The 449,777-nt window shown below is 41.8% G+C and overlaps 3 protein-coding genes across 12 annotated transcripts; 2 read left to right on the top strand and 1 right to left on the bottom strand.

Annotated features, from left to right (window-relative positions):
• Positions 3,293 to 123,254, bottom strand: MAPK8 (mitogen-activated protein kinase 8). Of its 7 annotated transcripts, none has more exons than XM_013983427.2 (13): positions 123,076 to 123,238; positions 47,632 to 47,793; positions 46,437 to 46,607; positions 43,162 to 43,291; positions 36,831 to 36,889; positions 36,607 to 36,745; positions 21,291 to 21,456; positions 17,761 to 17,832; positions 16,264 to 16,446; positions 15,830 to 15,954; positions 15,224 to 15,287; positions 11,703 to 11,780; positions 3,293 to 7,816 (listed from the first exon to the last, which is right to left on the bottom strand). In XM_013983427.2, the coding sequence occupies exons 3-13, from the start codon at positions 46,556 to 46,558 to the stop codon at positions 7,671 to 7,673; spliced, it is 1,284 nt and encodes a 427-aa protein (XP_013838881.1). In that variant the 5' UTR covers positions 46,559 to 46,607; positions 47,632 to 47,793; positions 123,076 to 123,238; the 3' UTR covers positions 3,293 to 7,670. The 7 variants fall into 7 exon arrangements, with proteins under 7 accessions (XP_013838881.1, XP_020928746.1, XP_020928744.1 ...); XM_021073087.1 differs by lacking the exon at positions 17,761 to 17,832 and adding an exon at positions 18,185 to 18,256 and having other exon boundaries at positions 3,293 to 7,821; positions 123,076 to 123,219; XM_021073085.1 differs by having other exon boundaries at positions 3,293 to 7,821; positions 123,076 to 123,218.
• Positions 145,962 to 264,196, top strand: FRMPD2 (FERM and PDZ domain containing 2). Of its 4 annotated transcripts, none has more exons than XM_021073049.1 (30): positions 145,962 to 146,105; positions 172,812 to 172,937; positions 174,583 to 174,740; positions 180,317 to 180,382; positions 182,763 to 182,954; positions 184,764 to 184,896; positions 186,037 to 186,124; positions 187,098 to 187,224; positions 189,384 to 189,455; positions 191,577 to 191,751; positions 195,587 to 195,737; positions 196,641 to 196,779; positions 202,672 to 202,824; positions 208,932 to 209,117; positions 215,243 to 215,390; positions 221,249 to 221,459; positions 226,447 to 226,547; positions 227,655 to 227,747; positions 228,421 to 228,528; positions 228,621 to 228,737; positions 232,107 to 232,312; positions 236,540 to 236,644; positions 237,812 to 237,905; positions 238,979 to 239,064; positions 240,877 to 241,024; positions 243,363 to 243,577; positions 246,007 to 246,105; positions 250,435 to 250,777; positions 258,625 to 258,890; positions 261,378 to 264,196. In XM_021073049.1, the coding sequence occupies exons 2-29, from the start codon at positions 172,814 to 172,816 to the stop codon at positions 258,876 to 258,878; spliced, it is 4,092 nt and encodes a 1,363-aa protein (XP_020928708.1). In that variant the 5' UTR covers positions 145,962 to 146,105; positions 172,812 to 172,813; the 3' UTR covers positions 258,879 to 258,890; positions 261,378 to 264,196. The 4 variants fall into 4 exon arrangements, with proteins under 4 accessions (XP_020928708.1, XP_020928710.1, XP_020928707.1 ...); XM_021073051.1 differs by having other exon boundaries at positions 202,669 to 202,824; positions 250,588 to 250,777; XM_021073048.1 differs by having other exon boundaries at positions 202,669 to 202,824.
• PTPN20 (protein tyrosine phosphatase, non-receptor type 20) lies at positions 273,206 to 348,415 on the top strand. The gene is made up of 11 exons (XM_021073067.1): positions 273,206 to 273,302; positions 281,093 to 281,227; positions 282,500 to 282,726; positions 284,187 to 284,338; positions 291,900 to 292,021; positions 312,222 to 312,370; positions 318,387 to 318,477; positions 333,031 to 333,365; positions 337,346 to 337,561; positions 344,846 to 344,908; positions 345,742 to 348,415. Exons 6-11 carry the CDS (start codon positions 312,224 to 312,226, stop codon positions 345,799 to 345,801), a joined length of 912 nt encoding a protein of 303 aa, XP_020928726.1. The 5' UTR covers positions 273,206 to 273,302; positions 281,093 to 281,227; positions 282,500 to 282,726; positions 284,187 to 284,338; positions 291,900 to 292,021; positions 312,222 to 312,223; the 3' UTR covers positions 345,802 to 348,415.

Genomic DNA, 449,777 nt, shown 5'->3' with positions numbered 1-449,777 from the left:
AAAACTATTTGGCAATATTCAGTAAACATTCTGTCCTCCAATTCCCATTTAACTAGCACTCTCCATTCTGGCTTGAAAACATACTGGCCTCTGCCTGTAAAGCATTCTGAGCACTGAGGCTGAGGGGCTCTGACCTAGCACCCTGTCCCCATCTACTTCATTCTCCCTAGTTGTTACATTTATAGAACCCTTCCCAAACCTATGGATTCAAGTTGTACCTATTATCATAATATTATTTAATATTAAGTAAACCAATGAATTATAAGCATGAATATAGATAGGGAGTATTTTGATAACCTACGTAAATGCTTTAGAAAGATACAACAAAGGCAACTTACTAAAAAATTGTCAAATTGTGGATGAATCAACCATACAGTAGTGGAAAAATGGTAAAAATTCAGGATTCTGCTCACAAAGTACTTCAAGAGTTTTAAAATTTGTGTTTCTAAAGAAAAAAATGGAAATTTTAAGTCTCATACTATAGAAAAAGGGAGTTGCCTTATTTTAAAAGACAAAACTCCCTTTTTAAAGACGTTAGAATACAGGCGTTCCCGCCATGGCTCAGTGGTTAACAAACCCCACTAGTATCCATGAGGACTCGGACTCGATCCCTGGCCTCACTTTGCTCAGTGGGTTAAGGATCCAACGTTGCTGTGGCTGTGGTGTAGGCTGGCAGCTCTAGCTCTGATTTGACCCCTAGTCTTGGAATTTCCATATGCTGCAGGAACTGCCCTAAAAAGGCAAAATAATAATAATAATACAATTTTAAAGATATGTGTATGAATGAGGGGCAGAGACACAAAGACAAGGGAGAGATTTTACTTGCTTTACCTGGCTGTTGGAATAATGGACCACATGTGAACTGTGTTTACTCCACACAGAAAAAGGGCTTCAGAATGGAGTTCATAGTATCTGGCTCCCTCATCTGTGGGCAATAAAAGAAGTCAGTAACAATAGGTTTCACTGACTCCCTCTCCTTTTGATATAGGGCCCCACCTCCCTGGAGAGTTCTCCCAATATACTAGGTAGTTCTGCCACAAAGGGACAGTGAGAGGTGGCAGCAGCAGTGGTATGGGTAACTGTCATAGCCACTTAGCTGTAAGCTAAGACACATGAGACACTGTCCCTTTGTGACAGAACTGAGACTGAAGGACAGGAAGGAACATGGCAACCAGACAGCTGCAGGCAGAAGGGGAACAGCTACAGAAGCTGGCACGTGTGCCAGCGCCCTTGCTGGTGTGGTGGGAGATGGACAGGCCTAGAACCAGGCAGGGGACAGACACTGAAGGGCCCTGTCTTCCACAGTAATTTTTTTTTTTGGTTTTCATTTCTTGGCCACCCCCAAGGCATATAACAGTTCCCAGGCCAGGGATCAAATGTGAGCCAGAGCTGCAGCAATGCTGGATTTTTAAGCCACTGTGCCGAGCCAGGGATTGAAGCAGCACCTTACGGGGACAAACCAGATCATTAAGCCACGGCACCACAGCAGAAACTCTTATGATTTTTATTCAAAGGGTTATAGGAAAGCACTCAAGAGCTTTAAATATGCGGACATGAACTGGCTTGCATTTCACTTGGGCTCCTTTGGTCAGTGGTAGACAGTGGATGAATTTGGGGGGTGGGAGGGAAACTAGTCAGGGAACTATCGGTGTGGTTCAGGCTAAGTGGAGCGGAATGACAAGCCAGAGGCTAGACAGGAATGAGCTGAAGACTGAATGAGAGGTGCAGGGAAGACATGTGACCACACCAGCCTTTTCAGAAGTAGGGATGTGAATGTGAGCAGAGACAAAGGGTGGTAAAGTGGAGGGTGGCAAGGAAAAGCTTTTAAAGGGGATTACTAGAGTACACTTGTGTGCTGCCAAGAACGACTCAGCAGAGACTAGTGAAGAAGTCAGCAGGGAGTTCCTGTTGTGGTTCAGTGGTAACGAACCCGACTAGTATCCATGAGGATGTGGGTTTGACCCCTGGCCTCGCTCAGGGGTTAAGGATTCGGTGTTGCCATGAACTGCGGTGTAGGCCACAGACAAGCTTGGATCCCACATTGCTGTGGCTGTGGTGTAGGCCTGCAGCTGCAGCTCCAATTCAACCCCAGCCCGGGAACTTCTTATGCTACAAATGTGGCCCTAACAAAGGCACAGAACAAAAAAAAAGCAAAAGCCAGAAACAATGGGAGGGGAAGTTTAAAAAAAGATAGGAAGTAGAAGAGCTGGCTTCACAGAGGAGGTAGGAAGATGGAGGACAAGGACACAGTTGCAGGTAGGTTTATGGAAACGAATACTAAACTCTTTCAGAAACGTCCTGAAAAATGATAAACATGCTTACCTTTATTAGCAGCTCCCAAATTTATTTGAATACAAAACCCTTTATTCACATAAAACTTCTCAGGCAGTAGAGCAGTGGTTACACAGTGAAAACTAGAGTCAGACCACCCAGATTCAGGTCCTGGTCCCACCACATTGTTGGTTGTGTAGCCCTGAGCAAGTTACTCAGCATCTCTCTGCTTCAGTTTAATCACCTAATAAGAGGGGAGAGTAATAGTTCTTACCTCATAAAGTTGTGAAGACTCTAAGCTCCTGCAGTCCCAGCACTTAGTGCCTGGCATAGAGTAAGCTCTCCATGAAGACCGATCTAACTGCTCTGACTGCATGACATACCCGTCCTCCACTTCCTCATCCCCTTCTGGCCTCCATCAGTGGTCTCCTGGTCTTCCCAGTTCCCTTCTTAGTAACTCCCAGCCCGTCCTTTCCTCAGAGCAGGGAAGTATGAGTGCAGGCTGAGGGGGGGCGGGGGCGTGAGCTCCTGGACACGAGGGTTCTCTAGAGCAAGAGTTCAGCAAGACGGAGGAGTGTCATTACAGAGAGACTGGACGTATGCAGCAAGCAGCCTGCCCAGTGTAGGCAACAGAACACCTGCAGGGCAAAGCCGGAAATGTGCTCAGAGCTGAAATCCTGGTCTGTTTTGAAAAAAATCCTTTTTAAATACTTATTCTTGTCAAATGGCTATGATGGCTGCTCTCTCTCTAACATGGTTACCAAGAAATAGGTTAAGGGCATTGAAGCAAATTCCCTTTTTAAATAATGTTTCTCTAGCTAAGTTCACACACCAGAAAAGCAAAAGCAGGTAAGTCAGAAAACCAAGGTTTAGGCTCTTTGCAATTTGTATAAAATCTAAAATCTAAGAGAATGTCAGTATTCCCTTCGATCCCAATCCATAGAAATTCTTAAAATTGCCCAGGAAAACTTTTTGCCACAAATTTATATTTTGTTTTCAATGAAAAAAACTCTTAATTTCATAATTTTCATACCACTTTTTTCTTTTTTATTTAAAATAACGAATTAGCATACTAGATAACATTGTTTACATTCCAGTGGTGCATGTTTAATGACTAGGGCATGAATGATTAAAAACCACAATCATTATCTCAGCATTCCCTACAAAGTGCCCCATTTTGTTTTGTCTAGAGGAGGGGAAAAGAGAAGGAACGGAACACAGGGAAGGAAGAGGAATGAAGAAGGAATGGCATCATATAGGGAGAAAAGCAAATGTCAATTATCATACCTAGGTTTCAGGCTGCAAAACCTGTTGAACAGGATAAACTATAATGAGAAAATAGATGTCACAGTCCAGGGTAGACAGCTAGTTCAGTTTAACTTCATCATTCAGCTAAAAGATTAAGAGCTTCTCAAAAATATACCAAATATCAAGCCTACAAAAGTAATTTATTTCTTCGTAAAATTTACTAAGATTTATTCCTTTTGCAAAATGTAAAGAATGGACTGATATCACGAGCAGGTTTCTACTTACAAAAACAGACAGTAATAATGTCCAACGAGCACATCTAACACAACTTTCCAAGATATACAGTGAAAGATTTTACAAGTGAGTCTCTCTTACTGATGCAAGGTATATATTTTACATACTTACTGGTATTGTGTCAACATTGGCTATAAAGTATTTAACACACATTTATAATTCACACTCAGTGAAGATCTAACAGTAAGGGCAACTGCTTACTTGGGAAAGCATAGAAAATTAGTGTGAGGTAGTTCAATAAAAACCTAGTTTAATTTGTAAGTTATTGTGAGAATAGAACATTGTGCAAAACTAATCCACAGGTACTATTTCTCAGAAGTTTCAGTAACAAAGAGAATCAACCAGAAATGGCCAGAAAGTGTTACTCTTACTAGACTCTCCTTAAGAGCACTTAACTAAGAGCAGTTAGCTTGAAATTAATTAGGACGTTTGTTTTCCTTACCAGTTTTTTCAAATCGTACCCCAAACTATACATTTCTGCTTCAATGCCCTTCACCTCTTCATCTTTCCTGCTATTAAGGAAAAAATAGTTTCCTCCGATTCAGGAAAAATCTAAGAGAGATCAGTAGAAACACAATGTATGCTAAAATGTAAAGGATCTGGAGGCAACATTTAAGAGGGCTGCTAATGACAGAACAGTGGCGCTTGGTTTTTCTACCGGTAAGATTTTACTGGGGTCATGGGGCGTCATGCATTCACTCTACAGCTAATGTGTGACTAATGAACAACACTCACAAACTACAACAGTATTTTTGAAAATAGACTATGTTTTTACCTCAAAATGTTGTACAGGCTTGTGCCTAGGCAACAATGAGTAGTTAGGTCTTCATAGTGTAGCATATACTGGCCAATAGCAAATATACCAAGTCTTAACTGTAACCCCAAACAGCTTCACTTGCCTGCTGCCGATTTCACTATCAGACATTGATGTCCTCTTCACCTTTTTAGACAACACAGCAGAATCAGCAAGGAACAAAATAATGGAAAAGGCTTAAAGGGAAAGTCTTCTGCTTTACACACAATCAACACTCTTGATATTGTTCAGGGGGTTGTGTGGTAGCCTTCTCACTAAAGAGGCTGGCATTTTTCTTGGAAAGTCTGGTGTGAATGCACTGTGCCTTTACCAACTTAGAAGAGCGCATACCAGGTACAATCAGCAGCTGAGGATGCGTGACAAAAAAAAACTGTTCAGCAAACAGCATGAAAGAGTTGAGATGCTCTATTTATGTCTATTATAATTAAGCAATCCCAACAACACAATCATTTAACAAATGATCAGTATATAGTAGAGGGTAAAAGACTAGGAAGAAATATGCAGAAAGAATCAGTGTCTCTTTCCTAACCTATAAAGTTGAATAATAAATCTTGGTCAAAATAATTTTCTGACAATAAGACAATATGTTAACTATATAAAGTTGGAAAACCAAAGCTGTAACATAAGCAAGGTGGCTTTACATAAGTACTGCTTGACAGAAATCTTATCTGCAATCTCTCTTAAATAATCAATGTTTAAGATGTTTTAAAGGTTCAAAAAACTTTTAAAATAAAAAGAACTAGTATATCTTTAACAGAATTAAGAGGAAAAGCTGTACTTAGATATTGCATTTTAAAAACCCAGAGCACGCATTTAATGAACAGACTTTGTTTTCAGGATATAACAAGTATTTTGCCCTAAACGACTAATAAAAGTTTGTTTTCTCTGAATCAACTGAAGCATGCTGGTTGGCAAGTGGGAGCTGGCATTTACAACAAACGATGCAGTAGTAACAGGTGGTTTTACTTGCTTGACCAAAATCTGTATCAATAGAGGTGGCTTATTAGCAAGGAAACAAAAGGAAATCTTATGAGAGCATGTCAATTGTTAAAGTGCAATAGTGAAAGAATCTATCCTATAGAAATAAAACTAGTTAACTGTCAAACTAATATAAACTAAGAACACACTTATTTCTCAAATTTCTTCTGAAGTTGTAAATCCAATCCTGTTTCTACAATTCAAAAGGTGTTATAGGCCCAAAACTTTAATTTGCCTGATAAAATTAATGCACCCTGCTGTTATGAGTAGAAAAGGGACTGATTAAAAAGGCTGACAACTTCAAAAGAGGCTAGAGATCATGACTTTAAACCATCAAAAACAAACTTGCTATTCCAAAGCATATAAAAAGGCTATTAATGTACTTTAATCCTAAATATTGCACAGTAACAATGACCTAAAATACCTTACTCAAAAGGAATTTTGCATTGAATATATGAATAACATGTTGGGTGGACTTTCAGATGCTGCACACTGAGCCACACCAGTTCTCACTCTTGCTGGTCATTAATTCTAGTGGGCTTTCTGCCTAGAACCTTTGCTTATTTAAGTATGCACTTCCCAGTTCATTATATAAAATGTCTCTTGTTCCAAAAATAACAAAAGTGCCTGGGGAATATTACAGACAACATATTTCAGAGATAATGAGACTTCAATGACATTTTACTTAAAAAAATTCAGTTATAGAGAAATAATTCTGCAGATATAAAATGTAAACAGTTAACATACAACTTGTCAGGAGCAGCACCATTCTTACACTATTCAACATCCACATTGCATGTTTTACTGAAAATCAGGTTTAAAAAATTAAAGACTCAGACTAAATAACCACCATTTCTGCCTGCTCTGCTCAATGTGAAGAAACAGTCCTTAGAAAATGATATCCTATATATGGCTGTGTGCTACTATTTTCAGATGAACGGTATATTGCTCATTTTATATATTACCTACAGAAATCCAAGTAGGCTTTGGAACCTCCCAACAGCTGGTATAAAAATGATTATGCCACAGGTAGAATCAAATGGCCAGAAACACCTGGAGAACTGATGCTCAACTGACTGACATTCTAATAGGAAACCGGGTAAGTCCAAGGGCCTGAGGCTACAGGAAAAGGAAACCCCAGACTTTAGACATTGCTGGGACCTACAGCCTGAGTAGATTAACTCAGTGTATACAAAAACAGGCTCATAGCTAGTAAAGGTGAACCATCTGTTTATTTGCATTGAAATGTATTATTCATGAAGTATCCCTTGACTTTAGGTGATCATAAGCTTTGAGCATGCCACAAATTTGCAGAAGACATCATATTCTCTTACTTTACTTTGGTGGGTGGGATGGGGAATAGGAAGGTAGTAGTTGACGCCTAGTATCTTCAAAGACATGCTCTGAGTTACACTGCCATTTAGATGGGGCTTTTGCTAAAATTCAAGTAGGATTACCTACCAATTGTTGTAATTAGAATTGGCGAGTAGCAAGTATTGGAGGTTTTTAAACACGTTCATCATTTACAGTAGTTTTTCCTGAATATAACTGGCTACAGGTTATTTCCCCTCACTCCTCTGGGGTTATTTCATTGATAAGCACATAACCCTAAAGGATAGCATCATGAACAAAACATTTGAAATAAATTCTAATAAAAAAACTATAAAAATCTTAAATAATTCATGATATAGGCAAGTCACCACATAATAGTTGCTTTGATAAACAAAATCTTACAAATTCAGTAAAAAAAAAAAAATCAGCAGCATAAGATAAAGCAAATATGCAAAAATTTTAAACCATGATAAAATAATTAGGTTTACATTATACAGTTAATTACAGCAAAAATACAATACAGTTTTGTTGCTGTTTTAAAACACAACTTAAGTTTTAAATTACATCACTTGAAATTAAAAAAAAATAAACTACTTTTCTACAAAATGAATTCTACATTTTTAAAAAGTCACTCAAAAATAAGACCACTGAATTGTTTTTCAAAGTAGTTCTATCAATGACTAAACGACTTCCCATTCCCTCCCCCAACCCCCCACCCCAAAGGCCCAAGTAGTCATCTACAGCAGCCCAGAGGTCCAGCTGATGCTTCTAGACTGCTGTCTGTATCCGAGGCCAAAGTCGGATCTGTTGACATTGAAGACACATCATTGACAGACGATGATGACGATGGATGCTGAGAGCCATTGATCACTGCTGCACCTGTGCTATGAGAAACAAAACAGCAAATCAGTTGCAGACAGAGTTTCAGACCGAGCTACTTGTACTGTACTACCTCCAGTGGTCAGTAATTTTTCTTTTGGTTTTAAGAGGCTCACTAAAAATAATCGTAAGTGATATTCAACACAATTCTAACTTACAATTTTTCCTACAAGCTATGAGGTGAGAATTCTGAAAATACCTGGAAATTTGCAATCCTATCCTAATTTTTCATTTTCAGTTCAAGGTAAGAATTATTAAGTCCAAGTCATATTTAGAAAAAGTCCTACAGCAAGAGTCGTAATTGGCTTCAGGTTGTATACGAATAATACTGATAATACATGCAAAACTGTACTGCATTCTGTTGGTGAGAGGTTCTCAATGGGATAACTCATTAAGTTAAAAACTATTGCCCTAGGAGTTCCCTTGTGGCACAGCAGGTTAAGGATCTGGCATTGTCAATGCAGCAGGTTGGGTCGATGCTGTGTTGCAGGTTTAATCCCTGGCCTACAAATTCCATATGCCACAGGTGCAGCCAAAACAAAACAAAACAAAAAAACCACTGCCCTAAAAAAAATGCTTTATGATATTTTCTCACTGTGAAGTCCAAACAATTCTTCTGGTACATCTTGTTTTAAAGCAAAAGCCAAGACAAAGACTAAAACCATTTTAATTCAGAGGATCCTTAGTTCAACTGCCCCATTTTACATGAGGTTTACATGACTTGCTAGAGCCACACAAGTGCCCTAATTAGGTGAACTCAGGTTATTCTATTCTAGTAAGTACTTGATAAATGCAAACATGGACTTATTAAACAGATAAAGTAAGGAAAGATGATTTCCTTTACCGAAAGTAAAGTCTAAGAAGCATTTCCTGCATTTTAAAAAGTAATAGGAATTCTTTTTTTGGTTTGTTTGTTTTTTGGTCTTTTTGTTTTTTTAGGGCCACACCTGTGGCATATGGAGATTCCCAGGCTAGGGGTCGAATCGGAGCTGTAGCCTTCGGCCTACACCAAAGCCACAGCAACACCAGATCCGAGCCACATCTGCAATCTATACCACAGTTCCCGGCAACACCAGATCCTTAACCCACTGAACGAGGCCAGGGATCAAACCTGCGGCCTCATGGTGTCTAGTCGGATTTGTTTTTCTGCTGCGCCATGGCAGGAACTCCAGAATTCTTAACCTACAGAAAAACCCTCTTAAAGGTTGGGTCAGAGTGCAGAACATGTTAAAGATGATTCATGAACTAGGTAGGTGCTTTTGAACTACATGATCACTAAAATAAGGGTTATTCCAATTTGAGTATATTAAATAATGCAAGTAAAACAAAAGTTCTTAAGAATACATTTATGGAATACAAGAAGTGATTTTCAAAATGAGTGATAAGAATTTCTAAGGGTGAGTTTCAGGGACCCAATGATGTTAAAAATGCTCCAAAATCCAGCACCTCAGTGTTTAAAATTATCCCTCATTTCAGTCTAATGACAGGTAATAAAACACTTAAATAAGAAAGCTCCTCTGAGAGCTTGTATTCAAATCCAACAATGAAATAGCCAGGGGAGTGGAAATAGGCAAATCTTTAGGGTGCTGCAGTAGGGACCGGGAGACAGAAAAAAATGGAACCGAAAGGGACAGAGCAGGTGACGGGAGATGAAATGGAAAATAAAAGTAGATGGAACGTCAGGCCGGACAAAAAAGAGGAAAAGGAGAAATGGTGATAACCTACTAGATTCAAAAAAGGACCATTAGGTTCCCAGAGTGAAATGAAGATAATATACTTTTAAAATTCAATCCATAGACACTACAGAATGCACCTTTTCTGACTAAAGAGTATACAATATCATGGATAGCTTCAAAGACCTGTACTGAAACATTCAAATCACAAAAAGGGTTCTATCATATATACTTTTATTATGCCTCTTTCTTAACACAAAATTTTATTCAAATTTCTTAATCTGACAAAAGTTAACTTCTAAATGCATCATAACTAGTTAACTTTATTTTTATAAAAGATTAGTTTACTACTATTTTTCTTTACAAGCTACAACTGAGAATCCAGAAACTGTCTAGAAACTTACAGTCCTATCCTTTCTGCTGACTTATTTTGTAACTATAGTTAAGTGTTACCTAGGATTCAAATTTTTCACTTATAAATTAAGAACAAATACAACTGCTCTATCTCATAAGATTAAGTTTACTAAAACATTTGACACTTAGGATGTTCCATTCAATAGGATAGTTTGCTAAAGTATAAAACTCTCCCTAATAATGGACTTTTCAAATTCCAGCCAAGCCTCCATCACAAACAATTCATTTATATGACTACTATATATAAATACAAAGCTAATTAATTAATTCAGCTTTTAAAGCATTATAATATAGCTTTTGTTATAACTAACTGTAGGTAAGAGCTGTCAAAACCAATTTGTATTTTCAACAGGATCTGTATTATAATTTGGAAGACTGCATTCTTGCACAAGGATCTAAAAAATAAAGAATTAAAAGAACTCATGGGGTTCCTGTCTTGGCTCAGTGGAAACATCTGAGTAGTATCCACGAGGATGCAGATTCAATACCGGGCCTTGCTCAGTGGGTTAAGGATCAGGCGTTTCTGTGAGCTGTGGTGTAGGTCACAGACATGGCTCAGAGTTGATGTTGCTGAGGCTGTCGTGTAGGCCAGCAGCTACAGCTCCAATTCAACCCCTAGCCTAGGAACCTCCATATGCCTCGGGTGTGGCCCTAAAAAGGCAAAATAAATAAATAAATAAATAAAAGAACTCTAAATGTAACCAAAAATGTCATGGGAAACTATAAAAATTATTTAAACAAGTACGTTTATAGTACAACAAAATGGGCACCTAAAACTACATTATAAATCTTACTCATAAACAAGATGACAGATATCCAAGTTTTTTCTTGGAAAGTAGAAAAGTTTTTAGAGAGATGATTAAAACAGCAGAAATTTACTGAAATTCAAGACCTATCTGTTGAAAAGTTACTCAGCGTTCAAAGCTTAGCTCAGATTTAATCTCTTCTATATAACTGTCCCAATTGCCTATAGCCAAAAATCTCTGCTGCAAGTCAGAAAACCATGCTCTCTCTGAAGTTACTGATAAACATGGCTTCAAGTATTAGCTTTTCTACATAAAAGATTTGTAGTCTTGTATCATTTAATTTTTCTAAACTTTAGTTTCCTCATCTGTAAAATGTACATAACAATCTCTTTCTCAGGGTTTTGAGTGGAAGAATGAAACCAAGTACATAAACTACTGCTGTCTCTCATATACTTACTATGCATATGTTACCAGTCATTTCAATTTCTTATGCTTTCACAAGTACTAAAATTAAATATGAGCTTATGATAAAAGAAGTTGTTTAGCTCCTGCAAACCAATGTTCTTCTTAGATAGAATACTTTCTGATAGCAGTTTTACTATTACCATTAAACAAATCAAAAATACCAAAATGAGAAAGATGGTAACTAGGTATCACATATAAAATTTTGCAATGATGATTTATTTATCCAAAGATGGTTAAAATCATAGAAAGGTTAAATATACTAAATTGGGAGAAATTTCTTCTTTAAAGACAATATTGCCAACAACAACAATAAAAAGGTTTTAAATTTCTGTACCTCAATGGAATGTTATTATTATAGAAAAAGATGTCCATTTTATGAATTCAGTTACTGATATATTAGTATGATGTACTGGTACAACAGTGTACCACTGCTTTCAAAATTTAACCTCACAAGCTGTACTTCTTATACATATTAAACTTTAAAAAAAATAGTAATAAACATGGAAAGAACTGAAGGTTTCAGGCCACTGAGGTTTACAACACATTGAATTTAACTGTAATCTTAACTAAGCATATATTGTAACCAACCTAAAGGAGAGGGCTGCCCCCGTATAACTCCATTCTTGGTTCTCTCCTCCAAGTCCATAACTTCTTTGTATATCAATTCTGTAAAAGAGGTGAATAAAACCAAACTTTTCAAAGTCTGAGAGGCAATCTCACAAGATATGTATGTTTGAAGTAAAAAAATGTTTACACACATTAAGTACTTCGAACTGTGTCCTTGCAATGGTAGAGGGTCTTAGGTGTCTGCCTAAGATTCAAAGGCGTTAACAATTTCTTGATCCTCAACCATGAATTATATTGAAACAAAATCTCTGCTGTATTATTCCTAAAGCTGGATTAAAGACAGAGCTGAGGTTAGAAACTTTACCTTTTTTACTCCACCAGTACTTTGAAATATACCATATCATACCACATATCATTCTGTATTACAAATGCTCATTTAATTCTCAGTGAGGGCTTGAAGCAAATTTGTCTAATTTTTTTTTTCCTGAGCCCAGGCATGGTACCTGATAACACGGTAGGTACTTACCCAGATACTGGTTAAAAGACTTAAATGCAAGAGTATGTGCAAGCTTCTTTAATGAGAATAGAATATAAATACATTCTCATTAAAGGAAAAGGATCAGATAGCTACATTTTAACTGCTTCTGAGTTGAAACATGGCATCCTATCACTGTCAAGAAGACTTCTTCCTGGGAATCTTGCTCCTTAACTAGGCTTCTGGATAGTAGGTAGATTTCTAGGAGTGAGACAATGGATGTTGCCCTGCTGGTGTATGTGCCTCCTGCCCTGTATTCGTCTATGTTATTCTAATGTCAAATGTGATATGCCTTCTGAGTATGAATGTCCACTTAAGAAGAACCTTCTGGTGGATGCTAACACTGCCATTATTCATCATCTTCTCTGGGTCATGAAATTCTCTGAGAACTGCATATAAGCAATGAACCCTCTCTGAGAAAAATGGACAAGCAAAAAATGTTGCACAGAATTTCACGGAGTCTGTAATTCCTTAAATTAATCTTCTGATAAATAATTTCTGATCACAGAGTATGACAACATTTATACTGAAAATAAGGTAAAAACAAGTAGATATGTTGGAATGAACAAAAATGAGAGATACTTCAGTTTGCTTGTGATGGTAACCTACTTGGACTGGGAAGGAGAAAAATAGGAAATCTTGACAGATTAAAGAATGGGAGATGCTTTTCTTTAAAGAAGCAAAAAAGAATGATAAGCATTCCAGATAAGAGGATTAAAAAAGAAAGAGTGAGAAAACAAGACCCCATTGTGAAAAGGGACTAAGGCAGAAGAACCAAAGCTAATTAGGAGTACTAACTAGACAAAGCAATCTGTAGTCAACGGTTTTGGCAATGAATTTTTCTTTCTGTTATGATGATAAAATTCTTAAGCAGATCTTGAAAAAATGCAGTGTGTGGGTAATTACCAAACTACATTTGGAGGTAGAAGAAAAAGATATAAAATAAACATGTTTAGCATAATGAAAAATCCCAGATATATCCTTATACAAATGAAAATACCATGTTTCACCGATTTTAAGATGCACTTTTTTGATAGTTTAACATTTTTGAAATTGGGTTGCATCTTATAATTAGTGGTGCAGTACAGTTGGCATTGTTTTCTTTCTTTCTTTTTTGGTTTTTATAAAGGGCTACACTCATGGCACATGGAAGTTCCCAGGCTAGGGGTCAGATCGGAGCTGTAGCTCCTGGCCTGTACCATAGTAATGCCAGATCTGAGCCGCATCCGAGCTACAACACAGTTCATAGCAACGCTGGATTCTTAACCCACTGAGCAAGGCCAGGGATCAAACCTGCATCCTCATGGATACTAGTCGGGTTTTTTACTGCTAAGCCATGATGGGAACTCTTGTTTTCTCTTTCCTAGCAGTACATAACAGTATGTTTTACACTTGGAGGCCTATTAAGATCCATGAAAACCATAAATGTTAACTGTAAATATAATGATATATAAAAATATCAGGTTAGATATTTTTTCTTTTCTTTCCTTTCTTTTTTTTTTTTTGCTTTTTAGGGCTGCACCCATGGCATATGGAGGTTCTCAGGCTAGGGGGCAAATCAGAGCTACAGCTGCCAGCCCACACCCACAGCCACAGCCACACAGGATCCAAGCTGAGTCTGTGACCTACACCACAGCTCATGGCAACGCCAGATCCTTAACCTAAGCAATGAGCGAGGCCAGGGATCGAACCTGCAACCTCATGGTTCCTAGTCAGATTCTTTTCTGCTGCACCATGATGGGAACTCCAGGTTATATATTTTAGTACATACTGTGATCCGTAGTTACTATACTCTTACATATTACATATACTTGGGTTCTATCATTCCAGTGGGCTCTATATATCTCCCAAAGTCAACTTAAAGAAAACTAACCTCTGGTTATTCCTAAGAAGAAAGATCAAATTCACTACTCTCAAATAAATTTATAGATAGATTACCTGATTCAGTTTATACCTCCTCAGTCCCTTTTCTCTTCCAAGTATTTAGGTTCTTGGCTCTTAATAACATATCTTCTACCTGATTTTTTTGGTCTACATGATTTTAAGATCAGGTAAAAAAGGGGATCAAGTGACTTGCCCAAAGTCATGTAGCTTAAAAAATGGTCAAAATATTAAGTGACAACAACATAGATGGAGATGGAGGTAAACAGTATCTAAAAATTACCTGGCCCAAATATTACAGGGAATCTTTTAAAGAAAAATATTTTAACATTTCCAGGACTACCAAAGCATTATTAATGTTCAATTAAAGTAAAAAAATAAAATTAAATTTAAAAACTACTATATTAGATATGTAAAGACTAAAAATTAACTCACTCTGTTGGTGAGAGTGGGGGTAAAACAACATTCCTATACGAAACTGATGGAAGTGTAAACAAGCTACAATTTCTTTGGAGAATAAATGGAAAAGTATCTTCAGCCCAGCAAAAGTCCCTGCAGGATTTTTCTTACATGCATGTTCTCAGATGTGCACAAGAACAGTGCGGAGTCGTCTGTAACAACAGACTACACACAACTTAAGTGCTTTTCAAGAGGTTGCTAGATGCAGAACCACTTTGTCACACAGTCACACAGGATATCACTAACTAGCTATTAAACCAAATGAGTCAGACAGGTGGAGCAAAAGAAAATAATTTCCAAAATATATGATTATATCAACAAAGCAAGTGTGCACTGTATACAATCATTTGTGATTAAAACAGGGTGGGAGAGGAAAAGAGGGAGACATCAAACACACATATTTGTAGATTATGGAAGAACAGGAAAATTCCAGAAAGTACTAATGCATCTGTGTCTGAGGTGGGGAACATAAGACATCAGGATTAAGTCAGAGAGGGAAGGACACTTACTTTCTACTTCTGTAAAAATATTAATAAGCATATTATCAAATATCACTTATGAATAATAGAAAATATCTTTCATTTATTTCCCTAAAAAGGATGAATAAATCAGCATAAAAAACCAGAAACTCTTTCAGCTTCATCTTAAAGAATCTGGGGAATGTTACCTTTCCACTCTTCTATTGTGTGTTCCCTTTCATCCAACTGCTTGTCAGGTATCTTTGGTGGTGGCTGAAAAACACAGGCAACAATATTTGAGTCGGTTTATTGTGAGTATATAAATTCTTTAGAATTATTTGAAATATTAGCCAGACAGAAGGCTTGGAAAAACACATCATTAAACCAAGATTGATCAACGATTAACACTATTCTTGTGTAGAGAGACTAGTTTTAGACAACTCCATGGCAGGAAAAAAGATATTTAACTGTTTTTTTCTTTTCTTTCTGGTTTTTGAACTTGCCACATTTTAACTATAGAGTTGTGCTAATCTTTGGACACATAAGTTCTTTTATAACTAAGTTTAGATGTTTTCCCCAAAGGCTCAGGATTTTAGCTCATCTAATTAGGAATTAAGGCAAAAAGGCAAGAAACAATGGGAAGGAGCTTATTTTGTGCAGGAGGTGCTTGGATATATTCATTCTCTTAAGGAACTTTTCATGTAGAAACAGAACACCACTGTCATTTATTTATATTTTTGTTTAAAATTTAAAAATATCCTCCAAACTTCCAAACTTTAAGAGTATAGTCTTCAAACATTAAGAAAAGAACTTACAGCTTCAGCTTCAGAAGGATCATACCAGACATTAATGTAAGGGTGCTGGAGAGCTTCATCTACAGAGATCCTTTTAGATGCATCAATTACCAGCATTTTGGATAACAAATCCCTTGCCTGACTAGCTGCAAAAATAATGATGTTAATGTACACTTATCCCATAAAAGCTTTAAAATTATAAAAAAAATTTCAGAAATTTGAAATCATCATTTATTAAAAAATATGTTCTAAAAAGAACAGATTTTACTATAAAATTAGGTCACATATATGATTAAATATATAATTACAAAAAAACTAAAAGTAATTAAAAACTCACATTGTCTGTTACCCAGGGATAATGCTGAGTTACGTCCCATAAGAACATGAACACACCCCCTCCACAACCATCAACCTACCTACAATGGGATTAAAGATACATAATTTATAAAAAGTACCTTTAAGTTTGTTGTGCTCCGAATCGGCTGGGAAAAGTACATCAGGAAAGAGCTTCTCAAAGCTATATCCAGCATATTTAGGTCTGTTTTCGACGTAAGTCCTTACTGTTGGTTGTAGTTTCTTCATGAATTCGGGACATGGTGTTCCAAGCTGTTCAATAACTTTATTCCATTGATCAATATCTAATATCGAGTAGCTAAGAAAAATACTGTGCATCTAATGTTCAACAGTCATATTCATGTTAAAATAACAAGAAAATGGCAATTAAAAATCCTAAGAAAGAATGTGGCAGTTATAAATCTTACAGCCACCTTGCAAAAGGCAATGATTGTAGGTGGACAAAAAGGATCAATAAACAAGCTTTGTTAACCTTATTTATTATGTGTTAATGTGTGTGTCTACTGACACTGATTTTATCATAAAAAATGAAAGCTTAAACTCATAAATTCTAAATACAATTGATAAGTGGCTCAAAGAAAATGATAATTACTACCCATAGGGACTCCAGAATGTGAACTATACACAATTTTAGAATACAAAATTTGCCTTTTCTTCCAGCTTATCAGAAAATGTGAGCGCATTTCTAAGAAGATAAACTTTTATCATCTGCTCTGCTTTTTTGAATTTTCTACACTAAGTGAAAATAACCAGTAGCAATCAAAATGTTTGCTTTGCTAAAAGTGGCATTTTCTTTTGCCTTACTTTATGTTAATTTTTTTTAACATTCTGAAATTTAAGAAAATGATTCAGTATTTGGTTAAGTTGTAAGGTTAGAATTCCCTGGTCTCTTTCCCCCAGTATTTACATTTGAAGTCCTCCCTGTGGACTAAGACCTAAAACTTTCTTACTGTAATCCAGTGAATATGGCTTTTCACATTTCTCCTCCTAAAACAATTTTAAGTGGCACCAGCTGGTAAACACATAACAGATCACTGTTAATATAAACATTAAAAAGAAGTCAGATGAACAAAAATCATGAACCCAAATCTACTCATCTCCTTATAAACTATAACTGCTGAAAGTCTCAGATGAAAAGATCAGTATGTTATATTGAGTAATGAGACAACAACCAAAAGACATAGAACACACAGAATGTTAACAAAAAAGGAGGTGGGGAGGACAAAACAAAAGGATGACAAGAAGCAACAGACAATTCCAAAATTCACATTAAGTCCTAAGTACTTCTAGACTCACTCAAGTGTGTAATTATGAGAAAATTGCAAGCTATGATTTTTGATTTAGATTAAATAAATCAACTCAAAGACAGCAAGTAATTGTGGATAATTAACTTGAGCAGTTTTCAGAATTAACATATGAAACAACCAGTAAGTGAGGGAAAGTAAAGTCTATATCAAACAGCAGGTGGTATTTTGAAAGACTAATTTAACAATATTTTCTTATTAGGGAGAGACAAAATACATGATACCTGACCAAGCTAAAGTGCTGTCATACATTTGACCTTTAGAAACTACATTTTAGGCCAAAGATAAGGATACGATCTGTACCTGGGAACAAAACACCACCTTTGATCATTTCTCCCATGATGCACCCAACTGACCAAATGTCAACTGAAAACAAAATGCAATGACATTAACATAAAGATTTTGGTTAAAAAAAAAAAATTAAAAAAAAATCACGCACACCATGTATACTTCAAAATTATAGAAAGCAGTATAAAATAAAAATGAGTGACAGTGAATGTGTTCTAACTACCAGCAGAGACTGTATGTCCTACTGCCAGATGCAGCCTACAAATATTTCAGCTTCATATCTCAACAATTTTTGAACTATAACAGCCACAAACTTTGTCTGTTTTAAAAAAACCCCACATGTATGAATATACACTTATTCATTTTCATTAGAGAACATAAGGAAATTCATCACCTAACTAATTAAACTGCTGCAGCAGCACAAGGATACAGTCCCTTCCTGGAAAGAGGATTTTGTGGCAAACCATTTCTCCCATAATGCACCCCACAGACCATAAATCCACTATATGTTTGCAGCACAAAAGAAGGAAAAGCAAAGCAAAAGGTCATTAAAATCAAAGAAGCATAATATGACTGCGTTATATTAAAAACTGCAAAACATCACAAAGAAAAAAGTGATTTTAATTTTAGCTAATGGAATAACTAAAAACAAAGTATTTTTTCAAAAGGCTTTTTGATTCACAAAAGCAAATGTGAAATGTGGCCTTTTTACTGTATCTAATTTTAAAGTGAGAGCTATGCACAGAAACTACATAACTGAAAAAAACCTATATATTTTGTTTCTGAAAATTTGTTTATAAAATACAAAAAAGAAATGAACACAAATCTTACAAATAAGGCTGAAAATGTACATGAGTAGCAAAATTTAAAAAAAAAATCTTGATTCTATTTTGTGGTTCAACTGTGCATTATACTCTCTCTTTAAGTCAAATAAAAGAAAAAAGCATGAGCAGAAATAATCTAGTATATTAAAATATTTAACAGAAATGCTTCTATGAATAATCACAGTTAAAAAATTAATCTAAAGCTCTTTAGAAATTTTCATATTGTATTTTATAAATTTGTTTTGAGAAGTGTTATGTTTATTCTGAGTTGAAAGTAATTTGCCTTCTTGGCAACATCATGCTGCATTTACTCTACTACCCTAACACGTGCATACAGAACAAACAATCAAATTAAGAAAATTTAATAAAAAGAAGTATATTTCACATGTTTTTCACTGAAAGTTTTTTAAACCCCTATAACCAAACTGGTTTAAGAAGTTAGTTTTGGTTGAATATGTATGAAAAGTCCCCAAAGATTTATTATCTACAGTCTCCTAGAGGACTTCCTGACTCTTGTCAACTTTAAATGAGAGCTTGAATCAATGCTGAGATGAATCTGCCAGGCACAGAAATGAGCAATTTGAGGTTCTCCACCTGTTCATTAAAACAATGTACCCGGACATTTTATATTTGAGTCTGAAAATCAGATAAAAAGAGCAGGTGCTTGTAGTTTAATATAAGAGGGGAAGAATGAGCAATGTGAAAGGAAAGTTTTAGAAACTTGCATTTGTTTAAGTTTGAAGGCCCCATTCTTTAATAGCAAAAGAGGAAAAGCACAAGAATAGATGTTAGAGATAGACTCTTTACCTATGCAAGAGAACTTTGGGAAAGTCTGTATTTTCTAAAATACTCAGTAAGGAGACTACCAATTCATTACACAATTTTAGAAGCTAAATTAAGAACAAATTTTAGAAATCCTATGGAACTAAAGTTTCTCTAAAATTTCACATTAAAATACAAACAAATCTTTTAATATCCATGGCATGATTCAACTTTCAAGAATAAATATTTAGAGGAAAATTAATATTCCCAAATCAGTAGTTCAGAAAGTATTTTTCCCAGGGTGTTTGGAAAAAAATCTATCACAATAATTTTTCCCTATGGCTTTTATAGAGAATAGCAAGCTTTAGTTAAATATCCAGGACACAATTTATGAAGGTAATCTTTAAAAAAGTGTATCTTAAAAAAAAAAAAAGATTTCAAAAGCTGCAATCATGAGAGAAGATACTGTCTGAGTCACTACTTTCCCCAGAAAAGGAAAAGCTTGATTCATACAAAAACTTGCTTTTACAGGGTCTAACTGCTTAGTCCATTGGGCAGTTTAAATATATTCCATTATCTCACACTTTTCAAAAAGCTTTGAGGTAGCTTGCAATAAAAGACATTAAAAGAACGAAGTTCTTAAGTTAAAACTTGCTGGCTAATGAAATTATCAGAATCAAGCATTATACTGACAGTTTCTTTGGGCAAAAAAAGGCAACAAGGTGATCTATATAATTCTTATCTAAGAAAAGAAAGCTCATCAATTCTTCATAAGATGGTTTTTCTTGGTGTTAATTTCTGGTAGGGAGCTCTCAAGATCACAGCCCAGAGTGACCCTTTATATATATTATCTGTGACAATCAATGGTTTCATAGCAAATGCAAAAGCAATCTTCATGCTGGTCACTTAAAGTATCAATTCTCAAAAAAAATTTTAAAATGTCTAATACTAAATCTAACTCACTAGATTCTATAGGGTATACAGTAATTTTAGGTAAGGAGAAAGATGACAGAACAGCATATTTAAAAACAAAAGAATAATAGCAAATGTTCAATTAGCTCAGAAAAGTAAACGAAGCTAAAATTCTTTTTACAAAATATCTTTTTATAACAGATAACTCAATGTTATCGTTTATAAAAATGAATCCCAAAGGTTAACTTGATGCAATTTCCTGTTTCAAAGTGAACTGCTGTTTTAGATTCTTTGCTAGAAAAAAATGTCCAAGTCTTATTCTATGAAATATCCTGAATTGAGTTGCCACATTTAAGTCAATAAACTCCTGTGCAGATTTATTCATCTCCTAAATGACTAAGATTTAACAAAATTTCTTAAGTATAAATATATATATGTATAATTTTTTTTAATTCATGAACTGCATGCCTGATAATTTTCTTCAACTTTGATTAGTGCTGATATATATAATTGACCTTACCTGCACAGAATAATACCATTTCTCTAAAGCTGGTCACAAGGGTCCAAAAGGTCACCTTAAATTATCCATCAGCATACAGAATGTCCTTATTATAGCTCTTAAAGTTTGTAGTAAGTGTTACTGCTATTAACTTCAATGTCACAAGATTGGAAATGTGTGCAAATATCACCAATGCAAATTTATCTATTGGTTCACTATATGGCTCCTTGAGCCCACGTCAGAATGCTCATTTTCAAGGTATAAGCAAGCAAATGGTATATGCTCTGTTACAGGGGCCATGGCAACAAATGCTTTATCCAATGGTAGTGTTGTTGGTTATTTGTATTTAAATAAACAGGGGCCCCAAGTTTTTCTAAAAATTTAAAAAAGAATTGTAGTTACTGTCAAACTCTTGATAAACATTTCAAACACCAATATACCTTTAACTCTATGCATTTCAATGTAAGTATTTACACAAGAAATCTTACAAACGAAAGCAAATAACACAGAACCGTATTTCAGATAAATAGTATGCTGACCGTTTTCTTTGTAGCCCATCCCTAGGATGACCTCAGGTGCTCTGTAGTAGCGAGTCACTACGTAAGGTGTCATCATAAAACTAGTTCCTGCAGTCCTGGCCAGTCCAAAGTCAAGAATCTTCAAAGTGCAGTCTGATTTTACCACTATATTACTGGGCTTTAAGTCCTTCAAAAATAAAAATAAAAAATGACTGCTATGATATAAACAAATATTCTGCAGTCCACAAGATAGTAGATCACTTGTAAAACAATTCAGGCTAATTGCTCATTTTTTCACTGTAATTGTTACCACTGCACAGATTCATCACTATAGGCAAATTTGAGACATCAGCTTGAGAACATTTCTAATTTATGAATAGTTATTAGAGAAGTTAATAATGTTTTATTTGCTAGATATTAAGATTAGCTAGAAATTTTCCATCAGTGGAGTAAAAGTGATTCAGAAAGGCATCTTAAAGATCACATAAGAACTATTATAGGAGTTCCTGTCATGGCGCAGCAGAAACGAATACGGCTAGGAACCATGAGGCTGTGGGTTCAATCCCTGGCCTCACTCAGTGGGTTAAGGATCCAGCGTTGCCATGAGCTGTGGTATAGGTTGCAGACATGGCACTGCTGTGGCTGTGGCTGGCAGCTGTAGCTCCAATTAGACCCCTAGCCTGGGAACCTCCATGTGCCATGGGTGTGGCCCTAAAAAGACAATTAAAAAAAAAAAAGAAAAAAGAGATTATAGTAAAAGAGAGAATCATAAGTTAACATGTATATTCACTTGTACACTAAATTACCTACTTTTAAAAGATCTTATTTTTTTTTTTTTTGGCCATGCCCATGGCATGTGGAACCTGAGCCACAACTGTGACCCAAGCCACTGCAGTGACAAGGCCAGATCCTTAACCTGCTACACCACAGCAGAACTCCCAAAGATCTCATTTTAAAGTCACAATAAGTTGTATACATCAATAATGGGCCATTCTAAGCACATGTCATTTGACCTTTCAAATCAGCAGATGTCCTAAGCAAAACATTCTCTAACAAACTATATAAATGTTTTCTTAGGTCAGTCTCCCAAGGCAATAAAAATAAAAACAAAAATAAATGAGACCTAATCAAACTTATGAGCTTTTGTACAGCAAAGGAAACCATTAGGACAAAAAAAAAAAAAAAAAAAAAAAAAAAGACAAACAATGGAATGGGAGAAAAGACTTGCTAATGATGCTACCGACAAGGGCTTAAACTCCAAAATATCCAAACAACTCAGCAACAAAAAAACAAATAACACAACTGAAAAAATGGCCAGAAGACCTAAAGGAGACATTTCTCCTAAGAAGGTATATGGATGGCCAGAGGCACATGAAAAAATGCTCAACATCACTAATTATTAGACACATGTAAGTCAAAACTATTGTTACTAAGCCTACAAATAAATTCTGGAGAGGGTGTGGAGAAAAGGAAACCCTCCTACACTGCTGGTGGGACTGTAAATTGGTACAAACACTGGAAAACAGTATACAGGTTCTTCAGAAAACTAAATATACAACTACCACATGATCTAGCAATCTCATTCCTGGGCATACATCCAGACAAAGCTGTAATTCAAAAAGATACATGCACTCTATGTTCATTGCAGCACTATTTACAATAGCAAAGACATGGAAATAACCAATGTTCATCAACAGAGGAGTGGATTAAAAAGATATTGTACATGTACACAATGGAATACCACTCAGCCATAAAAAGAACAAAACAATGTCATTTGCAGCAACATAGATGACTCTAGAGATTTTCACACTAAGTGCAGGAAGTCAGAAAGAGAAAGACAAATATCACACGATACCATTTACATGTGGAATCTAAAATATGGCATATGGAGCTCCCGTTGTGGCTCAGCGGTTAATGAATCCGAGTAGGAACCATGAGGTTTCAGGTTCGATCCCTGGCCTTGCTCAGTGGGTTAAGGATCCGGTGTTGCTGTGAGCTGTGGTGTAGGTTGCAGATGCGGCCTGGATCCCGCGTTGCTGTGGCGCTGGTGTAGGGCAGTGGCTATAGCTCCGATTAGACCCCTAGCCTGGGAACCTCCATATGCCGCAGGTACAGCCCTAGAAGACAAAAAAAGACAATAAATAAATAAATAAATAAATAAAATTAAAATATGGTACAGATGAACCTCCCTACAAAACAGAAACAGACTCACAGACAGAGAGAACAAACTTGTGGTTGCTGAGGGAGAGGGAGTGGGATGGACTGAGAGCTAAGGGTTAGTAGAAGTAAACTATTACATTTAGAATGGATAAGCAATAACGTCCTACTGTACAGCACAGGGAATTATAGCCAATCCCTGGGGCAGACCATGATAGAAGATAATATAAAAAAAGGAATGTGCGTGTGTGTGTGTGTATATATATATATGACACACATGTATATGACTGGGTCACTGCTGTACAGCAGAAACTGGCACATTATAAATCAATGATTCTTTAATTAAAATAAACAATTAAAAAGTCATTATCAGGTTTCCATCACTGATTTCCCACTGGAAATCATACAAATTTGTTCACAAAATACTTGACTGCCCATAAAGGAAGGACATCATTGTCTTGGTGCCATTAATCCATAAAATTACTCGCTACTGATGCTACTAAATAATATCTTCGTGAACAATTTTCCACCTGATCTCAATCTTAAGGAAATGTGCTATGATCATTGAAAGGTGGCACCATAAACCGACAAAGCTTTAAGTTCAACCCATTTTGCTTGTTAAGTGCCCATGAATCCTATTATGAATCAAGAGACCAGAGGAAGCAAGTGTATATCCAAATACATTGAATATCAGCATTTATACAACAGAAAAGAAAGCTGCCCTGATAATGATTACTTTTGTAATGTCAATATCCAGAAAAGCACACATGTTGCTTTTATCATATTTTAATTGGCAATCACGGATAGGTTTAGAAGATATGTAATCTAAAGGTTCTATCAAATTAAAAACAGATATTGACAAGCTTATTGAAACAGAAGATGAAAATTTTTGTTAGTGCTATCCTGTCAATACTGCCACTATTTCTAAAATATATCTCAGCCAAGTAACACTGCATGTTCAAAAATAGATATTAGCAGCTTTGATACTACTTCAATGTCTACTGTGCTGGTTAATGGCTCCTCATACTGCTATATTCTAGTCTAGGAATACAATTCTAACCTTAAAATCTTGATTTTTGGAAAATTTAAGGACAAAATACAATTTTTAAAAAGTAGCTATTTTTTGTTAAGCAAGAGAAACTGTCAAAAAAAGCCTCAAAGAATACCATCTGAAATTCATCCCTGCATACATACATCAGTATGTATCTTTCTACAGATGTCAGTTGCACTGCTGTCCATATTTGTAAAGAATAACTGGACTTGTATGTGTAGTAGATTAACTTAATATTCCACCTTCTCAGAATTCCACATTTTTCTGGTCTGTGATTACTTCTAGCCAATGGGATGTGAGTGGGAACAAGGAATAGAAGGGTCAGTGCATAACATCCTTCTGTCTCTTGTCCTGCGTTAGGGATTAGTAACATTCCAGACAGTGAGTTGCTGAGCATCTTATATAAAGCAGAGTGCTCACTCTACCTGGACTTGTACTGACCTACAGTGTGGGAAATAAATCTTTTTTTTTTTGTTTGTTTGTTTTTAGGGTCACACCCATGGCTTATGGAAATTCTCACGCTAGGGACTGAAATGGAGCTGTAGCTGCTGGCCTACACCACAGCCATAGCAATGGGGAATCTGAGCCGCATCTGTGACCTACACCACAGCTCATGGCAACACCAGATCCCTAACCCACTGAGCAAGGCCCAAGGATCGAACCTGCATCCTCACAGAACACTAGTTGGATTCATTTTCCTGCGCCACAATGGGAACTCCAATAAATCTTAATTATGTTAAGCCACTGAGAATTCAGTGTTTATGTGTTACCCTGGCATAACCTAGTTGTGATATTGTGATTTATAATAAGAAAAACATAGTTGGTCTTTGTCCCAATTACTGACACAAAGCTCCTAAAACCCTTGGAATTTCCTAAGTGATAAGAAGTAATAAAGGTGAAAGGTGTGCTTTTTTGATCATTCATAGGATGTACCTTTCAACTACACCAGAGCTTATGTTAAAGAAGTGACTCTGGGAAAGTCCCAAAGGAAGAAGCTGGTTGCCAGGAAACCAACAAAGTAATTAAAAGGTTAGAACTTTCAGCCCGCCCCATAGACATCCTAGAGGGAAAAGGGGCTAGAGATTGAGTTCAATCACGAATGGCCAAAAAGAATAACCAATAAAGCCTCCACAAAACCCCAGAAGGATAGAGAGAGCTTCTGGTAAACACATGGAGGTGCTAGGAGAGTGGTGCACCCCTAGAGAGCTTGGAAGCTCCATGTGCCTTCCCACATACCTTGCCTCATGCATCTTTCCATTTGACTGTTCCTGAGTTATGTCCTTTGTAATAAATCAGTAACCTAGAAAGTAAAATGGGAGTTCCCATCGTGGCTCAGCGGAAACGAATTTGACTAGCATCCATGAGGACGCAGGTTCGGTCCCTGGCCTCTCCCAGTGGGTTAAGGATCTGGCGTTGCTGTGAGCTGTGGTGTAGGTTGCATACGCGGTTTGGATCCCACGTTGCTGTGACTATGGCATAGAACAGTGGCTGCAGCTCTGATTCAACCCCTAGCCTGGGAACCTCCATGTGCCACGAGTATGGCTCTAAAAAGACAAAGAAAAAGTAAAATGTTTTCCTGAATTCTGTTAGCCACTCTAGGAAATCAACTGAACCTAAGGAGGGGGTTGTGGGACTCTGAGTCAGAAGCAAAGGTAACAACCCTAGGATTGTGATGCTCACCTGAAGTGAAAACAGTCTTATGGGACTGAGCCCTTAACCTACAAGATCTAATGCTATTTCCAGGTAGACAGTGTCAGAGCTGGGGAAAATTGTAGGATACCCAGCTTGTGTTCACAGAATCTGAGAATTCTTTGGTGTGGGAAAAACTACCACACATCCATGGTGTCAGAAGCATTATTGTAGTAATGTAAAGACATTTTTGGTTGTCACGACTGGGGAGTACTACTGGCATCTAGTGGGTATAGACCAGGAATGCTGCTAAAAATTCTACAAAGGAGACACAAAAGAATGTTTATGGTCTATTCCGACTAATACTGAAATTGATGCCAGGAGTTGGGTGTTACTATTATAAACACAAGATCATAGCTGAGCAGTTGAATAGCAGGCACCAGGGAAACTAATATCAAAGGCTGGAAAGGTGATCCAGGTTATAGAGCAGCAATACATGTCATGACACTGTCATAATAACCTGGAAGGTGCAGCACTTGAATAATGAACTTGAAGCTCTAGAAAAGGGGTTGGCAAATTAACATCTGCCTGTTTTTGTGAAGAAAGTTTTACTGGAACACAATCTCACTCATTCATTACCTACTGTCTGCAGCTGCTTTCGTGTTACTATGGCAAAGAAGCTGTAACAGACTGTTTCTTATCATCTGCAAAATCTAAGATACATACTATCTGGTCTTGCCTTTACAAAAAAAAATTTGCTGACCTCTGCCCTAGAAGAAGGGACTGGAAAGCAAAACTGTACTGAATGTAGGTGGCTGCTGGCTGCAAATCAAAAAACTGGCTGCTTTACAAGAAGAAATAAAAGGGAATAGAGAATCTAGAGATTCAAGGCCCTGCCATTCTGGAAAAGCTAAGTGCTATCAAACCTTTCCAAAAAAAAAAAAAAAAGATGGATTCTTCAGCAAATATCCCTCCCTCCCAACCCAATGTTTATTGATGACTCTAGATTAATTCTGGCCAACGCAACGTGAAGAAATGTGATGTTCACCAAATCTGAAGAGAAGTTTCAAATGAGCTTAATGACTTAGCTTGGCTCTTGCCCTTCTTTCACCATAAGAAAAGGATGTGCTTCAGGGAGGGATTCCCTCAGTCTGGATGTTGAAACCTGAACCTGACCCCATGATCTGGAGCAGTGCCACCCAGCCAACTTTCAAACCCCTGAAAAAGCAATAGATGTTGTTTTAACCACATAGCCAACCTGCAGACCCAAAAGCAACAAATGTTGTTTTAAGCCACTGATATCTTGGCTTAGTTGTTAATTCATCATTTTCACATAACAATTCTGAATGCCTCTGAGGGAAAAAGACCTGAAAAATCTTTCAACTGATGAAAATACCTCACACTTGCCAAAAGAGGCCTGAAAAAGGTAGATATTAAGTCCAAGAATACAGAGCCAGTGGCCTAACAGATGTGCCTTGAAAAGAATGTAATTAAAAAGATAAAAGGCTCCTAAGTTTCTAAGAAAGCTGCACTATAAACACACACACCTCAACTCTGTGACTGTTCTAACCTTAAAACAATGGTTCTCAAGTCAGGGCAATCTTGTTCCTAAGAGATACTTGGCTATGTCTAAAAAAGACATTTTTTGATGTCTCAACTGGGGAGTACTACTGGCATCTAGTGGATATAGGCCAGGAATGCTGCTAAAAATCCTACAATGTATAGGAGAGCGACTCAAAAGAAAGAATTATTAATCCAAAATGTTAACAATGTCCAGCTTAAGGACTGCCTTAAAATGACATGTGGGCCCCCAATCTTTTACAGATAGGAAGCTGAGAAAGCTAGGTAACCTCCAAGAGGAACACATTTTCCAATACCCACTTAAGATATATTCAAGAAGGCTAGTTGGAAAAACTCCACAGAGCAGAGCCAGGAACCACAGAGAACAGTGCTCCTTACAGATCAGATTAAGGCCTAATTAAGGAGTAGCCATCACCATCTCAAGGACAGAAAGGACCTAACAGTGTCTACCCAACAGAATTTCAAATTAAATGTATTTTAGGTTTCTAACTCTTGTTTTTTTTTCCAATATGATTTAAAAGACAAATGCATGAAATAATTATAAATCTATCTTAAGAATCCAGGGTATAAGTATGCAATTTGTGAGATATCAATAACATAAAGGGGTAAAAACAGATTGTATATGAGCAGAGTTTTTGTACACTATTGATGCTAAGGTGGTAGTATTTTTTTTTTTATTGTTATTTCCCCAATACAATTTTTTTTTCTACTTATATAGCATGGTGACCCGGTTACATATACATGTATACATTCTTTTTTCTCACATTATCATACTCCATCATAAGGGACTAGACATAGTTCCCAGTGCTACAAAGCAGGATCTCATTGCTACTCCATTCCAAAAGCAATAGTTTGCGTCTATATCCCCAAGCTCCCAATCCATCCCACTCCCGCCCCCTCCCCCTTGGCAACCACAAGTCTCTTCTCCAAGTCCATGATTTTCTTTTCTGTGGAAAGGTTCATTTGTGCCATATATTAGATTCCAGATGTAAGTGATATCATATGGTATTGGTCTTTCTCTTTCTCACTTACTTCACTCAGTATGAGAGTCTCTAGTTCCATCCATGTTGCTGCAAATGGCATTATTTCGTTCTTTTTATGGCTGAGTAGTATTCCATTGTGTATATGTACCACATCTTCCTAATCCAACCATCTGTTGATGGACATTTGGGTTGTTTCCATATCTTGGCTACTGTGAATAATGCTGCAATGAACATGCAGGTGTGTGTGTCTTTTTGAAGAAAAGTTTTGTCCAGATGTATGCCCAAGAGTGGAATTGCTGGGTCATATGGTAGTTCTATGTCTGGTTTTCTGAGGTACCTCCATACTGTTCTCCATAGTGATTGTACCAGCTTACATTCCCACCAACAGTGCAGGAGGGTTCCCTTTTCTCCACACACCCTCCAGCATTTGTCATTTGTGGACTTATTAATGATGGCCATTCTGACTGGTATGAGGTGGTACCTCGTGGTACTTCTGATTTCCATTTCTCTAGTAATCAGGGATGTTGAGCATTTTTTCATGTGTTTGTTGGCCATCTGTATATCTTCCCTGGAGATAAGGTGGTAATATTTCAAAATAGATTGTTATATGATGATGTTAACCAACTGTAATTCCCAAGGTAACGTTTAAGAAAATAACTAAAAAATATACAGAAAGGGAAATGAGAGAAAAATTAAATAGTACACTACAAGAAGGAAAAACAAACAAACAAAAAAGGAAACACAACAAAGGCAGTAATCAGGAGTTCCCATTGTGGCACAGCAGAAACAAATCCCACTAGTATCCATGAGGATGTGGGTTCAACCCCTGGCCTTGCTCAGCGGGTTAAAGATCTGGTGTTGCCACGAGCTGTGGTGTAGGTCACAGACGCAGTTCCCATCCCCTGTTGCTGTGGCTGTGGTGTAGGCCAGCAGCTGCAGCTCCAATTCAAACCTTAGCCTGGGAACTTCCATAATCCATGGGTGTGGCCCTAAAAAGCCAAAAAAAAAAAAGAGGCAGCAATGAAGGAATTGAGAAATCTCAAAAAGATATGACACATAGAAATCAAATGGCATGATGGTAGAAGTAACCTCTTCCCAATCATTAACTTTATATGTAGTTGGATTAAACTCCAAATAAAAGCAGAGAATGGCAGAAAGGATAAAAGAAACATGATTCTAGTGTACGCTATGTACAAGGGACTCACTTTAGATTCAAAGGCACAAACAAATAGAAAGAATGGAAACAGATACTTCATGCAAATAGAAACCAAAAGAGAGATGGAGTAACTATACCAACATCAGACAAAACAGACTATAAGTCAAAAGCTGTTTAAAGAGGCAAAAGAGCAATATATTGATGAAAGGTCCATACATCAAGAAGATAAAGCAATTGTAAACATATATGTACCTAACAACAAAGTCCCGAAACGCATGAATCGCAAACTGTCATATTTGAAGGGACAGGTATAAAATAATAGTTGAAAACTTCTATATCTTACTTTCATTAATGGACAACTAGAAAAAGATCAATAACAAAATAGAGAATGTGAATAACACTACAAACCAACTAGACATAATACACATATATAGAGTATTTCCTTCAAAAAACACAGAACACATATCTTTCTCAAGCACACAGGGGACATTCTCCAGGATAGACCACATGTTAGGCCACAGAACAAGTCTCAATAAATTTTAAAAGCCTGAAACCACTGAAAGTATCTTTTCTGATCATAATGGAACGAAGTTAGAAATTAAGAAAAGGAAAACTAGAAAATTCACTAATCTTTAGAAATTAAACAAGATATTCCTTTGACGGGGGAGGGGAGGTTTACACCCACAGCATACAGAAGTTCCCAGGCCAGGGATCAAACCTGTGCCATAGCAGTAACCCAGGCCACTGCAGTGACAACACTGGATCCTTAACCCATTGCACCACAAGGAAACTACTAAATAAGATATTTTTAAACAACTTATGAGTTAAAGAACAATTCACTAGGGAAGTAAGAAAAACTTTAAGGCATTCCCATCGGGGCTCAGTGGTTAGCAAATCCAACTAGCATCCATGAGGACACAGGTTCAATCCCTGGCCTTCTTTGGTGGGTTATAGATCTGGAATTGCCATGAGCTTTGCTGCAGGTCACAGATGCGGCTCGGATCCTGCGTTGCTGTGGCTCTGGCTATAGCTCCGACTGGACTCCTAGCCTGGGAACCTCCATATGCCACGGGTGCGGCCCTAAAATAACAAAAAAAACAAAAACAAAACAAAACAAAAAAACCCAAACAAAAAACTTTAAGATAAGTGAAAATGGAAACACAACATACCAAAGTTTAGGAAATGAAGAAAAAGCAGAACTGGGAGACAATTTTATAGCTGTTAACACCTACGTTAATTTTATTTATTTATTTAGCTTTTGAGGGCCACACCCATGGCATATGGAGGTTCCCAGGCTTGGGGTCCAATCAGAGCTACAGCTGCCAGCCTACAACCACAGCCACAGCAGCATCAGATCTGAGCCACGTCTACAACCTACACCACAGCTCTTGGCAATGCCAGATCCTTAACCCACTGAGAGAGGCCAGGGATCAAACCCACAACCCTCATGGTTCCTAGCTGGATTCGTTTCTGCTTCACCATGTAGGGAACTCCCACACCTACATTAATTTTAAAAAGAAGAAAGATCTCAAATCATAACCTAACATTTCACCTTGAAAAACTAGAATGAGCAAACTAATCTTAAAGCAAGATGATGCCAGTAAATAATAACGCTTAAAGTAGAGACTAACAAAACAGAGAACAGAAAAATAAAGCAAATCAACAAAAGTTAAAAGTTGGTTCTTTAAAGAGATCAACAAAAAATAAATAAACCTTTTTTTCTGAACTGAGGGGAAAAGAAGATAGAAGAGGCAAATAATTAAAATAAAAAATGAAAGTAGGGACATTACCACCAACTTTTATAGAAACAAGAAGGATTAAAAAGAAAATACCATGAACAGTTGTATGCCAACACATTAGATAACAAAGATTAAATGGACAATACATTACTTCTTTTTGAGGCACACAATATTATCAAAACTCACTAGAGAAATAGAAAATCTGAACATACCTATGCAAAGTAAAGAGACTAAATAAATAACCTAAATCTTCCAAACAAGAAAAGCTCAGAACCAGATGACTTTCATGGCAAAATTTAATACCAATCCTTCTCAAACTCCTCCAAAAAAACAGGAGGGGGAATACTTTCTAACTCATCCTGAGGTCAGAATTACCTCAATACTAAATCCAGACAACAACATTACAAGAAAAGAAAACCACAGGCCAATATCATATATGAACATAGATGCAAAAAATTCCTAACAGAATGCTAGAATAACAATTCCAATAGCATATCAAAATGATTACACTATGACCAAGTGGGACTTACCCCAGGAATAGAAGGGTGCTTCAATACACAAAATACCAACCAATGCAGCAAAGCACATTAACTGAACCAAGGAAAAACAAACATATGATCATCTCAATTGATGCATAAATGCATCTGACAAAATCCAACACCTTTGCATGATAAAAACTTAAATCAGGAAAAGAAGGTAGGTGGTGAAAAAATAATCCTGTGTAAAGAAAGGTGTGATATTTGCCCTCAGCTACAAGTGATCTCTAGGCCAGTGTAATATCCTAATATCAGCGTCTTTGTTTGCCTGGGGTTTTTTGCTACAGAGCAGTCTAACCATGTGATTTATGACTAGGGCTTTGGGATACATGTCAGTTCCAACCTCTGGAGAAACAGTAAACTAAAGGTATTAGTGTGAACCTTAGGAAGGGTTGGAGACTAAAAGCCAGCCAGGTAGGTAGTGTGCAGCTGAGCAGCAAGAAAAACTCCCGAGCAAGCTTTCCTAGTTGGCAATACCCTGCACAAATTTTCACACTTTGTGGCTGGGAGGAAATGGAAGAATAACTAAAGTCTCCATGACTCTCCCACATGCTGCCCTATGCATCTCCTTCTTTGGTTGGTTCTAATTTGTATCCTTTTTCTGTGATAAAACTTTTTTTTCTTTTTTTTGCTTTTTAGGGCCACACCCAAGGCATATGGAAGTTCCCAGGCTAGATGAAGGCTACAGCTGCCAGCCTACACCACAGCCACAGCAACACAGGATCTGAGCTGCATCTGCAACCTACCATATCATGGCAATGTCAGATCCCTGACCCACTGAGTAAGGCCAGAGATTGAACCTGCATCCTCATGGATACTAGTCAGGTTCGTTTCTGCTGCTCCACGACAGGAACTCCATGATAAACTTTTAAGTGTAGTGCTTTTCACTGAACCTGAGAGTAGCTCTCAGGACCCCAAATTTGCACTCAGACTGCACTCAGCCAGTCTGAAGTAAGGTAGTCTTGTGGGATCTGTCCCTCTAACTGTTCAATGTGATTAACTTCAATGCAGAAGGGAACTTAAACTGATAAAGAGCATTTATGAATCCCTATAGGTAATATGCTTAATGGTGAAAACTGAAAACCTTTCCCCTAAGACCAAGAATAAAACAAAGATGTCTACTTTTGCCACTTCTATTCAGCATTTTATTGGAAATTCTAGACAGACCAACAAGGCAAAAAGATAAATAAAATGTACCCAAGTTGGAAAGGAGGAAATACAATATTGTATGGATGATATGATCTTATATATAGGAAACTGTAGGGAAAAAAAACCTGTAAGAATAAAATAAGTAGGAGTTCCCTGGTGACCTAGCTTAATATTAAGGACTTACATTGTCACTGCTGTGGCTCAGGTTCAATTCCTGGCCCAGGAACTTCTGCATGCCACAGGCACAGCACCCCCCCCCCCATAAATAAATAAACTTAGCAAAAGTCGAGGATGTAAGATGAACACACAAATATCAGTTGTGCTTCTATACACTAGAAATTAACAATCTGAAAGGGAAATTAAGTAAACAATTCCATTTATAACAGCTTCCGAAAGAATAAAATACCTAGGAAAAGATTTTAAATAAGGAGGTGAGAAGACTTGCACAATGAAAACTACAAAACATTGCTAAAAGAAAGTAAAGAAGATCTGTCATAAACTACATTGTATTCCCCCATCTAAATTCAAACGGTGAAGCCCTAACCCCCAATGTAAATGTATTTGGAGATAGGGCCCTTATGGAGGTTAATTAAGGTTAAACAAGGTCGTAAGAGTGGGGTCCCAATACAAAAGAACTGGTATCTTTATAAGAAAAGAAAGACACATCAGAGCTCACTTTCTTTTCCCACATGCACATATATCCACATATATGAGGATATGGCAAGAAGACAGCTATCTCCAAGTCAGGAAGGGAGTTATTCTCACCAGAAACTGAATTTACTGGTGCCTTGGTCCTGGACTTCTAACCTCCAAAACTGTGAGAAAAAAAATTTTATTATTTAAGCCACCCAGTCTGTGGTATTTTGTTATAGCACCCCAAATAGACTAATACAACCTAAATAAATGGAAAGACCTCCTTTGTTCATCAATTAGAATACAAATATAGTTAAGATGGCAAAACTACCCAATCTACAGAGTTAATGAAATTCTTATTAAAATTTCGATGGCCTTTTCTGCAGAAATGGAAAAGCTGATACTCAAATTCATATGGAATCACAAGGGGCCCTAAGTAGTCAAAATGATTGAGAAAGAATAAAGTTGGTGGATTCACACTTTCCCATTTCAAAATTTACTACAAAGTTACAGTGATTAAAATAATGTGGTACTGACATAAGCACAGGCACAAAGACCAATGAAACAGAGAACTAAGAATCCAGAAATAAAACCACATGTCCATGGCCAGCTGAATTTCAACAAGGGTGCCAAGACCATTCAAGGAGAAAACAATAGTCTCTTTAATAAACGGTGCTTGGGACAATGGGATTTCCATAAGCAGATGAATGAAGTTGGTACCTTATTTCACACAATATACAAAAATTAACTCAAGATGGGTCAAAGACCTAAATGTAAGAGCTGAAACTATAAAACTCTTAGATGAAAAACTAAGGGTAAATCTTAATGACGTCAGATTTGACAATGGATTCTTACATACATTTGACACTAAAAGTACAAGCAACCAAAGAAAAAATAAACTAACTTCATGAAAATTAAAAAATATGTGTCAAAAGAGATCAAGAAAGTGAAAAGAAGTGTTTCCCCTTGTGGCTCAGCAGGTTAAGAACCCAACATAGTGTCTGTGAGGATGAGGGTTAAAGATCTGGCATTGGGAGTTCCCGTCGTGGTGCAGTGGTTAACGAATCCGACTAGGAACCATGAGGTTGCGGGTTCAATCCCTGCCCTTGCTCAGTGGGTTAACGATCTGGCGTTGCCGTGAGCTGTGGTGTAGGTTGCAGACGCGGCTCGGATCCCGTGTTGCTGTGGCTCTGGCATAGGCCGGTGGCTACAGCTCCGATTGGACTCCTAGCCTGGGGACGTCCATATGCCGCAGGAGCAGCCCAAGAAATGGCAAAAAAAAAAAAAAAAAAAAAAAAAAGACAAATAAATAAATAAATTAATTAATTAATTAAAAAAAAAAAAAAAGATCTGGCATTGCCACGAGCTGCTGGCATAGGTCACAGAAGTGGCTTGGATCCGGCACTGGTGTGGCTGTGGCTGTGACTGTGGCTGGCAGCTGCAGTTCCAGTTCAATCCCTAGCCCCAAGAACTTTCACATGCCACAGGTGTAGCCCTAGAAAAAAAGAAAGTGAAAGGACAACATACAAACATTTACAAATTACTTATCTGATAAGGATCTAGTATTCAAAATATATAAAGAACTCTAACAACTCAACAACAAATAGACAAACAACCCAACTAAAAAATGAGCAAAAGGCTTGACATTTCTCCCAAGAAGATATTCAAGGAGTTTCCACTGCGGCTCAGTGGTAACCTGAGTAGTATCTATAAGGATGTGTGTTTGATCCCTGACCTCACTCAGTGGGTTAAAGACCTTGTATTGCCGTGAGCTGAGGTGTAGGTCACAGAGGCAGCTAGGATCCTGTGTTGCTGTGGCTGTGGTGTAGGCCAGCAGCTGCAGCTCCAATTCGCCCCCTAGCCTGGGAACTTCCATAGGCTGTAGGTTCAGCCCTAAAAAACAAACAGAAATATATCCAAACAGCCAACAAACATGAAAAGATGCTTAATGTCATTAGAGGAATGCAAATCAAAAACCACAATGAGACACAACTTCATACTAGGATGGCTAGAATGAAAAAGTCATTATTAGCAAAGATTGGAACTTTGATGCACTGTTTCTGGGAATGTAAAATGGGGTAGCCACTGTGGAAAACCAATTTGGTGGTTCCTCAGAAAGTTAAACATGACCTGCAATTCAACTCCTAGGTAGATATCTCAAAGAACTGAAAACAAAAACTCAAACAAATACATGTACCTTAGTGTTCATAACAGTACTATCCACACAAAAGCTAAAAGGTAGAAATAACTCGATGTCCACGAATGGATGAACAGATAAATAAAATGTGGTAAATACATACAAAAGAATATTAGACAGTCATAAAAAGGAATGAACTACTGATACATGCCTCAACGTGGACGGACTTGAAAATACCATGCTAAGTTAAAGAAACCAAACATAAGAGGTCAAAGAGGTCAGGTGTTATATGATTCCACTTATATGAAATATCCAGAAAAGGTAAATTCATTGACACAGAAAGCAGAATGGTAGATGACAGGGATTGGAGTAAAAGGGGAATGGGAGTGACTGCTTAATGGGTAGGCAGTTTTCGTTTGGGGAAATGCAATGAAATTATTTTGAAATTTGATACTGGTAGTAGTTGTACACTATTGTGAATGCACTAAATATCACTGAATTGTACACTTTAAGATGGTTAATTTTACATTACATGAATTTCACCTCAATGATTAAAAAGAGAATATGATTGTTTTTTTCTACTAACCCGATGAATAATTCCAGCAGAGTGAAGGTGCTTGATTCCACAAAGCATCTGATAGAGAAGGTAAGACATTCTTTCATGATCTAGTTCCATCTGAATCACTTGACAAAGATTTGCATCCATGAGCTCCATAACTATGTAACTTCATGGGTGAAAAAAGATGACAGCTAAAGTATACAGTAATAATTGAAGAGTAATATACTAAAAATTTTAATTATCATACTCACACATCTTGAAATTCTTCTAGGGATTTCTGTGGTGTGAAAACATTCAAAAGGCCAATTATCTGCAGTAAAAGCAGAGAAATGGGAAAATTAGAAATTACATTACTCAATATTTTCATTTGGGAACTGCAAATAAATGGATTTATTTATTTATTTTTATTGTTTATTTATTTATTTATTTTTTGCTTTTTAGAGTTGCGACTGCAGCATAATAAGGTTCCCAGGCTAAGGGTCCAATTGGAGCTACAGCTGCCAGCCTATGCCACAGCCATAGCAACATAGGATCTGAGCTGAATCTTCGACCTACACCACAGTTCATGGCAATGCCAGATCCGTAACCCACTGGGCGAGGTCAGGGATCAAACCGGCAACCTCATGGTTCCTAGTCGGATTTGTTTCTGCTGCACCAAAATGGAAACTCCGTGGATTTTTTTTTTCTTTTTTTTAAGCCACTCTCAAAGAGTTCTCTGGTGGCTCAGTGGGTTAAGGATGTGGTGTTGTCACTGCTGTGGTGTGGGTTCAATCCCTGGCCTGGGAACCTCCAGGTGCCATGAGTGCAGCCAAAAAAACAAACAAACAAAACACCTCTCAGTGTAAAATTTTTTCCAGACTTCTGTTCTAAGCTCAAGTAATCTCTCTTATTTTATACATTAAAACTTTATCAGGAGTTCCCACTGTAGCTCAGCGAATTACGAACCTGACTAGTATCCATGAGGACATGGGTTTGATCCCTGGCCTCACTCAGTGGGTTAAGGATCCAGCACTGCCAAAAGCCATGGTGTAGGTCACAGACAAGGCTCAAGGCCTGTGTTGCTGTGGCTGTGGCTGTGGCTGGCAACTGCAAATCTGATGTGAACTGCCCTAGCCTGGGTACTTCCATATCCTGAAAATGCGGCTCTGAAAAGCAAAACAAAACAAAAAACCCAAAGACAAACTTTATGGCCAGTGTATGGGGGCAAACAGTAGGGAAGCAGAGCAAAGAGGCTCTGTAAGGCAGTGAAAATACTCTGAATGATACTATAATGGCATACATTATGTCATTATACATCTGTCCAAACGTATAAAATGTACATCACAAGAGGGAACCCTAATGTAAACTATAGACTTCCAGTAATAAAGATATGTCAATGTAGGTCCACTAATTATAACAAATATACCATTCTGCTAGGAAATGTTAATAATCTGGGAAGCTATGCATGTGTGGGAGTAGGGGGGTATATGGGGTATCTCTGTACCTTCCTTTCAATTTTGTTGTGAATCTAAAAAAATAACCCTTAAAGATTATATCAACAGAGTATCTCAAGATCCATTCCATTAATGAACACTCAATTACCAAGGACCTACATTATATAATCCTCTACATAATTTGTAAGCAAATCTTAAACATCTTCTGTCAGCTCTTACCCAACTCCATACCTCTATATAATTGCAGTCCTTTTGCCCCTTGGTTTTTCTTAATATTACACTTTCCCAACTTTACTACTAGTCCATTAGTACATCCATAGGCATGTCCTCTCTACCACTATTCTGTCTTAATCTTTCTCCTTTATCTGTACCTTTTTCCTGGGTGGTATTATGTATATGTTCTTATCCAAACATCTCTATGGATAATTCCCAAATATGCATTAAAAGTCCCTGCTTAGCTTACGATTCTCAAATTTTCATTGCTATTCACATGACGCTTCATAAAACAATATAAAATTGAATTCATTATTGTTCCTACCCAAACCCCTTGCTTTTCCAGAGTGTCTTCTTTTACAATAGAAAGATAAAAATGACTTTTTACTTTTTTTTTCAATATTTGCACCATAATAAGTATTTAAAAGAATGCTATCCATTTTATCGTCAGTCTAAACTTCAACGTCTTCCTTCCACTCCCTGTGCTACTACACACACTGAGGATTCTAACACTGCTCATGCCATAATAACTTCTAACACTTGGTTCCCTAATGGTTTTCTGCAAGTCCAGCCACTATTTTACTGCCTCTACTATATGGTAATCAAAAGACCTGATCACATTACTTACTTTCTCAAAAACGTAATGCCAACAAAAAAATTCCGAAAGTCTCTGGCAGTACATTCAAAGCCTGCCATGACAGGACATCGACCCACTTCATCTCCTGCTAAGCCATACTAAATTAGTTTAATTTAGCCATACTAAATTAGTTTAAAGAATGTTGTTCTTTTAAAAAACTGTCAAGGCATTTAAACATACTATTCTCTATATTTGTCATTAACCTACTAACCTCTAACTACTAAACCTTCAAAACAGGCCACTTTTGTAGGGCTTGACAACCCTTAGTCCTTGACAGAGCTGAGTATTCTACTTGTCTCCACAATATCTTATGTTATAATGACATTTAACACCCTGTAGTATAGTCTTACTTCCACAACATCCTATTTCCCTTTATAATTGTGGCATATAGGAAAATACTTGACATATATTTTTGAAATGCCTATCTTTTATATTTAGGAATGGGAATGTTTTTCTCAATATAAACTTTATAAGGGCAGAATCTATGTTACTCATTTAAGCATAAAGCTTTGCTTATAGAAGCCATTCAAATATTTATTTGTTCAGTGAATAAATTCAGAAAAATAATTTTCAGATCAGAGAGTAGGAGTTCCTGTTATGGCACAGCAGAAACGAATCCAACTAGGAATCATGAGGTTGTGGGTTCAATTCCTGGCCTCACTCAGTGGATTAAGGATCCAGTGTTGCCGTGAGCTGTGATGTGGGTCGCAGACACAGCTCGGATCTGGCGTTGCTGTGGCTGTGGCGTAGGCCAGCGGCTACAGCTCCAATTGGACCCCTAGCCTAGGAACCTCCATATGCCGTGGGTGCAGTCCTAAAAAAGACAAAAGACCAAAAAAAAAAAAAAATCAGAGAGTAAAACAAATTTGTTTAAGACAGAGGAAATGATAATAAGTATCTAGTGGCTCTAAATGAATTCTTATCTCCTAAATAGAAGAATCATATATTGGACAGACTTGGAGAAACAGTAAAACTCTTCTAGTTAATATCTGGGAAATCCCAGAAGAGAAGAGATGTGCTAAAGATGAAAGGCACATAGAGATAGGAGATTAGTGGTTTCTTAGAGCTGAGGAGGATGGGAGATGGGGAAATGAAGGCTAAAAGAATGGGGTTTCTTTCTGAGGTGATAAAACTGTTCTAGAACTGACTGTGGCAACAGTCACACATTATCAGTGGATATACTAAAAGCCACTGAATTCTACACATTAAATGAGTTCGTTGTATGGTCTATGTGAACTGTATCTCAATAAAGCTGTTATGAAAAAGATTAAAATGGACAGGTGTCCTGCTTTTCAAAAATAGAAATAAAGAAAATCACATCGATCACAGACTGGACAAACAAAAGTCAAGGCCTGATTAAGTGGTGGTATATGACTACTTCAAAAGAAATAAAAATTACTAGGAACATGTAAAAATTCATTGAGAAACTTTATTTACTTCTGTGAGTAAAAACAACAAAAACAGCAGCAGATCAGAGAAATGCAACCAGATATAATATACGAAGATTTCAAAAAGGCATTTTTGAAAATGTCACTAATAATAATATCCTTGTGAATAGGTTGAAGAATTGGGGAGATAGGTGTAATTTTTTTTGTTAGACATGTAATTTTTGCAGTATACCCAAAGGTTACTAATGAATAATCCAACTAGTATGAAGGCATCTGAGCAAAACTGGTAAGTGAAGCCAACAAGTGAAAAATCAAAGAATGCATTCTCCAACAATCTAGTAAGATGAGCCAAATTTTACATATGAAATTGAATAGGGAGATATAGAACATACTATACTTATTCTCTAAAACCAAAAGAAAAAAAAGTAAAGACTGGGAAAGTCTGTGACAAAAAATAACTTGCTTAGATAATATGAGTCAAATAGTCTAATGGTGACCTGATTTCCAAACAGGATTACATAATGTCCATGGTTAAGAGATGACATGTCTCAGTTTCTCTCAGAGGATTCTATCATACATGCAGTAGTGTGTACTAGTTGACACAGCCAAGTGCACTGAGAGATAAATAACCAAGTTGAAAAGGAAACTCAAAACCATCTACGAAAAGAGTGGAAAATGCATGATATGAATGTACTTAGTACCACTGAATTGTGTAATAAAAACAGCTAGGAGAGTAAGTTTTATTATGTGTATTTTACAATTTTTTTTAAAAAAGTGGAAAACTAGACTTTTTAGACTAATGACAAAATGACTTGTATAGAACATAAAACTGTTGAAAAGGCAGGACATTATAAAAATATCCATCCATCAGGGAGTGGAAAAGTTCAATTATCATCATTCTTTTTCTCACCTTTAGATTGATATTCATTCACTGAAGAAGTACATTTTCAGTTTCTATTCTGTGCCAGCACTCTTCTATGTGCTAAGGGCACTGCCTGGATCAATCTGTGCCAACCCCATCAAAGGATTAACCATGTGAAACAAACTTTCCATTTAGTCCAGAGAACCATCTTTCTCGGCAATCAGTCATCTAAACCCTGGAGGTAGATGTTACTGGCCATCTCCCCAATGCAAAACCAAGGCAATGCCACAACCACTAATGCCACAAAACAGGCTGCAAGGGGTAAAAGGTGTTCTATTCCAGGGCAGGAGGCCACCAGCAAAACCCTGACAAGTAACATGCCTGGCTCCCATCTAGAGTAAGAATGACTGACACAACTTCTTTCCCACCACTGACGAATTTTAATTTTTATCCTATACTCTTTTTAAATTTTATTATTATTATTGTTATTTTGCTTTTTAGGGCCACACCCATGGCATATGGAGGTTCCCAAGCTAGGGGTCTAATTGGAGCTACAGCTGGTGGCCTACGTCACAGCTACAGCAAAGCAGGGTCCTAGCCTCATCTGCGACCTACCACAGCTCACAGCATCCTTAACCCACTGAGCAAGGCTAGGAATCTAACTCGCAACCTCACGGTTCCTAGTCGGATTTGTTTTCACTATACCACAACAGAAACTCTTATGCCTTTTTAAAAATGCTATTCTTCCTCTCTAGGAGGCTCTCTTTCTTCAACAATCCAATTTTTACCCCATCTTTAAGAATCAGCCTGGTACAGCCCTTCCCTAAAGCTTTCCTATTTCATTAAAGCTCACAGCAATCTTTTCTCTCCTTAAATCTCAGTACTTATTTTCCATTTGCCATAATTTGACAATTAAACATTTACTGCTTTATCACATTTAATACTTAACTCTTTATGTATGTATTTTGTCTTCAAATAACATGTAAGCTCTCCAAATAAGAGTTTACTCCTTAATTTCCATGAACTCTTCTCCTTAGAGGCTAATACACAGTGGCTTACACATAGCTAGCTCTCAAAATGTGCTAAATTGTGTTATCTGCAATCAGAAAGTATTGAGCTCTTTATATTTTATAAAATCCTTTGGACAAACACCACAAAACATCTCTAGTCAGATACTTTGTTTAGTACTTCATAAAACTGTCCCTTGCACAATTCAGTGCTAATTTATTTCCTCTCAACTGGAGAAATCATCCCATTAATATAATCATAAAAGTATTGGAGTTCCTGTTGTGGCACAGTGGAAGCAAATCCGACTAGGAACCATAAGGTTGCAGGTTCAATCTCTGGCCTTGCTCAGTGGGTTAGGATCCGGCGTTGCTGTGAGCTGTGGTATAGGTCACAGACGCTGCTCAGATCCTACATTGCTGTGGCTGTGGTGTAGGCCAGCAGCTATAGCTCTGATTCAACCCGTAGCCTGGGAACTTCCATACGCTGCAAATGCGGCCCTAAAAAAAGCAAAAAAAGAGAGAAAGTATCAGTATGTTTAACGTAAGTTTTCAAAAAGTGTAAGAGGGGTGAAAGCTATGTTTAAGTCTTTATAATCATTACAAAATTAGGAATATTTTACTAATTCCATTTAACTATTTTTTAGTTTCTGATAAAATGCTTTATCCAATATTACTAAATAAAGTTCTAATGTCAAAAAATAATGGGAACAATTTCATCTCTGTGCTAAGGCTCTAGTTTTCTGAAATGTCAGCTTAACAGAAAATGAACAGCAGAAGATGACATCAAATCCTAAAGTTCTAAAACATCTACCCCAAATTAAATGTCAGAAAATTACACAATCTAAATTTCAAAAGCCATTTTTCTTGTGATACAATTTAATAAATTTGAGAAAAAGTTCACAATGTACATATCCCTTTAAGCAGTGTTTCAAACTAAAAGAACAATTTAAAGTACCTATTTTAAGTTTTTTGATATTCACGTATTCATGAACAAACCTTAATTTCATTTACACTTAAGAAATATTCTAAAATGTTCACTTACATTTTTGTGATTTACACATTTCATAAGAACTAGCTCTCTGTAAGCACGCTTAGCATGAGTCTGATTCTGAAATGGCCGGCTTAACTTCTTGATTGCAACATTTCTTTCAAGAATGGCATCAAAAGCTGCACTGTAATAAGAAATTCAAAAACAACAAAAAACTTAATAAAAAATCTGCAAAACTCAATTTATGAAACATTCACATAGAGTCCGCACTTCCTCCAAAGATAAATGCAGTGAATTAACTCCCAGCCTTTGATGTTAAACATGTTTCTTCTGTTAGAACATATTCCGACAATGTACAGAATTGTTAAACTGTTTAAGACGCTAATGAATTAAAAGCAAAACAGACTGTGAAGAAAGAGACTGCTTCTTCACTATGTGTCATTGAAAATCCACCTAGCATACAATAGGCATTCAATGCACAAATGTTAAGCATGAGTTTTCAGGTACAATAGACATCTTAAAGTCTAAATGAATCCTTCATCTGGAATCTACAATCAATTCTACTCAGGATACTTGCTGAAGAATTCTACGTTAAGTACATCACACTTCTTCCTCTTTAGACACAACAAAGTGAGTATAGAAGGAAGGTACATATAAAGGCATCTATACTAAAGAATGTTTTATAAAAAGATTTAAAATTTGTTTTGGAGGAGAAATTAAAAATCAAGATGGGAGTTCTCATGTGACACAGTGGGTTAAGGATCTGGCATTGTCACTGCAGCAGCTTGGATCACTGCCATGGCACGGATTCAATCCCTAGCCTGGGAACTTCCACACACCACAGGCGCAGCACCCCCCCCCCAAAAAAAAATCAGAGTGTTTATAAATATAGGTACTATGTATGTTTCAGGACATGAGAAGATGCTTCATCACTATTAACAGAACATCTATAATTCTGGGAAATATAACACTATAGTCATTACTCTTCATATTTTCCTCTACCATGTGACATTGACCAAATAGTGCATTCCATAAATGACAGGTCAGAGAAAGTAAAACACAAGTAAAGTTTCTTAAAATTATAGAATATTTGATTGAAAGAGACTTCAAAAATTATTTTGATTAATCACTACCTTATATAGGGCCAGAGAGGTTAAGTAATTCCCCCACAGCTAGCCAGAAAGTTAAAAGCAAAGATGAGACTAGATGACTAGGACAGGTGGTCATCCTTTTCATACTGGATCACATACCATACTATAAAGGATGATTTCTGCTACATTTGGAAAGTCATCATACTATTGATTAGAATTATTCTCTCACCTAATTGGAAATCTGAGTTTGTTTTATGGCTATTTTAATATATCAATACAGTGAAGAAATATAGGTATTAAATGGCTATAGCTATATATCCTACATATTCTGTAACTATTACCTATATGCATATACATACACACATACTAAACAGACATAAATATTATAATCTTCACTTAGAAAATGCTTTTCTTACAGATATGTCCTTCTCAAATTAAAAAAAAAAAAAAAAAAAAGCAAAACAGGAGTTTTGGCACAGTGGTTAACGAATCCAACTAGGAACCATGAGGTTGTAGGTTCGAGGTTGTATGCTCAGTGGGTTAAGGATCCGGCATTGCTGTGAGCTGTGGTGTAGGTTGCAGACGTGGCCTGAATCCTGCGTTGCTGTGGCTCTGGTGTAGGCCAGTGGCTACAGCTCCGATTCAACCCCTAGCCTGGGAACCTGCATATGCAGTGGGAGCGGCCCAAGAAATGGCAAAAAGACCGAAAAAAAAAAAAAAGTAAAACAAAAAACACTAGGTATCATGCAAAATGACTAGAAGTTTGACTGTTTCTGATAAAGTATGTTTTACTTTTAACCATTAAATTCATTCCTATTTTTATCTGCTTTATCAAAGCAGTATTTCAAACTCTAAAAATTCAAAAGTATTTGAAAGAACTATTTTGTATCCAAGGAAATTAGGCTTCTAATTATTGATTCTTAAATGTGCACAGATTAGAAATGCCTATAGATTCAGAGGCCCCAATCCAGACCCAGTGAATCTTACAATCTACAGAAGAGAATAAATGCTACTGTTTCCATTACATAAATTTAATTCTAATATTTTACCATAATTCCTCTGAATTTTTTAAGAAGAAATATATTAATACAGATAGAGCCCCCTTCCTTTTCTCTATTCTCAGAGGTAAGTACTCTCCTGAGTTTGGTGTTTAAGAATGGTTTCACACTTTTCTACACATATATGCTTGCATAAATATATTGTTTTCCATAGTTTAAACTGCATATATATAGTATAATAATATACGTATATTCTATATCTTGCTTTTAAACTCAACATTACATTTCTGAGATTATCTTTGTTGATATATAGCTCCAGTTCATTTTAAATGTTTTTCACTTTATGATTTTTTTATTATCCTACTTATAGATTTAATGCTGTTACCAATTTTTGTTACTATAAATGGCACTGCAAAGAACAGCCTACTTACATATGTGTTTTTCTGTACATGTGCAAAAGCTATATATAAGAGTTTTTATAGAACCTGGGAGAAGTGCAGGGTTGTAAACACTTATTTTTTTAAAAATAGATTCCAAAACAAATCTGGTTCAAGAAGAGGTAATAAAGATATAACTATGCTTGAAAGAGGCTTAGAATTCCCTAAAACACTAGCTTATTATGCTGAGTGACCTAAAATCATTACCAGAACTGTTCCAAAGAGCGTTCTGATTTTCAGTTTATAAGGAATTATGCTGATCTATAAGCCCTAGGCTTTTTGTAGAAATTAGTTTGTAAATCAATTTTAAAGATACACAGGAGTTTTTAAATACATATAGTGAGATATTAGCTGACTTTATTCCCCAGTGTAAAATAAGATTTATGAAATTCCAGAATTGCATTACAGTGTAAAAGTGATGATTAAGTGAAGCTTCTTATTAAACAATTAGCTATGGGAACAGATGTATACAGGGAATTAACAAGCATGCCACTTATTCTTTCCTGATATACATACTTGTCTTTACATGGCTTATGAACAAGTATTTAATCATAATTTACACTTAAAGATGACAGTGCTGATTTATAGTTGTGTTTTATGAATAATAAAGAAGGCCATTAATCTCAGAACAAAACAATTTACTGTTACAGCTTTAATTTCAATTTTACAGTTTTAATTTAGTTTTTTGAGGCAAGCTAAATATTTACTAAGGAATCTATATTAAAGATTCCTTAGTAAAGGAAGAACAGAGAAAACAGAGCAGTTAATGATTCTTTGCCTAATTTTTGGAAATAAAAACTTACCATACTATTCCTTGAGCTCCTGAGCCTATTGGTTTTAAATTCTGATACCGTTTCAGGACAGTGAATGTAGAATCTCCAATCTCTACACTATAAAAATTGCTGTCACGCTTGCTTCTGCTCATGGTGGCAAGCAATTAATTTAATGGCTTCATCCAAAAATTCACCAAGAAGCTGCAAAATGGAACAAAATGTGATGTTAACAAAACGAATTTGCTTTACCTTAAAAATCAAGTCATCGCTCTGTTCACAGATTGTTAGACCATGTTAAAAGAGCTGTTTCATTAAAAAAACACAGTTACAAAGAAAAAAAAATCACAGAGCCTGGTTAGCATCTGTTATGCTTAAGGAAACATAGTTTAAAAAAGGAAGAAAGCAAATAATTGTAATGAAACATGTTTTAAGGTCACTTTCAGTTTAGAAGTTTAAACCTGTCCTTTTAATGTGTTTATTTTAGAGTACCAAAAGCTTAATTTTTGTAACTGATAAACTTTCATTCAAAAATAATTCACAATCTCAATGGGACATGGAACAAACAATAATAAACTGATAGGCTAGTAAGCTGGTTATCACGTATCTCCCGCACCCAACAAACTAACAAAAGAAAAGCAGCACAGTGCTGTCAATATGACAGAGCCCCTGACCCCCAACAGCAACATCTGGGTGTAATGCACATGCTGAGGTTACAATGGTTGAGAGAGGAGAATCAGACTAGAAAATATAAGATTAAAAAAAATGATGTAAGATAAAAGTTATTTTAAAAGAAAATATAAGAGCAAGAAAAAGTCCTGGATGTATTAGGATGTAAAACAAAACAATACTGTTCTGAATTGTTTGGGACATCAAAAGCATAACCTAAGTTCTGAGCACATTTTTTGGCCATTTGTATGATTAAAAGCCATCACTGTTTTTCTACCCATTTCAGTATGGGTTACTGACAAACCAATTATCCTTACTAGACGAAAGTGGCCTATTCCAAAATGAATGCAAGACAACTCCTCCAACCTACTGTCAATATTCCACAATAAACCAAGAAACCAGTTAGGTCTAAAGAATTAATGGTGTGTGTGCGTGTGTGCACATGCGTGCGCACGTGGTTGTAAGACAATGCTAACAATAAAAACAACAAAAAGAAAAAGTCCAAACCCTGATAAGACTTACAATACAAAGATTTAATCAACAAATATTAAATGCTTACCATGTGCCAGGCACTGTGCTGTGCCCTGGGGCCAGATCACGTGTACAGGCTTATAAACTGGATTCTAATAGCTTGAATTCTCAGGGTAGGATAGAAGCCAGTGGAAAGTGCAGAGTAAGAGAGTGCCTTGACTAGATCCCTCGCTGCTACCTGGAGATTATACTGCAAGAGGAGGGGGAGCAAGAGTTTGAGGAGGAAACTAGTGAACTATCAAACAAATCCAAATGAAAGAAATAAAATAAGCAGTCTTAGGTAAGCAGTGGAGTTAAAGAGACTAAACAGTATAGCTGTAAAAGAGAAGATAAATAAATTGGAAGCAGTTGAGGAGGTAGAGAAATGATTTGGATAAATTGAAAAAAGGCTCAGAAAAATATTTCCAAAATCAATAATTAAACTAGTCATATAATACTTGCAGAGAGGACTGTGTGAAAGAACAAGTCTCATCAACTCTAAGTTGACAGACCATACATAGGCTTGTCAATTTCTACAAAAAAGCCTGTGGTGATACTGAATGGAATTGCATTGAGTAGTAAACATCAATTTAGGGAGAAACGACATTACAACAATTTTGAGTTTTCTGATCAATAAACATATTTGTTTCTATTTATTTGGTTCTCCTTAAGTTCTCTCAGCAATGTTTTACAATTTCCAATATACAGGTCTTGCAAAATTTTGTTCCATTTCTCCATAGCATTATTGAGATTTAGATGCTGTTGTAAATGTTTTTATGTTAATTTATTTTTATTTACACTTCAGTCGTTCATTGCTAGTACAAAGAAATACAATTAATTTTTGGTATAATAACTTTGTACTAAGCTCGATTATTAGTCTCAGTAGGCTTTTTTTTTTTTTTCTTTTGGTGGATTCTTTGAGCTTTTCTACATACACAAACTGTTTCATTTCTTCATTTCCAAATTTGATGGCTCTGAATTCCTTTTCTTGCCCACTGTACTGCCCCACTTCAATTCCCATAAAATCCTGAATATAAATAATAAGAGCCAACATTATTCCCTCATTCTTGATCTTAGGGGAAATGCACTCAGTCTTTCACCACTAAGTATGATGTAAATTACAGGATTTTACTAGATGCCCTTTAACACAGACTAAGAAAGTTCCTTCAAGTCATAGTTTACTGAGAGTTTTTATCACTAAAGAAAGAGTATTAAATTCTCTCAACTGATTTTTCTCAATCTACCGATATAACATAGTTTTTCTTTCTTAGGTTCATATGGTGAATTACACTCCTTGATTTTCAAATGCTAAGCCAAACATGCTCCTGTAACGAATCCCACTTGGTCATAAATATTACTCATTTCTGGTACTACTGATTCAGTTAGCTACAATTTCATCAAAGGCTTTTCCATCTATTTTTGTGGGGGACAGATATTGGTCTGTAGTTTTCTTTCATGTTAAGGGTAAATGCTGACTTGAAAGTGAGCTGGAAAGTATTCCCTTCTCTGTTATTGTCTGAAAAACTTTGTATAGAACTGATATTACTTCATCTTGAATGTTTGATAAAATGACTCTGTGAAGCATTCGAGGAAAATAAATTTTTTTTCAAGAAAATTCCAATTGCAAATTTATTGAAAAAAATATATAGGGCTACTCAGGCTATTTCTTCTTAAATGAACTTTGGTAGTTTGGTGTTTTTCAAGGAATTTGCTCTTTCATCTAAACTGTTGAATTTAATGTCTGTAGTATCTACAGTCATGTGTCTTCTTTCATTCTTGCTTGTAACCTGCATTGTTTTTTTTTCTTTCTTCATGAGTCTGGCTAGAATTTTATCACTATTATTGATCTTTTTTTTTTTTTTTTTCCTTTTTAAGGCCACACTCGCAGCTTATGAAAGTTCCCAGGCTAGGGGTCGAATAGGAGCTACAGCTGCTGGCCTACACCACAGCTACAGCAATGCAGGATCTGAGAAGTGTCTGGGACCTACAACACAGCTCATGGCAACGCCGGATCCTAACCCACTGAGCGAGGCCAGGGATCGAACCTGCATCCTCATGGATATTAGTCTGATTCGTTTCTACTGAGCAATGACAGGAACTCCCTATTACTGATCTTTTAAAAAAGCCAGATTTTAATTTCTATTTTTCTTTACTGTTTTGTACTTCTCTATTTCATTGGTTTTCTGTTCTTTATTCCCTTTTTTGTTTTGGGATTACTCGTAATCTTTAATTTCTTAAAATGGAAGTTTCAGAGTACTGTTTTGAGAACTGCTTTTTATAATACTATAGGTATAAATTATACTCAATACTATAATTTACCCTTAAAGCACCACTTTATAACTTTATCCTACAATTTTTTTTACCACCCTATCTATATTTAATAATAATAGAAGCAAAAATTTATATGGAGCTTGCTTTATGCCAGGTTCTGTTTCAGGTGCTTTATAAATACTCTTCTAATCCTCATGACAGTCTTATCAGAGTTTTCTGTTTATGTCTAGAGGACTAAAATCAGTCCCTGTTACTACATCTTGGCTGGAAGTGCAAGTCCCATATACTCATTCTGTCCAATGGCTGCCTTATGCTAAGAAAGGAACTATTGTTTTTCCACCTTAGAGATGACGAAATCGAGTCTTAGAAAGGTTACCATAATTAGTAAAAAGCAGAGTGAGGATTTGAATCTTTCACCCATACACTACATTGGGTCCAAAATAAAATAAGTCTTGGTGCTGAAGAAGACATGAAGGAAGAGGAGAAGTTATAAATATGTTGAGACTTAAGCATGTTGAGTCTGAGATATCTCCCCAAGACCTACAAATGGAAATATCAATTTGGTAGCTAAATACAGAATTGGACCTCAGAGGAGAAATTTGGGTGAAAGATTAAATTTAAGAGTTGGTATTGTTATTGAAGCAATGAAAGAGAATGACATTACTCAAGAGGATGTAGTAGTTATAAAAGAAAGGACCAAGGACTAAGCTTGGTAGATACATTTAATGATAAATTAGAGAAAGATAAGCTAACAAAGAAGTTAGAGAAGATGTAGCCAGAGACGTAGACAAAAAACGAGAATACACCAGAGAAGCCAAAGAAAGAGTATTCTAAAAAACAGAGTAGCCAAGGCTATTAAATGCTTCAGAAATATTAAATAGAGTGATGGGGGTAGAAGCTAGACTGGAAAGAGCTAAGGCGTGACTAAGATGTGATTTTAGAAATAAGTGGGTGTAGGAGTTCCTGCTGTGGCTCAGTGGAAACGAATCTGACTAGCATCATGAGGATGCAGGTTCAATCCATGGCCTTGCTCAGTGGGTTAAGGATCCTGCATTGCTGTGGTTGTGGTGTAGGCCAGCAGCTACAGCTCCAGTTCAACCCCTAGCCTGGGAACTTCCATATGCCACTGCTGCAGCCTAAAAAAAAAAAAAAAAAAAAAAAAAAAAGAAGAAGATATACGTGAGTGTAGTAAAGTTTACTGAAGAAGACAAGAGGAGATGGAGAAAGGTATATGGTCAAGGGAGGATGATTAGGTTATATATGATCTATAATATAGTACAGCACAGTATAACATGCATATACTGACAACTTGAATATATTCATCTGCTAACAGAAAAGACCCCAAAAGAGAGGAAGGGTGACACTAGGGAAATAAAAAGGAAAACTGAGGTTTCAGTTAGCATAATATCTCTGAAAAGGTAAAAAGAAATGGGATCCAGGGCACGTGTGGCCATGCAGATGGAGGTTCTCGCATAGCACTGCCATCAGAAAATACCTTCAAAAAAATCGAGACAGAAGGAACAATTTCCAAAATAGGGGCATCAATGATATTGGTGAGATTTTACAGAGGATGCATTTGGTGTACTGAACTCTCCATGATGAAGCTGAAACAGAAGTATGAAGAGGATATGATGTGGAATATACTATCAAACCTATTCCCCTACTTAAAAAGGCCTCCTTGTAGATTAAAAACAAGGGAACTACAGTTATAGAATTTAGATGTGACTGGTTATGAAGCTCATGGGAATAAGAGAAAAGACAGGCATTATTATGCCATTTAATAGACGAGTAACTGAGGCTAAAAGAGGTTATTAACATGCAACAGAATGTTATGGACATACTTAAGTTCAGATTTGGCTTTCAAAATATTCCTAAGAATACTACACATGTCAGTGTGGCTAAATGACCATCCCCTAAAACTCTCATGAACCTGATTTCCTCATTTCCCTTTCTTTTTTGGGAAATATTTTCAGCTCTCTTTTATATCAATCTGAATTCTATCTACCAAAGTCTAGCTTATGTATGACTTTCATGAAACCTCTTCCAGCTTACATCTAACGTCTCATCAAAACTTCCTTGATGTATATTTAGATATACAGATTTTACTACCAGACTGTGGTCTTTCTGAGGGCAAAGACTGTGTCTCCTACACCTTCAGATTTTCAAAATATGTCAGTTCTTCAAAAGAGTTAGAATTTAATGAGTAACTGCTTAAAAATATTAGCCAAGAAAGTGAATCTTTTTGCTTTAATTAAAAAAAAATTTTTTTAAGGCTGCACCTGCGGCATTCCCGGCTAGGGGTTGAATCAGAGCTACAGCTGCCAGCCTGCTGAGCAGCAACGCAGGGATCTGAGCCGCATCTGCAACCTACACCACAGCTTGCAGCAATGCCAGATACTTAACCCAATGAGCGAGGCCAGGAATCAAACCCACGTCCTCACAGACACTATGTGGGATTCTTAACCTGCTGAGCCACAATGGGACTCCCCTGAATCTTAACAACTTAACAATTTGTTTTGTTTGTCTTCACCATTGTTTTCCTTCATAAGTAGGAAAAAAAAAAAAAAGACTGAATTAGGATTTTATGACAATTTTATTTCTGTAATGTCTACACAAGAAATAAGACTCACGTTCTATCAGGATGGCTCACCCAACCAGCCTAGTGAGCTTGAATAGAGACAAACAAGTTTAGGTAATTACAGGAAAAGTACTTAAGAGAACACTGAGTGAGTTTAATGCAGCCATATAGCCAGGCTTCATAGATAATGGAAAATAATTCAGGTAATGGCAATGCAGTTCAGAATTCAAGACAGCTCTATTTGAAAAACTTACGGTTACCTTAAGGGGGCAGGTTGGGGGGAGGGATGGACTGGGGGTTTGGGATTGGCATATGCACAATGAGGTATATGGAATGACTGGCCATTGGGGATCTGCTATATAACACAGAGAACTCTATCCAATATTCTGTGACAATCTGTGTGGGAAAAGAATCTGAAAGAGAATGGATGTGTGCATATGTATAAATGAATCATTTTGTTGTACAGCAGAAATTATCACAACATTGTAATAAATCAACTATACTTCAATAAACAATAAAACTTTAAAAATGAAAAAAAATCTAATCAAAAGACAATTCGTCACTATGGTGAACTGGAGCCTATCTATCTTTATTCATCTTGCTTTTATGGCTACAAACAAATCCCATTTGTGATGGTCAATTCTGTGTATCCAACTGATAAGCTACAGGGTACATAAATATTTGGTCAAACCTTATTCTAGGTATTTCTGTGAGGGTGTTTGAATGACTTTAACATTTAACATGAACGACAAGCTGCTCCGTGACATCTTTGGCCTGGGCGCTGGTGCTGGATACCACTGCCCTGAAGGCCTGCAATAGCTCACATCTTGAGAAGCACGTGTACAACGCTGCTTCCTTCAAAGCCAGGACCAAGGCGCACAACCAGGACAAGTGGACAGATAACCTGTGAGGCAGGACCAAGCTGAAGAGGAGACTATCCATATCCTTGCCTATACTTTTAACAGAAAACAGTGCAATACCTGGTACTTGCCAGGAATTGTCGCTTTATTTTTTTAATGACGAAACTAAAAACAGACATGAGTGTGGGTGGCTAGAGGCCAGGCTGTCTGGGACCCTGGCACTTTGCCCCTGCCCTCAGCCCTCTGGCTCCTTCCTGCCCTGTGTCAGGCCAGGCCAGCTGTGTGCCTGTCACAGGGCTGTGGGGCAGGCAAAAGAGGGCTATGCTTTCCTTTCTCAGGCCATGCTTCCCTGGATGAACCACTTCCTTGCGGGGGATGATATCTGGACAAATGCCACTACAACAGGTAGAGGAGTGAGACTACCTAGAATGGACTTATGTGCTGATTTTTAAAAATTATTAAAGATGGAGTTCCCATCGTGGCTCAGCGGTTAATGAACTCGGCCAGGATCCATGAGGATGTGGTTGTGATCCCTGGCCTCGCTCAGTGGGTTGGACATCCGGCATTGCCATGAGCTACGGTGTAGGTCACAGATGCAGCTCGGATCCCAAGTTGCTGTGGCTGTGGTGTAGGCCGGCAGCTACAGCTCTGATTCAACCCCTAGCCTGGGAACCTCCATAGGCCACGGATGTGGCCCTAAAAAGACAAAAAGACAAAAAAAAAAAAATTAAATTAAATTAAATGACTAAAATAAAATATAAATAAAAACTATTAAAGATAATTAAATAGTGTTCAGCCTTCTGTGGGTCTGGGGGGGAAAATTTTACATTTAAATCAATAGACTGAGTACAGCAGATTGCGCTCCCTAATGTGGGCTGGACACATCCAATCAGCCAAAGGCCTGAATAAAACCGGTTTATTCTTAGGCAAGTAGAAAGGGCCTTCTCTGACTTTCCTTAGGCTGAGATACCTTTTCCCCCGTAGCTTTTTGACTCAAACTAAAATACTAACTCTTCCTGAGACTCAGCTGGCATTCAGGCTAGAACTTACATCATCAGGTCCCCTGGGTCTCAGGCCTTCAGACTTGGACTAATATTACATCAGCTTTCCTGGGTCTCCTGCATGCCGAATATAGAACTTGGAACTTGTCAGCTTCCATAATTATGCCAGCCAATTCCTTATACTCTGGCTAGCTAAGCAGCTATCTACCTTAATTCAACATCTCACTCTACTCTGAATATTTCTTCTGTATAACTCAGCTTCTACTACCTCATGGTGGCTGCAGGATGTCTTTTCCCTCTTCATCTGCTGCTTAGGACTCTGCTAAAATATCAGCTTCTCAGAAATGACTTACATGACAAAAATATCAGCTTCTCAGAAATGACTTACATGACAAACCTATCTAAAATGGTACCCACTTATCATACCCCGTTCCTCACAATGCTACATTTTTCTTCAAAGCACCTCCCATTACTGACATCTATTACATGCTAATTATCTGTCCCACTCAAAGGTAAGTTTCATGAAAGCAAGAACTTAGGTCTGTTAATGAGTAAATCACCAGAGTCTAGAAAAGTAGCCAGCAATATTAGGCACTCAAGTGTTGAATGAATAACAAATGAACGACTGTAACTGTAAGTTCCCATTATGAACTGCCTATCATTCTCCTCCTTTCAAGAAGTAATTTATAAGAGAAAAAGAGATATGTGATTGATTAGTTTATGCCCCATTATTGCTATTTGTGCGGTTTTTATACCAGGCTACTACCAGCCTTGGGTCAAAGGCCTGCTCCAGGCTTATCAGTTATGGCCAAAGTGGATGGCTGAACCACACGCTACAGGATCCATCTATGCTAAAGAACTACCTGGGCTGCTTTCTCAGCAACTAGGTAATAGCCTTTAAAATGAGAGCCCTATGTACAGTGGACACTATGAGGTTAAGTTTAACTAATGAGGCTGATTTCAAAGTATAAGAGTTTTCTGGCCTCACACTCAACCAAGTCAATGTTTGAAAATTCATATTAAATTTAATAAACTTAAAATTAACATCACTCCTTATAAACCCTCAAGTGGCCTCTAGAGCAGATCTCAACTGGCACTATGTAAATGCATCTATTTCAGTTCTGTGTATTTTTCAAAGCTTTTTCTTCAATTATATTTGAAGTACTTAAATTAATATAGACATACCATGATGTCATATACTAAGAAGCCCACTCTGATAACAGACCTGTCCACAATTTAACTAAGATAAGCACAAACAATATATGAAATGAAAGGTGCATTCTAGGGTAATTTCCTCTCCCTCCTTTCCCCAAAATAATTTGTGGCCAACTAGCTATACATATCTTTAACAAACTATGCTTTTTTTCTTTCCCTGGGAAGGAGAGTCCCTACTGGGTGGTGTGTAAGCAGTACAAAACCTTGCACCTTTTGGTTCCCCTTCTATAACAAGGTAGTAGAACCAATATGAACAATGAGCCAGCCCAAGTCTGAGCACATGCTGGAGGGCTCAGGTTGAGACAGGATGATCATGTTTCAGACACTGCTGTCACTAACATCAAACTAAGAAAACCAGATGTTTACTCCATTCTCACTCAGGACATACTGTTAGAGGGAAATTCTTTTGTAATCTTGTAATTAAGACAACAAATTTAACAGAAACTGGGTAAGAGCACTGGTTATCTTCTTAAGACAGAGAAGTGGGGCAGGCTAGACAAGAAAAGAGCTTAAGAAAAAGAATGTCTAACTGGGAAGTCCCCAGCTACACCCCCGCTCCTTTTACACTCTTAATGGAACTTGCACACTGACTTCCATTGCAACCATACATCTAGAGGGCCATACTACTTCCTTTTCTTCCTATTCAAGTTCAATGAAGGAGCTGATAACAAACTGTTTCCTCCCCTCACTTCAACAGAGATGAGAAGCAGGACTTCTCAAAAGTGAAGTTATTAAAGTACCAAAGAAAAAGAAAATGGAAGTAATGAAAACTAATGAAATATAACAAGGCTGCATCACAAATCTATTTAATGCTAATCTTAGAATTTACCCAACTGACCTCAGAAGCGGTATCACAGAAAGGTAAAATTCAATGAGCTCCTATAATCTTCACAACAAATAAACTATTAATAAGTATTAAGATTTAAGAAGATTATTGTTAAAATAAAATGAAGTACAGCCAACAGGCAAGAAGAAACATAGAATTCTCTATTCTCACAAACATTTGTATACATACTTTCCTTTTGTCCTTTATAATAGCTTAATGATTTTCTAATTTAAATGTGTATTGCAATTAATGTTCAAGAGAGTGTGTGTGTATACACAAAAGATTTTATATTGTATTTTATGAATTGAGGAACTTCCAAGAGCAATTCTGACTCTGGCTTTACATACTGACTTTAGACTCTAACTCCAGTGTGCACAAGATCTCATTCTTCTAAACAATCCACAAAACTTGCATAGTCAAAATCACCCCTGGAAATTCCTTAAATATTAACATACAACTTTAGAAAAATAACATTTAGGGCCACACTAAATACAAAATGCTCACCCTATGGAAGATATATAGGAACTAACAAAGTAGAACAGTAGATTCCTGTCTTTAAGGGCCTAAGTTCACTGGGATGGTCGGAACCGTCTACATTATTTAAATTGCCATTTGTCTGCAAGACATGCATAGCTGGATATTCAGAAGTTAAACTCATGTATGACAAAATGTCACTCTCATAAGCATTAAAATAATGAAGCTTTCAAGAAGAGGTTAGAATCTTCTACAAATTATCTGACTCATTTTATTTAAGAGCCTAAATGAGGGCTGAAATAACGCCCCTCTAAATCTGAGACTTTTACTTCTCCTTCCTTCTCTGTATGCACTACTTTCTCATAAAGAAATGAGATCTACTCCCACAGATCTTTTGTTACTCATGAGTGTAGAAAGAAATTACTCCAGCCAAGATATAACCTTGGTGCCACCACCAATTCTATTAGGAGATTCTGACCCCTACCCACGAAGGAGGTAGGGGAAAGAGGCCTCGTTTGTACTTCTGCAACTGGATTTTGTAAGATATACTCATAAAATAGATTAATTCTTAATTGAGCTTACTTGAGTAGGTTTATTACATTCCCAACACAAAATAATGCTAAAGCAGGTGTCCCTTCATAATTTCTATATTTTGAGGAGGATGATTTTAGCTAAAACAGGGAAAGCCTCAGAACTAGTTTCTAAAACTTCAGACACAGCAGTATCCTTAGCAATAAAGTAACATGCTTCTGGCTACTTTTAAAATAAATGATGATAGAGTTCTCACTGTGGCCCAGTGGTAGTGAACCTGACTAGTATCTATGAGGACATGGGTTTAATCCCTGGCCTGGCTCAGTGGGTTAGGGATCCCACATTGTTGTGTCTGTAGTGTAGGCTGGTGGCCACATCTTAAATCTAATGCCCAGCCTGGGAACTTTCATATGCCTTGGATGTGGCCCTAAAAAGCAAAAAAAAAAAAAAAAAAAAAAAAAAAAAAAGATGAGAATACACTGTAAGTAATGGAACCCAATATGTGTATCAAATTATCATTAACATTTTAGTTAGGTAGTATCCAAAATTTTTAAATTACTTTGTACTCAAAATGACAAAAATCTCAAAATATTAGAAAACTGGCTCTGGGCTGCTTAGCTGTATCTAAATAATTAATTTTAGTGGCTAAAATTCAATGCCCATTTTCTCAATGGCATTCAATTCAGTAAAAATGGGTAACCTAATTTGTAAAAAACTACTATTTCCCAAAGTACTCAAAAGATATCCCATGTGGTACAGTGGGTCAAGGATATAGCGCTGTCACTGCTGTGGCACGGGTTCAATCCCTGGCCTAGGAACTTCCTCATGCCATGAGTATGGCAAAAAAAAAAAAAAAAAAAAAAAAAAAGACCTTTGCTTTAAAGTTAAAAAAAAATTCATACTTACAATTTCCAATAGAATGTTTAAGAGTCTTATACAAGAAAGAACACCTAGCTTTAAGGGCACCTTTTTACAATGCAATACCAGGATTAACCCTTCTATTATCCAAAACATTGCTCATACAAAATAACTTATACCTTAAGAAAGATTCAAATACCTGATATAGTCTAATAACTTTTACCAAGGCTTTTGGTAGTAAGATTCTGAGGCTCACAAGAAAAGAAAATGTTGACTGCATTCAACTGCCACTGGAGACACTTCCTAAAACCACCAATTAGAAATAGCAATCAGGAGTTCCCCTCGTGGCGCAGTGGTCAGCGAATCTGACTAGGAACCATGAGGTTGCGGGTTCGGTCCCTGACCTTGCCCAGTGAGTGGGTTAACGATCCGGCATTGCCATGAGCTGTGGTGTAGGTTGCAGATGCGGCTCGGATCCCGCGTTGCTGTGGCTCTGGCGTAGGCCGGCAGCTCCAGCTCCAGCTCCGTTTAGACCCCTAGCCTGGGAATCTCCATATGCCATGGGAGCGGCCCAAGAAATAGCAAAAAAAAAAAAAAAAAAAAAAAAAAAAAAAAAAGAAAAGAAATAGAAAATCAGAGGTGTCCCAGATGCATCTTACAGGAAATTTTATTCATGTTAGTTAATTCACATAATTTCCACTAGTTCATCTTGCCAGCAATGTAATCATGAGAATTTTTAAAAAGCGCTAGGTAGATGTCAGAAGAAAATTATTCCATGACAAACAGCTATCTGTAGTTAAATGTGCCTGCGCCCAACAGGGAGAAAAAAAGAACAAACAATGAATTTCAGAGTAAATTACACCATGTTTCTGAATGTGTAAGATTAGCAAGATGGGGAGAAAAATAACATTACTATTTGACTGTGTTAACCAGGTATGACAAATCTAAGATGAAGATGTGTAAGATTAGTAAAAAGGTTTAATTGCCCAGTTACAATTCTATAACCAATCACTCAGAAATGCCTTCAATTTTAAGTTCTAACTCATCTTCAAGTTGTCCTTGAACTACAAGATACATAAAGTCATATATCTCTTTAGGAGCGCTGAGGGGGGAGAAGATTTGAGGAGAAATACTAATGTCTGCTATAAATTAATGTGGGAGAAAAATCAGTATTTTTAGTCTCTGACTTTTGTTGCTGCTACTGTGTTGGTAGTTAAAAAAGAGATTTTTTTATGGCCCAAGATACAGGTCAATAATCTACATATGGAAAAAGTTTATGAGGTCACTTAGAAGACAATTTAAATATAACATGGGTGTCCAACATGCCAACTGGCACAAGTGATAAAATGACTTGCTTCTGCTGATTTAGATTTTTTGACTCACAAATGTTAACAGTGCTAACTACTTTATTTAATGGTTCCTAAAGGGCTAACAATTTTAAACTATAAAACAATAAAGTGTTTTGAAGGAAAAGATGCTTGAATAATAATGTCAAATGCTTAGAGGAAGAAGGCCTCAAAAAACAAGGCACGCTGGGCCCACTCAGTACAAGAAGAAGTCCTAACAGTGCCTCAAGTCCTTTGTGTGCTTGGTACCTCAGATGGTTCCTGGACTAACATCTTCTAATCATTCACTTAAAATGGCAGTGTTTTCCAAACTATGAGTTCCAACCCACTGATGGCCTTGATGTCATTTTAGTGAATTAAAAATTTTTTAATAAAATAGAAAAGAATAGAGAATTTCAGAGTATAGATCATCTGTTAAGTGTTCATAAATCTTTTGTTTATTCACACACACTCACACATACAAATGTGTACTGTATCACAATAAAAGTTATATTTTTTCCAACGGACTACAGTCAAAAAAGCCAATAGCTGAATGATATTTACAAGACAGGAATTAAAATACATATTGAAGAATGTTTCAAAAATCCTACTTCATTTACAACTAACAGTAAGTTATAGGGGGTTAAATATTTAAATATGCCTAGGGCTCCCTCCTTACTACATAAGGATATTCATTCAGTTATATCAAATTACAGGAAATGGACTAGATAAGCTGTATTCTAAAGAAATTATCATCTGTTTTGTATTTCCTGTGGCCTTTCTTTACTCATCAAGGACATTCTGCAAGCTATGAAGTAAAACATGTTAGCTATTAAATTACTATATATTGTGACTTCTCATTGAATCAGGAAGTGACTAAACAATATGCAATTAAGATTTAGATGGAGCTGATTCACCAAGATATGATTATTATTATCCAACTGTCATACCACAACTGTAATTCACTGACAACTGAAAGTTCTTTCCTTATACTCATATCTAAAATATCACTTAGATAAATAATGGGTAGGAATAATAAAATGGATAGGAATTCAACATACTTTTTAAAAAAATATCCTTGCGAGGAATTTTTTTTTTTTTTTTTTTTTTTTTTTGTCTTTTTGCCTTTTCTAGTGCTGCTCCCATGGCATATGGAGGTTCCCAGGCTAGGGGTCGAATCGGAGCTGTAGCCGCCGGCCTGTGCCAGAGCCACAGCAAGGCGGGATCCAAGGTGCGTCTGCGACCTACACCACAGCTCAGAGCAACGCCGGATCCTTAACCCACTGAGAGAGGCCAGGGATTGAACCCGCAACCTCATGGTTCCTAGTCGGATTTGTTAACCACTGAGTCACGACGGGAACTCCTTGTGAGGAATTTTTAGAGAGAGAACTAATTCTACATTTCCCTGAAAAGACAGAATAAGAACCTCTTTAGTTTATCATTATTCTGGTTATCAAGAATTGGCAAAGTTTTGAACTTTCCACACAAGGCAACATTTTGTAAACATGGTAATAATACTGTCAACACCCAATACACATAAAGAGGAATAAAAACCTCAGGTAGTGTGTGGATGCTTTTATAAGATGCAATGGAAGGTATAAATTGGCTTATGGTCAATGGGAAGAGGACACTGTTTAATTGAAATCTGACGATACGAAATGATATGAGTTCAAGTCAGCAGTAATGATTATTTTTATATTAATAGCTGTGAAGATATAATATCAACTTTAAAAACTTTGAGGGATGTGTACCTAACAACTGTATACTGATATAGTGAAAAAGGACAAAGACTGTAGAGGCAAGAAAAAGGATACCACAGCCACACAAAAATTAAGTACTTCCTTTAAACAGGTTTTCTTTTATTGCTTATTTTATTTCATTTCAGTCTTGATTCTTTAAGAACCTCAGGAGTTCCTGCCATAACTCAGTGGTTAACGAACCTGACTAGTATCCATGAGGACGCAGGTTCAATCCCTAGCTTTTTTCAGTGGGTTAAGGTTCCAGCGTTGCTGTGAGCTGTGGTGTAGTTTGCAAACATGGCTTAGATCCCGCGTTGCTGTGGTATAGGCAGGCAGCTACAGTTCCACTTGACCCTTAGCCTGGAACCTCCATATGCCGTGGGTGCAGCCCTAAATATAAGCGAGTTTTATGAAAAGAAAAAAAAATTGTTATCTAGTTACGATACTGTTAATATTTTGTGAATATCAATAACTTACTATTTTCCCTTAAATCATACACTGTATTTTCAAACTGATAGAAGTAATTCATATACCATAGGTACTAAATATATACATATATTACACATATACAATGCTTAAGGAATAAGGTTAGGTGCAGTTTCTCTGAATAAATCAATTTTTACACAAAGCTTACTATCATCCTAAGACTGTCAAAGAGACAGTATGACTGATTGTTCTAATTTGCCAAGAACACTTCTTTATGTCAAAGGTCTTTTAAAAAAATCAACTGTCAAAGGCGATAGATTGTCTTTAGGATACGGAAGTATCCAACCAGTTAAAGTAATTATTAAAAATTGTTCTGACACTGAAATAATGGTGTTCTCTTGGTCAAAAGAACAAAAGCAACCTTTGATATCCCAAAGAGGCTCAGGTTCCCTTTTTGGACAGGCCAAGCACAATCTTCCTAGAAAACTACACAGATGCCCAGGAAGAATGAGAGCTTTGAAGAAGGTCTGACATGGATCCAAATTTTACCTCTTCACTTACTAGTTGTTTGATCCTGGGCAACTTACTTAACCCATTTGGAGATATTTTTATTTGCCTTACAGATTATTGGAAAAATCAAATTAAATAACATACATTAAGAAATTGGCCCATGATAAGCATTCAACCAGCATTCCCTTTCCTTTCCACTTAACAACTCAAAACTATTAACCATGAGCATAAAATATTTCTAAAGAATATAGTTTTAAAAATTCTTATTTTCAAGTAAAAGCTGAGCCCTGAGGAAACAGGATTAAGATGGTGGAACAAAGGACTGGAGCTCATTTTCTCTCATAAAAACAACAAAATTCTAACCAAATGCTGAACAACCTTCAACCAAATGGACTGGAAACTTTTAAAAAAGACATCCTACTCCAGAAGACAAAGAGAAGGCCACATCAAGATGGTAGGAAGGGTGATTACGTGGTATAAGCAACCCCATACCCATCAGGTAGGCAGTCCACAGACTGGAAAGTAACTATCACAGAGACTCACCTACAAGAGCGAGAGTTCTGAGCCCCACATCGGTCCCCACACCTAGGGATCTGAAATTGAGGGCCAGTGGGGCTTGTGCACAGAAGCACCATGGGGCTGGGGGAGATGGAGACCTCAATCTTGAAAGGTGTACTCAGGCTTTCATACGCACTGGGTCCCAGAGGAAAGCAGAGACTCCATAGGAATCTGGGTCAGACCTGAGTGCAGTTCTTGGAGTATCTTCTGGGAAAATGGGGTAACTGTGGCTCATTGTGGGGGAAGGACACTGGAGGCAAAGATCTCAGGGATATTTATCAGCATGTGTTCCTCTAGAGGTGGCCATTTTGGGAAAATCTGGCCCCATCCATCAGCACTGAGAAGCCCCAGGTCAAACAATAATCCAGGTGGGAGCACAGCCCCACCCATCAGTAAAGAGGCTGCCTAAAGACCCCCCCTACCCAGGCACACAGCCTCCTCTAATCTCACTCAGAGACAAAGTCCCACCCATCAGAGGGATAAGAATGAGCTCTACCTACCAGTGAGCAGGCACCAGTTCCTCCCATCAGGAAGCCTACAGCAAGCAGCCATACTACAAGGGGGGCAGACATCAGAAGTAAGAGAGACTACAACTCCACTGCTGCAAAAAGGAGACCACACAAAAATTCTACAAAAATGAAAAGGCAGAGAACTAGAACTCACATAAGGGAGAAAGAAAACACCTCAGAAAAACAGCTAAGTGATCTGGAGATTATCAGCTTTCAGGAAAAAGACTGATGATAGCGATGATGATGCAGGACATCTGAAACAGACTGGAGGCAAAGACTGATAATTGACAGCAAACATCTAGCAAAGAAATCCAAGATTTAAAACTTAAGCAAGCAGAGATACAAAACAGAATAACTGAAATAAAAAATTTATTAGACACAACCAACAGCAGAATACAGGAGGCAGAAGAACAAATACGTGAGGTGGAGAACAGACTACTGGAAATCACTGATGCAGAACAGAAAAGAAAAAAAAGACTGCAAACAAATGAAGAGAGTCTCAGAGAACTCTGGGACAATGTTAAACATACCAATATCCATATTAAAGGGGTGTTAGAAAGAGAAGAGAGAGGGAAAGGGACATAAAAAATATTCGAAGACATAATAGCCAAAAACTTCCCTAACATGGGAAAAGAACCACTCACTCAAATCCAGGAAGCATGAGTACCATATAAAATAAACCCAAGGGGGAACGCCCCAAGACACGTATTAATCAAACTGACCAAAATTAAAGACAAAGAGAAAATACTGAAAGCAGCTAGGGAAAAGTAACAAATAACATACAAGGGAACCCCAATAGGGCTATCAGCAGGTTTTTCAGCAGAAACTCTGCAGGCCAGAAGTGAGTGGCACAATATACTTAAAGTAATGAAAGAAAAAAAAACCTCCAACCAAGATTACTTTACCCAGCAAGGCTTTTGCTCAGATTTGAAGGCAAAAACAAAAGCTTTACAGACAAGTAAAAGATAAGAGAATTCAGCACCACTAAACCACCTTTAAAACAAATACTAAAGAAACTTCTCTAGTCAGAAAAGGCCAAAACTATAAACAAAAATACTACACATGACAAGGATCACCAGTAAAGGCGTACAGACTGTAAATGTAGGAAATCATCCATGCATAAATATGCTACCAAAATCAAAACTCGTGAGGAGGATATAAATGCAGGACACTGGAGATACATCTGCAATTAAGAGACAAACATCTTAAAACAATCTCATGTGTATATAGACTCCTATATCAAAGCTTCAGGGTAATGCAAATCAAAAATATACAATTGATACACATAGAAATAAGAAAAATCAACTCAAATACAACACTAAAGATATTCATCAAACCACAAGAAAAGAGAACAAGAGAAGGGAAGAAAAAAGAGCAACAAAAACAAATCTAAAACCGTTAATAGAATGGCAATAAGAACATACATATCAACAATTATCTGAAATGTAAATGGGCTAAATGCCACAACCAAAAGACAAAGACTGGTTGAATGGATACAAAAACAAGACCCATATGCATGCTGTCTTCAAGAGACCCACTTCAGTTCTAGGGACACATACAAATTGAAAGTGAGAGGATGAAAGAAAATATTCCATGCAAATGGGAATCAAAATAAAGCTGGAGTAGCAATACTCAAATCAGACAAAATAGACCTTAAAATAAAAAATACTGTAAGAGACAAAGAAGGACATTACATAATGATCAAGGGATCAATCCAAGAAGAAGATATAACAATTGTAAACATATATGCACGCAACATAGGATCACCTCAATATATAAGGCAATTGCTAACAGCCTTAAAAGGAGAAATTGACAATAACACAATCACAGTGGGGGACTTTAACACACCACTTACAGCAATGGACAGATCATCCAGACAGAAAATCAACAAGGCAACACAGACCCTGAATGACGCATTAGACCACATGGACTTAATAGATATTTACAGGATATTCCATCCAAAAGCAACAGAATACACATTCCTCTCAAGTGCACATGGAACATTCTCTAAGACTGATCACATCCTGGGCCATAAATCAAACCTCATAACTTTAAGAAAACTGAAATCATATCAAGCATCTTTTCCAACCACAACACTATACAACTAGAAATAAACAAGAAAAAAACTGAAAAAAAACATAAACATGTGCAGACTGCTTATAAGCAGCTAATGGATCACTGAAGAAATCAAAGAGGAAATTAAAAAATACCTAGATGCAAATGACAACAAAGACACGACTCTCTGAAACCTATGGGATGCAGCAAAAGCCGTTCTAAGAGTAAAGTTTACAGCAATACAAGCCCACCTCGGGAAAAAAGTAAAAGCTCAAATAAAAGAGCTAACTTTACATCTAAAGCAGCTTGAGAGAGAACAGACAAGACCTAAAGTTAGCAGAAGGAAAGAAATCATAAGGTTCAGGGCAGAAATCAATGAAATAGAAATGAAGAAAACCATAGAAAAGATCAAAAAAATGAAAAGCAGTTCTTTAAAAGATCAACAAAACTGACCAACCCTTAGCCAGACTTACCAGGCAAAAGAGAGAGAGGACTCAAATCAATAAAATTAGAAATGAAGAAGGAGATGTTATAATGGACATCACGGAAATACAAACAATCATAAGAGACTGCAAGCAGCTATATGCCAGACAACCTAGAGGAAATGCTCAAATTCCTAGAAAAGTACAGTCTTCCAAGACTAAACCAAGATGAAATAGAAAAGAAGAATGAACCAATCACAAGCACTGAAATTGAAACAGTGATTTTAAAACTTCCAACAAATTAAAGTCCAGGACCAGATGGCTTCACAGACGAATTAAATAAAAAAATTTAGACAAGAGTTAAACACCTATCATTCTGAAACTATTCCATAAAGTTGCAGAGGAAGGAATACTTCCAAGCTCATTCTGAGGCCACCATCATCCTGATACCAAAACCAAAGACACCACAAAAAAGAAAGTCACAGACCAATATCACTGATGAACACATGCTAAAATCCTCAACAAAATACCAGCAAACCACATCCAACAATACCTTAAAAGGACTGTACATCACGATCAAGTGGAACTTATCCCAGGAATGCAAGGATTCCTCAATATCCACAAACCAGTCAGTGTGATACACCACATTAACAAACTGAATAATAGAAACCATATGATCCTCTCAATAGATGCAGAAAAAGCCTCTGACAAAATCCAACACCCATTTCTGATAAAAACCATCCAGAAAGTGGGCACCGAGGGAACCTACCTCAACATAATAAAGGCCACACATGACAAACCCAGAGCTAACATCATTCTCAATGGTGAAAAGGTGAAAGAATTCCCTCTGAGATCAGGAACAAATCAGTGATGTCCACTCTTGTCACTACTATTCAACATAGTTATGGAAGTCCTAGCCAGGGCAATCGGAGAAGAGAAAGAAATAAAAGGAATCCAAATTGGAAAGGAAGAAGTAAAACTATCACTGTTTGCAGATGATGTGATACTATACCTAGAAAACCCTAAAGACACTACCAGAAAACTGTGAGAGCTCATCCGGGAATTTGGTAAAGTTGCAGGACACAAAATTAATACACAGAAATTAACTGCATTTCTATTATACTAACAATGAAAGATCAGAAAGAGATATTAGGGAAACAATCCCATTTACCATCAAATAAAAAAAAAAAAAACAAAATACTTAGGAATAAATCTACCTAAAGAGACAAAAGACCTGTACTCCGCAACTATAAGATGCTGATGAAAGAAATCAAAGATGACACAAACAGATGGAAAGATATACCATGTGCTTGGATTGAAAGAATCAATATTGTCAAAACGACTATACCAACAAAGGCAATCTATCGAATTACCAAGGACATTTTCCACAGAACTAGAAATTCTAAAATATTTTAGAGTTTATTTGGAAGCACAAAAGACCCAGAACAGCCAAAGCCATCCTGAGAAAGAAAAATGGAGCTGGAGGAATCAGGCTCCCTGACTTCAGACTATACTACAAAGCTACAATCATCAAAACCATATGGTCCTATCACAAAAACAGAAATACAGATCAGTGGAAAAGGACAGAAAGCCCAGAATTAAACCCACACACCTATAGTCAACTAATCTATGACAAAGGAGGCAAGAATATACAATGGAGAAAAGACAGCCCATTCAATAAGGGGTGCTGGGAAAACCGGACAGCTACACGAAAAAGAATGAAATCAGAACACATCCTTACACCATACACAAAAATAAACTCAAAGTGGATTAAAGACTTAGATATAAGACCAGACACTCTAAAACTCTTAGAGGAAAACATAGGCCAAACACTCTCTGACATAAACCACACCATTATCTTCTCAGATCCACCTCCTAGAGTAATGATGATAAAAACAAAAATAAACAAACAGGTCCTAATTAAACTTAAAAAGTTTTTGCACAACGAAAGAAACCCTAAACAAAATGAAAAGAGAACCCACAGAATGGGAGAAAATATTTGCAAGTGAAGTGACTGACCAGGGATTCATCTCCAAAATTTAAACACCTTCTACAGCTCAACATCAAAAAAACAAACAACCCCATCAAAAAATGGGCAGAAGATCTAAACAGACAATTCTCCAAAGAAGACATACAGATGGCAAAAAACACAGAAAAAGATGTGCAACATCACTCATTATTAGAGAAAGGCAAATCAAAACCAGTACGAGGTACTACCTTACACTGGCCAGAATGGCCATCATCAAAAAGTCTACAAAGAATAAATGCTGGAGAGGGTGTGGAGAAAAAAGAACCCTATTACACTGCTGGTAGGACTGTAAATTCGTGCAACCAATATGGAAAATAGTATGGGGATTCCTCAGAAAACTAAAAATAGAATTACCATTTGATCCAGCAATCCCACTCCTGGGCATCTATCGAAAGAAAACCATGACTCAAAAAGATACATGTACTCCAATGTTCACTGCAGCACTATTTGCAATAGCCGAGATATGGAAACAACCTAAATGTCCATCAACAGAGGAGTGAATCAAGAAGATGTGTTACATATACACAATGGAATATTACTCAGCCATTAAAAGGAAAGAAATAACAGCATTTGCAGCAACATGGATGGACCTAGAAATTATCATGCTAAGTGAAGTTAGTCAAACAGTGAGACAACAACATTATATGCTATCACTTACATGTGGAATCTAAAATGAACTTTGCAGAACAGATACTGACACATAGACTTTGAAAAACTTATGATTTCCAAAGGAGACAGGTTGTGGGGTGGGGGGATGATGCACTGAGGGTTTGGGATGGAAATGCCATAAAATCGGGTCGTGATGATCATTGTACAACTATAAATGTAATAAAATTCATTGAGTAATTTAAAATAAATTCTTATTTTCATACATGTCAACAGGGACATTGTCAAAAAGAGAAAAAATACTCATACTGGGCAAATGACTAGTTACAAACAACCTCCATCAGCCATTTCAGTCTACCCATCACTAGGCTTCAGAAATTCTAGGAAAAAAATCAATGCAGTGGGCTCCCTACTAAGAAACATGTTCTGTTTATTCACCTGGTATTTCCACCACTGCCTAATATAGTGCCAAACACATGAACACTCGATAAATACTGTTACTGAACTGAAGCAAATAGACGTAATGTGCCTCAAAAAATCCTAAAGTACCACCATCTTCTGCAAAATGACTATGAGTCAGAAAGAAAAGAATGAATTAAAATCTGTATGCCCAGTTTCTGGGAATCTATATACAGATTAACGGCAGCTGAACTCAAGTTCAAAACAGTTCTTGAAAGCAACAAATAGAAGAGAAAAAAAAAAAAAAGCAGGAGTTCCCGTTGTGGCTCAGCAGGTTAAGAACCTGACACTGTCTCTGAGGATGCAGATTTTGACTTTGCCCAGTGGGTTAAGGATCTGTCATTGCCACAAGCTGTGGTATAGGTAGCAAATGCAGCTTGGATTCGGTGTTGCCAGGGCTGTGGTACAGGCTGTAGCCACAGTTCCAATTTGACCCTTAGCCCAGCAACTTTTTCACAAAAAAAAAAAAAAAAAAAAAAAAAAAAAAAAAAAAAAAAAAAAAAGGACAAAAAATATCTTCTAGGCATTGCAATATGGTCTTTATTTTTATATAAAAAAGACTCCAGCTTCTTTTCAGATGTTTTTAAATAATCAGAAAATGTGGGGAAACTTGCAATCACATATATGTAAAGCTGGAATGATTGGTTCAGGTAAGAGCTCATTCGGACTACTTAAAAGCAACCAGTATGCTTTTAAGGCAGAAGCAGGCAAATGTCTATATGAGCTACCAAAGTGGTACACTTGAGCCATCTAGTGGATAACAGAAAAAAGTAAGTTTAATTCTGTAAGAAAAATAAGATATATTTTGGGGAAACAGTAAATTACAATCTATAAGATATAGTAGGGAATCAAGAAGTAGGTATTAAGGAAAGATGAAGGATAAGGCAGTGACAAATATGTCCAGAAAGAGTACAGATTTTATGGATAATTAAAGATGAATTCTAAAAACAAACATTACTTCTTATGATATTTTTCTTAAAACCATATAACCATCAGACTACATGTAAGTCTATAAAAGCCATCAGAAAAAGTAAGAAAAATTTACTACCAAACACAAAGGTCTACGGAAGGGTTACATGCAGTAAAAACAAGGAGGCAGCTTCTTGTTGGAAAGGGGAGTAGGAAACCAGAATAGAGCAAGCTTCTATAGGACCAAGTGAAGAAAAGGATGATGCCAACTTTCTGCCCGAGGATTCCCATCCAATTAGGGTTATGATAACCCCAACTCACTTAAGATCTCCCCCCACCCCTCTTCTAGCAGGGAGGGAGGCCCTTGGAGAATGTGGAATGCTCCAGGCCTGAGGAAGGATAAGAAAATTAAGTTCTTCGATGTACTCAAATCAACTGCACTGCTTCTGAAAGTCAGAATGTCAAATTTTAAAACTTCAGAAGCTACAAATTACTTGAGTGTTATAATACTGAGCAATTCACATAAATTCTGGAGGTTATTTTTTCTCATCCATAAAATTAGTCTTAGAATAAATTAATGGCAAAAATCACTTTAATTCTAATGGTATTTTAGGTATATGCTCCTTCCCCCAATAAAGAAGTTAATAAAAAGAAAAAGGGTTTGGGGTTTGTATTCTTTTCCACTCGTTCCGTAAACAATAGAGACTGAGTTCAAAGCTCCAAAAAGGAAATAAAGGGGACTCTCTGACCCAAAGCAGCAGAGACACTAGTTAGCAGAAATAAGATACTTATTCAAACTGATTTTAATACAAGACAGAAAAAAGTGTCATAAAATATACAAATGCAGTGTTACAGAAATCTTTGAGGCTAAGAATTCAGCCTGAAAGAAGACAACTTTTGCTTATGTATCATTCTGAGATTCACTGTGTAGGGAGGAAAAGGAGGTGAAGGGGATAGGAAAGTGTGTGAAGAGGATAAACAGTTAAGAAGAAAGAGGCAAATAACAGAAAGAAAAAAAGGCAAAACCAATAACTGTCAAGAAAAAATAAAGTACCGTCTATTTTTCTGGGCATACAGGCCTCATGAAGGATCTACTAGTGAAAACAGGGTAGAAAAGTAGGACGAAATGATTCTCTCAGACCACAGAACCATCCAAGGACTTTAAGCAAGGCAAATGAACCTGGCCAGGTGAATGGAAATAGGGGAGACTTAAGTACACTGAAAAGAGAATTACATGAGGAAGACGCTAGAATTGAAGACACTCTAGTCTGGGTGCCAGGGAAAGCAGTGGTATTAATCACCCAGGTAGAAAACATAATTATTATATCATGTAAATTACTGGAAGTGATAGGATGAAAGAGGCTGGTTAGAGAACACCTTAGGAAAGACCTGTATTTAAGGGTTTTGTTCTGTTTTATTTTTAATAAAAAAGGTAAGGAAGAAAGAAGAGAGGGAGAGAAAAAAGGACAACCAACAGCAATCAAGGTAAGAAGGAAAACTTAGAGAAGTATATTATTTCAAGAGACAGCAATGTTAGTAAGGAGTGGTAAAAACTATACTGACTTGAAAACTGAAAGGGAGACAAAAAGGAAAGTAGAGATATTTATAATACATTTCCTTTTTGAAAAGTATAAATATTATATGACACTGAAAAAATAACATGAGGTCCTGTGGAACAATATGAGATCGGGGTGGAGGGAGAGAGCTTGGGAACATGAGAAAAATGAAAACGTTATAAAGTAAGTACAGTAGTGATCCGAAGTCAACTAAGGAAGTCAACTGGAATAGACTGGGAACACTGAAAGTGCATGAAGATGAAGAGATTGGTTGACAAGACAATTGTGAGATCTTAGTAATGTGATCAAGTGGTTATACCTAACAGTTATACAAGCACAGAAGTGGAGTTTAAAAAGTGGGTCTGGTTTCCACTTCTCATATAAAAGCAGCTAGCCTGATACCAATTCCATAACATTTATCAATTCAGGTCTCGCACTGCTTTTGATCCTACTTGGGTTATTTATATTTTCCTTTAAAAAAAAAAAAACTATTTCATCAAGGTTACAGATTTATTGGTGCAGAAACAAACAATGAATTTATCCTATGAAATTTATTATGTATCGATAAGTGTATTAAGTACCTACATGTACTTTAAAAAAGAATGAAGCAGTTCCTGTTGTGGTGCAGTGAAAACAAATCCAACTAGTATCCATGAGGATGTTGGTTCAATCCCTGGCCACCCTGCTCAGTGGGTTTAGGATCTGGCACTGCCGTGAGCTGTGGTGTAGGTTGGAGACATGGCTCAGATCCCTCATTGCTGTGGTGTAGGATGGCAACTATAGCTCCGACTGGACCCCAAGCCTGGAAACTTTCATATGCTGCGGGTGCAGCCCTAAAAAGCAATAAATAAATAAATAAACAGATAGATAAATTGAGAAAGAAAGAAAGAAAGAAAGAAAAAAGAAAAGAAAAGAAAAGAAAAGAAAAGAAAAGAAAAGAAAAAAGAAAAGAAAAGAAAAGAAAAGAAAAAGAAAGAAAATGACGTGAATGTCGGTGTTAACTGCTACCCACTGCCAGGACCCTTAAAAATTCCTCCCAAACACCATCCTTATCATAAAAAGTAACCATTTATCCTTAAAGTGTGTGAAAACCATTCCCTTGGTTTTCTTTACACAGCTTCATAATCTAGGTATTTATTCCACTCATATTTTTCATTTTTGCCTCTTACTGAACTTCATACAAAAGAAACCACAGTGCAAATATTCTGTGGTTTCCTTCTTTCACCTGATATTGTATCTGAGATAAATGTGTGTGTTTGTAGCTGTGAAATGGTAACTGTATGAATATACTAGTTGTTTAAAATCAATCTACTGTTGATCAGACATTTAGGTTGCTTCCAATTTGGGGCTCTAATGAAAAGGGCTCCTATGAACATTCTTATAGTTATCTCCCACATACATTTGCTTATGCTTTTCTAAGGTACTTACCTAGGAGTTGAATCACTAGGTTATAGGTTAAGTACATGTCAGCTTTACTGGTTTACACAGCTTTACTGCACTGGTTGATACCAAATTATTTTCCAAAGTGGCAACACCAATACCTAATACTGAGAGAATTTTTAATGTAAACTAAAAGCATCTCAGTTTTTGTTTGTACTTTCTTAAATATGAATGGAATTGGGAATCTTTTCATATTTTCCTCTTTTTGAAGTCTTTTTCTAGTTGATTTGTTAAAGCTTGCATAATAGCCTTAGGGAAGAAAAATGACATAACTAAAAATATCCGCATGGAAGAGCAAATTATAAAGAAAAAACTACTGAAAGTGACATTTGCAACTGAGTTAATGAAAAAAAATTATAACTTGTGGGATAAAGTTATACAGCATAAACTGATGGAAAGCTACACTCAAAATGCACTTTGAAAATTAATAAACCAATACCAATCGAAAAAGAACAATGAAATAATCCTAGCAAGTACAGTGAAAGGAAGGAAACGATTAGGAAAGGTGAGAGCACAAACTAATGAAACAAAACAAACAGTACAGGGATCAGCAAAATCAAGAGTTGTATTTTTAAAAAGACAAATTTTAAAAGTTGGAGTTCCTGTTGTAGCACAGCAGAAACAAAACCTACTAGTATCAATGAGGATGCAGGTTCAATCTCTGGCCTTGCTCAGTGGGTTAAGGATTCGGCATTGCCGTGAGCTGGGGTGTAGGTCACCAACATGGCTTGGATCCTGCCTTGTTGTGGCTTGGATTGGGTAGCTGTAGCTCCAACTCAACCCCTAGCCTGGGAACTTCATATGCCGAGAGTTCAGCCTTAAAAAAGCAAAAAATAAGGAGTTCCCGTTGTGGTGCAGTGGTTAACGAATCTGATTAGGAACCATGAGGTTGCGGGTTTGGTCCCTGCCCTTGCTCAGTGGTGTAGGTCGAAGATTCGGCTCGGATCCCGCGTTGCTGTGGCTCTGGCGTAGGCTGGCAGTCACAGCTCCGATTCGATCCCTAGCCTGGGAACCTCCATATGCTGTGGGAGCGGCCCAATAAATAGCAAAAAGACAAAAAAAAAAAAGTTGGAGGATTCATATTTTAAAATCTTAAAACATTACAAAATTACAATAATCAAAACAATATGGTACTGGCATAAAGATAAGGAGCAAGTCTTTTCGACCTTGGACTTGGCAACAGTTTTTTAGATATGACACGAAAAGCACAAGCCACAAAGTGTGTGTGTGGTATGGGTGTGGGTGGCAGGGGGTGATGAGCTGGACCTCACCAAAATAAAAACATTGTACATCAAAAGATATTATCAAGAAAGTAAAAAGACAACTCATATAATAGAAGAAAAATATTTGCAACTCATATCTGACAAAAGTTTAGGATTTGGAATAAAGCGCTCTTAACAACTCATTAACCACAAAAAAAACTAATTAAAAAATGGGCAAAAATATTTCTCTAAATAAGATATGCAAATGGCAAGTGAGCATATGAAAAGATATTCAGTATTATAAACCATCAGGCACATGCAAATAAACACCCCGAGATACCACTTCGTACCCACTAGGACTGCTAGCTGTATCAAGACACATAATAACAAGTGTGTGTTGGTAGGCATGTAGAGAAATTAGAACCCTTGTATATTGCTGGGAGGAATGCAAAATGGTTTAACTGCTGTGGAAAACAATTTGGTCAGTGCCTCAATAAATTAAAAATTTTCATATGACCTGTCATTTCTGGTCCTGGGCACATATCCAGAAGAGCTGAAAATAGGTACTCAAATAAAACCTTGTATGCCCACGTTCACAACAGCACTATTCACAGGAGCCAAAAAGTACAAACAATGCAAATGTCCATTAACTGATGAATGAATTGGCAAAATGTATATATGGTATATACACAAAATGCAATATAATTTTTTTTTTTTTTGGTCTTTTTAGGGCCGCACTTGCAGCATATGGAGGTTCCCAGGCTAGGGGTTGAATCAGAGATGTAGCCACTGGCCTATGCCATAGCCATAGCAATGTGGGATCCGTGCCGCATCTGTGACCTACACCACAGCTCACAGCAACAACAGATCCTTAACCAGCAAGGCCAGGGATCAAATCCAAGTCCTCATGGATACTAGGAGGGTTTGCTAACCACTGAGCCACAACGGGAACTCTGCAATATGATTCTGCCACAAAGAGGAACAAATTTGTGATACATACTACAACACGAATGACCTGAATTCAAAACATACTTGAAAGTAAACAAAGCCAGATAAAAGGGCACTACTGAATGGTTGTACTTAGTGGTTGCCAGGGCTGGAGTGGGGAGAATGAGGAATGGAGGGTTTCCTTTTGCAGTGATAAAAATGTTCTGAACTATATAGAGGTGACGGTTGTACGACACTGTAAATGTACTAGATGTGACTAATCATAAATTTTATATTGTATGTACTTTAAAATTTTTGAAAATTGAAAAAAAAAGAAAAAAAAAAAAAAAAAAAAAGACAAGTCAGTCTGATAACCCTCTGATGGGAAGCAAATGTTAAGGAAAAAAAAAGGAAAGTACAAAACCCCAACATGAGTTGTGAAAAAATGGATGTGACTACAGATGCTACATACATGCAACAGAAAAAAGGATACTGTAAACAAGTTTTACATCAATTTTTTATCTACTTGTTTTATCAATTAATGAGAAAGCTGAAAATGCTCAAGCTATGCTTATAGATTTGTCTTTTTTCCTCTAAGCATTTTTCTTGCCTTACACATTTGTGAACACAGTACAAGGTATGTATAATACAGAGCTCTTTTATTTCTCTATTAAATTCTATCTCTTAGTGAAACAACCCAATTTATTTCTAGTAAAGCTTTTGGTCTTAAAAATCTTTTTCCATCCTTCTACTTTTACTTTTTTTTTTTTTTTTTTTTTTTTTTGGTCTTTTTAGGGCCACACCCACAGCATATGGAAGTTCCTAGGCTAGGGATCAAATTAGAGCTGCAGCTGCCAGTCTACACCACAGCCACAGCAACTACACCACAGCTCACAGCACCACTGGATCCTTAACCCACAGCGAGGCCAGGGTTCAAACCCGCATCCTCACAGATACAGGTCAGGTTTGCTACCGCTTACCCATGATGGGAACTCCCTACTTTTAACTTTCTTAAACTTTCTCCAACTTTCTTTTATTGGGGTGGGGGGGAGCAAACTGTATAGTTGAATTTTTAAATTCAACATGACACTCAAAATTAATGGCTTAATACATTTTATATTTAATGTAGATACTGATATATTTGGACCTGTATCCACAATTTTATATTTTCTACTTATTCCATAAACTATGATTTTGCCTGTTTTTTTCTTCTTTGGGATATCATACTTTGCCTTACTCCATTTCCTACACTATTTCAGGAGTTATTCCTTTTATTTCCTTTAGTTCCTGATCTTTATTATAACATGCATGCTGATTAATTTAGAATCTAAAAAGTTGTCTTTACTTTCCTCACCAAGTACTTTAGAATACCTAAAGTTATTCATCTCTAACTTATAAACTGTTATTGGCATACGTATTAATTCTATTTATAAAAGACCATGAGACATAATTACTGTTTACACAAATCATTGTTTAGATTTACTAAACTATCTACTACTTCGTGTACTTTTCATTCCTTCTAATACTATAGGAATTTCATCTAAGAATCACTTTCTTCCTGCCTAGAGCACATTCTTCAAAATTTCCCTTAGTGAAGACTTCTCATGTTGTCTTTTTGAAATGTCTGAATTTCCCCTCACTTGTTCCCTTTGTGTAGAATTCTAGATAATTTTTTCTTTTTACTTATGTTCCAATGTCTTATGAGTGTGACATTATTAAAGGTAAAACTCTCTTCCCTCTCTAGATAATTTTTACATCTTTTCTTTGTCTTTGATCTTCTGCTGTTTCACTGTAACAAAGTTGGGAATTTCCTTTTATTTAACCAGCTTGGGTTCTTGTGATTCTTGAATGCATAGCTTAGCACTGTTCATGAGTTGTACAAAATTCTTAACCATTATCTTTTTAACTATTGGTCTATTCCCAGCCTCTCTTATGAAAGGTCATTCAATTATCTAAATGGTTAGATAATCTTACCTCTCTACTTCTCTTTCCTAGTTTTCATCTGCTTCTCTTGAATACATGCAGGATACTTTCTTTAAATGTTACGTTTAAATGTTCCTTTACTCAAGTTTACATAATGTGAGGTTATACCCATCTACTGAGGATTTCTTAAAAAAAAATTGTACAATTTTCAATTCTATAAGTTCTAGGTGCTTTTTAAAAAAATCTGGGACTTTATAGTTTCTTGACCTTGGAATATATTTTCAACATGTCTTTAAGCTTATGAAGCAGTTATTTTATATGCTATATCTGATTATTCTTACTTCCTAGCAAGTCTCCTGCTGACCAGTGCTCATGGTTCTTAGTTTCCTTGTGCTTTTTGACTGTCAGTTGCTCTACTGACTTGAAATTTTATTTCTGGGAAAACTTACAGCCCTAGGCTAGAGAGGAGTTTCTCCAATGAGAATCTGTACTTGCTTTTACCAAGAACCTAAAGAGACTCACTGCCAGTACATGATCACTACCATTATGGGGTAAATCCAAATTAAATTACTTCAGGTAAGTTTTTTAGACCACCGAGGTAGTGTTAAATTCAAATTGCAAACCACAGGAAAACCTGTCATTTGCTTAAAATTCTCAGCAATGATCCTGTCCCCACGTATCTACATTAATGATTCTTGAAGTGTACTCCCCAACCAGCAAAAATCATTGAGACCTGGGAACTAGTTAGAAAGGTAAATTCTCAGGCCTTATCTCTTCAGGTCTTTAACTACGGAATCATAAACTCTTGCGATGTCAACTAGCAATGTATGTTTGAACAACCCTCCAAGTGATTCTGATGCATATTAAATACTGAGAAGCATAGGAAAAAATCAGTTTCCTTTGCAGTCTTGAAGAATGGTGGGGTTGGTTGAGGTTTCCACTTTAACCCTCTGAGGCTCAGCTTTTAGAGGAAGAAGATGGCCCAGTAGATTTATCATCTCAGAAAGACCTTATTATTTCCTCAAGTACCTCAATGTGTTCTGAGGCTGAAAAAAAGGAAACTCAAAGGGTACCAGGTTTTGAAAACACCACCTGGATGAAAGCCGGTTAGTGTCACAAAAATAACTTCTCAGAGACCCTGTGCCTTTAGTTTTTTTTTCCTCTGAGAATTTTTTTACCTGATGTTATAACTAGGATTTCTCTTTAATTTTTTATTTTGAAATAATTATAGATTCATAGGAAGTTGTAAAGGCAGTACAAAGAGGTTTCATGTACCCTGCACCCAGTTTCCCAAAAGGTTACATCTTACTGAACTACAACTATACATCAAAACTAAGAAACTGACTTTGGTACAATGTGTATATTTCTATATCGTTATCACATGTGTGAATTTGTTCAACTACCACACCATAATCAGGATACAGAACTATTCCACCAACACAAAGACTACCCCTTTTAGTCACATCCACCTCCCTCTCTACTCCATAGCCCCTCAATCCCTAATCTCTGGCAATAACTAACCAGCTACCTGTTCTCCATTTCTATGATTTAGTCACTTCAAAAACATTATATAGATGGAATCATACAGTCACTTTTTGAGACTGGCTTTTTTACTCAGCACAGAAGATTTTAAGATCTATCCAAGTTGTTGCATATATCCCGTACCTTTTTTATTGCTGAGTAAAAGTCCACAATACGGAAGTATCATAAATTAGTTTAATCATTCATCTATTTTGTAGGACATTTTAGTTAAAAGTTTCTGGTTGTTACAAACAAAGCTGCTATGAAAAAAATCATGTAAAGAGTTTTGTGTGGACTGTTTTTCTTTCTTTGGGATAAATGCCCAGGAGCATGACTGCTGGGGCATACAATAAGACTATGTTTAGCTTTTTAAGAGAATGCCAAACTGGTTTCCAGAGTGGTTCTACCATTTTACATTCCTACCAGCAACATATAAGAGGTTCAGTTTTTCTGAAATCTTGCATTATGTATTGTCCTTCTTTTAATTTAATGGTCCTGAAAGACATGTAAAGTTATTTCATTATATAATCTTAACTTGCATTTCCTAATGGCTAATAATGTTGAAAATCTTTCCCTGAGTTCCCTTTGTGGCTCAGTGGTAATAAATCCAACTAGTATCCACAAGGATGCAGGTTTGATCCCTGGCCTCGCTCAGCAGGTTAAGGATCCAGTTTTGCGGTGATCCAGGGTTGCTGTGGCTGTGGTGTAAGCTGGCAGCTGCAGCTCTGATTCAAGCCCTATCCTGGGAACTTCCTTATATTGCACCTGTGGCCCTAAAAAAAGAAGAAAATCTTTTCATCTGCTTATCTACCATCCATATAAACCTGCCTCCATTTTCTAACTGGACTGCTTTTTTCATGATGAGTTTTAAGAATTCTTTACATATTTTAGTTATGAGTTCTTTGTCAGATAGTCATGCAGTAATATTTTCTCCTAGTATGTTGCTTGTCTTTTCATCCCTTTAACAGAGTCTTGGGAGTTCCCCTGCAGTGATGCAGGGGGTTAAGTATCTAATGTTGTCACTGCAGTGGCTTCAGTCACTGCTGTGGCACAGGTTTGATCCCTGCCTAGCCCAGGAACTTCGACATGCCACAGATGTGCCCCCCTCCAAAAAAAGAAAGAAAAAGATTAACTTTTGCTGGAGTTCCCTTGTGGTACAGTGGGTTAAGGACCTAGCACAGTCACTGCAGCAGCTCAGGTCACTGCTGTGCCATGGGTTCAATCCCTGGCCCAGGAACTTCCACATACTGCAGGCATGGCATAAATAAATAAATAAATAAACAAACAAACAAACAAACAACAAAACGGGACATTTTATTACATGAATTGTGCTTTAGGGGTCATCTCCAAGAACTCTTTACCAAGCCCTAGCTTTCAGAGATTTTTCTCTATACTTTCCTATAAAAGTTTTGCAGTTGTGGGATTTACATTTAAATCAATGGTCCATTTTGAGTTACTTTTTGTATAAAGTGTGAGGTTTATATTGAAGTTCATTTGGTTGTCTATGGATACAGCCAATTGTGCTGGCATCATTTGTTGTAGAGACAATCCTTCCTCCATTGTTTTTTGCATATCTATCAAAAATCAACTGCCCTACTTGTGTGCGTTATCTCCGGCTTTCTGTCAGTTCCACTGACCTGCAGGTCTATCTGCCGCAATAACTCACTGTCTTGATCATTCTAGCTATACAGTAAGTTTTGAAACTGGGCAGAATGATTCATCCCACTTTTTCTTCTTTTTTCAAAATTGTTTTAACTACTCTAGTTCCTCTGCCTTTCCATATAAATTTTAGAATTTTGTCTATACCTAAAAAAATGTCTTCCTCCCTCCTACACTGCTAGTAGAAATGTAAATAATGGTGCAGCCATTATGGAGAGCAGTTTGGAGGTTCCTTAAAAAATTAAAAATAGTTACCATATGATCCCACAGTCCCACTCCCAGGCATATATCTGGAGAAAACTATGATTTGAAAAGATTTATGCACCCCAGTGTTCATAAGAGCACTATTTACAACAGTTAAGACATGGAAGTAACCTAAGTGTCCAATGACAGACAAATGGATAAAAAAGACACACACACAGTGGAGTATTATACAGCCATAAAAAGAATGAAATTATGCCATTTGCAGTAACATGGATGAACTCAGAGATTATCACAACAAGTGAAATCAGACAGTAAATGACAAATATTACGTATCAATTATATGTGGGATCTTAAAAAATGATACAAATGAACATATTTACAAAACAGACACAGAAAAACAAATTTATGGGGAAGGGGGGAAGAGATAAATTTGGAATTTGGGATTAACAGATACAGACTACTATAAAAACAAGGGAGTTCCCAATGTGGTTCAGCAGAAATGAGGAAGTGGGTTCTATCCCTGGCCCTGCTCAGCAGGTTAAAGACCTGGCACTGCCGTGAGCTGTGGTAGGTCACAGACAAGGCTTGGGTCCCACATTGCCATGGCCGTGGCACAGGCCAGCAGCTGCAGATCCAATTCGACCCCTAGCCTGGGAACTACCATATGCCACAGGTGCTGCCCTAAAAAAAAGCAAACAAGAAGGACCTACTGTATATCACAGGGAACAATATTCAATATCTTGTAATAACCTATAATTGAAAAGAATCTGAAAAAGGACATATATATGTATAACTGACTCACTTTGCTATACACACTTGAAACATTATAAATCAATCAATTTTAAGGGGTTTTTTTTTTTTTTTTGGTTTTTCACACCTGAGACATATGGAGGTTCCCAGGTTGGGGTCAAATCAGAGCTATAGTTGCTGGCCTACACCACAGCAACACAGGACACAAGCTGTGTCTGTGACCTACACCACAGCTCACAGCAGTGTGGGATCCTTAACCCACTGAGTGAGGCCAGGGACTGAAACGGCAAACTCATGGTTACTAGCCAGATTCATTTCTGCTGTGCCACAATGGAAACTCCAGAATTTCATTTTTTTTGAGCAACTGCAAATGGTGCTGTATTTTTAATTTTGGTTTCCACATGTTCGTTGCTAGAGTACAGAAATTGAATTTTGTATGTGAGCCTTACAGCCTATGATCTAGCTGAACACATTAGTTCCACAGGTCTTTTTGCAGCTTTCTTGGGATTTTCTACACATATGACCACGTCACAGGCAAATGGGAATAGTTTTGTTTCTCTCCAATCTGTACACTTTTATCCCCCCATCTTACTGTGCTGGCTAAAACTCCCAATACTATGCTGAGAAAGAGTTGTGAGAATGGACATTCTTACCACCTTGTTTCCAAACATAAAAGGAAAGTATTTACTTTTTTCAAGTTATGCCTTTAAGTTTTCTGTATATGTTCTTTACTTAGTTGAGGAAACTCCCCCCATTCGTAGTTTTCTGAGAGTTTTAGTCATGAATGGTATTCAATTTTGTCAAAAGCTTCTCTGCAAAAACTAATGCGATCGTGTGATTTTTCTTCACTATCCTATTAATATGATTGATTATATTGCCTAATTTTCAAATACTGAGCCAGCTTGAAATAGAAATAGAGTCCACTTGGTCACAGTGTATAAAATTTTATGCATTGCAGAATCACTCTTAACTTATAATTTGTTAAAGAATCTTTGCATCTACACTTAGGAGGGATGCTGGTCAGCAGTTTGGGGGTTTGGATTTTTTTTTTTTTTGTATTGTCTGACTTTGGAAGCAATGTTATTACCAGTTTCATAAAATGAATTAGTAGGGGTTTCTTCATCTTATATTTCCTGACAGAGATTGTATAGAAATAGTGTGAATTCCTCTTCAAGAATTTCCTAGAATGCACCAATGAAAACATCGAGGTTTGGTTTTCATTTTGAAATTAGAAATTTAATTTCCTTAATAGTTTAGGGCTATTCAAATTATCTCTATCATGCTGTGTGAGTTGTGGAAGCATGTGCTAAGTAACTGGTTCATTTTATCAAAGTTGCTAAGACTATCTTCATTGAGAATTTATATTTTTTCATTTGTTACAAGTGGGTTTATAATTGCTTGTTGAAACATTTTCTTGGTGGTTCGTTCAAAATCCTTGTCAGATAATTCTGACATCTGTGTTACCTTGGTGTTGCCATGTATTAACTGTCGTGTCTTTTCTAACTTTGAGTTCAGAAATTTATGGTTCTTAATATAAGATACTTTCAATTGAAAACTTCATACTTGGGCTATTTTATGTTATGAGACTATGGATCTTAGTTAAATATTCTGTTATAGTAAGCTTCTTCCTCTTATTGCCTGGCAGGGGTGGAAGTGCAAGTAGATTCCTCACTAGATTTTCTGTTGACCACTGGCAGGGAGGAAGGGAATGAGGAACCTGTTATATACTAGGTGAAGGTGGTTGCTCAGGATCCTCACTAATACTGCCCTGGCTGGAAAAAGCACATTGTTACTGCCCTCCCCCACAGCAATCCCTGCCCCCCATAACCTCTGCTGACACCAAGAGGGGAGGAGTTGCCTTGTTATGCCTGAGGAGAGTGAAGGCCTTAGGTCCCCACTTGGCTTTTGCTAATTAAGGTGGGGTTTTTGTCTGGTGGTTGTTGTTTTTTTCCCCCCCTGTACATCTGGATTGAATAGAGTAGTTATTATCTAGAAGTTTTCTGTCTCACCAGGCTATCACATTTCTAATCCTTGGCTATTTTCTTGAGGCTTTTGTCTGTGCAAAACATTTCTGGGTTGCCAAGTTCTCCTTACACTTTCTATAATGAGGCAATAAGAAAACTCAGTATTTTTATTAAGTCCTGAGGTCCTAAGCCCCTCTACTGTCTTCTCTTTACTTTTCAGACTCTTATGTTTGTTTTATTCATAATATCCAGGGTTTTTAACTGTACTTAGCAGAAGGAATAGGGAAATGTACATCTATTCCATCTTTCTGGAAGCAGAAGTGTATACTGCCTCTCTTTTATATTTTCTTCAAAGTTAGGCTTGGATAGGGAAAAGGGTGTGTGTGTGTGTTAAAAATTAGACACTGGAGTATTTTATTCTCTACAAATACTTGGTAATTTCACAAAATATTTAGGATTGGCTTTCTAACAGAAAATATTAAAGAACCCAAGGCTTGTGTACTGGCTGACTCACAAGCCAAACTGGGAAGGCACACAGTAGGACCATAAAGAAATAAAGTAAGGAATTCCCAAAAATACTGAATCAAGCCATGAAAGTGGGAGTTCCTGACAAGCTTATCTAAATTCTTAACATATCCTATGGCCTTGTTTATTCTCTGCCTACTTTATTCTCAGAGATAAGTATGTTAAAATCTCCCACTAGGATCAATCAATAAAAAAAGACCCTTTCTGTTCTGTTTCATGTCTCATACCTTGAATGCTACCACATCAGATATTACTATTCTTAATTTCCTTTACAGTTTCGTAATTTTTTATTGTTTTACTTTATTTTTTCTTTTTACGGCCACACTTGCGGCTAGGAGTTGAATCTGAGCTACAGCTGCCGGCCTACACCACAGCAATAGCAACACGGGATCTCAGCTACCTCTGCAACCTAAACCACAGCTCATGGCAATACTGGATCCTTAAGCCACTGAGCGGGGCCAGGGATTGAACTCAACTCTTCATGGATACTAGTCAGATTTGTTACTGCTGAGCCACAACAGAAACTCCTAACTTCTAACCTTTCTATATCATTTTATGCGATTTTCTTTTAGAAAGCATTTACCTAGATTTTTATCTGGATTTCAGCAGGCAGAGGGGAAGACAGGATAAGAGAATGCACGATCATATCACAGTCTTACACAGAATTCCTGAACTCGTACAGCATTTATAATAATTTATTTGTTTCAGCAATTATAAGTACATGATTTTGGCAAATTCATGTACGAGCCATCTCTCCATAAACTGTAGGCATTTGGAAGGTAGAAATTTTTTTTCTTTTTTCAAGTTTCCCAAAGTATTTAGCACACTGCCTGACTTAGAGAAAATATTTAATAAATGTACTTTGAATTTAAATAAATCAGGAAGATTAAATCTTTGCACTAAGTATTGTGATGTTAGAGAATACATCAACAGTGAAATTCTAGTAAGCATACAGTCTGCCAGTTTAGAAATGGATGAGAACAGCCACCAAGATACTCAGTCAGTTTCTGCACAGTGGCCTAAAGTGAAACTCCCCAAAGCAAGAAGGAACAGAATTGCTTTGGTTAAGTCATGATGAAAAACTAATGACTAGTGGGAAACAACAGCAGATGGCCAATCTGGCAACAATATTAAACAGGGGTAGCTCTTTAGAAACAAAGACAACAGGGAGTTATAAATAGTACCAGAATCTGTAAACTCAAAAGTAGCTTTAAAAAAAAAACCTCACAAAATCTGAGCAGTTTTAAAAATGTATATAGAGAAACAAATCTGTTACCCTAAACTTACTAAGCTTCAACTGGACCATACTTACTTCAGAGGTGACCAATCACAGTTGCTTCTAAATTATCTATGGGATGAGGGAACCCATTAATAGAGTCAAAATAGCATGTAATCTTTGCTTACTCTGATATTCCTCTATTTTATTACCAAATATTTGGTCTGCATTCCTTAAATGTAACCAAAGTGGGAGAGATTGGAGGTACACCAGAAATGTGCTATGTTCAATGGGTAACCCATCTATAATTCAAACACTACAACTCTACCTATCAAATAACCCAGGTTTTTCATTTATACATTTAAGTACAAATTTTCCATATATTTTAATGTATGGTGCCACCTTCACTCCTGGTTCCCTGTCCTCTACTGACTTCTCTTGTAAACAGTAAAAACAAAAACCTATGAAAGCTTCAGTGTTTGCCTTGTCAGGGAAGTTAAGACTGTAGTCAACTGAAGTTTTACTTCAGGTCAAGTTAGCTAATTATTTTGGGAACTGGGCCTAGTGCCCACCGTCTCAAAGAAAAGGGTAACACAAAATTCATCATGGTTCTCATTCCTCATTTCATTAAAAAAAATTAATGCCCAATCAAATGTTCATCATCATCCCTTTGGAGTTCTACACCTCTCTGACCTTGACCTCTACTTCTCAACACTCCCAAACCATTCTGGGAACTACTATAACTGCAGCTCCAAATTCCCCTATATCCTCAATCTTTTTTCCAAGCATTTGCTTTTCTTTTCTTTTTTTTTAAATTTTTAAATTTTATTTTTATTTTATTTTTGTTTTTTTTTAGGGCCACACTCGCAGCATATGGAGGTTCCCAGGCTAGGGGTCGAATTGCTGCTGTAGCTGCTGGCCTACACCACAGCCACAGCCATACAGGATCTGAGCCGTGTCTGTGACTTACACCACAGCTCACGGCAATGCCGGATCCTTAGTGCACTGAGCAAGGCCAGGGATCAAACCTGCTTTATCCTCATGGACCCTAGTCAGGTTCATTTCCGCTGAGCCCCAACAGGAACTCCTGCTTCTTCTCTTTGAATAAAAGTGACTTCTCTCAAACTAGCACTTCTTATGCTGCTCTCTCAAATGTTGGTATAGGTAGATATCTTGCTTACTCCCCAGTGTTCCCTTCTAGCTCCCCCAAACTCTTATAAAGACATACACAAAAATCTACTCCTTTAAAGTTTGTTACTCAACTATAATACCCATTTCCCCTCTTTATTGGTATTATCTATCAGTCTCCCAGTCGTCTGCCCCCAGCCATTCACTGAGGACTTTCACACCTAGTTAAAGTCCTACCCTTTACCCTAAGCCCTGCTATCCCCCTGGGTGATATCAACATCCCTGAGACCAAACTCTCCAAAACTATGGTCTTTCAGTTGTTTTGACATCCTCAACTATAATAATCTTCCTCTATCTAACCCTAATTATCTATTCCTGTGGCCATTTACCTGGATCTAGTCATCTGAAACTGATCAACTTGTAGAAAACACAGTTTAGGTATCCTACTCTAACCACTATCTCTTTTCCTCGAAGCTTGCTTATAAACCACCCTCACTATGAACATTCTTTGAGCTCAGACGATCTTCTAGTACCTTAACTTTGTACTTTATACCCATCATCTTACTATATTTATTTTCTTATACAATTTAAATTCCAGGTTTCACCATACTAAAAATAGCCCCAGATACCCCTCAGATTCCTGTCTTGCAAAATCCCAAGCCCAAATGGAAACCTAGCTATCTGCTTTGTCCACACTTATGCAGAAGTGGAAACAGAAAAAGTAACCCAATAGGATAGATACAACTATCATTTCACCGTTCACCTCAATGAGTGCACAATGTTCTTTATTCTGTAAAATTATTTTCCACTCTCTACAATTACTGAATTTTCTCTATTCGCTTCAAAATTCTAACCTCCATCATTTCCTTCTCTTCATAGAAAAGAAGATATCAAAGAAGTCTTGCAACTTTTAGCTACCAAACACCCTATAAACTCAATAGTGTATAGCTTCTGCTTCTGCTTCCATCAAACAGTTCTGAGACTACTAATAGGGTGTTTTTTTCAATCCACATTAAATTTGATCTCTCATAGGTACCAGGCACAGTAAATCAACTGAATACTTGAGACATTCTCTTCCCTTGTGTGGTAGGCTGAATGTGTGGGAGCTGAATGTGTGGTAGGCTGAAAAATGCCTCCAAAGATATCTGGTCCCAGTCCTGAGAACTTTACATGTTAAATGCAACACAATAAGAAGTAAATATATTTTATTTAGTCCCTGGTTCCTGGCATCGAGCTCCTAAGACCCTTGGAAACTCTGGAGTGGTAAGCATGTCTTTTGTATGCTAATGAGAAAACTGGTGGCTGGAGGACCATAGGTAACTTCAGGATGGACACTAGTTGCCACAAAGACCAAGGCATGACTGTAGGACTGGAACTTTCAATCCTATTCCCCAACCTCCAGGAGAGGAGAGTGGCTGGAGACTGAGTCAATAACCTTTGTCCAATGATTTAATTAGCTGTACCTTACATAATGAGACCTCCATAAAAAAACCTAAACAACAGAGTTCAGAGAGCTTCTGGGTTGGTGAATACTTCAAGGTGCTGGGAGCATAGCCCAGAGAGGGCATGGAAGCTCACACTCTTTGCCCCCATGCCTTCTCCTATGTATCTCTTTCATCTGACTGTTCCCGAGTTTCATCCTTTACAATAAACCAGTAATAGTAGATAGAGTGCTTTTCTGAGTTCTGGCAGCCATTTCTAACAAACCTGAAAGGAGGGATAGGAAACCACCCCAACCCCAATCTTGACTTCACAGCCATTTGGTCATAAGTAAAAGTGGCCCAGATTTGCAAGTGGCATCTGAAGTGGGGGTAATCTTGTGAAACTGAGCCCTTAACCTGTGGGGTCTACACTAACTCCAGTAGTTAGTGTCAGAATTAACATAAAGAACAACCAGTTTGTTTCTGAATTGGTTGGCATGAGGAAAGAACCCACACGTTTGCTATCAGAAGTGTTATGCAGGTAAAATCAGCTCAAAATAAAGGTTTCAAAGACATAACTGTATTAAGGACCTTGAGATGAGATTATCCAGCGGGACCCTAAATGGCATCATACATGTCCTTTTAAAAGAGGAAGCAATGTGACCACAAAGCCAATGTCTGGAGTGGGGTGGCCACAAGTCAAGGAATGGTGGCAGACACCAGATGCAGAAGAGTCTCTGAGGGAGGATGGTGCTACCAACACCTTGATTTCAGCCCAGTAATACGAATTTCAGACTTCTGATCTCCAGAACTATGAAAGAATGTAAACTTCTATGGGTTCAAGCCACTAAGTTTATGGTATTAAAGCGGCCATAGAACACTAATACAAGGTAGCTTTTTAAAAATAATTCACAGTCCTAGTTTGCTAAAATTAGTTTTTCTTGAGCTTCTTTAATGGTTCATCATCCTCCCTATCTGGCCATTAAAAAGGGAAATTCTCCAAAGGCTAGGAATTTTCTTCTCTTTCTATATTCCTTTGTTCCAGTTAGTTTCATCCACATCCACAGCAATTACTATTTCAATACAAGAGATTTAAATGTGTATTTTCAACTCAGATCTCCCCCTAATTTCATGTTATTTCCATTTGAATTTCCTATGTGATATGTCTATCTGAATGTTCCAAAGGCATCTCCAATTCAACACCTCCAAAAACCACACCTGGTCCTCTTCTAGTATTCCTCGTCTCAGCAACTGGTATTCTACTCTCCAACCACCACATTAACCTTCCCCCAGTTCCCTGGAATATGTGAGGCCCTCTTCTGACAGCTTCTGTACATGCTCGCTCAACCTAGATTATGCTGAACAAGTTCTACTCATCCTACTTCCTCTACTTAATCCTACTTCCTCTACTTAATACTGAATTCCTGCTCATCCTTAAAAATCTCAAATTTAACATCAGCTGACACCTTCAAAGAACTTCCCTGACTCTCAAAGTTAAACTGGGTGTCCTTTTACACCTTTATGACACCATGTACTTCTCATTGTATTTCCAGAGTTCTAATTGTTCACTTATTTTTGTGAGCAATTCCACAAGACTATAAACTCCAAGAAGACAGGGAATGTTTGTTTTATTCATTCTGTGTACTGAAAACCTAAGCATAGTGGCTGGCATATAGAAAACATCAAATAACATTTGCCAACTGAACAAATGAAAAATGAAAATTATTACTTCAAGTGTGAGTGTCCTGGAAGCCACCTAACCTTTCTTCTCTTACAGTCAGCCCTCCATACCTGCAGATGCAGAACCCATGGACACAGAGGGCCAACTATTCTATGCTATTTTTATATAAGGGACTTAAGCATCCACAGATTTTTGTATCCATGGGAAGTACTGGAACTAATCCCCCACAGATACTGAGAGATAACTGTAACTTTTACATTTAGTTACCAAGACTATTAATATGTTTTTAACTCTGATTCACAGCTATTTAGATTTTTCCTAAAGGAAAAAAAAAAAAATATATATATATATATATATCACTAACATTACCCATTATATATTAAATAGTGTTCAGTTTCTTTAAAATAGTATTTCTTAACACAACTCCAAAAATAAAAATTAATAAAACTGGCTTCTGCTTCTGATACAATAGAGTACTGGGATCACATTTACTCTCTAGAAAGCGATAAAAATAGGATACTGTTATCAGACACTGAAAAACAGTGAAATTAGGTCTTCAACCCCTGGGAGAAAAAAGAGGAAAACAAGTAAGTTAAGTCTTGTAATCTCCCTCCTGTTTTGCCTGGTGGCCCCTTCCAGACCACTGTGCAGAAATGGCCACCCCAAAAGAAACCTAGCAGTCTCACTGAGTTGAGAAGCCAGATCAGGAAGGTGAAGGTGAATGAAATCTTCAGGGCACAGTAGAGAGAAGAGAGCAACGCACAGGAGTCCTCTTCTGTCTTCAGCCAAATAGTAATCTACACATGCACAAATCAAAACTCCCAAAATCCAAGGCTAAGGACAATTGCCAGAGAACTGTAAGATAAACAGTTCCCAGAACTTATTCAAAAACAAGGATAAAAACTACCATAGACTTTTCCTCTGAAACTGTGCAAGCCAGAGATAAGGAAACTATAAAGTGTCAAAAGACAAAAACGTAAATCCAGAAATGTATATCACTTGTCTTTCTCTCATTCTCTCACAAGTATACAAGAGTTTTCCAGAGTCTGAGAAACTTGTGACGCCACAGTTATTTTTCAATGAAAAAATTACTTATGTTGACCTGTAATTGGTTTATTATTTTGTATATGAAATGATAAATACCTTTCAATGTTCTTAATTTTAATTTCTAGTAAACTTTATCTTTAATAAGACAGTGATAGTCCACATAAAGAAAACCTGTTTGGAGCCCAATAATTTTTATAAAAGATATTCCAAAACTAAAAAGTTTGAGAGTAACTGCTTTAGACATAGTGGTCTCATCAAATCAATGTTCTGTTGTAATGCCATAGAGCTTGTGGGAAAGTTTTTCATTGCTAATTCAATTTCTCTAATATACAGCTTTTTTGTTTTGTCAGTCGAGGCAATGTATTTTCTTTAAAAAAAAAAAAAGTGTTCATTTCATCTAAATTAATTAGTATACAATTGTCTATAATGTTCCTTTAGTCTAGGATATTGTTACGACAATGATGTTATGATGTCCCTCTTTCACTCTAGATATTGATAATTTGTGGCTTCTCTCTTTTTACACTGATCAGTCTGACTACAGACAACATTTTTACTAATTTTCCACCCAAGATATTAAATGTATACTAATACTTGACACAGTCAGGGTTTTGGTGTTGGCCTTCAAGTCCTCATAACACATGATGGTAATGAGGGTGGAATCAAATATATTAACATTTCAAAGATTTGCAGACCTCGTTCAACTTACCTTCCGAACTATCATTATTTATATGCAGGATAGATCAATGGATTTTAATACAATAAAGCAAGAAAGGAGTTCCCGTCGTGGCGCAGTGGTTAACGAATCCGACTAGGAACCATGAGGTTGCGGGTTCGGTCCCTGCCCTTGCTCAGTGGGTTAAAGATCCGGCGTTGCCGTGAGCTGTGGTGTAGGTTGCAGACGCGGCTCGGATCCTGCGTTGCTGTGGCTCTGGCGTAGGCCGGTGGCTACAGCTCCGATTCGACCCCTAGCCTGGGAACCTCCATATGCCGCGGAAGCGGCCCAAAGAAATAGCAAAAAAGACAAAAAAAAAAAAAAAAAAAAAAAAAAAAAAAAAGCAAGAAAAATTTATATGGCTTCAGATTTCATACTGCAGTTAAATTGTTGAATTTTAGTGCAGTATACAAGAGGAAGATCTAAATTATCTGTATGATGATATGGGAAGTAAATACAAGCACTGAGGTTGTAAAGTGAAAAATAACTGCTGTCTAAAAAAAAGCACCTATGCAACTATTTGAGTTGTGATCCACTTTCTCATGGAACGCCATTTTAACTTAAACTATTATTTGGACTAGACTACCTTGAAGACATTTTCTTAAAAACAAACAAAGTGAGCCTATTACTTCAAGGAAAACAAATGACAGCATTTACTACCAATGATAAAATTCTAACTTTCAGATTAAAATTAAAATTTGTAAAATTTACAGCCATCCCTAGGAACCTTGACAGTTTCCCAGAATTCTTCTGGTAAGACATGTAGTGATTTCAACAAATGAATTTTTTTTATTATTATGTAATGCGGCAGCTCAAATTTTTTGGTTTAGGACCCCTTAACCGTTTAAAATTATTGAGGATCCCAAAGAACTTTCATTTATGTGGATTATATCTATCAATATTTACTATATTAGACACTAAAACCAAACATTTAAATTATCATAACATTTAAAAATAACAATAACAAACCTATTACATGTTAATATAACTTACATGTATTTTAAAAACATGTATATTATATATATATATACACTTTTTTTTTTTGGTCTTTTTGCCTTTTCTAGGGCTGCTCCCATGGCATATGGAGGTTCCCAGGCTAACCAGAGCTGTAGCTGCCGGCCTACACCACAGCTCACGGCAATGCCATATCCTTAACGCACTGAGCAAGGCCAGGGAGCAAACCTGCAACCTCATGGTTCCTAGTCAAATTTGTTAACCACTGCGCCACGACGGGAACTCCAAAAAAACATGTATATTAGAAACATCAATAAAAAACTCTAGTGAGAAGAGTGCCACTGTTTTCCATTTTCACATATCCCTTCCCGTCTGGTTTAATTTCAGATAGCTGGATTCTCTTATGTGCTTCTACACTCACTCTGTTGCCACATCACAGGTTGGTCACATGGCCTCCAAAAAATTCAAGCATAAGCATGAAAAAGGCAAATAGCAACTTAGTATTACCATGAAAATAGTTAAGACTTCATGGAAGACTTGCAATTCCTACCTATATTTTCCACTGTTAAAGTTAAGAAATGGTAATAATAACCCTTAGCAGACTGAAGTATAGAAACTAATGCAAATCTCCTCTTCTATAAAAAAATTCTTACTCTGTTAAGGACACATATCTTTTACACAAAATATATTTCTTTAGGCTTGGTCCCTTATCAAATCAAAAACAGTTATCACTACTTTAGTCCCCAATTAATGTATACTAACACTACTTTTGGATCTCCTACAAACATACATATATGTGTGAGCCATTGTGTGTAAATATATGTAATTTCTCTCACATGCACAGAATATATGGAAAGAAATACAACAAAATATTATCAGCAAGATTATGAACAATTCTGATTTAATTTTTTTTTTAATCTTTACCGCCACACCTGTGGCATATGGAAGTTGCCAGGGTAAGAGTTCAAATCGGTGCTGCAGCTGAGGCCTACACCACAGCCACATCAACATCAGATTCAGCAACACCAAATCCAAGCCACATCTGCGACCTATACTGCAGCTTGCAGCAATGCCAGATCCTTAACTCACTGAGCAAGGCCAGGGATCAAACCCACACCCTCACAGAGATAACACCATAACCTACTGAGCCACAAGAGGAACTTTTAGTTTTTATCTTTTTATCTTTATTTTTTCCCCAACATTCTATGTATGTATTTGAATTTGTTTTTTTAAATGGAAAAAACACTTCCCACTACTTTCTTTCATTGGTCCTGGGTAATTTTCTTTTCAAAAGGAGTATGCCCTCACCTTAGAGAATCAGTAAGCCTTAGGAACTACAAGGAGAGAGCGGGATTAGGAGAAAAGTACACCAGGAAATAGGATGCAGTGGACTCCACTCAAAGAACTAGAACTTAAAATCCTGATCCAAGAACCTAGAATTTCCAGTAAATATGTTCTCATAAAATAAATCTACTTATACAGTATCAGCAGGAACTACATATGCCAATAAATGTATTACAGATATTTAGCTCTGTACCTTATAAGTGGTATCACTTTTCTTTGATCTTGCATCATCACAGAATACAGTGCCTTAAAATTTATACTCTAAATGGATTTAATAAACCTTTTAAAAAACAGACCTCGATCTTACATAAATAACTGGTGCCTGCAATGCCACACCAAAAGCATTATTATGGTGGTATGACTGCCACCCATTATGCTATAATTAACATGAAAAGAAGAGAGAACAGGATACTGAATCACAAACAATTTAACCAGCAGAGGAGAGGCAGTACAAAGCAGTGACAGACTCAGACTCTGGAGCAGACTGTCTGGATGGATTCTGGCCACACCACCTTGGGCAATTTACTTAATTTCACCAGCCTCAGTTTCCCCACTTTTAAAATGGATGACAGGGTAAAATAATAAATAATATATACCTACTAGCTGTTAGAAGAACTACATGTGTGTAAAGTACTGGCACAGAGTAAATATTTGTTAAAGAAAAAGTAAGAAAACCTTAGGTTAAAATTCAAGTACTTTAAAAATAAACTATGAAATAACTGTAAAGATGCAGAAAAGCCAAGTTAGGGAATTCAGAATACCATACACTCAATTTTCCAGCTTTTTAAAAGGGTATAGCTTGTGATATTCAATTATCTCTTCATATAATAGCAAGAGTCCTAACTGCTAAAGTACACATCATTTTCAGGGACTTCATAGAAGAGTATGACTATATACAACAAAGTGTCTTCATGCCCACATAATTTTCTGCTGAGCAGAAAAATGTCCTGTTTTTGAAACAAGGAAGGTATGTGAACACTAGCATGGACAGGAGGCCTCAGCTGTTCTGCAGATGACCAAAAAAAGAAAGAAGGCTGATTCTGTGTGGCAAATCTATACAAAGTTTGAATGAAAGAAATGAACATTCATGTAAAATTAAGACGAACTAATTTCCTAAAGAAATGGAGTGTTTCAGGTTGAGACAGGGAAAATACAAGATGAAATAATGACACCTCTTTCTTCCAGAAAGTCAGGATGACCAGGTCAAATCAAAATGAGAGTAGTCACCTTAAGAAACTCCCACTGGCCATATCTAGGACAATCCGAGCATCAAAAGGACAATGACACCTAAAGCAAGCAGAAGAAAAAATAAAAATGAGAGCATAAATCATTAAAATTGAAAAGAAAATGGGAAAAATCAACGAAAACCAAAGCTGTTTTTAAAAAAATATTAATTAATAAACATATAGCTAGACTAAGTAAGAAAAAGGAGAGAGAAGATACAAATTACCTTACAAAAAATGAAAGAGAGATCATCTCTATTAACTGCAAGTACACCCAAAGGATAATAAAGGAATATTATGAAAAACTCTGTATCCACAAATTTAATACTCAAGATGAAACAGACCAATTCTATGAAAGACATAATCTACCAAAATTCACACAAAGAGAAACAAATAATCCAAATAGGTCTGTATCTATTAAAGAAATTAAATCATTAATTATTTCACTGATGAATTCTACCAAACATTTAAGGGGGGGAAAAAAATCTATTCTCTACAATCTCTTCCAGAAAACAGAAGTAAGCACCTCCTACCTCATTTTATGAGGGCAACATTATCCTACTACCAAAATCAAATACATTAAAAGAAAACCAAACAATATCTCTTATGAACAGAGATGCAAAAATAAATCTTCAACAAAATATCTGCAGTCAACTCCAACAATGTATAAAAATAATTCTATGCCACAAGGAAGGAGGATTTATTCTAGGAATGCAAGGCTGGTTCTAAAATCTATAAATGTAACCCAACACATCAAGAGGCTAAAGAAGAAAAATCATATGATTCTATCAATGGAAGAAGAAAAAGCATCTGACAAAATCTAATACCCATTCACAATTAAAAAAAAACACACAAAAAAATCTCAGAAAACTAGGAATAGAAGGAATTTTCTCAACTTGATGAAGAACACCTATCAAAAACCAAAAGAACAAACAAACACACAAAAGCCAACAGTTAACATTATACTTAATATACTGGGTACTTTCCCTAATATACTGGGTACTTTCCCTCTATGTTCAGGAACAAGGTAAGCATGTCTTCCCTCACCATTCCTATTCAATATCATACTGGAAGTTCTAGTTATTGCAGTAAGACAACAAAAGAAAACAAAGGATATAGAGATTATGAAAGAAAAAATAAAACTGCTTTTGTTTCAGATGAGATAATTATATACACAGAAATTCCCAGTGAACGGACCAAAAAGCCTCCTAGTTGATAGCGTTGTTTCCATTTGGGTATGAATTAATATTTCTGATACTGCTATATGTGTACACATACTGGAATTGAACAACTGAGTATGTGGATGGTGTATGGTGGAAGACAGGTTTCTCACTGTTGGAGGAAATTTGCTGAACAATAAGCAGAGGACACTAGAATAATTAATGTAGTAATGGATTCTAATGGAAGACAGTAAGAACTCATGTTAACTTCAGTACAGACAGAGATTATACATAAGCTATTTATAGACATATATACACATATTTACACGCACATGGTATTAATATATACGTATTCATTTCTTTTCTCTGCTGAGGGTGCCTAAAAGAAACCACATCCCAGAAGCAACAAACACACCCAGCACCCAGATCTTGGTTTCTAAGACCATTCTCCAATTAGAAAAAAAATAAAGAAAAAAAAAAAGAGGGCTCCTTGGAGAAATGGCTGATTGTAGCTCTGAGGCAAGAAATACACAAGCTGAGCTGGGAGCATCTTACAGTGTCAGAAAGAAAGATGTCCTCAAAAGCAGATAAAACACCCACTTTGATGGAGGTATGTCAAAGGTTCACAAGAGCAAACTGAAAGATCTCTTAAAGCTAGAGCAATCTGAACAAAATAAAGTAGTACTGGACTACAACCCAAAGCTTAAAATATCTATGAATCTATATCAATACGAATGATTGAATAAATTAATAAATGGGGAAAGAGACAAGTATCTCATGCACAAGGATTCTCAAGGAGAGAGGGTATAACTACTCATTCTTCAAGTGTAGGGTACACACAGTGGCTTCTTCCAAACAGTACAGTAAGAGGTGAGGAGAGAGAGCTGTCAAAAACACTACCTCGGCCAAGTGATCAAGATCAACATCAGTCATAAATTATGTTAATGGTATATACCCTTGATATTATGTGATAAAAATGACACTTTACCTCTGTAATTTTTCCTAAAATGCATAACCCTAGTCTAAAAAAATAACAAGAACTTCAAATTCCAATAAAGGGGCATCCCACAAAATACCTGTACAGTGCTCCTCAAAACTGTCAAAAGTCATCAAAAAAATTCAAGGAATATCTGAGAAACTCAAAGCCAAGAAGAGTCTAAGGAGACAGAACAATTAAATGTAATGTGGTATCTAGACAGGATACATGGAATGGAAAAGCCAAGGAAAACTGAATAAACTATGGACTTCACCTAATAATAATGTATCAATATTAGTTTATTAACTATAACAAATATACCATACTAATGTAGGATGTTGATAACAGGAGAATCTGGGTGCAGGATATATGGGAACTCTCTGTACACGTAAAGATTTTTTTAAAAAATGAAGTCAATTTAAAAAAGGAATAGCGGAAGGGATCAAGATGGTGAAGGAGTAAGATGTGGGGCTCACCCTCTCCCACAAACACAAAAACAAAAGCCCCATTTACATATAGAGTGATTTGCACAGAACATCCACTAAATGCTGGCAGAAGATCTTAAACCTCCAAAAAGGGCAAGAAACCTTCCACATAAGTGAACAGAACAAGAGGAAAAAAGACAGAGAGAGAAAAAAAAAAAAGGAATCAGGATGGGACTAGAACTCCTGAGAGGGAGGTGTAAAAGAGGAAAGGAACCCACCACCCTAGGGAGCTACCTAACTGATGCCGAGACAGAGGGACCTCAAAGCCTCAGAGAAAAGCAGAGCAGTTGGATTGAGGATGGCAAAGCAGTGAGAGAGCTGTACAGACCTACTGGTACCACCTCCAGGGACACCACAGCCTGAGATGCTTGATATGAGGGTTGGATGCTGAGACTCAGGCTCCGGAGTCAGTTCCAGGGAGAAAACTAGGGATGGCAGTGTGGAGAAAGCCTGACAGGCTAGAGAGCGGTGCGCCAAGGGCTGGGGAGAGGAGTGCCACATCCAAGGAAAACTGGGAGAAGGTCTGGCACCACAGGAGAAGCAAGGCGCCATTGTTGGGGAGGGCAAGAAGAGGAGGGGCGGACCGCCATAGGAATATCTTTCTCTGGGCACATAAGGACTCTCAGAGGGTGATGCTACAGGCAGTGAGGTGACTCTTGCTCAGACTATGGGTGACAGGCCTCTCCTCTGCAGGCTACGGGTGGCAGCGCATCTTGTGTGGTCTATAGGCAGCAGGGGCAAAGCATCGCAGTCATCTCAAATTCCAGAGGTGGGTGTGGCCTGCCATGACTAGAAGTCCATGAATAGGCACCACCTGTAACCTCAGTCACCTCAGAGGTTGGCAGAGAAGAGGGCACTGCAACTGAACACCACCCATTGCTGCTTTCATTCCCCTGGGAATGCACATGCCCTGCCACTGCCACTGCCAAATGCTCCAGGGGCTGCCTACACCTGCCTGAGGGTCACTTCCACTTCCCAGAGCCCTGCAACTAAGAGCAGCCTGTGCCACCTTCCTGTGGGTCCATGTCACTGTCAAGGGCCCAGCAACTAGGCACTGGCTACTACTAACCCTGTCCATTGTCTCCATCCCCCCTGGAAGCATTCGCAGCTCCCCATTAAGGAAATAATAGCCTGCACACACTGAGGGAAGAGACAGCAAATATCCAAACCAAAAGCAGCCCTCGAGCCAAAAATAAATAGTAAACCCTCACAAAATACTCAGGGGCACCCTTGCATATAAATACCCCTGAGACTACAGTAGTTGTTTTTCCTAGATTCACACAGAATTTTATATATATATATATACATATATATATACACATACATATGAAAGCAAAATGAAGACGCTCAGAAACCATTCCCAGTTAAAAGAACAGAATTCATCTGAATGAGCAAACAATGAAAATAGACCTCTACAGTCTAATAGACACCGAGTTCAAAAGGGAGATAGTGACAATACTGAATTAAAAGCGAATATGAAGGAGCTAAGAGTGGATATGAAGAGTAATGCAGATTACTTTGGAAAGAAACTAGAAAATATGAGAAGCCAAGAAAAATTAGAAAATTCATTTGCAAAGATGCAAGCTGAGGTAAAGGCACTGAAGAGCAGGTTGAATAATGCAGAGTAATGAATTAATGACTTGGAAGATAGAAAAATGGAAATAACCCAATCAGGATAGCAAACAGAAAACCCAATGAAAATACATAAAAGCAATATAGGAGATCTATGGGATAATATAAAGCTGGCCAGTCTACACATAATAGGGATTCCAGAAGGAAAAGAAAAATAAAAGGGGACTGAGAAATATATTTGAAGAAATTACGGCTGAAAACTTACCAAATCTAAAGGAAACAGTTATCAAGATACAGGAAGCACAGAGGGCCCCAAACAAGGCATATTAAAAATGGCAAAAGTTACAGGTAAATAGAGGATTATAGGAGTTCCCACTGTGGCAGAGCGGAAATGAACCTGACTGGTATCCATGAGGATGTGGGTTCAATCTCTGGCCTCACTCAGCAGGTTAAGGATCTGGCATTGCCGTGACCTGTGGTGTAGGTTGCAGATGTAGCTCAGATCTGGTGTTGCTGTGGCTGTGGTATAGGCCAGCAGCTGCAGCTTTGATTTGCTCCCAGCCTAGGAACTTCCATATGCCATGGCTATGGCCCTAAAAAACAAAACAAAACAATGACAACAAAAAAGCAAAAAGAAAAAGAGAATTCTAAAGGCAGCAAGAGAAAAACAAAGAGTTTAATTATAAGGGAACCCCCATAAGTCTATCAGCTGATTTCTCTACAGAAACACTACACACTACGGGCCAGAAGAGAGTGACAAGATATATTCAAAAATCTAAAAGGGAAATTTTTACAGCCTAGGATACTCTACCCAGCAAGAATACCATTTAAAAATTAAAAATAAATAAATAAATAAAGGCTTTCGCCAACAAACAAAAACTAAAAGAGCACAGCAATACTAAACCCATTCTAAAAGAAATATGAAAGGGCTCCTCTAAAAAAGAAGTAAGAAATAGGATGGAGGAAATCACATTGAAAAGTAATCACTTAAATGAGCCAGTATACAGACAGATTTAAAGTGTGTGGGGGGAGCTATTGTAAAAGCGACGATAAACACAAGGAACAGCAAAAGGATAAAAATGAAAATGTTAAAAAAGGTCATCAAGGAGTTCTCGTCGCACAGAGGAAATGAATCAGACTAGGAACCATTAGGTTGCAGGTTTGATCCCTGGCCTTGCTCAGTGGGTTAAGGATCCGGCGTTGCCATGAGCTGTGGTGTAGGTTGAAGACGCGGCTCGGATCCTGCGTTGCTGTGGCTCTGGCGTAGGCCAGAAGCTGTAGCTCTGATTAGACCCCTAGCCTGGGAACCTCCATATGCTTTGGGTGCAGCCCTAAAAAGACAAAAAACAAAAATAAAATAAAATAAAATAAAATAAAATAGGTCATCAAAATGTGGGGAAGAAAAGCAAAAGAAAAATCTTGATTTTTTTTTTTTTTTTTTAAGAATGTATTTGAGCGTATATGACTATTAGGCTAAAGCAAGCAGATACAGGAAGGGGTTAACATACTTGAAACACAGGGCAACCACAAATCAAAACCAAACAATACATTCACAAAAGCTAAAAAGAGGACACAAGCATAAAATAAATCATTCGACCAAAAAAAAAAAAAAAAAAAAGAAAGAAAGAAAACAAAGGAGACAAGACACACAGAATCAACTGGAAAACAAGGTTTAAAAATGGCAACAAATACATATTTACCAATAAGTACCTTAAATGTCAACAGACTGAATGCTCCAATCAAAAGACACAGAGCAGCAGACTGGATAAAAAGACAAGAGCCTACAATATGCTCCCCTCAAGAGACTCACCTTAGGGCAAAGGACATATATATTGAAAGGGAATGGAAAAAGATATTTCATGCACATGTAAAAGACAGGAAAGCAGGAGTTGCAATACTCATATCAGACAAAATAGACTTTAAAACAAAGGCCATAAAGAAAGACAAGGAAGGACACTATTTAATGATAAGATCCATTCAAGAAGAGAATATTACAATCATCAATATATATGCCCCCAATATAGGAGCACCCAAATACATCCAACAAATACTAACAGACATAAAAAGAGAAACTGATGGCAATACAATAACAGTGGGAGAATTTTAATACCCCACTCACATCAAAGGACAGATCCTCTAGACAGAAAATATTAGAAAAGGAATATAAAAATACAGTACCTTTTAAAATCACACCCACAAAAATTAAATACCTAGGAATAAACCTGACTAAGGAGGTGTAAGACTTATGTGCTGAAAACTGTAAAAACATTAATCAAGGAAATTAAAGAGGATTCAAAGAAATGGAAATATTTTCCATGCTCCTAGATTAGAAGAATTAATAACATTAAAATGGCCATACTACTCACAGCAGTCAACAGATTCAATGCAATCCCTATCACATTACATGACATTTTTCACAGAACTAGAACAAAGAGTCCAAAAATTCATTTGGAACCATAAAAAACCCAGAATTGCCAAAGCAATCCTGAAAAACGAAAACCAAGCAGGAGGCATAACTCTCCCAGATTTCAGACAGTATTACAAAGCCACAGTAATCAAGACAGTGTGCTACTGGCACAAAAAGAGACATACCAATGGAATAGAATAGAGAACCAAGAAATGAACCCTGACACCTATAGTCCATTAATCTCCGACAAAGCAGGCAAGAATATAAAATGGGAAGAGTCTCCTCAGCAAGTGGTCCCAAGAAAACTGGACAGCTGCATGTAAATCAATGAACCTGGAACACACCCTCATACCATACACAAAAATAAACTCAAAATAGCTTAAAGACTTAAACATAAGACAAGACACTATAAAACTCCCAGAAGAGAACATAGAACAGGACCTAACCAAACTGACAAGCTTTGGCATAGCAAAGGAAACCATTTAAAAAAAAAAAAAAGACAACCTACAGAATGGGAGAAAATAGTTACAAATGATGCAAATGACAAGGGCTTAATTGCCAAAATTACAAACAAATCATACAATTCTACAGTAAAAGAAAAAAAAACCAACTGAAAAATGGGCAGAAGACCTGAACAGACATTTCTCCAAAGAAGACATACAGATGGCCAACAGGGCCATGATAAAAATGCTCAACATCAGTAAATGTTAGAGAAATGCAAATCAAAATTACAATGAAGTACCGATTCATACTGGTCAGAATGGCCATCATTAACAAGTTAACAAATAACAAATCCTGGAGAGGGTATGGAAAAAAGGGAACCCTTCTACACTGTTGGCGGGAATGTCAATTGGTACAAGCACTATGGAAAACAGTATGGAGGTATCTCAGAAAACTAAATACAAAATTACCATATGATCTAGCAATCCCACTCCTGGGCATATATTCAAACAAAACTTTCAAACAAAAAGATACATGCACCCTGTGTTCACTGCAACACTAGTCACAACAGCCAATAAATGGAAACAACCTAAATGTCCATTGACAGATGAATGGATTAAGAAGATTGGTACATATACACAATGGAATACTACTCAGCCACAAATAAGAACAAATTAATGCCATATGCAGCAACATGGATGGAACTAGAGACTCTCATACTCAGCAAAGTCAGTCAGAAAAGAAAGACAAATACCATATAATATCACTTATATCTGGAATCTAATATACGGCACAAATGAACCCATCTACAGAAAAAAAAAAAATCTCATGCACATGGAAAACAGACTTATGGTTGCTGAGGGGGAGGAGGAGGGAGTGTGATGGATTAAAGTTTCAGGTTAGCAGATGCAAACTATTGCATTTGGAGTGGACAAGCAATGACAGCCGGCTGTATAGCACAGGGAACTATATCTAATTACTTATGATGGAACATGATGGAGAATAATCTAAGAAAAATAATGTATACATATGTATAACTCTGTCACTCTGCTGCACAGCAGAAATTGACAGAACATTGTAAATCAAGAATAATAAAACATTTTTAATTTAAAAAAGGAATAGTGACTAAATTAGTATAAAAATTCCCCAAACCCAAAAATCTCTGTGCTACCAAAAAAGAACATAAAATTATTTGACATCTTTGGAGATGACTACTCACTAATTTTCAGAGTTAAAATCAAGTTCAGGGTTTCAAGAGTGAAAGAATTCTCAGAGTTTAAAAGTTGATACATCAAATAAGCGTTTCTCTCAGTTTTTCAGGAAGAACTACATTTCAATCTCAGTTGACATGGTTAAGGTCTTTTTAAGGAGAATAGTTGGCTAATAGGTCTAGAAGGATGATAAGGTTATTAGAAAAGTCTGCAAGGCCAAATGAAATAGCTGGTTTAAATAAGGCTCATCAATATATGCTAAAAAAAAAAAAATCAGATAAAAGGATTCTGAGAAACAATACTTGCAAGGAACCAAAATATTACCTCACTGGCCAACTGTTAATTGCAAAAGGGGTTTGAGAATATCTTTAACCTAATATGATATGACTTGTGTTACGAATCAATACACCATACAAAGGAGCATGTAAGCAAAAAAACTAAATATAATGCAGCCTTTAGCCCTGACCCTGTTTTTAGGAAACACAGTACCTAGAGATAAAAGTTAAATGCCACAAGGAAACAATCAGACAAATCCAGAATGCAAGAACATTCTATAAAGCAATTGGTCTGATCTCTTCAAGAAGTCAATATCATAGGGGAGAAAAGTGGAGGGACAACTGTAATTAAGTTAAAAGTGACTACAGTAACAACAATCAACTGGAAGGCATGACTATGACTGAATTCTGGCTTGAGAAAACTCACTATAAATGGGTAACTAGAGACTAAATATTAAGGTTTTTCCTCCCCAAATATGACATTTTGTAAGAGAATCTACTTAATTTTAGGAGATGCTTTAGGATCAAATGCAGGAGGGAAAAAAAGGATCTATTAGAGAAACAATATAACAAATGCTAACAACTATATCCAAGTGGCAGTGTGCAGATGTTCACTGTACTATTATTTCAGTTTGTATGTTTGAACATTCTTAATAAAAGTTGGGATTGGTGTGGAATAAAAAGTTAGCAATAATAATTTTTTAAAAACCTGGTTAAATGATCAGTTGTAAACCACTAGAAGACAGTAACAGCAGATTCTATGGGCAGGTGTAACAAGGAAATGTGTATTTTAAACCAGTCCCCTATGAAACCTACACTGCATGAACATTAGGAAAGTAAGGGCATGAAAGAGAGGCAATCAGTTTAAGAAACAATTCCTATCTTTCAAAATTTAAAATATCAACCAAAACTCTACTGATAAAATCACCTAAGACCAAATACCTTCGATATCTTTTTTTGAAAGAAAAAGGGACTACAAAAGAGATATTTCGCTCATCAATTACAATGATTCCAGAGTGACAGAAAATTTTCTGAATTTTGAAATTTCAGAAATATGAATTAAGTCAGAGAATCAAGAACATAAATGAACTCACAAAGACCAAAAATTAATTTACATACATAAATACATATGAAGATAGTAAACTAAATCAAAATCAGCAACACTTCATATGTTATATTAATAACGAATTTCACAGAATGAAGTTCTCTCTGTAATCCTTACTATACTAATGCTGTGATATAGATATACACTGCCATAAAGCACAACCATTAAGTCCAGACCCAAAGTCAACTCCTCCATCTACTGACTTAGAAGGCTATGTGGGGGTTTCTCTGTGGAACAAATTTTAAAATATTACTCAATATAACTGAGTATTTCTCCTTGCGTCCTCCACACTATCTAGAATTCTACAGCCTTATAACTATGACAATATCATGCCAACAAATGTCAGCTTCTTTTATATGTGACTGTCCTTTCTCATTCCTGATCAACATGAAAATGCTACTTTTACTTCTCCTACACTTTGCAAAAATATCATTTTTTCTGCTACCTATTTTCCCCCTTTTCTACTGCTAATCCTATATCCCTTTCTCTACTAATTGCTACAATGTATACATAATTAATATATACAGTACATATAATGATGCTGGTACTCAAACTCTCACCCCAAGAAAAAAAACTAAAAAATCATATACAATAGAATCTCAAATAGGGAATTTTATGACATAAAACCTCATTGAGCTAACAAATCACCTTCCCTTATAATGGTGAACTATAACTCAGAACAACTCTCTTACTGAGAGCAAAGAGAAAAAACTGGACATCCCCTTCTTTCAGGCAAAACTAGAAAAACAAATACCTCTTTGAAGACATCAGACTGCTAAAAAGGCAGTAAAAAAGGGTAAAGGCTAAGATCTGGGAGAGTAAGGAGGAGTTCCTGTCGTGGTTCAGTTGTTAACGAACCCAACAAGGAAACATGAGGTTGCAGGTTCAATCCCTGGCCTTGCTCAGTGGTTGAAGATCCAGCATTCCCATGAGCTGTGGTGTAGGTCGCAGACACAGCTTGGATCCCATGTTGCTGTGTCTCTGGCGCAGGCCAGCAGCTACAGACCCCTAGCTTGGGAACCTCCATATGCTGCGGGTGCGGCCCTAAAAGGACAAAAGAGAAAAAAAAAAAGACAAAAAAAGATCTGGAAGAGTAAGGAAATCCTCAGAGATGAGCTAGACATATAGGGGACATTTTCTCTAGTGGTACCTGTCTATTCCATGAAGGTGGCTAAGAAATCAAGCTGAACTTTTCACAGATTTACAGAGTTGGTGTTAACTATCAGAATTAAGGAGCCAACAAATTATGAGGGTAGGCAATAGGGGGCTGATACAACCCAAAGGGTCATAGATTAAAGAAAAAATAAAACAGACCAGCCTTGGCAGCCTCTGAAGTGCCCAGCTATGAAACATTTTAGTCCCTGACTACATTTAGATAATCCTTAAATTATCTCTGTGATTTTTCATATACAATGTCTTAACAAAAAAATCCAAGCACAGGACCTAAGACAATATGATCAGTTGACACAGTAGCCTACAGGAAAATACTTAGGATCAAGATAATAAAGTCATCCAATACAGACATGTTTAATATATTCAAATAAGATTTTTTAACTGAGAGACACGAAGACTGGCCCCGCACAAAATCCTAACTTCAAAATTTCAAATCATACTTCATTTCCTAATCCTTAAATTCATCTGATTGATTCTTTAGTAAGTCACAGCTGTTCTCTAACCTCCTTTTGTCCACATATATCCAAAAAGAACATGATACCTACTAAAGTAAGAAAAATCAGTCCTCCAATCTAAAAGGAATTAATATGCCCACAGGCCCTCTGACTTGCCTTATTGGTACATTACCCAAAATGGAGCACACCCCATTAAGCAGCCACTACAGAGTGAACTGTTGCAGGAAGCCAGAGCTCAAATCAGAGGTTTTCAAGCATTTTACATCACAACCCATTACATTACACCTCTGTGCATATCTATACATAAGTACACTCAAATGAAACACACATTTCAAAAAATAATTCCTACCTACTACTGTAGCAATACAGGGTAAGTGACATAAAGACAGACAAATAAATTAGTGGGATAAAATTGAGAATCCAGGGAAAATAATTTTTAAAAACAAGAATAAGTTCAATAAGAAAGCTCATTACATTTGATCCTTGAACCTCTGTGCCAGTTAAAAATCTAGGTATAACTTTACAGTTGGCCCTCTTTAGCCACATCCACACCCCTGGATTCATCTAACCCTGGATCACACAGCATGTATTATTGAAAAAAATATGCACACAAGTGGACCAGTGCAATTCAAACTCATGTTGTTCATAAATCAACTGTATTTTCAACAAATAGTGTTGTAACAACTATACATCCACATGCAAAAAATAATGAAGTCAGATACCTTTCTCATATCACACACAAATTAGCTCAAAATGAGTCATGGATCTAAATATAGGAACTAAAACATAAGAATCTTTGAAGAAGACACAGGAGTGATCTTCATGACCTTGAGTTAGGCAGTGGTTTCTAAGAAACAATAAGAAAACAAGCAACAAAGGAAAATTAGAGAATAAATTTCAATAAAATTAAAATCTTTTGTGCTACAAGTGATAATATCAAGAAGCTAAAAAGATAGAAGAAAATATTTGTGACTCATGTGTCTTTTAAGAGACTTGTATCTAGATATATAAAGAACACTTAAAACTTAATGAAAAGACAAATAATCCAATTTTTAAAATAAGCAAAGGTCTAAATAAACATATGTATGCTGTCTTCAAAAGACCCACTTCAGTTCTAGGGACACACACAGATTGAAAGTGAGAGGATGGGAGAAAATATTCAGTGCAAACGTCAACAAAAGAAATCGATTAGCAACACTCATTTCAAACAAAACAGACCTTAAAATAAAGAATATTATAAGAGACAAAGAAGGACATTACATAATGATCAAAGAATCAATCCGAGAAAAAATTATAACAATTGTAAACATATATGCACCCAATATGTGATCAACTCAATATGTAAGTCAACTGCTAACAATCTTAAAAGGATAAATTGACAATAGCATAATAATGGTGGGGGACTTTGACACCCCACTTACAGCAATGGACCATCCAGACAGAAAATCCACAAGCAAACACAGGCCTTAAATGATGCATTAAACCAGTCGGACTTAATAGATATTTATAGAACATTCCATCCAAAAGCAGGAGAATACACATTCTTCTCAAATGCACAAGGAACATTCTATAGATAGATCACATTCTGAGCCACAAATCAAGCCTCAGAAAATTTAAGAAAATTGAAATCATATCAAGCATCTTTTCCAGCCACAATGCTACTCAACTGGAAATGAACAAGAAAAAAACTGCCAAAAACACAAACACGTGGAAACTAAACAGCAGGCTACTAAACAACCAATGGATCACTAAAGAAATCAAAGAGGAAATTAAAAAATACCTATGAGCAGAGTTCCCACTGTGACTCAGTGGTTAATGAATCTGACTAGGAACCATGAGGTTGCAGGTTCCATCCCTGGCCTTGCTCAGTGGGTTGGGGATCTGGTGTTGCTGTGAGCTGTGGTGTGGGTCACAGACGCAGCTCAGAGCTGGCATTGCTGTGGCTGTGGTGTAGGCCGGCGGCTACGGCTTCTATTGGACCCCTAGCCTGGGAACCTCCATATGCCATAGTGCAGCCCTAGAAAAGACAAAAAGACAAAAACAAACAAACAGAAACAAACAAACAAACAAACACACACCTAGAAGCAAATGATCACAAAGACACAACAATCCAAAACCTATGGGATTCAGCAAAAGCGGATCTAAGAGAGAAGATTATAGCAATACAATCCTACCTCAGGAAATGAGAAAAATCTCAAATAAACAACCTAACTTCACACCTAAAGCAACTAGAGAAAAAAAGAACAGAGAAAACCCAAAGTTAGCAGAAGGAAAGAAACCATAAAGATGAGAGCAGAAATAAATGAAATGGAAATGAAGGAAACCACAGAAAGAGTTCCCATCATGGCTAAGTAGTAATGAACCTGACTAGTATCCATGAAGACATGGTTCGATCCCCAGCCTTGCTCAGTGAGTTGGTGATCTAGCATTGCTGTGAGCCTTGGTGTAGGTCGGAGATGTGGCTGGGATCCTGCATTGTCGTGGCTGTGGTGGAGGTTGGCAACTACAGCTCCAATTTGACCCCTAGCCTGGGAATTTCCATATGCTGCAGGCACGGCCCTAGAAAGACCGAAAAAAAAAAAAAAAAAAAGATGAAACTAAAAGGCTGTTCTTTGAAAAGATCAACAAAACTGACCAACCCTTAGCCAGACTTACCAGGCAAAAGAGAGAGAGGACTCAAATCAATAAAATTAGAAATGAAGAAGGAGATGTTATAATGGACATCACGGAAATACAAACAATCATAAGAGACTGCAAGCAGCTATATGCCAGACAACCTAGAGGAAATGCTCAAATTCCTAGAAAAGTACAGTCTTCCAAGACTAAACCAAGATGAAATAGAAAAGAAGAATGAACCAATCACAAGCACTGAAATTGAAACAGTGATTTTAAAACTTCCAACAAATTAAAGTCCAGGACCAGATGGCTTCACAGGCGAATTAAATAAAAAATTTAGACAAGAGTTAAACACCTATCATTCTGAAACTATTCCATAAAGTTGCAGAGGAAGGAATACTTCCAAGCTCATTCTGAGGCCACCATCATCCTGATACCAAAACCAAAGACACCACAAAAAAGAAAGTCACAGACCAATATCACTGATGAACACATGCTAAAATCCTCAACAAAATACCAGCAAACCACATCCAACAATACCTTAAAAGGACTGTACATCACGATCAAGTGGAACTTATCCCAGGAATGCAAGGATTCCTCAATATCCACAAACCAGTCAGTGTGATACACCACATTAACAAACTGAATAATAGAAACCATATGATCCTCTCAATAGATGCAGAAAAAGCCTCTGACAAAATCCAACACCCATTTCTGATAAAAACCATCCAGAAAGTGGGCACCGAGGGAACCTACCTCAACATAATAAAGGCCACACATGACAAACCCAGAGCTAACATCATTCTCAATGGTGAAAAGGTGAAAGAATTCCCTCTGAGATCAGGAACAAATCAGTGATGTCCACTCTTGTCACTACTATTCAACATAGTTATGGAAGTCCTAGCCAGGGCAATCAGAGAAGAGAAAGAAATAAAAGGAATCCAAATTGGAAAGGAAGAAGTAAAACTATCACTGTTTGCAGATGATGTGATACTATACCTAGAAAACCCTAAAGACACTACCAGAAAACTGTGAGAGCTCATCCGGGAATTTGGTAAAGTTGCAGGACACAAAATTAATACACAGAAATTAACTGCATTTCTATTATACTAACAATGAAAGATCAGAAAGAGATATTAGGGAAACAATCCCATTTACCATCAAATAAAAAAAAAAAAAAAAAAATACTTAGGAATAAATCTACCTAAAGAGACAAAAGACCTGTACTCCGCAACTATAAGATGCTGATGAAAGAAATCAAAGATGACACAAACAGATGGAAAGATATACCATGTGCTTGGATTGAAAGAATCAATATTGTCAAAACGACTATACCAACAAAGGCAATCTATCGAATTACCAAGGACATTTTCCACAGAACTAGAAATTCTAAAATATTTTAGAGTTTATTTGGAAGCACAAAAGACCCAGAACAGCCAAAGCCATCCTGAGAAAGAAAAATGGAGCTGGAGGAATCAGGCTCCCTGACTTCAGACTATACTACAAAGCTACAATCATCAAAACCATATGGTCCTATCACAAAAACAGAAATACAGATCAGTGGAAAAGGACAGAAAGCCCAGAATTAAACCCACACACCTATAGTCAACTAATCTATGACAAAGGAGGCAAGAATATACAATGGAGAAAAGACAGCCCATTCAATAAGGGGTGCTGGGAAAACCGGACAGCTACACGAAAAAGAATGAAATCAGAACACATCCTTACACCATACACAAAAATAAACTCAAAGTGGATTAAAGACTTAGATATAAGACCAGACACTATAAAACTCTTAGAGGAAAACATAGGCCAAACACTCTCTGACATAAACCACACCATTATCGTCTCAGATCCACCTCCTAGAGTAATGATGATAAAAACAAAAATAAACAAACAGGTCCTAATTAAACTTAAAAAGTTTTTGCACAACGAAAGAAACCCTAAACAAAATGAAAAGAGAACCCACAGAATGGGAGAAAATATTTGCAAGTGAAGTGACTGACCAGGGATTCATCTCCAAAATATATAAAGACCTCCTGCAACTCAATATTAAAAAAAAAAAAACCCTATCAAAAAATTGGCAGATGGGAGTTCCCACTGTGGCTCAGTGGTAATGCACCTGATTAGTATCCATGAGGACACGGCTTCAATCCCTTATCCTGCTCAGTGGGTTAAGGATCCTGCATTGCTGTGAGCTATGGTGTATATCACAGGCTTGGATCCCACGTTTCTGTAGCTGTAGTGTAGGCCAGTAGCTGTAGCTCTAATTTGACCCTTAACCTGGGAACGTCCATATGCCATGGGGGATACCCTAAAAGACAAAAAGGGGGCGGGGGCAGAAGATCTAAACAGACAATTCTCCAAAGAAGTAAAGATAGCCAAAAAACACATGAAAAGTTGTCAACATAACTAATTATCAGAGAAATGCAAATCAGAACTGCTATGAGGTACCACCTTACACCAGCCAGAATAGTCATCATCAAAAAGTCTACAAACAGGATTTTGCATTGTGACTCAGCGGGTGAGAACCAAACTAGTATCTGTGAGGATGCAGGTTTGATACGTGGCCTCGCTTATTGGGTTAAGGATCCAGCATTGTTATGGCACAGGCCAGCAGCTACAGCTCCGATTCGACCCCTAGCCCAGGAACTTCCATATGCTGCAGGTATGGGCCTAAGCAGCAAAAAAAAAAAAAAAAAAAAAAAAAAAAAAGGCAAGGCAAAGTCTACAAACAGCAAATGCTGGAGAAGGTGTGGAGAAAAGGGAACCCTCTTACACTGCCAGTGGGAATGTAAGTTGGTGCAACCACTAGGGAAAACAATATGGGGATTCCTCAAAAAAATAAAAAGAGAATTACCATTTGATCCAGCAATACCAGTCCTGGGCATCTATCCAAAGAAAACCATGACTCAAAAAAATACGTGTACCCCAATGTTCATTGCAGCACTATATACAATAGCCATGACATAGAAGCAAACTAAATGTCCACTGACAGAGAAGTAGATAAAGAAGATGTGGCACATAAACACGATGGAATATTACTCAGCTATGAAAATGAATGAAATAATGGCACTTGCAGCAACATGAATGGACCTAGAAATTACCATGCTAAGTGAAGTTAATCAGTGAGACACCAACATCATATGCTATCACTTACATGTGGAATCTAAAAAAAAAAAAAAAAAAAAAAAGATACAATGAACTTATTTGCAGAACAGAAACTGACTCACAAACTTTGAAAAACTTATGGTTACCAAAGAAGACAGGTTGCAGCGGCGGGCGGAAGGTGGGCTGGGGGTTTGGGAATGAAATGTTGTAAAATTGGGTTGTGATGATGGGTGTACAACTATAAATATAATGAAGTTCATTGGGTTTAAAAAAAAAAAAAAAGACAGAATTTTCAATACATTGATGCTACCACTTTCTTAGTATCCATCCTGACTTCACCTCCTTTCCTGCCCATGTTAGAGTTCATGATTCATCACTTTTCCTCTAAACATGTCCTCTAAAAAGCCCTCATTCCCCTATTCATTTTCCTTCTGTTTAAAAAAGTTTTTTAACTTTTTTTTTTTCTCTTTAGGGCCGCACCTACAGCATATGGAACTTCCCAGGCTAGGGGTCAAATAGGAGCTGCAGCTACCAGCCTATGCCACAGCCACAACAACTTGGGATCTGAGACAAGTCAAACCCACATCCTCATGAATACTAGTCAGGTTTATAACCCACTGAGCCACAATGGGAACTCCCTCAATTCAAAAAAATTTTTAATTGAACATTTAAAATACCAGTTTTAAGTGTACAGCATGGTGATTCAGAATTTTTCCATCAAAAGTTATCATGAAGTGCAGTTCCCATTGTGGCTCTGTGATAACAAACCAGACTAGTATCCAGGATGACACTGGGTTCCATCTCTGGACCCGCTCAGTGAGTTAAGGCTTCAGCATTGCCATGAGCTATGGTGTAGGTCGTAGACGTAGCTCAGATCCCATGTTGTAGCTATGGTGTAGGTCAGTGGCTGCAGATCCAATTAGACCCCTAGACTGGGAACTTTTATATATCACGGGTACAGCCCTAAAAAAGACCAAAAAAAATTTTTTTTAAAGTTATTATAAAACAATGGCTATAATTCCCTGTGTTATATAATATATCCTTGTTACTTATCTATCTTATACATAGTAGTTTGTATTTCTTAAATCTCATACCCTAATCTTGCCTCTGTTCCTATCCACACCCATAACCACTAGTTCACTGGTTTGTTTTCTAAATCTGTGAGGCTGTTTTTCTGGGCTGCTATATATACATTGATTTGTCTTTTTTTTTTTTTGTCTTTTTGCCTTTTCTAGGGCCGCTCCTGCGGCATATGGAGGGTCCCAGGCTAGGGGTCTAATCAGAGCTGTAGCCACCAGCCTATGCCAGAGCCACAGCAACGCAGGATCCGAGCCACATCTGCAACCTACACCACAGCTCACAGCAATGCCAGATCCTCAACCCACTAAGCAAGACCAGGATCGAACCTGCAACCTCATGATTCCTAGTCGGATCCGGTAACCACTGTGCCACTACAGGAACTCCTGTCTTATTTTTTTGAGTCCACATATAGATGATATCATACAGTATTTGTCTTTCTCTGACGTATTTCACTTAGCATAATGTTCTCTAGGTTCTACCCACATTGCTGCAAAGGGCAGATTTTCACTCTTTTATGCTCACCTAGTTTTATGTGTCAACTTGGCTGGGCTACAGTCCTGTTAATCAAACATTCATCTAAGTGTTGTTGCTGTAAAGGTATTTTATAGATGTGGTTAATATCCATAATCAGTTGACTTTAATTAAAGGAGATTATCCTCAATAACATAGGCCTCATTCAATCAGTTGAAAGGCCTTAAGAGCACAACTGAGGTTTTCCTGAGGAAGACGAAATTCTGCTTCAAGACTGCAGCATCTGCTTCAAGAGTTTCCTGCCAGCCTGCCCCACAGATTTCCAACTTGTCAGTCCCCATAATTGTGTTAGCAAATGCCTTGAAATTTACTTATACACATATACATACATATTATATCTTCTACAGATTCTGTTTCTCTGTACAACTTTGATACACCTGGCAAAACCTCATCCCCAGAGGAATCAAAGCACAGCTTTATCTGTGCTTGTACCTAACCAAATAAATAACACACTGGGGGCAGGGGGTGTCACAAAACCAGGCTGATATGACCTTAAATTCAAGACTTCTAACCCTTAAGTAAACAATCACTACTTCTTAGCAAACTGCTTCAAACACTCCCATTCCCCTCTGCCCATACCAATCTCACTAAGAAAACAGAAACGATGAGAGAAGATGAAAGCCAAGAGGATGTCTTCATCTTCCAGCCAGAAAATTCCCTTGGAAGAACACACAGCTTTTCTGCATTCCCTCCTATTTGATCAAAGTCATGTCTCTAACAAAGGCCAATCTCTACTTGTACTCTCCATCTCCTTTCCTACATATTCTCCTTTTGACTCACTGGACCCCACATTTTTCTTACTTACCAACCTACTTCTCTGTTCCAGTCCACAGCCATATCAGAGAAAAAACATTTGCAAATTTTCATATAATCTGGAGCTAGGGAAAGACTTGCTAGTCACAGCATACAATTTAAAAGTTGGTAAATATTGATAAATTTAACTACTTAGAAAAAAATTTCAGGATGACAAAATCATCATCAGAAAATTTAAAGGGCAAATTGTAAACTGGAAAAATAAAATATACAAAATATAAAAATAAATCCTACAAATCTAAGAAGATGAGTAACAATCCAAAAGAAAAATAGGCAAGTATATGGATAGTTCACAATAAAAATACCAACAGTCTTTAAAAAACAAAAGATATTTAATCTCACTCATACTGACAATGAGGAAAGAAGCAGTCATCCATACACAGTGCCCGTGGACTGTAAGTTGGCACAACCTCTACAGATGACACTTCAGCAATATCTATCGAAACTGCAAAAGCACATACATTGTAACCAAGCAATTGCACTTTTTAAGTGCATTCTACACATTAGAATTATGTATGCACAAGGTAATCCAGTACATCATGGCTTTCTTTTCTTTTTCTTTCTTTTTTTTTTTTTGGCTTTTTAGGGCCGCACCCACAGGATATGGATATTCCCAGGCTAGGAGTCTACAGCTGCTGGCCTCAACCACAGCCAAAGCAACACCAGATCCGAGCTGCACCTGCAAACTACACCACAGCTCATGGCAACGCCGGATCCTTAACCCACTGAGCAAGGCCAGGGATCAAACCTGCAATCTCATGGTTACCCATCAGATTCATTTCCGCTGCGCCACAATGGCAACTCCGCACCATGGCTTTCGGCAGCAAAAGACTCAAAACAATCTAAGTATGCCTCAAATATACCTAAATAGAGAGGGCTACTTAAACAAACCTTATACCTGTATAATGTTATTACTGACTGAATTTTGGGGTCTTTCCAAAATTCTTAAATTGAAGCCATAACCCTTAAGTAATAATGTAGGTAATCAGGTTTATAAGAAGTCATGAGGATGGGGCCCCTGTAGTGGATTAGTGATAAAAAGTAACAGAGAGGAGTTCCCGTCGTGGCGCAGTGGTTAACGAATCCGACTAGGAACCATGAGGTTGTGGGTTCGGTCCCTGCCCTTGCTCAGTGGGTTAACGATCCAGCGTTGCCGTGAGCTGTGGTGTAGGTTGCAGATGCGGCTCGGATCCCGCGTTGCTGTGGCCCTGGCGTAGGCTGATGGCTACAGCTCCGATTGGACCCCTAGCCTGGGAATCTCCATATGCTGCGGAAGCGGCCCAATAAATAGCAAAAAGACAGAAAAAAAAAAAAGTAACAGAGAGCAGAGTACTCTTTCTCTATGTGAGAACACAGTGAGAAGGTGACATCTCAAAGCCAGGAAGTGTCCTCACCAGGAACCAGATCTTTTGACACTTTGATCTTGAACTTCCCAACTTCTAGGACTGTGAGAAATAAATGTTGTTTAAGCCATCCAGTCTGTTGTATTTTGTTATAGGAGCCCAAACTAAGACAAATGGTACACCATGAAGGTGTTAAAAAAAAAAAAAAAAAGGAAGAAACATGCTATTTATGCACTGATAGGACTAATATGAAATCATCTCTAAGCCAGTTAAGTTAAAAACAAAATGTGAAGGGTAATATGTATGGTATGCAACTTAAAAAATGAGGGCGGCCGAGGACATATACATATGTAAAATACACAATCCCTCACTGGCAATTGTGAAATCCATAAATCTCTGAGAAATACAAGTTTTTTATAAGTTTAAAACAAACCCATTTGTGTAAAATCTAACCAAAAATTCCACAGACTATTTGTAATTTTCATTTATCCTTACTGTACTATTTATGCTTTAATACAAAAATATTCATGTGTTTAATTATAGAATGGTACCCCACACTTTTTGCTAAGCATTTTGGATAATATAGTAAATGCACTATATCACCTTTTTACAGTCCCTCCCTTTCTTCCCTCCTGCCACCAAAAAAAAAAAAAAAAAAAAAAAAGAAAAAAGAAAGAAAAAGAAAAGAAAAAAATCACCAAACCATAATTCTGAAATACTTCTGGACCAAAAGTCCTTTTGGAAAGGAATTATACATCTGCATTTACTTGCACACACATAAAATGTCTTTGGAAGAATTCACAGGAAATGTAACAGTGTTTCCACTCAAAGGAATGGGTAGCTGGGCTGCACAGGGTGGAAAAGGAAACTTCTTATTGTGTATCATTTTAAATCTTTGAAATTCTGAAAATAAGTAATTATACTACTAAAAGGATAAAATGTAAATAAAATAAAAATAAAAATCACTAAAACTTTAAAAAAACTACCAACAGTAACAGACAAATCCAGATGCTTTAGTTTTTTTGGGGGGGTTTGACTGAAAAGTGACCCTTTCTTAAGTCACAGGGAAATCTATACAGCGGTGGCTTTCCTTTACCTCACTTTTGGCTGACCTAAATGGCATCTGATAGAGAATCACCCTCTAGGGAGCAAGGCAGGGAATGGTGGGTTTCCACTCTGGCTAATAGCTTTTAGGAAATAGCAACCTCCCAATGTTTTTGATGCCTCATGTCAAGCAAAGCAGTTGTGCTTAATGTTTTTCTTTTCTAGTGTCCCCAAAATATGAGGGAGCTTTGGCCTCTTAGCAACAAGAAGTAGTGAAGGCTACACTTCCCAGTATCAGAGAAAAGCTTAAGAAAGTGCTCTTAGCATAATATCTAGCCATCAGTATTCGAAGCTTCAATACAGTAGAGTTGGAGAACTACAGTTAACATTTTCTTCTCTACTATCTATTTTCATACTTTTCAGATACTTATTTTGATATCCTGCTGTTCTAAAATGGATGTGAGGTGACTATAAGGTTTCCCTTTTCTTCTGATTTACATTTTACCTAACATGTACCACACTCAGCTTTAACCAGATATTAGAAGATATCTTGCTTTTTTGGCTTATTTCATGAGTATATTTTATTTTATTTTTTGCTTTTTAGGCTGCACTTGCAGCATATTGAAGATCCCAGGCTTAAGGGTTGAATCAGACTTGCAGCTTCTGGCCCAAACCACAGCAATGCAAAGCCTCGTCTGCAACCTACTCCACAGCCCACGGCAGTGCCAGATCCCTAACCCACTGAGCAAGGCCAGGGATGGAACAGCATCATCATGGATACCAGTCAGGTTCATTACCACTGAGCCACAATAGGAACTCCCATCTAGTGAGTATATTTTAAAAGGTGGGGCTAAAGATGTATGGTTCATTAGTTCCCAAATGCCCCAACATCCAGCTCTCAGACCCGATGACTAAAGAAATTCCCAATGAGGAGTTCCTGTTTTGGGTCAGCAGGCTGTGAACTCAACTAGTATCCATGAGGATGTGGGTTCAATCCATGGCCTCACTCAGTGGGTTAAGGATCCGGCATTGCCACGAGCTGTGGTGGTTGTCCCAGACAAGGCTCGGATCTGGTGTTGCTGTGGTTGTGATGTAGGTCGGCAGCTGCAGCTGCAATTAAACCCCTAGCCTGGGAACTTCCATATGCTACAGGTGTGGCCCTAAAAAAGCAAAAACAAAAAAACAGAAAAGGAATAAAGAAAAAGAAAAAGAAAAAAGAAATTCCCAATGAAATGCCTAACAACACTTGGTTTTTGTATTTGGACATAAATTCACACGTTTGTTATAATCTCCCATTCAGCTATACTCATTGAAAAGAGAAAATGACTTCTACTTCCTGTAACCCCCAACATCACTAAAATGGCTTCTCAATGAATACTGCCTGCGCAAAACCATAGTTTTGTTGTCCTCAGGAAGGAGCAAGAAATTTAATATATCAATATAAGCACAGAAACACTTCATAGAAAACTTAGAAAAACATAGAAAAAGAAGAGAGAGTTTCCAGATGCTACCTAATAACCTCTACAAAATGCTTAATGAACTGTTGTGCTTACCTGGTCTCTAACAAATTTGCAATTTTCACAGCGTCAAAGACCACAATAAGATTAAATTTAAAAGACGTGACAGGATTCCATTTTCTTAAAAAGTGGGTAATGATAAAGCTGTTTTCAGCTCCTAGATTTCCATTCCTTTAGCTACCATCAAAATAAACCTAGGAAAGCTTAGGCAATTCTCTGCAGTAGGAAAGATAAAAGGGGCAAAAAAAACTTTGTGTCAGAATATGTGGCAAATGTTCCCTTTAATGTTTGCTTTTGGAACATTTCCAAACTTTTAAGGCAGAGAGAATTACTGGTCTAAATGATAAATCATTTCAATCAACTCATATTAGATGAAATAATCAAATTTTAAATAATCCCTCAGAGATGCAGAGGTGGGGAAAATGGGTGTATTCTGATTCTAAATTTACTTGGCATTTTGCATCTGTTCCAAGTTAAAAATAGTAAGTGATAACAACAGCTAAAATTTCCTTAATACCTGCATCTAGCATTCCAGGTACTGCACATGCAGTTAAACCTCACAGGCCTCTGAGATTATGCATTAAATTCCACCCTTGATCATGAGGTTCCTGAAGCTAATAAACTCTTCACTTTCACATTTTCTCATATGACAGAAAATAAAACAGGTCCAAAGGAGTTCCTGCTGTGGCAGAGTGGGTTAAGAATCCACTGCAGCTGCTCAGGTTGCTAGAGAGGTGCAGGTTCAATCCCCTGCCCAGTGCAGTTGAATTAAAGGATGCGGTGTTGCAGCTGTGGTATAGGTCGCAGATGCAGCTTTGATTCAATCCCTGGCCCAGGAACTGCCCTGGGGGTGGCCATTAAAAAAAAAAAAACAAAAAAACAAAAAAAACAAACAAAAAAAAGGCCTAAAGATGTTATGTAACCTGAACTAGCCTATACCACATAGTTAGATTTGCAGCAGCCACTGTTAAGTCTGGGTACCTTAACTTTCCAAAGAGCTGGCATATTTTAGCCAAACCTGATGCACTACCAAAGGGTAATGGGAGATGGAGACATATATTTGTGATATAACCTGCCACCCTGAAAAAGAACGGCAGTATTCTAAAACTCCTTATATATAATTTTAAAAATTGGATTTCAATGAAATTTGGCCTGCCCAGAGGTTTAGGGTAGGCTTTTGTTCATTTGGAGGGAATCCCTCTCACAATCTTTAATAGAACAAAAAAGCACTGTTTAGGTATGCATTAAATTCCACCCTTGATCATGAGGTTCCTGAAGCTAATAAACTCTTCATTTTCATATTTTCCACGAAGTCTGAAAGCACAGTCTTGTTAGTAAGCATGGTGCTGTGGAATGAATAAAAATCTACTAACCAAAGAACTCCTTCCTTATAATGAAGCTTTTTATTTGACTTATAAGTATAGTCATCACAAAAAAAAAAAAAATTTAGGGCCTCACCCACGGCATATGGAGGTTCCCAGGTTAGGGGTCCAATCAGAGCTGCAGCCACCGGCCTACACCTCAGCTCACGGCAACGGCGGATCCTTAACCCACTGAGCAAGGCCAAGGACTGAACCTGCGTCCTCATGGATACTGGTCAGGTTCGTTAACCACTGAGCCACTATGGGAACTCCATCACAGAAAATATCTGATGCAACAATTTTCTCTGCTTCTGTAGATTACAAAAATCTAACTTTCACCCAAGAAGGACTCCTTTTGTCCTAGTATGTTTTCTGAAGAACCATCTATCTGGGGAACAACTTTTCTATTTAAAAAGAAGAAAAATTCCAACAGTGTCAGTTTATAGTTCTAACCAAAAAGGTACGCTGCCTGCCTACACCTCTATAACTTGCTGATGACAAGGTCCAGATGACAGAACTAAAAAATGAACCTAGGTCTGATTCCTAGACAGGTCTACTTCCACCTATGACCCTGAATGATAGAACAGCTTATTTTAATACTCCTGTCACCTGTTACGTAGTAAAGTTTGTTGACTCATTTCTGAAATCAAAGTTCAAATAATCTGCCTTAAAGCAAGAAGAAAAAGCTACTAAATGTTCATGGAAAGAGCTCATGACTAAGACAATAAGCATCACAGCTCAGAGAGACAAATGATTTACATCTAAAGCTATGTGGCTTTGATGACTTCCCTGCTCTACATGAATCAGAGAGACTACCATCCATACTACTGACTTGATCAGAGACCTCTAGAGAGCTGGCATCTTAAAATCAGACATTGTTTTATATACATATGCAACAAAGCATCTCAACTATTTAAATGACACAAATATGTCTCAAAACTCAACTCAATGACAAAGCAAGACATTAAGAATCAGGCTTCTATTCAACAACCTCTTAATTGGCACTAGGATAGTTTGTGACTAGTCACTTAATAAATTACTTCAAGTAGTTTTGGTGAGCACTGAGTATAAACACAGGTTATTTCCACAATATTAGGCACTCAGCAAACAAAAATTTAAAGATTAGGAGCTCCTTGGTGGCTCAGTGGATTAAGGATCCAGCATTGCCACTGCTTGTGGCTCTGGTTACAGCTGTGGCTTGGGTTCAGTCACTGGCCGAGGAACTTCCACATGGCATGGGCACAGAAATAACTAACTAAATTAATAAATAACAAAATTTAAGTACCTAATTTCATTAATTTTGGTAAATTTGTTCTTAAACGAATTTCCCTTTCAAGTGGCCTTTCTCACAGGATTTAAAGTAATATGAAGGGGAGTTCCCGTCGTGGCGCAGTGGTTAACGAATCCGACTAGGAACCATGAGGTTGCGGGTTCGATCCCTGCCCTTGCTCAGTGGGTTAACGATCCGGCGTTGCCGTGAGCTGTGGTGTAGGTTGCAGACGCGGCTCGGATCCCGAGTTGCTGTGCCTCTGGCGTAGGCCGGTGGCTACAGCTCCGATTCGACCCCTAGCCTGGGAACCTCCATGTGCCGCGGGAGCGGCCCAAGAAATAGCAACAATAACAACAACAACAACAACAACAACAAAAAATAAATAAAGTAATATGAAGGATAAAGTTTCCCACTCTGCCAGGATACTTAGAAGGAGTCCTTTTCAAATTCATTAATGCATACACTTACTAAAACAAAATCAGTGCTATCTCTTCCTTTAAAAATAAGGTAAAGTTGAACAGGGAGTGGCTACTGATGGGTGTGGGGTTTCTTCTTGGAGGTAATGAAATGTCCTGGAATTAGAGGTGATCAATGCATAATTTTGTGAATACATTTAAAAACCATTGAAGCACACTCTAAAAGGATAAATTTATGGCATGTGAATAATATCTTGAAAAAGCTGTTATTCTTTAAAACCAACAGAGTTTAGAAAACAAAGCAAAAACACTTTGGGTTTGTCACCTAAAGCCTGACCAGAGGATTTGTATCAGTAACCCTTACTGGAATTTAACATACTTTAACTAGGTAAAGCAATAAAAGTTTAGTATCTCAAGATTTTCATCCCTATCTTAATAAAGTATCACTTTATTTCTTTATTTGCACTCTTAAGCTCACCTCAAATTCTTTCATATCCAAAATAAGTGCTAAAACATATTAAGTAGGGAGAAGAAAAGACATGTACTGTGGATAAATATTATTTTGAGTTTTAGACCCATATGCCTAATACTATTAGTCCAAAACATTTCTAACAAACTTTAATAAAATGTAATTAGATATTAAGGATTTCTAATAAAACTTTTATGCCATTTGTTTCTTTTGGTCTAACTTTTCCACTTAAAGGAGTATCGAGAAACATTTCAAGTAATATTCACAAAAGGATAAATAATCATTTTAGAGGCTTACTGAAATATCACTGAAATATACATATCACATACACAGACACACAGAGTAAAAAATATTTTAGCAAGATTTAAGTTTAGGATAGTTCAGAAGTAATAAGGAAAAAAAATTGATACTGAAGTGATTCAAAAACCCTTACTGTTGTGACAGACAATATATATACGAACTGATCATTTAGCCATCTGGATGTGACCCGTTTGCATGAGGCTTCCAAAACTTTACGAAGAACATTAAATGCTTTTTGTTAAGGCTTGAGTTTCAATATTATCAATTGTAAAGAGCTTTTCAGTGATCTGAGTTTTATTTAACACTTACTATATTCCAGGCTAGGTGTTGGAGACACAGATCCAAGACAGGCCTGTCCTGAAGGAAGTCCCATTCTGACTGCTTGGTTATGTCAGGTACAGCACTAAACATGTTCACTCACAGCATCTAACCTCCTAGGCTTAACCCACAGCAGAGGATTCTGAAGTAAACATTACACATGACTGTAAAGAAATACATGAAAGCTGTACATTTAGACCAAATATAACTCTACTTCCTAATACATTTAAGGTTACGCCTAACATTCCAGATGTACTACCAAAACAGTAAAATGACCCAGAATATAGCTATACCTTCTTTAACACACATTACTTACATAATTTCATTTAAATCTCATTTAAAGGTACATCCATTCAAAGTATCTTCTTCCATTAAAGGATATTTGTCTTTACCCTCAAACTCTCCATCTGGGTAGAGTACTGAACAGTTGTTGAATGAATGAATGAATGAATGAATGAAATAAACAGATGTTCTAATTACCAAGGGGGTACTTGCTGGATGCTTATCTTAAAACACAATGGACTGACAGACCAGAATTCTTCGGGAAAGATCACTGAATTTCAGAGGTAAAAATAGTAAGCAATTGACATTGTCTGATAACGTGCAGTCAACATGTTATTAAGTCCACAGTAAACACATGATAGGAAACTTTCAGAAATTAAAATGAAAATAAAACACTTTTGTGTTCATCACGGTACCTTGAAATAGACCCGGTTCTACGACCTAAGGATTGTGAACAGAAGTGCAAGACAAAGAGAAGGGAGGGTGGGGTGAAAAAGTCAAAAGGTCACCACCGAGTGACCCTCATGAGAAATGCGCGCTGACCACTGAAGCTCGCGCCGAGCCTGACGGGCACCTCCCGCCCAAGCCACCGGCCCGGGCTCTCCCTCGCAGCCCTGCTGAAGGCCACCTCAGTCTTTCTGCGCCGCCGCCTGCGTTCGCCCACAACATAAGCACAAAGAAACCACCGAGAAACAAAACACTGTTCCCGTGGGCTCCGGGCAGGCGTCGGGTCCCGGCCACCGGAACGCTTTCCCCGGCTCTCCACTGCCGGGGAAGGCAGCCAGGGCGCGGCGGGCCGCCTAGGCGCCTCCGTTCCGACCTTCGCCGAAGTATTTCAGAACTTGCCACCAACCTCCCGTTTCATTTATCCCTCCATACGCGGACGCCGGACCCGCGCTAGGAGAACGCCTGAGGACCGACGGGCGGAGCTGGAGAGGCAGGCGGGGGGCGAGTGGGGGGCAGGCGGGGCGCGCCAGGGTCCCGCAGCCTCACGCCCCCAGGGCGGCCCCCGCCTATCCCGCAGCTATTGTTCCCGCGCCACCCACGCGGGCCGCGCGCCCCCCGCCCGCCGCGAGCTCCCGCCCCCACTCCCGGGAGGGGGTCACGGCTGAAGAGAGGCGGCGGCGGTGGCGGCGGCGGCGGCACAATAACATAAACACCGCGGGGCCGCCGGCTCTGGCCCTCAAGCTCTCACCACACTCACCTGGCAGCGCAGCGAACGGCAACAGAAAACCTAGGCGGTGGAGACTGGCGCCGTCCCGGCGGTCGCCGCGGCCGTTACCCAGCGCTGCTCGCGGCTCCGCGCTCCGGGCAGCGTCGTCCGGCCTCGGCCGCTCAGCTGAGTAACAGAGACGCTGCCCGTCACGGCGCACGCCCGCCCACGTCATCGCGCAGGGCCCCGCCCCCGCGCTTCGCGAACGGGCCGCGGGGCGGGGCAGCCCCGGGGCCCGGATTGCGGGGGCGGGGCCCGCATCCGGGGGAGGGGCTACTCTAGGGGGCCGGGAGGACTTGCGGAGGTCGCCGGGAGGCGGAGCTGCGGGGAGAGCCTCTGAATGCGGACTGTGAGGGGCGTGGCGGGAAGCTGGATGGGGCGGGGCCCTGATCCTGGCACGTGGCGGCATATGGCCCGAGAGCCTAGTATGTGTACCTGGGCAGTACGCTATTCCTAGGCAAAGCCTCTGGGGTTCTTTGCCTCAGGGTTTGAAGGTCAGTGCGCTTAGGCCAGACCCGCCCAGGGAGCAGGCACCCCGGCCTGGTCAAGCATCTGAGTGACGGAGGGCTCTTTACCTTGACTGACAGTACGTCCCATTCTGAGGACATCTACTCCAGGCCTAACAACCCACGAGCAAATATTCTCTTCAGCCACCTGGAAAAAGCTGCCTCCTGTTTTCCCCAGATCCACTTCCTACAAGATTCCATGCATTGCCCTATTTGTCTTTGGGCCCCTCAAAGCATGTATATGTTTGTTGTAGAAGTGATAAATTGGCAAGTCCTTAAATATCTGACCAGTGGAAAGATGTCTATATTACATGCATGTTTGCAAAAGAACACATTTTAGCAATTTAAATGCCGTGTGTTCAAGGGATTCTTAACCACACAGGAGAATGTTCATCATACTTCATTAAGAGAAAGAATCAAGCCTATGTATATTATATATATAGATAGTTAGATGATGATCCTGCTTATATACTGTGTATAAAAGGAAAAAACTGGAAACATGACAACTTATTTTAACAGTAATTCATCATTGAGCTGTAAATTGATTCTCCTTGTACTTTGAGTATTTTTCCATGGTTTCCAAGTTATGTTCATAATCAGAAAAAAGTATATTATTTTAATAATGAAAAATACATATTTCGGGGTTTTTTTGGGGGGATCTTTTTTTAGGGCCACACCCATGGCATATGGAGGTTCCCAAGCTAGGGGTCTAATCAGAGCTGTAGCTGCCAGCCTACACCACAGCTCACGGCAACACCAAATCCTTAATCCCCTGAGTGAGGCCAGGAATCGAACCTGCATCCTCATGGATACTAGTTGGGTTCAATAACCACTGAGCTAGGATGGGAACTCCAGATATTTGTTGAAGAAATGAATGAAGTCATGTAGATTATTTTCCATGTTATGTTGGGCTGGCCTATTTCCAGTGATTCTGAAATGAAGCATTAATGTGCATGTTCATTTATTCATTTTCTCCCCAATTCCTCCCTCCCTCTCAGGGCTTCTTTATTTCCTTCCTTTGTTTCTTAAAGAAATACATACTACATACCCATTCTGTGCCCGGTACTGTGCTAACATTGGCAATAGGATGGAGCTTATAGACTTATATTACAATAGAAATAACAGTAAACAAATACAAAATGATCACTGCATCATAATACAAATTTATATGCATATATAGAATTATGGGACAAACTGATAGAGTTAATAAAGCCAGGAAAGTCTTCCTTGAGGACCTGCCTCTTGAACTAAGAATAGATTCAACTAGACAGAAAATATTTTAGACAGAGGTAAAAACTGAGGAAAGCCAGGTGCTGGTGGAAGAGCAAGGAAGAAGGAGCTATGAGATGAAGTTTGGAAGGGTGGAAAAGGACCAATTCTAGTACAGCCATACTACCTATGCTGAAACTCTTGTCTTTATCCTAAGTGCAATGGGAAGCTCCTGACATGCTTCAGCAAAGGGGATGGCATGGTCAGAATGGCATCTTAAAAGGATTCCTTGTTGGAAGGAGGCCAGTTAGATATAGGAGTAGTCTAGATAACGGACGGCAGAGGCTTGGTCTAGGGTGATAGTCGTGGAAACAGTAAGAGTAAGGATCTGAAGACATTTTAGGAGATCCAATACACAGAACTTGCTGATGGATTAGGTGGGCAGTGAAGGAAAGGTAGTCATCAAGGAAAATCATAGATTTCTTGCTTGTGGCCAAAGATGAATGCAATATTGATTCACTGAGATGCGAATCTTGGAAGAGGACAGGGATTGAATGGAAAGGTTGTGAGAGCAGCTAGTTTGAAGGCTTTTGATCTGCCCCAAAGAGATACCAAGTTAGCAGCTGGGTATCCAGAGCTGGAATCAGGTGAATAAGATATGAGTCACTTATGAATCACAAGATAGTGGTGACTTGAATCCTTGGGTGTGGATGAGTTAGCCTAGGCCCGAAGGATGGGGGGCAGTGAGCAAGATGAAAATAGGGCCGAGAGCCAGATTTGAGGAACTTCAGTACTGAATGGCTAAGAAAAAAAAAAATGAGCTGAGAAGGAACTGCCAGGAGGTAGAAGGAAAACTAGGAGAGAGAGATTCAAGAAGAAAGGAGTGATCAATAATATCAAATATGAGAGGAGGCTTAAAATCCTGGAGTACTTATTTTCGGAAGCAGTTTAGAGTAGGCTAAGAATGAATGGGAGACTTAATATGGAGATGTTGGATATTGATGAGTCAGTCTGTAAAGCAAGACACAAGCATGGTTTACATCTAATAGGGAGACTGTTGAGAGGGAGAAGTAGAATAGAAGAAAAAAGCATGTGTAAGTTTTCCTAGAAGAGTAAGAGTAGAGATTGTGTGACTGTATACACAGGTGGAAGTATTGGCAGGTACCTCCTACTCCCACTAGATAATATTAAGACTTGGAGCTAACAAGACAGTATAATCAGAGCAGTTGTGAAGTGAGGGGGATTGCAGAAGAGAGCTCCCAAATTTCAGGCCTAGTTCTATAACAACATTAATAGTCTTACTTTCAAAAGCCTTGCTTTCTTCCTACAGGAATAGCTTCTGATTTAGCATCAGCCTACCACTGTCAGCTTCTAATTACCTACATCTAGAAAGGACATCCTGCATGTTTACATATGTATACATGCATGTGTGTGATTTCAGAAAGCATTTTATAGGTTTTGATTGAATATCATCGTCTCTGATATTCTGTAAATTTATTTTTTTATTTATTTTGTCTTTTTGCCTTTTCTAGGGCCGCTCCCGCGGCATATGGAGGTTCCTAGGTTAGGGGTCGAATTGGAGCTGTAGCCACTGGCCTATGCCACAGCCACAGCAATGCAGGATCCGAGCCGCGTCTCTGACCTACACCACAGCTCACGGCAATGCCAGATCCTTAACCCACTGAGCAAGGCCAGGGATTGCACCCACAACCTCAGTCTTAGTCGGATTCGGTAACCACTGTGCCACAATGGGAACTCCAGATATTCTGTAAATTTAAATTCCATTTTATAACCCAGACACAGCTCTGGGCCTCCTTCTTCCTTCTCAGGGAATTTTTTGTTATTAACTTATTATTGTTCCTTGTAAGCCAATTGGAGGTTGAATCAGAAAAAGAGGCAGACCTGAGGAATTTTTTCATTATTGGGTTTTTTCCCTAATGTACTACTCCTACCTGCCACAGCTTAGATATGCTGATGCTAAATTGCCCTCTCTCCATTCATATCCAGGTATTGAAGATATTCAATAGTTATCCCCTGGAGAAAAAGACAAAGGGAACTGAGTAGGAAGGAAAGAATATGTCGTTGAAGTCCTGTAACAATAAAGAAAATCCTTGCTGTTGTTTTAAATAAATACATATTCCAGAAGAAGACTTTTTGTCATATCTATCCATAAAGATTATCTGCCTCATTTACAATCCTGTCACCTGCAATTTCTTCCAGCCCAGTGGAATTTTGCCATTTGTAACTTCTGTCCTGCAGAGAATTTGTCTAGGTCCTATCGCAAAGAGAAGATCACACCACTGGTAGGTCCATCTCCATGGCCCCTCTGTCTCCATCTCTATCTCCATCTTTTTTTTTTTTTATTTTCCCACTGTACAGCAAGGGGGTCAGGTTATCCTTAGATGTATACATTGCAGTTACAGTTTTTTCCCCCACCCTTTCTTCTGTTGTGACATGAGTATCTAGACATAGTTCTCAATGCTATTCAGCAGGATCTCCTTGTAAATCTATTCTAGGTTGTGTCAGATAAGCCCAAGCTCCCGATCCCTCCCACTCCTCCCCCCTCCCATCAGGCAGCCACAAGTCTCTTCTCCAAGTCCATGATTTTCTTTTCTGAGGAGATGTTCATTTGTGCTGGATATTAGATTCCAGTTATAAGTGATATCATATGGTATTTGTCTTTGTCTTTCTGGCTCATTTCACTCAGGATGAGATTCTCTAGTTCCATCCATGTTGCTGCAAATGGCATTATGTCATCCTTTTTTATGGCTGAGTAGTATTCCATTGTGTATATATACCACCTCTTCCGAATCCAATCATCTGTCGATGGACATTTGGATTGTTTCCATGTCCTGGCTATTGTGAATAGTGCCGCAATGAACATGCGGGTGCATGTGTCTCTTTTAAGTAGAGCTTTGTCCGGATAGATGCCTAAGAGTGGGATTGCAGGGTCATATGGAAGTTCTATGTATAGATTTCTAAGGTATCTCCAAACTGTTCTCCATAGTGGCTGTACCAGTTTACATTCCCACCAGCAGTGCAGGAGGGTTCCCTTTTCTCCACAGCCCCTCCAGCACTTGTTATTTGTGGATTTATTAATGATGGCCATTCTGACTGGTGTGAGGTGGTATCTCATGGTAGTTTTGATTTGCATTTCTCTTATAATCAGCGATGTTGAGCATTTTTTCATGTGTTTGTTGGCCATCTGTATATCTTCTTTGGAGAAATGTCTATTCAGGTCTTTTGCCCATTTTTCCATTGATTGATTGGTTTTTTTGCTGTTGAGTTGTATAAGTTGCTTATGTATTCTCGAGATTAAGCCCTTGTCAGTTGCATCATTTGAAACTGTTTTCTCCCATTCTGTAAGTTGTCTTTTTGTTTTCTTTTTGGTTTCTTTTGCTGTGCAAAAGCTTTTCAGTTTGATGAGGTCCCATGGGTTTATTTTTGCTCTAATTTCTATTGCTTTGGGAGACTGACCTGAGAAAATATTCATGAGGTTGATGTCAGAGAGTGTTTTGCCTATGTTTTCTTCTAGGAGTTTGATGGTGTCCTGTCGTATATTTAAGTCTTTCAGCCATTTGGAGTTTATTTTTGTGCATGGTGTGAGGGTGTGTTCTAGTTTCATTGCTTTGCATGCAGCTGTCCAGGTTTCCCAGCAATGCTTGCTGAATAGACTTTCTTTCTCCCATTTGATGTTCTTGCCTCCCTTGTCAAAGATTAATTGACCATAGGTGTCAGGGTTTATTTCCGGATTCTCTATTCTGTTCCATTGGTCTGTCTGTCTGTTTTGATACCAGTACCACACTGTTTTGATGACTGTGGCTTTGTAGTATTTCTTGAAGTCTGGGAGAGTTATGCCTCCTGCTTGGTTTTTGTTTCTCAGGATTGCTTTGGCGATTCTGGGTCTTTTGTTGTTCCATATAAATGTTTGGATTGTTTGTTCTAGTTCTGTGGAAAATGTCCTGGGTAATTTGATAGGGATTGCATTGAATGTGTAGATTGCTTTGGGTAGGATGGCCATTTTCACAATATTGATTTTTCCAATCCAGGAACATGGAATATCTTTCCGTTTCTTTACATCTTCTTTGATTTCTTTGATTAAAGTTTTATAGTTCTTGGCATATAGGTCCTTTACCTCTTTGGTCAGGTGTATTCCGAGGTATTTGATTTTGTGAGGTACAATTTTAAAAGGTATCATATTTTTGTATTCCTTTTTTAATAGTTCATTGCTGGTATACAGAAATGCAACTGACTTCTGAATGTTAATCTTATATCCTGCCACTTTGCTGAATTTATTAATCAGTTCAAGGAGTTTTGGGGTTGAGTCCTTAGGGTTTTCTAGGTATAGTATCATATCATCTGCATACAGTGACAGTTTGATCTCTTCTCTTCCTATATGGATGCCTTTTATTTCTTTTGTTTGTCTAATTGCTGTGGCTAAGACTTCCAAAACTATGTTGAAGAGCAGTGGTGAGAGTGGGCATCCCTGTCTTGTTCCAGATTGGAGTGAGAAGGCTTTCAGTTTTTCCCCATTGAGGATTATATTTGCTGTGGGTTTATCATAAATGGCTTTGATTATATTCAGGAATGTTCCCTCTATACCCATTTTGGCGAGGGTCTTGATCATGAATGGATGTTGAACTTTGTCAAATGCTTTTTCTGCGTCTATTGAGATGATCATATGATTTTTGACCTTTTTTTTGTTAATGTGGTATATGATGCTGATTGATTTGCGTATGTTGAACCATCCTTGTGAACCTGGGATGAACCCAACCTGGTCATGGTGTATAATTTTTTTGTCTATCTCCATCTTCATTCCCACCTCCATCTCCATCTCCAACTGCATTTCTGTCTCCATTTCCATCTCTACTCCCCCTGGCTCCCTCCCATACCCTTCCGATGTAAAATGAACTCAAATTAGATTGGCTGGCATTCAGAAAAATGGCTGTTTATTTTTGGTCACACCCACAGCATATGGCAGTTCCTGGGCCAAGGATCTAATCTGAGCCACATCTGTTGCTGCTGCTACAGCTGCAGCAACACTGGATCCTTAACCCACTACACCTGGCCAGGGATTGAACCTGAAATGCCACAGGGACAAGCAGGATCATTAACCTACTCTGTCACAGCAGTAACTCCCAGAAAATGACCCTCTGGCAGGAAGACCCCTGTGAATTCCCAACCACTGCCAAAAGTCCCTCCCATATTCAATTAAATTAAGAAAGGCTCTTTGTGGTATTATTGGGTAACAAGACGGAGATTCTGGCATCACTGTAAAGTCATTGTCTCCAGGTGGCAGGATTTTGAGCCTCTGAGAAAGCAAAAGCTTTGCTAAGAGAGGTGTGTTCTTAACCACTGCCTTGCGGAGGCCTCTGTTGTAACAGGATTTGTCTTGTGTCCCTGACTCCAGAGGTGATCTTAAGTCCTCCAATGGTCCTGAGAAAATGTTCCTTCTAGAGAGCAGAGGTTAAGAGACCATCTGGTAAAGGAATTTCAACAGCTTTTTTATCCTGTTCCTGATGCAGATCCCCACAGAAGAACATCTCTGCTTCTGCTGGATAGAATTCATTGCCCCTCAAGCCCAAACCAGCAGGATTAATTCTCAGCTGAGGGTTGACACAGCTACATCAGCCTGACCAGCTCCTGCCTTGTTTTTGGGCTGGAGAAGAGGGCAGAGGAGAGTTGGGTTTCTATCTTGGGGAAAGGCAGAGAGAAGTGCCATAACCCTTCAAGGTATGGCTTTTTATTTTCATTTTTTAAATGTTTATTTTTTCCATTATAGTCAGTTTACAGTGTTCTGTCAATTTTCTACTGTACAGCAAAGTGTCCCAGTCACACATACATATACACATTGTTTTTCTCACATTATCCTCCATCATGTTCCACCACAAGTGACTAGATATAGTTCCCAGTGCTATACAGCAGGATCTCATTGCTTATTCATTCCAAAGGCAATAGTTTGCAGAATGGCCTTTTAAATGAAGGACAACTATACAGGGAAGAAAGTGAGCATTCCTTCCCGAATCCAAGGCAGTCTGCACACCGAATGATGTTTGAGGAATAAACAATCCAGTGTGAAAAGGGAGAAATTTATTTTGGGGGGTGCTAAGTCATGAAGACCAGATAAATTCTCAAACTCAGCCCATTTCCTCATCTCCCTTGCAATAAAGCGAAAGTGTGGTTGGTAAATGTCAGCCTATGAAGAGCAGAGAGCAGGATTTCCCTTCCCTTGGAATCAGCAAACAATAGCGATGTCATGAATACCTTCTTCTCAAAGGTGTGGCCACGATGTGAGCTTCTGTATATGACCAAGCAATCAAGCAAGCTCCACCAAGCAAGACCATGCCCACAAAGGGATGGGGACCATCCTGTTTGGATCCTGTTGTCCAACCACATACCCACATACTTAAAGGAGATGGGACCAAAAAAACTGACATCAGAATCAAGTATATGGCTCTCACTCTACCCTCACATTGGGGTGTGGCATTAGGACCTAGGTGGTAGAATGTCCCAATTATTTCAGAGGTCAGCAGCCCTGAGAGGGATACTGCACAAGGCTGAGAGAAACAAGCCAAAGATAAAACTAAATATCAAGAGCTGGCCTGTGGGGCAGAGATTTTAACCACAAAAGAAAAAAAAATAGGCAGAAACAAAATCCCCCTGAAGAATCTAGCCAAGGCCTTAGATTTCTCCTCACCCCAAACAGTCCTACAGCTTCTAGATCTGAAGGAAGAAATTTAAGAATGTCAAGTAAACAGTGAGTTTGAGGACTCTTGCGTGGTACTCGGTTGTGATCAAAAGTCAGTATTCAAAAATGGCATAATTGTGGGCATTTCTCTAGAATCTTTGTCAACTCAGAGAAATAGAGACAACACTTGGAAGGGGGTATCCAGGGGCTGGGGTTTTCCTGGGCACATTGGCTGAAAGGGTGGAGGGCAAGGGAATTGAAAGTATTCCTGAGAGGGTCAGGATGAGGACTCTGGGGTCTGGGCCAGGCAGGAAGGCCAGTGAGGCGAGTGGAGGACACATAGATTGGGGTAAAACTCACACAAGGAGCAAGAGCTTTCTGTATTTTAGGACTGAGAATGGTTGCAACGCACATAAAAGCCTGCCAGACGGAGATGGACAGAGAGGAACTAGATGAGATAATGCAGATAATGTAGTTTGCTTCTGACATGAAGCAGCTCCTAGGCATGTTCACCACTATGAATGGTTGGTGTGAAGCAGAACTAAACATCACTCAAGATAAGTAGTCTGTTAGCTTTTTTTGTTCAACAGGTAGTTTGACCAGATGACCCAGGTTGTCCAGGATGAGCCCAGTTTACACCTATTGCCCCAGTGTAATTATCAATAGCTCTCCCCACACTTTCAAAGTACCCAGGTTTGAATGCCTAAATTCAGTGGAGGCACTAGTATTAGAAACAGCAGCTGTGGCAACAATAGGGGCTGTGGCCCACGAGAGAAGAGGGGATCTGTATGAGGGTAGGACTGGGACTCCAGTGAGAGGCACCTTCCCATCCCTGGGTATCTGCACGAATATGAACTCTTTGGTCTGAACTCAAGAGCTCAGGCAGTTAACTTTGTTAGTTACACACTCTACATTTTTACAAAATAAAGATGCAACATGACCAAGCAATCAAGCAGGCGCTACCAAGCAAGGCTGTGCCCATGAAGGGATGGGGACCATCCTGTTTGGATCCCCTTGTCCAGCCACATACCCACATACTTAGAGGAGAGGAACCATAAAAACAATAAATTATCAGGGAATTATTAGAATTCTTCAAAGAGTTTAGAATACCTGGTTTTGAAAACTGCTTGTGACATGGTAAAGCATCTATCAGCCTTAGAAATAAAAATTGAGGTTAAAGATTGTTTTATTCAATGAAAAAGGTTACCATTTTCACATGAAGCTGCTAATGAGCTAATTATTGGCAAGGAAGACAAGTTTCAAAGTAATTTTTTCTTGTTAACTGAAGATACATCAAATAGTGCACAAGCAGGTGTTTTGAATTACACACAAATCATGAAGCCACTTTTGGTTTCTTTTTCAACTTTCACAAGTTACAGAAAGCATCAGAGGAGATATTACAATGGTATTGCATAAATTTACATTTAAAATTATGACTTACATAAAACTGAGTTTTGCAAAAAGTTAATGCTTTTGAGAAAAATGGTTCCCGAATAATCATCAGTTCTAGATGTACTAAAATATATTTTAATTTTTTTGCTTTTTAGGGCTGCATCCACAGAATATGGAAGTTCTCAGGCAAGGGGTAGAGTCGGAGCTGCAGCTGCTGACCTTGGTCACAGCCACGGCAATGCAGGATCCTCGACCCACTGAGCAAAGTCAGGGATTGAACCCTCATCCTGATGGATACTAGTCAGATTCGTTTCTGCTGCACCATGGCAGGAATTGCCTAAAATTTATCAGAAGTTTATCCTGATGTTATCACAGCATATAAAATACTCTTGACAGCACCAGTAGTCGTTGCATCTGCAGAAATATCCTCAAATTTCAAAATTTTATAAAAAATTATTTGCAATCTTCACTTGCCAAGACCAACTGATGTCGCTTTCAATTACATCAATTGAAAATTGATTTTTAGGAGTTCCCGTCGTGGCGCAGTGGTTAACGAATCCAACTAGGAACCATGAGGTTGCGGGTTCGGTCCCTGCCCTTGCTCAGTGGGTTAACGATCCGGCGTTGCCGTGAGCTGTGGTGTAGGTTGCAGATGCAGCTGGGATCCCGCGTTGCTGTGGCTCTGGCGTAGGCCGGTGGCTACAGCTCCGATTCGACCCCTAGCCGGGGAACCTCCATATGCCGAGGGAGCAGCCCAAGAAATAGCAACAACAACAACAAAAGACAAAAAGACAAAAAAAAAAAAAAAAAAAAAAGAAAATTGATTTTTAAAAAGTTGTTAAAACTATAAATTTTGATGACCTGACAAATGAATTTGTCAAAAAGTGAGCCAGAAAAATAGTATGATCAATCAAAATACCGCAATAATAAAGTACTACATTTTATTATAAAATTATGACAACAAATATAAATAATATGAAATAATATAAAATTATGACACCAAAAATACAATCTTTTTTGCCATTTGTAGGTTTATATTGTTACTCATGAATCATTATTACACTTATTACATTAAAAATGTTTTCTATTAAAGTATATTTGATTTACAATGTTGTGGCAATTTCTCCTGAACAGCCAAGTGACTCAGTTACATATACATTCTTCTTACTCTTATTACATTTTACCTTTTATAAGTAGTAAAATACTTTAAAGGGAAAAGTTTTGTATTTTAATACATTTAATGATATTTTTTTCCTGCTGTTTGAACAAGGGGCCTCCTTTTTTCATTTTGTACTGGCTCTGCAATTATATAGCTAGCCCTGCCTGAGGCATTGAATTTAGCCGGGATGGTTGTATGATATGAGATAAAAACATGCCCAAATACCTTGTGAAGGTCAGGAAACAAGGAAATGACAGAAGGGAAGCTTGGCAAAGGAATTGTAGACCCCTCAAAACAGGAAGGCCAGGGCCCTAGGGAATGGGAGCCTGAACTTGTGTGAGGACTGAAAGGGTAGCTGTGTCTTCAGAGAGCCAAGGGCAGTCAAGGTAAGCGGGGGAGGGGAGGGAAATGTCTCTGGGGAATCCTGAGGGGAGGGGTCACTGTTGTTGATTGCTTTGTTTCCCCTTGGCAAGGTTCAGGGGAGATGAGTTATATGAACTCAGTTTCAAGCAAGCAGTTACCTCAAGGATGAGGCCAGAGAGTAGGGACTGCCTTGCTCGTAGGAGATTAACTTTTTTTTTTTTTTAATTTTTTAAAGTTTTATTAAAGGCAAATTGAGGGAGATTAACTTTTTTTTTTTTTTTTTTTTTGTCTTTTAAGGGCTGCACCCGCAACATATGGAGGTTCCCAGATGAGGGGTCAAATCAGAGCTACAGCTGCCAGCCTCAACCACAGCCACAACAAAGCCAGATCCGAGCCACGTCTGCGACCTACACTACGGCTCATGGCAACACTGGATCCTTAACCCACTGGGTGAGGCCAGGGATTGAACCCTCAACTTCATGGTTCCTAGTCAGATTCAGTTTCCACTGTACCATGTTGGGAACTCTGATGGAGGTTAACTTTTAATTTCATTAAGATTTGTGTAGGTATTTGCATTATATGTTTGTATCAGAAAAAAAAATCTCCACAGGAGGAAAACAGCCTCATTTGGAGTTCCCATGGTGGCTCAGTGGGTTAAGAACCTGACGCAGCCTCCATGATGATGCAGGTTTGATCCCTGGCCTTGCTTAGTGAGTTAAAGATCCAGCACTGATGCAAGCTGCAGCATAAGTCACAGATGTGGCTAAGATCCAATGTTGCCATGGCTGTGGCCTAGGCCTCAGCTTCGGATCTGGTTTGACCCCTAGCTCAGGAACATCCATATGTTACAGGCAGGGCTATAAAAAGATGGAAAAAAATGACTCACTCAAATGGAGTAATTAAGGAGAGTTTAATAAAGGACTATTTCCGGAGGTGTGGGAAGGGGTAAGGGAAACCACTAGGTTCAGATGCATTATCTTGGGGCTGCTGGCAATCATCTGGGAGACTTAACCACCTGGGTCCGGAGGGACAGGGGGAAGGAGTGGTTTTCAGGACCCAGCCAGGCAGCTATAGGAAAGACCCACTTGACAGTATCTGTGGTCTGTGGTAGAAGGGTATAGACAGCCCTCAACACATAGCCAGGGAGGTAATAAATACCCTGATCTCTCATCCCATCTCCTGCCGCGGCCCATTGCCTCCCATTGACCAAACAGAGCCACAGACAGAAGGCCAGGGAGCCCACTGATACAGTCCATACGGATGTTTCTCTCTCACCTCATCCAAGCACAGAGCAGGTGAGAGTGTGGAGAGTGGATCTGCAGGAACAAAGAGTATCAGGACAGTGTATTACATATGGTATGTCTATTAGACATTCCGCATATGTATTGTATATAATATATGATATCTATCATCTATATGATATCACACCTTGTGTGCTTGTGTCTGTATATACACACACACACACACATGCGCACACACACACACACACATATATGTATACACATACTGACATACATATACTATATCCAAGGATAGAGGATTCTGGAGTTCAGTACATATACTTATTAGAAAAGAAACATAGCCAAATTGGAGTTTGGGAAGTAAAGAAAAATTACAACAAAAAACTATTACCTGCTACTGTGGAAAGTAACATAATGTCTTTTCTATCCAAGGAAATCTTGATTACTCCATTTTTCTCTGGTCAGCTGAAACCCCCTGCAACTCCCCTCCTCTTTCCCTCTTCTCCCAGTAACAATTTGTTTCAAATTAGCCAACTGAGAGGAATGTGCTCTCTGACCTGACCAAAGGGAAGGGGACAGGTACATCACCTGTGTTAGGGATAAATAGGAAGGGTCTTTTCTTCTTTGTGTGCTTTTTGAGTACCCGCGCCCTTCTGCAGAAGTAAAGAGCCTTGTCAAGATCTCCTGTGTTCCTGTGCCTCATTTTTCCACACGGACATGTGAGCCATGTCCCCAACACTACTATTTCCCTTACATTCCTTGTTCTTTAAAAACTCTCTGAATACAAAGCTAGCCAGAGAGAAGAGTGCTTTCTCATTTGCTTGGCTATATTTGCCATAGGGCAAGCAGGAACAACCAGGGGCCCAAGTTCCCATGAAGAGGAGGCAGTTCCTAGGTGTGTGTGTGTGTGTGTGTGTGTGTGTGTGTGTGTGTGTGTGTAGGGTGGAGGTACAGTGCAGAGACCTGGGTCAGATATGAGAGTTTTAGGGTGGAGTCTGATAATGTGCTTTCCCTCTTGCTCTGTTTGAATGTCTCCATATTTGAACATGATCCTTACTGGCCTAGAGCCAGGTGTAAAAGTTGTGGACTAGTCCACCTGTCCTATAGAGGTATTAAAGTGTGTGGGGGGGGTGCAGTGCAGAAAGCATAACCTTTGTAACTTAGAAAGTCAATAAAGAAAAGAAAATTATGGAATTCTCTTGAAGCACAGCAGTTCAAGGATACAGCCTTCTCACTGCTGTGGTGCAGGTTCAGTGCCTGGTCCAGGAACTTCCACATGCCGCAGGTGTGGCAGAAACGAAAATTATAAGCTAAACTCATACAAATATAAATGCAAAATTTATAGGCAAAATATTAGTGAACTGGATCCAGTAATATATAAAAAGGATAATTCATCATGACCAAGTTGAACTTATTTCAGGAATGCAGATTTAACATTAGAAAATCAAAATAACCAACTTTAGTAGCAAATGAAAGGGAAAAAAAATCATCTGAACATCTTAATGGATTCTTAAAAAAGTGCTTGATTTTTCAAAACCCACTCATGGTAAATTTTTGAGCAAACTGAATAGAAGGTAATTTCCTTAATCATTATTATGTGTTTACTCAAAACAGCAAACATTATCCTTAATGGCAAAATGCTGAAAACTTTCCGTCTGAATTCAGAAATAAATTAGGAAGCCCACCTCCGTTTCTAATCAATATTATAGATAAATCTTAATCCATATGATAAAGCAAGATAAGAAATAAAATCTAGAAGAATTGGAAATGAATAATCCAAACTGTCATGGTTTAGGAACTATAAGATATGTAGGTAATCCAAGAGACTCTACAGATTAATTATCTTAATTAATAAAGTTTAGCAAAATATATCAACTGACATCAACTCTCACATATGTGAAAGAGGCAGACTTAGGCCATCAGTACCTCACTGAATGAGCAGATAATTCATGTAGCCATAAGAGTGACCCTAGAAAAACCAGCCAGCTGAACCGACTTACAGAATCACAAGCAAATATGTTAAGCCACTAAGCTTTGGGCAAGTCTACTACACAGCAATAGCTAACTGGTGCAAGGTATATCTTTTTTTTTTTTTTTTTTTTTCATGGCTAAGCCCACCGCATATGGAAATTCCTGGGCTAAGGGTTGAATTAGAGCTGTAGCTGCCAGCATACGCCACAGTCACAGCAACACCGGATCGAGCTGTATCTGTGACCTCTGCCACAGCTTGTGGCAACACTGGATCCTTAACCCACTGAGCAAGACCAGGGATCAAACCTGCATCTTCATGGATACTGGTTGGATTCTTAACCCACTGAGCCACAGTGGGAAGTCCCATAGTGTATATCCTTGACTGGGATTCACTTGGGCCTATGGAGGCCAGGTTTCAGGAATCCTAAAGGTCCCTTGAGAAAGGATATATCATAAAAGAAGAGAGACAGAACTAGCTAGCAGGATTCTATGGGAGGACTGTGCCTGAGGAGATATTGTTCCAAGTATATTATGTAGCTAGCAATTCACATGCACTCCAGGGAGATAAAAGCAATTGTGTATGAATTAGGAGTCTCTGTAGCTCTTTTACCCTTTGGGGGCTAGGCAGGCCTGGAAAGGTCCTCCTGAATTAGTACAATAGAACAAGGGAGTGACCTCTTTCCAGCCTCTCAGGTATTGCCTATAACCTTGAGAGAGCCAGGGCCTCAGCGGCTGGAACCTCTCAACAAAGGGCTGTATGCAGAGAGATAGGAGGAACTTGTATGCCAACTCTGCCCATCTCTGCCACAAAGTTGCCAATGGGTCCCCTTTCAGGTGGGCTCTCAGAGAGCAAGTAGAGATAAGGTATACAATGCCCACAGCCCAACAGCTCTGATGACACTAGGGAGTCATGACTCAGACTGACCTGTGGGTTCACGTAGAGACTTTCTTTGGTGGCCCCAGAAAATTGTGGGAGATATCAACTTTCAAGGACCCAAGGTGGAAGCAGGGCTTGCATTTGAATGGACCATATGGACTGTGTATTAATGATAATGAATCTGGTGGCTGGAGGGCCTGGGGATGTGAGAGTGACAGGTACCAACATTTTGAGAGAACAGGCCATGTATCAAGCTAGCACATCCATATCAACTTTATGGAGGGAAAGTGTTATGACTTCTGTTCAGATGAAGAAATCAATTGGTTTGGAGAAGCTAAGTCACTTGCCCGAGGTCAGCTAGCAGAGTCTGGAAGTGAAACTCAGGTCTGCCTCTAATCACTACTACATGCTGTCTTCCCCCCAAAGTGTCATTTTTCTCTTTAATTTCTAAAACATGGTTGCCTTAATTAAGTAGTATTGCTCACCAAGCAGCCCTCAAGGTCAGCCTGCTAAAGAGCTGTGTGGCCTTTCATGAGGCAATTGGATGTAGTCCCAGCGGTGACCAGCAGGTGTCACGGTGACTGGTGGGATGCAGCATGCTGGGTCTGCCTTGTTAGACATGGGACTGCCCTGTCATTGCCCTTGGAAAGCCTTTCTTTTTAGCAACTTAACAAGAGCAAAGAGAAACATCCCAGACAAGGGTCACTGTTCTTTCTTTATGGCCTCCTCCCCACATTTGGGTGAGTCCTTTAGTCTAGAGGAAGAAATTATATTGACACAGAGTTCATTGCCCAAGAGAATATAAAGAAATCTTAGATTTCTAAAAAAATGCTTTATGCAAAACCCTTTTTTTTTTTGTAGGTAGTGGACTACAGAAGTAAATACTGAGGGGTGGTATCTCAGACCTCTTCAGCACTAAACTGTGTAAACAGAGGTTGCCTTTACCATTCTTTGGCCTTCTATTAAGATGTTCCTGCCATGGAATTGATTTCACTTAATGTTTGAGTAAATGATAATATAGATGATAATGTAAACAACAATAACAATACTGATTAACTTGTACTGAGCACATAAAATACCAGGGGTGCCCATGTATTTGCTCATTTAATTCTCACAATCATTCTGTTGTCACAGAGAGGTCCAGTAACTCGTCCAATTTCCTGGGCCCTGTCAGTGGTGGGATAGAAGAAAGAGTCAGTGATTGAATGATGGAGATAAATTCCACTGTTGTCCTGTTCTTTCGGGCCAGGTGTCAGTCTATGAACCGAAAATTCAGGCAGGATGGGGGCCGCAGCTGGGAAGGGGGAAGACCTGCAGAGGCAGAATTTCTCTTCCCCAGGTGGGAGGGCAATTGAAGGCATGAGAAGGGATGTTGGGGAGGAAGTGTGCAGATGTGTGTGTGGCTGAGAGCACTGCAGAAAGGCAGAATAGTAAGCTATCACTTTCTCATCTGTTGATCCCAAAGCAGCACTTCCAGCAGGAGTGTGTGTGAGCCAAAGCCATGGTGGGCCATTTATGAATTGAAGTTGTTTCATCTGTCAAGGGAAATGCTTGAGCAAGGAGTGATGGGAAGATAGTGTGCCTGGCCCCTTCCTTCCTGAACAAATCCAGAGAGTGTATTTTTTTTTCTTCATAGGGCTGCACTTGTGGCATATGGAAGTCCCCAGTCTAGGGATTGAATCAGAGCTGCAGCTGCCCGCCTACGCCACAGCAACACCAGATCCAAGCTGCACCCTTGACCTACACCGCAGCTCATGGGAACGCCAGATCCTTAAACCACTGAGCAAGGCCAGGAATTGAGCTTGCATCCTCACGGACACTAGTTATGTTTGTAACCGCTGAGCCACAACGGGAACTCCTAGAGAGTGTATTGATCCTCACTTTCTCAGTGCAGAGAAGCCCCTTTCCTGAATTTTGCTTTCCCATTTTTAGTTGGTCTCTAGAGGGGTCATTTGTCTCCTCCTAGCACCTTGCCAGCAACTGGAATTCATTGCTGTGAGAAGAAAGAACATGGGAACTCAGTGTTTTCAAGCTTCAACTTGGGTGGACTTGACCCGTGTTCATCTCCATCTGTTTTCATGCTGAGGGCCCTTGTCTGCTTCTCCTCTGCCTTCAGAGCTTGTTTCAGTGGATTTTGGCTCCAATGCACTGATGTTTGTCTCAGCTCTGCACTTTTTTTTTTTTTTCCCAACTGGGCCACTCCATTTAGCTCGTCACTGCTGAAAGGGGAGCCACCCAAACCACCATGGGAAGGGAGAAGGTGTCTGCATCCACAGCAGACCTTGAGGTGGGTGGTCCTGCATGGGCCATGAGGACCCTCCCCCAGCCTCCTCCCCGTGACTTCTGGCATTGCACCATAGGACCTTTCATGGAAATCTCGATCAAGAGTGTGCCTTTCCTTCAATTATGGTTCATAGAAAAACACCACCCATATTTTATCTCAGCAGTTGGTAGCCGCATTAACTGAGGTCAATCCTTTCAAATCACACACATCTATCAGATGCCTATGCACCTGACAGGTAAGCTTGGCAGAGTTGGAAATTGTAACCCTGAGACTGGTGAGTAAAGTGGCAGATTCCAGTTCCTGTCCTGACATTTCTGGCTGATCTGCCAGTCTCACTTGGCTCTATTCTCCCTCCCACAGGTCCCTGCCTTCCCTGTACCTTCTGTAGATACAGATCCAGTTCAGCCTGGCCCTGCCCTGCTCAGCACTGCCTGGCCCTAGAACAGTGCCTTTCATGACATTTAACAGGATCCTCCTTCCTTTCTATACAAAGCTTCCTTTCTGCTCATTCATCCTCAAAAACTATCCAGGTACCATCTGCTCTAAATTTGAAACCTGGGTGTCTGGTCTTTAAAAAGTCCCTGCCCTCCCCCACCAATAGGACATACAGTATCAGGCCCTGAGCCAGGCTTTGGCATTTGTCCCTGCCCTGTCCCTGACTCTTCCTCACTGGACCTCCCTCTGGCCTTCTTGATTCTCTAACCCTCTGCACAGCCCACAGACACTTGGGCCCTCCTACTGCTCATCATCTTCCCTGTTCTTCCCAAATTGTTTGCCATCTTGATCTTTCCAGTGTTCACTCTAAATCATTTCCATTTTAAAGTCTGAACCTCATCAGGCAGATGACTTTGAGAGCTACTTTCTTGGAAGGACGGAGGCCTGATATTTTTCAAATTACCTCCATTGGCCTCAACATCTCTGTGCCCTTTCATGTATGCTTTTTGGTTTTTTCTCCCTCTTTCCCACCCCAAGAAAGAACTTCTTCACCTGTTCATGGCTTTCCTTTGTGTTGGTTCTTCAAGTGAAAGGCACACAGGTTTTGAAGTCTGACTGTTATGAGTTCAAATCCTAACTCTACCATCTATTACAGCTATGTGTCTTTGGGCAAATTATTTGACTTTTCTGAGCCTCGGTTTCCCTAATCTGTAAAATGTGGATAATATTCCCTACTGCCTAAGGTGTGTGCATATGGAATCATATACTATGAATATGTGATAAAAGCCTTGGCACTCAGTAGACTCTCATTAAAGCGAGTGTCTTCTGGTCCTGTTCCTCTTTAAGACCTCAGAAGCTATCAGATCCCACATGTGTTTTAACCGGGGCTATGGGAGATAGATTCCAGCTAGGGGTTCTTTGTGCAACCACCACCTCAAGCAAGATGCAGAACTATTCCATCCCTACAAAGATCTCCCTTATGCTATCTCTTTATAATCACCCATTCTCATCCTTCCCCACTAGCAACCGCTAATCTGACTTCCATCTCTATAATTTTAACATTTCAAGAATGTCATATATAGAGAATCATACATATGTGACCATTTGAAATTGTTTTTTCCACTCAGCACAATGCCCTTGAGATCCATTTGATTGTTGCATGTACCAATGATTCATTTGTTTTTCCTGCTGATTAGGGTTCCATGGACCATAGTTTGTTGAACCATTCACCTACTATAGGACATTTTGGTTGTTAACAGTTTCTAACTGTTATAAATAAAGCTGACAAACAACCATGTATAAATTTCTGCATGGACAGAAGTTTTCCTTTCTGTAGGATAAATGCCCAGGAGTTCAACTCCTGAATGTTTAGAATAGTACAATTTATTATTTTAGATGTAATTAATTTGCAATTGATGACAATTTACTTAGTTATTTATCTTTATTTTTTTTTTTAGGGCCACACACGGCATATGGAGGTTTCAAGGCTACTGGTCGAATTGGAGCTGCAACTGCTGGCCTTCACCACAGCCGAAGCAAAGCCAGATCCCAGCCGCCTCTGGGACCTGCACTACAGCTCATGGCAAGGCTGGATCCTTAACCCAATAAGCAAGGCCAGGGATCAAACTTGCATCCTCATGGATGCTATTCAGATTCATTTCTGCTGAGCCACAATGGGAACTCTTTGACACAATTTAAACATTGGCCATAGCTCTGGTATTAAGCCTAAAACATGAGGCATAACTAGGAATCAGTTTTAGTGTTGAATTCTACTTGATCATATATCCTCCTTTCAAGAACTATTTGTAAATATGGATTAACACGGTTTTTGAAAGTGTAACAATTGTATTTTTCAAAGATAGGCCAATTAAAAAATTTCAATACTGAATTAGATTTTTCTTTGCCTTAATTTGAATGAATGAAATCTCCTTTTTTTTTTTTTTTTCTTTTTAGGGCTGCACCCGCGGTATATGGATGTTCCCAGGCTAGGGGTAGAATTGGAGCTGCAACTGCTGGCCTACACCCTCTGGGACCTACACCACAGCTCATGGCAACGCCGGACACTTAACCCACTGAGTGTGGCCAGGGATCAAATCTGCAACCTCGTGGTTCCTAGTTGGATTTGTTTCCACTGTGCCATGATGGGAACTCCCAAAATGAATGAAATCTTAACAGAGATAACTACAGAAGGGGATTACTCCTGAGTGCTAATGCAGAAGGGGATTACTCCTGAGTGCCAATGCTTGTAACAAAAAAGGTGAATGTCATGATGACTTTAAGCAGACCAGCATGTCTGCGAATTTGTGGTGCTTTCTGCCCTACCCTGAATCAGTCACATGATGGAAGGAACTCAGTTTCTCTTTCTGGGCTTTAGTTCCTTCAATACAGGATTGACCTGAATAGATTACTAAATAAATATGACCTGGTCTAGCTAAAATGCAGATGCTCCTGGCTCTCCCCCAGGAGATTAAGGTTCAGCCAGTCTCAGGTGGTACTGGGTAATCTACTTTTAATCAAGGTTCAGGTTAAATCTGATACATTGACAAATTTGGGAGAAAGAGCACAAGATGGTTGCAAATATTGTAACATGCTTTACTAGATAATCTGGAGTGCAAGTTGCTTTAAGCAGGAAAAACATAAATTTTTTAAAACATTAATGTTTATTAGTTTTTTAAAAGCAAAAGAACACAATGGGATAAAAGGGGGAAAAGCCAAGAAACAGACAATAATTTCCCTGAATAAGTAATGGCTAATGACTAAACAATAACAATTCAAAAACTCTCTCCCCAAAGCAACCACTAAGTTTCCAATGATACCTTCTAGATAGAGAATATAACTATATAGTTGAGTTATAATACATATAAAGTATATGAATATTTTTAATATTTACATATTGTACATATATTTATGCTAAGGGGAATCATACAGCCCTATTCCACAGCTTTTTTTTTCTTTTTTTCTTTTTTAAGGCAGCACCTGCAGCATATGGAAGTTCCAAGGCAAGAGGTCAAATTGGAGCTGCCCCTACTGGCCTAGGTCACAGCCACAGCAATGCCAGATGTGAGCCATGTCTGTGACCTACACCACAGCTCAGAGCAACACCAGATCCTTAACCCACTAAGAGAGGCTAGGGATCAAACCCTCAACCTCATAGATACTAGTCAGGTTAGTTACCACTGGGCCATGATGGGAGCTCCCACATCTTTTGTTTTTTATTTTTTTATTTTTGTCTTTTGTCTCTTTTGGTCATGCAGCCCGAGGCATATGGAGGTTTCCAGGCTAAGGGTCTAATTGGAGCTATAGCTGCCGGCCAACGCCACAGCCACAGCAATGCCAGATCCGAGCCGTGTCTGCGACCTACACCACAGCTCATGTTGACACCGGATCATTAACCCACTGAGTGAGGCCAGGGAGCGAACCCTCAACCTCATGGTTCCTAGTCAGATTTGTTTCCTTTCAGCCATGACGGGAACTGCCCCCTTTTGTTTTTTAAAATGTTTTCTTGGCAAGTGTTAAATGCCAGCATACACAGAGCTCCATACCTCTGCACAGCTGTGTACTTGGTTTTCCACTGTGTGAACTACAATTTATTTATCTGTTCACTCTTCCTGGACATTTTGGTGGCTTTTAATTCTTTGCTATACAAAAAAACCATTGCAATGAGCATCCTTTTTTATAAGCTCAAGTGACCTTTTGCAAAACTGTTTATGGGGTCAGTCCCTCGCAGTTGGTTTTGCAAATGACATGTGCATTTACAATTTTAATGACTATCACCCAATGCCCCGCTGAGAGGTTGCACTAATCTACATTCCCACTAGTGGCAAAGGACTACTTACCATCCACTGGTTTCATCAAACGTCATTATTTTTATTTTGTGCTCAATATGTGAAATAAATGCATAGTTTCTTTTTTTTAAGTCACTGTTTTGAAATTGCTATTGACTTAAAGTGCTCTAAAGATCTATATTCCTCCATGTCTACCTCTAAAGTACTGTAATCGATCTATTTCACGCTATTCTCTCTCTCTGATGGCTCCTTTCTGAACCTAAGCACCAGAGAATGTGGGAATTCCTTTTCCCTTTTCTCCAACCACAATCTTCCTTCCAAAAAAAATTTTTTTAATTGAGGGATGACCAACATGCAAAAAAGGGTATATATTTAATGTATGCAACCGGAAGAATATGTAAATCAGTGTACACTCATGAATGAAACCATTACTACAATCTATGCCATAAACGTATCTATCTCCAAAAGTTTCCTCATGTCCTATTATTATTATTATCATCATCATTGTGTGCATGTATGTGATGATCACAATCACATTCCTCTTGCCTTCCCACTGGCACATTCAGGTCATCATTCGTTTCTCATTATAATCTTGCATGTTTCTCTGTCTTTTCAGTGCAGGTTCAAAAGGGCATGGAGAGCGGTTGAGTTAATGAAATAAGTCTCAGCTCTTGGCTGGCCCCCTGGTTCCTTGCAAGGCTCTTTCTTTTTATTGGACAAGAAGATAAAATGACATCATTGTCAAAGCCCCTGCTGAGCTGCAATCCCATTGCCTTCAGTGGCATCTAATCCAGTTGAGCTCTTACAGATGCTCACGGATCACCAGCTTTGAGGATACTGGCTGCTGGGCTGGCTCTGCCTGCTAACAGGCTGGAGGCTGCACAGGGCTGGGGCACGAGAGCAAGCAGCAGCAAGGGAAGGGCCCTTGTTGACTCACTTGCTGGGCCTCCAAGTGCTTAGTAACAAACAATCAACAAAGGCAGCAGCACAGGCGACAGAGGCAGCTCAGCGGAGAGAGAAGAGCCCCGCTCCTTGATGGAAAATTGTCTATGATGAAGGCCTAGACCAGGTCACGAAGGATATTTGGAGGCAGACTTGACACAGGACCCAGGTACTCCTTGGCATCATTCACTTCTCTCCTATCAATCTGGATCAAGGGAAGGGCACACCCATTCACTGGGTCTGGGTATTGAGAATTAGGATAACTCAGCTGGTTCTTTGCAGTGTTGTTTGGAGTATTACTTGTTCCAGGCTACTGGTACGGGTGGATTTGGATGGTGCCTTTGTTTTTAATGAGGAAAGGATGGGCTCAACAGAGGGACCTTGGAGTTTAGAGTCAGACCAACCCTTGCTGGAATCACTGCTTTGCTATATTCAACATCTGTTCAAATTCCAACAAATGCTTTAACTTTCCTGAGACTCAGTTTTCTCACCTGCTAAGTGGGGAAAATAGTATACCCATTGCAGTGATATTGAAGACACATGAGGTAACACGTAAGGCACTTAGCATGTGCTTGGAGCATAAAAGCAGCCCAATAAATAATAGCTGTTGGAGTTGCTGTCATGGCTTAGTGGTAAGGAACTCGACTAGTATCCATGAAGATACAGGTTCAATCCCTGGCCTTGCTCAGTGGGTTAGGATTTGGTATTGCTGTGAGTCGTGGTGTAGGTTGCAGAGGAGGCTCAGATCCCGTGTTGCTGTAGCTGTGGTGTAGGCCAGCAACTTTAGCTCTAATTTGACCCTGAGCCTAGGAACCTCCATATGCTGCAGGTATGGCCCTAAAAAGCATTAAAAAAAAATGCGGTCACTATCTTTCAGTAATGAGTATTTTGGTTATAGGAGGTCAGCAATTTAAGGTAAACAGTCTCAAGCCAGGTCTAGTTGACTCCCAAAAAACAAGGAAAAAATTTAAAAAGTGTTGGTGATTCATTTGGTATTATACATAGGCTTAAAGGAAAGAAAAACTCAGTTGAGTTGTTTTAACACTTTAAACAACCTTTTTTTAAAGTAACAATTGGATTCAGAGGTGAATATCTCACTAAATCTGTGCTTTGCTATAGGCTATTACCTGAAACTAATCATTTAGTTTATCAATTCAACAAGCACTTACTAGGTGTATCCTGAGTGCCAGGCTGGGTGCTAGGTGACCTCTCTCTGCTCAGAAGATCTTCTAGGTGAGTGTGGACCCAGTGAGGTAGACCTACACAAGAGCCTGCAATGGGGGCAATGCCAAAGGGGCTCAGGCTCCTGGAAGCAGTGTTGTCTGAGCACTGTTTGAATATTAGGTGGGAACTAGCAGGAAGCGGGAGGCGGGGAGCTGGAGAAAGGCATCCTTGGCAAATTAAAGCACGTGCAAAGGCCCAGTGGCATGAATAAGTAAAGTATATTCCTAGAACAGCAGGCAGTTTGGAAGAGTTTTAGTGAAGTACAACTGTGGGCATCTGATAAGAGAATAGGCTACCAAGGTGGACAGGGCAGATCAAGGAAATCCTTCTATAATTTGTCTTTCATTCAGTAGGTCCTGCAGAGCCACTGATAGTTTTATTGAAGGGGGTGTCATGATTGCCTTTAAATATTAGAAATATTATTCTGAGAGTAATATAGGCATGGGATTGAGGAGAGTGAACCTGGAATAATGATGAATAGTCTAACCTAAGGAAACAATAGTGGGGATGTTGAGAACTTCCAGGCAGGTGCTGCCTGGAAAAACCAAACATGTATACATACATATGTAAGTTCATTATAAATGTTGTTGATGTGAAGGACGTGCATTGCACAATTTATAAGTAATAAATTATCCAATACTCTTAATTGCTGATTCTGTATAGCCAACTGATTCACGTGGAATGTTTTCATTGATTTTTGCTGAACTCTTGTATCCTTAGTCAGCCTATGTTTGCAGTTGACCAATGACTATAGTTTCAGCATTGACTGATATTTTTGTTTACACTGACAAGTAAGCAATGAAGGTGAATGTGTTAACTCCATTCATTAATCAATGACATAAATGATGTTTTTGCTGAATTGAACAATAGTTTTGAGTTCTGGAAGAATGTCTCCTCAAATTTTGTTCTATTTACAATATAATAGTTGCTGACATGGCACACTTTTAGCTTTCATTTGCATTGTTAGTGTTTTAAGTTTTGTTGATTGAAAAAAAAGCACCATCTAAAAATTGAAAATTATATTTTATTTGACAACATTACTGAATGTATGTAGCCTGGGAAGGCAGCATTTCAGATAGCTGGGACTATTCCAAAGAGGTAAGGGAGGAACCAGGATATAGAGGAATTTTTGTTGAAAAGGAAAAAGAAACAAACAAAAAACTATGTAATTGAACATCAAAAGATTACTATTAATCATAAAAAACAGACATCTCCAGTTAATGATTTTAGTGTCTTTCTACGTATGGAAAGATGCAAGAGTCTGAGCTCATTGAAGTTATTCTTTGGATATGCATCCGAACTATCTAAGGCCAGTATCCTGTTTTTCTCCATCCTGAATTTCCCTGGGGCCCGCAGTTGGGTGGCTGCAGTAGCTAATGGCTTAAAGGCAGCAACATTTGTTGTTTACTGAAATGGCAGGCAACGTTTTTTTCGTTGTTGTTATTCACAGTCTAGACAATCAACAAAAACAACAAACCAAGCCCTGATTTGTAGCTTTTGCCAATTCCTTTTGTGTAAATACTCCCACCATGGCCAATTCTAAGCTCCCAATTCTATATCTCTGACCACAAAGCTGGAAGAGATATGCACCAGCCCACCGATGTATATAATTTCTACCATATACATGGAATCGATTTAAATAAACATAGACAACATAATATATAGTAAAATAATTAGGAAATAGTGAGTTTTGAGTATGTTGTTAATATAATTTATTTAATTGGAAGTTTTTATAACTTAATTTTTTGTAATATCTGTGTTTAACAATCAGCTTGCAAAATTTCTAGAGATTCAATAATTGGCTCTCAGCAGTCAGTAGAAGCCTTCTTCAGCACATCATAGGATCTAAGAGGGTTTTAAAGAGGCAGAATCCATGGGGATGGGAATATCATTAGTAGGGATGGGAGACAGGGGGACAAAGAAAGTGATTAGGAAGAACACCTGCTTCTTTCTATGGGCAAATATATCATTCATTAAAATATGAAACACAGGAATGGATTCAGGGGTGAAAGTCAATGCTGTACTTTTTTGTAAAGACCAATATGGGGAAATTGCTATGGATTTAAATATAGAACAGAAAAGGATGAGGGATGTTTGCAGCCGTCCAGAGATGTCACTGGACTTCAGATCCTTGCAGGCACAGTGCTCACTCCCCTGGTGGGATCCTATTCTTTGAATTCCCAATGTCTAACCCCTTAGGTCTGGCTCATTAGTACTCAATGGAATTTATTTTGGCTAAGTTATGAGGCATTAATACTTTTATTTTTAAAATCGTGTTTATTTTGCCCTTCTATAAGAAGGATGTAATGCTACTTAGTATAAAGTGTTTTTAGCCTAAAACATCCAGAAAGCAATGTAAACCTTCCTGGACAGACTCTTGGGTTCAGTCCTTTGTCCAGGATGCCTCTTCATCAGTCTTGCTCGTTGGACTGGAGGTTTTGGAGGAAGGTGAGGGTTGGCTCAGAGGGACCTGCTCAACTAAAGAGGTGCTCTTGTTGCCAGGGAAGTATGGACAGGTCCCACAGCATCATGTGTGGGATCGTGAATGAAAATAGCCCTGTTGGTTACTTCTCCCCCCCCGCCTTTTTTTGTGTGTCTTTTTGCTATTTCTTGGGCCGCTCCCGTGGCATATGGAGGTTCCCAGGCTAGGGGTCTAATCGGAGCTGTAGCCGCCGGCCTACACCAGAGCCACAGCAACGCTGGATCTGAGCCGCGTCTGCAACCTACACCACAGCTCACGGCAATGCTGGATCGTTAACCCGCTGAGCAAGGGCAGGGACCGAACCCGCAACCTCATGGTTCCTAGTCGGATTCGTTAACCACTGAGCCACGACGGGAACCCCTACCTCTCCCCTTCTCAATCCCCCTAGTCTCTGGCCCTGGTGGTGGCTCCCCCTGACCCCCATCATCCCTTTTTGAAGGTCCCTTTGGCCCAATGCTTTTGTGTTCAGGCCACAGAAGCCCACTGGACCCTGAGCAGCTGGTCCCAGTTTATGGCCTCAGTTCATCCTCTGATATGTCTGTGACCTACACCACAGCTCATGCAACACTGGATCCTTAACCCACTGAGCAAGGCCAGGGATTGAACCCAATCCTCATGGATACCAGTCAGGTTTGTTAACCACTGAGCCACGACGGGAACTCCCAACCTGACTTAGAACCTTCCATCTTAGCCATTATGCTTTGCTATTCTGCTTTCCTTCCAGGCTTTTTGGCCCTGAGGTGGGTGTTTTGGTTGCTTTCCTCCCAGATCTTTGCTTCCAAAGACTGGCTAACTCCTCTTCCCTAGACTTGGTCTTCATTTTATTCTTGGGCCCTGGAAGCTCTTTTGTTAATTGCCCTTAATTTTCTTGCCTTGCTCTTAGACCTCCTGATCCTTATATTTCCTTACTTTTACATGGTTGTAATAGCTTATGTCTATAATTTACATTAGGATTCACTTGGTGTTATACATTCCATTGGTTTCAACAAATGTGAAATGACATTACGATATCATACAGAATAGTTTCACTGCTCTACACAGCCTCTGCATTCCACTTAATCACCTGTCCCTCCTTCCCAACCCTTAGAAACCACTGATCTTTTGACTGCTTCTGTAGATTTGCCTTTTCCAAAATGTCATATAGGTGGAATCATACCATATGTATGATTTTTCAGACAAAATCCTGTGCATTCAGGGCAGTATGGCTATAGACCATAAGCAACTTTTTCAGATTGGCTTTTTCCACTTAGTAACAGGCATCTAAGTTTCCTCCATGTCTTTTCATGGTTTGATAGCTCATTTCTACTTATCCTTAAATAACATTCCAGTGGCTGGATGTACCATATTTTATTCCTTCACCTACTGAAGGTTATCTTGGTTTTAGCAATTATAAATAAAATTATTATAAATATCCATGTGTAAGCTTTATATAAACATAAGCTTATAACTCCTTTGAGTAAATACTGAGGAGTACAATTGCTGGATTGTGTAATAAGAGTATGTTTAGTTTTGTAAGAAATTGCCAAACTGTCTTCCAAAGTAGCTATACCATTTTGCACTCCCACCAGCAATGAATAAGAATTCCTATTGCTGGACATCTTTGCAGCATTTGGTATTTTCAAGGCTCTGGATTTTGGCCATCCTAGTATCATTCTGACTGCTCTTGTTTAAGCACATACACATTAAGTTTTGTTTTGTCTTCTTGAATGTTGACTCCTTTATTTTTATGTAACGCCTCTTTTTGTCTCTAATCATTTTCTTTGTTCTGAAGTCTGCTTTGTCCGAAATTAAGGTAGTTACTCCAGCGTTCTTTTGATTTGTGTTAGTATGATGTATCATTCTCTATCCTTTTAATCAATCTGTGCCATTATGTTTAAATTATCCTTCCTTTTTCCCTCCCTCCCTCCCTTCCTTACTTTCTTTTTTGTCTTTTTTAGGGATGTACCCATGGCATATGGAAGTTCTCAGGCCAGGGATCAAATTGGAGCTGCAGCTGCCAGCCTATACCACAGCATCTGCCACCTACACTACAGCTTCCAGCAATGCTGGATCCTTAACCCACTGAGCAAGGCCAGGGATCAAACCCACATCCTCATGGATACTAGTTGGGTTCTCAAACCCCTGAGCCACAACTGGAACGCCCTGCTTTCTCTAGTTTTATGTAAGCATTTTGTATATTTTCATTTTCTCTTCTGTCTCAGCATGTTATTTATACTTCTTTTTAAAAAATATTTTAGTTCCCTAGAGCTTGCAGTACACATTAGAACTAATCTAAGTTCACCTTCAGTGAACACCATACAACTTCATGTGTAGTGCAGGTGCCTATAACAGTGAAATCCCAATTTCTCCCTCCCTCCGCTGGCTCTTATTCATTTCACTTATTCATAAAGTGTAATCACGCATTACATTGTGCTGTTATCACTTCAGTAAAGTTATCTTTTAAATCAATTAAGAATAAAAGAAATAACTGGTTTAATTGTACCTTCATTTTCTTCTTTGACATTCTTCTTTATCGATCTATCATCTATCATCTCTGGGTTTCTGATCTATATCATTTTGCTTCTTTCTTAAAAACTTTAAAAAATGTTTTTTATTGAAGTATAGTGTATTTGCAATGTTGCGTTAATTTCTTTTTCTTTTCTTTCTTTTCTTTTTTTTAGAAGTGCACCAGCAGCGTGTGGAAGTTCCCAGGCTCAGGGTTGAATTGGAGCTATAGCTGCCAGCTTATGCAACAACCACGGAAACTTGGGATCCGAACCTTTACTGCGATCTATACCACAGATCGTGGCAATGCCGGATCCTCAATCCAGTGAGGAAGGCCAGGGATCCAACCTACATCCTCATGGATACTAGTCTGATCCTTTCCCACCGTGCCACAACAGGAACTCCCTAATTTCTGCTGTATAACAAAATGATTCAATTTTTTTTTTTTATGGCCACACCTGTGGCATATGGAAGTTCCTGTGCTCAGGGTGGAATCAGAGCTGCAAATGGGGCCTAGCCACAGCCACAGCAACACTGGATCCCAGCTGCATCTGTGACCTATGCTGCACCTTGTGGCAATGCTGGATCCTTAACCCACTGGGCAAGGCCAGGGATCAAACCCACATCCTCATGGACGCTATGTCAGTCACAGAGGAATGCCTCAACTTCTTCTAACATCTTTGTTTTTGTCTCCTCTGCTGTTTTTGCATTTCTTTAAAAACTCCTTAAATAGAATCCTTGCAGTTCTCTCCATTGTCATCCTATTTTTATACAGGAGACCTGTTGATGTGCTGGTAGGGTGTGGAAGAGAAGTTGTGTTCTATAATCCTATGGTTAGGTCTCAGTCTTTTGGTAAGCCAGTTTCCTTGGGCTGTGACCTTCACAATTCTTCTTAGCTTCCTTCTCCCTTATGGTGAGACAGAAGGCTAGAGGCACTAGATTTGGGTATGTTCCTTCCCTCCTGTTGGTTAGACTCTGGTAAAGTAGTTTCCCTTGAGAGGGAGATCAGAATGCTCTTGGCTTATTTCAAATGCTTAGATTTTTCTTCCCTGATAGAAAGCATGAGGGGATTTTCTCAGATATCCTCCTACAAGAATGTGGTGGGACTCTTGGAGATAAAACTCATAAAAGTTTTGAGCTCTCTCAGACTGGACCCTACAGAATTTTTAGTTATTAAGCTAGTGTACCCTTAACCTCCAAAGTTTGTCAATTACTAGCATTGTGAAAAACATACCAGCTCTTAAAGCCACTAAACCAGCTGTGTGAACACTTTCCTTCCTGGTACTGACTCCTGCCACTTCTGTTAATGGTAAGCTGTGGCCCTGTGTTTACACATCCCTTTAGTTTTGGGGACATCAGTTTGCTTTGAGACCTCAGTACTCTGATAGCTCTAAGAAGGGGTGCTGATGTCAATTTATTTAACTTTTTTTCTTTTTCTTTTTCTTTTTCTTTCTTGTCTTTTTACCTTTTCTAGGGACACACCCAAGGCATATAGAGGTTCCCAGGATAGGGAACCAATTGGAGCTGTAGCCACCCGCCACAGCCACAGCCACAGCAACGCCAGATCCGAGCTGTGTCTGCAACCTACACCACATTTCACGGCAACGCTGGATCCTTAACCCACTGAGCAAGGCCAGGGATCGAACCCGCAACCTCATGGTTCCTAGTTGGATTCGTTAACCACTGAGCCACGACGGGAACTCCTAACTTTTTTTCTTATTGTGAGGACGGGAGTAATGACTTCCAAACTCTTCACATGTTGGAGCAGAAATTGGAAGTCTTCCTATTGTGTATTTTTAAACTTAATTCATGTAAATGACATACCAAAGTTTTATTTTTTTAAAATGAAGTCCAATATATCACTTGCCTTTCATGGATTTTGAATTTGTTATCTTGCTTAAGAAGGCTTTCACCATTTCATTTATAAATAAATTCATCAGCAGTATTATGTCCTAGGAGTTTCCATTGTGGCTCAGGGGTAATGAACCCGACTAGTATCCATGAGGATGCAGGTTCGATCCCTGGCCCCACTCAGTGGGTTAAAGATCTGGCATTGCTGTGAGCTGCAGCGTAGGTCACAGACGTGGCTTGGATCCCCAATTGCTGTGGCTGTGGCTGTGGCTCAGGCCAGAAGCTCCAGCTCTGATTAGACCCCTAGCCTAGGAACATCCATATGCTGTGGATGTGGCCCTATTAAAAAATATACTGTATCCTAAATCTCTCCCTTTCCTTCCTTCCCCCTTCTCCTATATAGATATGTAATATTTAGTACTTTAATTAACTTAATTTTTGTGTGGGGGGGTGAAGTAGGAATTTTTGCCAAATAAATAACTATTAATACCAGTAGCATTCATTAGTCAATGTATCTCTCCTCACGGATTTAAATGACTAAATTTTCAAAGTCCCCTGGTGGTTCGGTGGGTTAAGGATCCAGTGTTGTCACTACTGTGCCTCGGGTCAGTGCTGTGGCACAGTTTGATCCCTGGCTCAGGAACTTTCATATGCTGTGGGTGTGGCCAACAATAAATAAGTAAATAAATAAATTACTAAATGTTCTTATTCATTTTGGTCTATTTCTATTTCATATTCTGTTTCATTAGTCTGTTCATATGCTACTACTACACTGTTTTATTCATAAGTGTTTTATAATACAACTTTTTTTGTTCTAACACTGGGTAAAAAGTCTTTGCAGCCTCTTCATTAACACTTTCAGATTCATCAGAGATCCTACCATCGTGAAAAACATACCAGCTCATAAAGCCACTAAACCAGCCCTGTGAACACTAAAGGACAACACACTTGAAATAGTTTAGCATTAATGAAAAGGTCTTTGTATATTGCCAAGAATTTTCCTTAAATTGTGGAATAGCTTTCCCCTAATGGCTTCTGTATTGTGTTTGATCTTTGGTCTTTCCATTGCCTTTCTTATTCTTATTTCTCGACTTCATTTACATTTTTTTGAACTAGCAATCAATTGTTCCAGCTTGATAACTTTCTTTTATTTTCACACTGTCTCTAATTGTGTGCAACAATCTTGATGCCCTTGATTCAGTAGCTCAGGGGATGTCCCCTGTTCTTTCATTTTAAAAAATACTTCAGAATTTCATGTTTTTCTTTCATTGTTAAAACTTGTCTTCTCATACCTTGCCAGAAGAAATTATATCACAGTATGGTTCTGTGGCGATTTCAAACTACTTTGTATGCTTAATATTTAGAATCCAACATTTGGCTAATGATGCAGAAAGATCAGAGAAAACTTCGATAGAATACTTCCAAAGCATAGTAAAAGAACACTTGGTGTTCATTTGTTATTACTTGTGGTGCAAAACATCTCTGTTCTAGGAAAAAGACTTAATGATTACCAGTGTTATTTCTATATTATATTGTCTTCGTTTCCCCTATTTACCAATCATGTAAGAAATAATTTATATAAAAGAAATACATTTGTTGATCATGACTTATTAGAAAAATATGTTAAGGTTATTATTGTTCAAGTCTTCAATATCATTATTTTATTTGACTAATTGATTTCTAAGAAAAATATGTTATAATTTCTTCCTATGATTTTCAATTTGTAAATTTCTCCTGGTTATTCTGTCAACTTTTTCTTTGTAGACTTTGTGCTTGTATTTTTGGAGCATTTAAGTTCATGGATTTTTTTTGGGGGGGGCCACACCCATGACATGTGGAAATTGCTGTGCCAGGGATTGAACCCGTGCCACAGCAGCAACTGGGGCTGCTGCAGTGCCAATGCTGGCTGCTTAACCTCTTGCGATGCAACGGAACTGCCATAATTGGTATTTTTTGGGGGGGGGATTTTCTTGGTTATTGTTTTGATAAAGATTTAACTTTTGTCTTTTATTAATATTGCTATACCAGCTTTCTCTTAGTGCTTCCGTAGTACTCTCATCCTCAATTCTGTCTTTACAATTTTTTTGCAATTTTGTTTTAGATGGCTTCTTTTAATTAATTTAAGCAAGATTTTCCTTTTCCTCTAATCTAATGAACTCAGTTTTTGAAAAGTTTTTTTATTGACATTAAAGATATGTAAAGAAAAGTGTAAAAATCATAAGTGTGCTCCTGGATGAATTTTCACAAACTGAACACATCTGCATAACCAACACCCAGACTAATAAACAGAACATTATCAGCTTGACAGAAGCCTTAAGTGTTCCCTTTCACCTCTACCCTGACTTCTAACAGGATGGCTTAGTTTTACCACTCTTTAAAAAAACTATATAGGGAGTTCCCGTCATGGCGCAGTGGTTAACGAGTCCGACTAGGAACCATGAGGTTGCGGTTCGGTCCCTGCCCTTGCTCAGTGGGTTGAGGATCAGGCGTTGCCGTGAGCTGTGGTGTGGGTCGCACACGCGGCTCGGATCCAGTGTTGCTGTGGCTCTGGCGTAGGCTGACAGCTACAGCTCCGATTAGACCCCTAGCCTGGGAACCTCCATATGCCGTGGGAGTGGCCCAAGAAATGGCAAAAAGACAAAAAAAAAAAACAAAAAAAACAAAAAAAAAAACTATATAGGTTAAATTAGACAGAAAACACTTTTTCGCATGGATTATTTTGCTCAATGTTCTGTTTATCAGATGTGTTTATTTGTAGTTTGTTCAATCTCATTGCCATAGAGTATTTATTGTGTGGTATATATATTATAATTTACCTATCTGTCCTACTGTTGAAGCCATTTGAGTAGTTTCCAATTTGGTGAGACTATGAATAGCGCAGCTATGTCCTTTCCCTACATGCCTTTTGTTGACATGTATATACTTGTTGAGAATATATTGAAGAGTAGAAATTTGGGTTATGGAGTAGGCATGTTCTTAACTTTTGTTGATATTGCCAGGTAGTTTTTTTTTTAAGTCATTGTACTAATTTAGACTTCTGCCAATGAGACATGAGAGTTCCAGTTATTCAATATCTTCATCAATACTTGGTAGTTTATGTCTTTTTCATTTCAGTCCTTCTGATGGGTGTATAGTGGTATCTCTTTGTGATTATAATTGGAATTCTCAGATGATTGTTAAAGTTGAGCACATTTTTATGTTTGTCTGTTGGTCAGATGAGTATTCTCTTTTTGTGATTTGCTTATCCAATTTTGTCCTTTTTTTTTTTTCCCCCAGTGGTCTGTTTTTTTAAAATTGACTTGTGGTAGTTTTAAAAGTACGTCCTGGATTCCTGGATAGGAGTCTTTTTTAAAATATAAGTATTACAAATATCTTCTCCCCCTCTGGGTTACCATTTTACTCTTTAGCGATGTCTTGATAGATAGAGTAAATTCAGTCTTTTTGTAGGTATATTTAATCTTTCTACATTTACTGACTTCTGGTATATTATTGATGGTATATTATTGATTGGTCTTACTTTGTGTGATTTATTTATCATTATTTTTCTTTGTTTTCCCCTTTCCTGCCTTATGTTGGATCAATAAACTTTTTATACTCTTTTCATAATACTCTGCTGATTTGGAAACTGTAGAGTGGCTTTCTAATTTTTGAGATGAGTATCCTAATTTTCTTCAGCTTATATGCTACTGTTAAGATATAATTTCTAAGATGAGTGTAATTGCTTTGTAGATAATTTGTCTTTGTATCTGATAAAATAAATAGGCTTTGTCTTTGATGTTCTGCATTAGTGCATTGTTACTAGAAGGTGGCCTAGGTGTGAGCTCATTTTTTATATTAATTAATTAATCAAAAAAATCTTTTTCCTTTTTTTTTTGGCCACATCTATGGCATGTGGAAGTTTCTGGGCCAGGGATCAAAACTGCACTGCAGTTAGGTCCTACTCCACAGCTGTGGCAACACCAGATCCTCAACCTGCAGCACCACACGGAACTTTCATTGTATTTTTTGATGCATTTCAAAGAAAGTTGGAGACATTATACCTATACACTTTCAACCTACATATCATTAAATAAAATTCAACGACCTGATTTAAATTTAATTTTTATAATTTTTAATTTTTATTACTTACCAGCTATATGCATTTGAGTGTGTGACTTCAGTTCTCTGAAATATGGATTTCTAATAGGAAAAACGCTGATATTAATAGCTACTTTACTGAGGGTTGTTAGGTGGCTTAAGAGAAATTATAAAAGTATGAACAAACATGTATTTATTTATAGATAAATATTTAGGTGTACATATTTACTTATAATGCATGATATAGGTTTAATATACATAGTCATAATTATTGTTATTATTAATCTGTAGCCTAGAGGACAAGAGTGAGTTATCATTGACTCTCCTTCCTACTCACCTAAACTAAGCTCTTTACCAGGAGGATCATGCTTAAAGGGGGCTGCTGAGGGCAGAGGAATGATGCATTACACAGTGATTTCCCTACCATAGCATGAGTTGTCCTTTTCTCTCTGGAATTTGTGAGCACAAATATATGCATATTTTTGTCTTTTTAGGGCCGTGCCTGCGGCATAGGGAAGTTCCCAGGTTAGGGGTTGAATTGGAGCTGTGGCTGCTGATGTACACCACAGCCACAGCAAAGCCAGATCCGAGCCGAGTCTGCAACCTACACCACAGCTCATGGCAATGCCGGATTCTTAACCCACTGGGCAAGGCCAGGGATCGAACCTGCATCTTTGTGGATGCTAGTCAGATCCGTTTCTGCTGAGCCACAACAGGAACTCCAGTAACCACAAATATTAAACAGACTGCATTTCTGTGGACAGAAATTCTAGGCTTGGACTTTTTCTTCTATTCAGTAGGCTGATTATGAGAGGGATTCAGCAAAAGCCAAATTTTCTTTTTCATGCTGTGAAACTGGCATAGGATGCCAAGGGATTTCCAAATAAGTAGAAGAAGGCTTTCCAGAGAAAATGCCAAAGTGCCTTAAGGGCTGCCTTTAAACATGGCTTGATTGTAGTCACACGAGGTCTTCTTGTTCTCTTTGTTTTTCACTTTGCATGGCAGTGAGTGTGCCTGGAGTAGCATAAGCCTGTTGGGAGAGGGTGTACATTTGAGTATTCTTAGCCACTTGTGGGAAAACAAAACCTGTTTAGAAGTGGTTGATGAAATAGATATAGGAGATAGATAAGAAAGCTCTATAAAGAGGATATAGAATCTTAACAGTGTACCTTGGATGATAAAACAATTATAATCAGAATGTACTGTGATGCATCCAATCTATGTAACTCAGGCAAGTACACATCATGAAAAAGGTCACTACCAGTTGTTACAGGTTGTGCTAGAGAATAGTCTCAAAGCTAAAAGTTCACCTAATTCTCTGAAAAATCTTGGACCCAGGTCCAGAATCTCTGTAACACATCCATAAACTAAATATTTAGACCCAGTAGTTTCCACTGGGGAGATAAAAACAAAAGTTTGGGAAGGCAAAGATAGAGCATTAATAATTGCAGTATTCCTTTAGGGATAAGCCTTGTAATCATGAAGGCAATGAGTTTATTTTTAAGATATTTGAAATATTTAAGAAGACATGACATATTGGAGAACACAACATTCTTGACTTGTGATTTAATGTGAAATTGTAAGCATGTAATTAGCTAAGTTTATTTATTTATTTTTGTCTTTTTGTCTTTTTTAGGGCTGCACCTGCAGTATATGGACGTTTCCAAGCTAGGGGTCTAACCCAAGCTACAGCTGCCGGCCTACGCCACAGCCACAGAAACACCAGATCCTTAACTCACTGAGTGAGGCCAGGAATAGAACCCACATCCTCATGGATCTTGGTTGGGTTTGTTAACCACTGAGCCATGATGGGAACTCCAATTAGCTAAGTTTATAAACAGGATTTATAAGTGGAAGCTAGAGGGAGACACATTCAATTAAAAAATAGTCAATAGTTCTTTGATAATTAGAATTTGAAATTATAAACATAATATTGATTGCATCAGCACCAAAAATTATGAAATGTTTGAGAACCTGATTTGATATTCTGTCTTTATTCATGAGATTTATAGGAGTTGTGAGTATATATAAGAAGGCTTGGGGGAATTCCCATTGTGGCTCAGCGTAATGTAGCTGTCTAGTATCCATGAGGATGCAGGTTCAATCCCTGGCCTTGCTCAGTGTGTTAAGGATCTGGTGTTGCTGTAAGCTGTGGTGTAGGTCACAGATGCAGCTTGGATCCTGCGTTGCTGTGGCTGTGGCTGTGGCAGCTGCAGCTCTGATTTGACCCCTAGCCTGGGAACGTCCCTGTGATGCAGGCGCAGCCCTAAAAGGCAAAAGCTAACAAACAAATACCCCCCCATTAAAAAAAAAAACATTTTAAATGGTGAGGGGAATTAACTAATTTTGAAAATAGAGTTAATTTTCTAGAAGAATTTAATATGTTAATAATAGGTATGATGATTTGTTTATGATACTATAGTACCCAGTTATTCAATCAAACACTAATCTGGGTGTTTCTGTGAAGGTATTTTGTAAGTATGGTTAACATTTACATAAGTTGACTTTAAGTAAGAAGATTATCCTTGATAATGTAGGTGGTGGCCCTCATACAATCGTTTGAAAGGACTTTAGACCTGAGGTTTCCCAGAGGAAGAAGAAATTCTGCCTCAAGACTTTAGCATCAGGTCCTATCCAAGATTTTCTTTTTCAAAGAAAAAACCCATATATATATATATGGCTTAGTAGATAGCCTAGCTCTATCTCTTCTAGGGATACCATGATTAATTGTATAAGTGGATGAGTTCTAGCTAAATTGAACAGCAATCTTACTGGAATCATCAAAATGTTGAGTCATAGCCCTTAAGTCACTTCCCAGACTTGAACCTGTTCACAGAAGCAGCCCCTTTGGGGGACATCACAGAAGGATGATGATGAAGGGAAATCCTCACATTGGGTGGAATTTCAAGCAATATACCTAGTGGTTCACTTTTCTTCAATGGAGAAATGGCCAGAGGTCAAAGCTATACTGATTCGTGGGCTATAACCAATAACCTAGCTGGATAGTCAAGGACTTGGAAGGAATATGATTAAAAAACTGGTCACAAGGAGGTCTGGGAAGAGGTATGTGAATAGACCTCTCTACCTGGGCAAATTACTACTGGGTCTCTGGGGAACCCTGCCAGTTAGATTATGAATTAGTTGAACATTAACTGAACCTCATGTGAAGTGGTTCTTTACTTTTTTATACCAGTCATTAGATGAATGGAGCATAGTGCTGAATTTAAGATTTAAGATAAAGCAGCTTTTAAAATCCACAACATTAATAAATTGAATACTAATTTAAACACATGCAGCTTTAATTAGTTTTGTTAGGTTACAACTCCATCCCTCCCCCCATTTAGAAACTCAAATGGCACTAACTAGACATGTGACTTTTGTGACTTTTAGTCAGTTAAATTCTCAGTTTCCTCACCAGGAAATGGGGATCATTTGGCTTTGCCTATTTTGAAATTTTTTTCTGGGAATCACACAATTGTTTAAAAACTCTCTAAGTTCTAAAGGGCTCTTCTCCTTAGAAGGCATTACCTTAATGTAAAATTGGTACCCTCTGAGTACAGATTATGTTATAGCTGGCCCCAAGGCCTCAAAAAAGGATGAAACAGATCTTTCCAAAGGACAAGCAGGACCAAAGAACACGGGTGAAACACAAACTGTGTTAATAACCTTGAATAATGTTTTTGATATTTTACTTTAACTCTTCAGATTATGTCAAGAAGAGAGTCTCTTCAGAACCATAGGCCTTTCACGTTTTTTGAACAAATCACCCCTTTCACAGTGAAAGATCAGGCCTCAGGCTCAGAGCGTTTGGAAGGCAATATTGTTTGGCAAGATTTCAATGATTAAAAAAAAATTAGTCATAATTACCTTCTCTTTAAGTCCAATAATACTAATTTTTCACTTACTATGATTATACACATTCTCCTTTTAAAATAAATGCACGTAAAAACTTGCCTCATTAGGATAGATAATGTAAATATCAGGAAAATTATATGTAAACGTGGAAAATGGGAGTAACACTACTTCAAAATGCTCTCATATTTTTCTGGACACTAGCATCCATTCTGTTCTCTAGGAATGCAAGACTCTACCTTGGAGCACTAAAGAAAGATAGGCCATCTGCTAGTTGCTTTTTCCCCATCGGCTTGTTCTGTTCCTCACAGCCATCTTGGATGGTGGAAAGTATTATCTCCCTTTACAGATGAGGGGATGACGTCGTGGCGCAGGGGAAATGAATCTGACTAAGAACCATGAGGTTGAGAGTTCGATCCCTGGCCTCGCTCAGTGGGTTAAGGATCCGGCATTGCCATAAGCTGTGGTGTAGGCTGAAGACCCAGCTCAGATCTGGCATTGCTGTGGCTGTGGTGTAGGCCAGTGGCTACAGCTCCAATTAGACCCCTACCCTGGGAACTTCCATATGCTACTGGTATGGCCCTAAAAAAACCAAAAAGACAAATATATATATATATATATATATATATATGTATATAAAAGAGGGAAATGAGATTTTGAGAGTTTACTTGTTCAAGGTCATATGGTGTCAATTCTGCAGCTAGTATTTAAATCAGGGAGGGGGGCAGGGTCTGTGTGGAGAATGCCACCTGGGGTCAGGTTCCAAGAAGCTCACCATGGGAATGTTCTAGAAGGCAAGAGCCCTGACACCTTTGCCTCTTTAAAACAGAGCCCAGCTGAGGCAGAAGCTGTCTTTCCCTCCTGGTGGGAAAGATGTCATTTGCCTTCTGGAAAGTTTTGCTCAGATTGTGGTTTGAGTGCAGGTGGCTGTTTTTAATGAGTGTCTAAAGGGAGAAGGAATGAAGAGAGATGTGTGGAACAAAAGGAGGAGAGAAACAAGGATCATTCTGAGCACTTTGATGCCTTGGGAGCCCCACATCCTTCCCTAGTCCCTCCTGGGGTGTCTATTTTGGGGACATTGAGATATTTTAGGCTTTTTGCTAAAGGAGAAAATGGGAAGTTTACAGCGCCTCAGTCTTGGCAGACAGATGGAAACAATTAACACCATATCCTAAAAATCTCATAGTTGGAAGTTGCTCAGCAGCCCTGATGCTTAAAAATCCCTCTCTGGGTGGTTGGAGCAGAGACAGAAAGAGAAGGGAAATAAGATGGTTTCAGCACCTTTTACATACTGAGCACTTTGCTATAATCTTCCCAACAGTTCCATGAGGGACCTGCCATGATTAACCCTATTTCCTGCATGACACAACTTGGGGGCTTGAAGAGGTTAAGAGTATGCTCTGTGCCTTAATTCATACAGCCTGATATCCAGCTGCAGATTTAATTTCCAAAGCTCATGTCTTTTTTTAGCCGCCAGGTAGAGAGTGCTGCATGAACAATGTCTGTGGTAGACTAAACAATGCCTCCCTCCACCTACACCACACACACACACACACACACACACACACACACACAAGATAGCCATAACATGATTGGTGGAACCTGTGAATATGACCTTCTAGGCAAAAAAGACTGCAGATGTGATTGCGTTAAAGGGTCTTGAGATGGGGAGATTACAGTAGATTATCCAGATGTGCCTGATTCACAGCTGTCCTTATAAGAGGCCAGCAGAGGGAGATTTAAAACAGAAAGAAGAGGAGAAGTTGAGGTGATGACAAAGGCAGAGATTGGAGTGATGTGGCTGCAAGCCAAGGGATGCTGGCGGCCAAGACACTGGAAGAGACATGGAAATGATTCTCCCATAGAGCCTATGGAGGGTGCATGGTTTTGCTGCAGCTGATCACAGCCCAGTGAAACTGGCTTCTCCGAGTTAATAAATTCCCACAAGCCAGGTTTGTGGTAACTTGTTACAGCAGCCATGGGAAACTATTACAGAGTCTGAGAGAGTTTTAAGGGAGAGCATTTCTGGGACCAAGAGAAGGAGAAAGAATATTGAGCAAAGTTAGGGCAGTCAGGAGTCTGAAGTGATAGGAGTGTTTCAAGGAAGGAGTCCGCATGAGACCAGAGGCTGTCCCATTGTCCCCACCCTACAGGTCTCCTCTGCTGCTCTAATTTCCGACTTTATGCCCTTTACTCCTGGGCAGTGGCCCCTTGAACTTCCAAGTTAAGAAGGGTCTGTGAGTTGGGGTCAGTGGATGCAAACTATCCATTTAGAATGGATAAGAAATGAGGTCTTACAGGACAGCACAGGGAACTACATCCAGGCTCTTGGGATAGACCAGGATGGAAGACCATATGAGAAAAAGAATGTTTATGTATGACTGGGTCACTTTGCTGTACAGCAGAAAATGGCACAACATAGTAAACAGACAATGTACTTTAATAAAACTTAAAAAAATGAAAGAAAAAAAAAAAAGGGAGGGTCTTTGAGGCTCCATCGACCCGTTGTCTCCATGCAGGGTTGAGTAGCCTATGGCACTGCAGAGGGTTGTAAATGGTGCTAACCACACATAGCTTAAGGCCAGAGATCCTCATTGGTGCCTTGGCAGGTGGTGAGGGAGAGGAAAATGAGGCAGAATGCTGGAATGTGGCTAAAATCTCACAGTTCAGAAGCCATTACATAGGAGTTCCTGTTGTGACACAGCAGAAACGAATCCGACTAGTATCCACGAGGATGCGAATTCCATCTCTGACCTCTCTCAGTGGGTTAAGGATCTGGCATTGCTGTGGGCTGTGGTGTATGTTGCAGACATGGCTTGGATCCTGTGTTGCTGTGGCTGTAGTGTGGGCTGGCAGCTGTAGCTCTGATTCGACCCCTAGCTTGGGAACTTCCATATGCCGCGGGTGTGGCCCTAAAAAGAAAAAATAAGCCATTACACATTCAGTCAATAGATAGGTTAAGATTAGTAGCCATCCTCACTTCAGAAGCCAGCACTTTATAAACACTGTAAAATATCATGGCAACAAATGCCCAAGGCACGCCCTTGAGTAGGTGGCTTGCTCTGCCAGCTGGCACTTGATGATCCTCACTCAGCAGCTGTCAGGTGACTTGGACACGGTTCTTCCTAAGGGGGTGGGGCAGACTGAGCCTTCCCCATTCCTCCACTTACAGGACTGGTAAAGGCTTAAATGGGATAAGGTGTTAGATGCTGGTGCTCAAGCTTTGTTACTTCCTCCCACCTGGTGAATACTGGGCAGCAGGGCTATGGCAGTAAGTCTTCTGTGTGGCTTTGCACAGTGTGGGTTGCATTTCCGCTGCAAACTAGCAGATAGGCCAGGTTTCCCATTGCTCCTAGGCAAACATGCAAACTCCTCTCCTTGAGAGGCTTGTCAGGAGGGCGCCTGGCCAGCTCTTTGCCCTTGCTCAACTCCCTCAGCCCATGCTCCTGCCCCGCCCTGCTTCTCTCTGGTCTTGGGATCTGCCAAGTCCTGGGATTTTGTGCCTGGTCTTCCCTCTGCCTGGAAAGATTTTCCTAAGACTGACACCTTCTCAACTTTCAAGTCTCAGCTTAAATGTCACCTACCTGAAATGTCTTCCCAGACCACTCTGGCTCAAGTGTACCCACACCAAAGACAAACTGTAGTGTACCCCCTTGTCTAGTTATTCTGCCTAGTCTCTCTCTCTGCAGAATTATTTAGTTTATCTGTTCATGATCTGTTCCCTTTTCCTTGTCCCTGATAAATGCAAGCATCTCAAGGATATGACATTCTATTGTACCTACCACTCTATTTGTAGCTGAAGCTTAAAATACACTAGGTCCTTGATAAGCCTTTGTTAAATAAGGGATGGCTGAGGCAAGAGTGTGGGGATAACTGGCAGATGAAGTTCAGGGCTATTGCCATCGTGGCCCATGTGAGTGGGCAGCCCAAGAAGCAGCACTAAAGAGCAAGGTCAAGGAGGGAGCTTTGAGGCTGAGTGAGACCTGGGTGCAAGGCTGCTGGAAGCCAGAGGCCAATAGGTGAGAATCTCTGGCAGATGGGATGTACCACCCAAAGCATGAGAACTTAAGGAAGGGAGCCCCAGGAGACTAATGAATGGGCAATGGGGTTTCTGATGGAAAAAGAGACTTTTAGGTTATTAGTCAACCATAGAAGACTTTTAGGTTATTAGTCACTCACAGAGCATGGAGTTGATACAAGAACTCAGGTGGCAGAGTGATGAGGGTGCAGCAATGGAACCCCGCCCCCCCAAAGGCATGCCCATCGGCTGGAGGCTTTCTCCAAGCATCCTCACTGACAGGAGGACCTGGTTTTTCCATATGGTGGGATCCTTCCATCCTTTAGTTAATGGGCCCTTTTCAGTCCATGGTATAGCAGCAGCATGTACTTGCCCACCAGACCATTTAGAAAAACTTGGAGAGAAGCCTAGAGGCATCGCAGCATGCTGGTAAAGGGCTGATGGTGGCTGTTTCATAGTCTGATATTTATACACATACAGCACTCAGGACAGTGCCTGCATTCAGTAAGCTCTAAGGAATGTCTACTTGTATTGTTATTAGAGAAAGCATCAGTTGGCTCTGAAATGACATTTGCAATATTCCGCAGAGATAGCAATGTTCATGTGAGTCCAGGTGGCTTGAGGAGTAGTGGGCTAGAGAAGAGTCTCTGGAGTGATCCAAATCAGAGCGGAGGGCTGTGGCTAGGGCTGCCATGGAAATTCAGCACCCTGCATGGTTCTCAGCCAAGGGAGTTCTTTGCAGACACCAACTTACCACTGTGGGCAAAAAGTGATACTCAGCTGTGATACTGGAGCCAGTCAGACAAGGGAGTTTGTACAGAAAAGCAGAAGGTACACATTTCTTCATGTAGTAGGATCATGCATGTGCAATGGAACAAGTGTGACAGATTTATTTTAATGGAAAGAATGATGAAGAGTTTGCTGGCACTTACTCCTGGGTTTAGCCTTGTGTTTGATGAGGAAGCTTTGATTCTAACACTTCCAACAATGGCCACGTCAAGTCTCAAGGAACTCTTCAGCTCTAACAGCTGAGGAGTGCTTGATTGGCCAACCTGATCAGTTACATGGTTTTCTAGATGTTGGATGCTCCATTATCCACCCTAGGTAGAAAAAAAAAAAGAACTTTTTTTTTTTTTTTTTTTAGTTAGCATTTGTTGGCAGAGTTTCTGAATAACTCTTTAGACAAGATTAACATAACTGAAGAAAATTGTTGGATTCATATTTCAAGAAAGTAGGTGGAAATGGAGTACATTTTTTTGTAGATTTGCTTAAGAATATTTTTAGCAGAGCAATGCTTAAAATTGTCTTAAACTTTTTCACTGTAAAATAACAGAAACAGAGCACCATATGACAAATGCATAGCTTAATGAGACACTTTAAGGTGAACAGCTTTGTAACCATCACCCAGGCCAAAAAACAGAACTTTGCGACCCATTCCAGGAGCCTCTCAATATCCTCCATCTCAGTCACAGTCCCCTGGCTTCCCCAAGGGTAAGCATCATCCCGACTTGTACAGTCACCACTTCATTTTGTTTCTTTATAGTTTTATCCTTCACATGTGCATTGCTAGACCCTATAGTTAGTCTTGCTCATTAAAAGAAAAGTTGATGTGTTATTTAAATACAGGTTCCCTTCCATCTGCTTCTTTTAAAACCAGTTATTGAGATAATTCACATACCGTAAAATTCACCTTTTAAAGGTGTACAAAGCAGAAGTATTTAGTATGTTCGTTAAGTTGCCTAAATATTACCACGAATTCTAGAATATTGTCGTTACCCCCAAAAGAACTCCATACCCATTAGCAGTCATTCCCCCTCCCTCATTCCCCAAACCCTTACCAACTGCTGATCTACTTTGTCTCAATTGATTTGTTTATTCTGGATATTTCATACGAATGAAATCATACGATATGTGACTGACTTCTTTCACTTAGCATAGTGTTTTCGAGATTCATCAATTTTGTATGGTATAAGTTATGGCGATGGTTTCATGGGTTTATACTTATCTCCAAACTCATCAAGTTGTGAACCTTCAATAAGAAAAGCTTTCTGTATGTCAATCATAAAGGGGTTTTTAAAAAAGCTTTGTTCATCCTGTGGCAAGTAGCAGTAAGTACCTCCTTCCTTTTCATTGCTAAATAATGTTTGATTGTATGTGTATACTGCATTTAGTGCATCCATTCATCAGTTTATGAATATTTGGGTTGTTTCTACTTTGGGGATGTTATCAATAATGCAGCATATTATTGAATATTTGTGCACAAGTTTTGGTGTGGACATATGTTTTCATTTCTCTTTGGGTATATACCTAGGAGTGAAACTGCTGAGTCATTGACTCTTTGAGGAACTGCTGAACTGTTTTTCCAAAGTGGCTACATTACACTCCCACCAGCAATATACGAGGGTTCTTATATCTCCACAGTTTTGCCAACACTTACTATGGTCCAGTTTTTGGTTATAGCTATCCTTATAGATGTGAAATGCTGTCTTATATTGATTTGGTTTGCATTTACCTGGTGATTAGTGATGTTGAGCATCTTTTCATGGCCTTATTCGTTACTAGTTCTGCTTCTTCTGAGAAATGTCTGTTCATATCCTCTGCTTGTTTTTAAATTGGGTTATTTGTCTTTTTATTGTTGAAATGTGAAAGTTCTTTAAATATTCTGGATACTATTCTCTTATCAGACGTATGATCAGCATATATTTTCTTCCATTATGTGAGTTGTCTTTTCACTTTCTTGATAGTATCATTGAAGCATAGAAGTTTTAAATTTTTATGAAATCCAATTATCTATTTTTTGTTGTTCATATTTTGGTACCACATTTACAAGTCCATTTGCATAAAAGCCTGCGATGGGCAAAATATTGTTCTTCTGCACAATTGTAGCTATTTAAGGGGTGATGTTAGGAGTTCCTGTCATGGCTCCGTGGTTAGTGAACCTGACTAGTATCCATGAGAATGTGGGTTCGATCCCTGGCCTCACTCAAGATATGGTGAGCTGTGGTGTAGGCTGCAGATGTGGCTTGGATCCCGTGTTGCTGTGGCTGTGGCATAGGCCAGCAGCTATAGCTGATTTGACCCCTAGCCTGGGAACCTCCATATGCTGCATTGTGGCCCTAAAAAGACAAAAATATAAAATAAAAAAGAGGTGATATTAGAGTATTGTTACAGGATGTATCTGCTGAAGAAGCAGATATGGCAACCTTAACCACCTCAGACATATATGTGTAATCATGTGCACATATGATGTTATGTGTCCACATAGGTGCTACCTATAGTTATCTAACCCAGTGTAATTCCCTAGCCTGGGAGTCCCTGAACAGAGCAACAACACTTAGGCTAGTGCCTGACTTGTGGGTATTTTTTTTTTACATGCATGTTCACATGTATTAGTTCACACTAGTAAATGGGTGGTTTGTTGGACCAGTTTACAATCTCACCTGCAGCAAAGGAGAGTCTTACTTAGTTCCAGATTTGCCAAATGGTGGTACCAGATCTCTTATTCTTCCCAATTTAATTGACATAAAATATCTCATTGTGTTTTTTTAACTGAGCTTTATAATTTTGAGGTAGCTGTAGATTCACATACAGTTGTGAAAAATAATACAGAGTGATCCCATGTACACTTTACCTAGTCTCCTTCAATTATCACATCTAGCAAAACTATAGTAAAATACAACAACCACAAAAATGGCATAGATGCAATGGCAGATTTGGTTGTGACTTCCCAACACTTATACACTTGCATTCACTGGTGTGTGTGTGTGTGTGTGTGTGTGTGTGCATAAGCATTTAGTTTCATGTAATTTCATTGCATGTGTAGTTTGTGGATACATCATCAAAGTTAAATATGGAACACTGCTGGAGTTCTCTTGGGGGTGCAGTGGGTTAAGGATCCAGGATTGTCACTGCAGTCTCTTGGGTCAATGTTGTAGCACAAGTTCAATTTCTGGCCAGAGAACCTCCATGTGCCACAGATGGGGCCAAAAAAACAGATGTAGAACAGTTCTGTCATCACAAGGATTCCATCTGATGTCTGTTGCCCTATTAAAACCACACCCACTTTTCTTCCTCCCATCTATAAGCTCTGGCAGCCACTAATTTGTTTTCCATTTCTATCATTTTGTCATTTCAAGAATTTTATATAAATGGAATCATACAATATATAACCTTTGAGACTGGCTTTCTTTCACTCAGTGTAATTCTCTGGAAATTCATCCAAGATGTATGTATTGACAGTTGATTCTTTTTAATTGCTGAATAGTATGCCATGGTACCCCAGTTTGCTTAATCACTCATCTGTTGAAGGTCATCTGGGTTCTTTCCAGTTTGGGGCCATTACAAATAAAGCTGCTATGAACATTAATGTGTTAATGTAAATATATTTATCTTTGGGATAAATTCTCAAAAGTGCAATTGTCAGGTTGAATGGTAATTACATATTTAGTTTTGTAAGAAACTTCCAAACTGCTTTACAAGTTAGCCATACTATTTCACATTCCCATCAGCAATGTGTGAGTGAGTAACCTAATTTCTCTGCATCTTCACCAACATTTGATATTGTCACAATTTTTTATTTTAGTCACTCTGGTAGGTGTTTAGTAACATCTAATCATTATTTTAATTTGCATTTCTCTAATGGCTAGTAATGTTGAACATAGTTTGTTCTTCATCATCATCTGTATATATATATATATTTTTAATATGTTATGATTTTATTTTATTTATTTACTTATTTTTTTGTCTTATTTTTTGCCATTTCTTGGGCTGCTCCCGCGGCATATGGAGGTTCCCAGGATAGGGGTCAAATTGGAGCTGTAGCTGCTGGCCTACACCACAGCCACAGCAACGTGGGATCCGAGCTGCGTCTGTGACCTACACCACAGCTCACGGCAACGCCGGATCGTTAACCCACTGAGCAAGGGCAGGGACCGAACCCGCAATCTCATGGTTCCTAGTCAGATTCGTTAACCACTGCGCCACGACGGGAACTCCATCATCTGTATATTCTTTTTGGTGCCATGTCTCTTCATATCTTTTGCCTATTTTCTAATTGGATGGTTTGTTTTCTAATCAATTTTGAGAGTTCTTTATAAATACTCTATGTATATTTTGTCAGATATGTCATTTTCAAATATTTCCTCTCAGCCTTTAGCTTGTTGTTTCATCCTCTTAATAGCACCTTTCTGGGAGCAAAAGTTTTTAATTTTGATGAGGTCCAATTTATCAGATTTTTCTTTTATATGCTTGTGTCTTTGGTGATAAGTCTAAGAACCCATTGCCTAGTTCTAGATCCCAAATATTGTCTCCTATTATTTTTAAAACTTATAGTTTTGTGTTCTACATTAATCTAAATCCATTGAGTTAATTTTTGTATAAGGTGTGATTTTTTTTTAATGATGGATCCAATGCTATTTGTTGAAAACTGTCCTTCCTCCCTTGAATTACTATCTTGAAATGGTGGTCTTACCAGGCTTGCTATAGTCTATATCAGCCTTGCTAATTTTCCTGCAATTTTTTTTCCTAGTCTCAAAGTACTGGAAAAAAACATTTCATATTTTTGTGGGATATTTTATTTTGAGAGTCAGAGATTTCATTTCCTGTTTGAGAATCATAATCTCATCCCATTGTTTTTTTTTGTTCTTTTTTTTTTTTTGCTAATCTGCCTTTCATTGTGGTTATAAGGATTTAGAAAAATGTGGCAGAATGAGAATACCTGCTTCATTAGACTCAAGAAAAGTTTCAAAAAAAAGAAGTAGGAGGGAGATAAAGAAAAGAAAGACAATCGAGGGCCTGCATTTCAGCTTTGATTCCATCATTTTTTATCTGGCTTCCCTTGGACTGCTCTCCTGCCAGTAAATGGGATCAAAAGTCCCTCCCTACAGACTCCTTGCGATGAATAACATCTCACATAGAAGCCAGGCTCCTTCTCTTGGGAATCTCTCTCCCTTCCTGAGGCTGGTCCTAGAGGCAGATGTAGGGACATGCGGAGCTGGTGGGTTGAGAGCTTGGATTAGCACATTGGATGTAGAGATGGCGAGTCCATGATGTGCTCCCCACCCTGCCTCCAGCTCAGCACACCCGCCTTCTGAGGTCTGGCTAGAGAAAAGATCAGTGACGTAAATGGATTAGGAAAAGCCTGCCTGGCCTCTTCCTGCTGCCACCGCACCTGGGGCTCTCCACACTGGTGATTAGTGAGTGGCAGCTTTGTCAGTGGGACAGACATTTAAATGTCATTTTAGTTTAAGGGAGCAGTTCTAAGAAGAGAGGGAAGTGAAGACCAGCTTTTTTCACCTCCTCCTCCAGCAAATCAGTCCCGTGCATTCTTGTGAGTCTGTGCCTTTTCAAAACACAGCCTTTCTGTATTCCTTCTAGCAAGTCTCACCCTTCAGGCAGGTGTTGCCCATCATTAGAGACAGGGCTGGTGCTGGCACCAAATCCAACTCTGCATGTGGCAGCCAGAAAGGGAAAGACATCATGAATCGTGCATTGAAGGCAAAAAAGGTTGTTAACTCACTTTCCCAGACTTTCCCAGAGAGGAGAGAAGGCAAGAGACATTCCCCAATCAAGGAAGCTTTCTGTGACAGCGCATGCCCAGCTCAGAGGGAGCCCTTCTCCTGGTTCTTTTGTTCATTCATTCATTTATTGACTTAACCCTGAACTAGGGGGTTATTTATTTATTTATGTGCTCATACACTGAGAACCACTCGAGCCCAGCCGGCCCACATTTCTTTAGTTTCTCCTGTCTGCCTGGCCCTGGGCCCAGTCTTGTGGGAGGGGTGCACACTGCAGAGGGGGCTGGACCATGCCTGGGCTGGCGTGGCGAGTGCTGACCCAGACGTGCTCCAGGACATCACAAGAACTCTGCCACACGCATGTCTTTGCAGGCATGAGCGCGGCCTCTGTGACTCTGGCCAGTGCCTTGCAGGTCCGGGGTGAAGCTCTGTCTGAAGAGGAAATCTGGTCCCTCTTGTCCCTGGCTGCTGAGAGGCTCCTGGAAGACCTTCGTGTTGGTAAGACAGTGTGTCTGGGCGGCTGAGTTACAGGGCATTGAATGTGAAACTTGCCAAACACACTTCTGGGTGCTGCGTATTGATCTGTCATTAGTCCGAGGTATTAGAAAGAGTAGGCAAAGGACACCCACCTGCCAAGCTGCTCTGGGAAGGGAATTCTGACTCTCGGACCCATGGAATGAGGCAGAGTTGAAAGAAAGTCCTCCTTTGCCTTGATATTGCAGCTTCCTAGGCATAATGTCTAGGAGAGAGCAGGTGCAGCTCTGTGGACCTCTCCCAACACCTGGGCAGTCTGGGCAGAACCAGAAACTGGGGTAGTTTCTGGCAGGGGTAGCCACTGAGAGGGCTTACACCCCCACATGTTTTCCTGCCAGATGCTGCAGCAGCTAGTGTCCCATCAGGGAACAGAACCCACACACTCGGTAGTCTAAACAAGGGAAGTTAATATAAAGAACTATTCAACTCTGATAGAAGAGTAACTGTCAGGTATGAGAAAACTCAAACTTGGCCCCATAGGAGTGAGGGCAGTACCCAGTGAGGGACAAACTTCAAGGGAGGCCCCCTCTCCAGGCTGGGCTTCAGATCTGCTGTAGGAGTTGTGCTTGCAGCCCACGATGATGGCCAAGTTCTCTGCTTTGCCCGGCCATAGGTGTCTGCAGTCACTTGACAAGCGAGACACAGGCGATCACCGATCACAGATAGGGGCAGGGTGACTTTCTGGGCCGGGTGAGCTAAAGCCAGGGGAGGTAGTGCCAGCCGGAGGCCTGGAGCCCGCAGCGTCCGTGTAGACAGAAGGGGTCGGGAGAAGGTGATTACTTGACAAGGCTGGGCAGAGGTGTGTCCCAGAGACCGCGCCTCCAGGGTGTGTGTAGGAGCAGAGAGTCACTCTCAGTCACGGACACACGCTGAGCCCCCAGAAACAGCTGGAGAGCCCGCCTCTCGCAATATCTTTCTAGCACCCTCTACTGAGAAAGCTGCGCATCGCGCTCACTGTAAAAGAGAGCTCGTATTGAAAGATGAATTTGGAGCTTCGGATCTGGAGCTTCGAGGCATTAAATTGACAACTGGAATATTGAGTGCCCTAACTCAGATGTCAACTTGGAAGTCACATGTGCTTGGGGCCTGCCAGCTCGTGGTGGAGGTGGCCCATGCAGGAGATCACACATGCGCAGTCAGGGTGAGGCGCCCTTGGTGTGGGGAGATGAAGGGAGGCCTCGCACCTGTACCTTCACTTGCTTCTTCTTCCCGAGTCTTCACTCCCTCTTTCCCGCCCTGGAGGTTCTGGTGAACAGCTAAAGTATGTTCAGAAGACCAGCTGCCTTGGTCCCTGACTTGGCTCCGGAGAACTCGGACTTGTGCTAATGTCCAGATGGACCTGATCTTTTTCCTTGAGACTCTTGGGCCACCTGTGAATTTGGATGCAGCTTCTAGTTTCCCAGCCACTGCTGCAGCCACCTTCTGTGACATATGCTCCTGTGCCTGCATGTGTTAGGGTTGAAATCCTTCACTTCCGTATTTCCTAGGGCCATGCTCACTCTCCATCACAGAAGGGGTTCTGCAAGGCACCTTCTGGGCACAGTCCCCCCAAGATGACCCTTCAGATGGTGGCCCTATCTTTACATGCCCATCACTGCCTTGTTTTCAGATTCCTCGGACTATGTGGTCTGCCCCTGGTCAGCCTTGCTTTCTGCGGCTGGAAGTCTTTCCTTCCAGGACCATATTTCTCATATAGAGGCTACTCCTTTCAAGGCCCCTGAACTGCTACAGGGACAGAGCGACGATGAGCGACCTGATGCATCTCAGGTAAGGCACATGATATCTCTGAAGCACTCCTGCACCTGTGCTCTGGGAAAGACCTGGTCTTCCATCATCCCCAGTTCAGCCCCAAGGAACACTGAAGCAGAATGGGTTTAAAGAATTTTATCCCTAGGCTTTCTTGCCAACAACTTATTAGCTCTTATATGAGGACAGATGAGCTTCTCTGAGCCTCAAGTTCTATGTATGTTGAAATGGGATTAATATGACCTATCTATCAGCTTCTTATAAATATTCAAAATGAAGTGCTGGAAAAGCTGTAGGTAAATGGTCTGGCAAAATGTGACAAAAACCCTAAAAAGGACTCAACAAATCTTCAGATGGAATGTATCCCAAGGCATCAGTAAAGATTGATTTAGCTGCAGCAACGTTTATTACTGTAGGGTTGACATTAGTGATAGACTGGAAACAAGTTTAATATCCAGTGAGAGTGCACATGGAACAAAACAGCTCTAAAAGGAGGCTGTAGAAACTTACTTAACGACTTGAAGAAGTTAAGTACATGCATGTGCAATGTGATCCTAGTTGTGTATGCACACATACACACACCACACAGAGTTTGAAAAATACATGTCTGCAGTGATTATTTTTTCATCACTGGTGCCATGGATGTGTTTTGCTTCTGAATAGCAAAAGGTTCTGGCTCAACATTATTTTTAATTTTAAACAGAAGCAATTCTAAGGAAAAAATGATATCCACTAGGCACACTGTGCCGGACAGGCTATAGTGGGTGTTTAATCCACAAGTTCCTTTCCTTTCCATGGGAAAATTACAGATCTGGAAATTCCACTCCTCTCAGGAGGCATCCTGGAATGGGAGCTTTTTTTTTTGTCTTTTGAGGGCTGCTCCTGCAGCATATGGAGGCTCCCAGGCAAGGGATCCAATTGGACCTGTAGCTGCTGGCATACGCTGCAACCACAGCAACTCAGGATCCGAGCTGTGTCTGTGACCTACACCATAGCTCATGGCAACACTGAATCCTTAACCCTCTGAATGAGGCCAGGGATCAAACCTGTGTCCTCATGGATGCTAGTTGGGTTCATTAACCACTGAGTCATGACGGGAACTCCAGGAGCTACTTTTTCTTTGGACTCAGAGAAGAGGGCCTCAGTGGCTTCCAGGTTTGGCTTGTCTGGGCACATGTCTGGCTAGTTTGTCTCCAAGTCAGATCACAGCAGTGAAAACATGAGTGTCACCGTTGCAGTTGTTAGGGCTCCATCACCCCACTGGCAGTCTCCCCAGCACTCCAGGGGGTGGATCCCTGGCCTCCTGTGTTGGACACAGACTTGAGTGCCTTTAAGATTCCCACTTTTTGGGTCTCTTGGGTGATGCTCCATCCAGACCAAGTTGCCTCCAGCACTCTGGACTCAGCTAAGATGACACATCCAGAGCTGTGGGATCTGACTTTCTGAGCAACCACTAGAGGGGCCTGCTGATGAAAGTGCAGGTTTCCTATGGGATGAATTGCGGCCAATGGGAAGCAGGAGATGGGAGGAGACTGAAAAGATAAATTATCCCTGCTTTTCCTTCTTCATGAACTGTTTTTAGGCAAGTCTTGAAAGCCTTCTCAGAGAAATTCTCAGTGCGGAGGCTCTGTCTGCTGTGCTTCCTGCTGTGATTTGTGGCTTAAACAAGGAAGTAACCAGCATGTGCTTGCCTCCTATCCACGTTTCTCCTCACCCTTGTTGCCCTGCGCTTGCTGTTCCTAAATGAAGTGTCAGCATTTAATCCTTGCTTCAGACTCTGCTTTCTCGGGGACCTGAGCTAAGACAGATCTTGAGTGCTCCTGGGGTCCTTCCTCATCCCTCCCAACACTCACTGATGAGGAACAGAGATCACCTTCCTGACTGCAGCTTGACCTCCACTGAGTGTCTTGTGAAGGTCTAGTCCCTCCTTTTTCTTCTTCTTCTTGTAGCAGCACCTGCTGCACATGGAAGTTCCCGGGCTAGGGGTCTAATTGGAGCTACAGCTGCTGGCCTACGTCACAGCCACAGCAACTCGGGATCTGAGCCACGTCTGCCACCACACCACAGCTCACGTCCATGCTGGATCCTTAACCCACTGAGCAAGACCAGGGATTGAACCCACATCCTCATGGATACTAGTTAGGTTCTTAACCTGCTGAGCCAGAATAGGCACTCCCTAGTTGTGCCTTTATTCAGAGCTTCCTAGAGCTGAGCTGAGCTGGAGAAGAACATCCTCCTTGCTCTGCTTGTTCCTCCATGGAGAGGAAGGAGGGCTCCCAGAGTGCCAAGGCTACAGGATTAGGCCAAGTGAGGGCTAGGGAGGGGTGTTCTGAGAGTCTGGGCCAGGAAGAGAAGGGTGAGTTTGAGCTGGGAGAGGATCAGTGTGGGCAAGGGGCTGAGGCCTGAATGGACCAAAGAGTCAGTTTTGTTGGTGGCTTAATTCTCCATCCATGGCATTGGGTATGTGGCTTAAGGGGCAGAAGCTACTGGCCTTCATCCCTGTTTACTGGGCTGGGAGGCAGGGTTACCTGGCTGTTCTCTCTCTTACAGCATCCCTACCACTTAGTTCTGTTAACTGCTATTCTCCTCCTTTCATTTCAGTCTTCTCTCTTTTTGTTTTTAAAGTTTTTTTATATTATTATTATTATTGGTTTTTTGCCTTTTCTAGGGCTGCTCCCATGGCATATGGAGGTTCCCAGGCTAGGGGTCTCATCAGAGCTGTAGCCACTGGCCTACACCACAGCCACAGCAATGGGGGATCCGAGCCTCATCCGAGACCTACACCACAGCTCACAGCAACGCCGGATCTTAACCCACTGAGCAAGGTCAGGGATTGAGCCCGCAACCTCATGGTTCCTAGTCAGATTTGTTAACCCCTGAGCCATGATGGGAACTCCTATATTATTATTATAGTTGATTTACAATGTTCTGTTCCTTTCTGCTGTAAAGCAAAGTGACTAAGTTATACATATGTATATACATTCTTTTTCTCACATTATCCTCCATCATGTTCCATCACAAGTGACTAGATATAGTTTCCTGTGCTGTACAGCAGGCTCTCCTGGCTTATTCACTTCAAATGCTATAGTTTGCATCTACTAACCCCAAACCTTCAGTCCCTCCCATTCCCTCCCCCTCGCCCCCAGCAACTGTAAGTCTGTTCTTCATGTCCATGAGTTTGTTTCTTTTCTGTAGATAGGTTCATTTTTGCCATATTTTAGATTCCAGATGTAAGTGATATCATATGGTATTTGTCTTCTCTTTCTGACTTACCTCACTTAGTATGAGACTCTCTAGTTTCATCCATGTTGCTGCAAATGCTATTATTTTGCTCTTTTTATGGCTGAATACTATTCTACTGTGTATATGTACCATATCTTCTTAACCCATTCATCTGTTGATGGACATCTAGGTTGTACCCATGTCTTGGCTATTGTGAATAGAGCTGCAGTGAACATAGGAGTGCAGGTATCTTTTCAATGAAAGTTTTGTCTAGATATATGCCTAGGAATGGGATTGCTGGGTCATACAGTAGCTCTATATTTAGTTTTCTGAGGTACCTCCATACTGTTTTCCATAGTGATTGTACCAATTGACATTCCCACCAGCAGTGAAGGAGGGTACCCTTTTTTCCACACCCTCTCCAGCATTTGTTATTTGTAGACTTACTAATCATAGCCATTCTGACAGGTGTGAAGTGGTACCTCACTGTAGTTTCGATTTGCATTTCTCTAACAATTAGTGACGACAATCTCTTTTCTTCATCCAACTTGGCTCAGGTCGTGTGGGAGATGGATGAGCAATCAGGAAACTGGTCTCAGGAGAGGCTGTGCTCAGAGTCCTCCCCTAGCCCTGGGTTCTGTTCTGAGGTCAGGAGAGTGTACACTGACTCCTCTAATATTCACCTCTAACGAGCACACTGAGTTGTTACCCTGCTGCTTGGAGTGTTAATCCCAGGTAGGAGGAAAGTGTGGGCAGGTCCCTAACGACAAGTCTCTCATGCCCCCATCAGCCCATCCCAGGCTTGTGGCAGACATTACCAATTGATTATGATATTCTTTCCCACGGAGCCAGGAGTTGCTTTCAGAATCCTTCACAGCACCCTTCTCCAGGGCAGTGACTTCCAGTGGGCTGGATTTGGGATGAGGCTTGTCATTGCAGCCTTAGGGCTTGCCCTAGAATACTTTATGTTCCCAGGGGTGGGCAGTGCCTCTGGTGGTGCTCAGGCAGCCATTCTCAGGGTCAGTTCTCTGGAGATGTGGGTGCAGCTGGTGATCTGCCCTGCAGGTGTCTAGTCACATCAGGGGAGAGGTCGACTGGTTTAGGGGTGCAATTTCAGGCCAAGAAGGGAACACGTGTGACACATGTGACATTCGACAAGTGTCCTTGACCTAAAAATGTAAAAACCAAAACTGAACCTACTTGTATTAACCTCAGTAGATTGCTAGAGTAGCAGTGTGTTTTTACATACCATGTTTTGTGAATTCAATGTCTCCCTTTCAAGGTTCCAGAAATCATTTCATGAAAAGAGAGCTCTTAAGGGGAATGTGCCTTTTCAGTTATAATAGGAGCCTAATAATAATAATAATAATAATTTATTGAGTACTTAGTATGATCCAGAGGTGACATAGCCAAATGGCTCTAGGCAAGGGCTCTGGTGCCTGGGTTCAAGTTTAGGCTTCAGGTCTTATCTGGGCAAATTCCCTAACTTGTCTTCACTTTTGTTTCCTCCTCTGTGAAATGGAGACACTATCTACCTCACAGAATTGTGGTGAGGACTAAATAAGGTACTATAAGTAAAAGATTTAGAACAAGGCTTGGTCTGTTATAAGTGCTCTCTGTCCAATAATAACAAAAAATTATGGTTACTATTATACCATCTCCGGGTACTTTTTACTCAATTCTCAGACGTTTTCAGGCAGAATACTTACTTTAAAGATGAGAAAACTGAGACTTGAAGAACTCAGATAATGCTCTTCCAATATACTACATTGGTTTCTGACAACATATATATATATTTTTTTTTTTTTCATCAAGCTGAACCAGTGTGTCATGTAGAGATGGCTTTGGCTACTAGAAACAGAAAGCTTAAAATATAGCCTCCAGAACCACAGATATATTTATCATTTGCTTAACAAGAAGTCCAGAGAATTGATTAGCAGCTTAGTAAATGTCATCAAGAATCCAGGCTATGTATTGTCATTTTACCTTTCTTATCTCTTGCTTTTTTGTCTTTATGCTTGTGGCCTCATGGTCATTATATGGCTTCCATGATTCTATACATCACATCATCATTCAAGATAGAAACAAGGGGGAAAGGATGGGACCAGCCACATGTGTTCCTATAGACAGTAATGAACAAACTTTCTCAGAAGCTCCCTGACATACTTCACATCTTTCACAAAAACAGAGTGTCATGGTCACTGAGGCTTTCAGCCTCTAGAGTAGGACCTGCAAAGTTTAAGGGAATTGCAAATGCTTGTTAGGCTAACTAGCCAACGGTGTCTGTCACACATGGAAGTGAAATGCGTTCTGTTTATAGGATCACGGAATAACAGAGACAACAAATCTAATCATGTGCTTTTTTTCTTGGGCAGATGCACGTCTATTCTCTGGGAATGACCCTCTACTGGTCAGCAGGGTTTCATGTTCCACCAAATCAGGTCTGTGAACCAGATACTCAAAGTCCTTGCCAGGTCATGTCTTTGGATTTTTTTAGCTTTTTTTTTTTTTCCTCCCAAGGCAAGGACCACATCTGTTGAGCTATGGGCCACCACTCTGTCCTCCTAGATTAGGAAGAATTGCCAATTAATTAAAGAACTGCTCTTGCTGAGTCCAAAACCTAGGATCCTACTCAGTATGACACTCCACGTGGCCACAATTTGGGATTGCCAAGCAAGATAAGACTTATTTGGGAGTTCCTGTTGTGGCGCATCCAAAACAATCTAACTAGGATCCATGAGGACCCAGGTTCGAACCCTGGCCTCCCTCAGTGGGTCGGAGATCCAGTGTTGCCTTGAGCTGTGGTGTAGGTCACAGACATGACTCAGATCCTGGATTGCTGTGGCTGTGATGTAGGCTGGCAGCTGTAGCTGTGATTCGACCCCCAGACTGGGAACTTCCATGTGTCATTCGTTCAGCCCTAAAAAACAGAAAAAAAAAAAAAAAAAAAGATAAGACCTATTTGTCACTCCAGGCCGAAGGAAGTAGGAAGCTGGAGGATTTTACAGATACTGAAGATACCGGTTTATAAAACAGGCTTTAAAGCAGCCCTTCCTAAAGTGAGGTGCTTCTCTGAAAAAGGGTTCTGTGCTCATTCAATGTGGGGCAAAGTTCCCTACAATGCCTTCTTCTTAAAGGTTTTTCTGAGTAGTTTATTAAAGGCTGCAAAGGCTGAAATTGAAAGTGCAGAAATTTTACACTTTATCATAGCTTTTTACAAAATTTTTGGCTACAGAATGCATGTGTGCGTGTGCACGCCTGTGTAAATTTTCATCTGACACTGTACAAATTCCACAGGAACCAGTGTAACAAGAACACATGCTGGAAAACTTTGCCCAGCCTATTGGCTTTCTTTCTTTCCTCCCTCCTTCTGTCCCTTCCTTCCGTCTCCCCTTTGCTCCCTCCAATTCGATATCCCAGTGCTTCCAGTGTTCTTTCTAAAACACTGGTTGCATCCTTCTCCTGTGGAATCTTTGACAGCCCCCCCACTCCCCACAGGGTTGTGTTCCACTTCTCAGCAGGACAACCAGAGACCAGAACTGGTCCTACTTGTGGCCCTGGTTCCTCTCTGGTAATCTGCCATATCAGGGCTGGCTGTGTGGCCTGTGTAACAGCACAGGGCTCTGAACTTACAAGGGCCCCATACTTGATTTGATGCTCTGTGTTCAAGTTCTTAACAAGTTGAACAAGGGCCCTGCATGGTCCCTTTGCCCTGGGCCTGGTCCTGCCCACAGCCCCCTTCCTTCCAGACACATGCCAGCCTTTGCCCACACAGCTCCCTCCATCTGTGGCTCACTTGCCTACCTTTCTCCTGGTCAACCCCAATGTGCCTTTTGAGATTTAGTTCAAGTTCTTTCCCCAGCTCCTTCCTCCCTCCCCAGGCTGGGCTAGGCCCCTTCCTCTGTGTTTTGACCATGTCCTGTACTCCCTAAGACCAGACTCCTTATCACCCTGCAATGTCCTTGTCTCTTGAAGTGTCTGTCTTTCTTATTAGATTGTGCACCTCTTGAAGGCAGGGACTGTCTTCCACCTTAAATCTCAAGTAGCTGTGCTGGCCCAGGCACAGAAGAGGCTCTCTGATGTACTCTGTGAGGGCAGGACTCAGTAGCCTGGTTACATATGAAGATAAGAATTCACACCTAGTGTTATATGGCAGGAAACGGCAGTGCAACCTTCATCTGCAAAATGGCTTGCAGTAGTGGTGGGCATGAGAAAATGCCTGATTGTGGGTCTGCATTTGAGACCTCCCCTGTATAAATGGTGGCCATTTAAAAGCAGAGGGAAGCATTTAATAAAATACCTATTTTTTCTTTTGCTTGATGTGTACATGTGACATACAGTTCATCCAGCAATTATGAACCTTATGCTGACCCCTAGAGATTCCAAAGTGAAAAAGCTACAGTCTTTATGCTCTTGGAGCTCACATTCTAGGGGAAAAGGTGCCAGGGAGACCCACCTAAATAATTTGAGAAAATGACAGGTGCCCAGGTGAATGTGAGTTAAAGGCTGATCCTGGTTTGATCTGGGTGCTTGGCACAGGTGGAAATCTATTTTATCAAGGACCTGTGTTTCCAAGCCCACGTTTGGGCTCCCCCGGCGCTAAAGGGCATTCCAGATTAGAAAGCAGCAAACTACATACAGCAGGTGCAGAGATAATGGCTTTGCATTTTGTGGCCTCAGTGATAAACTCTGCAGAAAGAGTGGGCACCTGCCTAGTTCATGAGAACATCTGTCCTCAGTGGTCCCACGGCAACCTGACAGGGCACTGGCCTCAGTGGCCATGGCTCTGCAGGCTTCTCATGCCGCTGCCCTGCTCTCCAGCCCCTGCAGCTCCGAGAGCCTCTCCACTCCATTCTGCTGACCATGTGCGAGGACCAGTCCAGCCGGCGGCTGCCGCTGCAGTCGGTCCTGGAAGCTTGTCGGATTCATTGGGAAGAAGTGGCAGTGGACTCTGCCTCCGCCAGTCTCCACGTCAGACAGCTGGTCGGCTTGGTCCTGGGCACCATCTCTGAGGTCAGTGTAGATTTGAGCTTTCCAACCCAGGGGTTGCTCGCTAACCAGGTGTGGCTGCTGAAGTTCAAATTAGCTAAGTTAGGAGTTCTCATTGTGGCTCAGCAGTAACAAACCCGACTGGGATCCATGAGGACATGGGTTCGATCCCTGGCCTTGCACAGTGGGTTAAGGATCCAGTGTTGCCGTGAGCTGGGTTTGGAACACAGACCTGGCTTGAATCTGGCATTATGGCTGTGGTGTAGGTCAGCGGCTGCAGCTCTGATTAGACCCCCCCCAGCCTGGGAACTTCCATATGCCATGGGTGTGGCCCTAAAAAGCAAAAACAAAAACAAAAACAAAACCCAACAAATTAGCTAAGTACAGTTCATGGACAGGAAGTAAAACATTCAGTTCTCAGTCACACATACCACACTTAGGTGCTCAGTAGCCACCTATAGCTGGTGAGGACCGTGCTGGACAGGGACAATCTAGAACATTCCTGTTATTGCAATTCTACTAGGCAGCACATTTGGGAGAGCCTAGATTTCTAATGTGGCGGAGACCCTTGGGGTCTTTGAAAGAGTCTCTTTGACACCTTCCCTGACTGTGCCTACATGGTCCCTGGCTGCTCCCTCTTTTCTGCTATCTCGTGCCTTCAGAGAGTCCCCTTGTTGTGCTTGTCATCCTGTGCCGTTGCTGCCCTGTGCACTTGCTGCCCTGTGCACTTGCCATTGCCTGGCAAGGGGCCTAGCACATAGCAAGCATTTGGCTTAGGCTGGGTTTCCTTGAAACAAAGCCAGAGATGGGCATAGTTATTGGAGGTGTGCTCCCAGGAGAGGGAGTGATGGAAGGATGGGGGAGAAGCTGAGTAAGGAGGTGGTCTCAGGGGGAGACAGCCCCAGCATGATCCCACAAGGAGCTCCAGAGCAGGGGATGGCACTAGCCTTGGTCCCCCTTGAAGACAGGACAGAACTGGGACTTGGGTGAGGTGGGTGAGGTGCTGGGTGAGCAACACTGCATTTGTCCAGGGGGCAGGTTGGAGAATTGAGACCACAGGGGCCATGTGGCTGGAGAGGAGGGGATGGCGGGGGGCAGGGGTGCTGCCTATAGTCAGTCAGAAAATGCCTCTGCCATCCTGTCCTCCTTCTTGGACCCCTTCTCCCTTGGCATATAAGCATATTGCTCCTATTCATTGAGGATTTGACGGGGAAAGAACGTTCTATTTATTTGAAAGGCACTGGTGCCTACCATCCATTGGTGTGTCATTGTCCCTGATGGAACTGTGATGATCTGCAGCATTGCCATCAGGGAATCAAAAAGTGATCTCCATCAATTATTTGACACTCACTGAGACACTGAACTAGGAAAGCTACAAGGGTGCATAACGCACACACTCAAGTTGGGGGAGACAGACGAGCAAGCAAACTTGCTATAATGTGGTGTAATAGAGGTGGGATGCGAGTAAATGATGCGGGGAGGTAATGAGAGGACAGTATATCAGCCTGGAGGGCAGAGGTGGTGAGGCTTAGCAGTAGGGAGAACGTAGCTCTGGGTCTTAGAGGCACAGGGGAGCTCCTCAGGGAACCCTAGCCAGTGGAGGTGGTGCATGAGCAAAGGCTCAGGTGTGCCTGAGTATGCAGGTGTTGCGGGGGCAGTGGGTGGGTTAACCACTCTAGGGTGTGTGGGTGGTGGGTACGAAACTCATTCTGGTTGCTGCTGTGTTGGAGAGACCCTTCCACACTGACTCAAACTGATAGCTAGTCTGTATGTGCCTACGTAAATATCCCTCTTGACCTTGGGGTGCAGATGAACAATGCACTTGACCTTCAGGTGGAGAGGAGGGCTGTGGAAGAAAGCTCATCGGGGCAGCAGGATAGAAGCTATCTGCTCAGGAACAGGCTGCATCAGGCGAGCTGTGAGACCCGGGCGGTGCGGGACCTGGGGTGTCTGCATCCTTGCAGAGGTGGGTGCAATGCCCTGAGCGTTCCCTGGGTTGGCTGGTGGTACTCACTCTACTGTTTCCTGACCCCACTGGGGCAGAGAAAGCCTGCACAAGACCCACTGTTCCAGGAAGCCCCTGAAGAGAAGGGGCTGAGCTTAGGACATGCCTGTGTCCTGAAGAAAGCTTCATTGGGAATGTAACTTAACAGAGTTCTTTTATCCAATGAAAACTCTTTTTGAGTTTTAACTGTCCAAGGTGATAAAAACAAACTTAAACAAACAACATGAAAGGAAAATTTTCCTTTAATTGATTTTTTTTTTTTTTTTTGTCTTTTTGCTGTTTCTTGGGCTGCTCCCGCGGCATATGGAGGTTCCCAGGCTAGGGGTCAAATCGGAGTGTAGCCTCTGGCCTATGCCAGAGCCACAGCAGCGTGGGATCCAAGCCTCGTCTGCAACCTACACCACAGCTCACGGCAACGCCGGATCGTTAACCCACTGAGCAAGGGCAGGGACCGAACCCGCAACCTCACAGTTCCTAGTCGGATTTGTTCACCACTGCGCCATGACGGGAACTCCCCTTTAATTGATTTTTAAGTGGAGTGAATGGAAAAGCAACTTGTAAAATTTCTAGTTTTTGCTCTAGGTATGTTAGAAGGATGGCTTTTAGAATAACCTTCTAATCTACTGTTCTCTGCTTTTCAACTGAATCTGAGATTTAAAAAAAAAAAAATGAATGTTGGTGTTCCCGCTGGGGCACAGTGACTTAAGGATCTGGCCTTGCCACAGCTGTGATCTAGATTGAAGCTACAGGTCGGATTCAGTCCTGGCCTGGGAACTTCCCTATACCACTGATGCGGCAAAAAAAAAAAAAAAAAAAAAAAAAAAAAAAAAAAAAAAAAAAAAAAAAATTTCTGTCTGTTGGTCCCTGTAACAAAGTACTCTTGGTTATTAGGCTTCATCTTTCCCCCTAAAAACTCCCCCAGCCCTTGTAACTGTTACTTCCATTTTTCACACGAGGAAACAGACTCAGAAGGGTCAAGTAACTTTGTCGATGTCACACAGCTAGTAAGTCCTAATGCTGATAACCGCACCCCAGGTTGCTTAATTCAAGAAAACCATGCCCTTTGCCTCTGCTCGTGCCTCCATCATTCTGTTTGGTTAGTTTCAGGGAGAAGCACAGAAACCCAGAGCTCCCTGGAGCCGGGACTGGGCACCTCAGCACAGAGTCACAGCAGCCTCTCGGTTAACAGGTGAGTAGCCAGGTGTACAGGGCTGTGAACCTGGTGTGGGATGTTGGTATAGGAGCTGCTGGACCCTGCTTCTTTTTTTTTTCTGATTATTAATGAAAAGTTTCTTGCTTTTCCAGAAAAAAGTTGACCCTATTCCATTAGCAGGTGAAAAATCCATATTTAAGCAGATAGGAAGTCAAGGTGATGAGGGGTCTGGTGGCAGCTGCGCTGTCAGGGCATTTTGTCCCCTCTGGGAACCAAGTTTAGGCTCATTTATGGAGCAACATCCTTTCCTATTGTTGTGGTTATCTATTGTCACACGAGGCTGCATCACAAACCATCACCACATGCAGTGGCCAAAAACAGTGATTTATTTAGCTTTTGATATTCTGTGACTTGGGAATTTAGGCTGTGCTCACTTTCATTTTGACATTTTATTTACATACATATTGATTTGTTGTCCCTCCACCGTTCGGCCAAGGGCGGGCTTGATGTCAAATACACATCTGGGGCCTTGATGAGAGGCTGCAAAGTTCATCTCACAAGGCTTTTCTCTCTGTTTAAAACTCTACTTTCTATTTTTCCAATGAAAATAGCTTTTTTTCCCTCTTCTGATTCCATAAACAGTGTGTGTATATAGATAAAACATTTTGAACAATATATACAACTCTAGGGAGGAAGGTCAGAACCCCCTGCAGCTCCATTGCCTGCTCCTGGGGTCCCAGGGCTTGCCTCCTGAGCACAGTGAGCAGAGGCAGGGCCATGGGGTGGGGAAGAGATGTCCTTGCACCTCTGAGTACCCCCTGTGTCTCTGCAGCCCTAACTTCTCCGGGCCTCAGCTTCCTTATCTGCAAAATGGCTATGATAACTTGTGGGTGAGGGGACAGTGCTGGGCACACCCTGTGGCTGAGCACAGCATGCACATGGGGGCTTTTGCTAGAGGGAAACTGTTTCCACTGTTAATTGTTTCTCCTCTTCTCTGACCACTGGCCAGCGCTCTTCCGGTTGAAGTTCCCCCAGGTCTTCAGGAAGGCCGACGGCTCAGCTCTGGTTCTGCTGTCCAGGAAAACTCAAGGCCGGCAACTCCTTCTCAAAGGGGTTTCCTGCAAAGAAAGGGAAAGGTGAGGGAAGGGGACCGGAGGGCACTCCCAAGGGAGGTGTGAGTGAGGAGCTGACACAGCAGCTGAAAATGGGCAGGGTCCCCCCAGGGGGGCCAGCCTCCCTGGGCTGAGATTTATGGACTGGACTAAAATAATCCTAAACTTGGCAGTTCAGGGCAATAAGTGTTAAGGCATGGTCTTGCTGTAGACGCTGTGTAGGACAGAAAATGGAAGATGCCGGGTCCCACCGATCAGGAAGTTCCTGGCCAATGGGGTAGGGCAGTGGCTGGACAAGGGAGGTTCTAAGAGAGCTGACAAGGTGAATATACTTGGAAGGGGCCTTCTGAACAGGTGATACATGAGAGCAAATGTGTGGGTGGGACAGTCGGGGGAGAGATGCCCCATGCTGGTTTGACATAGGGCAGTAGGGTTTGGACAAGTGTGAGGAGCTGAACTTGTGAGTGGCCAGGCCAGCCTGCCCCAGCCTAGAAGTCCAGGCTGGCAGGAGGGACCAGGTCAGGTGGCCCCAGCTCATGGCTCTGGGGACCCCCGACTCCTGGCAGGTAGGCTGATCTCCGCTGAGGGTCCAGCTTGCTAAGCCTGTGCTGGGGTGAGGTCAGGAGTGGTCCTGGGATGCACCTTCCTTCAGATACAGTCCTGGCACCAGCCGTCAGAGCCACTTGTGGTGTTTAGATAAAAAGCACCCTTTCCTCAATGCACATATTGCCATTAGCTGAAAAATTGCTTTAATAACCACAAAGCCCACAGTGACCTCAGGGATTGGTGCCCTTGGATCTGTGACAAGCCCTTCCTGGGCAGGCTGTTCACTGAGGAGGCTGCCTCTGCCAGGCCTTCTGTCTGAGCATCAGCAACCCTCTGGGAATGTCTGACCCAGGTGCCTCCAGAGGCTTTGTCTATTTGTCTGTTGCTGAAATATGTGCTTAAAGCTGTTCAACAAATTAGAGATGAGCTGAGCCCAGGGTAGGCTCAGGGCCTCCTCCCCTGCGGTCCTGGGCACCACACTCCCCTCCAGCCACTGCTGCCCTCCAAGGCCATTATCAAGTCCTGAGGAACTTAGGGCAGGGGCAGACATGGCATCAGGGAGGCCTTGTTCACCTTCTTTGACTTTCCTTCAGGATCACTCACTAAAGACACTTCTGCTGGGGACTCTCTCAGGATACAAGTCACTCCCTTGCTGGACTTTTGGCCTCTTGGGACAGAAGTCCTGCTGGGGACGCTTGGGGGACACATTAGAAGGCCCACATTAGAAGTAAATCCACCGGTGTTAGATTTGGGTGAGGTTCTTAACCTCTTGGAGCCTGGACTTCCTACAAAATGGGCTGAGAGTATGCACCCCACAGGATGATGACTACGTCTGAATAATGAAGCATTTCCTGGGTCACAAGTATGATTAAAAACATGAAGCGTCATGAAATTGACAATAGCTGTCCCTATGTGCTACTGATTCATCATCCAGAGCTGGGGAAATGTTTCATCTCATTGAAATCTAAAAATATTGTATGTGTGTGTGTCTGTGTGTTTAGGGCTGCACCTTCAGCATATGGAAGTTCCCAGGCTAGGGTTGAATCGGAGCCGCAGCCGCCAGCCTACACTACAGCCACAGCAACACGGGATCTGAGCTGCGTCTGTGACCTAAACCACAACTTACAGCAACACAGGATCTTTAACCCACTGAGCGAGGCCAGGGATCAAATCCACATCCTCATGGATCCTAGTCAGGTTTGTTAACCGCTGACCCATGATGGGAATTCCTAAAAATATTTTGTTTTCAAAAAGTCTTATTGCACATAATATATATTTGTACTTTATGATGTGTTTTATAATTTTGGTACCCACAAGAGATGATGTAATGATGCAGGAAACATGAAACTTAGAATGAAGTGGAAACCCAGCTGAAGATATAGAGTATCCCCAGAACTACAGCCACTTGTAAGACATCGGCTCTTAGATGCTCTGAGATGCCCAGCCTATCCAGGGCCTCAGCCCAGTCCAGCCCCATTTCAATAAAACCTGCTTCCTGCTGCCTCTGAGGACGGGAGGCCTGGTAGCAGATGGCGAATGGTGAGGCCACCGGGGAAGCCCTGTTCTGGAACTGGGGGCCCAGCCCCATGGAAAGTGACTTTTCTTCTCTACCTTGTGTGACTTGCGTCTTTCCTCAGTTCTCCAGGCCGGAGTTTGCCCTGCTGGCTGGAGAGGCCCCAGTGACCCTGCATCTGCCTGGATCCATTGTGGTAACTGCTGGATTAGACAGGGCAAGGCTGGAAGATGGAGAAGGAAGCGGCCAGCTGGGCAGGCCCTGGGGTCTCAGGCTGGGAGGGTCCCCGGGGCTCACTCTCACCTCCAGACATCTACCAGTCCTCGCCAAGTCACAGTCTTGCTTTATGTCTCTTTTACCATCCCTCTTTCCCTTTACAAGGAGTGACTTCTGGTGAGGTCCTGCTCCTCCTTCCAGACTAGGTCAGCTCTCATATCCTTGTTCAGTCAGGAGATATTGCTGGAGCCCCTAGTAGGTGCCAGACACTCCTCCAGATCCCAGATCTCTGATATGAACAAAACAGAGTCCTTTACACATGGAACTTGTATTCTAGCATGTAGGTGTTTGTCTGTTTTCTGGGGAGGAAAAGTCAGTCTTCTTTCCCTTGGCTCTGCTGCCCCAAGGGACCTGGATTGGGGGGTGAGTGGCAGGCTTGTCCCTCCCAAAGCCCAAGGAAAGAGCTTTGGTGCTGCCGGCCCAGAGTAGAGACAACTGCTGCCATGCCTTGTCCGGAGAGACCCTGGGGAGTGTGTGCCTGTCTGGGGGGACCCTTCCTGAACCAGCCCTCTGCAGAGGAGGGGAGGGATGGTGGAATATGAGCTGACAGCTGCCCTGGGTGGAGGGTGGCAGAGGTTGCAGGGTAGGCAGGGGAAGGGGGAGACCTGATGGGGCCTGGGTCACCAGGCAACAGAGGCCTTGGCGGCCAGAACCCCTAACCAGAGGTGGGGAGGCAGAACCACTGTGAACTGAAGCTCCTCGTTCATGCTCCCGTGGTGTGTCACTTAGAAAACACACATTCAAAAATACAATTATCACAGATTTCAAGAGGGCAACTGCAGAGCATTTAATCCAAGTGCAGGTGCCTCGGAGCACCTTCCGTACCCCTCTTTCTTTCTCTCTGGCTTGCACACATACTTTCAAACATACTTCCTACCCAGGTGACACAGGTGTGCAGGATGGGCAGGAACCAGAGGGCTCAGAGTGTGCCATGGATCATAGGTCAGCTCAGCCTAGGATCATGGGAGAGCCCCCTCCCACAGGATCTCAGACCTGCACTGGCTCCCAGAGTATGAGGCTGCCCCTTGGGTGTAGGAGGGTCATTGTGTGATGGCGGGCATGGTCTCAATGACACTAAAGTTACCTGCAATGCCTTCCGCGACAGTCCTTTAATGAGGACATGCTGGGAAGGTCTGGGCCAGGCCCCAGGCTAGGCTTAGGTCACAGGGATATTCCCCTGTCCTTAGGGAGACTGGGGCCCTGAGCACAAGATGCCATGGGAGCAGAGAAGGAGGGGGGCCGGCTCAACCTTCCAGGCCACAGACAAGAGGTCCTGAGCCTGACCTGGGAACCTGGTGGGAATTTGCCATGTGGGGGTGGAGGGGAAGAACATTCCAGGTGGAAGGCACTGTGTACAGAGATGCAGGCAACAAGCTTGCATGGTGGCAGAATGATGGGCCCTTCTGGGCAGCTAAGCCGAGGCAACAGTGGTTGGGGTGGGGCTGCGGTGGCAGATGACTCTGGAATTAATCTGAGCTGGGTGAAGAGACAGAAGGCAGACACTGCCCCACATCTTTAGATGTGGCTCTGCTGATCAATTTCTGAGTTCCCAGGAATCCCCTAAGCTCCGCCCTCTCACTTCCTTGGATCCATGCCCACCAAGTTCTCTCTGTTGTGCTCTGTGAAAGGAGGCTTGGCATCAGGTTGTCCAACACTCCTTGGGGTGTACGATTCATCCACCTGGCCCTGGGAAGTCCTTTCATGAAGCAGAGCCCAAGGGGGCAGCCAAGACTCCTGCAGGGGAGAGACATCTGTTACACCTGCCGCCCCAGCCTTCCTGGTCCCTGCAGAGCCTGGCAGAGAGCATGGATTTGAGTCTGGTTCTGCCTTTTACTAACTGTAAAACTCTGAGCAAATCCCTTACCATCTCTGAGCCTTGTTTCTCATGGGGTGAGTAGGAATCATAAATGTACTCTGTCTTAGGGTTGTATGTCAGTTCAGCGAGATGATGCCTATAAAGTGCTTAGCATGGAAGTGAGCCCAGGGTAAAGACTGAAGGTCTTGTAATTTTTGTTACAATTTATACTGTTCTTGTTTTCAGACCAAAAAAGGGAAATCCTATTTGGCTCTCAGAGACCTCTGCGTGGTGCTGCTGAGTGGGCAGTGCCTGGAGGTAAAATGTGACATCACATCGACAGCAGGAGCCATCTTCAATGCTGTCGCATCCTTTGCCAACCTTCGGGAGCTCACCTACTTTGGCTTGGCTTACATGAAGGGTAAGTGTCTTCCGGGTAGCTCACAGGTGACCTGGTACCTCGAGTAACCCAGGTGTCTATGTACCTGAGCACTATTCCTTCTAACAAGACTGCTCAAGACTGGGATGCTTCACCTTGCACACCTTGACCTTAGCCAGCATGTCAAGTCCTCATGTGCAGACTGTCAAGTAAGTGCAGAGGATGGTGAGGAAACAGTGTGTGTAAGATGTTGTGGCTTCTGTGGTTTGCTGGGTCTGGCTGCCCAATCTCAGTGCCTTGAGGTTAGATGAGCAAATATGAGAAACATTTCCATCTGGGTGGAAAAACTGTATGGCAGTTCCTCAAAAAAAAAAAAAAAAATTACAGCCAAGGAGTTCCTGTTGTGGCTCAGTGGTTAACATACCCAACTAGTAACCATGAGGATGCTGGTTCCATCCCCAGCCTTGCTCAGTGGGTTAACGATCCAGCGTTGCTGTGAGCTGTGGTGTAGTTTGCAGATGTGGCTTGGATCCTGTGTTGCTGTGGCTGTGGCGCAGGCCAACAGCTACAGTGCCGATTCAACCCCTAGCCTAGGAATCTCTGTATGCCGTGGGTGCAGCCCCAAAAAGACAAAAAAAAAAAAAAAAATTACAGCCAAATCTACCCTATGATCCACTACTTCCAAGTTGACATTCCTAACCAAAATAATTGAAAGCAAGGTCTCTCAGAGATATTTGTAGGTTTATGTTCATAGCAGTATTATTCATAGTAGCTAAAAAAAAAAAAAAAAATGGAAGCAACCCAAGTGTCTATTGATGGATGAATAGATAAGCAAAATGTGTATGTATGTAATAATAATGAATAATGGAATAGTATTCAACCTCAACAAGAAAGGACATTCCGACATATGCTACAATATAGATGAACCTTGAGTACATTGTGCCAAGTGAAATAAACCAGTTGCAAGAAGACAGATACTGGATGGTCCCACTCATGTGAGGTACCTAGAGTAGTCAAATTCAGAGGGACAGAAAGTAGAGTGGGGGTTGCCGGGACTGGGGTGGGGGGAGGAGGAGGAAATGGGAGTTATTATTTAATGCATATAGAGCTGCAGTTTTGCAAGATGAGGAAGTTCTGGAGGTGGGTGATGGTGATGGTTGCACAACAATGTGAATAGACGTAACTGTTGAACTCTACACTTAACTATGGTTAAGAAGGTGATTTTTACGTTGTGTGTATTTTATCACAATAACAATGTTTAAAAATGTTCTTGGAGTTCCCGTCATGGCATGGTGGTTAACGAATCCGACTAGAAACCATGAGGTTGCGGGTTTGATCCCTGGCCTCACTCAGTGGGTTAAGAATCGGTGTTGCTGTGAGCTGTGGTGTAGGTTGCAGACGCAGCTCAGATCCTGCGTTGCTGTGGCTCTGGCGTAGGCCAGTGGCTATAGCTCCGATTAGACTCTTAGCCTGGGAACCTCCATATGCTGCAGGTGCAGCCCTGGAAAAAGACCAAAAAAAAAAAAAAAAAGTTCTTCATCTAACCAAACAGGACCAATCAGAAATCAGCACTCGCACCCCAGGAGCCTAAGTTAAGAATCCACTCTGAACGTCCCCCAAAAAGGGTTTTTTACACCTTCCTACCTCTGCCCTTTTGTTTAGGGACTCTTCCATCCACTGCAAATATCCCCTTGGTGTAGTTGAAGCTCTTTAACCTCCATGTGGAGGAATGGAAAGGAGGCTGAGCTGAGATCCTATAGGTCTTCAGGTTAAATCCCGGCTCTACCAGCCCTCCTTGCTAGGTGTCATATCTCCACGTTCCTCTGTTCTCCCATCCCTCATGAGACCGTTGTAGGATCACTCAGCTTGCCATGGTGGTTAGAGGGCATCCTTACTTCCCACGGTTCTCAGCAGACCTCTAAAAGATTCCTCTCCCAAGTGAAAAGATCAGCCATTATATGCTTTGATGTGATCTGTTGATGTTTGCTCAATCTTTGGTCAGGAGTAAACTGAAGAATCTTTAGGAAATATTGTATTTTTATTATATCTAACATGCAATCCTAATAAAACCAGTGTGCTTTTATTAGGAACTGGGAAGACAACCTTAAGGCTTCCCCTCAACTTTCTCCTCCTGGTCAGGTGCCTACTCCCTGGACCCTTCCCATGTGGACATTCTAGAGCTACTTAGCTGGGGCCTCCTGGGTAAATTACTCTATAGTGGCCAGTCTGGGGTTTGGATATAAATCCATTTGGGAAGGTTTGCCAGCCAAACTGTAATGGGGACCTGCCCATGCCTTGGGGAGAAAGGTGAATCAGAGTGGGGAGTCAGATTCAGCAGCCAGGGCTGGGGGCACAGGGGGCAGAGGTCTGGGCACCGTGTGGTGACACCTATTTGAACCACTCTGGACACCTCCTTCCCTCTCCCTCTCCCCAGCGTGAAGATGCCTTTGGAAGAAAAGGCTGGTTACCTGTTTAAAAGCTCTACCTTTTGAAACTTGGCATGACCCCCGTGCCCAGGCCACCTGGTACAAAGAGGGCCTCTGCACTGAGAGGGCAGAGCATGGCGAAGGGTGTGGGGCAGAGCAGGTGTTTAAAAATGGGGCAGACCTGCAGCCATCCAGGGGGAGTGGCCAAGGGCAGGAGGTGAGGCTCAAGCTTTGCCTTGAAGGGCGCAGGGGGTGGAGGTGGGGCTGCCAGTGGCTCAGGCTGACAGCTTCCCTCCCAGAGATGCTAGAGGACAACCCCAACCGGATTTGAAGTACTGAGCTTGGGTTGGTGGAGTGTTACAGCTGGCCGCACTCAGGTCAGAAGACAAAGGTGACTCCCGCTTATGCCCTGTCTCAGTCTTCTCGAGCTGCTCTAACAAAATGCCACAGACTGGGTGGCTTACATGGCAGACATTTATTTCTCAGAGTTCTGGAAGCTCAGAAGCCCACCATCTGGCTTTGAGCGTGGTCATGTCCTTGGGGAGGGCCCTCCTCCTGGCCTATTGACAGCTACCGTCTCAGTGTCCTCACATGGCGGAGAGAGCCAACCCCGGTCTCTTCCTCTTTTTACTACCCACATCCCCTCATCTAACTCTAATTCCCTCCCAAAGGTCTCACCTCCCAATATCATCACGAGTGTTGGGGGATAGGGATTCAATATATGAATTCTCGGGGGAGATAAACATTCAGTCCCTAACATAATGACTGGGGAGACTTGGGGGTGGTCTGGTTGAAGCAGAGTGCTAGGCCCATGGCAGAAATGGAATACATACTCATCTCTCTCTCTCTCTCTCTCTTTTTTTTTTGTCTTTTTAGGGCCACATCCGAGGCATAGGGAGGTTCCCAGGCTAGGGGTGCACCCAGAGCTGCAGCCGCCGGCCTACACCAGAGCCACAGTAACATGGGATTGGAGCTGTGTCTGCGACCTACACCACAGCTCATGCCAACGCCGTATCCTTAACCCACTGAGTGAGGCCAGGGATCGAACCCAAGTCCTCATGGATGCTAGTTGGGTTCGCTAACCACTGAGCCATGACAGGAACTCCAGTATCTCTCTCTCTCTCTCTTTTTTTTTTTAATTTTATCTCTGTAAGATGGTCGGTGGAAGGCAGATACCACGTGACATCTTCTGTACGATAAATAGTCATATTTTCTCCCCTAGGTGCTAGTTTCTCTTCCTTGACACTCTCCTCTTCGTCTCCTCCTCTCAGCCCCTCATGGACCCAACAAAGATCCTGTGGCACTAGGCATCCAGAGGACTTGCTTCCTGTGCTCTCCTGTACTCAGTCGGCTCTTGTCTGACCCTCTGGGCAGAGCTCAGGGCTGTGCATCTGAGCGGTGGTGCTTGCTAGTTTGCTTTTCCCTCTAAACACACCCTACTTCCATTTCAGACAGAGAATTCTTCTTTCTGGACGCTGAAACCAGGTTGTGCAAAATAGCCCCTGAAGACTGGAGTGAGCAGCCCCAGAAGAATAGCTCCCTGAACACCTTCAAGCTCTTTCTGAGAATAAAGTTCTTTGTCAGTCACTACGCGCTGCTTCAGTGAGTGCTGCAAACTTCTTGGTTTGTCCCTTAAGGCGTTTATGAGTGTCCAGACTGACATTACAGATAATGAGTGGGCAAGTGCTTTGCAAACTAAAGTGGGTTATAGGAATTCCCGTTGTGGCTCAGTGGTAACTTACCAGACTCATATCTGTAAAGATGTGGATTTGATCCCCAGCCATGCTCAGTGGGTCAAGGATCAGGCATTGTGGTGAGCTGCGGTGTAGGTTGAAGACACGGATTGGATCCTGTGTTGCTGTGGCTGTGGCATAGGCCAGCAGCTGTAGCTCCCATTTGCCTCCAGCCTGGGAACTGCTATATGCCAAGGGTGTGGCCATAAAAAGAAAAAAAAATGGGGTTATAAATAACAACACTTACTCTGGTGGAGCTGCTGTTGATTGGATTCCAACACAACAGAAAAGGGGGGAAAGTCAGTTTGGGGGACAGGCTCTGGTCAAAATGAGAATATGCCTTTTTGTTTCAAAACATACCCTAGTCAAGGTCATGTTCTCTCTCCTCTGACCCCAACATGCCCTGCCCCCGGCAGCCCAGTGATGAGGGTTGGAGAAGAGGGTCACGGCTTTAGGTTGAATCACTGTCTCTATTCCTTCATTTGCTAGAAACAGCATCTAACTGAATATCAGTTTCTCTCACTTGAACCAGAGCAACAGACATCTCTATGGGTGTCGTGTGAAGTGACTAGCACAGAGTAGCTCTGAACAAGTGACAGGAGGCATGGAGCAGATGAAGGAGACCTTACTGGCATTGCCCTCTGGGTTCTCTTGACTTGTGTCTTGTCTTCTCTCCTTGTCCTGCTCCCCAGACTCAGAAAACCCTCCGGCTCTAGTGTTCGCCCTCCCCCTCAGCATTTCAGTGACATTTATACCTGCATCTCTTTCCCAGGCACAGCTGGACAAGGCATCAGTTTTACCTGCAGCTTCGGAAAGACATCCTGGAGGAGAAGCTGTACTGCAGTGATGAGATGCTGCTGCAGCTGGGGGTCTTCGCCTTGCAGGCTGAGTTTGGCAGTTACCCAGAGGAGGTCGGGATGGAGACCTGGGGCCCTTGGGTGGGGTCACTGGAGAAGCAGTTATGGGACAAAGGGTAGGGAGTCTGCTAGAAATGTGAACACTGAGCCTTTGGGAAGTATTAACACCTGCCACTGAGACTGGGGTAGACCATATCCATCCATCCATCCATCATCCATCCATCCATCCAACAAAGAGCCATCCAAATTTGCTAGGCTCTGGGTGATACAAAGATGAACAAGTCAAATTTATACATTGAAATATCATTCTAATATAAGGTCTCACCTAGAAACAGTAAGTTACTAATTTACTGAGTTCCTGTCATCCCTGGCTTTCAAATATTTTGTACCATGACCCATGACAAAGAATGACAGACATTATCGCCCAACTCACCCATGTGTGTATATGTGACAGAACTGAGGAAGAAGTGTAGGAAATAAGATGCATCCTTTATGTATGTGATACACACTGGTATTTCTTCTATTCTAATTAATTTTAAAATGCTGGGAATGAACCACTAAATTGATTGCATAGCTCACTAATGGATTGCAGGCTTTACTTTGAAAACATCTTTTTGGACTACACCGATATCATCCTTCATTCCTCCTGGCACATATTAGAAGGTGCCACCATGTCCGGAAGTCTTCTCAGTCCCTCTTTATACCCTCACACTGCTGTGTTTTTCCTCAGAGCATTTGTCACCACCCAGCATGGATTTTCCTTATCAGTCTTATTGTCCATCCCTCCCTTAGAATGGAATCCACAGAGAGGCGTAAAGGGGTTGTCTGTTTTGTTCTGTCGTTCCCCCAGCAACCAAGTGGTGCCTCCAACACAGGAAGGGTGCTTGAGAGCTAGTGAGCCAAGGAGTGGCTGGATGAATGGGGTACGGGCTGCTAGAGTACATGACACTGTGGGCAAAAGTCATGCATTGGGAAAGCCAGCCACTTGCTCATCAGGAAAATGTAGCTCAATTCCCAACACCTTACCCCTCTGACCCTCACTTCCTGCTCCCTCTTCAGTCCATAAACCTAAGACTTCACTTTCTCCTGCTGGCATCACCCCTGCCTAGGCAGACAGTCTCTCAGAGCTGGCCTGGCCCTTGTAACCCTTCCCTGCCCCTTTGACAAGCCTCTAAGCCAGTCATTGATTACATGGGAACTCCTTCCTATCTTCCCAGCCCTAGAGCTTCAGTCCCAGCCATGCCAAGGCCAGCTGCCTCTGGACCTTGTGCTGCTACCTTGGAGGGGGCAGTCTTGGGACAAGAAGGTCAGGCAAATGGGGGGGTGCACTAAGCCAGGGTGCCCCAGCACATCAGTCTCTAGTCCAGCCCTGTATATGTCTCATAGTGGACAGGGGAGGGTGGCCTCCAGGGGCCTGTTAGGCTGTTCCTTAGTAGGCTCTATAGAGCAAAGGAATGGGTCTGAGTTTTGGAGTCAGATGGAACTAGGTCCAAACCCTTTCTCTTCTGGTAAGTAGCATTGTGCTCTTGGGCATGTTATCTCTCCAAGTCTTGGCTTTTTCATCTGCAAAATGGAAATAACAGTAGGTCAAAGCCTCTGTAAAGGTGGAAGGTGGTCGGAGTTCCCGTCGTGGTGCAGTGGTTAACGAATCCAACTAGGAACCATTAGGTTGCGGTTCAATCCCTGCCCTTGCTCAGTGGGTTAATGATCCGGCGTTGCCATGAGCTGTGGTGTAGGTTGCAGATGCGGCTCGGATCCAGCGTTGCTCTGGCTCTGGCATAGGCCGGTGGCTGCAGCTCCGATTCAACCCCTAGCCTGGGAACCTCCATATGCCATGGGAGCGGTCCAAGAAATAGCAAAAAGACAAAAAAAAAAAAAAAAAAAAAAAAAAAAAGGTGGAAGGTTGTCATGTATATCTGAGACCCATTATGTAGCCAATGCTGTTTGCAAGCTTCCCTTCCCCCACTCCAGAATAGGGAGTGCTCTGCTATAAAAAAAAAAAAAAAAAAAAAAAAGTAACTTTCAGTCTATGGATTCAGACACATGGTGTTTAACCTGAGACCCTAATTCTAGTACTGATAGTTGGTGGAAACTGTGGGCTGGGTCCACTGAAGGCTGTTGGGAGCATTCAGGCCCAGATCCTTCTAATGGGATCATTTGCCTCAAGGCTCCAGTGGCCCAGACTTGTCTCGGGGTGCCTCATTCTGGCAACTCCCTGTGCCTGTCGCCTGTTGAGTTTCTGACTGGCCTTACCCAGGTCCTGCCTTAGCCCCATTTCATCCTTCACCTCTGGCTTCTCTCCCAGATCCTGCCTGACCACAACCTCTCCAGCTGTTCTGGGGACCACTGTGGTTCCAAGATGTTCTTTGCTGCCCCCATATAGTGCCCTCGAAGCAGACCTTTCCCCTTGTGTGTGTGTGTGTGTGTTTGTATGCGCATACACACACCCATTCATTTGTGCACCCACTCACTCAGTCCTAATATAGAAGGCCTACTCCATGCTCACATCATCTAAGCCTGTGTCAACCCTGCAAAGCCAGTGTTATTTCCACTTAATTTTAGAAGAGTTGCACCTCTATGAGGATAGGTAAGCTGGTGAGAGCACAGCCGGGACTCACTTCTACGGCCTTGCTTTGCTGTGTGCCAGGAACTGCTGTGGGCACAGCAAAGGGTCTTAGAGGGGCTCAGAGTGGAGAGCCCCTCCCTGTGTCTGGGTCAGTGAGTGGGCAGGAGGAGGAGGCTGGCCTGTCCAGAGCTGCAGGGATTTCCCTGAAGGTTTAGCTAATGCACTGGGAGGCACTGCCAGTCAGATCCAGGAGGAACTTTATGTGCCCTTCTAAGGGGCGGGTATTTTGCTTGACAAATAGTTCTGGCGCTGGAAAAAAAAAATTTGGAAACTGCTGGAGTGAAAGACTGGGAGCCACTGATGAATTCTAAACAGGGAAGTAACATGATTACATTTGCATTTTAAAAAGGGAGACAAAGACAGTTTGGTCCAAAAATAAATCTCCTTAATCACATCATTGCAGCAGAACAACCTTCCTCTGGGTGCATTCTCTTCCAACCTTTGATCACACATGGGACTTTATGCAGTTGTAAACATTGCCACATTCGATTTGCATTCGGCTTTCTCACTGGATGTTATGTATTTCCCCAGGCTGTCTAGTGAGCAACTGGTGTGGCCATGAATTATACCTCAGCAGGGCTAGACCTTTGCTTACTTATTTGTTCTCTCACTGTTTTTTTGTTTTTTGTTTGTTTTTTCTTTTTCGCTTTTTTTAGGTCTGCACCTGTAGCATGTGGAGGTTCCCAGGTAGGGGTTGAATCAGAGCTGTAACAGCCACAGCAGCGCAGGGTCTGAGCCATGTCTGCAACTTACAACACAGCTCATGCAATGCTAGATCTTTCACCCACTGAATGAGGCCAGGGATCAAACCTGTGTCTTCATGGATCCTAGTCAAATTCATTTCCGCTTTACCACGACGGGAATTCCTGTTCTCTCACTTTGGGCATCACCTAGAGGCACCATGAAAGTGGTAACTTCTATCATTATGGTTCCAGTTGCTTTTGATCTTTCTTTTTTTAAATAAATGACATAGAAATAAGTGTTTGTGTTGGAGCTTTTTTAGTTTCTGACTTCTCTAGGACATGTTCTTAGCAATGAGATGCTGGGTCAAAGGTCCTAAATACTTTTTTTTCCTTTTTTGGCTGCCCTGTGGCATATGAAGTTCCCGGCCAGAGATCAGATCCCAGAAGCAGTTGCAACCTATGCTGGAGTTGAGGCAATGCAGGATGCTTTTAACCCACTGTGCTGGGCTGGGGATGGAACCTGTGTCCTGGTGCTGCAGACGCCACTGGTCCCATTGCGCCACAGTGGGAACTTCCTAAACACTTAACACAATGTTTAATAAACTTTTTTTCAGAGGTTCACAAAATAATTGAGTGTAAGGTAGAGAGGTTTCCCATTTACCCTTTTGCCCCCACATGTGAATAGCCTCTTCACTTCAATGCCCCCCACCAGAATGGTACATTTATTGCAATTGATGAACCTACATGGACATACCTTTATCCCCCAGAGTCCATAGCTAACATTAAGATTAACTCTTGGTGTTGTGGATTGTGGGGTTTGGATGAACTCATAATGACATATATTCACTATTACAGAATCATACAGAGTAGTTTCACTGCCCTAAAAATCCTCTATGTTCCACTGATTCATCCCCCCTCCCCCTAGCCCCTGACAACTACTGATCTTTTTATTGTCTCCATAGTTTTGCTCTTTTTAGAATATCATGTAGTTGGAATTATACAGTATGGAGCCTTTTCAGATTGGCTTCTTTCACTTAGTAATATGCATTCACATTTCCTCCATGTCTTTTCAGCTTGATAGATCATTTCCTTTTAGTGTTGAATACTATTCCATTGTCTGCATGTACCAGAGTTTATTTATTCATTTACTTACCGAAAGACAGCGTTTGCTTCCAAGTTTTGGCAGTTATGAATAAAGCTGCTGTAAACATGCAGGTTTCTGTGTGGACATACGTCTCCATTTCCTTTGCATAAATACCAAGGAGCATGATTGCTGGATCACATGGAAAGGGTATGTTTCATTTCATAAGAAATGGAAGAACTGCCTTCCAAAGTGTCTGTACCATCTTGCACTCCCAGCAGCAATGAATGAGAGTTCCTGTTGCTCCACATCTTTGTCAGCATTTGGTGTTGTCAGTGGTCTGGGTTCTGGCCATTCTAATAGCATCCTAAATGCTTTCTTAGGCACTAGATTGCTAAGCAACTTATTTTCCTTTGTGTCTCTCAGCTGAGCTCGGAACTGGCATGGCCCAGACCTGAGCTGGAGAATTCTCAGTTCACAGCCTGAGGCATGGGGACAGGCCTGTGCCCTGCCAGGATCCTGGGGACATAGTGGATGTTGCTCTTCCTTTCAGAGTCCCTCATCACATTGGTTTGGCATCCCAGCTTCCTCCCTCATGGGCAGTTGCCCTCAGCTGTTAGGAACTGCCTTGCCCAAGATTAGGTTGTGGGGTAGGAGGCTGACTGAGACTAGGATGGGCTGATTCAAGAATACAAGGGAAGTGTCAACTTCTCCCTCTGCCATACTCTGCCTTCCTCATTCCATACAGCAAACCTTAAGACCATGGCTCTAAAGCATTCTTCTCCATGCCCCAGAGTCTGTACCAGGGAACCCAGCATCCAGCAGCAAGTGATGCCAAGTCATGATATATTCCCACAACTCCTGGTGGGGTTGAAGCCTCAAGTTCCTAAAAGAGCAGACTTGATGAAGGTTCAGGCCTTGGGTGGGATGGGGGTGTCAGATCTTCTTGTGTTCAGGGGACAACTTCTTGATCACCTTCTTGTGAAGAGATGGTGCCACAGCCAAGACCTTCCTTGTGAGAGGAGATAGTACACTAGGAGCATATGCAGACAGAAATGCTAAATGATTATATAGAGACAAAATTTTAGGGCCAGGGTTTTGCTGTGCCTTTTGGGAAGTAGAGTGGCTTCGTGGAACTTGGGAATGCTTTGGGGGATGAAATCTTACTTTTGTCACTTGCAAGTGGTGTGACCTTGGACTTGTTGGATGACTTCCTTTCTTGTTCATTTTGTTCATCTTCTTGGCAATAATAATAATGATACTGTCCTCAAAGGATCACTTTGAGGATAGAAAGAGCTAATGTGTTCTGGGGACCACCTGGTGTACAGAAGGGGCTCAACGATGGGTGATTCCTTTCCTCTCTCCCTTCTATTCTTGCCACATGGTTTGGCCCAACCTCTAATATGGTAGAAAATGACATCCCAGTGGGTGTTTTAATGGGGATCCTTGCCCTGGGGCCCTAACTGGGTTTTGACTGCAGATAGGCTTCTGTTCTGCTCAGAGTCCCAAAGAAGGTGTCTTGGTTGTGCCCCTTTTCTGCTGCATCTTTCCAGCAGGTAGAGAGTAAAGCCTATTTTCACGTTGAAGATTACATCCCTGCAAGTCTGATTGAGAGAATGACAGCTCTCCGGGTCCAGGTTGAAGTCTCAGAGATGCACCGTCTGAGTCCTGTGCTGTGGGGAGAGGATGCAGAGCTGGAGTTCTTGAGGGTGAGCCTTTGGACTTTTTAGAGGGTGCGTTGGTGTTTAAGGATACACAGTCAGCAATCCCCTTCTCTGGGGTTGGATGTGCTCTGACCCACGAGGGGGTATGAGCAAAGGACTTGAGACTTTGGGAGGAAGGAAACTCTATTGACCTGTGGGGCAAGGAGAAGGCTCTGGAAGCAGAAGGCATTGGAAATAATCCCCTCAAATGGGTAGGATTTAATGGGCTGGGGTGGGTATGGCAGAGCCTTTCTTCAGCCTTGGAGCTCACAGCCACTATTCCATGAATGAGGAAACTACATTTCTCATACAGACTCTTGAGTCAACTGAAGTACAAAACTTGATTGTGAGCCAAAACAAAGCCATTGGAAGATCTCAAGTTTTCAGGCTTCTGGGCAACTGTTCTCAGCCCAGCACAGATGGTGTCGTCCTTACATATGGGTGCAGCTCTGGTCCACTTTCTCTTTGGCCCTTTAGCCAAAGCAGTGATATTTTTTATGGGCATGCACAGAATATCACTGTGTGTTAGAGCCTCTGACAAATGACTTTTGCTCATTCCACAACTTACACCTGCAGCGGCCAGGCGTGATAGGAAATGGAAATAGAAAGCACATGCTTCCTGCCTCCCAAGTCTTGGGGCAAGCAACTGCCTGATGAGAACGATAACAGTATTAGTTACTCTATGGCAGGATGGGAGGGAGTGGCCGCTCTGCCTGTGCAGATGGAGCTTCGGGGCACGTGGGAGGAGGCCCTCCAGCTTCACCAGGGTGATATCCCTGCGGGGGCCTTTAGATTTGGGAAGTAGTTTCAAAAGGAAACTCCAGGATTTATATATGTTTTCGGACAAAAGTCTTCCAACACAGAAATATTCTGTGTTTTCTTGCCTGGAATAGAGACGGCCATTTGAAAGCAGAACTGCCAAGGTGAAGGCTGTCTGTTTGTTTTTTTTTTTTTTTTTTTTTTTGGATTGGTCATTTGGAACTCTCTGCAACACGTGGCACAGTGTAAACCCTCAAGCATTTTGTTTGAGAAGCCCTGGCAGAAAGACGCTCACTATGTTCCATAATCCAGCCTTCGCACCTATTTCTCGTTAAGAGGATGCAGCATTCTCTTATAGAGGGGCAAATAGGGACTTCAAAGCCTTCAGCACACATCTGATGGAGAGTGGCCACAGGACAGCAGAGCCAGTGGAGAGACCAAGGACTCAGAACTGCAGAGGCTCCTGTAGGCAGAGGATGCCTGCCTGCCTCTGCCCAGTCCCTGGTTTAATGTGCTGGGCTCACTATGTTCCTCCCCTGGTTGAAGGACGACAAGTGGTTGTAAAGGAAGCCACCATCTCATAAGTAAAAACATGGGACATCTTTTAAGGATCTTTTAAAAATTGAAGTACAATTGATTTATAATATTGTGTTAGTTTCAGGTATACAGCAAAGTGAGTCAGATATATATATTTCCAATTCTTTTCCATTATAGGTTATGACAAGATATTAAATATAGTTTCCTGTGCTATACAGTAAATCCTTGCTGTATGTAGCAGGGTGTTAATCCCAAACTCCAAATTTATCCCTCCCTCCCTCCCTCTCCCTTTTGATAACCATAAGTTTGTTTTCTGTCTGTGAGTCTGTTTCTATTTTGTAAATTCATCTGTTCTACATTTTATCTATCACATATGAGATATCATATAATATGTCTTGCTGTCTGACTTATTTCACTTAGTATGATAATCTCCAAACTTTTTTAGTTTTTTTTTTTTTTTTTTTTTGTCTTTTTAGGGCTGCACTTGCGGCATATAGAGATTCCCAGGCTAGGGGTCAAACTGGAGCTTTAGCCTCCAGCCTATACCACAGCCACAGCAACGCAGGATCCAAGCCTCATCTGTGCCCTACACCACAGCTCATGGCAACACCGTAAGGCAATGCCAGATCTTTAACCCACTGACTAAGGCCAGGGATTGAACCTGCGTCCTCGTGGATACTAGCCAGATTTGTTCCCGCTGAGCCACTATGGGATCTCCCAATGTTTTTTAGTCTTTGACGGAAAACATTGGATAGATTTGATTTTACTGCATGCAATCTTCCAATTTCAAGGAACACCAGCTTTCGTGGTTCCCCTGGGAAGTTGGTTGGGCTTGCTGATGCTGCACCCATCCACAGTACTAGAGAGGGCTTGGTAACCCCCAGGCCACATTGTGACCCTTCCTGTTAGGACCGATGTTTGCTAACCAGGCCCTTTCCTCCATGATTATAAAAATAACCATTTGCTCATGATTCTTCCCTGGAGACAGTACAATTACATTTGGGTATATTCTTCCTTCACTCTTCTGTACATTCAGTATACATACATATATATTTAAAACTGGGTTTATAGTATGCAATCAGTTTTGTGTTTTTTAAATAATCCTCTCTCACTAAAATTTTGCAACTTTATTTTGAATCAATGTATGGTATACCTTAATTTTTTTCTTGATATTCTGGCACATAAATTGTTTTAAATATGGGACTATTTTAAACAATACTGAGATTAGTATTTTTTTCCAGATAAGTCTTTAGCTGCATTTCTGCCTATTTCTTGGGCATAGACTCTCTTTGTGGAATTACAGAGTCGAAGGTTAAGAACATTTTAAACATGGTTGGTATATATTGCTGACACTCTGCATCGTGGTTATTTCTTTCATTTCTTGTCTGCTCTACTAGGTTGTAAATGTCTGGAGGGCCTTGAATCCCCAGAGCCCAGCAGAGAGCCCAGTTACTCCATAAATAGTCACTGGATTATTTAATTATAGCTCCTTGTGGCTTTCTTTTCCATTATCAGATGGTGCCTCCTGGCCTCCAGTTCACTGATGACTAATTCTGCTAGTTCATCATCTCACACTAGAAAGAGAGTTGGCGGAAGTCCAGTTTGGATACTGCTGAATAACATAGTCTGTCTGAAAAACTCACGGCTATATTAGCATATTTATCCAGAACAACCTGTTCAAGGTTAACTCAGTGTTTTCCAAACTTCTTCAGCCAAGGTACCATTTTCTCACATAACCAGAGGTTGCAATATGTAATATGTTAAAAATCACTTTTTTATTGTTTTTGCTGTTGAAATCATACTGGTTGTACTCTGTAGTTTTTTCCCCCGCTTAGCATTAAATCATATGCATTTCTCAGGTAATTACAGATGCTTTGTAAATATCCTTTGTAAAGCTTGCCTGATAATCCCTTTTAAGAAGTGGTACTGCCTTTAGGAAACCATTTAACACCAGGAACTAGTCCCCCCCAACCCAACTCTGCAAATCTGATCAAGTGTTTGTGGCTAGATTCCCAGGAGTGGAATGGTAGAGTCAAAGGAGATGAACTGTTGTAGACCTCTTGAAGAATATCTGGAAACATTCCAATTATTCCGACAGTTTGCAGGATAACAAGGGTGCTGTGTGTGTTGGGAGCCAGGAAAGCCTGGGTCCAGTCTCAGCTTTGCTGCCCGCTGCAGAGATAAGGGGAAAGCAGTGAGATGGCCCCAAGCACATGGAAAATCATCAGTGCAACACAAAGCAGATGAGGAGAGGTGCGACAGAGGGTTCCCTAGCAGAGGTAGTAGGACTTACATTTTTTTACAGGTTGAAAATGCCCTTGATGATATTATATATATTTATTCATGTTTCCAGACTTTATGGAGACTCTGTATTTTATTTGTTAAGAGTGAAGTCTCAGAAGCAAACAGGGTCATGTTTTCACTCCTGGCTTCTAAGTGGGAACTTTGACAGATACTTAAGCGTCCCGTGTACCATTTGCTACTTTGAAAAGAGATAGCTACACCTATCTCTTATGATAACTGTGAAGGTTAAATAAAATAGCACATGGGGAATGTTTAGAATGACACTTGGCCATTTAAGAATTCTGTGGCTCCAGGCACTTCAGTTTCATATCCCTCTCTATATAATTTAAAAATTATAAGAATTACTAAACATTTTTTATCTTTTGTCTTTTTGTTGTTGTTGTTGTTGTTGTTGCTATTTCTTGGGCCGCTCCCGGCATATGGAGGTTCCAGGCTAGGGTCTAATCGGAGCTGTAGCCACGGCTATGCAGAGCACAGCAACTCGGATCCGAGCCGCGTCTGCAACCTACACCACAGCTCACGCAACGCCGGATCGTTAACCCACTGAGCAAGGGCAGGACCGAACCCGCGACCTCATGGTTCCTAGTCGGATTCGTTAACCACTGCGCCACGACGGGAACTCCTAAACATTTTTTAAAAATGTAAGCAAGTCTAGCAAAGGCATCTCTATTCTAATGATGATGACTTTCATGATTTAATTTTTTTTTTTAATTTTAGAAATATCACATCAGGAGTTCCTGTTGTGGTGCAGTGGTTAACGAATCTGACTAGGAACCATAAGGTTGCGGGTTTGATCCCTGGCCTTGCTCAGTGGGTTAAGGATCCAGCATTGCTGTGAGCTGTGGTGTAGGTCGCAGACATGGCTTGGATCCCATATTGTTGTGGCTCTGGCATAGGCTGGTTGCTATAGCTCTGATTAGACCCTCAGCCTGGGAACCTCCATATGCCACGGGTGTGGCCCTAGAAAAGACAAAAAGGCAAAAAGACCAAAAAAAAAAAAATGGTAAAGAAATATCACATCAAATTCTTTAAAAGAATTTATGTAATTATTTTGAGATGGTCCTGCTTTGTCATCTTTTAAGCATATGCCTGGTCTGGCCATCAGCAATTTTAGCACCAGTGTCCAACAAATGTTTTGGGTGATGATGGTGATGGTGTGGTGGCAGGGTCTCTCCAAAGTTAAAAGGAAGCAGGGAAGTCCAGGCTCCAGACACTTAGTCAAGATCATGTGAGGCAGCATAACCTATTTGCACCGATTCTTTCTCAGCAGCAGAAGAAAGGTCAGCAAGGAGACTGAAAAAGGAGCTCTCCAAAGCCATACTTTGTCTTCATTTTTGTGGCCCAGCCCAGGAATGAGAGAGGTTGGATAGGAAGAGAGCCCTCTGCTCAGGCATAGAGATGAGATATCAAATCTCACCAATGAAACCCTTCTGAAAAGGTTTCAAATGCCTGGAGCAGCACATCCCCACTGTGAGCCCAGGTGCATCAACCTTCTGAGGAGGACTGGAGTCTTCCAGGTGAAGATGAAGATGGTAGAGACGGGACGGGAGATGTGATTACCATTAAGACCTGCAATCCTTTGCGTGAGGTTTATACTCTAGCCTCTTAAGAAGGTGGTTGGCCTGATGCAGTCCCCAGCTCTCACAAAATTCTATCTCCTAACCTGGTAAACTGAAGACAAATCTTGGGCTGTGGGGTCCCCACCCACCAAGTGGTGAAAAGTGCCAGTGACTGGTCATTTTCTCCACAGGATGCTCATCTTGCTTGAACAATGATGCTAGTCATTTGGAAGCCTGCTTTCTGTGCCTGGGTCTTGGTTTCTCCATCTGTGAAATGAAGGGCTGTACCACATAATACTATGGCAGACTTTGGGAAAAGGAATCCTTACTTTGAGATGACTCAGAATGTTATTACTCACTGTACCATTTTCATAATAACTCTGTTCTAGGTGTCTTAAGGTACTCCATTAGGAAAATGTCCCTTGGGTTAATAAAATAGAAAAATGCAGGAGTTCCCGTTACGACTCAGTGGTTAACAAATCCAACTAGGAACCATGAGGTTTCGGGTTCAATCCCTGGCTTCGCTCAGTGGGTTAAGGATCCGGCATTGCCATGAGCTGTGGTGTAGGTTGCAGATGCAGCTCAGATCCTGCGTTGCTGTGGCTCTGGTGTAGGCTGGTGGCTACAGCTCTGAGTCGACCCCTGGCCTGGGAACCTCCATATGCCGTGGGAGCAGCCCTAGAAAAGGCAAAAAAAAAAAAAAAAAAAAAAAAAAAAAAAAAAAAAAAAAAAAAAAAAAGAAAGAGAAAAATGCTACTATATTAAAGGGGCAGAAACCTTCTGTAGTGAGGAGATCTGTTTAGCTCAGTGTTCCCTAAACTTATCTGGCAATGCTACTCTTTTTTTTTTTTTTTTCTGGAATATATGTTAAAGTGTTTGCATGGAATGCTTTGAAATCCATTATTTTAGACCAGTGTGCCTGTCTCTTCTAAATTAGCCTTTTTCTCATTCCAGGTCACTCAGCAGCTCCCAGAGTATGGTGTGCTGGTTTACCATGTTCTCCCAGAGAAGACAAAGCCAGAGGAGGAGATGGCCTTGGGGATCTGCGCCAAGGGTGTCATAGTATACGAAGTGAGAAACAACAGCAGAGTTGCAACTTTACGGTTTCCGTGGAGAGAAATTGAAAAGATTTTAGCTTATGTGAGTGTCACTCGGTTGCTAATGACCCAGGCTTCATTTTCCTTTGATCTGTTACCCCTTTAAAGGAGCAATGGGTCAGATGATCTCCTAAGAAGATAAGGGCACTGCCTGACCGCTGTACTCTGATGACTAGGACATATTTGGAAGAAGTCAGCCAGAGGATTTGAGGGTTTCCAGAGGTCACTTCTTCTCTGCCGTCCCTCACCCAGTTCCCTGTCACTCCTATGGACAGCCATTGGCCTAAAAGATTACACTTTCCCTTTGGGTGAGGTTCTCTTAATTTGGAGAAACTACTGAGAGCAAGGTTGGAGGTGGGAAATGAGGGAGGAGAATGGACAGTAGGTGCAGTGGAGCCTGCAGGGTTTTGAAACATTTTCCTTGTTATTTATGTATTTATTGCTTTTGAGGGCTGCACCCATGGCATATGGAAATTCCCAGGCTAGGGGCGAATTGGAGGTGCACCTGCTGCCTGCCACAGCCACAGCAATGTGGAATCTGACCTGCCTCTGTGACCTACACCACAGCTCACGGCAATGCGAGATCCTTAACCCACTGAGCGAAGCCAGGGATTGAACCCTCTTCTTATGGATACTAGTCAGGCTCATTACCGCTGAGCCATGACAGGAACTCCTTCCTTGTATTTTAATTTTCTCTCTTCACCACATTGCATTGAGGCATTTCTGGCTTGTCTGCCATGGGCTACGAGTGTGCAAATCTTGAGAGCCATTTTAAAAACCAAAAACCCCTATTAAATGTACAATGTTTGAAATAACATTTGAACACCATTTGCATGAGCGTTTATCCTTCCTGAATTTAGTTACAATAAATTTGGCATTAAAAACATTATGTGTGTCCCCAGAGCAGAAAATGCTCCAGTAACTAATCTACCCGCCTGCCCCGTGGGTCATCCCAGTCAGTGCGCCATTACCTCAGCAATGATTTCATTATAAAACATGAAGTTCTTTGACTTGTGGCCCAAGAAGAGTGTTAGTTTTTCTTTTTCTTTTATTTTCCCTTGTGGGTTAAAATTTTTTCCTAGATTTTTTTTTTCATCGTCTGATTCTTTGACTTTTGTTTTGTTATCATTAGCAGATGGTAGAGATTCCTAAGTGGAACACAATTGGTTTTATTCATTTTCTCAGTGTTTCTTGTGTTTCTCCCATCTTGGCTGTTGAAGTTAGTGTATTATTAAAGTATGATTCTTGAAAGGATTTCATAATACAGTGTTGTTTGTCTTTAGGGAAATAGATTACATCTAAAACTAAATAATAATTTCGCATAATTTAATTATGTTTGTTGAAGTGGCCTTTATAATTTCAGGAAACAGATTTTTTTTCCCAAGTATATTTAATCATATCTAAAAGTAATTGGCATTTGTATTTGTGAGAATTGTAATGAGTCAAATTATTTTAATTCAATTGAAAAAGTATTTGAAGAATTTTAATTATTGAGTTAATTCAGTACTATTGCACTACTTCCTATTGTCTTTAGCTCATGTTTAATTGTTCAAAATTCTCAGTGTAATTTGTTTATACAATATTTTTTAAAATTTTATTTATTTATTTATTTTTGTCTTTTTGCCATTTCTTGGGCAGCTCCCACGGCATATGGATGTTCCCAGGCTAGGGGTCGAATCAGAGCTGCAGCCACCAGCCTATGCCAGAGCCACAGCAACGCAGGATCCGAGCCGCATCTGCAAACTACACCACAGCTCATGGCAACGCCAGATCCTTAACCCACTGAGCAAGGCCAAGGATCGAACCCGCAACCTCATGGTTCCTGGTCGGATTTGTTAACCACTGAGCCATACGATGGGAACTCCGTGTTTATACAATATTTATAAAAATGCAGACAACCTCCAAAGTAATTTTGAAAAATAGAATTTTTTGAAGCCATAACATTTAACAGTCCTCTTAAGGATTTTATATTTAAGTTGGTTTTTTACAGCTATTTATTTCCCCCAGGACCATAATTTCTTGATTAAAGCTGGAAAGTCATCAAGTTCACAAAACAAATTTAGTAGCTTAAAAACACCCTTGTCACTAATAGGATTTCCATGTCCTGATGACCAGCCTCTTTCTCAGCATAAATATCCTTTTTTTTTTTAAATGGAAAAGTCATCATGGGAAGTAATGTCCCCAGCTGCTTGCCACAATCCCGGCCTCTTACTCAGAAAATGACTTGAACTCTTCACGCTTCTGCAAGCACAAAATGGAAACTCCACAAACAATACAAGAATGAGCTCAGGAAGCTGGTTTCAAATTTGCTTAATTAATAGCGGAAACCCAAATCCTTCAGACAATTGCAGACATTTGTTTTGCCAGCCTGGAGAGAAGTAGCAAAGGAAGTAGAGGAAAATGCCACTTTTCAATGACTGTGGTTTGTAGGTGTACTGGCAGGCTGCCTGTGGCAGAAACATCAATTCAGAAGATTATTCAATCAAGAAATTCTCTTCATTGTAGAATGATGAACCTTCCCACGGTAGTAACTGTTCTTGGGTATTAGCAGTAATAAAAATGTCTGAAGAGAAATGCATTAAAGCTGGGAGAATACAGGCTTTGAAGGGCTTTCTTAAAGAACAAGAATGTAAAGTTCCAAATACAAGCAAGGTTTTCAAGTAAATGTTCATTTAGAATAAGAAAAGTCATCACTACAACTTGTGAATTTTATTTTATTTTATTTTATTGTAATTAATTTTTATTTCCCCAATATTTTTTTTCCTACTCTACAGCATGGTGACCCAGTAGGAAATACATTCTTTTTTCTTACATTGTCATGCTCCATCATAAGTGACTAGACATAGTTCCCAGTGCTACACAGCTGGATCTCACTGCTAATCCATTCCAAAGGCAATAATCTGCATCTATTAACCCATCACACCATGCACAAAAATAAACTCATAATGGCTTACAGACTTAAATATAAGACAAGACACGTACTTCTGGTGCTGGTATTGTAGGACATGGTCAGTTTCACATGGACGCTGGCCCTGTATATTTATGCTGAGACTTGGGGTCAGTTGGGCCAATGGAAAGAATATTCTGGGATGGCTGGCAATAAACTATGGCAGAAGAGATGGCAAACCACATAAAAAAATCCCACTAAATCTACACTTAATGTAGCCCCATCTCAACTTCTCTTTAGTGGGATCTGCTGCTACACCAGCTAATGTTGCCTATGGTGAGATAAGTGAGACTGCGTTGCAGTGGAAAGAAGTCAGTGGTCTTGATGGTTGAGGCGAAGGTGTCCTGCTTTCCACATTTTACAAACACATATGAAGACATTGCTGGGTCCCTGCCAAGAAATGGCCTTCCCAAGTGGGGGCCTGGAGCTTCAGTTTCATTTGCTTCAGGGCACATCCCTTTCCGTCTGGAAGAATATTATTATTCTGCAAAGATGTATCAAACCAAAGCAACAAAGTAGCCTGCAAACAAACAGTGACAGCAATAAAACTACAGGGGATGAAATATTTGAAATGGTAAACTAATGCTTTGAAACAAACATGATGTTACAGAGGCACCAAGTATTTTTGTTCTGCAACAACAGGGGAGGAAATACATTTTTCGTATTTGTGCTGAAAACCTTGCAATTCAAGTTATACATCAGCTGATTCATAGAGCAGCTTGCCTCTGTAAAAGCTGACTTGCAGATATGAATTTCCCATTAAATGACGTTATCAAAATGGCAAAAAAAAAAAAAAAAAATCCAAACAACTATAGTCAATGCTGAAATGAAGCTCGAAAAACATCCCTCTCTGGGGTGTTTAATACCTGAGAGCACTGGGCCCAAAAGGACAAGAGTTTGCCAAGAGTTTAGAGCTGAAACAAAGGTGTGTGGGTGTGTTTGTGAACTATTCTCCTTTTTTTCTTTCTTTTCTTTTTCATCTTTTAGGGCCATACCCATGGCATATGGAGGTTCCCAGGCTAGGGGTCTATCAGAGCTGTAGCTGCCGGCCTATGCCACAGCCACAGCAATGCCAGATCCGAGCCGCATCTGCGACCTGCACCACAGCTCACGGCAATAAGGGATCCTTAACCCACTGAACGAGGCCAGGAATCAAACCCACAACCTCAAGGTTCCTAGTCAGATTCGTTTCCACTGCACCACAATGGGAACTCCCATTCTCTTTTTTCAGATTTGTTGAAGAAGGGATATTCAATTAAAAAAAATGACTTATCTAAAAATTTTAATACCCGTTTTAGTATAAACTTGCCAAGGCTGTATGAAAGCATATCAATCCATATTGACAAAGTGGATAGAGTTTAAGCAACTACTCAGCTTCAGAAAAGTGGGTAAAATGATCAGCAAGTGGAGTTTAGTCATTATTATAATTTGAATACTAAGAAAGAATTTGTAAGGCTACTAGGACAGTGTTTATGAATGTCTGAAAAAACACATGGTATAAAAACACTAGATACAGGAGTTCCCGTCGTGGCGCAGTAGTTAACAAATCCTACTAGGAACCATGAGGTTGTGGGTTCAATCCCTGGCCTTGCTCAGTGGGTTAAGGATCCGGGGTTGCCGTGAGCTGTGGTGGAGGTTGCAGATGCAGCTCGGATCCGGAGTTGCTGTGGCTCTGGCCTAAGCTGGTGGCTACAGCTCTGATTTCACCCCTAGCCTGGGAACCTCCATATGCCACGGGAGTGGCCCTAGAAAAGACAAAAAGACAAAACAAACAAACAAACAAAAAAAAAACCCACTGGATACAGTATAGTTTAGTTGGTCTCCAGATCCATTTACATTAGTATAAGGAGGTTCAACATTGCATTTGTTAATAAAAGAATATTTAAAGAAGCTTCAATTATTTGAAATTAGGTTAATGGTAAAAAGGAGTTTCTCAGAGGAAAAGCAATGAATAGTTATCTGCCCTATCTGACTGTGTGAATGGGGTTTCTTAGGAACGGTGACTATCATGAATTAAAATGGATCAGCATTAATGAGGATCAGGATTTCAGGGACTCCTTTCAAGCATAAATCCTCTTTTTGTAAAGTTATCTTAAAGGAACAAGCTCAAGATTCTTTCTGCAATATCTAGAATAGTGATTTTTATTTGGAAATTATATATACATTCATATTTAATGGAATCTGTATTACTTTGCATTTTATTGTTCTTATTAGAATTGTATGTTGAACAAAGTTACAGATTTTTTTCCTCCAGGAAGCTCCATACAGAGAACCCCATATAGATAATCTTCCTCAGTTTATTCCAGTGAGCTGTACAAATATTGTCACTTCGTCTTTTTTTTTGGGCCGCACCCATGGCATATGGAGGTTCCCAGTCTAGAGGTGAAATCAGAGCTGCAGCTGCTGGCCACAGCCACAGCAACAAGGGATCCGAGCCGAATCTGTGGCCCACACCACAGCTCATGGCAACGCCAGATCCTTAACCCACTGATTGAGGCCAGGGACCAAACCTGTGTCTCCATGGATGATAGTCAGATTTGTATCTGCTGAGCCACTATGGGAACTCACAAATATTGTCACTTTATATGTGGTCCTTGAAAGTAGAAAAGTGGGGAAATGTTCATGGTGTTGTGACCTCAGTTCCAGCTGCATTCTGAGGAGTCTCTGCTCCCTCATCTGTAGTATAAAGATCATGATGGGACATCCCTCATTCAGTACCTTCCAGGATGAAATGAATTAAGACCTAGAAAGCACTTAGAACAGAGCCTGGCATATAATAATGATACTAAAGATGTGCTTTTATCTTTTCTATAACCCTGTTAGCTGAGATTTTTGCCTTCGGCTTCTGCGAGTTTGGACAATGAAAACTATAGGGATATTGAATGGCCTTTCACAGTGCTCACTGAGTATTATATTCCCTCCTTGGTGAGGGCCAAGGCTGTGCTGAACTCACTGATATTCTTTTCACCCAGCACTCTCCTTGGCAGATAGCAATTGCCCAATAAACAAACATTTGATTTATGAATGAAGGAAAAAAGTAAAAATGGGATTGTCTTTAAGAAAAAATGTTAGACCATAGTCAGATGACATCTGCCATGTACTTCTAGATGTCTGTTGATACCCAGCTGAAAGCTCCAGCATTTATTATTTTCTGGATAGTTGTGCTTCAGTGGATGGGTGAGAATGATCAATATATTAAAGTCTGTGTTTGTTTCCTTCAGCGAAAGAAGTTCATGATCACAAGCAGCATCACTGGGAAAAAGCACACATTTGTCACCGATTCAGCCAAGACCTGTAAATATTTACTGGGCCTCTGCTGTGCCCAACATGGGTTTAATGCTCAGATGAGCTCTCCTGGAGTTACAACCAGTGAGTAGACACCGTCTTCTCTACCTAGAAAGATTTGGCTTTGAGTTGGATGTGTCATGTTTGCCATTGATTTCTCACAGTTTGTTCAGTTAGAAAAAGGAACAATAGTAAGTACTAATCCCTGGAACCTGTGAATGTATTACCTTCCATGGCAAAAAGGACTTGGTGGAAGTGACTAAGTTAAAAGTCCTGAGATGGGAATATTATTCTGGATTATCTGGGTGGACCCGATATAGTAACAAGAGTCCTTAAAATAGGGAAGCAGAAGGGGCAGAATGAGAGAGAGAGAGAACAAGAGAGAGGTTGGGAGTTGCTATCATGTAGCGTTGAAGAAGGAAGATGGGGTAGGAGCTAAGGAATGCAGGCAGCCTCTAGAAACCAGAAAGGAAAAGGCGTCAGTCTCTCCCAAAGTCTCCAGAGGGAGTGTAGCCCTGATGACACCTTGATTTTAGCCCACTGAGGCTGATTTTGGACATTTAATCTTCAGAACAGTAATCAGTAAGATGATTACATTCATATTGTTTTTTTCAAAATTGAAGGGAATAATATAATATAGTGATTTCACCCTTCATGTTCAGAGTGGTTTCCAGTGTGCAGCACCTGGGCGCTTACTAGGGATACAGGATTTCAAGCCCTTGACTTAGAATCTGCATTTGAAAAGGAACCCAGGTGATTGGATGCAGATGAAAGTTTGGGAACTCCCAGACTGGAATGTGGACCCTAGTGTCCAACTGACTCAAAAGCGGTGCCGCTTACTAGCTGCATGTGTGACTTTGGACAACTTACCTGCCCTCTCTGAGCCTCAATGTCCTCATTGAGCAACTGCCATTTGGCAGGTTTGTGCTGCACTCCATCGGGAGTATGTGTCTGTGTGTGTTTGTGCGCATGCGAGCATGTGCGTGCTGTTTTTAGCTCATCTAGAATGAATGTCTGGTGTTCATGGCTCCATGTGACTAGTAACAGCAGCTTCTGCTCATGAGAGTTTTTTTTGTTGCCAGCTGACTCACAGGGCCGCTGGGGTCCTGGGGTGGGGCATCAACTAGAAAACAAAATTGCTAAGCATTGAGATGCAGAAGCAAATACAGAAAATAAAGGTGGCATGCTATTTGTAGCAATACCGAATAAATATTTAAATATTTCTTGGAAATCGCAGAGTAGCAATTCCATGATGTTTCTAGGGAGCAGGAGATAATGAATGTAAATTAATTGTGTCTTACCTGCAATGGCTGAGACAGAGTGTGAAACATCACCAACATCGATTTTATTGCCTGATATCAGTGCACATAAAATATTTATCAGGACTCCATGGGCTTACTAGGAAAATTAGTCCTTTTAAGCCTGTTTTGCTCATAATACACTATTCTCTCAAACTGCAAGTCCTATTATCATTGTAGTGTGGGCAAATTTAACATTTCCCTGGCCTCCTCCTGCAATGCTCTTCTTGCCTCCTTCCAGGCTCAAACTGCCATGATGAGCCTGATTCTCCTAGAATAAGTTCAAACCACCTCCTCCGTGAAGTCCCTTCAGATTGTCTGCCTACATCCTCCCTTCTCAGGTGGAGGTGACCACTCCCTCTTTTGTGCAGACTCCATCTTCTCACTTGTAATGTTCTGCCCCCTTTGTTTGTGGATATGTCAGCCTCTAGTTTGCAGTGGACTGGGAGCTCCTGGAGAGCAGGGACGGGTCCTCATACCTTTATGGTTCCACCATGGAACAGAAGTGTGTCGAGTGGGAGATGGTTATTACATATTTTTTTTGAATGAATGAAGGGATGATTAGTGTGGAAATACAGTACTTAATCCTTCTTCTATGTTGATTTTAATTTTGTTTTTCACTTTTCAATATTAAAAGTAATATTGCGGAGTTCCCGTCATGGCGCAGTGGTTAACGAATCCGACTAGGAACCATGAGATTGCGGGTTCGGTCCCTGCCCTTGCTCAGTGGGTTAACGATCCAGCGTTGCCGTGAGCTGTGGTGTAGGTTGCAGACGCGGCTCGGATCCCGCGTTGCTGTGGTTCTGGCGTAGGCTGGCAGCTACAGCTCCGATTCGACCCCTAGCCTGGGAACCTCCATATGCCGCGGGAGTGGCCCAAGAAATAGCAACAACAACAACAACAACAACAAAAAAAGACAAAAGACAAAAAAAAAAAAGTAATATTGCAGTAAACATCCTTGGAAGAGAAAATTCATGTATCTCGTACTATTTCTTTCAGCTAGATCTCAGTTGGATTTGAGGTACAAAGGCTGGGGCATTTTTAGGGCCCTGCTGTCTTCCTGAGTGCCATTCCCACATCCAATATCACTGTGGCTGCTTCACTGCATCCTTGCTGGACTAGAGATGACCATGTTTATCTTTGTTTGTTTGATAAGGAAAACTGCTTTCTCAGCGTTGTTTCATTTGGCATTTCTTTGACTGGTGAGAAGTTGGAGACTTTCCAAATGTTTCTTAGTCATTCTTCTGTGAATTGTCTCAGCAAGCATTACTTTATAGTTATATTGTTTCCCTGGGGAGAGAGAAAAATCATTGAGCTTTTACGAGTGCATAAATTCAGGATGAAATCAGGCAGGCTCTGTCAGCACGGCAGAGTGGGACCGCAGACCTCTTCTCAGTGCTTTCAGATGGGTGGCCCAGGGCTACAGGGATGCTTGTGGCCCTTCCACAGGCTTGTGGCTATAAGACTACGCAGGTCTGCTGTGGCTGCCTGGGATCTTGCCCTGGCTCTTGGATCCTGTGCTCTTGAAATGCTGTAACTGACCTGGACTTCAGGCCTTGCCATCCAGACTGTTTTGGATATTTGTCAGCTACTTCCTTGGTGCCACAGTTATGTTGTGAGTCTCCCTTGGCTGGTGGACAGAAATCATTTGCTCTCCTTGGCATGTCAGTGGCACTGGGATATTCTTGGTAACTAACCCTTCCTTCCATTCTTGAAAAGCTATCAACTTTTGGCTCTACTGATCAATCCTTCCTGCACTCTTTGTTCAGCCAATCGAAACCCACTAAGCTGAGATCTAATAATGATAATAGCACTGCTCACCAGCCTCACCAGACCCCTGCTTCATGCTTAGTGCCTGATGCTAAGTGCTTGATGTCTGGGCTCTCATTGTCTGACCTCACTGTGTTGCTTGCTGGTCCTGTTAATGGAGTGTCCTCCCCAGTCCCCTGATGCTCTATGGCTTCTTGCTGGGGATGAAGCCCTACTTGGAACCCAGGCCCTTGGCACTCTCACTCTTCTGCCACCTTCCAGAGCCTCCCTCTCCCAGGGGACAGTCCTTTCTTCCTATGCCTCTAGCTTCTGTACAAAGGCCTCCTTGAAACCCACAAAATCTCTCTGAGCTGAGACTTTGCCACCACTCTCTCTCCCTAGACGATCCCCTTGTGAGTATGAATAACCACCATAACTAAGGCTAAGGTCATTGTCCCTTCAGACTGCTTTAGATGAATCTGTTGTGCTACCATTTTTATCTCTGTGTCCTCAGCACATCCATTTTCTGGTGTGAACTGCAGCATCAGCTGACCCGAGAGTGAGTCCTGTTCTACCATTTATAAACTCTGAGCAAACTGTTAACTCTCTCTTAGCCTCACACTCCCTCATCTATAAAATGGGAATATTAATATCTATCCCACAGGGCTATTGTGAGGATTAAAAGAGACAATGCAGATAACATGCTTACCACTGTGCTTGGTATGTCCTAAGCATGCAGCATGCATGAGCTGTTGGAGTGGATATTACCATCGTTGCTGCTAAGTGTCTGAGTAGGTCCAAGCTCTGGGGAGTCAGATGCTGGACAATTTGGGCAAAAGCTGCAGGTCACATTCAACTTGCTTATAGGTCTCTTCTCTTCCTCACCTACCATGTGTGAGCGATGGTACTAAATGCCTCACAGACACAGAATGTTCTCAAAAAGCATTTTATTTTTATTTATTTATTTATTTTGAACATGGAAGGTCCCAGGATAGGGATCAAAGTGGAGCTATAGCTACTGGCCCACACCACAGCCAAAGCAACACGGATCCCAGACCCACGGAACGAGGCCAGGGACTGAACCCCCATCCCCATGGGTACCAGTCAGACTTGCCCCCGCTGTGCCACAATGGGAACTCAAAAAGCATTTTTTTTTTTTTGTCTTTTGTCTTTTTGTTGTTGTTGTTGTTATTGTTGCTATTTCTTGGGCCGCTCCCGCGGCATATGGAGGTTCCCAGGCTAGGGGTCGAATCAGAGCTGTAGCCACCGGCCTACGCCAGAGCCACAGCAACGTGGGATCCGAGCCGCGTCTGCAACCTACACCACAGCTCACGGCAACGCCGGATCGTTAACCCACTGAGCAAGGGCAGGGACCGAACCCGCAACCTCATGGTTCCTAGTCGGATTCGTTAACCACTCCGCCACGACGGGAACTCCTCAAAAAGCATTTTTTAAAGGTTGCCTTTTTCACTGGGCACAGTCCCGACGCTGAACCAGGCACCATTGCACGAAAGGAGGGCATCTGCTTGAGGAAGTAAGTGCCCACAGACATACTCTCAGTGGAGGTACTTTACTATGCTTCAGATACATGTGAATACAACACACATACACACAAAACATACACACAAACCACACACCACACATACAAAACACACACAACACAATACCTACAACACATACGCAAAAACACAGAAATGCACACACACAGCACATACATGCACACCACACACAACAGACACACAAACCACGCACCACACATACAAAACACTCACACAAACACACAACACACACACACACAAAAGGCACACACAACACACAGAGTACGCACAACACACAAAATGCCCACACAACATACATACACACACAACACACACACCACACACACCACATATACAACCCCCCCAAAACCCACACACAAACACGCAAAATGCACACACAGCACACACACGAACATGCAAAACTCACAAAATGCACTCACGACATACAACACATATACATATAAAAGACACACACCACACATACGCACAAAGCACATATACACACAACACACACACACATATGACTGAAACCACATGAGTGCCATGTGCCTGAGCATTCTTTCCTTCTCAGTTTTAACATAGAACAGATGGTCAGAATACAGTCATAATTTTCTTTTTTCAAAATACAAATGGAGCTTTGTATAAACCCTAGGTAGTTTAAGGAATCTGTCTGTGAAGTCCTGTTTCTTATGAATGATGTGAAGAAGGAAGTGGTGAGAGTCACTTACATCGCCGCGCTCACGTTAGGGATTTCACCAGAATCATTTATTACCTCTTTCTGTAGGAAGGGAGGAAGGAAGGCGTCAAGCAGGAAGACAACACATCTGATTTGTATTCATATTTCAGAAAATCGGATCTTAAACATTATCACCAGGGAAACTAAGCTTTGTAGAGACGAGAGATTACGTTCCATAGGGCAGAGCATAATCTTGGGATCGCAGGTAATTTGCAGACTCATTTGTTGAAACAACTTTTGGAGGATGGTGTGTAAAGGTGACGAGCAGGCAGTTAATTTCATACAAGGCCCTGTGGGCGCTGTGACATGCTGGGGACGCTCTGGTGAGTGCCCGTCAGAACTGAGGCTCAAAGTCCTGTCAGCTGCCAGGGATGGAGGCATCTTGTCTCCTCCTCCTGTGTGTCTGAAGTCTCTTTCCCTAGTGAGTGCTAATTAGGCAGTCATGGCATCCTTGGGATTCATCACAGGAGCTCTGTGAGTTAGCAGTGGGGAAAACGGGCCCCTCAGTGCAGACAAAGACAAACCAGAAAAGAACCTGGGGCCTGTGATGTGTCACTGCCACAAGAGTGATGGAGCCAGTATCATTCTTGTATTTGTTTATCATTTTCTCCCCCGTTTCAGACTATGACAAGTATGTGCAAATGGCCAATGTGAGTCTTGCACACCTGGCCCAGTCCAAGCCTCTCACTTGGGTACAGAGATTGTCGTGCTCAGAAAATGCGCTGTTTGTCCCCGGGCTGGAGGATGCCGCAGGAAGCCTGGGGCACACATCACTGGAAAACTTCTCCACGGACACCAGCAAGGGGCCTGGGGTGCAAGGACTCAGAGGCAGGTGGGTTTGACACGTCTGTTCCCTGGGTCCAGACCACCATGTACTTGGCGCTCTGGAGCAATCCATAGCTGATGGAATTATTTAAAGGATGTCAGATGTCTAAGGGAAGTATGCATTCACTGGGTAACTTTCAGCTAATTCTACGGTGATTTCCTGAAGCCCAGCTGTGGGCCAGAGCTATGCTAAACACTACAGGGCAGACATCCCTTGTCCCCCTCCTACCTTGCTCCGTCTTTTGGTGGAGAAAGAACAAAGTGATAATGTGAAATTGAAGGGGACAAAACGAACAAATTGCAAAGGCCCATTTAAGTTTATCATGAGCCTGGTACTGTTCTAACTGTACCCGTCAACTAATTTAGCTCTCACAACCCTGTGAAGTCATATATTTTCTCCCAATTTGAGGTTTGAACACACACACCTGGCCCTGGAGACTGTTCTCCTAAGCTCTACTCTGCTCCTGCTTTCTCTGTTGACGGATTGCTTGTAATTTCATTTGCAAGTGAAAATAATGAGCTTATCAACACAGCTCTACATTATAACACAATGATCCATAAATTTTAAAATAGCCTAGAGGCTGGATTGCACTTACATTGCAAGCTCTATAAATAGCCCAGATTCACAGGCAGCACATGACCAAGGAAGGTTGCTATAGGAGCCGTTTTTGGGAATGAGTTATACATCTGCTTCTGCAAGAGGGTATGGATGATTGATTTGAATTGCAGTGTGTATATTAAAGCTTAAAATCATTCTTAGAAAATTAGTGCTTCAGAGTCTGTTGATGCAAATGTGTATCACCAAGCACTGCAAACTAAATCAATAATGATGAAACAAAACCATCTTTTACTCTGTAACCAACAAATCCAAAGCACAGTGGCTTAAAACAACAACCATTTTGTTTTCTCTTTCACTATTTTCTGGGTTAGAAATTTAAGCAGGGCTTGGCTGGGTGATTCTTCTGCTTCTCTTGATGGTACTCCTTAGGACAAGTCTGGAGGCTCCAAGACTGCATTGCTCACATGCTCAGCCTCTTGGTGGGGTTGGCAGGGACCATGACTCAGTTGAGGCCTTCTCACTCCCCATGCTCTCAGGCCCTCTCCATGGGATGCCTTCATGTGGAAGGTGGTCAGGCATCTACAGAGCAGCTCAGGGCCAAAGGTGAGGCTGCCAGTCTCCTAAAAGGCTAGGCCTGTAGCTGATGCGGTGTCACTTCCACTATAAGCTCTTGGTCAAAGGAGTCACAGGTCAGCACAGATCCAGGGGCAGCAAAAACAGACTCTACCACCTGATCTATGACTGTCAAAGCATTTGTGGCCATCTTTAATCCATCACTCAAATGAATAGTACTTTGTAGCACTTTATAGATTAAAAGCTGGAAGAAGCCATGACTGATTCAAGGCCACCTTGAGAATGTGTTGACTGCAAAGTACCCTTCCACGGGAGGGTGGACTTCCAGGGACCTGCCAGTGGGCATGCATAGGAGGGGATCTGCAGCACCACATGGCAGCCAGCCTTCTCAATAGAAAGCTGAATTGGACCTCATTGAACTCTGGTATCCCTCTCATTTTATGAATGCTAGCTTTTTGCAACCCCTAATAAGTGACATCAGAGCTTCATCTTCCTGGTGACCTTCCACAAAAAGGAAAATCTAGGGTCCATGGCCATCTGGAAGGCTCCCAGAAGCACAGCCCAAGACAATGACTTGGGTGCAGGTGGTTTTCGTGGAGGTGATGCCAGGAAGCCAGAGCAAGCAGGATCAGTGAGAAAGGGAAGGACAGAAAGTGAAAAGAAGGAAGCGGTATCATCAAGGTAACTGTTGCAGGTAACCAGAGCTCAATTCCAGTGCAAAAAGGCACAGGAGCTCCCCCCTCCCCTCCCCGCAGAATTGTCCATCTGAAGGACCAGAGAAGGGACACTTATGCACCTGCTCCCATCCCCCTCTGTGGAAGCTTGGCTGCATGAGGTATTAACTCTCCTATACTTCATGGGTGAGATGGAGGTAGAGGGAGTGGGTGAGGTGTTCAAGACGGACAAGAAGCTCTAGGGCAGAAAGAGGACCACATTTGAGGCAGGGTCAGCATGAGCTGAGCCTGAACTCATGTGGAACTGCCCACCATTGCTGTGGCCATAGTCTGAGGCGGGCTGAGGGCTGGCATCCATTGGGCTCTGTTTATCCCTGTGACACAGATGAGAAGTTCATCATTTCTGCTGTGGCTGGTGCAAAGATGACCTAGCTGAGGGTCCGCTTTGAGCAGAGTTCTGGAGCCCTGTGTCCTGGAAATCCACCACCCATACCTGCGCAGCTTTCTGCTGCCATGTGATGCTGAGTTAGGTGTTTAAAATACCTGTGCCTCCCTTTCCTCATTCATCCAGTGCTGGGAGCAGTAATACCCACCCAGGAGGCACAGTGAGAAGAAGGGAAAATAGGCAAGAACGCCATGAGTGAGTAGTTGACCTTGCTAGAAATATTGGCTGAGCACCTGCTGTGTGCTAACCCTGAGCTATGCACTGAGGGCTCGGCAGTGAGCAGGACCGACAGCCCCTGCCTCATGGCACTCACAGAGGTGACAAACATGGGTCTGTGTGGCAGGAGCAGATGGTGCTGTTGACCAGTGGGCCGGAGCCAGGACAGATGGATGGAATAGCATGCAGACAAAGACTCTGAAGAGATGGGATCCTCCCATCCCCAGGACCAATCCTGAGCATCTGTGTGCTCAGTACCCCTTAGAACAGGGATGCCAGAGGGGTGCCAACACTGAGGTACGATGCCTGTCCCACCTGCACAGGGTGTCTTTTCTGTCAAGCCCTTCCCAGCTGCCCTGGCCAAGGGTGACTCTTCAACACCACCAGCTCCCTTTCAAGCAGCCCCCGCGTCCCGCCACCACGACATCCACGTGCCTTTGTCTCTCCAGTTAAACAGTGAAATTTCAGAGAACAGTAACATGCCTGTTTTTCCCCTCAGCTCTGTGGGGGGCATGCGGAGACGTTAGGAAATGGCATTTTTTTTCCCCTTTAGGTTTGCATTTTTAAAAGCTCATTTTTTCTTTTTTTGTCTTTTTGCCATTTCTTGGGCCGCTCCCGTGGCATATGGAGGTTCCCAGGCTAGGGGTCGAATCGGAGCTGTAGCTGCCAGCCTACGCCAGAGCCACACCAACGTGGGATCCGAGCCGCATCTGTGATCTACACCACAGCTCATGGCAACGTCGGATTCTTAACCGCTGAGCAAGGGCAGGGATCGAACCCGCAACCTCATGGTTCCTAGTCAGATGCGTAAACCACTGCGCCAGGATGGGAACTCCTTAAAAGCTCATTTTAATTGTGGTAAACTGTACATAAGGTTCACCACACTAACCATTTTTTTAAGTGTAGAGTGGCGTTAAATAGATTACATTGTTGTTCAACTGATACCGAGAATTCTTCTCATCTTGCAAAACTAAGCCATTAAGGACAAATCCTGTTTTCCCTCCCTGAGCCCCTGATAGCCACTCTTCTGCTTTCTGTTTCAGTGAATTTAACTACTCTAAGGACCTCATTGAGTGTAATCACACAGTGTTTGTCTTTTTGTAATTTGTGGTATATGCCATTTTTTTAATCCTTTTTTTAAACAATAGAGTTCCACATGTAACTCAGATCACATGGGCAACGACGACCTGAGGCAGAAAAGCCTTTCCTTTTCTCCAAAGGCCCTTCCTCATGCCACCTTGTCCCCATAGCCTTTCTCTGCCCCTCCAGAATTGCTGGAGTGTCTTCTTTTAAACCCAGGAGTGCTCTGGCAAAGCCTCTCCCTGGGCACTTTGGTTGGCTCTAGATAGTGTGAAAGGCACCCACTTCACAGCCTGCAGTGGGCTGGGAGCTCCCAGAGGGCAGAGCCCACATCTGATCCACCTTTACCCTCAGTGTCTTGCCAGCCCAGAGTCTTACATCTAGTAGGTTGAACTTGCTGAAATGCACAGTATAAACAGGAGCCAAGTCAGAGCGAGGCCCCATCCCTTGCCCTGCACCTGCCTTCTCCCCCAATCACTCCTGTCCTTCCATTTCTAGCTCTGGCCCACTGTACAACGCCGGGCTCTGTGCCCCGAGCACCTGGCATCCCTGATCCCAGGGTGCAGTGAGAGGGTCCATGGGAAGCTGCCTGCCAGCATCCATCCTTGCCTCTGTCCAGGGGCTCCCTGAGGTTGGGGACAGCTGGGTGATGAAGGGCCACAGAATCTGTTCAGGTGGTTGACCTGCTGGCCTTCCTTCTTCAGATGAGACCCAGGGCTGGCTTTTTCCAGAGCTCTGAGGCTTTGCCTTTATTCTTCCTGCTCGCTCTCTACGTTGTTCATCCCTGAATGTAGCTTATTTTGAGCAAGGCTGACCCTATGGGTAGGGCAGGGTCCACACTTAATTCTTTACTTTCTTGGGGCTTAGAACATCCTTTGTTTGCTAGAATGCTGGCTTGGCAAAGCCAGTTGAATGCTGGCATGAAAAGTTCCTGTTCTCAGCTCGGTATTATTAGGGGGTAGCCAGCCGAATATCTGCAAGTATCAAGCAGGTAAATTACTGTGTGAAGCCCTCAGGGGCCAACACAGGGGGGCTGCTAGAGCATGGCCAGCCCATCTGAAAATGAAAGCAAGCAACAAAACGTCAGGACTCACTAAAAGCATCATTGTTTTATACTTACCACCTTATTTTTCAGCCATCACAAGCCTGGGAAACAGGAATATTATTCCTATGTTAAGGAAATGGAGGTTTGAAGTGTTGCATATCCAACCCAAAGGAGAGATAGTGGGAGGTTCCTAGGTGGCCTAGGTGACTCTAGGGTCCCCTTAAGACAGAATGATCTCAAAGCCATTCATTCCAGTGTTCTTCTGATAACCAGATCAGCCCTTGATGGAGTCTGTCTATGGATTTTCTGGCTTATGGAGCATGGGGCCACCACCCATACTCAGAATGCCAAGAAGTTGCCCCCTGGTGGCATCTTATCTCATCACATTGCCTTTCTCTGCAGCCCCTGCCTCGGCCGGGAGCAGTTGGAACGCCTCTGTCTGATCCAGAAGCCAACGACTTGTGATGCTCTCTCTGGGCTGCCTGTTCAGAGCATGCGCATGGGTATGGACCGAGTCATGGGCCAGGTTGGGGTAAAGGAAACCTTACACATGATACTTGTTTTCAGTCTTTTGCCACCATTTGCTTTTGCTTCCCCAAGCATGTTCAGAATCTTTTTGCTTTTGCATTAATCTCAAAACTACTTATGGTTGGGAAGAGCCCTTGCTGTCCATGTTTGGCTCGGGGTGGTGCATGGATCTGAAGTGTGTTTAGCTCTGGCAAAGATTCCCAGCACGCTGGGTCCAGGGTGAGGAATATGTGCGCTGCAGTGGCCTAGTTAGAAAACTGCACCCATTCATTTTCATTACAACTCTTCATGCAAGCCCAGAATATCACCTCCTGCTATTCGCCAGAAATCATATACAGGGCAAGCAGCATTCCCTTCTGTCCATTCCCCTCTGATCCTCCAGGCAGGTCCCAATGGGACGTGAAGACATAAAGATTCCTGACCTAGGGAAGATATTTATATTGGATGAGCATCAAGCCTGGGGGTTGGATCTGGAATCCCACCAGGTGGCACTTTACTATAAACCGTGTGCCAGGTTCCACCATGGACCCTTGGGAGAAGGAGTGATGTGGAAAGCACTGGGTGGTGGGTCATTATTTGGGGATTTTTTTCACATGCTCTGTGGTCTGCATTGGAGTGCTGGTCAGGGCCCTGCTTTGGGTCTCCTCTAAGACCAAGGTGGGAGAAGTTCTGCCAGGTACCTGGGACACCAGGCCATACCAGCTGATTATTAGAGGCCCAAGAGGGGAAGGCTTTGCTGTCTCATCTCTGTGTTCCAATAGTTTTAGTTTTTACTACCAGCAAGGGCATCTCTTTTCAAATTTTATCTTGTCCCAAGACCAATGCAGAAAAAATAACTGTAGTTAAGTCTTGCAGAACAAGTACCACAGCCTGCCCTATCTTTGCCTCTACTCTTGATGAGTCATCACTGACCCACTGAGGTGCTTCAGAAGTATGTATTCAGCAATCCATTGTGTGTGCATGTGTGCTTGCATGTGTGCACGTGTGTGTGCATGTGCATGAAATACCGTTCACATCTTTTATACTAAGTCACAGACAGTTTTGGAGAAAAGCACAAGGTAGGGCTTTGTTTCCACCTCCAGGACCACAAAATAATAGAAGAAGAAGCTTTACAGCCGAACCAGATCGAGAAATTATGCATGTGGCACTGACACGGGATCCATACCGTGGTTTTGGTAAGAGGGCCCCTGCCAAAGCTCCAGGCAGAGGGGAGGTGTGTGCCATCTTCCCTTTAGACTTTTCTATGCCCCTTTCTTGCTTGTCCTCTCCCAATTTGCCTTTTTTTTTGATGATCAGTTGTTTTTCTTCTTTTTAAATGATCCCAGCAAGCAATGAGAATGTGGGTCAAAGTTTTCCTTTAAGGCCTGATAAGGTTTTGGGGTGTAGATCTTGAAAGTCTAAGTACAGGATAGAAAGATTTTCTCGCCTACTACAGTGTAATATTCTTGCTCCAGTATATTTAGATTCCTAGTGATGGGGAAGAATAGTCACTCTTTTACGCGTTACTATTTTCCACATTGAAGACGCTTCAGGATTGTATAAGAAATAAGGCACTGAGAGAAGATAGTTGATTAAAAATCATCTTTTTCCTGTCTCTGATTATGTACTGGAGCAAAATCCATGCACATTGGTGGGCTGTGTTTCTAGCTTTAGATGTGCTTATGAAAGGGGGACTGTCTACTTTTCTCCATGTGTCCCGGCAGAGTAAAAAGAGCTGTTTGAGGATCAGAGGACGCAGGTACACATGTCAACTATGCTACGTAGCTGTGTGATCTCCAGCAAATAACCTAACCTCTCTGAGCTGCAAAATCATTAAGTATCACCTTCTCTAATATAATTGGATTATAGGTTTTGTCATTAATGAGGGAGAAGATGTAGGCAGAGCTAGTCCTGGCATCTTCATATCTTCTATTATACCTGGGGGACCAGCTGAAAAAACTAAAAAGATCAAACCAGGTATGTCTTTCTAAATTGCCAGATATGCTACTTTAAGGAACTGCTCTTTCTTATTTTCTCGATGGGATAATTGAGATGTCTTATTTTTCCAGGAGGGCAGATATTAGCCTTAAATCTCATCAGTCTGGAGGGCTTCACGTTTGACATGGCTGTTAGAATGATTCAGAATTCTCCTGACAACATAGAATTAATCATTTCTCAGCCAAAAGGTATGTCTTAACCTGCTTTCAGTAGCTGGACAGCCTCCTTTATTTCCAGAAGTACATTTTTTTTTTTTTTTTTTTACAATCAGGTATGGGGGCTTTCTGTCCCTGTTAGGTCTTTTCTATCACTTTCCTCATGGTGGTGGCTTTGGCACAAATCATTAAACTCTGCAATATCAGGGGCAGAATGGGCTCTACCATTGCTTGTGCAGCGGAATGGAAAAGCCCACTCTAGTTCTTTATTAGATGCAGCCATTGTGTATTTTTCTGCTGCTCTTCCTGCTTGACAGGCTGGATAGTCTTTGTCATCCAAGTCCTAATTGAAAGCACTGCTCCAGGATTTCAAAGTAGCTGAGGCTTAGGTGCAGCAGTCAAGTGGGAAGGAGACAGGGGGCTTGTTTTTGAAGCTGAATTCACATAACTAGCATGCTGTTCTTACTGGGGTATGACTTGGAATATTAGAGATCAACTGAAAAAATAAAAAATAAATTTAAGGATGCTTTTATTCATCCTTTAGACAACTATATCAGAGCAATTATTGCCTAGAGAATAATATTATTCACAGAATATCACAGAATAATATTATGTTTGTTTGGGGGGATTGTTAGAGGTAATGGGGAGATATTGACATCCCTTTCTCTCCCACTGCTTTTTGGTTGGATGATCCTGAATTTTTTTTTTTTTTTTTTTTTTTTTTTTTGCTTTTTAGGGCCGCACTTGCAGCATATGGAGGTTCCCAGGCTAGGGGTTGAATCAGAGCTACAGCTGCTGGCCTACACCACAGCCACAGCAATGCGGGATCTGAGCCGTGTCTGTGACCTACACCACAGCTCATGGCAATGCCAGATCCTTAACCCACTGAGGGAGGCCAGGGATTGAACCCACAACCTCAAGGTTCCTAGTCAGATTCATTTCCACTGTACCACAACGGGAACTCCTGATCCTGCAGTTTAACAGCAGGCTGCCTACAAAGCCAGGCTCACACTCCAGGAGCTTTGTGCTATTTCCTCTCATGTACAGAACTGCTTCATATCACACCAGCCAGCATTTTCTGGGTCCTAATATAGGCACTCCTTTTGCCTTGTCCTCTGAAAACCACACACACTTGCTCCCTCTTGCATGTGTACACACCATCACCAGATGGCTTTCCCAGAAGCTATGGGCAGGGATGGGGGTGGGGTGGGGGTGGGGGTGGGTGGGGGGGTGGCAGTGGTGGTGGCAAAACTGGGGTGTCAGCCACGCACCTTTCATCATGTGCTTGGAGCTGACCCAGGGGCCCACCCGGCACTTCCACACACCAGCCCAGGCTCACTCCTTTGGATTTCCTGCACTGTCACTGTTCTTCCCACAATATTTTAGCTCCCATTGCATATCCTTCCACACTTTGCACAGGGAAAGCATGAAAAGGAGTGATCAAACCATCCTTTTATCAGGAAACATTATGCAGTTGAGCATAACAAACAGTAGGATCCCTCCTGTCATGAGGAGGGGCGGGTGTTCAAAATTGGCACCCAGAGTCTGTGGCTCGAACCACAATCTCACATTGGAATTTTAGATGAGTGGATTTCCCACAGGGCCTGTGAATTACATATCCTCTCACCCTGGGCTCCCTGTCACCTGTTGGTAACTGGGTGTAGTTGGGGTTCCTTGACACAGCTGCTGCCTTTGTTGGAGGAAGGTATTTCTGCAGGGATGTTGGCTGGTTCCTGTGGGCAGAGGTTTGACTGCCATGAATTTCTATCTGGTTGGGCTGCTGTTGGGGCAGGTGCTCTAGATTGGAGGTCATGGACAAGAGAGAGAGCATTGCCCTCCTGAGCAGCCATCACTGTCTACAATAGACTGAGTTTTAAGTACTCGCACAAGTTCTTTTAGCGTGTAACTTAGATAGGACATAAGTTGTACAGCTTGACATTTTAATCCAGCCATAAGTCCCATCGTCGTGTCTTGTGGACGGTGTGGAAGAAAATGAACAGAAGCTTACAATGTTGCCAGAAGGACAGTGGCAGTAGAATCTGTGAATGAAGTGGCTGGAAATAAGGCTTCACTGAACGGTGGGTGGCTGCACCACTCTCCAATGAATATCCTTGGCTTGAACAACTTCTAATTCATTAAATTAATCTACCATGTGAATTTGGGCACTTTCCTGGGTTCTAATGTGCTGTATCAGAGGCATAAACTTACTTGTATGTTAATCCAGTTCTAAAGAAAATCTAACTGTACACCATCTTCCCATAGACATTTGCTGAATAGCTGATATTAACATAGGAATGGTAGCTACATTTATTGGGGCTTCTAGTACCATGGACTAAGTACTTTCTCTCTCTCTCTCCATACATAAAAAATATCTATATATAATTTCTAAGCCTCACCAACTCTCACCAAGGTAGTTGATATTGTCTCTATTTTAGGTATAAGGAAATTGAGGTCCAGAAGTGCTACACCTTGTCTAAGGTTTTACCTATTGATTCCTGACCTCATGTTCTTTCCTCTGTTCTGTGCCAGCTCAAGGGTCAGACCTGGGGTAAATGGAAATCGGTGGCCTTCATCCAAAAGAGAGTCCACTGGCTGGTTAGTTCCAACCCCTTTCCCTGCCCCATTAAGGACCAGTCACATTGGTCTTTGGATTACAGAGTGATTGCAGGTGTACTCAGCTGGGTCTCTGGAAGAGGCTGGCTTTAAGAGCACCACCGCAGGCTGGTTGTGGGATGGTGGGCAAGCTTAATCCTTTTGACTCTTGCTTTCTTATGGTTGAACTGGGGTCACACCTTCCTGGCGGGTGTGCTGAAAAGATGGAATATGTGTGTGTGGTGCCTATCACATGGCAAGAGCTTGATAATGGAGAACTGACATTTATTTGTTTATTTGTTTATTTAGCTTTTTAGGGCTGCACCAAAGCATTTGGAAATGCCTGGGCTAGGGGTCAATTGGAGCTGCAGCTGCTAGCCTAAGCCACAGCCACAGCAACACGGGATCAGAGCCGCATCTGCAATTTACACCACAGGTCATGGCAATGCCAGATACTTAACCCACTGAGTGGGGCCAGGGATTGAACCTGCATCCTCATGGATACTAGTCGAGTTAATTACCTCTGAGCCACAACAGAACTCCCAGGACTGACATTATTAAGCATTCGCTTGCTCCCGTGTTTCACAATTGGATCCCACAAGCTCTATTTCCGTTTCAAAAACACATCCAGAATCTTCCTTTCCTGTGTTCTAAATGCATCATCTTTCATGAGGTGCCAAACTCACATGGTTCCCAGCAGCCGTAAAAGGTCTCTCTGTCATTGGAGGAAAATGCTGTGCCCCACATAGAAAAGCCACTGAGGTGCCAGCCTTTCCAAGCTGTTGACCTCTTCTTGGCTTGTTGTTACAGATATTTGTGGAAATACCTCAAGCGAGGAGAAGAATAGCACAGCCAATTCTGGGGTCTTCTCTACAGACAGCCTGAGTACCGGGCACAGGGGAAGTTTTTCATCACACACTCGAGACCAGGAGAGAAACACCGAAGAGCTGGAAATGGCTCAGACTCCAAGCTTGATGCCCAGGCTGAGGCCTCCACTGTCCACTCCACCACTGAAGGTAATCAACTCCTTGCTTCGATTTCTAGAAATTGAAACCCAACAGCCCTGGCTCCAAAAACCCGCTTTGTTCTCTATCTGCCATGTCAGGTGGATAGAGGTTACTTCACCCCTCTGCCCCTCAGCCTTCTCATCTGCAAAATGGAAATAAAAACCTACAGTGCATGGTTGTTGAGAAGAATAGAAAGGGGTAAAGACAAAGCTTCTCACGCAGGGCCACTGAGCCTCCCGTGTCCTTAGTCACTGATCATAACAGGAGCCAGTGAAAACTGGCTACTGCCAAGGACAATGCATGGACGGTCAGACATTTCATTTATTCTTGGCCTCTAGTTGGTCCTCAAGCTGCAACTCAGTGGCTCTGCTCTTGACAACACGCAGAGGAAATAGAAGACAATGTCTGGCTTGGGCATGCAGAGCTCCCTGCTTTAGTCTCAGGCCACGTCCTCCAGCTGTGTTGCCTTTATGCTGGATGGAAAGATCTCCTTTTGACCCTCCAGACTCCTCTCCCTCTGCTGTGAGCCCCACAGAACTGACGTCCATGGACCGTGTCAGCCCTCTGACTTCTGGTTGACTCTGCCCAGGAGGAGTCCCGTGTGTGCCTAGAACAAAACTCTCTGTTTTCCTTTATCAGCATGGCTGCTTGGCTCACAGCCCTGCTGACACCAGTTGTGTGGGTTTTCCACACCAAGTGATTCTGATGCTAAGGGACCAGAGTTAGCACCAGATCCTGCAGGTGAAGGACCAGGCCCACAAGACTGCCTTCATTTCAGATGACAATCAAATAGTCGGTCCCCAGGTCACCCACAGGTCTGTCTGACTTGCCTGCAAGTTGGAGGTCCCTCTGACCCCCTCCTTGTGTTTGCTAGTTTCCTAGAGCAGCTCAAAGAAGCCAGGAAAACAATTTACTTGTTACCACTGATTTACTATAAAGGCCGTTTTAAAGGTACAAGGGAACAGACAGATGAAGAGATGCATGGGGTGAAGCCTGAAGGGTCCTGAACACAGGAGCTTCTCTCCCTGTGCAGGTAGGGCGTGTCATGCTCTCAGCACAGCACATGCATATATTTACCAACCCATAAACTATGAATCCCATACTTTTGGAGTTTTTATGGAGCCCTTGTCATGTATGCATGATGGATCATTAACTCAGTCTCCAGCTTCTCTCCCTTCCCCAGAAGAGGGAGGTTGGGATGGGGTGGAAAGTTCCACGCTTCTAATCCTAGCTTGGTTTTCTGGTCACCAGCCCCTATCCTGAAGCTCCTCAAGAGCAGAGTTCCTTCTTTAGAACAAAAGACATTCCAATCATCCAGAAAATCCCAAGGGATTTGAGAGCTGTGTGTCAGGAATTGAGGTCAAAGACCAAATATCAGAACAAAAGATATTCCCAGTCTCCCGTCACTTAGGAAATCTCAAGGGGTTAAGGAGCTCTGTGCTGGGAATGAGGGGCAGAGACCACTGTGTACATTTTATCTCACTTCACAGCCCAGTAGGAGTAGATGGGGGATGAGGAGGACGGGCTTGTCACTCTCTGCCTGTGCTCAGGTCGGCTGGGACCCTCTCCTGAAGAGCATAGCTCCTATTAGGGCTTTTTATCCTATAACCACTTTCTTAGTTCCATCAGCAGTCCCTTCTCTGCTCCTCAGGCCCAGGGAAGGTAAGAGCACCCGCTGTTTCTGGCCCCGGGGGGCTTAGCCCTCCTTTTTGACTTGTTATCACTGCTGCCCACACCTTTAAAAATGGGTCTTGCGGAGTTCCCATTGTGGCACAGAAGAAAAAAATCCAACTAGAAACCCTGAGGTTGTGGTTTGATCCCTGGCCTTGCTCAGTGGGTTAAGGATCCGGTGTTGCCATGAGCTGCGGCATAGGTCGCAGATGCGGCTCGGATCTGGTGTTGCTGTGGCTCTGGTGTAAGCTGGCAGCAACAGCTCCAGCTGCGATTAGACCCCTAGCCTGGGAACCTCCATAAGCCATGGGTGTGGCCCTAGAAAGAAAAAAAAGAAAGAAAGAAAAAAAGAAAATTGCCTTTGCATCCACTCTTCTCCATCACCCAGGTGAGACTGTACTTTTGCTTTCTTGTTGGGACTCTGGCTGAAGTGGGCAAGTCACCCCACCCCTTTGGATCTCACTTTTCGACTCTGTCTCAGGAAAAGAGTAATGATGCTGGTGCCCAGAGCCCTGGAGACATGAGTGCCAAGGCTCTGGCTGGCTGTAGGGCTCCGCAAAGGTCAGTTCCTTCCTAAGTGTCCATGGGGCTCACCGCAGTGGTGCATCCCATGAAGAGCTGGACGAGGATTCAGCGAAAGAATGATGCTGATGTTGGTGGATGTTTACCGAGTGGATTAACCCTGTGTCTGGCGGGTTCTGAGCACTGGTGTGTGTTATGTCACGTGAGCCTCATTACGAGCCGCTAAGATAATTACAATCACCAACGCTTTTTATAGGCGGGGGTCCCTGAGCCACAGAGAGGACAAATGGACCTGCGATCTCTCAGGGAGTACGTGACAGAGCCGAGATTCAAATTCTAAGAGCAGAAACGTTCCCCCCTCCCCTGGCTGCACTTTAGGATGCCCCCTTTCATACAAAGTGGGGCTGAGAGGATTTCAGGTTGGAGCTTCTGCAGCTTGCAAATCTGCAGGCTGGTTTGTGGTGGGCAGTTGAGGGGAGCAATGGTGCCCCAAGGCCACAGCTGACCATGGCGCAGGCTGCCAATCCTCTGTGACCCAGGCTCTCTGGGCCATGAGGCCAGCTGTGTGGGCAGGTATTGTTCTGTGGCATAGTTGAGTTTACATCCTTTCATGTTGGACCTTGCGCTCAGTGGTTGCTTTATTCTTTGAATTTTAAAATTTAAACAAAACACCTTGCCCAATGGTGGGGTGTGGAACGTTTCTGGGACAATCGGGGGTTTGTCTGTTACTATACTCATCTCTTTGGATCCTCTTCTGTTGGACCATTATTATTATTTTTTTTTTTACAATTTTTATTTTATTTAAGAAACTTGAATGCTAAGAGTCATGGCTTACATTCTTTTTATTTATTTATTTATTTATTTATTTATTTTTGTCTTTTTGTCTTTTGTTGTTGTTGTTGTTGTTGCTGCTATCTCTTGGGCCGCTTCCGCGGCATATGGAGGTTCCCAGGCTAGGGGCTGAATTGGAGCTGTAGCCACCGGCCTACGCCAGAGGCGCAGCAACGCGGGATCCGAGCCGCGTCTGCAACCTACACCACAGCTCATGGCAACGCCGGATCCTTAACCCACTGAGCAGGGCAGGGACCGAACCCGCGACCTCATGGTTCCTAGTCGGATTCGTTAACCACTGCGCCACGACGGGAACTCCCAGACCATTATTTTTTAAACTTACTTCAGCCTGTTTATTTTCCTGAATATTAATTGTGCTTTCCAGCATGGTGAACCAATAAGCAGTTACGCAAAGGGGACAGATAGAACAAAAGGCTGAAAGTATCTGTGGCTCCATCTTCTTGGCTCAGTTCATTGAAAGTACATTCCCCACTAGACGTAGTTCAATATGGGTGGGTCGGTCTTATTACTGCCATCTCCCCAACTTTCACAGTACCTGGCACATAGTAGGTGCTCAATTAACATTGTTGCATGATTGGATGGATGAATCAACATGTCATGCATGTCCCGGCACTGAGCAAAATGCCTGGCACGAGGTATATAACTCCCTCTTTTGCCCTTCCTTCAGACATATCAATCTCTTTGAAGTAGAGACCCAGTGCTCCTCTTGCTAGAGATGATTGAAGCTCCTCTTGAGCTTTTCTTCTGTTCAAAAACTGCTGTGTATCTGGTATCCAGCATGCTCTCTCTTGATTGGTGTCATGTGTCAAGAAGTGTCTGGATGACTTCAGTTCTCATAACAAGATTGGCATCTTGAGTGGAAACAAGAGAGAACTGACTGAGTCCCTGCTCTGGGCTGGGCATCATTCACAGTCACTGTTAGAAGGTGATCTCTCTTTCCATTTCCGTGGATTGGGAAACAAGTCTGGAAAGACCAAGAGACTGGTCTAAGGTCATACAGGGAGGAGATGCTAAAGCCGGGAGTGAATCCCCTGTTGACCCAGCCCTGAAACGTAGGTTTTTTTTTTTTTTTTTTTTTTCTTTTTTTGTATGCAATGATGCTGGCTTCCAAGAGCAAGTAAGAGCTAAGAGGTGGCATCTGCTTAGGCAGGGCAAGTGCCTTCATGCCTTCTTTCTTTTTGTTTGTGGCAGGGTGCTGGGTCTTCCTGTCTTCCATCACATTCAGAAACCAATGCCAGTGAAATCTACTTTGTGGAGCTGGTTAAAGAAGATGGGACACTTGGATTCAGTGTGACTGTAAGGGTTCTTGGGCTACCTTGGGAAGTAAACAGTCGAAAAGATGTTCATCTGGGGCCTTGGTGGGCATTCCGCTCATGTGGCAATTGTTGATATTATGCTCACTGGGTACAAACAGCGTATCTGAAGTGATGAGCCAAGAAAGCCAGTGGGGGCCTCAATAAGGGGTGGGAGTTCAAAGTGAAACTGAGGACCAGTGGCAAACTTGGGATGAGCTGACACTTCAAGCAGAGTGGGTGGAATTGAGGTTACGCTGGACAGCAAGGAGAGGGTAAGTCAGGTGGGACTTCAGGGACACAAGGCAAAGGTCAGTGGGGTCATTCTTTTCATCCAGAACAGGGTTACTGTGGAGCCTGATGTCCCCACTTCCAAAAGCCAGGACAAAGTCAGATTGGCAAGACCTCCATTCAGGAGGGACAGTTGCATTTGGTTTCTGAGCTCCATCTGGAAGATCCTGGAGGAGGGAGAACAAACATTGTACAAGAATGATATACTCCCACTGATGTAAAAATCTTTGTGTGTGGTGGTGGTGTGGTGTGTATACATATGTGTAGAAATAAGAAGAAAAACGTAGGGTTAGATCTTTATCTAGTGACCTGTAGGGATCTTCATGATCTATTGTTAAGTTGAAGAAAAAGCAAGTTGCAGAATTGTTTAGCTGAATTCTACTTTTGTATCTATAAATCAATACATTAGCGCACAGCCTATGCCAGGCACCAGGCTTTGGGCCCATAGCTGTATCCACCTTTGCTAGTTGCTTCTTCTGGGGAAATTGTGTGTTGCATTGATGTGACTCTGATTTCCGAGCGCCTGCCATGGGCCAGTGCTGGGTCTAATTTTAACTCTAGATCTAGAAAGATCGAGCTCTATTGTTTTCCTCATACACATTGTTTGCACATACACATATACATCCAGTGCTGGGCTGGATACAGATGACACCTCTCCCTCACACAGCTCATATCATTATACTTCTTATGGACACCTAACCTTCCTGGTCAGTAGATAATAGAGTCTAAACAAACAAGTGAATATATAAGATGGCATGACATGGGAATAAGGTGATGGGATAGAGTGGCAGGCAGAGGGGGGCGCTCTGAGTTAGGGAGCTTGGGGAGGCCTCTTCAGGAGGGGATAGATGGCTGGTGAGTTCTTCATTGTGTTTTCCAGGGTGGCATTAACACAAGTGTGCTCTGTGGAGGTATCTACGTGAAATCCATCGTTCCGGGAGGGCCAGCTGCCAAGGAAGGAAGGATTCTGCAGGGTGAGGAGTGGAGCCATGCTGGGCTCTGCATTCTGTGGGGTGCTGAGCCCCGGCCTGTAGGGGAAGGGTGCAGCCTGAAGTTCTTGGCCCACTCTCACTCTGACACATTGTGCAAATGATGGCCTCTCAAGGTCATGGTTTCCTTACCTGGAAAAGGAGATGATTTAATTTGACCCACCTACCTGATATGTTCACATGGGGCTCAAATGGGTGGAAAACAGTTAGAAATGTGAGATTTTAAATAAGCCTGTTGCTGTTTGGCCTTCATGGGAGAAGTAGTGCTTCCCATGGAGGACAGAGTGGGCATCGGATGCCAGGGAGGCACCTTTAGTGTCCAGGGAAACATCAGCAAGCCTCCTCTCTGCCCTTCCTTGGGTTCACTGCTTTGAAAGAAGGGGATGATTTTTACCGATTTCCAAAATGGCCAGAACTGAGCTAGAAAGACCATCTAGCATCTTACCTACTTCCATTTCCCCTGGAATTCAAGTGCCTCTGGCATCAACCAGGTTTCCCTGATCTTTTTTGAAAAAAAAAAAAAACATCCTGGAGGAGTTCCCGCTGTGGCACAATGGGATCCATGCATCTTGGAAGCGCTGGGTCAAAGGTCTAATCCCTAGCCTTGCACAGTGGATTAAGGACCTGGCCAGTGCTGCAGTTGTGGCTTAGGTCATGACTGTGGCTCGGATCTGATCCCTCGCCTGGGCACTCCGTTTGCCTCGGGGCAGGCAAAAATGGAAAAAAACCCCACAAAATCCATCATGGAGATATAAGTATTACCCCCAAGTGACTTGGAAAAACCTTTCAGAACATTTCAGAGAAATCCAGAAGAAAGGATGCCGCTGTAGAGAAATGGCTTAACTACTCTGTGAGCCAGTACTAGAGAGATTTCTGACCACTGATCTGTGGAGGTGTTCACAGAGGCAGCTGGTCCTCAGGCCTGGGCGGGACTCCTCCCAACTTGGCTCCCTGCCCTTCCTTGAGGTTGCGTGGAGGGGCGCTGGGAAGGGGCCTCCCAGAAGAGTCCTTTCTGCAGCCCCAGGAGCTCGGGGACATGACATCTGTCCCCCTCCCAGGTGACCGGCTCTTGCAGGTGGACGGAGTGAGTCTGTGCGGCCTCACCCACAAGCAGGCCGTGCAGTGCCTCAAGGGCTCTGGGCAGGTGAGTGCCTTGTTCCCGGGGAGCTTTCCTGGACCACATCCAAAGCTGCGCTTGCCTCTGAGTGGGGGGGGAGGGTAGGCAGCAAACAAAAGGAGACTTTTTTTTTTGTCTCTTTTGTTATTTTTTTCCTTTCACATCTTCCTTTTAGTAGCACTTTTCTATGAGGTGTGAAAGTTAGGAGGAAGCAGGCAGATGTTCCTAAAGCCAAAAAGCTTACCCCCTATAAAGAGCCTTGAAAAGCTTACTGTCACTTGCCTAGATTCCGGAATCAAACAGCTGGACTGAGCCAACCTTGTGAAGCGACTTGTCTTGCCTGTCACTGGCTGCCCGCCTCAGGCCCTCTGCTCCAGCCATAAATGACCTGTGCCTCCCTCTGCTCTCAGGGCTTCTCACCACCTGCCCTGGCACTTACCGACACCCACCCCTGACCCAAGTTCATGCCATTCCCATCACTCTGTGTGATGACAGGCCGCTCTGTCCTGGGGGAGTCCTTTCATTACAATGAGATAGAAATTTAAAGGCCAAGAGCATTTACCCACCAGATGCTCAGTGCCCAGGTGGCATGTGGGTGTTACTACACTGTGTCCCTTATTCTGCCTGAGGGTGGCAGCCTTCACTTGCCATAGTCCTAATGGGGCATCTCCCTCTTGGTAACTAGGGAGTGGACAGAGGCACGAGGGACTCCTGGGACCCATCTGGAAAACAGAGGAGTGGAAGGTTCTCCTTTTTGTTTTCCTTTTCCAAAACATTCTTCTGGTTTGTGGTGAGATTTACTTGTCCTGGCGACCTTGGTTGACGTATCTTGAGAACAGATGATTTGTTAGTATTCTCTCCTCTTTAGAACTTTGCTAATAGTCATGCTCAGAGAAGGTACTTGGCCAGCTTGCTGGCAGTGATGACAGGTAGGAACTGTCACTCTGGGATCATGGGCTTGGTGATGAATGACCACTGCTGCAGGAGGATGTCAGCAGGGTCAAGGTCCCTGAAGGAGAATCTTATTTTTTAAAAGGCTTCCAGATGATGTCTAGCCCCTGGGTCTTGAATCATACTCTGGGTAACAGGAGGATACAGTATGTGGAGAAGAAGAGTGGGAACGTGAACCAGACAGAAAGGGGGAGGCTGGATTGGCACAGGCCTGGGATACTGGGCCAGGGGTTGGATTTTAGATGATGGGAAACACTGGAAACTTTTAATGAAGAGTGTTGTGTATTCAACTTGTGTCTTATTTCAATCCATGGATAACCTTGGTGGGAGGAGCCTTAAGAAGAAGGAGATAGGGTCCAGGAAGCCAAGTTAGAGGGACCTTGCCCCAGTCCAACTGGCCATTGGCATTAGGAGAGGGAACGGGGGAATGGCGAGACGGGGGAAGATCTTTCCAATGGAGAATGCAAGCCTTAGAAGCCAGAAGGGTATTTGGATAGCAGATGGGGGGGGAGAGCTGGACCACTGTAGATGTGGCCCCTGGGAGGTTAGTTGAGGCATGGGTCCATGTTCTGAGAGAGCAAATGCAAGAAGAGGAATGTTTTAGGCAGAATGTGGAGGGGAAAATGAGGGCGAGTGAGAGGAAGAAGATGAATTTGGCCCTGAGTACAATGAAGTAGAAATACACATGTTACTTCCAGGAGCATTTGTCCAACAGACAGTTGGAAATAAGGCTCTGGATCCCAACAAATAGGCTAGATTGGAGATTCTGGTTTGAGATGAAGCAGCTACTGGAAATATCAGAAAATTATGAAGCATTTGCAGGGTAAAGGGAGAGCCTTCTGGTTGCCATATGAGGTGTAAATTGAGTTTGTCCACCCACCCTTCTAGGTTGCAAGACTGGTCTTAGAGAGAAGAGGCCTCAGAACTGCACAGCAGTGTCCTTCTGCTAATGACAGGATGGAAGATGAACGCACGGCTGTTTCCGTGGCAACAGTCTTGCCTGGAAGGCCCGTGAGCAGTGTCTCGGCGACAGATGGTGAGAGGAGAGAGAATTGAGTGTCACTATTGTCATGTTATCCTGTGCTGCTTTTGGATTGTCATCGTCAAAGGGAAAGCAGGAAGTCTTCCTCTAGGTTCTCAAAAGATAGTGAACAGTGGTGGTCATGATGCGGTCGGCTTTCTGATGTGATGGAAGCCGATCTAATGGAACACGTATTTGAAAAAAAAAAAATGCATTGTCTTCAAATGATAACCAGGCATAACTCTGCCCCCAGCCTTCTGAGGTTTTTCTGATCAATTGCTGGAGTGTTTGTGTATAAATTTTGGGGATGAAATTGGAATGAAAAGGTCATGCATTATCTGACCAAAAGTCAACATTTTGGCCTAGACATTTGTAATAGAATCCTGAGGAATGATGAGGCGGGTGGGGAGAGGAAGGTGCTCAGAAACTTAGTTTTGTTATTAGCATCAATTTAAAAAGCAAAATCCTGTGAAATCAGATTGCTATAAGCGTTATACAACTACAAATGTGATAAATTCATTTGAGTAATAAAATAAAATAAAATAAAAAGCAAACCTGGAATTCCCATTGTGGTGCAACGGAAACGAATCTGACTAGTATCTATGAGGATGTGGGTTCAATCCCTGACCTTGCTCAGTGGGTTGGGGATATGGTGTTGCTGTGATCTGTGGTGAAGGTCACAGACACGGCTCAGATCCTGAGTTGCTGTGGCTGTGGTGCAGGCTGGCAGGTGTAGCTCTGATTCAACCCCTAGCCTGGGAAGTTCCTTTTGCTGTGGGTGTGGCCCCCAAAAGCAAAACTGAACTAAACTAAACTAAACTAAAAAGCAAACCCACCATCAGTTTACAGGGACATTATTGCACATCTTCTGATGAGTTGCCTCTCTGCACTTCACTATGATTTTGTTTCCTGCTAGGAAAGCATTTATTTCCTTAGTTTATCATGATTTGGAGCTTAGTCACTTTTCAACCCCTTTATAGGGATGTTCCTGAAGGTGTAAGGCAAGTCGAATGCAAGGTAACTGTAGTGAGTGATGGGGTGGGTGGAGGGGGAACAAAAGTACATAAAAATATCTTTTTCTGGAGTTCCCGTTGTGGCTCAGTGGTAATGAACCTAGCAACTATGAGTATGTGGGTTTGATCCCTGGCCTCGCTCAGTGGGTTAAGTATCCGGCCTTGCCATGGACTGCAGTGTAGGTCACAGAGGCGGCTCGGATCTAGTGTTTCTGTGGCTGTAGTTTTGGCCTGTCGCTGCAGCTCCAATTCCACCCCTAGCCTGGGAACTTCCATATGCCACAGGTGAGGCCCTAAAAAGCAAAAAAAAAAAGTCTTTTTCCTCTTTCATTGTTTTTTGGCTTATTCCAGTTGAGGCTTTGGAGAAACTGACTACAGAATGAGTTCAAGAGGCAAAGTCAGATGATGGCTAGGGTGAAGTTGGGCCCACAACATACCCAAACCAAACTGCATCAGACACTTTCGTTCTTGCCCTAGATCATGGTTTACAAATCAGTAGCCTGTCCTTCTACTGACTGATTGTCCACTGAGTTGGTAAAGGTAGGTTACGGGAGGCTCAGAGGCCTCTTTGGCTGCCAGACATCCTAAGTTCCCGATGCTGTGTCCATCCTGAGTGCCCAGAAGCAGCTGTTTTATCTTCTGATCAGTTCATAGGGCAAACAAAATAGCAACTAAGACATTTTCATAGAGTTGGCCATCATGGTCTCCATGGTCGAATTAGGCAAAAACATTTTTTTCAAGTACACTAAAAAATGATGGGGGTTCCAAAGGAGTAGCAGGAATATATGTAAGTCTTACTGACTGGGAATATTGTGTATGTCTACAAATTGTACCTTTACATATAAACTTTGTTGATTGTCTATCATTGCTCTGTCCAATATGATAGCTGCTTGCCTTTGTAGCTGACGAGCACTCCAAGTGAGTGGCCTATCCTGAATGATAAAGTACATAGTCGAGTTAAAGACTTAGTTCATCAGAAGAAGGGAGAATAACTCATTAATAATTTTTTATATTGATTATACATTGAAATGGCAATATTTTAGGTCTCTTGAGTTAAATAAAATATTGGATTAAGTTTATTTTACCTGTTTCCTCTTACTTTCTAAAATGTAGCTGTTTGGAAACTGGGAAATTATGTATGTGGTTTGCATACACAGCTCACACATTTCCATTGGATGGCACTGCCCTGTCACAAGTAGAATGGTCTCTGGCCTTAAAATGAGCAAAATGAAATCTTTCAGTGTAAAAGAGAAATAATTCATCTACTTGATCATTTGCAACTGGCCAATTTCATCTGTAATCTACTGAAGGATTGATCTTGTTCGCCTCCCACCATGCAGGTCCTAAGTTTGAAGTCAAACTAAAAAAGAACGCGGGCGGTTTGGGATTCAGTTTTGTGCAGATGGAGAGCGAGAGTGGCAGCCACCTTAAGAATGATCTTGTGAGGATCAAGCGTCTCTTTCCGGGGCAGCCCGCCGAGGAGAATGGGGCCATCGCAGCTGGTGACATCATCCTGGCAGTGAATGGGAGGCCCACAGAAGGCCTGGACTTCCAGGTGGGAGGCCGTGAGGGGTGCAGCCCTGTGTGTGGGCTGAGGTCCACCATGTTCCCTTCAGGGCCACTCAGCGAGGGGCGTCAACAATTTGGGCTCTTGGAAATCACCCCTGGAGGCTTGACTTGAATCATACAAAAAGAGAAACTGCAGAACAGTCTCTTATTCCATTTTCCATCTCAATTCTTAAGTATCTGACCTGAGTAAGCCTTGCTCCTCCTTAGGTTCGTAAGGAAAGGGAAGACAACGCTCTAGCTTCTGTGCTGGCTAAAGGTCCCCCATCATACTCCCAGAGGCGGGTGTGAGGGCTCAAGGGGCTACGGTGGGTCCCTTTCTGACCCCTTTCCCCATTTCTCTACTAAATTTACAGCTTTGATGTGTGGTGTTGCATTGGTTGTCATGGGTAAGATCGAAAACGTAATTTAAAAAAAGAGTAAAAGGTGGACAATTCTTAATATTTACAGTAAAAATTCTCAGTGAAATATTGTATATACCCGTTAGGGTCCTGTCAGAAATTGGGCCATTTGAGAACATTTAAAAAAGGTGTGGGAAAGAGAAAAAAAAAAAAAGCTCAGGAGTTCCTGCTGTGGCGCAGTGGGATTGGCAGTTTCTCTGCAGTGCCAGGACACAGGTTCGATTCCCTGGCCTGACACAGTGGATTAAAGGATCTGGTGTAGCCTCAGCTGCAGTGCAGAACTCCATGTGCTATGGGGTGACCAAAAGAGAAAAGAAAAGAAAAACGAAAGCAGAAGGGGTGGAGGTTGTTGGGAAACTCAAGAGGGAGTATAAGAGCCCTGGGGCTGGGCAGTTACTCACATATCCCCAAGTCCAAAGGGAGACAGGTGTGAGCAAGTACCAAACCCTAGAAACTGAGAAGCTGAAATGAGCTATGAAAACAACCGAGGGACACAGTCATCCTGTGACAACTTGACGGGGAGAAAGGCAGGAAAGCAAACCTGGACTTCCATCTCCTCCTTGGCTCTGATCCCTTCTCACCAATCCCCTTGGCTGAGGCCAGAAGGAAACATCTCTGCAGCCCACACTCTAGGGCACAGGCAAGGTGGGCACAGAGCAAGCTGGGCACAAAGCAAGGCAGACGAAGGAGGGAGTGGCACTAGGTGGGATGGGGAGTGATGGAGAATCCTCAGAATAAGGTTAGGGTGGGGATGCCTTTATCCAGCCTGCGTCCTTCATCTGATATAGGAATGGTCCTCTGAGAACCGCTGCTGGGCCAGCAACTGCGTGAGGGGTTGGAGACACAGAGTCAGACTATTCATATGGTCTCAGAGCTCACAGGGGCAGTGGGACAGATAAGGGTACTACACTCACTGCAGGAAATAAGTGTCAGGAGAGATTAAATCCCCGGCTGCAGTGCTTACACCAGGGGACCGGAAAGGACACATTTCATGGCAGTCCATTGCAGCTGGGGGTGCTGCATAGGATCCAGATCCGTGGTTCCCAAGAGGGGGTGCTTTTATGTACTGGGACATTTGGTGAAGTCCAGAGACATTTATGGTTGTCACAACTTATGGATGCTACCAGCACCTAGTGGGTAGAGACCAGAGAGCCTGCTTAACATCCTGCAGTGAACAGGACAGCGCCAACAATCATCTGGCCTGAAACGTCAATAGTGCCAAGAGGTTGAGAAGTCTCTTCTTAGACAGATAAGAAGAGCTATTCAGCCAACCTCATGCCCTGGCCTTTGAGAGGGTGGCTTGGAGCAAGAGGTTTGGCAAGGTGGGAGCTTAGGATGTGGATGCAGAGGGTAGCAGGTGGGAGAGAGCAGGGTGAGAGGCAATGGCAGGTAAGAACAGCTTCTGGGTGCTGCTTATATCGAGGGTGAGGTGAGTTGGAGAGGGGCCTCAGTAGGAGAAGAATCTGGTTATATCTGCATTTTGGAACGACTGCACTTTAGTGATGTGGAGGAAGGGAGGTGGGTGACGGTGGAGGAGGCAGGGAGCAGAGAGGAGGTCACTGCAATTTCACAGGCGAGAGGTTCTGAGGGCTTGAGCTGAGCTTTGGCTGGAAGCTCAGGGTTGAGGGTCCGGCTTTAGAGATTGGGGTGGTGGCCCCTGAGATGAGGGGGATAGGGAGGGAAAGGAGGTTGAGAAGGGAACAATCATTTGCTTGAGTCACTCTCTGAAGAAAAGGCATTAGTATGGGCAGATGCTGCAATGAAAGGCCCTGCACAGATCTTGGCCATTTCCAGCTCAGCACTGTCTCATCATCTTTGTGGGAACCACAGGCCAGTGGCCTTGGCTCCTTGCATTTTGGGAAGTCAGGCCCACAGCAGTGTTCTTCAAACTTCTTTGGAGCCAAGAATGAGATGGAGGTTGGGGGAGAAGGGGCCAGGGCCAGGGAGATAGTGGGCGGCACAGACATCCCACAGCCACGCCAGCCCACGTCTAACCATGGATTTTGGTTTCCTGTAGGAGGTGCTCCATTTGCTGCGAGGGGCCTCACAGGAAGTCACACTCCTGCTTTGCCGGCCCCCGCCAGGTGCACTGCCTGAGATGGACCAGGGCTGGCAGGTAAGGGATGGTACCCTCTGTCCTCTCCATGTGCCTCACAGTCAGGCACCCCTTTTCTGATGGGTCCTGAGAAGCCCAACCTTGCTTTCAGTAGAGTTCAATGCTGTCTTCTTTCAATGGGGTGGGAACGTAGCTGGGCCTCAAACCTCGGTTATTCTGTGACAAGTTCACAGGGTCCTATCTTTGCCTTCACCTTTCTCTCCCTGCTTCTGCCTCTCCCAATATTCTTGTAGATGGTTATGTGTTTAGATCTGGGCCATGAAACTTCTAGGGCCAGGCTGTCTGGCAGCCCAAGCATTGGAGAGGGGAAACCAGGAGCTGGGGGTGGGGAATAGATATAAAACCAGACGAAGGGAAGGTGAGGAGAGAAATGGAGACCAGGGTGTATGTCCACCCTTCTAAAGCATGAATTAGACCTGTGTGGTCTAGTGCAAAGAGGAGAGGGGTTGGATTCAGGAAAATTCATAATTTTTACATTGATGCCTGTACTAGGTTCTCTGGAGAAATAGAACCAATAGGGTGGTGTGTGTTGAGGGGGAAGAGAGAGAGGAAGGGGGAGAGGAAAGGGAGAGGAAGAGGGAGGGGGAGAGAAAGAGAGAAAGAAAGAAAGAAAGAGAGATATTAAGGAATTGGCTTAAATCTATTAATTATGTGATTGTGGGTGTTGTCTAGTCTAAATTCTTCAGAGCAGGGAGGCCAATTGGACCAGAGAGGTATGATGATGCAATGTGAATCCTAGGGCAGTCTGGAGGCAGAATCCATTCTTTCTTGGGGATCTCAGTCTTTTTTCTCTTGAGGCCTTCACCTGATTGGACAAGGCTCATCCACATTCTGGAAGGCAATCTGCTTTACTCCAAGTCTTCTGATTTCCATTCTAATATAATTTCAAAATTCCTTTGCAGAAACATCCAGATTAATGTTTGAGCAAATACCTAAGTACTGTGGCCCAGCCAAGTTGACATACAAAATTAACCATCTGGAGTTCCCGTTGTGGTGCAATGGAAACGAATCCGACTAGGAACCATGAGGTTGTGGGTTCGATCCTTGGCCTTGCTTAGTGGGTTAAGGATCTGGCATTGCCATGAGCTGTGGTGTAAGCTTGGATCTGGCATTGCTGTAGCTGTGGCGTAGACCGGCGGCCATAGCTCTGATTAGGCCCCTAGGCTGGGAACCTCCATAGGCCGCAGGTGCGGCACTAAAAAGAAAAAAAAAAAAGGGAGAAAAAAGACCCCCCCCCAAATTAAACATCACAGTGCCAATTGTTTTGTCCCTCGGACACTGACTCTGCATCAGAAATTCAAGTATAGGAGGTTTATGGGGCCGTCTCTTGGGAACATCCTTGTGAGGGTGAGAGGAGCAGAGCTGGGCAGAAGGGAAAGTTGATGGGGTACTGCTGTAACAAGGGCCCTGGGTGACCCCACAGGGAGCTATGAAGCTGGGATGGTCCCTCAGAGCTGTCCCCAAAGAGCCTATACCTTTGCTCTCTGCATCAGCCAGCACCAGGGTATGGGCCGTCCCTAGGGAGGGGCCTCACTTTGGCTGAGGGAGTTCCTGGGGAGAGGCGAGCTATGAGCCACCAGCAGTTGGCACTCCTGGCAGCAGGGGGCTGAGGGTCTCAGTCCTGGAGGGGGATCTGTGGGCACCCTGGAATCCCTATACCTGCTGTGCCACTCTTGCTTCGTGGGCCTTGGGTACTTGCCTAGCTTCTCTAGGCCTCATGACCCCTCATCTGAGATGTAGATAAGACATGGATAAAATCCAACACTTATCATCACTGAGGGTGACAGTTGCTGGAGACAGCCCAGGGGACTTTGTCACCTAGATCCTCTTGATGCTTGGACTCCAGGAGGTCATTTGATATCAACTTTGATGAGAAAAAAAAAAAAGCTATGGGAAGGAAATCAGAAAGTTGTCAGTTTGGGAGTTCCCATTATGGATCAGTGGGTTAAAAACCAGACTAGCATACATGAGGATGTGGGTTCAATCCCTGGCCTTGCTCAGTGAGTTAAAGGATCCAGCATTGCCGTGAGCTGTGGCAGAGGTTGTAGATGTGGCTTACATCTGGTTTTTCTGTGGCTGTGGCGTAGCCTGGCAGCTGCAGCTGCAGCTCTGATTTGACTCCTTGCCTGGGAACCTCCATATGCCATGGGTGCGGCCATAAAAAGAAAAAAAAAAAAGAAAGTTGTCAGTTTGGAAAAGAAGGTAAATGCCAGCAATTGTGTCAAGAAACTGAATGGGTGGGAGAGGGTGGGAGAGGGTCAAGTTCACACACACAAAGATGAGGCCAAGAGGCTGGTACCCGGTGTTTTTGTTGAGATATCTGGGAAATGCCAGGGAAACAGTTGTCCTTTTGTCCTGAAGAAGAGCCTCTCCCAGGAGAGCCTGGAAACATCCAGTGGAAGGGCTTGGGGCTCAGAATGGGGATGCATTCCCTCTCCTCATATCCAAGGGCCAAGAAGAATTTTCACTCATTCACATGGTTCCAGAGGGCAGATTGAAGACCAGGGAAAGGAGCATTTAGTTCAGAATTAGAGTTGTTAGGAGGTGGCGGCAGCTGTACAAACATCTGGAGTAAGGTTATTCCAGGGAGAAGGGCTACCTGGTGCCAAGGCTCTGAGACAGGAATGACCTGGATATTTGACAGACAAGAAGGTAATGGTTGTGTCTGGACTGTAGTTACTGAAGGGAAGTGGGATGGACCACAGGCTATAGGGCCTTAGAAATCTTGGTAGTGTGGTGATTCCCTCCTGACTGCCATGGGGAGCTGCTGGGGTGGGTGGTGGAGGGCAAAGGCCTGGAAGAGGCTGAAGGATTTCTGGAGAGCGAGTCCTGGGGATGATGAGCTGGAAGAAGAACGATTATTTTATTAAATTTATTTATTTATTTATTTATTTTTGTTTCGTTTTTTAGGGCTGCACCTGCGGCATATGGAAGTTCCCAGCCTAAACATCGAATCGGAGCTGCACCTGCCGGCCTATGCCACAGCCATAGCAATGCGGGATCCGAGCCATGTCTGTGACCTATGCCACAGCTTATGGCAACAATACATCCTTAACCCACTGAACGAGGCCAGGGATCAAACCCACATCCTCATGGATTCTAATTGGGTTCCTTACTGCTGAGCCACAGCAGGAACTCCCAGAAGATTGATTAAAAAAGGAGATTTTGAAGGCCTCCCAAGGAGTATGAGAGAAAATTTAACTATTCTTCTTATTTTTTATCTCATCCATTTCAAATTTTCTTTTTTGGTGTACTCCTTCTAATGTACCGTGCATGTCAGTAGAGTCATGTTTATAATTTATAATTAAATAAAAGTGCGCATTTTGGGGTATATCCCCCTCTCCCTGTGGGGAGTGGACAATCAGACAGGTGAGGAGACCACTGGGCCTGGGGCAGAGGAAACGTTCCTGTGCTCTGAGTGAGGGCAGGGGCGGGAGCCCAGCCTTGCCTGTCTTGGAAGTCCGCATGCTCTATTACATTCGGGATGTGGGTCATGGAATGGAAGTGGTAAAAATAACCTTCAGAAAGGGGTTATCACGAATCTCACATAGAGAGACCATACTAATGAACAACATGAAAGATCTTATTGAACTCATTCCACGAGGGAACAGGCAGGTGTTCAAACTTGTTCAAGCGAGATTTCAAAGAACAACATGTTTATTTATAGAGAGCTATTTATAAGGTAGCTCAAAATGAGAAATATAGCTAGAATCAGATACCCCCAAGGCGGTGCTATAGACAACGTGTAGTTTTCTACTGAAGTGCAGATGTTTTTGGCTGTAGAAAGTTGAGCAGTGTTAGCATGTCATCGCTGGTCAGCAAAAGAAGAAGATAAAAGGCCGCAGAGGGATGTAAGCAGTCGAGGAAAATCAAGTGATGGTTGGAGACGTGAGGAGACCCAGGAACGGGTACCGTGAGGGGAGAGGAGAAGAGCCTGGGCAAAACGGACCATTCTTGAGTGAGAACAGAGGAGGATAGAGAAACTTTAAAGAAATTTCTTACTTGAAAGTGGGATAAAGAGTCATTGCTTGTGTTTTCATATTTTTAAACATTTCAAAATATTTTTGATTAATAAATGAATGATGCCCACATTTATCAAGAGCTCTGAGTGGCCCCAAGCTAAGAGGCTTAGAGATGGTTAAGTGTGTTGCCTGGAGTCCAGTGGGAGCTGGGGTTCTGAAGAGGGAGACTGGCCCCAGAACCCATCTCTTAACTTCTTTGCTCTACAGTCACAGGGGAAAAAAAAAGGCTTATTATTTTTTTAAAAGCAGTTTTTAGATGTTGTTTAGTAGGCACCATGGCAATAATCCTTAGCATTTCTTTCAATAGACACCCGTGCTGTCAGCAGACAAAGAATTCACTAGGGCAACGTGCACTGACTCAGAGCAGAACCCCAGCCTGGATCAAGAGGACAGCCAGAGGGACAGTGCCTCCCCAGACCCAGGGGAAGGCCTGGGTCTCAGGCCAGAGTCTTTCCAACAGGCCCCCAGAGAGGCACGATGGGACCAAGGCATAGAGAGATGCTGGGCCACTTCCTTGATGCATCCTCGGGATTGCTACCCTCATTTATGCAGACTTCACCAAGAAATGGAGGCATCAGCACTGGCTACCTCTTTGGAAAAGGACCTAGGCAAAATTCCTATTCAGTTTGTGATATCAGGAGACTTGAAAGGTAAGATCATCCTTTTGTAGACGTATTGTAAATTGCATCCATTTCATTGTGAGAAGTTATAATCAAGCCGTCAATAACTCAGACAAGTGCCCAGATGCTTTCTGGGCCCAGGACTGTTCTGAGCATTTGGAGGGATGGGGGGAAGAGAGACACATACAATCTGGAGCTACTATAACCACAACTTGTGAGCTTTTGGGAAAGTAAACCCCACCCAAAAGTCCTCCAGTCCTCTTGGAGACTTCAGATGGCTGGCCTTGGGGTTTCTTCCCAGCATACAAACCTTTGCCCTGCATCCCTTATGGCCTCTTGAAGCATTGCGCTAAGAAAGAAGTTCTCTTGTGTACATCGTCATTTCTATTGCTGATATAAAGCTTTATAATTACCAGCTTTAAACAAACAAACAAACAAATTTACATCCTCAAACCAGGATGAAACATTCATTTTAATAGCTTTTTTTTTTTTTATTTATTTTTAGGGCCCCACCCATGGCATATGGAGGTTCCCAGGCTAGAGGTCCAATAGGAGCTGAAGCTGCTGGCCTACACTACAGCCACAGAAACTCGGGATCAGAGCTGCGTCTGCCACCTACACCACAGCTCATGGCAATGCTGGATCCTTAACCCACTGAGCAAGGCCAAGGATCAAACCCATGTCCTCATGGATAATAGTTGGATTGGTTAACCTCTGAGCCATGATGAGATCTCTGCCATTTATTTTTAACTTAGTCTGCATTTTTGTGCTCATCCATCTCTAAGTAGTTCCAGTTCTCAGTCCATTTCCAATGGAAAACATGCTTTTGTATTCAGTTTGATGAGTATATTTATCACAGACACCCAAGGTGCTTAGAAACCTGTTAGGAGCAGAAAGAGGGGTACAGATACTGAGAGAGGGTACGATACTGCTCCTAGAGGTGTGCTAGCTACATGCATGGACAAAAAGAAGCCAGATAATGGGAAACAATGGTTTGCTTTGATACTGTATAAACTCACTGAGATGAAATGGCTCTTATTTGGGCAGATCTATGAGGATAGGTAGGTGACATGAACTATGAAGCAGCTGGGTAGTGCAGTTAGGCAGAGTGAGATCTATGACTGATAAGAGCCAGGCTTATATTTCTTAGAAGCATCCAGATACATTTTTTTTTTTAAAGTACACTGTAATGTGCCAGCCAAACAAAACTCAGCTACTCTGTGAAGCAGAACAGAGTGGGCAAGCTTATTCATCAGCTGTATTCATCTTCGTTGCCTGAAAATGCAGAAGCACAAGTGTTATGTATAGTTCCTTAGTTGCATTCTAGGCAGTAATTGATATCCTTGATCAAATGGTAAAGGAAATAACCTACAGAGATTTATCCAAGGACAACTATTCCTATGAACTTGTAGGAAACATCCAAGGAACCGCACTTTTCCTGTAGGAATGTGGCCACTCTTCTGAAATTTTTTTTTTTTTGGTCTTTTTTTTCGCTATTTCTTGGTCTTGGGCCGCTCCCGCGGCATATGGAGATTCCCAGGCTAGGGGTCGAATCGGAGCTGTAGCCACCGGCCTACACCAGAGCCACAGCAACGCTGGATCCGAGCCGCGTCTGCAACCTACACCACAGCTCACGGCAACGCCGGATCGTTAACCCACTGAGCAAGGGCAGGGATCGAACCCGCAACCTCGTGGTTCCTAGTCGGATTCGTTAACCACTGCGCCACGACGGGAACTCCTCTTCTGAATTTTTAAAGCTTTTACTGGTAGATAGTTTGGGGTGATGGACAGGATTATAAAGTGGCTCTTGATTTAGGTACAAGCCTAGAGTTTGACTTGCCATATGCTTTTAATATAATATAGTTATTTCTTATTAATAACATTTTAAACTAATTATTGGTATAGGTTGTCCCTCTTTCATTCATGGACTGTTCAGTATAAAAATAGTCTCATCTACTCTTGTATCCCATGCTGGAATCTGCTGTGCGATATCCCTGAAGTAGAGGGCACACTTTTGCTTGAATATCTCCAGGGATACAAAACTTGCTACCTTTTGAGGTGGCCCATTTTATCATTGTGCAGTTGTTGATCAGAAAGTTCTTCCTTATATTAAGAGGAAACTGCTTCTCTCTATCTTCTACTTATAAATCCTGACTCCTTTATCCTTTTATGTTTCTTCATTCCCCCCCATTTTTTTAAAAATAAGAAACATCACATTATTTTATATTTCTTTTCTTTCTTTCCTTTCCTTCCCTCCTTCCTTCTTTTTTTTCTCTCTTTCTCTTTCATCTTTTTGTCTTTTTAGGGGCGCACGCATGGCATATGGAGGTTCCCAGGCTAGGCCACAGCCACAGCAACGCAGGATCCAAGCCTTGTCTGTGACCTATACCACAGCTCACGGCAATGCCGGATCCTTAACCCATTGAGCAAGGCCAGAGATCAAACCTACAACCTCATGGTTCCTAGTCGGATTCGTTTCTGCCGCACCACACAGGAACTCCTATTTTATATTTCTGAAACAAATTAGTCTTAGCAGCCCTACTCACAAGGGTATACCAGATGTCCCAAATCTGACATCCTTAGAGGGATGGGGTTGTCTCTTCCTAGAATTATACTAAGAACTTCTTCAGGACATTCTGGTGGAGCCTCTGATTTCCATGTTGGTTGCTGCCACACACACACTGCCCAGGCCCATGGGGTCCATGGAGTTACAGGTGGCAACGTCTCTGTTCCTGTACTGACTCCATCCATGGCCAACTCCTCCCCCTTGCACTTGCCTCCCATGGCCCTGATGATGGCAGTGCTCTGCCTCCTCATATTTCCTTTTACTGAGTTTCACTTGTGCTGTGTTTTCTCTCTGCCATTCAGGGAACTTTTTCTCTTCAAAGGAAGGACTCAAATCATATTAGCTTCTCCTCCAATGGGACCTTAGCTTGCACTTAAAGCACACAGAGTGACTGCCCCCTACAGGAGGAAAAGCATGGCACATGCCAGCAATCCCTGGACACAGTTCTCTTAGTCCCTGGGTAGGGTCAGAATTAGGATTCCATAGTGGAGTTGTGGTTCTTTGTGGACCCCCCAGCATATCTGCAGCTCAGTCCTGAGGTGGCTAGTGGCTGTCCCAGGTAATTGCCTCTTTGTTTCTGGTACCCATGAGTGAAGTTCTCTTTCTACAGAATAAAAAGAACACTGACTTCTTGATCATATAGACTTGATTTCAGCTCTACCATTCACTAGTGCACCTAGAGAGTTGAAGTCGCTGAGCTTGATGCTTCTTAAATGTAAATGAAGATCCCCTGCATGCTCACTGTGTGCAGTTCAGTCCTAAAGAAAGAATACACTAGCCCAGTGCCTGGTGCACAGCAGGAACTCAACACAAGTCAGTTTTCTTTCCCTTTCCTGAGCCATTTCCAGCTAAAGAGCAGTCCCGTCAATTGAGATTCCAGCAAATGCAGAACTTACCCTCTACCAGGTGGCTACTTCCTACAGTCAGATGGCTGCCAACACCCAGCAAACCCAGAGTGTTCATGGAGAACTTGAAGTTTAACTTTTCTCTGCCCATTCTTTCTTTTACAACACTGTACACATACTACTACCATAGAGCAGTAGGTCCTTATAAACATGTTGCCATAAAGCAGTACAGTACATTTTCATGGAGGAACATTGGAACTGTGTGCCTTCCACAGAGAGGACCTGGTGTTGGGCTGGAGTTGCGTCTTATGTAAGCTTAGTTTCTAAAGTTTGGGCATAAGGTGAAAATCACATCAAGTCACATTACCCTGAACATCACTTTGGAAGGCGTGATGCCTTTTCCCCCTTGGTGTGAAAGCAGATTACTTTTTCACTGGCTGAACTTCAGATGCAGTCTGGTGGCTTGCATTTATGGACATGCTGATTGCAAGATGCTTACCTTTAGATGCTGGCTTCTTAGGAACGAAGGGATGACAGATTCAAGTTTCCCACTCATGTTCACTTTGGGGCTTATGCTCACTGGATGGGAAGTTGGTCACTGCAGAAAGTTTAAGGCTGTTTTCCTTCCCTCCTGTCCCTTCCCTCCCCGTCTTCCTCTTCCTCCCCACCCCCCGAATGGATACTTATATTTCTGTAGTGAAAATGCATCTATTTTCAACAAATATCATCCAGTGAAGGTGAGGATTTGTCTTCTTAGTCATTTAAGAAGGCAAAGTGAAGCCAGTTCCTTGAAATGAACCTAGTTACTGTCCTCCTTCTGGGAAAGGCAATGTTCCTGGCAAAGCAAAGGATGATTGGGAGACCGAGGGTCTAAGTCAACCTTGGCTGCCATGCTGAGTATGACCTCAGAGTAGCTGGCAGAGGAGTGAATGAGGCTCCAGGTAAGTGGGGCTGTGGATCAAATGAGAGGGCACAGGGGACTGCTGTGAAGTGGTTGGAGTGTGACCGAGAGGAGGGAGTGGGGCAGATTCCCAACCAGGAACAACAGTGGTCTCACCCAGCATCCAGACAGGATGGGGCTGAGTGCTGCCTTCAATTGGGTTCTCTCTGCATGCTGACAGGCTCCCTGCCCGCCCCCCCCCCATACACGTAGCCAGGTACCCCACTCTGATGACTCCTAAATATTGATCTCCAGCTCAGGATTATCAACTGAACTTCAAACCCAGCAGTCTGAAGAAGCTTCATGAAGATTTCACTGACCTCAGAGCTGAACTGGGATTGTTTTCCTTAAAAGCAGTCGCTGCAGAGTTGTGGGATCTGGTGGGGCGCCTGCTTCCCGGGCCCCGCCAGCTTGTGCGGGGGAGGTGGCTGGGCACAGAGCCCAGATGCGGTCTCCAGATTCTCCTCTAGGTGCCATCTGTCTATAAAAGGCTGCTTCCCTCTGGCAGGGAGGGAATGAGGGCAGGGATCAGCTGAGGTCATGAAGTCTTTCTGGGGGTGAGCAGAGAGCTCAGAGCACCCTGCTCCCTTCAGGTTCTAGATGGGAGTCCTAATGCATTATTCCCAGACCCTGAGCTGGCCTTGAGCCCTGGGGGGAGGATCCTGCCTCTTTGCCTGGCCTGTCCCCTGCTGCCACACCTGGACCTACTCTAAAGCAAGGCCACCATCTTACCAAATTCTCCAAATCCCTGATTCTCGCCCTTTCCATGAAGCAGCTCTGTCTGGGGACTCCTCTAGGCCTCTTCTTTCCTCGCTTCCCTTTCCCCAGCCCACCAGCAACGTCCAGGTCAGAGCTCCAAGGGCAGCCTGGTGGCCTGGGTGGAAGGGTAGATGGAAAGGCAGCTGTTCTCCCTGACTCCTGCTGGGATGATGGCCATGACATCACCCTGGAGACCACTGAGCCCCTTCTGGACACCCAACAGCTGTGCCTCTTGCCTCTCAAGCTGACAGCCTCCCTGGATGTCTCTCTGGGCAGGGCCAGTAGCTGGAGCCTTGGATCCAACCTGGAGAACAAGGAGCTTATTAGAAGGTTGGAGAAGCATGGAGGTGGGAGGTGAGGGGGTACAGTCAGGCACTGCAGTGTTGCCACCTGCCTCTTGGCGGGGAGGGAGGGAGAAATTTGCGGCTGGGGGATGGGGAGTAGGGCAGGATGGACCAAGGCACTAGGCTGGATTTCCTGTCCTTTGACAAAACTTCTGTATATAGCAAAGGAAACTATATATCTACTCAGTTGTGATGGAACGTGATGGAGGGTAATGTGGTAAAAAGAACATATATGTGTTATATATGTTTGACTCAGTCACTTTACTGTACAGCAGAAATTGACAGAACATTGTAAATCAATCGTAATAAAACTTATAAAAAACCAAACTTCCGTGGTGTTCCCTCCTTACGTTTATAAGAAAACACATTTTTTTATTACTCAAATGAATTTATCACATCTATAGTTGTATAATGATCATAACAATCTGATTTCACAGGATTTCCATCCTACAGCCCAAGCACATCCTCCCACCCCCCAAACTGTCTCCTCCAGAGACCATAAGTTTTTCAATGTCTGTGAGTCAGCATCTGTTCTGCAAAGATGTTCAGTCTGGCCTTTTTTCAGATTCCACATGTCAGTGAAAGCATTTGATGTTGGTGTCTCATTGTATGGCTGACTTCACTTCGCATGATAGTTTCTAGGCCCATCCATGTTGCTAAAAATGCTGGTATTTCGTTCTGTTTAATGGCTGAGTAATATTCCATTGTGTATATGTACCACATCTTCTTGATCCACTCCTCTGTCGATGGACATTTAGGTTGTTTCCATGTTTTGGCTATTGTAAATAAGAAAACACATTTTCTACACAATTCAGACAAGTACTTAAAGGTTTTAAATCAATTTTTCAGAGTTCACCTGTGGTTCATTGGATTAAGAACATAGCATTGTCACTGCTGTGGCGCTGGTTACAGCTATGGCGTGGGTTTGATCCCTAGCCCAGGAACTTCTACATGCTGTGGGCATGGCCAAAAAAATAAAAAAATAAAAGTAAACCAATTTAGTGTGCTTAGCGATGTTTAGATATTGTTGTCTTAAAGTGAATGTTCTTCTTTAGTCCTTGTAGCCTAAGTCTCCTTTTGAAACACATGAGTGTGTATATATTTACATGAAACGCAGGCTTATATGAACTCTGTGGCTCTAATATAAGCAGAATTGATGTCTCTTTGACAGTGAAACTCAGGTCAGGATGAACAGTCCAGATGTACAGGGAAGGAGGGCCAGGTATATGGGTGTTGGGGGCTTGTAGCTATGGGGAGGTCCAGGTACCAGAGCTGACCTTAAGGCGAAGAGATATTGCTGGAAAGGGAAAGAAAAAAGGAAAGGGACACTGACAAAGCCAACCCATTGATTTAAGGGTAGGGAAAGAGGCTGAGAAACAAGGATTCATGCATTTGGTACAAAGCTCAACCTATATGCATCTCTTTTAGATTTTCCCACTCATCTTCTCTAACCAGACTCTCGACAGATATTTTCTGAGTACCTTCTCTGCATGTTGGAAGCGCTGTGCAAAATGCTCTGTCGTCTACATGGACTGCTCTTTCTAATCAAAACGCATGTGTGGGGACCTTCAGGCAGCCCAGAAAGGCTTGCTCTTTCACTGTTCATCTGTGACTTCGTCGCCAGACAATGAACTTTGCTGTCCATCTGCTTCCTGTGTCACATGGGGAGTACATGTCACTCCCGCTGGCTTTGTCTCCAAATAGGCACATTTTCAGTGCTCAGAAAAGGACCTGAAATTTGCATTAAATGCTTTGAAGGTCACCTGCTTGAGATGTTCTCAGCCTCCTGCTTTGGCCTTTTCCATCTAATTCCCCCTTGAAATAGCAATCATAACCATAGTAGTAATTATTGCATCTTTCATTTACTGAGAACTTAAACCCTGCACCAGGAGCCATGGATGGCTGTATCAGGATATTTAATTTAAGCATCCCAACACTCCTTTAAGTTTCTTGACCTTCCCATTTTTTGGATGAAAAAAACTGTGGTTCTAGAGAAGTTGATAAACTTGCCGGAGGTCTGGCTGACTTCCCACATGAAGTGTTAGTCCTAGAACTGGGTCACAGCTCTGCTTTTGATGCTGTGTCCTCTGGCAAGTTCCCCCATGGTCTCCTGGACTCAGTAAAGACTGCCCCTGCTCCTATAATGCTCTGCGCTACTTCTACCATAGAACTAACTACTGGATTGTAACATTTTTTTCACTATTGGCTCTTCCCATTAAATTAGAGGCTCCTCAAGATCAGGGGCCATGCCTTATTCCCTGTTCACCTCCTAGTCCCAGAGTAGTCTCTGGCAGGAGCTCTTTGAAGCCTGGCTGGCTCACCTGTGATGAGCATCCTGAAAGCAAAAGGGAGGAGGGGAGAGGAATTTCTCATCAGCGCTGGAAGACACATGGGTTTCTATTTTCTGGCCCTGAATTGTACAGTGATGGTGAGGAAGGTGACATGTACTATCCACCTGAAGCCCCTTCTCCCACCTTGGAGGATGAAGTGTACCTTACCATCAATTCTACAATGGAAGACCAGCTACCCTGTGGAGAATGTCTGGAGGCAGATTCGGGGACCATTCCCCTACCACAGTTCTGCTCTTGGGGTACTTTCTCAGAGTCTTTACCTCCGGAAGAATCCTGTGATAGCGAGGGCGAGTGGGAAGACCTCGAGGAGGCTGAGAACCAGATGATGGCACCCTCAGGTGGGTATCACTCTGTCTGGGTAGAATGAGGCTGCACTGGGTTCTTCTAGCAGGGCTCATTGTTTCCACTTTGGCTGAATGATGGTCCATGGGCATCACCATTGTTCTCCTTGCATCCTCTCTGGGGGTCACATCTCATTGTGGCACTTCTCATGGTCCATGTTCCATGGCAACAACCCTATGAAATAGAGTTATCATCATTCTCATTTTACAGATGACACATTTGGGACTTTCCCAGGTTCATTAGGGAGTAAGTAACAGTCAGAATTCAACCCCAGACCTCCCACTCCCTGGACCCCCTGCTCGTGCCCTCCTCCGCTGCTTCCAACAGGTGGCACCATCTCTCCCCAGGCATCTCTTTCAGCGAGTTGCTAGTGCTGATTCCTACTTTATCTGCTCCTGACTGCCCTTGGGCTAAATGTATTTCAGAGAGGAGTCTTGATGTCATATAATGTGGCCCTTCTCAATGGCCCCTGTGGCTCATCACAGTGAGTCCTTGCTTGGTCAAGAAAGCCAAGCTGTTGACACAAGGGGCTACCAGAGCTGGGACAGGGTGACCAGGCTGGAGTCAGATCATCCTGATGAAGATGTGGGAGGAGTAGGTATAACAAAACCCATCAGACTGTGAGTAGAAAGGGTTAAACTCTTGATTGGTTGGTAAACCACCTGGTATTCTGTTAAACTGCCTGAAACATATGTATTTCCAACATTTGAAAAATGTTGAATGTTCAAGAATCTTTTGCAAAAGCATTTTCAAGACACATCAAAACTTATCAAGGCATTGGCCATAAAGATTTGGGTATAATTGAAACACACTTGATCACTTTTGTTCCATTGTATTCCAGCCTCATTTTCATCACAAATGATTGAACTGGATTCTTAGAGAACAGTGGCAGGCAAACTGATATGGTGGATTGATATTTGAAATTCAAATATGACAAAAGGCTGGTTTTTATCTGTAATGGAAAGCAATACATTCATAGAGGGGATGACATGGAAGCTTTGAAGACCCTGTAGGCCATTTATGGGGAAGTTGGACACTCTGACAACTTTGGGAATGATGTATTGTAGATTCCAAGCAGGAAGCCACTTATATATGGAGTGCAATCTTCCCAGATATGGCTCCTCAAGGCTGAGGAGCTAAAAGAATATAGGGGATCCCCAGGGAAGCAACTAAGGACCGCAAGTGTCAGTACTTATGAAATGTCCCAGGAGATCCACAGTGCATTGGTGGGGGGGGCAGAGACCAGAGCAGTGAAGCAGGGCTCCAAGTCAGGCTCTGTCACTTACCAGCTAGTGACCTGCAGCAAGTGACTTTTAAACTATCTAAGACTCTGCTAACTGACCGTTGAATGGAGAAAATGAAATCCACCTCATGCAGTTCCTAGGAAAACCAGATGACAATGCATGTCAAGTGTTTAGTACACTGTGTGGCATGTAGTGAGGACTCAAAAAGTGTTAACTATTTTTAATCATAAATCATATAGGAGGAAATTACTTCAGTGAAAAATGCAACCTTATTAGTGCATTCGATACTGCTACCACCCCCTCTTTTGGACAAAGGAACCACGAAACTTTGTCAGACTTCTGCCTTAGCATAGGGTGTGGGGTGGTGTGGGGAGAGGTACTGATTTATGGCAAAACCCTCAGGTTCGGGGTGGACTGAAGAGCCCTCAGCTATGGATGATGGCTTGGCTGGAGTGAGGCTGAGTTGTCACAGTCACTTATCCTCGCTGCTGACAGAGGTGGGCCTGCAGGTGTGAGTACTCAAGGCAGTAGTTCTCAGCCCTGGCTCTGTGGAAGTGCCCACAGGTGTGCTTCAAGGCACCCACAGAGCTCTACAGTTAGGAGGTCGATTTGCTGCTGCTTTGGAAAAAAGCAGCTCTTAACATTCTTCAAATCCTCTAGGAGGTCTATAATTCCCCAGAGGTTATGGTCCTCTGTTGTATACATTCTCTTTCATCCTGGAAGTATGGAGAAGTCCTGGAGGGTATAAAGAGGACTTTGCTAATGGATGGAGTCATGCATCCTTTAAAAATGTGCAACAAATTATTTTATTTGGCTCATTTAGATATTAAGACAGTAATAATCTATAGGTAGTTTCTAGAGATAATTTAATTTAATCCTCATATCAACTTTGACTGGTATCCTTATTCATCTTTTATAAATGGGGCTTGGAAGGTTTATTGCATTTGTCCAAAATCATACAGCTAGGAGGGCAGATTCACACTGCATCTGTGTGCTACTTTGGGTGCATTTTCTCAGTTCCCCTAGAATGTGACTTTCCACATAGACCTGGGTAATACACATGTCTTTCCATCATGTGTCATGAGTCCTACCATTTTCCTCACAAAGTAGTTCTCTCTTATGAGGCTAAAGCAACCCCTGCTGTCCAGTGGGATTAAGGAGGCAATTGGACCATTCTATTTAGGGAAGGGTGCTGGCCAAATGGTAAGACTACCCAGTAAAAGCTGCTTACTGTTTTAGGTGAACAGAGAAAGTTGGACCACTTCCTGAGCCTGAACCCAAGGGTTTCTGCATGGACATCCTTCTGACTGTGATCACATGGAGGAGCCCTCATTTGCTGGTCTGGAGAATGTACCCACAGACTCCACAATCAGGAAAGAAGCCCGTGGGTCCCTGAGAAGGTTATGTGGAATGGAAGAGACCTCTGGCCCAGTTGATAGAAGTAACTTCCAAAAGATCATGCCTGTCACCTCTAAAACTCATTTGAATTGTGGTTGACCCCTGTTTAGTTTGGCAGTTTATGTTGAATAAATCTCTGTGTGTGCGTGTGTATGCATGTGCCTGTGTGTGTGTGTGTGTGTATGCATGTGTGCACATGGGGTTTCCCTTTGTAAAAGGATTTGAGAATCAGCCTTCTACACCAAGATAAGCCGGGATGGGATGAGGTCTTGCTGGTGCACTGGTTCATACTTTCTGGGATAGATGCCTTGTTCCAGTTTGCACTCTTGGGTTTTCCCTTACTTGAAGGAGTTTCCATAGTTTTCAAAGTGCTCCAGTTCCCTCAAAGGAATCTGCTGAGAGACATGGCTCAAAGGCCAGGGGAGTGATGTGTTTTGTCATCTTTCTGTGCTCTTCCTATGCAACTCCAAATGGTTATAAGTTATTTTAAAATCATTTCCTTTTTTGGGATCCGATTCTAAAAAGTACATGAAAGAAAAATAAGATGGGATACAACCACTACTATAACAAACAATTGAAAAGCTAAAACTTGGGATTATCAAGTATATAAAAAAAATAGAGCCTGTGGACCACCATGTGAGGCAAGGAACACTTTCAGTGATATATAATGCGGGATGCATGGTAGTCAGTATCTTAATGGGGGGAGGGAGGCCAGCTTCATAGATAGAACTAGAATAGCTGAAAAAGAGGATTTAGGTTTAAAAATTCACTTCACCTACTAAAATTATATACAGCTGATTAAATAAAAAAAACAACATCAAAAGACTGGTAGAAAATAGACTTTAGTTTTATCAGATCTACAGAAGAGTAATAAACTTCCTCTGGCTGCCAGCGATAGATAAAAAACACGACAAAAAAGAACAACAAAGTTGATAATATTGAAAAAGTCAAAACTTCTGTATAGTAACAATGCCAAAATTCATGTAAAAATAGGGGCAATGGATTGGGAAAACATTTACATAATCGGGAATAGAGATTAATATCTATAATATTTAGAAAGTCCATTATAATTTATAATATATTCATAAAGGATTTCAATAGACAATGTATGCAATAGAAATACAAATGAGAGATGAATACATATTCTAATACAAATAGAATGTATTAATTTGCATCCATCCCATTCACAAAATTTTAAAAAATACTATCCAATTTTGGCAAAATTTGGTGAAGCTTGTACTCTCAGAAATATCAAAAGCCATAACGATGCTTATGCCCAATGACCTAACAATGCTATTCCTGAGAATTTACCCCAAAGAAATAATTCAAATAATTCAAAATAAGAAAATATCCAAGTATTTTAAGATGTTCATCTCAGCTTTCTTGATAAAAACAAGTTGAAATGGCTGAAATGCCTTAGAACATTGTAATATTTAAAACAGTTTTGTATAGTAAAAAATGAACAGAATAGAATAGAAATGGTAATGGAGTGAAATACAGTAATATTAAAGACAACATGGCAAAAAAAGACAGTTACGTACAGTTGCATCATAATGGGATATTAAGCAGCCAAGAAAACAATAAAAGAAATACAAAAAAGTCACAGTTTAGAAAAGTACTTGATATAATAACTCAAAACTGTGTGATAACTGATTAAAGCAACAAAAAAGCACACACACACACAGAGAAGTACCATGAATAGAAGGGAAGTTGCAGGAAAAGAAATCACCCAGTGTTTGGGTGATGGGATTAGGAGAACATACTTGATTTTGTTAAAAATGTCTTTACCTTTGTATATTTATTGCTTACATAATAAGTTTTGCACTGAGAATAAAGAGGTTGAAATAGCAAAGAGGGAGGGAGAGAGAATAAAAACATTGACAAAGGTTTAAAGAAGCCTGTGCTCCGAAGTTTAATTTATGAACTTTTCTCTATGTACCTTTATTTCTAATTTCCTGTTTTCGGTCTAATGGGAGAGTCTTATAGGTTATTTGCCCCATTCTTCCGTTAATGAAAAAGAAGTTTCCCGCCGTCTGAGCAGTCTTGTTTCCAGTGCTCTCAGGGAGGGCGAAGTCAGCTTCCTCGGTGCCCTATTACACAGTTTCACAGGCCTCATGGTTAGAGAATTAATTAAGCATGCAATACAGTGAACAAATAACCATATTCACCACTTTGCAACTGCGTGCACTCTGCTGAACTCTGGTTAATTATTTCCTTTTTGGAAAAGAAATGGGTGGTTACAGGTTCAAAATGAATCTAGTCCTTCTCCTTATAGGAAGGGACCTCCGCCCTCTCCCCAGGCCTGTTTGTTTATTTTGAGCTATATCTCATGAAAGCCATGTTCCTTCGTCTTAGGTAGACTTGACTGCATCTGCCACTTGCTTTGTTTCAGGGCAAATGTCAGAAAGAACAGCACGGTCCTAAGGGACAAGGCTCATTGCTGCAAAATGTAATGGCCCAAACCTGGAAATAATCCAGATGCCCTTCAAGCAAGCAAATGGTTAAATAAACTTGGGTATATCCAGAAGAGTGAACTACTGATACGCTCTTGGATGGATCTCTGGAGAATTATGCTGAGAAAAAGTCAATTGTTAAAGTCTGCACAGTATGATTCCATTTATATAACATTCTTTTTTTTTTTTCTTCATCTTTTTGTAGGGCCACACCCATGGCATATGGAGGTTCCCAGGTTACGGGTCCAATTGGAGCTGTAGCCACCGGCCTATGCCACAGCCACAGCAACGCAGGATCCAAGCCAAGTTTGCGACCTACACCACAGCTCATGGCAACGCCAGATCCTTAACCCACTGAGTGAGGCCAGGGATCGAACCTGCAACCTCATGGTTCCTAGTCGGATTCGTTAACCACTGAGCCATGACAGGAACTCCTATATAACATTCTTAAAATGACAAAGTTATAGAAATGGAGATCAGATTTGTGGTTACTGTCAGTTTAGGAGGAAGTAGGGGAGGTGAGGGGCAGGTAGGAGGGAAGCAGGTGTGGTTATAAAAGGCCACCAGGAGGGGTCCTGATGGTGATGGAACTGTCCTGTACCTTGACTGTGGTGGTGATACTTACCTGTGATAAAATTTATAGACTTCTTTTTACTTGAAATATAGTTGACATAAATATCATGTTATTTTTAGTTTGTAGAGAACTTAAAATACACACACAGACATAAATGAGTACAAGTAAAACAAAAGACATCTGAACAAGAGGGATGGACTCCATCAATGTCAATATCCTGGGTGCAATATTATACTAGTTTTGTAAGATGTTGCATTGGAGCAAATTGGGTGAAGACTATAGGGGATTATCTGTATTAGTTCATGTAACTGCATGTGAATCTATAGTTATCCCAAAATAAAAAAGTTTAATTTTAAAAAGTGGTCTCCCCAACTCTGCTTTAACCATACCATGACTGCTCACAAACAGGCAGGGCGGGTTCCACAGAAAGCTATAGATCTGTTGACCAGGAGTGAGTGCTCAGCCTCCCCTGCCAACTGTCTGAATCATACACGAGTCCCTGCCAACGGCCCAGTACAGAGGCAGTGCCACCACTGTGCTTTAAAAAAAAAATTTATTGGAGTATAGTTGATTTACAATGTTATGTTAGTTTCAAGAGTATAGCAAAGTGATAAAGTTATATATATATATATATATATATTTCTTTTTAGATTCTTTGCTATTATAGGTTATTACAAGATATTGAGGATAATTCCCTATGCTATATAGTAGGTCCTTGTTGGTTATCTATTTTATCTATTTATATATTAATGGGTATATTTTAATCCCAAACTCCTAATTTACCCCTCCACCCATTTCCCGTATGGAAACCTAAGTTTCTTTTCTATGTCTGTGAGTCTATTTAAGTTTGGTAAATGAGTTCATTTGTGTCATTTTTTGAGATCCACATGTAAGTGACATTACATGATATATGTCTTTCTCTGTCTCATAGCGTTTTTAAAAATAAATTACAATTCCATCCTTCATCTAAGCAAATCTCTGCCACAGAATAAAAGATGCAGCTTCAGGGTCAAGGAATCCTGGAGAAAAATCAACAGGAAGAATATATGGAACAGCTCTACATGTCTCTGCCCCATTTTCAGTTTGACACACGTTCATTGGGCACTGACCGCATAGCAGGCTATGGATGAGGCTCAAGGAGTAATGATGGTCAGGGAGGATGGTTGCTTTTCGGGAGCTTGCATTCCATGCAGGAGAGAAAATACAAACACATCGCTATGATCAAGGGGAATAATGCTGTAATGATGGTATAGAAATATATGTTGTAGAGTAAACAGGGAGTTTTCCCAGAAGGAAACATTAGTCATGCCCGAGGGGAGGGCCCAGGATGGATAGCAAGGCATTCACTCCTCTGGGAGGTTGTGGTGTAAACACTGCAGAGCATGAGAGGAGGCAACCAAGATGCAGCTACAGACAGAGTGAGTGGGGGCTAAGAGGCAGCAGAGGAGCCAAGAGGTGGATGGAAAAGATGACAACCCAAGCAGAGCTTGTCAGGTGGTATCTGTTATAAAGAGATCTTCAGTCAGAAGATGAGCCTGATTTGAGGGATGGAGGAAGGAGTGGTGTGGGAGAGACATGAAGTGATCAGATCACTTTGGAGACCACTGTGGATTCCAGAGCCAAAGGAAGAGTGGGCCCATCAGCTGCGATGGGGGCTAGGGAAGGATCCCATATTCAGTGATCAGTCTGGTTTTGTACCTGGTGAATCAGAGATATTCAGGAGATGAGGTGGCATTATCTTGAATTGTACTGCAAGGGATGCAGTTACGGAGGCCTCAAAGTAATGCTCTGAAGTGGCTTGATCTACAGGAGATTCTGTAGAATGGACTCAAGAAAGCTGTGCTCTGAAGCTCTCATTCATGAATGGAGTGGCAGAAGGAGGGAGCGTTTAGAGAGGGGTGTAAATGGACACCTCTCAGAGCTGTGGGCAGGTGAGGAGATGGGGGGAGGCCTCCTCTGTGCTTCTCCATCAGACTCCAGGTTGGTAGCTGGGCACACGCTACCAAGTCATCCTGTTTCCTTGATAAGACACTGCTGAGATCAGCAGTCAAAACCTTCTAGCTCCAAAGCAGTTGCTAAAACCAGAGCTGCTTAGTTTCAGTGGCTATAGAGTAGATGATTCGTTGTCTATTCAGCATTTTTTCCTCCTTCCTCCTGCCAGTGTAAGACAATTGCTTTAAAAGCAACTTCTTTTGCTAAGGATAGAATTCATGATTAAATTTAAGCTAATGAAATAAAAGCAGATATTTTGCAGGGACTCTTAGAGAAGTTCCCTATACATCTTTAGGGAAAGTTTCCAGGAAGCAATTTATCTACCCCAGTGGATGGCTTCTGACAGCCTTTCTGTGACCTCAAGAGGAACCAGTCTTAAGATGAAGCAAATGAAACCAGCAGAGCAAAAAGGTGGAAAGAATCTTGGTCCTGTCAAGCTGCTGAATCAACCACCCTGGACCCTGTCCTGTAGTGGGACTTGAAAGTTCTCACAGCAATAAACATACTCCTGTTGAAGTACTTTGACTTGCAGTCAAAAGCCTTCCAACTTACACCAGGATATTTAGCTTCCTTTCCCCAAAGTCTGTAGCAGGGCCTTCTACGTCTATGACTCAAAGATTGAGACATTTACCAATCCTGATCCTTTTGGATTTCCCTTTCTCAACCAAGCTTTCTCCCGTTCACTGGAGCTTTCAAATTTCCTTTTATCATTTTGAAATGAGAGGCCCAATGTCTACCTGTGTTGTTGAGGATACAATCCTTTTCCTAAAGTCCTTCTCAGCAAAAAGCCGGGAGTCTTAACTACATCTGTGAGTAGATGCTGCTTTTCATTGAAGAGCTTTGTTAGAACGTGCTGGATTTCAAGCTCCATGCCAAGCACTGTGCTTAACCCTCAGCACAGTAGGTGTTTGTGCTGGAGTGGGGCCATGTGATTTGTTCTGACCAAAAGGGGTGAGAAGTAAAGCGCATCATATACAGACTAACTGAAGACACAAGCCAACCTTTAATTGTAGCTGCTGAACCCTCTAGAGCTCTCTTTCCCCACTGACCACAGTGATCACATCTCACCCAGTGAGATGCTGGGTGCTCCATCAGCCGGCATGTCGAAGTCAGGGATCATGGAGCAGAGCTTCCAGTTGACCTAGGATGGATATTCATTGAGAGCACAAACCAAATCTTCACTGCACTCAGTGACTAAGATTTTGGAGGTTTGTTGATCACAGCATCATAATCTAGCTTATTCTGTATCATACATTATTAGGGTCATTTTTATATATGAGGAAGCCGAGATCCAGAAAGTTTCAATATTTGAGGTTCCCAAGTAAATAGTGATGCTGATATCAAACCCAGGTCACTCTGGAATAAAGCCCATGCCCTTCACTCTCAATCATGATTCCTCCCTAAGGAAATGGCAATCCAAGGAGGGTGAGTGGCTTTCAAGACTGCAGTAGAAAGACTCTGAGACATAAAAAATCGAGAGATTCCTGACTCTGATTGGAAGATCCTCTGAACAGCTTTTTTTTTTTTTTTTGTCTTTTTAGGGCCACACCCACGGCATATGGAGGTTCCCAGGCTAGGGGTCGAATTGGAGCTGAAGCCACTGTCCTACACCACAGCTCATGGCAATGCCAGATCCCCAACCACTGAGCCAGGCCAAGGACTGAACCCACATCCTCATGGATACTAGTCAGTTTGTTAACCCCTGAGCCAAGATGGGAACTCCTGAACACAGCTTATTAATGTTCTCAGCTCACAGTGAAGTGTCCACTCTCACTGTGCTTCTCCACATTGCACCCAAAGGCAGCATGCTAAGGGGCAAATAAATACTTGCACTTCCTTGTTTAATATCATTGTATGGCCAAGCATTCAGATTTCTTAGCGTAGTAGGCAAAGCACTGCAAGATGTGGCCACAGCTCAGTTCTCTGTTTCCAATTCCACGTCCGATCTTCCCTCAAACTTCCTCTTTCTCATGTAGTCACACGGAGCTCCTAGAATATGCCATGTTCTCTCATCCTCTTTCCTGTGTTCTCTGTGCCCTAGGCACCCATACAGCACACTCCCCAGTCTTCATTCAATTAATACCTACTCATGCCTTAAGATTCGCCTCACCTGGCAAGCCAGCAGCACTGGTGATCACCCATCCATAGCCTCTAAAGGTTTAGAGGGTAATTTGCCAGGAATGGAAAATTCATCTGCAAAGAGTTGTTGGAATGCAATGAAATTTTCCCTTCCACACCTGTGTCCCAGCCTTGGGGAGGAAGGGGAGAGGGAAGCCAGTGCCTCTCCATGAAGACCTCTGTGCACGTGACAAGAACTTTAAGAAAATAATTTATAAGATTGATATGTGTCCCCTGAAATTGGGGGGGCGGGGGCGCAAGAGTTTGGTGTCTGACCCATGCCTGGGCAATCTAAAGGTGAGAGGAGATGGCTGAAACAACATGACTGGTGGGAGAGCAAATACGAAGAGGACGGTCCCAGGAGTGAAATGCTGATACCTTGGCAGAGGAAGGACATGGAAAGCCATCTTAGAGCCAAGTGGATCTACAGCAGGCCACAGTCTGGAGCCGCTCCCAAACAAGCAGGGGTGACAGAGACGTAGGCAGAGAGAGAGAGAGAGCCAGAGTCTTAGCTCATAGAGGGTGCATGGGAGAGAATCACAGAAAGCACCTCCTGTGCCTGATAAATGACGCGGAGGTGGCCCTCCCTCCATTTGAAAACTCCTCATAGGGGCTCAAAGTCAAGCCTGCATTTTGGCCTCCAGTCACCCATTTGTCTGGCATCTTTACTCATGGCACAAACTACACAAACACTCTGGTACCTTGGGGTGAGGCTGTGGAAGGCAGGATCAGAGGGAAGGTGTTGGAAACATTTGGCCAGAGGGAAACATCACTCAGGCAATGGAACTGTGCTTGGAGACATCTCATAGGGCGATTCTTGGGGAAATTGCAAGATTCTCTCTCAGGACAAACAGGCAGCTCAAAATAGCTGCTGAGCCCAGAGGGCCCTGGGTTGGATTCCAGAGGCAGAGGTGTCAGAAGCTGAGTCTGGAGGGTAGGATGTGGGTGTGAGGTTGGATGAGAAAGGAGAAACTGATGTGCCCATTTCGCATGCCTATTGCCAGTCCAAAGAAGGCCTGGCCTCAGGACAGAGAGTACCTAAGAGATAAGAAGTCAGAGGGAGACTTACACTGAGATGGGGCTGTTCTGAGTATTTAAAATTGTAGACCTGCCCCCAATTTTATATTCAAGAACCAAGGAAAAAAAGGCAACTGGACATTGCATTTGCATGACACTGGCAAGAAACAAAGATGCTGTCTTCTATGTGCACCCTATTCTGTCCAGCTAATAAGATGCCATAAGATGGTGGCATCTGAATTCTTGCTATAAAGCACAGGGGTTGGCACAGACCAAAAGAACTGAATATAGGAGGGTTGAAAGGCATGTGTCCAGTTTCTCTCTTAGAAGGTGGCAGTGTTTGGAGTTCACTTTCTGCCACATCATTATTTTACTGTTAATAAGCAGAGCTGGAAGTAGAAAGAGGACATTTATAGGCCAGAGTGCAGCAGGCTTGCTTGCCAACTTAAAAGCTCTCCCATCAAAGCCTAAGGAATCCTCTCCTTGTGGTGTATGCACAAGGGCTGGTTGTTGCTCTGCAAATGGGTAATCAGCCAACTAAAGGATCAATCAATTAATATTTACTGGGCATCGAATATGTGCCAGGCTCAGGAACTAGACAGCTGCGAACCTAGAATGAGGTAAGTGCATGCTTTTTCAATAAAATAGTTTTCAGCCTTCACTGGGATTTTTATTGGCCTTGTACTTTCCACAATTTATTTTTATAGAGTCTTTTATGTGAAGTGTCTCAAAGCTGAGCGGAGAGAAAGAAACACACAGAAAAGGCCCCACAGCTTCTTCCAAGCTCACAGTCCCCATCGACTCACACTTGGTGGTGCTGGGTGTGAAGAACACCATCCAAAAATAAACTGGGCTGCAAAGCAGAGGCCTGTACTATGATGGATCCTGTGGAAGGGTAGTGTTGCTGAAATGATTCTTTTTTGGGGAGGCAGGTGGCGTGTCAGCATTTCCTGTTCCTAGTTATTTGACCCAAGCCAGGTTTAAAAAAAACCCTGAACTTGAGCATGAGCTTTGGAGGCTGTGAAGAAGTGACTTTGGGTCCTGAGATCCTGGGTGTGAGCTGTGCACTGGGGTCTGGGAGGCCCTCAAGGTCCTTTCTGATTGTGTCTGGAGTCACACAGCTTGAGATTGGAGCCATTTGGGTAAATGGAGGGCCATTTGCAGGTGCATTAAATTCTTGCACTTGCAAGGGGAAGATGGGTCACAGCTCAGTGGAGAGCAGAGATCTGCCTGGCTCTCAGGGCCCATCCTGAGGGAGTCTGGGTGCTCAGACTGGGTCAGGAATGCAGACTGTGGGATTCCAGAATCTATATCACTTCTGTGCTGTTCACTGTGCTACCCAATTGAGCTTCCCCAGGATCTGTAGTGAGTCTAGGACCAAACAGGACATGAGAAGGGGTGTCTGGGGAGCAGTAGGTAAGGGACAAGCAAGTGACTCTTCAACCAGGTTAGAAATCCTTTCAGTAGCAGGGGACTTAAGCTTAGGCCTGTAACGCTGCACTACTGGTAACTGGCAAGGCATAGGGGTTTGCAAAGGCCTCCAAAGAATAGTTGAAATTTTTTTGAGAAGTGGGGCTGCACCCATGGCATATGGAGGTTTTCAGGCTAGGGGTCCAATCAGAGCTGCAGCTGCCGACCTGCACCACAGCCACAGCAACTCGGGATCCGAGCGGTGTCTGCGACCTACACCACAGCTCACACTGGATCCTTAACCCACTGAGCAAGGCCAGGAATCAAACCCGCATCCTCATCGATACTAGTCGGATTTATTTCCACTGAGCCACAATGGGAACTCCCAAGAATGGTAGAAATTTTGGTAAAAGAACTAACCTTTTCATTTCTTCAAATTTTTCACTGATGAAAACAGTAGCAGCCTTTTGGATTGGTGGCCATTGGAAAATGACATGGTTTAACAGGAAGTTGAGGGACAGGATGAGACTTCAGGGTCCACCCTTACCAAATGTTCGTTTAGCCTCCATTCAGTGATTTCCTGATGCTGTGGGTGAAAATTCTTCTCTGTATGTCTCCATGAAAACCATCTATGTAGGAACACAACAGCAGAACATTTGTGCTGCTCAGATCTGTGAAATAGTGAGTATGCAGAGTTCTTTTTTTTTTTTTTTTTGGTCTTTTTTTGGGCCACATCCACAGCATATGGAGGTTCCCAGACTAGGGGTCGAATCAGAGCTGTTGCTGCTGGCCTAGGCCACAGCAACAACAGATCTGAGCCACGTCTGCAACCTACTGCCACAGTTCACTGCAACGCTGGATCCTTAACCCACTGAGCGAGGCCAGGGATCAAACCCACAACCTCATGGTTCCTAGTCAGATTTGTTTCCTCTGCCCATGACGGGAACTCCGGAGTGTGCAGAATTCTGATATTAGATCCTAAGAGAAACAACAGAAACCTCAGATATAGGGACCACCTTTTTTTTTTTAAAAAAAATCTTTTTAGGGCTGCTCCCTTGGCATATGGAGGTTTCCAGGCTAGGGGTCCAATCGGAGCTGTAGCCACCCGCCTATGCCACAGCCATAGCAACTCCCGATCCAAGCCGTGTCTGCAACCTACGCCACAGTTCACTGCAACGCTGGATCCTCAACCCATTGAGTGAGGCTAGGGATCAAACCCGAGACCTCACGGATTCTAGTCGGATTCATTAACCACTCAGCCATGATGGGAACTCCCATTTCTTTTTTTTGGGGGGGGTGATCATCTGAAGACGAAACTTCCCTGGGCCTGTAGGAAGCCTTGGCTACTGAGGGAAGGTGAGGCCCCTAGTGGAGAGAAGTTAACTATTGTCAGTGACTCACTGAGCAGGAAATTGACCCCTTCACACCTGGACAGAGAATGACTGTTTTTGCTCAGCCCCAAACTCAAACATTTGGTTCTCCTGGACCAACACTGAAAGCTGTGGACTAAGTGAGGTCGTCTTATCATGGTTTTAAGCGAACTGGATCCTCCAGAATGGCTCTGGTCATGACCAAATGGAGAGAGGTGTGCTTGTTAAGATAAAATGATTCTGGCTTCCTGTATTGAGGCAATGTTTACATGCTGAATTCCCCTACACTGACCACCCTCGCTGAAACTGTCTCAGCCAACCGACCTCACGTTCTGGCCCTCCTTTTGCAGTAGTCTCTTCTGTTCAAAGTGCCCAAACACTATCTGTCCCATTCTGATACTGCAAATCAGGCCCCTACCTGGCAGGCTCCTCTCCAACTAAGTAGGGAGCTTAGGGGCTCTGACCCTTAGAGAACACAATTTTCAGTGGTTCAATGTGGGCATGACTCAGAGAGATGCAGCATTATGAGCATGGCTTGGGACAGGGCACAGACAGAGCAGAGGACAAGGGAGGTGCCATAGAATCCACCACTGGGTTTTCAGTGAGCACCGTTGTGCTTGGGATGGCCAGCAGGGGGAGGCATTGCCGACTGTCCCTTGGCTGCTGAGGACGCTGGCTGCAGGGCTTGGTTCCAGTGCGCAGGCTCACAGGGGCCTTTGGGATTGGATGGCCCGATATCGCAGAGCCATTTGGCTCCCGCGCCAACCCAACTGGCAAGGTGGGCTGGGGACAGGCAGGGCAGTTGGGACCCGGCTCCTCCAGGCAGGTCCAGGTGAGATGTGGCGCCGACCAGGTGGGACAGGGGGAGGGTGGAAGGGGCCGCTGAACTGGGTTGTGAGGGCAGGCTAGGGCCCACCTAGTGATCTTGAGAAGAAGATGCCATTGATGCCCAGGGGCTGAAGTGGCGGACTGTGGCCCCAGGCACCACCGGGAGGCCTCCTGGGCTGCATTTGGTCGGGCCCTGGGGGGGTGAGGCCAGAATCCACTGGAGCCTGGGGGTCGGGGACGGCGGGAGTGGGGGGTGGGGGAGGCGGAGGGCAGGCTGCTTGGGCAGTGGGAGGCCTGGCTGTGCTGTGACATGTTTCGAAGGGTATGGGACAGGAGACCCTGGTCCATATTCCTCAGAGTTCAAGAAAAGCCTTGAACTCTGAGGAATATGGAATTACTATGATTGGTAAGCAGCCATAGTTGCGTACTAAGACACAGTCTCAGCTGCCTAGGCTGGGGAAAGGTTTGAGGCCAAGCACAGTCATTTCACTCACAGACCAGTGAAGGTTGAGGGAGCCCAGAGGGAATTGGAGCATTAATTTCTCATTATTTCCGTAGCTGTTTGTGAATACTCCTATGTGCCAGGACTGTTCTGGAAATTGAAAATAATGACGTACAAGATAGGCAAGGCCCCTGCCTTCATGGAATTATATTCCAGGTGGGAGAGAGCCAGTCAAGGCTGTGTTCTGAGTTTTTGCCTTTCTATTTAATGAGATGCAGAAAACTGCAGGTGAGAGGTAGGTTTCATTTTTGGAATGGGAGAAATCCAGAACTATGTTTTGGATATGGTAGGCTTGAGATACCTAGTAGGTTTTTTTCCCAACATGCAACATATAAACAGTGTAGTTAGAATTTTACAGTGGAAGTTCCCGTCGTGGCGCAGTGGTTAACGAATCCGACTAGGAACCATGAGGTTGCGGGTTCGGTCCCTGCCCTTGCTCAGTGGGTTAACGATCCGGCGTTGCCGTGAGCTGTGGTGTAGGTTGCAGACGCGGCTCGGATCCCGCGTTGCTGTGGCTCTGGCATAGGCCAATGGCTACAGCTCCAATTAGACCCCTATCCTGGGTACCTCCATATGCCGCGGGAGCGGCCCAAGAAATAGCAAAAAGACAAAAGACAAAAAAAAAAAAAAAGAATTTTACAGTGAACTCTGTCATCCATTGAGTAGATCCTACTGTTAACATTTAGCCATGCTTGTTTTTTAACTTATCTATTCATCTCTTCATCCTTCTCTCCATCTGTCAATCATCTGGTAGATTAATTTTTTATTATGGTGAAATATACTTAATATGAATCACCTAGTAGATCATTTTATTTTTATGACTGCACCTGCAGCATGTGGAAGTTCTGGGGCCAGGATCTAATCCAAGCCGCAGCTGCAGATCCTTTAAGCTACTGCATCTGGCCAGGGATCAAACCTCAGACTGGAGCCTGCAGTCTGTTCTTAACCCACTGTACCACAGTGGGAACTTCTAGATTTTTAAGTTGAGATGTCAAGTAGGCCATTGGAAATTTGAGTGTGAAGTCATAGGGGATGTTAGGGATAGAACTAGTCTTTGGAATCATCACCATATGGTGCTGTTTAAACTAAGGGGCCAGGTGAAACCACCTAGGTTGAGAGTGTACCTAGAGAAGAGGAAGGGAAGCCAAAATAGAATGAGGTGGTTATCAACCGTGGTGAATGCAACTGTGCAATATAGTTTGGCAATTAAGATTTTAATCATTTTAACAAGAACAATGTTAGAAGAGCAGAGAGGCCTTAAGGTCAAGTGGAATTTTGTTTTTTAAGATGGAGGAAACTAGAATATGTTTATATGCCAGTGGGATTGAACTCACAGGAAGGGAGAAATGATGCAGATGAAAGAGGGGGACATTACGGGGGAAGTACTTGAATACCTGAGAGGGGAGGAGAGCCCAGAGCAGCTGAGTAGTTGGCTTTGAAATGAGCAGCCACCTCATTTCCACTGTAACTCTAAGGGAAGTTGAAACAAGTGCGGATGCAGCCAGGCAGTAGAGGCGCCATCTGTCTGTGAAGGCAGTCAGATGATTGGCTGAGAGTAAGGGCAGCAGGGAGAGGAGAAGATGTGCTAGGACCTGGAGGAGACATGTGTGACATAGTCCTTCTGGAGAGTGGGAACATGAGCTAATGAGGGAAATGGAATTGGATTGCTAGGCAGTGCTGAGTGTCTGTTTGATATGTGTAGTCATGGACTTGGTTGTGTGGCTGTGGGAAAGTTCAACCTTGGAAGGGTGTTGTGAGGATTAGGTGAGGTAATACACGGAAAACATTTTATTTTTTATTTATTTATTTTTTTGTCTTTTGTCTTTTTAGGGCCTCACTTGCAGCATATGGAGGTTCCCTGGCTAGGGGTCGAATTGAAACAGCTGCTGGCCTACGCCACAGCCATAGCAGCATGGATCCGAGTCGTGTCTGCGACCTACACCACAGCTCACCGCAATGCTGGATCCCCAACCCACTGAGCAAGGCCAGGGATGGAACCCAAGTTCTCATGGATATAGTCAGGTTCATTAACCACTGAGCCACGATGGGAACTCCATGAAAAATTTTATACAGTGGCAGGCACATGATGAATGCTACCTGTTTTTGTTTGAAGTCTCATTTTATTTTTCTTTTATTTATACAAATGTGACTAGGGAAGGCTGACATTTCCCACCTAAGAGGATCTTCTCCCATGACATGTTTTCCAATCAAACCAAAGTCTACTGCAGTTTGCAGCTACTTGGAGGTCTGGCTTCTGGTGTGGTTACATTTATACAACTCGTTAATTGAATATGTTTGCTCAAAAGAGCCAAACTATAGCAAATAGAGCTTTCCATTTTCAGACTAACTCATAGTCTTGGATTGGATGGGCTGGGGGTTTGTCACGGTGGCAGTTCTAGTCTCTGTGAGTATCTTTTATTACTGCATGTCTTCTTGGGTCTGATGTAGTGGGAATCTACAGACTCTACAGATCTAAGATCACCAGGGGAAATTTTCAGTTTCTTAGGTTGTCATTTCTCCCTCACTGCTTGGGCTGTATTATGATACAAATAGTAATAATGGTTGACATTGACAGCTCTTAAAAGTGCCAGGCACTGTTATAAGCATGTCACATGCATAATCTTGTTTAATTGTCACCTCAGCTCAATGAGGCAGGTACTATTATTATCTCTAATAATTTTCTGATGCAAAAATAAGCTCAGAGGGTTTAAGTAGCTTGCCTGAGTTGCATATAATCTGATCTCCAGTTACTTCTGCAGACTTCAGCTTTTTTTGAAAAGACCTTGGCCATGACGGATCTACACTGTGTGGAGTAGATGAAATAATGGACCGAAGCACGCTGCCTGGGTTCAGAAACTGCTACCTGCTAGCTATGTGACTTTGGGCCTATGTGCCTCTGTTTCCTTATCCATGAAATGGGAATAATAATAGTACCTCTATGATAGGGTTCTTGTGAGCATCACATGAGTTAATATACTTAATAAACCTCAACTAATGACTGGTTTTAAATGATGCTCTTATCCTCTGTCTGGTATTGCAGCTGTGGTGATATGTGTACTGATTGATTGATTCACCTAAAATTACTCTCCAAGGGTCCTACCAGCGGGTCTAGATGGAGTTCGGAAATGATCCTGATTCATCTTTGTTTCCTCTGATTTTATTACCTCTATGAGGGAAGCAAACGTACTAATTTGCTTCTAGTGGCAGAAAACAACTTGGATTTCATTCAGATTCATCTGACCAGTGACTTTGATTTAGTTTGTCCTTGCATTGCAACACTACCTAAAGGGAAATAAGGCTTGAAGAGTAATGTGTTTCCATTTTGCCTTTTCCAGATTGGCAGCCTATTAGAGGGATTTAGTTAGAATGGCCAGTGCTGGGCACAGTGTAAGGCAAATGATGTGGGTCAAAGGCTGGACATGAACATGTTCTGAAAAGATCTGTAAAATTGAGACTTACTGTGATGTTTTGCTCCAGCTACTGATTAAAAGCGACTGGGCAGGCTTGGAAAGGAAGGCCAGTGAAAGTTCTAAATGATATTTTTTGGTAGATAACAGGGAGGGTAAATGCATGGTATAAAGTAGTGGTTACATCAGGATAATGGAGGGAATTTTATGAAGCAAAATGATAGGCTCTATATACACAGATTCTGAATCAGTAAGTCATGATGGCATTCTGGAATCAATCTATTTTTTAAGAGCTCTCTGAATGACTCAGATGTGGACCTAGCATGGGATATCATTAGTGAAAATCAGTGCTTTTCAGTCTTGTGTTTTAAAATCACTGTTCAGTTAGGTTTTTTTTTTTTTTTTTTTTTTTTTTGGTCTTTTTTTCCTGTCTTTTTAGGGCCGCACCTGCAGCGTATGGAGGTTCCCAGGCTAGGGGTCAATCGGAGCTGTAGCTGCTGGCCTGTGCCACAGCCACAGCAATGCCAGATCCTAGTCACATCTGCCACCCACACCCCAGCCCACAGCAATGCTGGATCTTCACCCCACTGAACAAGGCCAGGGATCGAACCCGCCACCTCATGGTTCCTAGTCAGATTCGTTTCTGTTGCACCATGACGGAAACTCCCCAGTTAGCTTTTTAAAAAAATACTGATGCTCTGGACTCACCCTAGGGATTTTGATTCAGTTGGCTTGGACAAGTTCTAGACATTTGGTACTGGTATTTTTAAAAGCTTCTTAGGTCATTAACCTGCAGACAGTTTTGAGAATCACTGGTATAATAAGCTAGATTCCCCTCCATAGTTTAGTTACTCCTAGATTTAAAATAGACATAGCTTCAGACATCATCTTATCAGGAGAGTGAACACGTTAGTATTTCTAAACTTCCCCGGTGCAAATGTTCAGTTTAATACTCAAGTAACAGGGGTGTTCCCACTGTCTCACAGTGGAAATGAATCCGACTAGGAACCGTGAGGTTGCAGGTTTGATCCCTGGTCTTGCTCAGTGGGTTAAGGATCTGGTGTTGCCATGAGCTGTGGTGTAGGTCACAGATGCAGCTTGGAACCTGTGTGGCTGTGGCTGTGGCCGGCAGGTCTAGACCCCTAGCCTGGGAACCTCCATATGCTGCGGGTGTGGCCCTAAAAAGCAAAAAAACCCACAAAAAACAAACTCAGGTAATAAGGAAAGGTATGAATTGATGATTGAGTTAACATTTATCACTGAGCAATGGAGATTTCATCAGGTTTTCCCTGGGGAGGACAATTAACATTTACTGAGAACTTTATGTGTAATCTCAATCTTACAACAACTCTGGGAGGTGTGTATGATTCCCATGTTGTAGATGAGAATTTGGGGGCTAAGGGAGGTTAAGTAACTTGCCCAAGATTTACACCCAGATACATACAGCTCCAAAGTCTAGGTTCCATTTCCTCAGTGGTTCTCAACCTTGACTGCACAAGTGGATCACCTGAGAAACTAATGATCAGCCCTTGGATGCCATTCTCAGGGATTCTGACTGTATTTATTTGATATAGCCTAGAACTGGGATTTTGCAATGCTCTCCAGTTAATTCTAATGTGCAGCTGAAATTGGTATTCTCTGCATTACACCATGCAGCCTTCTGGTGCTTTAAATTCATTTTCCTTTACACTAGTACTCTGTCCCTCTCTAGAGTGCTATGGCTGGGTTTCTTGCCTCCATACTTCACTTGTCTTAGTGTCCTTTTTGTCCCATCCTCCTCTTAATAAATGTGTATTGAGTGCCTAGTTTGTGTCATTTTTCATGGTGCTGAGATGACTAAAGTGGTGACAAGAAAGACCAAGTCACCAGCCTCATGGTACTTATATGGAGGTAGATACCTCTGTTTCATTTATCTATTTGTCTGTTCTTTTGCCAGCACCATGCTGTCTTGATTACTGTAGCTCTGTAGTAAATCTTGAAATCTGTAGTGTTGGTGTTCCAACTTTATCCTTCTCCAGTGTTACGTTGAGTGATGCTGAATCCTTTGCCTTTCCGTATATACTTTAGAATGAGTTGTTGATAACCACAGAATAATTTGCTGAAATTTTGATTGAGATCATATTGACTATAAATGACATTGGAGATAATTGAGATCTTAACATTGATTCTTTCTACCTGTGACCCTGGGATATTTCTCCTTTTATTTAGATCTTTGCTTTTTTTCATCACCTTTGTAGAGTTCCTCATATAGCTCCTGTACATATTTTGTTAGATTTATACATGTGTATTTTATTTTGGGGGATCTAATGTAATGTTATTTATTTACAATTCCAGCTGTTTTTTATTTAGAATTGCAGGTGTTCATTACTGGTATACAGCAAAGAAATTGACATTTGTATATTAACTTTGTGCCTTGCAGCCTTCTGTAATTGTTTATTAAATCGGGAGTTCTTTGTTGTTATTGTTGATTCTTTGGGATTTTCTTCAGAGACAGTTGTACCATCTGAGAAGAAAGACAGTTTTATTTCTTCCTTCCCAATCTGTATATCTTTTATTTCTTATGTCTTCCTGCATTAGCTAGGACTTCTCGTATGAACCCGAGTAGGAGTGTTGAAAGAGAACATCCTTGCCTTGTTTCCCATCTTAGAGCAAAATATCTGTTTCTCACCATTTCGCTACCTATAAATTTTTTGGTAGATGTTCTTTATCAGGTTGAAGTTACCCCCCCACCAGCGCTAGTTTTCTGAGGGTTTTTTTTTTTTTTATCATGAATGGAATTTGGATTTTGTCAGGTGTTGTATATGTTGATATGATTTGCTTTGTAATTTATGTTGAAAGCCAGACATGGCATATTGCATAATAGGAAGTAATAAACTTAGGCTTTCAGAGTGAGGTTTTATGATAATTTGACAAGAAGCTGGGCTCTGTTTATGTTTTCTAAAGCTGTAGTTGCCAGATGGTATAGTTTATTTTAGTTTCCTTGCATTCCCCCCATCTTCTAATGTCTTTGGGTTTCCCTAAGAACGCCTTCTTAAATAGAATTTGTAACTTGCAACTTTTTTGCTTATAGTCCACTGTTAAAATACTGAAGCCCAATGACATGGTAGGGTTTTGAGGACAAGAAGAATTATATAACCTTATGATTAAATCTCATGTTTTATGGTAGACTCAGTCATGAGTCTTGGGATATGACATTTAGAAGTGTTTCTTATTCTCTCTCTCTTTTTTTAACCCTTTCATGAGACAGGATGGTTAGAGGAGGCTAGAATTGATCAGTTGCCCTTTCTCCAGGTCAGATAAGGCTCTAGTCAAGTGCCTTTCCTTGGAGGGCAGGCCTTTATTATGGAGAGTGCTCTAGATGCATTTCAGAATGGTAACTTTTCCCCTCCCCTTGTCTGAAACACAAGAGTATTTTCCCCCTCCTACCCATGAGAACATAGTGCAGCATGGCAAGGCCCCGTGGACTGGGAACGATCATAAGCAGATGGTAAGGAACAGAGAAAGACAGGGAGAACATGAACAGATAAAGTAGTGGTAGTAGAAATGTGAACAACCTTTATTACTTCAGTGGCTTGAGAAGAACACAGAGTGCAGTGCTTTTATACAAATAGGATTGTAAGGACCCATGAGGGGTGATAGTTCTTTCTCATTTCTATGATTGAAGGGTAAGGACTTTTTTAAAATGTTTAAACTTTCATTGATAACTCAATTTTGTTTTTACATAATTAGCTGTTTTATTCTAATTTAAGTAGATTATCTCTTGAAGCTTTTTAAACTTCAGCCTTATTGAAGTATAATTATATATAGATATCTTAGTCTCATGAATCAAGATAATTTCATTTCTTCCTTCCCAGTCTGAATACCTTTCTTATTCTTATTGCATAGGCTGGAGCTGCCAGTGGCTCTTGAGGTGGCCCTTCAGCACTTCATTCCTCCCTGCTTCACAACCCCAAAGACTCACACACACATTCTACAGAGAATGAGTTATAAACCTCTGACCAAAGATGAAATTTCCTAATGGTAACTATTTTTTATATGAATATTGCTTATCTTTATAATCAGAAAAAGCAACATTATTCCTTAAAAAAACCCAACCCAACTAAAAACAATTATTAAAAGGTATAAGGCATGTTAGCTAATTAATAATAGTCCAGGAAGTTTGGGCATTTTGGTCACAGGAAGTATAGATGTCACAGGAGGAAACTCTTATCCCTGAGGTGACTTCAGGAGGGGCAGCAAGATTACTTAATATTGAGCACTTGGAGTTTCTTTCATTTTCTCCTCTCTAGGCGAGTATGGGTTTCCAAGAGTGGGGTGTGAAAGAATTTTCCAGATGAATTAGAAGCAGTTTCAGCCCGTTAGGTTGGGATTGTCAAGGCAAGGTGCATCTTGCATCTAACATAAAGTCAATATGAAGAAATAGCTTTTTACTAACATCTGCCTTAGTTTTGAGAGAGTTTAAGTTAAAATGAAAATGGCACCTCAACTGGGAATTCGAGAATATGTATAGCATTCATTGGCTCTTCTATGTCACTCTAGCTCCTGAAGAAAAATATCCTGCTTTTTTTTTTGGCCTGGGCAAACTAAATACTTGTGTTTTTTCTTCTTATGGTAACGTAAGACCACTTCGTGCCATGTTGGGGCTTTTTCCCCCCATATCCTCAGTGCTAAAAACGAAGTCGTAATTCTTTTAGGTTTCCCTCTTCTCAGGCTTAATTCCTTGATTTTCTATACTATAGCACCTTCTCCAGGAGTTGGAGGGAAATCTTTAATTTAGAGGTCTGATTTCTGAGTTCTTTGAATTGGTTATGCAGATTGCCTGGTGAGGCATACACATTTTTCACAGAATTAGCTAATTAATCTATCAGGCACTTCTTCAGTGTCTAAAATGTTTTAGTCACTGAAGATACAAAAATGGAAAATTTATAGTTCCTGACCCAAATGCCTATAGTCCAACCTGGGGAAATATGTCTAAGAAATCATTATTGAAAACAGAAATATAGTGGAAGCACTGATATGAGTTTACTTAGCCAAACCATGGACAAATGCATAATACAGTAGAAGCTTTCAACTGTATTTCCTGAAAGGTTTTCTTTTGCTTCATAAGAAACTGAAGATTCTGTTTTTAGTATATAATTTATATAGACTACTGAGGCATCAGTACACATTTGTTGATGATGAAGTATATAGTCTTATACTATTACAGATTTACTGCAGTAGCTGTAACTCAAAAATTGTGTCAGTCATATTAATATTGATATTCTTTTGTCTATTTCTTCTATCATATGCTAGATCAAATGTAAAAGAACAGAAATTTATCCAGTTTGGTTCTTGTGTTTCTATACCTCAAACTCACTGCACTAACGGACACCAGAAATGGGCATGCATTTCTGATCAAAGCTGCTTGCTCTTGAAGCACTGCTGACTTTCATGGAAGATTTGAATTGGTGACTTGGTATGGATTAATATGGATTTTAGTCTACTTATCTGTGTGCCAGAGACATGTTACTGATGTGCAGGTATGTGCGTGTGTGTTTATATAAATAGGATAAGTTGTTTGGGTGCCATTCACATGTCTGTTTGGTGGAATGCAGTGGGTAGCCCATTTAAACATTGGTATTTAAGTAGTAAGAATATGTTCAGTTATCAAGGAACATCTTGATTATCTGATATTTCTGCATTTTAACTGTCTTTAAGATGATATCACATAAAATATATTCAGTCATGTATTTGGATGGTGGAAGCTTGGGCATAATTCTTGGTGGTTTTCATTTAACAATGAGGTCTTTAACTTTTCAGCGTTATTTTTGGGGAGGCCCATCACTTAAGTCCATTACCTTAGTACTAGTCACAAGGCCACTCCTGTCCTTTAAAAAAAAAACGAACAACAGATTTTCTCCCCCTCTTTTTCAAAAAAAATGACTCATTAAATTTTGAAATGAAACCATGTTAAGGATTTTATTCAATTTATTTATTAATGAAGCAACCGGGAAAGTGGCAAAGGTAGTTCAGAGAACATTTTGTCTTTTTAGGGCCGCACCCATGGCATATGGAGGTTTCCAGGCTAGGGGTCTAATCGGAGCTGTAGCTGTAGCTGCTGGCCTGCGCCACAGTCACAGCAATGCCAGATCAAAGCCACATCTGTGACCTACACCACAGCTCATGGCAATGCCAGATCCTTAACCCACTGAGCGAGGCCAGGGATCGAACTTGCAGCCTCATGGCTCCTAGTCGGATTCATTTCCGCTGTGCCACAACGGGAACCCTTTTTTATACACACTTTTAATGAATGTTAGAGTAAGAATGCTAGGTTAGATTTTAAAAGACTGGTTAATGTTTTACAGCAATAAATTATAAGCTTTTGTATTGTCTTTCAGACAGAAATTATTTGTATCCTTACTGAATGAAAATCTATAGGTTAAAGTGTAATTTCACTAAGTCTAGGACTTTTAATCAACAAAAACAGTGAGTTGTACAAGGTACAACTTCTTTACATCCTTGGAAGGGCCGTTTAACATCAAAAGGACATACCACCTACATTTTTGCTGTACCTCCATGTTCTAAAGTTTTAAAATATGTTTAAAAACATCATCTTTTAGATTCAGATTATAGTAATCTCATTTCTTTTGAGGTAACTAATGGGAATGTCACCAGATAAATAAAAACCTCTAGATTTTAACCAGTGGGAACAATGTAACATCATCGTAGAGGTCTATTATGGCAAAGATTAGGAGAGAAAAAAATGTTTATCCTGAGTGAGGACTTTTTATAGACTGAACATGACCTCCTTGAAGACAGGCTCTAAAGTTAATTCTTATCCTTCAATATCAAATCCTCAGCACCTAATTCAGAATAAGTGTGGCATTAAATGAAATACCTTGCTGAGTGACAGTGACTAAACATATGAGTAATAATATGTCAAAACTGTGAAAACTCAAGTTGTCTAATAGAAATTCCTTCTCTTTGTGTGTTTGATCAGGTGAACAGCAACTGTGTACTGGCAGAGAATACTAATTAGACCTCCTGTCTGACTCTCAGAACACAAGGCTCAGTACTGCAGAAACCTTTTACCCATCTCTTCCGGGCATGGGGACAACATGTCTTCACCCAGGAAGGATCTAGCAGAGTCTGGTAAGTTCTTATGCACTGTGCACTGTGATGGTGTGGGGAGCAGGAGGAGCCAGAATAGTGCTTTTCAGACTGTAAATATGCTTTGAGCCAGCTGTGTATTTGTTAACCTCTTCATTCTGATTCACTGGGTATGGGGGTTGGAGGGGAGGTGAGATTCTGCATCTCTAACAAGCTGTCATGCTTAGAGAAGCAAGGATTAGACTCTTATGTTTTATTTTACTTGCATCAAATTACTTCTTTTCTGATTGTAGATGTAATACATATTTATTGAAGAAATACTTATGTACTTTGGAAAGTACGTAAAAGCACAAAAACACAAGAAGGATTTTGGTGCATGATACTAATGCAGTGTTTCAATTAGATGCTGACTGTTTCCCAGACGACCCATGTTGTCATTGTTGTGCCTGACACATTAGTAGCTTGCTATCAGTTTTCAGTATTTCTTTTATACCTTTTCTCATCCCTTCCATGTTACTCTCAGCTCTTGGTTCCTCTTCTACCCTGCCTCCTTAGAATCAGTTTGCTCCCTGTCCTTAGAAGTTTAAGTCAGAGCTCTACATAGGGCATTCCCTGCCAGGCTGCTTCTCTAGCCTTGCAGGTCTGACTCCAGAAGTACTTCTGGTCCTTTTTACACTCTGAAAGGCCTGGAGGCAGCTTTCTTTCTCATTGTGACATTACTTATCCATAGCGTGTATATCGTGTCCAGTTTTTTTTTCTTCAATTATAGGTATTATTGACATGTTAATATTTAGATTTTATTCTTTGGTTGAATTCTTTTTTTAGGAGAAGTTTTCCAGATTGGGATCCCTGAGCTAATGATTCTGAATTTTGTATTACTCTACTACCTGTTGCCATATTATTTTTAGAAGAGGTTAGTCACATAATGTTATACCAGTTATAGTGTAATCTCATCATACTTAGTGCTCTCAGAGCTAAAAGTTCATAATTTAGTTGTTATGAAATGATACCTTGAACTTCTAAGCTTATGTGCATCTATCAATAAGCCAGGTGGGGTATTTAAAGGAGTCACTGGGAAGTACTACTGGTACTATGCCTTATATGGGTAAAATGACAGGCTGCATAGCTCACAAATGGAGAATTAACATACAGCAGGTAGTTAAATAATATACACATCTTTCATAGTAATTATGTCCTTAGCTCCTAGTTCTGTACTGTATTTAGAGTCATCATGACTGGCCATTGGTCAAGGAACAGAGGAATACATAGGATATCACATAAGGGGCTGCTAGTAGGCCTCGGTTGATACAGCATTGCTCACCATTAAAAAGCATCCCGTAGGCAATCTAGACTCATTCAACTCCCATATAATCTCTATCACCTGACCCTTCAGGAACATTGAAGATTGCATTCTCTGTTCTTCCTGAGTCACTGAGGTTATAAAGATTACCACCTTTCTACTACTACTGCTTTATCTGTTCACCTTCTCCCTTTCTTTCACTGTTCCTTACTGTCTGCTTATAACTATACTGGGTCCATGGAGTACTGCCATGCTGCTAAGACTTTGAGGGTGTGCTCCCCAAACAGCCTCTGTGGAACAGAGCCTCTGTGGAACAGGCTTGCTCCAGCACCTGATCCAAGGAGAAAGCCTGGACATTAGAGGAGTTCATAAGAATGTGAGGCTCAAATAAACTTTTTTAGGGGTGTGATCTCAGACTGGATTAAAAAGGATACTCCTTGCCTTATCCCAAGATTAGAGTATCTAAAAATGCATGAGTAGGAAGGGAGAAGGGGGTGTTTTATGCAGCTCAGTGCTTTTAAACTCTCATATCTGTCCCGAGCCACACATGAGCACACATAAAAATGACTTTCTTTTTCATTTTTTATGGACCCCATTAATTTATGACCTTATTCGCTTTGTATGATTTCTGCTCTTCTAGATTTCCACTTCGTATTTCATTCCTTGAACTAATGTTAGCACCCTCTCTCCAATTTTGACCTGTTACTTTCCTTCTTTGATTCTGTTTTGGGCTCTTCTTCTGGCCAAGGATTATCATGATTTTGAGAAAATACCTTGTTCATCCTAGCCTACTAATCTAGAGTCCATGATGGAAGGGTACACCCTCACTACTGTTAACAGAAAAGCTTTCCCCATTGCCCAACATCTTGCATTTTGTTCAAACCTGAGAAAAGTATTGCTAGGGAAACATATAAGAGGGATCACACAATGACAGTTGTAAACAAAATTTATTATTCCATAGACATACACTGCATGTTCTAGCCTGTACACTGTATTTAAGGTTGGAAATAGGGAAGTGTTAGCAGAAGTGAAAAAATGCAGGAGAGGAAGATATTGCTGTGTTGGAGCCACAGAAGTGAAGTGCTCTTCTTGTCACATCATCTCGGGAGTCACTTGGCCTTAATGAGATAAATTTTTCTTGAAAAGTGTAAATGAAGAGGTGAATTTTGGAAACTCAAACAGTAGTAACCAACTTAATAAATGCTCATCCCGTGTCAAGTGCTGTGCTGAGCACTTAGATCTTGTTTAATCCCTGTGACAGCCTTGTGACATAGGTACTATTAGTATTTCTATTCTGTAGATGAGGACACTAAGGCATAGAGAGGGTAGGGAATTTGACCTAGATCATACCAAAGCTGACACAATAAGGAGGCCATCTACAAACCAAGGAAAAACGCCTTGGGAGAAACCAAACCTGCTGGCACCTCGATTTTGGACTTTCAACTTCCAGAACTGAGGGAAGAACTGTGAAGAAACTGTAAGAAACAATAAATTTCTATTGTTTAAGGCACCAGTTGTGGTATTTGCCCTAGCAGAATGATGCAGTAGTATTTACCTCCTAAAATGAGGTGAGAAGTATTTCCTTCTCTTTAATTTTTTGAAGTTAGTATATAATTGATATTTTTTCTTAAATGTTTTGGATTTGCTAGTGAAGCTGTTTGGACCTGGTGTTTATGTGAGAATTTTAAATCATGAATTCAATTTCTTTACTAGCTCTAGGGCTATTCATATTATGTCTTTCTTCTTGGGTCTGTGTAGAATGTGTCTTTCAAATTTTTTGTTCATTTCATCTAAGTTGCCAAACTTAAACATAACATTATTCATAATATTCCTTTAATATCCTTTAAATTTCTATTGAAATATTATGAGGTCCTCCCTTTTAGCCCTGAAATTGTTTGTTTCTTCTCTCTTTTATTTCTTAACTTGTCTGTCAAGATAATTACCTATTTTATTGGTTCCATTTTGTTGTTGTTCTCCTTATTTAATTGCTTTCTATTCTTTCTTACCACCATATCCATTATTCTGCTTCTTTGAATTTAATTTTCTCTTCTTTTTCTAATTTCTTAAGATGGAAGTTTAGACGATGGATTTTAGGCTTTTCTATTTTTTCATGGAGGTATCCAGTTCTGTATTTCTAAAAAACATTACTTTTGTTCCCTCTTTAAAATTTCAAAATGCTCTTTTATTCACCTTCATGAAGTTTAAGATACTTTCTAGATTGCCTGTGACTTCTTCTTTGACTCCTTGATTAAAAAGAAATTTGTTGTGTAGTTTCCAAATATTTGGAGATTTCCCATATATCTTATTATTGATTTCTAATTTAATTCCATTGTGATTCAAGGATATTTATATGATATATTTCATAATTTATATGATAAAACTGTAATTTAATAGCTTTTAAATATATTGAAAATTGTTTTATGACCTTTGAGAATATTCCATGGACACTTGATTGGGTATTCTGTAATTTTAGGGTGTAGTGTTCTATACTTTTAAGTTAGGACAGTGTGAATTACATAGTGTGTTTCAAGTCTTCCATGTCTTTTTTTTTGTGTGTTTCTTTTTGCCATTTCTTGGGCCACTCCCATGGCATATGTAGGTTCCCATGCTAGAGGTCCAATCAGAGCTGTAGCCACTGGCCTACACCACAGCCACAGCAACGCAGGATCCAAGCCACGTCTGCAACCTAAACCAGACCTCATGGCAACGTGCGATCCTTAACCCTCTGAGCAAGGCCAGGGATCAAACCCACAACCTCATGATTCCTAGTCGGATTCGTTAACCACTGAGCCACGAGGGGAACTCCAAGTCTTCCATGTCTTTGCTGATATTTTTTCTGTCTGTTATGTCAATTGCTGAAAGACAATTTTGTGGATATGTATCTTTCTTCTTTCAATTCTATTGTTTGGTTTTTTTTTTTTGACTGTGTTTGTGGTATGTGGAAGTTCTTGGGCCACAGCATTGACCCAAGCTGCAGCAGTAACAGAACTGGATCCTTAATCCACTGAGCCACAAGGGAACTCCTCAGTTCTACTGGTTTTTACTTCATGTAATTTGTAGTTTTGCTATTGGTTGCATACATATTTTGAATTATGTTTCTAACAAATTAACCTCTTTATCTTTATGTGATGTTCCTCCTTATCTTTGGTAGTATTCTTTGTTCTGAAGTCTACTTTTATATTAATCTAGCCATTAAAACTTTATTTTTTTAATTTTTAATTTTTTAAAGTATAGTTGATTTATAGTGTTGTGCCAATTTCTACTGTACAGCATAGTGATTCAGTCACACACATATATAGATTCTTTTTCTCATACTGTATTCCATCATGTTCTATCCTAAAAGAATGGCTATAGTTCCCTGTGCTATACAGTAGGATCTCATTGCTGATCCATTCTAAATGTAATTTTTTGTATCTACCAACCCCAAACTCCCAGTCCCTCTCACTCCCTTCCCCCTGCCCCTTGGTAACCACAAGTCTCTTCTCCATGTCTGCGAGTGTTTGTATTTTGTAGATAGGTTCATTTATGCCATATTTTAGAATGCAGATAAAAGTGATATCATATGGTATTTGTCTTTTTATGACTTCCCTCATTTAGTATGAGAATCTCTAGTTGCATTCATGTTGCTGCAAATGGCATTATTTCATTCTTTTTTATGGATGAGTAGTATTCCATTGTGTATATGTACCATATCTTCTTAATCCATTCATCTGTCATTGGGCATTTAGGTTGTTTCCATGTCTTGGCTGTTGTGAATAGTGCTGCAGTGAACATAGGAGTGCGTATATGTGTTTGAATTATAGTTTTGTCTGGATATATGCCCAGGAGTGGGATTGCTGGATCATATGATAGCTCTGTATTTAGTTTTCTGAGGAACCTCCATACTGTTTTCCATATGGCTGTACCAATTTATTTCCCCACAAACAGTGGAGGAGGGTTCCGTTTTCTCCACACCCTCTTCAGCATTTATTATTTGTTGACTTGCCAATGATGGCCATTCTGACCAGTGTGAGTTGGTACCTCATTTTAGTTTTGATTTGCATTTCTCTAATTGTTAGTGATGTTGAGCATCTTTTCATGTGCCTATTGGCTATCCATATGTCTTTGGAGCAATGACTATTTACATCTTCTGCCCATTTTCTGATTGGGTTGTTTGTTTTTTGTTGTTGAGTTGTGTGAGTTGTTGGTATATTTTTGAGTTGTTGGTGTATGCTCTTCTTGGTTGCATCCTTTGAAACCAAATTTTCTCCCACTCATTCTGTGGGTTGTCTTTTTGTTTTTATTTGTTTGTTTTTTTAATGGTTTCCTATGCTGTGCAAAAACTTTTGAATTTAATTAGGTCCCATTGGTTTATTTTTGCTTTTATTGTTGTTATTCTAGGCAGTGGGTCAAACAAGATGTTGCTGTAATTTATGTCAAAGAGAATTCTGCCTGTGTTTTCCTCTAGAAGTTTTATAGTATCTGGCCTTAAGTTTAGGTCTTTAATCCATTTTGAGTTCATTTTAGTATATAGTGTTAGAGAATAATCTAATTTCATTCTTTCACATGTAGCTGTCCAGTTTTCCCAGCACCACTTATTGAAGAGATTATCTTTCCTCCACTGTATGTTCTTGCCCCCTTTGTCATAGATTAGTTGACCATAGCTTCTTGGGTTTATTTCTGGGATTTCTATCCTGTTCCACTGGTCTGTATTTCTGTTTTTGTGCCAGTATTATACTGTTTTGAATACTGTAGCTTTGTAGTATAGGCTGAAGTCAGGGAGCCTGATTCCTCTAGTTCTGTTTTTCTTTTTCAATATTGTTTTGGCTATTTGGTGCTTTGTGTTTCCATACAAATTTTAACATATTTTGTTTGACTTCTGTGAAGAATGTCATTGGTAATATGATAGGAATTGCATTGAATCTGTAGATTGCCTTGGGTAATGTAGCCATTTTGACAATATTGAGTCTTCCATTCCAAGAGCATGGTATATATTTCCATCTGTTTGTGTCATCTTTGATTTCTTTCACCAGTGTCTTAGAGTTTTCAGAGTGTAGGTTTTTTTTTTTTTTCCTCTCTCTTTTTTTCTTTTTTTGGACACTCCCACAGCATATGGAGTTCCAGGCCAGGGATCAGATCCTAGCTGCAGTTGTGACCTAAGGTGCAGCTGTAGCAATGCCGGATCCTTAACCCACTGTGCCAGGCCGGGGATTGAACCTGCATCGTGGGGCTCCAAAGATGCTGCCGATCCGGTTGTGCCACAGCAGGTACTCCAGGTCTTTTTTCTCTTTATGTAGGTTTATTCCTAGTATTTTATTCTTTTTGGTGAAATGGTGAATGAGATTGTTTCCATAATTTCTCTTTCTGATCTTACCTTGCTAATGTATAGAGATGCAGTTAATTTCCATGTAATAATTTTGTATCCTGCCATTTTATCAAATTCATTGATGAACTCTTAACAGTTTTCTAGTAGTGTCTTTAGGAGTTTCTAGATATAATATCTTATCATCTGCAAACAGTGATAGTTTTACTTCTTCTTTTCCAATTTGGATTCCTTTAATTTCTTTTCTTCTCTGATAGCCATGTCTAGACTTCCAAAACTATGTTGAATAATGGTGGTGAAAGTGGACATCCTTGTCTTATTCTGATCTTTGCTGAAATGCTTTCAGTTTTTCACCATTGAGAATGATGTTTGCTGTGGGTTTGTCATATATGGCTCAATTCCAAGATCAGAGAAAACTATCTCTCTTGGCTTCTATATGAAAGAGTCCATGCAGTGACATTAACAGAATAATTAGTAAAAATCCTTTAATAAAACCAGCAATGAGTTTCCTAGGGATGATTCATGGTATGTTCTTCAGTAAGTCTAAAATAACTTTCTAAGTACATTAACGTATTGCTAATTTGTTGTTAACAATATGACATGAAAATGAGACTTATAAAACACACTCTTCTTTATCCAAGAAATAGACTGTGAAACACAGAAGAATTGAATTCTGTAGATCCCAATGCATAGGTTTTGAGGTGGTATATATTTAGAATTTACCTGAATAGTACTTTCTTGAATAATATGGAAGTAGGAACAAAGGGGTTGCTCAAAAATCAGCTTTCTGAGGATAATCTGGAAGAAGGATCATGTTTGCAGTGTTATTTTTTTGAAGCAGGGAGAAAAATGATTAATATAGGAGATAAAGATGAGATTACTCTAAAACAGGAAAAGTAGGCAAGCTTCCCCCCATGTAGTTTGGCTTTTCTCACTAAGACTCAACCTTATCTTCGTTGTAGCCCTTTGCTTTGATCACTTCTTTCCTTTTCTTTGTTCAGGAAAAGATCCAAAGGGAGAGGACTCTGATATGAAAAACCCGAATCCCTGTTCGCTTTCATTATGTCATGACGACTTGCCTTCATCAAGTCAGAAAATGGCACCTAGATCAGTGAATTGTGAGGTAAAACTAGAAAAGGGATCTCTGCTAATTGGCTATGGCTGATATTAAAATCACTGACTAAGCTCTCTAAGGAATAGGTGTCTATTTTGTTCTCCTTATCACTGATTTCTTAATTCTATGTCACGCTGATGTTGAAGATGACCAAAGTAAGGATTTGGAAGAGTGGAACTTTTTGCAACTGAAGAAAACCTCTCTCAGTGCTCTTTTGGAAATTTTACTTATTTTAGCATCTACTTCATTTTGTGCTACTAAAAGAGACACAAAATACGTTTCGCATAAAATTTGAAGCATCTTTAGATATATTGATGATGGAATTTTTCATTGATGGAGACGATATTCCAAAGTAGGGAGTAGTAGATGGCTGCAAAAAAATCTGGGGCAAAACCCTCACCTTGACACATTACCTTCCTTATGGAGATACTGCCAGTGTTAGAGCACAGAAAGGGAAATGCATTTTCATCTTGTGCATGCCTTGCATTTTTGCTTATCTAATCTGTTGGAGTTTGGGGACTTCCATTATTACAGTCCCCATTTTCACTTCCTGCAGGTTCTAGCATTAATAGAGATAAAATCAGTACTAAGAACAATCACTGCTTCCCCTACTTTCCCAATTTGGCTGTCAGGGCTGACAGTTGTGCTGTTGCTTTGAAAAACAACATTGTATGTAGTTTGATTGTTCTCTCATGTAGGACTCGGTCCATTCCTCTATGACATGCAAGGTGACCACATCAAGGCCACTATTACCTCTCTGGCTGGCAGTCTCTCTTAGTGTAATCCTGGGCTTTCAGCCCCACTGTTGATACTTTTCCAAGATCTTTTTTTTGTGTGTGTGTGTGTGTGTGTGTGTGTGTGTGTGTGTGTTTTCGCCTTTTCTTGAGCCACTCCCGTGGCATATGGAGGTTCCCAGGCTAGGGGTCTAATTGGAGCTGTAGCCATTGGCCTATGCCAGAGCCACAGCAACGCGGGATCCAAGCCACGTCTGAGACCCACACCACAGCTCATGGCACGCCAGATCCTTAACCCACTGAGCAACCTCATGGTTCCTAGTTGGATTCGTTAACCACTGCACCACGACGGGAACTCCCAGAATGATATTCTATTTGAAGGAGACATAACTGGAAGTGAGCAATGTCATAGACTGTCTTGAGTAGATCCTTTATACAACTATACTTGACTCCCTACTAGAACTGAGTATATTTTATGGTTTAGGTTTTTTCTCTCTATATTTTATGGCTTGACTTTTCTTGGATGAGTTTTGATATATTTTAAAATTTCCTTTTAGGGAAAAGTATCTTAGACCATTCCTAGGTGGTTTTTAGAATACGTTGTGGAAAATCATGTGGTTTTGTTAAAATTTGCCTTGCTTATATTTCATGAAGCAATTATTTTGATATTATAGCCACTTGATGCCCTTTCAGTTATGATGTCCCTAGGAATCATATACACTTCATGGACTTGTATGTAGATGGTTTGATTTGGAAGATAGAGCAATAAATTTTTATTCCAATGCTCATTTTAAAGGTGAGGAAACTAAGTTCCATAGAGCCAAAATGATTTTTCTGTTATCCTACAGCTCTTTAATCACCAAGAAAAGACTAAAAACTGGGAGCTTATCTCCTAGTATTAGTGCTTTCACTTTGGCCTCATAAATGTTTGCCATATGCAGTGCAGAAAAGTTAACTTAGGCTCTTTGGAAAAATAATCCATCTTTTATTTTGACATTGATTTATTGAGCACTCTCCAAAAAGACCTGGCATCTTGATAGTTTAGGATATTTCTCTTGTGCTTTCTTGGTATTGTTAGCCAAATCACATTTCATTCAAAGACCTGTAGAGTCCTCAGTGAGCCTTATTTGAATTATAGTCGTCTAAAACAGTTTACTTCTTTGATAAATATAATCAAGTTGATTTTGAAGCATGTCTCAGGTTTAACTTATGCTAGGACTTCTCACTCAGGTGGTGTTATTTTTCTTAGTAAATGAGTTGTGCACAAGTGGCTATTTAAATATTTGTTGGAGATGGGAGGGTTTGTGTTGATGTGATAGCACTGCCTCATTGTTTTTCCTCCTTCCCATTTGTTCACAGTCTTCACATTCCTACTTTAATTAATGAAATTTGTTTTTAGAGATTTGCTTTCCCAATTGGTGTTGATAAACTATTTTTCAGGACTAGGTCAACTCTGTAGTACTCATTTCATTGAATTTATTGATCATCCGCATAGTTTAATGAGAAGAAATATTTGGGGGACATTTTCGCTTCATATTTTAAAGTAAAAAAGTTAAAATACACAGAGCAATGCTAACAAGGAGAGCTGGTATAGATACAGTGATATCAGAAAGAAGAGACTTAAATGCAGACAGCATTAAACATTAAGAAGTCACAGTTGCGTTCACAAGGAAGATAAAAAATTCTTTTTTTTTTTTTTCTTGGCTGCACCCATGGCATATGGAAGTTCCTAGGCCAGGCATCAAATCTGAGCCACAGCTGCAACCTACACCAGAGCTGCAGCAATGCTGGATCCTGAACCTGCTGTGGTAGGCCCAGGGTCGAACCCATGCCACAGCAGAGACAACATGGGATTCTTAACCCACTGCACCGTAGCAGCAACTACCAAAATTCTAAAATTATATAAGCACCTAATAACAGCTTCAGAATATATAAATCAAAATTACTATGAATAGTTGATAAATTCACCCTGATAGTGGGCCATTTTAAAATATTTCTTTTTTTAATAGATTAGAAAATTCGTTGAGTATATAAATTATAAAAGTCAATTAGCAAGCTATATACAATGGACATATGTAGAACTTGCATCCAAAAATTAGAGAGCATAAATTTTTTCAAGCAGGAGTTCCTGTTGTGGCTTAGTGGTTAACGAATCCAACTAGGAACCATGAGGTTGCAGGTTCGATCCCTGGCCTCACTCGGTGGGTTAAGGATCAGGCATTGCCGTGAACTGTGATGTAGGTCGCAGGCACAGCTCATATCCTGCATTGCTGTGGCTGTGGTGTAGGCCAGTGGCTACAGCTCCAATTAGACCCCGAGCCTGGGAACCTCTGTATGCTGTGGGTGTGGCCCTAGAAAAGACAAAAAAGACCCCCCTCCCAAATTTTTTTTTTCAAGCATACATGAACCATTTATAAAAATTTATCATGTATCAAATCAAAATAAGTCAAAATAAATGGTGGATAACCTTTATAGTGTTGACTGTGGTCTTTGATGTAAAGAAATTCAGTTAGAAGTCATTCACAAAAAGATGAAACATACATTTGATATTTAAAGACATGTACTTCTAAACTCATGAGTCAAAAAGAAATCATAATGGAAATTTAAAATTTTAGATTAGGAGTTCCCATTGTGGCTAAACAGGTTAAGAACCTGGCTAGTATCCATGAGGATGTGGGTTCAGTCCCTGGCCTTTCTCAGTAGATTAAGGATTCAGCATTGCTGCAAGCTGTGGTGTAGGTTGTGGATGTGGCTTGGATCCCACGTTGCCTTGGCTGTGGTGTAGGCTGGCGGCTCCGATTTGATCCCCAGCCTGGGAACTTCATATGCTGCAGGGGCAGCCATAAAAAGAAAAAAACAAAAAAAAGAATAAATATAAAACTATTATGTATAAAAACTTGTGGTTTACTCACTATGCAGTCGTTAGCATACATAATGGTGTAATCTATACCAGTACATTTATAGTGATACCAGCTACAAAGTATGAAGGAGTAAATCTAAGAAAAGGTGTGAATTACCTTTATTGGAGCATTATAAAGTGTTTTGATGGATAACTATATATTAATGGATAATAATACTTAATCTAATAAAGATAACAGATTTTCCTAATTTAAACTACAAAATTAATTTAACTTAATTTCCATACAGATTTCAAATTTTGTGTGTGTGAGGGAGAGAGACTTAGTTGATTCAAAAACTTACTTCAGAAAACAGAAGACCAGGAATAGGCGGCGTTGGGGAAGGAAGATAAAGTGCCTGTGTGGTGGAAGGACAACTGGGATAACTGCAGGCTATCAAGACTCAGTATAAACCTATGAGAATTGAGAAAATGTGGTAATAGTATAGGAAGTGGCAGATAAGATCAGTGGAACCACGTGGAGATTCCAGAAGACGACTCAAGCATATATGGGGACATTTTATGTGCAGGTGGTGTTGTGGATAGAATGGTCTATGCAATCAATGGTGCTGGTACAATTGGTTCTTCCAGTAGGAAAAGTAAAACTGAATTACTGCCTATGAGTAAAGGCCAAATGAACATTTTCTTTTTTACAATGAGGCAAATAATCTTCTATTAGCCTTTTAGCACCCTGTTTCTCTGGAAACCTAAAAAAGTTGAACTATCAGCTATGTTACCAAGCAGTATTGATTACAGTAAAACTAACTCCTGAGCTGGAAGGATTGTGAATAGGACTATAAATGTCTTGTTAAAAGTACAAATGGGGTGAATGTGGAAGCTCCTTGCTGTAATTTCTAGAGCTTAAGCTTATGAGTTGTTGCAAGAGATACTGTTCCTGTGTAGCTTGAGGTTTCTAAGCCAGGGTGACTCAGCTACCCACCCATGTCATCTTACTGCCTTACACTTGAGGTGACAGTAGAATGCTACTAGAACTCCTGATGAGGGCAAGCCTTAGGCTGTTCTGACATGTGTGACTCCTTTCCTGTAACCTTCTGCAAAGCTCATCTGGTGCCAGGTGTGGTCTGTTGGATTTTTGAATATCCATCGAAAGCAAGATCATTGCTAATGATTAAACAGAATGGGCACTACACTAAAATTGATTCTTGGTGAATAAAATCCTCACATATTTAAAGCAAGCTTAAAGAAGTTTAGAAAACTGATAGAGAATTGATATTTTTTTTACCCACATAAGAAAGGATTTGGGGGGAGTTCTCGTCATGGCTCAGCAGAAATGAATCGGACTAGTATTCAGGAGGACACAGGTTTGATCCCTGGCCTTGCTCAGTGGGTTAAGGATCCGGAGTTTCCATAAGCTGTGGTGTAGGTCACAGACATGGCTTGGATCTGGTGTTGCTGTGGCTGTGGTGTAGGCCAGTGGCTACAGCTCCAATTCAACCCCTGGAGCCTCCATATGCCATCGGTGTGACCCTAAAAAAAAAAAGGGGGGAGATTTGTATATTTATGTTTTATATATTATTCAAAATGTCAATCCATTATGTTAGAATTTAATATATTCTACAATGGTCAAGTTATTGCTAAATATAAATTAACTTTATATTTTAGGTAATACATATTCATATTAGGCTAAAAACTTAGTAAGTTACATGTTTTGACTTGTCCAGCAAAATGAATATGCTTGGTAGGAGTGCCAGGTAGTTGTTTACATCTTTCCATTAACATGCTTCTTTTTAAAAGTGATTGTACTTAGGTCCATGTTCTAAAATGATGGCTATATATATGTCCACCAGAGGTATTCCAGGTATAGGAAAATTTCATGGAATTAGGCAAAACACACATATATATATATATATATACACACACACACACACACACTAACAAGAGGGGAAAGGATTTTAATATGTTTCACAAAATAAGAGTTATTAAATGGCACTTCAAAAAAGATGAAAAAATACAATGTAGAGAGTATGGCTGGAGATGCTGCCTGAGAAATGGAGAGGTGGGAGATGAGGGTGGAGATGAGGCGTAGGCCAGACCATGGGGGACTGCTGGGCTTTGGACCTGCTGCTTCTTTTGCTCAGGATGCTTTCCTGTCTCTTTGCCTAGTCCTTCCTTTTACCTTTTAGGTACATGGAGGTTAGGAATCTCCATACTCTGTTGCTGTATTAACACATCACCAGCTGTACTTTTTATATGCTTACTTCTGTATTTTCTCTCTCCCCATGAGAACATATATAATCCACAAAGGCAGTATTTTATCTGTAGCTGTAGGACATGCACAATATGTGCATGTCCTAGGCCCCTAGAAAAGAATTATTAAATGAATGGAGTAATTGAAGCAGAACTGAGGGCTAAAATACTGCTTATTGAATCTTTATTTTAATGTGATTTTCCCCTTTAGTCATATTCAATTTTGTTTACCAGTGGTCCAGGTGCTATATAGGATAGTTCAAAGGCAACAAAGTGAACTCAAGTCCATCAGGCAGTACCAAATCTTGTGACAGAAACAACATACTTAGAATTACTGGATTAGATCATACAGGTGCTAAAATAAATATCATGCTAAGAATTTTATATTCACAGTAAGTGTGATAAGTACTCGTTATAAGAATCTCCTCTGTGCTATTGTAATAATCCGTTTTTTTCTTAAGAAAAAAAAATAAGCTTATTTTTATGAATTTTTGGAAAATAACTTGGGTGATTCAAAGAAATCATATGTGTATACTACTCTACACTGTTTTGACAAATTAGAAAGTATTTTATAGGGAGATGTGTATTTCAAGTGACTTTTTAGAAGTAGTGTTCACACTGTGATTGTGATTTTAATTCTATTATTGAAGACCTTATTGCTCTTCTTAAGAAGCTATAGAAATCATTTTCTTTTAAACTATATATTCCTAAATTCATAGGCATAATTTTTTCCTTTCTTATGCCTGTAGGTTTTTGAAAATGAAGTTAACTCAGGGATGGTAAAATCTTTTCTTCAGGATTTCCAACATAGTGATGATTTTGAGGATCAGTTTAAAGAGGAGGCAGAAAGGTATAACTATATGCTTGTTTAGTGAGTTTTCTGCTTATTCATATTCATAGATACCTCTCTGAATGAGACAGTGAATAATGGCCCTCAGGTGTTTGATTAGTTTTGAAAATATAGTTTTTTTGGTAATAAGTACAACCTAATTTGTATAGAAATAGGACACATTTATGATCCTATAAATGTGGTATTAACACAAGAAAAAGATATGCCTAAAGAATTTAATTTCTCTATCCTCTCAACAATTACCCAGTTCCCAAGCCTTTGTAAGTGTGTTTGGAGCTCTTGGAGGGGGCAGTGTACTTGAGGTGAGGTAAAGCTCAATACACAACTAAATTTTGTGAGAAATTTTATGTTTCTAGAAAGAAAATATTGTACTGGAAACAAGACTTTTAGCATGGTGAATTCTTGGTAAAACAATTTTAAAAAACAGGAGAAATGTAAATTTATATTAGAAAAACAAAAATTGCAGCTTTCATGCTTATAAAATGTTCAGATTTAGCTGTGACATGCGAAAACATCAAATAAGGAAACATTTTATTGAGCCATATTTTCTTCGAGATTTATAAGTAATATTAGCTGGAGTCATTGGAATAGCACTGCATAATAATGTATGTAGTATACAACTTGTATAAACAACTTTCAGAAGTACATTAAGTGAACAAATAAATATCCAAAAAGCATTTCAAGATAATATTATATGCTACTAATATATACTAAACATTGTATCCAAACACAAAATATTACACAGTTCTTGTCTTCTGGTTTACAATTTAACTGGGGACACAAACATGTAAAAGACAAATTTAAATACAGTGTAGTAAATATAATTACAGAGTCCAAATCCAAGGATTGTGGGTACAGAAGTCAGAGAACCATGCCCTGGGAGTTTCCCACCAGCTTCTTTGAAGAAAAGATATTTTGTTTGAATTTAGAATCTTAAATGATAGAAATTCAGCAGGTAAAAAGGGAAGGAAGAAAATTTCAAGCTAGGGGAAGAAGTTTCAACAAAGGTAAGGAGCTGTGAAAATATCTTATAAATGGTGAGAAATGCTATGTGTCAAGAGTTGTAGGGTATATGTAAATTGGAATGCCAGGAAACTTGAGTAGAGGCAGAGCAGATAATATAATGTGGGCCAGAGTGTGATGGAACTCAGTATATGTGAAAGCAAGGAGTACACATTTTATTCAGGTTGTTAGAATGAAAATACAGCACAGATGGAGTCTTTTTGTTTTGTTTTACTTTGTGTCTTCCTGTCTGTTATCTTATCTTCCTGTCATCTTATCTATCTGTCATCTTATCTATCTAGAAGGAGGATTGCTAGTAGCAAGGTAAAAGATAGCTGGCAGAAATGGAGAACAAGTAGATGTTTACAGTAACCCAAGAAAAAGTGAGCAGGAGAAAAGAGTAAGAAATCTGAAATTACCCACAGAAGCAAAAGGAAAAGGCTTAACTTTGTTAAGGTTGAATGAAGCCTAAAGGGCGTAGAAGAAATTAGTAGAAATGAGAATGAAAATGTAAGCAGTTTACCAACATCCTAAATTTATGAGTCCAGTGAGGAGCCTGGGTTTATCCTGAGGATGGTGGGCAGTGAGTTTTTGGGAGAATTTTCTCTACACATTAGAGATTAGACCCAGAAATCAATGAATTAGGGGGCTTTTGCTAAGTGGAGTTGTGAATGAAAGTGCAAAAAGAGCCAAGCAGATGGCGTCAGTGAATAAACCGTAGTGAGTCAGTGGAAAGAACAGAAAGAGAAGGTGGCCTAGTATTTGAGAAATCTTTTAGAGTATTTATAGAGTGGTAGTTGAATGGAGTTAGAATGATTAAAGAATTTACTGTTTTTAAGGTGAGAGAGAATTAAGTATTCTTTTGAAATGGAAGAATTTGTGGATAGAGATTACACACACACACACACACACACACACACACACATGAAAAGATAGTTTTAGAATAATGTCTCAGAGAAGATAAAAGCATAGAGTTGAGAAATAGAAGGATTAATTCTGAACGTGGAGAAAGTAAAGAGTAATGAATATTGATGTACCTAAGTGTACCTTTTAGAAGAGAGTAAGCTGAAAGTATTCTTGCTTTCTGTTCTTTACATTTTATAGAATGAACTACATTTTTTTTTCTTTTACTAAAGTAGAGAATTGAGATAGGGACTACATGAGTATTATGATTTGGAGATTAGAAATGGTAGAGGAAATGGAATAGAGACCTACCAGTGTTTTCCAAATGGCTTTCTGCTGATACTAGAAACCGCAGTGACACCAGTACATTTCTTCCTCCACAGCCTGGGTAAAGGAGGAAAGAAGGTAAATGGGTGGATTGATCCAAGGCGCTAGTTTGCAAGTCAGGTGAGAGCGGGAGGAGTTGGAGTTTGTGATCAAATATTTGGACTTTGGAATTATCTTTGAAAGTGGACCAGTTCCAGGGGCTGACAGTGGAAGTGAATGCCAATTGAATAATTAATATAGATTACGAGAAATTCTCTCTTAAGTGTATACATTCTCTGAAACCATGAACAAATATAAATTTCTTTTCTAGTAAGGGTGAACCCAACTCGTGGACCACCGGTGGCTCCTCCCTAAAAGACAGTAAGGATGAAGAGCTTGCAGGGCCCTCTCAGACTTACATCCCTACGCTTCAGGGTATGACCTCCCCCCATTTTATTAGTAGATTCTTGAAGAGGGTGTATTTCAGAGCTATGCACAAAGAAATTTCTAATATAAATATGGAAAGAGCTAGGAAAAACTTTTTCGAAAGGGGAGAACATAGTTTTATAGGATTTTCCTTTAAAAATGAAGAAAATGCCCCATACCTCACATTCATAAAGTGCATGTATCTACCCTTTCTTTAAATATTTTAGTATAGCGAACATGTCAGTTTAATAAAAGGAGCTATTTATATTTCTTAAACTAGGAATTAATGATTTGTATAGACTTGAATATGGCTTGCTTCCTCATTTTCTTAATTTGTATCACAGTGTATACTTTGTAAGTAAAATAATTTTTGGATTATACATTGTGACTTGTTATAGGAAAGAAGAAAATACAGGTATATATGCAATATAAATCATAATATGGAAGAATATTTCAATTTTTTTCTGTGGATATGGGTATATATTTGTACATAATATGAATATAAGCATGGAAAAAAATATACGTAATTCTTGCATGTGAGGTTGAAGAATCAAGACCTACCTCAGAAGCCTTGGATTTAGAGAAGACCTTAGAGATCACCTTTCAGTCTCTCAAGTGCCAGAATCTTATTCTCTATTAACTTTTTTTAATTTGAGGAATGCTGAGTCTAATTAAGGTACTATCACACTATACAATTTTTAAAGTACAGGTCTCACACAAAAATAGTTTATACGAAAATACTTTTTTAAAATATCGATGTATCATTTATATATGGTAAAATTCACCCTTTTAGCATATAGTTCTATGAGGTTAGACAGACGGCTACCACCACCATCGAGATGTAGTATGTTTCCTTCACTCCTCAAATTTCTCTTGTGCTCTTTTGTACACCCCTAACCCCACCACCACCATGTGGCAACCTGTAATCTGCCTTCATTCTCTTTACTTCTGTTTTTTCCAAAGTGTCATATGGATGGAATCATAAACATATTGCATTTTGAGTCCAACTTCTTTCACTTAGCATAAAGCTATTGATATTCATCCACACCATGGCGTTTACCAGTACTTAATTTGAAAAAAAATTTGCTGAGTAGTATTCCATTGTAGGGCTATACCAGTTTGTTTATCCATTTATCAGTCGAAGGACATCGGAGTTGTTTCCAGATTTGGCAGTTATGGATAAAAGCACTGCAAATATTCACATAACCAGTTTTGTGTAAACCTAAGTTCCTATTTCTTTAAGGTAAATATCCAAGAGTGGGATTTCTGAGTCATAATTGTATAAACGACAAACTGTTTTCCAAAGGCTGTACCATGTGGGGCTTTTTCAGTGGGGCCTTTGGGATATAATTGAGTTTGATGACATCATGGGGGTGGAGCCTTCTCAACACAAATCGTGCCCTTACAAGTGGATGAAAGGACCAGAACTCTTTCTCTCCCCCCATTAAGGATATAGCAAGAAAGCATCTATCTATAGACCAGTGGGTTTTGTTTTCACTGGAACCTGACCATGTTGACATCCTCATTTCTTATTTCCAGCCTCCAGAACTGTGAAAAATAAGTATTTGTTATTTAAACCCAATTTGTGGTGATTTTTTATAACAGCATAGCAGCCTGAGATGAGTAGTACAGAAATTGGTTTGGTTTTTTTCCTTTTTTTTTTTTTCAGCTGTATCTGTGGCATATAAAAGTTCTTAGTTGGGGATTGAATCCAAGACATAGCTGTGACCTATGCCACAGCTGCAGCAATGCTGGATCCTTAACCCACTGCACACAGTAGCAACTCTCAAGAAATTGGTACTGAGAAGTGTATGCTGTTATAACTAATACCTAAAAAATGTGGAAGCAGCTTTGGAATTGGGTAATGGGTAGAGGTTGGAAAAGTTTTGAATTGCATGCTAGAAAAAGCTGATATGTTGTTGTAAAGAGATTTTAAAGGGGATTCTGATGAGAACTCAAAAAGGAAAGAGGAGAGATATAGAGAAAACTTCTGTCTTAGAGGATCTATAAATAATCATGTGCAGAATGTGGGTAGACATATGAATGGTTAAGTCTATTCTGATGAAGTCTTAGAAATGAGGAACATATTGTTGAACATTGGAGAAGAGGTGAGTCTTGTTATGAGGTGTGTTTCATGGAAAGTAGAACTTGTGAGGGGATTTCTAAGCAAATTGTTGACTCAGTAGTTTAGTTCCTCCTAACTGCTTATAATTAAATGTGAGAAGAGAGAAATAAATTGAAGAGGAAATTGTTAAGCAAAAAGAAACCAGAACTTAAAGATTTGGAAAATTCTCAGCCTATCCATATTGCACAAAAAAGAAAGAAAGAGAGAGACAGTGTGTTTGCAGGAAAACTTGAGGGGTGTGGCGTATGGTAGGGAAATTAGTATGGGTGTGAACCTGGGACCTAATCAGTCATTGCCACAGGAGGCCAAGTACTATTCAAGGTAAGTAAAGAATGATCTTTCCTTCAGAGGTCATCAGGATTGCCACTCCCACCAGAGGCCCAGTTGTGTATTGGGGTTAGGAGAGGGGTTGCCTCCACCTCGGTTACAAAGAGCAGGACTGGCCAGAGCCATGGTGGCAGGAGGGAGACCACTGCCTAGCAGAGCTATGGAGGTAAACTGCTTCCTTGGTAGATCCTAGGCTGCTGCCCTTGTGGGTCTAGAGGGTAGGACATCAGGTCGAAGAGGATTATTCTTCATTCTTAAGGTCTAATGGAATTTGCCCTGCTATATTTTGGACTTACTTAGGACCCATCACCTTTTCTTCCTTTTCGTTTCTATATTTTGAAATTGGATTGTTTATCCTATGCTTGCCGTACCATTGTATTTTTGGAAGCACATAACTTATATGGTTTCACAGGTTCACAACTGGAGAGGAATTTTTGCCCCAGGCTGATTCTTACTTCTGATCTTACCTGTAATGGATTTAGATGGTATTTGGTTGAAAGTTTGGATTTTGGACTTAAGAATTGATTCTGGACAAGTTAAGACTTTTGGGGCTGGTGGGATGGAACAAATGTATTTTGCATGCAAGAAAGACAAACTTTGGAGCCAGTTGAGGAATGCCGTGGACTCAATGTTTATGTCCATCCTCCACATTTGTATCTTGAAGCACCAGTCTCCAGTGTGATGGGATAATGTGAATGAGGTCATGAGGATGCAGCCCTCACAATGGAAGCTGGAGTCTTATAAGGGGATGAAAGAACTAGAGCTGTCTCTGCTGTGTGAAGATACAAGAGGAAAGCAGCCATCTAGAAACCAGGAAGAACCTAACCATGCTGCTGCCATCCTGATCTCAAACTTCTAGCTTCCAGGATTTATTATCCTGATCTATGGTAATTTGCAATAGCAGCCCAAGCTGACCAAGACAGACATCATCAGGTGCTTCACAGAAGAGGAAGTATGAAAAGGCATTCAACCTAATTTTGAATCAGAGAAGGACAGTTAAACCACAGTGAAATAACAACTTATAGACTAGATGGTTAAAAGTTAAAGAATATGACGGTAGAAGATATTGGTGATATGGAACACAATGGAAGACAAGTTGGCATTTTTGAATCTGCATGTACCTTATGCCCTAGAAGTTATATTTTCTAGCTATTTACCTTAAAGAAACTCTTTCCTTTTGGCACCAGAAGACATATGCAGGAATGTTCATACCGTCCTTATTTGTAATAGCCTTAAACTGTAAACAACTCAGATGTATTTTAATAGATAGTACCGGATTCCTTTCCTAAAAGAACAATTTATTCTTGCTCTAGCTGTTTGGAAGGGTCCAATTTCTCACATTCTTATCATAACTATATAACCTCTTTTCTAATTTTTGCTAATTTAATGGATGAAAAATAGCATTTTCTTATTGTTTTAATTCACATTATCCTATTGCTGGTGAGATTGTATGTTATTTTATGTTTATTAGCCTTGTATTTCATTTGCATATTTATATCCTTTGCCCATTTTTTTCTTATTAATTTGTAGGAACTTGTCACATGTTGGAAATCTTAACACCTTGTCTGTCTGCCAAGTGTACTGTAAATTCTCCCCCATCCCATACTGTAAGAAGGAAGATCTTCATAAACATTCTGGGATTCTAGAATGTTTTAAAAGACCTTCTTCACTGAAATAATATACAGATATTCTCCTAAATTTTCCCAGAATCCCCATTCATTCATTTATTCATTCATTTTGTTTAGATTACTGTTCTACCTGCACTTTTATGGTAGAGATGTAGAAAATTGGACTAGACAGTTTTTACCAGTATTATTGGCTAAATAAACCACCCTCACCAACTGAATTTAAATACCTTTTTATCACATGTTAGATTCCCCAAAATGTTTGGATTCTTTCCTGTCCTCCAAACTTTTTCAGTGATTGACTTGTTTGTTCTCATGGACATATTTACTCTATTTTGATTATCGTAGTTCTAAGTAATATGTAGAAAGGCAAATCTTCCCCCTAATTTTTAAAAATTAAGTTTCTGTAGGTTATTTGAATAAGTTATTGCTACATATGAAATTTTAAATTATTTTGTTCATTCCCATGTAAACCCCTTTGGAATTCAGATTAGAGTGGCATGACATTTATATTCATTTGGGAAGGATTGGCATTTTTATGATATTAAGTTCTTCCCAAACAAACAAACAAACAAACAAAGTTCTTCCTTCAATGTAAAGAATGTGATGAGTCAAGAGATCAGTTACAGTGTGGCTCTTGTTTCAGGTTTACCTTCCAAAACTCACACAAGGACCTCTCTTGTGAACCGTCTTAACTAGAAACATTTTGGAAATGAAATTCTGGGAAAAGTAGGTCAGCTTAGCCATGTTGCAGAGCCATCAGAGTCCATCCCTTGTCGAGTTAGCCCTCCTACACATCCCTTTAAACCATACCTAATCTCCAAATAAAAACAATTTTTCTTCCATCTATTGTGATAAAACTATCCTGTGGCAACTGAAAACACACTCTCACTACTCTGTCCCCAAAGAGGATATAAACTCTCTTTTTGTCTTTGAGTGATACTCCTTTTTCTTTAGAGGATTTATATTCCCCTTCAATATCCTGTAAAAGAAAACAGTGGTTAATTTATAAATTAACAATGCTTAATTTCTATAAATATTTCTCCTTGAGTTTTCATGTGGTCTTCCCTCTGTGTATCCTAATCTCTTCTTATAAGGACACCAGTCATACAGGATTAGGGTGTGCCCTAGTACATCTTAATTACCTCTTTAAAGATCCTATCTCCAAATACAGTCATATTCTGAGTTGCTAGAGGTTAGGATTTCAACATATAAATTTTGGAGGCACATGGTTCAGCCCTTAACAATATTTAAGGTCTTTAATTGATATAAGACAATTAGATTATCTCTTCTCTAATAAATTTTGGCAGTTTGTAGCTCTCAGTGAATTTGTCCCATTCATACAAGTTGTCTAATATATGGAACTAGAGTTGTTGAAAACATACCCCTATTAATTTTGTAATATTTGTAATATATGAATTGTAATGTATGAATATATTGATGTACTCTCTTTGATTTGGTATAATTATCTTTTCTCTTTGTTTCTTGATAAGTTTAGTTAGAGATTTATTCATTTTGTTGATCTCTTCCAAGAACTAGCTTAGTTTCATTTATTTCCCCTATTGTTTTCAATTTCATTGATTACTTCATTAATTTGAATTCTTTCTTTTTTCATATATAAGCCTTTAATACAATAAGTTTTCATGAGAGTACTGCTTTAGTGGCATCAGACAGATTTTGATGTGTTTTTATTTATGCTCAATTTAAAATGTTTTCTTTTTTTTTTTTTTTTTTTTGTCTTTTGTCTTTTTTGTTGTTGTTGCTATTTCTTGGGCCGCTCCCACGGCATATGGAGGTTCCCAGGCTAGGGGTTGAATCGGAGCTGTAGCCACCGGCCTACGCCAGAGCCACAGCAACGCGGGATCCAAGCCTCGTCTGCAACCTACACCACAGCTCACGGCAACGCCGGATCGTTAACCCACTGAGCAAGGGCAGGGATCGAACCCGCAACCTCATGGTTCCTAGTCGGATTCGTTAACCACTGCGCCACGACGGGAACTCCTAAAGTGTTTTCTCATTCTCAGTGGCCAAAGCTGAAACAGTTTGAGCAAAAATACGAAGTAGCATTGGATTGTAATGCAAAGTATAAAATAAATATAGATGAGGCCATACTGATATAATAAATGATTGGCTGTATTAATAAATGGGGGAAAGATACAAATATCCCATGCAGAACAGTTCTAAATAAATTATTTTGATATTCCACTCTAAAGGAGCATTAAGTCCCCATCCCTTAAGTAGGGCTGCACGTAGTGATTTTCTTACAAAGAGTACACTTTGGGAAGGGGGATAAAAGAGTGTCTTTGTAGTGGAGAAACCTGACACAGGCTGCAGCATGTGATCAAGGTCAACATCAGCAGTCGTAAGTCATGTTAATGGTAGGTACCCTTGGTATGACGTGATGATTGTGGTACTTTGTGATCTTTCTCAAAATCTATAGCCCCAGGCTAATCATGAGAAAAACATCAAATTCCAATGTAGGGGCATTCTAGAATATATCTGGCCAGTATTCATCAAACTGTCAAGGTCATCAAACACAGGAAGAGTCTGAGAAACTGTCTAAGCCAAGAGGAACTTAAGGAGACACAAGAACAAAATTCACTGTGGAATCCTAGATGGGATCTTGAAATAGTAAAAGGATATTAAGGAAAAACTAAGGAAATCTGAAGTGTGAACTTTAGTTACCAATAATATATCGATATTGATTCATTAATTGTGACAGATGTACCATCCTAATGTAAGATGTTAATAATAGTGAAAAATGGTGCAGAAGATACTGGTAACTGTCCGTACTGTTTACTAAGTATGGATATCTTATGTCCTAGAGACTGAGCTAAATAGGAAAGGACCTGCCTCTTTCTTCAGTAGGCCTTCAGTGTAAGGAGTTGAGTCAGTTTAGTCAGGAAATGAGCAGAGTTTGGGTTTTTTTTTTTTTTTTTTTTTTTGTCTTTTTGCCTTTTCTAGGGTCGTACCCAGGGCATATGGAGATTCCCAGGCTAGGCCGCTGGCCTACACCAGAGCCACAGCAACGCCAGATCCGAGCCACATCTGGGGCCTACACCACAGCCCACAGTAACACTGGGTCCTTAACCCACTAAGTGAGGCCAGGGATCGAACCCACAACCTCATGGTTCCCAGTCGGATTTGTTAACTACTGAGCCGTGACGGGAACTCTGAGTTTGGGTTTTGATCTTCCTGTGGTTATCCATAGTGCACCACCAGCTTCAAATTACTGTATTGTTACCTTATGCTTAGAATAGCAGTGGTGTACCAGAGAGTTTCCAATGTACCTGCCTTCTGCTTTAGGTCTCTTCATTAGGTCTGAGCCTCAGAGAAGGTTCCTATCCATGATTTTGTCCATTTCCCAGTGATGGAGTGCTCTTAGTTGAAATGCTTTTGCTTTCTAACCTGGTGGGAGGTAAGAGTAGAATTCTCCCTTGTCCTTGTTCATTGCCAGTCTTAGGCAGGTGCAGTGTCCCTGGGCTTTAGGGATGGTGCCTTCTCAGTTACCCTTCCCCTTCTTCAGGAAGGGAATGCATTATGGTCTGAGCCCAGAATGTTTTCTTCTCCTCTCTACCCTTGTGCTTTGAGGCTTATTTGGTTGGATGTCCTTTCCCCAACTTCTTATGCTTTTGGTCCTTAGGGAGATTGCATAAGAAGAATGCTGCTGCTCCCCTTTCCAAGCTTGTATCATGAGGGAAAATTTTTTGATCTCCTCATCTTGTCTCCAGTTTTTCTCCTGAGCTTCTGATGAGGTCCTTATATGCATTTATCTTTTGCTGTTTGCCTCTTCTTCTCATTAATTTATGTACACATCTTTTTCCTATGAAATGTTTATTTTCAACTGACTACTTTGTTTTTTGTAGTGTTTGATTTAATTATTAGTTCTATAATCATGTACTTTGGGCCTTTCATTTATTTTCTTAAGTCTATAAATTTATGTTCCAACTCATTTTTTGTTTTATCTGATTTTGAACTCATTTAAAATAATTCGTATTATTATTTCTTCCTACAGATGGTGGATTTACAATTTAGGTTATGTTCCATTCAGACTGGATTAAAAATTTTTTGTGTGACATTTTTCATTGCTCATTTTTTTCTGCATCTCACTAACATGTATAGCTCTGCATTTCTTTGATTTTGCTGATTGAGCGTGAATGAATTCCTCTGTCTCTCTTTCCATTTGATCTGTTATCTTCCACTATAAACTATATGTTGAGGGCTGGATTTTGCTTGAGAACAATAAGTGTTCTGAAGGTTAGAAGAGAAGGAGCAGAAAGCTCACAAAGTGTGGATGAATTGTTATGTGGTAGATATTATAGATCAGTTTACTCAACATTGATCACACCCTCCTCTTAGTGTACCTTCCTGCATGGTCCAGGCAGAAAAACTAAAAGTTATATTTCTTAGACATCCTGGTAGGTGTTGTGGATTTGACGTCTCTCATTTCAGACTCCACGGACTTCCAAACACTTGGTCTCAAGGAGGCAAGAATACTCTTGTTTTCCCATTCAAGTCTTGTATGTGCTTACCTTGGGATAATTGTCAATTGAACTTAACCAAGTCTTAAACATATAGAGAAGCATCCTTATTACTGCTACGCACTGTAGCAGGCATGACATTCCTGGTGCCTCATTTTAGCTAAGGTCAACAGTTGTGATGACTTCTAATTCGTGGTTGCTAAGGTAATGTCACCAGAAGCCAGTGGTTAGAGCAGTGATGTCCAGCTCCCTCAGATTCCTCACGGTGTCAAACGTAGCAGTTTTCTCAGCAAAACATTCTTCTCTGTTATTTTCAGATCATAAAAGGGGAAGCACTTTTCTTCATACCTACCCAGTGATGTCGTTGGCACCAAATAGCCAGATAAACTGGATTTCTGCAAAAATTCTGTTATGTAATAATTGCTGTTATGCATAACTGAAGCCTCACTTATAATACCTTAATTTGAATTCTTTCGCCAGGCTGCAATCAAAAGAAACCAAATTGAAATGATAATAACAATAAAAAATACATTTTCTACCACAACGGAGGACTAGAGATGGGAAATTTTCAGTTTCAATATGATCAGTTATTCAGTGATGTCATCAAGAACCTAAATTCTTTGTTTTTTTTCTATTTGCTATACTCAATTCTTTCCTTCTGTGGTCATAGTAGGGCTGCTTGTGGTAACTGGGGCCTTTTACTTCTGTGTTTATGTCCGGGCAAGGGTGGAGGTGGGAGAGAGACTTGCTTCTCTTGCCTGTAAAGCCTTGAATATCTTTTTTGCTTCCAGTTGACTCAAATCACCTGCCTATTACCAAACTATTCACTCGTAAGGGAATTATTATGAAATGATTAAAAATGACTTTAACTATCAGGGTGGAATCTGTGTTGACTCTACAACATCCACTGTAGTGATTCTGCCTTTTCTTTCCTTTCTCTCTGCCTTTGCTTAGCTTTTTCTTCATCAAGGCTAGAACACAACAAGAAGCCAAGTGGGTGTTGCTAAATTGGGGGTCAAAGATGATCAAAATGCTTGTACTGGGAATTGTGTCTCCTCTTCTGGACTTCCTAGACCTCTTCCATATTAAGGTTAGGGAGACTTGTGAGACAGTGGGGGATTTCTGTGACTATCTCTCCCAACCTCATTTCTACCCTTAGAAAGACCTTTGTCATAGTAGGGTTCCAAGAAAAGATAAATTTCCCAGAGAAGTGCAGATTCTTAGAAACTTCCATCTCCATTTTTAATGCCCACTCTTTTGCTTAATTGCTGTGTGTGTGTGTGTGTGTGTGTATAATTTTTTTTTTTCTTTTTAGGGCCACACCTGCAGCATATGGATGTTTCCAGGCTAGGGGTTGAATTGGAGCTGTAGCTGATGGCCTACACCACAGCCGTAGCAATGTAGGATCTGAGTCACGTCTGTGACCTACACCACAGCTTACAGCAACTCCGGATCCTTAACCCACTGAGCAAGGCCAGAGATCAAACCTGCATCCTCATGAATGCTGGTCAGATTCATTAACCATTGAGCCACAATAGGAACTCCTTAAAATTCTTATTTTTAAAATATTCTTTTGATATTGACTTTCTAGATATATTGCTTTATGGCCAGTGTACATAATCTGTAAAATTTCAGATATTTGGAATCTAGCTTATCAGCATGACTTAAAAGACCATTATTAAAAAAAATCCCATGTATACTATTAAATAGAGTATATTGTTTTGTTATTACTGGTTATAAGTATATAACTAATATATGTCTATAGTACAATATATTATATATAATTACTTATAATTGTGTATAACATATATATATATTAGTGCTATTAATTACATTATATAGATCCTCTCAACTCTTGGGGTGTGTGTGTGTTTCTGTGCACATGCACATGCTTGATCTGTTCTGAAGTTAGAGGTATGCACATTGTCTCATTTCAGACTCCAGGGGCTTCCAAACACTTGGTCCCTGGGAGGGCAAAAGTACTCTTGTTCGACCATCCAAGTCTTATATGTGTTTGCCTTGGCATAATGTCAATACATACACTCAAATCACATTATAAATCAAAACACTTCTTAGTCTACTGTTGACATGTAACAGTTTTCTCTAAGAATAGTGGGTTTTGTATAATTTCAAGGTACATAATCATGATTTTTCCAAAATAAGAATCCTTCCTTTCAAAGTAATAGACTCTTCACCCCTGAAAAAATAAACTTATGTGATTTCTTAAGTGGCTGGATCTTTACTTAAGAGAAAACACAACAGTAGAAATAAAATCTCCCTTTACATATGTAATTAACTTACAAATGTTAATTTTTCTCTTTCTTAGGTATGGAAATTACTTCTGAAAGGGAGCTAGCTCAGTTGGCTCTTGTTCAACCAATAGTAGTCAGTAATCATGAACAGTCAACCTTCCAAGATTATTTTAAAATGCTTGAGAAAAAACTATCAGAAAATGAAATCATCCAGGAATTTATGGTAAATATTTTGGTTTTAACAAATCTGATGTGTGATTTCTTTTTCCACATCACAACCAGAAAATTTTAATTCTTTTTTTTTTTCTTTTTTTAGATTATGTTGTTTTGTTTTCAAATATTAAATTTGTTTTTACAGTAATAGATATACATAGTAAAAGAGGCAATAGCATAAAAGGTAATAAAATGGATAAAGTCTCTTTTTCTCCCTTGACTCTCTAGGCCCCCTTTCTGCTATTAAGTTTGTCATTTAACCTTTCAGAAAAATTGTTGGCATGTACTTTACTCACTATTTTACCCTTTGTTTTTATAAAAAAAATTTTCACATAAATAATTTCCAAATATATTATTGGCACATATAGCTCTATCTCATTCTTACTAAGAATTGCATTTTTGCTACGTATATGAATAAAGACTTTCTTTTCTTTAAATAGTCCCCTATGATGGACATTTATATTTTTCTAGTCTTTGCTATTATGAACAAGAATCATTCCTCTTCATGTGCCCGTGCATATGTGTGAGTATTCTTTAGAACAAATTCCTAGAAAGCCAGTATTTTGTGCTGTCATAGTTTTGGATCTTTGCTTATCTTTTAAATAAAAAATGGTTTCTTGTTGAGATCTAATTGGCATTTCTTTTTTCTTTATTAAAATTATTTTTTATTAAAGTATAGTTGATTTACAGTGTTGTGTCAATTTCTGCTGTATACCAAAGTGACCCAGTCATATATATATATACACACACACACACACACACACACACACTTTTTTTTTCTCATATTATCTTCCATAATGTTCCATCCCAGGAGGCTGGATATAGTTCCCTGTGCTTTGCAGTAGGATCTCATTGCTTATCCATTTTAAGTGTAATAGTTTGCATCTACTAATCCCAAACTCCCAGTCCATCCCACTCCTTCTCCCTCCCTCCCACCTCCCAGGCAACCACAAGTCCATTTTCCATGTCTGTGAGTCTGTTCCTGTTCTGTATATAGGTTCATTTGTGCCATATTTTAGATCCCACATATAAATGATATCATGGTATTTGTCTTTCTCTTTCTGACTTATTTCACTAAATATGAAAATCTCTAGTTGCATCCATGTTGCTGTAAATGACACTATTTTGTTCTTTTTTGTGACCTAACACTATTTCTTTGTGTATATGTGCTACATCTTCTTAATCCATTCATCTGTCAATGGGCATTTAGATTGTTTCCATGTCTTGGCTATTGTGACTAGTGCTACACTGAACATAGGGGTGCATGTGTCTTTTTCAATGACAGTTTTGTCCAGAGATATGCCCAGGAGTGGGATTGCTAGATCATATGGTAGTTCTATAGTTAGTTTTCTGAGGATCTTCCGTACTGTTTTACATAGTGGTTATACCAATTTACAATCCCACCAACAGTATGGAAGGGTTCTCTTTTCTCCACACCCTCTCCAGCATTTGTTATTTGTGGACTTATTAATGATGACCATTCTGGTTTGTATGAGGTGGTACCTCACTGTAGTTTTGATTTGCATTTCTCTAGTAATTAGTGATGTTGAGCATTTTTTTCATGTGCCAACTGGCCATTCGTGTCTTCTTTGGAGATATGACTGTTTAGTTCTTTTGCCCATCTTTTGATTAGATTGTTCGTTTGTTTTTTGTTGTTGAGTTGTATGGGTTGTTTGTGTATTTTGGAGATTAAATCTTGTTTTATTTTCTCCCATTTCATGGATTGTCTTTTTTTAATGGTTTCCCTTGCTGTGCAAAGGCTTGCAAGTTTTATTAGGTCCCATTGGTTTATTTTTGTTTTTATTTCTATTGCCTTGGGATACTGACCTAAGAAGACATTTGTGTGGTTAATGTCAGAGAATGTTTTGTCTGTGTTCTCTTCTAGAAGTTTTATGGTGTCTTATGTTTAAGTCTTTAAACCATTTTGAGTTCATTTTTGTGCATGGTGTGAAGGTGTGTTCTAGTTTCAGTGATTTACAGGCAGCTATCCAGTTTTCCCAGCATGACTTTCTTGAAGAGACTGTCTTTTCCCCATTTTATCCTTGATTCCTTTTTTTTTTTAACAAAAAAAATTTTTTTAAAATTGATTGCCCTTGTGTATGTAGAAGTTCCTGGGCCAGGGACTGAACTTGCACTGAAGCTTCATCCTGCACCACAGTTGTGGTAATGCTAGATCCTTAACCCACTGCTCCACAGGGGAACTTCTGTTCTTGCCTTCTTTGTTGAAGAACAATTGTCCATAGATGTCTAGGTTTATTTATGGCCTCTCAATTCTGTTCCATTGAAACATATATCTGTTTTTGTACCAGTACCACACTGTCTTGATTACCATAGCTTTGCAATACTGTCTGAAGTCTACGAGACAATATTGTCTTATATGTGTGTTTTTGTACCAGTACCACACTGTCTTGATTACTGTAGCTTTGTAATATTGTCTGAAGTCTAGGAGCCTCCTGCTTGGTTTTTTCTTTCAGGATTGTTTTGGCAATTCTGGGTCTTTTATGGTTCCACATAAATTTTTGGATTGTTTATTCTAGTGTCCTAAAAAAATGTTGTGGGTAGTTTGATAGGGATTGCATTAAATCTGTAGATTGCTTTGGGTAGTATGGCCATTTTAATAATATTAATTATTCCAGTCCTGGAGCATGAGATAGCTTTCCATTTCTTTGAATCCTCTTTAATTTCCTTGATTAATGTTTTATGGTTCTTAGCATATGTCTTTCATCTCCTTGGTCAGGATTATTCCTAGGTATTTAATTTTGGGGCTTGTAATTTTATAGGATATTGTTTTTTAATATTCTTTTTCTGATATTTCACTGTTGGGATACAGAAATGCAACCTGTTTCTGAATGTTAATCTTGTATCCTGCTACTTTGCTGAATTCATTTATCAGTTGGAATAGTTTTTGTGTGGAGTCCTTAGGGCTTTCTATATATAATACCATATCGTATGTATATGGTGACAGTTTTACCTCTTCTCTTCCAATTTGGATGCCTTTTATTTATTTTTTGTCTGATTGTTGTGGCTAGGTCTTCCAATACTATGTTGAATAAAAGTGGTGAGAGTGGGCATCCTTTTCTTGTTCCAGATTTTAGCAGAAAGGCTTTTGGCTTTTCTGCATTGAGTGGTGTATTTGCTATGGGTTTGTCATAAATGGCCTTTTTTATGTTGAGATATGATCCCTCTATGCCCACTTTGGTAAGAGTTTTTATCATGAATGGATGTTGGATTTTGTCAAATGCTTTTTCTGTATCTATTGAGATGATCATGTGGTTTTTGACTTTTCTTTTGTTAGTGTGGTGTATGACGTTGATTGATTTGCATATGTTGAACCATCCTTGTAAACTTGGGGTGAATCCCACTTGGTAGTGGGGTATGATATTTTTTATGTGTTGTTGGATTCAGTTGGCTAAAATTTTGTTGAGAATTTTTGTGTCTACATTCATCAAAGATGTTGGCCTATAATTTTTTTTTTAGTAGTATCTTTGTCTGTTTTTGGTATTAGGGTGATGGTGGCTTCATAGAATGTCTTTGGGAGTGTACTCCTTCAGTCTTTTTGAAAAGTTTAAGAAGGATGGGTTTAAGTTCTTTGTATGTTTGGTAGAATTCACCTGTGAAGCTATCTGGTCCTGGACTTTTATTTGTAGGAAGTGTTTGTATTACATATTCAGTTTCATTTCTAGTGATTGGTCTGTTCAGATGATCTGTTTCTTCTTGATTCAGTTTTGGTGGGCTGTATGTCTCTAGAAAGTTGTCCATTTCTTCTAGGTTGTCCAATTTGTTGGCATATAATTGTTCATAGTATTCTTTTATTATTTTTCTTTTGTATTTCTACAGTATCTGTTGATATTCCTCCTTTTTTACTTATCATTTTGTTTATTTGGCTTCTCTCTATTTTATTCTTGGTGAGTCTGGCCAGAGTTTTGTCAATTTTGTTTACCATTTCAAAGAACCAACACTTGGTTTTATTTATTTATTTTTGTTTTTTTTTAATAATCCCTATTTTATTGATTTCCTCTCTAATCTTTATGAGTTCCTTCCTTCTGCTGACTTTAGGTTTTGTTTGTTCTTCTTTTTCTAATTTTTTAAGATGGTAGGTTAAGTTGTTGATATGAGATTTTTTTTTTTTTTTTTTTTTTTTTTTTTAGGACAGCTGTATTGCTATGAACTTTCCTGTAAGAACTGCTTTTGAGGCATCCCATAGATTTTGAATGGTTGTGTTTTCATTGTCATTTGTTTTAAGGTATTTTTAAATTTCCCTTTTGATTTCCTTATTGACCCATTGGTTTTTTAGCTGCATGTTGCTTAGTCTCCATGTAGTCAGTTTTTTCTCATTTTCTTATGGTTGGTTTCATGCCATTGTGGTCAAAGTAGATACTTGAAATAATTTCTTTACTCTTAAGTTTGTTGAGATTACTTTTGTGCCCCAGTATGTGGTCATTCCTGGAGAATGCTCTGTGTGCACTTGAAAAGAATATGGAACACTTCACAAATTTACATATCATCTTTGTACAGGGGCCATGTTAATCTTCTCTGTATCATTCCAATTTTATTATATGTGCTGCTGAAGTGAGTACCTAGGTTAGTTTTAGAATTGATTTGCATAAAAATTAAAAGGTAAAAATCTGGTCATATTATCCTATGGCTTAAAACCTTCACTGGCTCCTCATTCCCCATGGCAGTAGTTGCCAACACTAACTTAAAGACTGGTAGTGCTAAATTGGCTGTCTAGAAGTTACTGAAGAGTTTTAAAAAACTCTTGGGTTTTATCCACAAATATTCTAATAGGGTAGGATATCAGTTCCTTTTATGTGTGAAACAAGGCCTTCCTAGTTAGTTTTAGTTTCCCTTTGGGCTAAAGCATGTGCTCTTTGCTGTTGTTACCATACTATTGACTGTTTCCCCCAAAGGATGTGCATGCCGCCATGCCTTTCTTAAGGTCCACCTACCTAGTATGATATCCATTCACCTGTTCTTTCTTCCCATACGTGCAAACTTCCATGTCAGTCAGGAAGGCCCAGTTCAAGTGCTACTTCCTTTCTAGGAGCTTTCCTTTCTATATCTTCAGGTACAGTCTAGTGCTTCATTTGTACAAGTGTTTCTCCATGGATCTCATGGCCTCCTCTTTAACTGCTGTGTTAACTTCTTAAGGGTGAGACCATTTTCAGGTTCATCTTTGTATTTCAATATCTAGAAAAGTAATGAGTACTTATTAAATGTTCAATAGATATTGAATTCACAGTTTTAAAGGAAGTTTTTTGATAAGAATCTTTTTTTTTTTTTTTTTTTTTTTTTTTGTCTTCTTGTCTTTTTGCCATTTCTTGGGATGCTCCTGCAGCATATGGAGGTTCCCAGGCTAGGGGTCAAATCGGAGCTGTAGCTTCCAGCCTATGCCAGAGCCACAGCAACTCAGGATCCAAGCCTCGTCTGCAACCTACACCACAGCTCACGGCAATGCCGAATCCTTAACCCACTGAGCAAGACCAGGAATTGAACCCGCAACCTCAAGATTCCTAGTCGTATTCGTTAACCACTGCACCATGATGGAAACTCCTGATAAGAATCTTTAATTAGTGTCCTAACTATAATTTCTTAATGGTGCAAGGAGTAAATTTTGAGACTATGTTTTTTGTTTACATATTTTTGTTCCTGTTACTATTTTTGTTTATAAAATGATAGATTTAAGGGTAGGTCCTAAGAAGTAAATGTTCTGTATTGGTTTTTTTCTTTTTTAATGAAAAAGGAAAAAATCTTCAAGTCCAACAAAACAAATTAACTCCAGAGAGTTGAACATTTCCTTATCAAGCACCCTGTTGATTGACATCTCAAATTTGAGATACTTTAGATAGGACTTTGTCAGTGGGGCTCTAACTTCTCTACTTACCATGTAACACATTTGACAATAGGTCATGTTATGTTCAGGCTTAAGGATCATGAATACAACACAAAGACAGATATTTTTCCTTTTCCTCTTTTTTTTTTTCTGTTATAGTAAATACATGACTTATATTTCTTACCTTTTAAAGGCTTTGGAATTTAAGAATCTGCATGCTGTGTTCCACTCTGGGAATGAACTACAAAACAGAGAAAAAAACAGATATCGAGATATTCTTCCATGTAAGCTAAAAATGGTTTTAATTGTTTTCCTATTTACATTTGGGACAAGGTAAAAAAGTGGGTTGTATGGCTTCAGTATTGGCCATTTTGACCTGTGACCACGATGAAGAGCTCTAGTAGCTAGTAGTGGGTGGCCTGGGCATATTCTTGGATATGCTAGACATGATGAAAGTCCTCTTCTATCACAGCTAAATCTTCCAGGCACTGTCACAGGGTTATTTACACAAATCCTTCAACCTAGTTCTTATGCATTGCTGCTTCCCAGGCCATGAATCATCTAAAACTTAAAAGTTTAAGAATCTGAGACATTTTTTACTTTAGATATCCCAAGCCCTTACCACCTTCCTGGTCATTTTGTTTAGACACCCAAATACAGTGATGCTAATTATATCCTTTGTCTTGGAAAATACAGTTGTCACTCTACCCTCCAATAGGAGGCTACCCTTTAGTTGTTGCCAAAGGGTTACACATTGCATTCCTGTGCTGGGTGTTGCTACCCTCCCACCCCGTTACAGTTTATTTCTCAGACCATCCAAACAGCAGAAACAAAACACATTTTTAATCTTTTTTTTTTTCTTTTTAGGACCACACCTGTGGCATATGGAAGTTCCCAGGCTAGGAGTATAATCAGAGCTACAGCTGTCGGCCTACATCAGAGCCATAGCAATGCCAGATCCAAGCCGCATTTATGATGTATACCACAGCTCATGGCAATGCCAGATCCTTAACCCACTGAGCAAGGCCAGGGATCAAACCTACAACCTCATGGTTCCTAGTCAGATTTGTTTCCACTGCACTGTGACGGGAACTCCAACACATTTTTAGTCTTACGCAGGAAATCTCATTCTGTGCCTTTCAAAGTAAAAAATTTTCCAAATTAAGTTACCATTTTTCTTCCTACAGCATGACCTTCCTCCTTTATCCTGTATCTTATTTAGTGTAACCACTCATTTGTCTAAGCAAGAAAACTTTGAGTCACCTGCAATATCTAAGTGGCCACAAAATCCTTTTGATCCTACCTCCTTAATACCTTTAGAATCCTCCCCATCTCTTGATTCCTGCTGCTTCCAACTGCCTGTTTTATCTCTCAGCCAGTCTCTGCCTCCCACTCTACTCTGTTCACAGTAGTTACTGAAATGATTTTCCTAAAATGTAAATCAGAATGTTATTCTCCTTTTAAAGCTCTTCTTTGGTTCTCTGTTACTATCATGGTAGAGTTCATTAGCATGGCATAAATTTCACCTCTCTAGCCTCAGCTCTCTCATGAAACTTCTTTTGGTTTCTGGCACTCATCATTCTCTTTCTCTTGTCCTCAAGCCCTTGAATCTGTGATTCTTGCAGGAACCACTCATCTCTTGCAGGAATTGAGGAGGTAATTCTGATGTATTTCAGAGCTACTTTGGCCAGACTTTCCTTGTCTTCCTCAAAGCTAGGTTTGGTGTTTCTCTAATAGTCTCTCTCTGTCTTGTGACTTCCCTTTCCCACTTACCAAACTACATTTTAATTATCTATTTGCATCCTTGTGTCTCCAATTAGACTTGAGATGGTTATCATAAAAATCAGAGTAGAACACAGTGACTGCCATCATTGGATAAATAACCTTCATGTTTAGTTGGTTCATTCAGATCTAAAATAACTTTATGGTTATAAAAGTAAAGAGTACCTCCAAAAGACACATAGAATAGTTTATTATGCTATTCTGTGGGGAGAGTGTACAGAAGTGCATTGATGAATATTTCTAAAATCAGAATGATGAAGCATTATTAGACATTTAAAGAGATAGTGCAAACAATTTGGTGTCACTCCAAGGGACCAAAGCTCCAAATTATGTAATTATATCTCTATTTGTACATGTGGGTCTTACCACATATCAGGTTCTATGACTCCTGGCCCAGTGTTTTTCTGTTACTTGCCTTTGAGTCAGGGTATACTCAGAACTAAGTAATAGTGACAGTGACTTAGATTTCTAGTTGTTTTCCACTTTTCAAGCACATTTACAAGTATCTCATTGAGTTCTTTTCTGTAATTACATGAGGAGGGAGTAACAGATGTTAATATCTGAATTTAAGGATGCAAGTCAATAAGGAATGGATAGTTTTCAACAGATATTTCCAAACCATTACATATTCATATGCCAAAAAATTAACTGTGACCCTTATGTCACACGTTATACCAAAATTAACCCAAAGTAGATCATAGGCCTAAGTATAGGAGTTAAAACCATACAACTTCTGAAGAAAAGAGAAGATTTTAGTGTCCTTGGACTTAGTATTTCTTAAAGGACAGAAAAAAAGTTGTTCTTGGACACAAAAACCTTGAACTGTGAAAGAAAAAACAAATTGGACTTCATTAACTTAAAAAAATACCTATATTGCTCTTCAAAATATGCTGTTATGGGAGTTCCCGTCGTGGCGCAGTGGTTAACGAATCCGACTAGGAACCATGAGGTTGCGGGTTCGGTCCCTGCCCTTGCTCAGTGGGTTAACGATCCGGCGTTGCCGTGAGCTGTGGTGTAGGTTGCAGACGCGGCTCGGATCCCGCGTTGCTGTGGCTCTGGCGTAGGCTGGTGGCTACAGCTCCGTTTCAACCCCTAGCCTGGGAACCTCCATATGCCGCAGGAGCGGCCCAAGAAATAGCAACAACAACAACAACAGCAAAAGACAAAAAGACAAAAAAAAAAAAAAAAAAAAAAAGACAAAATATACTGTTATGGAAATGAAAAGATAAACAACAGACTGGGAGAAAAATGCATTTAAAACATTTATTTGACCAAAGACTTATATTTGGAATATATAAAGAGTTCCTATAACTTGATAAGAGGACAAATAACCCAAAAAGATTTGAGCAGCCGCTTCACCAAAGAAAGTATGCAAATGACAAATATATAAAGAGATGCTCAGTCATTAATCATTAGGAAAATGCAAATTTTTCATTTGTAGTAAGGTGGTGTTTCATAAGCCACTTTAAGAGAATTTAACAGTTTCTTATAAAGTTATGCATATACCTATTGTATGACTTGGCATTCATGTATGAATTTCAGCATGTATTTATGAAGGATTTAGATCAGTGCTGGGCACACTTAAACCTATTACAGAGGATATTAGGAGATTAGGACACTCAGAAGACACCAGGGATGCATGGGTGCAGAGGGAACTTAAGGACACAGCATTAAGCTGGTCAGCTACAAGCCAGAGAGAGGCCTTAGAAGAAACTAACCTTGCTGACTTCCTTGGTCTTGGACTTCAAGCCTCTAGAACTGTGAAAATAAATTTCTCTTGTTTAAGCCACCTCGCCTATGGTGTTCTGTTATGTCAGCCCTAGCAAACTGTACTGTATCATTCCATTTGTATAAAATTCTAGAAAATTCAGACTAATTTGTGTTGACATAAAGTGGACCAGCGGCTGCCCTGAGGGCAGTAGTGGAGCAAGACAGATCACAAAAGGCATGAGGACATTTTAGCAATGATGGAGGTGTTCACTTTTATCATAGTGATGGTTTCATGGGCGCACATGTATGATGATTATACCTCATTACACTGTTTAAAAAAAAGGTGGTTTGTGAGTACAAAAGGTATGTTATACTTTTTATATATTTTTTTACTTATATATAAAACATTTTTATATGTTTACCATTGTAATATAAATAGCTGGAAAAATACAACTCCTGAAGGGAGAAATTCAGCAACCATCCATACAGTAATGAGGTCTCTGTTTCTGTTACTGCCACCACCACCAAGAGTAGTAATGGTAATAGTAGTAGTAGTAGTTTTTGTTGCTGTAATATGTGTATACATGCTGCACACTGATCTGAGTCCTTCATAGGTACTAATTCATTTGATCCCCACCACACCCCTATGATGTTGGTACTCTTAGTATCTTTGTTTTACAAAAAGGTAAAAGAAATTTCCTTCTTGCACTGCAAATAGGAGACAGGTTGAGATTCAAACCTCGGTTTAACCACTCTACAGCAGTGCTTCTCTATCCTAATTATTTTTCCAGACTACTAATAGGTTTTCCTGTTTGGTATATTATCTTCTGATTCAGGAAATCTTTTTTAGCACATAAATGATTAATTCTCCGTCATTCTTCATGTAGATATACAACTGTATTTTGCAAGACTTTTTCTCTACTCCTTCCTTTTCTGTCTTCCCTTAATCTCATGTCTCTGTTTTGATTAATGAGTTGTTTGGTCAGAGATGGGCTAGTAGTTAATGTACTCTCAAACTCTGCTAGCCTGTAGCTCCTTTTTGAAAATCCCGATAAATGAATATCTTTGTAGATTTTAGGATTGGAGGATTTCAGTCCTTTTCTCTCATTTCCTCTGTATGTTACTTCACTGTTCTCCAGCTTCCAGTGTTTTTAAGATGAAAAATATAATGAAAATCTGATTCTTAATCTCCTGTAAGAAACATATATTTTTTTATTCTGAAACCTTATAACATTTTTTTCCTGAAATGTAGGAATGTTATTAGGTATATTTCATTTTCATCAGTCTTACCTACAACTTCAATTTACCTTTTAATCTAAAGACTCAGTCTTCCTTTAGCTGTAGGGAAGTTTCTTCTGTTATTTAGTAATAGCTTTTCCTCAATCTACTCTTTTTTCCTTTTTTTGGAGCTCCTATGATTTATAGGGTTAATCTCCTGAATCTATCTTCTAAGCCTTTCATCTGTTCTCAGTTTCTTTACTTTGCCTCTTTGTAGTTTTCTTATGTACTTTTTCTTTCTCTTTCTAGTTTTTATTCTTATTTTCTTTCTTTCTTTTGGTCTTTGAGGGAATTAAGTTTCAAGAAAGAGCTTCCACCTTCAGATCATTTACTAAAATTTTTAGCTTATGTGATGACTGATTTTATGTGTCAACTTGACCAGGCCACAGTACCCAGATATTTGCTCAAACACTAGTCTAGATGTTGTTGTAGAGATATTTTTAGATGTGATTAACATTTAACTAGTAGACTTTGAGTAAAGCAGATTCCCCTCCATAATATGGATGAGATTCATTTAATCAGTTGAAGACTTTAAGAGAGAAATTGATGTTCTCTGAGGAAGAAGCCATTCTGCCTCCAGACTGCCTTTGGATTCAAGACTGCAACATCGACTCTTCTCTGAATCTCTGGGCTGCAGCCTGCCCAGCAAATTGCATACTGGCTAGCTCCCATAGTGATGTGAGCTAATTTCCTAAAGTAAATTTCTTTCACTGTATATATATATATAGCATATTTATTTTATTTCTCTAGAGAACACTGACTAGTACAAAATTTGGTACCAAGAGTGGCTTTAGAGGGGTGGAATTTTAAGGATGAGTTAATTAATTGGTTCCCTAATCTGAAAAAATTTAAAGGCATTAATAACTTTATTTCCATAGTAAAGAAAGCACTGGTGATTCATGGTGTGATATGACAATAGATATACAAAATCTCACCTTTGGATATTCCTACTCAAATACCTGTAAGAGGCAAGGTTCTGGATAACTGTGAATTTAATACTTCAAGAGTATTTTTGTCAAACTAACAAGTATAATGAGATTGAGTGGTTGCTGCTAATTGCACTAGACAAAGTGAGGAAAGAAAACGATGATCTTAGGGACTCAAATTTCCATCTCAAGCACCACATAAATGACCTAAAATTTTTTATGTCTACCCTGAAAGAAACCCTTATTCTCTACGGCCATGGAACTGAGACCTCTGAAAATCTAACCCAGAGTCTTATCCTGCAAATGGCTGAAATACAGTGCAAGTTGAGTTCCCAACCTTGCAGGGTGTTTGCTGTTAAAGTGAAGGCATTGAATGAGAAAGAACGCAATTCTGAACTTTGGAACAGAAACATACGGGAAGATCCTGGTGAAGATGCATAATCAAACCCATAAACTCTCCTTTGCCAATGATGCTGACACTGGCACTAATCTGCCACGAATTCTAGGATATCCAAAGCATCACCATGGTAATTAGAGTGGTGCTTATGGAGGTCAGATAATTAATGGAGTTTTAGCTCAGGTCCATTTAATAGTGGGTCCAGTGGGTGCTGATCCACTGTGGTTCTTTCATCAGTTCTGGAATGCATTATACAATAGATGTAGTCAGCAACTGGCAGAATCCCTGTATTGGATCCCTGAACTGTGGAGTGAGGGCTAATATGACAGAAAGGCAAAGTGGAAGCCACTAGATATGCATCTAACTAAGAAAATAGTAAACTAAAAGTAATTCTGCATTCTTGGAGAGGATGCAGAGATTAGCACCATCTTCAAGAACTTAAGAAATGCAGGGATGGTGATTCCCACTGCATCCCCACTCCACTCACCTGTTTTACCATTGCAGAAAACAGGTGGATCTCAGAGAATGACAGTGAATTATTGTAAGCTTAAGCAGGTGGTGACTCCAATTATAATTGCTATACCAGATGTAATTTCATTGCTTTAAAAAATTAACACATCCCCTGGTACTTGTATATACTTATTCATCTGGCAAATGCTTTCTCTCCATACTTGTTAGTAGAGACCACAGTGGTTGCACCGATTTACAATCCCACCAACAGTGTAATAGGGTTCCTTTTTCTCCATACCCTCTCCAGCACTTATTGTTTGTAGACTTTTGGATGATGGCTATTCTGGCTGGTGTAAGGTGGTACCTCAGAGTGGTTTTGATTTGCATTTCTCTAATAATGAGTGATGTTGAACATCTTTTCATGTGCTTTTTGGCCATCTGTATGTCTTCTTTGGAGAATTGTCTGTTTAGATCTGCCCATTTTTTGATGGGGTTGTTTTTTTTTGGTATGGACCTGCAGAGGTGTTTATAAATGTTGGAGATTAACCCCTTGTCAGTCGATTCACTTGCAAAGATTTTCTCCCATTCTGTGGGTTGTCTTTTCATTTTGTTTAGGGTTTCCTTTGGTGTGCAAAAACTTTTCAGTTTAATTAGGTCCCATTTGCTTATTTTTGTTTTTACCGTCGTTACTCTAAGAGGTGGATCTGAGATGTTGCTGTCATTTATGTTGGAGAGTGTTTGGCCTGTGTTTTCCTCTAAGAGTTTTATAGTATATCTAGGTCTTTAACCCATTTTGAGTTTATTTTTGCCTATTGTGTAAGGGAATGTTCTAGTTTTATTGTTTTACATGTGGCTGTCCAGTTTTCCCAACACCACTTATTGAATAGGCTCTTTTCTCCATTGCATATTCTTGCCTCCCTTGTCATAGACTAGTTGGCCATAGGTGCATGGGTTTAATTCTGGGCTTTCTATCCTGTTCCACTGATCTATATTTCTGTCTTTGTGTCAGTACCATATAGTTTTGATGACTGTTAGTTTTGATGACTGTTGCTTTGTAGTATGGTCTGAAGTCCAGGAGCCTGATTCCTCCAGCTCCATTTTTCTTTTTCAAGATGTCTTTAGCTATTCTGGGTCTTTTGTTATTCCAAATAAACTCTAAAATATTTTGTTCGAGTTCTGTGAATAATGTCCTTGGTAATTTGATAGGGATTGCATTGAATCTGTAGATTTCCTTGGGTAGTATAATCATTTTGATAATATTAACTCTTCCAGTCCAAGAGCATGGTATGTCTTTCCATCTATTTGTGTCATCTTTGATTTCTTTCATCAGCATCTTATAGTTTTCAGAGTACAGGTCTTTTATCACTTTAGGTAGGTTTACTCCTAGGTGTTTTATTCTTTTGGATGCTATGGTAAACGGTATTGCTTCCCTGATTTCTCTGTTAGTGTATAGAAATGCATTAGATTTCTGTGTATTAATTTTGTATCCTGTGACTTTGCCAAATTCATTGGTTGAGCTCTAACTGTTGTCTGCTGGAGTCTTTAGGATTCTCTAGGTATAGTATCATGTCATCTGAAAGTAGTGATAGTTTTACTTCTTCCTTTAAAGTCTGGATTCCTTTTATCTCTTTTACATCTCTGATTGCTGTGGCTAGGACTTCCAAAACCGTGTTAAATACTATTGGCAAGAGCGGACATCCTTGCCTTGTTCCTGATCTCAGCTGGATTCTTTCAGCTTTTCACCATTGAGAATGATGTTCGCTGTGGGTTTGTCATATACGGTTGTTGAGGTAGTTTCCCTCTATGCCCACTTTCTGAAGGGAAGGGTTTTTATCAGAAATTGGTGTTGGATTTTGTCAAAGGCTTTTTTTGCATCTATTGAGAGGATCATATGGTTTTTATTCTTCAGTTTGTTAATGTGGTGTATCACACTGATTGATTTGTGGATTTTGAAGAGCCCTTGCATCCCTGGGATAAGTCCCACTTGATCATGATGTACAATCCTTTTAAGATATTGTTGGATGTGGTTTGCTAGTATTTTGCTGAGGATTTTTGCATTGATATTCATCAATGAAATTGGCCTGTAATTTTCTTTTTTTTGTGGTATCTTTGTCTGGTTTTGGTATCAGGATGATGGTGGCCTCATAGAATGAATTTGGGAGTGTCCCTCTGCCATTTTTTGGAATAGTTTCATAAGGATGGGTGTTAGCTCTTCTCTAAATGCTTGATTGAATTCGCCTGTGAAGCTATCTGGTCCTGGACTTTTGTTTGTTGGAAGTTTTTAAAGCACAGTTCAAATTTCAGTACTTGCGAGTGGTCCGCTCATCTTTTCTATTTCATCTTGGTTTAGTCTTGGAAGATTGTACTTTTCTAAGAATTTGTCCATTTCTTATAGGTTTTCTGTCTTATTGGCGTATACTTGCATGTAGTAGTCTCTTATGATCCTTTGTATTTCTGTGATGTCCGTTGTTACTTCTCCTTTTCATTTCTAATTTTATTGATTTGAGTCCTCTCTTTTTTGCTTGATAAGTCTGGTTGAAGGTTTATCAATTTTGTTGATCTTTTCAAAGAGCCAGCTTTTCATTTCATTGATCTTTTCTATGGTTTTCTTGGTTTCTATTTCATTGATTTCTACTCTGATCTTTATGATTTCTTTCCTTCTACTAACTTTAGGTCTTGTCTGTTCTCTCTTGAACTGCTTTAGATGTAAAGTTAGCTTGTTTATTTGAGCTTTTTCTTGTTTCCTGAGGTGGGCTTGTATTGCTATAAACTTTCCTCTTAGAACGGCTTTTGCTGCATCCCATAGGTTTTGGAGTGTTGTGTCTTTGTTGTCATTTGGTTCTAGGTATTTTTAAATTTCCTCTTTGATTTCTTCAGTGATCCATTGGTTGTTTAGTAGCATGTTGTTGAGTCTCCCCATGTTTGTTTTTTTGCAGTTTTTTCTTGTTGATTTCTAGTCATATCATGTTGTGGTCAGAGAAGATGCTTGATACAATTTCAATTTTCTTAAAGTTACTGAGGTTTGATTTGTAGCTCAGGATGTGATCAGTCTTAGAGAATGTTCCATGTACTCTTGAGAAGAACGTGTATACTGTTGCTTTTGGATGGAATGTCCTATAAATATCTGTTAAGTCCATCTGGTCTAATGATTCATTCAGGGCCTGTGTTTCCTTATTGATTTTCTGTCTGGATGATCTGTCCATTGCTGTAAGTGGGGTGTTAAAGTCCCCCACTATTATTGTGTTATTGTTGATTTGTCCTTTTAAGGTTTGTTTGCAGTTGCTTTATATATTGTGGTGAACCTATGTTGGGTGCATAGATATTTAAAATTGTTATGTCTTCTTCTTGGATTGATCCTTTGATCATTATGTAGTGTCCTTCCTTGTCTCTTAAAATATTCTTCATTTTAAGGTCTATTTTGTCTGATATGAGTATTGCTACTCCAGCTTTCTTTTGGTTCCTGTTTGCATGGAATATTTTCTTCTATGCTGTGCTCTCAGTTTCAATTTGTATGTGTCCCTAGAAGTGAGGTGAGTCTCTTGAAGACAGCATACATAAGGGTCTTTTTTTTGTATCCATTCAGCCAGTCTGTGTCTTTTGCTTGGGGTGTTTATTCCATTTACATGTAAGGTAATTATTGATGTATATGTTCTTATTGCTATTTTATTAATTGCTTTGGATTTGTTTTTGTTGCTGTTTTTTTCTTGCTCTCTTGTTCTTTCCTCTTGTGATTTTATGACTATCTTTAGTGTTGTATTTGAGTTGATTTTTCTTATTTGTTTGTGTGTCAATTGTAGATTTTTGATTTGCAGTTATTCCAAAGTTTTGATATGAGTCTATGTATATATGAGATTGTTTTAAGTTGCTGGTCTCTTAATTACAGGTTCATCTCCAGTGTCCTGCGTTTGTACCCTCCTCTCCTCATGATTTCTGATTTTGGTGGCATAATTGTGCATGGATGATTTCGTATCTTTACTGTATATATACCTTTACTGGTGAGCCTTTTCATTTGTGGTATTTTTGTTCTGGTTGTGGCCTTTTCTTTTCTGTCTAGAGAAGTTCCCTTAGTATTTGTTGTAAGGCTGGTTTAGTGTTGCTGAATTCTCTCAGCTTTTGCTTATCTGTGATGCTTTTGATTTCTCCTTCAAATCTGAATGAGAGCCTTGCTGGCTAGAGTAATTTTGGTGGGAGGTTTTTTCCTTTCATCATGTTAAGTATATCATTCCACTTCCATCTCACAAGCAGAGTTTCAACTGAGAAATCTGCCTGTAACCTTATCAGGGTTCCCTTGTATGTTATTTGTTTCTTTTCCCTAGCTGCTTTCAATATTTTCTCTTTGTCTTTTGTCTTTAATGTTCATCAGTTTGATTAATGTGTGTCTTGGGGTGTTCCTCCTTGGGTTTATTTTATATGCTACTCATTGTGCTTCCTGAATTTGAGTGAATGATTGCTTTCCCATGTTAGGGACGTTTTCGGCTATTATTTCTTCAAATATTTTTTCTGATCCCTTCTCTCTCTCTTGTCCTCCTGGCACCCCTATAATATGGATGTTGGTGTGTTTAGCATTGTCCCAGAATTCTCTGAGACTCTCTTCATTTCTTTTCAATCTTTTTTCTCTTTTCTCTTCTGCATCCATAATTTCTACTAATCTGTCCTCCATCTCACTTATTCATTCTTCTGCCTCCTGTATTCTGCTGTTGGCTGCTTCTAATGAATTTTTGGTTTGTTATTGTATTTTGCATCTCTTCTTGTTTAAGTTTTATATCTTGTATCTCTCTGCTCAGTATTTCCTGTAAGTTACCCATCTTTGCCTCCAGTTTCTTTCCAATGTCTTGCATCATCTTCAGCATCAACAATCTATAGTCTTTTTCCTGGAGGCTGAGAATCTCCTGATTACTTAGCTGATTTTCTGGGGTTTTTTCTTTCTCCCTCATCTGAGTTACAGTTCTCTGTCTTTTCATTTTTATGGGTTTTTGTGTGGTGATCTTTTTACAGATCACAGAGTTGTAGTCTCTCTTACTTCTGGTGTCTTCCCTCCTTGCGGCTGAAATTGGTACCAGGGCTTGTTGTGGCTTCCTGGGTGGGTGGGGGGGACTGATGCCTGCCCACTGGTAGGTGGAGCTGATTCCTATCCCTCTGGTGGGTGGGGCTTTGTCTCTGGGTGTGATTAGAGGTGGCTGTGTGCCTGGGGGGTCTTTAGGCAGCCTGTTTACTGATAGGCGGGCTGTGATTCCACTTGGATTGTTGTTTGGTCTGGGGCTTCTCAGTTGCTATGAGTGGGGCCAGATTTTCCCAAAATGGCCACCTCCATAGAAAGGCACACTGCTGAATATTCACAAGGGCTTTGCTTCTGATGTCCTTCCCCCACAACAAGCCACATTCACCCCCTGTTTTCCCAGGAGGTCCTCCAAGAACTGTAGTCAGGTTTGACTCAGATTCCTTTGGAAACTTAGCTTTGCCCTGGGACCCAGTGCATGTGAAAGTCTGTGTGCACCTTTTAAGAATGGGGTCTCCGTTTCCCCCAGTCCTGTGGAGCTCTTGCACACAAGGCCCTATGCCAGATGCTCCTGGGGCTTTCTCCCAGTGCCAGATCCCCATACTTGGGAGTTTGATGTGGGGCTCAGAACTCACTCCTGTAGGTGAGTCTTTGGGATATAGTTACTTTCCAGTCTGTGAGGTTTCACACCCAGGAGGTATAGGGTTGCTTATATCATGTAATCACCCCTCCTACCTCTTGATGTGGCCTCCTCTTTGTCTTCTGGAGTAGGATATCTTTTTGAAAGTTTCTGGTTCATTTGGTTGAAGATTGCTCAGTATTTGGATGTAAATTTTGTTGTTTTTAGGAGAGAGGTTGAGCTCCAGTCCTTCTATTCCACCATCTTAATCCCATCTCCAAATTAGACACTTTGAATAAGATTCCTCATCTGAAAAGCGTGAATAATAATATGCCTCCTGCAAAGGATGATTTTGAAGTGCAGATGAGATGATGCAGGCAGAGTGCTGCTTGAACCTGGTCTGCATGTTTGCACTAAATTTTATTACTGTCCCTTGTGTGGAGAGCTTTTCTCCTATTGACCACTAAATACAAGCACACCTTGTTGCATAGCACTATGCTTTATTGCCCTTTGCAAATATTGTATTTTTACAAAGTAAAAGTTTGTGGCAACCCCGCTTAGAGTTTGTCTACCGGCACCATTTTCCCAAAAGCATTTCCTAACTTCGTTTCTGTGTCACATTTTGGTAATTTTTGCAATATTTCAGACTTTTTAATTATTATATTTGCATAGTGATTTGTTATCAGTGATCTTTGATGTTACTATTGTAAAAAGATTACAACTTGCTGAACGAAGGCTCAAGCGATAGCGTTTTTTAGAAATAGAGTATTTTAATTAAAATATGTATGTATTTTATAGACATAATGTTATTGCACATTTAATAGTCTACAGCATAGTGTAATCTTTATATGCTGAGGAACAAAAAAGTTCATGTAATTCACTAATTGCCCTGGGGCCTTTACTGCAGTGGTCCCCAACTGAACCCGCAATATCTCCAAGGTATGCCTATGTTCCATAATTTGTTTGCAAAATTCCTTTTATATATTCCCTTTATAGCCTCTGCATCCTTTAGATTTTAATAATTATTGCTGTTTTTTTTCATCTTTTTTTGAGTTCTTGGAAAATTCCTTAAGCCAGTTTTTTTTTTTTGTTTTTGTTTGTTTGTTTTGTCTTTTTAGGGTTACACGTGTGGCGTATGGAAGTTACCAGACTAGGGGTTGAATTGGAGCTGCAGCTGCTGGCCTGTGCCACAGCCACAGCAACACCAGATCTGAGCAGTGTCTGTGGTCTACATCACAGCTCATGACAACGCTGGGTCCTTAACCCCCAGAGTGGGGCCAGGGATCAAATCCACATCCTCATGGATACTAGTTGGGTTCGTTACCATTGAGCCACAACAGGAACTCCCTTAAGCCAGTTTTCTAAGTCACTAATTTGTTTTTGTTTTTGTTTTTGTTTTTGTCTTTTTAGCTATTTCTTGGGCCGCTCCCGTGGCATATGGAGATTCCCAGGCTAGGGGTCGAATCGGAGCTGTAGCCACCTGTCTACACCAGAGCCACAGCAATGCAGGATCCGAGCCGTGTTTGAGACCTACACCACAGCTCACGGCAACGCCGGATTGTTAACCCACTGAGCAAGGGCAGGGACCGAACCCGCAACCTCATGGTTCTTAGTTGGATTTGTTCACCACTGTGCCATGACGGGAACTCCACTAATTTGTTTTTCTGTTCACTTTTTATTTTAAGGATTTTGAGTAATTGTAGTTTCTATTTGAAAGCAAATTTTTATTACTTTATATTGTTTAATTTTCATTTATTATATATCCCTTTTGAAAATAAAATTTTTCTATTACAAAATAGTACAAATTACTATAAAAATTTTGATAATAGTCACTGCTAGCATTTTGATGAATACTTGCTGGGTTTTTAAATTATATATTTATATATGATATACTTTTATATATGATATACATATACACATATATGTATATCTATATATCTGTATCTATATCTGTATGTAGATATCTCCACACCACTGAGCCAGTAGAGTTTTTTAGAGAGTAACCTCTCATATTTGTTGTAATAGTTCATGTTAGGTGAGTCCTATGTTACTTGGAGCAAATCCTCTTTGTAACATCCTTTGCCATAATACCTTTGCTTTGATTAGCATGCTACTTCACCAGCCGAAGGCTGAATGTAGACATAAAAGAGAGATGCCTTGTGTGGAGGGCATTGGATTAGAATTCCAGTAATCCTAGGATTTGTATCTGAGCAACTACTCTAGTCTTTTTTTTTTCAAACTCTCCTGTCCCTTGCTGCTCTGGGCTTGTAGGTTCTCCAGATTTGTAGGAAAATATCACTCATTTACTTGCTCCCGCAAGGGACTCCTCCTTTGCCGTGTTCAGTTACAGAGTAGGAGGTACCTCTCTTGGCCTAATCCTACCTGTGACATATTTAACAGAAATCTCTCAAAGAATGTCTGGGTATTGATGGCATTCTTCTCTGCTTAATAGAAACTGCTTAAAACAATAACAAACTACCTTACCCTAATTGAAGAATTAAGGAAGAGTTAAAATTCATGGACCTAAGTAGTTCTTTTGAAAAGAAACTCCTGTGCCATTCTTCCCTAATGGTCAAAGAGATGAATGGATTTACCTGTGTGAAATGCTTTCATGAAATCTGGGTATATTACATCTCCCACTTTTCCTTTATCTATTGTATGTTTCTGTTTTTGTAATAGATGATTCAACACGTGTTCCTCTTGGAGAAAACAAGGACTACATTAATGCTAGTTATATTAAAATAGTCAATTCTGAACAAGAGTATTATTATATTGCTACCCAAGGACCACTGCCAGGTACCACAGATGACTTTTGGCAAATGGTTTTGGAAAATAACTCTAATGTTATTGTCATGATAACCAGAGAGGTAGAAGGTGGAGTCAGCAAATGCCACCATTATTGGCCCGTTTCTATGAAGAAGCCTTTGGAATTGAAAAGCTGTCGTATCTTCCTGGAAAACTACCAGATACTTCAATATTTCGTCATTCGAATATTTCAAGTTGTCAGGAAGTCTGTAAGTTTAAAAAAATCAGTATATTTAATTATATAAGCACATGTGTTAGGAGAAGTTAGGAGTAGGATGAGATGTAGTTGGGGATACTTTTTTAAGGTAACTTGTTTTTACTTCTCCCTGGTACTAGAAACTAAAACACCACTTCTACTTCTGCCTAACCAAACTGACTGGAGATGAAAACTTTTAAAGGGGAGTTGGGGCAGTTGAGAGTGAGTATTGGAAGTTGCCTTATCCTGGGCTGTACTTTGGCTCCTTCTGCTGAGTGACAGATATTTATCGAGTCCTTGAGATATGCTGATAATCACTGTGCCGGGCACTATCGCTCCTTACTGAGTAGTGGAGAGTTCAGTATGCTCACTGATGCTTCCAGTTACTGTGCTCAGTGGTAATATTGAAATCTGAATGGGGTGCTTTGGGGCTCAGAAGGGAAGTTCTTAGCTCTACTTGGATTTTAGGGGAAGGTTTGCTAGAGGAGATGACATCTGGATTGAGAATTACCTAATGAGAATGATATAAAGAGGAAGCAGATGATCAAGGTATAAGACAGTATGGGGTATGTATAGAGAGGTATAAGTAGTTAAGTGTTTCTGGAAAGTGTAATGAGAGATGAGATAAGACTATATGGAAAGTACATAGGGAAAGCCAGAACAGGAAATGTCCTGGGTTTCAGCTAAGGAGCATGAAATTTATTATGAAGATAATTGGGAAACATTGAAGAATTTTAGTAAGAAGTGTCTGTGATCAACTAGGGCAGTTAGCAGTTAGATAGCAAGCAAAGGCTTGGTGTCTTTCAGATAAAATTGGCAGGCTTGTGTTATGATTTATGACTTGTGACTTATAAGGGTGTTGAAAAAAATTTTTTAAGTATGTTGTGTATTTTTTGGGGGGCAACACCCATAGCATATGGAAGTTCCCAAGCTAGGGGTCAAATGCCAGCTGTAGCTGCCTGCACCCCACTGAGCAGGGCCAGGGATCAAACCCACAGCCTCATGGATACCAGTAGGGTTCATTACCACTGAGCCACAATGGGAACTCCAGTATGTTGAAAAATTATGCTATCCAATATGATAGCCACACCTGGCCCTTTAAGTTTAGATATAAATTATTTATACTTACATAAAATAACAAAGTCAGTTCCTCACTTGCATTGGCTATACTTCTAGTGTTTAGTCACATGTTACTAGCTGCTATCATATGAGCAGCACAGATATAGAACATTTGTATCATTGTAGAAAGTTCTGTTGGTGAGTATTGGTCTAGAATAATTCATTTCTTGCTCTAACAGACTCAGAAAATAGAAAAGGAATGATTTATAGGAGAAATTGATGAGTTACATTGCTCTAAGTGGATTTGATTGAGGTAGGTGCTGCATATGTTCTATAGGAGTGAAGAGGATGGGAGTTAAAATAGAAACTTGAAAAGACTGATGAGATTTGGAGTCATCACCAAAGAAGTTGATTAGAGCACAGATGATGATCAGGAGAAGGGCTGCTGTAGAGGTGCTGAGATTGGAACCCATAAATTTGCAATAGCAATAAAATATGCAACTATGTTTTTTTTTTTTTTTCTAACTATGGGATTCCTGAACGTAGATTATGGAACAGAATCAGTGTGGCATGTTGTTCAGTACTTACAGTAAGATTGAAAGGATGAAAGATTCAAAGGAGTTGACAGTTTGGAAAACAATGATTTAGACAATCAAACATGAAGCCTAAATTTAGGGAGATGAATGGTACCAGGGGCTAGGAGAAAATGGAAGACATCAAAGACATGAGAGCTCCAATTAGTCCTATTGTTGGAGTGAAGTGAAGTACCATTGAGGTGGTAGCATACAAGCTTTTGTTTGGAAAATGATGTTGGAATTTAAGAGCTGGAGGATTTTTGATACTGAGCGTTATTGGTGGTGATACATCCAAGAGTGATCATCATTGTGAGGACTAGAAGAAAGGAGTGGTATCCTCTGTAAGAGAGAAAAGAAAAAAGTGAGGTTAGTGTGTCCCTTGGGCTGTTGAGATCCTGAATTTGCTCTGTCATAATCTGTGGTAAGGAAAAGGGCAGAGTCTCTAGTGAGTGAGGCAGATCAACCAGGAGAGTTAGCCACTGGGTGATAGCAGTGAGAAGATGAAGTTGGGATATGGAACTCAAAGGAAGAGGGTTTTTTGTATAAGAGAAGGAATAATGAATTGGAAATAGCACTGAACAGCAGGGAGTATGCAACCTAAATCTCTGTGCTCTGTGGTACCTGGAGCAGAAGGGACTAGATGGCTTGGATTACAGAGGGCTGCAGGCTTCCCTGCCCATGGGAGGCACAGCAAGGAAATGGAAGAAGTATTTAGGGAAGTGATGAAGTCTTCCAAGAGTTTACTCTGGCACAGGGACCTGAAGATGTTAAAGAGATAGAGGAGTAGGGAGGGAGGGGGAAAAAATAATTAAGGGACATGAGGAGGATCAGAGCACAGAGTGGGGGCCAGGGAGACCAGTAAACATAATAATGGCTGACACTGTTGGAGAGCTTACTGGCTGTGTTCTAGGCCCTGTGCTTGCTCTGAATACCTGGGGATTTGCCTGACCCCTCACTCCCCTAATGCTTGTTGATTCCCTCCTGTTAATCAAGTATTGTACCAGACACTAGAGGTAGAAAGCAGACCAGTTTCAACTTTAGAGCACTTATGGTCTAGTGGGGAAGGAAGACACCAGTTCCAAATGACATGTAATATATGCTATGGCAGGAGAAGGACAGCATGCTTAAAGAACACAGGCCAGGTGGGAGACGCAGAGGAATGATCTTTCTGCATGGATTCGAATGCTCAGGTCTACCTTTGGAGCTTTGGCAAGGAGGTCTAGGATGGCCTACAAACCTCAGAACCATGGGATTCATGTTGGAGAATCTACTTTATGGCACCAGGTCAGGAAAGCAGTAAGGCCCATCTTTGTGCAGATTCTCTGTGGTCAACAGTTGTAGCAAAGATTTAATCCCTGAAATATGTGATGAGGTGAGACCTATCCTCAACTTGGTACCTTAACAAGATTTTCAAGTATTGTTTTCCTCATCCAATTTCATGTACCAATGATTCAAACTTGAGTTTTCTATTTGGAATTTAGAAAAAAGAGGTGCATTGGGGAGAAGCAGAAGAGTGAGAAACCCCTCCTGAGTTTCTTCTTGAGGATGCTCAGTGAAGTAAAATGAGGGCTCCACATTCAGGGAAGGTCAACCCTCTCGAAAGGATGGGTAAACTCAAAGTGTTTTATCTCTCAACCCCGAGAAGAGTTCCATGACTCCACTTTCAAGGGGCTGATTAGCCCAAGAGTGGGGACCAGGGCCTAGTGACATGGTCAATCACTCTATCCTCACAGCCAGAAGAGGTTGGTTCCCCAACTCTCCACCTCTCACTGAATTCAGTTAAGCAACTTGATCTTTTTAAATTTAGTATCATAGCATTTCAGCCAAGATAGATTTCTTTTCTATCTTATTCCTAAATGTCAGCTTATCATTCACGCTAAGTATCTGGATTCTTGGTTTGTCTGCAGCCTTATGGTGTAGAAGGAAGATGGTAGGGTTGATTTGGGAGGCCTCCTCATTGTCCCAACTCCACACATGTGAACCTTCTGATCTAGTGTACATCTGTCAGTCACAACAATTCTTACTTTTTCATCTATAAAATGATAACATAGTGCCTGCCTCCCCAGGTTGAAGTGAGGATTAAATGAGATAATGCTTGTGAAGTCCATAGCATAGTATCTGGTACATAAGTAAGTAATTCATGTTACCTATTAGAATTCTTATTTTTATTATCATAGTACCATTTTTATTATAGGCAATATATATAGCCATTATTATTTTGTGTTAGAAATTAATATAAGATCTCTAATACAAGAAGTTGATAAATCTCTCTTCTCCTCCTTCCTCTCTCTCTCTCCCTCCTACCCTTTCTCTCTCCCTTCCTCCCTCTCTCTCCCCTCACCCCCCCAACTCCCAACAGACAGGAATTAGTCACTTTGTAAAACACTTGCAGTTCACCAAATGGCCAGATCATGGCACTCCTGCCTCAGCAGAAGATTTTATAAAGTACGTTCGTTATGTGAGGAAGAGCCACCTTACAGGACCCCTCATTGTTCACTGCAGTGCTGGTGTGGGCCGGACAGGGGTGTTCTTATGTGTGGATGTTGTGTTCTGTGCCATTGAAAAGAGCTTTTCAGTAAGTGTGTGAATTAAGCTGATAAACCTATGCTGTTAGTAAACCCTGCACTTTTAACAGCCTTCTTAATATCTGAAGACTCTTATTTGGCCTTCAAGGGCAATTTAGTAATAGAGAGCACGTGAGTTTTGGATACCTGCTTCTCACTTAATCACTGCAGGTTGTGAGGATTAAAGTACACATGCGAATGAATGGCTTAGGACAGTGTCTGAAGTGTAACAGGTATACAGTAAATGTGAGTTCATTTTCCTTTTCCTCCCTGTACCCCACATATACAGGTTTTAGAATCTTGTTAGACAATGTTGTTTGTATGTTTTTAATGAACAGAAATACATACACGTGAGCACACTGGACTTGTAGAAATGTAGACTTGAGAGCTCATGAGATGTCCCTGGGTTTGATAGTCACTTTTGCCCCACACTTTTAGCTTTTGTTGACTTTGTGCAAATTGCTCATCTTCTCTGAAAGCCAGTTTTCTCATATGTAAAATAAGGATAATAATATTGTTGGGTTTGAACAATCATTAACAATTCTTTACTTTCCTCCTAAACTTGGAATTAGGTAAGGGGTAAGCATAAGAATTAGACATATTGTTACTTTCATTATTGATTGAACTAATTAGGGAATGTGACTTTAGATCTGTGCCCCGGAAGGCCTACTTCCTGAATTGTTTTCCTGTGCTGCAGAAGTGAGGAGTGGAAGACATCTGTTTATTTAGCAGGCACTGGGGGAAAAGCGGCTCTTCCCATGTCCACAAGGAATAGGAAAATCCACACCCACTCATAAGAAAAATGAGGCCTTTAGCCTGGGAGGCAGATACTACAGAATTATCATGTTAGCAGAACAAATGTTAAATCTCTGCTCTCTCAGGCTTTATGTAGTTGTACCCTAAGAGTGGTGACAGGCTCTCCCCCATGACAGCAAGGTGGCTGCCTGGGTTCTACAATTCTCCATCCTAAGGTCACATTACATGAAGGGTAGAAAAATGGCCTCTCCCTGGAGGAAATTTCTTTTTCTCGGAAGCCTGAGCCAATACCTCTTAGCATTTTGCTGTTTCCAGTTTGAGTTATAGTCCTTCCCCTAAACTAATCACTGTGGGAGCTGCTGGTCCATTTAGGGCAGTCAGACTACTCCAGACCATAAAGTTGAGAATGAGAGAGGAATGGTTTTCCAAAGAAACCTGAGAGTTTTATTACAAAGAGTGAATATAAACGAGGTGGTCAAAAAAAAAAAAAAAATGTACTCAAAAATGCTGAAAATTTGAGTAGTGTGAATCCGATGTTACCCCATTCCCTAGTTAATGTTGTTTTATTCTTTTAACAGAAAATGCATTAGCACAATTTTAATTTTTATATTGTTAATTAATAATTGTTTATATTTTTCCTTATTTTATATTCCTTATATAAACTGTAAAAACTGTAAATATTATATTTTATGATTCTAAACACTGTTTTTTCCTTCATTATGCTTTCTTTAAATCAAAATGTGTTTTATAATAAGTCCTCTGTCAGCTTAATTGACAATTTCTCAGGGGTACATAAAATAGTGATATATTTTACATTTAAGAGTGCTAAGATATGATAAAAAAAAATAGTGGTTCAAAAATAGGAAATACAGCCATCGTTTCCTTATTGGCTTTCCTTAGAGCCTTGAGCTGTAAATGTTCTTACTGATGCCCCTCTCTAACTTTCTTCAGAACTTTTGTTCACCAGAGATACTCACAGTATGGTCTTAGACTAGCACCCATCTGTGAATATTTGTTATTTGCAGAAAATAAGTTTTATGAAATTGAGAGCAAGCATTTAGGAACTTTCAAAGCAGTTTGGTGCTTTGCTGTGACATCCAAGAGCATGACAGTGGGTTGGTCTTGTTGAAAAGCGTGTAGACCAGTTCGGTGTTGTGGAACTCACATAGGGAGCCTTAACATGCTGCAAGCTGCATACCAGCCTTGTGTGGCTGGACTTGTAGCTGCTGATATTTTAAGATTAGGTTATCAATGATAACTTTAATAGATATGAAAATCTGAGAGTATGTAACCATTTATTAATTTCTTTTGTTATTTTATAGTTGTTTTTATTTTTAATCAAGCTCATGTAAAAATTCTTTGAACATTGGGAACAAACTGGCTCTTCTCTTGCAGAAAATCTGAGATTGCTCTGTAGTTGAAACATTTGAACTTTCCCCTCTAACCATCTTTAGCTTGCAATAGCAACTGTTAATTATCTGTTACCATATTATCGAATAACGAGTAAATAATCCAAAATTTAACACAATGATCTTTATAAAATAAAAAAATTCTTACCACACCACTAAGCACACCATTCAGTTCATCTGACAGGTTTTTTTATGGTAGCAAGACTTTCTTGACGAAACAATGTGTTGATTTAGTAAATTTACTTCTGGAGTAAATTCTTTAATCTGTGTAACTACCCCAAGACTCTTTTTTTTTTTTTTTTGTCATTGCAGTTCTACCACCAGAACATAATCCTATACAAATCTTAAGCTCCAAACTAATTTGTTAACAATGTAATACTTTGCATTTTTATATAATTTAAAACAAGTTGTGTTTGTCAGAAATCAAACTGAGAAAGAGAAGAATTCTTCCTTATCATATCATGTTCAAGTCACAAATACACTGAATTACCATGTTAGCAATATCTATGCATTCATTAAGTTGTTATGGTGAAGACTTCACTACTTTTTGTTTCATAAGTTTCCACTGTATCACCAGGCAGTCCTGAGTTCATCAAGCTGTGGTATCATTAGAAAATGGTACTTTATCTTTTTTTGCCACATATTCACCCAGATTTTCAAGAAAACTTTCAGTACATTCTTTGACCGTTGTCTGGCAATAGTATATAGGTTTTTGGGCTTAGCAGTTCAAAATGCTCTCTTGTAAGTCTGCAGAGCATTAATGTTACATGTGAAATATTGAATATGATCTTTTAAAATTTAATGCTGTTTGAAATAATTCTTTTGTCTTGGAACTTATTTCTTTTGTTACATAAGTGACAAGTAAATTTTAAAGGTTTCCTTGCTCTGTCAGCCAGTACATCTTTGCAGTTAATGCAGGTGTAGTTTTAGTAATTCACAATTAGTAATGACTATAAAACTCAATATTTGAGGAATCATAATTCCAGGTAAAATTTACATGAACTATTTTGGCTTCATTTCTTTGCAGTCACTTCCATTATTATCATTTGTTTAACTACTATAGCTGTATTCAGAAAGCTGTATTTCTTGACAGGGCAGTCCAGTGAAGCATGTTTTGCCATCATTAAATGACTAATACTAATTTATTTCCATAATTTTCTAATCTTAAATTATAAATTAAAAAATACTTTCAAGAAGCAATGGTTTTCGAGTTCAATGAAATTTCATGTTATCATTATTTCCTTTTTTTAAATTTTTTTTTGTCTGTTTTTTTGTCTTTTTAGGGCCACACCCATAGCATATGGAGGTTCCCAGTCTAGGGGTCCATTCAGAGCTTTCGCAGCTGGCCTAAGCCAGAGTATTTCCATTTCCTTTTTTGATTCATGGTTTTGGTGTCAAATCTAAGAACTCTTCAACCTAGCCTAGGTCCCAGAGAATTTTTCCTGCGTTGTTTTCTAAAGTTTTGTAGTTTTATGTTTTACATTTAAGTTTGTAATCCATTTTGAGTTAATTTTTTTTATAAGGGGTGAGGTTTAAGTCAATGTTCACTTTTTTTTTTTTGGTTCACAGAAGTGCAGTTGTTCAGTATTATTTATTGAAAAGACAGTTCTTTTCACACTGAATTGTTTTTGCACTTTTGTCAAAAACTATTGAGGGTGTTTGTATGGGGCCTATACAATAGTTCCATATTCTCTTTCTTTTTGTTCTATATGTATTTCTTTTGTCAGTACCACACTTTGGATTTCTGTAACTATGTTGTAGGCCTTAACATCAGGTGGAGTGAGTCTTTCTTTCAAAACGTTTTAACTACTATAGGTCTATGCTTTTCCATATAATTTTATTTATTTATTTATTTTGCTTTTTAGGGCTGCACCCTAAAAAGTGCAAAGTTCCCAGGAAGTGCCCAGGCTAGGGGTCAAATTGGAGCTACAGTTGCTGTCCTACACCAGATCTGAGCTGCATCTGTGACCTATACCACAGCTCATGGCAATGCCGATGGATCCTTAACCCACTGAGCAAGGCGAGGGATTGAACCTGCATCCTCATGGATCTTAGTCGGGTTCGTTAACCACTGAGCCATGAAGGGAACTCCTCCATATAAATTTTAAAATTAGCTTGTCTATGTTTATAAAAAACTTGAATCAGTATTTTTATGTGTTGGACCTTCCACTGTGAATGTGGTATGTCTCTCCATCTATTTAGGTGTTCTTTGATGACTCATCACCATTTTGTCATTTTCAGCATACAGATTCTGTATGTGTGGATTTTTTTTTTTTTTAGATTTATCCCATTTCATTTCCTTGGTAGAAATTGTGAATGGTATTGTGTTTTTACTATCATGTTCACTGTATGTAAATGTATATAGAAATACAGTGGAGTTTTGTGTGTTGATCTTGTATCATCTGATCTTGATGAACTCACTTATTAGTTATAGGAAGTTTTTAGTTCTGTTTTGATTTTCAATTCCTTGGGATTTTTCTGCATAGACAATCATTCTGTTTCCAAGTGGGGACAGACTTATCTTTTCCTTTCCAATATGTTTGCCTCTCATTTATTTTTCTGGTCCTATTGCACTACCTGGAACTTCAAGTATTGTGTTGAATTCCAGTGGTGAGAACAGACATTCTTCCCATCAGTGATATTAGGGGGAGAGCAAATTAAAATCATTTGGTCTATGAAAGACCCTATGAAGACCCTATGAAGTGGATGAAAAGACACGCTACTTGGAGAATCTGTTGGCAAACCACATATCCATCAAAGGTCTTACATCTAGAATATATAAAGAACCCTCAAAACTCAATAATAAAAAAACAAAGCAAAATAAAAAAGCAATTCAGGGAGCTCTCACTGTGACACAGTGGATTAGATCCCTCTTGTCTCTGGGCGGGGGGGCACCAGTTCCCCGGCGCAGCACAGTGGGTTGAAGGATCCAGTGTCGCTGCAGCTGCGGCATAGGTCACATTTGTGGCTGGGATGCAGTCCCTGGCCCAGGAACTTCCACATGCAGTGGGTGTGGCAAAAAAAAAAAAAAAAAAAAGGCATTCAGTTAGAAAATGGGTAAAAGACTTGGCATTTCAACAAAGTGAATGTATTGATGACAAATAAGCAAAGGAAAAGATGCTCAGCTTCATTGGTCTTTAGGGAAATGAAATTAAACCTATGGTGAAATACCACTAGACATCTACCAGAAAGGCTAATATGAAAATAATGACAACACCAAATGCTGGTGAAGATCTCAAAAAATTAGGTTATTTGTACGTTGCTTGTGGGAATGTAAAATGGTATATCCAGTCTGGAAAATAGTTTTAAAATTTGTTTTTAAAAAAATAAAAGTAGACTAAACTTGCCATAGAACTCTAGCAGTAGCACTCTTGGTTATTAACTCCAGAAAAATGAAAACTTATGTTCACACAAAAACATGTACATGAGTGTTCATAGTAGATCTATTTATAATAGCCCCAAATTGGGAAACAGCCTTGATGCCTTTCAACAAGTTGGTGGTTAAAAAATTGGTCCATGTCCATACTGTGGAATAAGCTTAGCAATAAAAAGTAATGAACTATTGATACACTCAGCAATTTGGATGAATCTTGAGGCAATTAGGCTAAATGGAAAAAAAAGAAAAAAGTTAATCTCAAAAAGTTAGATATTGCATGATTCCATTACATAATCCTCTTGAAATAAAAAAACTATATAGAAGTGGAGAACAGATTATTGGTTGCCAAGGGTTGGGGGTTGGGGTGAGTGGGTACTTTTAAAGGATAATAAGTAGATGTCTTGTGGTGGAACAATTATGTATCTTTTTTTGGGGGGGCGTTAGGGCTGCACCTGTGGCATGTGGAAGTTTCCAGGCTAGAGGTAGAGTCGGAACTACAGCTGCCAGCCTGCGCCACAGCCACACGGGATCCGAGCCGCAGCTGTGACCTACAACACAGCTCATGGCAATGCTGGATCCTTAACCCACTGAGTGAGGCCAGGGATCAAACCCGCATCTTTGTGGGTCCTAGCCGGGTTCGTTAACAGCTGAGCCATGAAGGGAATTCCCCAATTATGTATCTTGATTGAGGTTGTAATTATAGGACTCTTCGTATGAGATAACATAGTATAGAACTGCATACGCATACATGCACACACATGCTTACAGATGATTGCATGTAAAGTGCAAAATGTGAATAAGCTCTGTGGATTGTATTAATGTCAATTTCCTGGCTTTGATATTATACCCTAGTTACATAAGATGGTATAATTAGGGGAAACTGGGTGAAAGATATACAGAATCTCTGTACATTTTTTATCATTTACCAGTAAAGGCTTAATTAAAATTTTAAATTATTATAGAAATGACAAGTTATAAAAATAAAAGAATGCTTACATTTTCTCTGATTTTTATGTACTTTTGGACTATAGTTGACAAACCTTAAATTTCATGTAGTCTTACTGCACACGACCAGTCCGCAGTTTGCACCACACGTGACTTTTCAGGCAAGTTCAGCAATGCTTGAGCTGGTCTATATCCTGTTTGATGGACAAAGCTCCTCTGCTGTACCCATGTCAGATTGCCTTAGGAGTTTCTAAACACTTATTACCAGTTTCTGGACTCATCTCAATTTGGTCCAGCCCTTTGCAGACCTGCACCAGCTTAGTGACCACACAGGGTAGTGCTGGTCCCCACGCACAGGTGCGGAATCTGGTTTTGGGCCAACTGTTGCTCAGGGTCTCCGTTTGAGTTGAGAGGGCTCTTTATGTGAGAAACAGCTGTGTTACTGTTGTAGCCAGAAAAAGTCTTCTCTGCCTCAGACTTTTGCAGAATCACAGTGCTGCTTTAAGTTCTCCCTTTGGAGAACAGAAAAATATACATAGGGGCAAATTTGTTGTTACTTTCTTTTGGAGAACATTTCTTATTATAAATGATTGCTTCCTGTTTTTTACTGGAAAACAAATTAAACAAGTCTCCCTTATCCATTAGACTAGGTTGTGTATAGTACATTTTTTATGACTGAAAATGAGAACTTTCCGATTAAATCTTAACATATCTTTTACTGTAAAGAAGTATGGAGTGCTCGTTTGGCATCTATGGCTTTGTGTTTTCTCCTATATGGATAATGCAGAATTGCTGTATTCTTGTTACAGTTCAACATCATGAATATAGTGGGCCAAATGAGACAACAACGTTGTGGAATGATCCAAACAAAGGTAAGTCTCACTGCATAAATTTTAATAACAATAAAGAATACAAAGATGAGCATTGTATAACACATTACAGTTTATAAAGCTCTTTTACCTACATGCTTTCATTGAGTTGTCACTGCTTGAGGCGGACACTAGTTTTGCTCTTAAGCTACTGACAAAGTTCATCAAGTTCCGGGCAGTGAAGTTTGTTTCATCATGTCATTCAGATAGCAAGTGGAATAACCAAGATTGAAACTGAAGTCTCCTAAGGCCCAAACACATGCTTTGTCCATAATACCATGTTATCGAAGTAACATATCTAAAGTTATTTTCCATAAATATCTGAATAGCAATTTCAGGATATTTACTTGCAACTAAAATGACAAAGTCATTGGCATGTAATAAAAAAGATATCATTTATATCACAGATTAGTTATATTAATCATTAGGGCATCAAGAGAATATGGGTAATAAAAAAAAATAACAAAACAGCTACCTTCAATCTTTTTTAGGATTTCTTTTTTAGGCAATGCTGAGTGATAATGAACTAGGGTTACCTGGGAGACCTGAGGCTACATCTTTAAAAACGGTTTAAATTTGATTTGTCCAGTGATAATGTCAAGAGATGGCGATTTAAGAGTCGGTTCCTCCTGTTCAGTTAACCTTTAGTTAACTGGTTCTAGACCAAGAATTACATTATTATCATTTATCTTCCCGACATTTAAAAAAATATATTTACGTAAAGAAGTTCTTGGTTAAATGTTTGTGGTTGAAAATTATGACTGTGTTCTCTTAAAGTGGATATTGGTAGTCAATTAACATTCCATCGTTTTTCACATATATATGTATACATTTAGGAGCAGTATATCTTTTGTTATAAAATTGTACTTGAAGTTCTTCAGAAGCTTCTGACTTGAAAGAAAGAAAGATTTCTGTTGCCTCACACTTGAAATTACCAAGTAGCTTGGAGCCTCCTCATAAAGAACCTGTTGGAGCTGTGCTGAAGGGCTTTGCTCATGCAAATGTACTTTCTTGGTGCATCATTTGACTTTCTTTCTGACAACTCCCTGAAGGCAGCATCATTTGGTTGGGGTGAAGGGTGTTTACCCACTGATCTTACTTAGGTATTATCAGGTACCCTCCTACATTTTTCAATGAAATGAAAGTTACCTAAAACAACTGCAGCCTGTTTGGTTTGAAGGGAATTTCAGAGCGCAATAAAGGGCTTAAACTATATTATTTATGATTTTATTTGAAAACACAGCTAGCAGGAGCTGAGGATTTTCAGGATCACAAGGTCACAGGATCACATCATGACCTCTTACAGGCATATTCAAGATAGATACTTACCTACATTTTTTAGCTAGAGGCTGTACTTTTAGGTGGTATTTGAATAATTTAGGTTACTGAAGAATCCAATTAGGACGAATTAACTTTCTACTCAAGTTGGATTCCATTTTCCTATACTTTCACACTCCTGTGGAGCCCCAGGAGCCTCAGAAGCTGCCTTTCTAGAGCAGCTGGACAAGGACCTGTTGGTCTGGGAAGCATTTTCATGGGTGGGTAGAGTTCCTCCTCTCATATGAGCACACTGGTGAAAGGTCCAAAACTAAACTAGATGTTTATATAGAAAGCCCAAGAGGAAATTTTTGCCCGTCTTGAGTTCTTTCCTATCCCACCCTAACACTTAACATATTACTCAGTCTGCTTTGTTAAAAGCAAATACTACACTTTGTCTCTTGCTCTCTGCCCTTTAGCTAACCAATAATCTTTGATGTAAGCATTATTACTTACTTCTGAGTATCTCTTATGCCAGATATATTTTTCAAACTAAAATCTATGATAATTATTTTTTTCTTCAGAATTCCATTAAATCATTCCTTTCCATTACTGCCCTACCTCTGCTGTAACATTTAGAAGTTGGCTTTGGGAACCACATTTTGGAAAACCAAATTCATAGTTGTGAAAATGAAAACTTCCATATTCTGTTTTTGAAAGTATGTGGCCATTATTATATTCACCTTGAGGACTTTGCCTCATATGCTTACATGATATTTTGGTCAAGGAATTTTAATGACTAGTTGTACTTATTATAAACTATGAAGTGAGTGATACATATCTTTGTATGATGTAGTTCAGTGGAGATCAGAATATCTATGCATTATATTGAGAAAGTTTCTGATATTAATCTGTCAATCTTGAATTTTTAAGAGGCTTATTTTGCCCCCTTGGCTGAATGAATACTTGAATTGGTTGCATTAAAATAGATAATTCTCATTTTTAAAATAATAATACTCCAGAAATGTACTTTATATTAAACGGAATTGATGATTTACCCATTTACATTGTTTGTATAAATAATAGTCTATGCTAAATGTTCATTTAATTCTGATAACTGGATTTTAATATTTATATCACTAATTTTAGTTTACATTATTATAAAAAATAGATATAATAGTAATATTTCTGAGAGGGATTCTATGCTCTGATTTAAATTAAAAGATTTACCGTGTATTGCCTGAAGTATTTTTATTATTTGGGTCTCGAAATGTTATTGTAAAGAAAATTCCACAATTCTTTGTGATAAACATGTCTTTTCTTTATGCCTCATATTTTTATAGCTGGACTAATTTTTTAATTTTTCACAGAAATTAAGTAAATATGGAATACTGATTGTTCTTGTTTTTATTTCATTTTTGGAAAGCGAATTCCAAATTTAAAATTTTTGACTAATTGAAATATTAAGTTTCACACTGAAAATACATCAGTTTTTGCCTAGGATATAAATATGAAACTTCCACTGACACCTTTAGGAGTATATGAATGCTTATCAAGGGAAAATTTTTGAATATTTAAATAGAAACATCTATGCATATGTTAACTTTCAACTTTAAATATGTATTTTTAAAGTTGTATGTGCTTGATGAACTTATATGTTGGACCCAAACTTTTAGAAATAAGCACTGTAGGTTTTATTCTCATGTAAGTCTTAGTAATTTATTTTGCTTTAGACCTTTCATTCCCAATCTGTCTAGGATACTATTGAATTTTCAGTTAAGTTTACAATTGTTACTCAGAGGTCATTTCAATGATTTATTTTTATTGAAAATCTCAAAGAAAAATACCTTAAATAACTCTAAAGCAAGTATCATTTCCTAGTTAATTTTTCTTAATCTTTGGGAAGAATTAATTTTCCTCCGTATTGTCTTGAGCTTCAAGTAATTGAACCAGAAGACTGAACATTCACTAAGTAAAAACAGGTCAAGGGTATTCAGTGCAGATAATGGATTGCTCAGTGGAATACTCAGTCTGTCCACAACCACAATGTAAAAACAGTAACTAAAGACCTCATAATGAAACAAATTGAATTAAGAGAAACCTTAAAAGAGATCTAATGCAGCTGTCATATCTAAAACTTGAACATTTTTTAGACAATAATAGCAAGATATTTGGAATTGAAAAAAATAAGAGTTCCCGTCATGGCTCAGTGGAAACAAATCAGACTAGGATCCTTGAGTACATAGGTTCGATCCCTGGTCTCACTCATTGGGTTAAGGATCCAGTGTTGCCGTGAGCTGTGGTGTAGGTCACAGACAGGGCTTGGATCCCACATTCCTTTGGCTGAGGCAGGCAGCTGCAGCTTCCATTTGACCCCTAGCCTGGGAACCTCCATATGTTGTGGGCATGGCTTTTAAAAAAACCCAAAACAGACAAAAAAAATAGGGCCTTCTGATTAGCCGTACCTCCTCCTAGCTCTATAGATGAGTACTGCTCTAGAGTTATCTAGCCAAAGCAATAAGACTACAAAAAGGAATAAATGGTATAAATGTTAGAAAGTTGGAATATAATGATCTTTTGTTTATGTATTTTGCCCACATAGAAATAATAGACTCAAGTAAAATATACAACTAGAATATTCATTATGAAGTCTGAGTAAAGGATACTTAGGTGCCAAAAATTAATCTTTCTGTATATCAGGGGTCAGCAAACTGTGGTCTGCAGGCCAGATATGACCTATTGCCTGTTTTTGTAAATAGACTTTTATGGCCATTTATTTACATATTGTCTGTTGCTGCTTTTGTGCTACAATGGCAATGGCAAGGTTAGAAGTGCCAGAGATCACATGGCCCATAAAGTCTAAAATATTTATCATCTGGCCTTTTAAAGAAAAAGTTGCCTGACTTCTGTTATCTGTCTTTAATAGGAAAATATCTCTGAGTGACAGGGATATATAATATATATTTTATAAAGTGTATAAAATACTAAGATTAAACTTACCAAGAACTTGACCAGTTGATGCTCATATTCTAAATGAATAGTAAATGCATGAAAAGAACCAAGATATTTTTAAAAGGAAAAATTAATTGTGGGGAAGGGAGAGGGTTTGCCTTAGCAATAATCAAAGTATTATAGTCAGTAATTAAAACAATGTGTTACTACTGCAGAGATATATAAATGGATTAGTGGAATAAAATAGTCAAGAAATAGACTCTATAGACCCATATATATTTGTGAATATTTAATATATATTGTATGCTAAAGATAGCATTTCAAATCCAGGGCTTCAGAATATATGAAGCAAAAACTGGTAGAACTGAGAAGAATGGAAGGACAGAAAAATCTGCAACTGTAATTGGTTTCACCATTCCTTTCTCAGTAATTGGTAGACTAAGTGGACAGAAAATCAGTAAGGATATAAAAGATTTGAATAATACTATCAACTAGCTTGACCTAATTGACATTTATAGAACACTATAGCAGAATACACATTTTTTTTCAAGTTCATGTGGAACATTCATCAGATACTATATTTGGGGTTCAAAGTAAGTTTCAATATAATTGAAAGGAAAGAAACTATGTAAGTATGTTATGGAATTAGCTAGAAATCAATAATGTAAAAATATTTTTTAAATTCTAAAGTATTTGGAAATTTAACAATGATTCTAAAAATCTTATGGGTAAAAAAATAAATTAGAAAAGTATTGAAATAAATGAGAATGAAACATACATCTAACTTGTGAGATGCAGTGACAAAGTTTAGGGGGAAAGGCAAACACTTGGTTTGGGCTATGCTGAATTTGTTATGCTTATGTCTCCAAGTGTCTGTACAGGTCTGATGTTAAAAGGATTCCTGAGGAGTTCCCATGTGGCTCAGTGGAAACAAACCCAACTAATATCCATGAGGATGCCGGTTTGATTCCTGGCCTCACTCAGTGGGTTAAGGATCTGGTGTTGCTGTGAACTGTGGTGTAGCTGCTATGGCTGTGGTGTAGTTGCCATGGTTATGGCTGTGGCCGGCAGCTGCAACTCCAATTTGACCCCTAGCCTGGGAACCTCTTCCATATGCCCCAGGTACGGCCCTAAAAAAAAAAAAAAAAAAAAAAAAAAAAAAAAAAAAAAAAAAAAAAAAATTCCTGAGCTGTAGATCTTGGAGGAGTTTGTCTTGAAGGTGGTGTTTGAAGGCATAGTAATGGATGAGCTCTTCCAAAGTGAGATGGAGGCCAAGGGCAGATCCCTGGGGAATGTCAAAATTCATTCCTGCCTTGACTACCCTTCATGGCCCAGCCTCAGAGCCATGGCTCATCCATGAAGCCTCCTCACACTCATCTCTCCCTCCTGATTCCTTCATCAGTGCTTCTCCCACTCTGTGCTGAAAGACCTTTTATTTACAAACAGATGGACCCCAAATTAGCCAGCAGGTATTTACAAACAGATGGACCCCAAATTAGCCATCAGGTATTCACTGGAAAGTGGTGGGCTAATTTGAGGACAGCAACTGGAACTGGATGAGTATGACCATTGCCTACCTCAGAAGTGAGTGCATGCAAGCAACATGTGATAATGAGGCCTGACAGGGATGGAGCAGCCTAGCTCTTAGTTACTCTAAAATCTGACCAGCCAAGACTCTTTTACAGAACAGAGTCCCACACTGAGGAGAAACCAGAATCAAAACTGAGCAGGACAGGGATAATAGGGATGAAGAAAAGAGAAGGTCCATTTAAAAGTGAGTGAGGGGAACAGCTGGAAAACCTACATAATGTTTTGAAATATGAGTCACAAGGGAGAAATTATAGTAGGCAAATGACTGTATGACCTAACAAGGTAGAAATAATCATTTAAAAATGAGGGAGAATGGATATAGTATGGGCAAAGGAATTTTGATTTTGGTAGTAACTGATGGAGTAGTATTGGATTATTATTTTGAGACTATTGTAATACTGGCAAATGAGTAATTATAGGATATTTGTCATCCTTTGTGTCCTTGTGAATGAGGACTCAATGTGAAAGAAAAGATACAGGTGTAATATAGAACAAGTAAAAATTTGATAGTTCTCAATTGAAAACAACAATATGTACTCAGGAAGTATTTAGATGTCAAATGGAGAGATAGTTAATAGATAAGTAATAGATATATTGGTAAATACATGATAGATGATAAGTAGGTAGTAGGTAGGTAGATAGATAGATGCTTTGTATCAACTTAAATGGCCTAGAAGCAGTGACCAACTTAGTAAAAATAAGCATCCCAAGTGCCCAGATATTGATTTATAAATCTTGCAAGAATGAAAGTGACATAAATATATTTTCAGGCAACAAAACTGGATTCATTTCCAGCAGAGTACCCTAAAGGAAATTCTAAAAATGAAAATGGGAGTTCCCGTCGCCATGGCTCAGTGATAATGAATCTGACTAGTATCCATGAGGATGCGGGTTTGGTCCCTGGCCTTTCTCAGTGAATTAAGGATCTGGTGTTGCTGTGGACTGTGGTATAAGTCACTGCAGATGTGGCTCGTATTGCTGTGGCTATGGTGCAGGCCAGCAGCTGTAGCTCAAATTTGACCCCTAGCCTGGGAACTTCCATATGCCGTGGGTATAGCGCTGCCCCCCCGCCCCCCAAAAAGGCCTAAAAAAACCCCCCAAAATACCAGAAAATAATCCCAGATAAGTTAAAAATGGAGTTAGGTGCAGAGAAAAGGTTAAATATTTTGTTGGTTTTAAAATACACATACTGAATTAAAATACATTATAACATTATTGTGTTGGTCAGGAGAGATATAAATAGATTTAAAATATTCTAAAGTTCTTGTACTATTCAAGAGGAGTACATTTAACAATTAATATTAGCTTTTGATAACTTTAAATGTGTCTTGTAGATTTTATTATAACTACTAAAAGAATAGGAAAGTGTGTAATTTCCAAATTAAGAGGAGGTAACACATATGCCAAGATAGGAAAGAAAAAGAAATATAGAAGATAGTGCAAATAAAAGGCATATGAAAAGAGAGTAGACTGAAGAAAGATAGCAGTAATTACAATAAGTGATTAGTGGATCAGATGCTCAAGGTAAATGATGAATATCAAGAAATAAATCTAAAAATAAAACATAAAGCTTAAAATGGTATAAAGAAGGATGCAAACACTGGCCAAAAGAAAGCTGATGTAGTATGTTACTTTTAGACAAAATAGAATTCTGGCAAAAAGCATTACTAGAGAGTTTACCTGGAAATATATGACCATTCTCAATTTTCATACACCTAATAATAAGACTTTAAAATATATAAAACATATATACAAAATAAATTAAGCATATATATATATAAATAAAAAATTATAGATAGGCAAATATAAAATAATAATTAGAGGTTTAAACCTCTCTAGCAAATAATAGAACAAGCAGAAATCAGGAAGACTATAGGAAGAAGCAGCTATCTACAAGCCAAGGAGAGAGACCTCAGAAGAAACCAATACTGCCAACACCTTGATATCAGACTTTTACCCTTCAGAATTTTAAAATAATTTTCTGTTGTATAAATAAAAAAAAAGAAAAAATCAGTATAGAAGAACATGCTATACCCAACTAATCAGAGAACATACATAAAACACTGCATCCAACTACTGTAGAATTATGCTTTTTTTTTTTTAAAGCTTTCATGACACAAAATAACTCTCCCACCAAAAATGACTGTACTCAGGACCAAAAGCAAGTTTCAACTTATTCCAAAATCTTGAAATCATAAACAGTATGTTTTCTAAACCAAATGTAGCTATGCTAGAAATTACTAACAGAATGATAACTGGAAAAGCCATATATATCTGAAACTTAAATGTATTTTTAAATAAATATTGGGACGAAGGAAAAGTAGTCAAAATAAGTTTGAACTGATGATGAAAGTAGTACAATTAAAAACATATGAAAAAAAAAGTTCTGTGAGAGTTAAAGGAATATTTAGAGGGGACTGTATAGACTTAAACACATGTTGGGAAAGAAAGGACAAAATTAGTAATAAATTATAATTAATTGGTTAATTATACCCAGAGAGCACCTTTGGAATATCTAACAGTATATTTTCTGCTCAGGATCACCACTGAGAGGTCAGCCATCCAGAACCAGTCCTCTCACAAACCCAACGTAGAAAAGGTGCTTTACAGGACAAACAGAAATGCATTCGTTAGCAGTATTTCCTTCTTTAGGAAAATGCATCTGAAGAGCACAGTACTGCAGTGTTAAAGTGCTTTTTTATAGGGAATTCTGCCGGTATGTAACATAAAATAAAGCAGAACATTAAAGCTACTTGCAGTAAAGGGCCAAATCAGAGACGCAGCATTGCAGTCTGAGGGTTATTGACCCCACAAATTAAAATGGTGTGTGGGTCCCTCAGTGACTGTTCCAGCTGGATTGCCATTGAGCACAGGGGCAAGTTGGCGCCTGGGATGCCTGAGCTGCCATACTTATGGGAGCAGTTCTAATGCCCTCTCAGGGGAGATAATGTCTGTGGCCGCTGGTCCTGACTGCTGCCTCCAGAGCTAAGTGATGGCATTTGTGCACAGTGGCCGCCCCCTAGCATCTCAGGTCAGGTTCTGTGTGGGAGAACCATCAGGGGATAGAGACTGCCAGGTTCCATTCAGAGCCAAGGACTGTGAGTAAGGGATTTGTAAGGGGAGCCCGGGGTTGAGCAGGGTTGCTCACATTTTCTCTGGCTGTAGACCTTCAGGGAGCTTAGGTTGAAGGTGGGTAGATAGAACAATAAGTTGTAATAAAACAAGTCAAATACAGCAGTGTAATAAGAACGAAGAACCTAGGAATACACTTTGGTTGGGGTTCATCAGTGGTTTTAGTGAGAAGAGGCCCCTGCTCATCATGGTAATGAGGAGGCCAGGAGCCGGCTCTGCCCCTGTGGCCAGGGAGGTCCATGAGGGGCAGGAACCTGAGAGGGCAAGGAGATGCTCCAGAATGAATGACTGGGTAATGCTGGGAGACAGGCTGGGAAAACCTCAATAGATCTGGGGGCTGAGGAGGCTGCTTTTGCTATGGTCTGGCCTGACTGAGAATTCCACTCCTGGAGAATCACAAACATACACATTGAGCACTCTCTCCCTTTTACTCTCATTCTCACGCTCCCTGGTCACCCACACCCAGATGCACTGACAGTCAGGCGGGTGTGACTCCTGGCATGTCTACACTTACCCTACCACACACATTTCTTCTGAGTAGGGCAGGCGGGGACAGTGTCATATTCTACTCTTAGCCCCCTCCTTGAAATAGGTGTAGACTTGTGAAGATAATATACTATTTTCATTCTTGCTCCTAGACTCTTAGATTGTACTACTACAGCAAACAACATTCTGCAATTGTTTTTTTGTTTGTTTGCTTCTTTTTTAGGGCTGCACTCGAGGCATATGGAAGTTCCCTAGCTGAGGGCTGAATTGGAGCTGCAGCTGCTGGCCTTCACCACAGCCACAGCAACTACACCACAGCTCACAGCAACGCCGGATCCTTAACCCACTGATCAAGGCCAGGGATGGAACCTGAGTCCTCATGGATACCAGCAGGATTTGTTACCACTGAGCCATATCGGGAACTCCAACATTCTGTAATCATTAATTGATGACTTTCCCATGAACTTGCTGTAGGCTTGCCTGTGCTTTACTCTGCTTTGAGCCACTATTACCTAGCATGATGCCTAAATAGAATAGGTCCTCTGTAAAAGACGAATGGAGAATGAATGAACAGAGAAACTGATTACTCATCTATCATATCATATAAGGTCAGTATTTTGGAGTATTGTTCATACAGTAGGCATTGGTTTGTGGCATGAACATGCTATCCTGAAATGCTTAGGTATATTCTGCAGAAACCTGTCCAATAAGACTCCAAAAGAAAAGGGTTCTTGAATCAAAGAAGTTTGGGAAAGACTGCATTCCACGTGCTTCTGTTGGAGTTGCCTAGTGCACATTAGTATATTAGCATCTGCTGGATTTAGAGGAGGACTTGCATGTAGAAAATGCCATCCCTCTCTCAGCTTCTGGTATGAAATTATGACTGTAGGAAGAAGGGTGAGTGAATTAAATATCAGAATGTGAGAGCAAATTTGTTTTTGTCTCTTCCATGAATTTATAGAAACTCCGTTTCATTGATTAGAGTTCATCTTCCAATGGTTTTTCCAGGATCAGCTTGTGAATTCTGTATTCCCTGATGCCTGGTGTATTTGAAAATGTCTTTATCATACATGATGTTTGGTTCTGTATAACATTCACCCGTCATTCTTTTCTCACTTGGAGGGTTTTGCAGGCCTGGTAGACATTGACAGACATTTTGTAGATATTTATGTAGTTTCTCATAACACTGAATACTGTTATGGAGGAACTTGGGTTGAAAACCTAATTCTCACACTAGCAGATGGGAAGCACATTTTACATGAAGTTTCATTTACCTCATTAATGGCCAAACCAGCAGGAAGACAAAAGGGTTGGGTTGGATTAATGAGCAAGAAAGTTTTCCCCAAGCACCATCAGCTCCCTTTTAAACTCCTTTTGTTCTCCTATTACTTTCCTTCCTCCCTCCCTCCCTTTCTTCCTTCCTTCTTTCTTTCTCCTTTAATTCTTGTTTTGTGGAATCATAGTTTTCATCTTGTCAGTATTCTCCAGCCTCTGGTTGTATGTTTCCTCCCCTCTGGTGTCTTGAATCATTTCCATGGTTATTCCTCTCCACTCTGCAGGAAGCCCTTCTCTCTACAGCCAACACTGAAGTGTGGTGTTGGTGCTGAGTCAGCTTGGGCTTGGCTCTGCGAATCTAAGCACATTTTCACCAATACTGTCCTCTGTGTATGTCCCTGCTCCTTAATTTCAAGTACTTCATATTTTTGCATGGATGAATGAATGACAGTACTTTGTTTTCAGGATTTATTTTCCTGGTGTTTTGGTGAAGCAGGTTGGAGAAACAGAGTGAATAAGTAGCCTCGTATTGTCACGGAGAGCCCTCAGGAATTTTCCTTTTTCTGTGGAGTGAAAGGAGACACTTTGCATTTTCATGATACAGTGCAGACAACTAGATTTCTTAAGTTGAAAGTATTTAATATTCAGACCATCATTCCAAAGAGGCATGCTGGTAACAATGAGTAGAAAATCACCATCCTGACCCATAAGGCATTTTGGGAAATCTCTGTTAAGGGAATCCTTCCGAATTTGGGAATTGTTTTTGCTTAGCTGCTTCTGTTGATAACAGGTAAACCAAAGGTTACTGGCTAAAAATAAAATAAGTCACAGTGTGGGTCAACCCCAGGCTCTGCTCTCCACGTGTGCAGCTGCTCAGCTAAGTTAAAACCCCTCACCCAGTGTGTTCTGGAGCTGGAGCAGGTGTTGATGGTAGATTCAGAGCCAAGTTCATCCTGAAACCTGACTAGACATGACTCACTTACTGAATCAAACAGAAGCCAAAGAGACAGAGGGAGAACAAGAAGAGAAAGAGACAGGGCTCGAGTCAAAGTAGGGGCTCACCCGACTCCTTCATAAGACAGCCACAAGGTGTAGCACACTGTTCACACTGGCCCTGCTTGTGTGTACTTGGCCTTGCAGTGGCCCAGTACATGGTGTCCTCTTGTGGTTGTGGTCTGTATGTGTGTTCCTCCTGTGATGGGAAGTAAAATCATGGCCATTCCCTTAAGTATGGCTGTTCATCTATCCACAGATAGTAGTGAGACTGTGAGGCTCATTTCACATGATGACTTTCCCTGGGCCAGAGATATTTGGATCCATCTAGAAGACAAGTCATCCTTCTCAAGGATGTGTTGAGAAGGAAGGGTGGGTACTGAGCCCTGTGGGACCTGGTTGCTGGAATCAGCTTTCATGGATCACTTTCTTGGTCCTGTACCAACTTTTTTCTAAGCCAGGGTCCCCTCAGACAGGACAGGTCAGCACTGGGCTGGGCTAAGAACAGAAACATCTCCTCTCAGGAGTTCCTGTCGTGGCTCAGTGGTTAACAATTCTAAGACCACGAGGTTGCGGGTTTGATCCCTGGCCTTGCTCAGTGGGTTAAGGATCAGGCATTGCCGTGAGCTGAGGTGTAGGTTGCAGACGTGGCTCAGATCCCACGTTGCTGTGGCTCTGTAGTAGGCCAGCGGCTACAGCTCCAATTAGACCCCTAGCCTGGAAACCTCTGTATGCCACGCGGGGTGCGGCCCTAAAAAGGAAAAAAAGACCAAAAAAAAAAAAAAGAAAGAAAAGAAACATTTCCTCTCAGAACTGTTTTTCTCTAATTTTCCATGTGATTTTCCTCTTACAAAAAAAACCCATCACACCTGAGAAAAGACAAAAAAAAGGAAAAAAAAGAAAAAAACAGACCACAATATTAAAACTTTACAGTTGGGGTAATAATTGCATTATTTACCTTTGGATTAACCTTGGTGAAACATATTTCCAACGTCACCATTTTCCTTTTGTTTTGCCAGTGCTTAATGTGTTTTCTGGCACGCAGACACATTAGTTAAATGAGCGACTACATACATGATGTAAGAAGGGGAAGCAGGGCGAGTTCATCCTAACTCTAAACATTAGTTGAATGCCTGTTCTTTGCATGATGGGTCAGGGAGAGCGGCGCCAGCAGCCTGGGACATGAGGGCTGGGCCTCCCTGCTGAGCAGTATCACTGTGCACAGTGGGGAATCCCATCATTACCCTCAGTGAGCGGGAGAGTAGTTGGTTCTTGCTGGAGCCCAGGACTCTTTTTTTTTTTTTTTAAGTTTTTTTTGTCTTTTTTTTTTTTTTTTTTTTTTTTTTTTTTTGCTATTTCTTGGGCCGCTCCTGCGGCATATGGAGGTTCCCAGGCTAGGGGCTTAATCGGGGCTGCAGCCACCGGCCTACGCCAGAGCCACAGCAACGCAGGATCCGAGCCGAGTCTGCGACCTACACCACAGCTCACGGCAACGCTGGATCGTTAACCCACTGAGCAAGGGCAGGGACCGAACCCGCAACCTCATGGTTCCTAGTCGGATTCGTTAACCACTGCACCACGATGGGAACTCCCGAGCCCAGGACTCTTAAGTCACAGCCAGAGCTGGCTTTAGCCATGCTCTAGCCCTCCACCCTTGCTTGGCTCCCTGCTGGGGCTCAGGCTTCCCCTGTTTTTCTGCTTGGATCTGGAGCTGACAGTGAGCCTCTTGTTGAACAGAAACATGGATACCCTGGCACTTCCGGTGTGAGCCCACTGTCCACTTGCCAGCATCCCTGCCCCTACCCCAGAGCCCACGGAACCTAGAGCACCTACTCTTTGGGTCTGGAGGCGTCTCTGGGACCGGAAGCCCCACATTCTCACTCCTTCCCCCAACCCTGGCTATTTACCTCTGTTCCCTGTCGAGACTGGTCCAGGGTTCCAAGCAGTTCCGGCGGTGGGTGAGGGGAATCTGCAGGTGAGCTCTGAGAGGGGGGGATGCGACCCATCAGAGAGGGAAGGTGGGAGGCCGTCAGGTCAGGTCTTGCCTCAGTCCTTCAGGACCACCTCTAAATGGTTTCCTGCCACGAAAGCCTGTCCATCTTGTCATCCCCCCACTACAGGGCACCCACACGCCCACACCAGCAGTTATTGTGCCTGCCCGTTTTGGAGAGCCTGTCACCTCTAATGAAGTTACTCTGCTCAAAGCCTGGCATGGCTCCCCACCACGTGACCAGTAAGGTTAAGCCTCCCGGGTCGGCCAACTGTGAAATCCTCTCCCCTGGCACAGCCTTCTGCCTCCCAGGGAAGGAAACCAGTGGAGAGGAGCCCTCACATCTAGGTCTGGAAGGGGGGAAACTGGCAAACGAAGTCTGCTCTGAGGTCACCGGGTCAGCCTCTGGGACAAACAGACCTTGCTTATCTTGAGCCCAGTGGCCGAGGTGGGGAAAGGCTGCAGGGGCCCCAGGCCAGAAGAGCTGCCCACGGGGCCCCCAGCTTAGGAGACTGGTGCTTGAGTCAAAGAATCTCCATGAACCAAGGCCATGCTCAGACTCTCACGGTGACTGGAACAGAAGGCCAATAGCTTAAAAGGCTTGGAGACAGCTCTGGCACATAGAGAGCCCTGAGCCCACTGGGGCCACCTCCACCTGGAGGGTCTCCATGGAGGCATCGCTGTGGTGTGAGGTGCGGCGCCCTGGTCTGGCCTCCCCCTTCTCTGGCCCTCTCGTGGAGCCGCGCACACTGCTGGCACTCAGCAGATCATAAATCACCGTCCCGCAATGCCTTCAGCTGGGATAACTCCACAGCTGGAGGAATTTTCTTTTTTCCCCCCAAACTTAACACATCATAAAACACAGCCGTTAAGGGAATGAGAACAACTAGGAGGTGTTTTTGCCTCAGAGGCTCCGTTCTAGGAAATCTTGGAAGGTGAGGTTTAGTCTCTGATACGTCCCCATTCCCGGTCAGCCTCACCCACAAGCATGGGAATGGCCATTTCCATGGGTCCCCAGGCACTTTCGAACTGGCTTGCTGGCTGCCCGGGCAAGGCCTGCCAGACTAGGCCAGGTCTTGGGCAGAAAAAGGCCATGGCTCTCTCTCCAGGGCCGTCTTGGGTATGTGACAGGTAGGCTTGCTATAAGCAAGTACAAGTTTGTCCTGGGTCTTCTGAGCTTTCAGAGTTTGTCAGCCCGTGAGCCTGCACTCAGCCAGCCAAAGTCAAGGCTGAGTCCAGAGGTGGGCTGAGAGGGGCCTGGTTAATGGTTGGTCAAGGGAGGAGTCTTTGCCAAGCCACAGCTTCCATTTCTTATTAGATTAAGATTTTCCAATATGGACATTATAGACTTCACTTTCATGTATTCATTCATTTACTCACTTTTTCCTTTTTTTTCTTTTGTGCGGTAAATATTATTGAGCATTTCTAAGTGTCAGGGGCAACCTAAGAAGCAGAAGTAGATGGGTGCCTGCTCCCACAGGACTTTCCAACCCTTACAGTGTCTAGGCTTTAAGAATGGCATGATGACTATTTGAGGCCATGAGGGGTCTGAACAAAGAGGGTGCCAGGAGAATGTATGGCAGAGCAGGGACCTGTTCTCAGGGCTCAGGGCCAGTGCCATGGGAGCAGTGGTGTTTGAGCTGAGATCTGCAGGGTGAGTGAGAGTTACTTTGCTAAGGGCAAGACCAAGTGTACCAAACAGCAGAGACAGAGCTGCCTGCACAGGGCCCTGGTGTTAGGGAGCAAGCTGTGTCTGGGGAACTGAAAGAAGACCAGCATGGCTGGGCTGGCCCAGCGAGTGTGGAGGGCAAGACTTGAGGGCGGGCAGGGGCTGGGCTCAGGGGCTCAGCTGGGGATTGTAGGCCATACAAGAGTTCCTCCTGGAAAATAGGGTAGGGTCATCTGCTTGGAGCATGTGGGCAAAGGAAGAGTTAGGAGGAGAGGTTAGAAATAGTCACCTTGGAGGGCAGGAGAACAAGTTGACAAGAAAGATATGGTAGGTGTGAAATGCAGGACATCGAAAATATTGAAAAATGGGTCCATTCATGGAGAGCACTTTGCTTCTCTTTCCTTCATGTATACCTCCATGTATATGTGCATCTCAAACTTCATATATATATGGTTCTATGTAGATATATATAGTTATGTACATTAGGTTTTAGATATATTAAGATTATAATCTTCAGATATATGTATTTCTTCAGTTGAAGGATATAGCGTGAGAGAAGGTGCAGAGGTGAAAAACGTTGCCTGGTGTCCAGGAAACTGCAAGCTGATCAGCTTGACTGGAGCCAAGGGTGAGGGGCAGGGCTGGCTTTGCTGATGTCCCCCGGGGTGACTAAAGAGAGGAGCAGATGGGACATATTAGCTTCTCTGAACAAAGGTCACCTTAATTGGAGGCTGGGGATGATTGCATAGGTGCTGGTCCAGCTCATGTGAGCTAATGTGACTCGCAGGATGCAGGTGGTCCCACCTGTTTACACGCAGCCCCACAGCCTCCCGGGAGCATGGCTCTTAGACTAAAGTGCTTTTCAAAACCATCAGTCCCATGAGTCTGAGAAAAAAAAAAAAAGGCCACATGAATTGTGAAAACAAAAACCAAAAATCAAAAACCACCTCCACACTCCCTTTTCCTCTCCTTGGGAGGACTGTCTTTATTAAAGTTTCCTTGGTATCTAAAGCTGTGGGAAGTGCCGTAGTTCAGAAAACTGTAACTGTTTAACCCAGAGTCAAACTCGTTTGTTCTGTATAATGCCTATTAGCACCCTGGGAAGCTTGTGTCCCCTGTAATATGTTATCAGGAACATCAGCTAAAATATCATGTTTCCCAGAGGCTTCTGTTCTCATTTAAATATGTTGCCAAGATGTGACACATTGGTACTTGGACACACATACATTATTCTGGAGGAACGCATCAGAATGCAGTCTCAGAGCATCCATGTTCAGCAGAGAGGATGCCTCCACCCTCTGTTCCTGCAGCTGAACCAGATAGGAAGACGGGAGGGATGGATACAGATGAAGGCAGCAGAGGAAGAGCTTGGGGTTGGGGACTGTAAACTCCGCAGAGCCCAGCCTGAAAGAGGGCAACTAAGATGTTTTCAGAAACAGCACTGTAAACGGGACATTAAATGAAAGCTGGTTTTCGATGGGTGGAACTGGGGGAGAAAGGGCTCCAGGTGAAGGGAAGGATGGGAGTAAACACAGGATCCAGCAGAGTTCAGAAGTACAGGGGAGCCTGAGGTGAAAGATACAGATTTGAAATCAGGGCATTAGGTGTGTCAGGTCAGCCTAAGCAGTGTGGGGTGGATGGCAATGTGCAAAGCAGTGGTGCTCACGTTTCCTGTTTTCATACACCTGAAGGATATGGCATGTGCCTCTGGGGCTCGGGCTCACTGACGTAGTCACTTTTACCTGGGGAGGTAAGAGGAGGGCAGGAGTGGAGCACTCTCCTCTTCAGTCTTGGAAATGTCCCTTCAGTGACTCTCATAGACTCCTGTATTAGCCATGGCTTTTATTTTCTGTATTCTGATGACAATTTGGGGCTTTGCTCCTCATCCCAGGACAAGCCAGTTCCTGAAGATAATAAATAACTCACCTGAGGGTGTGCTTTTCAACTGCAAACCAACCAATCCAGAGCCTACACCCCAACCACCTCCTTTATTGGCTCTCACACTTTGGGCCACTATCCAACTGCCCCAACCACCTGGGCCCATGTGCCCAAGAACTAATTGAAATTATTCAAACTAGCCAATCCTAAGCAGCTCATTGCCCAGTCATTCCCATGGAAACCACAATAAAGGCTTTGCCCAGGTTTTCCCCTCTTCCTCTGCCTCCTGACTAACCCTGGTGCTTCCCCTTGTGGCCCTACATGGCAGGCTGTGCCTCCTGATTCTGGGAATCTGTGCATATAACAACTTCTTCTTTCATGACAATCATCTTCATGTCTGATTATCTTATACCTGATTAAAACAAATCCTAATTACCCTTACAACAGCCCCTATGGGTAGGCTGACCAGAACAGTCCTGCTTGACACCTGTTACCATACATAATTATTAATGACACTTCTTTCATTCTCCAGAGTGTCCCAGTTTGGATGATACATTTCTGTTGTTGTTGTTGTTTGTTTTTTTCTTTCTTTTCTTTTCTTTTTTTTTTTTTGGAAATTCCCAGGCTAGGGGTCAAATCAGAGCTGCAACTGCCAGCCACAACCACAGCAACACCAGATCCAAGACACATCTGCAACATACAGTGCAGCTCATGGCTGTTTTTTTTTTGTTGTTGTTGTTGTTGTTGTTTGTTTTTTTCCCAATCGAGTTATCCTATTATTGAGTTGTAGGAACTCTTTATATTTTAGATACAAGCCCTTTACCACATATAAGATTTGAAAATAGTTTATCCCATTCAGAGAGTTGTCTTTTCCCTTTCTTGATGATATCTTTTGAAGCACAAAAATTTTTAATTTTTTTTTCTTTTTTACAGCCTCACCTGCAGTATATGGAAGTTCCTAGGTGAGGGGTCAAATTGCAGCTGTAGGCCTGCACCACAGCCACAGCAACACTGGGTCCAAGTTGTGTCTGTGACCTATGCCTCAGCTTGCAGCAATGCTGAATCCCCAACCCACCGAGTGAGGCCAGGGATCAAACCCACATTCTCATGGAGACTATGTCAGTTTCTTAACCTGCTGAGCCACAATGGGAACTCTTGGATGATAAGTTTTAAAGGACTGTAACTCCCTGTTGAGAATCACAAGTGAAATGTAGCAGGAGAGGAGGGTCAAGGGCAGAATCCTGGATATTTATGGGAAAGAAACTGAGGATTGATATGAAGTAGGGGGGAGAGCCTACACTTGTCACATCAGAGAAACTGAGGCTTGAGAAGTCACAAAAGTAACAAGAGAAGGCAAAGGGAATGAGAACCACAAAGGAGCCACTGCACCTGGTCTTCAGCGGGTGTGGATAGTGGGTGCACATGCCTGTGGGGGGCAAGGGCAGATGGAAGGCAAGGTGGGAAGTGGTGATGTCACAGTTCACTCCTCAGCTTTATAATTATGAAGAGAAGCAGGGGAGTTCCTTTGTGGGGTAGTGGGTTAAGGATCAGGCGTTGTCACTGCAGTGGCTTCAGTTGCTGCTGTGGCTCTGATACGGTCCCTGGCCCAGGAACTTCATGTGTTGTGGGCATGGCCAAAATAAAAAGAGAAGCAAAAAGGAGATGTGGCAGCAACATGAGAGGCAACAAGCCTAAGGACATGGTTTATTTTAAGTGGAGGAGTTTTGATGAGTTTTACGGAGGAAGAGACATCATAAGACAGAAAACACATGTTGAAAGAATAGTCTCTTCTACAAACAGTGTTGGGAAAACCAGATATCCACACACAAAAGTGAAACTGGGCCCCAGCTTTACATCATAAACAAAAATCAACTCAAAATGGATTAAATACTTTCATGTAAGACCTGCAGCCATAAAGCTCCTCACAGAAAACACAGTGTGGGGGACTTCTTGACATGGGTCTTGGCAGTGATTTCTTGGATTTGATACCAAAAGCACAGGAAACAAAACCAAAAAATAGACAAGTGGGACTATAGCCACCTAAAAAGGAAAGGAAATGGCAAACAGCACAGTGAAAAGGCATCCTGTGAAATGGGGGAAAAGATCAAAACCACAGTGGGAACCACCTCTTGCTCGTTAGGATGGCAGTGATCAAGGACAAAGGATAAGTGTTGGCAAAAATGTGGAGAAATTGGAACCTTTAGACACTGATGGTGAGAATGTAGAATGGTGTGGCCACTGTGGAAAACAGTATGGAGCCTCCTCAAAAATATTAAAAAGTAAAAACTGTAATTGTAATGTATACATGTAAGGATAACCTGACCCCCTTGCTGTACAGTGGGAAAATAAAAAAAAAAAAAAAGAAAAAAAATTAAAAAGTAGAAATACTATTTGATCCAGCAAGCCCATGTCTGGCTATATATCCAAAAAAATTTGAAATCAGGATCTCTAAGATGTGCCTGCATCCCCAAGTTCATATAGCATTATTCATGATAGTCATGATATGAAAACAAACCAAATCCGCCAGCAGATGAACAGGAATACATACAGGTATATATACATATATGTATTTACACACACACACACACACACACACATATATATATATATATATGTATGTCTGTGTATATGTATGAATCTTTAAAGAGGGATATCCTGCCTTTTATGGCAGCATGGATAAACCTAGAGGAGATTACGCCAAAGGAAACAAACCAGTCACAGAAGAACAAATACTGCATGATCCCACTAATATGAGCTATCAAAAATAGTCACCCTCATAGAAGTAGAGAATAGGGCTGGGGTCTATGGGGGACAAGGAATTATTTTTTAATGGGTATAGAATCTAAATGCAAGATAATAAATTCCAAAGATTTTGTTATACAATCAGTTTCTATAGTAAATAAGTACCACAGTCTTTAAAATATGTTAAGAGGATTGATCTCAAGTTGTGGTCAACATGAAAATTTTATGGGTCTATGCAAATGTCCAAACTCAATACGATGTATAAATTAAGTATGTGCATGTTTTTGTGTATCAATTATACCTCAATAAGGCCCCCCAAATAAAAAGAAGTTAGAAGACAGAGAAATGGAAAGAGGTCAAGAAAGAATCAGGAAGGCGAAGGATCCAGCGTCCAGGGGGAAAAGTTTGTCTTGAAAAGAGGAAGCCTATTTCGAAATAAAGACCCCCTGGAGGGAGAGAGAGACATTCTGAGGCAAAGGGGAGAGAAGGTGAGAAGATCATTATCAGATGAAATAAATCCTCAGTACATTATGTAGCGCATTTGTCTGCTGGAGTTCAGGAAGTGGGGGTGGGTTTGTGGACTTGGGGAGGAGGAAGATTGGGAACAGCTGCTGGGGGATCTGCTGCAAGGCCAGCAAGGGATGAAGAACTGGGTTGTGTGGCCTTGAGGGGCCAGTGGAGGTTAGCGAGGACCGGCTTGTCAGAGAGCCAAGGCACATGGTTCCGCAGCCCCCGCTTCACGCTGCACGGGGGAGGGGAGAGGGGAGGCCAGGTGCCGGAGCCTGGCAAGGCAGGGATGGAAAGTTGTCAGCAGGACCAGGGACTTGGAGCTGTATGTGAGAACAGGGTTCAAAATGATTTGGGGAGGAACTTGCCTGATGAGAAAATGGGTGAACGCTATGGGGATCAAGAGCAGGTGAACGGGACTGGGGAGACAGAACGTGGGCAGACTATGGTCAATGAGGACAACGTCAGAGGGGCTGGAGGTGGAGCGATTCTTGACATTCTTTGCTCACACGAGTTTCCTCTTCCCCAAGGGTCCCTCTCAGGCTAACTTCATTCTATGAAAGTGCACGCGTTGCTAGCACGGGGAACTATAAAGTCACTTATGATGGAGCATGATAATGTGAGAAAAAAGAATGTATGCATGTATGTATAACTGGGTCACCATCCTGTACAGCAGAAAACTGACAAAACACTGTGAACCAGGTATAATGGAAAAAAATAAAAATCATTATAAAAAGTAAAAAAAAAAAAAAAAAAGAAGTGCAGGCAGCCTTCACTTTGCCCAGGTTTGGTATGCATAAATGTCAGTTCCCCTGCTTTCTAATTTGTCCTTTTCTTTATTTTTCAGATGTGTTGGTTTTGAAACCAAACGGGACCCTTTAGGACCCTCTCAGATATAAGAGCCCTCCCTCCCCCGCAACAATGTCCCCATCTCTTGAAGCAAAAGGCTTTGGTTCATGCCTTCCCTGCATCTCAAAAGGCTAGCTCAGGAGTTATTGATTGGGAAAATGTGAACACGTAGTCAGAATGAATACCTGTTGGGCTAGGAAACTGGCAATAATTTAAACAATAGATCAGCCATATAGCATGGAGTCTATAATGTATGTCAGAAACTGTAATGCACTTCTGATTATAAGAATGAGAGGTAATATTTTATATCTAAGGGTAGCAGGCAAAACTGACTTCAGACAAAAATAAATTAAGAACACATGATAGAGCATGATAATGTGCAATAATAGAATGTGTACATGTATGTGTAACTGGGTCACCATGCTGTACAGTGGAAAAAAATTGTATTGGGGAAATAACTATTAAAAATAATAATAATAAGTTAAAAAAAAAAGAATAAGGGCTCTATGGCTGGGTGGTTAAGTCTGGCAAGGTCCTTGTCACACTTTGGAGGGGGGATAGAGATGATGGGTAAGTTAGATTATTCTTGGCTCAGAGGAAAAGTTAAAGGCAGGGCTGTAGGTTAGAAAGGTCAGGGTAGCAACAAGAACAGAAAAACATAATTACTTCAAAACCAGAAAAGAAGCAAAAATTGCCTGTGCTGGAAGAACAATTTTTGGGGTAATGTGGGACAATACCTATTCTTAAAGGAAAAATCTGCAATTCTGAGTTGTGTGTACTTCAATAATGTAGCCCTGGAATAGCAAAAACAATATTGTCTCAACATGCATAAAGCAAAACCCAACAGCATTAAAAGAACTTACAAAGCTATAATCATAGTGGGAGGTCTTAATTTACTTCAATATAATATAATATAATATAATATAATATAATATAATATAATATAATATAATATAATATAATGGCTCAGCGTTTGTTGTGGCTCAGTGGTAACAAACTGGCTAGTATCCATGAGGATTCGGGTTCAATCCCTGGCCCCACTGAGTGGGTTAAGGATCTGTTGTTGCCATGAACTGTGGTGTAGGTTGCAGATGCGGCTTATATCCTACATTGCTGTGACTGTGGTGTAGGCCGGCAGCTGTAGCTTCGATTTGACGCCTAGCCTGGGAACCTCCATATGCTATGAGTGGAGCACTAAAAAGACAATAATAATAATATAATATAATTTACTTCTATATATAAAACAATAAGTAGGGAATAGAGAATCCAAATAACATCCTCTTGCTGGATCTGATGAGTACACCTTGGGATCATCAGGGCAATTTTCTTAAAATCTGTTGTACATCCAGGCTGGTGCTTCTTTCTGATGGTGATAGCTTCATCGGTCATAGAAGACAAAAACCATTGTCCTTAAAAACCTAAGAAGTAATCGCAATGACATGAAGTAACTAGAAACCCCCTGGGTGGCACGCTCAGTGCCATGTTCTGTGTTAGTGCTCTGAGCCTCAGGATCCCCATCTGGAAAATGGGTGTGGGGACTACTGTGTGGTCTACTTCCTGGGAATATGGTCTGGCACAGGGATGGGGAGGAGGTGAAGGGGCTTTGAGCGTGTGAATCGCCAGCCATACACCTGCGTCCTCATGCTGTGAGGTGTCCTTGTGGATTTGGACCAGAATGCTCCTGGATTCAGAGTAGGTAAGTCGTGGCTGGGTTAGTTAGACAGGGAGCAGATTAAATCTGCTGTATGAAGAGTTTGAAACTCTTCCTTTCCTTTGGGAGGAAAGTCTGGTCTGAACAGGGAGCTAATATTGTCCTGGAAATGAGGGAATTGGGAGTGTCCAGGTCATCAGAGTTCAGCTAATTAAGGCTGGGCTTAGTCAGCCTCACAGGGAGTCTGGGAGCCTGATAGTTGGAGGCCAGTGGACTTGCTGCTATCATCCCATGGACCTAGAGACCTGGAGGCTTGGCTGGGGGACACTAAGGCCCTCCATCCTGGGTGCATGCTCAGACCCACCGACAGGTGGAACAAGTTACTCCTGAGAGCTGGTTCAGGGACCCTGGCCCAGGCTATCAACCCCACCACAACCAAGGCTGATGGTTTGCAATGAAGAGAGGAAGGATACTTCCCAGGAAAGGAAGGTTCTGGAAGCAAAAGGAACGGGGTCTTGTTCATTATCTATTGCTGTGTAGCAAGCCACAAATACAGTGACTTAACACCCAATTGTCATGTCACAGTTCTATAGGTCAGAGAGCAAGGTAGGCTCCACTGGGTCATCTTTCTAGGGTCCTGAGAGATTGAAATCGCTGGGCCAGGATCTTATCTGGGCCTCTGGGGGACATCTGCTGCTAAGCTCCCTCAGGTTGCTGGCAGGATTCAGATCCTCATGGTTCAGGGCCCACAGTCCCCACTTTCTCTAGGGACTTCTTTTAGCTCCTAGTAACTACCCTCAGGTCCTGGCCCCCTTCCCCTCTACCTCAGCAAAGGCCTCCCAGGACCCAAGCCCCTCATATGTCGGACCTCTTCAATTACCTTGTCTCCTACCAGCCAGAGAAAACCCCTGTATTTAGAGGTTTTGGTGATTAGGTTAGGTTTGATAAGGCCCCTCCAAAACTCTTCCTGTCTTTTTTTTTTTCTTTTCCTTTTTGGCTGTGCCCATGGCATGCAGAAATTCCTAGGCCTGGGAGTGAACCTGCACCACAACAGTGACCTGAGCTGCTGTGGTAACAGTGCCAGATCCTCAACCCAATGAGCTACAAGAGAACTCCAGGTCTTCCCATCTTAATGTCACCTGATTAGTAGCCTGAATGTCATCTGCAAAGTCCCTTTGCCATATAAGTAACTTTGTCAAGGGAGTAACAGCTCATCCTATTAACAAGTCTTACCCCACTCATGGGAAGGAGGCGGTCCAAGGGCAAGAGTCTTCAGGGGTCACCTTGGCCTTCTACCCCTACCACAGGGCATGGGAAACGCTGTCAGGATAGGCCTAGGAAGAATTTCCTGGTCCCCAGGGAGATGGGGAATTTGACAGGGTATTCTCACCACACTGGGAGTCTGGGAGAGCATGGACCTTAATAACCACTGATCTGTGCTCACCATTTCTAGTTATATCAATTACTGCAAGTCACCCAACCTACTGGCTAAAAGGCCAGCATTGGTTTAGCTCAGGACACTGCATTGAGGGCTGGGGTAGGACTCAGCAGGGAGGGACCAGCTGGGACAGCTCGACTAAGGGCTGAGGGTCTGCTTCTAAGATCTTCACTTCTAAGGGTCTCACTTTATGGCTGGTGGTGGAGCTGGCTGATGGCGGGGGCTTGGCTAGAGCTGAAGGCCTCTCCACGAAGCTCCTCTCATGGGCTTCTTCACTGAATGGTGACTGAGTTCCAAGAACAAGGTCCCAAGAAATGGGAAGTGGAGGCTGCCAGTTCCTTACAGCCCACCCTTAGGAACTGGCACATTGTCACTTCTGCTGTGTTTTCTTGGCCAGGCAGTCCCAGGCCCAGATTCAAAGAGAGAGTACAAACCCTGCCTCTTGGTGCAGGAAATGTTAAGGAATTTGGGAAATGAAGAGTGTTTCCCAACAGAGAACTGCCACCTATTCTCTGTGACCTTGCTAAAGACTCTGAACCTCATCTAGAAAGTAGGACAGGGAGTTCCCGTCATGACTCAGTGGAAACGAATCTGAGTAGTATCCATGAGGACACAGGTTCAATCCCTGGCCTCGCTCATTGGATTAAGGATCCGGCACTGCCGTGAGCAGAAGGTACAGCTCCGATTCAATTCAACCCCTAGCCTGGGAACTTTCATATGCCATGGGTGCAGCCCTAAAAATCAAAAGAAAAAAAAAAAAGAAAGAAAGAAAGTAGGAGGCTTTCCTCCCTTACTGTGAGGGAGGCTAAAGTAGGTAGAATCCCAGTCTGGGAGCCTGGCCTATGCAGGGGTCTCAGAGGTGAGTTCTCTGTACTTTGCAGGGTTGGGAGCCAGTGCACCTGAGCTGAGGGACATCAGGAGAGGAGGGGCTTGGCCAGCATCAGCCAGGGGAGACCCCATAGCCCACCTGAAACATGCTCCCAGAGCCCATCTTGGAGAGCCAGGTCCTGAGATCTCTGTGGTGAGATGGCAGATCAGGACACCAGGGGCTGCCCTGGGGCAGTGGCATAGGAGGGGACTGGGGGAATGCCTTCCACTCTTTAGCCAGCAGGATAGTCAGACAACAGACTTGGGGGTCCTGGTGGGGCTGGGGCAGTGGGAGCTGGGCAAGGGTGTCTCCCTACAACTTTGGGTGGTGGCTGGGTGCCTCCCTGAGTTCACTGTGACCAAGGCAGATTGCTGTTGGGGCTGTTCATACCTGGTCTAGAGAACAGCCAACAGCCATCCCAGTGCTAGAGCTGGAGCCCCGGAGTGGGTCCTGTTCTTGCCAGTAAGGGCAAAGGTCAAGGGTTTCTGTGACTAGGGGTGATCGCCCCACCTCCCATTCAATGGATGGAAGCTGATGCCATCAGATCTGTTCTCCAGGTGGACAGGCTACAGGGTTCTGGTTCTCCAGAGGCAGCACACTACACTCTAGTGGCAGGCTGGGAAGTGGTGGGCTCTCCAGCCTCCAAACAGAGCCTGACTTAGGGTTTGCCATCACACCATGCTGTTTGGGAGAGCAGCACAACAAGCTGGACTTCAGTGTGGAAAGGAGAAAAGAAGCTTTGGTTGAGTCTTCTTTTTGTGCCAGACATTGTGCCAAGCATGTCCTATGATCCAATTCCCTATTTAACAGCAGGGAAATTGGGGCTCAGAAAGGCAAAGGAGGATCTCCCTGGTGGCCTAGTAGTTAAGGATCCAGTGTTGTTGCTGGTGTGGCACGGGTTTGATTCTTGGCTCCAGAATTTCTGCATGCTTCAGGTGCAGCCAAAAACAAAAAACAAAAAAACAAAAAGGAGAGGCCCAGGTTAGTTATCTACGGCTGCATAGCAAATTACTCCAAAATTGGTGGCTAAACAACAGCTATCACCTCAGTTTCTCTGGGACAGGAATCCAGGTGTGGCTTAGCTGGTCTCCCAGCTGAGTCCCTCGCAGGCTCCAACCAGGTGTCAACTGGGGCTGTGGTCTCATCTCGAGGCTCAACTGGAGAGGGTCTGCTTTCAGGCTTGCTCAGTGATTCTGGTGCCATTCAGTTACTTACTGCTTGTTGGCTGAAGCCTCTCTTGTAAGGAGGTTCCTTGTCACATGGACCCTGTAGGGCAGCTCACAGCATGGCAGCTGGCTTCCTTCAAAGCATGTGAGAGAGAAAGAAAGAGAGGGCATGTGGATGAAACCCGGAGTCTTTTTTTTTTTTTTTTTATAACTTAATCTTGGAAGTGACATTGCATGACTTTGCCATATTCTATTCATTAGAAGCAAGTCACTAGGGGCAGCTCACATTCAATTTGTGGGATTGCACAAGACTGGGGGAGGTGGGGCCACACCCAGAATACCAGGGAGCAGAACTAGGATTTGACCCCATTTGTCTCTGCCTGCAGCATCTGTGCCATAAGCCCCACCCACCACACACACTCGGACCATACACACATCACAATACTGCACACACACACACATACTCAGAGACACACAACACACACACACACACACACACACACACACACACACTCACATTCCATTTCTGGGAGGAGGCTGAGGACAGGGTGGGTTCAACAATGATTATTGAGAATTGGTGTTCTGGTGTCACTTAGAAAATCATCATAGGACCAAAATTAAAATTATGGGCCAAGCTGATTCTGTTTCAAATAAAACAGATTTGAGTTCAAGAAGGAACTTACAGGATCCACAGCAACTGTTTTAGAAAATGGAATAATTTGTGGCATTCAGAGGAGTGGAGGGATCAGCCGTGCAGCCCGGAATTTGGAGTCCCTGGCTGGCTGGGTGGGCTTGGAGAAGTCGCCCTTTCTGTGTGATGGTGACACCTACCTCACGCTTGAAGCCTGGCAGAACTAGACCCTTAGCAAAGGTGACCTCATCCTGTTTCCTTTTCAGACAATTTGGCTGTCCTCACACAGTCACAGAATTGGTTTTTGGAAGGAGAAAGAAAGCACTGTTTTACAGCTCTTGATGGTCGCTCTAAGGCGAGACCCAGCCTGGAGGAGGCTGGGAAATGTCTGTGTGCGTGTGCAATTGTGGGTAGAGGCTGTGGCTAGTGTTCATGGTGGTGTGCATGTGTGTGTATTTGTGTGTGTCTGTGTGAGAGCCGTGGGAGAGGAGAGAGAGGACATCCACCCCATAAATGTGCATCCTGGTTCATGGTACCAATTGCATCCACTAGGTGGCGATGCCTGCCTGTGCAGCTGCATGTCAGTGCCAGAGCCAGGTGCATCCAGGGAGGCGGGCTCCTCCGTCGACTCCCACCCACCCATTCTCAGTAGCCAAACCTGTGCCCCTGCCTTATTCTGGGTCAGAAGTCTGTGCCCAACAGATTAGCCTCAGCTGGAAACTGCTTCCATCAGACCCAAATCCTATTTGAGGATGGGTTTAATATTCCATGTCCCAGTGCTGCACTTGCTAATTCAGGAAGGAAGAGAAGCCTTCATTTGCCTCATGCAAAGCATGTTACACATTACTGCTTTGGATTTTCACAACCACCTGTCAAGGGAGGAAACTGAGGTTCAGAGAGATTCGGCAATTGCCCAGGGTCACACAGCCTGAAGGGGAGGAAAACCAGGACTGCCTCCAGAGCCTACTCTCTTCATGGGCCTCCCCCTAGGCCCAGAGGAGGCTGTGCTGGGCGCAGGGCAGGGGACATGTAGGTACACCAGGGATCATGGACTGAGAGAAGATTGAGGCCAAATGGGGTGGGGCTTCTGAAATTCTGGGCTTTTCTTTGCTCCTTCCCTCTCTGCTGGGGTGGAATTGACTGGAGGGCTTATGAGCCCAGAGCAGTATGAGCTAGAGATGAGCATTGATGACCTCTTTTTTTTTTTTTTTGTCTTTTTAGGGCCAAACCATCAGCATATGGAAGTTCCCAGGCTGAGAGGTGGAATTGGAGCTGCAGCCATCAGCCTATGCCACAGCCATAGCAACGCCAGATCTGAGCCACATCTGTGACCTACACCACAGCTCAGGGCAATGCCGGATCCTTAACCTACTGAACAACATCAGGGATTGAACCCACATCCTCATGGATGCTAGTTGGGTTCTTAACCCACTGAGCCACAATGGGAACTCCCTGACCTCTTTCTTTAAGGGGCGTCCCAGCTGTCCCAGCATGCCCCTGACACACAATCCTGGAGCCCTGGTCTGAGGCAGGAACTTCCCCAATGGGGTGCATCTGGGCAGACTGGGAGGCAAAGGCAGTGGAGCTAGGAAGGAAGCCCTCAGGGAGTTTGGGGGAGCTGGTGGAGGGGAGGGGCAGGTGGGAGTATCTTCTGTTCTCCAGAAGGAGCCCTGAGGGCAACGCATCCCTTTGGGGCCAAGTGATCTGGGGAAGGATGGAGTGAGGCCTGACACCCACCATCCTCTTGCCCAAGGCTCTGCATGGAATCTCAGGCCAGGGAAAGGGCTGTCCCAGTGACCATAGTGTACCAGCCCAGGGGACCTGCAGCTGTGGATGTGGCAGCCACCCCCTACGCATCCTCTGCCATGTCCCAGGGGAGCCCAGCTGGCAGTGCCTGGAGGTGGGGATGGGCTCGCAGCACGAAGATCTGGGGCTCAATCCAGGAGTCCCATCTGAAAACCACCCTTGGTCTCAATTTTCTCAATGAACAATAGGAATTTCAAGAAGCTCACTGGGTGTGGGGAGTCAGGGCTGGACTGAGCGATTATTGGAGGTGCCCAGAGGGACCAGAGCCAAGAGGTCCTCCCCAGGGAGGGACAGTGTAGGCCCTGGCACAGGCCTCAGGGGCCGATACCCTTTCTTGCCCAGAGCCCTTCACAGTGCATCCTCAGCTGGACTCGTCACCCAAGGGCCAGGGCTCTCGAGTGTCTGTATTCATTTCTTAGGCCTGCTGTAGCCAGTACTGGAGACAAGGGGGCTTAAACAACAGACATTTATTTTTTCACAGTCCTGAGGGCTGGAAGGCCAAGATCAAGGGGTCTGCAGGTTGATTCCTCTGAAGGCCTCTTTCCTTGGCTTGTGGGTGGCCGTCTTCTACCTGTGTCCTCACAGCATCGTCTTTCTGTGCATGAACGTGTCTGTGCCCAAATGTCCTCTCCTTAAAGGACACCAGTCATACTGGATTAGGGCCCAATCCAAAGACCTTCGTTTAACTTAATCATATCTTTAGAGGACTTATTTCCAAATACAATCACACTCTGAGGTACTGGGCTTTGGGGCTTCAACATGTGAATTTGGGGGTGACCTGGTTCAGCCCATAACAGCATCCCTTTCAGCTGGCAGGCCTGGAGGGGAGGGTGATGAGACCATAGGGTGACCACGCTCTCCCCTGGCTCAGCTCCTGATTACCACGGAGAGGCCATGGTTAAGGTAAACTGAGGAATGGGATAACGGATGCTATTCTAGTCAGTTCTACTGTGTCAAACATCAGAGTGGACCAGCCTGGGGCTCCTGACCCAGGATGGTTGAAGTAGGGGGACCTTGGTGGCCGGCATGGCTGTGCTGGGCACTGGGTCTTTATAGTGATCATGGCTCTGGAATGCATGGAGTCACCTCAGTTATTACTTGTCTAGTTATAGGCTGGCCCACTGCTAAACCTTCTCTAGCATTTCTTTTCTGGTCTCTAAACTCCTCCATGAGAGGGGACATGAGCATTTGAGAGCTCGGAGGCTACCTGGATTTTGTCTTCTGAGCTTGGCAATAGCCTGGGAACAGGACATGATAGTGGGAATCAGGCTATTGGAAAAATCACAAAAAACATGTGTTTCGGTGATGTTGTAGCCTCTTCAGTCTATAAAAAATTCCAAATGATGTAACAGGAATGCTGTCACAGATCCCAGGCCCAGGCCCTCCAGTCTCCACCTCTGTGCCTGCAAAGGACACTGACTCCTCCAGGCACACAGAGACCTGAACATGGAGAGAAACTCAGATGTGTCTCCGGGACCCTGGAGAGGCATGATGTGGCACTGTCTCTTTTAACTTACTCAGAATTCCACCCAAGATTACTCATAGCCATGAGACATGATCAATGGAATCCTCATGTTTGGCGCAAAATTTCAGTTGATTAGCACATAGGCAACTCATTCATTCATTCAGCTGACATTTGCTGAGTCCTTTCTGAGTGCTCACTGAAGCCCTGTAGCAGCGCTTCTCTCATTGTGGCCACCAGACCAACAGCATCACCATCATTAGGGCTTGAGGTTGGACATGCACATTCTCAGGCTCTGCTCAGGTTCACTCATCAGAAACCCTGGGTGGAGGGGAGTCCCCAGCACTGTGCTTTAACAAGCCCTTATGGCGGATTAAGTTTGACAGCCACTGCCTGGAAGCTCACCCAGCCCCAGGGATGGAGGACAAAGGGGGTCACAGGGAAATAAAAAGAGACGTGAGAGAGTAAGAGGGAAACACAATGCGGCGGGGAGACTGGCAGAGCCAGGTGAGCAAGTTTGTTTTCCTTGAAACATATGGGGAACCACGGATGTCCATGTTGGACATTTGGAAAGATAATTGAGAACTATGTTGAGGGTGGATTGGAAGGGATCCAGGTTAGCATTAGACCAGTTAGGAGGCTGGGGCAGTAATAGCCTGAAAATGATGAGTCTGAATTAGGGAAAGCATGATGGGAAGGGCAGGGGGTGGCTGGATTTGAGAGGAATTAGGCAAATGCGAACTCATTGGTGGAGAAGACATCTCAAATGAGTCCCAGGTTTCTGGCGTGGGGACTGGGTTGTGGTGATGTCATTCTTTGGAGCAAGGAACATGAGTGAGTTTGGAAGAATCAGTAATGAGTTCAGTTTGGGACGGGGTGAGTGTGAGCTACCCTTGGAACCTTCAGATTGAAAGGCAGGACTGGTGCCAGAGGAGATGGGGCTGAAGATGTAGTGAGAGGGGGCTCCCGGGGGGGCGGGTTGTCAGGGATAAGCTGCGTGGGGGCCCAGGCCCGGCCTTATATAAGCACATCCCCTGAGACCACTTCACGTCATTGAGTTGACTCTGGCTCAGTGATGTGAAAGGGTCCAGGATGTCACGTACAGAGGCTGGAGGCTGGCGGGCAAGGCTCTGCTACTCTGATTGGGTGGGGCCAAGGGGGAGGCGAGGCTTTGAGTGTGAGTTAGAGCAGCAAGGCTGCCAGAGACCCACTCCCCAGGCTCCCTTCATCCTTGGAGGCAGAACTGCTGGAATGAGGGCAAGGGGCCTCCTCAGGCGGCTCAGACCTCACAGAGGTGGTGCCTCTAGAAGAGCCTGAGAGATAATAACTATCAGTTGGTAATTGAGGGGATAACTCTGCCTGCAGAGCAGGGTGAAGGGAGGGAGCAGGGGCATTTGTTTCCTGGTGGCCCTTCATCTGGGTGGCTCCACAGGTCCTGGAGAGAGAGAACCAGAGGAGGGGGCTGCCAAGACTCAAAAGGGGCATTCTGACTTCAGAGCTGTAGCTTCTCCCAGAAGCCCCTCCCCCAGGGATGTCATGAGTGAAGTGAATGAAGCTGGGCTCCATTTGGGGGAAAAAGTAGAAAGTGCCCTTCCCATGGGAGCTGGGTTCTGATGGACGTTGAAAATCTTCTCAACACTGAGATAGGGGTGATTCTGTGACTCATCCTCTAGGCAACTGTACTGGGTATTCATCAGCGAGGTGAACAGGTCATGGCCTTGGTCATGGTGTCATGGACAGGTCACCGGATGCCACTTGTCAGAGAGGACACCTTGAGACAGCCTTCCCTGAGTGGTTGGGGCTGGGGGGAAGGGGAGCTTCAGATTCAATTCCATTTTCCTTTCATTCATCTGCCTTTTTGTTCTGGTTCTGGTTCTTGGGAGGGGAGGCTTTTTATTAAAAGGAAATCAGAGGCTGGGAGGTGAGCATCCTGTGACTAGTGTGAGGCTGAAGAGAGTGGGCACAGGCAACAGCGAAGCCATTCATACAGCCGTGAGGTAAACATGCTAACAAGTGTCAGCACACGATAGAGGGATGGCCCAGGGAAAGTCAGGAGCCGGGAGGCCTGCTAGGGCAGGTGCTGGGCAGACATGCAGATGTGCAAGTGTCACAGTTCCCAAATTTGTCACCTATAGTCTGAGGATGCTGACAGAGACCGATGTAGGAAGCAGCAGGCAGAAAGCATGGCATTAGGGTTGGTGTGATGGATGGGTTGCAGTGGGCACAGAAAGTCTGAGCGGAGCTTGGGACAGCTCCCTAGATGTTGTCTGATAATTGATGGATAAATAAAGGAGGGAAGATGCTTCCAGGCTGGGGTGCAGATGTGTCGAGATGTGGAGGTGGCAGAGGCCTTGCGTGGTCCAAAGGAGAGGCCAGCAGTGATGGGGATAAGCTGGGGCGAAAGCAAGGGCTGAGCCAAGGGGATTTGCAGGGTGCCCTGGGGGGCTTTACTCGACTTGGTCGGAGACAAGAACCCTTAAATGATTTTATGCAGGGAAGTGGCACCATGTGCATTTTAGCAAGATTGTTTCAGTAGCAGAGATTTGGATGATGTGTGATGAAGTTATGTCTAGGTCAGTGGAAATGGGATGGAGAGGAAAGATGGCCAGAGAGATAGGAGGTAGGGCCAGCAGGACTCTGGAGCTGAATGGGGAAAGTGCCTCCTCCTGTGAATCAACTGGCTTGGAAGATTAGAGTCCTTTGCCTGCCTCAGCTAAGGCTCGGGGGCAGGTGTTAGTCAGTGAGTGAGTTGCCCAAAGTCACAGTGTTGGAAGTAGAGCTGCGACTCCAACCTGGCTCTCACTGACCCCAGGAATCATGAAGTTTTCCTCGCATTCTATAGTCCTCCCAGGTTCCAGCGCTAAAATGCAGCTTCACACACACACACACACACACACACACTACATTTAATACATTGGATAGTTAACTCTGTTTGAATCCAGAGACCCATCAGTGATGGACTTGGTTGAGGGGACAGCTCATGACCACAGAAACACCCAGCACAGACCTGTCTCCCTGTGGCCACAGGAAGCCAGCCCCATGGGCCCAGGGAGCACCTCCTAGCAGGGAAAGGTGAGAGGCAGGGTCATGTTCTCAAGCCTCTGAGGAGGCTGCAGATGGGCTTCCAGGCGGAAGGACGTGGCAGAGTTTGTGTGGGTAAGTGATCGTGAACCCATCTCCATTTCCTCAACTGTAAGGCAGAAGGATAACCTGAGAATACCAACCTCGTGGAGTTGCTGTGGGTGTGACCTGGGAAGGATTAGGCACATGGCTGGCCCTGTCCAGCACCACAGGTGCTCCCCGAGCGACAGGTTTCATCAGCATCAGCAGTGGCGGCCGCCACCTTATCTCAGCATCCCTGTCATCAGCATCACCACCGTCATTAACCTCCCCACCTCCTTGGTTCTGCAGCCTGGCCAGGCTGGCCGTGCCTGCTCTCCCTGTACACAGGGGACCGTGACTGGGGGGGAATGATAATGAATACAAATCGCTCCCCGGACACCGGAGAGGCTGTCGTTAGCATCTCCATCTCTCGGCACTAACTGTCCTCATTACCTCCTGAGCAGCTGCTGTCAGCGCAAGAACACAGGGCTTGATGAAGACAGATGATGGTCCGCTTGGCGGGGCCTTCGCCTGGGGTAATGGTGTGCAAAAGTGGGGCCGAGCATTTAATCAGAACTCTGCTCTCTGCCAGAGCTGAGTAATTGGAGGCAGGTGCTAAGTGCAATTTAAATAAAATGTTGAGTTAATAAGGACAGTCGGCAAGGATGTTACAAGTCCCCTGTCCAAGTTTTCAGCAGGAATTTGAAGGCAACCTGGAGGCCTGAGGATGTATGATTTAGTTTCTTAAGTCTCTCTGCAAAGGTAAGTAGAAGGAATTCTTTTAAAAAAGCTTATTTATTTTTACTTTTGTGATTTAAAAACAAGATGGTTAGAAGTCCAACAAACAGATCTGTCTGATACTCATGATGGCCCTCGTCATGTTAATATGTGAAGTACTTAGTGTGGGGCTGTCGTGCTCACCTTTGCAGGGAGTGCCCCAGAATGAACACAGTCAAAAGCCAAGGGACATAGACACCTGGCCATGAACAACAGAATCAGGACCCATGGGTACCAAAATATATTTATTTTTTCATTTCTAAAAATTATAGTTGATTTACAGAGTTCCTGTCGTGGCTCAGTGGTTAAAGAACCCGACTCATGTCCATGAGGACGTGGGTTTGATCCCTGGCCTCGCTCAGTGGGTTAAGGATCCGGCATTGCTGTGAGCTGTGACAGGGTTGCAGATGCAGCTTGGACCTGGCATTGCTGTGGCTGTAGTGTAGGCTGGCAGCTACAGTTCCGATTCAACCCCTAGCCTGGGACCTCCATATGCCATGGGTGCAGCCCTAAAAAGACAAAAAATAATTATATTTGATTTACAATGTTATGCCAATTTCTTCTGTATGGCAAAGTGACCCGTTGCATTCTTTTTCGCATATTATCTTCCATCATGTTCTGTCATGTGAGGCTGGATATAGTTCCCTGTACTATATACAGCAGGATTTCATCATTCATCCATTCTAAATGTAATAGTTTGCATCTACTCACCCCAAACTCCCAGTCCTTCCCACTACCTCCTCCTTCCTCCTGAAAACCACAGGTCTGTTTGTTCTCCATGGCTGTGAGTCTGTTTCTGTTCTGTAGATAGGTTTATATCTGCCTTATTTGAGATTCCACATATAGGTGATATCATATGGTATTTGTCTTTCTCTTTCTGACTTCCTTCACTTAGTATGAGAATCTCTAGTTGCATCCATGTTGCTGGAAATGGTTTTACTTCATTCTTTTTTATGGCTGAGTAGTATTCCATTGTATATGTACCACATAGGGCCTGCACCCATGGCATAGGGAGGTTCCAGGCTAGGGGTCCAATCAAAGCTGTAGCTGCTGGCCTACACCACAGCCACAGCAACACCGGATCTGAGCTGTGTCTGCAACCTACACCACAGCTCACAGCAATGCCAGATCCTCAATGCACTGAGTGAGGCCAGGGATTGAACCTGTGTCCTCATGAATGCTAGTCCGATTTGTTTCTGCTGAGCCACAACGGGAACTCCATGTACCAAATCTTCTTAATCCATTCATCTGCTGATGGACATTAAGGTTGTTTCCATGTCTTAGCTATTGTGAATAGTGCTGCTATGAACTCAGGGTGCATTTATCTTTTTGAATGAAAGATTTTTCTGGATATATGCTCAGGAGTGGGATTGCTGGATCATATGGTGGTTCTATATTTAGTTTGAGGAGCCTCCATGCTGTTTTCCATAGTGGTTGTACTAATTTACATTTCCCCAATGGTGTAGATCAGTTCCCTTTTCTCCATACCCTCTCTAGCATTTGTTATTTGTAGACTTATTAATGACTGGGTCCCCAAATTTAGAAGCCAGACCTTTCCTCCCACTGTCTGGCCCATGATCCAGCCCATATCCGGACAGGAGCAAGAGGAAGGAGGTAAGGTGTGACCTGTCCACACCTCCTTAGCTCAGAGAGTTAAGCCTTAGATGTTAAAACAACAACAACAACAACAACAACAACAAAAACCCTGAGGCTCCAAGACTCCTGTCAGTTTGGCAGGTGTGTGGGAGCCTAGCTGCAGTGCAGGCAAGGGGCACTGCCCCTCTGCCCAGGTCACTCTCAGTTCCCACCTGCATGACCCCACCTGGTGGCCAACCCCTGCTCTTCCTACAATGACAAGTCACCACTGGTTCACTTTCTCAGTTCCCTGACTTGGTCTCAGGCCTCCAGGGATTCGGTGCCCTCACCTCCTTCCAGCTGGTGCCAGTAGATAAGGCTGCCCATCATCAAGCTGACTATCACCTTCCAAGCCCATCCCTGCCATCCTCACCATTCTACACATAATTGAAAACTCCATTTCCATTTCTGGAACCCACTTGATAGTCCAGGGATTTGACTGTGTTTCCCGAGAGGGCAGGAGTTGGGTCAAGAGGCTTCCCTGGGCCTGAAAAGTCATTAGGGAGGTGGTGGCTGGTAACTAAGTGAGGGTGGGTACAGGACAGTTCCGGCCACATCTGGGGGGTGGCTGATTTCTGAGGTTCTAGAACAAGTGGTGTTGCTCCTAGAGGAAAGTGCACACTAGAGGAAAGGCACTTTTCTGTTTCGTCCAGAGGAGCTGGAATTGAATCCCAGATCTACTTGTTATTATTAGTGTGGACAAGCCATCTAATCTCTCCAAAGCTCCATCTCTTCACAGACCTGAGTCAACTTCAGTAGAAATTGAATTTATTGGAATAGATCAGGCCAGTGATCTTCAAGGAAGCCTGGTGCACAGGCTTGGAGAATAGGCATGAATCAAGGCAGGCATGTTGCCAAGGCCAAGGTCAGTGGGGAGGGTGGGGTCTAGGCCACTGCTACTGCCATGCTGACACCACTGCTCTGGGCTGCCACCTCAGCCCTTGAACCTTGGTGGAGCTCACTGCTAGATGGAGGAGTGAAGCCATGGCCAAGTGGGCACAGAATAAAGAAAGATGAAAGAGCCATGCCAGCCCCAGTCATTTTCTGAAGTGGTGGCTGTGCCCTGCATGTCCCAAAGCCAGCCAAGGCCAAGACCAGCTCTATTAGAGTAAAAGGATGGTCAGAGGCTTGGAAGCTGACAGAGACAATGAGAAGCAGATGAGTGTCAATTCATGTGCTTTCCAGGTGACCCTAGGGATTAAAGATAAGGTCTGTTGAGTTCCAGATGCCCAAAGGCCCTTCCACTAACTTCCTTGCACTAAGTCTCACAGCCCATGGGAAGTCTCTGATTTTCCCCGAGAAGACCCTGAGGGGCAGGTGCCTAGCCTTACCCACCTGGTTTGAGGTCTGAATGCTTAATACCTAGGTCAGAAGGTAGAGGAAGAGGCTGATTGATTGACTTTTATGTCACAAACCTAAAGGAAGAGGAGGAATTTAGTTACCTGGGCAATTAATTTGGGGATCTTGGGAGATAAAAGGGAGAAAGTCATTTGTCCTTTGCTTTTAATCAGAATTTCCACAAAGCAAAGCTGGAATCTGTTACTGGACATTTTGCTGGCTTGGGAGCCAAGGTTCTAGCCACCCAAACAATAGGACCAAGGCAACAGTTCACACTCAGCTTGTTCTACCAAAGGTGCAAAAAAAATGCCAAGAGCCTAGGGTACTATGGTTTGAAGTCCACCTCCCTTCCTTACCCGCTGTGGGCTCTACTTGACTTTGCTTCCGCGCTTCTGTCCAAGTGGAGATCAGGGTCTAGAGCCCAGGGACAGTATGAAAATACAATAAAACCATTCTTGCACTCATCTTGGAACAAAGGTTGGCAAATTTTCTCTATAAAGAGCCAGATAGTGAATAGTTTAGGCTCTGTAGGCCATATGGTCTTTGTTGCAACTTCTCAACTCTGCTGTTGTAGCCTGAAAGCGGCCATAGACAAAACATAAATGAAAGGACCTAGTTGTGTTCCAATAAAACTTTATTGACAAACAGACAGTGGGATGAATTTAGCTTGCAGGGCATAGTTGGTGGAATCTGTCCTAGAGAATGTAGGTGCTTGGAGTTCCCATTGTGGTTCAGGAGTAAAGAACCCGACTAGTATCCATAAGACTCAGGTTCAATCCCTGGCCTTGCTCAGTGGGTTAAAGATCCCATGTTGCCGTGACTGTGGCATAGGCTAGCAGTTGTGGCTCCGATTTGACCTATAGCCTGGGAACTTCCATATGCCACGGGTATAAATACATAATTACATAAATACATACATACATACATACATACACACATACACACATACATAAATAATTACGTACATAAAAAAAATAGTAGGTGCTGAATAAAAGTGAGGTCCCTTCTGTCAGAGGAAGCTGGGTTGGGTGATATAGAAGTTGAACAACGTGTTCAGCAAAAGTGGGGCTTGACAACAGGCTGGAGGGAGAGAGGGGAGCTCGGAAGCTCTCTGCAGAAAATTATTGGATTGCACCAATTATTGGGTTGTGTAAAGTATTTCCTCCAACAGACCACACCAGTCACAGGCAGGCCCTGCCTTGAAAGCCCTATCTCCAGCAGGGGTCTAGAAAGAGGCTGGAGTGTCCTGGGCCACTAGATGGGGGCTGACCACATGGCTGCATTGAGTGGGGATCGTCTTGGGCCATGACTGACCATTACTCCAAACTGAATGGCAGATGCCACCACTGGGAGTCCTGGTCAGGGGACAGTGGGTGGGGCAGAGGCTCTGAGCTGAACCCTTGCAGTACTATCTGGCCCTCGTAGAGGCCACACTTACTCAAGTGGGGTTATGCCCATGTGGGCCTCTTCCTGGTCCATGAGAAGCTTTGGAAACAGTTCCTGTTCCTGAGCATGTGAACACTCTCTGTGTAGGAACCCATGCCAAACTCTCTTATCCAGGCTGAAATTGCCAGATCTTGACCTTAGTGGTCTTATATTTTTTAACCTGTGCTTTGGAGGCAGCAGTAGGAGTCTCCTGGTCACCTGTCCAGGGCTGGGATCTGGGGTCAGGCTGAGGGCAGAGGCCCCCTGTCACAAGAAGGATTTGAGTGAGTATGGAAGGAGAGGGAGATGTGATTGATACCTGGGGGTGTTATCTCACCCACATGCAAGGATGTGAGCTCAGCCACTGACTCAAAGGGCACCAGGATTTCACCTTGCACCTGCCTTGTTGGGGACAAGGGCAGAGAACGATCATATTGATGGAGTTACTCACAGACCAGTGAGCTGAGAGCCTGGGAAACAGAGAACACTTGGGGAAGCTGTTCAGGGTTACATTTTGGTTTTTCCCCTGTATGTTTAGCTACTTTCATTTCCATTATTCAGAACTGTTGTTAAATTTAATTTTTTTTTCTTTTTTTGCTTTTTAGGGCCATAGCCACTGCATATCAAAGTTCCCAGGCTAGGGGTCAAATTGGAATCAGAGCTACAGCTGCTGTGGCGTCACAGCCATAGCAACAGGGGATCCGAGCCGCATCTGTGACCTACACCACAGGTCATGGCAACGCTAGATCGCTGACCCACTGAGTGAGGTCAGGGATCAAACTCGCATCCTCATGAATACTAGTCAGATTCGTTTCCTCTGTGGCAGATGGGATACCCCACCCCCACCCCACCCCCGGCCCTGAAGCTTATGGAAGTTCCCAAACTAGGGATTGAATCTGAGCTGTAGCCACAGGCCTACCTTACAGCCACAGCAACGTCAGATCCAAGCCACGACTGCGACCTACACCCCAGCTCACGGCAATGCCGGATCCTCAACCCACTGAGCAGGCCAGGGTCAACCCTGCAACCTCATGGTTCCTAGTTGAATTCGTTTCCACTGAGCCACTATGGGAACTCCTTTTTTTTTTTTTTTTTTTTTTTTCCTTTTTTAATGACAGAGCTATAGACCGTGGGAATTGTCCCAAGCATCCTACCAGGTCCTAAATGTGTTGCAACCAACATAAAAATTTGCCCCCACCCCAGGGCCCCTCCCACCCTCTTGTGCAGAAAGCAGAGGGCCGTTGAAGATGGACCACTGCTGGGGTGTTCAAACAACGTGGCCAGGCTCTGGCCACAGTGCCTTTTGTGACCCAGGCGCTGGGCCCAGATAGGAGTACCCCTATTTTATACTTGGTTAAGAAAGATCTGTCATCTTCCCTGAGGCGGAGCAGACTGCAGCACCCTTTTATCTCTCTCACAGGCTTTGGCAATGTGGGCTTTCTCAGCCCGCAGCTCCAGCTGTGCTTTTCAACATCCCATTAGCAGCAGCGGGACTGAGAATGGAGGAAGTCTGGTCCCTCCCTGATGCTTGACCCCCAGAGTCTGTAATTAGTGTGTGACACTGTGGTCCGTAATTTCCGCCCAAGCCCTGCTTTGATTTCCGCAGCACAAACACGGCTCAGGGACCACTGATAAGAGGCAGGAGGACAGAGCAGAGAGCGCAGCATTTTTTGCATCCATAACCAAGGCATTGCACAGCCGAGGTTGCTAATCCCTTAATGAGGGCCTGGTGGCTGCTGAGGGCAGGGGCCAGGGAAGCGGGTGATGGAGGAGTGAAGCCTGGGCTGCACAGAAGCCCCAGGAATGCCTTACATTAACAAATCTAGCTCTAGGGGCAGCTGTTCCCGCCTCTTGGTGAGGCTTATGGAAACTTGCGCTAATTATAGACAGCAACGTGGCTCTGGAAAGGAAGCTCTTTTTGAAATCTCATGGCCTCCAGTGATAATATTTTAGAGCTGTGACATTAACTTAAACAGTCCATGGTAGGTGGGCAAGATGAGAACGTGCTGGCCCAGCACAGCCTCCCCACCCATGCCTGCCAGCCAGATGGAAGCCTGGGGGCCGGGTGGGAGGGGAGGACAGTCCTGCTGTGCTCTCTGGCCTGCCAGTAATACAAGCCGGCTGCAGCTAGAGGTTTACATTTCACTGTTTCCTCAGTTCTCAAGGCAGCTTTGCAAGGCACGTGCCGCTGCTCCCATCTGACAGATTAGGAAGCCTTCTCTTGGGCCCCTTAGAGATGCGCCAAAGGTCCCACCTGCATAGGCCTGGGCTGCAGTCCTAGCTTGGGTACAGGACACTTATTGTAGGGAGCTCACCTAGAACTCTGAAGCTTGTGATGAATGTTTGTTGAGTGAATAAACAAACCACCCTGTGGTAGGTGTCATCACCCCCAATTTTCAGAGCAAAAAAATAAGGTTTCCAGATGGTTTTCACAAAATCACCACCCCACCTAGTAAAGGCTCTGGACTCCCCCACACAGAAATTGTACCAATCTTTACTACATCTTTTATTTCATATTGTATTTGGCTTTCAAGAAGTTAACTCATTTCTTGTTAACAAACAAAATAAAAATATATTAAAAAAACAAAGCTCACTTGCTAAGCCAATATTTATTCATGTTGAGTCTATGGTACCCAGACAGCACATGACTTTGAGGTCATTTTGCATAAAGTTATCACTGAACTTGAAACAGATTATGAAGTTTTTTTTTTTTAAGCAAAATTGCAACAGCAGGTTGTTTGCTGAAAAATATTTCCACTTATTTCCACTTATCGAGACACTTTGGTTTCCTTAAACGAAGTGGACATCATGTCCAAGGCACCAGCTTCATTATATTCATATTGGAGGAAGCTTATTTTTTTTTCCATTGAGATACTATCTAGAGCGGAAATCCTTTATTAAGAGGAGAATCCTCCCTGCTAGTCAAATCCAAAAATCCTCTGAGCACCTGCAAGTGAATTTTCAAAAGGGATCACAACAGCCCTTTCAAAAATGAAATGAATTTTTATGTTGAAACACATCTCCAGATTTGGAGCTGTGTACACAACATCTCAATGTAAGGTAACTGCCAATAAAGTTGTCAAATATCACTTACCTTAAGAAGCAGAGTGTGATTTTAGAAATGGGCTGGACAAAGACACTTCTGTAGCCGGTCTTGTGCTGTACAAAAGGATAGCATTGCATTCTGTTCAGAAGTGCAGACAGGTGAGTTCCCGTTGTGGCTCAGGGGTTAATGAACTGAAACTGACTAGTATCCATGAGGATGCAGGTTTGATCCCCAGCCTCGCTCAGTGGGTTAAGGTTCCGGCATTGCCATGAGCTGTGGTGTAGGTCACGGACACGGCTTGGAGCCCACGTTGCTGTGGCTGTGGCATAGGCTGGCAGCTATAGCTCCAATTTGACCCCTAGCCTGGGAACCTCCATATGCTGCATATGCTGCAGGTATGGCCCTAAAAAGAAAAAAAATTAAAGAAGTGCAGACTGGCCCCTGGAGGACAGTGGCTAAGGAAGACTTGGGATGTAAGGATCCTCCAGGAAGACTCAGGCCAAAACTGGTTCAGAACACAGGCCTAGAGAATAGACCTTACCTATGTGTACGTCATGCGTTTAGAAGGTTACTTCTCAGGCAGAAACCTGGTCAACAGACAGGCCTGGAGCCTGGCTCAGAGAGGCTGGGACACCTTCCTCAAAGTCACACAGCTTAGGCCCTCAGAAGCACAGTGTGTGGCTAGTAGAAGAGAGGACCAATACGTAAGTGACATGCATGAGTCAAATACATGCTGTCAGCAGGGAGACACTCCAGGAGGAAACAGTGGAGCAGGGAGGGGGAGGGATGTGTCTGTGTGTGTGAGTGTGTGTTGGGAGGAATGGCCCCTGTCCTCAGAAGTCACCCGGTGAGGCTCAGCTGAGGAGCTGCCTCCTCTGAGGAGCTCTCCTGGCCCTGGGGGGTCAAGGGCTCTCTCAGAGGTCGTATGGCCATGCACTGCCTCTCTCTAGACACAGAGCCCCTGGGACCAGTGATCCTTACTTTGTGCTCTAGGGCATTAAGGAGACCCTCAGTGCAGCTCTTGTGTGATTTTTTCCCCAAAAAGATGCCCTGCATGGTGGCACTTTCCCTATGGAAGCCTCCAGAGGGGGCTTGCTGTGCCTGTGAATAAATGGTTCACCTAAGGGGGCGTAAATCCCTCAGGCCATGGAGGTAGTCTCACCTCCAGACGGTACAGCAGCTCTGCCTCGCCCTCTCCCTGGGACAGGGAGCCAATCCAGGTGGCTCTCAGGCTCAGCTGCTGTGTGAGCACCCAGCGGGGACCCACCCTTTCCCCCCACGGCCCCGGTTGCAATGCCCAAACCTGTAGGACCTTGGGGGCTGTGGAGAGGCACCCTCTTAGCGTAGTGGAGATCTGCCCATCAGCCTTATCATGGCCACGTTTACTTTCGGGGCACCACTACCTCGGCCACATCTCCTGCAAGATGCTGCTGCTGGACTTCAGAGAATCCAAGAAGCTTTTTCTTGTTTTAATCCCAGAGCCCAAGGCAGTTGGCAGTTCACACTGTCTCCGCTCAGCCCTGGGACTTTTTTTTTTTTTAAATCAATCAATCAATCAATCAATGATTTTGTCTTTTTAGGGCCGTACCCTCGGCATATGGAGGTTGCCAGGCTAGGGGTCCAATCAGAGCTGGAGCTGTTGACTTATGCCACAGCCACAGCAACTTGGGATCTGAGCTGTATCTGCAACCTACACCACAGCTCATGGCAATGTTGGATCCTTAACCCACTGAGCAAGGCCAGGGATCGAACCCGCATCCTCATGGACACTAGCCGAGACCATTAACCACTGAGCCACGACAGGAACTTCAGCCCTGGGACTTTTTAGCGACAGGTGCCCTGAAGGATTTCCCCCAGAGTCCATCATGAAAAAGAAGGACAATAATCTGTTCCTCTTTCCAAAAATATGTGTGGAGAGAGAATAGGCCTAGTCTTAGAAGTGAGCCAAGTCTCTTCAAATTGATGTGTCTCAAAAGAAGTGAGAAAGTGCAGGGGTTTTCCCCCTGGGTAGCAGGGAAGCATGACAAACGCCTGGAAACTTGGCAGGGATGCCCTGGATCGCAGTGCTGGCATTGGGCCACCTGGCGGAGGAACTGGGAGAAGCTTTCCAGTCATCCGGATGCAATTCCCTCCTCGGCTTAGACGAGGCAGGCGCATGTGTGGGTGCAGTGCGGATGGGGATCTGGCCTGAAAGGGCAGCTGCCTTCCTCCACTTGACCTCAAGCCAGTGGACACTTGCTGGCATTTAATGAGCACCACTGTGTGCCGGGCACTCACAGGTGGCACTTCCTACAGTAACAGGTGACCCTGGAGGAGCACAGGAGGCTTTCGGTTTTCTAGTCTCTTCTAGGGCCTCCTGATTCTGTCTGGTCAATCCCGTGTCAGGGAAGTGGATCCAGGTGTGCATACTCCTGTGTGAAGTGACAACCATCACTTTGAGGGCCTCTGGGGTCCTTCTCACATCAGAACCCAAAGTCTTCCTGTGGAAGTTTGAATTCCTTGGTGCCCGCTATCTGGATATTAGGGACCAGCCAAATGACGGGTGTGTGGGGGTGTGCGAGTACACTGTTGGGCCCAGATATTTAGCTCACTCCACCTGTTTAAAGAAAATTGAGCTGACATGTCAAATACTTTTAGCACTGAGAATAGGTGCGAAAAGTATTTGGGAATAGGTCTGCTGGGCTCCATACCCATGTCTGGAGTTCCCTGTGCTTTTATGGGAGGGTGAGCCTGGGGTGGGCTGGTGCCTGAGCCTCTAGCAGGCTGCCTCCCATGCACTGGCCACTGGCGAATCTCACCATGATCTGGCTGTGGGGCTCCATGAGTGTGAAGCTCTGAGCTCACAGTCTGCCTGGCAGAGAAAAGACAGAACAGCCAGAGGTTCTGGTAGTGATGGATGTGGACCCCCGGGGTCCTGCTGTTCAGGGCAAAACTGGCCATGTGTGCCCCACACCCCATCTCTGGGGAACCCTGGGCCTCCCTTGAGGCAGAGTGTCCCCTCCAATGAGAATGCATCTCTGATGAGCTTCCTCCAGCTGTGTTCAGAGAGGAGAGGGTGATCGGGACCTTGGAGCCCCACTTTAGGGGTCCATATTGAAGCTGCTGATCAAGACCCAGGAGGGGTCCAAAGAGTAGGGCCAGGCAGAGACACGGGGCTATAGGGCACGCCGCCTCATCTGAGCTGAGTTGAGGGCACAGGCAGATCTGATGTCCCATGTTAGTTTCTGTCTCTCCTTCATGAGACTGGCTATAGAGGAACATTCGAGCAGAAAATTTTCTACCTCTGCATGGGGGCTGGGCGTGGGGACTGGTAGTACTTTTGGGTACTGTTGTTTAGAAGGGACTCTGAACTTCTGGAACATAACCACAAGAGCCTCAAAGGAGCACTGGGAGTCCCTGGAAGGAGCCCAGCGACCCTGAGATGAGGAGGTCTGGGAGACTGGAAGATGAGGGCATAATGGGGACCCCCTTACTGTCACCGTCACTGCAAGCGGCACGGGGCTTGCACACCCCATTCATGATGACCCTCACTGACCAGTACATCTCCCTTAAGAGGGAGGTCAGCCTTGTCCTTCACAGGGCATGTGCTTTGGGTTAGGCCTTGCAGCCTTTCCTAGGAGGCACAGAGCACAGGAGCTGTGGAGACAGCGGGCATCCCATCACAGGGTCTTCCTGGAGCCATCTCTGTTGCCTTCCAAATCCTGCTTAATCACTTCAGTTGTGCTGGCCCGTGGATTTTGGCTCTACCTCCTGGGCCATAGAATGGCATGGGACTCCTTCTAGAACCTACCAGTTATTTCTCTCATCCTTTTTTTTTTTTTTCTTCTTTTATTTAAGGGCTGCACCTGTGGCTTATGGAAGTTCCCAGGCTAGGGGTCAAATTGGAGCTGTAGCCGCTGGCCTACACCACAGCCACAGCAACACCAGATCTGAGCCACACCTGTGACCTACACCCCAGCTCATGGCAATGCGGGATCCTCAACCCACTGAGCGGGGCCAGAGATTGAACCTGCATCCTCGTGGATACTAGTTGGATTCTTTACTGCTGTGCTACAATGGGAACTCCTCATGCTCTTTTTTTCTCTTATTCCTACTGATGCTTTTCTGTTTTGATTAGGGTGGCTTGCCATTCCTGCTGCTTCTTCCCTCCCTCCCTTTCAGCCCCAGGGCCTCTCTGGCCCTCTAGTGGATAACCCTCTGCTTCCCAGGATGAGGGGACATGATTCCATGACAGATGAGGACAGTCACAGGCCAGATCTTCCTCAGCACATGCTTCATAGCCTTGGGTATGGAAGTTCTACCTCCTGCTGCAGGGTCTCTCTGCCTCCATAGGGTATGAGAACTGGGGCCCAAGGGTCAGGTGCCAGGCTCAGCATCTGTTGCTCCAGATTCTGAGTCCTGCACATCTCACCTCCTTCTCTGCCGGAACATTCCTCTGTCTAAAGCACTGGCCGTCAAAGGAAATGGGTCTTGAGAGGCCCAGAGTGGCTCCAGCCAGTCCACTTGAGCATGTACTGGGCAGAAAAGACCAAAGGGCCAAGTCTAAGGCATAGTCCTGGGCTGAGTTGGACGTCAAGGCCAGATCTTTAAATCCCATGGATTTGAAGAAGGGAAAGGAAGCCAGAGTCAAGGAAACAGGAACAGGGACTTGGCAGGGTGGTCCCAAGGGTGAGTGGGCCTCATTTTCACAATCTATGTGGGCAGGAGGGGGATCAGAGGTCCTGGAACCAGCCATGCTCCATGTGTGCTTGTGACTAGCCACCCACATGTCCAGGTCTGATAGGAGGGACCCTTTCAGGAGGTGGCTCTGAGCTCTCAGCACCTGGGTCTTGAGCCTCCAAGGACTATGGCAGCTGGGCCTCCATGTGACCATGGGCTCAAGGGAGCATGCAGACCACCAGATGGCCAGCTTACAGCACGGGTAGGAAAGATATGTGGGGGTCTCCAGATGGCAAGGCACAGGGGTCTCTTCAAAGGTGCTTGGGGACCAGAAGCTCAGATTGCTGGAGGCTCTCTCTGTCCTTTCTCCTTAGAGCACATGGTGGGCATCTGTGTGTCCAAAGTGTCCCCACCTGCCCTAGGCCAGCCCCTGTGAGTCACGTTGGCCCTGCGGAGGGGCTGGGTGTGAAGAGGTGAGACCCTGGCACTCCAAGGCAGAGCCTGTCAGAGAAACAGCCAGAAGTCCTGGGTGGCCAGTGGGTTGGGGGACATGAAGCAGAGAGATGAGACTCAGAGGGTGGGGACACAGAGGGCCAGCACCCTGCCCTGCAGGCCAAGGGGAGATGGGCTTTGTCCAGCTGAGAACACAACCAGAACAGAGCCCTTGAGGGGAAGGGGAGGCAGCAGCTCACTTTCTCTGAAGATTGAGGGGGTGGGTGTCTCCGAGTCCTGAAGAAGCTGATACTTGGGCACACAGACTCCTGGGAGAATCTTACAAGGGACTCGCTGGTACCAAGTGCCGCTCTCGGACCTGTATTGAGTATTCTCTCTGAACCTCCACCCAGGCCCTCCAATCTTGTTTTAATGAGGAGGACACGAGGCAACTGGGCTGGGGAAGGTCCTCTCCCTTGCCTGGGGTTGCACAGTGGCTTGGAAGGGACCCAGTAGTGTGGACTTTGCTCGATGGGTCCCCCAGCCCCATGCAGGCCAAGGTATATCTGCGGGTGGTAGAAAGAGGTGGTCTGAGGGCCAGAAGGATCCTCATGGGAAAGGACCACCACCATCCTGGAACCCAGCCAGCCTGCTCAACTCCCCACCTCCCTCCCCTCTCCCGCCCTCCCCTGCTCTGGCGGACACAGCGCCAAGGCCCCACGGGGCAGAGGCTGGCGTCGCTGGGGAGACAGGGGAACTTGGTGCAAGGCCCCAGCTGGAAGGCGATGTGGGAAACTTCTGCTTGAGGGGAGCTGCTCAAATGGGCCTCTGGGCCCCCGGGTACAAGGTCTTGTTTTCCCGCTGCCTCTGCAAATGGAGAAGGGGCTCCAGCAGCCGAGGCAGGAACAATGGTGCCGCTGGCTACCCGGCCCACCTCCAGGTCCAGGGCTCTGGCGGCCGGCACTGCCTTCTGAATGCAATGCCTTTGAGAGGCTCCTCCTGGGAAACTGGGCAGTGAGGCCCATGATCTTCATGCTCCCTCATGTGCCTCGTTTCTCTGCAGAGCTCTGAGCCCGAGGCCAAGGGTGGGCGTGAGAGAGTGTGTCAGGGAGTGGGTGCTCCTGGGAGTGGGGTCTTGTGGTGAGTGGCGGTGGGCACACATAGCATAGAGTGAGGAAGCGACATGGTGTGAACCTGTCTGTGGGCATGAGGGGCGAGGGCTGTGTGGGGGTATACAGAGCAGGGTGTACGTGGGCAGGTAAGGGGGCAGGTGAGAGGTGTCTGTGAGGCCCAGAGGTAGGAGGTGTTCCCAGGAAATGGGAAGAGCCAGGGGGAGGGTGTGGAGTGTGGGGCGGGGTGCAAGATGGGTGGGCGCAGGAGCATGCAGAGGCAGGGCACCTTGAGGGACCCTGGGCTCTTGTCCTGTTGGGGGCATGATGACTTGGGAGGAGGCAGTGAAGGCCAGTTCTGTGGGGTAGGGGCTGCTGGGGTCTGGAGAGGAAGACTCCATGGCAAATTGAAGACCAGGAGTGAAGGCTGGGGGACAGCCCAGATGAGGTGAGTCTTGATCAGTGTATGCACACAGTAGGTGCTTTTGGGGGGGCACCATCTGTGGCATATGGAAGTTCTCAGGCTAGGGGTTGAATCAGAGCTGCAGCTGCCAGCCTACGCCACAGCCACAGCAGCACCAGATCTGAGCCGCATCCATGACAAACACCACAGCTCAGGGCAATGCCTGATCCTTTGACATATGAGTGAGACCAGGGGTCGAACCCAGATCCTCATGAATACTAGTCAGGTTCTTAACCACTGAGCCACGCCGGGAACGCCACAGTAGGTGCTTATGAATCCGTTGGCTATGTGACTGGTAGGTTCGTGGTGCTAATGGGTGAAGGGATCCTCAAGAGGGAGTCAGTATGTGTGTGTGACAGAGAGAGAGAAATGGCCTGTGCAGGGACACCCCGTATCCCCTGGTCCCCACTCTGCCATTCCTGCAGCAAGGGATGCCTGTGGAGTGAAGCTGGGGCTTCAGTGTGACCAGCAGGGGGCGCCGTGCCACCGAGCGACTCCCCCGCTCCCCCCCACCCCCTTCCTGGAAACCCTTCCAACAGCTGGAATACATATTTTTACATTTTTGAGTGGGTGCCCACCTCTGGTATGGCTTCAATGCTAATCTAGCTCCGGTCCTAGCTGGCAAACTGTCCGTAACTCATCGCCTCCTGTGCTAATAATACCACAGGATGTCATACCCGGGACGGCCCGGGGCTCCTGGGCCCCTCGGCCCCTCTCAGCCCTGAGGAAGGCACACACAGCCCCTGAGAAGGCATCGGGAGCAGGTGTGAAATGAAACCAGGGAAACATATGGCGTCCCAGTCCATGTGGGAGGAGCAGACGGGAGCCAGGAAGCCAAGGGAGTGCAACCAGGGTCTTCTCCCAGGCCCAGGGCAACCCAGCATGTCTGCAGCCTCTGTCCTCGCCAGCCTCCTGGCAGGGTGTGGCTTTCTTGGCAATGGTGAACAGTGGCCTGGGGTGACACGAGAGGCAAGAGCAGAGGCCCTGGGAACAGCTGGGACCCTCAGGTCAAACCTGGAGGGGGCTGCCTTGCCCCTGCTCAGTTATGTCACTCACTGTGTTGTGACTTCATGTAGCACAAAGAGAATTCTATCGAGGCAAGGATGGGTGGCCAGACAGCCCAGAGGAGGGGTTCAGCCCAGGTGGGGGGGTTTCGGGGCTGCCAGGGATAGCTTTGGTAGGTTTGTCTGAACTGCGTTCTCAAGGATGACTAGGAGTTGGTTGGGCCAAATGGGCAGCATTTCATGTTGCACAGGCAGGACATGGGAATGGAGTGGTTTGGGTCAGGTGGTAGAGGCTACAGGGTCATGTCAAGAATTGAGGCTGACTAGCCCCTGTGGGGTGCTCAGGCACCTGAATCCATACATGCTGGACCCCAGGGCCAATGGCAGACTCTAGGAGAGGGTGTAGGTCTTAGGACAAGGGAACTTAATGGCAGGAGGTCGGTCACTGAAGCCAGCCTGGGCAGCCCCAAATCATGCCTTAGTATTTCTAAATTCGACATTAAGACTAACTAAACTGTCAAATCTGGGCTCTTCCAGGGACAAAGAGCCCAAGTTCTCCAGAGCTGGGGATTCCATTGCAAAATGAAAATGGGGGGAAAGGGGGAGTGACGGTCACCCTCCCACACACAGGGCAGTCGTGAGAATTAGATGAGATATTCTAATCCCTTATCAGTGCCTCAAACACAGTAGGGTTCCCCAAATGGTAACTATTATTATTATTCTTCCAGGTTTCTGCAGGTGAGGAAGCTGGGAGGGAATTTAAGTATGTTGTCTAATTTTGTGTCTTTTCATCTAGCATGAGGTGGTTAATGTTCCTTTTTATGGATGAATAGGAACAGCCCAGCTTAGTCACTTGCCCAGGCCACTCAGCCATAGCTCAGCAAAGCTGGTACCTGGCCCAGACACTCCTGCCTCTCACCACCTGAAGGGCAGCCCACTCTGGGGCTGGCTGTGTGCAGGCAGGAGCCCCCTTGGGGACCATGGGACTCAGCCCCTGGCAGGTGCTCTGACCTGGTTGCCTGGGTGGCTGTGTTTAAACATCATCTTCAGTAGAGGCAAAGAAGAGGAAAGCAAGCAAGCATGTCATGGGCAGCCTGGTCCTCCGGGGACTTCCTGTGGCTTGGATGATCCTACTGCCCTGGCTTTGTTTGTGAGAGGCAGAAAGGGCAGCTCAGGGGTCTGCTGTCATGGCAAGGTTGACCAGGCTGGAGGCTGCAGACTGCAGTGGGCCTTGCATGAGGAATCATCTGAGTACCTCGAAGGCTCTGAGAGGGCAGAGCACATGGCCCAGGAGGGGGCAAAAGAGGATTGTGGAATCTTTGAGGAGCTCTCCATGCCGGTCCTCAGGGTGATTGGGAGGTTAGAGAGTGGGTTTAGGAGATGCCAATCAGAGGTCGTGAAGGTGACGTGCAGGTCAGATTTGTCCTATCGATGTATTTGATTAGGCTTACCATGCCTCTCAAAAATTTTTAATTATGTCCCTACATTTTCCTGGAAAATCCAGGTTTGAAGTTTCTTTTGACAAGCTGGAGGATCTGGCTACATTGTATGAGAGGCGAAAGGTTGCCAATCTAGTTGGTGAAAGAGTTATCACAGACCACACCATTCTCCATGGTGCTCCCATCATGGCTTATATATCCCCTGCCCGGGTGGGTCACTTTGTTAGCAGCCCCCACCATTGATGGGGAGGCCCTCCATCAACCCTTGATTGCTCCACACGACCCTCAATTCAGCTATGATCTTAATGTCCCTAACAATGAGCATGGGGTGGTGACAGGCACTCAAGGTCATTGGTGTCAGCGGTCCAGAAGCAGAGTTGGGAGTCAATGTGGGGAGCAATGAGAAAGGGCTCCTCCACCCCCAGAACCAAAGATTCAGAGGGTTTGGTCTGAAAACGTGGGGGGAGCCTGTGTGCAGCTTAGCCTCTGGTCCTCTTAAGCTGAGAGAGAGAGAAGACCAGAGCTGATTGGCCCCAGCCGTACTGCCACACAAGAAAACTTCGCCCACTCTGGAGGAGATGAAGGGAAAGGGCAAAAAGAGGCTCCAGAGCTTTCCAGAACCTTCCAGATAGACCACAAGCTTCTAAGAGAGACAATAGGCATCAGAGCAACTGTTCCTAACCCCAAGCTGAGGGGGAGGCAGGAATGTGGGGAGAAGGCTCCCCAGTTCCCAGGGGCAGTCACACTGTCTGGGAGGCACAGGTAGAGCTCCATGGTGTCAGGACTGCGGGCAGGCTTTGGGTCAGGCTCAGCTGTGATATGGAACAAGACCCACCCCGACAGGCCCCGGGTGACCTTCGGTACAGAGCAACTGCTCTCAGGGGAAAATGAGCCTGGGATGGGGTGACAGGAAGTGAGGGGGGAGAGAGAGACACACACAGAGACAGACACAGAAATATCCATAGGAATAGAGAGAGACAGATTGAGAATAAGAGAGGGAGGATGGGTGAGCCTCTTGGGGCCTGTGGTTCTAGCCTGACTTGGGATCAGCTGGGTGCCCACCCCTCTCCCTTGAAGACCTAACCACCTGTCCTCTCCTCCCTGTCCAAGACCTGGCTCATGGCCAGCACTGGGGAGTGTCCTGTGCTACCAATGCTGGCACAGACCAGGTGTTCAAGAACTCTCCTTATGAAGGCTGCTGCTCCGTCTCCCGCCAGTGGATCCCTACTCGCCAGGGAAAGCACACCAGGAAGGCCTCAGCCAGCTGGGGACATCTGGGATAGGACCACCGGGTTGGGTGGGCTTATGCCGATGGCCAGTAAGACCAGGCAAGGCCAGTCTGTCCTCAGCAGCAGTAGGAAGGCTCGGCTCCCTCTCAGAGCCCAGGCTCGGGCCTCAGGCCCCGCCCACCAGAGGGGCCTGTCATCTTGGACCCTTGGACCAGGGCTTTGGGATGCATGGACGACGAAATCAAAACCATATTTTTCTGTGTTGGAAAATCGAGCCGTGATGAATTTGGAAAGGGATGAATTTGGAAAATCATAAATATCAGAGCTGTGCAGACCATTTCCCGGCATCGCACAGCACACTGGCTTCACAAAGCCCGAGTGGCACCCTCCCAAGTGCATGTGGCCTGGACCGGGGCTGCTCCGATCAGTAAAGGTGGGACCGTGCTCGGGAACGCCGAGGGCATTTCATTAGAGGCTGGTGATGGGGAGCTTCCAAGTGGATGGTTTGGAAGCTCATGAGCAGGCAATGTGGGGGGAGAACGCCCTCATGGGAGTTGTGGCCAAAGCCAGACCATGGTTATTCACAGTGCGGTTTCCAGCTGCTTCCAAATCTGCCTCTGCCTGCTGGGCCTCTGGGTGAGTTGTGCCTCCCCCCACCCCGGGATCTCAGTTTCCCCAGCTTCTTCCCAGTCTCCTCCAACTCCAACATTGTTCCGAGTAGGCTCCAAGGCAGCACCCAGGGCTTCCTGGAGATGGAGCCTCTGCTTCAGATGGTCCCTCTGCTTCATGAACTAGCCTGAGTCACGCATGAGATCAAAGACCACACAGGCCCTGGAAAGGGTCTGCTTTACCTCATTTCTGTGCCTCTGGTGTTCTTTGCTGGCCGGATAGACACCTAGAAAACCCCTTGGTATGAAAGCCGGGATAAGGAAGATCAGAGCTAGTGGCGCAGGGCCTCTGGGAGGAGTGGGTGTGTGGCTCACACTGTGTTCAGACACCCGGTTCAGGGGGCTTCCTCCCTGGCTGGTGGCCTCTGGAGTGCCCTGAGCCCACCCTGTGCTTGTGACTTCTAGCTTTGTTCTACACCTGGCACAGAGCTGTGCATCTAATTTGAACTCTCCTGGCTCTCTCTTTTTCTCTCTGGAACCCTCCCTTCCTGAGATTGGACCCCAGGACTCCCCTGACCAGTGGAAACACCCTGGGGCACTGAGTCCAATGAAGAGTCCCCTTATGGATGGCCCCTGCACAGAGGCCTCCGTGACAGGGACCTTTGCAGTGCTGGGTGGTGACACTAGCTCTGCCCCCTGCTCTGACCACCACATCTGCTCATCCCCTCCCCGAGCCCAGAGGTGATGGCCCAGCTCACCGGCTTGTCTCACACATACACAGGACCAGGCACACAGGCACATATTATTTTTGGCTCTTTTCCTCTTGCTCATTTCTGCTTAAAATATTATACCCACACAGCATGTGTTGCATATATATTTCCATAATCCCAGCCTTATTTCAAAAGAGACTTCAGCAAACTAGAGAAGGTAACTCAATTTCAGGATGAGTAATATTGTCTCTCCCACTGGACAGGAGCAACTCTGTGGGTTCCCTGTGCAGGTCTCATGATGCACAGGAGATGTGCTCAAAGGGGTGGAACCAGGGCCATTGAAGATCGCTCACCCCCCACTTTCCACAGAGATGGGGTGCATTCCATCACATGGGCTCTTATTCTTTTTCTGCTTCCTGGCTCTCTCCAAGGTCCAAAGGACTCCTCAGCTGGAGGACAGAAATTTCCAGGTTATATCTTCTCAGACATCCCTATCCAGGCATGTCCACAGCTCTTGTAACGGTGGAACCAAGGAGACTGCCTGATGGTCCCAAGAGGCTGCACATATAATGGCCACCCATCACAGGGAAAGCCCATGTTAGAATGCAAGGAATCTTGCAAAAAGCTGTTCCAAGTTTACTAGCATTGCTGAATCACAGTGTTCAGGCAAAGGCTCCAGGGATCCTGGAGAAATGAGGTGGGTGGGACCCATATTTTTTGTCTGATGAAGCTATTTATGCTAAAGAAAGACTGGTGAGTACGGAGACATTCCTGTGGGAGCAGGTTGTCAGCCACCTGGCGAAGGTGTCTGATTTCCTTCCAAGATTGGTCCATTTAAAAAATGCATTTTCTTCTGATTATCAAAGTCATCTGTGTTTATTGCACACACACCACACACACCACACACACACTGATAAATATATAAAGAAGAAAATAACAATCACAAGTGGTACAACTCAGACATGTTCAGCAATGTTCTGATAAATTCCTTCTAGTTATAGATACCTAGCTGTGCACAAGAGAGGGATTTTTTTCCATTTCACTTCTTTTATAATTTTTTTAATGGCTGTACCCGAGGCTTATGGAAGTTCCTGGGCTAGGGATTTAATCTAAGCCACAGCTGCAAACTTCAACAAATCTGCAGCAACACCGATCCTTTAACTCACTGCATCATGGCAGGAACTCCTATTGCTATTTTAAAAAATTTTGTTGAAGTATAGTTAATTCACAAGAGGGGGATTTTTTTTTAAACACTGTTGCTATCTTATCGTCATTGTGCATGTAATGCTGAGAGAACTTCATTTTGCTTACATATTTGCCTGCATTTCTAATCACTTCTGTTCAAAGACTCCTGAATCACTGGGCTGAAGAGTGTGAACATGTTAAGCATTTCTTTCTTCTTCTTCTTCTTTTTTTTTTTTTTTTTTTTTTGTCTTTTTAGGGCCGCACTAGCGGCACATGGAGGTTCCCAGGCTAAGGGTTCAATCGGAGCTGTAGCCATGGCCAACGCCACAGCCACAGCAACACGAGATCCGAACTGCATCTGTGACCTACACCACAGCTCATGGCAATGTCTGATCCTTAACCCACTGAGCAAGGCCGGGATTGAATCCATGTCCTCCTGGATACCAGTCGGGTTCGGTAACCACTAAGCCACAATGGGAACTCCAGTGTTGAGCGTTTCTTGCCAGCTTGTCTTCCAGAAAGTGTGAGTCACTTTATTTCCTCTCCGGGAGTGTGACAGTGCCTACCACCAGCCTTTTACAAAGGATCTGGTCTGGAAATGACCCAGAAGTGCATCTGGTACCTAGAATTCCAGTGACTATATACCAGTCTAGTCCCCACACAAAGCAGGAGCTGAAGCTTCAGGGCCAGAGAGATTGCCCCCTGCAGGAAAGCCTCCACTTCTCCAGGTCTCAGGTGGGCTCTGTGTGCCCTTGGCCTCGTGGCAGCTTCCCACCAAAGTCTGTCTGAAGCAGTGGAGAATCTGTGTGGTGGGTGGGCCCTGTGCCCATCACTCCATCACTCATGTCAGACCTGGGTTCAAGTGTTCCTTATCTAATGTGGGGCAGCTCTGTAAGAAAAGGAGCGCAAAAGTATGAATACAAAATCAGATCTGACTGAATATTTATTTAAAATGCAACCAGAATCAAAATAAATTGCAAATTTTAAAAAGCTGATGAATAACATAAATATCATAAAACCCTTCAAAAACATAATTTGGACCCACTTCTGGACATACTTCTATAATGCTTTCCTTACGTTTTTGGCTGAGATTGCTTTGTTCTTTTCATATGACAATGATTTTCTATAGTCATAATAAAAACATAATTGAGTCTTTTCTTCAGGACATGGCTGATCAAAAATATTAAAATTTTTTCATAGTTTAGAAAAATTGCTTTCAATTTCATAACTTATTGGTAATGGCACATAAATTATAGTATTATTATCAAATTTGGGGAACACTTGTATCACATTTCTATTGTCTCTGTGCTGTAAGATTTTAGGGCATTTCAAACTTTCACATGGTTATTCTTCTTAAAAATTCTCTGAATGATGATATCCACATCTATGTCCATGTTACAATGGCATTTGTGTGTTTTGTGTTTTCTTTGTTGTCAGTTTTGGTGAATTCGGCAAGAAATTTAAATGTCTCCCCAATGTCTTCATAGGATTCACTCCTTTTACTTAGATTGCTAAATGCTCCAAGAGCCTATTATTTTTATTGAATAATGGTAAAATATAAACATTTAAATTGTTAATTTGATTAATAGTAATTTTTGCCTTCCATATCTTTATAACTTGTCTTATATTCCATTAATTTTTATGTGATTTTTTTCTCAGTTTCTTCGTTGAAAATTCAAGTAGGAAAAATTACACTTCTGTCTGAATTGGAAAACTGTAACTTCTCATTTGTTTTAATGCAATTTTTAAAAACATCTTTCTAGGGGTTCCTGTCGTGGCTCAGTGGTTAAGGAATCTGACTAGGAACCATGAGGTTGCAAGTTTGATCCCTGGCCTTGCTCAGTGGGTTAAGGATGGTGTTGCCGTGAGCTGTGATGTAGGTCGCAGATGCAGCTCGGATCCCTAGTTGTTGTGGCTGTGGTGTAGGCTGGCAGCTGCGGCTCCGATTCGACCCCTAGCCTGGGAACCTCCATATGCCATGGGAGTGGCCCTAGAAAAGGCAAAAAGACAAAAAAAAAAAAAAGATCTTTCTAAATTATAACTTAAATAATATATTCCCAACTAAACTTCTCCCTAGCTGGGTACCAAAATGCCTGAGCCCCCACAGTGCCACCTGTTGGGACTGGAGGGTATATGTAACACAGGGGAAGTTTTCACTGCCAAGAGAAGGCAATCTTAGTTTTTATTTATTTTATTTTATTTTTATTTATTATTATTTATTATTTTTTTATTTTTCCTTATAGTTGATTTACAGTGTTCTGTCAATTTCTACTGTACAGCAAATTGACCCAGTCATACATATATTCTTTTTCTCACATTATCCTCCATCATGTTCCATCACAAGTGACTAGATATTGTTCCCTGTGCTATACAGCAGGATCTCATTGCTTATTCACTTCAAATGCAATAGTTTGCACCTATTAACCCCAACCTCCCAGTCCATCCCACTCCCTCCCCCCCCCTCTTGGCAACCACAAGTCTATTCTCCAAGTCCATGAGTTTCTTCTCTGTGGAAAGGTTCATTTGTGCCATATATTAGATTCCAGATATGTGATATCATATGGTATTTGTCTTTCTCTTTCTCACTTACTTCATTTAGTATGAGTCTCTAGTTCCATCCATGTTGCTGCAAAAGGCATTATTTTGTTCTTTTCTATGGCTGAGTAGTATTCCATTGGGTATATATGCCACATCTTCTTAATCCACTCATCTGTCAGTGGACATTTAGGTTGTTTCCATGTCTTGGCTATTGTGAATAGTGCTGCAGTGAACATAGGGTGCATGTATCTTTTTCAGTGAAAGTTCTGTCCTGATATACACCCAAGATTGGGATTGCTGGGTTATATGGTAGTTCTATATTTAGTTTTCTGAGGTACCTCCATACTGTTTTCCATAGTGGTTGTGCCAATTTACATTCCCACCAACAGTGTAGGAGGGTACCCTTTTCTCCATACTCTCTCCAGTGTTTGATATTTGTTGACCTGGCCATTCTAACAGGTGTGAGGTGGTACCTCATTTGCATTTCTCTAGTAATTAGTGATGTTGGGCATTTTTTTCACACACTTGTTGGCCATGTGTATATCTTCTTTGGAGAAATGTCTGTTCAGGTCTTTTGTCCATTTTTTGATTGGGTTGTTGGCATTTTTGCTGTTGAGTTGTATAAGTTGTTTGTATATTTTAGAGATTAAGCCCTTCTCAGTTGCATCATTTGAAACTATTTTCTCCCATTCTGTAAGTTGTCTTTTTGTTTGCCTTTTGGTTTCATTTGCTATGCGAAAGCTTGCAAGTTTTATTAGGTCCCGCTGGTTTATTTTTGCTTTTACTTCTGTTGCCTTGGGAGACTGACCTAAGAAAACATTTGTAAGGTTGATGTCAGAGAATGTTTTGCTTATGTTCTCTTCTAGGAGTTTGATGGTGTCTGTCTTATGTTCAAATCTTTAAGCCATTTTGAGTTTATTTTTGTGTGTGGTGTGAGGGTGCATTCCAGTTTCATTGATTTACATGCATCTGTCCAGTTTTCTCAGCACCACTTGCTGAAGAGACTGTCTTTTTCCCATTTTATATTCTTGCTGCCTTTGTCAAATGTTAATTGACATAGGTGTCTGGGTTTATTTCTGGGTTCTCTGTTTTGTTCTATTGGTCTGTATGTCTGTTTTGGTACCAGTACCACACTGTCTTGATGACTGTAGCTTTGTAATATTGCCTGAAGTCTGGAAGAGTTATACCTCCTGCTTGGTTTTTGTTTCTCAGGATTGCTTTGGCAATTCTGGGTCTCCGTATAAATTTTTGGATTGTTTGTTCTAGTTCTGGAAAAATGTTGTGGGTAATTTGATAGGGATTGCATCGAATCTGTAGATTGCTTTGGGTAGTATGGCCATTTTTATGCTATTAATTCTTCCAACCCACGAACATGAATTATCTTTCCATTTCTTTGAATCCTCTTTAATTTCCTTGATTAGTGTTTTATAGTTCTCAGCATATAAGTCTTTCACCTCCTTGGTCAGGTTTATTCCTAGGAATTTAATTTTTGGGGGTGCAATTTTAAAAGGTATTGTATTTTTGTATTCCTTTTCTAATATTTCATTGTTAGTATACAGAAAGGCAACCAGTTTCTAAATGTTAATCTTGTATCCTTCTGCTTTGCTGAATTTGTTGATCAGTTTGAGCAGTTTTGATGTGGAGCCTTTAGGGTTTTCTATATATAGTATCATGTCATCTGCATACAGTGACAATTTTACCTCTTCTCTTCCAATGTAGATACCTTTTATTTCTTTTGTTTGTCTGATTGCTGTAGCTAGGACTTCCAACACTATGTTGAATAAAAGTGGTAAAAGTGGGCATCCTTGTGTTTTTCCAGATTTTAGTAGGAAGACTTTCAGCTTTTCTCTATTGAGTGTTATATATGCTATGGGTTTTTCATAAATGGCTTTTATTATGTAAATGTATGTTCCTTCTATACCCACTTTGGTAAGAGTTTTTACCATGAATAGATGTTGGACTTTGTCAAATGCTTTTTCTGCATCTATGCTGGGGCTCTCCCGGGACTTTGGAAGGGGCTCTTGTAAATTGGGGCCTGTCCTATAAGTGTCATTAGCTTGAAGGTAAATTGATCTATGGCATCAGTCTTGGCTTGCTGCTCTGCCCCCTCCTTCTGTCCTGTGGAGAGTCTCTTCTAAGGACTTTTGGCCTTTCTCTTCCAAAGCCTTAGCCTGATACTAAGTAGCTTAGCAGGCCAGGTGAGATGGACTTGACTGGGTCCCCTATTAAGCTTCATCAGGGCAGCTAAGAACACCATCCTATAACTCCTGACAAACCTGTTCCCTCATGTGGAGGAGCACCTCCAAATCTGGGTTTGCGCATGGGCTCAAAACTGGGAAGAAGTTCCTGGATCTGTGTTCTGGGATCGATCTATCTTACCAGTGCCTTAAAATGGCTTCAGGTTTACTTTTGTCTTAAAGAAATCAATGTAATTCAAGAAGAAGAAAAGACAAACCTCTGAGCTGGAGAAAATATTTGCAAAAGACAGATCTGATAAAGGACTTACATAAAATATACAAAGAACATTTAAACTCAACAATAAGAAAATGAAAAATGGCAAAAATATTATACATACTGCATGGTTTTAACCAAAAGATATTCTGGAAAAGGGAAAGCTATGGAGACAGTAAAAAGATCAGTAATTGCCAGGGGCTTGTGGGCAGAGAGGGATGAATAGGAGAACCACAGAGGATTTTTAGGGCAGTGAAGATACTCTGAACTACAAGGGTGGATATTTGTCATTAAGGCAGACCTTGGAGATATTGCAAGTTCAGTTCTGGACCACTGTGATAAGGCAAATATTGCAATAAAGTAAGACACACAAGTTTTTTGGTATCTCTGTGCATATGAAAGTTATGTTTACATTATACTCTGTAGTATCATTATGTCTATAAAATAATATCATACTTTAATTAAAAAACACGAACCAGCATTTGAGCCTTCGGTGAGTTGCAGTAGTAACATCAAAGACCACTGATCACAGATCATCATAACAAATATAACAATGACAGTGTTTGAGATATTCTGGGAATTAACAAAATGAGACAAAGAAATATAGTGAGCAAATGCTGTTGGGAAAAAAAGGAACTGATGGAGCTTCTGTTGTGGCTCAGCAGGTTAAGAACCTGATGATGTCTCTGTGAAGATGTGGGTTCGGTCCCTGTCCTTGCTCAGTGGGTTAAGATCTGGTGTTGCCACAGCTGTGATGTAGGTTGCAGATGCGACTTGGATCCAGCCCTGCTGTGGCTGTGGTGTAGGCCTTAGCTGCAGCTCTGATTTGACCCCTAGCCTGTGAAAACTTCCATTTGCTGTAGGTGTGGCCACAAAAAGAGGAAAAAAAAGAAAGAGAGAAATGGAGCCGATAGATTTGCTCATTGCAGGGTTGCCATACACCTTCGATTTGTAAAAACCTCAATATCTGCGAAGCATAATAGAGTGAAGGGCATAAAACTTGTCTTGCCTGGATGCATTTGTCCAAACCCATAGAATGCACAGCACCAAGAGTGAACCCTAATGTAAACTCTGGACTTTGGGTCATAAGGATGTATCTGTGCAGGTTCACTGAAGATAGTGGACATGGCTAGTGGGGGAGGTTGTGCACGTGGGGCCAGGAACATATGGGAAATGTCTGTATTACTCTCAGCTCACTTTTGCTGTGAATCTAAAACTTCTCTAAAAAATGAAGTCTACTAAAATCAATATATTCAATGTGTTTGTAATTTATTGAATGGCCATTTCTGAGTAATTCATTCAATCAATACTTACTGGTTGATCTTTGTGGTCCAGGGGACATAGTCAAGAAACAGGCTGGAGAGATTCTGTGGTCACAGCGTCTTAATCCTGCAGGGAAGACAATCATTTGGAAGGGCAAAAAAATTATAAAAATCACAATTGCAGTAGGTACGGATGTGTATTTCAGTCATTTGTATTGCACTTCAGGTAGTCTCCAGGGTGAGAGGGTCTTTCCCAAGGAATTGACATCTGGTCCGAAGGGTGGTTGGAGTCACTCGGGTCAAGGGAATGGCAGTGAGAGGCCAGGAAAAGGACACGAATGGAGGCCCAGAGCAGGAAGGGGCTGGGGCTCTGAGGTACAAGGAGAAGGAGACTGTGGCTGCAGCCTAAGTCACAAGGGGGTGACTGTCCAGAGCGGCCGGGGCCAACCCTGCAGTGCCTGGAGGCCCAGGCCAGAGCTCTGCTCTCTCCCTTTAAATGGATCGGAAATATTCAAAGGGCTTTAGTAAAGGAGTGGAAATGATCAGAGTCGTGTCTCAAAACTGTTATCCAGATCACTGCCCAGAATGGATGGAATGGGGGACAAGAGTGGAAGAGGGAGACTAGTTAAGGGGCATCACAGTAACCCAGGCAGGAAAACGTGGTGGGAGAGAAATGGCCAGAGCCAAGAGAGCTTCGTAGCCAGGAGACAGGGGACAGGGTCAGAGAGAGAGGGCATTATATACTGAGAGAGAGGACACTGCTGGGGAACAGGCCTGGGGGTGAGGATGAGGGGTCGCTGTGGACCTGCCAGGTGAGATGTGCCTGGGCCGCGTGCAGCTGGAGCCCTGCACATGGTCCAGGCTGGAGACATAAATCTGAGCAGATAGATGGTAATGGGAGCCATGCGGCGGATGGAGGAAATCATCTCAGGGGGACGTGTGGGCTGAGACGAGCAGGGAACATCCTCTGGGAGATCTTTGGATCATCAGCACAACAGCTAGAGCCCAGATTTTCTCCAAGCTTTCCAGGCAACAAAAGCCTCACACTAAACCACACCCTTATGGGATTCCTCACCAGACCCTTAGAGGCGAGCATGCTTATACCCATGGGGAGGCTTTTCAGGGCAGAGGAGGAAGAGACCGAGGCTCAGATTCACAGGGTAATAATCCCAGCCCCCGAGAGCTATGGGGCTCCAATGGCATGCCTTTTACAAAGCACCAGGCACTGCGCCTGCCACATGGCTGTGGAGGTTTTAAGGGGCTCATAAATAACACCCCATTACTCTCCTCCTCTGTTCACATCCAACTGGGAAATGAGACACCAGAGACAAATCAATTAAGAAATGGACCAGCAATGGCAACATTGCCAGCCCCACTGATGGACCGCGGGCCTTAGTGTCCACATGGGGCACTCACCTTCCTGCACCTGCTGCCATCCTTCTCGTCACATTGTCGCATGGTGGAGCAGCCTCCCATGGAGACTGAGCCGCCCAGCAAAGCAGAGCAGAGCAGTCCGACTTAGCAGGAGCAGACAGAGGAGTGGTAAGTAGACTGGAGACAGTGCTGTCACCCATCAGCAGCTGGGGCAGGAGAAGGAGGCCGGGAGTGTCACTCTGATGAGCTCTCCCCACGTGGCATCATGAAACCCTCTACCACACTACCAACAATAGGTGATTGTAAAACACTCGGCCTCTTATTCTCATTCAGGTACTGTTTTCAGAGTCACAAGGAGGTGCCTCGTTCTGTCCCATTGGTAAGGTCTGCTAGACGTGAGCTCTGATGTCTGGGTCATACCTGTTACCAGCTCCCTTCCCTGTGGTCTTTGGGTCCCGAGGATGTGGCTGCTGTGTAGGTGGGGCACGCTGATCCAGGCATCCCCCCCGGCCATGCTCAGGGCACCAGAGAGGTAAACCCACTTTAGTCTATTTAAGGTTCAGCACAGCTCAGGCTGACAGATGTCCAGGACCTGACACACCTCCCCTGTGTGTCTCCTCTCCCTCCACTCTCCTCTCTGTCCAAGGACCTCTTGCCCTTGCCAGCCCTCCCTGGGCCCCCAGGCACTGCAGGGGCTTGGGCTCCACTCCATCCCACAAAGTTCGAAAGTTGGCCTTGCCAGGTTTGCTTGAGTCCCAGCCCTGTGGGTACCCCATGGGCTCTTTAGTGCTGAGATGGTGAGGTCTCTTCCCCCTGGGGCCCCATCGCTCCCTTCTCCTCCATGGCCTTGTCTCCTCTTCTCCTTACTGAGAGGGTCCCTGCCAGCCTCCTGCTGGGGTCAGTCCTTTGGTTTTCTCAGCTCCCTGCTGAGAAGCACCAGGCCTGGACTCGGGGTGTGACAGAGAGGACAAGGGGCCTCCCACAGCACTTGCCCTGAGCAATGGAAAGATGATCAGACATTTCACTCTCTCTGATCAGCAATCTTCCCAGCACCCCCTGGATCTTATTACACCAACAGTATCCTTTGTCATTCTAGCCTGTTTTGTGCCTGACCCAGGAGGAGGAGGAGAAAGGAGAAAGAAAAATTTAAAAACCATGCCATATACTGTAAAAACAAACAGCAGTTTATCACGAGGGAGAATAAAACTTGTGCATGAATTTTAAGGATAATAAGCAGTACTTCAAAGAACTTTCTGGATTGCAGCTCCTTTGGGTCTGTGCCCCAAATGCCCCAAATTACTTATTCATTCATTAGAGATCTATTGGTTAAAAAGTTTGAACTGTGCTGACTTCACCCATTTAATCATTTCCTTGTTGTTTCTTTGGTAGGTTTTTTTTTCTTTAAATGTATGTTTATCAAAGTCATACATGTACATAGTTTTAAAAGTTAAATTGTTCTGCAAGGCTTATAATGAAAACCAGCATTTCCCTTCCCCTCTCCTGCTTCTCGCTCCCCAGAGGCCATCCCTTTGAATTCTTCTTGCTGATTCTTCTGCTGCTCTCTCCTTGCTTTAAAACAACATGCTTAGACTGCCATTTTTTGATTTTCCAGTTTAAATGCCGTTTAATGAATTCCTACTATGGAAGAGGAGGACTTAGCTGTCTTAAGCCCCCCTCCCCCTGTGCACACGCACCCTCTCTTCTCCTCAACCCCTGTCATGGTAGTTACTGTGTCATTTTTGGCCAAATCAATATTCAGTATTTACAGAGTTATGACTGTGTTCATATTATTCACAGCTAAACCATGTAGAGCACATTTCCTATCTTGCACAGCTTTTTGTTTTGCTTGGAATAAAGGGTTGCCAAGTTTTCCCTTTGTTTAGCATTTGATCACTAGTCCTTCGTAGACTTGAGGCTGAAAGGACTACACTTACATCTTGTGTAGACTGGCCGCTCCCCATACTGCTGCTCCCCACCCTGTGGTCTTGGGGTCCTTGACTTCCTCAGGTTGGGACCCTGTTTGCTCAATCCAATCTCCTCTTTTGGTTTTCTCCCTTGTTTGGTGATGTATCTCCTCCGGTAGCTCCCTGAAAAATGTCCTGTGTTAGGACAGTGCTCCCAGAGCCTGTACATGCAAAACTTGGCCACTCTCACATTTGATTGACAGCTTGGGTGGAGATTCTTGACCCTCAGACTTTGAAGCCCTCGCCCGCTAGCTTCCCGCTCACAGAGCTGCTGCTGAGAACTTGATGCTGTTCTCATCTTTTCCCCTCACATACGGCCCGTTTCCTCTCTGAAATCTTTCAGAATTTTCTTTTTATCCTTTGGGGGTTTTGGGTGTGTATCTTATTTTCCATGGGGTGTCTTTTCACATTGGAGGCTCCCAATTGTTACTCAGACTCTGGTAAATGTTCTTTTATTATCTTCTACCCCCACCCCCCAATCCGTTTTCTCTGTTCTCATTTCTAAACCTTTCTATTTTTCAGTTCCTCCTGAGCTGATTCTCTAAATTTTGTGATTTTTCTCTCCTATGTTCCATCTCTTTGTTTGTGTTCTGTCTTTTGGAAGATGTCTCTTAACCTTTCTGTTGATGTTTCTTATATGTTATTGTTTTGGATATCTGCCATTTTAATTTGTAAAATCACTTTAAGAATTCTGAATGATTCTTTTAAAACCAACTTTTTATGTTGTAAGTAACCAGCTCACTTATTTCATGAATGTGTGTGATATCTTATTTCCTGAAGAAAGCACTTGATACATATATGTATTTTTTCTTCTCTGCTCCTTGAGGTATCTGTTTCCTCTAAGTTCTTTTTTTTTTTTTTTAATTCTCTGATAGTTTTTGCCTCTGACTTGATGTAACCAGTAATGCTCTAACACACACATTGAAAGCTCTGTGTGTCTGGTTGGGGCTTTGTTGGAGGAAGACTGATCTGGGCCATTTTGCTGGTGTGGACTTCAAACTGCTAGTGTCTGTATGGATTCTACTGGGCTGGCCCATATGCCCAAAGAAGAATCATCCAAAATCCTGGTTGGCTCCTAGTTCTCAGGGAGAAAGAGGTGGAAGGTAAGGGTTTCAGCACTGAGCATGTTGACTTTCTCTTCATCCCTGTGGTCAGCCTGGCGCCCTCACTTGCATCCGTGCCCATGATTCCTAAGTCCAGTGACCCCTGATTCCCTCTTATTAGAGAGTAGAGCCCTGTCTTCTGCCAGGATAATGGGGAGGTACCTTTTTACCTGGACAAACAGGGGCAAGGGACTATGGACCAGACCATTCTAATACTAATTTTTAACTAGTCTTCTGTTTTCAGCTCTATCCACAAGGCCACTTGCAAAAATACTTGTCCCTTGCAATATTGGTCCCTTTCTGGCAGACTCTGCTTTGTTTCCAGGCTTCCTTTACCACCTGCTTAGGCTTTAGGCTTCTCGGATCTGCTTCCTCATGACCACCCAAGCAACTGCTTCCCAGGCTCCAAGATTCTGTCACTGTTGCTTCCTCTCCCCTTTCTTTCTTTTTTTTTTCCTTCTTTTTAGGGCCTCACCCATGGCATATGGAGGTTCCCAGGCCAGGGACCTAATCGGAGCGACAGCTGCTGGTCTACACCACAGCCACAGCAACACCAGATCCGAACTGCATCTGTGACCTACCCCACAGCTCACGGTAATGCCAGATCCTTAACCCACTGAGTGAGGCGAGGGATTGAACCCGCAACCTCATGGTTCCTAGTCAGATTCGTTTCCGCTGTGCAGCAATGGGAACTCCCCTCTCCACTTTCTTTGTGGAACGTTTTGCCTTAATTTCCCTCTTTTACTGTCATTTAGTAAACTTTCAAGGAGGTAATAGATTAACATGCTAAGTTTGCATGAGGTGTTGGGGAACCCTTGGGACCTGTCTCGCCTTGTTCCCTCCTGGAGACTCTGTCCATCCTATCCTGCCCGCTCCTGCCATCCTGGGACCAGCAGCCCTATCTCTCCCTGTCTCTCGGGGTGGAAAGTGAGTGACTAGAAAATCCTTTCATCAGGCCTTGAATCCAGCATTAGGACCCTGGGGGCTGGTTGGCACCTGCTCTGCTGTGCTTGACCTTTAGAGCTTTTCCACAAACCAGGACTAAAGGAGCCCCCATAGGGCATCTAGAATTCATTACCTTTATCTTGATGGCATCTTCCAATCCTTTCCCCCCTTTTCCATTGGATTGTTTTCTTTTTGTGATTTGTAGGAGCTATTTTTAGCTATGAATACTTTGCTTGTTAGAAAATTCAGAATACTGCTTTTTTTTAAAAAAAAACTTTATTATGTGTTTTGATCTATGGAAGCTTTTAGTTTTTGTGAGATTAATCAGTCAGCTATTTCCTTTATGGCTTCTGGGTGTTGAATCTTCCTTCCCTGGGAAGGGAACCCCCACCCTAAAAGTTGTAAAAATAATCTCTTCCCCTCACCAAAAGTCATGGCAAAATCTGCATTCTAATGTAGCAAATCAGTCAACACAGAGCTACATCACAAAATAAGTTAACAATCTCATCTCTTTACCTCCAGGCCAGCTTCCTCAGGTTACCAGCCCCAGCCGTTTGAGGTCTGTCACACCCCTTTTTATGTTTGTTTAAATCTGTATTCAGATTTATGGGATTTGATTTCATCCTGTTTTATTGGAATGGGAAGATGGTTAAATACCATCTCTGAAACTAGTTTTTTGAACTGTATTTTAGATTTTGTTGTTGTACTTTATTATTGTTATTTTGTTTTTGTCTTTTTGCTCTTTCTAGGGCCATTCCCGTGGCATATGGAGGTTCCCAGGCTAGGGGTCTAATCGGAGCTGTAGCCGCCGGCCTATGCCAAAGCCACAGCAACTCGGGATCCGAGCTGTGTCTGCAACCTACACCACAGCTCATGGCAACGCCGGATCGTTAACCCACTGAGCAAGGGCAGGGATCGAACCCTCAACCTCATGGTTCCTAGTCGGATTCGTTAACCACTGCGTCACGACGGGAACTCCCTGTTGTTGCACTTTAGAAAAGGTTTTTAATTAAATTCATTATTGAGATAACCGTAGATTCTCATGTACTTGGAAACAATACTGTGTACCTTTTAGCCAGCTTCCTCCCATGGTAATATCTTGCAATACTGTAGTTCAATGTCCCAGCCAGGATAGTGGCAGTAAGATGATCCAGGGATCTTATCCTTAGTTTTATTTGAATTCCTGTGTGTATGTGTGTGTGTGTGTGTGTGTATCACAATTTTGTCACAGGAGTAGTTCCATGTATCCACTACAGTCAGGATACAGCAAAGTTCCATCACAATCGGGATGCTTCCTGTCCACTTTTAGTACCACACCCACTTCCTTCCGACACACTCCTCCCAACACACAATACTTCATCCACCTTCCTCCCATCCCTCACCCCTGGTATCGCTTATCTGTTCTCTATTCCTGTAATTTCATCATTTCAAAACATTAAATAAATGGACCCTACAGTGTAATATCTTTTTGGACTGGCTTTATTCATTCAGCATAATTCTCTGCATCTTCACCCAGGTTACTGGGTCTCTCAGTATTTCCTTCTGCTTTATTGCTGAGTAGGATTCCACAGCATGGATGGCCTCCGTTTATTTAACATTCCCTCCTAAAAAAGGACATCTGGCCTGATTTTAGTTTGGGTCTATTATGAATAAAACTACTATGAACCTTGTGTACAATTTTCTGTGTGAACACAAGTTTCATTTCTCTGGAAAAATGCCCGGGAATGAAGTTTCTGGATCAGACGGCAATTGCATGTTTAATTTTATTTAAAAAATGCCAAGCCACGTCCCAGACTGTGAAGCTATTTTTTAAAATATTGTGTGAGACCCCTTCAGGTTCATAAACATGGATATGCCTTTTTGTTTCTCAATGCTCTGTAACATGGATATCATGCAATTGATTTCCCTATTCAGGTTGTCTCGGTGTTTTACCACAGCCAGCGATGCTATGACAGACAACCCCTTACAGAGATTCTTATATACTGGTGACTTGATTTCCATAGGTTGGGTCTTTAGAATCACTAAATTTAATAGATGTTGCTTATTACTTTCCAAAAAATTGTAGAAATTCACATTCTCACAAGCAATGTATGAAATTAGCCATTCCCCCACCCCCTTGAAGCAACGTAAACTGTTAGTTTTATTCCAATATTCCATTACTTTTTAAGTTATTTAAGTCCCTGTGGAATTTACTTTGGGGTACATGGTGGAATAGAGGTCTAACTTTACTCCCTCTACCTCAAGTTGTTCCAGTTAATTATTACTGCATGGCAAGCCACCCCCCAAACTTAGTGGCCAAAACCAGTAATTTATCATTGTTACATTTTGTGATTATGGGACTAGGAATTGAGACAGGGCATAACAACAATGACTCGTTCTTGGTCCATGACGTCTGGAAACTGAGCTAGGGTGCCTCAAATAGCTGGGGGCTGAACAGCAGAGAGCTGGCCCAGCATCTTCCTCAAGCTCTCTCTTCCCGCTACCCCTCCTCTGGTCTGTCCATATGGTGAACAGAGACTCCCTCACAGCATGGTGGTCTCAGGGTATCAGACTCCAAGGGCTCCTAGGGAGAGGGAGCAGCATCAGCTGTCCTCTTAAAGGCTGACATAGTGTTACTTCAACAGCCTTTATTGATCAAAGCAGTTCAAATCCAGCCCAGATTCATGGGAAGAAAGGAAGCACAGACCCACCTCTCAACGGGAAGGCTATCAAGACTTTATATAACTAGAATTCCCTCTGTGGCTTAAGATGTTAAGAATCCAACTAGTTTTCATGAGGATGTGGGTTGAATCCCTGGCCTCACTCAGTGGGTTAAGGATCCAGCATTGACATGCGCTGTGGTGTAGGTTGCAGACCCAGCTCAGATCTGGTGTTGCTGTGGTTGTGGACTAGGCCAGCAGCTGCACCTCTGATTCGACCCCTAACCCAGGAACATCCTCAGGTGTGGCCATAAATATTTTAAAAAAACAAAACCCAAAAAACTTTATAACCATCTTTGAGCTGTTACGAAGGTGGGAATACTTGATTTTGCTAGTGCTGTTTATTTTTCTTCATTCACTGAATTGAAATACTATCATTGTTTTCTGGACTCTCTAGTCTGTTTCACTAATTCATTTGCTTTTTTCCCTCAGCTAAAACCATTATGTATTGAGTCCATTCTGGGCTCTGTGAGAACAGCGGATGCTCCTTTCTGGTGCCTTTGATCTATGGTAGAAAGTTGTGGGATAGCAAGGAAAGACTGAGGACTCCTGAGAGAGGAAACCCAGTCTTGCTTTGACAATCCAGAGGGAAGGGCTCAAAGCCAAGTTTCCTGAAAGTGAGCAAATGCTTGCTTCTTCTGCATACTCTGTAAGCTGCTATAACATTTGCAGGATGGGAGGGCATGACTCCTGAGTGTCAAAAGTGACCTTGAGGTCTTCCCTGGTAACAACAGAGCATCTTTATCATGGGACCTTGGCACCATTCCCCTGGGTCCTTCTTAAATCATGAAGTTTGAATTACAACTCATATATGGAGTCAGATGCAAATCCATCCTGGCTTTGTCAGCGTAAAGGGCCTGAGATGTGACCATGGACATGGGCGTATTCGGAGTCCAGAACACACAGCCTGGAGCAGTGGAAAGCTGGTCTCAGACAGGCTCCTCTCACACCTTAGGGTCAGACATGTCCCAGGGCAACCGGCAAGCCATGGCCTCTAAAAAGACTCACACTCCATTACATTCTGCCATTGCCAATGGGGGGTGAGCTTGGCTTGGTTTCCAGGAAGTGAAGAGAATAAATACAAAAGCAATTGTACTATAGAGGACTGGGTGGGGTAGAGAGACCGGGGGAGGTCAGAGTGCTCTGTCTTCTTGGCTTTCAAATACGTAAAATCTGTAGCAGGGTTTCCGGATGCATCAGAGTAATGGCCTTGTCAAGTCAAAGCAGGGATATCTTTATTGAGATATAATTCACATACCGTACAACTTACTCATTTAAAGTGTACAGTTTGATGATTTTGATTGATTTATTCATAGAGTTGTGGAACCTTAACGGTCAATTTTAGAATATTTTCATCTCTCCAAAAAGAAACTCTGCATCTCTTATTTGCAATTCCCCCAATGTCCCAGCTGTAGGAAACCAAAACCAGAACTAAGCTACTTTCTGTCTTTATGGATTTGCCTATTCATGACATTTTATATAAATGAAGCACACAATAAGTTGTAACTGGCTTCTTTCACCTAACATAATGTTTTTAAGGCCCATCCACGTTGTAGCATGTATCAGTACCACATTCATTTTTGTGGCTGGATAATATCCCATTGTACAGATATACTAAATTTTGTTTATACATTCATCTTTTGATGGACATTTGGGTTTTATGCACTTTGGCTATCATGAATAATGTTTTATAAATTCATATGCAAGTTTTTGTGTGGACCTATGTTTTCACTTCTCTTGAGTATATATCTAGGGGTGAAGATGTTGAGTTACAGCTTAACTCTATTTTTAATTTTAATTTTTTTTTTAATTTTAGGGCTGCACTCGGGGCATATGGAGGTTGCCAGGCCAGGGGTCCAATCGGAGCAGCTGCCAGCCTACACCACAGCCACAGAAACACGGGATCTGAGCTGTGTCTGCGACCTACACCACAGCTTATGGCAATGCTAGATCCTTAACCCACTGAGTGAGGCCAGGGATTGAACCTGCAACCCCATAGTTCCTAGTTGGATTCGTTTCTGTTGTGCCACAACATGAACTCCCATAACTCTATTTTTAACCTTTTGAGGAACTTCTAGACTCTTTTCCATAACAGCTGCACCATTTTATAAAAGTTCTAATTTTGCCAACACTAGTTATTATCTGACTTTTTAGTTGTAGCCGTCCTAGTGGGTTTGGAGTGGTATCTCATTATGGTTTTCATGGGCATTTCCCTGATGGCTAATGTTTAGTATCCTTTCATATGCTTACGGGCCATTTGTATATCTTTGGAGAAATGTCTATTCAGATTCTTTGTCCATTTTTTAATTGAGTTATTCGTATTTTTTTATTCAGTTTCAACTGTTCCTTATATATCCTAGATACAAGCCTCTTATAAAATATGTGATTTACAAAACATTTCTCCCACTCTGTGTATTGATTTTTTCACTTTAATGATGGTGTCCTTTGAAGCACAAAAGTTTTAATTTTTTATGAATTCTAATTTATCTATTTTTTTTGTTATTGTTGTTCATGCTTTTGGTGTCATAGCTAAGATTTTTTGTCAAATGCCAGGTCATGAAGATGTATGCCTATCTTTTTTTTTTTTTTTCTTTTTTTGTCTTTTTTAGTACTGCACCCGTGGCATGTGGAGGCTCTCAGGCTAGGGGTCTAATTGGAGCTGCAGCTGCCAGCCTACACCACAGCCATAGCAACATAGGATCCAAGCCGTGTCTGTGATCTGCATGCCAGATTCTTAACCCACTGAGCAAGGCCAGGGATCGAACCTGCGTCCTCATGGATGTTAGTCAGATTCATTTCCGCTGAGCAACAATGGGAACTCCTGTATGTCTATTTTTTCTTCTAAAAGTTTTATAGGCCTATCTCTTACATTTAGGTCTTTGATGCATTTTGATTTAAAAACCATAGATATATTTTACAATAGTGATATATTTGGAGGGAATGTGCAGGACAGCTTACTCAGTGATCAGTTTGTGATCTTTGACAAATTTATCCACTTAGCATTTTCATTTGTGTGCTCACTTTTTTTTTTTTTTTTTTTTTTTTTTTTTGCCTTTTTATCTTTTTAGGGCTGCACTAGCAGCATACGGAAGTTCCCAGGCTAGGGGTCTAATTGTTGCTGTAGCTGCCGGCCTACACCACAGCCACAGCAATGCCAGATCCAAACCACATCTGCAACCTACACCACAGCTCACGGCAATGCCGGATCCTTAACCCACTGAGTGAGGTGAGGGATTGAACCTGCAACCTCATGGTTCCTAGTCAGATTTGTTTCCACTGTGCCACAATGGGAACTCCTGTGCTCACTTATTTACACACAGAAATAATAATAACCATGCATAATAATAGCTATTGTGGCTCCATGGTAAGTGGTGTACTAAGGTGGGGCAGAATAATACCTTGAAATATTATATGCACCTGACAATGGATTTTGCATTTTCTTGAGGCAACCTCCCCTCAAAGATGAAGAGAGCTGCCAGATTTTTGACTGACAGCATTAAAAAATGTCAGAATATATGTGAACCAAGAGATACATTTTCTAGAGTTCCTGTCATGGCTTAGTGGTTCACAAATCCGACTGGGAACCATGAGGTTGCGGGTTCGATCCCTGGCCTTGCTCAGTGGGTTGAGGACCCAGCCTTGCTGTGAGCTGTGGTGTAGGTCACAGATGTGGCTCAGATCTGGGGTTGCTGTGGCTCTGGCATAGGCCGGTGGCTACAGCTACAATTAGACCCCTAGCCTGGGAACCTCCATGTGTCCTAAAAAGACCAAAATAAAAAAGAGATGTATTTTCTAACTTCTCTCTAAGTGGAATCTTTTCATAAAGAGGGCTTGGATTGGCTTTGGCTGGCAGATTTGAGAAGGACCCTCTTGCTGAAACATCTGAGGTACTTGGTTGGGGAGGGCCAGTAGAGACGCTTGCCTGGCAACCAGGAAATATAAGGCTAAGTCACTCCCATCCCCCACCCACATTTCCATGGTGTCTGAGAGACGCTGAGAGATTTGAAGGCTCACTACAGAACCAGCTTCATTATCTAGCGGACAAAATGAAAATTCACAGGAAACCAGTTATTCCAAAAGCAGAAGAAAAGCCACTAAAGGTACCAAAATAAAGATTTTTTTTCCCTCTTTCATTTGCACTTTCTCTTTGCTGTCTTGGTGTTTTTAGTTATTTATTGTTCTGCTCCTTCTGATGTGGGGAGACTCAAGGCCCAAATGCAGACCTCACATGTCAGTTCCCTCCCCTGATGACCTCTGGGTGGATATACTATGTCCCATCCAGGGTTGGGGATATCAAGCCCAATATTCCTCGCCCCCACCATGGGCTGACCACCCCAACCCACAGTTCATGGGAGACCCAGAGCACACCCATACCTGGACTGGGGTGAGAGAGGCTTGTCCCTCCTGGTCACCCATTGACCACGTGGCACTGGTGTTGCCAGCCTAGGGTGTGGATAGCCAGTCCCACACCCCACCCCAAGATGCCATGGGGCACACACACTTACCTGGACCCTCCTCACACCCGTGCCCAGGCCTCCAATTGGGGGCAGAGTATGGCAGCTGTCACCTGGTGGAGGTGAGAAAGGGGAGGTTGGGTGAGGTCCAAGATGCTGGGAGCAGGGGACCAGAGGGTCAAAAACCCACCCTTGGAGATGGGACCTAATGTGAGCTGAGGTGCCAAGCCCCAGTGTATACTCCATGGCCCGTAGGACTTCACTTATAAAACACAGACTAAAAAATACCATGATGGGAGTTCCTGTTGTGGCTCAGTGGAAACAAACTGACCAGTATCCATAAGAACGCAGGTTTGATCCCTGGCTTCACTCATTGGGTCAAAGATCCGGCATTGCTGTGAACTGTGGTGTGGGTCACAGACATGGCTTGGATCCCGCATTGCTATGGCTGAGGTGTAGGTTCGCAGCAGTAGTTCCCATTTGACCCCTTGCCTGGAAACCTCCACATGCTGAGGGTGGGGCCCTGAAAAGAAAAAAAAAAAAAAAGAAAGAAAGAAAAACAAAGATACTATTAAGAAGAATTTCTGGAGGCCAGTCAGCAATGGCAGAGCCTACAACCCCATGTGCTGGGCCCTCTGAACTCAGGGTCCTGTGGGACTGCCTGGGTCGCCCACTCAAAGGCTGATCCTGGTGTCCTGTGAAGCTAGTTGGGAGAGCCCAGAGGCTACCTGATGAGGTGAGGGAGAAGGTCACTACTGGATGCTTCTGAGCTCCCTTATTTCAGGGAGCCATGGGGACAAGAGCCAACCCCACAGATACCAAGGAAGTAGATGTGGAAGGAGATGGGGTCAAGGAAAGTCTCACCCCACCAGGGATGGGCAGGGAGCCAGGAAAGTGAGACCTCCAAACCCCTGGCCTCCACAGGGGCTCAGAAAGGAGTGGGGAGGGGCGGGGGAAAAAGAGAATCCTCCAGTTTCACCAAAGAAGGATTTTCCCCAAAGACTAGAGTTTTAAAATGGGAGTGGCTATGCTACTTTGACTCAGTACCATTCCATTGACTGATTTCAAATCCAACTGAAGGGTTTTGCTCTAAGTAAAATTCATTTGAGAGAAGGAAACGGCTCCATTTGATTTTACAGCTGGGATCCGAGTCCTGTTGCAATGCCATGTGGTACCCACCCCACTGGCACTTATCAGTGCTCATGCCAAGCCAGGCAAGGTGCTAAGCCTCTTACACAATTGCATTGGATTGTCCTAACACCTCACGTGGCAAGTATGGTTTTACCACTACTTTTTGGAAGAGGAAACCAAGACTCAGGGAGGTGGCTTACCTTAGTTGAGGTCCTGAGATCTGCAATTAAAACCTGGCAGAGCGAGAATCAAACTTTGATTGCTCTGGCCCCACCCCCACTCCTACCCTCAAAATTGGACCCTTATCCTCTTTTCAGTGCTAGCATTCCATGTGTGTTTCACCCACTTTCGTAGGTGGACACTTGGAGAATGTGCCAAAACAGGGAGGACTTGTTAGAGTAATAGGTCTGAGATGTGTGTGAGGGGCAGTCTGGGTAAACGGACACTGATGAAGGTGGCCAGCCGAATGGAAGGACAGGGACAAGGATGGCTGTGACATCCAAGAAAGGGGCCATGCCCCTCTTGCCTAAGAAGTGAATCTTTAAGAACTTCATGACCTGTGTCCAAGGATTTGTCAGTAGCTGGGTGTAAAGTCTCAGGGGGACTGGGCTTTGCATCAGCATCTGCAGAGAACTCTCCTCTAAGCAGGTCACAGGATTTTGAAACTCTGAAAGCAATTAACACCTCCTCTCTCTAAAAAAGAGTATTATTATAATTTTTCACATAATTCAGAGTTCAAAGTCACCTTATTGAAAACAAACTCATATTCTTCTGCACCTCTAAAGGAATGGGGGTGGGGCACGGCCACAACAGCACCAGCTAACAGAGAGCAAAGAGACCTGCAGACAGTCAGATGGCTATTTGGGACAGCAACTGCTTGAGAAGGATATTTCTTGCTAGGGTGACAGAGGGGTAGAGAAGACTTTTCAGAGCCAAGAGCCCTCACAGGCAACGTGTGGCTTATGACTTCCCAATAGTACTAGGCAGTGCATCCCCTGTGGCCCCAGACACTGAATTTTCTTGACATCAGCACTAGCAGAGAAAGACTTGTATGTAGCAACACTGACGATTTTTCTCTTCCCTTCTAAATATGTTTGTTTTTAAATGATAAGAAACCTAACTCCCCTCCCTGTGTGACAAAACATTGCACACCCTTTTAAAAAAATTAAATTCTATTGGAGTATAATTGACTTACAATGTTGTGTTAGTTTCAGGTGTATAGAAAAGTGAGTCGGTTATATATATACATATATATATGCATATACCCATTCCTTTTCAGATTCTTTTCCCATGTCGGTCACTACAGAGTGTTGAATAGGTTTCCCTGTGCTATACAGTAGGCCCTTGTTACTCATCCATTCTATATATGATAGTGTGTGTATATCACTCCTACCTCCCATTTTCTCTGTCCCCCCAATGTTTCCACTTTGGACACCATAAGTTTGGTATTGAAATCTTTGAGCCTCTGTTTTGTGAACAAGTTCCCCTGTATCATTCTTTATTAGATTCTACCTATTAGTGACCTGATATTTGTCTTTGACTTACTTCACTTAGTATGATAATTTCTAGGTCCATTCATGTTGCCGAAAGTGGCAATATTTCATTCTTTGTTATGGCTGAGTAGTATTGCCTTGTGTATATATATGTACCACATCTTATCATCCCTTCCTCTGTTGATGGATGTTGTGAATTGTGCTGCAATGAACATTGGGGTTGCACACCACTTTGATCTAGATTATTGCCATGTGGGTCTGGAACAGACTTGCCATGGGTAGAACCCTCTGGGAAGGAGGCTCTGAGTCTAGGATTTGCCTGCAGGAAATTAATTGGGAGTGCTGTCCAGAACAACACGTGTGAAGACCTGTGGAAGCAGGCTTGGGCAGAGAGAGAAGTTGGGCCATGAGGCAGTTCCAAGTGCCTCAGCCACTGACACAGGGTACATGGCATGGCCAATATCACCCTGTGGAATAGTCCTGAGGTGGGGAAGGGGGCTGAGTTTTTGTATAGGCACTGACCAGTCATTGACTATGGGCTGGCCCTAGGAGTGGAGGTAGCCATCACTTGAGTTTCCAGGTGTCAGTAGCCAACACTGTTGGAATAGGGACTTGGTAGTGAAGGGGTGGTGGCTCTGGGACCACAACAGCCTCGGCTATAAAACCCCTCAAATGTGCTACTCTAACCTGGAAAAGTAACCATTTGATTCAGCCCGTGTGGACCAATATACAAAGGCTGTGCTCATGTCTTCACTCATAATGACAGAAAAGCTATAACTATTGAGTGACGATAATCTGGAACTTTCTAGAACTTCTGATGCAATTCCACCTGCCCTCCAACAGGGGCAATCCAGGATAAAGGGAAGACAGTGCCAAAGTCATGCCAGCCAGGATTGTTCCCACTCTGGGTTCACCATGGGAATAAGGGTCCCCCAGGCTGGTCAGATCAGGCCATCTGGAATTGGAAAAAGCAGACTGAAGCAAGGCCAGTTCCCCTGTAGACAATCAGCAAGCAATAACCATTTGAAGCTTAGCCAGGAAGCAGGAGCCAGACAGGGGCTGGCTAGTGTCTGGGCTTGGTCTGTCTGGAGGAAGGGCTAAGGAAGGCCAGGCCAGGATGGGATCTTTGTGGCAATACTGCAGGTACAGAAATCTGACTTCTCAGAGTACCTGGAACTGTCTGAGTATAAGGGACTGACTCAAAATAAACAGACTCTTAAGATACTGAAGCTAATAACGATAATGGTGGGGATGGTTATGAAGATGACATAGCTAACATGTACTTTGGAGCTTTTTTGTGCCAAGGTCTAGACTAAGTAGTTTGCATAAACTACCTTCACAAATCTCTTTATAAACCTATAAAGTAGGTACTATTTTTATCCCTATTGTACAAATGAGAAAACTTAGCATGAAAAGGCTGGGTAAGTTGCTCAAGATACATAACTACAGAGTGTTGAACCATTATTTAAACCTGGCCAGTCATACACTAGACACCATGTTCCTCTGTTAGCCCTCTGTTTCTCATTAAACGGTGCCATCATTCACCCAGCTGCTCAGGCCAGTTTCCTTGGAGTCATCCTTTAGTTCTTTCATATGCAAACATCCTATTACTAATTTATCAGTGAGTCTCATAAATCCTACCTTAAAAAATTTGCCTCAGCATGGCCACTTAGCCTTATCTCCCAGCCTACCACTATATCAGTCAGAATGAGCTAAGTTAGGCCTCTGTGACAAACAAATCCTAACTCTTGGTGGCTTAAAATAAAACAAGTTTCATTGCTCTTGCTACACATGCCCTGCTAATAAATGGGACTCTGGCCTAGATTATCCTCACTCAAAACCTCAGGTCAAGAGTTTCTAGAATTTGTAATGTTACCATGGTATGTTAGAGAAAGAGCAAAGTGTGTGCAACCTCTTAGAGGTTTCTATTTTTCACATTTTATTGGTTGAAGCAAACCACATGTCCATGCATAATGTCCTAGGGGTGGGAGGTGCCATTCTACCATAGACCCAGGGGGATACCCAGAGATACAGGTTAGCAGCAGCAGCATGGCTGCAGTCACGTAGACCAATCTACATTTTCTCTTGCTCAGAGAACTTTAACAGATTCAGACTGGTCCCCTACTCCTGTTCTTGCCCTAGAATTCCTTCTCCATGTAACAGTCCACCTCACACCAGTCAGGAGGGCCATCATTAACAAGTCAACAAATAACAAAGCCTGGAGAGGGTGTGAAGAAAAGGGAACCCTCCTACACTGTTGGGAATGTCAATTGGTACAACCACTATGGAAAAGAGTATGGAGGTTCCTCAGAAAACTAAATATAGAGTTACCATATGATCCTGTAATTCCACTCCTGGGCATATATCCAGACAAAACTACAATTCAAAAAGATACATACACTCCAATGTTCGTCACAGCATTATTTACAATAGTCAAGATATGGAAACAACCTAGACATCTATCTGTAGATGAATGGATTAAGATGTGGTACATATATATAGCAGAATACTACTTAGCCATAAAAAAGAAAAATAATGCCATTTGCAGCAACATGGATGCAACTAGAGATTCTCATCCTAAGTCAGAAAGAGAAAAACAAATACCATATGATATCACTTATATGTGGAATCTAAAATATTGCAGAAACAAACCTACCTATAGAACAGAAACAGATCATGGAAAGCAGACTTGTGGTTGCCAGGGGCAGGGGGAGTGAGTGGGATGGACGGGCAGTTTGGGGTTGGGAGATGCAAACCATTGCATTTAGAATGGAAAAGTAATGGGGTCCTACTGTATAGCACAGGAAACTGTTCAATCTTTTGTGGGAGAACATGATGGAAGATAGTATGGGAAAAAGAATGTGTGTATATATATATACACACACACATATATATGTACGACTGGGTCTCTGCTGTACAATAGAAATTGATGGAACATTGCAAATCAATTGCACTTTAATAAAAATTAACTTAAAATTAAAATATAGCTATGAACAAAAAAGAATGATGAAAAGGTAAATCAGATTACTTTCCTCTTAGGTTTAAATTCTTAAATAGCTTCCATCATCTTAACAATAACAATAAAAGTTCTCACCGTGGCCTTCAATGTTCTAAAGCAAAAGTCCACAAACTGCAGCTCTCTGGTCAAATCTGGCCCACCACCGTCTTTGTCAATAAAGTTTTATTGGCACATAGACACACCCATTCATTTACATATCACCTGTGGCTGCTTTCGTGATACAAGCAGATATTGTTTGGCCACAAAGCTTAATATCAACTGGCCCTTTACAGAGGCAACTTGTTGACTCTTGCCCAGAAAGACCTGGCTCTGCTTCCCCTCAGACCTCACCTCCTCTCACTCCCTGTTATGTCCTGCAGCCATATTGGACTTCCTATTGTTCCCCAAATGGCCCAGCTCACTCCCACTCGGGATCATTGCACCTGCTACCCTGCAGACTGGAAGACCCTTCCCTCACTTTCTAACACTGTTTATTCCAGGAGGAAATGTCTGGTTTCTTTTTTGATAGCACCTCCTCAGGAAGTCCTTCCTGGCCCCTCCTACAATAGCAACCCCTCCATCTTGTCACTCTTCAATCCATTCTTTGTTGCATTCATTTCCCCTTGAAATTGTACTTCAGATTTTATTCATTTACATGTTTCCCATCTTTTTCCCTATTAAGGTCTATGAAGTCTTGAAGTTTGGGGTTGAGAGACCTGAAATTGTCTCAGTACCTTGAAAACCTTCTCTTATAATCTGCGCCTTCTGTGTCTCTCATTCTTAGCTGACCAGTACCCTCTTGGGGAGGGGATTTTTAAATTTTTGGCCTCCACTCCAAAGAGAGCATATTTCTATGAGATTTTCAAGATCGTTTTATGTCTGAAGATTTTAATTTTTGCATCTGAGGGCCAAGGACAATAGTGGTATTATTATGCCTTTTAAAAACACTTTGAGCAAATTCCGGTCATCTCTGGGAGAGAAACTTTGAACATCTCTGTGGTCCCCAAGGAGAACAATCTTCTGTAACTTTGAAGCCAAATAGGATTTCTGAAAAGGAAGTTACAGTCAATTGAAAACTTTCAGTGGAGCGTGAAGAGCAGAGGGTTCCTGTGGTGGGGCTGCAGCTGGGCCTGCCCAGGCCAGACGTGCCCTTCCCGCCTGGAGAGAGCCTGCACAGACAGCACGGCGGCATGCTGGAGGCTGGAGGGGCCTTGGACATGACCACGTGCCCAGAGACCAGCTCAGAAGATGCAGGTATTTCTTCCTCATCCTTGTTGTAAGCTTAGAAATGAAATTAGGCGATGCAAATGAATTCGGTGATGAAGACAGAGAAGACAATAAAAACAAAGTGGAACTGCCTCACCTTTCTCTTAGCAGAGCTGCTCTGGAATATATCAGAATCAAAGAGCGGAGACTACTGATGGGTGGGTGAGTGTCTCTGGGGGGACGTGGTCCATGAACCCCCAGCCCAATCTTCCTGGCAGGAGCTCCCTTCTATGCTTTCCTGCTGGGCTGCATGGGAGGAGAAGCCAGGGGTGCTGAGAGGTCCCGCTGCCTCCCTGGGCTTCCTGGCAACACTCCCATGACCTCCTGCCACCCACACCCTTGGCTGTCTGCTCATGTGCTGGTGCTCTGGGCCCTTCTCAGGAGTACCCAGTGCTCTGCCCTCCCTACCCCAGGCCACCCCTTGTCCTCCCTCTTGATTAAGGAAGTGCAAGCTTAGCTTAGCTTTCCAGGCCATTTGCAGTCTGGGTCCGAGGTCACCTCCCCTTTCTCTCTGACATTGACTTGCCCTGTGTTTAACCAACTTGACATCCAACTATTTCTCCACCAGCTGTGACCTTGGTCTATTTCCACAGCATATATATAATGTCTTTCCTGCCCAGCATCTACTTCCCTTCCTCACTCCAATACCTTTGTGGGGAATTCTCCTCCTCCTGGGTGGAGAATTGGAGAAGTTCAGATGCAAGCTGTTAGCCTCCCATGTGGGCAACCATGCAGCTTTCTCCATGTGCCTGGAGGGAGCCAGACGGATTCCCTAATTTATCACCACATAAAATTCTCTGATTCTTTTTCTCTGTATGAGAGAAAGTTGTGGGAATGGCTGGGACCCAGGAACCCCTATGGGTGTGTGTCAGATATGTCACCTTGACCCATCAGGGAGGTCCTGGGGGTAAGTGACAAAGACCCCCTGGGTTCTTGCAGGTCACCAGGAGGCAGACAGGTTAAAGGTCTAGAAGGTTTTGCAGAGAATGGCTTACTTTGGTTCCTGAGGGGCTGGGCTGTCTGACATCACATAGAGAGGAAGTTCACTTCTGCCACCCAAGGGGCAACATGTCTACTCTTACCGCCACTGTAGAGCCATCAGAAACCACATGCAGAAATCCTCAGCAGAAGTCCAAGATGTGTAGGGGGCAGGGGAGAGAGAAGCTGCAGATACAGGATGGGGAGAGAAAAGTGGAAATGGCCTGGGAGTGCTGGTATCCACCCCAACCAGCCCTCTGCCTGCAGGCCAGGCACATCTGTGTGGTTCTACCAGGCATGTCTCAGAGCCTAGCAGACTGGAAAGCGGCACAATGCTGGCCTCTTAAGATTGTCATAGTGATTCAATAAAATCAGGTATCAGAAATGCCTAGACCATAGTTCCCTTCGCGCTCAGCGGTAACAAACTGGACTAGTATCCGTGAGGATGTGGGTTCCATCACTGGGCTTGCTCAGTGGGTCAGGAAATCCCACATTGCCGTGAGCTGTGGTGTAGGTCGCAGACGCGGCTGGAATCCTATGTTGCTGTGGCTGTGGCAAGCCAGCAGCTGTAGCTCTGATTCCACCCCTAGCCTGGGGCGGGGGGGGGGGGGGGAACTAGGAGAAAAGAAAAGAAACACCTAGGCCATTAAGAGCCCTTGAGGAGTGTGGCCCCTCCCCCTTAGGGCAGACAAAGAAAGGAAGGTTCCAGCACGGAAGCAAGTTCATAGACTATGCCTCAAGCAGAGGAACAGAAATTACAGCAGAGGGAAAAAGCATTTGTGAAAAGATTGGCAATGAGGACGGAGAAGCCCAGCAGTAGAATAACAAATTTGAATCCCACTGCAAGAACCACGGACACAGGACTCAAGACCAAGCCTGAGCACTGGTACCCCCGGCCCCCATGCTCTTATTCCCGGAAGCTGACGGCTGTGTGTGCAGGTGCATACATGGGGGGTGTCTGTGGATGTGAATGGGTGGATATGTGGAGAGTGCTGGTCACAACTAACTCATGCTGGAAAACTCTTCCCCTAATTAGTTGTTTCTGTTGAACTTAGCTGCCCAGCAAATCTAATTTTGAAGTTTATCCAAGATGTGATTATGTTCTTTTCATATAATCTCTTTTTCTGAGGTCCCCGTGAAAGAAGGCTAATTGGATGCTGTTTGTTTGTAGGAAGAATACGCCAAACCAGGTGGAACCAACTGGCCCTGTGCTCCCTGGCGTGGGGCCAAGGCAAGGACTGAGGCCCTGATTGGGTCTGCCCATGGCTGGCCCTCGCAGGAAGGGAGGGCGCTGGTGACGGCCAGCCCCACACGGGACCAGGCAGGCCCAGGAGGACAGGCGAGGCCAGCCTGCCTCCTTCTCACTCACGCTCTGCCCTCCTCTTGGGAGGCAGAGGCCTGCCCGCAATCAGCCTTTGGCCTCACTCTCAATTTCCATTTCCCTTTCTGATGACACAGACCAGCCTCCCAGAAGAAGAAAGATGAGTTTCTAATGCAAAACAGAATCTGTTTGACCCAAGCACAGAATGATGTTCCAGTCCCTGACGTTCCTCGGGAAGGGGAAGGCCTTCCAGGGACCAGAGGTGGTGCTGGGGGTGGAGAGGGTGGGGGGGAGGATGGGCGTGCCCTTGGTCCTGCGGAAGGCTTATGAGGGAGCCCTGGGCATCAGGGTGGGGCTGCCAGGTGGAGAGGCGGGACAGTGGAGGCCTTTCACCCCTGTCCTGACCCCCATTGTTCACCCCCCTTTCATTCTGCCACCCCACCCCGCCCCCCGATTCCGCTAAATTTCAGTGGGGGTCCTAGTGGTCTCCAACACGCCCTCTCTCACGCTGTCGCTCAGCGCCCAGGGCAGGCAGTGGGGGCCTGAGGCGGCTGTCCTCCATCTGCTCCAGGGCCGGGGCTGACCCAGGAAGGCAGGAGAGAGAGAGGCTGCCAGCAGAACAGGCTGAAAGAAAGGCAAACAGAAAGCTGTCACCAGTGACCCAGAGCACAGGGTCCTCCTCAGCTGTCCTCAGCCTCACCCTGGAGTGAAAATAGCTGGCCTCACCCACCTCTTGCTGGCGGGAGGGGGTAAGGGGGTGGGTGGTGGTTGCAGAGGCAGGAAAGGAGACAGAGAGGGTGCATGGACACCAGAGCTCAATTTCTCCAGCAAAAAGGACCTTTGTGGCTAAACTGATGACCCCAGACTCAAGAGCTAACCTCCTCCAGGAGAGCAGAGAGCAGGGAGCAGGCACTGGGAAAGTTTCCCCATGTGTTTCTGCTCCTCCTGTGCATTCCACTTGGGCCCAGGGAGCCTTGTCCGTTTCCCTCTCTTGTCTTTGGAAGCCCATGAGGTGGCTACTGGAGAGAGAAAGGTGAAGCAAAAGAGAGTGATAAGCCCGACTTGCCCTGTGAAGGCTGCACCATGGCTTAGCTCTGCCTTTCCCCAGTAAATCTGCAGAGAAGCCAGTACCTCCGACTGTAGATCATAAGGGAAGGAAGCAGACTTCAAAGTGCATGGGGCAAACATCAGGGAGCTTTATCTGTGCTGTGTCAAAACAAAGAGAATATCTAGAGAAAGCATGAGGCATGGGCAGGGCTTAACTAGTGGCCAGGCATCTATGCAAACATACTTTAGGAAGAAAATAAAGATGGATGGAAAGAAAGCAGGAAGGAAGGAAAACAGAAGGAGGCAGGGAGGGAGGGATGAAGGAAGGAAGGAGGAAGGGAAGAAAGGAAGGGAGGGAGGGAGCAAGGGTATAGAGCTTGAAGAGATAGATTAAAAAGATATTCTGAAAGAAAATGTAATTCAAGAAAATTCCTTTAGGGGTTCCATTGTGACTCAGTGGAAACAAATCTGACTTGCATCCATGAGGATGCAGGTTCAATTCCTGGCCTCGCTCAGTGGGTTAAGGGTCTGGCATTGCGGTGAGCTGTGGTGTAGGTCACAGACATGGCTCGGATCTCAGGTTGCTGTGGCTCTGGTGTAGGCTGGCAGCTGCAGCTCTGATTCAACTCCTAGCCTGGGAACCTCCCTATGCTGCAGGCGCAGCCCTAAAACACACACACACACACACAAAAAAAAAAAAAAAAATTCCTTTAAATACATCTTCTATTTGTTTACTGAGCATTCCCCATGCACCAGGCCCTGTTCTATGAACTCAAACACCCATTACCTCATTTAGTTCTCATAGTATTTATATAGAGGTAGATTTCATTGTAAGCTATATTTTATAAGCCTCATTTTACAGATGAGAATATAGAGACATAGAGAGTAGTTAACTTGCTAAAGTGGCAAGTCAGGTATTCAAAACCATGAGAATCCAGATAAATTGCACGATCAAAGAAAATTTAGTAAATACATAAAGGCATAAAAGAAAAAAATCATAATTCCGCTACCAAGAGGCAACTACTTTTTCCTGTTGTTTATCTTTTCTATTTTAAATTTATTTTTGTAATGGTTATTTGGTTTATTTTATTACAAAAAAATTTGAAGGACAAAATTTTAAGCCACCTAGAATGGTATATTTTACTTCCCCTTAGATACATACACATTCCTTATATTCTTACTGGAAAGAAGACAAAACAGAAGTGATAGAGGATTCATACACAGACACACAGACACATACACATACACATACATACACACACACAGACGCACACAGAGCTGTGTTTTAAAGAGCAGTTGGCCCTTGGCGGCTGCAGGTTCCACATCTGTGAATTCAACCAAACCAGATCAAAAATATATTTAAAAGGTACCAAGTTCCAAAAAACAAAACTTGAATTTGCTTCACACAGGCAGCTATTCACACAGCATTTGCATTGTATTTACAACTATTTATGTAGCATTTGTATTCTATTAGGCATTATAAGTAATCTAGAGATGATTTGAAGTATATGAGAAGCTGTGCATAATTATATGCAAATACTCTGCTATTTTATGTAAGGAACCTGAACATCCCGGATTTTGGTACCAAGGGAACCAATCTCATTCAGATACCGAGGGATCAGCATATATTCATATAATCTACAGGTGATTCATGTACACTGGTGTGAATTCAAACAGTTTTCATTCTTTTTAGAAAAACCCACTAATGCCACCATGTATTGTTGAGTATTTGTGTATGACTTTATGTGTGTGTGTTTGTTTATTCTGGTTGTTGAATTTATTACTTTAAACAATGTTCTGTTTCATAGGATACCACCTTTGACAGTATCTAGTTATTCTCTTAATTTCACACTAAGTAAGAGGAGGAAATTAATTTATCCCATTTACTCTCATCTTTCCTTCTCTGCTTCTGAATTTTTATTATTTTTATCAAAGTTGATAGTATTTAATCAACATTATCCATATTTTGGTCAAAGTTGATAACAGTAAATCTCCCACAGCTCTTTAGACTTAGTTTTGTATTTAGAAGGATTCAATGTGCTACCCCCCCTAAAAAAACCCCTTTGGGTTATTTTTATTATTTTTTTTCTCTTTTTCTCTTCAGGCCACAGAGTCCTGGACCTCTCTTCCTTCCTAGCAGTGTTTGCAATGATGAAAGGACAGCTGTGGGTCATAATGATCAGAATGCCTGCCTAACGAAAAACTTTAACTCAGATACCTTTTGCAGTGACATGAACGGATTAGCTACCCAGAGCAAGAATCTGGAGGTCTGGGTTGAAACCAGCAAACCAGACATACAGATTCTTCATCAAATCATGGCTCCTTGAGTCATGAGCATTAATGTGAAGGATGCTTACCATGGCAATGATGGTGAAGAGAGTAAGGGAGAAGGAAGCTGAAGTGGGTGTGAGTGCAGGCAGTGGACTTGGAATTTGAATCCAGTGCAACTGACCCCACTGGGAAGACGCTCATGACTGACAAAGCAGCTACCAGTGCTGGTGACCGTCAGGGTTCAACCCAAACTCTCACCACCATCCACATCGTGTTTCTGGTTGTGCAGAGTGTGGAGGTAGTTTCTCATACTTTGAGGAAAATTGTTTGTCATCAAAAGGGAAAAGGCACTGGTCTTTGCTTTTATACCATCCTAATGACTTTGCTTTTTTAAATGGACAAAAATGTGTGTATATACACACATGTATATATATATACACCCATATATATGTATTTTTTAAAATTACATCCTTGTGCTTATTTATCTTGGAAATTTTTATCTTTTGACTGCCTTCATTCAATTCCCCCCACCCCACCCATCACCTCTGGTAGCTAAAAATCTGATCTCTTTCTCTATGAGTATTTTTGGATTTGAAATATGATTGACCAGCAACACTTGTTAGTTCCTAATGCACAATATAGTGATTCATTTGTTCTATACATTACATAAATGATCACAATGACAATCCAATTGCCACCTGTCTCCACACAAAGATATTATTGACTGTATTTTCCATGCTGAACATTTCATCCCTGTGACTTACTTATTTTGTAACGGGAAGTTCATACCTCTTAATCCCCTCACCTACTTCTCTCCTTCCCCATACCCCTTCTCTCTGTCAACCACCTATTCATTCTCTGTATCTATGAATCTGTTTCTGTTTTGTTATGTTTATTCATTTCTTTTAGTTTTTAGTTTCCACATATAAGTGAAATCATACAGTATTTATCTTTGTCTGACTTACTTCCTTTAGTGTAATACCTTCTTGGTCCATCAATACTGCCACAAATAGCAAGATTTCATTTTTTTTATAACAGAGAAATATATGTGTGTGTGTGTGTGTGTGTGTGTGTGTGTGTTTATTCCACATCTTATTTATTTATTTATTTATTTTTGTCTTTTTTAGGGCCACACTGGCAGCATATGGAGGTTCCCAGGCTAAGGGCGTATGGAAGTTCCCAGGCTAGGGGTCTAATTGAAGCTGTAGCTGCCAGCCTACACCACAGCCACAGCAACACCAAATCCGAGCCACTCTGAGACCTACACCACAGCTCACGGCAATGCCGGATCCTTAACCCACTGAGCAAGGCGTCAGGGATCGAACCTGAAACCTCATGGTTCCTAGTCAGATTTGTTTCCACTGCACCACAATGGGAACTCCCACATCTTCTTTTATTCGTCTATCACTGACACTTAGACTGTTTCCATATCTTGGCTACTATAAATAATGCTACAGTGAACAAAAGGGTGTATATATTTTTCGAATTAATGTTTTTGTTTTTTTTTTTTTTTGGAAAAATACCCAAGGTGGAATCATTGGGTCATACAGTACCTCTCTCTGTCTTTTTTTTTTTTTTTTTTTTTTTTTGAGGAATCTCCATGCTATATTCCTTAGTGGCTGTACAAACTTATATTTTCACAGTATATATAAATAGTGAATCCTTACATTCTACACCTGAAGCTAATAGGTCGTATGTCAATTATACTTCAATAAAACAAATTTTAGAAAACTTAAAAAAGAAGGCATTTACAGAAATTAAAATACTATTATGTATTAGTATTCCAAAACGTCAAAATTCTGCATAAAGCCTAAAAGGAAATGAAGAGAAAATCTCTGAGGACTTGGAACAATTACATGAGAAGGTGCAAACATGTTAGAGAAGAGGTAAGTGGACCGGAAAATGAAATGCAGCAGATTCAACCTCCATCAATTCCAAGGTGTAAGAAGAGAGAAAATGGAGAGGAGGAAAAAAATTAAAGAAACAAGACAGGAGTGATTCCATGAGCTAAAGTAAATAAAAAACTTCAGACCAAAAGGAGTTGCTGGTTGCTAAGCAGGAAGGAGGGGCAGAGTGTAGGGAAAATCGGATCATTGCCAGAGAGAACAAAGGAGATAGCTACAGTGGAAGGAGAATCAAATCAGACTTCTTGCCAACATCACTACAAACTAGAATTCAAGGCGGAAAGTCCTTCAGTGTCCTAAGGGACAATTATTGTCTACTCATAATCTTGTTCATTAGATGTGAAAGTGAAAGCCAGATATTTTCTGTCTTAACAAGGACTCAGAAATTTTACCTCCCTTGTACCCTAACCGGGGAAAAAAAAAACAAAAAAAAGGCTATCAGATTCTCCAGACAAAACAAAAAGCTTGAAAGAAAAATCATGGTACAAACATGAGACAACCTAAAACTTGGCATCATTTTAAGCAATGAATGGCATTTAAAAAAAAGGGAATCTATTGGACTTTAAACTTTGGAATATTCTCGGTAGAATAGCAAAGATTCAGTAACTTAGGAAAACATTCTTGTCCTTATATAGCTGTTTCTCTAATAAAAATATCTGGCTGAACCACAGGAAATTGCCACATTTTTGGGAGGCAAAGGGGTTTGAATATAAGGAATTTCATATGGTTCATATGACTCCACTGAATGCATAATCATACTATCAAAAATTATATTTGTTGGGTTTTTTTTTCAGAATCAACAAATAAATACAAGATGGAAGACCCAATTGCAGTTTCAGAGCAAGACATAAATGATAAAAACTTTGAAAACATAAAAGCCATGTTATGTTTAGGGGTGGAAGGGTAAGGAGCAGGATAGAGAAGTTCAGGGGCTCAAAATTATTTATTTAGTGAGGAATTTCAAGATACTGATTATATTTCATGGATCAAGAAACAGAATTCATACCATAAGATAAAACAAAGTTGAAAATATATTAATATTCTTTTTTTTTTTTTTTTGTCTTTTGTCCTTTTAGGGCTGCACCCTTGGCATATGGAGGCTCCCAGGCCAGGGGTCCAATCAGAGCTGTAGCCGCTGGCCTACACCACAGCCACAGCAACGCAGGATATGAGCTGCGTCTGTGACCTACACCACAGCTCACAGCAATGCCAGATCCTTAACCCACTGAGCAAGGCCAGGGATCGAACCCTCAACCTCATGGTTCCTAGTTAGATTCGTTTCTGCTGCACCACGACGGGAACTCCAGAAAATATATTAATTTTCTGAACTAAGATTTTCTCTGTAAGACAAAGGAAATATGGGTAAAAGCTAAAATAAAAAATTATTTTCCATTAAATTTGAATTGGAAATACCATTACAAATTCATGATTTTATGTGTATCCACCTGTCCATCCGTTTGTCCATCCATCCATCCTTTTTAGTCCTATCTGCTGAAATGGCAAAATGCCAGTAACAAAGAGTTTACCTGGTAGCCCAGATCTTGACTTCTCGATGCTATTCCCCACTAAAATGAACCATCCTTGGATAAATGGCCAGTTCCAGGTCTGAGGCAGGGAAAGTAGAAGATATGCTTGGAATATCTTGTTATGTCAGAAAGTAAAGACGTGCTTGAAAAGTAATGGAAATATGTCAACAGAATGAAGGAGTCAACTTGAAAGGAATCCTGCTGACTATTTTCGGCACAATTTAAGTGCTCTGTATCCTGAGAGTGCTGGGGACCATAATGAGTCTTCAGGTTTACAGCTCTCCGGACCATGAGGGGCCACCCTGGGGAGGGCTGTGCATCACAGAGATGGTGGAGATAGGACTTGGATTGGCTGCTGGCCTTGGTGGCACTTTGGGGCCACAACCCTCGAGGCAAGGAGGCATGTGTCCTGTGAGTAGGAAGAGAATGTGTGAAAAGAAACAAGATGTGTGATTTTATTTGGGTGCTGATATGCCTAGCTGAGAGACTACATTTTTTCACGTTCTTTGCAAATAAGAGTAGGATAATTATTTTAGGATTCATTCATATTGTATGTGTCAATATCTCATACTTTTCTTATTGTTCTTACATCATACTTTGATGATGAGATAAATGCTGTGGAAATATGTCCATTCTCTTTTCCTACTAATTCAAAAGTGTAATATTATAGGAAATATTCTGGACTCAATTGAACAAGAATTTATTTGCCATGTTCTAGCTGTGTGACCATGGACATATCACCAAAACTCCCCTCAGTTTCCTCTCCTGTAGGGTGATGCTAATTGCATCTCATGGGCCAGGTTCATCAGGACTTTCATGTTTGATTTGAGAAGTCCAGCCCGCAGCCCCCGTGTCTGCATGCCTCAGTGGCTTTGTGGACTGGTGTCCTCTATTGGCTCTAGCTCCTTAGGGAACTTTGACTGAGGTGTGTCGAAGGTCAGCAATGTGAGATCAAGAAGCAGGGACTCTCGGCTGCCTGAGGGAGCTGCAGAGAAGGAAGCCCTCTGCCTCGGTTCTGTGAGGTGTACACGTCTGCTCTGGATGAGTGGCTAAGTGAATGAATGCAACCACTGGAAGGCACGTGGGTTGGTAGAAAGCCCGGTCAGGTCACAAAAGTTACCTCAGTGACAACAGGGGAAATATCAATACATAAATTCAAAATGAACTTTTACCGGATTCAGAGCAGAGGTTAAAAAGTCCCCTTAAGGATGCCCCGGCCTGTAAGATGGTGACTTTAACCAGATACTTTGTGTCAGCAAAGCTAATGCCCCCATCAGAATGGGCAGCAGTGGTATGCTGGCTGTATGGCATGTCCTTATTTGTGGCTCCCAGGTACCTATTGTGTGGGTGTCATTGCCGTCCTGGTGCACTGCACAGTTAGGTAGCTTCCTGTCATCTCACTGGACTTCCTAGAACTTGAATCTACTCAGCCAGCTGCAAGGGGAGACCTTCCATCAGGGATGCAGAGAGAAGTAACATCTCAGGGGACAAACGTGATTATCAGGCATCCCTGTGTCACCTAAGTGGTGCCTCTCAATCAGCAGCTCTGGGCGGGCATACGGGCCAATCTGTCCAACAAGCTCAGGTCCACCCTGAGGGAAGGCACGATACTGGCTTGGGTCACAGCGTGGTAGGCCCCTGGGGGAGATGCAAACTCAGACAACAGATAGGGACACTTTAGGCTCTTTTGGCAACCTTCTGATTTTATTACAGCTCCTGCATATTTCCCACTGGCTGAGCATGAGTTTGCTAGAGAAGGGGTGGATCCTCTACCTATTAGCACCTTGAAGTGCTTTCTGCACCACAGTTCACTGAGTGGAGTTTGAATCCACCTGTCTATCTGAGCTTCAGCAGCCTGACTCTGGCATTGAACTCAGCATGTATGGCCTTGCAACTTGGACTAACCAAGGAGACCTCTGGATGACAAACCTGACCTCCCATCGTCCTCACACTTATTACACTTGGAATATCGGCAGGAGTGGTGGAACTGAGCACATCTGAGTCAAGAGTCCTGCTCTGAACCCCTTACTAGCTGTCAACTAAAAAGTAGGCACAACCTAAAAGTTGAGAGTTAGGTTTTATTTAGGGGACAAAACAGAGGGCTTAAGCCCCGGGCACAGCATCTCAGCTAATTCTGAGAGACTGCTCCAAGGAGGCGAGGGGGGAACTAGGATATATAGGAGTTTTGCAACAAAGGGCAGGTAGTGGGAACAAAGATTACTGTTAATAAAAGAAAAATAGATATCACAAGTTAAGGAATTTAGTGCTTTTCTTTGGGAAGATGCAAGGTCTGGGCTCATTGAAACCATTCCTTTGATAATGACCGCAGCTATCTGGGGCCACAATCCTGTGTTTGCACATCCTGAGTTTCTCCAGGGTTCATCTTTGGAAGTGGCTGCAGTCTGATGGCTGCTAGATGGCAGGTATTCTCTGTTTCCTTCCTGAGTTCCCTCAGGGCTCATGGGCTCGGAGGTGGCTGCAATTACTGGTGACTAACATCCCTTGTCTACTGATATGACAGTCAATATTTTATTTCTCATGGCTGACTACAGTGAAGGTCCTTTCTCTTGTGAACTTGATTTCTTCATTCAAATAATGAGCAGATACCCCATCAAATGCCGCTGAGGTGACGGAAGTACAGCAACATTGCTTAACAGACTGGTAGGCATACACGCGTGGGCGCGTGCCTAAGGAGGGAATCAGAAAACACAGCTTGGGAGTCTGGCGACACAGCTCGTTTAAACAAGCTCTGGAGATGGGAAGGCAAGGTCTCACTGATCCCAGATCCCCCTGGTCCTGTGATCCTACAGAGATGACTAGTGAGCTGAGAGGTGTGGACTGAACACACTGTTTTCTTTGCCTTGGCACAGAACACTGCTGTATTTCACACTCAAACACGCAGCAGAATCGGAGACCAGAGGCCCCCGCATGTTTTACGGACTCCCCTGGCTCTTGAAGTTGGCACTATAATGAGAACTTTCTGGGCCCCAAATGTCTCCTTCCCCCACCATCCCAATTCCCCAGCTCCTCAGCAGGACATCTGCAAAGGCTGCTATCATATGTCACGTTCCCTGATGCTTCCTGTGACCAGCGTCAGCAGGATCTCAGGGCTCCCCTGTGACTGTCCCAGGCCAAGCCTGTCAGCCCTCACCTCTGTGACGACCCCTCCCCCACACCACTGCCTCTAATGGGCTCTTTGTCCTGACCTGGTTTCCCCTGAAGATGGAGAGGTTTGCTCGCTCCACAGCCTCTGATTTCCACCCCCTCCCCAATCCCCACCCTCTGAGCAAGATTGAGTCGTGGATTTTGTTTTTTATGAAGTGTGGTTCTTCTCAGCAACCTTTCCAATCATGCCTCTGTCATTTGAAAGTGCTTTTGTTCAGGATGTGTAAACTGGTTTATGTAGGTTTGTTTGTGAGCAAAGCTGGATTTTTTGTTTTGTTTTGTTTTGTTCCTTTTTTTTTTTTTTTTTTTTTACTGTGTATGAGTTTGTTCTTCCCTACCACATGATTAATTTTTAAAACTGCACATGGTAAAATTACCTCTTTATGGTTAATTCTTATAGTTCTTATTTGTATAGTTATATTTCTACCCACTTTAACACATGCTTAGATTCTTAAAACCACCACACATGGGGTAGAGAACAATCCCAACATCCCAAGGATTTGAAAGAAGCCAATAACAGGTGTGTGATCTCATGTGACATTCTGGAAAAGGCAAAACTATAGGAAGAAAAAAACAGATCAATAGTTGCCAGTGCTGGCATAGGGGATGCCTTTTCCAGAATGTCATGTGGGATCATATACCTGTTATTGGTTTCTCTCAATTTTTAAAATATACACTTAATTATAAGAAGAAAGCTAAAAATCAGGCAGAGATTTGGTTTTCTTTCTGCATTAAAAATGAAATCAGGAGTTCCCTTTGGGGCGCAGTGGAAACATATCTGACTAGGAACCATGAAGTTGCATGTTTGATCCCTGGCCTCGCTCAGTGGGTTAAGGATCCGGCATTGCCATGAGCTATGGTGTAGGTTGCAGACGAGGCTTGGATCTGGCGTTGCTGTTGTGTAGGCTGGCAACTACAGCTCTGATTAGAACCCTAGCCTGGGAACTTCTATATGCTGTGGGTGTGACCCTAAAAAAAAAAAAAAAAAAAAAAAAAAAAAGGAGTTCCCATCGTGGCACAGTGGTTAACGAATCTGACTAGGAACCATGAGGTTGAGGTTCGATCCCTGGCCTTGCTCAGTGGGTTAACAATCCGGCATTGCTGTGAGCTGTGGTGTAGGTTGCAGACGTGGCTCGAATCCCATGTTGCTGTGGCTCTGGCGTAGGCCGGCAGCTATAGCTCTGATTAGACCCCTAGCCTGGGAACTCCATATGCCGCGAGAGCGGCCCAATAACTGGCAAAAAGACAAAAAAAAAAAAAAATGAAATCAAAGTGATTGAGCTTCTGTTTAAATCAGATGGGAAAGCCTGAGTGTGAGGTCCCTTGGCCATGGGGACCTGCTGTGTGTGCCAAGCAGGTGCTCAGAAGGGGATGGCAATGCTCACAGGGACTGATGGTTCGTTCACCCTGTGCTGGCACTGCCTGGGGCCACACTGCCTTTAATCTCCACACAAACTCTGCATGTACTGCCTTTTTTTTTTTTTTTTTTTGTCTTTTTAGGGCTGTACCTATGGCATATGGAAGGTCCCAGACTAGGGGTCCAATCAGAACTATTGCTTCCAGCCACAGCCACAGCCACAGCCACAGCCACACCAGATCCGAGCTGCATCTGTGACCTACACCACAGATCCCAGCAATGCTGTATCCTTAGCCCACTGAGTGAGGCCAGGGATCAAACCTGCATCCTCATGGATACTAGTCAGATTCATTTCCACTGAGCCATGATGGGAACTCTTGTCCTGCCTTCTTTAATCTGCTGAAGAGGAAGAATGTTCAAAGAGGCTTATACATGGTCCAAGGTCATGTGTGGGAAGCAAATGGGGCTGGGAAGCAAATGGGGCTGGAAATCAAATCTAGCCCCTTTGATTCTTCTCACTGTGTTCCCAGGACCAGCTCTGGCTCAGCAAATGCCTCCTACCAACACTCTGGTGTCAGATGTTTCCCAAGGGTCAGATGTTTCCCAAGACCTGCCTTGAAATTGCCACTCTGGAATTCCCTGTTGGCACAGTGAGTTAAGGATCTGGCATTATCACTGCTGTGGCTGTGGCTGGGGTTCGATCCCTGGCCCTGAAACTTCCACATGCCATGGGGAAAAGTCAGAATTCTAAAGAGAATTTTCTTGGACACCAGCAGATGTAAGTCCAGCTCCAGGACTCACAGACCTCAGACAGTGTGGAATCTCTTGCTCCCAGGTCCTCAGTTTCCTCATTGTGTAATGGGATAGAAAGACATGCTACAAAGGGTTCTTGGTGGCTCCAGAGAGATTGTGCCTATGCTGCTCAGGGAGTCTTCTGGCCCTGTTTTACAGGTCCAGCCAAAGTGTAATCAGAGCTGGCCAACTACAGGTTCCCCCATGCCAGTGCCTGATGGAACCTGCCATCCTCCAGTCCTTTCTAGCCCTGGTGATCTCTAGAGCTGGCACTGGAAGCCAAATGCCTCTGCAGTCATTCTCTGGAGCAGTTACCCTTTCCTTTCCAAGGGCAGGCCATCACAAGGCTCCTTTACCTCTCTTCCTGCAGCTTCTAGGGGATTCTTGTCTAGATGGAAAACACGGCAACTAGTATAACTTACGAGCTTGATCTGCTTAGTATGAAACTGAGGAGCTTGAACTCAGCTGGCTGTGGGCCTAGGTTCTTTTTAGACTGTTTTGAAAAAAATGTGTTAGGGTCAGCAAATCCTTTTCCTACAGACTTCCTCTTAATTTTTAAGCCCCTTTTTACATCAAGGGAAATGCAAGCCTTATGTCTCCAACCCATTTACCTTTCAGCCACTAAAGTTCTGAAAGAGTGATTGAATGTCCAGACAGTTCTTTTTCAGGACAGGAAGTTGCACTGACCTTAGAATGAGCAAGCTCTGATTTCCCAAGATCTGAGAAAGGGCCAGAACCCGTGGCCCCACCCAGCAGGATTGCAACAGACCCAAGGAGCACCATCTTTGGCCAATACTTACATTTTGGTTCTTTTAGAGTCCATGTCCCTTTGAAGAAACAACTCAGCAAGGGTCATGGGTTAGTTTTTCCAAAAATCTATCTTCAAAGCCAAATTGCCAACCCAATTCAACAGAGGTTCATAGACATTTTAGTGGTAAAATCTGAAATTTGGCAAATTCCCGGGGTGTCATATTTCTTTGTGGATTTATAATTGGATAAGCAGTCAAAGCAGGCTCTGACTTTTTCTGTAGCCTCCAAAGATTTGCAGATGTCTTGGTGTTGCTGAGATGATTTTGAGATTAGTCTGAAACAATCAGATTGAGAGAGGAACTTACCCAGGAAAGGGACTGGTGTGGCAGGGGTGAGAAAATACTTGGAGAGAGAGTACCTTCAAGCAGCGCATGGATTGTCTTTTGCTCTATCTGCAGACTCTGGGTTACCTGTCGTGGCATGGTTGGGTCTGATCGTGGACTTCTACTGCTATGACAACGCCCTCTCAGCCTATGGTTGTAAACACTTCACTCTGCTCTCTGACCTTCTCCAGTTTGCTGCTCATTAAAGCCCCAAGAGGTAGAACCCCCTATTCTTTGCTTGTAGGGAGGGTGTGTGTGTGTGTGTGTGTGTGTGTGTGTGTGTATAAATGAGATGATACATCACTGGTCAGAGGCCAAATGCTCTATGTCCTCCTTGTTCATCTCCGTGGATTCATAGCATGTCCACCTGTCCATGTGAAGCCCATGTAATTTTTGCCACTTGAACTACCCCAGAGTCTAAACAGTCAGTTCCTACATCACAGTTACAGTTGCTCCAGTGCATCTGCCTAGTCTCCAGAGGTGTCTAGGCTGATAGGGCTGCAGCCACTGTATGTTGGTCCCCTCATCCCCTCTTGTGTGTCTCCTAGTTGCTGCTACTTCTGGTCCTTCTGTGTCCAGCCCTGGCTCACTCACTAATGTTGCCCCCACTTTGCCTAAGAATGGTTGTCCTGCCCCTTCCTCAAGAGGCTCAACCCAACTGGGACAAACCCACAGGGAAATGGCCCATTGCTATCCAACATGAAGTGGTAAAGGCTAGAGGTGGACTCTGCAAGGGATTCAGTGTGCTCAAGGGAACTTTCCATACAAGCTAAGGAGTGCTCGGAGCATGCAAAAGCCCTAAGATACACATCCCACATTCTAAGCCTCAAACAATAAAATTGGAAATAAACAGAAAAGCCAAGACCTAAAAGGACCTAACCACACGGAATCTAAAAATAGTTTCCTAAATTTCAACCAGGCAGAGAGGAAATTCAAAGAAAGTAAAAGTATTTAAGAAAATAATTAAGATGTAGATACTCCAACAAAGTGTGTGGATTCAGGCCAAACCATTTTCAGAGGGAAAGTCATTTCTTTAGATGGCAATTTTAATAAAAAATGCTAAAGGAGCTTTAATGACCTAAAAACTTAAAGAAACAAAGAGCCCTGTTCACAAAACAAGGGCGGGGGCAGGGGGGAGGAGAAAGAAAGACAAATAACACAGGAAAAAAATGAACTAGAGAGAGAGAGTAAATTAATTGATATGGGTTAATTCCTTGAAAAAATATGTTTACCAAATATGTTTACAAGCCACGGGAAATATTTTTAAAAGAAAAGGAGAGAGACAGAAAATAGAAGCCAACAAACTTAGAAATGAAAAAAGGCTGATGAAACATTCAGAGCAACTTAGGGTTTGAGAAACCTTTGAGAAGCCTAGCAGAATAGGGGGGTTCAGAGCCAGACTGCCAGGTCTGGTAGCATATGGAATTTCCCAGGCTAGGGGGTAAATCAGAGCTGCCCCTGCAGGCCTACACCACAGCCACAGCAATACCAGATCTGAGCTGCATCTGTGACCTATACTGAAGCTTGCAGCAATGCCAGATCCTTAACCCACTGAGCAAGGCCAGGGATCAAACCTGCATCCTCATGGGGACAATGTCAGGTCCTTAATCTGCTGAGCCACAACAGGAATGCCCCAATTTCTTAACTTCTTGTTTTGCCTATTTCCTCCCATAAGATGGGGAGGATGATGTTACTCTACCTCTTATGGGTTTTGTGAAGTTTGAGTGCGTTAACCCAGGTCACTTATGGGAACATTGCAGTGGCAGAACCAGAGAGAAAAGCCTTCTGAGCTCCCTAATGATATTAGTCACAAGTGCTCGAGGCAGCCCATTAAGACAGAAGACTATTCTTATCCCCATCTTACAGAGAAAGACACCAAAAATAGTTCAAGGTCATCCAATGCTCTTAGAAAGACTTTCCAAACTGGGGGAGGACCATGGAGCTGTCACAGGGTTGAAGGGGCTGGGATATTTTCCCTGAAGAAGAGAATACTCAGGATGGTGTGTCCCATGGGCCCTGGGGAATAGCTGACATCCATGAGTAGAAGCCAGAGAGAGGTACATTGGGATGGTTAATTTTATGTGTCAGCCTGACTGGGCTAAGGGATGGCCAGAGAGCTGGTAACGGATTGCTTTGGGGTGAGTCTGGGAGGAAAAGACAAGCATTTGAATTGGTAAGCTGAGTAAAGAAGAGACACCCTCACCAGTGCAGGGATGTCATCCAGTCTGCTGAGGCTCAAACAGAACCAAAAGGTGGAGGAAGGATAAATTTGAGTCCCTCTGCTTGAACCAAGACATCCATTTTCTCTTGCCCTTGAACATATGTGTTCCTGATTCTCTAGCCCTCTGGTTAATACAGTTTGGACACCACTTTTCTGGGTCTCAGCTTGCAGATGTCAGTGGAACTTTTCCATAATTACACGGGCCAATTCCTTATAATCATCTCTTTCTATGTATCTCTATAGACCCTATTGGTTCTGTTTCTTTGGAGAACTGGGACTAATACATGCATTCAATTCAATATGAGTGTGGTGGATTAAATGCTTTCACATTTAACCACCAATGTTTTTCTTCTTCTTCCCTTTTTTTTTTTTTTTAAAGCATTTTCCTCCTTTCTCTCTCAGCTTCTGAGCTGGAGGGTGATGGAGAAAAGTCTGTCTTGACTTTTGTGCTTCTTAAAACCTTAGCCTGTTATGGAGACATCTTGTGCCTCTGAGAGAGGGATTGTTACCACAAAGGAAAAGAAGGACTTCTAGAGGCTAGAAAAGACCTTGATTGGTGAGGTAGGCATGAAGGAGGGCGGCACTTGGAGAGACCAGGGAACATGGTAAGAATGGAGATGCCCACTTCTTGGGAAGAGTCTGCTGGTGCTTTGAGATGGCAGTGAAGCCCCACAGATTAACTAAGTGTTTAGTGGCACCGTTAAGAGCCTGACAAAATTCTTGTGCCCAGAACACCCTTCAGAGACACAGGCAAGATTCTCAGAATGCCGTGATGGCACAGTCAGGTGTAGCCAGCTTGAGATCTGCAGAAGCTATAGCAACAGGCAGGAGGGGGACTCAGTGAAGATCCTTGTGGATGCAAGATCAGCAGCAGGTGAGATTGTGCCCGTCTTGGCAGACATCCAAGTAAACAGAGCGCTCAAGGGTTGGGTGCAGATTTAACTTAAGCACCCTCTTGAAATAATCACAACCTGGGGGGGAAAGAGAGGACTCCCAACTGACAGAATTTAATTTTTCCTCAATAACATGAGGCTTTCAAATAGAAATTAAGGAGAAATGGGTTTCCTTCCTTCTTTCCTTCTTTCCTCCTTCCTTCCTTCCTTCCTTCCTTCCTTCCTTCCTTCCTTCCTTTCTTTGACTACACCTATGGCATATGGAAGTTCACAGGCTAGGGGTCGAATGGGAGCTACTGCTGCCAGCCTATACCTCAGCCACAGCAATGCGGGATCTGAGCTGTGTCTGTGATCTACACCACAGCTCACGGCAACACCAGATCCTTAACCCACTGAGTGAGGTTAAATGTAGATAGTCCTCTGTCAACTGGAATGTTCCAGAACATTTGCTGTGGATGTATAGAAGAAATGCACATACTAGTAAAGCCTGGCTCACCTAGAGACCCTGTGATTGTATGAACTCAAACAGGTAGAAAGAAAGACGACAGCTGGCAAGAGGCGCTGGGGTATGCATGGGATTTTCTGACTCCAAAATATCTCTTCCTACCTCCTAAAACTCAAAGTCATTGATTGATTTCACAGGGGAAAAGCCATGGAATATATGAGGTTGATTACAGGAGATACACTGGGGAGTAGAAAAGAAGATGGTGATTCCAAAGAGAGGTTCTGTGTGGGTCACTGAGGTGGGGTGGCCAGCACAACGACAATCCTATCGCACGTGTGACTAAATGGGGTTTGCATGCTTGAGGTGTCTAGTGAGTGTGCGAAAGTAAGTGTGCTATAATGGGATGATGGCATGGGGTGTAGACTAAGAGGGTGATTGATGGCAGATGCATGAGAGTGCCCATGATGTGGGTGCCAGCGGGAGAGAATGAGTGGGGAGTGACTGTGTAGAGCATAAGGCCTACTGTCCTGGGGTGTGTTGGTGGGTTCAGTGCTCTTTTCTCAGTAAAATAGTAGCCCCTTTAGTATTTAGTATATATATATATTTTTTTTTTTATTTTTTTTTTTGCTTTCTTTAGGGTCTCCCTTGTGGCATATGGAAGTACATTTGGAAGTGTAATAGATTAATTTCAAAAATGATCTTGAGTGCCCCGATGACCTAGTGGTTAAGAATCTGGCATTGTCACTGCTGTGGCTCAGGTCACTATTGTGGTAAAGATTTAATCCCTGGCTTGGGAACTTCCAAATACCACAGGTAAGGACAAAATAATAATAATAATAAGAAGAAGATAAAATAGAATACAAAATTTAAAAAAAGATTTAACTTGGCATTCTGTAATATTTTTCAGCTTGAGGATATCTGTCTTTCTTCAACTCTGGAATATTATCAGCCACTATCTCTTTAAGTATTGCCTCTGTTCTCCTCTTTATGGAACTTCTGTTAGCTGTATTGAAGATTCTTTCTTTCTTCCTTCCTTCCTTCCTTCCTTCCTTCCTTCCTTCCTTCCTTCCTCTTTTTTTCTTTCTTTCTTTCTTTCTTTCTTTCTTTCTTTCTTTCTTTCTTTCTTTCTTTCTTTCTTTCTTTCTTTCTTTCTTTCTTGGGCCACACCTATGGCATATGGAAGTTTCCAGGCTAGGGGTCAAATTGGAGCTGCAGCTGCCAGCCTAAGCCCCAGTTCACAGCAACACTAATCCTTAACTCACCGAGCAAGGCCATATCCCCATGGATACTAGTCAGGTTCTTAACATGCTGAGCCACAAGGGGAACTCCTGTATTTAAGATTCTTAATCTAATGACTAATGAACTAATCTAATGAACTTCTTTGTCATACTTTCCATCTATCTCTCTTTTTCTCTCTTAACCTACTACTTATTAGAGATTGTTCACAGTTTGGTTTTCTAAATCATCACTGCTCTGGTTTTGTTCAATTCTTTGTTTATGTCTTCTACCATCATTTGTTTTTGTTTCAGGTAATATCCTTTCCATTAGATTTCTAATTTTTTTGTATGCTCCTGCTCGATTTTATAGCTTCTAATATTTGATTTACAACCTCCTATTCTTACTTTATGAATGTATTCCTTCCTTTGTCTCTAGAGGAATTTTTTTTTTTTTTTTTTTGCTTTTTTAGGGGGCTTACTTGTGGCATATGGAAGTTCCCAGGCTAGGGGTCAAATTGGAGCTATAGCTGCTGGCCTACACCACAGCCACAGCAACGCAGGCTCCAAGACACATCTGCGACCTACACCACAGCTCACAGCAACGCCAGGTCCTTAACCCACTGAGCGAGGCCAGGGATCAAACCTTAGTCCTCATGGATACTAGTTGGTTTTGTTACTGCTGAGTCACAATGGGAACTCCCTCTAGAGGAATTTTTAAGCTTACCAATTTCAAAGTCCTCTTCAAATGACTTTTTTATTTTCATTTTCTCTGGAGGTTAGTTCTCCCATTTATTGGATTTGTTAACTGTCATTCACAGTGTTATACTTTCTTGTTTGTTTCATATTTTTGGCTTTGAGGCTCATCTTGCAGTGGGTTTTATTTTTCTGGTTATTATTTTGAAAGTTTTCTTCCAGATTCTCTTCTTACTGCATGGTGGTTTTCCAAATTCAGCCAGGCTTCTTGTGGTCTGCCTCTCAGAACAAAGCTCAGGGTTCTTACCCTTTAGGAAGTTGAAGTCCTAGTCCCAGGGCCCATGAATGCATCGAATTGCACAATTCAGGGGCACCATTTGCATGGAATAAAATGTCCACAAGTCCTCCTAGAATTGTGCAATAAGATGACCCTCACAGAAGCCCATTTCCAACCTGGAGATATTTCTCCTTCTGTCTTTCATTTCTTGCAAGTACTGCTTTTCTGAGGCTCAGAGAAGATAAATCACTTCCTTAATGGAATTCACTGGAGAATCGTCCAAAGTCTGTGCATTTTTATGTTACAGTGTGCTGCAACCCAGGGCTGTTAAAGAACATTATGGACAGTAAGTAAGTCCTTGAAATTTGTCATTGAAGGTGTTTCTAGGATCCGCTTTAAGTAGATTCTTCATATTTTCCTGTGTGTGTGTATGCTAGTGGCGGTGGGGGAATGATGCTGAGAACATACAAGTTGGGACTTTACTGCCTCCAGACTGCCCCGTGTCTGCGTCCTGAGAAGACACTGGAGATGGGGCTATGTGTGTCCGGAGAGACTTGTCTGTGATGCTTGCAGCTCCTTCCACCACTACTGAGATTGAGGGGGGCTACTCTCCTCCAGTCAAAACTCTCTCTAGATTTTGAACAGCCCCAGGGTTGTGTTACACAGTTATTGGATGTGATTTTCCAAAACCACTCTTCACTTTGAGTTTGCGTCACTGTCAGGCAGCCCTTCCCACTGCTTCAGAGGGAGAGGATGGAGCCCAGCTGAAGTCTTAGCAAATTTATACACATAAGCCTTTGCACATTTCCTTTCAGATATATGACCTAATGGGTTCAGTAACCCTGGAAATATTTGATCTTGGCGCCATGAGTCCCCTGGGTCACTGGTTTACTAGAGGCCAGTGCTTGAAGTCTCTCCCGCTAAAGCCCAGTCGGCAAAGAAAAGATCTCAAGGTAACCATGGGAACTGACTGCACACTCAGCCAATCAGATCTTTGGGAGGAAGGTAAACCCCCCACCCCCCACGTTGGGTAAGTCTGTCATATGGAGTGAGAGAACTGCCTGGTTGGTTTTCCCATGCTTAGCATGGTGCCTGACCCATGGATGGCTCTCAGTGACTAAAGGGGAACCAACCCATGGTACTAGACCTATCCATTGCCACCATTCAAGAATGGCAAAGGGATAAGGAGCAAAATAGTTCATTTTCAGTGGATCCAATCCAAAAGATGACAATCTGCATGCGCTCTGGGTTTTCAAAGTAGATGGAACTGCTTTTCTAAATGTTTTAGGTCTGGAAAACTTCAAAGATACTTGGCCAAGGAAGTCCTGTCTTAATTTTTAAATCCTAGTCTATTTTAAGAGAAATGCAAGCCGCCTGGTTCTGATTCACTTATGCTTGATTTGTCAAAACACTCTTTTGTAAGAGGTATTTGCTGTCCAAAAATCCTTCTGACCCTTGCTAGCAGGACTGCATCCTAAGGCAGGGGATTGGTTCTGGGCAATTGTCCTCAGTCTCAACCCTAATTTCAAATCCATGTCTCATCTCCCTGAAGGGCTCCAAGGTCCTAAACAGGACTGCCTGTCTTTCCCCTCTTTGAGAAGTAGACAGGGACTTTAAAAGAAGAGGCTGTGGCTGGTTGTCCTTAGATCCCCAACCAAGTCTTAGAGGTTTGGCTAAAAACCTTGAATACCCTTCCCAGAGGAGAGTAAATAGAGCCTTGTAAAAATACAGCATTTGTGTTCCTTTGACTTTATGAAGTTTATATACTTGAAGTGTAGCATGATAAATGAATGTGTTTTTCTGTGGTTGCCTCTATTTGGTCTGCTGTGTGAGAGTCTGCATTCATTTGAATGATATCGAAAATGACAAATCATCCTTTTAAAAAATATTTTTAAACCGAAGAAAAATTTACATGTAGTGAAATGTGCAGCTCTTAAGTGCATAAATTGAGGAGACTTGACAAATGTATACACCCACATAACCCAAATCCAGTTGAGTTATAGAATATTTCCATCACCCTAGAAACTTACTTGTGCCTCCTTCCAGTAAATTCCATTATCTGTAAGCAACTGCTGTTCTGATTTCTGTAACTCTGGTGGGCAGCTTCTAAGATGGCCCCTAAGAATGCCCATTTTGGTATATACTCTGCGTGATGCCCACCACTGGTGTATGGGCTGCACCAAGTGATCTGCTACCCCATCTGAGGGTAGGGTAGGTTACAAACAGATTGCTGCTTCTGTCTTTCTTGTCATTTCTTGCACTCTGTCTGGAAACCCATCCGTGGGACAGGCCCATGAGGAGAGGCCCATATGGCCAAGAGCTGATGTCTCCAGCCCACAACCATCAAGTACCTAAGATCTGCCAGCAGCCACACCAGTGAGTTTGGGAACAAACAGTCCCCCAGTCAAGCTTTGAGATGACTGAATCCTTGGCCAACACCTCGAAGCAGCCTGTGTGAGAGTCTAAACCAAAGGCATCTAGCTAAGCTGTGCCTGGACTCCTGACCCTCAGAAACTGTAAGATAATACCATGCTTGATAGTTTAAGCTAATGAGTTTTGGCATAGTTTGTTATGCAACAATAAATAACTAATACAATCACCATGGAATTGTTTTGCTCTTTAACTGCAGGAAAATGAAATCATACAGTATATATTCTTTTATGCTTGGCTTCGCTTGTTTAACAGAATGTCTGCAAGATTCATTCATGCTGTTGTGTAGATCAACAGTTCATTCTTTTTCAGTGATGAGTAAATTTCACTGCATGAATATGTGACAATTTATTTATCCATGTCCTGTTGATAAACATTTGGGTTGTTTCCAGTTTTACTTTTTTTGAATAAAGGTGGCTAAAGGTGCTATGAGAATTCTTATACAAATCTTTCTTTGAACATATGTTTTCATTTTTCTTGGGTAAATACCTAGGAGTTCAATTGCTGAACCACTGTTGATTAATCTTAGAAGAAATTTTAAAATAGGATCCAAAGTGGCTGTACTATTTTGAACTTCTTTTAGAGAAGGTATCTATATTCAAGGCTTCCTCCTAAGTATTTTTTCCTCCTTTTTCAAACTTCTTTAGATGGAAACTTAGATCACTGATTTTTTTTAAGCTTTATAATGTTTTATTTCGTTTGTTTTTCGTCTTTTTAGGGCCACATCTGTGGCATGTGGAAGTTCCCAGGCTAGGGATCAAATGGGAGCTGCAGTTGCCAGCCTTTGCCACAGCCACAGCAATGCCAGATCCAAACTGTGTCTGCAACCTACACCACAGCTAACCGCAACACCGGATCCCCAACCCACTGAGCATCCTCTTGGATACTAGTCTGGTTCATTATTGCTGATCCATAAGGTGAACTCCAGATCACTGATTTTTAAATCTTCCTTCTTTCTAATCTAAATATTTAAAGGTATAAATTTCTCTCTGAGCACTACTTAATTGCATTCCACAAATAT

The sequence above is a fragment of the Sus scrofa genome, chromosome 14 (assembly GCF_000003025.6).
Source record: "Sus scrofa isolate TJ Tabasco breed Duroc chromosome 14, Sscrofa11.1, whole genome shotgun sequence".
In the NCBI taxonomy this organism is placed as follows: domain Eukaryota; kingdom Metazoa; phylum Chordata; class Mammalia; order Artiodactyla; family Suidae; genus Sus; species Sus scrofa.
Note: the sequence above shows the minus strand (reverse complement) of the source record. Positions and strands in the feature narration are given on the sequence as shown.

Coding starts and splice junctions, on each gene's coding strand:
- FRMPD2 (XM_021073048.1), top strand. CDS start 172,814: ATGAGCGCGGCCTCTGTGACTCTGGCCAGTGCCTTGCAGGTCCGGGGT. Junction 180,383..182,762: donor TTCATGTTCCACCAAATCAG/GTCTGTGAACCA, acceptor CCTGCTCTCCAG/CCCCTGCAGCTCCGAGAGCC. Junction 239,065..240,876: donor GCCTCAAGGGCTCTGGGCAG/GTGAGTGCCTTG, acceptor CCACCCTTCTAG/GTTGCAAGACTGGTCTTAGA.
- PTPN20 (XM_021073067.1), top strand. CDS start 312,224: ATGGAAATTACTTCTGAAAGGGAGCTAGCTCAGTTGGCTCTTGTTCAA. Junction 312,371..318,386: donor AAATCATCCAGGAATTTATG/GTAAATATTTTG, acceptor TACCTTTTAAAG/GCTTTGGAATTTAAGAATCT. Junction 337,562..344,845: donor CCATTGAAAAGAGCTTTTCA/GTAAGTGTGTGA, acceptor TTCTTGTTACAG/TTCAACATCATGAATATAGT.
- MAPK8 (XM_003359272.4), bottom strand. CDS start 46,558: ATGAGCAGAAGCAAGCGTGACAGCAATTTTTATAGTGTAGAGATTGGA. Junction 36,746..36,830: donor CTAGAAGAATTTCAAGATGT/GTGAGTATGATA, acceptor TCACCCATGAAG/TTACATAGTTATGGAGCTCA. Junction 15,955..16,263: donor GGAGCACAACAAACTTAAAG/GTACTTTTTATA, acceptor TTATTTTTGCAG/CTAGTCAGGCAAGGGATTTG.